A 445,554-nucleotide genomic window follows, 5' to 3' on the forward strand; every position below is an offset into this window, starting at 1 on the left:
ATGTGTATATTGTAAACTACTATGTAATACCAGCTGCTAATGACCAAAGAGATCTAACTTACCAGCACTGCATTTCTTCTTTTCTTTCTTTCTTTTTTTTTTTCTTTTGTCTTTTTTTTTTGGTCTGGATAAAAGTGATTCATTACCTGAAAGCTTTCAAAATATCTCCTCCATTCAGTTCATCCCCATTTCTGCTTCTCTTCTGCTTCAACTGATAGGAATTCCTGTCGGTCCACATCAAGTCATTTTCTTGGTCCTTCAAGCCTTCCATCATCAGATCCCGTCAGAGCTGCCTGAATTTGCTGACGGTGAAACAGTCCGTGTTGCTTTAAAGCAAAAGAATGACGAATGGATTTCCGATTTCTTAATCACGTGAAGTTGAAATCTGTCTCTGTTGCTTGAGTACAGCAAAACGCGTTATCTTCCAAAAAGTTCGTAAAGGTCTTGCTTGATTATACGGAAAAGTAATTTCAGAATGAAAGTTGCATTTTTTTAGCCACTACAGGTAAGGTCTCCGTATTCACGGGGGTTGCGTGTCAATGCCACCCACGAAAACCATTTCGAAAAACTTGCGAAAAGTATAACTCTCACTTAAATATGCAATTTGAAATGTTTTTCACGAATCAAATTCAACTAGCGTAATTAAAAGAGATACGAGATCTTTAACGACTATGTAAAATAGATTTACTTCTGTGATTAATAGATACAATAATCAATTTAATAGGTGCATTTTTTTAAATAACAAAATGTAAAATACAACTTAACGCTCTTAACAATTACCATTTAAATTAACAGAGGAAAAAATAAAACCTCTCACCAGCTTACTGTAGGAGCTTCTGTTTCTGTAGAAGAAGAAGAAGGATCAGGCGAGGTTGAGATTTCACGTTGTGCGGTTGGCGTATTTTTACGTCACAGAAACATTGAGACAGGAAGTTGATTTTTCTTTTTGTTTAATGCGTTCAACCAAGTTGTAAAAGGTGTTCAAATGTCTTCAAGATTCTCCTTGCTCAGATTACGTTTACGTCAAATTCACAGAAGAACTACGTAAGGCGTTTGGCGTCACGTAATGCTGTGGCCAGGTTCTTCCAACCTAAGCTTCTTTGATTCCTGTTGGTCTGAGGAAGTGTCATCAACTTGCCGCAAATTCTTGAATCCGCGAATACGGAGACCTTACCGTATGTTATATGCAATTCGGTTAATTTTTCATATTGTGTCCTTCTCGGTAGTCCAGTACACAATGATTCACATGTTCTCAAATACAAAAACGAGAGCCCATATCTCAGAAAATGATTATCAGACAACTTAGCTAATCTAATTTATTTCATGTGATATTCATTTTTAAAGATGATTTGAGATGTTAAGGGTCTTTATGCCAAGGGAGAAAAAATTGTAATTGATAATTAAAATTCTTCCATTGCAAAATTTTAAGATTTAAAACTCTCAGTCTCTTACCAATATTTCAAAATAATTACTAAAAATGTAATATATTTATTTATGTAATCACATTTACTGTGAAAAGAAGAGCTTTAATCGCTACAGACTTTTGACTAAACTTCAACAGAAGTTAGTAGTGTTTGATATTCCAGACTAAATCAGAAATACTAAGCTGAACCTTTTCTGCTTATTTGACTTCTCAACGTACAAAGCCACTCTTGTTCTTGCTGCAAAATCTAACCGTGTCCGCTCAAAGATCTCTGACTCCTGTCGCCATGTCACGTTGTCAAAAAACGAGTACTGAATGTAAACCTGATCCGCGTCTCAGACGACGACCGAGATTCAAGTCATCTGCAATAAGTCAACGTTTAAGATCTAACCAGCCGATTGGTAATTGGCTACGTACATTTTAAATAAAATGAGATTTGTAGCACTCATTCTGTTTTGGTTCATCATCAGGAGAGCAGAAGTAGTAAAGATGAAAATTACGAATTCATGAATCCGCGTCGTCACAGAAAAATCCCAAATTTGATAAAATGAAGGTGAGACGACTTTAAGCTTTGTAAAGCATAATAATTGTCAGTAACGAAAAAAATGTAGACGTTTTGTTGTGGTTTTGATTATTCTATTTTTTGTTTTGTTTTTTTGCATCATGTGCAATATAACTGTTAAGTTAATCATTGACTGATCTTCTCCATCATCACATACCATCCCATGCATGCCATGAGTTCCGAGTGCAGGACGGTTTAACATGCCCTTCTCCCTGTTCATGTTGCCTCCCCATATAATGCATGCCGTACTACTACTACTACTACTACTACCCACCATCATGAGGGAAGGGGTGGAGGGAGGGTAGGACTGGCAACACATGGAAACTATGCATTTTAACAAATATGAAGAAAGCACTATGTAGGCCGATCTCATTTTCTGACCAGGTGCATTGGGACGCGGATGGTCTGCTGAATGGACGGCGGTCCACATTTTGACCACTTTTCTGGCCTTGTTGTTTCTTGTGGTGTGGTTAGCTTTACAAATATATTTGGTAACCATTTACATGTATATGACGAAGAAGCAAAGTTAAGAAGTACCTGCTTCCATGTGTAAAAAAAAAAAAAAATGTTTAAAGATCTACTATTTATAGTGTGAACCAAAGACGCTACCTCACTCGATTTCCATTCGTGATTTTAATCACATTGATGATACCAAAGAATACCAAAGATTTTTTTCCTGCACGGCCTTCATGAATGAGGTGATGGATGCTTGGCCTCTTTTCTCGTTTTCCCTTCACACTACCCGATTAACCCACCCCTTACCTGCCACCCCCAACACTGCAACCCTGGTCCTCACTCAGTGTAACCTCTATTCATCAAAAGAAAAAAATAAACAATAAAGCTATAGGCGAACATATTGCAAACTTTGTAAAACTCACAGGACGAGTGCCTTGCTTGAACCAAAGTGTTAAACCGCTGTTGACCTCTACGATCTCACCTTATAGAACTCTTCGAATACCTCAGCCTCTAGAAAGGCCACTATTAAAGAAAAAAAAAGAAAAGAAAAAAAAAAAAAGGAATAATTTTTTTTTTCACCGTGGTGCTTTTTTCCAGTGCAACCATGCAATGAAAAAAAAACATTCTTTGATACCAAAGGAAATTTTTTTCCACTTTTTTTTTTTTGCTGACAAACCAAAGCTCTTCTTTTCCCCTCCACCTCTGACCCCACTTCTGTGTACCGCCTCTTGACATCTCTGACATGCAGGTCGTGCATTTCTTTTACCAATTTCTCCGAATACCTCATAGTAATAAATCTTTAGGGTTATGTTGTATAGAGAGTCTATGTGATTAAGGCAGAACTTAACTAGTTTGATAATTGTTAACATGACTTAACAACAAAAAAAAAAAAAAGCTTTATAATTATTTATTTTGTAGATTTGGCAGAACTGCTCTTTTATGCTCACGGAAGAAGTGTTTCGAAGATTGGTAAAAGGTTGCAGGAAAGAAAGAAGAGAAAAAAAAAACAAAAACGTTTATTTTTTATCGAGATGTTTTTTGTGTTAATTCGAATGATAGTAGGCTATTCTTTTTTACAGGGTAAAAACCAACTGCTGTGATAATGTGTTTATCTCCCTTGTCCCTTCCCTATATGTTTGTGATTTGATTTAATTTATTTGCCTTTTCGTATTGCTTATTTAATCACATCTTTAATTTATGCATTTGTAGAAAAATATAGATTTGTACATAGTAGGTTTTGAAGAAAACAAAAAAAAAAAAGACAATTTCAACAAAAAGCAGCCAAAGCTTTATGTTACAAAGTTATTTTTCACGCTAAGATATTTACGAGGGTAAAGGATTTTTTTTTTAATTGCAGGGTGTCCTTTCGGGAAAAAAATAAATAAATATCTTAGCAAGCACTTCAATATGTGTTCTGAACACTGCCAGGTTCCAAAATCCTGATAATAAACAAGAATTGCCAATGGAAACAGAGTTTAGAAAGAAAGGTGATGCTTTGTTTTCCTGGAGGCAAATCCAATGGCAGTGTATGTGTGTGTGTGTGTGTGTGTGTCTGTTTTTTATTATTTTTACTTCTCAAAAGGGTTGTTTTATGGGTAAGACTGCACATCCAAAGATTTATTTTAAAAGGAAAAAAAAAAAAATACAAAAAAAAAACTTGTTTAATGTCGAAAAGCACTGGCATTTGTGAGATAGAACTGTTGAGTTTTTATTTGCCATTCGCACGGGTATACAAGACAGATGGCGTGAAAAGTTGTAGACAAGCTAACTTGACTTTGGGAATCTGGTTTAACGTACGATCCGAAGATCCCGAAAGGAAGGAATATAGCTTTGGGTCGCTGATGTTATGTTTCCTGCATATCGCGGGACGTAAACTCGGATAAGGCAGCTGGTCTGCCATGTAGCCATGCCACAGGTCTGGGTATGTATATTTTTTTCCATGTGACAAGGCTACAGTTCTGCACCGATTTATTTACGGTGTGATAACATCAAGCAAACTCGCTGGGAATCGGTACTTTTTCAAAACAGTAAACCAAAGTGTGTGTGGGGGTTTTGCTTTTGTTTTTTGATTTTTTCTCACTTTGCCAAAAGTTGAGGAAAAAAAAATGAAAAAACAAACAAACAATCTACAAAGCCTTGAAATGCCACGGAAACCGTATCTTCAGATTTCTACCATTGGCCTACCTTGCGATTTTGCCAAGTGCTGATCTGTTAAGTTTGACCTGGAGCAAGTGCAAAATTTTCTCGTTACAAGAAAAATGAAAGAATAAATAAAATGTGCTATTATTATTATTATTATTAACGATCAAACAAATTTCATTGACTTCCACTTTCTGAGTCCGGAAACATACAGTATATTCAACTTAACTGACATTTTCTTTTTAAATAAGAACATCAGTCGGATGAAACTGAAGGGGTTTTGTTTTTGCTTGTTTGATGTGTTCTCTCGATGTTCTTAATTTTCATTTTTATGTATTTTTAGATGATTACGGTCACTTCAGGGAGTTTTTTAGATGCTTTAGAATATCACTAAGAACCGAAAGTTTCTTAAAAACAGATCCTTAACCACCTTTATGAAGTTTGTGTCCACTGTTAAGTGTGATATCTGGACTTAATTTATGATGAAAGACTGACTGGATTGTCATTTTAAGTCTAATGAAGTCATATTTTGATTACTTTCACAATGTAGTGTACTTTGAAAAGTGGAGCTTGAGTTTACAATCCATTTGGGACTACAGCTACCCAGTAATTATAATTTATATATATATATAAAATATGAAAAGATAGTGTGCTAGTGTCTGTTCATTTATCTCACAACTACTCACGAACTAATGATCAATCAAAAAGCTTAACACCCGATATATTCTGGAAATTCAAAAAATTTTAGGTAATAAAATGCAAATTTTGTGTTTTATTTTAGGACTTTAGGTCCACATGTTTCACTAATTTTAATATGCATGTAATAGACGATTACTTCCAAAAAAAGTAAAACACAAAGGCTTAGTCTTTGCCCGTCCCAAGGTAACACACTCCAAATGTCCAAGTATAAATTTGGAGGCCTTGTTTGTGGGATGACGCTCATATGTTTAATGAAATTAATAAATTATTGCAATGTAGCTACAATATACGTTGCGTGCCTCTATTGCAAGTTTCAAATGATGAATAAATTCTTACTGAAACAATTTCCATTTAACATGTAATTTTTGCATGATATTACCAAAATAAGACAATATCATGAATTAAAACATTTTTCTAATTTAAATAGGTGGCTTTTATGAAATAGTATCTAATTAGAATGAAATAATATCGATGACAGATAAGTTGCCTTTTCGACGTGTGATACAACAGTGATTTAGGATCTGATTTATTTAATCTTATGAACGATATATTTACAACAGATTCACAAGGCACCAACCAATACTGATACAATCTTTATCTTATGCTAACAAAACAATGAAAACGGGAGAGGATAAAGAGTTGGAGTCCAGAAAAAGAAGTTGAATATCAATGCATAGGACACCAAAAACCAAACAAGTCTGGCAATTTTCTGCCAGGTTTGACGTCACTAGCCGAGCTGTCGTGAGGTCCAACTCCTGGGGTAGCCGGTTCCATACTAAATGTCAACTTCCGGTCAAGTTCTGCCATACTGGCAAAACAGACGGAGTCACGTGCGTCCTCCCAGAAATGACATCAGGTTGGGTATACCTCAGAAACGGAAGAGTAGTTAGTCGATGTGTCCAAACATTAACCTTCCAAATGTGTTTCCCTTTGCAAGAACCCTTTAGACATTCCCAAAATTTGAACATTTGACAACATTTATCTCAAAATTATAGGCTTTCTTATAAGAATAATTATTAGACATGTCTCACAATAGAAAATTACTTATTGCATAAAGTGCTAACGGCATGCTACTTCATAAACATCTCAGTTTTGAGGTACTATATCTATAACTAGCGATGGACTGGCGCCCGGTGCAGGGGTTGTTACTACTTACTGAGACGGGCTCCAGCTTCCCTACGACTCTGCTCAGGATAAGCGAGTTCAAACATAGATGGATGTTATAACTTAGATGTTTATGTAATAATAATAAGATACAGTTTTGTAATAAACATTATGCCATAACAGCAAGATGTTATTTGGGATAATTCTACGGGAAGAAACTAAAGTATAATCTTAGTCACAAATGTACAGTCCATTCATCAGAACAACGCAGTATATGGGAGTGGGGCACATCCACACACATACTGTATAGAATCGTTTCTTAATTTTTTTTCCCCAAAAATCTAATTATACTTTTTTAATTATCGTCAGTTATTTTTGGAATGTACTGTATATTATTTAAAATATCTAATTTCCAAAACAAACACTTATATTTTTCTGCCATTGCCAACTGTTCTCAAAATTCTGTTCTTTCGGTGTCTGTTGTTCTGCGTATGAAGTGTATCGTATTTTGAATATTTCAAAGGACACAAGCATTTAATCCCGATTTTTAAAAGTATTTTAAAAAATCAACTTTCTGTGTTATTTTCAATACAAATAATGTACATTAATTTAGAAAACATAAAAACAAAACAGAAATAAGAAAAAGTAATGAAGCCAATGTAACGCATCGACTCCAATTTTTATTTGAAAGAAAAAGAGTTGCGAGCTAAGTGTGTAACAGTCGACAACTAAGAAAATAGTTTTAAACAGTTGTGCTCTTTTCTAGCTTCCAGAATGACCAAACTGGCACAAAGTCGTACAGATATGAATTTTAACACCACCATAAATATAAAGGAAACCGAGATAAGGTGAGAGTAAAATCTCAAAGCAATTCACATCCATTGATTGCATGTGAAAAATGCATACCGACTGTTCAAAGTTTTACTCTCAAGTACTAGAAACAAGCTGACTGATTCGTAATTATGTTTAGCAGTCATTAATGATGACAATATCTTCCATCCAAAGTTACAATGAAAATGGAGTAACCCTTCAATGGTCTTCAGCAGTGAAAACAGACAACCAGAATAGTCGTCTCATCTCCTCGCCACTACTCGTCAAGATTTTGCCTTTGTTCCATGTTAAAACTTTCGAGTCCAGAAAGAGTTTTCCAGAACGCGAACCACAATGCATTACACTCAGGAGGCTGCAGTAGATCGTGTTCAAAAACCGAAACTAAACAGGCACTGAAGCCATCGGTCCATTTGGGCCAGCGACTTCACCCAGCAGTCCCTACGTGCAAGATAGCTTGACTACAGGGAACCAAATGAGAGCGCCTAAGACAATCATCAGGACAAAATGGTGGATAGATGTAGAATCTCTTCCAAGAGCAAGAGGGAGTTCTTCCATAGCAATGAAAAAAAACAAGAGGCTTAGAGAGTTTTGATAAAAGAAAACTTGCTGACATTTTTCAAAGTAGAAGGCAGTAGTTGTTTATGCGTTTGCATCTGCATTTCAGACTAAGTGATTCTTGTATCTGATTACAGTTTATTGCAAATATTTTTGTCAATCTCTCTTCTCTCTCTTAGTCAAGCGCTTCTTATGTATTTTTGTGTGTAGATATAAAGGGGTAATGCAATAGGCATTGCTCTAATTTATTTCTGGGTATTTTCCTGTAACGCTTTTCTTATTATTATTATTATTGTTATTTTATTGTTATTTTATTTTGTAACTTTAGGATTTGGTTTATTTCAAGCTTTGCTACTGTTCTCACTCTATGCCGTGCAATATCATCTGCTGTGTTTGCTAAGCAAAAAAAAAAAGCAAGTGATGATGTCATCATGCTTTTTCAGTGTTAAAATGTTTCAGCGTTTATGTAGTCAAAAAATGTAGTAAATAAAAATGTTGGATTTTCCAGCACTTTAAATTTAGACTTTGTCGTTTTGTCTCTTTGTTTCTAGTTGTTCTTCACATGCAACAGAATGCCTTTCTTCCATTGGGAAGAAGTTATTACAAAATAAAAAATAAAAAAGTAAGGTGTTGGCCACTACAATCAGTTGGTCCTTCTCCAATTCTCCCATCCAAGTACTGGCCGAGCCCGAGTGTGTTTAGCTCCGAAGATCAGACGAGATCGCACAGATTCACACTGGTGTGGTCGTAAGCAATTTTGCTTGCCTCTCTAAGTTTAACTTGACTGTATGGAACGTTATCTGCTTCTAAATAAAATTAAAAACAAAAAAATACATCTGGGAGTCCACCAAACACATCTGTTAATGGGTATGGGGCAGTGACGTGCAGTGAGGTTCATGGCTGGTGAGGCACTGACTCCTTCAGAGTCAGATTGACAGATATATGAACCCAAAAGATTAGCTTATTCAATTTTTAATTGGCACATTGACTACTGGTTCTGTTTCATATCTCATCAGCATTTTTTACACACACATTGGTAAGGTACATATCTGGATGAGAAAGAACATTACATTTATAACAGCGAGAAAGAGCGCATTTGCTCCGCACCCTCCATGTGTTCTAAATTTGCTGTTGCAATTCCACAATTTATACTCATTCAATACAAATGAAAGTATTGAGTGGTGTACAAAAAACAAACGGATTTCAATTTTAATCATAATTGAAATATTTCGTTGTTTTTAAAAGCTTTTAATTCTGATGCTTTAATCAATTTTAATACAGACTGTTCAACAAAAGGGTAACGAGAAAAACGAAAGAATATTTTATTTAAGGTCAGAATTAAGTTTTTAGATATTGGATTGTTTTGTTCTTAGTCTGATCCCATTTTTTATATAAAATCGAAAGCTGTTTATGGTCTTACCTTTATTTATGCACCAGTCCTTCTCCGTGTAAATCTCCGTCACTTTCTTGTAAAAGTCCTCCTTATTTTCCTTTAGTATTAAAAATCTTAACCTTCCATTTGGGCAGTCAGTCAGTACAAAAATTAAAAATAAAAGAACCACTGCAGTGCACTTGACTTTCTGATATTGCTAACTCATTGACGCCTTTGCGTAGAAGAACAGCACCTGTTGGGCTCACATGCGCCCCCTTCAGGGCGGCACGGTACTGTCTGCCTCACCTTGTGCCTTTTCACTGCGGTTTTATGTCTGATCAGCAAGACTAAATATGTCACACACATTCATTAAAGATATTAGCCAGACTGTGGAAAGTCAGGGTGTATAATACACGTACAGTATCTGCAAATATTATATTGGCAAAATACAGAAAGACAGCGACAGGCACGCGGCAATTACAGGCATCAACCCCGTGTGTGAGGGAGGTGAGGCTCGTCACTGCCACACCTCACGTTTCTCCCATGTATTTGAACAGGAAATGAGCCAATTCAGCATTCAGTTATTGGAATCATACAGAAAACAAATTTGTAGCAAAGACCAGTGGACACATTTATTTTATGTTATCATTATAAGTTTTTTACTTTTTATGATGACAGGCCTCACCTGCCTCTTCTGACTGCACGTCCCTGGTTAGGAGTGATTGTGACACCAAAGCTGTCTGATAGGCATTCAATGATTTTTGTCCAGAATGATGCAAATATGGTGCACACACAAAACATATGGCCTAGTGAGCCTGGAGCTCCATTGCAACGCTCACAGGTTGGATCTTATCCTATACAGTTTTCAAGGCATCCACTTTAACAAAAGAACTCCACAACTTTTTTCCAATTTTCCTTACTCCTTTGTTGAGAAAAGTAATTCTTTTCATTTATTCATAATGTACAGTACTTTCCATCAGTCTTCAGTCTCTTTTCCCCTTCAGCCACGTCCACACTGCTACATTTTTATTAAAACAAATAAGATCTCCATCCACTAGCATTTTCACATTGTTTACAAAAGTATCTCCAGCCACACTAAAAACAATCGAGAACACAAATGGGGTAACCATTCGCCTAGACTGGGCACTGGCGCATCAGTGGAAGCAGGAAGAGGAAGTGTTCTCCATGAAGGGATGATCGCTCCACAGGCTATGGGATTTATTGCTTGTAGAGGATCGAGAAGACAGATTTGAGTCCCACCCAGGATGGAGCTAGGGCTGGGAAGAATTGAATAAATGGGGGCATTACCCGGCCGGTACACTTTATGATTCCTGTCCAGATTGGGATGCTCGAATGCTACTGGAAATGGCAAGAGAGGACAAAAGGGAGCAGTTCATCCCCCATTATACTAGGTGGCAGTGTCCCTCATATAGAGTCCCAGTCTGGACACACTCAGGGCTGAATGAGAGTTGAAGTTCCCTGTGGGGATCCCTGGGGAATGATAGAGGGCGCTGCCGGGGAAGAACTTCCTTGTTTTTTTTGTAACCCAGAAGCACTTCCAACTGACAACATCACGTGACAGGAAATGCTCCTGGGTCCACCTTAAAAGGTTTCAGAGTCAGACACAGAGTCAGAGTCGGGAGGCAGCGGGTAAAGCTCATTGGAGTAGAAATTAAGGAAAGCAAGCACTTAAAGTTTGTGTATTGGCTGGATTAATTGTTATTTGAAGCGGGGTGGACTGAAGAACTATTTATTTAATCAGGAGTTGTGTTGGATTGTCTGTTTGGGATTTGGGGGCTAGCTAGCACCTCCAAACTGGTCACACGCTAGACTGTAGTGACCGATAAATGGTATGCTGGGATCATGCATATGGATGCAACATTCATGCTGTACAAACTGCAACTTACAGAAGATGCATATGGGTAGGCAACTCTTCTGTGTCTGCCATGTTGGAATATGGTTTTCTTCTGTGAAGGGCAACCAAACAGGGAATGAGACGTTATAAAGAGCAAGGTCCAATCAGGGAAGTGTTACGAAGTAGTCTGCATTTTTGAAAGTCTGCATTTCACCCATTTATACTGAAATGTTGAGCTGGCATTTTCTAAAGGATAGGAGCCTTTTCAAAAGTTTCTTTCAGTGGTTAAAAAAAAACAAATATTTTGTGAAGTGTCTTTGGATTTAAAAAGGTGCTGTATACATATAAATTATTATAATTTAAAAGCCTATTATTATTATCAATATTAGATCATTATACACACACATACTTATATACAAAATATATTATTGATTGTCAAACATGGTTGGACGGTTGGGAGACAAAGTCAGAATGGAGAGATTGCATTGGTTTGGACATTTGCAGAGGAGAGATGCTGAATAGAGTTGTCAGGTAAGAGGAACAGAGGAAGGCCTAAGAGAAGGTTTATGGATATGGTTAGAAAGGACATGCAGGTGTTGGGTGTGTGACAGATGTCCAGGGACATTGCCCCACCGGGACGCCGGCAGACAGGAAGGACCGGGAGAGGGGCAGAATTTTTCCCAGAGCATGAGAGGGCAGTCTTCCTGGGTTGCATGGGGGCCACAGAGATGGGACACTCAACCCTGTGGGAGGACGTGGCCACTGCCAGGGGGCGCCTGGACAGCTCCAGAACAGTGGTCGATAGCACTTCTGCCACAACAGGAAGTGCTGCCAGTAGAGGAGCTGAGTCCGTGTGCAGTACAACAAGTGCAGCTGGATGCTAATCAAGAAGCACCTGGAGTACTTCTGGGTGTTGTATTAAGGAGGCCACCGCACTCCGCTCGGGGCGAGAGTTGGGAGGAGGAGGTGGCTGGAGAAAAGAGAAAGGGTAAGAGAGAGAAAGAGAAAGAAAGAAAGAAAGAAAGAAAGAAAGAAAGAAAGAAAGAAAGAAAGAAAGAAAGAAAGAAAGAAAGAAAGAAAGAAAGAAAGAGACTGAGTTGGCTGTTTTGTCACTGTGTTGTTGAGCTGGAAAATAAACGTGTGTAATTTTCGGGACATTCGGTGTCTGTCTGTCTGTGGCCGGGCGGGTTTCTCACAGGTGTAACAGAGCAAATTGCAAAAGATATGGAAAAAGATGATCTGCTGTGGCAACCCCTAATGGGAGCTGCCAAAAGACGAAGGAGAAGAAGTCAGGCAGGCATGCCCGGGGACTACCTTCCAAGCTCCAACAAGGTAAGCACTGCCAGCAAAGGATGAAAGGGGTCGCTGTTGCTAACTCTCTTCTGCCTCTTTTATCACAATCTAAAGTCCGAGGAGGTTGGCTAGCATTCCCCGCCAGCCACCCAGACTTGCTACGCCCCTTCCAGCGTTGCCGCCATAAAAAAGCGGAAGTAACCAAAAAAAAAAAAAATGGTATCAGGTCAGGATACATTAAATCGTCTTGGAGGACGGAGTTCTCGACGAAGCCTTGTGTTCGCATTGCAGAGAACAATTGTTTTGTTATGTCCAGGGAACTGTTTTGATTTATTTTAACTTTCTAGTTGGGATACCCAACTGGCCCTTGGGTTTGGAAAAAGCGAAATAGTTTCCATTTATTATTTGGCAATTAATTTATTATTCGAAAATCTCTCTATTATAACAAATAACTGATTACGGTTGCTACGAATTATTTAGAGTGTCTTATGATACATGAAGTTTTTTGTTTCGCCATTAAGGACATATAAATTCTTTCTGATCCTACTCTGAAACACACGACATACAGCTAGCCGTGTGAACAGCACCGTTCTTTGAGGTAAACGCCATTAACTTTAAGTGATTGTCCTTGCTCTTTATTTATGGACATCGCAAATGCAAGCCGTACCGGAAATTGAAGTCGTTTGAATTCGAAAGGGAATTCATTGGAAATCATAGGTATACGTGGAATGAAAACGTCCTCTCCCTTTCCGATTCCGGTTAGAATAGTAGTTTCGATTATGCGTGGGTGACGTGGCAGTGTTGCCACATTTCTCACAACCCATCCATCCATCCATTTTCTAACCCGCTGAATCCGAATACAGGGTCACGGGGGTCTGCTGGAGCCAATCCCAGCCAACACAGGAACCAATCCTGGGCAGGGTGCCAACCCACCACAGGACACACACAAACACACCCACACACCAAGCACACACTAGGGCCAATTGAGTATCGCCAATCCACCTAACCAACGTGTCTTTGGATTGTGGGAGGAAACCGGAGCACCCGGAGGAAACCCACGCAGACACTGGGAGAACATGCAAACTCCACGCAGGGAGGACCCGGGAAGCGAACCCTGGTCTCCTAACTGCAAGGCAGCAGCGCTACCACTGCGCCACCGTGCCGCCCTTTCTCACAACCTTGATATATATATCTATTGTGACAGATAGGGGGCGATATCGCTCCCTTGAACCCCTGTCCAAGACCCCAGACACCAAATAAAAGTCCAAATGGTGACTTTATTAATTCTGCACAGTGCACAAAGCACCCTCTCCTCCACAATACTCATAAACAAACCAACAATACTCTCCACCACTCCCAGGCGTGTTGCCCTCCTACCACCCAGCTCAGCTCGTCGTCTGGGAGCCCCCACAGTCCTTTTATATTCCCTGACCCGGAAGTGTTCCCAATCCCCAGTCCATGTGTTTCTTTATCACTTCTGGGTCAGGTACAAGTCCTTTTCTTCACCACGGAAGTACATCACTTCTGCCGTCGCTCTGCCTATGACGCACTTCCGGGTTATAGGGCACATATGACTCTTGGCTCCTCCCTGCAGCTCCCTCTTGCGGCCCCTGTGGTATCCAGCAGGGCTGTGGATAAAAACTCCATTGTCCATGATTCCCTGCTGGTCTTCGGGTTCACCTCCATACTGCAGGGAGTGCTCCATCTGGCGGCCTCGGGGTATTGGCCGGGCCGGCCATAGACCACACTGTCTATTATAAAAAAAAATCATTGGGATGGAGACGAAATGTGATCTTCTCGGAAGACAATTTGAAGTCCCACAAGACTACTTGCACGACACGCCCTACTTACAAACAAATTCACTTTAACACTTTAACGTCCTGCAAGACAAAGAAGTGAGATAAAAGAACAGCTGCTGTACAGGCTTTTAAATGATCGACACGCAGCGCAACATGCAGATCACACAGCATGGAACAAGCAGCAGCAGCTGCTGTATGGTCTTTTAAATGAACAACGCACAGAGATGGACGCGTTAAATGATTGACATGCAGTGCGACATGCAGATCATGCAGCATGGCACTAGCACCCCCGGAAGGGGTGGGGGTAACTCATTCACTACAGCTTTATTACTGGCAAATATCAAGAAATAAAAAATGAATGAATTGAAAATAATATCTTTAAATTGTATATGTGGATAACCAAACCCGGGTGTTGGTTTGTGAAGAGGGGGGCTGAACACACTCCAAGGCGATGCGATTGCTCCTCCGACTCCCCCTCTTAAACAGTGGTACAATGGGAAACACATTGGGTTTTTTTTTACCTCCTCTTTGCTCAATCAGCTGCTGGTTTGCTGCTGCTGCCGTGCCACGTGATCTGCATCTCACGCGGCACACTTCTGTCATATCACCTATGTCCATATATTCGATCTCTTTTCGCTTTTACCTTTCCTTCAATATCGTATTGAATTTTGATTCCATGTTTGGAATTACATCTTGACAACACAACGTACTGTATAACTGCCCATGAGTGAATATCGTTTCTTTCTCTCTAAAAGAAATGTGTCTGACATAACCACACAGGACTTTTCCAAATCTCTTCACATAAGTTCTTGTCTCACAGAGCTTCCGTTATCGGGCGTGGTTACATCGCTTGGCACCAAAGACTCGTCTTGCGGGACGTGAAAGTGTCTCTTAGACAATCATGTCTCGTCTCCTTTCAAGATATCGCATATATGGATTCCTCTTCTGGTTCGTCCTGCTTCCTCTTCAAACCCGGTCACGTCACGTCACCACCCTATATCTAGCCTGACCGCGTAAACTTTCACTTCGGCGGTGATGTGACACCAATGGGGTCATGAGAGAGGAGCGGGGAACGTGGTAGGAGGAATAGGAATCGAGAAAAGTGGCATGGGGGTGTATGGGAGGCCACAGCCAGCATGGGGAAGGGTTTGGAGGAGGAGGAATAGGAATCGAGAAATGCCGTGTGGGCTGCGTGTGGGGGGGATCGGGTTTGAAGAGGAAGCAAGACAAACCAGAAGAGAAATGTATATAAGAGATTATTGAGTGCAAACTGATCACTGTCCAAAATTCTGAAACAATCTTCATTCCCAGAATCTCTCTCCTTCCTTCCGACACCAATCTCCCTTTTAAATTTAAACTCACACAATTCCCACTCAGACTTGCCTTCTCCATGACTATCAACAAGTCCCAAGGACAAACGTTAACGATTTGCGTTAATCTACAACAACCACGGTCAGTTGTACGCGGCTTTTTCTAGGGTGAGATCTTTCGACTCATTATCTGTCGTCTCCAGCAAAACACCTATTCACAACTGCGTCCTTCAAGAAGTATTTCTTTCTTCTTGATTTCTGAATTCCTTTCTCACGCTTTTCCGTTCCTATTCTTCCACCGCCATATGCTACGGCGGGCGTTGGCTAGTATATTTATATATTTAATTAAATTAGAATTTACTGTTTTTTTGGGTTTCCCTTAATCTTTCGAATCGAGTTCACGCATTTAAACTTTTTTTTATTAATCACCGAAACTGTAGCTTTTGTGTATTTACTCTTCCTCTCACTTGGTGATTGCTTTGTGGCGAACATCAAAAAAGACAAAGTTTCTTGCTTATTTATTCTATTGCAAGAAGTGGCCCAGTTGGTCTCCACCCTTCTATAATTTGTAGCTGTGGGTCTCGATCTCGGTCTCATCATTTAAGACATGTCATGCGTGTTGTAGTGAGGAGAAGGATGCGTTGGTGATGAAGCTAGGATTATTACAGTGTTTTTTTAAAGCTCAGTTATTTTGGGTTGAAAGTTAAGACTTCTTAGGATGCATTGCATTTTCCCCATTTCAGCAGTTTACTGTAAACAGGTTTAACTCTAAGGTATTGCATTGCGTTTAAAAGTAGAATACTGTAAATTAATAAAATAATACTTAAAATACCTTACAGCAGTTTTTTACATTGTGGATTTTAATTATGATTGCAGATGTGTGTGTTTATAAGTACAGTTTATTACTGCTTATAATGATAGCTGATTAGTAAGATCAATTAATGAGCACGTACAGCAGGATTAGTAACGTCTGCGTGGTGCAAAACACTGATGTAAGGGAGATCGGTGGTGTTGTGACAGGAAAAGCTTATAGGTAATGCCTCCAAATATTGTTTATTAAAATGTTATAATCACTTTCAATCCTCTGTGATAATTAAATTACGAATCTAATATCACAACACTGCATTCATTTTCATACTACAGTATTATGTCTGCGTGCAAGCACATGTGCCACTTCCCCATCTCCATCACTCGGCACACTTCATATTTTTGGTATTTATTTATGGCTCAGTTTCTGCACATGCCCAAGCGTACTGTATGTTATTACAGTCTAGAGCAGCCTCAAGAGCAAAAGTTAAAAGTTCACCACATAGAAGAGCAAGGAAAACTGAGTGTTTAAACATACTTTTGTGTATGAGGGAAAATTGTCTGCTTAAATATGTGATTTAATTCAATAATAGATTAAATAATCTTGAAAGTATACATATAATAAGCATCAAAGGATATATGTATAAATAGAAGCTAGTAGGGCGGCATGTTGGCACAGTGGTAGGGCTGCTGAACTCGGGTTCACTTCCCGGGTCCTCCCTGCGTGGAATTTACATGTTCTCCACGTGTCTGCGTGGGTTTCCTCCAGTGCAGGATTTACGTATAAGCTACACAAGCTATAGCTTAGGGCCCCCGCACTTACATAGAATATCTGGACTTATAAAGGGCCCCATGTCTCAAATAGCTTAGGGCCTTATCAAGTCTAAATCCGGCCCTGGTTTCCTCCCACAGTCCAAAGACATGCAGGTTACGTGCGTTGGTGATCCTAAATTGTGCTTGGTGTGTATGTGAGCTGTGGTGGGCTGGTGCCCTGCCCGGGATTGGTTTCCTGCCTTGTCCCCTGTGTTAGCTGGGATTGGCTCCAGCAGACCCCTGTGACCCTGTAGTTAGGATATAGCGGGTTGGATAATGGATGGATAGAAGCGAGTAAGAGATACAGATTATTTGTCCATTTTCTCATTCTTCTCTTTCGCTCACAGCCTTTATTTCACGGACGGCTGTTACGGTAAAATTGTTTATAATGTCTGGCTCATTAATTACTCTTCACATACACTGCATGAATGGAAAGTGGAAAAAACTCATGCAATGCTAAATGTTTCCACTAGATGGTGGTATATAACAACCTTTAGCAGTGCCCAGGCTTTGTCTTCAGTTTGTTTTTTGTTTGTTTTTATGTTTTTGTTCAGTTTAGTTTTTTTTTTAATTTCTACTATCTTGGCTCGAGTCAAAGTTTACAAGTGTAAGCTATTTATTTATTTCATTGTTTTATGTGCTTTGTTTAATTTTTACATATGTAGAAAATAATTATACTGTGACTGGCAAGTCAAAAGTTTTATATTTTTTTCATTTCTTTCCTTTTTATTTATTCTGCCGTGTGTTCAGACCATAGTGTGTTTGTGTGTGTAAATGTATACATCTATTTATTTACTTATCTATTTGTGTTTTGTTTCATTTTTCTATATGTAGAAAATGTATTCTATACTGTGATGGTGACTGCCAAGTTGGAAGTTTTCTTTCTTTTTAATTTCCTTCCTTTATAGTCTTTCTGGTGTGTGTTCAGACCATAGCGTGTGTGTGTGTGCGTGTGTGTGTGTGCGTGTGTGTGTGTGTGTGTGTGTGTGTGTGTGCGTGTGTGTGTGTCTGTATATACACATATACATGGGTGGGTAAAAGAAGGTTTACTGTTGTTAGTATGAAAACAGACATGCAGGATATGACTATTACAATAACTTTATTAACTTTACTAACTCAAAGTAATGTCACAATGGCACAGTGCCCTTAGTGCTCAAATTGCCGGCCTTCATCATTCACACATTCTTGTAGTCTACTTGCTACACTCAAGCATACTTTGGCACAGAGTTCTCTATTGCCATCAGTTTCTTGAGATACGTCTCTTATGTGGCCAATCATATCATCCACAGTATGTGGTTTTCGTGAAAAGACTTTATCTTTGACAACAGCCCAAAAAAGATAATATTAATAAGAAGAAGACAACTAATACAAATAAATAATATAATTAGTAAATAAACAATAATACAAGAATAAAGTCTGTGCTTCTTGTAATCACAACTGTAAACCTACTTTGGCCCACCCATGTATGTATATGTATGTATATATATATATATATATATATATATATATATATATATATATACATGAGGGACATTAACAAAGTTTCTACACTTTTTTTAACTCTATTTATTAAGAATTTCTAAAACAAATAACATCACTTTTCTACATTGTCACCTTCCTTTGCGATGCAATTTTTTAAAAATACCCAATTACTTCACCTCCTGCCTTCACTGTTTCCAATGAAAATATAACTTTTTGAAGGTCCCTCATATATATATATATATAGTAGACCACCAGGGCACGTACAGCCCTCCTAACCCAACACAGACAGGCAGACACAATTCCTAGTCCAGCACCCATGATTTATTTACAGCTGGGGCGCGCTCTTCTCTGCTCCCCACAGCACAGTACATAAAGCACAGCACACTTCTTCTCTCTTCTTTCTCTTCCTCTCCACTCCTCCTCCTGACACTGCTCTTTTTATGGCTGCCCTGGGAGTGTTCCAGGTGGCACGGTATCACTCCCAGGTGTGGTGAGAGCCTAATGTAGGGATCTGCAGCTCCCCCTGGTGGCCCCCATGGAATCCAGCAGGGCTGTGCCAAACTTCAATTCCCAGCATATCCTGCAGGATATCCATGGTGCCACAGCCGCCCAGGAGAGCTGCCATCTAGCATCCCGGGGGAGGTATTGCCCTGCCAATGCTCAGGTAATGGCTGTGGCCACCCATTGCAATATATATATATATATATATATATATATATATATATATATATAAAGTATATATATATATATATATATATATATATGTATATATATATAAACTGCTCAAAAAATTGAACACTTTGAAAACACATCAGATCTCAATGGGAAAAAGAAATCCTCCTGGATATCTATACTGATATAGACTGGGTAATGTGTTAGGAACGAAAGGATGCCACATCGTTTGATGGAAATGAAAATGATCAACCTACAGAGCCCTGAATTCAAAGACGCCCAAAAATCAGAGTGAAAAATTATGTGGCAGGCTAGTCCATTGTGCCAAAATTTAATTGCAGCAACTCACAATTGTACGCAGCACTTTGTATGGCCCCTGTGTTCTTGTATACATGCCTGACAACATCGGTGCATGCTTCTAATGAGATGACAGATGGTGTTGTGGGGATCTCCTCCCAGATCTGGACCAGGGCATCACTGAGCTCCTGGACAGTCTGAGGTGCAACCTGGTGGCATTGGATGGACCAAAACATAATGTCCCAGAGGTGTTCTATTGGATTTAGGTCAGGAAAGTGTGGTGGCCAGTCAATGGTATCAATTCCTTCATCCTCCAGGAACTGCCTGCATACTCTCACCACATGAGGCCAGGAATTGTCGTGCACCAGGAGCCACTGTACCAGCATAGGGTCTGACAATGGGTCCAAGGATTTCATCCTGATACCTAATGGCAGCCAAGGTGCCTTTGTCAAGCCTGTAGCGGTCTGTGTGACCCTCCATGGATATGCCTCCCCAGACAATCATTAACCCACCACCAAACTGCTCATGCTGAATGATGTTACAGGCAGCATAATGTTCTCCATGGCTTCTCCAGACCCTTTCACTTCTGTCACGTGCTCAGGGTGAACCTGCTCTCATCTGTAAAGCACAGGGCACCAGTGGTGCATCTGCCAATTCTGGTATTCTATGGCGAATGCCAATCGAGCTGCATGCTGCTGGGCAGTGAGCTCAGGGCCCATTAGAGGACATGGGGCCCTTGGGTCACCCTCATGAAGTCTTTCTGGTTGTTTGGTCAGAGACATTCACACCAGTGGCCTGCTGGAGGTCATTTTGTAGGGCTCTGGCAGTGCTCATCCTGTTCCTCCTTGCCCAAAGGAGCAGATACTGGTCCTGCTGATGGGTTATGGACCTTCTATGGCCCTCTCCAGCTCTCCTAGAGTAACTGCTTGTCTCCTAGAATCTCCTCCATGCCCTTGAGACTGTGCAGGAGACACAGCAAACCTTCTGGCAATGACACGTATTGATGTGCCATCCTGGAGAAGTTGGACTACCTGTGCAACCTCTGTAGGGTCCAGGTATCGCCTCATGCTACCAGTAGTGACACTGACTGTAGCCAAATGCAAAACTAGTGAAGAAACAGTCAGAAAAGATGAGGAGGGAAAATGTCAGTGGCCTCCACCTGTTAAACCATTCCTGTTTTGGGGGTCATCTCATTGTTGCCCTCTAGTGCATCTGTTGTTAATTTCATTAACACCACAGCAGCTGAAACTGATTAACAACCCCTCTGCTACTTAACTGACCAGATTAATATCCCATAAGTTTCATTGACTTTATGCTATACTCTGATTAAAAAGTGTTCCTTTAATTCTTTTGAGTATATATATATATATATATATATATATATATATATATATATATATATATATATATATATATATATATATATATATATATATATATATATATATATATATATATATATATATATATATATATATATATATATATATATATATATACACACACAAACAGAGAGGACACAGCATATGTTTGCCAACTTGCTCAGCAACTACAAGTGTTACCTGGTAGGTAACGATCAAATAATCAGATTGCGATTCAGACTTAAAAATAAAATGTAATACTGCGATCTTCACCCTGCCAAATAAGCAAACCATCCACCATGGTGTAGCATCAGAGGCATTGCTAAGGAGCTGATGTCCAGAGTTCGATCCCCATAAGGGGATACAAAAATGTGTACACCTGACGAGCCCCAATAAGGGCAAAACACGTGTTGTGTACTCTTTGTATTGTTTGGCAGTCTATCTATCTATCTATCTATCTATCTATCTATCTATCTATCTATCTATCTATCTATCTATCTATCTATCTATCATATAGTGCCTTTCCTATCTATCTATCTATCTATCTATCTATCTATCATATAGTGCCTTTCCTATCTATCTATCTATCTATCTATCTATCTATCTATCTATCTATCTATCTATCTATCTATCTATCATATAGTGCCTTTCCTATCTATCTATCTATCTATCTATCTATCATATAGTGCCTTTCCTATCTATCTATCTATCTATCTATCTATCATATGGTGCATTTCCTATCTAACTATCTATTTATTTAAAGAGCTTCTTTAAAAAGTCAAAGTAAATGACAGAATTATTGTTTGCTACTTATAAAGCACATTGTGACTGTGTTCCATCAGTACATTAACTTATTATTTTAAATAATAAAAAAGCAGGCAGAAATTTTTTTCCCATTTTGAAAAGTCTTCTTATAATTTTTTATAAACCGTAAGCTTGTAGAGCTGGATTGATGTTCTTTTCAGAAGTTGCCCATCAACTCCATCATTAAATCTGCTAACACCACCATTGCAGGTCTGATCATCACGACTAGACGGGTTACAGTGATTTGCCCTCTGACTCAGTGGTGCCAGGATGAACCCTGAATGGGATGCCAGTCCAACACAGGGCTCACAGAGACAGTCACTTGCGTTGTCATTTTCTGGTGCCAATTCATCTAAAACACAGCTCTGGAATTAATGTGGAAATTGAAGTATCTGGAGAAACTTTTCAGAGACACAGAGAGAACATGCAAACTCTTCAAATACAGCCATCTGCACTTTAGACTTGGTATGCCAGGGAAGGAACTGAACCCAGGTCCATTGAACTATAAAAAAGCAGCACCAACCCCAATGTGACATACTGGTTTACTATAAAACACAGCAAGCTTTCTTTGTTCATTTGGAGTTTTAGTTCATGAAGGAAACCCCCTTGTATGATAAAGTCTTTCTAATTAAGAACCTCATAAAGGCGCATATAACAAAGAAATGATTTGATCAAGAAGCCCATAAGCAACTTGGGAAGTGCAAATGCCTTTTTATGAAAAGGACATAAACAACAGAAAGAGATGGCAGATCCATGCGCTTGCACAAGGGTCAGGGAGAGGCCATTTGAATGATTTAATTAAGACAATCACAAGTACGTTAGCTGAGGTTACTGAAGGCAAAACAAGAGATTAGCAGAGCTGCCAAGGAAGGCAGCAAAATCAATAAAGATGGACCGAGACAGGATTGAGTGGATTGCTGATAAATGAGTCTGAAAGTCCACTAAGTGGTAAATATGCAAGTAACATCAAGCTTTACTCAAGAGTCCGTAAACATAAATGGAGGATCAGCAGGAAAGTGCAGAGTCCACGCTGCAGAGTCAGTAACAAAAAGGAGCAAAAATGAGAAGAATCCAAATCAGAATCAAGAGACGGCACCTCGAGGAATATCCATCCAACCATTATCCAACCCGCTATATCCTAACTACAGGGTCACAGGGGTCTGCTGGAGCCAATCCCAGCCAACACAGGGCACAAGGCAGGAATCAAACCCCGGGCAGAGCGCCAGCCCACCACAGGGCACACAGACTCACCCACACTACGTACAATTTAGAATCGCCAATGCACCTAACCTGCATGTGTTTGGGCTGTGGGAGGAAACCCACGCAGACACGGGGAGAACATGCAAACTCCACGCTGGGAGGACCCGGGTCTCCTAACTGCGAGGCAGCAGCGCTGCCACTGCGCCACCGTGCCACCCACCTTGAGGAATATTCCCACCCAAAAACTGATTTTTTATATGTTACTTACCCCGTTTACTTAAGCTGAGGAAAGAATTTAATCTCAAATTTTCATGGAGAAAACAAAGTTTGTGTTAGAATGGACGTCGAAAGAGACAAACGCAGGACCACAGCAAGCATCTGTGGAAAAAAAAATCGCACAATATTCTTGTTGCGTAATCCACAATTCAAGTCATCTAGTTGTGTGCTAACAACGGACAAATGGCATTCATTTTTTTGCTAAAATATCTATACTGAAATACTTCTGGAAAATCAGAGCAGACTCGTTCACACAGGAACGAGCTTTGGAACTGAAGACAGGACTCTTGACCAGTGAATGAGGGGAGATGTGAAGGGCCGTACAGACCATAAACCAACAGTGTGAACACATTAACCATTAGATAACATACAAATGTGTCATTTACGGCCTGTTGGGCCCTTCATTGATTTCCATAGTTTTAGGTATTTTGTTTTAGTTTATTTTTGTCATCCCTCCCGGCCTCTTTGCATATTTGCACTTAATTTGAGGGGTTTCTTTTGGTGGTGAATTATGAATTAGTTTTGTTTAAATTAGATTTTAGGACCCTTTCCCATTGCCATGTTTGAGCTCCCATTGTAAGGGGCATGTCCTCTGAGGTCATCATTTACATTTACATTTATTTGCTTGGCAGACGCTTTTATCCAAAGCGACTTACAGAAGAGGTAGTCATAATCGAGTGACATTTGGCTCGGGCCTGTGTGATCAGCAAGTGTAATGGGATGAGTAACAAAAGTTGATTGCCACAAGTGAAAAGATGTCATAACCAATAATTTATAATCTGTCACACACGTGCGCATGGGAAACAGCAAAAGGGCCTACAAAATGGTAATTATACGCCAGACCAGGGGGTGGCGGAGTGTGCTGACTGTCTCTCTCAGTCTCTTGCAGACCATTGTTTGGAAATCCTACTTGGTTCCGGCACCGACAATGGCATCACGAAGACATCACTTCCGGTCATGATGGCATCACTTCCGGTTCTGGCCCTAATGATGTCATTTCTCGTTTTAACAGTTAAAACTGCCATCTTGTCTCCTTGCAATCAGTTCTGTTCTGGACTCAGTTCTATGCTACTTTAAATCAATTTTTGCAGCCAGGAAAACAATATATGGGTGGCTGTCCCAAATTTTTATGATGTCTTTGACTCTTTCTTATCACAAATCATATTGAAAAAGCAATTAAACCTAAACAGCAAATTAACCAAAAATTTAAAAGATCAAAGAGCAAAGTTTTTCCCAATCAATTTGACAGATATTCACAGAACAGATGGGTCATCATTTGCTTCTTAAATACAATGAGGGAGTCAGCAGTTCGGATGGAGGTGGGCAGCTCATTCCACCAACTAGGAACTACACAGGTAAGAGTCTGGATTGAAACTTGATACCACGCAGAGGTGGCATCACCAGACCCTGTTCCTTGGCAGACCTGAGTGGGCGTATAGCACGTCACCAGTGTATCCATACACTCAACTGCTGACCAATTGACTTCTCTGTAGGCCAGCATCAGGGATTTGAACTCAATGTGTGCTGCTACAGGGAGCCAGTGTAGCGACCTGAAGAGAGGAGTGGCATATGACATGTGCCCATTTCAGCTGGTTAAATACAAGATGGGTCACTACATTCTGAATGATCTGCACCGGCTTGATAGCACATGTGGGTTCTCCTGCCAGAAGTGAGTTGAAGTAATCCAGACACGACAAGATCAAAGCCTGGACCAGACGTTTTGTTGCATACTCTGTCAGATGAGGTCTGATCTTGTGGATGTTGTACAGCATGAACCTGCATGAATGAGAAACAGTAGATATGTGCTCAGAAAAAGACATGTGCTGTTCAATCACCACACCAAGATTGCATACTGACTTGGCAGGTGTTAGTGAAAGGGAGCCAAGCTGTACAGAGATGGGGAGTTGGACAGACTGGCTGGCCGGGATCACAATAAGCTTTCTCTTTGCCAGGTTGAGCTGTAGATGGGGGCCCTTGATCCGGGTTTAGATATCAGTAAGACAAGCAGAGACTCTATCTGATACTGTCCACCATAGGTAACGACAAGTACAGGTGTGTATCATCGGCATAACACTGATAAGAAAAACCATGGGATTGAATGATGGAGCCCTGTAAGGTGGTGTACAGAAAGTTAAGTAGAGGCCTCCAGCTGCACTCCCAGGTGCGGCAAAACCAGTGCCCAAAAGGGGCCAGTCGTTCCTGTTGCAGCACCCGCTGGCGGCGCCTGTGGAACCCCACAGGGCCGCACAGAACTCCAATTCCCATGAAACCCCGGGGGAGTCTGAGGCACCACTGCAACCCAGGTTTACTGCCACCATCCAGAGGGAGATACTGGGCTTCCCATCCTTGTCTCCCTGGCTGATGTCTTTGTGCATGAGGTGTGTTTACCCCTTTAGCAATATTACCCAGAGTGCCGTGCAGTTCAACCTGATTGTCGATGCAAAAAAAGGAAGATAGGACAAAAAAAAATGTTGTGATTTGTTTTTTCTTGACCTGGAGTGGCATTGTGAGTGAACAAGTGAAGTATTGAGCAAGAGAGAGAAGTTAAACTTTTACCAGTTGTGGAACATGGCCCAGACACAGACAGGCGGACAGCGATGGTTCAACCCACACACATTTATCATACATAATTATATACACAAGTGCACACACAACCCCCAAAACTCCCCCCAAGTCCAGGCTTCTCACATAATGCCTCTTTCCTTCAGGCCGCCTCCACTCCTCTCCACCAAGCTCTTGCCTTCTTCCTCCCGACTCCAGCCATTGAATGGAGGGAGGTGGCCCATTTAATACACACCCGGACGTGCTCCAGGTGCCTCCCGATTAGCTTCCACTGGCACCCCCAAGTGTGGCCGAAGTACCGGCTGCGCACCCGGAAGCACTCCGGGTGTCCCTGGTCTTCTTCCCCCCAGCACTTCCAGGTGTTGCAGAAGTGCTAAGGGTTCCTCAGGCATCTGGGCACCCCCTGGTGGTGACCACGGGCCCCTATAGGGTTGAGCTTCTATACTCTGTTCCCGTGGTCCCGAAAGCCACCAGGGTGGTCTCCCCCTTTTGGTCTGGAGGAAGCACAAGCCCTCCTCTGGTCCTTCTGGGCGTCCCAGCTGGGTACCACCCCCAGCCACTCGCCACACAGTTTAAATACGAAATGCAAGGAACAAAAGCCACAGAATCCAAGCAGGAACAAAAACAAAGCGAGATTCAAAAGAGACGACAATCACTAATGTCTTGCGCCGAAGCTGTTGAACACTCAAAGAGGTTCGGATTAAGCAGTGCTGGAACTCCTGTTACGTAATTAAGTGGCTCACCACCTTGGGCTGTACATACAGGAGGCAGGGCACTTCACTATCACAATAAAGAAGAAAATTATAGATGGAACTTCATTAACAATATGTTTACTTTCTACTTTTCTCTTTCAGTAATATTCATGTTAAAATGGGCTTGAATAGAAACAAAAATATTTATTATCGTCATTTCATTGCCAAGGAAAGGAAGTTGGATAGATGTTTTATCTTATAGTTTTGAAGCCCAGGGCACATGCAGCCGCCCTAACCCCGACACAGACAGGTAGGACAAAGGTTCAGCACACAACACACACTTAATTTACAGTTGGGGAGCACTTCAGCCTGCTCCTCATACCTCAGTACAGTACATAAAGCACAGCACACAAGGCCCAGTCCTTCCTCTCCCAGTCCTCCACACAGGCTTTGTCCTTCCTCCTCTCAACTCTGACTTCTGGCGACTGACTCCTTTTTATAAGGCACTCAGAAGAACTCCAAGTGCCCAACTAGCTTCCTCCGGTAGCACTTCTGGATGTGGCAGAAGTGCTACCAAATAGGACCCTGCAAATATCCGTGCACCCCCTGGCGGGGGCTATGGTTCCCAAAAGGGTTGAGCTTCTATTCTCATGACCTGTGGCCCCTCTGGAAACCAGGGGGGCTGCCCTCTGTCAGGAGAAACGGTCTAAAGATACTCTCTCCCTGAATCCTTCCATAAGCCCCGGCTGTCCGCCACACTGTATACAAAGCATTGTTTTAGATGGTGCTCGCCATTTATATGAGAGCTGAATGCAAATTTTTTAATTCAAATTGCTTTTGAGGCATACTGCTGCACTAGCTGACCTGTTATCCAGAGTGATGTGCAGTTCAACCTGATTGCCGATGCAATTGCCTACGGCCTGTCGCTCTGACGTCTCATGTGATGAAAATCATGGAGCAGCTGCTGCTTCACCACCTCAGGCCACAGGTCCGCCACGCCCTCAACCCTCTGCAGTTCGCATGCCAGGAGAAGGTGGGAGTGGAGGATGCCATCATCTATATGCTACACCGATCCCTCTCCCACCTGGACAGAGGCAGTGGTGCTGTAAGAATTATGTTTCTTGACTTCTCTAGCGCCTTCAACACCATCCAACCTCTGCTCCTTAGTGACAAGCTGACAGAGATGGGAGTAGATTCATACTTGGTGGACATGGATCGTGGACTATCTGTTCAGCCAACATACATCAGACTTCCAATGCAACTCCGAGTCCTGCCACGTGCAAAAGTTTGCAGACGACACTGTTATCGTGGGCTGCATCAGGAGTGGGCAGGAGGAGGAGTATAGGAACCTAATCAAGAACTCTGTTAAATGGTGCGACTCAAATCCACTGTGGCAACTGGCCCAGACACAGACAGGCAGACACGTTCATGTCACCCAGAAACATATTTATTTACAACAAAGTCACACAAGTGCACCACAAAACCCCCAAAGTCCCCAAAAGTCCTGGCCACACAATGCCTTCTTCAGACCGCCTCCTTCTCTCTTCTCCAGCTCAGTCCACTCCACTCCTGACTCTCGCCCTGAATGAAGGGAGGCAGCCCCTTTTATCTGCACCCGGATGAGCTCCAGGTTCTCCCCGGCAATCTCCTGCTGACACGCCCCAGTGTGGCGGAAGTGCGGCTGTTCTTGTGTCGGCTGTTCTCCGGAAGCTCTCCGGGTGTCCCTGCTTCTCTTCCCCCCAGCACTTCCTGGTGTGGCGAAAGTACTGGGGTCCAGGGTTCCCAAGGCACTGGGGCACCCCCTGGTGGTGACCACGGGCCCCTACAGGGTTGGGCTTCCATTCCCTCAACCCGTGGCCTCCAAAGCAACCAGGGTGGTGGCCCCCACGTGATCCACGGCGGGCATAGACCCTCCTCTGGTCCCTCAAGGCATCCCGGCTGGGTCGTTGCCCCTGGCATCCTTGACACCACCTACACCTGAACACCAGCAAAACCAAGGAGCTGATGGTGGATTTTAGGAGGACCAGGCCCCCATGGACCCCGTGATCATCAGAGGTGACTGTGCAGAGGGTGCAGACCTATAAATACCTGGGAGTGCAGCTGGATGATAAATTGGACTGGACTGCCAATACTGATGCTCTGTGCAAGAGAGGACAGAGCCGACTATACTTCCTTAGAAGGCTGGCGTCATTCAACATCTACAATAAAATGCTGCAGATGTTCTATCAGACGGTTGTGGTGAGCACCCTCTTCTACGGTGGTGTGCTGGGGAGGCAGCATAAAGAAGAAGGACGCCTCACGCCTGGACAAACTGGTCAGGAAGGCAGGCTCTATTGTAGGCACAGAGATGAACAGTTTGACATCTGTGGCAGAGCGACGGGCGCTGAGCAGACTCCTGTCAATCATGGAGAATCCACTGCATCCACTGAACAGGATCATCTCCAGACAGAGGAGCAGCTTCAGCGACAGACTGCTGTCACCGTCCTGCTCCACTGACAGACTGAGGAGACCCACACTATGAGACTCTTCAATTCCACCTTGGGGGGTAAACGTTAACATTATACAAAGTTATTGTCTGTTATATCTGCATTTTTATCACTCTTTAATTTATTGTTCTTTATCAGTATGCTGCTGCTGGACTATGTGAATTTCCCCTTGGGATTAATAAAGTATCTATCTATAATATACTAACTTTCCTATCTATCTATCTATCTATCTATCTATCTATCTATCTATCTATCTATCTATCTATCTATCTATCTATCTATCTATCTATCTATCTATTGTGGAACATGACCCGGACACAGACAGGCAGACACGTCTAAATCACCCCACACACTTTTATTTACATATTCCTTATTTACAGTTAGTGCTCCACAGTCCCCAAGTCCCCAAAGTCCTGGCCACAAAACACAATGCCTTCAATCTTTAGGCCACCTCTTTGCCTCCTCCCGAGACCTCGTCCTCTGCACTCCCGACTCCAGCCATTGTACAAAGAGAGGTGGCCCCTTTTATACAACCCCAGATGTGCTCCAGGTGTCCCCCCGTCCTCTTCCTCCCAGCACTTCCGGGTGTGGCGGAAGTGCTGGGGTCCAGGGCTCTGCAGGCATTGGGGCACCCCCTGGCATTGACCACAGGCCCCTACAGGGTTGAGCTTCAAAGCTCTGTACCCATGGCCTCCAAAGGAACCAGGGCGGTCGCCCCCACATGGTCTGGGGAAGGCGTGAGCCCTCCTCCGGTCCTCCTGGGCGTCCTGGCCAGGTAGTCACCCCAGCCATCTCCGACACTATCTATCTATCTATCTATCTATCTATTCTCATTTGTGTGATTGAGTATTCTGTTATAATGTTTTGTTTCCAAATAAAGGAGGAAAAAAGATGTCTTTAATAACAGCAGCTAATTGGTAGACTCAGGTTTTTAAAGCACGCCTTGAAATTCCATCCGGACAGACACTGACTCGTCTAAAAACCTCCTTACGTCATCCACAGAAACAGAGAAAGATGAATCATGCAGGGCTGGAAGCAATCAGACGGAAGTCCATGTTTAGTGGCAAGAATAGCTGAATATCTAGCTGGGGTACTTTTACCACTCCTATTAAAAAAAGATTTAGGTCACAAATGTACATATTTATATTTTATAGAGCAATCACCATGACAATTGGTGAAAATGTGACCTACATTTAAATGTCTGATATTTGGAACTGTCAATTTCCTTTAAACTGTGTGTAAGGGGATTAAGGTTTAACGATAACACATGAAACATAAATATCACTTTAAAATTAAGTTATTGCTATTGAATAATGAGGTTGCAATACAGTGCATCCGGAAAGTATTTAAAGTGCTTCACTTTTTCCACATTTTGTTATGTTACAGTCTTATTCCAAAATGGATTAAATTCATTTTTTTCCTCAGAATTCTACACACAACACCCCATAATGACAACGTGAAAAAGTTTACTTGAGTTTTTGCAAATTTATTAAAAATGAAAAAACTGAGAAAGCACATGTACATAAGAATTCACAGCTTTGCCATGAAGCTCCAAATTGAGCGCAGGTGCATCCTGTTTCTCCTGATCATCCTTGAGATGTTTCTGTAGCTTCATTGGAGTCCACCTGTGGTAAATTCAGTTGATTGGACATGATTTGGAAAGGCACACACCTGTCTATAGAAGGTCCCACAGTTGACAATTCATGTCAGAGCACAAACCAAGCATGAAGTCAAAGGAATTGTCTGTAGACCTCCGAGACGGATTGTCTCGAGGCACAAATCTGGGGAAGGTTACAGAAAAATTCTGCTGCTTTGAAGGTCCCAATGAGCACAGTGGCCTCCATCATCCGTAAGTGGAAGAAGTTCAAAACCACCAGGACTCTTCCTAGAGCTGGCTGGCCATCTAAACTGAGCGATCAGGGGAGAAGGGCCTTAGTCAGGGAGGTGACCAAGAACCCGATGGTCACACTGTCAGAGCAACAGAGGACCTCTGTGGAGAGAGGAGAACCTTCCAGAAGGACAACCATCTCTGCAGCAATCCACCAATCAGGCCTGTATGGTAGAGTGGCCAGATGGAAGCCACTCCTTAGTAAAAGGCACATGGCAGCCCACCTGGAGTTTGCCAAAAGGCACCTGAAGGACTCTCAGACCATGAGAAACAAAATTCTCTGGTCTGATGAGACAAAGATTGAACTCTTTGGTGTGAATGCCAGGCGTCACGTTTGGAGGAAACCAGGCACCGCTCATCACCAGGCCAATACCATCCCTACAGTGAAGCATGGTGGTGGCAGCATCATGCTGTGGGGATGTTTTTCAGCGGCAGGAACTGGGAGACTAGTCAGGATAAAGGGAAAGATGACTGCAGCAATGTACAGAGACATCCTGGATGAAAACCTGCTCCAGAGCACTCTTGACCTCAGACTGGGCGACGGTTCATCTTTCAGCAGGACAACGACCCTAAGCACACAGCCAAGATATCAAAGGAGTGGCTTCAGGACAACTCTGTGAATGTCCTTGAGTGGCCCAGCCAGAGCCCAGACTTGAATCCGATTGAACATCTCTGGAGAGATCTTAAAATGGCTGTGCACATGCTTCCCATCCAACCTGATGGAGCTTGAGAGGTGCTGCAAAGAGGAATGGGCGAAACTGGCCAAGGATAGGTGTGCCAAGCTTGTGGCATCATATTCAAAAAGACTTGAGGCTGGAATTGCTGCCAAAGGTGCATCGACAAAGTATTGAGCAAAGGCTGTGAATACTTATGTACATGGGATTTCTCAGTTTTTATTTTAATAAATTTGCAAAAACCTCAAGTAAACTTTTTTCACGTTGTCATTATGGGGTGTTGTGTGTAGAATTCTGAGGAAAAAAATGAATTTAATCCATTTTGGAATAAGGCTGTAACATAAAAAATGTGGAAAAAGTGATACGCTGTGAATACTTTTCGGATGCACTGTATATTTTATTACTGCTATTATTTATGCTATTAAAAAAATGTATCATTGCAAAACAGTGAGAGGCTGGTCCTGGACTGTATGAGTTCTCTTGTGGCCGACCACCTGGAGCCATTGCACCTTGCCTCTCTGCAAAGATTGGAGTGGTAGATGCAAGTATCAGTCAGCTCCATAAGACTAGGAAAAGCAGACAGCATTGTGAAGATTATGTGATTGGATTTCTTCAGTGCCTTCGGTACTATCCAGCCATTCCTGTTAAGGGGTCAGGAGAGAGATATGCATGTGGATGAGCCTATGGTGTTCCTGGATGATGTCTGTCAAGCAGATCACAGTTTGTGAGACTCAAGAAGTGTGTCTCTGAAATGGATTTGGACCAACACAAGTAACCTCTCCTTCCTGAGACAGATGGCCCCACAGTTCAGCGTAAACCAAAGGTTTTGAGTTTGAAGGAATTGCCTGTAGAGCTTAGAGACAGGATTGTGTCAAGGCACGGATCTGGAGAAGGCAATACAAATATTTCTGTAGCAATGAAGGTTTCCAAGAGTTCAACGACTTCCATAATTCTTAAATAGTTAACGTTTGGAGCAACCGCAACTCATCCTAGAGCTAGCCACTTGGCCAAACTGAGCAATCATGTGAGAAGGGGCTTAGTTAGAGAAGTGACCATGAACCCAATGATCATTCTTACTGAGCTCCATAGAACCTGGAGAAATTTCCAGAAGGACAACCACCATTGCAGTACTACATAAATTGCTTTATGACAGAGTAATAATAATAATTCTTTGCATTTATATAGCGCTTTTCTCACTACTCAAATCGCTCAGCAGTTGCAGGTTAAGGACCCTCAAGGGCCCAACAGAGCAGAGTCCCTATTGGCATTTACAGGATTCAAACAGGCAACCTTCTGATTGCCAGTGCAGATCCCTAGCCTCAGAGCCACCACTCCACCAATCAGATTGGCCAATCAGAAGTCTCTCCTCAGTAAACGACACATGGAAGCCCACTTGGAATACACAGAAAGGCTCCTGAAGGACTTTCAGGCTGTGAGAACAAGATTCTTTGGTCTGATGAAACCAAGATTAGCATCACATCTGGGGTAAATTAGTCTCCAGAGCCAGGACCATTGTTGCCATGAAGCATTATATTGGCACCATCATGCTAAGGGGTTGTTTTCCAGAAGCGGGGACAGGAAGACTAGATAAGGTTGAGGGAAACTTGAACGGAACAAAGTACAGAGAAACCCTTAATGAAATCTTGCACCAGAGTGCTCTCAACCTCAGACTGGGCCAAAGGTTGTCCTTCCAAAAGGACACAAAGCAAAAACAACACAGGAGTGGCTTAAGAGCAACTCTAGGGATGTCCTTGACTTTCCCAGCCCAAACCCGGTCTTGGACCCAATCAGACATCTCTGGAAAGATCTGGATATAGCTGTCCATTAACGATTTCCATCCAACCTGACAGAGCATGAGAGCACCTGCAAAGAAGAATAGCAGAAAATCTCCAAATCCAGGTGTACCAAGCTTGTCACATTAGACCCAAGGAGACTCCAGGCTGGAATGGCCGCCAAAGGGACTTCAACTAAGTACTGGGAGAAAGGTCCAAATACAGAGCCTTGTGAAAGTATTCATCCCCCAAGGTGTTTGTCCTGTTTGGTCGCATTATAACCCAGAATTAAAATGGATTTTGGGGGCTAGTGCCATTTGTTTGCATACCACTTTGAAGGTGTAAAATATTTTTTATGGTGACACAAACAATAGTTGAGACAAAAAAACAGAAATCGTGATTGTCCATAGAAATTCACACCCAAAAGTCAATACTTTGTAGAGCTCTCTTTTGCTTCAATTCCAGCTGTAAGTCTCTTGTTGAATGTCTCTATTAGCTTAGCACACCTAACCACTGGGATTTTCGCCCATTCCTCAAAGCCTAGAGATCTGTGCCGATAACAGGAAGGCTGCCGGTTAGAATCCTGTAAATGCAAGATGTCACTCCACTCTGTTGGGCCCTTGAGCAAGGCCATTAACCTGCAATTGCTCTGTCCTGGGTATGATGTTAACCTGTATCCAGTCCTGCAAGCAGGTCCTTCAACTTACAGGGAAAACTTGCAGGTTGGTGGCAGGATTGGCACCCCAGCCACTGTAGAAAACTCACACTGTTCCACTTCATTCAAACTAGTGTGGTGCTGAGGTGTTACTCGTTGCATGGCCGCACTTGGGTCCTAAATTGGGATCCTGAGGTGGTTTGTCATGTGGTGGGTGCAGCAACACGCTGTATCAGCGTATCAGCGCCTGCTCCTAACCTCTTTCTCTCTCAAAGTCAAACTGCTCCAACTTCTTTCAGTTCAATCGGTAACATTGGTGTCCAGCAATCTTCAAGTCATGACACAACTTCTCCACTGGACTGAGGATTGGGCTTTGACTCAGTCATTCCAAGACATTGAAATGTTTCCCTTCTTCAAGCCACTCCAGTGTCACTTTAGCAGTATGTTTAGGGTCATTCGTTGTTCTGCTGGAAGGTGAACCTTCATCCCAGTCTCAAATTTCTGGCAGACTCAAACAGATTTTCTTCAAGAATTGCCCTGTATTTAGTGCCATCCATCTTTCTTTCAATCCTAACCAGTTTTCCTGGCCCTGCTAGTGAAAAGCATCCCTACAGCATAATGCTGCCACCACCATGCTTCACGGTAGGAATGATGTTCTCGGGGTAATGGCAAGTGTTGGGTTGGAGCCACACATGGCGTTATCCATGATGACCAAGAAGTTCAAATTTAATCTCATCTGACCAGAGAACCTTCTTCAATATATTTGAGGAGCCCACCATTTTTTTTTCTTTAACCAACAGATTTTTTCTGGCCACTCTTCCATAAACAACAACAACATTTATTTCTATAGCACATTTTCATACAAATAATGTAGCTCAAAGTGCTCTACATGATGAAGAAAGAGAAAAAAGACAAAGAATTAAAATCAGAGAACACTAATTAACATAGTATAAAAGTAAGGTCCGATGGCCAGGAAGGACAGAAAAAACAAAAAAACTCCAGCCGGCTGGAGAAAAAATAAAATCTGCAGGGGTTCCAGGCCATGAGACCACCCAACCCCTTCTAGGCATTCTACCTCACATAAATGATCTCAATCAGTCCTCATTGTATTCAGGGTTCTCATGGAAGGACTTGATGATGACGGTCACGCGGATTTCTGGCCTTTAATCCATCGATGTAAGGACATCACGGTGCTTTGATCAGGTAGTGGTGGTGCAGGTCGCCACCACAGAAAACCGGAAATAGAACAGAAGAGAGAGTAGGGGTCAGTACGGATTTTGGAGCCACCATGAATAGTAATGATAATTAATTGAATATACAGAGCATCAGGATTAAATTAAAATGAAGTTATGAGAAAGCCATGTTAAAGTACTGTGTTTTTAGCAGTTTTTTAAAGTGCTCCACCGTATCAGCCTGGTGAATTCCGATATTAGGCTATTCCAGATTTTAGGTGCGTAACAGCAGGAGGCCGCCCGCCTCACCACTTCTTTTACGTTTTGCTCTTGGAATTCTAAGCAGACACTCATTTGAAGATCTAAGGTTACAATCTGGAATATAAGATGTCAGACACTCCGATATATAAGATGGAGCGAGATTATTTAAACCCCACTCTGTGGAGTGTAGAGCTTAAAGTGGTCCTATGGACAGAAACTCCCATCTCCACTGTGGATCTTTGCAGCTCCTTCAGTATCATCCTTGGTATTTTTGTTGCAACTCTGATTAATGCCCTCCATGCTTAGTCTGTGATTTTGTAAGTGGCCTTCTCTTGTCAAGTTTGCAGTGGTGGCATATTCTTTGCATTCTGTTATAATGGATTTAATTGTGCTTCGTAGGAGATTTCTTTATAACCCAACTCTGATCTATACTTCTCCACAACTTTGTCTTTGACATGTTTGGAGTGCCCCTTGGCCTTCATGTTGCTTGCTTAGTGGAGTGGCAGAGTCAAGGGCCTCTCAGAACAGGTCTAGCTATACAGACATCATGTGACAGATCATGTGACACAGGTGGACTCTAATCAACTAATGATGAGACTTCTGAAGTCAATTGGTTGGACCAGATCTTATTTAGGGGTTTCATAGCAAACAGGATGAATACATCTGCTGTTACAACTTTTTACTTTTTATTTGTTTTATACATATATACAATCTTCACCCTCCCAAATTTGTGAACCAGCTGCCTAAAGCTGCTGATTGACTGTGCATTCTGCATCTCTGTTGTTGGTCTAAGCACTAAAACATAAGTAATATGATTTATGTTCTAATTTGTTACTAACCCTCACCTATTCTGTTTCTCTTTTCGGTACTCAAATGTGGCATTTGGTGCCACTGCCCACCTGCCAAGTTGTTCTGCTTGCCTAAGGTGAAGTCATCTTTGATGGAGGATCGCAGGAATCGTCGTGTACAGGGGTCCTTTCATCAGATTGGCAGGCCCAGCGCTGACTCAGCTGTGGAAAGGCCAAATGGGAGATGCAGTTTGATGGCCGAGGTCTCCAGGACTCTAAACAAATCCAAATCATATTCTGTGATATCATCTACTGTTAAGTTCTGCTCTGTACTTGTAATATTTCTATTACACTATTACGTATGTTGCATTGAGGATTAATTGTGTTCTGTCCTGTGTATTGTATTGTATTTACCCCTTTTTTTTTGACACCCACTGCACGCCCAACCTACCTGGTGTGACGGACGGCCAGGACCCATACCCGATCATACTGCTCAAAAAAATTAAATGAACCCTTTTTAATGAGAGTATAGCATCAAGTCAATGAAACTTCTGGGCTATTGATTTGCTCAGTTAAGTAGCAGAGGGGCCTGTTAATCAGTTTCAGCTGCTTTGGTGCACTAGAGGGGCAACAATGAGATGACCCCCAAAACAGGAATGAATGGTTTAACAGGTGGAAGCCACTGACATTTTTTCATCACTACTGGTAGCATGAGGCGATACCTGGACCCTACAGAGCTGGCACAGGTAGTTCAACTTCTCCAGGATGGCACATCAATACATGTCACTGCCAGCAGGTTTGCTGTGTCTCCCAGCACAATCTCAAGGGCAGAGATTCCAGGAGACAGGCAGTTACTCTAGAAGAGCTCGACAGGGCCGCAGAAGGTCCTTAACTCATCAGCAGGACCCACGGTTATCTGTTCCTTTGGGCAATGAGGAACAGGATGAGCACTGGCAGAGCTTACAAAATGACCTCCAGCAGGCAGGCAGAACAATGGTGTGAATGTCTCTGACCAAACAATCAGAAACAGACTTCATGATGGTTGGCATGAGAGCCCGACGTCCTCTAGTGGGCCTTGGGCTCACTGCACACTCGGCACCGTGGAGCTTGATTGGCAATTGCCACAGAATACCAGAATCGGCAGGTCCACCACTCGCACCCTGTGCTTTTCACAGATGAGAGCAGGTTCACCCTGAGCACATGTGACAGACATGAAAGTGTCTGGAGAAACCATGGAGAACGTTATGCTGCCTGTAACATCGTTCAGCATGACCAGTCTGGTGGTGGGTTAGTGATGGTCTGGGGAGTCATATCCATGGAGGGATGCACAGACCTCTATAGGCTAGACAACGACACCTTGACTGCCATTAGGTATCGGGATGAAATCCTTGGACCCATTGTTAGACCCTATGCTGGTGTAGTGGCTCCTACGTTCCTCCTGGTGCACGACAATGCCCGGCCTCATGTGGCGAGAGTATGCAGGCAGTTCCTAGGGGATGAAGGCATTGATACCATTGACTGGCCCCCACGCTCATTCGCCTGACCTCAATCCAATAGAACACCTCGGATATTATGTTTCGGTTCACCTCAGACTGTTCAGGAGCTCAGTGATGTCCAGGTCCAGATCTGGGAGAAGATCCCCCAGGACACCATCTGTCGTCTCATTAGGAGATTGCCATCCCCGACGTTGTCAGGCATGCATACAAGCACGTGGGGGGCATACAATCTACAATAGATGAGCCTACCGCATCATTTGTTCCCTTTGATTTTCGGGGTGTCTTTGAATTGAGCCCTCTGTAATTTATTTCCATCAAACCATGTGCCATCCTTTCGTCCCTAACACACTGCCCAGTTAATATCAGTAGAAACACCCAGCCGGATTTTTTTTCCCATTGAGATCTGATGTGTTTCCAAAGTTTTCTTTTAATTTTTTAAAGCAGTTTATATATATATATATATAGATATATATAGACATATATAGATATAGATATATATATACTGTATGTAGATAGATAGATAGATAGATAGATAGATAGATAGATAGATAGATAGATAGATAGATAGATAGATAGATAGATATACAGTATGTATTACACAAGCTATTTTATTTTCCTTCAACTTCAACAATTTAGAGTCTTTTGTTAAATCCATTACATAAAATCAAATTAAAATCCATTTTAATTCCAGATTTTAATACAAGAAAACAGGACCAACTCTGAGGGGGATGAATACTTTTGCATGGCCCTGTGTTTTCTTTCCATAATAAAGTGTTAACTTCAGCTCTCTTATTTCAGGCTCATGTTCCCTTTCTTGTTGTCTCACATTTACCAGGACAGTTCAGCCCTGTTGTACAGCCAGTATCATTGTTTAAGATAAATATGGTGAACTTTTTTTTTTTTTATTGTGCTGTATAATTTGAATACTGGGAGGCTACAAGATGGATGAAAATAAATGCTTCATTGTGAGCTTAGGTTTGGGCCCGTAACAGTCTGAGCACACTACAAGCGCACAACCCACATGCCACACAATGGCACAATTGTGACAACACTGCCCTTTGCTTTCCACGTGAAGGCTTTTCCTAATTCTTTCCTGTCAATTCTCAGACCTCTTGGCTACAAACAGGGCTTTAACCCCACTGAGTTCAATTCTGTTTAATGCAACTAAAAAGTTTATTGCCATGCAGCACAGTTGGCAGGTATAGTATTTATCCTGGCCTTACAGACCACAACAAAGCTGTTGCAATAAAATGTATAATAGATTATTCTTCAAAAATACATAAGCCATACTCCCTATCATGACTTGGACAATTATACTTATGCACATTCCCATGCTCAGTCTAAAATCAAATCAAATTTTATTTGTCACAGATGAATTATAGGGTGGCATGGTGGCGCAGTGGGTAGCGCTGTTGCCTTGCATTTAGGAGACCTGAGGTTTGCTTTCCGGGTCCTCCTTGTGTGGAGTTTCCATGTTCTCCCCGTGTCTGCGTGGGTTTCCTCCCACAGTCCAAAGACATGCAGGTTAGGTACATTGGCGATCCTAAATTGTCCCTAGTGTGTGCTTGTTGTGTGCGTGTGTGTGCCTTGCGGTGGGCTGGGATTGGTTCCAGCAGACCCCCATGACTCTGTAGTTAGGGTATAGCGGATTGGATAATGGATGGATGGATGAATTACACCTACAATACAATATGAAGTGAAAAGCTTAGTTGCTCGACTCCACTGACTGTGACTTTAAAAAGAATATAAAAGGACAATAACAATGATACATGACTTTATAAATGTCAAAAATTATTGACAGAATTAAATAATAATAATTCTTTATATTTATATAGCGCCTTTCTCACTCCTCAAAGAGCTTTTCATAGTGAGTGGGGAGCCACTTCAGACACCACTAACGTGCAGCACCCACCTGGATGATGCAATGGCAGCCATTTTAACGTCAGTAAACTCACCACACATTAGCTGTTAGGTGATGAAGGGTTGAAAGAGAGAGCGAGTCAGTTAGAGACAGCTCATGATTAGGGCGCCAGAATGACTAGGCCATGGAGGGCAATTTACCCAGGACATCAAGATACACCCTGCTTTTTATGAAGGATGTCCAGGGATCTCTTATGACCACCCATTGAGTCAGGACCTCATTTTATGTCTCATCCAAAGGACAGCATTGTTTTTACAGCACAGTGTCCCTGTCACTACACTGAGGCACTGGGATTCACACACACACCACAGGGTAAGCGCCCCCTGCTGGAACTGGCAGGGTTTGGTTTCTGGAAGGGTTGCTGTGGACAGATTGTTTCCTGTGTTCACCTCCCACCAATGACTCACCCTCTGCGAGTCACAGTAATTCAATGGCAGAACAGTAAAATAAATGTATCATTGTGATGACTAAGTCAGTTAAGAGGAAATTGTCAGCTAAATATATAAAATGATAGTCACATTGGGCTGAATGGGCTCGTTGCCATACCAAATCATGAGTAGAGTCACAGGGTGCTGTGGTCTATCCCAGCCAGCACAGGACACAAGGTAGGACCATTCCCCACCAAGGACAGGACACCATCCATCACAGAGAAACACACTTACACACACAAACCCACACACACTCACATACACACACACACACACACACACACACACACACTAGGGCCAATTTAGTATTGCCAAACCACCTAATCTGCATGTCTAAAGCATCATGTTTTTATCATAACTGCTAGGAGCAGCAGAGGCTAAATATGATGGCTACAGCTGTTCAAACTTTACACCCTTTGTGTGGCACTTTTCAGAGATGAAGCTGGCGGTGCTGAAATTCAGTACTCATTAACCTATAATAAGTAAGTGTCCCTAGAGGGAAGGCCATGTTCACAAACCACTGGCTCTCTCCATGCACAAAAAGATACGTGTCACCAAAGTGTACAAGCCTTTCATATCTGACACATCTGGAAACAATAAGCTGTTCTTTTTAAAAATACATCACCCGCTCCTTGAATTACAATGTGCCCCACTGCACTCTGCTCAAAAGCAGCTTAAAATAAACCTGTAATGAGGTCCCCAGATTACAAAAGACTGAGCAGCTCAAAGGTTCATCTATTATAAGGGGGTTACTTAGGATTATTAAGTCAGCCAAAAATATTGATTGCCCAGAGAGTAAATGCAGACCAGCTGATTACTTGTGTGTTTACAATTCCTGGATTTTAGGGAAATATTCAAAGTGCACAACCACAGTTGGGAAGGAGGAGATGCACCCATCTATCCAAATTATGTGACTGCTTATTCAAATAGATGGTCATGGGGCGTCATTCTAGAAGGACTGAGCAGAAGACAGGAGCCAGCCCTGCACAACAGGACACTCGTATCTCATAGATAGGCAGATGTGAAAGGCACTATATGATAGATAGATAGATAGATAGATAGATAGATAGATAGATAGATAGATAGAAGTGAAAGGCACTATATAACAGATAGATAGATAGATAGATAGAAGTGAAAGGCACTATATAACAGATAGATAGATAGATAGATAGATAGATAGATATGAAAGGCACTATATGATAAATAGATAGATAGATAGATAGATAGATAGATATGAAAGGCACTATATGATAGATAGATGCATTGCATTTGTAATTCAAATAGATGATGCATCACAAACATTTGTAGTGATGTAGTAAGCCAAGTTAATAGTAGATGGATGGATGGATGAAAAGGTAAGTGATACAAAACAATACAAAAATACTTTGTTTGTTTAACAGCTAACACAAGGGAAGGACAAATACAATCCAAACTAACCAATAAACAGTAACGGCTTCACTCGGCCTGTCTACACCAGCTCCTATTCAAACTGACCAGGTAGGGTGGATCCCCTTCTTGCCAACCTCAAAGAGCCTTCAAGCTCTCTCATCATTCCATGCCTACCTATATACTCTCTCATTCTTGCTCTCTCCTCATCTGTATCTCACTCACACTCTCACTCTTCCTTCCACTCATGCAGCCTTTGCCCCAGCTCACCTTCCAGTTGTAAACTGAATTAGCCTGAAGGTTCAAGGTGGCTTTGAGGTTTTTTAATCACTCTCAGACCAAATCACTCCCAGGTTCACATTCATAAAGAAGGTCAGGTATCTCTGGCATCTGCCACATTACTTGCCCTCGCATGCACTAGGGGAAACATTACCTGTCTTCTCCCAGAGGACCTGTCTCTCTGTCTTCTTTCTGGATGCCCCATCTCCATCCCTTGAAGATTATCAAATGTATATATGGAGCATCTGATCCCAACTGGAGTAACTGTCTACATGAAGTCTTCACTGTCAGCACATGCATCCTTCTGATTGGACACAGTAGCCCTGTATCACTCTTTCTTACTTACAATTCCATTACCCATCAAGTCACCGATAACTCAACATACATGACAATTCATTTTCCAGATCAATTCTTCCCTTGTACCCTCTACTACCTCGACCAAAAAAGCAGATAGAGAGAGCGACAGAACATTTAAATCATCAATGTATTATACACTCACTGAGCAAATTATAAGGCACACATGTACAACTGCTTATCCGTGCAACCAGCCAAAGATATGGCAGCGCAATGCATACAATCCTGCAGCTACAGGTCAGGAACTTCAGTTAACATTGACGTCAAACACCAGAATGGGAAAACATGTGACTTCAGTGATTTCAACAGTGGTATGATTGTTGGTGCCAGACAGGCTGACTTGAGTGTTGCACAAAGGTCTCTAGCGTTTATACAATATGGTATGAAAAACAAAAAGTGTCCAGTGAGCAGCAGTTCTGTGGACGGAAACACCTTGTTGATGAGAGAGGCCAGAGGAGAATGGCCGGACTGGTTCGAGTCAACAGAAAGGCTATGGGAACTCAGATATGCTCTCTGTATGACTGTGGTGAGCAGAAATGCATCTCAGGATGCACAACATGTCGAACCTTGAGGCTGGATGGGCTACAACAGCCACAATAGAGTTCCCCTCCTGTCAGCCAAGAACAGAAAGCTGAAGTCTGCAATGGACACAGACTCAGCAAAACTGGACAGACTGGAAAAACATAGCCTGGTCTGATGAATCTCAACATCTGTTGAAGCACACATATGGTAGTGTCAGAATTTGCCACCAATATAATGAAACCGTGCACCCAACCTTGCCGTGTGCCAACAGTTTAGGATGTTGCTGGTGGTGCAATAGTGTAGGGAATGTTTTCTTGGCGTACTTTGAGTCCATTAATACCAATCAATCACCATTTGAATGCTGATTATTACTTACCGCGAGCATCTCTTCATAGACACAACTTGCCAATCTTCTAATGGCTAATTCCAGCATGGTAATTCAAAATGTCACAAAGCAGACTGGTTTCTTGAACATGACAATGTGTTGGTTTCGATGTTCTTCAGCCACCTTCCCAGTCACCAGATCTGAATCCAGATGTGGTAGAACAGCAGGAATGTGCAGCTAACAAATCTGCAGGAATCTGCATTGTGCCATCTTCTCACCATTGTGCCATCTTCTCTTGCCTCACTTTGGGTCCACTAATACCAATCAAGCATTGCTTGAATGCCCATTTGAGTATTGTTGCTGAGCATGTGCATCCCTCCATCCATCCATTATCCACCCCACTATATCCTAACTACAGGGTCACAGGGGTCTGCTGGAGCCAATCCCAGCCAACACAGGGCGCAAGGCAGGAAACAAACACCGGGCAGGGCAATAGCCCACCACTGGGCACACACATTAGGGACAATTTAGAATCAACAACAACAACAACAACATTTATTTATATAGCACATTTTCATACAAAAAAATGTAGCTCAAAGTGCTTTACAAGATGAAGAATAGAAAAATAGAAGACACAATAAAAAATAAACATAAGTCAACATTAATTAACATAGAATAAGTAAGGTCCAATGGCCAGGGTGGACAGAAAAAACAAAAAAAAAACTCTAAAGGCTGGAGAAAAAAAATAAAATCTGTAGGGGCACCAGACCACGAGACCACCCAGTCCCCTCTGGACAATCTACCTAACATAAATCAAACAGTCCTCTTTGTATTTAGGGTTTTCATGGAAAGACCTGATGATGATGGTCACGTAGACTTCTGGCTTTCAGTCCATCAATGTTGGTGCATCATGATGCTTTGAGTAGGTGGTGGTGGCGCGGGCCGCCACCACAAAGAAACTGGAAAAAGAAACAGAAGAGAGAGTTGGGGTCAGTACGGATTTTGGAGCCACCATGAATAGTTATTATGATGAACTGAACATACAGAGTATCAGTATTAAGTTAAAGTGAAGTTAGGAGAAGGCCATGTTAAAGTCATGTGTTTTCAGCAGTGTTTTAAACTGCTCCACTGTATCAGCCTCATGAATTCCTAATTGGCAGGCTATTCCAGATTTTAGGTGCATAACAGCAGATGGCCGCCCGCCTCACCACTTCTTTTAAGTTTAGCTCTTGGAATTCTAAGGAGACACTCATTTGAAGATCTAAGGTTACGATTTGGAATATAATGTGTCAGGCATTCCGATATATAAGATGGAGCGAGATTATTTAAGGCTTTATAAACCATAAGCAGTATTTTAAAGTCAATTCTGAATGACACAGGCAACCAGTGTAGTGACATCAAAACTGGAGAGATGTGTTCGGATTTTCTTTTCCTAGTTGGATTCTAGCAGCTCCATTCTGCACTCATTGCAAGTGATTGATGTCTTTTTTGGGTGGTCCTGAGAGGAGTGCGTTACAGTAATCTAGTCGACTGAAAACAAAAGCGTGAATTAATTTCTCAGCATCTTTCAATGATATAAGAGGTCTAACTTTTGCTATGTTTCTTAAGTGAAAAAATGCTGTCCTAGTGGTCTGATGAATATGCGATTTAAAATTCAGATTACAGTCAACAGTTACCCCTAAGTTTTTTACTTCCGTCTTAACTTTTAATCCTAATGCATCAAGTTTATTTCTGATAACCTCATTGAATCCATTATTGCCAATTACTAAAATTTCAGTTTTCTCTTTATTTAGTTTGAGAAAATTACTATTCATCCATTCAGAAATAGCAGTAAGACATTGTGTTAGTGAATCGAGAGAGTCGGAGTCATCAGGTGCTATTGATAAGCAATAGAAATAGAAATAGAAATAGAAATATAGAAGCAATGTAGAATCACTAATGCACCTAAACTTCACACAGGAAGGACCCAATAAGCGAACCCAGGTTTCCTAGCTGCGAGGCAGCAGCGCTACCCACTGCGCCACCATGCCACCCCATTTCATTCATCCTTCATGTTATTCTTTGTGAGTTTGTAAGCTTCTTTTTCTGAGCTCATTTTTTTCTTTAGTGCACGCTGTACATCCCTTAGTGCCTCTTTGTCACCCGATTTAAATGCTCTTCTCTTTTTCCTCATTCAGGAGACCTTTTAGCTCCTTAGTAATCCAGGGCTTGTTGTTTGGAAAGCAGCGTACAATCTTTGTGAGTACCACCATGTTGACAAAGACTTTAATGTAGTCTGTGATGCAGTGACAGAGTCCTTCAAATTTGTTCCCATTTGACTCACACATTATTTCCCAGTTTGACATTTGGAAGCAGTCATTCAGAGTCATTTCAGCCTCCAGGCTTCACTTCTTCACTGTTCTGGTGGTAACAGGTTGCCAACTAATAACAGACTTGTAGCTGGGAATAAGATGAATCAGATTGTGGTCAGATTTGCCTAAAGGGGACAGTTGATTACTCTTAAAGGCAACTTTAACATTTGGATACGGCACGTTGTCCTGGATGTAGGAGAGAGGAAAGAAGTGAAGGATGTAATTTCTTACATTAAAGGAACACAGTCTCCTGTGATATAGCGGGTCCGCAGCTCCAAACAAATGGCCAGTTTTAATAAATAATCTGTTTGGCCATGTCAGTCTCCGTGGGCATACTCGCGCATCCGCAGGGAGTTGATGAGGTAATTGGGGAGAGACGCACGTGCACGTGAAGGTGCGATCTTTCTCAATTGATTCATTGGCTTCCTGCAGTGCGTGATTGAGACGCTGCACCCACGGAGCCATATAAGTACAGGCCGGCACAGAAAGAGTAAAAATAAAGTAAGAGAAGGAAAGAGAACAGAGGTTAATGAGAGAAGAGGAAGGTGGGAAAAGAAAAGAACCGGTGCGGGACTGAGAGGGCCGAAAGAGCAGGCTTATGAGTGTGGAGCTGGACCCACACCATCACATCTTCTAAAGAAAAAGAATCTGCTCTGCTCTTTCTTTTTTAGCTTCTCTGTCTTATTGATGTGAACCCGCAAATACTTATAGGAGTGCACCACCTCTACAGAGAGTCCAGAAGGAGACATCGCTCTCCAGACTCACCTCTTTTTATCTGGTCTGGGCCAGAATGGGCAGGACCTTCTCCAGGTTCTGCAGGTGGGGTCAGGTTCCTCCATGAATAGTGACCAGATATAGAGATATCCTCCATGAATAGTGACCAGATATAGAGATATCCTCCATGAATAGTGACCAGATATAGAGATATCCTCCATGAATAGTGACCAGATATAGAGGTTCTTTCATGTGGCAAAAGTCAAAGCAGTGCTAATGCTTGTGATGTGCTTATCTGTTAGAATGAAAAATGCAATGTATTTCATTACTGCATGCATTACAAAATACATTCCAACAGATGGTGCCCTGCAAATATTAACGCTGAATATGTCCAACAGTGAATAACTGCCAGAAGGACAGCTTATCCTTAATCTTTATCAGCTTATCCACATTAAGAAAAGGACAAGTGTCTGTGTGTGTGTGTGTGTATGTGCGTCTGTGTGTCCATCTGGATGTCTCTGTTATATTCTATTTAGTATGGGATTTGTAAAAGCAATGCAAAAGTGCCATCTGTTTGAATGCAAAATGTAATGTATTTTATTGCTACATGCAATATAAAATACATTTAAACAGATGATGCACTTCAAACTTAGATTTCAACCCATCTTAGATAGGTAGCACAGCTAGTATAAAATAAAACAAAAGGCAATGATGGAGCCCCATTGTGAACCTCACATCACTGATCTGTCCATTTCCGAATACATATATTTATTCAGTTCAGCCTCACAGTCATTCTACAATTACACATCAGGCTTCAGGCACCTCAGGAGCTTCTTCCACTGTGCAGTCAGGGTCCAGAGGGAGACGTTACTCTCCAGACATGCCTCTTTTTATCTGGTCCAGGCCAGAAGGCGCAGGACTTTTTCCAGGCTACGCAGGTGGGGGTCAGTTGCTGAAGTTCCTCTTGGTACAGCAGGTGAAAGAGAAAGGACAGTTAGTGACAGTGCCTTCTCTCAGTCCAGGGTGGTATGGCTTACCTCTACTGAGCTCTGAATTTCATCATGCATGGCAACACATAACCACTTGATATCTTGATTTGTAAGCATGACTTCATGTTCCACTCTTATGGTGACACCGGCCTGCTCCCCTGCATGCAGATACACCCAAGGTAAAACTGAATGATTGCCTCAGTGACCTCAGTGTCAACATGTTAGCAAACGCAGAGCACACACAAATGAATCATTTTTCACTGGAGCACTTAGACTACTTAAGAAATGTGCTCCTGCTAGAGTAGTCTGACTTTTGACTCATATCTAGTACAGTCAAAACCTCATTTTATCATCATCAGAACATCCCCCCCAAGTCCAACCCTATCTCTCTAACTCAGATGCTGAAGTGCGTAATTCGCCACACTGTGGCCACACTGTGGTCTTCTCCTTTTGATGGTCTTCCTGCGAGATGTGCTAACAGGTTACTGCAGATTCTGAAGACTATTGCCAGAGAGTCCTGGCTTAAACAAAATAAGTTGACCACACCACACCATAGTTGCCGAAACTGGCTTCCTGGTAAATATCACATTATGTCTGAGACTGCCAGTGACTTTCAAAGCTATTTTTATCAACACTCTAGGTTTCTTATCTACACTCCTCACACCATATAAATGTGTCAGACAGTTAAGATAATTCTGGCGCAGGCCTCTTCACTGTTTCAAACCCCCATTTCACAACTCTTGACAAAAGCTCTTCCCTTCACTTCCTGGGTCTGTGTCGGTATTCAAATTAAGGCTGAAATTCCACCTGATCTCTCTCTGGCTCTTATCAGCACCATTCAAGTTAAATTGAACTGAATTGAATTTGTTTATTGTCATTTTACACAGTACGATGAGATTCAATATGCAACTCCTCCATAAAATAGTTTTTCTATAAAATAATGCAATAAAAGTATACAATATAAAATATACCATGTAAAAACAATGTATACATACACAGTGTGATCAAAAAATACGGTGAATGTTTTAAAGAAGAAACGTTTACTGCATTAATAGATTTACAGCTACTAGTCACCCTCAAAATAGTCTCCTCCACTTCAAATGCACTCATCCCAACACTCCTGCCACTTTGCAAAGCAGTTCTGGAAGTTTTCTTTCGAGATTGTCTTTCCTCAGGCTGTCTTGGCTTCCTGGATGTCCTCATTTGCCTTTCATGGTTATTTTCAATTTAGGGAACAGCCAGAAGTCACCCGGTGCCAGACCCGGGCAAATAAGGTGGATGCGGACACAGCGTAATGTTTTTATTTGACAGAAATTGTCGTACTAGAAGAGATTTGTGACAAGGAGCGTTGTCATGGTGAAGAATAAAACCGTTTCAACATTTTTCTCGGTTATTGATGTTGAAGGACGTCCTGATCTTTTCTCATCTTCAACCGAGTCAGATGCATTACGAAATCGATCAAACCACTTTGTAAACAGTCTTAATTGTCGGTGCAGTGTCACCATAAGCTGATTTTAACATCTGATGGGTTTCCTGAGCTTTTTTGCAATTTGAAACAAAATTTCATGTTAATGCGTTGCTCGATATTCATTATTAATGACAAACTTGAACTCAACAGTGGCTCACAATCGACTGACAGTGTCAACCAAGTTGAAACTTATCACAATCTCGGCTCTAGTACGGATCTGTCAGAACCTGCATTGAATTGTTTTGCATTGCTCTTGGATGGTGCTCTGCATCAACATTCACCGTACTTTTTGATCACACATCGTACATATTGTGCAAACAGTGCAAATGGTTCATAAAGTTGTTCAGGTTGTGCAATATTATGGTTGACATGCAAGTTAACAGTGAGGTGATTGTAATCATAAGTACAAACGGTTCTACGGGGAGCACTTGATGGACTGATTGATTGCGTTTACAGCTCTTGGGATGAAAACTGTCTCTGAGCCTCGAGGTCCATGCATGAAAGGCTCTGTAGTGTTTGCCAAATGGGAGAAGTTCAAACAGACTGTGTGCATGGCTGAGTGGAATCCATCCAGATGTTGGTGGCCTTCCTGAGGCAGCGTTTGCTATTAATGTCCTCCAGGGCTGGAAGCTGCACCCCGGCAATCCTCTGTGCTCTCGAAACAACCCGCCGTAGAGCTTTCTGATTGGCTGTTGTGCAGCTGAGAAACCACAGACAAATATAAAAAGTTAAAATACTCACAGTGGTGCAGCAGTAGTAGGCCAGCTTTTTTCAACATTCTTAAGAACAACAGCCATTGCTGTGCCTTCTTTGCCAGTGCCATGGTGTCGAAACTGTCCATGAAACATCCTTGGAGATATATATCCTGTGGAAGGATCAGCCCGGATACAGACAGACTCGACACCAGATGTCCACAAAGACATGCTTTTATTCACAATTCGCACTTCCTCTTACACACAGTGCCTTAACCACCCACAATGTTCACAGTCCTTTTCCACTCTTTTCATCTCTTCTTCCGCCTTCACTCCTTCACACACAAGCTTCGTCCTCTTCCACCCGACTCTGGCTCCCCAAATGGTACACCCGGATGTGCTCCAGGTGCTCCCTTGATGATCTTCTTACAGCACTTCCTGGTGTGGCATGGCTGCATGGACACCCAGAAATACTCCAGGTGTGGCCAGTTCCTCATCCGGAAGCACTTCCTGGTGTGGCGGAAGTGCTGCCATCTAGGGCTCTGAGATGGTTCATGTGGCCCCTGGTGTTGGCCATAGACCCCAACATGGATAAGCTTCCAAGCTCTCGATCTGTGACCCTGATGTATTCCAGGGGAGCTGCCCTCTTGTGCCCGGGGAAAGATTTTGTCCCTCTCCCAGTCCTTCCCTTCTCCACACATCCCGTTGGGGCAAGGTCCTGATTGTCTGTCACAATCCCCAGGAACCTAAAGCTTGATTCCATCCTGTCCCCATTGATGAAAATTGGAATATTATCCCCATTAAGTGATCTTCTAAAATCGATGATGAACTCCTTGGTCTTCCCTACGTTGAGGGACAGGTTGTTCACTGAGTACCATCTTACCAGATCTTGCACCTCCAATCTGTAGGTTGATTTCTTATTATTGGAAATTAGCTGTGTGTGGTCTTCAGGGCAAAAAGCAAATTGAAGACTCCCTAGCAGTTTTACTGCATTCGTGAACTTGAAGAGGTATGAGCTAACTCTTAAGAATTGGACGTGGACCTACCTGTGCTTGCTGCCACACTGGCTTTCAGACGAAGACACTGGCGATATCATATCTTAGCTGTATCACTGGCATATGAGTCCTGTTAATCTTTGTCTCAAGAAAATACCTCCAGTTTTTAGTGAAAACGTCAAGCCTTGCCATGCTGAGGTGTTTCACTTGCACGCTGTTGAGCCATGGTGTTTGCTTCGTTTAGACTTTGTGCCTCTTCATCTGTGTCATTAGCAGGACATTGTTGTGTTTTTTCTTTTTTCCATTTTATCATGGTACATAAAACACAAAACATCAGATAGATGAGCTTCTCTTCCATTTGTGAGATCCAAAACACCCGCATTCCTTATTTCTGTTTGCATTGGTTGACTGTCAGCACTCATGCACACCTACAACTAAAGACAAAATCAAACCTGTTTGATGTTATCGGAGCGATCCGCAGAGTGAATCGTTGGGTGAGTCATATTAGGCAACTACCTGTGACTTGTTAAGATTACGTAAATGAAGGCTACAACTAAAAATCAATCAAAAAGTCGTCTAATGTGGCATACCCTTAAATAAATGACTTGCTAAGATTACGTAAATGAAGGCTACAACTAAAAATCAATCGAAAAGTCGTCTAATGTGGCATAGCCTTAAATAAATGACTTGCTAAGATTACGTAAATGAAGGCTACAACTAAAAATCAATCGAAAAGTCGCCTAATGTGGCATACCCTTAAATAAATGACTTGCTAAGATTACGTAAATGAAGGCTACAACTAAAAATCAATCGAAAAGTCATCTAATGTGGCATAGCCTTAAATAAACCGGAACCACTTAAAAACTAACCTAGGCAATTAAGGGTTCTGAATCGTAACAAGAGAGATAACTAAAATTAAGCCCAAAAAAACACATTGCATTAGCAGCAAATAAATGGATTCTAATTAAGAACTTGGTTGAAGCAGCCACTGTGGCCCTCCAGAGCCATAAGTGAATATCCCTGCTGTAACAGATAAAGTGGGTTTTAATGTCAGTTTTTAAAATTAATGTAATTCTCCACATGGTGGGTACGGCAACATGCTTTCAGCACATGCTCCCAAAACTCAGCCATCTCAGCAAGGTCAGAAGACCACACTAACAGCCCCAGGTTCAGGATGTGTTAGTTAACACATTTTAATATGAATAACCAAATCCAGAATAAAATGTGACTGTGTTGGGATTTTCCACTCATGCTAGAAAAGACCATTTCACACAAAGAATCCTAAATGCGGCATATGGAGCCAGCTGATTAGCAGTGTGGTGCAAAATAGCACCTTGGGGACCAGGAAGAGTACTTTGAAAAAAAAAAAGAAAAAAACCTTGCATAAGTGAGAACTAATGAGCTATGAAGGTCTGAGGAGCCTGTTGTCTTCACAATGCATTATGATCTTACGCTTACTGTACATGCATAAAATGCATTCTTTCATCTTGTACTGTCGTATAAATTACTATTTAAAAAGCTTTCATTTGAAAAGTACTGCACTGAACAAAGAATAACTGTTTTTTAAAGAGGTTTAACAGTGTTCATTATTGAAGACACCGCATAAAACAAAGAAAGATTGCTTAATAAGGCCCTCCATGACAGGCCTCATCACATTACGTACTCATTCATTTTCCAAACCCACTGGGAGACAAGCAGACTCAGAACCCATCCACACTACTCTGTTCTCATTTTAAAAAGCGCAGACATTATTCTCCATTTTCAATTGTCATCCACAATACCCCAGCGCTTTAACCCCCAAAAGCAGAGACTTTTGAAAACACAGCTTCAGTTTCTTTGCATTGTGGACAGGCCGAGATGCAATCTTTTGGAAACACAGACTCTAATCAGGCTCTGATTGGTTTGTGCTTATTACATGGACCTTCCCTGATTGGATGTTGTTCAATACATCTCATTTTCTGACTGGTCATCCTTCAAAGAAGAAAAGCATATTCCAGAATAGTGAACACAGAAGAGTTCCTTCCCATGGCACTTATTGTGTTTTTCACCTATAGTCAGTCAGTCATTCTCCAACCCGCTATATCCTAACACAAGGCAGGAACACATCCTGGGCAGGGCGCCAGCCCACCGCAGGGCACACACACACACCAAGCACACACTAGGGACAATTTAGGATCTTCAATGCACCTAACCGGCATATCTTTGGACTGTGGGAGGAAACCGGAGCACCACGAAGAAACATACGCAGACATGGGGAGAACATGCAAACTCCACGCAGGGTCTCCTTACTGCGAGGCAGCAGCGCTACCACTGCCCTGTCGTGCCGCCCTTTTTCACCTAAATTATGTTTTGTACTGTTTGAATGCTGCATACATGCACAAAGTGCAAATAATTTAAAGATCGGTAGAGTTACGTGTCAGTTGTTAGACAACCGACAACTGTCATCAACACGCTTTTGAACTAGATGGAGATGAAATAGAAGTGGTCAAGGACTTTAATCTACTGGGATCAATAGTGAACACTGAGGCTACATCTACCCTGAAGATCAAAGGGAGGATTGCAATGGGAAGGTCGACAATAAGATCACCTGGACAAGGTTTTCAAATCTAAAGACATTTCCCTACTGACTAATATAAGGCTCACACACAGTTTGATCTTTTCCGTGGTCACCTATGGCTGTAAAAGCTGCGCATTAAGGAAACAGGACAGTTGACAAATTGATGCATTTGAATTGTGGTGCTGGAGACAAGAGTTTATCAATACCATGAACAGCCAGAAGGACAAACAAATCAGTCATGAAACAGATCAAGCTGGCAATGGCACTCAAAGCATGGATTACAAAGCTACAGCTCACCTACTTTGGAAATACCATAAGAAGAAAAAAGATATCATCATTGGCAGAAGAGAGAGAACAAGGCGACAAGGAAGGCTGGCAATGTGATGGCTTGATACAATTACAGCAACAAAAACGAGGACTTTTGACAAACTTAGTCAACTAGTACAAGATCAGATAGATAGATAGATAGATAGATAGATAGATAGATAGATAGATAGATAGATAGATAGATAGATAGATAGATAGATAGAGTCGCATAGTGTAGGGTCTCCTCATTCTGTCAGTGGAGCAAGACAGTGACAAAAGTCTGTCACTGAAGCTACTCCTCTGCCTGGAGATGATCCTGTTCAGTGGATGCAATGGATTCTTCATGATTGACAGGACTTTGCTTAGTGCCCGTAGCTCTGCCACAGATGTTAAACTGTCCAACTTTAATCCTACAATAGAGCCTGCCTTCTTAACAAGTTTGTCCAGGCGTGAGGCGTCTTTCATCTTTATGTTGCCTCCCCAGCACACCACCGCGTAGAAGAGGGCACTCGCCACAACCGTCTGGTAGAACATCTGCAGCATCTTACTGCAGATGTTGAAGGATGTCAACCTTCTCAGAAAGTATAGTCGGCTCTGAGCTTTCTTACATAGAGCATCAGTATTGGCAGTCCAGTCCAATTTATTATCCAGCTGCACTCCCAGATATTTATAGGTCTGCACCCTCTGCACAGTCTCCTCTGATGATCACGGGGTCCATGAGGGGCCTGGGCCTCCTAAAATCCACCACCAGCTCCTTGGCTTTGCTGGTGTTCAGATGTAAGTGGTTTGAGTCGCACCATTTAACAAAGTCTTTGATTAGCTTTCTGTACTCCTCCTCCTGCCCACACCTGATGCAGCCCACCATAGCAGTGTCATCAGCAAACTTTTGTACGTGACAGGACTCCGAGTCATATTGGAAGTCTGATGTATATAGATTGAACAGGACCGGAGAAAGTACAGTCCCCTACGGCGCTCCTGTGTTGCTGACCACAATGTCAGACCTGCAGTTCCCGAGACGCACATACTGAGGTCTGTCTGTAAGATAGTCCACGATCCATGCCACCAGGTGTGAATCTACTCCCATCTCAGTCAGCTTGTCTCTAAGGAGCGGAGGTTTGATGGTGTTGAAGGCGCTAGAGAAGTCCAAAAACATAATTCTTACAGCACCACTGCCTCTGTCCAGGTGGGAGCGGGATCGGTGTAGCATATAGATGATGGCATCCTCCGCTCCCACCTTCTCCTGGTATGCGAACTGCAGAGGGTCGAGGGCGTGGCGGACCTGTGGCCTCAGATGGTGAAGCAGCAGCCGCTCCATGGTCTTCATCACATGTGACATCAGAGCAACAGGCCGGAAGTCATTCAGCTCACTAGGACGTGATACCTTTGGGACTGGGGTGATACAATATTCCTACAGATCGTTTATCCATCAAGACGCTATGGTTCAGGATCGAACCAATGGCCTTTAACTAACTAACAGTTACATGAAAAATCCCATGGCCAACAGAATTAATATGCCCTTCAGAATTGGTGGTTTAGAGTAAGATGCCCGTGTCATGTGCATGCCCAGTTTTTGTGGACAACTGCATCATATATTTTTTCAATTGTTTTAGTGTGATTGGAGATATTTTCGTAAATGATGTGAAAATGCCAAAGTGGACAGAGATCATCTTCTTTAAAAAAAAAAATCAACGTTTTTACATGAAACATAGTAGTGTGGGCATAGCCAAAGTGCAATAAACTGTGTTTAAGGCTCAGCCCAGACACTGTACAGAAGGCCTGTCTTTGTCTATGTGTGTTTTTGTAAGAGCTTTTTGATTCAATGAAGAGAGAGAGGAGAGAGAGGTTGGAAGGAGGCAGCTAATACCGCGTGTTGCTGCACCCACCACATGACGAACCACCTCAGGATCATCAAATTAGCCATTGTCGGAGATGGCTGGGGTGGCGACCCGGCCGGGATGCCCAGGAAGACCGGAAGAGGGCTTACGCTCACCTCAGACCATGTGGGGGCAAACACCCTGGTTCCTTTGGGGGCCACAGGTACAGAGCTTTGAAGGTTGTGGCGGAAATGCCAGGGGGAAGACAAGCAGGGACACCCGGAGTGCTTCTGGGTATGCAGCTGGCACTTCCACCACACTGGGGAGTGTCGGTGGAAGATTGCCGGGAAGCACCTGGAGCACATCCTGGTGAAAGGGGCCGCCTCCCTTCATTCAAGGCTGGAGTCGGGAGGAGAAGGACCGAGCTTGGTGGAGGAGGCAAGGAGGCGGCCTGAAGAGAGTGAGGCATTGTTATGGTCAGGACTTTGGGGACTTTTGGGGGTTGTTGCACTTTTGTGAATATGGAGCACTTGGTGAATAAACGTGTATTGGGTGACATTAACGTGTCCGCCTGTCTGTGTCCGGGCCGGCTTCCACACCATGCAATGGGTGACACCTCAGCACCATACTAGTTTGACTAGAATGGAACAGTGTGAGGTTTTGTACAGTGGCTGGAGTGCCAATCTTGCCACCAACCCCCAAGTTTTCCCTGTAAGTTGGAGGACCTGATTGCAGGACTACATAAAGATGAAGTGTTAATTGTTAATTGGCTCAGTGACAGCGTGGGACATCCCATTAAGGTTAATACCAGAGATGAGTATTGCTCATGGGAACTGTTTTGGAATAGAAAGGTTCAGAAATAGGACTCTGAACTGTATAATGAAACATTGACACTACAGAGCACTGGGAATAAAGCAAGAATCTCTCTCTATATATAAAATCCATTGTCTGTCTGTCCGCTTTCACGAGAGAACTACTTAATGGATTTAGATCGGGTTTTTTTCTATAATTTGCTTGAACATTCTGGTTGATTTTGCGACTTCTCTGAACACGTTAAGAATCATAGTTCACTTGCGGTACCAATTTATTTGTGCAAATCCAAGAGAGACGTTGTGGGCCGAGGGGAGGGGCACGGGGCCCTCCTCACTCACGCGCCAGCCTTGAGGCGTAACTTACATCCGCTTAGCTAGTGAACGAGAGAACTACTTAATGGATTTAGATCGGGTGTTTTTCTAGAATTTGCCCAAACATTCCAGTTGATTTTGTGACTTTTCTCATTGCGCTAAAAATCATAGTTCGCTTGCAGGAGCGATATATTCACGCTAATCTGAGACAGAGGCTGTGGACCGAGGGGAGAGGGAAGAGTGACGTCAGGAGTAGGGAGCCAAGCAGGGCCCTCCTCGCTGTCCTATTTCACTTCTACACGGGTGAAGCCATGGGGGACGGCTAGTAACAGATGAAATAAAAACGCACAAAATAGTTAAACTAAAAAAAGCAACATATTAAAAATTAGAAGCTATAAAAATACAATGTATCTAATTAAAATTATTCTACATGGAGACTCGCATATATTGTATACTAGTTACAAATCTGAATGGAGAAAAAGCTTTTTCAGTTTCGGTCAGAGGTAGTAAATATTATTCAAAGCCAGAACAGACATACAATATTTTTTTTTGTTTTTAAGTATGCTACCGAGCAACAGCTTATTCACTGAAGCAGCCATGTGTTTCTGTCAGTTTACCCAGGAAACAACTGGAAATGATTTTTTCTTTTTTTTTCTAAAGCCTGTCTAGGGTCTTATTAAGAGCAATTAAGAGAAAGGTCTAGATATTCACCAACAGCCATAAAGGCCCATTAACATTTCTTAGAACAGCTGGTGGAAGTTGTCATCATGTGATCAGGTCCTCTCAGAAACAAAGGAGTCAGAGAGAAGGTGAGACATTTACTAAACTCCTCTGTGAGCTCGGCTCTGTCAGTGGCTGAGATTCAAGTCATCCTGAGGGAAATCACACTAGACAGCATGAGAGACTGATTTCAAAAAAATGTATTCCTACGACAGTCACAGTCTGTGCTTATCACTAATAGGACAGGTTGTCTTAGAAATATCAATTCCTATACGGCAACGTGTGGCTGAAATGCAAATACCACAACCACATTACTAGGTGAATTATTTCCTAATTTGCTAATCTTACCAGCTTCCAATGGTGGCTTTAAGTCATCAATGAAGAAATCAGTCAGTCAGTCATTCTCCAACCCATTATATCCTAACACAGGGTCACGGGGGTCTGCTGGAGCCAATCCCAGCCAACACAGGGCGCAAGGTAGGAACAAACCCCAGGCTGGGTGCCAGCCCACCACAGGGCACACACCCACCCACACATACGGGACAATTTAGGATCACCAATGCACATAACCTGCATATCTTTGGACTGTCAGAGGAAACCCACGCAGACACAGGGAGAACATGCAAACTCCACGCAGGGAGGACCCGGGAAGCGAACCCAGGTCTCATTAATGAGAGGCAGCAGTGCTGCCACTGCACCACCGTGTCGCCTCAATGAAGAAATCTATTCTGAAATCTGTTTTTTATGTACAGTATGTGAATTAATTCTAAGAATTTAAGAACATAAAAAATTCTGACAAATGACAGGAGACTGTTTTGTCTGTCAAGCTTGTTTAGCCAATAGCTAAGTTGTCACCATATCTCATCCAGAGACTTCTTAAAGGTTGTGAAGGTTTCTATTTCAACTCCATGTTTTGGTAGACTGGTGCCACTCTTTGTGTAAAGAAGTACTTCGTGGTAAATTCTCTTAATTTCCACCAGTGTCCTCAAGTTACATGATTCACCCTTAGGGCCAGTTTATACTTGCACACATCATGGTCGCCAGCGTTTTTTTGACACATCTTCAGAGCTCGTTGTCAGAAATTAACATTACGCATGCTCGTGTTGCAGTACCAATAAAAATATAGGTGAGGTGTGTGTTCAAGTTTTGGTACGTGATGACAGCATCATTGTTTTCTATTAAGCTGTGACAGCAAGCCGCAATGCCTCTCCAATAGGATCAATCCGCGTGCTTCGATGTTTGATGAATGGATTGATGGGGTGAAGCAAATCATCAAACTTAACTGCTGATGTGCAAATGTATTCACTGTGCTTTTTTTCATCCATTTTTCACATACGGTTAGCAATACAAGCGTTGCATATTTCCTGTTGCAATGACGCATTACATGTAAAGGTCCTTGTCGCTGTTGCTTTATCTTTAACATCTTTCTTCCCTCAACTCATAACACCTAGAAACCTGTTGTTTTTGCACTGTGATGATTTCTCACACTGACACCTGGTGGAATCCTCCAGATTTACTTAAAGTGCATGCGCAACGTAAGAATAGACAGTACACTGTCCTCAAGCACATGCGTTGCGTGACATTAAGCATATTCCCGGCCTTAAGCTGACAAAAATCGGATGGATCTTCTTTATGAATGCCTTTAAAGGTTTTAAAGACCTGGATTAAGTCCCCATGCAGGCTCCTTTGCTTGAGATTAAACAGGTTTAATTCCCTGAGTCTGTCACAGCAGGACATGTCCGTAAGTCCTGGGATTCACTTGGTTGCTCTCCTTTGCACACCTTTAAGTACTGTTGTTGACCAGAATTGCCCATAATACTCCAGATGTGGTCTCACTAATGTATTACATAGTCTGAGCATGACGTCCCCATAACATATAGTTACTCATAATGATGAGTCAGCATACAGGATGGAAGTGGCTAAACTGGTGGCTTGGTGTAAGGATGACAGCTGTCACAAATAATCACACCAGACATCATAATATTTGGGGCAGCCACCCTTATAATGTATCCTGGCTGCAAATATATTACATTTTCAAAGAGTTGTTCACAACAGAACTGATTACATGAGAAGGCTTTAAAGGCCCGTAGAGGAAGTGACGACATCAAAGGGGTCGGAATCAGATGTGATGTCGTCTGGATCAGAAGTAATGCCATCTAAGGGCCCGGAACCAGAAGTGATGTCTTCTGGACCGGACATGACATCATCAAAAGGGACCGGAACCTTGCAGGATTTCCCGGGAAAGGTCTGAAGGGGAATTGAGAAAGACAGTCAGCGCACTCCGCTACCCCCGGGTCGGATGTTTTATTACAATTACTCAGGCCCTTTAGCTGCCTCCTACTCGCATGTGTGTGACACAGTCTAAGCATCAATAACACGAAAAACTGATTTTGGACTTCCTGCGGACTGGTACTCACCTTCCTCTACCCCTTTACAACAATGGAAAAGAGGCTGAAATTGTTACCTGCTTCAAATACCTGTGGGTGCATATTACAAATGACCTCTCCTGGAGCTTCCATAAGGCCTGTCTGGTAAAGAAAGCCCACCAGCGCCTCTGCTTCTTGAGGAGGCTGAAGTGGGCTGGTCTGTGGCCCTCTATTCTGACCTCCTTTTACAGGTGTGTGGTAGTGAGCATCCTTACCTCCTGCATTACGGTGTGGTACACTGAAAAAAAGGGAAATGGCAGGCTGTTACATTTACAAATATGTATTTACTTTAGGTATTACATTGTTGTCGTTGTTGTTCCACTCGATCTCGATCATGTTTAATTTATTGAATCTTGTGGGATGTACAATATACTCATTTCAGTCATTTAGGTAGAAGTCAAAATAGTTCAATTTAGTCCTCACCGGAAATGAATACTCACCAAGCAGATTCATCAATAGCAGAGGTAACTTGGCGGTAAAGTCATGTGACTTTCAAAGAAGCAACAGGTTGTGGGTTTGAGTTATTGTTGCCAGTGAAGACCAAAAGGTTAGTGAAATAAAAGTTGGAAAAAAAAACAAACAGGCCTGTTGGGGATCAGAACTGGTGCGGTGTTGAGGCTTCACCTGTTGTATGGCATGGCAGCCCATCTGGGTAAGCGCATGTAGAGAGTCTTGTCTTTCCGGCATGATGATCATCTTCATAAATGGAGGGAAGGAAATGTGAAATTTGCATTTATGGTCATAAAAATGATACAATGAGCAACAAAATGTAAATGTGGCATTATGTTACATCACCTGTGGAACGAGCCCCGGACACACACAGGCGGACATGTTTCAAAGCACCACCACACGTTTATTTACACAATATTTATAATTAATAAAGTGCACACAACCCACAAACTCCCCTGAAGTCCAGGCCTCACACTGCCTCTTTCTCTCTTCAGGCCGCCTCCTTGCCTCTCCTCCCGACCTCTGTCCTTCTCCTCACCCGACTCCAGCCATCGAATGGAGGGAGGCGGCCCCTTATATACACGCCCGGATGTGCTCCAGGTGCTTCCCGACACCCTTCCGCCGGCACTCCCCAGTGTGGTGAAAATGCCAGCTGCGCAACCGGAAGCTCTCCGGGTGTCCCCGGTCTTCTTCCCCCCAGCACTTCCGGGTGTGGCAGAGGTGCTGAGGTCCAGGGCGCCCCCTGGCAGTGCCCACAGGCTCCCACAGGGAGCAACCAGGACAGTCCCCCCTTGTGGTCTGGAGGAGGAGCAAACCCTCCTCCGGTCCTCCTGGGTGACCTGGCTGGGTACCATCCCCAGCCGCTCGCCACACACCTTTATCAACTACTGTTTAAATGACGATCAAATATTGATATGCCCACATATGTGAAAAAAGTAAAATCAGTTCATGGGGTGTATTTACTTATTCACATGACAGTAAAATCTGGAGCAAGGTCCATCAAAAGCAAGCAGAGATGCTTAACAACTATACCTTCTCCAAGAAAAAGAGACTGCAAGCCTACAGTCTGTACAATCCTTAAAATGGTCAATATCGGTTCTATTGCGCACATTAATTCAAAAAGATTTTAAATCTGACGAGATCATTCACTCCAGTAACACAAGAAGGACTGACGTCTATAGAAAGAATAGGCGGCTTATAACAATATGCTGTACAACTGAAGAGATAGGTGTCAGTGTAATTAATACCAAGGCAATTGTTAGAATATTTAACCAAGCATAGTAAGGCACTTGAATAATCATTGAAATCCGACACGTGATAAAGAAGATAACACTAATCTTCCATTATTTGTTAAGTCTGTTAGTGATTTTCAATATGATAAGAGGTCCAGATTTCGCCACAAGAACACAATGTATTGCAGAAGTGAGAATGTCTTCCAGAAGTGCGATCAGAAACATTATCTTCCCTTAATCTATGTAAAAAAAAAAACAGTAGTCAATGAATAACTATATAATCTCATTTGATATGGGCATTTTCTTTGGAAGCATGCAGTGTACAGACCTTGATAATCTGAACAATCATCAGCACATCAGTTCATCCCTTAGAGGAGAACAGATCATTAAAACAATCTTCAGAAACATGAGATAAGAACTGAGGAACCCATTTGATGAGAAGAGGCTCTTTATCCCAACATATATTTTTTTCAAGTAAAGTTTTTGAAAAACATATTAGCTATTCTTAGATTTAATTGTTAATTAGTTCCATCCATCCATCCATTGTCCAACCCACTACATCCTAATACTGGGTCACGGGGGTCTGCTGGAGCCACAACAACAACAACAACACTTATTTATATAGCACATTTTACACAAAAAGTAGCTCAAAGCGCTTTACATACTGAAGAAAAGAAAAATAAAAGACAAAATAAGAAATTAAAATAAGACATCATTAGTTATAATAGAAAAGGAGTAAGGTCTGATGGCCAGGGTGGACAGAAAAACAGAAAAAAAAAACTCCAGACAGCTGGAGAAAAAAAATAAAATCTGCAGGGGTTCCAGGCCACAGGACCGCCCAGTCCCCTCTGGGCAATTCCAGCCAACACAGGGCGCAAGGCAGGAAACAAATCCCCGGGCAGGGCGCCAGCCCACCGCAGGGCACACACACACCCACGCACCGAGCACACACTAGGGACAATTTAGGATTGTCAATGCACCTAACCTGCATGTCTTTGGATGGCGGGAGAAAACCGGAGCACCCTGAGGAAACCCTAACAGACACAGGGAGAACATTCAATCACCATGCAGGGAAAACCCGGGAAGCAAACCCGGGTCACCTAACTGCGAGGCTAATTAGTTCCATGTTTTTAAAATATCTCTAAACATTTCATAAAATGTTCCTCTAATCAGAGTAAAGCTGAATTTGCATGTTATTGTTGAGGAGCAGATCTCAAAAAAAGAGTGAGCACTCAACTTACTTACTCCTTTCATAATTTAAAGCATTTCTCTCTGGTTACTCCTTAATCTTCATTTGCCTAAACTGAAATGTTCACATTTGTAAACTGTAGATCAGTGTTTCTCAACCAGTGGCTTGTGGGCTGCAACCAGCAGGTTGTGATTTGCTATTGTTTGCATTAGTATTGGGTCACAGCGGGTCGCCAGATTAGATGTAGCTTTGACAATCACATTCGATTTGCTTGGACCCCCCCCCAGGATCCCCCCACCAGGCCCACTAACCCACAGCCACTGGCTCTCCCCCCTGGTGGGTTGCAAAGTCAATTATATGAGAAAAAGAGGGTTGTAACACCAACAAGGTTGAAAAATACTACTGTAGATTGCTTTGTTGCTTTGGAGCTATAAGCCGTTACACATTTTTTCACATAAAATGTCATTTACCATATATTGTATCCACCCATACCCTCGTTTTGTTTAAATCTTCCAGCAGGAGTTTTCCTGACTCAAGTTTACACATTCTCTCTGTGCCCACGGTGGTTTTCCTCTGTGTACTCCAATTTTTCTCTAACATCCTCAAAGAAATGCAAATTTGGTCGATTGATGTTTCTAAATTGACCTTTGGTGAGAGTCAGTGTAGGAGTGTGTGTGGCTGTGCCCAGTGCTACTGGGACAGCTTCAGAGCCTTCAAATCCTGAATTGAATTAAGAGCGTTTCAAAGGTCATGAGTACTTGCTAAGCTACCTAGTGTAGTTTCATCCGCAAATTGAATGAAGGCCACATCCACACTACTACATCTTCATTTGAAAATGGCATTTAAGACAAAAACAATTTGCATTTTCATATTGTTTGCAAAATTATCTTTTGTCCACACTAACATGACCAAAAAATGCCTATGACGTAGCCATTTGCCTATACTGGGCATGCATGCCTTGACTGAAAAAATTCTTGAAGGGTTGATAACGCCGCCATACTTTCCTGTAATCTGACATATATACTATGCATGTGTATATGGCAATAAAACTGTACAAAATACAATTCAGATGTATGCAAGGACACAATTCAATAAGTGCCATAGAAAGCAACTCCTATATGTCCACTGTGTTGGAATATGGTTTCTTCAGTGAACACTGACCAGATGGGTAATGAGACATCGGGATGAACAAGATCCAATCCTGGTAGGGCCACATAAAACTATCTTTCATTTCTTTGGTAACCTAATGCTGTTAGGTGTTGATGGCCCCACAGGCAGAGATCAGATGTAAATTGTACAGTTCCCAGTACAACTGTCTCTATATATTTTTTGCAGTTAATACATGGATAGATAGATAGATAGATAGATAGATAGATAGATAGATAGATAGATAGATAGATAGATAGATAGATAGATAGATAGATAGATATGAAAGGTGCTATATGATAGATAGATAGATAGATAGATAGATAGATAGATAGATAGATAGATAGATAGATAGATAGATAGATAGATAGATAGATATGAAAGGTGCTATATGATAGATAGATAGATAGATAGATAGATAGATAGATAGATAGATAGATAGATAGATAGATAGATAGATAGATAGATCTGCAGTTGGCTGGCGCCCTGCCCGTGGTTTGAATCCTGCCTTGCACCCTGTGTTGGCTGGGATTGGCTCCAGCAGAGCCCTGTGACCCTGTAGTTAGGATATAGCAGGTTGGGTAATGAATGGATGGATGGATAGATAGATAGATAGATAGATAGATAGATAGATAGATAGATAGATAGATAGATAGATAGATAGATAGATAGATAGATAGATAGATAGATACTGTATTGACTGCAGTGTTACAAGAATTCACAAATAATGTATGGTATATTATATTCTTACATTCTTTTTTAATGGCACCACATTCTTGGAATGGATGGGAGGCCACCACGAAGTAGCAATGTATATGAATGGACATCCTGGTGGGGATGAATGATGTTTTCTGCTTCAGCTGGGAGGCAGTGAGAAAAGATGGACATAGGGAGATTGCCTTCCAAGATTTGGTGTTCCCCCGGTGTGTAAGGTGGCAGTGTTACTCTGGCATGGCTCCAATCTGGACATCCTCAGGGTTGCATGGTAGTCATAGTACTAGAGGACGGCCCTTTTGGTCCTTGGGTGCCACCAGGAGGTGCTGCTGAAAGGGGACTCCCTTGTTTTATAGAGGTTCAAAAGTGCCTCCTGGGTGCAATGTTGTGTTACTGGAAGTACTCTAGGGTCTGGTATAAAAGAAGGTGCTCTGTCTCACCTAGGTGAGTTGGAGTCAGGAGAGGAGGAGGAGAATGATGATGATGATGATGATGAATATGACAGCAACCAGAAAAAAAGTTTGTCAATGGGAAAGTGGAGGAGAAGGAATTGTGCTATTTTGGAAGAAACCTGTTTATGAAAAGGTACCTTGTTAAAAATAAAAGTCTTTTGAACATATGGAGTGAAATTGTGTAGGGACTTTGAGGTGTGAGACACCCTCAATAGGCCATGATAGATAGATAGATAGATAGATAGATAGATAGATAGATAGATAGATAGATAGATAGATAGATAGATAGATAGATAGATAGATACTGCATTGATTGCAGTGTTACAGGAACTCACGAATAATTTATGCTGAGCTATATTATATTCTTGTATTCTTTTCATTATGTATTGTTTGTACCTCTTTTGAAATTCATCTTGTTGATGGTTTCAGTGTAAAAAATATCACGGAAAAGGATGCAGCTAGTAAGTACATATCCCCATGGGTGAGCACCTCCCAATCAAAGCAACCCTACAGTGTCTCACATACATCCTCATGCTATATATTAACCTGTTTCTAGGCCACACCCTCCCTTTGTAGTCTGGTATGCTATACCAGAATAAAAGGAATAGCATTGTGCTCTGCAGTAGGCAGGGGGCTGTTGCTTATTTGTTGATTATTTTGTCTTGTCTTGTGGCCCTTGTAATATACAGCTAATATGCTGAAAACAATGTATTTAGTTTACATCCATTAATGTCTCCAAGAAATGGGTGGGTGAATTTGAGAAGGTGCATTTAATGTTTGAACACACACAGCTATTGTCACTGCTGTGTGAGTGACGTTATCATAGTGTGGAATGTTGACAAACATAACAGTGAGCCACCCATACCATTGAAGGACATACTGTATAGTAAAGGTCTAAATCTTGGAGAAAACAGCTCAATATCTGATTTACTGAAGATTTTTTTATTTGCATTTTATTTCTGCTTTGATTACGTCTATTTTTCTAGTCACTGTCATTAAATACTCCTTTTCTAATGCTGAGAAACGTTTTATCACATCCCGCATCGATTATTGTAACACCCTATTGGCAGGTGCCACTTCAAATCTTATACCACATTTCCAGTAAATTCAAACTTCTGCTGCAAGAGTCCTGACACAGACCAGCAAACAGTGAGCACATCACAGCCATCCTGCTTTGTCTTCAATGGCTCCCTGTGTCTTACAGGATTGAGTATAAACTTCTATTATTAACTTACAAAGCTTTAAATAGCCTTACACCGGACTACATCAGTGACCTTCTCCATCACTCTGCTCCTGTTCTCCCACTATGTTACTCTGATTCTAGCCATCTTGTTGCACCCAACACTAACCTGCAATCTATGTGTGACAAGGCCTTTAGCTGTATAGCACCCAGACTTTGGAATGACCTCCCTAAATTAATGAGGTCAGCTGACTCCATTAATTCTATAAAAAAAAACAACTGGAAACTCGTCTGTTCAGGAAGGCTTTTAAGTTAACCTGACATTCTGCCTCCACTTTCAGTCTTCTTCTCTGTCCAGATGCTCAGGATAATTTGTGTGTGTGTTATTTGCTAGGCTTTCTCTTAGCATTGAATTTAGTATTTTGCTCTGGTTTATTGTCTTTTATTCTATTTAATGCCTTTGTTTATCCTGTATCTATCTGTTTTAATGTTCTACTCAGGAAACATCTGTATCCAATGTTGCATATACCTGCTGTTTCCTTATGAGAGTCGGTGAATCGCCTTGGGCATGGGAAAGGCACTATATAAATAAAATGTATTATTATATTTACTTGCTAATGTGCTTAGCATAATACTAATTTGCTGCAGGTGAAAACAGGATGTTATGATACACTGCTTTAATGACAAAAAGCATTGTCATAAAGGTCTATTCAATAAAGGCTGTGATGTAGTTGCATATAATCTTCTTATATAATATGCTACCTTGGCTGTTCATTTGTCTGTCCAGAATTTTAAATCACCTGTAGCTCGCAAACCGTTTGACCTATTGACCTGAAATTTGGTACACATATACTACGTAACTACCTCAGCCGGAAAAGGATGGAATGCCCTCTCAGGGTTGGGGGAGAGATCCTGCCCCAAGTGGAGGAGTTCAAGTATCTCTGGGTCTTGTTCACGAGTGAGGGAAGAATGGAGCGTGAGATCGACAGGCGGATCGGTGGGGCATTGGCAGTGATGCGGGCTCTGCATCGGTCTGTCGTGGTGAAAAAAGAGCTGAGCCATAAAGCAAAGCTCTCAATTTACCAGTCAATCTACGTTCCTACCCTCACCTATGGTCATGAGCTATGGGTAGTGACCGAAAGAACGAGATCGCGAATACAAGCGGCTGAAATGAGTTTCCTCCGCAGGGTGTCTGGGCTTTCCCTTAAAGATAGGGAAGAGAGAAGCTCAGTCATCCGGGAGGGGCTCAGAGTAGAGCCGCTACTCCTCCACATCGAGAGGAGTCACATGAGGTGGCTCGGGCATCTGAATAGGATGCCTCCCGGACACCTCCCTGGTGAGGTGTTCCGGGCACGTCCAACCGGGAGGAGGCCCCAGGGAAGACCCAGGACACGCTGGAGGGACTATGCCTCCCGGCTGGCCTGGGAACACCTTGGGATTCTCCTGGAATAGATAGATAGATAGATAGATAGATAGATAGATAGATAGATAGATAGATAGATAGATAGATAGATAGATAGATAGATAGATAGATAGATAGATAGATAGATAGATAGATAGATAGATAGATAGATACTTTATTAATCCCAAGGGGAAATTCACATAATCCAGCAGCAGTATACTGATACAAAGAAACAATATTAAATTAAATAGTAGCTGGTAGAAGTGACCGGGGAGAGGGAAGTCTGGGCCTCTCTGCTCAAGCTGCTGCCCCCGTGACCCGACCCCGGATAAGCGGAAGAGGATGGATAGATGGATATACTACGTAATGTCTACTATCCTCTTTTGGGGTGATGATTGACCTCCAAGGTTATCCCTCTTTTTATTTTATTGTAGAATCAACTCTCGGCAGTGGCCAGCAGGGTGGCCGTGCAGAGCATGTGCATTGGGTGCCTTTCTCATCCCTTCCACCTTCACTGTCACTTCCCCTACCACTTAATATCTTAAATCATTCTTGAGGCATATTGAATATTTAAGCGCCAGCATAAATGAAAATTTAAAGAAAACGTACTAAGTAATTGCAACGCAAACACTGACTTAATCAGTTTTAATGCGAAAAGATACCAATGAAAGAAGAGAAGAGGGCCACTAGGGTGCAGAAAAGAAGAGCTGCTCAGGAAGCAGCATTCGCATCAGCCTCTGAGCAAACGAATGATAAACATACAAAGAAAGAGGATGAAAACTATAAGTCTAGTGTATTCACTGCATGTTATCGTGCAGTGCACCATTACTGGTATTAAATAAATACTAATAGGTCTAAAAGCCAATAACTCACCTAGACTGGTCATCACTGACCCAAGAATGTATAAAAGGGTACTGATTATATAAATGTGAATACTACATTTGTTTTATTAAATCTTCCTTGAAAAGCACACACAAAAAAACTGTGAATTAAAGAGACCAAAAATAATTTTTATATATAAAAAATGACACCTCTATCCCTATTTACCACCCCACCACCCCTGCCCTTGTAGAAAAAGAACCCTTGTGAACGGACAAACAAGAAGCAGCACCACATGGACCCTCATCAGGGTAAAAAGCACAAGGATTATGGCTGCTGCAAAGACCAATGGGCACCCTGTACGAACTAACTGACAACTTGTTTTTTTTTTACATGAAACACTAAATGGTGGCAGAATTTCAAAAAAAGTGGAAGGAAAAAATATTGTCCCATTACTTCAAAAAGGAGATATGCATGATTCCAGTATGCATACATAATATTGCTTAACTCTTTGAGGGCTGAATATTTTTTCCAAAAAACACAGTTTTCTGAAAGCAGACAAAGCAATGGTTTCACACAGAAATCAACATAAAATTTCTGCTGCTGCACGCTGTGGCTACAGGTTTGCCAGAAATGCGCGGCAGGCTGGCTGCCAGGTTGCCTTTGCGTGGCAGGGGCAGCACATCGCAATATGGCTTGTACTTCTTGTTATTGTAAGTGGTGGTAGTCCCAGGCGAACGCTGCCGTAGGGGCATCAGCTGCACAAACCTGTTCAGGACTATGATCAGCTGGGGACCGATCAGCTGATGCTGGTACCTCACATTTGCTTTCTATCATTTGTATCAAAGTCCAATTCAGTAATAATATGCAAACGTCGTCCACAGCGTATTTTTGATTTATGCATTTGCTTCTATTCTCTCGCCATTTCTGCCATCGTTTACCTCTCACCGCTCACTTGAGCGCAGGGAATGTCAGTCAAATCGATGAAATTAACTTTCTTTATAGCAAAGAGAGTCCACCTAAAACATAACAGCAGGTTTTGTCACCGTTTACTGTTGATTACCACGGGCACCGCCAAACCCTCCTTTTGACAAAAGTCGACACCCGCCCTGAAAGAGTTAATATATACCACAGCCAAACTAATGGATTTACTATGTGAAAGGACATTGAATAGGGAATTGTGTCCTCTTTTAATAAATGAATCTTGAGATACAATAATTAAAAATTAATAGGAAATAATCATGTCGGCAATAAAAGTGTCAGCTCTGGTTCCTATCCTTCATGCACTGAATCTTGCAAAGTAGAAAATCTGACCCAACAAAACAGCAATGCTGGATTATTGGTTCTGTCCATTTGTTGACTGCTTGATCATCATGTTTTATAATAAATATAAAAATAAATATACAAAATGATAAAATTAAGATATGCTAAACAGGGTGTCCACAACGACTTTCTTGAGTTGATCTTTTTGTGGCTCAGCAAATATGACATGACGTGTGAATCCGACAAATGTTTACATAGACAGCAAAAGCCAATGTCTCCATTCATCAAATTCCAGCTCAGTTCTCAGCACGGTAAGATTGCCCTCATCATAATTATGATTTTGCAGGACAGCCCAGGAGTTACAGTAAATCCGTGCTGCTTTTCCTTAAAGCTTAGACCCTTCATAAATTTCTAAAGTTCCCTTTTTTGCTGCAGTGTAAGTATAAATGCTATACTTGAATTGCCAAGCAAGTGCAGACCACCTGCATTTACTCATATTGTATTGAAGAAGACAAGGGGACAACACCCAACTACCCAAAAATGAAGCTATTAAGGTGAATTATATTGTGAATCAAGTATTTGTGAATCTACTCTCTATATATAAAATCCTAAGCCTAAAAGTGCAATGATTTTATGTCACGTTTATTGTCACGATTTAAATCGGGCTTATTTTAAAACCTAAATATATATGTTTAATATCATTCTTTTCAGTATTTATCGAACTTTAATGTGATGTTATTAGATTTTCAGATTCTTATTCCGTTTTCTAAATTATAAACTAAAATATCAAGAAAGTCATGGTTCTTAATGAGATCATCTGATGTTGAACACGCAAACTGGCTATTAGACGTTGGTAACGCCATTATCGAGACTTTAGAAATTCCAGATACTGTATTTGGAAATCTTCAAACATCATTTGGAATATTTGCAATGAATCTGTTTTTTTGCAAGGCACAACCGAAGCAGCCTACCAGGCCGCAACTGGGGGTTGGACGCCAAAGGTGCCAGGCTCCCCTAGTCAGAATATATCTTTTTTTAATGTTCTGGATATGCATTTCATTTCTCTTATTGTTATCCCAGTGTTCTGTCAATGATGAAGGGCCATTTTGATTGTCGCAGTGGTAGGGCTGCTGTCTTGCAATAAGGAGACCAGGGTTCACATCCCAGGTCCTCAATGTGTGGAGTTTACATGTTTTCTCCATGTCTGTGTGGGTTTCCTCCAGGTGCTTCAATTTGCCCACACTGTCCAAAGACACGCAGGTTAGGTGAATTGGCAAATCTGTTTGGACCTAGTGTGTGCTTGCCCTGAGGCAGACCGGCACCTTGTACAGGGTTTGTTCCTGCCATGCACCCCATGCTGGCTAGGACCACCCAAATGACCCTGGCATTATCTTGGCTCAGTATGTAAGATGGGGATATGGTAGCTTGTTTTTCCTAATTTTGAGATTTAAATAAACAAACACTGAACTTAGCAATTTGTTTTTGGAAACATCAGTTTTGATTAGGAACTCCTAATTTTTCTTTTTTTGTTTCAGTTCTGGTTGTCAAATTTTGGGGATTTGACAATCAGTGTTTTGACTTCCTATTGGTTTTTGGCCTCTGCCTGTCATTTAACTATAAATTGCCTGATCCTTAATAAACTACTCATCTCCTGGATGTTTTTCTACCTCAGTTTCTTCAATTGTTCATGCTTTTTTAAGATCCTAGCAAAGGATGTGTATGTGAATTGCACTTTATGTCACTCTTGTAATCAGCGTTCTAAATGAGTATCTCTAAAATTTGACTGTCTTTGTTAGACAATCATCCATCCATCCATCCATTTTCTAACCCGCTGAATCCGAATACAGGGTCACGGGGGTCTGCTGGAGCCAATCCCAGCCAACACAGGGCACAAGGCAGGAACCAATCCTGAGTAGGGTGCCAACCCACCGCAGGACACACACAAACACACCCACACACCAAGCACACACTAGGGCCAATTTAGAATCGCCAATCCACCTAACCTGCATGTCTTTGGATTGTGGGAGGAAACCGGAGCGCCCGGAGGAAACCCTAACAGACACGGGGAGAACATGCAAACTCCACGCAGGGAGGACCCGGGAAGCGAACCCGGGTCTCCTAACTGCGAGGCAGCAGCGCTACCACTGCGCCACCGTGCCGCCCGTTAGACAATCAGAATGTGCTAATTCACTCTTTGCTCAAACAAGCCTTTTCTAAACATTGATACTAATGAATTCCAAATGTTCACAGTAGGCAAAGTGTAGAATTGAGCTGCACATAAAGATATTGGTCATGTCTTTCCAAAAATGATGGCCCACAGCTACTGCAGATGGTTGCGCAAGCGTTCACACGTTATTATGCATTTTATTATATGGCCTTTGTTTTTGACACATTGTTTAGTCTGGCCTGTGCTCTTTCTTTATCTTCTGGCATCAGGATGGCTGAAACATTGTGATTTCATGTAGGTAAGACTATGCAGAGTGATACCAGCTGATCAGATTCTGCATGGTAAACTCATTTTGTGTTCAGTTCACTTAACAATAAAGGCTTTCTCTCTTTATACATTTTCAAGCTGAAAAGGAAAGAAGCTCTACCCCAATGTATTATCGCTCATTTCATTGCTTTTTTAGGTTATTCTCTACCCTTCAATGGAGAGCTCACTGTAGCAATACTAAAATGGTGATCATGTGACTGTTGCAGGTTCATTCCCCTGCAGCTGGTACTGAAGCTGCTCATTTGAATATGGAATGCCAGCTTATACTGCTGCTAAGTCAATGCTGATGTCATCCTTAGCTGATGCAAGAGTCAGAGCTGTTACAATAACAATAGTTTATCGCTACTAAGTAAATACCCATCTCCATTCTACTATAAGTCCCTGATATTAAAGAAGTTCTACTTATCCATCGAAGGAAATACTGCTGTCTGGTTTGGAAACAGCACACAGCAGGATCACAAGGCACTGCAGAGTGTGGTGTGGCCAGATGAACGCATCACTGGGTGTGTACTCTCTTAACTTCCAGGACATCTACACCAAGTGATGTCAGAACAGGGCAAACAAAACGATCAGAGATACAAGCCATCCCTGCCATGGCCTCTTCTCTGTGTTGCAGTCAGGGAAACGGCACCATTACTTGATAACCAGTTCAGCAGATACTAAAGTCCAGAGTAGCCAGTGTAGTATTCTACGCTGCAGTCTCCTGGGGAAGCAACTTGAGCTCAAAAGATACACAATTCCTGAACAAACATATTAGGAGAGTCTGAGAGAGCGGAGAGGTTTATTTACCTCGGCAGTGATGTTCATGTCTCTGGTTACTCTTCCTATGAGGTCATTAGACAAATTGGGAGAGCATGGGTGGACATGAGGTTGCTGGAAATGGGTGTGTGGCACTCCTGATATGAGTCCTGGTGCTTCCTGTCGCTATATGGTTGTGAAACATGGACGCTATCCAGTGACCTGAGACGAAGACTGGACTCCTTCAGTACTGTGTCTCTTCAGAGAATCCTTGGGTACCGCTGGTTTGACTTTGTGTTGTTCATGGAGTCCTAAATGAGGCACATTAGCTGCATTGTGAGGGGAGCGTCAGTTATGGCACTATGGCCATGTGACTCAATACCCTAAGGGTGATCCGGCTAGCAGGATCCTCACTGTTGAGGACTCGAGTGGCTAGACCGGGCCAAGGGGACGCCAACATAACACCTGGCTTCAGCAGATAGAGGGTTATTTCCAGAGGGTGGGACTGCACTTCATGTCTGCCTGGGGGATTTGCTAACCAGGATCCCAAGCTGTTTTGTTATGTAGTGGGTGCCGCAACACATTGTACCAGTGCATGCTCCCCAACCTGACCTGACCTGCTCCATCACAGAGTGAACCATAGACACACTGGAAGCTGTCATGGAAAAGAGAATGATGACAAACCGGATGGCATCATGAGAAATCCCCTCCAGGAGGTGCTCTCTTGGAGCAATTTTAGCCACAGGCTCATTCCACCATGGTGTGCTAAGAAGCACTTCTGGGGGTCTTTTCTGCCCACTGATATCAGGCAATTCAAAACATCTCTATGTACTCTAAGTTCATTTTGAAATATCTGCACAATATTTATTTTTTAATAGATAGATAGAGTGAAAAGCACTATAGGATAGACAGACAGACAGACAGACAGACAGACAGATAGATAGATAGATAGATAGATAGATAGATAGATAGATAGATAGATAGATAGATAGATAGATAGATAGATAGAGTGAAAAGCACTATAGGATAGACAGACAGACAGACAGACAGACAGATAGATAGATAGATAGATAGATAGATAGATAGATAGATAGATAGATAGATAGATAGATAGATAGATAGATAGATAGATAGATTCATTTTTGGTTGTATTATTTGTCCTGTGAGTATGTATCCTTGTTTTTCATATTTCTGCTGTTGTATGCGCCTGAAATTCCCTATGGGATTAATAAACTTTATCTAATCAAATCTAATCTAATATTCCTTATTAGTTGATAAAACATATTTGCTATAGACTTGAACGGCAGAACTGAATTAGTGGTTTTGAATCTGTTATGTCAGATCGATGAAAGCTCAAATAACCTGTGCTTTGATTTTAGACACCACAGAAATGTTTTTGCAGGACCTGAAGCATGTGTTTTATCTAATTGTTTTTCTCAGGGTTTTTTTTTCCACAAGTTTTCAGAATCTGGGAATTTCCCAGAACAAGTGGTATGGCAGCAGGGCTAAGGAGGACAATGGGTAAGCTGATTTGCATTTTCTATTGAATACAATGAAGTTATGTGTTTTAATACATTTTTGTTCACTATGGTGCTGGAAAGTACTTTGTACTGTGACAATACATATTATTACTACGATACACTTTTTACTATTATAATACTGTAAAAGTTCTGACTCTTGTGTCAGCCTGGTGATGTCAGCAGTGCTGAAACAGCAGCTGTATAAACTGGCATTCCATGTTCAAATGTGGAGCTTCAGCACCAGCTGCAGAGGAGCCTGTAAAAAAATGTCAAGCTTGCCACAGATATATGATCTCCATTTTAGAATGGCTGTGATTGAAATTATACCAGTCTTCCTAAAAGGGCAATATAATCAGCAATAACCCATTGGGTGAGCACTCACAAGCACAGCACTACAATACAGCTTAAACATTAATTTATTTGCAATTAAAGCATAATGCTGAACACGAATTCATCATATTTTATCACATTCAAACTCAATTGATCCACTGCTAGCAATGGAGGACTGGAGGCTATCAAGGCCTTTTTTCCTAACCCTTCCTTGAGCTCTCCTTCTGCTGACCACCTAACCTATGCAAACATCTCATCTGTAGCTCAATTCACAGAGGGGAGCCACATTCCCCACCTTGCACTTTGTGCTGTAACAAGAGCTGCTGTGTCAGTTACACAAATGTCACCAAAAATACCCTTGTGTCTGGTTCCTGTGGTAAATTTAGTATTAAACAACAGGCTGTTTGCCAGTCTAAAAATCTTATTTACTGAATTTCTTGTGGGAAGTATCTAGCCATCTAAAATAGGACAAACAGGGAGATGGTTAGTAACAACAACAACATTTATTTATATAGCACATTTTCATACAAAAAAAATGTAGCTCAAAGTGCTTTACAAAATGAACAATAGAAAAATAGAAGACACAATAAAAAATAAACATAAGTCAACATTAATTAACATAGAATAAGTAAGTAAGTAGACTGTTTCAGGGGGCAAGTTTGAGATGTTGAAATCAAAGTCCTTACAAAGCTTATTCATTCACATTCCTTGGTCATAGTCACACTGATCTCTCAGTTTGTATTCTTTCACAGGGCTTCAAAGATGATTTTCAAACAAAAACTGAAGATTCTAATCTCATTCTCAACCTGGGATCATATATTTCTCCAGGTCTCAATGGCCGGCTAACTTTTAAAGTTGTGGTCCATACAGATGAAACGTAGTGTCTTTAAACTTCTTTCCTTTTCAGCATGACAATAATGTTTAATCTTGTAATACTGTATATACTCACTGGCCACTTTATTAGGTACACCTGTTCAACTGCTTGCTAATACAAATATCTAATCAGCCAAGAAAATGGCAGCAACTCAATGCATTTAGGCATGTAGACATTGTTGAGAGGACCTGTTGAAGTTCAAACTGAGCATCAGAATGGGGAAGAAAGGTGATTGAAGTGATTTTGAATGGTGCATGGTTGTTGGTGCCAGACAGGCTGCTCTGAGTATTTCAGAAACTACTCATCTACTGGGATTTACACGCACAACCAACTCTAGGGTTTACAGAGAGTGGTCCAAAAAAAGGAAAATATCTAATGAGCAGCAGTTCTCTGGGTGAAAATGCCTTGTTGATGCCAGTGGTCAAAAGAGAGTGGCCGTACTGGTTTGAGCTGATAGAAAAGCAATTGTAACTCAAATAAGCACTTGTTATAACCAAGATATGCAGTAGAGCATCTCTGAAGGCATAACACGCCAAACCTTGAAGTACATAGGCAGCATCAGGCGACCACACCAGGTGCCACTCCTGTCAGTTAAGAACAGGCAACTGAGGCTACAATTCGTACAGGCTCACCAAAATTGGACAATAGAAGATTAGAAAAATGTTGCCTGGTCTGATAAGTCTTGACTTCTGCGGCAACCTTCCAATGGCAGGATCAGAATTTGGTGTCAACAACATGAAAGCATGGATCCATCATGCCTTGTATCAACGGTTCAGGCTGATGGTGGTAATGTAATAGGAGATATTTTCTTGGCACACTTTGGGCCCCTTAGTATTAATTAAGCATCATTTAAATGTCACAGCCTGCCTGAGTATTGTTGCTGACCATGTCCACCACTTTATGACAACAGGCTTCTTCCAGCAGGATAACACGCCATGTCTCAAAGCTCATATCATCTTAAACTGGTTTCTTGAACATGACAATGAGTTCACTGAACTCCAGTAGGGTACCTTTGGGATGTGGTGGAACAGGAGATTCATATTATGGATGTGTAGCCGACAAATCTGCATCAACTGCGTGATGCTCTCATGTCAATATGGATCAGAATCCCTGGGGAACGTTTCCAAAACCTTGTTGAATCTACGCCATGAAGAATTACGGCAGTTCTGAAGGCAAAAGGGAAAGATGAAAGATGTACCTTATAAAGTGGCCGGTGAGTGTGTTTACCTCTGTCGATATTGTGATGATGTGAGGCCGTGCCATTGTCAGAACGGTCAGAACAAAGAGACCAAACTATATTACCAGTAAAATAATAAGAAATAAAAAGGGGGGAAATTTCATAACAGGATATTACAAAAAAAATTATTCAGCCGGTCCCTTCTCTGTCTCTCCAGCTTTTTGCATACCCGTACAGGTGAGACAGGTCTCGAATGTCACGGACTAGACTGTGTATTTGTTTCACTTTTTTTCTTTTCTGCTTAAAATAATACAACAAAGGGAAAAAGGCATAACAAAGAAAAGTTGAAAATGTACCGTTGCCATGGTACCAAGTTCAGCCGGGGGCTGAGAGAGGGAAGTGACGCCAGGGAGGGCGTGCTGTTGTTGGGACACGTGACCTCAGCAGCCTGTCTCGCTGTGTTTTGACAAGCAACGGAGTAAGCGGAGTTCGCTTATAAATAGACGCCGAGAGTTGGGGGAACACGGCATTCGTCTCGGTCTCGGGAGAAGGTGGTCTGCTTGTGTTTGTGTGCGTGACGCGGTTGGAGGGGGGTGAGACGAGTTTTAATGAAAGTCGGAGTAGATTAAAAAGCGTATACAGTCATTAGAAAGAGTGCGAGACGTCGGGTTGGCGACGTAAAAGACAAAACCAGTAGCCAACCCAGTCAAGTCAGGAAGGAGGAACCGTGTTTGTTTTCGCAGCAGGGCCGCTTTGAACTAAATGACTTCTTTTTTGGAGGGCAACGCTATTGCGCCCAAGCTTGCTTCGACACACCTGAGGTCGTTTGGTGGTCGTCGCGGGCGACGCGCGGAGACTTGATGACCGCTGGCCGACTGGGCACCGCGACGCATCCAGAGTCCTGACCATGACAACCCACCGAGAAGATAGATAAACTAGACAAGGAAGGAGGAGGAAAGGGTGAGGGTTAGTGATGTGGTGTCGGGAAGGCTAGAAGTGTTGGACAGACAGACAGACAGACGATCGGTCGGTCATGTCTGTGAACGAGGCACTCTGCTTTCTTCTCGTTACACAATGACTGTTGTGTAGCGAGCACGCAGTTGCTTATAGATTTCTTTTGGACTGTTATTAATTTATTGTTTTGAATTAAGTGCTCCTGAGATAATACGTGTGTTTGGAGGTAGAAGAGGAGGTGCGGTAGGACTGAGGAGCTAGCGCATACCTGAACAGCAGTGTGTTGTGTGTTTGTTTTGGGTACGGAGGCGGTTTGTGCGGCGACGACCACGATGAAAGGCTAGACGGAGACAGGATCCAGGCCTTCGGCCAGTATTCCTAAGAGAACAAAGGTGTAACTTGGAGGGGTTCAGCGTTGACTGGGTAGAACCGATCGCAGCAGTACAGAAGGCCGCAGGTTTACGAGGGTTTTCAGAGGTTGTGGAGTCACGATCACATTAGAGCATTACTTGCAGACGGACCGAAAGAGGGAGAGGCTGACAGACGTGTCGAAGAGGTTGAACGCCAGTGTGTGGGGAGAGAAGGACTTTGTGTTTGTTTGCTTTACAACACTAAAAGAGATCAACTGCCATCACGACGTTCATATCAGAAGGTTCCCCACAACAACAACCACCACCACCACCACTGACGAGGGGCAGCGGCAGCTTTCAGCACCATTTGGAAGCGGCAGATTAAAGCAGCAGATATGAAGCCGGACCGAGGTAAAAAAAAAAAAAAGGATCAAGTCGCTTCTTCTATTTAAAGACTGACCTCATTAGGTGCCCTAGATGGATTATTTGTTCTTGTTGCTGTTTCTGTTTTGACAGATTAAGGCAAATCTGTGGAACATGCGTGTGCGTTTTTTCAATTATAGAGTGAGAGCAACGTTGCTGAAGCGGTGATTACTGAAGTGATTCAAATGGTGCTACTCCTTTTCTTTTCTTTTTTTTTTTTAGGGGGAAAGTTTTTTATGTAGTCGTCAAAAGTGTATTGAGAAACCAGTTTGGGGAACCGTGTTTTGGTAAAAGTTTTAACTGTCTTTTTAAAGGTTGAAAATTTAGGGTGAGTTAGCAGTAACTTATGCAAGTATCTACAACTATGGGAATGTAAAGTGCAGGTTATATCTGCCATGTAACAAGCAAAACGGTTACTTTCAGTGGTCTTTGTAAAACATAAGTTGTATGTAAATGTAGGAATCTAAAAGTGCAGGTGTGTATTCCCCAGTATAACAAGCAAAACGGCTATTTTCTGTGGTCCTTGTAAAACCAAAGTTGCATGCAAACAGTAAAGTTATTTTGTTGCAAGCCCTTTTTAAATGAATAGTGCAGCAATATGGTATAACAGGAATCCAGTAACATACATTGTTTTTGTTGATGGAAGGTTTGTAGAGAGAAGTGTATAGCAATTCCTGAAAAGTTGGTTTTTTGTTTAGCTGGGTCATTTTTGGAGTATGTGGACAGTTGTACAATTTTAATTGGTATCAACACTAAGGCAGTGGGTGAAACACAACCATTATTAGACACAAAGGTAATTTACAGGGATTCAGAAGCAGATGGAAAAAAGCATAAATAAGAATATAACAATTAAGTATGTTAAAGTACAAATACACTTAAGAGCTATCAATAAGTATATTACCAAAATGTACATATTTATGAAATGTAATTTGAATTGCACGGTACTTAATAGTTGCATTGTTACAGTACCAGATTTGGCACAATAAATTGCATATGACATCATTGTCTATTAAGTTGTCTTCTTGACCAGCGCAGTGCCATCCAGCACCCAGGGAACAATGCCACCTCAGCTGAGAGATGACTCCTAGAACCCTGCTAGCTGAAGGTAGCAACGACCTTGCATAGCACTACTTTGAGCAATGCATTTGTCTCAGTCTGTTGTTAAATGTGTTCCTCTGTTTAAGTCAAAACCTCTTACAAGGGTGAGATTCATTGTCCAGGATAGTTAGTAGTTTCTTGAGTGACCTCTTTCTACCCCTTTCTCTAGTGAGAACGTGCATCACTAAAAGACCTCGGCCTACTCTGAAAATACCTGTATACAGCATCTTCCACTCAAGCTTTGAACATTTTGACTTTCTTAGTAAAGTAAAAGATAAAGTGGTAGTTGAGATTTAAGTTCTTGGTTACTTATATGAAGAATTATAGGTTTAGGTTTACATCTGTATACATGTTTAAGTGTCCTACATAAGTACTCTGACAGTGAAGTGTAAGAGTTAATCTTGTTAGAGAGTGGTTTGAGTTTGAAAATATTTATAAGACAGGGTTTTGTTTTTTGTTTTTTTTTTGTTTTGTTTTTTTTGTTGATCTATCTCTTGTGTGTATCACTTTGCAGTATTAAAAGAACATAAGAAATTTGACAAATGAGGAGACCCTTCAGTCCAAGTTAGTTTAAGCTAATAGCTAAGCTATTCTTAAGATTGCCAGGGTTTCTGCTTCATCTGCATGTTTTGGTAGTTTGTTCCAGATTCCCACAACTGTTTGCGTAAAGAATTGCTTCCTGACTTCTGGCCTCAATGCTCCTCCCCTTAATCTCCGCTTGTTTCCATAAGTGCACCATTCACTGTTAAACTGAACGAGTTCTGCTAGACCTGGCCTTTGAGGATTTTAAAGACCTGGTATTCTGCAATCTCGTCTGCTTGAGACTAAACTGGTGTAATTCTCTGTTAGAGTATAATCCAATATCATTCTCGAATCTGAATACACATCTGGGGACAACTTGTTAAAGTTTATAGTGAGTAGTGGTCAGATCTGACCCTGAATAGGACATAGGGTTTCTTCCTAAAAATCAGCATCCACTTTCCTCTGCTTTGTCCACATTTAAGTGGATAGGGTTGCATTTTTTTCCACCAAAAAATCCACCTGTATTAGATGAATACATAAACCAAACTATGAAAGGATGGGGCATAGCAGTCTATGGATACACTACTTATAAAAACACACTGGCTATATTCTGATATGGCATATTTGCATTTCCAGTTAAACAGTAATGTCAAATTTTTGGAGAAACTGTGCAACCTCGTTTGTGCTTCTGCCAGACTGCTGTCAGTGTTTTAGGTGCATTTACCGATTAGCATGTTTTTCAGACCAAAATGTCCATCTCCTACTTTGAGCACCACCTTGATGTGAGTTGCATTGGTTTTCAAATGTGACGCTCGATGAGTTGTCTTAATTTTTCCCACCCACTAAAGTACAATTTACTCATGGTTGTTTCTAGACATATATATTATATGTCTGGTCCTGCAAAATTATTTGGAGTATGACGTTTCCTTAAGTCATGAATGCACTTGGTTGCTCCCAGCTGTGCATAGCTTCAAGTGCTGCTATGTCTTGTAGCATGGTTATCCAAACTGAACACAATACTCCAGATGCAGTCTCACTAGCATGTTAGGTAGATTAGGCATAACATTCCCTAGGTTTATGTTCAACTTTTCTAACACTTTTTTTTTTTTTTTAACATTTTATATACCCTTTTAGCAGGTTCTGTGCATTGCTTAGATGATGAAAGTGTTGTCTTAACCATAAACCCCTAAAAGCTTTTCAGAAGCTGCTTCCTTTAGGACCATGTCTCTCGTCTGTTTTTGTTCCACCCCATTTTTCCCCAGTTGAGCCCAAGTACTGGTCCAATTGCTGCCTGATGTTTTAGTGATTTTCTGTAGGCAATGTTTCTGTATTGCTTTTACGTTCTGCTTCTACACTTCATGTTCATGTGGAAATTAAATGTGGCATTCTTACTGTTGCATTATTGTCCGAGTATTCATTCATGTGTCCACTTATTGAATCTAATTTTACGACTGGAGGAGTGGTGCCTATCCCACCAACAGGGTGGGCAAGGTAGAAACCTGACCACTATGGGGCACCAATCGATGACAAACCACATATGCACTCCGTTTATAGTTGGATGGGGAAAGAAGTCTATACAAATGCAGAAAAAAACCTTCAATTCCAACACCGTGTCCAGGCCAGAGTGTATAGATATTTTGCAAAAGCAGGTGAATGTTTGTTAGTTGGAACAGGTATTAGAATGTTAAACATTTTTCCAATCAAGACACAACTGCATGAAACACTTGCTGTGTGCGTGGTTTTTTTTTTATATAAACAAAGATGCTCAGTTGTGTAGCCATGCTCCATTATTTGTGCACATGCAATACATGTTCAGCAATGTAACTTTTCGCAATACTGTGTTGTAATTTAAGGTTGAATGCTGGTACTGACACTATCGTTAGTTTCCTTTTTGCAACATTAAATGGAATAGTCACTCATTACATTTAGACATCTGACATAATGTAATTGTTCTGCTTTCCTGTCATGTTACATGCATATTTAGTTCAACCTTTGATCCCAAAGATGAACATCTGGCACCATTCTGCTAGATCTGTCAAGTTGTTTTTTTAAATATTAATGGACATATAGAAAAATGGTTAAACCAGTTATACACATTCATACCCTGCTTTTTGTTCTTTATGCATATTTGAGTCATCTACATAGTATGCCAAGGGTGGGGTGGAGAAACCTGCTTGCAGTAACCCTGTTATTCCTTTCGGGTGGAAAGTGGCTGTTGCTTGAAGTTACTTTCCTTATGCATGATTACATTAATTATTTTGACCCTCCTAATCCTAAAGAGTCGTGGGGCTGGAGCCTAACCAGGTGACATTGACCATGTGGTAATTTCTTACTATACAGTAAAAGTGCGTGTCTTAACTGGAGTGTGGAGTAAATTGTTTTTTCCATCCTGAAATTAAAGCCCAGATAGTGTTACTCAGACGTGCCATCTTTCTTCATGAGCTCCATTTTCCTTTTAGCTCAAAAAGATACTGTCCCATTAATTGAAAGGAGTAAATTGTTGAAGTCATTCCCACCTTGTATATTTTTTGCTGCATAGTCTTTCAGTGGCACCCTTTTATCCTTGTACTGAGAAAAGTTGGTGTGTTAAATTTAATTGATTTAAATTAATTCTGGCTAGCCTGTATAGAAGCAATACGTTGTGCTTCAGCTTAGGCCAATGCTGACCAACAGCAGCCTGTATTTAATGTCCTTTTTTAAAAAAACAAACAAAAAAAAACTTGTTACACATACTGCACATGTCAGCTATTGGACTATTTGCACAACATGCCCTTTTTTATTGTGTAATCTAGAAAATCGTGGCGATGTACAAACATGAAATGCATTCAGACGAAGTTGATAATTTTTAAGTTTGAAGACCCACCATCTCCTCCATTGGTCTATAGTTTTTAGGTCAAAAGTTCAGTCCCATTTGCAGATGCTTAACTCTCATGCGCTGATTTAATATTCTGGAAATATTTATTTCATATTTTAGCCAAAAATGTTTTTGGACATTGAAGATATGAATAACTGGCATGTGGATCATGCACAACTTTTTTTTTTTTTTTTTGTGACTTTTTTTTTGACATTTTTAATATTGTATTAATCATCAAGTTAAGAATTTTTTCAACCATCACTACAAACAACTCCTTAGATAAGCAATTTGTTTTGAAGAATTTTTAGGAGTTATTCCTTTAAGGGAAATTACATTTTGGTATATTCTCAACAGCTTATCTTAGACTACATTTTTGTGTATGTTTGGTTTTTTTTTTATATATAAACTATTTTACTTAATTAATCACAAGGTGGGAATATTAACAATTTTGCTTCAGCGCTGGGCTAAAAGAAGGCTGCATTAAATAACTAGTTTGCTCAGTCTAGCATTTATTATGTAGTTTAAGGATGATAATAATCCATTTACATGTTTCAGCTGTTACATTACCAAGCAATGGATTTTGTCTTTTTTTTTGACTTTTTTTTTTTTTTTTAGTATTCCAGATTGATTTCTTTCATTATTGCAATTGAACAGAATTTTTTGTAGTAGAGATCAGGAAATGCCTACATTATCAGAAATTAGAAGCAGCTGTCCATTTGTTCTGATTCAGGCCAAAATGCTTTTTTCCATATTTTGGTTAACAGAGTAACTGATATGCAATATTTACTATAATTTCGTATAGATGGCACTGATACTTTATTAGTCCAAACAAAAAGGCAGCTAAACTATCAAATGGTATCGGTACAATTTACTGAGTGTACTGAAGTAAAGCACACACTTTATTGCTCCTCTGGGCTTAAATCTGATCATTTTGAACAGCTATCTACTTGTTGAGGTGGCTCAGCCACATGCCCTATGTGTAGGATATTATAAAGGTCTCCCAAACACTTGCATCGTTTCTTTTTGATTTCCACTATACCTCCCTGCTTAAATCCTTTTCCATGATAATTTCCTAATTTTTTTATTTTTTTTATTTTTTTTTATTTTTTTTTGGGGATGAGAAACTTTCAAGCCCAAAAATCTGAGACTTCCACAACCCTCAAAGAGACAGACTTGCCTCATTTGGAAGGTTTGCACTGTTTTCACGGTTTCTATTCAGTGAGAACGTGCTGCTGGCTGATGTGCAAAGTATGTTTGCTGGATCTAAAATAAATGTTGGTGCACCAGCCAGGTTGTCCGATTTAATGAAAAAAGAAAAGCAAAACAAAAATCTCTTGAGTTGGAGCAAGCAAATAAAAAAAATACAGTGGTACCTCAGTATACATCCTTAATCCGTTCCAGACCCTTTGACTTATACCAAGCAGGATGTACACCAAATTTTTTTTTTCCCTAAGAAATAAAGGGAAAATGATTAATCCGTTCCCATGGGAAAAAAAAATCCTATCGTTATTGGCATATTAGCCTATACATTAATGGGGTTGTATAAAATAATTTAAATACTGCTTAATACTAAAATACATATATACAAAAGCAATTAGATGAAATAAATGAAAATTTAACCTTGCTTTACTTTTTAATAACGTCTTTGTTTTTCACAATCGTAGATACCGTCGTTCTCGGCATACGGTATGCAGCAGCCAAGTCCCAGATACGCATGCCACCTTCATACTTTTCAACAATCAATTCAAATTTACGTGAAAATTCACAGTGAGTTATAGCATGGGTTGTTCACTGAATGCTAGCAACTGGCGTGCTGATGCTCATGGGCAGTCGAGGCTTTGCCTCGAGAGAGGGTAGTGTAGTGTTCTCTAGACTGAAGTAGCGACACACTCCGAATAATGTTATGACTGCTGTTTATTTTCAACCATGTTTAACCAACTCTCCATACAGCGTGCCTCTTAAACCACATCCCTCCACTCAGAATAACGTTTTAAATGCTGTTTATTTTGATCCATGTTTAACCAACTTTCCATATAGCGTGCCTCCTAAACCACACCCCTCCCTCCAGCAGTGATGTGTCTCAAAAGATGCAGACTGTAGCAATCAACACCTGAACATAAAGTAATAGACAAAAGTATCATTGAACAATCGTATACAACAGGTAGCACGTGGGTTGTTCACTGAATGCTAGCAACTGCCTTACTGACGCGCTTGGGCAGTCACGGCTTTGTCTGGAGAGAGGTAAACAAGGGTGGCACACGAGTCGTATTCCAAACAAAGGTCATATACCAAGCAAAATTTCATGTCCAAACAGAACATATACCAAGTTGGACTTCTTCCAAAGCGGATGTATATCAAGGTATCGCTGTATAGGGATGCTATGCGTTGTAAATTTTGTGTCTGGTCTGGAGTAGAGCTCCATCTCCATCTGAGCTTTTGATTAGACCTCACCTTCTGGGAGTGCCTTGAATATAGTCCTCTGACCAGAATGGGCATAGTCGGTTGTCCTCACTGGCTGTCCTTGTGCTGTGGGAAAAGAGACAATTCCATTGGCGACATCACCCCCTGTCTTGCCCAGGGTGGTATTTCTTACCAGAGATGAGCTATTGTTATTAGGAAAACAAACAGTCTGTTTCCTGCTCGAACTTCCCAGACAACTAGTCGGTCTGACTTCCTGGGTAAAGCCCATGTGCTCTCCACGTTCATGCAGGAGGAGTTTTGATAGCATAATGATATTGCTTTATACTTTGTGTGCCTGATTTAGGGTAGCACCTGAGTGTTCAGACATTGGAATCTTTAAAACTCAAATTTTTAATTTTGTAACAACCTTTACATATGGTGTAAGTCATTTCCTGAACAGAGATTAAAGCAGATCTTGGATAGTGTAGCAAGTGCTCAAGAAAGAAATACTTCCTTGTCTAAAATAATACTGAAGTTGTGTATTTACATCTCGGGTGGGGGACATTTTAAAAAAAACACTTGTATGGATCCTAACCTAATATGAAGGCCTTTGAGATACAGGAAGAAAAGCCATAGTACTCAGAAAAGTTTCATGCATAATTGTATGCTTTTACCACTTGGAACTCTGAAATTAATGGTTACAAAGCATTATATTGTGAAAATGTTGCGCAGTTTCCTTGTGTGTTGTGTAATACACAGCTCTGATCAGTGTATTGTTTAGCCTTGATTTTTGTATTCTAACTCCTTTTTGTACATACTTTCTTTCACTAAAACCTAGCCTTAATGATCATGTGCCTTAATTTTCATTGCATCTTAATAGTAGTTTTAAGAAATTGTGGAAATACTTGGTTGTGAATGCTTTGCTTTCTGAATTGTTTTGAAAACTAAATCTACTCCCTGTGTAATATAAAGGTTCTTCATCTCTTTTTGAGACCTTACCAGCTAGGAATGTTGCATGCAAAACCTATATGTATACCAGTCGGCCACAACATTAAAACCACCTGCCTTGTGCTGCCAAAATCACTTTGACCTGTTTGGGCATGGACTCCACAAGACATCAGAAGGCGTCCTGTGATATCTAGCACCAAGGTCTTTGTAGCAGATCCTTTAACTCCTGTAAGTTGAAAAGAGGAGGTCTCCATGGATCAGATTTATTTTTTTTTCTAGCACATCCCACAGATGCTCTGACAGGGGTATTTGGAAGCCGAGTCAACACCTTGAACTCTCATGTTCCTCAAGCCATTCCTGAACAATTTTTGCAGTATGGCAGGGAGCCTCATCCTGCTAAAAGAGGCCACTACCATCTGGGAATACTGTTGCTGTGAACGGATAAACATGGTCTGCAGCCATATTTTAGGTAGGTGGTATTTGTTATAGTAATGGCCACATCCGTGCCTGGACCCAAGATTTCCAAGAATCGAATTTCCTAGAGCATTATACTGTCTCTGCTGTATTACCTCCTTACTGTATCCTGCTATCGTCTCTTACCCAGGTGAACGATGCACAAGCACCCAGCTATCCACACGATTTAAAAGAAAACATGATTCATCAGACCAAGTCATCTTCTTTCATTGCTCCCTGGTCCATTTCTGATGCTCGTGTGCCTATTGTAGGTGCTTTTTTCCAGTGGGCAAGGGTCTGCATGGGCACTATGACTGGTTTGCTTCTGTGCAGCCCCATATTTAGTAAGCTGTGATCCACCATGCGTTCTGACCCCTTTCTGTCATGGCCAACATATGTATAATTTACACTACAGTAACTGTTCTGTGGGATCAGACCAGACTGGGCTAGCCTTCACTCCCTATGAGCATTGGTGTGCTAGTGATGCTGTTGCTGGTTTACAGGTTGGCCTTCCTTGAACCACTTTTGATAGGTACTAAACACTGCATACTGTAAACATGTAAACACCCCACAAGACCTGCCATTTTGGAGATGCTCTGACCCAGTCTTCTAGCCAACTCAATTTAGCCCTCGTCAAAGTCGCCCAGATCCTTAGACTTGCTCATTTTTTTTTTCCTACCTCAAGAAATGACTGTTCACTTGCTGCCTAATATCTCTCCCCTTGACGGGTTCCATTGTAATAACAATCAATTTTCACCTCACCTGTCTGTGGTCCTCATGTTGTGGCTGGTCGTTGTACATATTTGTATTCACATGTATGGATACTTTTTGTGTCCGCTTATTGTCTTAAACTTGGGTCGTCCCCTGCTGCTGGGTGCATTGGGCAGAAATCGGTCGTCATTATGCTCAGTTCATTGCTCACATTCTAGAAATACTCTTGGAAAATACTGTGCCAAGTTTTCTTTTACCGTCTGTTGGTGTACTTGTGTACCATTTTGTATCTTCAAAGTTTTTGTTTTTTTTTTCTCTTCAAATAATCGGCAGAAATTTCTACCTGTTAATTGGGGGAGTGCTTCTTAAATTGAAGGTACATCAATAGCCTATTAACCAGTAAATACAACTATTATTGCATTACCTGATATTAATTGTATCAATGATCAATTTGTTTTCAAATGTTAATTGTGTGTATGGAGCGTCCAGTACGAGTGTTTTAACAATAATAATCCAGTAGATAATCTGATACAGTGGTTAATGAGCAAATATAGTTAGTTCTTTGGACAAAATATATTCATTCTTGGACTTGTATGAGACATGGACAAATCTTCAGAGCTGTATATCTTATGCTTCTGTCTTGACTTGACATTTATTTTGGATTGGACCATGAGAGTTGTTCAAGTGTTCCTTAGCTACATGGTTTTTGCTTTGCACTTATTTTATACCTGACTGGACTTTAAAGGGGCAACAGAATTACCATAAATGCTCTTTAACTTCCCCCTTCTGTAATGTACTGGACTGAAGCCCTATGCTTAAGGTTCTCTAATATGATAACTTTAACAAGGTTAACAGAGTGCCACCTCATTTTACAAAACCCGAAGAAGTTTTAACCTTCCTACTTTAATAGAATGGGGAAAAATAATCGGTATAACTAAAAATGTAAAACTTTTTTAAAAAAAAAAAAAATTCTGTCTTCACCGTGTGTGTGTGTGTGTGTGTGTGTGTATGTATGTCTCTTCACTGGAGCTCTTGAACGTGTTCTTATAAATCCTACTTCTCGTACTCGTACTAATTTTTCTCGCCTTCTGTCCGGTTTTATACTTTCCATCTTTAAAGGTGACTCTCTCTGTATGGCTCATACTCATTTACTTTTCAACATGCGTCACACATTCGCATTCTCTCATTCGTTGCATTACCAGAGTCAAACTGACCAATCAGATTGTGCGGAGAGGCTGGCCGCACAGTACTTAGAGTGTTTAAAATATAGTAGATTATAAAAACTCTTTGAAGAAATCCAGAAATCGTTTTAGTTTGTGGCAGCCATTATCCATGCTGCCCTCATCTTCTATTGCTTTCTTTAAGTGTTCAAAGGTTTTTTGATTAATAGTTTGACTGTTTCTGGCCCTACTCCAGTCTCCTTCAGCCCAAGGTTTTTTTTTTTTTTTATAAAAAGGGTCCAGAAAGCCTTAACTTTTTAATCAGCAGGAAGATTCATCTGCCCTGCCTGGATGAGATCTAATTTTGAGAATGTTATAGGTGGTATTTCTAGTCCTACCCATTCCAACCTTCAAGTGATCTTGCATGTATACCCCCTTAGGTGAAAAACCAATGTTAAACTTTGTAATTAAAAAAAAAAAAAAATATGTCCAACATCTATGAAAAGGTACTTGTTTACAGGCCTACAGGTTATGTCTTGAAGGGTAGCTTGATCGATAAAAGCTGCTAACATGTAGGCGTGTCCAAGCAAATTTATAAAGGCATACAGTATAGATCAAAGACAAAGGTTTCGGAATGCGATCCATCTTGCAGCTGGAAAGATTTTAAATTGTGCACAAATGTTCTTCCTAAAGTTTGCAAACTTCCACATTTCCTTCATTTTACCTGATTTTGTGGAAATAATAAAACCCAATATAATTGTTTAGTAATTAGCCTAAAAGTCAAAAAAATCGAAACATATATTAAAAATTATATAATGAAATCTGTTTTGAGTATACAAAGAACAATTTAAGATTATTAAGTCTGTTTTAAATATTCTAAATTTGTTTGAAACCCAGGATATTTGTCCATCTCTTCTGTGTTTAAGAATGTAAAACTTGCTCTATTGTCTACAGTAAATTTGTCAGTAGAATTTGTGAAAATCAAAGTAACCAGGTTTTTGTGTGTGGTGTTTGTCTTTTTTTTTTTTTTTTAATATATAGATAGAGAGAGAATCTCCACTATGGGGCTTTTCTCTCATGAAGCCTTTTTCAAGATGGAATTTTAATGTGTTTTTGATTAGGGTTTCTCACCACTGATCATCGGAGTCGCTAATTCATTAAGTGTTGTTGCTTTGCCAGTTTTTTTTTTTTTTTATTTTATTTAAACCTTGGAAATTAGGAGGGAGCCCCACCCAGTCCTTTGTAATTTGAGTCCGTCACATTCCCTCTGCATGAGAATTGTTGACAGGGTACCCGTGATCTTTTGATTTTTACATCTGTTAGTGCCAATATCAAATAAATACATTTACAGTGAAAGTACTGTTTTTCTTTTCAGTCCCTAGTGTTAGAAGCAACTGTTTCTGTAATTTATAATTTTATTCCTCTTATTGAATGCATCACCATAGCAAATAGACTCATTGAGTCTTTTGTGTGCATTTTAATTCATTTGAAAAACATTTTTATGCTTAGTCTCTCTTTCAAATTTTAATAACTCAGTTTTTACAGATTGCTCTTCGTTATTTGAAATGTTTCAATGTTGACCAATTTCAAAATAACCTGTCATTCTTATTTAACTCCAGTGTCACTTTAAATTTTAATTGCCAATTAGTATTTTATTGTTTTTATAGAAATGGTAATGATCCATCCATACTGAAATGTAAAACCTCTTCTGAAGCATTTTAGATCTAAGGGGTACAATATAAATCTGACCTTTATTGAGATGGTATTAACAGCTTTTTTCAAGAAAATCTCCCCCATTTTGTAATACTGCACCTAAATGAGATCTGATCCAGAGTCCTGTAGTTTGGTACTTTTTCAATAGAAAACAAATCCCTAATTATCCAATGCACTGCTGTCAGTTATAATGGGGAAAAAGAGTGGAATGTGACACGGATATAGATCTGTAATAACTTGCATCGTTTTTCAAATATTATTGGGGAGAAGTTGGGCCTTCAGAAAGAAGAGGTCTAACTGATGGATTGTTTATTTGTTTCTACTTTGTAATGTAGGTGAACACATGAGGCGCTCTGTGCAAGAGCAAAGTAGTTAGTATTGTTGTATTTCTGAGGTGGCAATGATGGATTTCCAGTTTAGCTCTGTGAAAAGGATCACTTGTGTTCTGTTTTTGTGTTTTAGCCCTTTTTTTTTTTTTTTTTTTTTTTGTACCCACTGCACACCCAAACTACCTGGAAAGGGGTCTTCCTCTGAATTGGATTTCCCAAGATTTCTTCCTTTTTTTCACCTACAGAGATTTGAGATTTATGTATGTATTTTTTTTTAAACTTTGTAGAGTCCAGGTTTATGAGCTGTCAGAAAACTGAACCTTTTAAAGCCAATTGAGGCATTCCTTGTGTGAATTTTGGACTATACCAGAAATGTTGTCCATGGCAAGCTAAGAACACTTGATCGTTCATGTCTGAGAATAGGAGAAACTAATACATAGATAGATATAATAACAATAACCTGCTTTGTGGAAGTGTGAAAACATTCAACAGTGTGAATGTGAAGGACTTGTCAAGATGGGATGCAAAAAAGCTTGACACCTTGTTCTGTTATTTTGGAATGACTATAGTGCCATATAAGATTCTTGGAAGAGTTTTCTCTTGTAGCAGAACAAAGATCCCATAAATGGACAATGTTATACAGGAAAGGAACCCATATGTCAAATGTTCTTGAGTAAACCTTTGAAAACCTAGACCCAAGTAACACTGTTCTATTTATTTTAATTTATTTACTTCATAAATCTGCATTACAGATTAAATGTGTGTGGATGGATGGAGTGATTTTCATGAAACTTGGTACACACGTTTCTCATTGGTTGACTAAAAATACTGTAGGGTGAAATCAACCCTAACCCACCTGTCTTCTGGGAAGGGTGGGGGGTGATCTTGCGGTCTTGAATTCATGTTATCATCCAGTTGACACTCAAAGACCAACAGAGGGTGAACTGGAGGTGACTGCCAGCATTCTTTGTTTGAGCACCACCGCACCCCTGTTGCTTTTGAAATTACAGTTGGTCGATTCCGAGTGTCAACTGGATGATAATGCGTACAAGACCGCAAGACAAGCACATTAGTGATTCTTCATTGTTTTTATTTTTAAAGGTTTTTAAAATTTTTCCCAAGCAATTTTATTTTCCTCCCGGGCAATGCTGGATATTTCAGCTAGTTAGAAATACATTCACTCCTATATGTCAGAAACAATTTAAGAATTGTAATCCCAAAATCCATCCCTCATCCAAAATTGAGAGCTACTTGGTAATAAAAAGAGGCTTACCATGTTATCCAACCACATTAATTAAAATAGTAAGACGTTATCAGAGACACTGGCGGAGCAGACTTTAGAATAACGTTAATTGATTTCTTTCCAGATTCTAAGGAAGCTTTGCAATATTCTATGCAAAGAAACTGTTTTGTCAAGTTTTGGGTAGTCCTGTTCACATTGAGTTATGGAGGGTGCAGTTTAGTTTTTTATAGTAATGGTCAGTTTATCACTTAGTTTAAACTCGTGTGAAATAACTCCAAAAACTGCTGTAAGAGGATTTGCAATGATTGTAAATCCTTTACTGTCTGATAGATAAATAATCCAAATTATTTTGGATACTCCCAAAACACATGTCCAAGTGAGGCCGGAGCTACCTGGCATTGTTCACTGTTAAGATCCAATCCCTGTTATTTTAGGTAATTTTTACATTTTGGGGTGTGTGTCCATTCTTCCTCTTACTTGTATATTGATAGAGTGGTTTACTTCTCAGTATTGCTGAAGGTGGCATAACGGTGAGTACCTTAACAATAATTTAATAAAGTCTGTAAATGTTGACAATTTTCTTTTCATTACAAGTTACTTTATGTGTGAGCGTTGGTGGAGGGTCATAAAGTTAAGCTTTTTTGTTTTTTAATTTTACAAAGTTTCTATTTTTTAAAGTGAAAAGCAAGTATGCGAAAGGTATTCTATATTTACAAGAAAGCTGATGAAAAGGTGCGAACACATTATTAATATAAAGATTTCTAAAGACTGAGATCCTGAGTTTTGTTCAGGGTTTAAATACTGTGTAATTGAGGGTGGGCACAAATGTAAAGATTTCCTGTAATGTAACAATGGACAGCAGTGTCTCCATTTAGTGTTTACTACCTTTTTGTTTCATATTTTAAATGAGTGAAGCACAGTTGGCTCCTATTTAAGCCACTGAGAGACATAAAACTTTTGTTTTATTTTCAGTGTATGTTTTTAATCCTACTGTCTTTGCAAAATCTTATCCATCTATTTTAACTCCAGTGCAAAATGTTGCTGTTGAATGATTAGCACAGGGGATGGGTGGTGAGATGGTGAGAGAAAATGAGTGTGTGTGTGTATTTAATTGGCATCCATCATTTAGATGATAAGCCATTTAGCATAATTTTTTTTGCGAGTGTAGAGGTCCAGTATTGTGTCCCATAGGACAGGGCAAAGAACCTTATGAATGGCTTTACCTGTTTTATCACCTGAAAGATTTTTTCATGTTCTTTTTAAACTTTGCATGTGTCGCAGCAAGTGTGCTGTGTTAACTCATGGCCAAAGAGCAGAAATGTCAATAACTATTGCCAGACTAGTCCCCACTATAGACAAATTTTAACTTTGCATTTTATCCCATAGTAGAGATGTAGAAGAAATTGTACAGATTTTTAATGCCCTAGGTAGAGAAATTGCTGAAATGTTTAATTTATTCACCTCCTCTTGCAATTAAAATTGTTGGCAAACATTTGCGTTTTATTTTTCAGATAGAAAATGTTGATCAGTATCCACTCTATTGTAAAGCTTTATTTCCTTTTTCTCTTTTATAGAACAGATACTGAAGTGAAAGAAGCATATACCGAAATGTTCTCGATTAATGGAACAGGAACCCAAACTTGTGCTAATTGATAAATCTGTATACAAAAGCTTATATTCCAAATTTTTTTTTTTTTTGGTTGTCTAGTTGGTTCTAGTACCACTTATGATTCCCTACCTATTCTTGGAGTTTATTGGAGAATTGTTCCCTCCTACCTTTTGAAAGCTTTATTGCTCATTGTGCCAAGCTTGTACAGAAGCCACTGACTGGTCTCTTCCCCCTCTGGTGGCCCTGACCTGGCAAACTAACATGGGGAAATAACCATATTATCTGCCTTAGCAGCTTAGCAAGACAAAGCTCAAGAATGCTGTCTTTATGAGGGAACAGCCTGATAGGCTGTTTTGACAAGGCAAATACTAAACTGTCTTGCATAATCAGCATAAATGTCACATTATCAGCAGCGGTTTTTGTGATTCTTGCTTCATTGGGTGTGCTAGGTTGATCAAGTTGTTTAATTGCATGTTTTTTTTAGAGCACTTTGAGATGGGTGAAGTGAATGAGGATGTTATATTTAATATAAAACGCTTAGAAAGGTGGAATTTTTTTAAATAATTTTGGTAGCCTGTTTATAAGCAAAGGGCCCGCTGATCACTTGACATGAAATGGAGTTTAAAAATGGTGTCTTAAAGGTCACCTGTCCCAAGAACGGCTCTTAGGAGTTTTATCCCCAAGTACAGCTTTAAAATTAGCTACTAGGATTAACCGTGTATATATAATCTAGGTACTGCTAATTCTCTTCTGTGCTCTGGCACAAAAATTGTTTGTTTGTTGGACCATTGTTGTGCATTATGTGCAAGCACTAAAACTGCACCATCAATAGCTATTTGTCAGTTTTTTTTGCATTTGATTCTGTCACTGCAGCACAGAAAAGGTCCAGAGGCTCACACTGTATAGATTTCACAGAACATTAATTTGCATGAATTTTTCTCCGATGTGAGAATGAGTTTTATTGTAACTTCTTTTGAAGTGCATCATGAATGTGTGCGTGCATTTAAAATAAAATTTGAGTTTGTTTTATATTCTTAGATATGTTTGTTACATGAAATATTGAATATCTATTCAAGAGTAATCCCTAAACTGCACAACTCCTAGTGAAACTTGTGTAGAAAATTGAGTCATTCTACGGATAAATGTGCATTGTTGTGCAGTAGCTAACACTGATGCTTCACTGTTTCAGAAAGCTAGTTCCTGAATCTTCTCACTGTCAGGTTTGCATGTTCTCCTGTGTGTTCATAGTGTGGATTCTTTGCAGAGTGCTCCAGGTTTTCATCCTAAGATTTGTTAGACAAGTACTGTAGTGATTTATAAACTGGTCTAGTGTGCGTTCTCTCCAGAGTTGCAGCATTAAGATAAACCTATATCTTCCAAGTTATTGAATATGCATGATTGGCTTTCTTTGTTTACTTTTCTGCTGAGTTCAAACGGTGGCTCTTAGTGTGTGGTGTTTTCTTCAAATATATAAGCAAAAGTAAATACTGTGTAGATCTATACTTATAATGATGCAAGTGTGAGGAAAAGTGACCTGTAACTTTAGTGTAAATTATACTTTATCTGCCAAGCTCAATGTAGAAAGCATTTAACAAGTAATGAGATTTTGCCTATTCTTACCGCTTGTATTATGAAATCTAAGTACTTACTGTGGATGCACCGTCTATTGGAATGTATTTTGTACTGTATGTAGTGCTAGAAAGGCAGATGTAATGCAGTTTAACAGATGTCGCATTATAAACATTTGTAGTAATGCATGCTTTTTGCTACAAATGTTTGTGATCCAACATCTGTTGGAATGACCAAAACGGTGCATATGTGTCTGTTACATGCCATTTGGTATGGGATTTGTAAAAGCAGTGTTGATATTTTTGATGCACCATCTTTTTGAAACAAACTGCAGTGCATTTTGTGATGCATCATCTGTTGGAACGATTGACGTAGCATAAGGTGGAGGTTTAAGTAGGAAAACGCTTCCCTTTTTTTTTTTTTTTTTTTTTTCCTTTCTCAGCCTTCTAACTTTTTGAAAAGCAGCACTGTAAGATTGTATGTTCTGTCAAGATAATTTGAAAGTGGAATTACGTAGAAATTTCTCAATTGGCTGTGTGTGTATGCCCTGGGCTTTACTTGCACCCTGTTCTGTGCTGCTGGGGTATGCTCCAGCTCCCTAGCACCCTGAACTGGATTAAGAAGTTATAAAATGGATGGTTAAATGCTTTGATAAACTGCTGCCTGTTAAATGCAAAAAGACATGAAGATTAACTACCAAGCTTTCTGTGCATACTGTTTCATCAGAATACTATATTGTTAACACCATATGAATAATTCAAACATATTCTTAGCTCATAGACTTATTTTCTAGGGACTTTTGCAAGTATAAATTTGTGCAATTTAGGCCTGCTGTGTAGCCTGGGAGCCCTGCAAATAAGCCAAGTCTGCCAAATAGTAAAAAGCTGCTTGTAAACCCTGTGCGGTAGCAGGTGATTACCTCAAAATTAAACCCTGTAATGGCCGAAAGACTGTAAACCACAAAGTTTGCAGCGTATATTCTAATCTCTCACTTGCAGTGGTTGAGGAAGGCTTTAATTTGCTAGTGTTTTCATTATTATGAAATGTGGCAGCAGATGGGCGTTTTTTTTTGTTTTTTTTTTTGGTGGGGTGGTGTCTGGCTTACCAGCTTTTTGACATCTACAATTCAAAAGAAACCTTGAAGTAGAGACTGTACTTGATTAAAGTTTGGATAGTAAAAAATGACATTACACACAGATATTAGGTTTATGACACTATAGAGATGTTTACAAGCTCTTCCAGTAGATATAGATTTTGTATGTATCATCTAAATGGAGATTTCCTGCTATTCCTACTGATTATTCTTTGCCAAGTTTTTTTTTTTTTTTTTCCCCTCTTGTGCAGTGACAACTTTGTTGCCTTAATTCAGATTTAGGTTTTTCTTCCAGCCACTTGCAAATAAATATGTTAGAAATTGTAAGACTGAATATGCCCCAGTAGTGTTCTTTGCTCTGCAAATAATTTATCTTCTAGAAACAGCTGAGTTCACGAGGGCATAATAAAGAATACGTTTATTGTTGCCAAACTGACAGGAAACAGTAGTGGAGTTAAGACAAGTGTCGAAGGATATAAACACACCTCCCCACCAATTGGAGTGCAGCACTGTTGCTATGTGTGTTGTGAAATCTGCCCTGTCCAGTGGGGGGGTGGGAGAGGAGGGATAAGCATGTGTCTTGCAGAGAGAGAGAGAGAGAGAGCTGAAACGGAGCATGCAGCAAGAACTGAGTACTGCAGACATCTGGAGCCCTTAGATACTGACAGTGTAACCCAGTTGTAACCGGGAGGCAACTTCCTTTACACAGGGGTTCTAAGTATGATCTACAAAGAAAAGAAATTGCTGCTGATAGAAGGTGTGTACTGGATTGGAGTGTTTTTAGTCTTTTATTTACAGTGTGTTGGGTATCTTAAACAAAGGAAGTTGGTAATGTGCCACCTTCAGCACGATCTAATTTCCTGAATGCTGTGTGAATCAGAAAATGACTTGCAGTACATGTTTCATGTTAAAGATAGAATGAGTCTCTTGTTAATTTAGGCTTTTTTGCAAAACATCTTTATATAATATGTAATTGTAAATCTAGAATAGTTTACCTTTTTGAATTAGGTGTAATATGTATTCAACAACTGCAGTTTTATTTTTACTTAAATTTATTTTCATTCTTGCTTAAGGAATGTGTTTTCCTCTGGACACGTAATAAATTCCTGTTATAATAAATTGGTAGTCTTCAAATTTAGACTCAATTTAAGATTTGTATGTAATTTAAATGCCTTTTTTTAATCTTGCTTTCTTTTTCCGTTCCCCTTAAGGTTTCTTTCTACAGTTCTTTGTTACAAAGCAAGTGAGTGGCTGCTGCTGTCATACATAATATAGCTGTTTGTCGGCAATAACGATTATATATATTTATATATAAAATATGTACACTTCCACTGACAAAGCAACTGTTACAATTTGTATAGCCCTCTTTTGACATAAATTTAATATTTGGAGTAATTGCATATAAATAAAGCAGTGTAGTTTGATTCATTTGTAATGACTTTATGGAAAACCTCCATATAAACATAATGAACTGTCAACATTACAATTTCAAAAGAAATCTACAGCCAGCACCACTGCTTACCCCCCATCCACCACCTCTCCACTTTCATTTGAGGTCTACAGGCACTGTTGATTTGGATGTATGCAACTACCAACAAGTCACTGGGCATTTACAGCCTTGATTTACTCTTCATTAAAATGCTTTAACTTTTCTTGACATTTTAATTGTTTAACTCAAGGATAAGGGGAAATCAAGATTTAATAGTTGCACAAATTTATACTGGTTATAATGCACATTTTTTTTTTTTTTCTACTTTAACAGCTTTACTCTCCCTGCTAAAAACAGCTGTAACGATTTTTTAAACATTCTAATAATGTAACATTGTGTTAAAAATTAATAAATTTTTATTTTAAAAAAATGTATTCGTTATTCTTTAGTCTTAACATATATTTTGTCCAAACTCTCTCTATATTTGGAAAATAAATGCATAAAATGAGATTATACAATTCAATGAATACATTACTGTATATATCCTCTAAAATACACCATTTTATTGTGCTATGAACATTTAAGAGAAAATGAGAAAGAATGGCTTTACCATTTTATGGCTTTGAGGGAACATTAGCTTTTTTTTCCCTCCCTCAGTTTAAAGAAAGATGTCATTCGTCAGCTTTAGGTTAGGCACAATATATGAAGAAATGTGCCGTGCCAAGTCAAGCCCAGCGAAATCAATGTTTCGGTCAAATTTTGAAACTGACAGGTGTTGTGTGCCTCGATTTTACATTAGTAGCAAATGTGCTTAGCTAGCTACTCATTTATCCAATTGAACAGAATTTCTTTGCTATTCTGTATTGCTGTGTCTAGGTCAAAGCAGATTTTTTTTTGTGTAGTCTGGTTAGAAAAAAGTACAATTTTTGAAATAAACTGACCTACTCATTTATGTAAAACAGTGTGCAAATGTGTGTGTGTGTGTGTGTATATATGAATAGCTGACTAAAGTAATGTGGTGCACCCTCTCTGTTAATTCTTTGTTGTGAAGTTCTGTCAAAACGTTACCTGGTAAGCCACAAGCTAATATCAGGTACTTTATATGTGAAATTAAGATCACAGAATAAAGTCCCATGGTGTTTTTTTTTTTTGTTTTTTTTTTCCATCACCAGTATATCCTACAATCTACATTTGGAACATATAGAAAAGCTTGTAGAAATCTGAATTTTGAGCACTTCACCTGTGCTTATGGTGCAAGAACAAGTATGCTTTCCATTTACCCGAATTTGTGCTTGTGCATGATTTGCTTGTCACTGTAGTACACCTGGACTACACTTGACGTGTCCCTCTGGGGTGATACCAACATATTGAGCTTGTGCTTTGAAAGTTGGCACCTGAAAGGTTGTTTTAAAAGTCTCTGTCATTAGCACACATTATGCTAAGTTGATAAAATGGCAGGAGGTAATAGTGATACTGATTGTCTCTAAAGGGTAAATGTGCCCTACCAGGTGTCATTCCATGCACCACCACCACTGACTGTCTTAAGGGCAAAATGACTTTTGAATTGCTCAGGTACACCAGTCTGCTATATACTCCTACATAAGCCTTTATTTTTTAACCGTGAAGACAACTAGCAGATATCCCCAATACTTAACCAATATACCTTGCAATACTTGTTTAGCATCCGTCTCCCTCACGTCCAGTCGACCTTGATCATTGTGGTGGTCTCTCTTCTCAACTCGCTTTGTTTCCCTGGAGAACCGACTTCTGGTCAAGGGGAGTCTTAACTCCATGTCAATGGTGACGCCTGCATTCATGCTGTGACAGGCTACTTGCTTGGTGGCTAGGGTGTTCTTATTGATCACTGGCTGAAATCTAAGTGTTTGAAACACAAATCCAGCAACATTGGATTTGAATTGTAATATTTTTTCACATATGCCTTTCTTATGATAGGTTTGTGATAAATAACCTAGAATCTCACGAACAGGTGACTGCAGATTTCACTTTAGACAAATGGACCTCGGTCCAAAACATTTTTTAGTACCACTGCCATAAAGAACTTTTACTGTCTTTGTAATATAAAAATATACAGTTGTTACTATTACAACAATAGTAAAAGTCCATCTTTCAGAGATCAATAAAGCCTGTCCAAGTTGAGAGCTTATATATACACACATATATACATACAGTACATCAATGATGTTACCAACTCCTCTAACGCTTGTATAAGATTGCAATGGTTTAGCTAAATGTTAAGTTAAAACTGAACCTCAATTTCTTTTTTTATTTATACAGTGCTTTGCTAAAATATTTATATCCAGTTTACTTTTAGAATGCTCCCAATATTACACAACACTTCCACGGTACTGTTCTTGTAAGCCCAAAACATGTTATTTCTTGGTAGATGTTTTTTGCTATTAATATTCTAACAGTTTGGCTTGCTAGTTAGTAGACTCTTTTTGGCAAAGTGGCAAATTTGTTCAGCTCATGGAATTTGGAACAAACCGCATCATATAAAAGTCAGGTTAAAGATTCTGGATTGCAGAGAAGTCAGGACTTTGACGTTCACCTTTGTTTCAAACCACCACGGTGGTGTTTTCCATGGACTAAGGCTCATTGTCTTATATTGAAAGAGGAGTCCTCCTCCAGTCATTTTAAGTTGATAGAAACAATCTTCCTAGCAATATTTTTCAGCATAAATTCAACCCATTTTTCTTTTCAGCTCAATTTAATGAATTCCCCATTCCTACAGCATGGTGCACTTCTTACTTCACTTAACTAGAATGAACTAAAAGTTCCTCTGGGCATTACTAGCATTGGGCTGTGCTGTACATAGCAGGAATCTCATTCTTTCTTAATCTGAATATGTTGGTGTTTTTTTGCAAGAGCAAGGTGGGGTGGGGGGGAGCGGTAATATGAAGAGTGTTTTATGAAGTAAACTATGAGAAACTTTCCCAAAATCTGGCTCTTGTGGTGTTGGACAATATCTGAGACAACTTTAAGGTGATCTGTTGTAACTGTTTTTAGCCACCAACGCAGAGGACAGTGTCCCACAGAACTCTGGCTATACTTAATTGACTAACCTTTACACCCCTCTCCTCCATTGCACTCTAAAACTTTTGGTTGTTTTTTTTTTGTATACCAGTGTCTTTGTTGTGATGAGTACCATGTTTCTCTGCAATGTCAGTGTCCATTTGTTCATGTATTAAGCCAGCAGTGCTGGTAAGGAATGGTAAATTTTAAAGGATTCACACACACCAAAGTATCCAAACTTAATCATGAAATATTTTTTGTAACACTTGTGAATTAAAGAACATTTTTTTTTTTCTTTTACTGAAAGTGTGACATTACAGCAAAAATATAGAATGAGAGACTCCTATTGTGACACGTTAGACTGAATGTTTACATTTCTGTACGGCACATTACATACAAATGGATCCATCAATTTAAATATAGAATTATTTTCAGAATCCCCTTTCAGTACAGGGGACACTTGGAGCAATAGAATTGTAGAATAGAGTGGTCCTTGTTTTACAAATAAGACCAAAACAAAAAGTGAGGTAGAATACTGCAGTCCACTGGTCTATGGCTAAGTGTTAGTGATCCTGAGAAGCATACTTTTAAAATTTGAGGCACCCCACAAAATCTACCATTGTTATGTCTACTGTTTGTGTATATATTGTAAAACAAAACTGTGTAGTACTGGTTTGATTAAGTGTAAAATATGCTTTTGATAGGAGTGGGCTCAGTTTAAGGTTGTATCCCAATAAACAGGAGTTTTCTACAGCAGCAAATGAAAATGGGCGCAAATCATTCAAATTCTGTAATGTCTTCACAATTATGAATAGTTTGTATCCCTAGTAACACAATTTAAAATGTATAAACAATTCTGAAGCTAAATAGATTAGTTGTGAGAGTATGATTCTGTTAATGTTGGAGGTAAAATATCAATACCTGTACGAATCCTGTTCATCAGGTGTTGTGGTAGAAAATGGGGGTGCAAGAACATTCTAGGAGTGTACAAGTTATTTGTACATTTCTGGCCACATGTCAAGAGGATCTACTCCATGAATGATGAAGGAAAATACCTTGCACACTCTTGGCCCACAGCTATCAACTTACTAATGATGATAAATGTGGTGTTCATTTGAAGCTGCATGAGAGAAAAGGTTGTTTTTTAAGCCTTGGCGAAAAGTTCTTTACATAAAGCAGTGTTAGGATGTAAAGTATATTTTTAATGTCAGTTGGTATTTTTCCTTTCAATGCATGGATATATGCAAGTTAAGGCCAGTACTTAAAATAGGGAAATCCATGTGGCTCATTGGTCTCTATCCTGAGAGAAGTCCAGCTGGCATTATTGCCTAGCAAAGTATATATAGCTACGGAGGGGAGTGTGGCAAATAAGGAATTTGGCTGCAGCTGCTTTTTCTGTGCCCCGAGGCCACGTGCCTCATGTAACACTTGCAGGCAGAGTAATGCCAATCTTGGGCTGCAAATTAACTGACCATGTAACCCAAACATCATTCTATTTCCTTGTTATAGATACCAGACTCAACATCTCATTGCACTCAACATTTCAACAGTGTTTTTGCACGACTAACATGATCAGCATAATGTTGGTGGTTTTTTTGTGTGTGGGGTGTGTGTTTTTTAAGCTCCAATTTTTTTTAATTACATTTATTGCTTTGGCACAGTGCTTATTGTTGCTGCTCACTGCCTCAGATTCTCTCCTGCATCTCAATTTAGTGTATATAAGATTAATGGGTGACTAAATTGGTATAGTAAGTGTGGATGTGTGTGCAAGCATACCGTGACGTGGACAAGTGCCTCTTCCAGTGGTGTGTGTTAGTACTTTGCACTCTGTTGCCAGGATCGGCACCATCAACCCTAAACTACATAAGCAAACGTGAAACTGAATAGTTTATTAATAGCACTTAGGCAGCCACCTTCAGGAATCTCTTTGGGACTTGGGGGGATATAATGTCCAATTTTAAAAAAGCTCATGGTTCTTTCTGTTCTGTCCTGTTCATTTTAATAACAAGGATCAGCTGACACTTCAGGAATACCTTGGGTGGGTTCGAAGGACTGGTTATTAATTGGTTATAGATATTGCGGTCGATTTTCCCTTATCAGACCAATGAATTGGAGCCTGTTAATAGAGAAGGTTTTGTTTAATATTCTGTAATTCCTCCCATTTTCTAATTTACAGGAGTTGTCACAGTTAACGCATTACAAATGTGAGACTATTCAGGATGTTGGGAGCTACTTCAGTGCATGTTACTTGAAGCTATACTTCGTACTTCAGGCAAACTGCCATTTTCAAGAGGATGGTGGGGTAACAAAATGTGGGTAGCCAAAAAGTTTCATAGCCAACATCATGCTAGTATAAGGGCCAGTAGCAGAGCAGTAGCGCTACTGCCTCGCAATGAGTCGTGTCCCTTGTGTTCCCTGCCTGGAGTTTGCATGTTTCCCTGGTCAGTTTCCCCAGTGTGCCGTGGTTTCCTTCCAAAGACATAAAGGATTGGGGATTTGGTGACGCTAAAATGTTGCTAGTGTATGCGAGTTCTTGTGATGAGCTGGTGATATGTCCAGGGATGGTTTCTGTCTCATGCCCGATGCTTGCTTAAATGGGTGCATCCCTGGATTGATGGATGTAATCATTAAACATTCTTTTCAGATATTGTGGCAAGGTATCCTTGAAATTTAATGGATGTTTTGGGCAATTCACAACACAGCAAGGCCGAACCTGTTCCTACTGCGATATCTCGCACTGCTACCTTGTGGAGCAGTACAACCTTTATGTAGCGTAGTATAAACCTGGCCTAAGCCTACTATTACACCAATAATAAAAGAAAACACACCCCAATATACTCTCTATAGTTGTGTACATATTAACACACTTGTCCCATTTCACTCTTTACACTTTTTTTTCCATTTTGCCTTTGGTTCTGCATATATTGAGCTTAATTTTCTAGGGAGAGAGCTATACAAGGATGTACTGCAAAGTCCATTGAGACTGCAGTTGCATAGGCGAGTAGAATTTTTTTTTAATTGGCTTTTTTTTAACCTCCCAAAACAATTCATTAATAATGTTAAATGGATAATAATTGCAGTAAAATGAATTCCAAAAATGTTCCCTGGTTTTGAAGACTTTAGGAAACTGATTGAACTGGACCTGCATCTGTTCCTGAACATAGGGTCTTTGGGATTTAACCATTCATGGCACAACACTGGTTTGTTTATTTTTATTTATTTATTCTCTGAATTTCTGGCATATGCTTATGATACTGTAGAATGGCTAGCTAAATTAACCCACCAGTTGACCTTGACCAATAAAAAGTCCTCCTCTGGTGAGTTATTTTATCAATTGGCAATAAATTAGTGTGTAAATGTTATGTTAACCATAGATTGAACATTTAACTGTTCTTTAATTTTTTTTTTTAATTGGTCCAGAATGGTAGTGCAATCTTTGCCATAGGGTATAAAGTCCTCTAGGTTTAAAATGGCAGTAGTTTGATTCATAGCAAGGAATAATGTTGGGAGTCCTGTGGTTTATCCAGCTCAGCATTTTGCATCTGCTTCACTAGGTGAAGCAGATAGTTGATATTAGAGAATGTTCCTCACATGTTTTATCAAACATGTCTGGTGTCCAGGGAAGGCTGCTTATGTATCCGACCTTCCAAGTGAATGATAGCCATGTGTGACTGGATATTGCCTTGCCTTAAAATAAAATAGGCATACCTGCTGCAGAACACTAAGTGATTGCTTGATACCCACTTTTCTGGTGGTTTGCTATTGAGAATTTTGGGCTCTTTGCACCATTGTCTAGTTTATTTAAGTAGTTTAAATTGTCAGCTGTGAGAGAATCAGGTCTACTTGCTCAAAAATTCATGGCAGTCCAGGCTACTTCGGGGAAACATCTGTCAACATGCAGTCCTCAGTGACGAGGGAACAGCAGTACTGTATTACATAATAGACCCTTATGTTTGGTCCCCCTTACATCTCTGTAAAAGAAAGTATTGACCTTTTTTAATCTATTTTTTAGAAAGCATTATGGTGGCTATCCTCTAGCTTTTGCAAATATCTGATAATAATCATCAGCTGGCCTCATTCCCATATCCAGCTTTCAGTTGTTTAAACAGCTTGATTAGTAAAAGTTTAAACATTCAGAGTGCTCCATAATTTGATCTCTTCTAGTTCCATGGTGTGGTTTTGGGTTACTCTTTTTTTTTTTTTTTTCTCGAAGTTCTGGTAACGAGAGTGAGTCTAATGGTTTAGCAAACCTATATATGCATATATTAAAAGTGTTTTCTTTTCATGGGTTTTGACACTGTTCATTTAATTTTCATTGCTTCCTGTTCAACAAAGTGTTACATTTTTAGAAGACTAGTTTTTATAGTTTAATGTCATCCATCCAACCCACTATGCCCTAATTACTGGGTCACGGGGAGGTCTGCTGGAGCCAATCCCAGCCAACACCGGGTGCAAGGCAGGAAACAAACCCTGGGCAGGGTGCCAGCCCACCACAGTAGTTTAATATCAGGATACTTGAAATTGACCTAAAATGGACCACTATTATCCAGTGATATCATAGCTTTCAACATGCAAAAGGTAAACATTATCTTCAGAAAATGTGTGGATAGTGTAATTAAAACTCCCCAGCAAAACCTCCCTTGACTCCTCTTGTTTGTTACTTGGCTGGAAGGAAGTTGAAGTAATCTTCCTCAGTGTATATTTGTAGAAGGCCTTGTTTATCTGAAAGTGGGACAATTACTTATGTTGCATTCTATCCACCCTTTGCCTTAGAAATCATGACCAGAGTAAGTGTCCTACTACCTATTTCTTAACAAATTTGCTTTCATGTTCTGTTTATTGCCTTTATCCCTCCTTTTTGTCCTTAAATTGCTTATTTTCTCATGTACTTCTTTCTCCATTTGAGTTTCAGGATGTCCTGGTAGAGGTTGCTGTGTAAATTACTTGCTTTTGACTGCCTATATAGCAAGAATGTATTATTCTCTGAGGCACTCCTTTCTACATCAGATAAAATGCAGTACGTTAAACTCCTTTTCAACTGTTAAACATCATGTTCATTGCTCTTTGACAAATAAGTTTATTTTTGTCACAGAAAAGTGATTATTCCTCATAATGAAAGTTTCATTATCATTCAGCCCCTTAACCAAAAGCAAGTTTAGTTGCTGATTTGTGCAGGCTATATTGCTCATTTTTTTTGCTTGTACCATCACTGATTGCCCTTTTTAGGCTGTACACTTTTTTTTTTTTTTTTTTTGAAAATGTGATTCTAAATATGAATTTATATTTTGTTAGTGTTTATACTGAAATTACTGAGAAAGCAAATTCAAATGACATAGATTTTCAGAACTTGGCTCTCAAATGTGTCATGGATTACTATTTATTACTTTAACAGTTGGTCCAGGAGACTTGTATAATTCATGCATATATAATTCATGCATATGTGGACACTGTGGAAAGATTAAACTGCAAAAAATAAAAAGTACACTTTCAAATTGGCATTATTTTATATAAAAAAGCAGTACATACCAACTGTGTGATATGGCAAACTTTTTTTTTTTTTTTTTGCCCAGTGTTTTCACCAGTTGTATTCGAGAAGTCCACAATATGCAACCGCTACATAAATGTCAATAGTCTGTATGTATCTAATCATGTAAACCAAGTTACAGCCTTCTAGTTATCTGTCTATTCCCAAGTAGTTATCTCTTCAGTCAACTTGCCTTAAGCCATGCTGATACAGTTTACTTATTGTAATATCTCTTCAGTGTTGACAGTTCAGTGAAGTGTTGGTTCTTCTCCTCCAACCCCTTTAATTATGACCTTAGTTACTTATAAACTTTGTTCTAACAGGTTAATCTCATTTCATTTTTCTTCCATATTAGCAAGTATATGGAAAAACTTCACCTATTCCACTAAGGGTCTGACAAATGTGATTTTCAGCATAATCAAGGGTCTTGCATTGTGAAGATGATACATTTGCAATAGTTATATGCTTTACATAATTTTATTAGTAAATGCTCCTATGTTTAGCAAATGTCTTGTACAGAAGAATAGATCTCCTGTGATGCACTTTTGAAGGAGACTTTTTTTTCATACAGTAAAACACCATCATCCAAAGTTACTCTCTACTGTTCATTTTTTTCTTGTCAGTTGATTGCTTAAACTATATATAATTTTGTTAGGAATTGCTTCTTAATAGGTAAATTTAAAAATAAGCAGAAACTTGAAAATTAACAATATTGCAAATGTGCATGACATTGTTCATTTTGAGGTGTTCTTGTTAAAGGAACCATCCGCTTACACATCAGGAGTTGAGTGCGAACACAATGGCTTATGGCCTTGGTTGCATCTATCTAGCCCAACACTATCCAAATTTTTGGACTGATTACATAGCAGATGTATGCAAGTGGGGGTTAAATTTATGAATTAGGTAATGGTGTCTGAAATTTAATTCTTTGAGAGGCTACTATATGGAAGATTTTTTACTTGGGGGTTGGATCTACTTGGCAATATCTGCGCATATGCTATATAAAGTTTGCTCACATTATTGTGCAGTAAAAGTTACACACCAATTAATGTGAAGTGTAATTTTTCACAAAGTCTACATTTTGTGTTCGATAGGGGATCTGTTGCAGCAATGCTGTTAAAAGAAGGCATTCTTAAGACTTTAGGATGTGCAGGCAGAAATGGTACACTCTATTACAAAAAATACAGAACTGTCTCCATTCGATGAAATGATCCTAGAATCAAGTGTGATCCCCGTTTTGTATAACATTTATCATTCTGACCTTGTCTCTAATCATTCCTCTTTGTCCTCCTGACTCCAAGGACTCCGCCCCCTCCCATCTAGGCCCAGCTTCAGACACCAATATCTTCTATAGGGTTCAAGTACAGCCACCTGGTCTGCCACCAGTATCTAATCCAGTGTCCAGCTGTTGTCTGACTCCCAAAACTAACAATCACCTGATGACCCCTCGCATTCCACAAACCTTTTACTAAAGAAGATATTGGTGGTTTCTAGATTCAGCTGTAGAAAATTTAAAAATGCACGGCTTCGGTCTTTATTGGTTAACTCTTTCATGGTCTAAGACTATCAGTTAAAATTAAATGCTTTCCTAATCTAGTAGAAATTGTTGTTGTGTAGATTATCATCCATAGTTCAGCCTCTTACTGTGCTTTGTTTATGAATTATTTTGGTAAATCAACCATCTGGTTAGCAGTGTGTAATGTCTTGTCTTGCATCTACAGTTTCTTAAGAAATTACAGCATTAAGGAGGCACCGCCTCTATGTATTTTAAAGAGCCAAGATATCTTGGTAAAAAAGATGTTTATAAAATGTCAGGAATTTGACTTATTTAAACAAGTCAGACTGTGCTTGTATTATATCCAAATTCATTTTACAGTGTCATTCTCAATATTCTGATAATATTAGCACATCTTAGATGCATAAATAATTTTTTCAGTTAACACTGGTTAGTAAAATCTTGATGTAGATTTTCTGATATGTTCTACTATACTGTTAACTGAGAAACATCATTTTGCAGAAATTAGGTTAAGGAAGTCCTGTTTACATCTCATGTAAAATAGCAATCAAATGTCAAGCCCTTAGAATCTTAGAGGCCACTTGAGGAAGAGTCTTTATTTAGTTTCATTTAAAAATAGAAGGGGAAAGGACAAGAAAGGTGTTTTCTGGGTTACCATTGGTGTCTGTTGGATTTAGACAGAGGTCATATATCACTTTGGTCCAGTTGTTGGCGAGAGGCTACCATCAATACAGTGTAGCAGGAATCCTCTTTGAAGCACTTGCAACTTGTCTTCTGTCTTTCAGTGTCTAGTTTCCAAGTGGTTGTCATGTTTAAGCCTTCTGCCAGAGGAGTCGGCTTTCTACCAGGATCTATGTGCGTGGTGTAGTATTCATCTTCCCATCTGGTCCTGACCAGATTGCCAGGCACAACTACAGAAGATCATCCCCACAACATGTTGCTACCCCCTCCATGTTCTACAGTGAGGGTGGTGTTAACTGACTTGTGTGTAGTGTTAAAACTGCCACACATACCACTTATTGTACAAGTCAAATTTCCCTTTAGTCTCCTTACACCACAAAACTTTCAGCCACATTTTTTAAGTATTTTCTAAGTGAAGTTTAGTGAGTTCCTTACAGAAAAGTTTTTTTTTCTTTTTTTAGTCGCAGCTTATTTCTTACCACTCTTCGCAGCTTATTTCTTACCACTCTTCAATAAATGCCCTTTTTGTGCAATATCTCAGAGCCATGAACATCTCTCCAATCCGTCACTAACCTATGCAACTCAAGACTGACCAATATCACCGTAGCCTCTGTGACCAGTGCCAGTCTTGTCACGTATAATTTAAATTGGCCTGACCCAAGCAGTGTGGCTGAAATTTCATATTTTTTCCCCCTGCACTAAGGTATGTGCAGTGCCTTTTGAGGAGGCCTTTACCCGTCCCCATATCTCTACTTCTGTAATTCTATCCCTGATGTAGTTTGTGTCATCCTTTTTTAGCTTACTTAGTTTAAAATCTCTACTGTTGGAACTCATAGACAACGTATTTATCATTATTCTTGTAAGGCATATTATCCACCCATTTCCCACAGGTGGAGACATTAACAAATTGTTTTGAGTCAGTAAGGAAATTCACTGCAACTGAGCAAAATTAGCTCTAAATTTACGAAGTGTATTAATACTTTTAATCTCACAATTTTTTCTTTTCTTCAAGTAAATTGTTAAAATGCTCATTTTGTTTTTCATATTAATATATTGTGTATAGGATCACAGACAATAAAAAAATGAAAATCGTTTATGGGGCTGAATAGTACTTCAATACACTGTATATATACAGTCAGTCATTGTCCAACCTGCTATATCCTAACACAGGGTCACAGGGGGTCTGCTGGAGCCAATCCTAGCCTGTATACTTTCAAATCGGTTTCTTTGTTTTGCCTCACCTTTACCACCCAATTTGAATCTGTTATATTCCAGTTTTCAAGCCAGTCAGAAGTACGCCTCCTGTAATTTTTCTGTCTGTCTGATATCCATAAATGGATTATAAAGAGTGTGCTGCTTTAGAAGGAAGTATGTTACACCCCCTTATACTTTGTTTTTTCAATGATTGTTATTTCAATCAATATTCAGAGAAGTCGACATTAGTAGACAATACTTGAATATGGCAGTGTTGGTTTCAAGATGCCTTTTCAAAGAAAATTGATTGTGCCATTTGGCCTTTGAGCAGCACTCATTTAACTAGGTGTTCTAGTTGAAGACATTCATTCATGGTATTTTGTGTGTGTGTGTTTTAATAAATAACACTTATTAAAAAAAAAAAAAAGATTAACAATTATGTGTAAAATACAGATTAACCCAAGACATTATTCATTATGGTTTCAGAGTTCAGTATGTGATTGAGACCATATAAACACTGGCCTGTCCCATTTGGTACTGCACTTCAGCTGTGTGCAGAATAAATCCTATAGTCTTCTTGCTGCTATGGTGGACAACATTGGAATTTTTTTTTTCCTCCTTTCTAGCCACAATTTTAATAAGAATCTCAAAACAGATGTTTAGCAGGTGTGAAGAGGCGATTCGTTCCACCCGACTCATTTGGTTACCCAACTGTTCTAGTATTTCATGAAGTCCCTCCTTAAATTCAGGGTCACCATTTTATGTGTGTTAAGAACTCTTCAAGTTCAAATATGCTGTTGTAACTGCCCTGCTTCTTAATTTCAACCAGACATCCTAATTTGCTTCATTCTCTGTATTGGAAAGAATCCTTTTAAATTAGGCTAGTGGCTGTGCTTGGAGTATTTTTACAGCCGGGAGTGCAGACTAGATCATGCCCTTTATTCCTGTTGCCCTTCTTTGTATAGGATAACTCGGTGCTGAGATCTCCTACTTGGTCATATGTCATACACCAGTCTTTTGAAGGTGGCTGTTGGATATAATGATCCAACTATTAATTATTTTAGACTGACTGGCTTGTTGCGAGTTTCTGCTAACGGCTACACACTGGACTTTGACTTTTACTGCCTTGACTTGATACCTGCCATAAAACAGATAAGGCCAGCATGGGCATTGGCGGACAGTGTGGTATAATGGTTAAGGCTTTCAACTTAAAACCCTGTGACAATGAGCAATGTCACTTGACCTGCCTGTGCTCTAAATTCAAAAACCAAAAGAAATGTAACCAGTTGTATCATAAATGTTGCAAGTCGCCTTGGATAAAGGCATCAGCCAAATAAGTAAATGTAATAATGTAAACCTTGGGCACTGGCTGTTAAGTCCTCCACTTCAACCAATTTCCAATAGTCTTAGTAAAGCAGGTTGACTTTTTATATCTCTAGAATCGCTTCTAATAAGGGTAATGGTGATATTTTTATACGTGACCTATTTGTAACAATAACCTTTAACATATCAAAAATGTGCAGAATAATTCAAACAGAGGGCATATAATCTGTGAAATAGCATGCCTAATGACATCAGGAGTGGGAGGTTAATGTTTAATGGCTTTTTTTTTTTTTTTCAAAAAAAAACCTTTTAATGGCCATTTTATATTGGAAAGGATTAAGGTACTCAAACTTAATTACACAATCTAATAAAAAATTAGTATGTATATGTGACACATTGCAAAAACAAACCACATCCATTTTTTTAGTGTGAATTTGAGCCAGTCCTGATCATGATCAATGAATTAACAGCAACCATTGGCTAAAACAAGTGCTTTCCCGAGGGCATATTTTGAAACACTTTTTTTTTTTTTTTTTACTGTCTTTTTGTTTGCGCTTTCCTCTTCAAACTAATGTGAGCCATTCCATGATCCAGGACACTCTGGATGGTACCAATTGTTAAGCAGCATGGGAACTATTGCAAAATAATGAGGATTTCAATGTCTGCACCTAAGCACCTTCAAAATTATCCCACTGATCATCAGCAAACCACATGTAGTGTATTCACATAAAAAGAAATGGGACCACATTTGAGAATTCTGGGGTCTCCCTTGCTGTATGTTCACAACTCTGGAGTATGTTCTCAGTAACAGCAACTTGAATTAAATAGTAAAAAGAAACTCTCGCCTTTCAAAATTGTAATGCTGCTCATATTAAATTGAATTGTTCCATCTGGGCCGAATGTGTTTTTTTTGCATAACCGTTAGATATAATTTTCAAATTGACCTTTTTTGACTGCAATGGAAAAAGCAATACATTTTTGTAATAACCTAACTTAATTTTGTTAGTAGGCAGCCTTATCTCCTTTGTTAATCATAGTTGTGGCAGTGTCATGGTTAATGGGATGCTTTTCAAGATACTGTTAAAGGCATCTTGTCAATAAGGTACCTGTAATATGTTTTGGAGCAGACCATTGGTTCCTGATGTTAGTAGAAAAAATGGGTTCTCCACAACAAAATCCTACCATAGAAGTAAGAAGGACATTGACCGGTTCGGGCCAGCTGTCGGCTCAGTAGACCTGAAGTAGATTGTTCATCTAGAGTGCAATTAAGTCTAGATTTAATTGCAGCAGTTTAGTCTAAAATTCATGTTGCAGAAGGTAAAGACCACATTACCCACATGTAGACTTTTTTTTCTAAGTTTTCATTGGAAGCCTTGAGCAAGGCTGATAACCTGCAGTTGCTCTGTCCTGCATATGATTTTAACCTACATCCAGTCCTGCAAGATTGCTACTCCAAAGAGGTTGGTTTTTTTTATTTTTTTTTTATTTTATTTTTTTTAAAAAAGACTGTTCCACTCCATGCTAACTAGTGTGGTGCGCAGCTGTGCTCGGGCCCTAATCTGGGATCCTGAGGTGGTTTGTCATATGGTGAGTGTAGCAAAACACTATATCAATGCATGCTCCCAATCTCTCTTTAGCAACACACCCTCTCTCGTGCTCTCTCTCGCCACAGTCACAATCCAGCAATTCTGTTATACCTCTCTACAACGTGCTACACCAAAGTCAGGCTGTGGGATGGGCTCTTGTATCTGTGAGAGCTTGTAGCCAATGAGCGTGTAACTGAAAGTACGGTACATACAGTACCCACAAACATTGGCAGATGCAAGACAAAGAAGGAATGCAGCTGTTTTGGGGACTGTAAATAAGAGAGTCTCGTCAAACATTTGAGCCAGCACAGATGTCTGTTTAAAATCTAATGTTTGAGTAGTAAAAAGGAAAACAAAAAAATGTGTCAAAATACTGTCTGCTTCACATTGATTGGCCGCTAAAATGAGCAATAACGTGCTATTTTGAGGGCAGAACATGAGATCTGGAACCATTCTTAAAGTTGAGGGAATCGTATAGTCAGTCACACCTTCTGATTTCTAATCCTAGAATATGGCTCCCTTGAAGGCTGTTGAGATTCAGCAACTGCAGTTAAGTTTAACAAGCTCTCTGACTAGTTGCCATATCAACTGCTGTAATGTGATACTGGCCCAAGTTTGTTCTGTCATAGTTGCAGAAGGATATTGCCACCCCATATTGAAGTGAAAGGAACACTTAAGCACCAGGCTCTTTCTTGACAGGACTGCCTCAAGTGAGTATGGTAATGGATGGACATGGGGATCATTACATTTATTTAAAGTATATATAAACAATATGAAATGTTTAATTCAAAGCAACACTACAACTCACAAAATGCAAATTTTTAGTACAGTAGTACTTGTTTTTGTCACTGTATCAGTGTATTTTATCAATGTGAAGTATGTGGTGTTAATGAAAGAAAAGATTTGCTTTGGTATTCAGAAAAGTTTGACCGCAACTGTATGTAGGTTCGTTTGTTGTGTGTTTTTTTTTTTTTTTTTTTTTTTTTTTGCAGTAAAACCTATGAAGATTAAGAGTAATGGATTGTGGAGTACGTACTTTGTATTCTTCAGACTTCAGTTAATCCGTATATAAATGACAGTGTTTACAGTCTACTGTACATTTGTGTTGGTAGGACTAACATGAAATAATATGGATTGGGCTAAGAGGGTGTTCATCATGGGTACAGTCCTGGTCACAATTATTGGCATCCTTTTATTTTAATTTTTATTTTATTTATTTATTTTTTTTATTGCATAACTTGCAGAATGTCTTCAGAAATGGATGGAAATGTACCAAATTTGTATCAGAATATTTTAAATGGATATCCAGAGTATGTTATTATTCAACATACATGTAGTAATTTCACAGGAGAAATGTGAAATATGACATGCACCCCTCCTTAATACATTTTTTTTTTTTTTTTTTTTTTGATTCCTGCGATACAGTCCAGGCTTCCGGTACTAGAGGTGGCAAAGCAGCCCAACAACATTGTGGATCCTCCACCAAGCTTAACTGTAGATAGGGTTTTTTGTTTCTCAACCCGTTGAATTCATTTTTCCCTTCATTTTGCCTTCTATGAACATATTGCTGGTGTGCATTGCCAAAAACCTGTAGTTTAGTGTAATTTGTCCACAAATCATTTTCCCAGAAGGGTTGTGGTTTGTCCAGGTACACACTCTGGCAAAGATCAGTCATCCCTTTTTAATGTATTTTCCTCCACTTGGTCTTAGCCCATAAAGCCCTTCTTGGTTTAGTGAACGTCATATGGTTACATGTCAATACCATGACTCCAGATTCTTCTTTAGATGTTTTATGTGGTGTGTTTTTTTTTTTTTTTTATAGTCCACACCAGCCTTTGAAGACTTCTCATCAATTTTTCTATTTCCTCCTTAACCGGGGATGTTTGAGAGTTCCGTGCCTAACGAGCGTAACGTTGTGCACTGTTGAAATGGGGATACCAAGGTCTTCTGATATGGCCTTATATTATAACCTTCATCAGCCTTGTGTTTGATAATAGCCTTTCTGATTTTTCTCCGAGAGCTCCCTTGTCTTCACCATTGTGAAAAAGTAGTGGGTAATATGATGCTTTTGAAATCACAAAAGTCATTATTAGTTAATGTGGGCACTAACGTTTTATCATAGGGGAGTCTAATTTATTCCAGATGAGCCAAATGTAATTTTTTTTTTCACATAGATATAAAGAAGTGCCAGTACCGGTGTCATGGCAATTGTATTGTTTATTAAAATTGTTGTTTCTTCATTTGCCATTCTGTACCAAACATGAATGTCTAGAGACAATAGCTTTTTCTCTAGATTTACTTAAACAACCCCCCCCCAGGAAATTTTCTACATGTTGTACTTGCATTTCATGTGTACCAATAATGGTGACCAGGGGCCACGTGTATACACGTGTGTGTGTGTGTGTGTGTGTATAGAGTTCGCAGTAAAACATGACGTACAAACAAAAGTGGAAATCTGCATACACACAAATTCAGATGCATAAAACCGTATGTAAGCCAACTTCCATGCACTTCAACTCCATAAATCCTGGTCAGTGTGAAATTGAATGCACGTAAATCCAAAATAAATAGCCCTTTACATTCAGCGTTTGAAAAAAGCAATTTTTTGTGGCTGAGGCAGTGGTCTGAGCAACAAAAGGGAATTGACGAAGTGACACTCGAATATTCAAGTTCAGAAAGTCGTACGGTGCCCTAAATTAAAGTGGTCACGTGTTAAAGTTGAGGTGCAAAGGTGTGTCGTAGCCCACCGTCCATGTCATACGGAAGCATATTGGGGCAAGAGAAAAGAAGAAAAATTGGGGACACTGAAGAAAAGGTGATATGTAGACTTTAATCTCAATTTCCACGTTAATCTCGTAGTCTATTTTGTTATTAAAGCTGAATGTCAAACTTCATCATAAAATCAATGTTTAATTTAAGAGTTTCTCAAATTCCATTGTAACTAAAGTAGGATGTTAAATGCTTTGGATTCTTTTTGTTCTACATGTGTGAATCACTACATGCTGCTTAAACAGTCTTTCTCTTTTGTAGACAGGAGTGCGTAGGCACTGATCGCTACACAGAGTACATTGCATTCATGATATTACAGCTCTCTGAAAATTTTAGAATAGTAGTATATCATTTTCATGATGAAATGCATTAATGCATGTGGTGGGGCACTGTGGCACAGTAGTAGCGATGAGCTGGTGCCCCATCCATGGATTGTTCCTGTCTCCCACAAAATGCATGCTGGGATACATGTGACACTGAAATGGAATAATTAAATGCAACAATACTGCCTCTGTCAAACGTACCAACCCCCAATTCCTATCCTTCTGCTGTCTTTATTCACGTAACCAATCACCACCCAATTACCACTTTAATAGTATAACCAGCTGTAAGCTTAGAACATCAATTCTTCAAAACTTTTATGCAACATTGAAAAATCTTCGTTATTCAGGTTTAATTATTCCATCAATCCAGGGTCACACCAGTTCTAGCAAGCATCAAGCGCAAGGCAGGAGCAATCTGTAAAGGGAGCCAGCTCATCGGTACCACTGCACCCTCAAGTGTTATAATTATTAACGGTAAACATTTAAATGAAGTTAACGATTTATCTGTAAAATTTAAAATGTATACTTTAATGGATTTCTTTATAAAAAATTTATCAAGTATATATCCTAGTATTATAGCAGCACACAGCTCCAAGGGGATAGCTCTTGGAAATCTAAATCAACTGAGAAGCCAGTCTCTCATCTGTAAATACAGACTCTCTTCAATTAAATTCAGTTGAATTCCTTTATTGTTATTGTCCAGTACAATGAGGTTCAATATGCAAATTCTACAAAAACTTATTTTCTTATAAAATGATAAAAAAATACAATACAAAATATATATGATATAAATGCTCGAGTACAATAAACGTACATACAGTGCATATAGTGCAAGTGATTCATAAACTGCCTCGGGTTGTTCAATGTTTTCAGTTTACAGTGAGGTAATTATAACTACAAGCAGTTGTATCTTTTTTTTTTTTTTTTTTATAGAAATAATAGAAGTATCTAAACTAGTGGGTTTGGGTTGTGTAGAAGGTGGTGAGCTTCTTTGAGTCGCTTCTAATCATTAAGTGGTTGGTTTATATGGGAGCAATTGTTCTCTCATCTGTTTTGTTAGAAGTGCATAGTAGTTGGCGAACACTTAATGGATTATCCTTAGTTAAGCAAAGGTTTTTAAACTGGTATATTAATAAAGGTTTTCTAACTTTACCATGTGTCTTTGGAGAGCGAGTCACTCAGATAGCTAGGCAAAAATCACGAAAACATTCAGGAAAGTGTCTGTGGGGAAACTTTAATATTCCAATTAGAAAGCACTTCAGCCAGTGAATAAACCAAGGTTCAAGTTCTTCTAAATACTTCTGTCTGTACTACTTTTTGTATCACTGTAGTTTTGTAAGAAAACAATGGTTTATCAGCAATACCGGAGAAAAGGCATGGAGAAGAATTGAAAGCTGTATTCCTGGCAGTGTTTTCAGAGCTTAAAGTTTAAAGATGTGCATGTTTTTCCTTTCTGATAACTATATACCAATTTGTTTTTCTTTACCATAAATCATATCTGCATGTGTTTTTTAAATGTCAATATGGGCACAAAGAATATCATGGAAGAATTGTACTTTTGTCTTTAACAATTAGGTTTGAAAAATGTGTCCACAGTTGCATGGTTAACATTATTAAAAGATTGTCCTTTTTGTACGTCTATCCTGCAGATTCTTGCATGGTTCCATTCCTGATAGTGTGTTCTGCAAATTCTTCGAAGGGATATGCCCATAATTATGCAAAGATTAAAATGGCAATTCTTTGTGTTTTTCATGAGTTTCCAAAACCTCAATTTATTTAAGGCAGTGAACGTTGGCATTTCAGGAGTTCTTTTTGAGTGTTTCACAGTTCTGCATATTTATTGTTAATTTGTAAAGTAGTGTTTGATTTTAGTCACTATGAAAAATGCTATAGTCAAAAAGTGTGACTTGTTTGTGTTTGCTGCGTGATTCTCTCCACAAATTTTTAGTAATATTTTTGTTTTTCAAATGAATTTCTGTCTATAAATGCCTACAAAGGTCAAATGTGTTCTTCAGGGGTAGTTTCTAAACAATAGAGCATTATTTCTACCTGTGAGAAGTAATTAGCCTTTAATTTTGCAATGTTGTTTACCCCAGCCACTTTATTTTTTTTGGTACTATTTTGTTAATTGTTCATTAGTCAGTCTTTCTCCAACCCCGCTATATCCTAACTACAGGGTCACGGGGGGTCTGTTGGAGCCAATTCCAGCCAACACAGGACGCAAGGCAGGAGCAAACCCAGGGCAGTGCGCCAGCCCACCGCAGTAATTGTTCATTATTAAATGTATATTCTGCTAGGACAGGATTGATTTGAAGTTCAGAATTAATTACTTGTATGATGTATTTTTTTTATACATTTTGGCATGCTCCATTTACAGTTTTTGGTCAAATTTCAGATTCACGTGTTTCCTTCCTTTATTTCTAACATTTAAGCAAGTAGTGAAAATTACTCTCTACATTTTCTGTTAGTACAGAGCCATCCATTATCCAACCCGTTATATCCTAACTACAGGGTCACGGGGGTCTGCTGGAGCCAATCCCAGCCAACACAGGGTGCAAGGCAGGAAACAAACCCAGGGCAGGGCGCCAACCCAGCGCAGTGTTAGTACAGAGCATAGATTAAAATAGAACTGGTTTGCAGTGAAATCTAGAAGCCATTCATTTGTCCCTTCATTTAAGCTGCTGATTCAGTGAGTTAAGTTGTGCTGAATGCTTGCGTATGAGTGCTTACAGATGAAAAAACGCTGGGTGTGTTGTGGCACTCACAGCAAATTGTGACTTCTTTATTACATCAGCTTTCTTTGGCTGCACTTTATATACATACTTGCTGTATCTCCTGTAAGTAAGCCTCTTGCTTTCACAGCTTGAAATAGCCTTTTGGTCTTGGGGGGATGAGTGGTGCCCTAAGTTTACCTTTAGTCTTCTAAACACCATTTTTTTTTAAATTTGTAATATAATTGTATTGCTTGTGTACATGAGTGAGAAATGTACACTAGTTATAAGAATTTTGAACTTTCAAGCCACTGGGCCTGTTTGTCCAATATTTTGTTTTAGGTCTTTTAGCTTTAAGTGTTTTTTTCATTCTTTACTTTGTTTCTGGTCTTCTCTGCAAAGTATTTTTAAACTGAACAGCTCTCAGCTGATCCTTGCATCAGATACATGGATCCTTTTAGGGTAGTATACTTTGGTTGGGGGATGGGTTAAGTCTCTGAAGCAGGATAGGCTTCAATCCATAATTTACTGGATCAGAACTTTTACAGTAAGTGAAAACATTCCTCATTCTGAAAGTCTTTTTGGAAGGCCCGCATTTTTGCATACTTTGCAATGTCACGCCTGATGAAACCTGATGAAATTTGTTGTGGTTGTTACATGTGTATCTAAAACCGTCCCCAGTAATATGAAGGGTCTTCCTCTTGACGTTGTGCCAGTTCAGCAGTCAAGTTCCCCTCTAAAATCTACTGCCCAGGCTGTAGTAGCCACAGCTGATGCAGGTTGCCATTTAAACCGTCTCCTGCTTATGGTCGTTTTTGTTTTCTAATTTCTTCCCTTACTTTATCCGTACATAATTGCACATTAGGGTTGATTTCCCCCAAAAGGAATGTAACAAGTATAACAACTCTTTAAAGCTGTGTGTGTCATTTTAAAATGTCTTAGTAATTTTAAGTTAAGATGTGGTTTGCTAATGACCTTACAAGCAGAAATGGCACTCAAGAGAAACTAAGAAAATAGTATTTAAGTATTTTTGTTTTGCGCTATGAATTAGGTGAATAGTTTCAGAAAAGTAATGAAGTATAAGAAATTAACATAATTAGTGTTCTACATGAGATTAAAGGTATTTCCATCTGATTACTATGTGGTTGTGTTGGGGTTTTGCCCCAGTACAATTTTTGATTTGTTCACTGATCTAATATGTGCTTGTTAATTACCTGTGGCGTAAAGGTTAAGGATTTGTACTTTGAAATTTTAAACCCTGAGGTTGTGATTTCATATCCCACTACTGACCCTGTGTGACCTAGTTGTGCTCCAGTTGGGGGGACAAAAATGTAACCAGTTGTATCTCAAATTTTGTTTGTTGCTTTGGTTTCCACCACAAGTTAATGTATTAAACATTTCAGATGCTGCAGAGGAATATTTTGAGTTTGATGCAGAGGAGTTCTTGGTTTTCCTGACACTGCTTATCACAGAAGGTCGAACACCCGAGTTCTCTGTTAAAGGTCGAACAGAAGGACTTCACTGCCCTCCAGCACAGTCGGGACAGCCAGTTAATAACAAGCATGAATGCAGTGATAAGCTTCCACAGGTATATTAACAAAGTAGATCCAAAATAAGGATGGATGACAATTTATGTGTTTTTAAGTTGATCTGTTTCTGTTCCTCTTGCATGAAAAGGAATAATAAGACAGCCACAGAATGTGGGGTGTAGTAGGGAAGTAAATTATTGAATTTGAGAATTGGTGAGTTAATTTGTACGTTGCACTCTTCTGTTTTTTAAAAAAAAAAAATTCTAAATAGGGTTAATCTAATATCACACCAATTTCAGTTCAAGTAGTGTTTTAATTATCCGAATTTTTCTGTATGTTGTATTTCGGTTTAAATTTTTTTTTTTTTTATGCTTCCATAAAAGTGCCGTCAAGCTAGAAGGACAAGGTCTGAAGTGGTGCTGCTTTGGAGAAATAATATTCCAATCATGGTTGAGGTGATGGTACTGCCAGATTGTTGCTACAGTGATGAATATCCATCCACAGATGGAAATGACCTGCACGATCCTGCCATCAAACAAGATGCTTTATTACTAGAAAGATGGACGTTGCAACCAGTTCCTAGACAGTACGTTGATATAATTAAGTTAAATTTTTCTTTTTAAAAATATGTATACTTTTGCTCATTACTAAGATGCCCCAATCTAATCTTTATTGGCCTAGTGCTAAGAATCGTCTGTATATTACCAATGAGTCGCATTTGAAATCATCAAATTTTAATCTGTAATAAATGAGAATGTATGCATAGAACGTGCAGTCATGGAGGGTCAGAGGTTAGTGTACTGGATTAAAATTGTTGGATTGTTTTACATAGAGGTTTACACTTTCTCTTGTATCCCGGATTATATCTGCCTTGTGCCCAGTGTTGATAGGAGGTTTTTTATCCCCCATGATACTATCTAGTGAAACTTAAGGTTGCTCCATGAAGAAGTGTTGGTGAGATCATCAGGGGGCACTTAATCCCAGCGTTTTTTGTGTGGATCCCATTGCCCCAGTGCAGTGACAGGATCTCAGTGCTGTGGAAAGTCACCATCCTTCAGATGAGACATAAAACAGAGGTCCTAAATCTATGGAGGAATATTTCGGACAAAATTTAAATAAATGTACAAATAAAAGTACTGTGAAATGTGAACATAAATAAATGTGTCATGAAATGAGTGCCTAAATAAATAAATGTCATGAAATGAGAGCATAAATAAATAAATGTGTCACAAAATGTGTGTTGTTGCTTTATTTAATTTTGTCCATAACATTCCTCCAAACCATCATGAAATACGACTTGAAATAAAGCTAACTTTCACTCGTCAAAGTTGAGGGTGGGCTCTAACACACCCTCTAGTTATTGATTGGTGAATCGATAGCACAAGAATTAGAAAAATGGTTACTACTGCCGATGTAATGGATTCTGCCGAAGATATGTATTTCAGAGAGAGAATTGAAGAAATTGCAATGTTACAATGTTTGCCACTGATCAGAGTTGTAAAGTTGTTTGAAAAAGTAGCTGCGAATATGCACCTGACTTTATACTCTTAAAACAAGGGTCAAATACTCGGTTCAGAATATTAGTTGGCGCTGCTTTGGGCATTCCCTGTTAAAGTACCTAAACTAAGACAGCCGTATATCAAACTGGCTCATTCGCCTTTGTGATTGTCTTCCCCGATACACCATATAGATCTGTAATCGGTCGTAATTTTGAACAGCATAAGCGAAGGTGTTCTATTGACTCAGCTGGAATGTCAAAGGATGGACTTCCACAGCAGGGAACTGCGTCACCTGAACTGGAGTGTAGTCGAGTCCCTTCCACCAGTTCTTCGATATTTTCAAAAATAGTTTCATCTATATCGGAGTCTAAAAGGGCTGCCAACATTGCAGTTTCTTCCTATAAATCTTCAATTCTCTCTCTGAAATACGTAATATCGGCAGTAGTAAGCATTTTTCTAATTCTTGTGCTATCGATTCACCAATCAATAACTAGAGGGTGTGTTAGAGCACACCCTCTCAACTTTGACGAGTGAAAGTGACAGTTTTATTTCAAGTCATATTTCATGATGGTTTGGAGGAATGTTACGGACAAAATTAAATGGGCAACAAAAAAACATTTTGTGACTTATTTATTTATGCTCATTTCATGCTGCGTTTGTTTATTTATGCTCACATTTCCCAGTACTTTTATTTATTTGCGCATTTATTTAATTTTGTCCGAAATATTCCTCCATATAAATCTCTGTGGTCATTAAAAATCCCTGAGCATCTCTCAAAAAGAGTAGGGTTTATCTTTGGTTTGTTGCTAATTTGATCACCATGGCTTCATCCATTCTGCCCCCCAATTTTTAGCGCTCTTTCTCAACCCTTCACCACTTTATAGCTAATGTGTGGTGAGCATAATGGTGCAGGAATGTCTGCTGTTGCATCTTCGATTGGGTGTTGTGCATTGGTGGTGGTTCAAGTAGTTTCCCCCTGCCTGTGTGCTTTGAGTAGTGAGAATAGCGCAATGTAAATGTATTTTTAATTATAGCCAGAAGGGAAATAAACTTAGAAGGTTTGTTTAAAAAATGTCCGCTGGCATTTTCAGTCATATTGTGGCTCTGAGTAGTGCAATTTCTTTTGCTGTGTTGCTAAGGTTTAAGCTAGTAACCACTTCAAGAATCGAAGTCAAATTTCTTTGCATTGTAAGTGATGCCTAGGCTGTGACCAAGTGAATAATTAGGCATGGTTACATATTGGGTGGGGGGGAGGACAGTTCTGCATTTAACATATTTCTGTCTGATTGTGGAAGTTGGCAGAATGTATATTTTGATATGTTTTGTACCAAACTTTTGTTTGTTAATGGTAACGGGTCCTCTTTATACCTTTTATTCATTAATAATTAACTGCATTAAGCTGGCAGAGGAAAACTTTTAGAATTTGGTTAACAGCCCAGTTGCTATGAAAGTCAAAGAAGTATTTAAAATGTTGTAAATGCATTTTTTATTAAGGTAATGTGCCATTGTTTTTTGTTTCTTTTACTTGAGTAGAAGTGGAGATCGTTTCATTGAGGAAAAGACTCTGCTGCTGGCCGTTCGCTCTTTTGTGTTTTTCTCTCAGTTGAGTGCATGGCTCAGTGCATCGCATGGAGTTGTTCCTAGGAATATACTTTACAGGTATGTAAAAATGGAGAATTAGTTTCACACAGTACACTCAGCTCAATGTATACATAATTTGTATTTATCTACTGCAGATTAATCAGTGTTTTTCCTCCATTGGTAAACAAAACTGACAGTTCTACTTGTAATTCCAAATATGCTTATGGTTAATGTTCCTTACTAGGTTGATAATGGTTATTTAAAGCAGGGGTCACCAACTCTGGTCCTGGAGGACCACCATGGCTGCAGGTTTTCATTCTATCCTTTTTTTTTTTTTTATAAATGAGTGCCCTGTTTGTGCTGCTAATTAACTTCTTGTGAATTCATTTTAACTGAATTGATTTTATATATATATATAGAGAGAGAGAGAGAGATATAGATATAGATTTGTTCCCCTGAATTGCTTCATTTCCTTAAATGGCACCCAAACAAATATGGAATGTGAAGTGATTGAGCCAACAGAACACCAACTACGTCGACGCCTCAAACTCCAACCAGCTGCTTAATGAGATGCTGATTCTTGCCATTAAACTCATTCTTTAATTCTGTGGCTTGTTGCTGCTGTCATTGTGCAATAGCAGATGGTTTCCGAAATTGATTTTTCCCTTTTCTCAGAGTACAGTACTGTTTAGAATTTTGAGGTCCTGAGACCATCTTTATTTTCAAATCTTGTATCTCATTATTGTTTGGCTCCTAATTAAGGAAAAAGCAATTAAGGGGTCTGAGTCTTTAAAAGCAAGTCAATTAAAAATAGTTCAAAAGAAGTTAATTAGCAGCAAAAACCAGTCACTAAGAAAAGGGTTAAAATGAAAACCTGCAGCCACGGTTGGCGACCCCTGATCTAAAGCATTTTAATGCTACAACTTTACTGTGTACTGTGAATATGAATAGATATCAGAAAAATCTGTCTTACAGGATATTTTTTGTTTGTTTTAATATAGAGTAAGTGCTGCAGATGAAGAACTGTTGTGGAACTTTTCCCAACACCCAAATGAACATGTATTTCCAGTACCTAATGTTTCTCATAGTGTTGCCTTGAAAGTGAGCGTCCAGTCCCTTCCTCGACAGCCAAATTACCCTGTTCTAAAATGTAGCATACACACCAGCATAACGCACTTTGGAAAGAAGACTGAAGAATATGAAGGAATAACAACAGGACACACTAGCATCACAGATGAAAACCAGATAAATTCTCCAGGTTCTGCACAGCGTTTTACCAAACAATCATGGGCTCAATTTCCACAATCTATAGCAAATCCTAGGAAATGTCTGCCTGCTGAAGTCCTTTCTCCCAGTATAAAGTGGTTTCATCCTAAACTGTGCAACAGTTCTGAAAGCTTTAATTCCTCAAGTGTCAAAGACTGTTCAGTGGTACAGAATATTGAGACACAAACTAGATCTTTCAAATCTCTGTCCTTGAATGATTCTTGCACATCTGTTAGTCCATGTTCTCGACTTCCTAGTGTGGAACCAAGCCCCCTTATAGGGTCCCTTCTTCAAGAGAGGCAAGAAGTAATAGCAAGGATTGCTCAACATTTAGACTACTGTGATCCAACTTCCCCACACGTATCTGGAAATCTGTTCTGTAGCCATGACCAAAATTCGCTTGTTTCAAAAACACCATGGGGCTCTCTTGAAGATGATGTCCTACTAAAGAAATGCAAAGAATCTTCTCTTTCAAGCTATGTTACCCAACACAGTGTTTGCCAAGAACATGGTTCTGAAGGGAAGAGCAGGTCCTCTAGCCCTGAAACTCCTATCACCTCATGTAGCACAAATAAGCGGGATAGACAGACGCAGTGTTCTCCCTTGGCCCGGAGACGGCTGCTGTTATCTAGCTCTCCAGAAAATTGTAGAATATTGCCGACTGCACAGGAAGTTTCTAGACTGACACACACTTCATTTCCACAGCCCCACAACAAATGTGGCAGTTTGTTAAATTGCACATATGAAAAATGCAAAAATGGTAAATTGAAAGTGACATATCAGAATGGCACAGTATGTTCTAATGGTCAATGTAAGGACCAAATACCTTGCTTAGATAATTGTCCTGTCTTAGTTAAAGAAACCAGCACTGATTCACAAATTTGCACAGATTTTAAAAGTAGTATAAGAAACCTCCCTGACAAAGTAGACTGCTTCTCTAATTTGCACAAAGAGTCCTGTACGAAACTTGAAGATGCAACCCATAAACATGTTTCACAATCCTCAGATAGCTTTTGCAATGCCAAAAAGCAACCCGAGAATATTATGAGTAAAGACTGTATTCGAAGAACAGATTTATCTGAACAAAGCAAGTTGGAACTTTCGGAAACCAGTTTGCATGAAAAGATCAAGCATTCAAAAGATCCAATTCCATTTTCACAAAAACCTTTACCAGATGAGAACAAGGATCCCCCAGAGTCTAGCACATTTCCTGGCACTTTATTCAGAGGAGCCTTTAAAGACAGGAAAGAGAAGGATGAAAGGATGCGAAATGTGAATGTGCTGGTAAGTGCCTTCATTTTCCTCTCCTATTTAAAAGTAACTTTCACAACAGTAAATTTTCAACTTTGACAAATAACACGTTCGTACTAGTGTGTGCTATTTCACATGTCCAACTTAACTATTTATTTTCACTGGCAGTATGTTCGAATTTACATCCGGAGTAATTTCAGATTTTATGAAAATAGTCTACTGGCACAAATTAGTTACATAATTTTAAAAAAGAGCAATATTTGACATCAAAACCACTTAAATTTTGTGTATTAGAAAAGTATTAATCCTGCTTATTCTAGAACTTGAAATTATTACAACTTCAAGTGTTACATCTTTTGTCATTTTTTAAATAATTCTTGAATTTGAGGAGGAGCATTAATTCTGAAAGGTGAAAATTAAGTGTACTACAAAGAGTATTAATCCAGAACAAGCAAAAAAAAGTGGTAAAATGTTAAAGCTTTTATTTTGCTTGCCTATAATGAGGTAACATTGTGTAAGTCTTTAGCTATTACATTGGTACTAGGAATGTACATTTAAGTGCTAGGAGTCAGGTTCTGCTGTTTATTTTCTATATAAACTGGTTTATGAAAGAGCAGATCTTTACATTTTTGACACTTTGTAATGTTTCACATTGCTGATTTTTTTTTTTTTTTTTGTACATTGCTGATTTTTTTTGTTTTTTGTTGAGTTAAACACACCATTTAATGTTTTTTACATAAATTGAAAATCATGTTCGTTGAGTATTCTATTTACATTAAATGAACTAAGCATCTCCATGCTACTACACAAACCCAATTCTAATAAGAAATTACCTGATCAATTTGAGCCTTTTCTGGTTTCGTTCCAACCTCGCTCTTAATGATACAGAGTTCTGGTTCCAGCTTCCTACAGTGCTTCAGATACTGGGATAAGGAACTAGGGTCCTTTAAAATTTCATGGGCCAAATTTGTACTAGTTATTTGTTATTTTTAAAATGTAATGATAGTCTACTATTTTGTTGTTTGCTTCCAGGAGAGTTCCATTCTATTTACAATGTTATTTTTGGCCAAACACCACAAAGCCAAAACACAAAGTTCCTTTGTAGTTCCTGAGCTCTGGCATCAAAAACGCAGATAGTGAGATTATAAATAACCTTACTGTAGTCGGCCAAACTGTCTGTGTGTGTGTGTGTGTGTGTGTGTGTGTGTGTGTGTGTGTATATGTATATGTAAAAAATCTTATACCTCCAAAAATAGCAGTCTAATTAAGGATCTGTTTTTTATAGTCCATAGCCACATTGCCGAATGTAGGAGTCTTGAGAGGTCAGGGCAACATGCAGATTCTGCATGAGAGGGTCAGGCTGGCTGCTCTTGATCAGGTTGAATGTGGGAAAGCCAGATTCACATTAGGTAGACTGATACAAACATTGTTAACAAAAGAGCAAATCTTCAGTTTTCTTTAAATGGTGAATGTTGTGAACCAAAGAGATGCTGCAAGCTCAGTGTTTCTGAATGTTAAGATGTCATATGTTGTAGTCCTTTATTGATTGCAGGCAGAAGTCTCTTTGGTTTAACAGAGAATGGATCTTTAAGCAGATAATCCTGAAAGCTTCAAAACTTTTCAGCTAGCTTTCTTCAAATTTGTCACATTTCGTAAGCTACACTTATGCTGGCTTCCATGTCACAAAGTGTTGTAAAAGACAGCATTCAGCTCATTAAATCAGACTAAAACCTTAATGCTCATGCTCAAAGAGAATTGTTTTACTAGCTGCAAATTTAATGTGGTAATGCATTTGTGGCACAAGATGGCACTATTTTACAGCTTTGTTTCCTAATGCCAACTTCACCTGTGGTTTTTAAATGATCTGGCCATGATTTTAAACAAGAATTCTACATTTTCCTGTAATTAAAGTGTTATGAATAACAGGATGGTTACATTTTAGTGACACTGTTCTGTATTTTAAGAATGGGTAGTCATGAAACGATTTAGTCTGAATCCACAGGCAGGCTGTCGGTTTGTAGCTTATTTTACAGCACCCAATTTTTATTTATTTTTTATTTTATTTTTTTTTCTTGCTTGCTTGCTGCTGAAAAATTGAAAAATGCTGGGAGTAGGATCTTGACTACAGTTAGTTTGATAATATCCCTGAACTACAAGAAAACATAATTCGCAGTAGGAGTTCAGGCTGCCCAGATGATTAAGAAGAAGACGAATTTAAATTTTTACTTATTGTTTTAACAGAAGTTTTAATTATGTACTGCCTTTGTGTTATTAAAGTCAAAGATGCCAAACAAATTTTTCATGTAATCGTACCATTACTGTTTAACTAGTATAGCATTAGAGAGAGTTAAAATTGCAGACATCCAGGAGAACTTTGGAGTAGAGCTGCTGACCCTATGCATCAAGAGGAACCCACTCAGGTGGCATCCGATATGGATGTCTCATTAATGCCTTCCTGTGGAGGTTTAATGGGAACGACTAACTAGGAAGAGACCCCAGAAAAGACCCACTGCTTGCTGGGAGGAGTATATCCCCCAGATGGCCTGGGAATGCCTTAGAATCCCACCATGTTAGTTTGCAAGTGTGGCTAGGGAAAAGAACGTATGGGCTTCACCGCTAATATTGTTGCCCCAATGACCCACCTTTGGATAAGCAGTGGAAGATGGATGGATGGATTGTAGGGAATTTCTTTCAGCAAATCCACCTATTTTGAGAAATGTAACAGGATACTGGGATGTGGTATGCATAGCAAATGGTTTATATGTCCTTTACTGACCCAGTAATGGCAGCAGAGTTCCTGCTGTGGTCAACAAAGCAAATGCAAGTGCATTCTCATGTAATTACACTAGGAATATTCCTTGGTAGCTAAAAGAGGCACCTACCTCTACAAAAGTCACATATTAAAAAAAAAAAACAAAACAAAAAAAACATACCAGCTTTGCCACTCCTAGATGTATTTTGAGATCACCCACATGAATTCAGCATTTTCCAGCTCTTCAGCCATTCATTTGACTTTAAAATCTTTGTTTATAATGAAAAATCTGCACAGTCTTTTACTTTGGTGTTTACTGCCAACCCATTTGAACTGAAGTGATTTTACTTTGCATTTTGCTTTACTGCCATTCCCTTCTTACCTTGTATCAGAAGTTGTTTAACTATACAACTTGCAGCCACTGCTATATTGTTCATGGACTAATACCCATTGCACACCCTATTCTCACGATGTGCCTGTTGCTCTCTATAGAAATTCTTCCACTCAATTACAAAGAGTTACAATTATTGAATACTTTCTTTGGGTCAGTTCTTAGGGAACCTTTTCATGCTTAGCCTGTGATATATCTCTTGAGTATCTGTTATATTTTGATCTTAGACTGGACACCTTCTCTTTGATTTATTTCCAGTTAGCATTAAGTGCCCCATTGGGAATTTCTTTTATCATGGACTCAAGTACATGAAATTGTTTAACTGTATTTGAATGTTTGTAATATGTGGTTTGTCTATATTTTATTATTATTTTTAAGTATTTAAAAGTAAAATTATTTCCACAGACAATCAATGGAGAGTCTTCCCTTAAACCTTGTAACCTTTGGAAAAGTCAAAAATGTCGTTCTCTAGATGGGACTGCTGCAAAAGCATTTCATCCATGCACTGGATTGCCTCTTCTCTCAAGCCCTGTAAGTCATTTTACATTCTCTTTACTTCAGGTTATCTTATTGGGCAGTGTGGCGGGGCGAGAGATGGAGACACATTTGTTGTAGATTTTAATACTGAAATGAACAACTTTTGTTTTTATGTAAATGTGTGAAACATTTCAAATCAGATTGTGTAAATTCTTCTTTTTTTTCTGGGAATTTACAGTTAGACCAGTTGTGACTCGTAATGAATCGGAGAAGTCAACTACTGTAGTTAATCATATCAATAATTTCTGGGGCAGTAGTATCAGTCATGGGTGATCCTTGTTCTGACAAAGCTCCATTCTTCCTACTATCTCTTATATCGGGGAGGAAAAGCTAATTCCACCCTTCAGACTGAGGTAAAATTCCTCATGCTTTCTCCCTCGTACCTGCAGTACCATCTGTTCCAGTGCCTCCAGCTTGTGGTTTTTCTTTTGTTTGAGATTGTAGGGACTGAGAAAAGGATGTCTTGAAATGGACACATTGACTTCTGTAATAAGGCATTTGCTGGGAAGATGTCCAGGCTAAGAAAAGGTGTATTTTGCTGCAAAGTGTTTGCAAACATTATTTGCAGATATGTGACAGTCTTGGCTGAGGCCAAAGTAGAACCAAAATACTAAGCGAAGATTATTTATTTTTTTTTTTTTTAAGTAAAACCTTGTGAACTTGCCAGATCACACTGCTCCCTTCATGAAATATGGTGAATGAGTAGCATGGGAGCCATTTTCACCATCAAAGTTCGGCACTCTTTTTTTTTTTTTTTTTTTTGTATTGACATAAATTTGAATGAGGTGTGAAACCTGAAGGACCGAACTGCAGTGTCTTAACATTTAAGAAAGTGGATCTAGCCTGGCCAGAGTTCTGACCTTTAAATCTCTACAGTGTGGACTTTGAAATTGTAGTACATCTGCTTTTTGTACTAAGTTGTTACTGGCAGAGTAATTTCAAAATAAAAAGGCACATAGAGACTTGTCCAAAGAATAATGGTTATTGTAGCTACCACACGTGTTTCAACAAAGTACTAACTTAGAAAACTTGAGTGCTTTATATATTTTTTTTTGACCTTGGGTTTGAATTATGGAGGTTGTTGGGAACTGTTGATTTAACTATTGATTCATATTTGCTGTATATGCAGTATTTTTTTTTTTTGATAAAAGGTTGGTGCTGTAATTGTGTGCATTTTCTTGGAATACTATATACATTCTGGCTAATGTCTGTTTTAAATTGGGTTTAATGGTTTTCTGTAAGCTCAGTTTACCCGTGGAACATTAATTTTTAGAGTGCTATGGTGTGGGCTGGAGACCATTTGGGTTTTAATTTTGTTTCCTTTTTTTAGGTTCCACAAAGAAGAACAAGGAGTGGTTGTTTTGATTTAGATACTACACTCTCCTCTTATAAAAACTTGCCGTGGTCTGCTACAAAGAGGTACCTTTTTGGTTTTCTTTTGTTATTATTAGATATTTGTGTGTGGCTTTATTTTGTGTTTTCTTTATTTCCATCATCTCATTTTTCATTACCATATACTCCCTGCTGAGGTTTGTGTTATAAAGGGTAGCTTATCTCCTGTTACCACCACCAGTGGGTGGAAATCTCTTATAGCAAGCATTAAGGCCAACTTTTTACATGACATTGACTCTCCATTGGAGATAATCAGTAGAAGAGGAAAAATTCCACAAACTTGTATACGTGTGTGTATCTCTATCGTTTAGCTACTCTTTTTCTATTTTCACATGTTGACTACATTAATGCTCTTCATAAAATGTATTCTTTATTGTGATGTTAAAGTACATGGATGTTTGGGATTTACCTGTGTTTATGCATTTATTTACTGTAAATATTAAGCAACTACAACTTTATATTTTTAAAGTATTCCAAGAAGATTACACTGGAGTTTAAGAAGTATATTGATTTTAGAAAGAGACATGTGCCTAGTACACTAATGGTTTTTGCTTGTTAATTTCTTTCCTTTGACAGAGTGTTTCTAAAACTCCACAGCCAAGAAAAACAAAGTCAACAGCTGCTAAGTACAAGTGCGCCACCAGCAACAAGTCTTAGCCTTCTAGGAAACTTTGAGGTATAGGCTTGTTTGGTTTGGTTTTGTAAATATATTTTGGTTTCTTAAATATTAATCACCACTTTTTTTTTTTTTTTTTTATAAAAGATACCATGTTCTTAAATATTCTGTTTGCTCATCTTTTGCTCCTTCTTGACTCTGAATTCTTTCTTATAATCGCTAATTTAGAAAATGATGCCCAAGTTTATTAGCATATCTCTGCTTGTAGACCAAACGTTTGCTAATTCTTTCTTCTACACACAATTTCTCTTTTTTTACCTTGGTGGTGTTAAGTGAAGATGACTGTAGTGTAGTTGATTGAAAGGGCAGCTTGACAAATGCATATTTTTAAAAGCATGTAGTGACAATTGCATAAAGGAATAAAATTTGTTTAGTAAATTCATGCAGCTAGTATACGGTTTAAGATATGGCAAAACAAATCCTATAACTCAAGGAGAAGTACTGCTTACAAATAGAAACCACAAAACCATACAAATAAAAGGGTAACTGCACTGTATAATTGTACCAAATTGTGTAATCCTTTGCAAGAAGTTTAAAAGTGGCACCCACCCAATTTTATAGATGTTTATAGGAGGCTGCTAAGACGATAGTAGATATTCCCTGCCAAGCAAACATAAGACAAGGTGTTCTGAGATGTGACTTATGTGTTTTAAGTGTTCACTAGTTTTCCACAAATTTTTAGAGTACTGGTAAAGCTCAAGTTGACTGAAGAACTACATCAACCACCTTGTCCTGGATCTGAAGAAAGTTTTCCAGCCTAAAAGCTTAGCACTGTTGCCTGCATTAGGCGTTTTGTGCATATAACCAGACCAGAATTTTTTTTTTTTTCTTTTCAGTATACACTTTCGGTAGTGTTTGTATATTATAATAGCAGTATATATAGCAGTAAAAAAGACACTCTCGTTTCAGAATTTTAAAACCAAGTCACAAGATTGTGTGCAAAACTAAACCGATTTACTTGGGTACACTGTACGTTTTTCAAGTAGCCCTGAGCTTATTGAGCTACTTTCAGGTTTATTGCAAGATTGTCTATCACTCTTCTTTTAAACTTTGGCAGTTTTCTCCCCAATCATATTTTCTGAAGTCCTCCTATATACCATGGCAGAGCTGCCACTATGCTGCACAGAAGGCAGTAGTCAGGCATTTGTATACTTCAGAGCAAGCCACGTTCTGACATACTGGCTGCTTTGTGAACCAAAATTTCTTATTTGAATTTCTTTTTATAGCTGCATCTTTACCTACAAGATCGTTTCTTGTAAGACTTCTTCATGCAGTTGAAACCTATACTTGGGGCAGATCCTTAGCAAGCCCATTTTTCCCCCTAAGGTGGCAACTTTTTTTATATATAAGTTGTCTGCATCTGATGCATTATTGGTCTTCCATCCTGCTTTCTTTCTTCAACTTGGCCATCTTTTAATTTCTTTCTTAATCTTGATTGATGTCCTATTGGTCACTAATAGCCTTCCCCCAACTCTGGACTATATGTGCATCTGTCAGAGTGTGTTAGCATAGACATTTCCACATTTCCCTTCAGGTTACTCCAGCATTTGTGGTAACCATTCACTACATTCGGCAAAATCAAGTGGGCTAGTGGTGTAAAATCACTAAGTATTACTTCATTAGTTTGAATCGGTTGTTTTTTTGGTTGAAATTTAACAAATATATGGAATTGTTGAGGTGTCTGATAGTCGCAGGTTTGGTTCCCAACCCTATCTTGCCATCTTTTTTTGAAAACCCAAGATATTCTTGATTAATTTTTTTTAAATCTGTGAATGTTTTTTTTTTTTTTTTTTTTTTTCATATGAAAATAACAATGTCTAGATAACGAGCTTTAAGAATGTTTTTGTTTTTCTTTCTTTGGGTGCCCTAAGACTGGCCTATTAAATGGCGGCCTGTGGGCCACATGGAGCCTAGAAGCAACCTCTGAGTGGGCCAGCCCATGGTCCAGCAAGACTTTCGGGAGAGAAACACATTTCACAAGTCTTTAAAACTTCCTACAGTAGTACAGACCATGAATGCAACACTCCATGTAGCCTAGCAACATTCAACCCACAATGCATTGCGTTGTGTGTCTAGAAATGATGGTAGTAGTCCACGATACTGTGACAACCGGTCAAATAAGACATAGGAGCTACTCCTTCAGAAGGAGTCTTCAAAATGCTGACTGGCTTTATTTGGTGCAGCACAGTATACATTGTGCTATACCATTCCTTGTCTGAGTCATGGGAACTCCTTTTTTAATGAAAAAAAAAGATAGTCTTCTGTTTGACTGCCTCTTTCTGCTTTATTACTATTTGTTCCCCTGTCACCCTGATTCTGTCTCTCGGCTCTCCTTAGGGAGTCGCCCTGAGCCCTCACGAAGTGCCTTCCCCCAAGACTGCACCCTCCACAGCCCTTGCAATAGTAGAATGTGTAACAAAGCCAAGCCTAATCACATGTGTGGTGATTTTAAAGCAAACCTGTGTTCCCTCAGTGAGCAGTAAATGTTGTACTAGTGTTAGTTACTGTTATCACTTGTTCTGGTTTCTGTTAAATGCACTTAAGATGTGTCTGGGTCATGTATGACCGAAATATTGACTTGAGCAACAACATTTGGGTCCCTTTTGAAATAAATACTGTGCACTTATTTTGATTTTAGCACTTTGAGATGTTCCTGTTCCATTACAGCTTTTTTGTTTTTTATGCACTTTTTGATTTGCCTGTGTCAGATGTGACCAAATAAACATTTGCTTGTTTTTCAATACATTCATGTTAGATTAATATTCTTGTTACACAAGATAAACTTGCACTTGAATAATAGTTTTTCTTGTTTAATAAACAGGAATCGGTCCTGAACTTTCGTTTGGAACCTTTGGGTGTTGTGGATGGTTTCACAGCAGAAGTGGGTGCTAGCGGAATATTTTGTCCCAGTCACATGACCCTCCCCGTAGAAGTTTCATTTTATAGTGTTTCAGATGATAATGCCCCCTCTCCCTACATGGTAAGAGCCTACTTTCCTTTTTCTCCATGTAATAGCTATATTGTACCATTTTAGGGCGTAGTCCTGCAAGCAGCAGAATAGGTTGGTATTGGGATCATTTATACATTTTATTCTTTTTAGTTAGCCAATAAAAGGGGTCATTTTGCTTGACTTCTCACTACATTCTTAATGGCTAAAACTGTACAACAGCCTAGTACTATAGTTAACACAAATGGTGATTTGAGCTTTAAAAGAGTGGGGGGGGAAAGCAAAGCTGATACAAAAGAATCATGTTTAGTTTCTGCCGATTTTATTTTGTCTTTGAATTCTTGTCACAGAACAAAAACTGATCACTGCGTCAGTAATCAAGAGAACTGAAATGACCACAAAGCGCATGGGGAAATCTTTGAACCTAGTGGCTCTTGGTTCTCGGATACTATGTATGAGTTACTTGACACGTTACAGGAAATGTAGTAAATGTTTCCAACAATCTGGTGGCCCAGTAGGTGATCTTTTACATAGGTTGGATGGTCAGCAGTAGGTGATGCTGGCTGGTATTGAAAAATACAGTTTGCAGCATTTTTGTTTCTAAGTCTTGTTTTTAATTGTTTTTCTCAATCGCGTATTTATGGATGGGATGTGCATGGAGGACACCTTGACCTTATGGAGAAATAGACGGACTACATTTTGAGACCAACAGAACTGCACAATCAAACTGGAAATCTGAATTCTTAACTTTACATTTCCAATTGCCTACCAACCTTAAATATCAAGAGGACAACATAAAATGGAACTCGATCTTTGTTTGTATTACAAAGTGATGTCCGAAGTGCCATTTGTGAAAGTGTACTGTTCTCATTAGTACCTGTGCTTTGCTTTGAGACTGCTTGTTATGTAGGGGCTACATAAGAATGAATTAATCTGTTATGTATGATTTTTGTAAACCTTTGTTTTGTGTGCAGTCCACCTTTTTTTTTGTCCTCGTCTTGAGCTACCATGTACATTGATTGTTGAACCTCTGCTTGCATATCAATTTTTCACTTGTGCATCTCCTTAAATCTTTGTTTTTTTACAATCTGTACACAATTGGCAGCACAAAAAAATTCCTTTAACTGTTGCTCATTTAACTCCACAAAGAGTAACAACCTCTGAACAGAGATCCATTTTCCAAACCTGTAATTTTTAATTGGACTCTAGTCAGTCCCTATTTGTGATTTACAAAAAATGTTAATTTTTTATGTACTTAACAATCCATTTAAAGTGCTGTCTTCATTTTACTTTTAAGAGCTGCAATTAATCCTGTTTACCTTCTGGTTTAAGGGTATAATCAACTTGGACCCCTTAGGAAAAAAGGGTTATAGAGTACCTCCATCAGGAACAATTCAAGTGGTGAGTTTAAATGTGAAGCATGTAGAATTCTTCAACTGTAGGTTTTTTGTTTGTTTTGAAGAAAATTTAAAGTAATGGTTTTAAGATAGGTAGAAAACGTATGTACGTTGAGATGCACTTTTGTCATGAGTGTTTGTGTATAAAAATATATAAATAACTTTTAGTTTCACTTCACCATCTGCTAATCTGTTTTGATCTGTGCAGTAACCTTGGTTGGCCCAAAATTAGATACGCAGTAACAATTTAATGAGACTTTCTAATATGTGCAATTATGAAAGAGTTGGTTTAGCAGGTAGTCAAACAGAAAATAATCCATATATTTTAGAGCTGACTTTGCACATTTCAGTTTTTTAAGTCTTCCAATTCCTGCTGTTTTCTTATTTCTTTAAAATGTACCATTTCAGAAGAATACTTTTATATGACTTTTGAACATTATGCATTTTTCTTTAGACCTTATTTAATCCAAACAAGACAGTGGTGAAGATGTTTGTTGTGATTTATAATCTAAGAGAGATGCCAGCCAATCATCAAACATTCCTCAGACAAAGAACATTTTCTGTTCCTGTGAAACATGTCAGTAGAAATGGCAATAAAAAAACCCTCCTTCAGACTGAGGAAAGAATTCTGCGCTACCTCGTACACCTGAGGTATGAACCGCCTTTTTATATTCCCATTGTCCATGGGCAAGGGAGGTATGAAACAAGTGGATACTCAAATCTTTTAAAGTCGCCAATCATGGCTGTTGTATTTTGTCTTTCATACTGGTAGAACTGCACTGATGTTTAGTGTATCTAGGTTAACACCATATAATTTAGCTGCCCAGTCTTTGGATTTTTATGTTGCTGCTAGTATAGATTTCCATCCTTATTTGGAGATAAAGCAATAATATAGTTTTACCTTGCTTAACTGCACATATAATGGGTGTTACAGTGGAGCAGTGATTAGTGCTGCTGCCTTGTGGTAAGGAGACCAGGGTTCATGTCCCTGTGTGAAGTTTGCTTGTTCTCCTCATGTATGTGCGAGGTTCCTTCCCCTGTCCAAAGACGTTCTGTTTAGATGAAATAGCAAAGTAAAATTGACGTGAGCGTGTGTGTTTTTTTTTTTTTTTGGTTGCCCTGTGATGGGCTAACACCCAGTTCAGGGTTTGTTACTTTCTTGCACCCTATGCTAGCCTCAATAAGCTCCAGCGCCACTCCCACGACTGGATTATGCGAGTTGGAAAATGTGACATGATAGCCACAGATGTGAAGTAGTCACATAGTGATTCGGTCTTTCTGTGGCATCTGTTAAAACTAAAGGTCAAGTAACAATCTATGTAAGGAATTGGAGACAGAAATTTTAAAGAATGGTCAATTGTGTTTTTGGTTTTTTTTTTTTTGTTTTTGTTTTAATTTAAGATTCTTTTTTCACAGAATATTGTCAGATTCTGAATCAGTTTGCGAATTCTAAAGCAGTATGTTGCCCACAAGTTTTCTGTTTTATTCTTCGGATAAAATATTGGAAATGTTTAGTCCAAATGTAGCAGCAATTTTCAGTACATTCTGTTTCTTGCCTGCTTAGTCCACTTCATAATCAAGGAGTTTTAAAGCCAATGCAGGCAGAATCCGGTCGGGACATCTGCAAAATATTTGCATTGGATTGAAGCAAAATATTTTTAATTTCATTTTTATTAAATATCATTACACAGACATCCTGTCATTTTCTTATTTTTATAAGAGATGTTATCTTTGTTAAATTCACACCTAGCTGAATTTAACTTTTTTTTTTGGGGGGGTTTGCCCTCAGCAGGCCAGTTTCCTCAAGCTGTGTTTACAGGTTTGAATGTGCTACATTTTACTCTGCACATTTTCAAGTCCTATTTCTTGCTTATGCATATGAATCCTCAACTGCACAGATGTCAGATCCTTTTACTATTTGGCTCTAGTGGCCACTGAGTGCGCATGCCTCCAGACAAATTAGTGGTATATTCTACATTGTTAAAAAAAAAAAAAATCTACAGTAATTGAATAAAGTTTGTCCCAGACCATCGTTTAGGTACATTTTTCATTGACAAGCTGCATGGAGAATAAAAGGCTACTAAAAACACACAGCCAAAATAAGTCCGTGTACTTCACGGATCTACAGTGCTCCTTTTACAAAGCAGGAAACGTTACTACTTCATACTAGAGCATACCTCATGAAAAATAATGGAAAACCTTTCAGGAGAACTGGGGGAGATGAATAATGTTTATAGTTGATTGTAGCTCAAGTAAAAATGAACATAAATGCACAGCTGCTCCACAGATCCATGAATTAATTGTCTGTGCTGCCATTTCGAGGAGTGCATGGATTGGCTGAGCAAGAGGCTAGCAGTGTGTGCAAGTACATAGCATTGATCACAGACTGGGATAAGTCAATTCTACACCTAAAAAAATCCCAATTTTTCTTTTTTTTTTTTTTTTTTTTTATTTTTTTTTTTTTGGGGAGCATAACATTTCATTTTGGGAATCTCAAAAATAGATCTATTATTCATTTAGTCCTATGTAATTAGACCTTAGAAAAGAAAAGGCCTCTTTTGGTGTCAGTGACACTTAGAAAGCATCAGTAAAGTGGTTCTTCATCTGTGCAATATGGACTAGAAAAATAACTTCACTTTAGAATGGTCAGAAGTGGCTTAATTGAGGGGTGTTTCTCTTGAGATTGCATATTTCTGCACGAGATCTGTTGAACCTTCATATTTGCAGATCATTTTTCCAGTGTTTCAAAGGCTCTTAAAATCCCACACTGCCACTGTAGCCTGTTTACTGATGCTTAATAAGCATAATCAAGACCAAAAGACACCTTTATTAGGGTCTTATGCAAGGCTAAAGGAGTAATAGATACATTTTTGCAGTATCTTAAGTGTTTACCTTTTATTAAAACAGATGTTCTAATTATTAACGTGGTGGTGCGTCACATTCAGCTTTTCATTAGATATAATGGTGTCCTGCCAGTATCTAATAAATCCTATATTTATCAAATTGTTTCATGTCACACGGTCCAGAAGCTCTGTCTACATCCATATTTCCGCATGTGCACTTGCGCTAACCCCTGCCAATCCATTAATCTGCATTGTAAAGAAGAAATGCTCCTCAGCCTCTCAAACATTAATAAAAAAATAGAAATTTGTATCTGTGCATTACTTTAATAAACATCTAACGGCCACCTTTAACTTAACGCACGTACTCAAATAATTAAATAAATTAATGTGACTTATACAGTAGTCTTGTCAGCCATGTGCTTTACCATTCATTAACGATGCGGTACATTAAGAAATTAAATATACCATGGAAATTAACAGTGTGGTCATGCAAATAGATGGAGTACGGAAAATGTTCTGCCTTTTCAGTACTGATGTGACATGTCTCCTTCTCAGGTATGCAGTAAAGTGAGGTTTAGGAAATATTAGTGAAAACTAACAAAATAAAAGCATGTTTCTGTAGAAGGGATGACCCCCAAAAAAATGAAATACAGACCATCTGGAAAATACCTGAAACATGTGGCCTTTAGTGGTGATCAACTAATGTCCCAGGTGCAAACAAATGAAAACCACAAACTACTTAAACCACTTGGCTCTGAGTAGCTATCTCTAAATCCCAACAATACGGTCGGCTCCATTACCACTCCCAACTTGTTATATAATACATGAAGTTGTCTGGGCCCCTTTTAATGGCCATTTGTGTGTTCTGACAAGTTGAGACAATAGTAAATGCAGATTGCTTGTCATAATTTGTGTTTAGATAATAAACTGCACTTTTTAAGCTGGCAGAAACAAACTCTAGCCTTGGGTTCTTTTTTTTTAATATAAAGGAACCACACCACCAGACCCAAAAAATCTGGTACCTGGGCACTCTGGAGACTTGCATTATTTAACTCATACATTTGGCACAATAACCAATTTCTGATTGAGTTTTAAGAGAGCTGGCTAATTCCAATTTTTAGCCAGTTGATTGGCCATTCACTAGCAGAACTGGTTACATTTTGATCAAAAAATCCACAAATTAACATTCAGTCATGTTGGTTTAAATGTTACTTTTATAGATAACTCTACATTTTAAAATGATTGTGTGTCAATCTTCACATAGGTGATCAAATGCAGTACATCCAGCAGATTTTTCAGTAACTTCATAGACTTATGCTTGCATATGATAAATGTACTGTAGTATTGTGAAAAAGTGCCTTTTATGAAATACAGAATGATGGATGCTGTATATTTCACCTTTATGGCATTTCATGTAGGGTAAATGTTTCAAACTATAAGGCATCTTAATAATCCTAAACTGTTTGTATTTTACAGGTTCCAGAGCACTAAATCTGGAAAAATCTACCTCCATACAGACATAAGGCTCCTGTTTTCTCGCAAATCTATGGAAGTTGACAGTGGTGCTGCATACGAACTCAAATCATACACTGAAGCCCCAGCTAATCCTCCATTTTCTCCAAGATGCTGATCTATAAAGGAGAATGCGCCTTCTTGTTTAGTTTTCCCCTTATTTTAACAAAAGGAAAATTTTGTTAACCCAATTTATCACAATTGACAAATGTTTGTTGTTTTATAATAGTGAAAAGGCAAGGAATATTTGTATAGTTGTGATGAGAAGAACACTGTGCGTTTCCAAAATGAGTGGGAAAATTAGTCATACTTTATTTTATTTTTTTTTTTGTACTGTTACAGAGTCACTTAATTGGAATTGTTGCAATAGACTATTAAAGAGAAAAAAAAAACCCTATTTAGTGTTTACATAGCTTTGTCACTTAATATTTTCAGATGCTACATATGGTGGTTGTCTTAGCATTATGTAGTACAAAAGATGTATGTAAACTCGTACTATGTATGAGAGAGAGAGAGAGCGCGCAGTACTCCTTGTGAAAAGGTTTACAAATGCGGGACATAGACTGGCACAGGACATACCTGGGCCTTGCCCTGCCTTTTCTTACTCTTAACATCTTATCCTGGTGATAGATGAATGTTTACAAAAAGTATTCACCCCATTACAGTTGTCGTTTATCATTATAATTATACAACATTGAGTTACAGTGGATTTAATTTGCCTTATTTTGGTCACTGGATTATCAGAAAAAGATTCTTTAATGTCAAAAGTGAAAAATGGATCTCTGCAAAATGGTCTAAATTACAGATAGAGAATAGTTGAATAATTAACATCCCTAACTCATCACTGGTGTAGCAAACTGGTTTTAAAAGTCACAATTAATTCAGTGAACATCACCTATCTGGAGATTCACTTGACTTTAGTATAAATAAATGCCACTGTATGTGGAAGTTCTAACTTGTATTGAGGCAGTATGGTGAGCTAACATGCATGATAAACACAAAACAAGACACTGGTTAACTCTGGCTAGCAGAAGCCACCATACCACCTGTACTTCAGAACAGGTCACCCACCTGAAGCGAAGCGTGTTCAGACCCAGCCGCTACTTGGATAGGAGACCAACCAGGAAAAGCTTTGGGTTGCTGCTGGTAGAGGTGTTGGTGAGGCCAGCAGGGGCCACTTACCCGGTAGTCGGCGTGTGGATCTCCATGCCCCAGTGCAGTAATTGGTGACATTGTGCTTCAGATGAGACATAAAACCAAGGTTTTGACACACCATGGTAAGAAAAGATACCTGGGCATCCCTTGACGTAAAACCAAGGTTTTGACCCACCACGGTAAGAATCCTTTGTAAGGAGAAGGGTGTATCCACTGTCCTTGTTAAATTTCCCACCATGGCCTAGTCATTGAGGCCCCTGTAATCATCCTCAGTGTCTAACTGGCTCCCTTTCATCACTTTACCATCTTAATAGCTTGTGTGTGGTGAACATATGGGCGTAATGATGGCTGCCATTGCTTCATCCAGATAGGTACTACACATCTCACTTTGAGTAGTGAGAAAAGCACTGTATAAATGTAATGAATTACTATTAAAAAAGTCAGGGGTTGTAAAAGAGAAAATGTCCAAATCGCTGTGAATCCAGTTAAATTAACCATGAAGTAGAAACAGTATGGCAGAGCTAGAAATCTGTAAATCTAAAACAAATGAGAGGCCACCAGGAGTTGCAAGCTACAGTGAGTCCTACTGGCAAAGAGAAATGCACTGGTTTATTATTTAAAAAAAAAACTATACAGTGCATTGTTCATGAGATTGTCACTAACATCTTTCTCTTTTGTCCCCGATTCCAGGTTCATGCCTACCTAGATAACCATCTACAGGCTTCTGTTTTCATTGTGTTAGTCTGGGTTTGTGTGCGTGGGCTCAACATGGTAGAGGGTCCATTGACTTTTGCAGCACAGTTTTGTCCAGGTCAGACATTTGTATACTTGAATTGCCTAATCCTCCAGTACCTGGATGGAGACCTGCATAACCCAATCTTTGCTCTTCTGAAGTGCAATAAAGTTGATTTTTTATTTATTTTATTTTTTTTTAAAAACATGATGTTGAGCTGCAATTGGCTTATGATGTGCCGTAACAAAAGTCACTTGCCAGGTTTCTTTCCCCTTGTCCACAAAAGCATGTCCGCTCCTTGCTTACAGACTAAGCTCATAACGACAGTCCTAAAATGCCATCAAAACAAACCGTATATCTGCATGTTGGGGAAATAAAAGTCAAAACATTAGAAATCCAAACAATGTGAACTATTGTTTCTTAAAACTCCCCCCCGTGACCCAGTCTTGCCCTTAGTGTCTTCAAGACCCAGTCCATGACAACCGTCAGAATTGAGAATCCTCTTTAATAAAAGCCCTGTGCGCATCCAGGTGTCCGTGTGTGTGTCTTATGGTGAAGTGCGCATGCGCGCGGCCGCGACACACATCGCACCGTGCCCCACCCATGAGCACGGCACCTTGGACGCACACACACTTTTGAAGCTGGACACACAGTGAATGGCCTATCCGTGACAGCGCACAATAAGCTAATAAAGCCCACACACTGGAAGCTGGGCACACAGTGAATGGCCTTGCCGCAGCACCACATGATAAGCAAATAAGACATCATTGCTGGGGAGAGTGCTGATTAGGTAGTCGCGGCCGCGCACATAAAAGCCGTTGCTGGGTAGACGCGACACGTACAATAATCAGCTACACGCCAGCACAGATTAAAATACTTGCTGGGGAGACAACACAGTCACGATTATCAACTGCACGCCACACATTACATCAGTTACTTGGGACACTCTGCTGATTGCCCACTGTTGTGACGGAAAATTAAAGTCATACGCCTATTACAGACATCAAAGCCAGTATTACTGTCAGAGAAAATTAGAGGCATTTTACAGAAATAAAAACCAGTATTACTGCGAGAGAAATTTAAAGGCACACAATACACTGACGCATATTACAGCCACATACAAGCCAGTATTACTGTAAGAGAAAATATTACGGACATATCTACAAACAACATGCCACCCAAAATAAAAAAAGCACACGTCAAGTAGGACAAAAGACACAGACAATCAAATCCTATATAAGCAACATCTCTTGGAAGAACGGTCAGCTCAACAAGTAAACATCAACAAAACAAAGGCTGAAAGACAAAGAAAAATAGGAGCAAATAGATCGATTGGAGAAAAAGAAAATGAGCGTCAGAAAAACGCTAAAAGAGAAAGACTCGGAAGAGCGAACCTTACAAAAAGTTGCCATTTACTTGCCAGAACCAGCATTCAGCCACGGTCAGTTATATGTTGCCTTATCAAGAGTTAGAAGTTTTCCAGATGTTGTTGTGAAGGTTGTAGATGGTCCTGAACAAGGCAAACTGTTGCCAAACTCAGACCGAATATTTACAAGAAATGTCTATAATGAAATTGTATAGAAAAATCTCATGAGGTAAAAAAAATAGAAAATTTTTCCTAAATATCTTCTTCAGATATTGTGTATTACAGATTATTACAAAGTTTTACACTAAGGCAATATTAATTATACTTACTGTATTGTCATATACGTTTCTATTTTATTTTTAGTATTATTTTACTTTAGGCTTCTTGCAAAACTATTTTTGACAAAAAAAAAAAAAGACAAACAGAATGAGGTCAGGGTCCCTTGCCATTTAATATAGACTGATCCTACTAATGTTTATGCAGTACTTTTCTAGCGCCCGTTATTGTAACGGGCTTAATGTCTAGTTGTTAATGTTGCTTACTTAAACTGCCCAAGGAGGACACTTCACCATAGCGGCCATACCACCTGCACATCAGAAGAGGTCCGTCACCTGAAGCTACGCACATTCAGGCCCCATTGGTACTTGGATAGGGGACCAATTGTGGAAAAGCTTGTGTTGCTGCTGGAAGAGTTGTTGGCGAGGCCAGCAGGGGGCACTTACCCTGTGGTCTGTGTGTGGATCCCAATGCCCCAGTGCAGTGACAGGGGATACCGTGCTGGTGCCATCCTTCAGGTGAGATGTGAAACTGAAGTCCTGACTCTCTCTAGTCATTAAAAGTCCTTGGGCATTCTTTTGTTAAGAGTTGGGGGTATCCCAATGTCCTGGTTAAATATCCCACCATGGCCTGGTCATTCTGGTCCCCTAGTCATCCCTTCACCACCTAATAGCTCATGTATGGTGAATGTACTGGCACACAAATGGCTGATGTCGCATCATTCAGGTGGGTGCTGCACATTACTGGTGGTTGAAGTGGCTCCCCACTCACTATTTAAAGCGCAATGTAAAGAATTGTTATCACTGTTGCAAACAACACAAGACTATTACTTTGGAAGATGGCAAGAAGACGACAACAAAGAATGAGCATCAGTCTGGAAGCGTTTATAATGTGTTATTAATTCATGTATCTGTCTTTTTTAATTTTTATTTAAATGAACATCTCAAATGGAAAAAAGAAAAATTATTGGACTTCTGTCCTGTGATGCGTGGACATTTTGTTGAGTCTCCAGATGTTTGTTCTGCTGGTAGAGTTGGTAATTGCAGTCCTAAAAATGCATTAGAGACCAAAAACTCGAAGCTTCACAGTGCATGGAGCACACATACCATCAAACTCATTTGAAGAATCCAAAAAATCGAAACGGTGGTCCCTATGTAAAGGGCATCCCAGTGGGGGGAGTTGTGAAGCGGCTGACGGATGGGACAAGCAGTTTGCCATGTAGTGAGATTTTCCTGTAGAGGAAACCCAGTAATGTGCTCAATTGTTCATTTTGGTGTGGGAAAATATGGAGCGGGTCACATTTTTAAAAATGCATTTCACTCCTCCGCAGCAAAGTACGCGGGCGGCATAAATAGATTTTACTTCTACCTTCGCTACACTGCTACAGCAGAAAAACAGGTACAGTGGTGCTTGAAAGTTTGTGAACCCTTTAGAATTTTCTGTATTTCTGCATAAATATGACCTAAAACATCACCAGATTTTCACTCAAGTCCTAAAAGTAGATAAAGAGAAACCAGTTAAACAAATGAGACAAAAATATTATACTTGGTCATTTATTTATTAAGGAAAATGATCGAATATTACATATTTGTGAGTGGCAAAAGTATGTGAACCTCACGGATGATCAGTTAGTTTGAAGGTGAAATTCGAGTCGGGTGTTTTCAATCAATGGGATGCCAATCAGGTGTGAGTGGGCACCCTGTGTTATTCAAAGAACAGGATCTATCAAAGTCTGCCCTTCACAACACATGATTGTGGAAGTGTATCATGGCACAAACAAAGGAGATTTCTGAGGACCTCACAATAAGAGTTGTTGATGCTCATCAGGCTGTAAAAGGTTACCAAACCATCTCTAAAGAGTTTGGACTCCACCAATCCACAGTCAGACAGATTGTGTACAAATGGAGGAAATTCAAGACCATTGTTACCCTCCCCAGGAGTGGTCGACCAACAAAGATCACTCCAAGAGCAAGTAGTGTAATAGTCGGCGAGGTCACAAAGGACCCCAGGGTAACTTCTAAGCAACTGAAGGCCTCTCTCACATTGGCTAATGTTCATGTTCATGAGTCCACCATCAGGACAACACTGAACAACAATGGTGTGCATGGCAGGGTTGCAAGAAGAAAGCCACTGCGCTCCAAAAAAAACATTGCTGCTTGTCTGCAGTTTGCTAAAGATCACGTGGACAAACCAGAAGGCTATTGGAAGAATGTTTTGTGGACGGATGAGACCAAAACAGAACTTTCTGGTTTAAAAAAAGGATTATGTTTGGAGAAAGGAAAACACTGCATTCCAGCATAAGAACCTTATCCCATCTGTGAAACATGGTGGTGGTAGTATCATGGTTTGGGCCTGTTTTGCTGCATCTGGGCCAGGACGGCTTGCCTTCATTGATGGAACAATGAATTCTGAATTATATCAGAGAATTCTAAAGGAAAATGTCAGGACATCTGTCCATGAACTGAACCTCAAGAGAAGGTGGGTCATGCAGCAAGACAACGACCCTAAACACACAAGTTGTTCCACCAAAGAATGGATAAAGAAGAATAAAGTTCATGTTTTGGAATGGCCAAGTCAAAGTCCTGACCTTAATCCAATCGAAATGTTGTGGAAGGACCTGAAGTGAGCAGTTCATGTGAGGAAATCCACCAACATCCCAGAGTTGAAGCTGTTCTGTACGGAGCAATGGGCTCGGTGTGCCGGAATGATCAGAAGTTACCAGAAACGTTTAATTGCAGTTATTGGGGGGGTCACACCAGATACTGAAAGCAAAGGTTCACATACTTTTGCCACTCACAAATATGTAATATGTGATCATTTTCCTTAATAAATAAATGACCAAGTATAATATTTTTGTCTCATTTGTTTAACTGGTTTCTCTTTATCTACTTTTAGGACTTGAGTGAAAATCTGATGATGTTTTAGGTCATATTTATGCTGAAATATAGAAAATTCTAAAGGGTTCACAAACTTTCAAGCACCACTGTAAATGCAAAGTGTGAACGAGGCTTCAGAGTTGAATATTCCTCATTTTTCATTACAAAGAAACCTCGTTTTCACATTGGCGAAATTACCTGCAAAGCTAATTGTAGAGTCCGTTTGACTAAACCCGTCTGTTTCACTCATCACTATAGCCAACTTTCCCGACAAAATGAATGTGACAGTAATAAACCTATAAAAATGTTCATTAGAAAAGGGAGTGTTGCAGGTAGTGAGTGAAAAATACTGTACGCTCACTGGCCACTTTATTAGGTACACCTGTTCAGCTGCTTGTTAATCCAAATATCTAATCGGCCAATCACATGGCAGCATCTCAGTGCATTTCAGCACGTAGACGTTGTCAAGACGACTTGCTGACGTTCACACCAAGCAGAATGGGAAAGGAAGGATGATTGAAGTGACTTTAAACATGGCATGGTCATTGGTGCCAGAGTATTGCAGAAACTGCTGATCTACTGGGGTTTTCACATGCAACCATCTCTAGGGTTTACAGAGAATGGTCTGAAAAAGGGAATATATCAGACAGTGGCAGATCTCTGGGTGGAAACAAGAGGTCAGAGGAAAACGGCCAGACTGGTCTGAGATGAAAGAAAGGCAACAGGAACTCAAATAAACACTTGTTACGACCAAGGTGTGCAGAAGAGAATCTCTGAACACACAACCCGTCAAACATTGAAGTAGGTGGGCTACAGCAGCAGGAGACCACACCGGGTGCCACTCCTGTCGGCTAAGAACAGGCAACTGATACTACAATTAACGTGAGCTCACCAAAACTGGACAATAGAAGATTGGAAAAACGTTGCCTGGTCTGACAAGTCGCAATTTCTGCTGTGACATTTGGTTGGTTGGGTCAGAATTTGGCGTTAACAACATGAAAGCATGAGTCCGTCCTGCCTTGTATCAACGGTTCAAGCTGGTGGTCATGTTGTAATGGTGTGGGGGATATTTTCTTGGCACACTTTGGGCCCCTCAGTACCAACTGAGCATTGTTTAACATTTTTAAGGGCTGAATATTTTTTCCAAAAAACAGTTTTCTGAAAAGTAATGTCTTCACACAGAAATCAAAATAAAACATCTGTTGCTGCATGCTGTGGCTGACAGTTTGCCAAGAATGTGCGGGGCAGGCTTGCTGCCAGGCTGTCTTCGTGTGGCTGGGGCAGCACCAGCGGTCATGGTCACAATGCATTACAATCTGGTTTCTACTACTTATCATTCTAAGTGGCAGTCCTCCGTGCTGAACATTGCTCTAGGTGTGTCAGCTACATGAACCTGTTCCGCACCACGATTGGAGACCAATCAGCTGAAGCTGGAACCTCACGTTTGTTTTCGATCTTTTGTATCAAAATCGGAGTCCGACGAGTCATAGTCCAATTCAGAGATAATAGGCAAAACGTCATCCACGGAGTATTTTGCTTTACGCATTCGCTTTGATCTCTTGCCAGATGTTAGTGCCATTTCTGCGCGCCTTGCTACTCACGCGAGCACAGGAAATCTCGGTCAAAACCAATTAAGTTTGTGGTATAGCGGGTCCGCGGCTTCCGAAAAAAGGTCGGTTTTTAAATTCGTATAGCCGTGTCGTTCTCCGTGGGCACGATTGCACGACCGCGGGGAGTTAATGAGGTGATTGGAGCGAGTCGCACCTGCACGTGTGGGTGTGGTCGTTCTTGTTTGCCCCATTGGCTTCCTGCGGTGTGTAATTAAGACGCTGTGCCCACGGAGGCAGAGGTGTATGTATATATAAACGGAGGAGCAGAGAGGGAGGGGATAAATTGTGGAAAAAAAGAGAGATCGAGGAAGTAAAAAAAAAAATTTTTTAAATATATAATGAGGTGAAAAGTCAGTCTAGGTGAGAGGATCTGGCCACTTCAAGTTCAAAAATATTAATTCATTGTTTACCTGGGTCTTTAGTCTATGATTCGCTCACCAAGCCTCTTATCTGACAAGTTTTCAGGCTTGAGTCGTTCGTTCATCACGTGACAGCCCAATTGGCTAACCAAGGTAGTCTGAGCCGGAAAAAGAATTGATTGGTTCATCTCTCCAGTCTTCGAGTTTGAGTCGTTTGTTCACCACGTCACAGCTCCATAAGCTTAACCTATGCAGTCTGAGCCGGAAAAAGAATTGATTAGTTTATTCCTCAGAGTCGTTCAAAATTGGAGTAAAAATGAACACTGCTATAGAATAGTGTACGATTATTAACTATAAGTACTTTTTAATTGTAGGCTTGGATTATTTTATTATATAGCCTAGTGTTTGTTTACTGGTAGACAAAGACAATGAAAGGACAAATTAATCAATAATTTATTTGTAACAGGATTATTTATTTATAAAATAACACACCACAGATACTCAAGAAACAGTAACAAAATCATAGTGACGGAAATTGACAGACCTTTTTTTATTTATGAGAAAATAAGTTTTAGATATTTTTGATAATTTTATGATAATTTCTAAATATGATCCAACATACAACAAATGGAATTTTACGTTAGTATGTGATTGAGGTACTGAGCCGGTAAGTGGTCACGTGACAAAAGGTCGCACGACTCGAAAGACTCGAGGAATGAACTAATCAATTCTCTTTCTGGTGTTCTTACGATTTGTCCTACTTTGTCGAAGTATCCTACCGTTGTTTATTGTAAGTCGTAACATTAAACTTATAACGTTATACCATGTCATCATTTAACATGTTGTATTTAGAAGTCGTCTATCAAATTTATGGAAATGTTAACATTTCTCAATTGATTCTATATGCATCATTTAATGCCCGAAAGAGACACAGCCTGATGCAAAGATTTCACAAGACAGTCATTACTCGTGTATGGATACAATGGCCTGTACAAGATTAAAAGTCAAAAATGCAAAATATACAACTTATAAAATGTTGACAATAAATACCTATGCATTAAACTGTAATAAATGCATTAATGTAGTAAGGCTAGGTTGCGTGATTTTGGTCTGCGCATGCGTAGTATCAGTGAGTAGATCATTTCGATGGGTAGGATGTTTCGTTAGAACACCGGCTCAGGCTGCATAGGTTAAGCTTATGGGGCTGTCACGTGATGAACGAACGACTCCAACCCGAAGACTCGAGAGATTAACTAATCAATTCTGTTTCCGGCTCAGACTGCATGCTAGGTTATGGGGCTGTCACGTGATGAACGAACGACTCGAAAAACCCGAAGACTTGAAACATGTGAATCAATAATTCCAATACAGAAACTATAGGAAGTTGCGCAAATGCACATGCGCGACTGAACGAATCCCTCCCACGAGATGACTCGTTCTTCCCGAGTCACATTAAAGATTCGTTCAAAACGAACGAATCGTTCAAGAACGACCCATCACTACTTGGAAAGTGGAGCTGGGGCCCCACGAAGGAGCGTTAGATGCTGACGCGCTCTTGGGGGCTAGTTCGCCCCACTGACAATTAGCGAGTGGGGTGAGCAGGAGAGGTGTCATCCCGTCCGATCTGAGGAGCGACTACGGGTGCGCGAAAGATCACGGGAGGAGAGCCAACCTCATCGGTCTAGCAGTGACGTCCGTTTCGAGGCCAAGACGGAGGTTGACAGAAGAAGCTCGTGGCTGTTGGGTCTCCGCGGCTGCGAGTAACGGTGAGCCGGGGAGAGAGTTAGATGGAGGTGGGCCAGAGAAAGAAACAAGGGAGTGAGAGACTGCATTTTTAATTTCTACATTTTTAACCTCGGATTTTAAAGGATTTATTTATTGTTGATGGTTTTAACCCCACAGGGCACTTGGTTTTTACGGATTTATTTATTTATGGAACTTGAAGCTCTGCACTTTTTTTTTGTTTTTGATTGTTTTAAATAAAGCACTGTTTCACTTTTGGAATATATCCCCTGGCTTTGAGAGGTCTTTCCCCATTTTGTCAGCTCATCTTGGTGACATTATCGACGGTGTTGGGTTCAGGGTTCCCAAATGGACGAAGAGAGTATGGAAGAGAACCCGCATCGTCACCAAGTTAACTTTCCTTCTAGCAACAAGAGCCCAACTAAAACATAACGGTTGGTTTTGTCACAGTTTACAGACAATTGCCATTATCAACTCCTCCTTTTCACAAGAGTTGACATCAGCCCTGAAAGAGTTAAATGCCACAGCCTACCTGAGTAGTGTTGCTGACCACATCCATCCCTTTATGACCGCAGTGTACCCATCTTCTGATGACTTATTCCAGCAGGATAACGTATCGCGTCTCAAAGCTCAAATCACTTCAAACTGATTTCTTGAACATGACGACGAATCCACTGGACTCAAATGGCCTCCACACTCACCAGACCGCAATCCAATAGAGCACCTTTGGGATGAGGTGGAACAGAAGATTTGCATCATGGATGTGCAGCCGACAAATCTGCAGCAACTGCGTGATGCTCTCATGTCAATATGGACCAGAATCCCTGAGGAATATTTCGAGCACCTTGTTGAATCGATGACACAGAGACGTTATGAAGGCAAAAGGGGGTCCAACCGGGTTACTAACAAGTTGTACCTCATAAAGTGGCCAGTGAGTGTATACCACCTTTCAGGACCTCCAAGCAGCCAAGGCAGTGTTTTTTCGAACGAGGCAATATACAGACGACATTGGATTTGAGGAATCGGATTTTGGTGTGGTGACTACATTTTTCATCCACAATCCAGGGTCATAGGAGCCAGGAGCCTCCTTGGAAGTGCTGTGTGCAAGATGTGATCCAAATCCAGAACGATGCCAGTTTCATTACTCTTCTGTCCAGTCATCCATTTTTCAAACCGATTTAATCCAATTCAAGTCCTGGGGGCCATCTTGACAGCTTCTCCAGATGGAATGCAGGTTTCCTTATTTGTTCATCCATTTTGAACCACTCTTAATCTAGTACAGGGTTCTTCTACAATTTATTGGCAGCACTGTGTACAGAACAAAGTCCAAATCCTTCACTATCTTCAAATTAGGAACTTTGTTAAACAGAACCTGCCCGATTTTCCTTATCTTGCACCCTCCTCCAGGCTGGAGAAAATATTGCTCAATTTCAAGGACTCAGACACCATCTCTGCAATATATAAAATTATTTTACAGTCCCTCCCTTTCAAAGATCCAAGAGGACAATGGGAAAAAGGTCTCTTAATCAATATATCAGAAAAGGAGTGGAAAGTAGCAATGCAGAGAATTCACTCGAGCTCCATATGCGCAAAGCATACAATTATACAACTCAAAATGATATATCGAGCACATCTGTCTCGACTAAAACTCTCCAAAATGTTTCCAGGTCAAGATCCAACTTGCGAACGCTGCAATCAAGTGGCAGCCTCACTGGGTCACATGTTCTGGGCCTGCACCAAATTAACATCATTCTAGACCAAAATGTTTAATTACCTTTCAGACAGCCTTGGGGTCACAATCCCTCCTAACCCATTAACAGCCGTGTTTGGTGGGCTCACAGGCGGCTTAAAGTGGAGAAAGACAAACAAACTGTGATTGCATTCACTACACTCTTGGCACGCCGACTTAGTTTGCTAAACTGGAAGAACCCAAACTCTCCTCTTTTAAGTCAATGGGAAACCAATGTTTTATATTATCTGAAATTGGAAAGAATCAAATATTCAGTTAGAGGATCGGCACAGAATTTTTTCAAAACCTGGCAGGATGTAATCTATACTACTAAAAGGCAAAGCCCTCACTGACTGACTCACTCATCACTAATTTCATTTAGAAATTCTACGCGTAACGGTCATAACGGTCGACAACGTCCGCCATGTTGAACTTTCTTATTCATAGCCCCATCTTCACGAAATTTGGTAGGCGGCTTCCCTGTGCTAACTGAAACCGATGTACGTACTTATTTCGGTGGTATGATGCCACTGTTGGCCGCCATATTGAACTTTCCAATGTCACAAATTCTCCAACTTCCCGTGTAGGTAGAAGGCTGAAATTTGACAGGCTCATTCCTTACAGGTTACTTACAAAAGTTAAGCAGGTTTCATTTCTAAATTCTACACGTAACGGTCATAACGGCAGACAACATCCGCCATGTTAAACTTTCTTATTCATGGCCCCATCTTCACGAAATTTGGTAGGTGGCTTCCCTGCGCTAACTGAAACCGATGTACATATTTATTTCAGTGGTATGACACCACTGTCGGCCGCCATATTGAACTTTCCAACGTCACAAATTCTCCAACTTCCCGTGTAGGTAGAAGGCTGAAATTTGGCAGGCTCATTCCTTACAGCTTACTTACAAAAGTTAAGCAGGTTTCATTTCGAAATTCCACACGTAACGGTCATAACAGTCGACAACATCCGCCATGTTAAACTTTCTTATTCATGGCTCCACCTTCACGAAATTTGGTAGGCGGCTTCCCTGCGCTAACTGAAACCGATGTACGTATTTATTTCAGTGGTATGACACCACTGTCGGCCGCCATATTGAACTTTCCAACGTCACAAATTCTCCAACTTCCCGTGTAGGTAGAAGGCTGAAATTTGGCAGGCTCATTCCTTACAGGTTACTTACAAAAGTTAAGCAGGTTTCATTTCGAAATTCTATGAGTAACGGTCATAACTGAATACTACTTACATAAATATATACGCCCATAGCCTGCAGTTCGGTCGCCGTGTGAGGCGGAGTTGCGTCCCCCATCACCACGCCTCCCACGTAGTTGGCTGCCTGCCCATATAAGGCCATCCGTCTGCAGCACTAATCTCTTATTTATAAACGCCGCAAATATATTCACATGTACTTAACCTACAGTATATTACAACTATATACACATATAAATCAGACACCCAGACACACACAATCCCCCCACGTTCCCCAGTCCTTTATCTGAACTTTCTTTTAAAAGTTTATAATCACACAGCCTGCAGTGAATCCGGCGACCAATCCTGATGCGCACCGTGGACGTATTTACTTAATTTACATGTAAAGAAGCGATCTCACGGCAAAGCCCTCACTGACTCCTCACTAATTCTCCCACTTTCCATATATGTGGGAAGCTGAAATTTTGCGTGCTCATTCCTTGCAGTGTACTTATAAAAGTTAGGTATGGTTCATGTCCTATTACAACACCCAAGGGGGGAAAACGGGTGTACCCCCTAAACTGTATATATAGATAGGGGAAACCCCTCCTTACTATTTGTGCTACTTCCAATTTTCCCATGCTCATCCTTCACACTGTACTTACAAACGTTTAGTATGTTTCATTTCGTGCTGTGCCCCATAATGAACTTTTGAAAATAATGTCTTCTTTTTGGCGGTTCTCACCATTACGCCATAAGGAAGTTTAGGAACTGAGCTCTCCTTTTGGCGGTTTCATTCCTTATTTCCATTAAAAGAGGATTTATTGTACACACAAGGACCACCCCTGGTCCCCCTTCCTTTTTCCACACGGCCGCTGTCCACACACCTACCACATGATAGGCTCCCTGCCTATATATATTAATGACATCCTGTGCTCATGTGCCTCCTCACTCGCTTCCTTACTGTCCTCAGCTGTTCGTGCCCACTGCTCCCTTCTTCTTTACTCCACTGCTTCAAGCCTGGTATTGTTCTCCTTGCTTCACGTCTGCCTGCTGGTGACTACTGCCTTTTTGTTTACTCCACCGATTTACTACGAAACTTACAGCCACCAAAACTTTGTAATGGCACCAGGCTTCAGATCGAATCTCTGCAAAAGAACCTCATTGAGGCAACTGTCTTCACTGAAACAGGCTCAGAGAAGACTGTATTTATTCCTCGCATCCCTCTCATACCCTCTGACCTCCCATTCCAGTTCAGACGCCTCCGATTTCCAGTAAGGGTCTGCTTCGCTATGACAATAAATGAGTCACAGGGCCAGACTCTAAAAAAGGTCGCCACTGACTTGACACAAGATTGCTTCTCACATGGCCAACTGTACGTTGCATGCTCAAGAGTAAGCTCAGCAGACATTTTACAGTCTGAGGGCAGAACTGCACGTGTTGTTTACAAAGAGATCCTTACATCCTAAAAATGTGTATTTCTCATACACAACATTTACAATCATACTCATCATTCTCAATAGTAAAATAAGCCTACGACAATTACATTGACAATCATGTTACGTTATTTTTAAAATGTTACCTTTTTTTCATAACTTCTTTAACACACTACTTCTCCGCTGCGAAGCGAGGGTATTTTACTAGTCTATACTAATAAAAGGCAAAGCCCTCACTGACTGACTGACTCACTCACTCACTGACTCATCACTAATTCTCCAACTTTCCGTATAGGTAGAAGGCTGATATTTGGCAGGCTTATTCCTTACAGCTTACTTACAAAAGTTAATTAGGTTTCATTTCGAAATTCTACGCGTAACGGTCATAACGGTCAACCACGTCCGCCATGTTGAACTTTCTTATTTATGGCTCCATCTTCACGAAATTTGGTAGGCGGCTTCCCTGCGTTAACCAAAACCAATGTACGTACTTATTTCGGTGGTATGATGCCACTGTCGGACGCCATATTGAACTTTCCAATGTCACTAATTCTCCAACTTCCCGTGTAGGTAGAAGGCTGAAATTTGGCAGGCTCATTCCTTACAACCCCCATGACCCTGTATTCGGATTCAGCGGGTTAGATAATGGATGGATGGATGGATGGATGGATTCCTTACAACTTACTTACAAAAGTTGGGCAGGTTTCATTTCAAAATTCTACACGTAACGGTCATAACAGTCGACAAAGTCCGCCAGGTTGAACTTTCTTATTTATGGCCCCATCTTCACGAAATTTGGTAGGCGGCTTCCCTGCGCTAACTGAAACCTTTGTATGTATTTATTTCAGTGATATGACGCCACTGTCGGCCGTCATATTGAACTTTCCAACATCATTAATTCTCCAACTTCCCGTATAGGAAATTTGGCAGGCTTATTCCTTACAGCTTACTTACAAAAGTTAATTAGGTTTCATTTCGAAATTCTACGCGTAACGGTCATAACGGTCGACCACGTCCGCCATGTTGAACTTTCTTATTTATGGCCCCATCTTCACGAAATTTGGTAGGCGGCTTCCCTGCGCTAACCAAAACCGATGTACGTACTTATTTCGGTGGTATGATGCCACTGTCGGACGCCATATTGAACTTTCCAACGTCACTAATTCTCCAACTTCCCGTGTAGGTAGAAGGCTGAAATTTGGCAGGCCCATTCCTTACAACTTACTTACAAAAGTTGGGCAGGTTTCATTTCAAAATTCTACGCGTAACGGTCATAACAGTCGACAAAGTCCGCCAAGTTGAACTTTCTTATTTATGGCCCCATCTTCATGAAATTTGGTAGGCGGCTTCCCTGCACTAACTGAAACCGATGTATGTATTTATTTCAGTGATATGACGCCACTGTCGGCCGCCATATTGAACTTTCCAACATCATTAATTCTCCAACTTCCCGTATAGGAAATTTGGCAGGCTTATTCCTTACAGCTTACTTACAAAAGTTAATTAGGTTTCATTTAGAAATTCTACGCGTAACGGTTATAACGGTCGACCACGTCCGCCATGTTGAACTTTCTTATTTATGGCCCCATCTTCACGAAATTTGGTAGGCGGCTTCCCTGCGCTAACCAAAACCGATGTACATACTTATTTCGGTGGTATGACACCAATGTCGGCCGCCATATTGAACTTTCCAACGTCACTAATTCTCCAACTTACCGTGTAGGTAGAAGGCTGAAATTTGGCAGGCTCATTCCTTACAGGTTACTTACAAAAGTTAATTAGGTTTCATTTAGAAATTCTACGCATGGCCAACTGTACGTTGCATGCTCAAGAGTAAGCTTAGCGCACGGCTTGGTCATATTACAACCTACAACCGGAGGGCCGAACTGACAACGTAGCATACAAAGAGATCCTTAACAAATAACTATTGGTATATTTTCCCTCAGTTTAAAAAGGGTTTACTTTTCTTCTTAATAAAAATGTTAAGGCAGTACTTCGCCGCTTCAAAGTGCGGGTATTTTGCTAGTCAATAATATTTTAGAATAAGCTCTTAAAGCACAGAGGAAGCAATTCTTTCCACATTTCTTTTTCTTCTCCATTCATCTCTATTGCCCTTTTAAACAAATCAATTTAGGTATGTTTACAAGCTTTAAGTTTTACTCCGTTGGCCATGCTCTCTTTCTTATTGGTGGGGGTTAAGTTTTATTCATCCTATTTTTTTTTTTTTGTAAAAGTTGATTTATTTGTATGGAATGATTACAATAAAATTAATAAAATTAAACAAAAAAAAAAAAAAAAGGTCCAAATCCTGCTGGGGCACCAGTGCCTGAATCTATCAAGCACCACAGAGCAGGAAAACGGTCCTAAGTGGCTCAAACATCTCAAGAGTGGTTCCTACTTTTAGGAATAGGAGGGACAGCGTGTTATTACTTCTCTTAATTTAGGAAACTACTCCAACAACAACAACAACATTTATTTCTATAGCACATTTTCATACAAAAAGTAGCTCAAAGTGCTTTACATAATGAAGAATTGAAAAATTAAAGTCACAATAAGAAAACAAAATAAGTCAACATTAATTAACATAGAATAAGAGTAAGGTCCAATGGCCAGGGTGGACAGAAAAAACAAAAAAAAACTCCAGACGGCTGGAGAAAAAAATAAATCTGTAGGGATTCCAGACCATGAGACCACCGGCCCAGTCCCCTCTGGGCATTCTACCTAACATAAATGAAAGAGTCCTCTTTGGATTTAGGGTTCTCACGGAAGGACTTGATGATGATGGTCACATAGACTTCTGCCTTTTAATCCATCCATCATTGTTGGAGCATCATGAAGCTTTGAGTAGGTGGTGGTAGCGCAGGCCACCACCACAAAGAAACCAGAAAAAGAAACAGAAGAGAGAGTAGGGGTCCGACCTTTACCTGGATTCAAGAGAGTTTGTAAGAGATCATTGAGCCTGACTTTTATTTATTTATTTTTGTTATTTGGTACACTTTATTAATCCCCTGAGGGGAAATTGTCTTTTCGCGCGACCTTTGGAGATCCGAGCACAGCGTTATCTCAGCTAATTCAGGCTCTGGCCCCCTGTAACTCTGAATTGAGTTAAGATATGTGAATACATCGTGACGCACGACTTACTGTCTTACAACCGTGAGAAGACGCCGAGTCCAAAGGCTTCAAGAAAACCAACATTATTCCACTCAAAACAGGAACAGACAAGGTGTGAATTCATTCAAATGGGAGCTACCACTTCAATACATTAGGAGCGTGACAGACGGGCACACAACACACATTTATTATGGTGGAGCAGGGCCGGACTGGGAACTAACCCAGGCCACACAATAAACATCAATTTTCGAGCACAGCCAAGTCAGGTTGGGGAGCATGCATCGGTACAGTGTGTTGCAGCACCCACTACACAATAAAACAACTTGGGATCCCAGTTGGCAACCCCCCAGGCAGACCACCTTCCAGAAATGACCCTCTATCTGCCGCAGCTAGGTGTTACGTGGGCGAGCCCCTGGGCCTGGTCCAGCTACTCGGGTCCCCAACAATGAGGATCTTACGAGCCGGATCACCCTCAGGTAATCGCGCCACATGGCCGTAGTGCCGTAACTGACGTAACTGCCATGAGCAACACAAAGTCAAACCAACGATACCCAAGGATTTTCCGGAGAGACACAGTACCAAAGACACAGGCTCAAAAAACCAACAACCCATCAGAACACCCAGACACAGCAAATGAACACGGGGCCAGGTCAGTGGCCAGGTTAGAATGTTCCCCACATGCAACCATTTTAAAGTCACTTCCTTTTAAAGATCACAGAGTACAGTAGGAAAAGGATCTCTTACTCAACATTTCAGAAAAGAAGTGGAAGGCAGCCATGCCCGGAAATCATTCGAGCTCCGCATGTGCAAAGTATTCAATTATTCAACTCAAAATCTTTTATCGAGCACATCTCCCTCGTTGTTTCCAGGGCAAGATCCAACCTGCGAACGTTGCAATCGAGCCCCAACCTCACTGGGTCACATGTTTTGGGCAGGCGCCAAATTAACATCATTCTGGACCAAAAATGTTTAAATGCCTATCAGACAGCCTTGGTGTCACAATCCCTCGTAACCCACTAACAGTTGTGTTTGGTGGGCACCCAGATGGGCTTAAATAGAGAAGGACAAACAAACTGTAATGGCCTTTACTTCACATAGACTTATCTGGCTCAGTTGAAAAAAATCCTAGCCCTCCTCTGTTAAGTCAGTGGGTAACTGATCTTCTTATACAATCTTATATTATTAGAATCCTAACTAGGAAAAGAAAATCCGAACACATTTCTCCAGTTTTAATGTCACTACACTGGTTGCCTGTGTCATTCAGAATTTACTTTAAAATACTGCTTATGGTTTATAAAGCCTTAAATAATCTCGCTCCATCTTATATATCGGAATGTCTGACACGTTATATTCCAAATCGTAACCTTAGATCTTCAAATGAGTGTCTCCTTAGAATTCCAAGAACAAAACTTAAAAGAAGTGGTGAGGCGGCCATCTGATGTTATGCACCTAAAATCTGGAATAGTCTGCCAATAGGAATTCGCCTGGCTGATAAGGTGGAGCTCTTTAAAACACTGCTGAAAACACATTACTTTAACATGGCCTTCTCATAACTTCATTTTAATCTTAATTTAACTTTATCCTGATGCTCTATATGTTCAATTTCCTCAAAATAACTATTCATGGTGGCTCTAAAATTGGTACTGACCCCAACTCTCTCTTCTGTTTCTTTTGCGCCACCTCCACCCACTCAAAGCTTCATGAGACTCCAACAATGATGGACGGATTAAAAGGCAGAAGTCTACGTGACCATCATCATCATCAAGCCCTTCTGTGAGAACCCTAAATCCAAAGAGGACTGTTTCATTTATATTAGGTAGAATGCCCAGAGGGGACTGGGTGGTCTCATGGTCTGGAATCCTACAGATTTTATTTTTTCTCCAGCCGTCTGGAGTTTTTGTTTTTCTGTCCCCCTGGCCATTGAACCTTACTCTTATTCGATGTTAATTAATGTTGATTTATTTTGTTTTATAATTGTGTCTTTCATTTTTCTATTCTTTAATATGTAAAGCACTTTGAGCTACTGTTTGTATGAAAATGTGCTATAGAAATAAATGTTGTTATAATACACTACCATGGCTGTTCGTTTGTCTGTCCAGGATTTGAAATCACCTGTTAGCTCGCAAACCGTTTGACCGATTGACCTGAAATTTGGCACACATATACTACGTGACGTCTACTATCCGCTGATTTTTATTACTCTTTTTATTTTTACTTTATTGCAGAATCAACTCACGGCAGTGCGCAGCAGGGCGGCCGTGCGGCGCATGCGTATGTGCATCGTTCTCATTCCCTACCATCTTCGCGGTCACTTCCCCTACCTCTTCATATCTTTAATCACTCTTGAGGCAGATTGTGGTGCTTAAGTGAAAATTTAAGAAAAACGTACCAAGTAATTGCAACACAAAAACTAACTTAGTCAGTTTTAACGTGAAAACATGTTGTAGACGAAAGAAGAGAAGCAGCGGGCCGCTGGGGTGGAGACAAGAAGAGCAGCTCAGGAAGCAGCAATCGCATCAGCCTCTGAGCAAACAAATGGTAAACGTTCAGAGAAAGAGGATGAAAACTGTGAGTCAAGTGTATTATAACGTGTGCCATTACTGGTGTTATATATTATTTGAAATTGGAAACAATCAAGTTGGCTGGGATTGGCTCCAGCAGACCCCCGTGACCCTGTGTTCGGATTCAGCGGGTTAGAAAATGGATGGATGGAAACAATCAAATTCTTACTTAGAGGATCTGTGCAAAACTTTCTTAAATCCCGGCAGGATCTAATCAATAACGTTTTAGAATAAACATTTATATTGGGGTTTGTTCCTGCCTTGTGCCCTGTGCTGGCTGGGATTGGCTCCAGCAGACCCCCATGACCCTGTAGTTAGGATATAGCGGGTTGGAGAATGACTGACTGACTGACTGACTGACCATTCAGGTGTGATTACAGTGCACATTGTAGACTTTCATTGAAGTGGATGAGTTGTTGGATTTGTAATTTTAAACTGTGGAGCCATATGGTAAATCAAGGACAAATGGGTCTTTGTACCGAATATTATGGAGGGCACTGTAGATTTGTGTGTAAACTATTCCAATCTCATTCATTACACTTACTGGGTCATTCGGGCACCACTTAATAAAGAGTAGGAATCTGCCCCAGACAGGACAGCAGTACTTTTTAGGGTACATCTACCATTTAGTTACACAATAACAAATATCCATGTGTCTAGATAACAATTTTTAAACCACATTAATCTATGTCAGACTAAAACTAGCAATAGATCGGGTGCCAGTCCACTTCAGGACACACTTTAAGGCGACCTCTCACACCAGTTGCTCTTAATAATAATAATAATAATGGTCAGAAAGGTTCTCGGATCTTGTGCGGGTTTCATTCTCAGGTTTTCTTTGTTTCCACTTACTACCATTTGGAAGGTGCCTTGAATTATACATTGTATTGGAAGATGATATATCAATAACTGTAATTCTTGGATCCTGCCTTGGTCTTCCTTCAGCTGCTCCAGTTTGACTCCCAATCCAACCCACACCTAATGTGTGTGTTGGTGTGTCTGTGAATTTGCCAGCAATTTACTGGCAGCCTATCCAGTGTTGTTTGTGCCCAGCAGTGCCAGAATTGCCTCCAGGTGCCCTAAAACCTTAAATATGGGTAAGCAGAGAGTTTGAGAATGTGATAATATGTTTAATAATGATTCTTAACATCTTTCCAGTCATCTATACATACATCAGTTTCCTTAAACTACTCAATCCAGGGCAAGGTTGCAAGAAAGATGGAGCTTAACGTTATACCTGTATAAATAAGATTTTTTTTTCCAAGTGTGAGTTGTTGTAGTTGTTACTACCACCTACAAGTCAGTTGACTGACTGACAGTAGCAGCTCTCTCTTATCCAACGCAGAAGTTCTTATGAGTGGTTAGGGATGTGCTGTTTGTTTTATTATATCATTTACATTTATCGAGCTTTTATAACGTTTTAACATTCCTTTGAAGACATATAAAGCATCAACTATCTATTTATGGTGGTTATTAAGAAAAATAAAAACGACCACGAAGGGACTCGAACCCTCAATCTTCTGATCCGAAGTCAGACGCCTTATCCATTAGGCCACGCGGTCTGTTGAATAAGCGTTTTGTTTTCACCCTTATGAATATCTGACGTCAACCTCCCTGCGCCTCTGTGAATGAAGTATAAAATGCAAACTACATTTCCCAAAAACCTTTGCGGCAAAACGTTTGTAGCTTTTTTATTTAGATATTATAAGATTTGCAAAAAACGAATAGACGATACGACAGGCAAATATTGTTCAGATTTGTACTTTATGGCTGATATTGTGACGGACATGCGCTCCAAAGTAATCGAGAAGAGTAATCCGTTGACGGTGGGGGCGCTTAAAGGCGGCAGCCATATTTACGCGGGAGGAGGTGTAGGAGGAGGATGTGGTAAGAAGTGTGATACGCGTGAAGGCATCGAGGGAAAAAGAAATCGTTGAGGGTTTGTTTTATTTTTTTATTTTTATTTTTTATTTTGCTGCTGCTTTATAGTCATGTCCAGTGAAGTGGAAAAAGTGAAGACTATTGAAGACGCTTCAGCTGAAGAGCAGCGGGTAAGTGGAGTTAAGGCACTGTACGGCACGTTTTGTGTTCTTTATGGAGCGTTTCCTGCCAGCCTGCGGAGTGTTGGTGAGGCGGTGGGCTCTGCTCGCGTGTAGCGGATCCCTTTCTTTAGTTCATTTAATTTATCATCTGTAGAGCACTTGTGTAATATTACACCATTCATAATTTCAGCGTTGAGCTTTCCTTAATGTATTGAAGCAGCACTGCAAGTTTTTAATCCTGGGGCTTCTTCCCGACTTTTAATAGGATTTAGCGGCTTTAAAATGGAGGAGTTATTGAATAAGTTATTTGTTTGACAAACCATGAAGAAATGTTGTGATTAGATGAGAAAGACAACAAAAAACACATCCTGGAGTTTCCATTCATTCTGGTGTAAAAAAAAAAAAAAAGTCCAGAGTTAACGCCCTTGTTACGGTTTTATGCGCAATTGCTAATGGTCAGTGCGGCCGGCTGGACAGACCCTAATCCCTCAAGTCTTATTAAACGTATAATGTGGCACCATAACGTATCTGGTCGTTTCTTTGAGTAGAAACACACACTTGGCAACATCTGCAAGCTTAGCGTACGGTGGCGAAAGGCACTATACAAAAGGAAATTGTTGAAAGTTGGTCGTCTTGGAAGAGTTCGGTTGTCGGCTCGATTCATTCTGTCCTTAATGAAGGCTAAACCTTTTATTTTCGTTCACCTTAATGTGTGTCACCTTTTCGTCAACCCTTTTTGTGCTTTTTGAAATGAAATGGATTTGCTATAAGGCAGCAGCTGAAACATCGATTTATTGGCAGATACCTTCAAGAAAAATAAGACGATCGAACAGACTTGTTTCAGTTCTGTCTCTTACGCCAAACGTGGTGCTTTCATGATGTGATTTACTATTCAAGAATGATGCAGGTGTTGGTCAGAAAAACCCTTGTGATGTGATGGGGTTGGGTTAGGGTGTGTGATTGGTGCGGTTGAGATCGATTTCTGTTAAGTAGAGCTGAGATTTCTGACCTTTGTCCTGAGGACACCGGTTGCAGCGTTTCTTTCACCAAAATTCCATAACCTAAACCCATTCATTCGTTAAATTAAGCTCATAGTTTAATCACCTAATTGTTACTTTGCTCATTCCTTAAAAATAAAGTTGATTGTTTTTGTTACGCATTTAATAACTCAAATGGGCCTTTTTTGTTTATATTCTTGTTTTAATTCACTGTTAGAAGCATTACTTTAAATCTATAATTGCTATGGTCGTTAATCTTTTAAAAGATCACTATTAATAGATACAATTTGAGTTAGAGGAATATTGCAATATTACCCCAAAATACTATTTTATTTATATGCTCTTTACCCTATCCACTTCCTTGTGGTGGTTGTAAAACATTTTTAATCTCATATTCTCCAGTAGGATAGAGAGGAGAAGCTTGATATAACAGATGTCCATCATGACCAGAGTAGTACAGTGGAAAAAAATGATGTGAAAAATGTCCATGGATTGGTGAGCGCAATCCACATTTGTTGGTCAGGAGTTCTGCCTTTTATTCAAAAGGCCTTCCTGTGAGAGTTCTTGGTTTTCCTGTTTATGTACATGCTGATAATTCCGGATATTGTACACACAGGAAAGTCAGTTGTGATTGGCCATTTTAATTGTTATTGTATGATGGACTGGGTTGGTATTAGTAAAAATGTGATCTCTACATATATGTAATATTCATATGTTGTCATTTTTATGCATTGCAGAACACAGTTGCATGGCACACTGTCATATTTAGATTAAACTATTTAAATATCATAAATGCATTCAGGAAGTTTCTCAGGACTGTCCTGAATTGTCCCTAGTGTGTGCTGGGTGGAATTGTGTGTCCTGCGGTGGGCTGGCGCCCTGCCAGGGATTTGTTCCTGCCTTGCGCCCTGTGTTGGCTGGGATTGGCTCCAGCAGACCCCCGTGACCCAGTGATAAGATATAGTGGGTTGGATAATGACTGACTGACTGGATGTTGTTGTTGTGTTTTTTTTTTTGTTTTTTTTTTTTAAATGGGAGGGGTGAAATTACAAAACTGCTTACCTTGTCCATTATCAGGGCTACTTTTTAAAAAAGGAAAACTGCTTTGCAATTACAAATCAAAACTAAGTCTAAAAATAGTGTTTTTTTTTTTTGTTTTTTTTTTTAAATATCCTTGGCACATTCTCAACTTGTACAAATTACTTCTGGCAAAACCTTTTTTTTTTTTTTTCTTATAAGAATTTACATCTGTCAATTTAATTTATGATCAAATCTGCCAAATAATTCAGGGACTAACATGATGGGATCATGCAAAGATGGAAAAAAAATACAGACAGAAATTGTCAAAGCCAAAAATGCAAGATATTAAGACATGCTCATTGATCAAAAGCGTTGGAGGGCTTGGTTGGTATGGAAGACTGAGGTGACTTGAACAAGTCTGATAGTTAACTTTAAGACTACTTTGCATGCAAGCCTTACAGAAAGTGACACTTTGAGCTGTGCTGTCTTACTAGTTTTTTTATGCATTATTGAATATAAATAGCATTTTTTTAAAATAATATTGTAATTGTTACACTTAACTTGATGGTGGCTTTCTCCAAAACTGCAACATCTATTTATATAGCACATTTTCATACAAATGTAGCTCAAAGTGCTTTACATGATGAAGAAAAGAGAAATAAAAAGTAAATTAAAATAAGACAACACTAACATAGAATAAGAGTAAGGTCCGATGACCATGGAAAACAGAAAAAACAACAAAAAAAAAAAATTCTCCAGACGGCTGGAGAGAAAAATTTAAAATCTGCAGGTGTTCCAGGCCACGGGACCACCCAGTCCCCTCTGGGCATTCTACCTAACATAAATGAAACAGTCCTCTTTGTATTTAGGGTTCTCTTGGAATGACTTGATAATGATGGTCATGTAGACTTCTGGCTTTTAATCCATCAATGTAGGGCATCACAGTGCTTTGATTAGGTGGTGATGGCGCAGATTGCCACCACAGAAAACCGGGAAAAGAAACCCAAGAGAGAGTAGGGGTCGGTATGGATTTTAGAACCATCATGAATAGTTATTATGAATTGAATGCACAGAATATCGGGATTAGATGAAGGTGAAGTTATCAGAAAGCCATGTTAAAGTAATGTGTTCTTAAAGTGCTCCGCCGTATCAGCCTGGTGAATTCCTATTGGCAGGCTATTCCAGATTTTAGGTGCATAACAGCAGAAGGCTGCCTCCCCACTTCTTTTAAGTTTTGCTCTTGGAATTCTAAGCAGACACTCATTTGAGGAACTAAGGTTGCAATTTGGGAAACAAGGTATCGGACATTGCAATATAAGATGCAGCCTGATTATTTAAGGCTTTGTAAACCGTCAGCAGTATTTTAAAGTCAATTCTGAATGACACAGGTAACCAGTGCACTCTACTGTATATATCCTTGAGCTTTACTTCAACTGGTTTCCTAAATCAAAGTTAAATCACACTGGGTCTGTCACATTACAATTGTGTTCAATCTGTGGGATTGAATCTGTTTTCAAAATCTTCATAGACATAAGCTGATATTTTAATATGAAATTAGTTATTTTACCACACAATGAAGATTTGTATTTTATACCTCACTTTTTGCATGCCTCTTCAGGAATCTATTCTGACTGGATCAGTTTTTAACTTTAAATGATTAGGTTGTATAACCATTAGTAAAACGGACAGATTTCTTGAACACACCCCTTCACAACACAAGTTTTGGGGCAATCTTTTCTATCTCTCTTTGTGCAAAGAACCGGCTTTTTAAGTGCTTTTTCAGCACCCTACAGGTATTGTTCATGTCCTGAGCCCATTATGATTTTCTCTTAAACCTGAGAACACTTAACTAACTTCTGCTTTATGGTAAAGCTGTTAAGTACCCTACTCAGCAAGCAAAAGCAATATTTCTTTCTCATTAAGGACAATGTAAAATGGCTGCTTTATTTCTGATTCTGATAATACTTGACATTTTAAAGAATCTTTTCAATGTTGCCATTTTTCCTTTTAGTTACCACAGCCAATACAATTTCAAGCATGCTCTTAGGTGGCTGCTGACTTGTGACACACTGCCTAAAATAGTAGGCTCTAATAAAGTATTGCGATCACATTGTAGCACTGAACGTCTGGTGGCAACTTATAATTTCAGGTACTGCTATGATGTTAATGCTACATAACTTTACCTTTTGAGTTTTCATCTGTAGAACAATTAAATGGGGGGGAAAAAAACATGCGTTTGTACACAAATTTTAGTGAAAGTTGTAGGAAGTGAACACTTTTTTAATTTGTCAGTATCTGTCTTGCCCACAGCAGTTTTATTTTTCATTGCTGTTTCAGTGCTGATTTATCCAAGCTTACAAAGGCATGATATGTCAACTCTAGAGGTAAATTAAGGAAATGTGAGTCTTTATCACACCACTTATACTGGCCTTTTTCGTTCCTTTCTATAATGTTTAATTTATAGTCTGAAATGTAAAATGTGGAAACAAGTGAAGGAAAGTGCTAAAGCTGTGATGACTAATCAATATCATCAGTAATTCATGATGAAAATAGTTGCCAGTGAATTTTCTTCTATTAGTTGTTAGTTGTCCTAGTTATATTGGAGCTTGTATTTTGTTGAGACTTTGGGTATTTTTCCTGTTTTAAGAGTCATGCATTGTTTAATTTGGTAAAGCTGGAAAACCCTACTGCTTTTATTGCTACTTTTATCCCATTTTTGGAATTATTTGAGGAAAAAAAATCCAATCTGCTGTCGGTTGCATTTGCTTTACCTTGTTGTCCCACATTTTAGTGAGTTGAAATGGTGGCAAGATTTAAAAAAAAAAAAAAGTGTGTACATTGCACTTTTGTTTAAAGACGAAAGCTTTCAATTCACCTCCTGATTGTTAGGAACATGAGTATAGTTGTCCTTCCAGCCCGGCATCCATTTTTGTAACAAATTTATCCAGTTTAGGGTTGCAGTGAGCTATTGACTGTCCTGGCTGCATTGGATGTGAGACAGTCTCCAACCTTTTATAGGATGCATCTCTCGCACATGACTGTCTACAGTAGTGAAAATTAGCTGATTTATATATTCTAAAATAAAGTTTATTTAGTGTTTAAAATTTTCTAGACATCTGTGTGGTTCAGCTCCTACTGCTTTGGAGTTCAGTGATTCAATATTTAATGCATTAAAGGAAGTGCATGATCAGAGACAATCGGGTACTGGTGCAACTACAACGGCATACCTATGTGTTGTAAATGAATCTGTAAGCAGCGAGTCTCTTAAAGCCAATTTAATGTTTATAATATGACTACTGAAGTACAACTATCATAGTGAAAGCCTTAAGATGCATATTTGAATGGAATGAAAGCAGTCTACATTTAAGAGTAAGTACTACATTTACATCCCAGTTTGACCGCTAATTCTGGATTAGTGCACAGGCATAAGCAATAGCTACGTTTTACCATATATGTGAGGTAGTTGGATGGGGAATCCACGCTGTTTCACTGGAATTCTGAAGTATCTTAAATTGAAAAGTATGGCTTCTCAATAGTAGCCTTAATGTTGTGACAAATATCTGAAAAAGGGGATAATTTGGGGAATTTAAAGCATCTGGTGTTTAACATTTGCAATTTGAGTTTATTTGACATGTCTTTTAAATATTCTTAAGTGTTAATAATCAGCTAATGTATTCACTATACACAATGCAAACATAGATCTTACAATAACTGACACAAACCTGACAATGAAAAGTAGATTTCTTAACAAACCTGGTTTAAAACATGCAATAAGAGTTCATGTACATGAAAGTAAACACTTCATGTGGCAATGATATGATAGTAATTGGTTTTAATATTTGGTATTGAGGATTTGTTTGGATAGAATTTTTAGTCCCATGGGGGGGGAAATTCTGGCACATACAGTAGCAGAAATGTAAAAACAAGGATACAGACTGACAGAAGAAGCAATACAGCAAATTAGTTGATAGATTATATTGTGCAAATATTACAGAATGAAATTCTAGTATGTTGGGAGGTACCATTGAACTGCCTAATAGCAGCTGGCAGAACAGACCTCCAGAGGTGCTTCTCGGCACACTGGTGAAATGAGCCTGTGGCTCCTGGAGGGGATTTTTCAGAATGGCGTCCAATTTTGCCACCATCCTCTTTTCATAAGTTCCCAGTGTGTCCATGGCTGTCCTTGTGGTGGAGCAGAAATTCCTGCTTAGTTTGTTCTGGCATTGTGCTTCTTATGAGCTATAGCTGCTTTCCCAACAGACTGCAGTGTAGAACAAACTGGCTACAATGGACTAGTACATATTTCTGTCAGCTTGCTACATACATGTTAAGGGTAGTCCATGATCGCATCATTACTTATTCTCATCTCCTTGTTTGGGGGAGGATTCCCCCCTGCCCCTCATGAAATTTTGTCCCATTACATATGTACATTATTTCATTGACCAGGTGTTAATCACAGTTTAAGATATAGTGGAGATGGATGTACATATGGTGCAAGATCACACTCTTGAATTCTTTGGTCTTTGAAGTCATTTCACCTACACATCTGGTTAATTGTCTTTTCAAAGATCTGTAAAATACGATCCCTTTGTTTTGGGAGCACCTGAAAAGAAAACCCAGTGGAGTAATGGTGATCCGTCTCTTTGTCACACTTTGGGATAATCTAGCAGCACTCTTCACATTCTGCTATTTCTTCTGACAGCTCAAAATCCTTATTTCACTGCAGAGTCAATGTAATCAGTCTTCTACAGAACTCATTTCACAAAGTATATATTTTGATTATGATGACAGCTGCTATATTGTTTTACTGTAAAGAAAAGAGACCTGAAATACAGGGCACTTGGTTCATAATGTGGTCTCTGCTCCCATCTAGTGGATAAAATAAAATGATACTCTAGGCAACTTTTGTATGCGTACCAATGGCTTCAGCTTTCTACCCCTTGATGTCAACAGCAGCCTTGAAAGTTCTGGGGTTGACCTTTTAAAATTAGTAATAAGAATGGTCTCATCAGCATGTATGTGTGTGTTTGCTGATTCAGATTTTTCTTTTATCACTTAAAAAACTTGTAGACTAAACTTATGAATAACCAGATACTGTACAGAGAAGCCCTTTGTTCTATATTCTTTATTGAAGTATTAAATTTGGTATTTTTATAAACTATTGACCACAAGTGTGGCCTTTTCGTTTTATTTTAACAACCTGAAATTCTGTTGGCATTTAGTTCAATGACCATAAAGCTAGCAAAATAAATAAAATTACCTTAAAAATACGTTTTTGTAACTAAATTATCTAGAAAAGTATTTATCCCTTAATTAAACTTTTTTTCATAATTACATTTAATTTCTTTTGTAATGTTTACATGAAACAAAGCATAATTTTAAAGTAGCTTTTCACCATTTGTATATATCCTCGTACATTGATTGAATTAATTGGTATTGGCAGTTAAATACTGCTTAAATGTACTTACACTTAAAGATCTTAAACCTTAATTGCACTACAGCTTTTTGCTGTTAGTGTATTTACTATATTCTTGCAGGATTTTTGCCCACCAGTGTACTGCCTATATATTCCTGATTCTGGAGGTTTGATTATAAATATGGATTATTATTTTGATTATGCAGTACTTGTTTCTTCCTAAAACGTACTACATGACTCACACAAACACAGTACAAACATTTTTTTAAGTAAAAGTTTAAGATTTTTAACAAGAATTTGCAAGGCTGACATGCTTTTACAAGTAAAATAGACTACGTTTGCTGTTACGCTAACGAACTTATTGTTAGCAGCAATTTCAAATTCTTTCTCTTTTTCTAATTAATATAAGCAGCTGTACTTGACACAAGCTCCCTCACCTCCAAACTCTGACATGCAGTGTTCATTTTAATTTAATGACAGTAACGCCTGAATTCATTAAAGTAGCTCTTCCTGTATCTAATTGCACAGGAAGTCTCCTGATTCTGTTTATTACTTCACTTTCTTCCTTTCTCTTTTGCATAAACAATGCATTTTTTAAATTGCCAGTAAAGTTGCTTTTTGTAACAAGACTGTAACAAGCACAAATAATTGGTATTGGATATCAAAAATATGGTAATACTGTCTTTGAATGTAAGTATTTCCACCTTTGACAAAGATGGTGACGGTAAAAGTTGTGTGTGCATTTTTTTGTGTATTTAAGCAATATAATCTGGTATTTTAGTAGTCTAAAGTGTAAGTTGACATTTTTCCAATGTTGACCAGATTTCAGTGGATTCATCAATTTTAGAAGGTATTAGTTGTGACAATGATTTTCAGAAATCTCAATAGACCGAGAATACATACTGGTGCTTTGTCTGAATTCTGCTCTGGGTGTTGCCTTGTGAGTTGAGACTTTGTTTGTGGTGTCAGATTACTTGATTTTTTTCCATATAATGATTCAAATTGTAGACTTCATATATTATAAATTTCTTTCCTGTAATAACTGAAATTGAATGCACGCCACATAAAAATGAGCTCCAATTACATTGAAATATGTAATGCATCACTGTGTAGGTGGGAAAAACCTTGTGTCTTTATAAAAAAAGAAATATCACTGTTAAGGTAGAAAATTTATAAAACAACCAGAGTGGAATTCAGATCAATGTAATTTGGCACAAATTGCCTTAACAGTCTGAAATGGGGTATGTTGGTTTTTCATTTCATTAGTCAGGGTTCCAACCACAGTTGAGGCAAATTCTTTACACAGTTGGCAAAATGCAAGTTCAAATTATTTGTGGTACTGAAATTAACTTGAAAGAAATTAACAATCCTGCTTCAAGTTGGTGTATGTTAAATTTCTCCTTCCTTTTACCTTACAGTATACTGGTTAGACCATCATCCTAAAACTATTTAGCCAAACAGGCAGTGACATTTGGATGAGAAGTTGAAATTTGTCTGTTAATTTAGAATGGCAGAGTTTTGTGTTTAATTTTTACATGTACAGTAATGCTAAATTTCATCACTGCTTTATTAATCCCAATTGCCCAAGTAATACATGCAGCGAATATAGTGCCTTAAAGTTGACAAATGTTTTTTATGAATAGTTTTTTTGTCATAAAAGTAGGAAATTGGAATTGACATTTTTCTTGTGTACCTTTTTTAAAATCCATAAACCGTACCAGTTATGAAAAACTAACGTTCGTCACTCCACAAGTTGTTTGCTGTGTAGTCATCAAGGGAAGGGGGGTAAGATTCATAACTATTTTTAGAAATTGTGCAACATACTTTGTTCAGAGTATTAAGTGTTTCATATTATAGCACTGTAGAAGTGGCATCTTAAACACTATCAATAATCATAGGAAAATAAGAAGTAAGAGATTTGTCTTTAAACTTGCAGTATTTGAGCAAAAGTTTGTCAGTTTGTTTTGTATAGATAGATACTTTATTAATGGATTAGTGTGTCCTGATGCTGTGAAGATATATGCCATCCTTTTGTGATAGCGGAAGTTGTTGCTTTTTTCTGACTTTCTCATCTCTGACTTCAGTCTCCTGCTGAGCAAACAGCATTAGAGTACTAGGTGTGGGGATCTGTTTTGACATGCAAATGTTTCATTTAAATGCTGCTCTTGGTTTAATGAGCAGAATATCCATTAAAGTATTTAATCGTTTTTGAAGATTATAGCTGTCCATCGTTTTATGCTTCAGTTGCTTAATCCGTTTTAGTATGATGTTGTCCAGGAGTGAGGATTAATCCCAGCAAGTTTGGTCAGAACACAGGAATGAACACCAGATGGCATGCCCGTTCTCCATGGTGCATTTTTTATAAACACGATCATAGACGCTTATGGCGCCAGTTAATGTAGTGTGCATTACAAGGAGAAGGTGGAATAGAGAGAACCAGTTGGATGTCTTGATTTATCCATGCAGCAGTAGCAGCACCTTTGGTAATGGGCCAATACAACATAGAAAAATTCTTCATTTGTAATTATGACTGTTGGTGCTGAAGTTGGTAGTGCTTGTTTTTGTAACTTGGAAGTGTTTAATAAAGTGTGTGTATGTGTATATATACATATAATATGTATTGTGAAAGGTGCTATATAGCGCCTTGACCCGGCACAGACCACGCAGAGGCATGTGTACAAAAACACAGACTTTATTTTTTCTTCAGCTGTGTGACACGTCTTCCCCGTGCCACACAGCCCAAACACAGTTCCAAAGCACAAACTCACAGCAAACCACAATTCTCCACCTTGCTCCACCACTCCTCCCAGACAAGCTTCGTCTCCTTCTTCCTCCCAACTCTGGCTCACCGAGTGGTGGTGGCTGGGCCCTTTTATAGCCCATCCAGAAGCGTTCCAGGTGATTAACCACCTGGTCCTAATTGCACTTCCGGGTGGGGCTGAAAGCTCGTCCAGCTGGGCTGTGGGAAGCAGGCAGCTCCCCCTAGCGGCCACGCTGGGCCCCAACCAAGCTGTGGAGGACTCCATCTCCCATGGAGCCCTGCGGGCGGCTGGGGAGTCACTGTCAGCCAGGGAGGCTGCCACCAAGCATCCCGGGGGAGGTATTGGACTGCCCATGGCGGCTCCCCCGGAACATAAGTAGCAGGGGCGTCCCTGCCGGCCATGGGACCAGGCTGTCCTTCACAGTATATAATATGTATGTGTGTAAATAAATAAAAATACACTACTGTGGCTGTTTGTTTGTTTCTGTCCAGGATTTTAAATCGGCTGTAGCTCGCAAACCATTTCAACTATTGACCTGAAATTTGGTACACATATACTACGTGACATCTACTATCCGCATTCAGGGTGATGATTTTTATTACTCTATTTATTTATAATTGTAGAATCAACTTTCGGCAGGCCAGCCTTGTGGCACATGTGTATGGGCACCATTCTCATTCCCTACCACCTTCGCTAATCATTCTTGAGGCAGATTGAAGACTTAAGTGCCAGCTTAAGTGAAAAATTAAAGAAAACGTACTAAGTATTTGCAACACAAACGCTGACTTAATCAATTTTAATGCAAAAAGATGCCAACGAAAGAAGAGAAACAGTGGACCACTAGAGTGGAGAAATGAAGAGCTGCTCGGGAAGCAGCAAGCGCATCAACCTCTGAGCAAGTGAATGCTAAATGGAGACAGAGTATGAAAACTAGGAATGCTCAAGTCAAGTATATTCACTACACGTTATCACGCAATACGCCGTTACTGGCTCTCTAATATTGATAGAGTAACCATTGAAATTGGTCTCAAATCCAAAAAGATCTTACCTAGGTGCAGACTAACATGTAAGTTAGGTTAATTGGACCTGTTATGCCAGTGTAAAAGTAACACTGTCCTCTGTTTGCACCACTTGTACAATAACATATCGAACATCAGTAATCGACCTTTAGGCAAAAGATATTTTACTTTGGTTTCTGCAGAGTGTAAAGTTATCCTTACTTGCAGATTCTGGTTCACCTTTTAAACTGGTTCTTAAGTCCTTTACAAACAATGATTTTTTTTTTTCTCTTCTAAGGAAATGGAAGACAAGGTTATCAGTCCAGAAAAAGTGGAAGAAGCCAAACTTAAAGCAAGATATCCACACCTTGGTACCAAGCCTGGTGGCTCCGATTTCTTAAGAAAAAGATTGCAAAAAGGGGTAAGAACATTCGTTCTAATCCATTGACTAGAGGCATGAATAACAACGATTCCATAGTACTTGAACATAAATGACTAAAGTGGTGATTTTTTGTTTTTGTATTAGTGCTTTTAAATTTAACAAAATACTTGCATGTGAAAGTAAGAAGTATCTGAGGAAATGTCTGTTTTGGGTTTTTAGTTTTCCCATTTAAGCTGGTTTAATTTGCCGTTTTGGCTAAGTGTACAAGTGTCTGTGTGCCAGGAGGAATTGTTTTGGGTAGGGTAGGACTGCATCTGCCAAAACTATCTTTTTTTTTTTCTCTCTGTGAGGGGAAAATTCCATTGCCCTTCTGGGCCAGTAATCTGTGGTACAGTATGCCAATTCTAAAATAGTTTTGCTTACTTATGTGTATGTATCAGCCCAGACTCCTGTACATTTTGTTATGGTAAAAATGTTTGTTTTGGCATTAATGATGCAGCCTTGATTTTTAAATTTCTCCTTCCTTCCCCCTGTGCTTTTGGTATTTAATTGTGTATGAATAAGAAGCTTTTTTTGTCTCATTTGCATTAATATTAATTTTCTTTCTCTCCTCCTCGGCCAACCACAACTTCTCCATCATAAAGCAAAAATACTTTGACTCTGGTGATTACAATATGGCAAAGGCTAAGATGAAGAATAAGCAACTCTTGAGTGCTGCAGCAGATAAAACAGAGGTCACAGGAGACCATATCCCTACTCCTCAGGACTTGCCTCAGAGGAAACCTTCACTTGTTGCAAGCAAACTGGCTGTCTGATTTAAACTATGCTGTGTTTGTTCCCCATTTCACCCCATTGTTCCTATTTATCTACCTTAAACTTCTCCCCTTTCCTTTTATTTATCAGTTATTCTTAAACTGACTTGTACAGATTCCACTATGTGATGCTGCTTCAGGAAAAGTGGGTAGGGGTTTGATAGATACCTGGAAAAAAAATTAAATTTGTCGATGTAGGGGGTGGACCAATTAACACAAATATGAAGTCTTGATATTAATGTACTGTAGGACTGGACAACTAATATAATCCTCAGTGTAGGAGTGATTAAATAACTTTGACATTTTAAAAGGTTTTACAATTTTACTGCATCATTCCTTATTGAAAATGACTAGTATGACTATTTAATTACTTGTTAATGCTATGTTATTTTTTATATATGTATAAACAGTTCAGAGAGCACTTGCTTTGCTGCAGTGAATATTTAACAAATAAGCATGTGTGAAAGGGAACTGGTTTGTAAAATAGTGGCATTTGTTGCCACAGATCATGAAGAATAATAAAAAAATGCCTTAACCTAATTTTGTTTAATCCTTTTTATTTTGTTACTCTGCTTAGAAATGACTCCTGAAATTCCTGGGCATACAATGTTGTGACTAATGCTTCCGTTAGTACAGGTTTCACACAGTTGTGTTAGAGTAGTACTGTACATTCATATTTGAAGCCAGCACCCCAAGTAAAACTCTTGTATCGGCTATAACAAATACAAATGAAAGTAGATCCTAAAGTTTAAAATCTCTAAATGGTATCTGTATATATCAATGGGCAAAACTATTTGCTGAGCAGTATGTTTTAATATTAAAATTCTCATTGTGTCTTGGGTGTCAGTCAGGATATTAAATGTTAAATGTGACTTTACCTTGGCTCATGTAATTAAGTACAAATACTGTCTATGGTGCTTTTGCACAGACATGGCAAAAGGCAGCATTGGATTTTTATAGCATACTGCTACCTACTAGAAAGTTAGAGTTGAACCTTTGCAGTTTAAACCAAGATTACAAAGGTGTATGTTGCTTAAACCCAGCAAGAGTTTCTCACCAGAACAGTCTCTTCAGTATCATAATCCATGGTTGAATCTAACCCAGCAATATCAAAAATACAAGGCAGGAAAAGTACTGTTTGGTACAGCTTTGTGCCATTTATGAATGTATTCAATAGAAGGAATACAATTGCAAATGATCTTGCAACAAATGTTAAAGCAAAAACTACTGGTGCCACTGTGCACATGTTTGTTAATACAATCTCCATTTTTCTGAGTTATGTTGCAATCCTGCCGTGTTGCATTATTTAGGATAAAGTTTGCTGTAATCTATTATGTCTTTTAAGGCCTTTGTTTGGTTTGAAACTTAATGTAGGCTTTATATTGTAATCTCAAATTTCTCAACCCCTGACTATATTTGTCCTGGCGTTGACCCTTTGTGCTTATTTATGTATTGCAGTTTTCTCTGCTGATTTTTATTGAACAGAACTGTCAAAAGTCCTGTTTGCTGCATATTTTTTAATACAATTTATATTCTGATACTTCTTGCGTTTGAAACGGTTATCTGAATCCATTTAAAGAGTAGTCAGCGAGTTAACCCAGAACAAGGTGGCATCCACAACCAGTGGTGAAATTTTCAGTATTCTGAATTGACCCCAAGGTATTTCCATGTATTTGGATTCCGATGTCCTGTTCCGTTAGCAGTTTTTTGTGTACTACTTTTATATGCAGTGTGTATTGTATTTATACATATTCCACGGTGTTTTTTTCTTTAATTGTTTCAGTTCGTTATTCTCTTATCTCATTGGAGGACTTGTTTAACAATAGAACTACCTGGTGTGTAGTTTCTATAAATATTTTAGAATTTCCCACAGGCAGGTTTAGTGACTTGATCAGGGTCATCACTTTTGTTACACTGGCCATTATTAACATATAGCTTCAGGACTAGACTGTCAGTTTCAGAACTAGGATCTAAACATCTGACAGAATCCTCACAATGACAGAAATCTTTGTTTTATACAAAAAAATTCACGAACCTCCATTTTAGTGTGGTTCCGTTTAGTATTAATGTGTTTGCTTAAAACAAGTAGAATGACGACTGAATGCCAATACTAAAGCGATGTGATCAAAGTGTTTACAGTATGAAGGGAATTGGTACAATAGATCGTAGCTGTTGCTTTAAATTCTGCAGGAAGGACATGGTTGAAAACTTAAAAGTAGATTTTGGCCCAAATATTTATTTTTCTTTACATAAAGGACCATAGACCTATAGAATAAATTACCAAATTGGTGTGGTGCACAGTAGGTATTTAGGCAGTTTAAAATCTCGGCTTGATGATATTTTGAGCGCGATGGAAATGCTGCTTAGTCTCGGTGGGCTGTTCTTGTTACAATTGTTTGGTTTCAGGGCAGTAGACTCTTACTATATCAAACAGTTTGTCATGGGGGTGGCTAATAAAGCAAAAAGTGCAAAGAATGGAAGCAGCAAGGATGAGATGGCTTGAAAGCACTTGTCTAAATGGTTTAAGTTTCTGCTTACAACTCTTTCACTTCTCTTTGATTAAGACCCTTTGAAACTCCCTGTTATTGAAGCACCTTAAGGCAGCTAAGGAGTCATTAAGAATAAAGCTTTCACATTATATTGACTGATTTTAATTATTTAAAATTTGGAATTAAGAGTTTATTCTGTTAATGCCTTCAAAAATAAGGAGAATCATGTCAGAAGACCAAAGTACAATTTTTTTTTTTTTTCCCCTGCGGTAAAAGTAAAATGCCATACTTGGTTATAATCGGTGAATGATAAAATGTGCAGCCTGTTTACATTGTAGAATTGTGATGAAGCTTGGCTTTTCTGTGGTATGGGCTTACAATATCAAATGGTATACTGGTTCAGAGATAAAGGCTGCTCCCTATTTCTTGCTTGTGACCAATACTTAAAAGTACACCACAGATTCATTCTTTACACAAGCCCTCCACAAAGATCTATAGATGCAGCGCTTCTACAGAATTTTGTTTATTACCAAATAAACATTTCCCTGTGTCAGCAGCATGAATTATAAATGTGCATGTGAGTGAGTTGAAGCAGAGTTGATCGGTCTAGTAAAGGAACAGTACAAGTAAAAGGGAAAAATGCAACAAATTAAAAAAGAAAAAAGCTGCAAAAGTATTGTGTGTGTGAAATTCATTAAAATAGAATGGGTAACTTTATAAAAAGCATTTTCTGAATTGCCAAATGCAACATCAGAATAAATGTACAGTCTGGTTTGATCTTTTCTTGGCAAGGCTAATACAGTAGCTGGCCAGCCCTGTGTGTGGACTATGCTTTGACTCTTAACCTGTGGTCTCTATTTTGTCAGACATCCCTGATGATGAAACCCGCTGCAGATGCATTGGTTACAGTTTAATACGGTATGTGGTATTTTTTAACATGGCAAACCCTTAAACACATGGGTTTGTTAACACAGATTGCGTTTTGCCCCTACTTGTAGGTCTTCATGATAAACATGATGCACCTTCTCCATTCATTTGCCCCCCTATCTGCCCTTACATTGTGACTATTCAATTTCAGTTAATGATTGCTGCTCCAGACTGGAACCTTTTTACAATTAGTGCACCTTTTTTCTGGTATTATTTTGTAGTTTGATAGACACTTTGATTTTTATTTCTTCTTAATGGGATCAGCACAGGATTTTTTTTTTTTAATTCATGTATTTCTGTTGATTCTTGGTTACAAAAAGTGGGTGCAAATAGTGATAATTAACAAAGAGTAGAAAGCAACAAACTTTACAACCAAGAAATTCCCAAATAATTTGGCAGAGTGGCACATTGGCTTGAGCGGCTGCCTTGTGGCCCCATGCTATTGGTGTAAATGCCAGCTTTGTGGTTCTGTGTGCAGTTTGTATGTTATCCCTTTGCTTGGATGGCTCATCTGTCATCCCAAAGATTTCTGCGAGGGTCTTCTGCAACACTAAATTGATGCTGTGTGTGCGTGCCTGTTGTCTCATTCTTCTGTTGTCCCGGCTTCACTGGGTGCAGTGCAGGTAAGCTTACACCTCACTTGGATTAATCCTGTGCAAAAATTGACTTAAGATAGAAAATCGGGGCTTTTGTAAAAGACTTCATATATAGTAATAGGTTAATTCAAAAGCTGGACCTGCAGACTGTGTTTATTTAATTGAAATAGTCTAATAGATAGCAGGAATTTATTTTAATGAAAGCTGATATCTGATTAAGAAAACTGTCCAGGCTTTATTTTTTTTGACTGTATTATCCTAACCCTGCTCATAGCATGGTGGGGGGCTTTGCGTATCCCATGGATCTCTGTAGGGATTTTGAGTGCCTAGTGTTCTGACTAGGGTGATCAAAAAAGAAGAGGCCAATAATTAAAGGATGATCCAAAATGGACACCCATGATGGTTCACATTAAAGCAAAGACATTTGCTTGGCACCAATTGATACCATAACCAGGTGAACCACATTGTACCAAACTGAGATTTCAGTCTCCACAGTGAAATGTAGGGTTGGGTGCAGTGCCAACCAGTTGTAGGGCATAAGCAGGTCATTCACCAGCGGGGTGGAAAAATTAGCTGTATGGCCCATCTGCTAAGTTGAGTCCAGTAGATCTATAGGTGGCCTCACCTCTACAATACTCTGGTGTTGGTTGACAGGGAAGATGAAGTTGGATGCCCCAATGCTGTTCTGTCAGTTTGTGCCAGTGTGCAATGGCATCATCCGGTTACAATGTGGATACTTCAGGCTGTCACTTGTGTATTTACCTAACAGCTATTCAGATTATTTAGCCTTTTTTAGGAGTGCACGGTTATGGGGGATCAAAAGTCCATCGCCTACTGTCGCTAGGCCTCCTGGGAATGACCGAGATCCATAGAGGAATGGGCTGCCTGAACCTAACCGAAGTGGTAAATGGTTAATGAATTTCTGTGCCAGTCATGTAGTGTCTACTGTATAGTGAAGGTGCTTTTAAGTCTACTTGGTAATACGAGTGCCTTTGGTTTTTGATTAAGTGTTAAGCTTAAAGAGGGCTGCCCGCTGATCATGACTGTGTTGTAAGTTGATTTGCCAATTGAAGTGTTGGCCGGCAGACCCAAACAGTCAGCAGTCCTATGAAAGTTTAGCGCACACCTCACCTTGGTGTGGTTCAATTCTCACCTGTGAATCAGGTGTCTCATGGAGGCAGCTGACTTGAACCTTTAACCAAATAACTTAATGTTTTGAGGGAAAAAGCTGTCACCATTTTAATTGCTAAGGTAGGCAGCCTCAGTAAAAGTGTGAAATTGCCGCCCTTCTGTTGTATGATGTCCGAGGCTGACATTAATGATGAATAGCTGTTATTAAAGGACAACCTTGATGTGTTTGTAGGAACAGCAGAAACCTAACGGTGATCAAGTTGCATGCAAGTTTCACCTCGGTGAGGCCGTGGGTTGATGTCACATGCTGCGTTCCATTTGAAGTGGGAAGATGAAATTTGAGTTCCTAATCAGAATTTTCCGCTGAAACGCCCTTTTAAGTTGGATCTCTACCTCAAACTTGGGGCTGGTCTGTCATGTCCAGGTTTCTCTGACTTCAGATTATGATGTTGATCCAAAATGGTGACACATACTGTGAACCCTGTAGTATTATACTGTTTATTAGACACACATGGAGAGAAGTGTTAATTAAATCAGTTGTGCACACAATACTGTCTAAATTCTATCTGGACGTACTGCTACAGTTCTTGGATGCGCAAAATGCCACATAATATCAACTGAAATGGAGCAAGCATAGCAATGGTTTTTCTAGAAGCAGGGAACTGCTTTTCTGGAATGCAGTCAGGTCAGGTGTGCCTTCATTCCCGGCTTCGACTGTTGAGGTAAATGGAAGGCAGCAGCAGTCTCAGCTTAGGTTGGCATGGAGAGGAGAAGCCAGTTCTGGAAGCATTATGGGATGAAATCAAGTATGTGGGTACTTGTCGTGGATGCAAACACATTTTGGAATTCCTAATACAAGAATATTATGGAATGTAATGAAATTTTGGAATGTATGTTTCCAACAAAAATTCAGTCTTCTAATAAGATAGATAACCTAGCATTCTGTAACCCTGTTAGCTGAATTTAAGAGCGCGGAAGGTCAAAAGCCCACCGTGCAGCACTCGGTACACAATGCCAGTCGGGTCCGCTTAGTCATCAATTAATGGAATCTCCATGTTGTTGACAATGTAGTCGGGAAGAACATGCAAAATCCACGGGGATGGCACCAGGTGCACGATTGAACCCAGGATGCTGAATTTGTAAGGCAGCTGCAGTGCTAACCACTGTGCAAACATCCATCCATTATCCAACCCGTTATATCCTAACTACAGGGGTCTGCTGGAGCCAATCCCAGTTAAACACAGGGCACAAGGCAGGAAACAAACCCTGGGCAGGGTGCCAACCCACCGTAGGGCACACACTAGGGACAATTTAGAATTGCCAATGCACCTAACCTGCATGTCTTTGGACTGTGGGAGGAAACCCACGCAGACACGGGGAGAACATGCAAACTCCACACAAGGAGGACCCAGGAAGTGACCCAGGTCTCCTTACTGCGAGGCAGCAGCGCTACCCACTGCGCCACCGTGCTGCCCCTGTGAAAACATGTCATTGAAAAATATTTAGTTAATATACTCGGGAAAGAATGTAACTGCATTGTTAGGCAAGAGGTTGATGAAACCAGCGTGTTCTGTGAAACTGAAGAGGAAGTTACTAGCCACTGGGTTTATACAAACCTGTTTTTTAACAAGGTTGAAATATTTTAATTTAAGAAGACATTTGAACTGGTAAAACTAAAAGGTAACAATGGTTTTTATGTATTAGACTTCTGTTATATAAATAGAGCGAGAGATCTATAGAGTTATAGTGATAGAGAGATAGATATCAATATATATATGTATAGAGAGAGAGATATATAGAGTGCATCAGGAAAGTATTCACAGTGCATCACTTTTTCCGCATTTTGTTATGTTACAGCCTTATTCCAAAATGGATTAAATTCATTTTTTCCTCCGAATTCTACACACAACACCCCATAATGACAACGTGAAAAAAGTTTACTTGAGGTTTTTGCAAATTTATTCAACATAAAAAAAAAAACTGAGAAATCACATGTCCATAAGTATTCACAGCCTTTGCTCAATACTTTGTCGATGCACCTTTGGCAGCAATTCCAGCCTCAAGTCTTTTTGAATATGATGCCACAAGCTTGGCACACCTATCCTTGGCCAGTTTCGCCCATTCCTCTTTGCAGCACCTCTCAAGCTCCATCAGGTTGGATGGGAAGTGTCGGTGCACAGCCATTTTAAGATCTCTCCAGAGATGTTCAATCGGATTCAAGTCTGGGCCACTCAAGGACATTCACAGAGTTGTCCTGAAGCCACTCCTTTGATATCTTGGCTGTGTGCTTAGGGTCATTGTCCTGCTGAAAGATGAACCGTCGCTCCAGTCTGAGATCAAGAGCGCTCTGGAGCAGGTTTTCATCCAGGATGTCTCTGTACATTGCTGCAGTCATCTTTCCCTTTATTCTGACTAGTCTCCCAGTTCCTGCCACTGAAAAACATCCCCACAGCATGATGCTGCCACCACCATGCCTCACTGTAGGGATGGTATTGGCCTGGTGATGAGCGGTGTCTGGTTTCCTCCAAACGTGACGCCTGGCATTCACACCAAAGAGTTCAATCTTTGTCTCATCATTCCAGAGAATTTTGTTTCTCATGGTCTGAGAGTCCTTCAGGTGCCTTTTGGCAAACTCCAGGCGGGCTGCCATGTGCCTTTTACTAAGGAGTGGCTTCCGTCTGGCCACTCTACAATACAGGCCTGATTGGTGGAATGCTGCAGAGATGGTTGTCCTTCTGGAAGGTTCTCCTCTCTCCACAGTGGACCTCTGGAGCTCTGATAGAGTGACCATTGGGTTCTTGGTCACCTCCCTGACTAAGGCCCTTCTCCCCTGATCGCTCAGTTTAGATGGCCGGCCAGCTCTAGGAAGAGTCCTGGTGGTTTCGAACTTCTTCCACTTACAGATGATGGAGGCCACTGTGCTCATTGGGACCTTCAAAGCAGCAGAGATTTTTCTGTAACCTTCCCCAGATTTGTACCTCGAGACAATCCTGTCTCGGAGGTCTACAGACAATTCCTTTGACTTCATGCTTGGTTTGTGCTCTGACATGAACTGTCAACTGTGGGACCTTCTATAGACAGGTGTGTGCCTTTTCAAATCATGCCACATCAACTGAATTTACCACAGGTGGACTCTAATGAAGCTGCAGAAACATCTCAAGGATGATCAGGGGAAACAGGATGAACCGGAGCTCAATTTGGAGCTTCATGGCAAAGGCTGTGAATACTTATGTACATATGATTTCTCAGTTTTTTTATTTTTAATAAATTTGCAAAAATCTCAAGTAAACTTTTTCATGTCATTATGGGGTGTTGTGTGTAGAATTCTGAGGAAAAAAATGAATTTAATCCATTTTGGAATAAGGCTGTAACATAACAAAATGCGGAAAAAGTGATGCGCTGTGAATACTTTCTGGATGCACTGTATACAGTGTGTATATATATTATATATATATATATATATATATATATACAGAGAGAGATTTATTGATTTTAAGTGTGTTCAAAAAAATGCAAAAGCCTGTGTTGTTAGATGTGAAAGACACTATATAATTGATAAATAGATGGATGTGAAAGACACTATATAATAGATAGCACTCTGTATTTTTTTTCTTTTTACAGAAAACCAATAAATAAATAAATATGGCAAACACCCTCTCAGATACACACCAGAATGACTAAAATGAAAGGCAACTAAAGAGAAAGAAATCCTTCTGCCTTGGCTTAAGATTAAAGAGCAGTCCCAGCTCCAGTAAGGCACTAGAAAGGCGTATTGCCGCTGGTATGAAGGAGCCCCCCTCCCCTTTAGTGTTTCTTGACACGCTCCTGCTGAATGATTCATTGGCTGAAAGTCCTCCGAGACAGGATGTGCAGCATTGTTCATAACGGCAGTCCATTTTGTCTTCATTTTCTCCCTTGGTGCTGCATACAGGAGGTCCAAAGTGTGTCCCATAAATGAGCCTTTCGTTTTAATTAGCTTGTCCATTTGGTGGGCCCCTCTTGAAGTGATTGATGTTACTAACTCCACACACCACACTGGCCATCACAAAGGAACAGAACATGTCAAAAATGTCACTACCCACGTTAAAAGAACTGTCCTAAAAAAAAAAAAAGTGTCTGTTCTCCTCTTTTGTAGTCCCTTAGTGTTATGATACCAGTCCAGCCCCTCACTGATGTGGTCCCCAAATACTTGTAGCTGGGTACCACCTCCATCTCCACTCCCTGAATAAATGACTGGGTGTGGACTCTCTTTAGTATGGCACTTCCTTGGTTTTGCTGATGTTCAGTTGCAGGCCCCTGACTCCTCTCCTCTGTGACATCCCCTTTACCATTACATCCCATAAATGCCGAGTCATCTTGAGGATTTCTACAAGTGACCTGGCGTGCTGTTATATTTTGAGTTTGCAGTGCACTGTGTGAAGTTTAAAGGAGACAGGACTGTTCCTTGTGGTGCCCCAGTTTTGCTTACATCCATGTCAGAGACACACAGTCCTTGAGCCTTACAAACTGTGGAGTTCTGGGCAGATCATCCATTATCTTGGACACCATAGGCTCATCCTCCTCCATATTTCTAAGTTGACCCCTTAACATGGATGGCTTGATGGAAGTGAAGGCACTGGAGAAATGAAAAAAAAAATCTAAGCTTTACAGAGCTGCCTGCCAGCTTTGTCCAAATGGGCCTAAACCTTGTGGACCTGATCCATAATTGAATCTTCCACAACAATCAAACTGCAGTGAGCCCAGGAGGTCTGTCACAAGAGGACTCGTGTAGTCCTGGACCAGCCTTGCGAAGGACTTCATGATGTTGAATGTAAGGACCACTGGTGTATAGTTAGTAGGTGAAGAGGCACCCGTCATGTTTTCAAAAACAGCACCACAGTGACAAACTGAACAGGGGGTACCCCAAAGTTGGTCTTCATAGGTGTTAAGTACTCGAGAACTGATCCCCATCTGGTCCTTCAGTTGTCTCCTCATTTGCTCATTAGTTATGGGTTTGAGAATGTTACATGCTATGTCATGTTATTTTACATGTTAACTCACGTCATGCTCCAGTATATTCTTTTAGATTCTCTTTATCACCTAATTTGAATGCTTGTTTCTTCTCATTCAAGAGACTTTAGCTCCTTAGTAGTCCAGGGTTTGTTTTTTGGAAGGCAGCACACTGTTACTGAGGGTACCACAGTGCCGATGCAGAAGTTAATATAGTTGGTGACGCAGTGGATGAGTCCTTCAGTATCATCTCCATGTCACTCACACATCATTTCCAGGTCCGGCCCTTGGAAGCAGTCATTCAGAGCCATTTCAGCCTCCAGGCTCCATTTCCTCACTGTCCTGGGGCCTCGTGTATAAACAGTGCGTATGCACAAAAATGTTGCGTATGAACGTTTCCACATTCAAATCGCGACGTATGAAACCTAAACTTGGCATAAAGCCACGCACATTTCCATGGTAGCTCCAACCCTGGCATACGCAAGTTCTCCACTCGGTTTTGCAGACTGGCGGCAAAGCAGTGCTACTGTTCCTGTGTGGTTTCCCTTTCTTTTTTAGATCCACATCCCTGACCCGGCTTTATAAATACACTGAAATTAACCGCATATTGTTTATTAGTTTAATGCAACTGACTGTAATTAACCAGTAACAATGTAATGGTCCAGGGAATGGTCAAACTATTCTAAATACCATAACTGCTTTAGCGTTGTTACTTTCACTGCACCTTCTTCTTCTTCTTTCAGCTGCTCCCGTTAGGGATTGCCACAGCGGATCATCTTTTTCCATATTACTCTCACTGCACCACTCGGAGTATTTATATCACTGTATCTGAGTGTGAATCACAGCTCTACAGCAGCTGATCAGAAAGAGAATTATCAGGATACAGCATCAAGCACATGCTGCCTCAGCCATGTGCACAGTCTATTTGAACTGCTCTCATATGACAAACGTTTCAGAGCCTTTCATGTATGGACCTCGCAGTTCAGAAACAGTTTTAATCCAAGAACTCTAAACACACCCAATCAGTCCATCAAGTGCTCCTTGTAGAACTGTCTGTAATTATAAGTACAGTCACCTCACTGTAAACTTGTACTACAGTTATAATATTGCACAACCTGAGCCACTTATAAATCACGTATTTACATATGATGATGATATAATTATTAAGATGAAACGCAGCAAAATATGTTTATTATATTATACAGATAAAGCTTTAACTCATTTAAATAATCTATATTGTTAATAATTAAACATGTGAAGACACGGTGCCGCAGAGCTAGTGAGGAGCTGGCGGTCCGTTCACGGATTGTTCCTGCCTGCGCTGTATTCTTGGTGGTGCTGGCGCGACACTGGAAGGATAGATGGACAGAATAATTAAATATGTACTACGAAGTTATTTCAATGTTCATTAAAAGTTTTGAAGAATCACCGTTCTAAGCTTACAGATGGCTTAACGTCTATTACAGAGCTGATTTTGTGGCAATTGGTTACTTGGAGAAAGAAATGGAAGGACAGGAATTGGAGGTTAGTACGTTTGAAAGAGACAGTACTGCTGCAATAAAGTATTTCATCAAAGGTTGCGCACGGCACAGCAAGCATATTGCGTGAGGCATGAACAATCACTGCGCCACCATGTTCCCATGTTTAATAACATACTTTAACTCCTATAATCATGAAAATGATATCACGTATACATCTCAATATTTTAAATATTCAGAGAGCTGTAATATCATGAATGTAATGGATTCTGTGTCCTGTCGGAGGAAGAGAAAGCCCGTTTAAGAAGCACGTAGTCATTCACACACATAGAGCACATAGAAGATCAAATACAAAACAAAGCGTACTGCTTTAGTTACGATGGGATTTGAGAAATTAGTAAATTAAACGATTTTAAGATGAACTTTATGATATCCTACTTTAATGACAAAATAAACTACGTGATTAAAGTGGAAATTTAGAGATTAAAATTGACATTTTGTGATTTTTTTCTCACTGTGTGCCTTTTTTTTCTCTGTACCCTAATAAGCTTTCATATGACACTCAGACGGTGGACTACGACTCGCCTTTTCACAGCGACTTTGATATGTGATGTGATGTGCGACTTTGTGAACTTGAGCTTTCGAGTTTCTCCGACACGCTATGTCACTCGATCGACTTCCTTTTGTTGTTTATATCATTGTTTAAACCAACAAATAGTACGTTTTTCTTTTCCTCCACTTGGTATTCTTCTATTTCCCCCCATGCTTTTGCCATTGCCTTTTCACAGAATGTTGAGCTTAAGTGCTATTTATATTGATTTGCATATTCAAAGAGGCGTAATTCTGGGAGGAGACGGCGCGGGACAGCAGGTGCATGCACATGTGTTACTTTTCATGCTGAGCGGGATTTATGAAGTGGAAGAACGTGGAAGTTGCTGTTCGCACAGATTTGTGCATCTGGATTTTTTTGTGCGTACACACATTTCTGCTTTTGTCGGCACGCAATGTTATAGTGTGAATTCTTCTCACGGCGTTATGCATTAGGCCACTGGTGATAATAGGCTTGGTGGTAGACATAAGATGGATCAATCGTGGTCAGATCTTTCCTGCGGCGCCACGTGTTTACACTTAAAGGCATCTTTAACATGTGAATAGAGCAAGTCCAGCTTGCTTTTGACCTTGAGTGGAACGTGACACACACTGATGGAAGCTTGTCATAGTTCCTTTCAAAGCCACACAGTTGAAGTCGCCACCTATTGTAACTGCAGGAGCAGAATGGTTCATCATTATTTTGTTGGTAACAGAGTGAATCATTTGCAGATGGTGGAATTTGAATATTAATCAGGATGATCTAACGTATCTCCCTGGACAAATAATGTGGTTAAGTATGTCCGTCTGTCTGTCCATGTGAAACAATCTGGCTCCCACTAGACTGATCTTGTTGAACTTTTTCTACACTTATTTTTGAAGTGCTTGTTGTATGTGGTTAACGGGAAGTGAAACTTCACTCCATAAAGAGGAAATGTATGAAGACAAATATCCAAAACTTAGGGACAGGCATCCTACATGGTGGAAAGCCATACCAAGAAACAAAATGAAAACTCAAGCGAGAGTCCAGAAAAAGCATGATTGCTGTGTGTTTCTTTGGCTTGTAGGTGGGCACTCCAGCTCCCCAAACACCCAACATAAAGGCTTGGGCACAAGTGTATAAAATAAACAAGAGGAATTTAGTGTAAAAATCTTCCCTAGGAAGTGTTTCCCGCAGTACAAGCACAATTCCAAAGGACAAGCACACAGCAGTTCTTTGACTTCTTCTTCTTTCTCTTTCTCAGTCACTGCCTCCTCCGCTCCTCCCAACAAGCTTCAGTGTGTTGTCTGTGGCCTGTAGGGGGCCCTCCAGCTCTCCAAACGCCCAACACAAAGGCTCAGGCACAAGTGTATAAAATAAACAAGAGGAAGTTGGGGTTAAATTCTTCCCTAGGAAACGTTTCCCACAGCACAAGCACACAGCAGTTCTTTGACTTCTTCTTCTTCCTCTTTCTCCATCACAGCCTCCTCCACTCCTCCCAGAAAGCTTTGTCTCCTTCTCCTCGACTCTGGCTCTTTAAACAAAGGCAGTGGCCTTCTTTTATGTTGCACCCAGGAGTACTTCTGGAAGCCCAGCAAAGTAGGGCTCTGGAGTCCCTGAAGCATCCCTGAAACCCAACAGGGCTGAGCCATCAAACTCCAAATCCCAGAATTCCCGCTGCAACCCACGGGGGGCTACCATGTAGTGATCTGGGGGAAATAATGCACTATGCATGTTCTCTCCCCCAGTCCTTCCACTATGAAGGTGTCCCGACTAGGTAAGGATGCCGACCGTTACATACCTAAATTTGGAATTAATAGGAAACTAAAAAAAACTCCATGGTGGATTAATAAAGATTTAAAAAAGAAGTTGCAAAGGAAAAAAACTGCTGTATGGCATATAAGACTATCCATCCATCCATCCAACCATCCTCTTACGCTTATCCGGGGTCGGGTCGCGGGGGCAGCAGCTTGAGCAGAGATGCCCAGACTTCCCTCTCCCCGGCCACTTCTTCCAGCTCTTCAGCGGGAATCCTGAGGCATTCCCAGGCCAGCCAAGCGTCATAGTCCCTCCAGCGCGTCCTGGGTCTTCCCCGGGGCCTCCTCCCGGTTGGACGTGCCCGGAACACCTCACCAGGGAGGCGTCCAGGAGGCATCCTGATCAGATGCCCGAGCCACCTCATCTGACTCCTCTCGATGCGGAGGAGCAGCGGCTCTACTCTGAGCCCCTCCCGGATGACTGAGCTTCTCACCCTATCTTTAAGGGAAAGCCCAGACACCCTGCGGAGGAAACTCATTTCAGCCGCTTGTATTCGCGATCTCGTTCTTTCGGTCTCTACCCATAGCTCATGACCATAGGTGAGGGTAGGAACGTAGATCGACTGGTAAATTGAGAGCTTTGTCTTACGGCTCAGCTCCTTTTTCACCACAACAGACCGATGCAGAGCCCGCATCACTGTGGATGCCGCACCGATCCGCCTGTCGATCTCACGCTCCATTCTTCCCTCACTCGTGAACAAGACCCCAAGATACTTAAACTCCTCCAATTGGGGCAGGATCTCTCCCCCAACCCTAAGGGGGCACTCCACCCTTTTTTGGCTGAGGACCATGGTCTCGGATTTGGAGGTGCTGATTATTATCCCAGCCGCTTCACACTAAGCTGCGAACCAATCCAGAGAGAGTGGCCTGATGAAGCAAACAGGACAACATCATCTGCAAAAAGCAGTGACCCAATCCTAAGTCCACCAAACCGGACCCCCTCAACACCCTGGCTATGCCTAGAAATTCTGTCCATAAACGTTATGAACAGAATCGGTGACAAAGGGCAGCCCTGGCGGAGTCCAACTCTCACTGGAAACGGGTTCGACTTACTGCCCGGCAATGCGGACCAAGCTCTGACACCAATTGTACAGGGACCGAACATCTCTTATCAGGGGGTCCGGTACCCCATACTCCCGGAGCACCCCTCACAGGATTCCCTGAGGGACACGGTCGAACGCCTTTTCCAAGTCAACAAAACACATATAAGACTAATGACTGCAAAGTGAATCGTAGAGCGTATGAGAACATGAGGGCAACCATTAAGAAGGATATCAGGGAGGCTAAAAGACAGTTGGAGAAGAATATAGCAGATAAGGCAAAAGAAGACCCCAAGAGATTCTTTCAGTATTTTAGTAGTAAAAGAACAGTTAAGGAGGAGGTCAAGTTCATCAGAAATAGTAAAGGGGAATTAAAAGATGAAATAGCGGATGCCTTAAACTTACATTTTTCTGAGGTCTTCACAAGTGAGCAAGTGGATGACCTCCCAGAGGTAAACACGACGACTAAGGAGGGACTGAGGGATCTGGAAATTGTAGAGGGAGAAGAGCAGCTCAGATTAAATAGGCTGAAATCAAACAAATCACCAGGGCCAGATAATATTTACTCCTGTGTTCTTAAGGAGGCTAGCGAGTGCAGATATAAACCCTTGACACATATTTTTAGGAAGTCACTGTGCACTGGAGAGATTCTGAAGGACTGGAAAATGGCAAATATCATCCCATTATATAAAAAGGGTGACAGGGCAGATTCAAGCAACTATAGGCCAGTAAGCTTAATGTGCATCAGAGGAAAATGAATGGAAGGAATTATTAAGGATAAGATTGAGCAACACCTGGCAAGGACAGGAGTTATTCTGAGCAGTCAGCACGGGTTCACAAGAGGGAGGTCGTGTTTTACTAACATGCTGGAATTCTATGAGGAGGCAACAAAAGGATACGATCAAAGTGGAGCACATGATATTATTTATCTGGACTTTCAGAAAGCATTTGATAAGGTGCCACATGAGAGGGTGGGCATCAAGTTAAAAGAAGTGGGAGTTCAGGGTGATGTTTTTAGATGGGTGCAGAATTGGCTCAGACACAGGAAGCAGAGGATGACGGTGCGTGGAACCTCATCAGAACTGGCCGATGTTAAGAGTGGTGACCAGCAGGGGTCAGTGCTGGGGCTGCTGCTATTTTTAATATATATAAATGATTTAGATTGGAATATAAGTAACAAGCTGGTTAAGTTTGCAGATGATACCAAGACAGGTGGATTAGCAGATCATTTGGAATCCGTTATATCATCACAGAAGGACTTGGATAGCATACAGGCTTGGGCAGATTTGTGGCAGATGACATTTAATGTCAGTAAATGTAAAGAATAACACATACGAAGTAAAAATGTAAGGTTTGAATACACAATGGGCAGTCGGAAAATCGAATGTACACCTTATGAGAAGGATTTAGGAGTCGTAGTGGACTCTAAGCTATTGACTTCCCAACAGTGTTGTTCAGAAGCCATTAAAAAGGCTAACAGTTTATATTGCGCCTTGATGTGTGGAGTACAAGTCACAGAAGGTTCTGCTCAAGCTTTATAACATACTGGTGAGGCCTCATCTGGAGTCCTGTGTGCAGTTTTGGTCTCCAGGCTACAAAAAGGACATAACAGCACCAGAGAAGGTCCAGAGAAGAGCGACGAGGCTGATTCAGGGCTACAGGGGATGAAATGGAATCTCAGTAAATGTAAAGTAGGACATGCAGGAAGTCAAAATGTGAGATTTGAATACACAATGAGAGGTCGGATGAATTATGAAGAAAGATTAAAAGAGCTGAACCTTCTCAGTTTTAGGAAAAGGAGATTAGTGCTTTATAACACACTGGTGAGGTCTCATCTGGAGTACTTTTGGTCTCCAGACTACAAAAAGGACATAACAGCACTGGAGAAGGTCCAGAGAAGAGCGACGAGACTGATTCAGGGCTACAGGGGATGAGTTATGAAGAAAGATTACAAGAGCTGAGCCTTTACAGTTTAAGCAAAAGATGATTAAGAGGTGACCTGACTGAAGTGTTTAAAATTATGAAGGGAATCAGTCCAGTGGATTGAGACGGTGATTTTAAAACGAGTTCATCAAGAACACGGGGACACAGTTGGAAACTTGTGAAGGGGAAGTTTCGCACAAACATTAGGAAGTTTTTCTTCACACAAAGAACGATAGACACTTGGAATAAGCTACCAAGTAGTGTGTGGTAGACAGTAAGACGTTAGGGACTTTCAAAACTCGACTTGATGTTTTCTTTGAGGAAATAAGTGGATAGGATTGGCGAGCTTTGTTGGGCTGAATGGCCTGTTCTCGTGTAGAGTGTTCTAATGTCCCTCACATATCCAACACTGCTGGGATAAGCAATGGACTCTCACAACCAGAGATGGCTGGATGGAATTGAAAACACTGAAGAAATGAAAAAAATAAATATTCACATAATCTTCACAGAGCTGCCAGCTTTGTCCAGGTGGGCTTAAGCCTTGTGGAACTGATCAATAATTGAATCTTTCACTCCAGTTTTTACCTGATACCCAAACTGCAGTGGGTACAGGTGGTCTGATACAAGAGGACTTATGTAGTCCAGGACCAGGTTCTTGAAGGGCTTCATGATGTTGAACGTAAGGGCCACTGGTCCGAAGTCAGTAGGTGACGAGGCACCAACGTTACTATGCAGGATGTTTTCCACAGCAGCTCCATTTTCTGGAGGCTTAGGGACAGACTGAACAGGTGACAGGGGACACCACAGAGTTGGCAGCACAGGTGTTAAGTACTGGAGGACTGACTTCATGTGGTCCAGTATTTTTGTTTATATTGTTTTATTTTTGTGTAGTCTCCTCACTTGGTCATCAGCCGATACTGATGGTCACAGATGGGTCCATCATCGGCCATACCCACAACCAGATCTGGATTAAGCAGGTTTGAGAATGTTACACGCTACATCATGTTATGTTACATGGTAAGTTAAGTCATGCTCCAGTGAGCACTGCAGTGGCTTCCTCCATAACTATAATGCAGGAGTCAGTGGTGCAGTGCAGGTGGGGGTCCATGGTGACGACATCGTTGTTGCTTCGCAAGGTTTTATTTGTTACAAACATATTTGGCTGATACTATCATGATACTATGATTGCATGCCCTGATATCATCACTTGAACCCTTGTCTGCTTTTCAAATAATGAATGCATATCTTTTCTCTGCGCTTGGGTGCATCCCAACGCAACTTTCGGTGTCTGTTTCGGAGTTCATTTTTGTGTCTATAGGGTGGTGCAGATCTAATTTTGCAATTTTCATTATGCTATAACTTACTGAGTTTATTACATAGAAAATCACCCGTCGAGAAGTGTGCGAACTGACGACATGAAGAATCGTCTTCGCCCCAAACTGGAATCGTCCCCGCATAAATCAAAGTCATCCAGACGATCTGGATCTGCATAATTAGATCTGGACCACCCTGTATTTGTCGATTCCTTTAGTGGGCATGTGCAGGTCCATGGTTGGCTACTGCCTTGCTTCACACTTTGCTATTGCCATAGATTTTGGCTCCATGATACCCCATCCTGCAGAAGTAAGGTGCAGAATGAATAGATGGAGACAAATAAGAAGTAGAAATGTACAAGTTCATGTGCCACTTTTAATTATGGATACCCCCAGGGCTGGATTAAGACGAAATTGGGCCTGATGCTGCAGCGCAAAAAAGTCCTATTTTTTCTCGGCATTGGTGCACTCGACACTCACCGTACCTGCGCACTCAGACCGACCGAGGAGCCTTAATTACCTGCAACACAACCAGCCAGCCTTTATTGAACATGAATAATAATAACGACGTAGTATCGTAACAACTCGAGATTAACATCAAACTATGTAACATCAACATTCAATAGCTATTATCTGAAAAGTGCACTTAATGCAGAAAACCTAACAATGAAATACACAAAATTTCACAATTCTCTTACAAAACAGAGTAAGAAAAAATGAATTTGCAGAGATGTTGGGTCAAAGTGACTCAGTTCAGGCTCTTGAGGGTAAAAATTTGTCCCCGATTTAAATTTCATAATAGACCAGAAAACTGTCGAGGATTTAAAAAATTCTAAACATCCGTGCCAGTTAGTTTTACCTTTACAGATGACCATTTAAATCGCCATCGATTTTTACTGTACAACTAACTTCCAAGGTGAAAAATTGACTACGTGGCACCCACCGAACAATAATAAAGTGGCAAGAATCCCCAAGATATTGCAAAAAATAACAACAACAGCAACAGCATTTATTTCTATAGCACATTTTCATACAAAAAAGTAGCTCAAAGTGCTTTACATAATGAAGAGGAATAAAAATAAAAAACAAAATAAGAAATTAAAATAAGACAACATTAGTTAACATAGAATAAGAGTAAGGTCCGATGGCCAGGGAGGACAGAAAAAACAAAAAAAACTCCAGACGGCTGGAGAAAACAATTAAATCTGCAGGGGTTCCAGGCCACGAGACCACCCAGTCCCCTCTGGGCATTCTACCTAACATAAATGAAAGAGTCCTCTTTGGATTTAGGGTTCTCACGGAAGGACTTGATGATGATGGTCACATAGACTTCTGCCTTTTAATCCATCCATCATTGTTGGTGCATCATGATGCTTTGAGTAGGTGGTGGTAGCGCAGGCCACCACCACAAAGAAACTAGAAAAAGAAACAGAAGAGAGAGTAGGGGTCCGACCTTTACCTGGATTCAAGAGAGTTTGTAAGAGATCATTGAGCCTGACTTTTATTTATTTATTTTTGTTATTTGGTACACTTTATTAATCCCCTGAGGGGAAATTGTCTTTTCGCGTGACCTTTGGAGATCCGAGCACAGCGTTATCTCAGCTAATTCAGGCTCTGGCCCCCTGTAACTCTGAATTGAGTTAAGATATGTGAATACATCGTGACGCACGACTTACTGTCTTACAACCGTGAGAAGACGCCGAGTCCAAAGGCTTCAAGAAAACCAACATTATTCCACTCAAAACAGGAACAGACAAGGTGTGTATTCATTCAAATGGGAGCTACCACTTCAATACATTAGGAGCGTGACAGACGGGCACACAACACACATTTATTATGGTGGAGCAGGGCCGGACTGGGAACTAACCCAGGCCACACAATAAACATCAGTTTTCGAGTACAGTCATGATGATGAATGATCAGTCCTCTTTGTATTTAAGGTTCTCACGGACGGACCTGATGATGATGGTCATGCAGACTTCTGGCTTTTAATCCATCACTGTTGGAACATCACGGTGCTTTGAGTAGATGGTGGTGGCCACCACCAAAAGGATATCGGAAAAGGAAACAGAAGAGAGAGTAAGGGTTAGTACGGATTTTAGAGCCACCATGAATAGTTATTATAATGAATTGAAAATGCAGCTAAATTACTAAGTAAACTGTTTAACGTAAAATTGATAGCATTAACTTGAAATCTTCGGTTAGCAATAAACACAACGACGTTATAGTTATGTCACAGCGCAAAGAACAATAGTAACTGTATAATAAGTAACGCTGTGTCTAGGCGTCCGAAAGTCGGACTCCAAATTTCATTCTAAGAATTATTTTGAGGTTAATACAGCAAAAGAAAACTGTTCAGCTTCTGGAAAATTCTCGTCTGTTTTCATCTGGGCCTATTTCAGGAATGGGCCTAATGCTGCAGCATCAATAGCGCCCACCTGATACCCAATGGTATCGCAGGCAGCATATATTCGCGTAACTCTCCATCCCGGGTATGACGTTAATCTGCGTCCAGCCCTGCATGTCGGCTCTCCAACCTGCAGGGACAAACCTGGGGGTTGGTGGCAGAATTGGCACTGCAGCCACCATAAAAAACCTCCCACTGTTCCATTCCATCTGAACTAGTGTGGTGCTGAGGTGTCACCCGTCGCATGACTGTACTCGGGTCCTAATCTGTGATCCTGAGCTGGTTTGTCATGTGGTGGGTGCATCAGTGTGTACTCCTAAAGCCCCCCTCTCTGTCTCTGTCTCTCTTAGTTAGGCTAATTGGCTCAATTTGTGTGCTCGTGCCCTGTGAATGACTGACATCCCACCCGTACCTGCATCCTTGGTGCTACGAGGACCCTGGACTTGATTAGAAAATGCCGTAGATGAACTGATGGCACCGACTGTACATTTATTCATTCCTTAAAATATATACTCCATTTTCCTTCTAGTGGTGCTTTGGGGTGACGCACTTGAAATCAGGTTCAAGTCAAGCAGCCGTTCTGGGTGGGACACCAGCGACACAATCACAGTTCCCATTTATAATTAAAGACAGTAAGAAGCAAACAAGCTTGGTTTTATTCCCAGGAGAGGAACAACTGATGCAGTCTTTGCCTTGAGACAGCTCATAGAGAAGCATCCAGAAAACCAGAAGGGTTTGCATATGGTGGTCATGGATTTGGAGAAGGTTTGGGACAGAGTGGCATGTCAAGAGATCTGGAGGTGCATGAGAGAGAAAGGAGGACCCGAGAATTATGTGATGTGTTTTGAGGAAAGTGCGGACTCGGGTTCAAAGCAGTGTTGGGGTGACAGACAAGATCTCAGTTACAGGAGGTCTGCACCAGACCTTACCTCTTTGATCTTGTTATGGATGTGCTGAGTCATGGGATAAGATCAACCCAACCCCGACCTGGTGCAGACTGATGACATTGTGTTGTGTAGCAGCAGAAAAGAGGATGTGGAGAGAAAGGTGTAAGAATGGAGAAGATAGGGGATTGAAGATAAATAGAAGGAAGACAGAAAATATGAGGTTTAATGATGAGCCTGCCAGGAGAGCTACTGAAAAGAGTGGAAAAGTTGAAATATCTAGGATCAGTGGTAGCCAAGGATGGGACACTAGATGCAGAGATGACCAGTAGAGTACAGTGCTGGTGGAACAATTGGAAGAAGGTATCAGGAGTATTGTGTGGTCAAAGAACTACTGTAAGGCAAAGGTTAAAGGTCAGGTTTTTAAGACCAGCAATGATGAATGGAGCTGGGACATTGGGCAATAAAATGAGCACAGGAGAAGAACTTGGATGTGGCGGGATTGAGAACATTGAGATGGATGTGTGTGTCTATTGAATCTGCATTTGTCTGCTTCCTCTTCCTCATCTTTTCCCACTTCTATGTGTGGTCGACGTTCTTGATCAACCTCCCTAATCTGACCTCTTTCATCAGATCTTTTACTTTATCCATCCACCTTCGCTTTCTCTTCCCCTGTACTTCCCTCCATTCCCATCACTCTTTTGCCCACATATTCCTTGTCTCTCCTCCTCACAGGTCCATACCATTTCAGCCTATTTTCCAGTACTTTCTTAGATTTCTGCCCCACTTCTGGTGTGCCTCTGATGGTCTCATTTTTTATTTTGTAACTCCCCATAAAGACGTCACCTGCTTTCATGTCACAACACCCTTTTCCGGAAGGGTACCGCAGGACTTCCAGCATTTTGTGAGCCGTTTCTAGACAAGAGTCCGTGAGAAAGCGGCACATCAACTGAACTCGGCCGCTGGGTGGCGCCCTTTGCCTTGGAGAAGTCACATTCCTCTTCTCGTGCATCTCGGCTATTCATTTCATCTTTCGTACCCAGAATGCACAGAGAAAACACCATAAAAGCAACACTTTTCAGGTATCATGGCGATGGCTACCTCTGCGTGAGACCTCTCGCTGCTTCTCATCTCTGAAAGCGAGGATTTTTAAAGCGCGGATAGGCGGAGGCCGCCTTTCGCCGGTCGGTGGAGGAGTGGGCGCCGCGGAGGCGAGCTGTGCACGATGGCAGCGTCCGAGCTTTACACTAAGGTAACGCCGCCTGTGCTCTCTCTCTCTCTCCCTCACTCTCTCTCTTTCTGTCTTGCCTGCCTGCCTGCCTGCCTGCTCGCCCGCTGCCTCTCTCGCATCTCTTCTGACAGCAGCTGCAGTTGGAGCGTAGAGCGCTGCGCTGATTGCGGTACTTCGGCTCCGAGCGCACGTAGGGCACACCGCTCTGCCCAGTCGCCCAAATACTGCAAGGGCGGTTCGGTGTCGTGTGCCGGGTTTGGGAAGGGGGGTTCCGTTCAGAAACGTTCTGTGGTAGAATAGGGGTGGTCAGCGGGCCAGCAAACAATGGAGCCGCGAGGTGTCTAGGATGGAATGAATGGACGTGCGCTGAGCTGGCGGGCGGCCGGAGCGAATGAATGGACTGCCTCTGTTTACTTGACTTTCCCTCTCAGGTTTTGAAGTGCGAGTGATCGGCATCGCTGGCAGATGTCAACGCCACTGCTGCATGGCGTCTCGTACCAGAATGAAAGACGGGAAAAGGGGAAGGCAAGAAAGAAAGAGACATCGGGCGGCGAGTGCGTTTGTCTTGTCTTCATCGTGACGCAAGATATGATGCGCCTCCATAGATAAATAATTAAATAAATAAAGCGGAAAGCGGCGATGCTGACTCGCGCTTCTCTAAATAAATGGCTTCGCGGAGATCTCCGGTCATTTAGTGCGCATATGACGGTAAAGTGGACGTCGCCCTACATCGTGGGATTCGGCAGCCATCTGTGTTTACTAACGGACTCCTATTTATAAAGTGGATGAATAAAACGAATACAGTTATAATGGGCGATTATTAGGCGATGCAGACAATAAAAATACCAACTTTCCAGTTTACTCCTTTAGACGTGACAGGGTGCTGCGAAAAAAGAAAAAAAAAAAAAATGACAGCACGCAAAATCCGCCATTCGGTTTGTCTGTGGAATCATCACGTAATAATGCAAATGACATTGTCTTTTGGGTGTTTGTGATTTATGACGGATTTGACTTTCACGTATCCTGTTTACGTTGATGAAGGTCCTCATTATAATGATGGTCATAATAAAGTACCGTTAGCCACATATCTGTAGAATATCGTAGGCCCGGTGTATTCCTAGACACGTGTGCATCCTGTCCTGCATTGGCAGGTATGGGATATTAATTTGCGTGTGCATATTGTATACTTGTAATATGGAAGGTCGGATTAAAGGTTGTATTTTAATCCAGATATTCTTGTACGTATGCGTATGTAACTATGCAGTAGGTTTAGATATTCTTGCATACCTCGATGTCTGCACTTTTTTGTGATTGTCGATTTTTAATAGTCTACATTGTTTTTAGGATGCACATTTCCACCGAATGGTCTGTGCTATACCATGTATAATTCAGTATAATATTAAATATATTAATCTATACAAAGTGCTGCTGCCTCGCAGTTAGGAGACCAGGGTCCGCTTCCCGGGTCCTCCCAGCGTGGAGTTTGCATGTCCTCCCCGTGTCTGCGTGGGTTTCCTCTCACAGTCCAAAGACCTGCAGGCTAGGTGCATTGGCGATCCTAAATTGTCCCTGGTGTGTGTGCCCTGCGGTGGGCTGGCACCCTGCCTAAGGTTTGTTTCCTACCATGCACCCTGTGCTGTCTGGGATTGGCACCAGAAGACCCCCGTGACCCTGTAGTTGGGATATAGCGGGTTGGATAATGGATGGTGCATTGGAGGTGATTTGTATAAAAAGTACACACTTTTTAGTTTAGTTCCTACAGAAGTGACTTTCCTGTATGTATGCATGTATATATGTGTATATAGTGTGTGTGTGTGTGTGTGTGTGTGTGTGTGTGTGTGTGTATAAGTGAACGACAAAAATGGACAAAGCTTATTGCCCAATGTGCACAACAGCACAGGTCATTTTGCACCCTAGGCTGAGCTTATTAGTGCATAACTGACTGTTCGGTAGCTAACCTGTGCGGCTGGGCTCCCCACACCTTGTGATTGATACACTCTGTGAATGCCTAATTTGCCTTAATGGTGGAGCCGGCCCTTTGTGTGTGTGTGTGTGTGTGTGTGTGTGGGGGTGTATATATTATTTTGCAGATACTGTAACATATCTATGATGTGCTTCTCACAACTGAGAGGACGTGGCAGATATTTGCCAACCAACCACAAGCGTTACCTGGTACTGGCCAGATAATCAGATTGCAATGCAGACCTAAGAAAAAAAAAATATAAATAATTTAAAAAAATGATTATTATATATGTATATGTATACATATACATATCTCTCTCTCTCTCTCTCTCTCTCTCTCTCTCTCTCTCTCTCTCTCTCTCTCTCTCTGCGGTGGGGTATGTAGTGTGTGTGTGGAAAGAGACTTGCAGGTTATGATTGCTACACTCAAGCACACTTTAATAAGACCAATAATACAATGATTAATAAATAATAAAAGAATAAACTCTGTTTCACATACTCACAAATGTAAACCCTCTTTTGCCCACCCATGTATATCGTTTGATATTAAGTATATTCATCTGTCCGTTTTATTACCTGCCTATGCGGTTCAAGGTCACAGGGTGGAGGGACCCAGTTGGGCAGCACTGGGGGTGAAGGTGCCAGCGTATCGTAACCTAACCCACTCATTCCAATTCTAGGCTGAGGTTTCCTAAGCCTCTCCAAGCAGAATAAGAATAACAGTCCGCCCTGCAGGGGGCAGCAGTCAGGCACACGGCAGGCAGTTTGGGGTCACCGGTTACACTACGGGGTGCGGCACATTAAACGACTTTTTAGTCGGGGCCTTCATTTATGTGTTATGTGCCCTTAGCCAGTTAGAGGCAGTTGCCAGCGTGCACCCTTGAAGTCAACACACCTATCAATTTGAGATCAAGTAATCTGCGATTTAAAATTTTAAATAAGTTTGATTTTTCTTTTTGCTTGGAGTGCTGGGCCCTTTGCGTTTGAGAGCCGAGAACCAGTGAGTGTTCAGCTGGCGGTACAATGCTCAGAATGTAGGAATAAGGAACACGCGTGGTTTGAACCTCAAAAATAGAAGAGCAGCTCATCTGTCGAGTGTTTTTATGCACTAAAGCAGAATGGAAGAAGTCAGTAAAGGGCAGTGATTGCTGCTGAAGTCGCTGCTGCTGTTAACCCTTCGTTTAGTTCTGCTGTCGGGGGGGGGAAGGGGACGAGCACAGCTGTACCGGAAGATTGGCGCTCGGTCGTTGAGTGGGATACGGGCTGCGACTTGGAGTCGTGTACTTTGACGTGGTGCTACGACAAGATTGGCGACAGTGACTGGCAAATCTGACCTACCCTATGACAGAAAGACGAGTGGCGCAGTGGTAGCGTTGCTGCCTCTTGGTAAAGACGTCATGGGTTCACATCCCGGGTCCTCCCTGCGTGGAGGGCACTTTGAGTAGTGAGGAAAGTGCTGTATAAATGTAAAGAATTATTATTATGTGGGAGGAAAACTGGAGTACCTGAACTCGGGCACAAGGAGAATGTGCAAAATTCGCTCCAATGGCGATCAGGATTTTGTTATGTAAAGGGGATATTTTAAAAAATAAATAAATAATTGCACGTTTATCAGTGCAGCTTCTTCGCCAAGTAACTTTCTGAAAAGAATAATAACACTGTGAAAAGTGTAACCTCATCTGAGTAACTGCCTGCCGGACTTCACGCTATAGAAATATGAAAATGACTGTGAAGTGGCAGCGCCAACTACTGTGCTAGACTTCCACCCAGGATGTCCAGTACATGTAATACAATTTACTGTAAATCTATACGTGCACTACCTGTCAAAAGTTTCACAACACCTCAGTTTTCATGGAAATGCATGCAGTTTAAGGTCTTAATGTTTCAAGAAATCAAGGCATTGAACAAAGAAATGATGGCAAATTAAATAAAATGAGTAAAGGAATCATTAAGTGTGCACAATTTTATTCAACTTTTTTTCATTCTGAAAGTGTCTCCCTTTTGCTGATATAACGGCCAAACACACACGTGGCATTCTTTCAATAATGGAAATTTAAATATCCGTCAGAGAGATGTTCCCAATGCTGCTGTTGCAGAAGTTCTGAGTGTGCAAATGTGCTTTCCTTTGCCCCTTCTGTTCAGATCATCCCAAAGTCGCTCAATGGGGTTCACGTCTGGAGACTGTGCTCGGCCCGTCCACGCTCTGAGGTGTACCACCTTGTTCTTTTACTCTTAACGTAGTTCTGACATACAGTAGCCTGGAGGTTTGCTTTTAGGTCAAAGTCTTGCTGAACCCCGGACCCACTAGATGCAGACCAGAAGGTATTTGGATGGTGTCGCAAAATACCGGGGTAACCCTTTTTGTTGATTCAGAACGCCGGTCACCAACTCGGCTTCCAGCAAAAGCACCCCAGCCCATCACACTTCCGTACTCCACCATATCTGACAGTCGGTGTCACACACTGAGGATCCATCCTTTTACCAACTTGACCGTGTACAGACACCCTACGTGATGAAGCGAAGATTTCACATTTTGATTCATCGACCCCTAAGACTTTTTTTTTCTGCAGTCCACAGCCGCTATTTCAAGGTCCTGTTTTGCCCTTTAATGTCATTCTTCCTGCCACTCGCCCTGTCAAACCTGCAGAACAAAGTCTCCTTTTCACAGCACCTACTGACACTTGGTGTATGTCAGCCTGCACTGTTAAGCCTTGTTCACACGGGCGTTAAAATCAAGTGTTTTTTTTTGCGTTCGTAGCGTCCAGTGAGCGCGGATCAAGCGCCGAGTGTTTTCTACGTAGGAGTCAATGAGAGTGTTCACACGGGCTTTGGTGACGTGCGTTTGTCCGGCAGCGCGTTTATACGACATCAAAAAAAACGTTGCATGCAGCTTTTTCTTGGCATTCAAAACCCAATGAACGCAAGGAAACCGCTTCTAGTTCGTTTTCTGCGCGTTTATTTTACGCTTCGGAGGACCGGATATATCCCATGATCCTACATGCTATACATAGGGAAATGCGGGGAAAAAAGATAAATTAAATAAATAAAATGTCGAAGGAGGTTGATCCAGCCCAGCTCGTGCAGGAAGTGGAGCAGAGACCGCTGATATGGGACATCTCTTTACCAGACTACAGTGATTGTTCTAAGAAGGCCAAGGTGTGGGACGTTGTGCAGTCAGAGGATGAACCCAGTAGCGGCGATTTTTTTTTTTTTCTCCCTACGTCGCCGTATTACGAGTATTTTTAAAACAAGAAGATTAATATCTAACATAGCAAAATGGTCCATATTGAAAGGTGGCACCTCAAATGAAACGACAAGGGCTTTCATATCCAGTTCCCGACACTGCCTCCACAGGTTAACACACAAACTACAATTTGGGCTGCAGGCTGGCGTTCGACAGAGACAAACAAATGCCACCACAAAATGCAACATAAACGTCTAGGACGTTCAGAGCAAGTTCGTTTATCCAAAAACTTAACGCCCGTGTGAACAAGGCCTTAAGGTGTTGTGCTGTCAGGCGCCTCTGATCAGGTAAGCTGGTGACCCTCAGAACCTCGCCTTCTGATTGGCTCTGCCAGATCTCGTCCTATCAGAGCATCCAACTGCTGTGGATTGTGTAGGACACCACTGGACTCGCCGACACTTTTTGATTTTTTTTCTCTAAATGAAAGGCCTACACTTCTAAGGGTAGCAATGCTCTGTCTCATTTCATTTGTTATTTGCCGTTTTCTTGCCATTATCACTGTAATTCACAACTGTCTGCAATGTCGTATTGTCCATGTCGCACTTCAGAGGGTGTATATCTTAACACCGTCTGCTCCAAGACACACAAAGGATTTTTAAGTAATCAACAGAAGTTGGGACACCGGGGAAAATTGTTTGCTTCGCCTTGCAAGGCTTCATTGACTTGAATTACGGCAGAACATCTGCAGGTTGTCACCTATTAGTAGTTCCCTGCAGAAGGCCCATTTGTAATATTCTGAGATTTCCTTTTTTTCTTTCAGTTTTTGCTAACCTGCACTTTAAATTTAATAGTGTAATACAGTAATCCCTCCTCGATCGCGGGGGTTGCGTTCCAGAACCCCCCGCGATAGGTGAAAATCCACGAAGTAGAAACCATGTTTGTATGGTTATTGTTATATATTTTAAGCCCTTAGAAGCTCTCCCACTCAGTTTATAAATATTCTCCGCACAGTTATACAGTAAGCCCTCGTTTATCGCAGTTAATCCGCTCCAGACAGATAAATGAAGTAGGATTCTTTATTTATAAATCTAATATTTTTGCAGTTCGAGCATAGAAAACCTGTTTACGACTTTCTAAATACGTTTTTTAACATTATTAGAGCCCTCTAGACATGAAATAACACCCTTCAGTCAAAAGTTTAAACTGTGCTCCGTGACAAGACAGAGATGACAGTTCTTTCTCACAATTAAAAGAATGCAAACATATCTTCCTCTTCAAAGGAGTGGCGTCAGGAGCGGAGAATGTCAGACAGAGAGAGAAAAGTAAACAATCAAAAATCAATAGGGCCGTTGGGCCTTTAAGTAAAGGAAGCACCGCGATAAAGCCGCCGCAATGAAGGGAGCAATGTGAAGGTAGTCTTTCAGCATTTTGTAGAGGAGCGTCCGTATCTTCTAAGCAAACAGCCCCTCCGTCAGGAGCCGAGAAAAGCAAACAAATCAAAAATCAATACGGGCTGTTAGAGCTTTGAAATGTGCGAAGCACCGCGCGGGAAGCATATCGTAGATCATTGAGGAGTTTTATTTAATATGTAATACGTGCTCTGATCTGCCAATAGCGTCCCTTGTATGAAATCAACTGGGCAAACCAACTGAGGAAGCATGTACCATAAATTTAAAAGACCCATTGTCCGAAGAAATCCGCGAACCAGCGAAAAATCCGTGATATATATTTAGATATGCTTACATTTAAAATCCGCGATGGAGTGAAGCCGCGAAAGTCAAAGCGCGATATAGCGAGGAATCACTGTACACAAGTTCATGTCTGCGGTGGGCTGGCACCCTGCCCGGGGTTTGTTTCCTGCCTTGTGCCCTGTGTTGGCTGGGATTGGCTCCGGCAGACCCCCGTGACCCTGTAGTTGGGATATAGCGGGTTGGATAATGGATGGACTGACTGACCTCTGGCCGTTTACTGCTGATGTCTTCACCATATTACATCATTCATTACACTTCAACTGGTTAAATCTGAAGACAAACTGAGGTGTTCTAAACCTTTTGACCTTTAGAGCATGTGTATAAATATTATTATGTAGTAATAAATAAATCTGTGCCTGTAATGACTGGCGCCCTGTCCTTGTGCCCAGTGATTGCCAGGGTAGGCTCCAGCTCCATGGGTGAGTGGCTTAGGAAGGTGGACGGATAATTAAAGCTTGTATTCTGCAAGCCATTTTGTTTTTCTTGTGGAATTGATAAATGTGTAGAATATTAATAGCATACTTACAAAATGGAGTGAGAATTTTAAAGTCCCTGTTGAGCAGTCGTGCAGGAGCTGGTCAGATATAAAGAGCAATTGTGTAGGCTGATTTCTGAAGGGATGCCTGCTAATGACATCCGTTTAAATAAAGAAGGTGGCAACGGACAAGGCAAAGGAAATCAAAATTTATTTTGTTCTGAGACGGTAAAATAAGCACCTAACATTTCTTGAACAGCTAGCTGTGCTCCCCATCTGAGACGGGTAGAAATCGAAGTAATCCACATAGACCTGGGCGTTTAATGTTGGCAGTGCACCACCTATTGGAAAGTACTTGGCTATATCTGGACATGCGCCCCTTTACTTACAGGAACTCCTTACCCCTCATACCTCCTCACGCGCCCTCCGCTCTGTACACACTAACACTCTCCAAGTCCCTAGAATCAAGCTTTGCATTATGGGTGATGGGGCTTTTCATCTGTGGCGCCGAGACTGACTACCTGAGAGCCCCACAGCCGACCAATGCTTTTAAACGAAACTTAAACTCATCTTTTTAGAAAGACATTTTGTTAAAGTATTTTATAGATTCTCTTGTTTATTACTTTGTTTTTACTCTGTAGCACTTTGAGGTTGCTAAAATATAAAGCGCAATATAAATAAAATGTATTATTATGTGTAGTAATACAACGCACTGCATCTGTCATTTTTAACAGGTGGCGCATCACAAACATTTGTCGTCCTAAAATGCACGACTTCAAATGTTTGTTTGTGACGCACCATCTGCGGGAACAGCAAACACAATGCCCGTGTTGTCTGTTATATGCCTTTTGGTATGGGATTCGTAAAAGTATTAACTAAAATAATAATTAACTTGCTTTTACTTATTTCGCTGACACCTTTTATCCAAGGCAACTTACAACATTTACGATACAATTGCTCCCATTTCTTTTGGTTTTCCAGTTGGTGCTCAGGCAGGTCATGTGACTTGCTCAGGGTCACCCAATGTCCATAGCGGGATTTGAACCCACCACGTGAGGGTCCAAAGCCTTAACCCCTACACCACTGCCTGCAAGTAGTGTTAATGTTTGTGATGCACCATCTGTTGGAATGAAAGAGACATAACATCCAGGCAGACACGCAGGCACCCCTTACTGTGATTAACCGGGATATGGGATGATATTTGTGTCAGTGGTAAAACATAATTTTTGAAAAACAGTTTCTGATATCCCTTCTTTTGTGCGGAGAATTTATTCTACTGCATTACGTTTTGTATGCAAATCATGAAGATGATCAAGGGCTGCAGGCGAGACTCAAATCATGAAGCCTGTGACTTGTAATTGAACCCGCTGTCTCTCAGACCTCCATGGACTGGCGTGAACATTGCTCTTTAAAACTTTTACAAGAGAAACCATTTTCTCTTTGTGTCACGATTACCATTACAGTGTAATGAGCTGGGATTTTGTCTTCAAATAGGCAAGAATGTCTTGTCTGTGAGTCACGCCACCGCTCTTGATGCGTAAGCACTGCAGAAATTTGATAAATCTTTTTTTTTTTTTTAATTTGGCAGTTAATGTTAGCTCTCTTAAAACATGAAAATTGAATATGTGAATCTTTCATCCTAACGCTGTTAAAACAATACACGAAACATCTTGAAATCAATTAATACAAATATGCATATCTTTTAGCTACATATTTAATATCAATTCATATAGACATTAATACTGTTTATACCGTTTCGTTGTCGTATTTTAACATTTCACGTCTGCTCTTGCTGACATAGTAAAGTCAGGAAGGATATGCAAAGGGCTTTGGGAAGTGCAGAAGAAAGCAGAATTCTGTTTTCTACAGATGAAGGAGTAAACTTCAGGGGATGTCCAGTCTTAATGTGATCTACACCCACCTACGATAAACCCTCACTTTGTATCCCATAATATGTCCATCTTTTGAGGTGGAATTAAACAAAGGGACTGGGCCTAGAGAGAACGTGGCAGAGGCAAAGGGGAACGAGCAGCAGTAGTTCAGATGTGACTCGGGTAGGTACAAGTGAAGCTACTCCGAGTTTGCTGAGGCCCACATAGGCAAAGGTTTACGAGACGTTTTAATCAACATTCACTTTGAGAGTTTCCTTTTTATTCCTTGGTAACTCGCGCTCCTCTCTCACTCACTCTCTCACTCTCTCTCACTCTCTCTCTCGCCATATAGAGCCCAGTGTTACAGTACACCCAATATGAGCGAAAGTCTCCTTCATTAAAGTTGACCAGGGATACATTTCACAGAGGGTTATGGCCAGTACTGGGAAAAGCTTGTATTAGATTATTAATCCCAAGGGGAAATTCCCATACTCCAGCAGCATCATACTGATATAAAACAATACTAAATTAAAGAGTGATGATAATGCAGGTAAAACAGACAATAACTTTGTATAATGTTAACGTTTACCCCCCTGGGTGGAATTGAAGAGTCACATAGTGTGGGGTCTCCTCAGTCTGTCAGTGGAGCAGGATGGTGACAGCAGTCTGTCTCTGAAGCTGCTCCTCTGTCTGGAGATGATCCTGTTCAGTGGATGCAGTGGATTCTCCATGATTGACAGGAGTCTGCTCAGCGCCCGTCGCTCTGCCACGGATGTCAAACTGTCCAGCGCCGTGCCTGCCTTCCTCAACAGTTTGTCCAGGCGTGAGGCGTCCCTCTTCTTTATGCTGCCTCCCCAGCACACCACCACGTAGAAGAGGGCGCTCGCCACAACCGTCTGATACAGGGGTCCTCAATCACAGTCCTGGAGGGCCGCAGTGGCTGCAGGTTTTTGCTCCAACCCAGTTGCCTAATAAGAAGCACTTATTGCTCAAGTAGCACTTCTGCTTCACTTTAGTTGTCTTGCTTATTAAGATTTTAAACCCTTATTTCTTATTTGTCTTAAACAGCTGTATTCTCAGTTTTTAATGGCTGCTAATTAGCAATAACAGGCAAATGATAAAAGAGATCAGTATTTCTCCATTTAGCTTGTTGCCATTTCCACCTGTGTGTATTTATCATGCACTATTGGGTTTAATTAAATACTTGGAAGGAAAGTGAAGAGAAAAAAAGTAAAAGTCTGAGAATTATTCACCAATTTTAGCCCTTAAATCATTTGGATGATATCCTCAGTAAGGTGTAGAAAATCTAGGATATGAGAATTACCTGACATAGCCGAGTTAAAGCACTAGTAAGCCATGAATTTAAAGTATTAGCAAGAATGGCTTTCTAATTAAGCAACAGGGTTAGAACAAAAACATGCAGCCACTACGGCCCTCCAGGACTGTGATCGAGGACCCCTGGTCTGATAGACCATCTGCAGCATCTTATTGCAGATGTTGAAGGACAGCAGCCTTCTAAGGAAGTATAGTCGGCTCTGACCTCTCTTACACAGAGCATCAGTATTGGCAGTCCAGTCCAGTTTATCATCCAGCTGCACTCCCAGATATTTATAGCTCTGTACCCTCTGCACAGTCACCTCTGATGATCATGGGGTCCAGGAGGGGCCTGGGTCTCCTAAAATCCACCACCACCTCCTTGGTTTTGCTGGTGTTCAGTTGTAGGTGGTTTGAGTCGCACAATTTAACAAAATCCTTGATTAGGTTCCTATACTCCTGATACAGCCCACGATAGTGGTGTCGTCGGTGAACTGTATTATGGTAGCTTAAGCTGCCCATAAATGATGCACACCTCTGCACCGATTGCTTACAACAACACAGATGTGATTGAGACCATTGATGGTAGGTAGAATGCCCAGTGAGGGCTGGGTGGTCTCGTGGACTCGGAACCCCTGGAGATTTTTTTTTTCTTTTCTCCAGCCTTTTCTGTCCTCCTGGCCATTGTATCTATCTATCTATCTATCTATCTATCTATCTATCTATCTATCTATCTATCTATCTATCTATACTTTTCTTTCTTCACCTTGTAAAGCACTTTAAGCCACAACATTTGTATGAAAATGTGCTCCATAAATGAATGTTGTACTGTACACATATACAAATGTACAGACACACACATACCAGTGAGGTGCATAGCTGTGCATACTACGGGTGTGTGCTGTTTCTCCGTCCTCCAGTTTTCTCTCTGTGTGTCTTTGTAGAGCCCTTCAGTCCGTTAGATGACCTCCAGGTGGGCTTAGCAGCCCCTTGTTTCTGCACGGCGTCACTAACAGAAGCCCGCCTCAGATTTCTATTTCTGGCCCGCAGTGGTAACACTGACGCTGCAAGTGCTGCACTGTCAAGGTTGAAGGAGGAGGAGGAGGAGGCGAATCTTTGACATCACAGTGGGATTTGTGCAGAAACGTGACCGCACTGTTTTTTCAATTAGGAGGGCGGTGGTGATGGAAGGGATTTGAATTTAGCCTTTTTTTTTTTAAGCTTTTTCTGTTTTAGGGTCACTCCATGTTGAATCTTGTGTGTCATACCAGGTGGGGAGTGAAAGGGGCTTTACAAGTTAACCGTGTGTGTGTGTGTGTGTTAAGGGGCTAGGCTGCTTTGTGATCAGGTGGGGGATGGGGGGGGGTCACGTGAGAGGACGCCTGACAGCTGGGCGTGAAGAGGCTGACTTGTGATCCAAACCCCTCGAGCAGAAGCCATACAGCAACACTGCGGCAACCGGGACTTAAAGGACACGATGGGTTCAAATGGAGGAATCGTCTGGTCTGAGGGGGACCAGCGCCACACCCAGGCCTGGATCCTGCATTTTAGATGAGGATGAGGGGATGTGTATACAATAGTGTGCAATATAATAACATAATACTGTCAGCCCTACTTAATCCAAGTTAGGTTTATGCTGGCTGAAGGCAGTGGACCAACCTGGACAGAGGGCCGGTCAGTTACAGGGTCTGTTAGTCATTTATAATACAGGAATTTTGATAAAATCCATACATGTGGCAAAAGTGAACCTATAATAATACTAACCGTAATTGGGGCTTGCAGAATATTTTCCTATAGACATGATAATACATACAGTATGCAACCATGTGAAAAAGTAAGTGCACCCCATAAAGTGGATTTTCTTTCTCAACATATGTGAACATATCACGGTTTGATCTTCATTTAAACAATATCTACAGGCAAAGGTGATATAACCAACCATAATGGCACATTTCAATGATAAAGTGTATTAAAAATTGTATAATTTGAAAAGAACTGTTTCTCAACCACTGGGGCTGCTGGCGGTGGGTTGCAAGTTAATTTTGTTTAATTTGATTGTGCTCATTTGCCCCACTCCAGCTTTAACAGTTATGCTTCATTCACCAAGGGGGAAACTCGCCCCTAAAATATTTTCAAGATTTGCCAGGGTGAGCCATAAATGCAAGTTTTTGCACGAGGACCCCTCCATTGTAATACCTCAACAATCATTTTGCACCAGATGAGGGGCACGTCCCATGGGATGGCTGCACTGTGACTCACCAGAATTGAGCGAGGTGCGTCGTCCGTCTTTATCGTGGTGTAGTCGGTGTCCTGCAGTGGGCCATCACTCATTTATTAGTTGTTACTCCTGTTGCACAGTATGACATGAAAAGAATCACACGTGCAATTGTTACATCTGAACATCGTGGGTTCCTTACTGTGGGCGAAGCATTCATTAAGGCAGATTTAAAAAAATAAAAAAAAAATAAAAAATTAAGAGAATTGGACCTCCCGGTGATCTGTAGAGAAGGTTGAGGTCAACTATTGATTTCTATGCAAGCCCTGATCTAAAACCTCACTGATTTCAAGGTTTGATTGATTGGTTTTGCATTAAAGGGGGCTGCGACACTTGCTGTTTACACTCGGCCCATCTCTGCTGCTGGTCGTCCTGGCCGTAGCATGGCAATCTGAACTGTGGGGGGCGTCTGGTTTTGAACTACAGGGTGGTCCAGATCTAATTATGCAGATCCAGATCGTCTGGATGACTTTGGTTTATGCGGGGACGATTCCAGATATGGCGTGAAGATGATTCTTCATGTCATCAGTTCGCACACTTCTTGAAGGTCCGGGATTTTTTGGGTAATTTTCTATGTAATAAACGTAAGTTATAGTGTAGTGAAAATTGCATAATTTAGATCTGGACCTCCCTATACAGTGGAAGTTTTGAGGGGGGGCAATGCTTGTTGACTGCATTTCATTGCCTACTGACCTTCCAGCACCCTTTGCTTGATTGTGAGAGGGGTCTCAATGTCCCCAAATCCCGTTGATCGTGTGTCATTTCCTTGCATCCCTTGATACTTTGTGAGATACCCCAATTCCTGGATCATCCATTCAATTGATCAAGCTTTATAGGGGATACGTTTACAAGATTATATAAAGGTAAATTTGCTAAATTTTATCCACCAGGTTAAAAACTTTTAAAGCCTGTAGTACTGTACTGTATATGGTTCACAAATCAGAAATTTGAGTTCATCATCTTGTGTGTGTGTGTGTGTGTGTGTATGTATGTATGTATATATAATTTTTTTTTTTTTTTGCCCGGAGACCACATCTTTATAAAATGCACACGTTTATTAAACATAATAAACACAGCCCCAAAACACCACACAATGCTCACAAAGCAATAATCGCCACAATTCTCTTCAATAACTCTGTCCTTGGCCTCCAATCTCCTCCTGGGAGCTTTGTCCTGCTCCCTGTCCCAACTCTAGCTCCACAACTGTTAGGAGGTGGGCCCTTTTATTCCCGCCCGGATGCATTCCGGCAGCACTTCCTGGTGTGGCGGAAGTGCTGCCCTTTGCCCCTGAAGCACTCCGGCGGTCCCTGGCAATTTCCTCCGCCATCTTGCCAAGTGTGGTGGAAGTAAAGTTCTCCTGGGTTCTAGGAGGCTTCAGGCACACCCTGAAGTCTCTCTCCGGTTTCTTCTGGCATCCTAGCCAGGTAATAACCCCAAACATCTGTGACTATATATATATATATATATATATATATATATATATATATATATATATATATATATATATATATATATATATATATATATATATATATATATATATATATATATATATATATATATATATATATATATATATATATATATATATATATATATATATATATATTATAAAGGCTTAGTCTAGTGTGGCTGCAGGTTTTTGTTCCAATCAGATTCCTAATCCGAGACAACACCTGATTTGTTGTGGCATTCAGAAAAGCTTGATTTTAACATTTATAAGAAATGTACAAATATTTTTGCTATAGATTTAAATACTTAACTCTTGATTTCATTATTTTGTCCTTTCTCTGTGAGGTTTCCCCCTTCCTTGTATTTTATTAAAGACAATTAAAAATAAGCAGAGCAGACATGCTGACAAACACTGAATAATCAAAGGCCGCAACTACTTTAGTGTCGGACTCACTGATTAGTAAATCATGGATTAATTAAATAATTAGAACACAGAATGAAAATCGATATGAAATACTGTTAAAAAGAAAACATTATTCCCATATAACTGCTTGGTACTTTTTAATATATATAATATATATTTTTAACAAAGTTATTTTTCTAATTTCTATATTGTTCTCAAAACACAGAACTTGAGAAATAACACATCACTTAATTAGCACAGGAGTCCAATTAAAAACAGATGCTGGTTGAAGCAAAACCCTGCAGCCTCCGTGTGCCCCCAGGACCGAGTCTGGGAAACGCTGGTTTAGAACATCATTAGAGAGGATCTTTATCTGAACCTGTCGTATTTTAAATGTCGGACATTTTGGTTGGTCTGCCCTTTTGTTGTTAAAGTGTGTGTTTATCACCATGTCGAGGTCGAAAGAGCTCTCTGAGACCTTCAGAATACAAAGTTAGATAGATCTATCCATGAGTCAAACAACTGGAAATCAATCATTCCACTGTCTGGAAGGTCATGTACAAGTTGGAAAAGACTCTTTTTTTTTTTTAGGTTTTTAGCCTAAGAGCAGAAAGCAAGACGCTGAAAGACATCTAACAGAATGTCAGGTTATATAGTGCCTTGATGTGTGGAGTACAAGTCACAGGAGGTTCTGCTCAAGCTTTATAACACACTGCTGAGGCCTCATCTGGTGTCCCGGGTGCAGTTTGCGTCTCCATATTGGACTTAGCAGCACTAGAAAAAGTCCAGGCTTCAGATTAACCATCCGTTTTTATTGCACCCCTTGTGTCGCCCACTAGTGATTTAAAGTGTTGTACCGCAATGCATAGGATTTCTGGGTCTTGAATCACGATAGAAAATTGCACTTTGGGATGGTGGTCCCTTTTATGTCGTGCCTTCTTTGGGGAGTATGTGGACAAACCTGAGCCCTCAAGGTGCAGTGCCAGTTTACTAAAAATGGTCCCCGCGTACCCCAGAGTGACATTCTCCTCCTTGTATCTCATGTGCTCTTACCTGCTGGCCACCTTTCATTTCTGTGTATGCTGAGAGTTCACATGATGACCCCTGCTGACAGCAGGCGGCTGCTGCTTCTTCTTTTTTTTTGGTACCTCCTTCACTTCCTGCTGCACTGCACCGTCAGTCTGTTGCTGTGAGGATAACATGATGTCGTCAGCCTGCCTGATGTTATGAAACTGTCATCACGGCCATGCAGAGAGAGGCCAAGCGTGGACGACGCTGATGACTCAGGTCTGGATTATTCAGCACAACGTTACGCCTTGTGTCCTTGCATGAGCGTGACTGCTGCACTCGGCCTTCAGGAGCCGTAGAGTGAGCGGTGGTGGCTGAGTGCGTCGTGTTATTTAATGGCGAAATGTGTGAAAGAGGAGCATGACCATCAAAACAATAAAAGAATCCAATTTATAAAATGGAGCAGCAGAACAACAAGGCGTTGCCAGCTCACTTGACAGACCATACCTGAGGTAGGCCGAGTGCGCCCTCTCAAATCGGACCTGCCCGCTACATTCACAATCCCAGTCCTTGCCATCTGGTCACAGGTTCAAGGTGCCAAGGATTAAAACTGGCGGGTTCAAATCCTCCTTCATCCCAGCTGCCTTAACTTAGTAAAAATTCAGGGGCTGAACTCTTCTCGGTCAATCGTCAAGTCTTAATGGTGCTTTAATTTTTATATGAAATAAGCAGAAGGAATTACTAGAAATTACTGTTCTGTTCATTAACAGGTCATTTGTTCAAAGTTGTATTTTAATGGCTGACATCTGGTTTGGCTGCATTTTTAATGTGATGTCTTGTTCCCTCTTAAAAACCCGCTGACAAACCAAATACCCCTCATGGGACAATAAAACTTGAGGAGGGGCAGACACAGGGAAGCACTTTAAGACAAAAGGCCCCGCTGAGACTGACCTGCATTATGAGGGGCCGGGGGTGGAAATGGGGGTCTAATAGAGGTGTGGAGGAAGTGGTGGGCACCACACCTGCGGCATAAGAAGAGAGACCGAAGTGGCAGTGCAGCTGTCGTTCTGCAGAACAAAAGTCACGTGTGCCCGCCGATGAATGATTTATTTCTTTAGCGTTGGCAAGGAGACCGCCTCTTTGTGTTTTTATACTAAAACGGCTCGATCTAGTGAGTTTCATCCCAGAAGCTTGTTACAGTACAAATCTACATGTAAATAAATTTGCATTCAAGATTTTTATTTGTACTGACTTTTTAATATCAAAACCCTTTATATAGCACCTTTCTTCAGTGGACAGTATCCCAGCAGTCCTCCTACTGTAGCATGCATGTGTTTTTATAGTTGGCACCTCCTTTTGGGTGTCACACAGCGAGTCAACCAAAGCGGGCCTAGTGACCGGCTTTACATTAGTCACTAGGCCACCATGCCCGTTTGTTTGTCTGTCGTATATTCGCTATGCTACCTTTTCTAAGAATGGTTGACATCCAAGTAATGTTTGTAGTGCAGTGTGTCTATTATATACCATTTGGCATGGGATTGGTAAAAGCAGTGCTAATGTTTGTGATGCACCACCTGTTGGAGAGCATGGCATGGCAACCAGACAGACACATACAGACACTTATCCTCTTTATTAAGATGGATAATGCTTTTGATGTTGAGCCCCATTGCAGATGGTAGGTGTGTGTGTGTAATATATAATACGTTTTGTACACTTAATGATTATTTGCCGTTGTTAATTTTTCATGAAACATTAAGACATTAAACTGAGGTGTTCTAAAACTTTTAACTGTGTGTGTGTGTGTGTGTGTATGTACAATAAATATGTTTGTGAATGGGTGAAATGGACGAGGAATGCCACTGAAGTCTAGTGGTGCCAACCAGGCAGCCCCGTATAATAATAATAATAATAATAACAACAATAACAAAAGAAATCGCAGTCAGGTGGATGAATTTTTGACAGCCCGAAAGCGCCCTTCAGCAGGATCTCAAACTGTGAGGTTCACATACAGAATGAATGCTTTTTTATGACCCCCAAGGTGAAAGGGGTGGAGCCTTCACTAGGCATTGTGGGTGGGGTTAAGCATGATCCCAGGACATCTTCTCCAAACTGTGGTGGAGAGAGAAGAAACCACGCCAGTGCCCCCTCTCATCCCCAGTTGGTATTGCCTTCCTTTTTCAGAGCCTGGATTGTGGTTCCCAGGCACACATGTGTGATAAGTACGTAGTGAAACAAAATGCAGGAAACAGAAATCCTGGTAGTGTTTAAGCACTCCGTTAGCTTTAACTTTGTAATGCACCCCATGTGTTCTAACCACAGTGGTAAGAGTGCGGCTCCTCCAGTGTTAAAGAGCTTGGAGATTTTATAGACGTAATGATGACAAAAGCCCGCAGGGCAGTTTGTGATCAGCCTGTCATAAGACCAGCTTGCCTTTATCATACCCTCTGGTCCGCGGCCAGCTTTCCTTCTGTATTTCATCAGACGTTCAGAGTGTAGACACACCTCAGCCATCCCTGTCCACGTGGGCTCCCGGTTTGCTTGGACGACACGGTGCATCCCACTCTCTTAGTGGACGGTTTAACCCATGTGAGCACGCTGGCATGACATTGGCCTCCAGGGGGAGACGTCGCTGAGCAGAGCTGTGGTGTGGCAGCTGGGCGCCTGACTGCTTGTGTCAAACGTTGTGAACACTCGGAGTGTGAAGATGAATCAAGAGCTGGACTTTATGTACTTGAACGTAAGTCAATGATGGCGTCGATGTCTTGTGTGTAAGCGATTGGCAAAGTGGGGCGTTCGTTTACTTCAAGCTGGGAAGCCTTTACCTGCATGTTTAATTTTTTTATATATTAAAAATGTATTGATGTAGGCTTTACTAGTATCAATAAGCTTTTATTCATAGTATATATTTAGAAACTTTTATATTTTCTGTTACTACCTTAATAGAAGTACAGCCTTTGGGGACCAACACTTCTAACTTTGGGGTGATGGTACTAATTTTATATGAGCAGCATGATTGACAAAATATTTATTTGTCTGTCTATCTGTCTGTGCTTTTCATATCTATCTGTCCCGAGAGTTGCCATTCATAGTTCGGGTTTTGCTGTTTTTTTCCCCATTTCCACTTTCTTAAGGTCAGACCACTTTCTATGTGTTTTTCTTTAGTAGATTCCAGTAATTTCAAATGTTTGTAATATTTGACCTGCACTTTGGAGGAGCCCGAGGATATTGAGCTAACTAATTTTTGTTGAACCATATTGATGCTCACTGGTACTCTGACCCCTCTAGACGGCTCTAAGAAGCTTAGGGAGATGTCTTTACCTAATGTCTATAGTGGCATCTAACAGGCAGGACATGGACTCATGTCTGTCTAAGTGACAGTACCCAACAAGCATGGACTGAACTCTCTCTTTCCAATTCCACTAGATGTCCCCAACAAACACGGCCATGACTTATCCCTTACATGTGGCGCTGTCTTTGTAGCCTGGACCAGTCGCACTCTCGCTGGCTGATATCTTGAAGAGCAGTGGGTTTTTTTTTTTTTCTTCTCACAACCCAAAATTGCAGCAGAGAGTCATCTAGGGGATTTTTCCTCTTTGTAGAATTGCCACCAATTGTCGTCCTGGGGTGTGCCCCATTGGTGAATCGCCGCCGATTTGTTGCCCCTTGGATCCCCATCAGAAAATCTCTGCCAGTTTGCTCTGTGTTTTCTCCCACTTGGAGAATCGCCGATGATCTTTGTCCCAAAGGGGGTAATGGTTGTGGTTTCTTCATTCCCACAGCGATCCATCCCACACTCGCGACCCTTTCCCATTCAGTACTATTGTGATTCACGGCTCGGCACAACCCAATTTCAGACAACCCAAAACGGGTCACGACTCATAGTTTAAGAAACCATGTTGTCGAGACTTCTAACAGTCACAGATTCATCGACTAGTATCTTCCAGGCATGGACACCTACCCCTTCGTTCTCTTGTTCCTGAAGAGGTCCACAACATGCAAGGAAATATTCTCTCATTCATTTATCCACTTCCTCAAAAGCAAGGATCTGTCTCGCTCATGCTTTCTCTGTGTTTCCTGTAGATGTCTCTAACAAGAATGGAGGGAAAAAACAAACCTTCTAGTTAAGGCCGTGGTGTCTTCAAAGAATGAAGTGATCTCTCTCTCTCTCTCTCTCTCTCTCTCTCACACACTCTGTTATTCCTATGGAAGTCTCTAACAAGTATGGGCAGATTCACCTCATTCGTGTTGCAGGATCTGACAAGTTTTGGTCTAATTTTTCTCTCTCTCTGATTCCTTGTATAGTTCTCCAGCATGCCAGGACAGATGATCTAATTCCTGTCGCACTGTCTAATAAGCATGGACTTCTGTCGCTCGTACTGTCTCTCTAGAGGCTTCTAACACGTATCGGCAGATTCATTTGTGGCTGTACTGCTTATGCATGGGCTGGAGAAGTGTTAGTGAGCTTAGCAGAATAAACTGAAACCCTCGGTCTTTTCTCCCTTAAAGAGTTTTTTCTCTGTAATGTAAGGTGCTCCAATACTCGCAGTATAGTACAGTAAAATCAAAATGCAACACATCAACAGTTGCCAGAACCACAATTGGTGATCATAACTGTCTTGCCTTGAAACCTTTTGTCTTCCATACCTATAAAATTTTAGAACATAGTTGTCATTAACAAACAACCAACCATTAAATTCTGTGAATGGCCTATATAGATACTTTATTAATTCCAAGGGGAAATTCACATAATCCAGCAGCAGTATACGGATACAAAGAAACAATATTAAATTAAGGAGTAATAAAAATGCATGTAAAAACAGACAATAACTTTGAATAATGTTAACGTTTACCCCCCTGGGTGGAATTGAAGAGTCGCATAGTGTGGGGTCTCCTCAGACTGTCAGTGCAGCAGGACGGTGACAGCAGTCTGTCACTGAAGCTGCTCCTCTGTCTGAAGATGATCCTGTTCAGTGGATGCAGTGGCTTCTCCATGATTGACAGGTGTCTGCTCAGCGCCCGTCGCTCTGCCACGGATGTTAAACTGTCCAGCATTATTCCTACAATAGAGCCTGCCTTCCTAACAAGTTTGTCCAGGCGTGAGGTGTCCTCCTTTATGCTGCCACCCCAGCACACCACCATGTAGAAGAGGGCGCTCGCCATATCTGTCTGGTAGAACATCTGTAGCATCTTATTGCAGATGTTGAAGGGCGCCAACCTTCTAAGGAAGTATAGTCGGCTCTGACCTTTTCTTACACAGAGTATCAGTATTTCCAGTCCAATTTATCATCCAGCTGCACTCCCAGGTATTTATAGGTCTGTACCCTCTGCACACAGTCACCTCTGATGATCACAGGGTCCATGAGGGGCCTGGGCTTCCTAAAATCCACCACCAGTTCCTTGGTCTTGCTGGTGTTCAGTTGTAGGTGGTTTGAGTCGCACCATTTAACAAAGTCTTTGATTAACTTCCTGTACTCCTCCTCCTGCCCACTCCTGATGCAGCCCACCATAGCAGTGTCATCAGTGAACCTTTGCACGTGGCAGGACTCCAAGTTGCATTGGAAGTCTGATGTATATAGGCTGAACAGGACCGGAGAAAGTACAGTCCCCTGCGGCGCTCCTGTGCTGCTGACCACAATGTCAGACCTACAGTTCCCGAGACGCACATACTGAGGTCTGTCGGTAAGACGGTCCACGATCCATGTACGTACTTCATGCTTTGCACGAATGTTTTGAAAGTCCACACACTTTGATAAATCAAGTGAAGTTTATCTTTCTTAAGCTAATTTAGTTTTTGATATTGTGGTTATATGTGTAACAGAAGAATTTTGGGGTGCCAACACAGGCTTCCCTGTTTACTTGCAATTCGTAAGAAAAACGACGCCAGATGGCGTAAACAATCAACAAAAAAACAGTTGCCATGTAACGAGAGTGGCTGCTTTTAATCCGGCTCTGCTGTGGTTTTGCCTGATACAGAGCACCTTTTGTTTTTTTTAAGTGACTCCTGCTTTTGGGCGTTCGTCATTTGTAGCTCAGGGACCGGAAGGGGCGGAGTCAGTTACTCTTACTGGATGGTTTCTCTGCACTGTGGAGGAAGAAAACGAAAAGAGTTAGTGGCAGCGCCCCCTCTCAGCCTGGTGTGGTATCGCATACCTGGGAAAAGCTTGAATGGCAATCCTTTGGGATGCATGCGTGACAATATTTATATAACTGTTAATTTACTTTGTTTCGACAGATGGCACAATGTCAATATCGAATTATCGAGGTAAATCAGCAGTCATCTTATTGATTGTTTGTTTGTATTTAACCTATAGGGTGGTCCAGATCTAATTATGCAATTTTCATTACGCTATAACTTATTAAGTTTATTACATAGAAAATAACCCAAAAAATCCCGGGCCATCGAGAAGTGTGTGAACTGACGACATGAAGAATCGTCTTCGTGCCTAACTGGAATCGTCTCCGCGTAAATCAAAGTCATCCAGACCATCTGGATCTGCATAATTAGATCTGGACCAACCTGTATATATTTTTCTAGCAGTAATTCATCTCCTAATTGTTTTAAAGTTTGTGTATATATAATTCAGTGTATATAATCAATGGTAAGCTGCTCATAAGAGTGAAATGATTCAGAACAAAAAGTCACCTACTGTTGCGTTTTAGCCAGGGTTTCTCCTCCGCTTATATTTAAATTAACTTTCCTGTCTTTTTTTAAATTAATTTTATATTACTGCACATTTGTTACAGTAGTTTCTGTTAATATTGCTCTGTCCAGTTATTTAATACATCTGTTAATGTTTTTTGTGATGTTTAAGAATATTTATGTACTGTGTTATTAGTAGTCCTGTGTTTTGGGAGTGAAAAGACCGCCCCCAACCTATAAAGGTAGGGTTAGGGAGAGGGAGGGAGAGAGAGAGTCCTCTGCGGTTCATTAAAATGCACTGTGATGAGGTTTGTTGATATTATTGTAACTGTTGCATTTTCTTTAGCTTTTGACATTTTCTTCTCTGATTATTGGAATTTTTTTCTGGATTGTGTTCTTGTAACTTTTATTGCTCAGGGTAGCCTTTTGGCCAGTCCTTTTGCTTATTTGAGCCTTTTTTGATTATTTTTTTTTCCTTTTTAGTAAATATCCTGTTTTATAAAGTGAGATTTGCTTCTTTAGCTGTCCAAGTTTCCACAGTTCTCCCTCTGGGGAGACTATTTTTGAGATGCTGAGACTCTTACTGTACGTGTCTTTTGAACTTAAATGCCCATTTTCCATTTTGAGCCTCCCACTTGCCTAGACTGTTGGGCTGAATGAGAGCGAGTCACATCTGGGTAGAGCAGTAGGGATTCTGGCCTACTTTTAGGCACTGTTTTGGATATCTCGTACCTTTTTTTTTTTTTTTTATATAAAGTTAACACTTCCATTCAAAATAATTGTTTTTTAACTATGAATTTTAATGGAAATATAGTTAACAAAATTCAGGTTCTATGTAAACATTGTTACCGTGAGCTCAAAGGAGTTAAGTTCTAGCCATGAAACGTGAAAATACAGAATTAAGATTCAATGTGGTTCTAAACTTGTGGTTCATACTGCTAGTCCTCTTTTTTTTTTTTTTTTTTAAAAAAAGTGCATTGCAGTTCAGTTGCGCTGTGTATATGAACCTGTAACAGGATGCCATGGCATAGTCGTATTGTACTGAGAAGGGACCTGCTGTGCTGTTGTCCACTAATGCAGACACTCGCACATAAATACCAAGCCAAGGATTTTCAAAAGCCAATTCCCTTGTTGGTAGGACACCAAAGCTGTTCCAGGCTCACAGCATCAGTCTTAAGGCATCGTGTTGAGTCTATGCAGTCATCAGATTTAAAGTGCTGGCTCCAAACATAACTTTTGATGGCTTTCATCCATGTTCTTCTCTTGTGTTCAGTAGAAAGGCTGCGGAAGCTCAGGTAAAAAAGTTTTCAACAGTGAGGAACATTATAGAGGCTCATCTTTTGTAATTATGACATTATTTTAATTAACATGGAAAAGCATTGACCACACTTCCTGTAAGAAAAAAAAATACAAAAATGTGAAAAGGTCCTATTCACTTCTAGCAAAGACACAGGAATCTTAAAAGGGTCGTGAGGCCACAAAGTAGGCCAGGACCTTCATTTTCTTGATGTAGCTTCACCCCTAAGTAGCCAGTCCTAAACTGCTACCTCTAGGCTTTGGCCCACTTAAGCATAAAATGGGGAACTGGCTTTAAAAGGTTTTTATATAAAAAAAAAAAAGTAAAGAAAATCCCAAAACTATATCAAAAATGTCTTACAGGAGTGAGAAACTGTAAACCTCTGGGTTGTAATGTAAATAAAAATCTTAATCTTTATAGATTGAGGATTTATTAGCAACAATAGAAGCATGAGGGAAAACGGCACAAAAAAGGTGATCTGATTTGCTTAAATGGCAATCCAAGGTGAACAAGTCCCAAATCGTGCTCCAAGGAACAAACTCGGATTGACACTAGCATAAAGTAATCCAGTAACGAAAAGCAATATTTATGGTAAAGTCTTAAAAGAAACTGAATAATCCACTGCTGGAATTTGCCTTCTGGTTCTTAATACAAAGCCAGAGAGATGATCCAGCAGCAGTGACATTAGGGGTGGCCCTGCCTCCTGGGGCTCCACCCACATAGTACAAGGAATGGACAAACATTTTAAAGGGTTTTAAAAGGATTGAATAAGCACACATAACAATTTACATAAGAAATATGAAAAGAATAATTCAAAAGGGACAATAAAACGAAATAAATAAATGCCAGGGAGAAACCCCTGGGTGTAACAACATCCTGTAAGTTAAGTGTTATGATTGGCTTCCTTTCTTTAGCTGTTCTACAGCTTTCTGTAGTCGTTTCCTATGAAGTACACATTGTTTCTTTTTTTTTTTTTATTCTAAGAAATTCAATTTTACTATACATGTGTATATATCTATCTATCTAGATAAATAAATACATTTTTTTTTATTTGAGTTATACTGGTTTTTTTTTGTTTTTTTTTAAACATTGTTCTGCGACATCATGTTTGTGTTGGTATGGTCATTGACTTCTGACAGCAGTAGTTTCCCATTACTATGAAGGCACTCCCATTGTCCACCGGGAGGTTGCTGTTGTTGATGCCCTTAGCGAGATTGTATTCAGATTGCCACATGAGATCCCTCTCTATCCAAGATCTAGATTCAAAGAGCATGATGTGTGGTTATTTTTAATTTATGACCTCCTGGTTACTGAATATCTGCTTGTTTTATATCTCTTAATTTTTTTTTCTGGTTAGCATTTAGGATTGGTGAAAGATTTGGTTTGACTTATTGGTTTTTGGACCCTGACACATTTCTTTTGACCACATCTTTCAGTCTGGTTTTCGCCCTGGCCATGGCACCGAAACAGCCCTGGTCAGGGTCACAAATGACCTTCTGATGTCAGCAGATACTGGTTCTCCTTCTTTACTCATTCTCCTTGACCTGACAGCTGCTTTTGATACAATTGATCATAATATTCTTCTTCACCGTCTGCAATACACCATTGGACTTTCAGGAACTGTTTAAAATTGGTTTACATCTTATTTGACCGGTAGAACTGAGTATGTCGCACTTGGCAGCGCAAAACCTCACACCCATAATGTTACCTGTGGTGTTCCACAGGGCTCTGTGTTGGGCCCCATCCTTTTCATCATTTTTATGCTCCCCCTTGGAAGTGTCATTAGCAGACATGGTTTTTCTTTTCATTGTTATGCCAATGACACTCAGCTTTATCTTAGGACTACTCCCACCTCCTCTACTGCTCCTCTGCCAACATCTACACTGACTATTTGTTTGGAGGAAATAGAGGCATGGATGAGGCTCAACTTCCTTCAGCTAAACAGATCTAAAACAGAAGCCATTTTAGTTGGCACACCACACCAGCTTCGTTCCACTACCATCACCAGTATCACTTTTTCTGGAAAAAAGATACCTCTTTCTACATTTGTTACAAACTTGGGTGTTAAAATGGATTCTCAACTAACTTTTGACACCCACATTAAACATCTCTGTAAGTCATCTTTTCACCATCTCAGGAACATTGCTAAACTCCGTCCAACAATTACCCTGGCAGATGCAGAGAGCCTTGTCCATGCCTTTGTCTAGTCCAGGCTGGATTACTGTAATGCGCTCCACATTGGGATTCCTGGCAAGAGTATCCAGTGACTCCAGTACATTCAGAACAGCGCTGCCAGGATCCTGATGAGGGTGCGAAAGCATAGCCACATCACTCCTATCTTAAAAACCCTTCACTGCTTCCCTGTACCACTTAGAATTGAGTACAAGGTTTCCCTCCTTACCCATCAGTGCATTTATGGATCTGCTCCCCTGTATATACAGGAACTCCTTATCCCTCATACTTCCTCACGCACCCTTCACTCTGTGCATACCAACACTCCAAGTTCCCAGAACTAAACTTAGCAGTATGGGTGATAGAGCCTTTTCTTCGGTGGCGCCGAGGCTGTGGAATTCTCTTCCTGACTACCTGAGAGCCCCACAGTCGATCGATGCTTTCAAACGAAACCTAAAAACTTATCTTTTTAGAAAGGCTTTTTGTTAAATTATTTCTATACATTTTTTTTTGTTTGTTAATTTTATTCTTATTTTGTAGCACTTTGAGATTGTTAAATATAAAGCGCGATATAAATAAAAATCTATTATTATTTATTATTTTATCTTATTCTCCCAGGCCCTTTTTCATAAAATCTTCTTTCTCTCATTGTGAACAGAACAATAAGTTCATAAAAACTTGCTACACTTAAATCTTTAGAAAAGATGAACTAGGTGTATGCCTACCTTAACTAGTTCCTCTGTGACAAAGGAAATGAACCATAGAATTAAGAGAAGCCCAAAGCTGCTGTGGCACACACAACAGCACTCTGTTTAAAGAGAAGAAAGCAGCAATAAAGGTCTTCATTCCATGACTGCTAATCGCGTACCTTAAGACGAGCAGTCCTCTTTTGTTCAAAGTCTGGACCTAAAGATGGAAATGCATATACGGTTGGAGGGCAGTTTGCAGGTGTCCATTGTAACAGGTGCTGAGGAAATGATAATGTTAGTCTTTATCTATGTAGTTAGTTTAGAGGTGGTCCATGTAAACCATTCAGGAGTAAAGGGAGAAATGGCATCGATAGAGGTCCACTATTTGTTATTTGGGGAGCAAATAATTTCAGAAAGTGAGGTGTAGGGACCAGAGCCATGGACTTGAACCCAACCAAAGGTGGCCTTCCTTCTCCTTGGGACTTGACTATCCTCATGGCAGAATACGCCATGTCAAGAGTGGGATGGACAAGTTAAGTTTCAATTTCAGTTGTTAGTGAGATCTTGTATTTAGTATCGTCATATTCTTTTTTTGGGGAGGTGTTTGAAGGTTGTTGGATATCTATACTCCTCATTTTCCATTTTCATTTTGCATCTGTTCTCATGAAGCATGCACGTGTACTGAATTTGGTTTATTCAGATGATGTCATTTTGTAATCTTTCTGGAATGTCAACCCCGAGGCTCCTGTGTGATTTTGTTGTTGCTTTAAGGCAAAGAGAAGTAATTAAAATTTTAAATGGGGTGTATTTTGAATTCATCAGGGCGTCCGACGTTGGCACACTTGGTGGGAGTGGAGAGCAGCTGAAGTTAAAGTTGTGCGCTATTGAATGTTTTACAGTGGATTCAGTTTTGATTTGAAACTTCAGGCAGTGCCACAGAGATGAGCGAATGTTTCCCTCAAGCTCCATAGTGAAGTCTGGTGTCCGATCTCGACTGTAGCAAAGGCTCAGATGGATGAGGAGGGGGATTTCATCTAGCGGGTTTGTTGACACTGGCAGCCGGTAATGTGATGCCAGATGATGGGTGCTAGTGCAACCGGAAGGCTGCATGTTGAATCTGCTCATTTTGTGAGTCAAATGAAATTGAGCCAACAGGTGACAATGTACTTTTATCAAGTCCTGGCAGATTCCAGTGCTGTAGTGAAGTAACATTTTGTGAAAAGGGTAAGTGGGTAGGTAGGTAGGTAGGTGTTTCAGAGTTCAGGCTGCTGCCACGGGCGAATCTTACAGTATGCGTAGTAGAAAATGGAATTTGTTGGATGAGGAGTTCAATGGACATCCTGTGTGTCATAGCACTTTGTACTTACAACGTGTATAAGAAGTATTCACCCCATTGGTCGGAGTCCCATTTTTTGTTTTGCAACATTAGATTCCAGTGGATTTCATTTAGCTTTTTAACATTGATCAGCAGAAAAAAAAATCCTTTTTAATGTCGACGTGAAAACAGGTTTGGGTGTTCAGATTTTGGTACGTGACGTCCGCATTGTTGTTTACTATCAACCGCTCCAGAGTGGCAAACATGCCTCTCAGAACCGCTGCCATCAAATCACCAGCTCTTTGAAAGTGGATGTGGAAACGTGCTGGACAAAATGGAAGCAAATTTGAGACCTATACATTTTTCCAAAAGTGGAAAATGTCAGAGAAAAGAAGTGAGGATTCGGCTGTTGCAAGAGAACGCAGTATGATGGCAAGCCGCATTGCAGGTCAAATGGGATCAGTGTGCATGCTTTGATGTTTGAATGGTTTGATGTGGTGAAGCAAATCATTAAACTTAAATGCTGACCTATACGGTGATTTTCTTCATTTCTCGCATAGGCAAAACAAACATCACATATTCCCCATCATAATGATGCACTACATTTAAAGGTCTCAAAAACCATCTTCTGTGTTGCTGTTGCCTTTTTTCACCTTCTTAATAGCATCTCGTACTGCCACCTGGTGGATTCCTCCACGTTTACATCAAGTACGTACACAACTATAGCTAGTACAGTGGAACCTCGGGTCACGACCGTAATTCGTTCCAAAACTCTGGTCGTAACCCAAAGTAATTTTCCCCCATAGGATTGTATGTAAATACAATTAATCCGTTCCGGACCGTATGAGCTGTATTTAAATATATATTTTTTAAAGATATTTAAGCACAAAAATAGTTAATTATACATAGAATGCAGTGTAATAGTAAACTAAATGTAAAAACATCGAATAACACTGAGAAAACCTTGAACAGAGAAAACTAACCTTGTAGTCTCTTTAAAAACAAGCCCAGTGCATTCTTTAACGGCCTTCTTGGCCTTGCTGCCTTCTCTCGCTCGCACAGGGAGAGACTGAACACGTGTGGAAATCATCGTCTCGTACGAACCGGAAGGGAAACTGACTTGTTCGTCGCCCGACTGTGTGATTGTGAACAGATGGAAAAGTTTGTCAAACTTTTTGGTCGTAACCCGATTTGTACGTGTTCAGAGACGTTCATGGCCCGAGGTTCCACTGTACTTTGCTTGTGTAGTAGCAACAGCATCCACAAGTGTAGACGTTGCTTGGGTCGCGCATGTCCCAGACCTAACACAGGAACCTCACAGGCCTCCTGCTGTGAATATGAGTGCCTGTCAGCTTTCATGTAAGGCACTCAAGATTAAAATAAATAAATAAATAAATAGGCAGTGGTATCCCCTCAACTTTTTCGTATACTCGGGTATGGCAATGGATATTTGAGGAGTAAACCGCAAGACAATAATTATATGTTTATATTATGTACATTAAAGAACTATCAACAACAAATCAAATGAATAATATATTGAACAATTATTATAAGAGTAAAGTTGACTAAATTGGAATCTGCAGCTGCATGAATAAAAGGTAGAGTACCACCAGCTGTGGAAATAGCTCAAAAGTTGACAGAAATCTAAGTTCGATACCTAATTGTATGCAAAATTTGTTTGACCTAAGTGAAAGCGTCCTCAAGTTATCGTATGTATGTATGTATGTATGTATGTATGTATAATTCTTAAAATGGTATCTTCGGACTTGGGGACGTCTAAAACATCCATCCATTCATTATCCAACCCGCTATATCCGAACTACAGGGTCACGGGGTGGTCTGCTGGAGCCAATCCCAGCCAACACAGGGCGCAAGGCAGGAAACAAACCCCAGTCAGGGCACCAGCCCACCGCAGCATCTAAAACATTGATTCATCAAAATCTTGAAATGGAATTTTTGGAGAATTACAATACTTTCCCTATAATTCGTATAGGAGAGAGTCGGGGTGGTCTAAAACGTTGAGATTTATCAAATTCACGGCATCTAATTTTTGGATGACTACAATACTTCCCCTATGCTTCATATATGAGAAAGTTAAAAAATGATGGCTGCAATTTGGCATGTTAGGAGTTTTTGGCAAATGTTTTGGAGCCAACTGACAAATTTTTATTCACGTCAACAATGTGGCCAGCCAATCAATAGATGATATCATCGACCATCGTCTTGGCTGTACATTCAAGTCACCGAAAATCCGGTCAAATCAGTCATGAAGATGCAGAAAGAGTATAACACCGCTGTAAATGATGTCTTAAGATCTATTTATATAAGCTTGCTTTTAGTACTACTAATGCTTAATCTTTATGTGCAGATTTACTGTTGTTTGAATGTATTTTATCTGTTTCTTTGTTCTTTTTCTTTATTGTAAAGCACTTTGTGAGTCCCACTTGAAAGGTGTGTAAAAGGATATCAAAGAAACAGAAAAAGGTTTGGTGTTGCCACCCCATATACTTGAAGCAAATGTTTTAGGGGTCGACAATGAAAACCTGATTACAGACAGAGTTCAAGACCGAATTGCATTAGTGGGAACAAAATGGCGTCTTTATAGCTGGGCCAGAACTGGAAGTGATGTTGAAAGGCTCAAGTGGGATTTCCCTCGGGTGTCTGCAGGAGAAAGAGAGAGAAGGGGTTAGTACACACTGCCACCCCCTGGTTCGGCATTAAATTACCATCTTTCAAGCCCGCTGGGTGCCTCTTATTCGCATGAGGGTGACAGGTGCTATATATCAACAGTTTACTATCCTGTGAAATGAATTACCAATTGAATGCCTCTTCAATGAGGAAGCAGCAGGATTTTGAGGTAGGATCTAGTGTGTCTACATCTTTTGTTTCATTGTCTATAAAACAGTCTGACAATTTTAGTTTAATGTGTTTTCAATTAGCCAAAGCCACAAGTGCAGCTCAGTGCATATATGGCAGCTGAACGTTCGCCGTTGAGAGGTGGGATGTGCATACAAATGAATGGCTTGGGTGCTGATAAGGTCTGGGTATGCTTACCTCTACCATCTAAAAATTCTATAAAGCGAGAATGGAGGTGGTATTAGAGCTTTGAGATGTCACTTTGTGCACCTTCAGTCTGTTGAAGGTTTGTCGGTTTCTGAAGTCTGGACTGGTTTTTCAGGCTCCGAGGCATTCCATGCGGGGATGGTTATCAACGAAGCAAACAAACCGCAGGAGTGCAGGCTTGAGACTTGACATGGGCTCAAGTGACACTGGAGAGCTTTGATTAGGCGGGCAAATGATGAAGGGCGTGGAGGACTTGGAATTCCAAGTTAGTGTGTTCCATTTTTAATCATAGTCACTGTTAATGCATAACTTGTAAATTCTTTGCTTCACGAGCTTGGATTAGCAAAGTTCTGGTAGACCAACACTGTTGCCATAGACAAGCAAATGTAACTCTGAACCTTCAACAGCATTTATCATGGAGTTCTTCCTTCACACTATTGCATGTTAAGCCAATTAAGTTCTTCATCTTTTAATAGCCTTCTTCAGTATGATAGCAAACTTTTATACAGACTTTCAACCATCTTTGACAGATGAATTTCTGATATGAACATTGGTTATTAGCTTTTCCTATTTGATTACTCCAGTAAAAGTATTGAAAATCAAGGTAAACATTCAACGTTCTTAATTAACAGATATCCTTACTACGTTCCCAAAGCTATATTTTTGTTTAAAAATGCAGCCATTACTTTTTGCCGACGCTAACCGGGCGTTTTTAACCCCCTCCTAAAGACTGAAACTTTTGAAGCTGTATACATCTGAAAATGTTCGCTCAATATTGCAGGGTGATTGGGTGAAAACAAAGTTTAGAAAATCTTTACTCTAATTATACTCTGATTAGTTTGTGCTTATTCTGTTTGTCAGCATCAAGAAGCATGAGACGTAAGTTGTAATCGGAGGATCGAAAAAACGTAACCATTAAATTAAGAAATAAAGCATAGGTTTTTGTTTCTTTCACTTATCCAGTTTGTGGATGATTAGGGTACATGTGGTTCCGGTTCTTTAGATCATTGGCCGACCTCCAGGAATCTCCTCCCAGCAATGGGCCCTCAAATCCTAGCAGCCAGTCTCCGAACTGGTGGCATCCATAAGGAAAACCAGACAGCACCGCGAGAGAACATGAATCAGTTTAGCAATGTTTAAAAACTTGAGGATGGAAAAGATGAACGTAACCACTAAATATCTTGGCCTGAGAAACCCTAAATACTAGAGTCAAATAGGTTTTAGAGACACAGGGACATTTGAAAAAATTTAGTTTCATAAGCTAGATCATGACATCTGTCAGGGTGATGTCCACCTTCTACTGCTCATGCTCCTTGAGGTGGCAGTAGTGCAAGTCAGACTTGGGGCCACTGGATTACAGGACAGCCACTCGAAATTAAGGAGAACTCCTTCAGTCCCAGGGGGTAGTGGGGCTACCACCTCTAAGGATGTCTCTTTTATATAGCATTCTGTCCCTGTCTCGCAGCCTTGCTCTCTACACCCTTCCCGTTACATCTTCCATATTGTTTCATGGTTTTTCATAATACTAGAATTTATATAAATGTGCGCACACACAAATACACATGTAATGTAATTTACAGTATTTAAACATTGACAATACAGCAGAGCTTTCCCATTTTTCATTCCCGTTGTGATCAAATGACACAAACATGGCAAAAAGTGGTGATAAGCCCCAAAAAAGACACACCACCCCATCCAGGACCTTCCCTGCTCTTCCTAGTGAGAGAGAGAGAGAGGCCTCACTCCAGGCAGCCTGACCCAAAACTCAACAGCCAGGCTTCACCCCATGCATGGCCAAGAAAGGGTCTCTGGCCTTAAACATGTCAAAAATTTTCTTTAAATATTCCTGATACATCAAATATAATAATAATAAATGCCCATCAAGGGTGAGGAAAGCTGACATATGATCAATATAAAAATCTTTTATAAATGAAAGAGAATTTATTTTAAGCAACCATTTTGTCCGGTTAGAGTCCTAGGGCAGACATTAAAGAACGCCTCAAATCCCATACTTTTGTACTTCAGTACTTCCACCTTCCTTTTGTATCTGTAACCCCAGGCAATTTAAGTAGCAGAACACACAGGAGAAAAGTTGCATATTCGTGTGTTTTATAGATAGTTTATAATATTTGAAGATTAAAACACTAGTGCCATTAACAAAAAGCAAATGGAATGTGGGCTTTGCAAACCATACAACCTAATAGTGCTAGACATTATAAAGGTTTGGGGCAGCCACCCGTATATTGTTTTTCCCAGCTGCAAAAGGGTTTTTGTATCAAAGCACGATGTGCATATCACAGATTCCAAAACAGAACTGGCTATAGTAACCCAAGATGGAGGCTTTAAAGGTCTGGAGAGGTCTGGACTGATGTCATCAGAATGACCAGAACCAGAAGTGACATCAGCAAAGGGGCCGGCTTCGGAAGTGACGTCTTCTGAGGCGCCGGAACCTTGCAGGATTTCCCGTGAAAGGTCTGTAGGGAACTGAGAAAGATTGTGTGCGCACTCCGCTGCTCCCTGGTTGGGTGTTTTTATTACACTTACTCCGACCCTTTAGCTGCCTCCTACTCGCACGTGTGTGACAGCACATAGAGTTCCACTCGATTCTCTTCTTAGGAGATCGGTCCGTTCCTCTCCTCAATGAACGGAAGAATGCCCGAGAGCGAGTCTATGGTATGCTATCCGCCATTTTATTGTGGCTCTGTTGCTTCTGACATGCCTCCTGGGTCATTCACCCATGAAACCGCTCAGGCACAGCCCACCCTCCAGTTCGACTGTTTTGTTCCGTTGTGGCCTGTTCATGTCTTAGCCGCCTGGCCAGTTGGCCAGAAATTCTGAGATTTTATCTTTTAATAGCTTTAACCAATTAGATACAGTTGTTGTAAGTACATATTTTTGCCATATTACACCATCCTCATGACTGTAACAAAAAAAGAAGCAAAAAGGAACACAGAGCAACAAGGGTTTGTAAAAAAACAAAAAAACAGAAAAAAAACGACTAACAAGTCCAAGACAAAGCAAAAAATTAATAAAAAGAAACAGAAAAATCCCAAAAGTACCTTCTCACAATGAATCAGTCAATGAACCTCTAATGGGACCAACTCCTCCACTGGACTATAAAGGCAGAGGGCGGTGCCAGCAGCAGTGACATCATGGCAGCTCCGCCTCCAGGTGCTTCCAGACAGGCATCACAAGAAACCTACTTAAATGCACAATAAATTAATAATAATAATAATAATAAACAAAAATCATAAAAATAGTTTCATAAGTAAAAAAAGGACATGAAAAATAAGTAAAAAATAATAGAATTCTTTAACTTGGAGAACAAATGCAGGCTGATACTTAAAAGCTGCCATACAGGAGGAGTGAGCATCAAGATAGACTTCTAACATTTTTCACCACCAACTTGTGGCTCGGCATCTTGCCTTCAGTAGATCTGCTCCTTTATCATGTTTTTTCAATAGACTCGTCTCTGGTGTCTAAGTTCTGATAACATGTGGACTTTTGATATCCATCCGTAAAATCAACTGCTGGCTATTAACCTCCTTAGCGTTGGACCCAAGCGTCACTCGACCTTAAGAACAGTGCTAAAAGCGTTAGTCCAGAGTGGTACAGAAGTGTCTTGTGTAAGACCCGAGGTTTACTTGGGCTGTAAAAGTGCCAACAGTGTTAGCGCCGAGCATTACTTGGTTAGAGGCGTGTGTTGCGTAAGCATTAGGCCTGAGTGTTACCTGGGCAATGGCATAGACTCCTCTTCTCCTAGCCTCCTGGTGGCGTCTTGTAAGAAACGCCTCTCATCAGCAATGACGATGAAGTGAATCTGTCTTCAGGTAGTGACATTTAAACGGTCAGTGAAACCAAAAGTGATTTTGGGAAAGCGAAAGTGACACTTGCGTCGCTTGCACATGTGCTGTCTGCTGTCATATTACTCCTCATTATTTATTATTTGTATCGCTGTTATACTTTCTACACTTCTGACTGTGTACTTTTAGTTGTTTGCAAGTTTTACAATAAAAAAAGATGAGATTTAATAAAAGTATAATTTTTCAAGCCAAAAAAACACTTCTTACACTCTCTCTTTTGTTTTTGAGAAAAAAATGTAACGCTAAGGAGGCTACGCGTAAGTCAAGGTGGACTTTCAACTTTGTAGCTTTTGCTGGTAACTACACTTGAGGTGTATAAACATGACAGATATGTCGACTCACAATGTGGTTCTTCAGCCTTCTGTGTTTTGTAGGTGTATTTACAGCGTGCAAGCATTGATGATGGAACTGATCCTTCTAAATTAGTAAATGGTGCTACTGTGTACAATGCTTTGGAAATCAAAGCGAGATTTCTACCCGCTTCACTGGTGCAGTGTGAGCATTGATAATAGAAGAGGTCATTAGACACTTTTGTTTGAGTAACAATACATCACTTACAGTCTGTCACCACTCATGTGTCTCTGTGACCCTTTTTTTGCTAACATGATACACTTAACAAATGACTGCCCGTGCAACCGGATAGGCTGCTGTCTGCTGCCAGCACATTTTAAAGCAGTTTTAGTAAGGGCGGCATAGTGCTGTTCTGCTGCCTCCTTCAGTGGCCAGCATATTGAGTTTGAAGTCTGCTTCCCCAGAATGAATTAAAAATAAATTCTAAAACATACTGAGTTAATTTCCAAATGGTTGGAAACTGCTAAAAATAGGTTCAGACCAAACAAAAACTCCATAAATGCATCAAAACCTTGTGTCTGTTATAACAAATATGGACAGTTCAGAGTTGCCATTCAACCTAACATTCATGTCTTTGTTAACTGGGAGAAAAGAAGGAATTCCGGGGTTGGGGTGGGGGGGACACATTACACCCATATAGAATTATATACTCTGTCTGTCTGTCTAGCATCAGGAAAGTATTCACAGTGCATCACTTCTTCCACATTTTGTTATGTTACAGCCTTATTCCAAAATGGATTAAATTCATTTTTTTCCTCAGAATTCTACACACAACACCCCATAATGACAATGTGAAAAAAGTTTACATGATGTTTTTGCAAATTTATTCAACATAAAAAAAACTGAGAAATCCCATGTACATAAGTATTCACAGCCTTTACTCAATACTTTGTTGATGCACCTTTGGCAGCAATTCCAGCCTCAAGTCTTTTTGAATATGATGCCACAAGCTTGGCACACCTATCCTTGGCCAGTTTCGCCCATTCCTCTTTGCAGCACCTCTCAAGCTCCATCAGGTTGGATGGGAAGCGTCGGTGCACAGCCATTTTAAGATCTCTCCAGAGATGTTCAATCGGATTCAAGTCTGGGCTCTGGCTGGGCCACTCAAGGACATTCACAGAGTTGTCCTGAAGCCACTCCTTTGATATCTTGGCTGTGTGCTTAGGGTCGTTGTCCTGCTGAAAGATGAACCGTCACCCCAGTCTGAGGTCAAGAGTGCTCTGGAGCAGGTTTTCATCCAGGATGTCTCTGTACATTGCTGCAGTCATCTTTCCCTTTATCCTGACTAGTCTCCCAGTTCCTGCCGCTGAAAAACATCCCCACAGCATGATGATGCCACCACCATGCTTCACTGTAGGGATGGTATTGGCCTGATGACGAGCGGTGCCTGGTTTCCTCCAAACGTTACGCCTGGCATTCACACCAAAGAGTTCAATCTTTGTCTCATCAGACCAGAGAATTTTGTTTCTCATGGTCTGAGAGTCCTTCAGGTGCCTTTTGACAAACTCCAGGCGGGCTGCCATGTGCCTTTTACTAAGGAGTGGCTTCCGTCTGGCCACTCTACCATACAGGCCTGATTGGTGGATTGCTGCAGAGATGGTTGTCCTTCTGGAAGGTTCTCCTCTCTCCACAGAGGACCTCTGGAGCTCTGACAGAGTGACCATCAGGTTCTTGGTCACCTCCCTGACTAAGGCCCTTCTCCCCCGATCGCTCAGTTTAGATGGCCGGCCAGCTCTAGGAAGAGTCCTGGTGGTTTTAAACTTCTTCCACTTACGGATGATGGAGGCCACTGTGCTCATTGGGACCTTCAAAGCAGCAGAGATTTTTCTGTAACCTTCCCCAGATTTGTGCCTCGAGACAATCCTGTCTCAGAGGTCTACAGACAATTCCTTTGACTTCATGCTTGGTTTGTGCTCTGACATGAACTGTCAACTGTGGGACCTTCTATAGACAGGTGTGTGCCTTTCCAAATCATGTCACATCAACTGAATTGACCACAGGTGGACTCCAATGAAGCTGCAGAAACATCTCAAGGATGATCGGGAGAAACAGGATGCACCTGAGCTCAATTTTGAGCTCCATGGCAAAGGCTGTGAATACTTATGGACATGTGATCTCTGAATTTTTTTATTTTTAATAAATTTGCAAAAACCTCAAGTAAACTTTTTTCACGTTGTCATTATGGGGTGTTGTGTGTAGAATTCTGAGGAAAAAAATTAATTGGAATAAGGCTGTCACATAACAAAATGTGGAAAAAGTGATGCGCTGTGAATACTTTCATATGTATGTATGTATGTATATATATTTTTTTTTGGGGGGTCAGTTGAGAATTTCAATTACAAGTGAAGAGTGAGAGTCCCGGAATGATTCCTGAATGAACGTATGACAATCTGTGGCAGATATCCAAGAGGGACCACCATTTTTCATGGGGGACAGACTCCCCCAAATGAATGACGATTAGGTGCTGATTCTCCTGAGGGGACACCCCACCATTCCTGCATGGTGATTTTTACCCCTTAAACTGCCACATACTTGGGGTGTTAATGCACCCCTTGGACGCCAAATACTTTTTTTCTTTTTTTTTGCTGCACATTTTAAGTAAACGTCATAATTCACCAAGCACAAGTGGCATTTTAATGGAACACACATTTTTTTCATGCAAAGAGCATCACAATTTCTGGAACACTGATCATTTTACACACTGCCAATAAACACTAACTTGAGTTAAACTATTAAACAAAACTACTGAAACAATTATTTACAAGGTGCAACTGATGCCATTGATGAAATTCAATAAATCACAGAGCCAACTGCTCTTGAACTGGCTGCACACAAGCAAACCGAGGCCAACGCTGATGCTGGCAGGCCAGTCTAGTGCAGCGGCTGAATCCCAGGGACAGTGATGCTGCTTCGCTAGGGGGCACTAGTAGTCATGAGCTGGCTGCTCAATGAATGTACGGAATGGACTGATCAGCTCCGGCGTGCTGGCAAATTGCACTGGGAACCAACTACAGCCGGTTGCGGCATTCAACGAATGGACATCGCCAAATATACTCTGCTCTGGCAAATTGCATTGGGAATCGACCATAGCCGGTTCCGGCGGTTTAAGAGTTAAAAGGGGGACAACCTTTCCCCTTTGAAGTTTGGGGTAATGGCTCAATAATTGTCCACTGTATAGTGGTGCCTACAGATTGTAACGACAAGCAATAGTCAAAATCAGGCAGTTGGGGGTAAAAGTTTGAAAACCACTGCACTAAAGCAAAGTTTTAGTCCTGGAGACCCACTGAAGGGCACATTTTGAAGATGGCCGTGTTCAAAGACACTTCACTTCACACCTCCAGCCACAGGCCCCTGAATGATGTCACAGGGTCTGTCGTTTGGAGGTCTGCAGCCAGATGCTTCTCAGTTTATATAATATGGTGTATTTTAATCACTTTTTAAATTTTTTCCAGTTGACTACCCCTTGAGTGTTGTCAGGAACTCTAAGCTGTAATGCATTTATTGAGACAATGGCTAAAATACAAGGGTGGAAGGCTATGGCTGGGCTCCGTTTTTTAAAGTCATTTCAGATCTGTTGTTTGGATGAAATCCAAAGTAACCACTTAGCCGTATTAATTCCTCATATCTGGTTTTTAATGAACCACCAATCACTAGTCTTTCAGTCTGCATAAGAAATATTAACAGCATTGGCAACACATGACACACAGCCATTGTGGTTAGCTGGGTGGAAAGAACTGAATGCCAAGTCGTCTTTTTAAAATGTAAAAAAAAAAAGAGAGTTCTGTCTTTGCACAACCCAAGGAGTGAAGCCATTCCAAAAATGCTCGCAAAACATCTTTCAACTTGCAGTGTGTGAGCACTCCTGCCTTATAAAAGTGGAAAAGCAGGTTTGTACAAAGTGCACCCATCATACCCTATGGCAAGAAGTCGAAAAGAAGCAGCGAGGCCTGACATGAATGCAAGTCATGAGTCGACACTTCAAATTACAGGGGTCAGTGCTGAGGCATGCCTTCAAGCGGCCAGCATTTTAAGAAGTTACATACTGAGGGAATTCAGCAGACCTCAGCATAGAAATCCCACGTATCCATTAAAGCCGTATATGTGAGGGAGCCTTTGAATGCGGTCAGGATCTGCAAAGTGATAGATTAGGATAGCTGGCTGTATCACTCGGTGTCTGTGGTGAACTAACTTATAATTAAAATCTAAACTTGGGCTGGACAAAATTCCACCCACAAGCCTTTGCTGCAGCCGCCTACAACAGGGGTCGCCAACTCCAGTCCTGGAGGGCTGCAGTGGCTGCAGGTTTTCATTCTAACCCTTTTCTTAATTAGTGACCTGTATTTTGCTGCTAATTAACTTCTTTTGACTTGTGTTTTTTTTTTTTAAGATTTGTTCCTCTGAATTGCTTCTTTTCTTGCCTTAAATGGCACCCAAACAGAAATGAAACGTGAAGTGAGTGAGCCAACAGAAGACCAGCAAGTCAGGACCTCAAACTCCAACCAGTTGCTTAAATAGACGGCGAGCCTTGCCATCAATTAAACTCAGTTCTTTAACTTTTTCAGGGCTGATGTCGACTTTTGTCGAAATTCAGGGGTATAGGACGGTGATCAGCTGTAAACTGTGACAAAACTCGTCCTTACCTTTTTAAGTTTGACTCTTTGCTAGAAGGAAAGTTAAGAGCTTTGTTGATTTAACCGCGATTCCCTGCATGAGTAGCGAAGAGCAAGCAACCTCTAAAATGGCATCGACATCTGGCGAGAGGCTAAATACGCCATGGCCGTTTTACGTATTATCGCTGAATTGGACTTTGACTTGTCGGACTTGGAATTTGATTCAAGTGATCAGGTGATGGACATCGAATACGAAAGTGAGGTACCAACATCAGCTGATCAGTCCGCAGTTCATCGTGGTGTTGAACACGTTTGTGTAGCTGCGTTTGCCTTGGAGGACCACCACTTATGATGACGAGGTACAAACCATATTGCGTCACACTGCGACTGCCACCGCTGCCCACCTGCTGTGCAAAGGCAACCAGCCCACCATGCATTCCTGCTGGCTAGCGAGGTGCCCCTGCGCAGCCACTGCTTCCAGAGATGCCAAACATGTGCCAACTGCAACCACAGCACATAGCAACAGACATTTTATATTAATTTATGTGTGAAACCATTGCTTTTGTGTGCTTTTCAGAAAGCTTGAGTTTTTTGGAAAAATATTCGGCCCACAAAGAGTTAATTCCATGGCTTCTTGCTGCTGTCATTGTGCAATAGCAGATATTTTTGAAATTGTTGATTTTTCTCTTTTCTGAGAGCATTGATCAAATGTTTTGGGGGCCTGAGCAGATCAACATTGTTGAGATCTTCATCTGCCTTTATTTTCAGATATTGTATGATGGGCACTGGAACTGTTTTGACATATTGTGTATCTCTTGATGGCTTTGCAGCTAATGAAGGAAAGAAACAATTAAGTGGTCTGAGTCTTCAAGGGCAAGCCAATTAAAGTGAATTCAGAAGAAGTTAAATAGGTGCAGAAACGGATCACTAATTAAGAAAACGGTTAGAATGAAAACCTGCAGCCACTGTGGTCCTCCAGGACTGGAGTTGGGGACCTCTGGTCTACAATATCATTCGTTTAGGCAGTCTGGCACTTCTTCATTTTTGCATATAATAAAGCAATACAATCTGTGTGTGCAGTATCATAACCATTCATTACATTTATGTAGCGCTTGTTCTTGCTACTCAAAGCATTTTACACAATGAGTGAAGAACCACACCTGGAGGATGCGACGGCAGCCATCTTTGCACCAGTGCACGATCCACAGCCTTGAACACATCATATGTATATGATGCACGAGGGACATTCAAAAAGTTTCCACACTTTTTATATTTTCGTTGGAAACGGTGAAGGCGGGTGGAGTGTGCATTGGGCGTTAACTCTTTGAGGGCTGAATATTGCGCAATGGCAACGGTTTCACACAGAAATCCACATAAAATGTGTGTTGCTGTGTGCCGTGACCACCCATTCGCTGTCTCATGGGTGGCATGACAGCTGGCAGGAATGCGTGGCAGGCTGGCTGCCAGGCTGTCTTCATGGGGTTGGGGGTGGCATTTGTGGTCACAGTGCATCACAATCTTGTCCTTTTGTAAGTGGAGGTCTTCCCAGGCGAATGTTCCCCCATCAGCTACACAACAGGGTTCAGCACCGCGATCAGCTGGGGACTGATCAGCTCATGTGGTAACTCCATGTTTGTTTTCGATTTACTTGCATAAAAATCCGACAAGTCACAGTTCAGTTCAGTGATAATACGCAAAATGTCATCTGTGGAGTATTTTTGCTTTATGCATTTGCTTCAATCTCTCGCCAGATGTTGATGCCATTTTTGCTGTTTGCCCTTCACTACTCACACGAGTGCAGGGAGACTCGGTCAAACCAATGAAGCTAACTTCCCTTCTAGCAAAGAGTCCCGCTATAACATAACAGTGGGTATGGTCACCGTTTACAGCGGAGTACCACCGTCAACTTCTTCTTTTGACAAAAGTCGACATCTGCCCTGAAAGAGTTTAAAAAGTTGGTATGATGCTGGGAAAATTGCATCGCAATGGAAGGTGACGATTTAGTAAAGGGATGTCATTTTTGTTTTTGAAATTGTTAATAGAGTTTAAAGAAAAAACAAAGTGCAGAAACATTTTGATCGTCCCTCATACTAGCTTAAACTACCCTGTGTGGCCAGAATTTGTGGCAATGTGAAAATGAAACAATAACATATTCAGATTGATTCAGCGGGAGATCGCTGTTCCTAGTCACATACAGTATGGCTTGATCAGCTCTAAACTCTGACTTAAACTGAACTGTGATCTGGCGAAAAGAGCCGGCTTATATACACCACCATCAAAAGCGTCCCAAAGCTTTCAGCCAGCGGTGAGTGGTGCAGAGGCGCACCTGGCGTGGTGTGAAATGAGTGGAAGCACCTAGAAGTGTTAAAGACAGAAGCATCAACAACAGCATTTATTTCTATAGTACATTTTCATACACACAGTGTAGCTCAAAGTGCTTTACTTGATGAAGAAAGAGAAAAAAATACCAAATAAGAGTTAAAATTAGGGAACACTAATTAGCATAGAATAAAAGTAAGGGAGGACCGAAAAAAAAAACTCCAGACGACTGGAGACAAAATAAAATCTGCAGGGGTTCCAAGGCCATGAGACCACCCGGCCCCCTCTATGCATTCTACCTAACATGAATGACCTCAATCAGTCCTCATTGTATTCAGGGTTCTCATGGAAGGACTTGATGATGACGGTCATGTGGACTTCTGGCCTTTAATCCATCAGTCAGTGACCTAAATGTCGCCTACATCTATATGTTAGCAATCCGTACTGAAGTTAACCTTTTGGATGCAGTGTAAACAGCAATGCAACATGGGTGTTATAAGGAAGAGTCCCCGACGGACGATTAAAATGGAGTGTAACAAGTTCATGCACTACCTGCAACTACACATGTAGAACAGGAGGGGGCAGTGTGAAGGGAGAAACACTTGATGAAAGAACCAGCCATCCATCCATTATCCAACCCGCTATATCCTAACTACAGAGTCATGGGGGGTCTGTTGGAGCCAATCCCAACCAACACAGGGCGCAAGGCCGGAAACAAACCCCGGGCAGAGCGCCAGCCCACTGCAGGGCGTGCACACACAAACACACACACACCAAGCACACACTAGACATTTCAATGAAACAGTGGTCCGATTTCAAAAGCAGCAAAAAATAAGTCACGACACCTGATACAATACTTTTTAATTTTTTTTGTGTATGTGTCCACCTTATTGGATCTACCACCTTGAATTTTGAAAAAGTTAATATCAGATTCGTAATCTAGAACTCAAAAAAATGATTTCAGTCAAAATTGGCATTGGAGGTTAATCAAGAATTGGCACCTACATGATGCCTGTGTCAAGGGGATGGAATTGGGTGGGTTAGGGGAGAAAGGGGACGGATGTCCAGGTTTCCATGGTAACCCGTCTTGTCCAAATGGTCCTAGAGAGTAACTATGCAAAATTTTAGTCCGGATAGGCCTAATGGTTTAGGATTGCATACAAAACATACATTCTAGTGTGTTTATATATATATATATATATATATATATATATAATATATAAATATGAGGAAATATTGTAACTTTTATTGGGAGACTCTGACCACCAAGATGAAAACCGATTTTATAGCCACGCTATTAAAATCCTAAAAACGAGGTTTATGAAAGGTAGGTTTGGTCAGTTCAGGCCTACAAGACAGTATATGGTAGAAGCCTGCTGAAGCAAATTTGAAGGCCTAGCAAAGTCTTGAGAAGGAGTCTGTCGTATTCCTTGTACTTTTCGGGGCTCTATTCAATAAAATGTAGATTTCACAACCACCAGAGAGTTAATTTCCCTCTTTTTACTGCTGTTGTGCTTTCTCTCTCTTTTTGATGAATAGCCCTTGCCCGCCATCACCTCATTACGCTACCAGCTCCCCGGCACTCGCCCCTCCATGCTGTAACGTCTCTGATTTCTTTCTTCCTCGCAGTAGGAGACTCCAGCTGTGACCGCCATCGGCCAGCGGGCCCCATGATTTTATCCATGCGTTTTGCTCTTCCTGCAGTTCTGCTGATTATCAATGAATGAATGAACGTCTTTCAAATGGCTTGCTTGATTTTATTTTTTTTATTTATTTTTTTTGATTTGCTATGCATGATCTGTAGGATCTCTCTGTCTAATCTCTTGAAGGTCTTATTTATTATTTCTTGAATTGACCCCCAGCACCCTTTCACGGACAAAACAATTTCTGTTTCATCCCTTCACATTCTGTTACGTTTTAAACTGGGATGGTTACGGTCAGCCATGCTGCTTGACTTTTTTTTTGAACTGATGATGGTCTTTCAAGGTAAAGTTTGCTGTGATTCATATTTTTTAAGCAAAACTGGTGGGGAGGAGCTTTAAACTTAAAACCACAGTAGAAGATAATCATCTTCCTAGGCTCCCTCTGTTAATTCCCAGAAGCACAACACCAAAGCAATAAATCCATCTTCTGTTATGTCAGATGTACAAATTCCTTGGGGCCTGCTGAAATGCTAGGCCGTGATTGATTTTCCTGATTTCTTGGACATTTTGCTGATTTTGTAGCTCATTAGAAGCATAATTGATGAACTCTAATTAAAAATAGAGTTGTGATCGGTGACGGATCCTTTGCATTTTCTTTGTAACATGCATACCATAGATAATGTGTGATGGTTACTCTGTTGCTTTTGGGCCCGTACAATATGTTTGTTGTATTGACTCCCTGATTTGTCTTATGACTGCTGCTCTTTCCCTATGGAAAGGACACATCGGTCTGCTGACTTCTCACATTTGTGTCTCATGAGGCCCTCCTGCCGAGGCTGCTGCAGAAAGTCCGCCGCTTGTTTACTTGGCATCTGCTAATCACCATGTTGCGTATTTGCAGTATCTACTGATTTATTAACTGGACACCATGTCAGCTGGCTTATATAAGAAGAAGGGGAGCAGGGGGGAGAATAGCAAGTGTCCAAAGCTGTTTGCTATCATTTTAAATGCTACACAGCGTGGTGCCCGGTTGCATAAATAGAATTTGTGGCTAGAATGACACTTTCTAAAGGTGTGCTTAGAGTTGTATTTAATCTTACGAGAAAGGTGAAAGAAAATATACCCAGAAAGCAATGCATAATTACAGGTGACGGAACACCGTGGGCTGCTTTGCATGTTAATTTTAACACAAGTACAAGGTGGCAGAGTGTTTAGCAACACTGCCTCATTGCTCCAGAGGTTTGGGTTCGAGCCCTGGTTTGTTTGCTGTCTTTATGCTGTTTCCACATTCTTCCTGTGCCATTGTGGCTTTTTCTCCTGCTAATCCAAGTTTTCCTCTCATGTTCTAAAAAAAGTGTAGATTAAGCTCCCTACCGAGTCCCATGTGAGTGTCTAGTCCAGGGTTGGTTCTTTCCTTGAGCTCCCTGTTGCCCCTGTGAACGTGAATTGGATTTATGAGTCTGGGCTTTGGCCTTCTGTACTTCAGTTCTATTCAGTTTTAGATTTATTGGACTCCTTTTTACTTTACGAAGTGACATCCGAGGCTTATTGTGTAGTTGACAGTTGTAGGTGACGCCATTTTGGCTTTGTTTTTCATGTTCTGCCCATTTTAAAGGAATACCCAACCTAAAGATGATATTTTAATGTTTTACTTACCCCTTGAAGTTTGTAGTGGTGGACGAGAGGGAAAAAAAATGGAATCTCATGGCTTTGTGGGACAAGGATGTAAAAAAGATTCTAACAGAACGGGACCTAATGGTGACCAACTCTGGGCAATGGGAAATGATCTGGAAAAACGTCAACAGGGAAACGAGAACAAACATTCTCAAGTAATTTGTGCTGCATAATCCACATGTTTATCCATTCTTGTGCTTAGAACTTGCAAAATACATGTATTTTCTCTAAAATGTTAGTTAATGCTTGTGGAAATCGTGGCATAAAAGATAAACGGGGAAAGGCACATTCCCCATCATACTGTGCGTTTCAATTGAAGACAACAGGATTCTTAACTGAAGATCCACCTCTCCCTCTCATCCATTAGTTACCAGGATTAACTGGACTTCTTAACAGATGGATGACTCATTTAAGACTAGAAAATGTTCTACAGCATCATGTACAATGTCTCCAGTGGGGAGTGGGCAAGGGCGTTTGTTCATGCCATCCTTTGAAGGCACTTTAACTACACAGTGAATTGACTGTATGGAAGATTATTCAGGCCAAAATTCAACGCAATCCAACTTGTTAACTGCACTAAATATACACACGGTGCATTTGATTTTAGTGTGTTTTTTTTATTGTGTCGTAACTAAAAACATGTGAACCGGATGATCGATTTGCTTTTCACTATGACACACAACCTTCATGTCAGTTTAAAATGTCATGCAAAAGATTATTTGTATTGCATTACATGTAGTCCCCAGGCTCCAGCTGGGCTTCTGTCACGGCAGCAATAAACCAGAAAATGGCGGTGCAGTAAACAAAAATATAACAATAAACAATTCCAAGTTTCCACCCGAACAGAAAATTGAGAAACTGATAACCCATACAATGGGTGACCTAAAGATTTTGTACCAGGGATTGCATGCCTACGGTCTTATAAATCAGCCTGCCAAGTGGCATTATGTTGAGTTGACCAAGCGATTAGTTGTAGCATTTATTCTACAAGCCTGTGTGTGACTTTGATTTTATATATATATATATATATGTATGTATGTATGTATGTGTATATATATATATATATATATATATATATATATACACACACACATACATACATACATACATACATACACATATATATATATATTGAAGCTCCACCCTGTAGGGGCCTGTGATCGCCGCCAGGGGGCGCCCCCATGCCTTTGGAGCCTGGACCTCAGCACTTCTGCCACACCAGAAAGTGCTGGGGGGAAGAAGAGCAGGGACACCCGGAGTGCTTCCGGGGATGCAGCCGGCACTTCTGCCACACAGGGGCGTGTCGGCGGGCGATTGCCGGAACCCACCTGGAGCACATCCGGGTGATTAATAAAAGGGGCCGCCTCCCTTCATTCGAGGCAAGAGTCGGGATTGGAGTGGACTGAGCTGGAGAAGGAGGCAGTCTGAAGAGAAAGGCATTGTGTGGCCAGGACTTTGGGGGTTTGTGGTGCACTTGACTGTTGTAAATAGTGTAAATAAACGTGTCTGTCTGTCTGTGCCTAGGCCAGCTTCCACTAATATATATATATATATATATATATATATTAACCCTGCCTGGGGTTTGTTTCCTGCCTTGCGCCCTGTGTTGGTTGGGATTGGCTGCAACTGATCCCTGTGACCCTAGTTAGGATATAGCAGGTTGGATAATGGATGGAAGGATGTATGTATTTAATATGTGTGTATGTATTTATGTATGTATGTGTGTGAAAAACGTGACTGATCATTTATAATCCAACAACCTTTTGTTCTTTGAGTTTATTTTTGATTAGGGAACATCACTTGTTTCCTGTGGTACTTCGACTTGAGCTTTAACTTTTTTGACCTTTTTGAATTGAAGTTTATATTTTGTCACCAGTTCGGTATTGTTAAGAAACCTTTGCCTATGCAGACTTTGGTCTTTTTTTCTCCTCCTTTTTATCTCAAGTGTTCTCCTCCCAATGTTTGAAACACAAGGCCAGGCATTGAATATTTTAAAAGAATTTGTCTGGAATGTGCGAGATAAACCAAGCACTCAAACAAAAACGGTGAAGAGATTTGCCAAGGACTGAGCACTTACACTGTCTCAATTATAGGATTTTACAACGCTGCGTCATCTCTTTGATTAAATCGATAATTGCTAGTAGCCTTGTGCAGCTTTATGACTAATGTTTGGAATCCAGCTAAGCTAAGCTAAGCACATTTCCCATTCATTGCATTTTTTTCGTTTCTCCCCTGAAAGTGACTTGGAACCACCTGCAAAATTTCATGGCCAATTTGGTGTCTGCTTTGTCTGTGTGAGGAATCTGCTGGCACAAGAAAATTTAAAGTTGTGCTGCTGAGTCTGCTACTTATTGTTTCATGGTGACAAGAAAAGGAAAACTGCACATGGTGCTACTCAAACAAGCTAACGGGAACCCTACTAAGGGCTCGTTTTATACTTCACGCTCATCATGGCTGCCACGTGCTCCCAGTGTTCATTTGATGCGCCCTCTGAGCAGGTCCTCAGAAATTAATGCGACGTGTGCGCAGTAACAGCAAAAAGTCGGGGAGTGCAGTGTGATAAAGTCTGAGCATGACGTCGGAGCCTCTGTTTTACTATCTATATGTGACAGAAAGCCACTTTGTGGATCCTACAGGATCGATGTGTGCACTTCGATGTTTGATGGATGGTTTGATGTGGTGAAGCAAAATTGGATTGTTTCTGCCTCGTGCCCAATGCTTGCTGGAATGTGCGCATTCCTGGATTGATGAATTTAATCATTAAACATCCATCTTTTTTTAAGAGATAGTGTGGCAAGGTGTTTCAGGCAATTCACAACACAGCGAAGCTGAATGTTTTCTCGCCATGATGATATCTCGCACTGCCACCTGGTGGAATCTTCCAGATTTACGTAAAGTACGTGTGCAAGTATAAATGGTACAACGCTTGCGTAGCAGGAGCGTCCACAGGCGCACGCGTCTTGTCAAGTATAAACCCGGCCTAAGTGATCAGCAGTGGCCACCTTCAGGTCCATGAAGATAGAACAGCCCTAACAACAAAAACGTAGCAGGCCAAACAAAAAGAAGTATGAGGTAAGTGACTAACAAAAACAAGAAAAATGGTACCCTTCTGGAATAACTTGGCAAAGAAAGTCCTGAAGAAAGCATCAAACGGTTCTACAAAAAGACCAGGAAAAGTTGATAGGTCATCTGCCACAGACTGGCTCTTTTTAAACCTGTCACACGCCAACACGAGTGGCAAGCACTGTGGAGCAGCTCTTCACACAAGCTGGTAGAGTGCACAGACAAGCCTGGCAACCAAGGAATTATTGGAGGCATCAGACCATGATGAAAATAAAATAAATGAAGTCAAAGTTAGTTCCACCAACTACCGGCTATTCCACTTCTACCAGGGCCATGGTGACATCGTGGTCACTGGCTGATTTTTAGCCTTTGTCACCATTCTGACAAGAAGATTGTACTCAGTGCTTTGTTTCTATCAGTGCATTTCTTTTCCCCAAAATCTCACAACTTTGTGCAAACAATAAAAGATGACCGTGGAAATAAGCTGGGACTGACTACAGGTGCAAGTGCAAGAGACCGGGTCACCACAAAATGGGAATAACTTCTGATTATCAATCAGGTGAACGTGTACACTTGAAATTTTGAGCTTGAATTTGATCTCTGGATCGGTTCACAGCGGAGTGTGAAGTGGCTGGGATGGGAATCGGCACCTCCAAATCCGAGAGCATGGTCCTCAGCCGGAAAAGAGTGAAGTGCCCTCTCAGGGTTGGGGGAGAGATCCTGCCCCAAGTGGAGGAGTTCAAGTATCTCGGGGTCTTGTTCACGAGTGAGGGAAGAATGGACCGTGAGATCGACAGGCGGATCGGTGCGGCATCTGCATCGGTCTGTCGTGGTGAAAAAGGAGCTGAGCCGTAAGGCAAAGCTCTCAATTTACCAGTCGATCTACGTTCCTACCCTCACCTATGGTCATGAGCTATGGGTAGTGACCGAAAGAACGAGATCGTAAATACAAGCGGCTGAAATGAGTTTCCTCCGCAGGGTGTCTGGGCTTTCTCTTAAAGATAGGGTGAGAAGCTCGGTCATCCAGGAGGGGCTCAGAGTAGAGCTGCTGCTCCTCCGTATCGAGAGGAGTCAGATGAGGTGGCGCGGGCATCTGATCAGGATGCCTCTTGGACGCCTCCCTGGTGAGGTGTTCCGTTCATGTCCAACCGGGAGGAGGCCCCGGGGAAGAACCCAGGACGTGCTGGAGGAATTATATCTCCCAGCTGGCCTGGGAACGCCTCGGAATTCCCCCGGAAGAGCTGGAAGAAGTGGCCGGGGAGAGGGAAGTCTGGGCATCTCTGCTCAAGCTACTGCCCCCTCGATCCGACCTCAAATAAGCGGAAGAGGATGGATGGAATTTGAAGAACTCGCCGGGCGCAGAGTCTTCTGAAATACGTCGCTTTTATAACTCTTGTGTTTTTACCCCTGTTCGACAAAAAAAAAAAAAATGTACAAGGGGGCTTCCATTAGGTGTGCAGCAATTGGTTAAGAAAAATGTGACATTTGATTTATCCGTGTATTGATTGTGTCATCTAATCAATCACTCGACTAGTTTTCAGTTAATTGCTATTTAAATAAAGTAAGCAAAGCATTGAGCCGTCCTTTATTAGCACGTCTTGGCTGACATCTTCCCTTTGAGTGTCGAATGCCTTTTTTAAAATTAGGTGGGGCATTTTGAAAGGGTGTTTTGAAAAAATGAGCCAAAGGCAGTGTGTATGGCCTTACAGGAAAGAGTTAAGACTAATAATTTCCAGAGGCGTGTTCAAATTTTAACAACACAAACTTTTATTTTTGCCTCCTAAACACTTTTTTTTTCACCCCGTGCTACCATCTAAACAGCCTTACTCTATTTCTAGTTTAACTGGTAATGCAAGACTTGAAGACACCTGAATGACAGTTAACAGAGAAAAATATAAAATGCACTACGATAGTCTTCTTTTAATTCAGTTCCATGTAACCTGCTCCACCCATTTGCTGCTGATGCCTGCCTCTACATGAACATCACACCTCAATGACCTGCAGATGTAGACCGTGTTGTTGGTTCTTGGTGTCTGAAAATGTTTTACAGCTAAACTGTAATAAGTCTTCAGCACAATTATTTGAAGCTTGAATTCTTCACTTTAGCGTAGATCACAATATGATCACAAATGTCTGAGTGGCAAAAAATTTGTTTGGAGTGAGCCATTTTCAAAGGGGTCATCAGAAAACTGATGAAGGTCTGACACGTGTGGGGTATTGGATTCTTTTGCTGCAATCAAAATGTGATGCACATTTTTCAGTGCAAAGAATGGTCGAAAGTTGTAATCAAACTAAAACAATTATTTATTATTTTTTGAAAGGAATATTCCACCCAAAAGTGATATACCGTATTGCTTTCAATTTAAGATGCACTTTACAAATTTAAAAATTGCAGTGTGTCTGAAGTTTGGTTTCATTGTGATACTTAAGACCTTCTGCAGCTAAACAAATACAGAAAATAAGCTTGTGATGGGAAAAACAATTCCACAAAAGGAAAAAAAAGGTACCTGTATTCTGGTATATTTACTTGGAATCCACTTTAATAACAGAATAAGTGTTGGTGTGTCTGTAAATGTCACTGGTTGCTATGTCTCTATCATTCCAACAGATGGCACATTGCAAACATTTGTAGTAATAAAAGGCATTGCTTTTATCATTTATAACAGATGGTGCATCACAAACATTAAAACAACATCATTTATGAACCCCATACCAAATGCCATAAAACGCACATATGGTTTGCATTTATCATTCCAACAGTTGATGTCTCACAAGCATTTGTAGTAGTGCCTTTTATTACCACAGATATTTTTCATGCACCATCTGTTGGAGTTAAAATGCAAACCATATGTCTCTGTTTTATGCCATTTGGTATGGAATTCATAAATGATGTTTAAATGTTTGTGATACGCCATCTGTTGAAGTGAAAAGTGCAATGTATTTTATTACTACAGATGTTTGAGAGGGGCAGCATGGTGGCGCAGTGGGTAGCGCTGCCGCCTCGCAGTTAGGAGACCCGGGTTCACTTCCCGGGTCCTCCCTGCGTGGAGTTTGCGTGTTCTCCTCGTGTCTGTGTGGGTTTCCTCCCACAATCCAAAGACATGCAGGTTAGGTGCATTTGCAATCCTCAGTTGTCCCTAGTGTGTGCTTGGTGTGTGTGTGTGCCCTGTAGTGGGACTGGTGCCCTGCCCAGGGTTTGTTTCCTGCCTTGTGCCCTGTGCTGGCTGGGATTGGCTCCAGCAGACCCCCGTGACCCTGTACTTAGGATATAGCAGGTTGGATAATGGATGGATGGATGGCTCTGTACTAACAGCAAATGTACAGAGCCATTTTCACTACTTGCTTATATGCTTGAAATAAAAAGGAAGGAAACATGAATCTTAAATTTGTCCAAAAACTGTACATGGAGCAGGGAAATGTATGCCAAATGTATAAAAAAATACCTCCTATGAGTAATTAATTCTGAACTTCAAAATAATCCTGTCCTAGTAGAATATACATTTAATAATGAACAATTACTGCGATGGGCTGGCGCCCTGCCTGGGGTTTGTTTCCTGCCTTGCGACCTGTGTTGGCTGGGATTGGCTCCAGCAGACCCCAGTGACCCTGTAGTTAGGATATAGCGGGTTGGATAAAGAAAGAATGGATGGATGGATGTTTGTCCAGTCTGCAGTAATGAACAGCTGGTATTTCAAGGCCCTAACTTGTCCTTTAAGGAATGCTTTTCTTATTGCCACTCGCCCTGTCACACCTGCAGCACAAAGTCTCCCATTCACAGCAGAAACTGAGATTTGCCTTTTTATTTTAAACTGTTAAGCTGGGCTCGAAGCTGTTGGGCTGTGAGGTGCCTGTCACTCAAACTAGTGGCCCTCAAACTTGTCTTCTGATTGGATGGTGACTTAGGCAGAGATCTGGCATAACCAATCAACCTACACTTCTAAAGATAATAATAATGCTCTGTCTCAATTCATTTGTTAGTCGCAGTTTTCTTTTCATTATCACTCGAATGTTGTCCATGTATTACTTCAGAGAGTGTACAAACACCGTCGGCTCCATCTCTGCTTTAAGACACACAGAGGGTTTTTAGTAATCGACAGAAGTTAGGACACCTGTGCAAATTGTTTCCTTCAACTTGCATAGCTTAATTTACTTGAATTGCTGCCGAACATCAGTAGGCTGTCACTTATTAGATGTTCCCTGAAGAAGGCTCATTTGTAATATTCTGAAATGTTTCCTTTTTTTTTTTTTGCTTTCAGTTTTTGATAACCTAAACTTTACATTTTGACCTCTGTTAGTTTACTGCTTACGTCTTCACCATTTTACGTCATTCATTGCATTTCAGCTTGTTAAATTGGTAGAGAAACTGAGATGTTCTAAAACCTTTGACCGGTAGTGTAAGTCCAACGATATGGACTTGTTTTATCTTTCCATTGTGAAAGGGAAATCGAACATCATCTATGAGTGTCAGTTTTCTCCCCCTCACATGCTTTATTATGACTTACTTAAGTAGGTGACACCAGTATGATGTATTGTACATCCACACCCTCACAAATTATATATACTTGGAGTTTGTCTGCATATACTGTATGTTATCTAAGATGATGAAAGAGCCTCACTTAAGGAGGAGCAGCAAGCGGTTGAAAACGACGGACCTGCGGGGTTTGAGTAACAGTCCTTACAGCTGGGAAATCGGGCACAGCCCAAGTTGCTGAAAGGGGCGTAGGTCACAGATCACCTTTAGAGGGAGTGAAGCTCTTAACATGCTCGTGCAAACTCTAGGGGTGTTCGTCTTGCAGATGGCTATGAGCAAGTTTACGGCAGCTACGCCTTGCTGAGTTATGCGGCCTCCCAAATTAAGTGTATGTGTTTCTACACGCCTTAGCTGTTCCTTGATTGCTTTGCAGGGTTCAGATTCTTTTATTTAAAGGCACCTGAGAATGTCACTTGTTGGTGTAAGCAATGAAGTATGTGCAGTTCTTGTATTATTTTCAAGGAAGCCCTTATGCTGTAATGCGGTGTGTAAAAAGCGAGTGATGTAATTATGACTAGCCAGAAAATTACTAAGTGTGTCAGTCGGGATGATCAAGAACCTGACAAAGACATTTTCGTAATAAATACTTGCTTATGTAGGTCAACTGACAAACCTGCGTTTTGATTTCTAGGCATAGTTGGAGTGCAGTTTGTATGCGCCCTTGGTTTCATTCATTCATGCTTATTCCACTGCTTATCCAAAACCGGGTTGTGGTCATAGCAGTGAGGCCCACATGTCCCTTTCCCCAGCCACATTTGCCAACACATACTGTTTGATCCCAAGGCGTTCCCAGGCCTTCTGGTAAATTTATAATCCTCCAGGCGAGCCCTGTGTCTTCCCTGGGGTCTGCTCCCAGCTATTCCTGCCTGTAAGACCTCCACTGGGGAGTGCCAGGAGAGACATCCGAATCATCAGATACCCAAACAACCTCAATTGGTTCCTCTCGATGTGGAAAAGCTCTGAGCCTTTCCCATATGTCTCTGCTTCTCGTCCTATCTCTAAGGGAGAACCCAGCCACCCTGTGGAGAAGGCCCGTTTCAGCCGTATGTACCCACAATCTCATTCTGTCGCTTATTACCCAAAGCCATAGGTGAGGGTAGGGATGTAGATTGACTGGTAAATCGAGAGCTTTGCCTTCTGACTCGGCTCCTTCTCCACCGCTACGTATCGGAATAACGACTGCTAACTGCTCTCGCTGCCCTTATCCGTCTGTTGAGCTCACTATTCCTTTTCCCCTCATTCCAACAAGGGGTACTCAAGGTACTTAAACTCCTCCACTTGAGGCAGTAACTCGCCTCCTACTTGGAGAGGATCGTCCTACTTTTTCTCTACTGAGGACCATGGCTTCAGATTTGTAGGCGCTGATCCTCATCCCTGCGACCTTTATATTTGGTCACAATGTGTGATGGAATTGACCACTGTTGGTTTCAGTGTGCTGGTTTTCTATGACCTCTTTTTTTGCTTTCCCCACACATCCCATAAGGTGAGCAGACAAGATTAAGTGGTAACTCCAAAATTAGTGCTGCATGTAATAGCAAATGCAACGTTTCGGAAGACTGTTATGAGCAAGATGACCAGAAAAGAGCCAAAAGACTGGGTCAAAAGGAGGCGACAGGTCAAAACTGAGAGAAAAAGTCAGACAGAAACAAATTGAAATCAAAAGTCAGTCCTACCACTAGGGTCTACTTGAGTAAGGAACGAACTACCACTGCAGGTCACCAAGGCTTTGGTATCCACCAAAGATTAAAGATGTTTAGAGCATCACGTCCCGTGATGCCAGAAACCCAAAAAATGTCTCCATGTAAATTAACTTGGAATGTCCTTGGGTAAATAAAATGGTTATTATCAAACTAAGGGTGAAACTGATGTGGAAAATGGAGAGAGAATGCTTAAAAACCACAAAACATGGAAAATAAACCTATAACAGATGTTTCTTCCATTTGTATGCATCAGTGGAACTGTGATGGATTGGCACCCCATCTATAGATGGTTCTACTTTACACCAAATGTGCCTCTACATCCCCAAAATCAGCTTTTCAGTTTTGATTATGTCACAAAATGTAACGTCCTCAATGCTGTAGGTTTAAAAGTCTGAGCTGGCTGCCATTTCTCATCCGAGTTTACGGATAAGTATCTTGTTTTGTGCAAATTGAAAGGAATGGCTTCCTGGCATTAGATTTTTGCTCATGTTATTTGGTATGGAATTTAATTTAGTGATCTAAACTTGTCAACAAACAGGATTGACGTTTGGTTTTCAGTTTAGTGCGTTCTCTGATGTCTTGATCCGTTTCATTAAAAGTCTCGTCTGGAGTCAGTACAGTATGGCGGTAAATAAAAAAAACGAGCAATAACGAAAATGATTGTTTTATTTTCAAAATGAAATGTGAAACTAACTTCAGAATTGAAATCCCAAAAGAGGCAAAAATCTATGTACTAAAACATGTGTGTGGTTCCGGTGAGCCTTCTGATTGGTCATTTTGGTTTTGGTTTGACTGCTCAGCTTCCCTGTGGTTGCTTGGTCAAACGCGATGGAGTTGGAAGCGCCAGGCAAGGCAGGTGGACACACACAAAGATACCGTTGAAAGGTGTAGGAGGAACGCTGAGAGTCTCCTTTAAAAACAGGAAGTGTTTGCAAGAAAACAAATGATGTTTTCACAGCGGCTAATGGGGGCCCACCTACCACTGGTGGTAGGCAAAAAGTGGACAAGAGGTGAGCAACATGCTTCGAAATGACAGAGAAACAATTTAGTGCAGGGGTGCCCACACTTTTAATATAGCATTTGAAGTCTGAATCACATTCTGATTGTATGGGTGGTTACCTACCAGGTAACGCGTGTGGTTGGTCTGCATGTCGGCAAACTCCTGTCAATCATGAAGAATCCACTGCATCCACTGAACAGTGTCATCTCCAGGCAGAGGAGTAGTTTCAGTGACAGACTTTTGTCACCGTCCTGCTCCACTGACAGACTGAGGAGATCGTTCCTCCCCCACACTATGCGACTCTTCAATTCCACCCAGGGGAGTAAATGCTAACATTAATTTTATTTTAATTTTTTCATTTTATTACTATTTAATTTAATATTGTTTCTTTGTATCAGTATACTGCTGCTGGATTATGTGAATTTCCCCTTGGGATTAATAAAGTATCTATCCATCTATCCAAACCTCCGCCACGGGTGCCCTCTCAGTTGCGAGAAGCAGATCCTAGAATGTTACATAGTTAACTGTCAAATAATGCAAAGAGTACGCTACACGTGTTTCGCCCTGATTTGGACTCATCAGGCGTACACACTTCACTGCACCCCTCATCGGGGTTCGAACGTCGGATGTCAGACAAACGCACTTCGATTTTGACATTTTGAGAAAAAAAAAAATCCAATTCCAGATTCAGCCCATACCCTCCTCAAACATTTTTTTTTTTTAAATCCCTTATTTCGTCGATATAAATTGGAAGGCTAACTAGATCACCGCCGGAGTTTTGTAGTAGCTTGCGCGTTTGATTGTACGTGCGGGATGACCAGTGTGTTAAGAGAAGATATCTCAGACTGGCCGCCCTGTGTGTCAATCAAGTGGCAAATGCCAAAGGGAGGATATATGATAGACTAATGTTTAAAAATTTTTTTTTGAATGCAACGCGATCTACCTGAACTACCTTTGCGATCTAGCGGTTGATCGCGATCGACACATTGGGCACTCCTGATTTAATGGAATGTGAGCGCATACCGAAAAAATTCTGAGGGTACACAAGGCAAGAAATCCTAAACATTTTTAAATATGTTTTACTTGTTGTCTTCGACAGGTAACACAGCTAGTACCTGTATGAAACACAACCATATTATAGTCTCTCTCTGACTCGATTTGGAAGTTCGCTCTGCAATATTAAGGCATAGCGCTTCCTGCCAGTTGTGACCCACAGATCCTTTGGGTCACAAAGATGCTTGTTCACCTAACTGACCAACTTTCAGTACTCTGTATATGAGTCCACTTCTAGATTCCACGTGGATATCGGACGTCTCTCCAAGCCTCCTTCTCCTATGCACACCTAGACTACTACACTTTTGTCGGTTTGGTATCTCCCCTTAAATTATGGCCACTCATATTTTTTTCGATCACTGGAACTGGATTCTGCCTTGTACCCGATTCTGCCGTTGTAGCCTCCACTGTACTGATTTGCAAATGGAGTTATAAAGAATGATTTAGATTCTGACACCTTACTAGTGCAAATTTTGAACTGCAAAGTGTGTGAGAGGTGAATATTGCTCATGGGCTTTTGAGGGCACTTTTTCAGTCATGTGCTGGGTTGCTAAGAATCGGGGAAGATGAGATTGTTCTGTAGCAGTTTGGGCACCGTTACCTAGCAACTGGAGCAGCTGGGAGAAGAGGGCAAGGCAGGCAGGTGCTGAATGTCGTGCAAAGCCCTTGCTTGCCAACAGCAGTTCCTGCCTGGTAGCATGGCAGGGTTTTTAATTGCTCCTGGGTGTTTTGAACTCCTAGCAGCCTGCCCTGGTACAGCTCCGTGAACAAAAGAGCCAGACAAAATAGTCTGATGTCAGACGTACTCGCGTTGAAGAGCTGTCTGGGGAATCTGACTAGATGCCATTATACTGCTTTGTGCTTTTGATGACATTAATCATCCGCTATCTTACAGATGTCGATTTACTCCAAGTGAAAGACCTTTAGTGAAAGATTTTTGCTCATCTGCTGCTTCTTTTATTCGCTTTATTATCTCTAGATCTAGAAAATGCAGTCTTTGTTTGCTTGTTTTGTTCTTGATGCCCAGCTTGGGTGTTTCAAACTTGCCACACAGGTACTTCTCACTATGAGTCAGGGTTTTGACTTTGGCATTTATGGGCCTTGCCCCCCCAGGGGACGATGGAGGCAGCTTGGGGTGGGATTGAGTGCCATGAAATGCTACAGTGTGATGTGTCAATTATTTCCTTCACTATTTTTATCATGGACCACAGCTGCCCCATGTTGTTTCTGGAGTTATTTATTGCAATTGAGGGTCGCAAGCATAATTTCTCAATATTACACTACCACCATATTTGAAGATGTACTCTGCTAACACATCTGATAATGAATTAGGATCAGCAATCATATTTTACAGTACTTTAATATCCATATTTTTTCCACTTCGCAGTGAATTTTTCAGATAATACACAGTGTCATACTTGCATGCCTTATGACCACCACCCTGGTTAGCAATACCACCCTGGGACGAGAGGGGGGTGCGGTTGCAGATGGTTATCTTTTTACCCCAATACAGACAAGAAGGTCAATGAGGATGCCTAGCTCCTCCCACATTGGCCACACCCCTTCTACCCTAGACACCATAAAAACCCGAATCTGTTGCATCATCGAGACCGAGAAAGTCAACTATGACGAGCCTCTCTGATTTGTGCCGTGGACACGATTTTCTTTAAATGGTACGAGTTTATTAAAAATGGCAACCCGGCTGTTCCCCTAGCTTTCCCAATCCCTGCCCTTCGTCTGTACCTTGGTCACAACAGTAGAGCGGCGAAACATAACTGTTGCGTTTCTTTCTATGAACGAGGGACATTCAAAACATTTCCTGACTTTTTTTTTTTTTCTTTAAATTCTATTAAGAATTTCGAAAACAAATTACATCACTCTTCTACATAGTCGCCTTAGTTTGCGATGTGATTTTCCCAGCATCATACAAACTTTTTGATGTCCAATTACTACTATTCCTGCCCAGTGGCGTAGCAAGGGGCATCTGTCCCCGGGCGCAGCATCCAGGGGGCCAAATTGATGTTACGAAATTTTAGAATGAAATGTTTTCCATTCTTAAATGCACTAAAAAGTAAATAAAAAGCATTTGCATACTCAGTCCATCACTCCATCAGTATGAGGATATCTTTTTCCTTTGTTTTTTGTCTCTTTCTGATTTCGAAGCACGTATTAGTTCTACATACCCAACAGACAATAATTAATCCGCTCCACTACTCTAACATGCTTGACTTCCACCCAGAAACATTTTTGACGTTATTAAACCGGTCGCGTGACTGACATGAGGCATTAGTGTATCATTGTCTAAGTTGTTGCAAACGCCATTTCTGTGTGCCAAGTGATTTGTGTTTTATGTGTTTGATAGAAAATTGATTGGGCTGTGGTGAAGTATTCTAGTGGATGGCTGCAAAAGTCTAGACGTTTCCCCATCATATTTTCATACGAATAATTTGTAAGTAATGCAGTTTTTATAAATATATCATTATTTTGCTTTATAATTTGCTATATACTTTCTTTAAAATAATTTTTAAATGCAGAAAACAAATTTTTTCTTACAAAAACTAATGACGGATTTAGATTTTAAAGAATACGAGGCGGCGTTCTCATGTTCGGAGACTTGCATGAAATTTTTTTCTTAAAATACTATTATTTTAAATACATTTTTAAAAATTTTCTTTCCCTTCCCCATTGCATTTTGGCAAACAGGAGGGGGCACGAAATCTTCAGTTGTCCCCGGGCGCTGAAAACCCCAGCTACGTCTCTGTTCCCGCCTTCACCGTTTCCAGCGAAAATATACAAGTGTGGGAACTTTTTGAATGTCCCTCGGATGTTGTACGTGTTGGTCCAGCATCATTCAAAAACAGCTGGCCATATTTTCATGAAAGATAAAGAATAACTCTGGGATAGTTCAACTTTAGAATATTGTCATCTCAATGCAGTAGTGATGAGGGCTCGATGAGTCCCAATATCGTCTGGTTTTGGCTTTCGGTTGTAAAATGGTGACACATGCCACGACTGACCCCTGACTTGCTGAGGTTATGTAAACATAAGTCTGCAACTGAAAATCACTTCAATCTCTCGTAATGTGATGGAGGGTAATAATAATAATAATAATTTCAACAAATGTCACAGAGGTTCAGTTTTCCTTGATGAATGGAGAAGTCACACTGCAACACAAGCACAGAAGGCCTTAAGTTTGACAGATGAGTGGAGATCAGTCCACCAGTCAGTCTCTCGTTCTTGGCAAATAGGTAAATTACTCCCTATCTCGTTCAGATTCTTTTTAAAAAGTTTTCAGTTTCTGGTTCAGCTGCATGACCCCATAATGTGTTCCTCGTGTCCACGACTCTTTGTGTAAGAAGTGCTTCCTGGTGTTGTTCTGTAAAGCACTTCCCTTAATTTTCACTGTTGTCCTCAAGTACAAGCCACACTGTTTAATTGAAAGAATTCTGTTGGATAAACCTAACAATACCTTTTGAGAATTTTGAAGGCGTGCAGCCTCTGTCTCCCAACCACCCAAAGGGGAATTAATCCTCCCTAATCTTGAGCAAAGTCAGAGAGGCGAGATTGCGTTGGTTTGGACATGTGCAGAGGAGAGATGCTGGGTATATTGGGTGAAGGATGCTAAGGATAGAGCTGACAGGGAAGAGGAAAAGAGGAAGGCCTAAGAGAAGGTTTATGGATGTGGGAGAAGAGGGCAAGGCAGGTGATGGGTGTAACAGAACAAAATGGAGAAGACAGGAAGATATGGATGAAGATGATCCACTGTTGCGACCCCTAATGGGGGTAGCGGAAAAAAGAAGCTTCACAGAGTAAGACCGGCCTCCCAGTAGCAATACACACAAAGGAAGACCTCACACCGGATATGAGCACAGAGCACCCTTATGCACACACCCAGACTCTTTTTCACCTGGGTTAACATGTCATTATACCCAGGAAGGAGGACATTTTTATAAACCACAACAACTGCCATGAAATACAGTCCTATGCCAGCTTGTGGCTCCATTTGGGAATGAACATTTGACTGTATGTCAGTCACAAAGTGTACGTATCATTGCAATTAAGGCTCTGTGGGTCTGGTGGGGGTCACCGGTATGCATACTTAAAGATCGGTATGTGATACTTCGTACAGGGAGTAAGGGATTCAGTAGCCTTTTTTTGAGGGGGCAGCACACTTCTCTTACCATACAGCTGTGCTTACAAAACTCAATGGGGGTCCTGCTCATCGCTTGGTATGTTGTTACATTGTGGCGATCAATACTTGATGGGGAAACCACTCGCCATTCATGTGTTGGTGCTTTGCAGTGTTTGTTGCTGATTGTTTAATCAATTTCTACTTTGTTCTCTGTGTGTTTGAACAAGTCTGTATTTACTGTATATGTGTACCAGTTCTGTATGTAGTGCTTAGTATACAGTGTGACAGATAGGGGGCACTATCACTCCCTTGAACCCCTGTCCACGACTCCAGACACCAGGTAAAAGTCCAATAGTTGACTTTATTAAATCGCCACAGTGCACAAAGCACCCTGTCCTCCACAATACTCCTAAACAATAATCAAATACACAATAATCCAATCCTCTGACTCCCAGACGCGTTGCCACTCTTCCACCCAGCTCAGCTCTCCGTCTGGGAGCTCCTACAGTCCTTTTATACATCCTGACCTGGAAGTGTTCCCAATCCCCAGTCAATGTGATTCATTATCACTTCCGGGTCAGGTACAAGTCCTTCTTCTCACCCTGGAAGCACGTCGCTCTTCCTATGACATACTTCCGGGTTATAGGGCACGAAGAAGTCTTTGGTCCTCCCTGCAGCTTCCTCTTCCGGCCCCTGTAGTACCCAGCAGGGCTGAGGATAAAAACTACAAAGTCCATGACTCCCTGCTGGCCTGGAGGTACTGCAGGGAAGGCTCCATCTGGTAGCCTGGGGGTATTGGCCAGGATGACAAGCCAGCCAAAGACCGCAACAGGCAGTCCCCGGGTTACATACGAGATAGGGACTGTAGGTTTGTTCTTAAGTTGAATTTGTATGTAAGTCGGAACAGGTACATTATTTTAATAAATGCTATTGTTGACCGACTGTAATCAAGTGCTCTTCCAATGAATGATGGAGTTTCACCTCTCTCTGACCTTTTTATTATTTCTACTTTATTTTCCATGGTGATGGTTTTTCTCTTCTCTACTGGATCACCAGCACTTGCATCAGATTTGTGTTTCAGAGACATTCTTGAAGGGTGAAGACAAAAAGTTAAGATGAGCTCTTCTGCACAGCACTGTACATGCGATCACAGCAGGAAGGCACCCGTCGTCAACACGTCTGATGTACTGACGAGAGTCAACTTCCTGCTATGTGCGTAACAGTACAAGCAGGCTTGCTATTGAGAATGAATGGTGGCGGCGAGGGGCGGTTCACTACCCGCCCACCACACAGTCGTCTCCACTACAGTATGCTGCCTGCAGCGTCCGCCCACCGAGAACGAACACGGTGCGTCCAAAGGCGGGTGGTGAGTCACCCCAATTCAACAGGCAGCCAACTGAGGCACACTACAATGCTACCCCCCGCTGCCCCGTTCACCCTCAGTGGCCTCCGTTCAGTCACAACCAGGTCACCGCTGCCCACCAAGAAAGAACGGGCCAGCCATATGTGGTGGGCGGGCAGTGAAACTCCCCACTCCGACCCATCAAGCCTCCATCTTGCATACGAGCGATAGCTATGGCCCCAGTGACTATGGACCACGGGTCACCACTTGTCGCCGGGAACCGTCTGAGGGACACTACGCTGCGCGAGCAGCGAAATCGCCCCCCTCCAGCCTCCGTCCAGCCACCGCTTGCACCGTCCCCAGGCTGAAGATGACGGAGCGGCAGTTACTGAGGTGCATGCATCGCAGCTGCAGCCCCGTTCGTTGATCGGATGTCCGTAACCTGGGGACTTTCTGTACTTGTATTTTGACTAAGAATTGTTTACAGTGCTCTGTGCCTGTATTAGGTAATAAATACTTTACAAAAATAAGTTGTAACATCACAAAAAAAAGGTCATCATTCATTTCTTGGTGCTTCATGTCAATCTTTCCATATTTCATGGGGGAAAATTTTTGTGTAGTGTAGTGCGATTGAAGAAATCAGTCGTAAAAGGAAAGTACCTGCTCATCAGTTAAAAACGGCAACAAAAAAAAAAACAAAAAAAGAGGGCTGCAAGTACAAATGGCCTCAACTTGGTCGTCCCTAAATCAGCACATGACGGTACACACAATGAGTTACAAGTAAAAGGAAACGGCTGACTTGGCTAAAGATAGGTGAACGGTCACAGTAAGGCACTATAAAGGCGTATTGTCGTATGAATGAAAGAGCCCCAGTAACGTTTCCACTGAATAGCTCGTTGGCTAAAAGTCACAGAGAGGATGTGTAGCATTGTTCATAATGGCCATCAGTTTCGCCTTTTATTGTCTCCTCCACTGCCGCCTCCAGCGGGTCCAAAGGGCATCCAATAACTGAGCCTGTCTTCATAATCCGCGTGTTGATTTGGTACCAACCCAGCACACCACACTGGCTATCGCACAGTTGTAGAACGTGTCAAGGATGTCACTACCCATGTAAATGCTGCTCTGCCCTTTCTTTTGTAGTTCTTTTGTGTTTCTAGACCAGTCCAGCCTGTCACTGATATAATTTTGAAAGTTATTTAGAAAACTGTTGAGACGCTTATACATTAACAGGATTAAAAGGCCCTGTTCAAGTTGTGTTGGATCCTGACAGACACTGGACTGGAAAGTGAGCTCCATTTGACCAGATTTAATGAAAAGAAGAGAAGAAAAGAAAGTGGTTTTACGAGGCTAGCACCTCAATACCACGAGGACCGAGATTATGTTGGAGTGAACTGAGCGATGGCTAAAGATTTAATCTTCTTAGCCTCAAAGATTCACTTGAATGAAGATCCAGGTTTTCATTTCTGTGAAAACAGGTTGTCTATTTCAGGGGGGTTAAGATATATCTTGATTTGAAAAGCTTCCCATTATAAATTTCAATATACTCTTACCTTAAGAGTAATAAGAAACATTTGTTTGTGAAGAGGTAAACAATGGGCCTAATTTTCCTAAGCTTGCAATTGGACACAGAAAGGGAAAACTGAAGAAGACTGCAGTAATTTGAGCTGTGGTCAAAACCTTCTGTCTGTCCATTCATCAGGTTCTTTAATACCGGTTAATTCCATTGAGTCACCAGGGGCCTCATGTATAAACGGTGCGTACGCACAGAAATGTTGCGTAAGAACTTTTCCACGTTCAAATCGCGATGTATAAAGCCTACACTTGGCGTAAAGCCACGCACTTTTCCATGGTACCTCATGCCTTGTCGTACGCAAGTTCTCCGCTCGGTTTTTCAAACTGGCGGCACCCAGCGTCAAAGCAGTGCTACTGTTCCTGTGTGGTTACTCATTATTTTCATGACGCGGCTTTATAAATACACAGAAACTAACCGCATATTGTTTATTAGTGTAACGCATCTAATTGTAATTAACTTGTAACAATATAATGGTCCAGGGAACAGCCATAGTATTCCAAATACCATAACTGCTTTAGTGTTGTTACTCTCACTGCACCTTCTTCTTCTTCTTTCAGCTCCTCCCGTTAGGAGTTGCCACAGCGGATCATCTTTTTCCATATTACTCTCACTGCACGACTCGGAGTATTTATATCACTGTATCTGAGTGTGAATCACAGCGGCAGCTGATCGGAAAGAGAATTATCAGTATACAGCTTTAAGGACATGCTGTCTCAGCCACTGCAAAACGTTTCAAAGCCTTTCCTGTACGGACCTCGCGGTTCAGAAACAGTTTAATCCCAAGAACTTTAAATGCAGTCAATCAAGTGCTCCTTGTAGAACTGTTAGGACTTATAAGTACAATCACCCCACTGTAAACTTGCACTACAGTTATAATATCTCACAACCTGAGCCACTTTATAAAGTGCATATTTACATAGAGAAGAGCGACGAGGCTGATTCCAGGTCTACAGGGGTTGAAATATGAGGAAAGATTAAAAGAGCTGAGCCTTCACAGTTTAAGCAAAAGAAGATTAAGAGGTGACATGACTGAAGTGTTTAAAATTATGAAGGGAATTAGTACAGTGGATTGAGACTTGTATTTTAAAATGAGCTCATCAAGAACACGGGGACACAGTTGGAAACTTGTTAAGGGTAAATTTCGCACAAACATTAGGAAGTTTTTCTTTACACAAAGAACGATAGACACTTGGAATAAGCTACCAAGTAGTGTGGTAGACAGTAAGACATTAGGGACTTTCAAAACTCGACTTGATGTTTTCTTGGAGGAAATAAGTGGATAGGACTGGCGAGCTTTGTTGGGCTAAATGGCGTGTTCTCGTCTAGATTGTTCTAATTCTAATTCTAATATGATGACGATATAATTTTTAAGATGAAATGCAGCAAAATATGTTTGTTAAATTATACACATAAAACTTTAACTTCATTTAAATAATCTATATTCTTCACTTGGAGTGTCGTTAAGGATAGAAAAATTAAACATGTACTACGAAGATATTTCAATGTTCCTTAAATGTTTTGAAGAATCGGCGCTAAGCTTACAGATGGCTTAACTTCTATTACAGAGCTGATCGTGTGGCGATCGGTTACTTTGGGAAAGAAAAGCAAGGACTGCAGTGACGGCTACGCCAACATATATTGAATATAAAACAGAAAGAGAAAATAACACAGCTAAAAACGCAGCGACAAATTTTGGCAAAAGTTTAAATGCTTGTGTCCTGAGCACGAGGCGGCTATGCAGTGTCCACAACAGATGTGGCCATCCACCGTGCATAAGCTTACCTTACTGACATTGACGGACGAAGGAGCCACTGATTCCTCCTCTGCCCTGTGCCACCACAAGCCTAGAGCCGCCCCTGATACTGCTGCAATAAATTATTTCATCGAAGTGAAACCCATGTTTAATAACGTGCTTTAACTCCTATCATCATGAAAATGATATCACGTATACATCTGAGTAATTTAGTTTTTTAGAGAACTGTAATATCACAAATGTAATGGACTCTGTGTCCAGTTGGAGGAATAGAGCCGGTTTAAGAAGCAAGTAGTGATTCACACACACAGATCACATATGAGTAGAAGATCAAATACAAAACAAAGCATTGAACGTGCTACTTTAATTACGATGTGATTTGAGAAACTGGTTAATTAAACGATTTTAAGATGAAGTTTATGATGTTCTACTTTAATGACAAAATAAACTACGTGATTAAAGTGGAAATGTCGAGATTGAAGTTGACATTTCGTGCTTTTTCCCCACTGTGTGCCTTTTTTCTCTGTACCCTAATAAGCTTTCATATGACACTCAGACGGTGGGCTACAACTCTTCTTTTCACGGCGACTTTGATATGCGACTTCTTTTTTATTTCCGGCACTTTACGATTTTGTGAACGTGAGCTTTCAAGTTTCTCCAACACGCTATGTCACTCGATCAACTTCCTTTTGTTGATTATTCCACGGTTTATTTGAACAAATAGTATGTTTTTCCTTTGCCTCCACTTGGTATTCGCTGAAATTCTCATATTTTCCCCCGTGCTTTTCCCATTGTCTTTTCACAGAAGGCTGCGCTTAAGGGCGATTTATATTGATTTGCATATTCAAATAGGCGTAATTCTGGGAGGAGTTGGGGCGTTACATAATGCGCGTGCACGAGCGTTAGTTTTCACGCTGATTGGGATTTATGTAGCAGAAGAACGTGGAAGTTGGAGTACGCACAGGTTCCTGCATCTGGATTTTTCTGTGCGTAAACACATTTCGGCTTTTGCGCTTACGTCATGTTATAGTGCGAGTTCTACGCTCGGCGTTATACATGAGGCCCCAGGGGTCCAGATTCCATCCCAACAGCGCTCGGTCTACTGCTAGGCAAGTACATTTATTATCCCTCACTTGTACCTTGTCGGGCAGCACGGTGGCGCAGTGGGTGGTGCTGCTGGGTCACTTCCCGGGTCCTCCCTGCATGGAGTTTGCATGTTCTCCCCGTGTCTGCGTGGGTTTCCTCCCACAGTCCAAAGACATGCAGGTTTGGTGCATTGACGATCCTAAATTGTCCCTAGTGTGTGCTTGGTGTGTGGGTGGGTGGGTGGGTGTGTGTGTGCTCTGCCCAGGGTTTGTTTTCTGCCTTTGCGCCCTGTGTTGGTTGGAATTGGCTCCGGCAGACCCCCATGACCCTGTAGTTAGCATATAACGGGCTGGATGGATGGATGTACCTTGTCAATTTTTAATCAATAGTAAGCATGTCTTTGAGGGGTTACCCAAGTCCATGAGCAGAAGTGAGGTTACCCTGATCATGTAGAAAGCATGTGTAACCAAACTGCAGGAAACTGAAAGAAAAAAATCTGCACACTGCAGTAGGTGACTTACAAACTGAAAACCCCACATTTCTTTAAATGCAAGAGAACCGCAAATGCCAATGTTCCTGTCATTTTACTGTCGTTCTGTCTGAGATCCGGGCACTAGTGTCCATCATCGGCTTTCCAGAGAGTCTTACTTCTCCTTAGCATTTAAGAAAAATGTCTTCTTTACAGTAAATTAAGCTATGCCATGACCCATCAGAGGGTACAGTCTGCATATTTTGGGTGAATGGTGGGCATGTCTGGCACCTCTCCTCACTCATAGACCGGGGTAATATGAAACACCGCAGTCCTTAACATACTGCGTCAACTGTACAAATCTGGATCTCTCGCTGACGTTTTGTGTTAGCACGCCTCTTGGGACCTGCACTTCCACTCCCCGAGCAGCCCACAGGGGGATAGTTTATGCCATTTAAACATTTGGCTTTCATGTTGGCGCATTAACCCAGCACTTTGAGAGCTGACCTGCAGACTCGTGTGACAGAAAGGTTACTGTAAACCAGCCCTCTTCTCTTCAGCCTTTCACGTGTCTTCTTATCAGCTGACACTGCCAGCTAGGAGCAGTTCTGCAGTTGAGGTAATTTGTCTTGTGATTTTTCTTTCTTTCTTTCTTTTTTTTTCTCCAAAAGTCAAAATGCATAGTAAGAAAATCTGTCTGACCATTGTCTCCCACTATCTGCTCTCAGCGTACCCAGTGGGTGTGTGTCCATCTGCTGCTCCCAATGTCTTCACAATAACCCGAACCTACAGTGCCTATAAAAAGGATTCACCCCCTTGGAAGTTTTCACACTCTGGTGGTTAAACAGCATCGAATCACAGTGGCTTTCATTAATTTTTTTTGACAACCGAAAAAGTCTCTTTAATGTCTAAGTGAAAACCAATCTCTGAAAGTGGTCTAAATTAATGACAAAACACTAAATAATTCACGTCAGCATTTAATAGATACAGCCTTGAGTTTGTGTGCAGAAGTTTCCTATATCTATGCATATCTGAACTATTCCGTTTCCCTTGATTTCTTCTTTGCAAACTGCTCAAGCTCTGTCAGGTGTCGTGATGATTGTGAGCTAACAGCCTTTTCAAAGTGTAGTGTAGTGGTTAAGGCTTTGGACTTAAGGGTTCAAATCCTGCTATTGACACTGTGTGACCAGGAGCAAGTCACTTTAGCTGCCTGCATTCCAGTTGCATCTCAAATGTTGTAAGTCACCTTTGGCATCCGCCAGATAAGTCCTGCCTTGCACCCTGTGTTGGCTGGGATTGGCTCCAGCAGACCCCCGTGACCCTGTAGTTAGGATATAGCGGGTATTATAATGAATGGTTGAGTAAAGTCCAGTCACAAATCCTCAACTGGATTGAGATCTGGACTCTGACTCGGTCACTTCAGGATATTTGTATTTGTGTTTTGGAAGCCATTACATTGTAGCTTTGACTTTACACTTGGGGTTGTTGTCTTGACGAAAAAATCTCCCCCCAAGGCGCAGGTTCCATGCAGACCGCATCTAATTTTCCTCCTGGATTTTCTCCGTATATTGCTGCATTCATTTTCCCCTCACAAGCTTTCCATGACCTGCTACGGAGAAGCATCCCCCCCAGCCTGATGCTGCCACCACTATGCTTCACGGTGAGGATGGTTCACTATAATGTGGCATTTAGGATGGCGCAGTGGTATCGCTGTAGCCTCGCAGTTAGGAGACCCGGGTTCACTTCCCGGGTCATCCCTGTGTGGAGTTTGCATGTTCTCCCCGTGTCTGCATGGGTTTCCTCCCACAGTCCAAAGACATGCAAGTTTAGGTACATTGGCGATCCTAAATTTTCCTTGGTGTGTGTGTGCCTTGAGATGGGCTGGCGCCCTGCCTGGGGTTTGTTTTCTGCCTTGCACCCTGTGTTGGCAGACCCCCGTGACCCTGTAGTTAGGATATTGCGGGTTGGATAATGGATGGATAATGTGGCATTTAGTCCGTTAACCATAAAGCTCAATTTTGGTCTCATCAGACCTTAGAACCTTCTTCCAGCTGACTTTATGGTCTTCCATGTGACTTCTTCTGAGATGTCCTATGTGTTTTTTCTCCTTGCCGATGTCTCATATAGCTGCAACTGGTAAAACACCTGGGCACCATTGTTACCAGCATAGTCTTGCAAACCTCTACCACTGTAACTTGGGACTCTTTCAGAATTCTCAGATGTCTCATGGTGGCCTATTTCACTAGGCTCCTTCTTGCCCAGTCACTCCGTTTTTGTGGACAGGCATACTCTCGCAGACTTCCTGCCGTGCCATACTCTTTGCATTTCTTGCTGACTGATTTAACTGAACTCCAAGAGAACTTTAGTGACATTGAATATTTTCCTGTCTCCATCTCCTGACTTGTGCTTTTCACAGAATTGCGAGGAGTGTTCCTTTTGTCTTCATTGTGTAGGTTGGGCCACCATACCGACTCACTACAAGTTGGACCTTCCACATATGGAAGCATATATACAACAAACCAGTGAAACCCCAAACAGGTGATCAGCTAATGAGCTACACCAGTGAGTGTTTAGGAGTGCCCCGTTGAAGGGAGTGAATAATTAAGAGATCAATTATTTTGCATTTTATAGTTCTAAGTACTTGATCAATTTTGTGTTTTATACTTGTATTAATGTAGACATTTTTACAAAGATCTGCTCTCACACTGTCGTTAAAGAGACTTTTTATGTTGGGGTCAAAAAAGCCAAAAAAAATCCATTGGGATTCAATGTTGTCTAACAAAATTATTGTCAAACTACAAGAAATGGGAGTTCAGTGCGCAATTGGCTAAAACTCAGCAAGTAGAGGGTTATGGCGTGAGGAACCTTATCAGAGCTGGCTGACGTTAAGAGTGGTGTCCAGCAGGGGTCAGTGATGGGGCCACGGCTATTTTTACTTTCCCTTATGCAAAGTGTAGAAAAAGTATTGTAATGGTCCAAAGATTCGATTGTCGAGATTTTGATGACTCTCGATGTTTTAGACCTCCCTGACTTTCTTGTATATGAAGTATAGGGCAAGTATTGTAATCCTCCAAAAATTCAGTTTCGAGATTTTGATGAATCTGGACGTTTTAGACTTCCCTGAGTCCAAAAACACCATTTTTGGAAGTGTGTGTGTGTGTGTGTGTGTGTGTGTGTGTGTGTGTGTGTACACGATGACTTGAGTACACTTTCACTTGGGTCAACCCAAGTTTGCATGCAAGTATTAGGTACAAAACATAGATTCCGATCAACCTTTGGTCTATTTCCATTAACCGGAGGTGGTACTTTACCTTTTATTTATGCAGCTGCAGAGTCTGATTTATTCAACTTTACTTTTCTAATAATTGTTCGATATCAACATTTCAATCAATCAATCAACATTTATTTATATAGCACATATTCATACAAAAAAATGTAGCTCAAAGTGCTTTACAAAATGAATAGAAAAATAGAAGACACAATAAAAAATAAACATAAGTCAACATTAATTAACATAGAATAAGTAAGGTCCGATGGCCAGGGTGGACAGAAAAACAAAAAAACTCCAAAGGCTGGAGAAAAAAATAAAATCTGTAGGGGTTCCAGACCACGAGACCGCCCAGTCCCCTCTGGACAATCTACCTAACATAAGTCAAACAGTCCTCTTTGTATTTAGGGTTTTCATGGAAGGACCTGATGATGATATATGGGCGGCATGGTGGCGCAGTGGGTAGCACTGCTGCCTCGCAGTTAGGAGACCTGGGTTCGCTTCCCGGGTCCTCCCTGCGTGGAGTTTGCATGTTCTCCCCATGTCTGCTCTCCGGTTTCCTCCCACAGTCAAAAGACATGCAGGTTAGGTGGATTGGTGATTCTAAATTGTCCCTAGTGTGTGCTTGGTGTGTGGGTGTGTTTGTGTGTGTCCTGCGGTGGGTTGGCACCCTGCCCAGGATTGGTTCCTGCCTTGTACCCTGTGTTGGCTGGGATTGGCTCCAGCAGACCCCCGTGACCCTGTGTTGGAAAATGGATGGATGGATGGATGTTTGATATATTATTAAATTGGTTTGATTTGTTGTTGATGGTTCTTTAATGTACATAATATAAAAATATAATCATTGCGGTTTACTCCTCAAATATTTATCCCCATATCTGAGTATATGAGAAGGTCGAGGGGAGACCACTCCAGTTTTGATTTTTTTTTTTTTTTTAATATATATAAATAATTTGGATAGGAATAGAAGTAACAAGCTGGTTAAGTTTGCCGATGATGCCAAGATAGGTGGACTGGCAGATAATCTCGAATCTGTTGAATCATTGTAGAGGGACTTGGACAGCATAAAGGCCTGGGCAGACATGTGGCAGATGAAAATTAATGTCGGTAAATGTAAAGTATTCCATGTAGGAAATAAAAATGTGAGGTTCGACCACACGCTGGTAAGTCTTAAAATTGAAGGTACACCAAATGGGAAAGACTTGAGAGTCGTAGAGGACTTGTCACTATCAACTGCCAGACAGTGTTCAGAAGCCATTGAAAAAGCTAAGAGAATGTCCGGTTATATAGCGCCTGATGTGTAGAGTACAAGTCTCAAGCTTTATAAGGTCTCATCTGAAGTACTGTGTACAATTTTGGTCTCTAGGCTATACAAAAAAAAAAAAAAAAGATATAGCAGTGCTAGAAAAAGTCCTCAGAAGATCGACTAGGCTGATTTCCTCATAACTCCTGGAAAGATTAAAAGAGCGGAGTCTTTTTAGTTTGAGCAAAAGGAGATTAAGAGGAGACGTGACTGAAGTGTTTAAAATTATGAAGGGAATTAGTGCAGTGGATCAAGACGGTGACTTTAAAAAGAGATCAACAACAACATGGAGACACAGTTGGAAACTTGTTAAGGGGAAATTTTGCACAACCATTAAGAAGTTTTCTTTATACAGAGAATCATAGTGTAGTGTGGTGGACAGTAGAACTTTAGAGACCTTCAGAATTAAGTGGAAACGACTGGTGAGCTTTGTTGGGCTGAATGGCCTGTCCTCTTCCATATTGTTCTAATAAAATGTGGAAACTTCCAATGGGTTAATACTTCTGTGTTTAGGTACTGTATCTATTTGGTTTGATTACCTTAATAAAACCATTACTTTTCATTATCTGTTAACATCAGTTAGTCAGGGGAGTTTACAACATTTCATAAAGAAGAGGAGACTATGTAGTCCATCAGGTATGTTTAGCTATTACCCAGTTCTCCTAGTGTCTCCTCCAGCCACTGACAAATTTGCAAACCTGTCCATGTTTTTATTCAATTCCTGTCCTGCTGGGAAAAAAGAGAGGGCCATATTGCCTATGTTTTAGCTACCTGTGCATATTTTTATTGTTATTCAAATTTTTATCTTTGTACTCCAGATATGTGATGTTTCACGTGGGTAAGATGGCTCCAAATCCACATTGTCATTTTCTTTTAACTTGGTGTCGTCCACTGATTCCCGCCTTGTGAACAGTGCGGTCAGTGTAGGCTCTAACATTCTTCTGGTAACCTAAAGTTCACTGCCCTGTATTAATGGTTCTTTGAGCCCAGGAAGGATCTGGTTACCCTTCAATCGAATTCTTTACAGTTATGGTGTGTTCTTCTGTGTTTTATGATTTTCAGGATTATTTCTGTTGCTTGCCCCTGTTTAGGTTGGATTTTGTATTGTTAGGTTTTTCACAATTCCTTACAATTGTCTTTTTATATTGTATTTCATATTTTTGGTTATTCTTTTTCTAATTCCTTACTTCTGCTGTTGTCCTCATTTAGTAGGAGTGGCGCTCACCATTTGTTGTTACCTGAGAGGAAGGCAAGTCTGCTCCTTCACCAGCATTGGTGACGTCCACTGCTGTGCCTTTGTCCGGAAATTCTTCTGGGAGTTGCGCTCTGCGCTTGTTTCTTCTTCGGCTTTGCTTTAGTTAATTGTGTTCTCTTTTGGGAACCTTTGGCACAAGGGCTTTTGTGGTTTTGACGTCTTCCTTTTGGTATTCATGTATTACTAGTTTTGGATCTGTTTGTTTGGGTTCAGGTTGATTAACATTTTACCAGGTTTCTGTGAGGGTCTGTGTTTGCTTTCTGTTTTACTCCTTCTCTGTTTTGTAATTTTTATTTTCTCTTTCATCATTTTAAATGCTTTAGTTACATTTTGGAGTAATGTCTTCTATTTAACTTTTCCTTTTTTGGCTTTATTGAGATTTAGGAGTATTCACAGTTTTGTCATTTCTAGTTTGTTTTAAATTGCAGTAATTTTATAAACTTTTCAAAGATTGCACAATACATCCATTCATCCCGCTGCTATATCCTAACACAGGGTCACGGGGGGTCTGCTGGAGCCAATCCCAGCCAACACAGGGCGCAATGCAGGAAACGAACCCTGGGCAGGGCACCAGCCCACTGCAGGGCACCCACTAGGGACAATTTAGGAGCGCCAGTCCACCTAACCTGCATGTCTTTGGACTGTGGGAGGAAACCCACGCAGACACGGAGAGATCATGCAAACTCCACGCAGGGAGGACCCAGGAAGTGAACTCGGGTATCCTAACTGTAAGGCAGCAGCACTACCTACTGCGCCACTGTGCCGCCCTTGCACAAAACAATGTTGGATTTATATCCTTACTAATCTACTCATCACTAAGCACGTCTCCAGTGGCATTTTAGGAAACTGTCTTGTTGTGTTGCTCTGCTGAATGGATTTTAATGTCAAAGGGATTGAGCATCCTGCCTACTACACCACTTATAACAGACTGTCAAGATCTGGACTTTGTTTTATATTTTTTTTTCTGCCTTTTCATTTGCCACTAAAAAATAATGGATGTGTCATTTGGTTCGGGGTAGGGTTTGGAGGTCAAGGAATTAAAGGTCTGATCATTTTAACATTTTCAAAGGAGTTATTTTTGATATATGTCGTCTCGTGGCACCATTTTGTTTTCATTAGATAGATAGATACTTTATTAATCCCAAGGGGAAATTCACATATGATGCATTATGATCCATGGTTACCATGCTGTTACTAGACAGAACAATTGGGAGCCTCTGACTCTTGACATCATTACCACCAGGGTGTAAAGCTCAACATCATACACTTTCTAACTATTCAAGATTACAGTATGGATAAATTTCAACAAACAAGAAAACCCTTTGCATTGTTACTGTTGTAGCACGACAATGACCCAAAGCATACAGACAAGACAACGCTGGAGCGGCTTTGTGACAAGTCCTCTGGGTGTCCTGAAGTCTTAAACCCGGACTTCGACCCCGCAGAACAGCTGTGGAGACACCTGAAGATGGCAGACGCTTCCCGTCCAGTCTAACAGAGCTTGAGAGGATCTGCAAAGGAAGAACGGGATAAACTTCTCAAATCCAGGTGTGCAAAGCTTTTAGAGACTTGCATAAGAAGACTCGACGGTGGAATTGCTGCCAAAGGGGCTTCTACAAAGTACTGGATTAGAGGTCTGAATACATCTATGAATAAGGTTTATTTTATTTGGTCACTACAGCTTATTGAGTGTAAATTGATGGGCACAGATGGCAAATGTATCCATTTTAAAGAAAATCTACAATACTATAAGGTGTGCAGAGCTCTGAATTTAGCATAAAATCCTCAGCCCTCATTTTCCATCCATCCATTGTCTAACCCGCTGAATCCGAATACAGGGTCACGGGGGTCTGCTGGAGCCAATCCCAGCTAACACAGGGCACAAGGCAGGAACCAATCCTGGGCAGGGTGCCAACCCACCGCAGTCAGCCCTCATTTTTTTTTCAATAATTCTTTTTTTTTTCATGTTTGCTCATGAACTCCGGACAAGTAATGGATTAATTTTAAAATGGGACTGGCTGACTTGTGGGCTGCTTCAAGCGATTTAAAAAAAAAAAAAACAAACAAATGGAGGGGAGTTTACGTCCCCTTATTTGAAGACTGGGAGGTAACACCATTGTGTAGCAACCTTTTGAATTATCAGAGCAGGCATTTCCAAAGGGAGTCGCCTGCACCCAGACAATGATTAACAGGTTTGAAAGCAGCAGAATTTCTCTGACGAAACACACCCTGGCATGGGGGAGCTCCACTCGCCCTGAAGGGTCCGGCACTTTATTCAGTTAGCAGTCTGGATTTGGCAGCTCTTTTGTAATTTGCTCTTTTTAAGCAGTTATCTTTAAGGATATTTATGAAAGAATTCCCAGAATCCTTATTTCTTTGTGACCTGTATATTCAGTCTGAGCCTAAAAATACCAACGAAATGCATAGCAAGTGTTCAGCACTACTAGTGACCTCCTGCAGCCAAGTATGACTAAGAGAGACTGTGTGGGGAACAAAGAGGCAGTCATGAGGAGCGAGCGCCTCGGTGAGTCAGACGGTGCGGGCCACTGTGGAAGAAATTCCATGTTGAGGCCGGCATATGGGAGACACTGTAGGTGTGTGAGATGATATGGCATTGCCTGCAGGTTGCACTGAGCCTCAAAAACCCTAGACACACTTACTGTAGATAAAGCCCGGGGTTCAAGACCAGTTCTGTTATTTACAACAAGCGTACCTTTCGCAGGTTGTTTCCCCCACACCGCCGTAAAGTGTTCCAGCACCCAACAGCACAGCACCATAAACTCTTCAGACCTCCCTGTATTTGCTCCGTTCTCGTCCACTCCACCCAGGCGAGAGTTGTCCTCTCCCAACTCCAACTCCTCTCCCAACTTCTTCTAGCGCTTAATCTGTTGTCTCCAGGAAACATTTCCAGATCAAGCAGGACCCCAGATGTTTTCATTCCGAACTTGAATTTTTTTACGGGCTTGTTGGATTGGTTTTTTACCCATGACGATGACTGGCTTACAAGAGCCATTAAAAGGGGGAACTATCTGATGAGGTCGGTCTGCCATTAGAAAGAAAGACTGGTCAGAATTGAGCTGTTCTTGTTCACATACACTCACTGGCCACTTTATTAGGTACACCTTGCTAGTGCTGGGATGAACCCCCTTTTCTGTCTTTAGTACTGCCCTAATTCTCCATGTCACAGATTCAACAAGGTGCTGGAAACATTCCTCGAGGATTTTGGTCCATATTGACACGATAGCATTAAACAGCTGCTGCAGATTCATCGGCTGCTCGTTCATGTTGCGAATCTCCCATTTCCACCATAGTCCAATGGTGCTCTAGTGGGTTGAGATCTGCTGAGTGTGGAGACCATTTGAGTACAGTGAACTCATTGTCATGTTCAAGAAACCAGTTTGAGATGATTTGAGCTTTGTGTTCTGGCACATTATCCAGCTGGAAGTAGCAATCAGAAGATGCTGTGATAAAGGTGTAGATGTGGTTAGCAAGACTACTCGGGTAAAAGGAGCTCAATTGGTACTAAAAGGCCCAAAGTGTGCCAAGAAAATATCCCCCACACCATTATACCACCAGCACCAGGCAGGATGGACCCATGCTTTCATGTTGTTGACCCCAAATTCTGACCCTACCATTCGATTGTTGCAGCAGAAATCGAGACTCATCAGACCAGACATTTTTCTAATTTTCTGTTGTCCAGTTTTGGCAAGCCTGTGTGAATTGTAGCCTCAGTTGCCTGTTCTTAGCTGACGGGAGTGGCACTCGCTGTGGTCTATTGCTGCTGTAGCCCACCTGCTTCAAGGTTGGACATGTTGTGTGTTCAGAGATACTCTTTTTTGCACACCTCGGTTGTAATGAGTGCTTATTTAAGTTCCTGTTGCCTTTCTATCAGCTCAAACCAGTCTGGCCATTCTCCTCTGGCCTCTGGCATCTACAAGGTATTTTCACCCAGAGAACTGCCAATCACTGGATATTTTGCCTTTTTTCAGACCATTCTCTGTATATTCTAGAGATGGTTGTGTGTGAAAATCCCAGTAGATGGGCAGTTTCTGAAATACTCAGACCAGCCTGCCTGGCACCAACAACCAGGCCACGATCAAAGTCACTTCAATCCCCTTTCTTCCCCACGACTTTAGCAGGTCATTTTGACGATGTCTGCGTGTGTAAATGTGATTGGCTGATTAGACATTGGTGTTAACAAGCAGTTGAACAGGTGTACCTAATAAAGTGGCCAGTGAGTTTTCATGTCTTAACAGCAGCAGGCTTTCGGGAAGCGGGCACTTTCCAAAGTGGACTGCCTGACAGATCAAGAATATCTCCGCTAAGCTTCAGCTCCATCATGCCTTCAAGTGCTGGAAGCAAAAACAACTGATGTACTAATGTTGGCTCAGACAGCCAAGAGGGTATTGGGGCGGGGGGAGATTTAGTGGTGCTGTAAGTGCCAGTATGCTATACAGCACTGAATAAGGGCATCTAGTGAGAATGATGCCACTCTTTTGTTAGCCGTAAGCGCTTTCGTTCTATTAATGCACAAAACATCGTGGCTTGGTGGCCTGGCTTAACCTATGGATCATTTATTTTGAGGCAAAGGACTTGCTGATGGTATGTGCTGTACGTGATGGCTGAATGTGTCAGGTGGGTGGCTGTTCTACCAGGCAATAAAGTGATCTGCAGCATCAAGATTGCATATGTATGAGGTTGATTAGCATGATCCATATATGGTTGTTGGGTGGGGCGTGAGACACGTTGACATTAACATATTTACAAGATGGTTGTGATTTATACAGAGTAAATTGTGTACAAATGTGCATACCATGGTTTTATAAATAGGAAAATACATAAGCAAAAAAAAAAAATCCAATGTTTTGGCATAAACATACTTTCATGTTTTGAGTCCACAAATTGTTTTACAAATGAGAACCCAGGAAGGCCACCATTTTCACTTTCAAGTAATTCCTCATTTAGCTGCTAATGAAGTCCCATCATTTAATTCTTTGGCTTCTTTGTATTCTTATTCTTCCACACCGGCCATTTCCAAAACTGTGTTTTTTTTTTTTAAATCACCTATAGCTGAGATGTCAAACTCTGGTCATGGAGGGCTGCCGTGGCTACATGTTTTCATTCTAACCATCTTCTTCATCAGTGACCAGTTTTTGCTGCTAATAAACTTCTTTTGCCTTTGTTTTTAATCACTTGGCTCAGACCCCTTTAATTGTCTCTTTTTCCTTCATTAGCAGCCAAACAATAACAAGGCACAAAACAAGCCACCTCATGACCAGCTCACCTGTGCCCATCACACAATATCTGAAAATAAATGAGGATGAAGGCCTCAGTACGGTTGATCTCTCAGGTCCCTAAAACATTTTGACGGAGTTCTTAAGAAAAAACAGAAAAATCAACAGTTTTAGAAATGTCTGCTGTGGCAGAATGAGAGCAGCAAAACGCGGTGGAATTAAATAACTGATTTAATTAACAGCAAGAATTGGCTTCTCATTAAGAAACTGGTTGGAGTGAAATCGGTTGGAGTTTGAAGCCCCAATTTAGCTGGCCATCTATTGGCTTGTTTCACATCTCGTTTCTATTTAATTAAGAAAAGAATCCTTAAAAACAGGGCTACTAAAATGAAGGGAAAAGAAGTTAATTAGCAAAAACCTGGTAACTGATAGAAAGAGAGTTAGAATTAAAAACCTGTGGCCCTCGAGGCCTGGAGTTTGAGACCCGTGGTCTGTAGGGGAGGAGCGAAAGCTTTAGATTTGTAAAAAAATTTAGTTTTGCAGTAATTGACAAATCTCGATTGTTTTTGAGCCCCCTGATACTGAAAAGCTTGATATCGCAATGATGGTTGTGTCTGTCTGTTTGCCCCAGTTTCTTGAGGACGGTCTAGAGCTAAAATGGCTGGACAGAAAAATACCAAACTTGAAACTGTTAGGAGATGACGATATGCTGATTAGTTTTGGAGCCAAATCACTCAAGAAAAAGAGGCACTCTAGAGGAACCCTCACATACTGTAATTTTGCAATTAACTATGAATTCTTCACATAAATTGCTATCATAATGACCTATTTTATGATGAGAGAGATCAGCATCAGAGTGGTAAATTACTGAAATGTTCTAGAATGGTTTAGGTAACTTGGTTCTTAGAGTGCAAAGTCTACTGATACTCCTGTCTGAATTTGAAAACTTTCTGTATTTTCATTTGTCGGGTACATTAGCTGACCACAACGAGGATGAACGTAGCTTTCCATCGACTCTGTTCCGACACTGGGCATACAAGTCACTAATAGGAGAACAGTTGAATATGCTGTAACATATTGTATGTACAGTGGTGGGCTGGCGCCCTGCCTGGGGTTTGTTTCCTGCCTTGCGCCCTGTGTTGGCTGGGATTGGCTCCAGCAGACTCCCGTGACCCTGTGGTTGGGATATAGCGGGTTGGATAATGGAAGGATATTGTATGTATTTAAGTAAATCTTCTTGTTTTTCAAAATTGCCGTTTATCGTAGAGTGCGACTACACAACCTTCACTGCTTTGCCACTTTCATATTGTTTGATATCCTTTTCAGTTTGTTTAGCGACTCGACCTGTGGCAGATGTAAGTCTCTCTCTCTCTCTCTCATTGAGAGCTTTGTGGTGTGAAAACTCTTGAGGACAGCGATTTATCCCCTGTTGAAGAAGAGGATGAGTGGCGGACTGACACACCAACATAAGCAACTGCTTAATGGTCCTTTTGAAAGGGCTGCTTATTGTCTCATTTTAGAGTTGTCTGTGAACCTCAAGAAATCCAGCTCATCATCCTCTTCATCTTCAAGGGGGATCCGTGCCCTCACAAGTCTTCACACTGCCTTCTTCCCTTTGCCGACCTGCCACGCTGTTTGTAGCAGCTCTTTTTAAGCTGAATGTATTTAAGAGCCATGATGTACTTGCCGTTCCATAAATATAGAAACTTTGAAATGCAAAATAGACACGGGAGATATGCATGTGAACATGATTGGGTGCAAGGAGCTGGTACCAAATACACTGAGGTTGGCAGCAAAATGTTGCATGCAGTACAGTGGTCTTTTATTCCTTAGTAAATAGAGCAACTAGACATTAACATATGCATCATCTATCAATCTATCGTAGCTGTTAAATACATATATGTATATGTTAGATACAATATTGTAACCCTATACACCTGGCAGCTGTTTTGATTTGGGAAAATGGTTCAAGGGATTAGAACATAAGTAGGCAAAGAATCAGAGAGAAGAGGTCCAATACTTCTATTTTATTTACTTAATCAATTATAATAATCAAACACATATAATGCAATATAATGCAGACATACAAAAAAAAACAATACTTACAGACATATAAAAAGACCCAGAGCCATCATCCTAGACCAGTAGACTGAGGGGGCCCGCTTGTCAGTCTTGTCAGAGGACCAACTCATGTGCCTTTCAAGTCCCGGGCGGTGCGCGCAGTCCCCACGGTTGAGCCTCCAAAGAAACTGAGGGCGAAACCTTCCCTTATATACTAATTGAGCGTCCTTGCCCAAAGCGGGCTTACGTGCAAGCGGTGTATACAGAAGTGATTAGTTTCAGCACACACACCTTTCCACGGGACGCGGTGTTGTTTTGCACTTGGTCCTGATAATGACGACACCTGGAACCAAAAGGCACACAAAAATAAGAGCTGTGTACAGTAAAGCCCCTCGAAGTGAAAAACAAGTCAGCATGCCCCTTTATCCTGACGGAGACGGCGTCTGGTACCAAAAGGCACACAAAAATAAGAATTGCGTAGTGAAGCCCCTCGAAGTGAAAAAGAAGTCAGCATAACCTTGGCTGTATCTTTAGAACATTCCCGGCTGTTTCTCCCAAAACATTAGTAATGCAGCTGGGTTTCGCGCTGAAGCGACCAACGCCCATCTGCTCTCTTGATCCCCCCCTCTCTTTAGAAAAATCCTTCCATTACAGCAGCACAATTGGTTTTCCTTGGAATACACGTGGCGCATTAAGGCAGAAGACACCCACTACGCACCACGGATACCAGTACAATCGGACATTACTTGATGAGACATAAGTGGATGGATGCTACCCACAGCCCTGATAGCTCAGCTGCACATGGCTAATTTGCATATGTAATTAGCCATGTGCTGCAGCCAAAATACAAAACAAGCCTAAAGGAGCCCTCCCACTCCCTCATCAGAAAATGCAGAGCACACTGTGAAATAATTAACAAAAGAAACATTTGTTACTGTTTAGAAGGCGTTTTCTTTCTTCTTGATGGATGAAGAAAGTGCAAGGCATCTCTACAGACAGGTGGAATATGAAAAAAGACATACCTGCTGTGTGGGAGCTGCAACTTCACACAATAGATTGAGCCAGTCCCACATCTTTGCTTCAATGTGTACACCAGGAGTGGAACTCTTTGAGCACAATGATCTCTGTTTTATTTTCTTATCGTTGGTTTGTGGCCATTTATTGTATTTTGTTTGTGGTATTCATTTCCTGTGTGTCTTTTGTTGTTTGAGGTACAGTGGTTGGCACTGCTGCCTCATAGCTCATATCACATACTGTACTTGGCCACAGTAATCGATCCAGCATAGTTGGCAGACTTTTTCCTAGCCCTCCCAGGGACACTTAAAAGACCACTGCACCATTATAATCAACTCCAAACTAATTCGGTTCCTCCTTCACTATGGACTTTAATGCATTTTGCAAAGTTTGGTGAATGTCGTGAACATTTCCATGAGTTTTCCAAACTTGCAGCAAAGCAGGCTCCTCAGTGTTTGCTCATCACTAGTCCACACCTCCCAATGAGCGATATCCGACACCTCCCTATTCTGATGACTCCTCTGAGGTGAGGCAGCCCCTTTTTATCTCAGACCCAGTAGTATTTCCAGTGCCATAGCACTACTTGATGATGGTGGTGTGTTCAGGTAATTTGAAAATCCTTTGAAACAGGGATAACTTTCTTCTGCAGTTCCCCCTGGTAGCACCCATAATGCCCAGTAGGGTTGTCACACGGGACTACAATCCCCAGCATTCCCTGCAGACATATGCATGGGGGTATCGGCCCAGGAGTGTTGCCACCTAGCATATTGGGGGACTGAAGTGTTGTGGATGATGGTCTCCCATAATCCGTCCCCTTTTATGAAACTCCATCCAGTGTCCCTTCCTATTACAGTTGTTTAATGCTTGTTTGGTTTGTTAATAACGGACATTATTTTTTACATTCTCATCGCTTGTGTCATGGTGACTGTTTAAAATAAGTGAAATGGAGAATAAAAGAGAAAACAACAAGTAGACTATTGCTACACCACATCATATTTATGAATTGCCACATTTTACCAGCGTAAGGGAAAATTGCAAAAGAGATTATAAAGATTTGGGGAACCATGAGGCAAACCCCATATATCTGATGATAAAACGAAAAGAAGGTGTGAGAGAGAGAGTGATGGAGATACAAAGCGTTGGGGCACCCGAAGGCAAACCCTGTATAATTCAAGTCAAGTTGGGGAGCATGCACTGGTACGACAAAACAACTCGGGATGCCGGTTGGCAACCCCCCTGGCAGAGACACGGTCCAGTCCCACCCTTCGGAAATTACCCTCTATCTGCTGCAGCCAGGTGTTACGTGGGCGACCCCTTGGCCTGGTCCAACCACTCTGGTCCCCAACAATGAGGGTCTTACGAGCAGGATCACCCTTGGGGAAACGCACCACATGGCCGTAGTGCCGTAACTGACACTCCCTCACGATGCAGGTAATGAAAATGACATAAAAACCATTAGCAACACAAAGTCGAACCAGCGGCACCCAAGGATTCTCCGGAGAGACACAGTACTGAAGGGGTCCAGTCTTTGTCTCCGGTCACTGGATAGCGTCCATGTCTCACAACCATATAGCAAAACAGGAAGCACCAGGACTCTAAAGACTTGGACCTTCGTCCTTTTGCGTAGATATCGGGAGCGCCACACACCGCTTTACTGCGACCTCATGACCCCCCTATGCTCATCTCAGTCTGTCTACTGACTTCATAGGAAGAGTCACCAGAGACATGAATGTCACTGCTGAGGTAAGTAAACCTCTCAACGAGGTCGACACTCTCTCCGCAGACAGACACACTGCTGATGGCCGTGCCCAAGAGGACATTAAAGGCCCGTATAATTGAATGGGGGGGAGGGGGAACCTTGTTGAACGATTGTTGAATCTTTTCAGATGGAAGTCTTAACCGAGACTGACTAAAGATGGTGAAGTCTTCACTTTTGAGTGGCGATAGTCTTCGCATTTGAGTACTTCTGGGCGGAAGTGGTGGGTGCAGGTGGATGGACACCAAACGTTACATCTTCGATGTTAAAGCTGTCAATCTGTCTGTAGAGTAGGATGGGAAAAAAGCATTTAATACACAGCGCCAACCTGTGGAACTGCAGGGAATTACCATTACTAGATCCCGTAAGCTGTCCACTGTGTGACAAAGGTCAACGTTCTGATTGTACTTTCAGATGTGAGTCACCAATCCAGTTTGCTCCAAGATGGAGGCGGAAGCCAGGGTGGAAGAGGCAGGCTCAGGGAGTTCGTGACCTGGAAATGACATCACTGGTGCTGCTGGTCATCCGATCAGTCAATGAGGAAGAAGGTGGAAGCATTCGGCAACAGTGCCAACCCTTGTCTCAGGGTGGCATTACAACTTGATGACCTCACATGTTGTCTTCCAAGTGCATGTGTGTGACACCAGTTATTTTTGAGGACCCCCTTTCCATGTATCCCGGTCCCCATTTTGAGAAACACTGCACTTTTTTTTTCAAGGTGTTGTCGTTTACTTGCTTTTAGTGTCCATTCCTTTTTTTTCAGTATACACCCTTGGTTTTCAGCTCAACCTTGAGGTCATCTCGTGTAGTAAGCCACCAACTGTCTCATCCTCCATAATAATGTAGTGTCACGCATGTGCATCGGGGACAGTTTAAGGGCTCAGGTGATGGTAAATATCAGCCACTCCATGATGACGCCTTTTCCTAACTCCGTAGACCTGAAGATTGAAGGCTTTTCCATCACAGACGTCACATCTGGGTGTTCATGTGGTCCCGCATCCAAAAGCACCACCATTTTGAGTAGCTGGAACAAAACCCCCATCTGAATAGACTTTCTCTTTTAACACGGCTTATGCGCGTTTATTTCCTTTGCAATTGTAATTGTATGGGGTTTGTTCCTTATTGTCTCTACTTTGTTATTACAGTGGCTTTATGTGAAGTATCTGAATTCCATAGCCATCAGATTGGCCTGGTGTAAGTGCAAGTCTAGGTGTGTATGAAATGTTCCTCCTTGCTCCCAGATCTTGCTGGAAATGGCTAAGTTGAATTAAACTGATTTGAGAATGTTAACGTACATTTTTTTTCCACTGTTTCCTCTTTGTCAGTAATTCTCCAATAGCAGACATTTTATGATGCACACCCATCAACCGCAGCGTCGCATGTATGTTGTTCCTCAGAAATGGTTCTGTTTTTATGTCGCATCTTATTTTTTTTAAAGTAATTCTTTAGAAATAAAGGAGCAGTTACTATACAAAAAAAAACAAACAAATAGATTTTCACTCTATGTGCTAAAATCAATGACCGTCTTCACTGAATAGAGCAGAAAAGCAATTTGCGTGCACAGCGGGATATTTTTAAATCTGCAGTGTGCACAACTAAAGCCACAAGAAGCCCAATTAACGAGGAGCTGAATGAAATGCAGAAATTCGCCTTCTCAAGAACTCGGCAGAAATTACAAGCCTTAAGCGTGTGTGACGGCACTCATCTGACAAATGTGTAGACTGAGAGGCTGATGTAATCCGTGCGTCTTTGTTTCTTGAACGATGGTGGCTTGCTGCGCCAAAATTAAATAAGTGATCTTTCTCTGATACGGTCAAGCGGTGTATCCTAAGTTAGGGCTTGCAGTTTTTATACAGTAAATGCCTGTCCTATAGATTGCTCACGTTTAGTGTGTTCACAATTCTGGAAAAGCAAGACCAGGAAGTCAAAAAATAATTCTGAAGATTTCTAGAGGTGGTGAGTTATGTGACCTTAAAACACTGCCAAGTCTTATCAAGACCTCCAAACTTGGCATTTCACTGTGTTGGCTCTGTCCTGTTTCCTGATCGCCTGTCTGTATTTGGTTTTGTTTTTTAGGAGGCCAGGGTTTGGATCCCTGATGCTGAAGATGTATGGAAATCAGCAAAGCTTCTTAAGGACTACAAGCAGGGTGATAAACTACTCCGCCTGGAACTGGAGGATGGCACGGTAAGAAGCAAGGTTGCCATTAATGTCCATGTCAATTTATTTATAGAGCACATTTGATACAACATCAGTAATGCTTTAGCCAGAGTGTTTTACATTAAAACACACAATGAACATAAATAAAACAAGTAGAAATAAAGTACATGTACAATAAAATGAAATACTGTACACCCACCGGTGAGTTAAAGAAAAGAAAGAAGATGACCATGATTAATGGAAACCAAGTGGCCTTGGTGCAAGTTATGAGACTTCACTTAACATTCTGTATTAAATATTTAAACATTTTGTATTTTTTTTCACTTTTTTCACTCTTTTTTTTTTTTTTTTCTATTCTCTGTGTTAATTTTTTTTATTATTCACCTTCAATAGTCTATTTTAGAACAGCAGGGTGGCACATGTCTACTATTGCCACCTCATAGCTCTGGTCTGATTTTTCTGTTGCTTGTGCCCTTCAATGTGGTGTTTTTGTCTTGTCATGTCTGCTGTAGTCTAAAGAATTGCCACCTCTTAACTGTTATAGTTTCCCTGAGTGTTCCCAGTAATGAATGTGGTCCATCAGTTTCCAGGTCCTGCCTTGCTTTTGATTCAGACGAAATAGATGGCAGCTCCTGGCAACCCTGTATTCAAGTTCACACAATTAAATGAACGCATTTTTGGAATAATAACCTTTTTATGTCCCCCTGTCCTCCTCCTAGGTGGTGGAACACCAGTTGGATCCCAGGACCATGAATCTGCCTCATCTTCGCAACCCTGACATCTTGGTTGGTGAAAATGACCTCACGGCTCTCAGTTACCTCCATGAGCCTGCTGTCCTGCATAACCTCAAAGTGCGCTTTATAGATTCCAAGCTTATTTACACCTACTGTGGTAAATTCTTGCTTTATTTGTTTGGATTGTTTGGGAGAAATCGGCCTTTTTGTTAGAACTGTTTAATGTATGGCGTGCATTTTTGGCCTTACCATCGAAATAAGGCATGGCCATTGTGTTAGCTGTTCAAGAAGTGTTTGGTCAATGCTATGGTGAAAGTCGACTAGAGAGAGAGCTACTCTTTGTTATTGCTAGTGTACCTGTTTACCAATGTGTGCATCTTGGACTTCAGTCATTCTCTGTTCATGTGACTGGTTCAGAAATTCACGATGCGTTGAATTATGGTACCCTCATTATGACCCTCATACCGTCCTACGCACAGAGAGAAGCAAAAATACATGTAAATAGGTAGGCCTCAGAGTTAATTGGCACCTGCCATTAGCATTGACTGTAATTATAAGATGCTAGTTTGGAGCAGGTTAAAAAACAACATGTGGCGAGGTCAGCCATGGTTCCTTTTGGTGTCTGTGCTAAGTCATCACTTATAATATTGTTGATTTAAAACTAGTGGGAGGACCGTGGCAATCTGAATTTGATATCAAAATTAAAGGAGCAGCAAATTCTGAAGACAGTAAAAAGAGTTCAGAAGGAGCTGACCATCTTGAATAGTCTGGTAACTGGATAATGGAAGAAAAAAATGGAGATGATCAAAGTCCAACATGCAGGGAGCCTTAGTTATAAATAGAATGCAGAAGGTAGTCTACAAAAAGGAAACTCTGGATTATTTGATTATTTAGAGGTTCATGTTCGAGATGCTTTCACATTCCACAGGCTGTATACAGGAAAAACTACTTCTTTTTTTGACATTCATCTTTAAGTCGCAGTTACTTCTTCACAAACATGGTATATACCATGTATACTCGCGTTCAAGTTCTCCCGCAGATAAGTCGGGACTTGATTTTATCGTGTAATTTTTGGTATTTTATAATATAAGTCGAATGCGGAAAACACACGCTATTGGTCCAAGAGATTACGATATGCTAATGCCCACTGAGAGAGTAACCACGGAGCACACGGTAATACCTTAACTATTCTGAAGTGACGTTTGTACTGTTTTGTGTTTTTTGAATCTCATACACATTTACTGTAAGAGCATTCCTTATCTACGACAGAGCGTTCGATCAGAAGAAAATCTGAAGCTAGTTTTAAATTAAAGTCGTTGAAGTGGCAAAAGAAATTGGTAACTGTGCTGCTGCAACAAAATTCGATGTGTCTGAGAAACTGATGTGAGATTAGAGGAGGCAAGAAGATGTAAAAAAAATAAATAAATAAAGGGTCGTATTCTGAACAGGCGTATAAGTCAGGGTCTGATTTTTATGATCAACCTTTCGGGTTTCAAGACCAGAATTTTCCCCCACAAACTTGTGTTTCAAAGTCTAGTGTTTTCTATAAATAAAAAAAAAAAAAACAAAACACTTGTATGATTCACAAAAAAGAGCACCACCAACTGATTTAGTTTACCATTGACTGTATGCTTAAAAAAAGAAGAAAAAAAAATGTGTAAACTGGTATAGTCGGCGGGATTCCCATTCATATTTTCTATACAGAAGCTCAGGATGGCAAGACATGCCCCTTTTTAAGCATTTCTGAGACATTCTCGTATCGCCAAATTTTCAGTGATAAAATATTTAGTTGCCAATGTTGACCAGGAATGTAATGCTGTGATAGTAGTATTTCAAAGTAGTAATAAAAAAGGACTCGGTGTAATTATATAGTAATACATTAAACTTTACCTTTTCTGTGCAGCTTTACAGAACCGGAATGAAATGCTAAACCTTTATTTTATGTGTACCATTCTGTAGTGAAACACCAACCCAAAGCTTTCTACAAATGCATCTCTACAATAAAGCTGTTTAATTAGATTATTGTCTTTTTCATTTGGAGTAAACGCAGGTTAAGTGATCAGTTCTGGATCACGCAGTGCTGAGCTGGTAATGTAAGTGGCCTTTGCTTTAGCCACTGTCCATGTTGCCTCCCCACAACTTTGCAAAATTAGCTCCAGATCCGGCTGTTTTTTGTTTTTCTTTTCCTTACAGCATAGTGATCATTAATCTCCCATAATGAATTTCTAACAGATTTTGAGCCTGTGTCTTTCTTTTCCCTCCTATCTAAAGGTATCGTCTTGGTGGCCATCAACCCATATGAAACTTTACCCATCTATGGCACAGATATTATCAATGCTTACAGTGGACAGAACATGGGCGACATGGACCCTCATATATTTGCAGTGGCAGAAGAGGCTTATAAACAAATGGCCAGGTTTGTACTGTTGTCCTCCTGACTTCTGTTTTACAGGTGAGGCTTTAAAGGAGGCTTAGTGGTGAGTGTTAGAACATTACTTACATGAGTATGGTGAGATGACTTCACCTATTATAAACCTCCACTGATTAATCCCACTCTGCCCTTTCTGACATTTGGCTTGTGTTTATCGGCAGCTTAGCATAAAATTGAGGGTGCATTTTAATACAAGTGTGTTTTTATTTTATTGTATACATCAAAATATAGTATTCAGTCTGTTCATCAGAAAAAAGAAGCAAAGGAATTATTATCTTGGTATTAAATATCACATTTGATCCTTCTTCGTAACTTTTTTCCTAGTCGCCTTCAGATTGTATCACATATATTAACTGCAAATGACACCCAGCCCAAGGGGGGGCTTTTCCTCTCCCATGTCTACTTGCTGGCTGAATCCTTGACTTATCAAAACTCCTCTCGCCATGCTAGGTGAAAAATCATTATCAGGTTTTAGCTCTTTGCTGCCTAGATGAATCGCCCTTTTCCCAGAAAGTAGGAAGTCGGTTTTATCACCAGAGCTCAGGAGATGAAGTGTGAACTGTGGTTTTTACCTGAAGTGTTCATGAAGGGCTGAAATGACATAATGAAAACATCCAGGGGTTATGGTTTTTAATTTTATTTTTTTGTGAATGATATGTCAGCATGCTGCCTGGTGTTGGAATCATTTCTAATTAGTGCTGGCATAGCAAGTATGCTATGAATGTGAGCAGAACTCGAGGGTTAGCCTTCTAAATGCAATTCAGTCTGAAGAATCCATCAATCTAAAAATATTGTTAAAGTTTATAATAAGCGCTTGCTAATGTTTGAGCTGGGAGACATACTTATGATCATCTTGGGGAATTATTGTTAGAATGCCTTTCTTTCTGCCTTCCCAAATATTAGGAGCCGTTGTGGTTCATGTGCTAGGAAATCCAACAGACTCCAGAAATTCTCAAGAAGGTGTTCTTGATAGCTGTTTATTAATTGGTGATCTGTTGATTGGCTGGTTGATTGACCGCGTTTAAATAATTGAAATACTGAAGTCAATCAAGAGCATCATTTAAATAATGATTTATTCATGTGATTAGTTTTATTTTTGAAGGAACTTGCTCAAAATCAGTGGGTCACAGCTTGTCACATCGCTGTTTGTTCTGTATGAAAATGACTTCTAGGAGTGTCGGTATTCCATAGCGTTTGGGCCGTTGGACTTTAAATCACCGTATTATTAGTTGTGACATTTTGACGCATTCCATTTTTAATGAATTTTCAGACTATGATGGCACAACAATCAATGCTACTGCCTCACAGATTCTGAGTCCAGGGTTTGAATCCCATGCCCAGCTGTTGCCAATGTTAAGTCTTCATGGTGTCTCTGTGTCCCACATCCCCAAAGATGTACATCCTTCGGTTGATTGGTGGTTTGAAATCACAGGCGCCCTACCCAGCTCTGTTTCCTGCCTTGTGCCCTGTACTGCTGGGATAGACCCCAGCCTCCTACAACCCTGAATTGTGTTAAGTCAGTTTGAGAGTGTGCTGCTTTTACACAAAGCCTGATGGTTTGTGATCGGTATATAATAAGACGTAGTATTTTTTAGAATTCTGGAGAGCTTATTCAATGCTCCAATATAGAACATTCATCCATCCATTATCCAACCTGCTATATCCCAACTACAGGGTCACAGGGGTCTGCTAGGGCCAATCCCAGCCAACACTGGGCACAAGGCAGGAAACAAACCCTGGTCAGGGTGCCAGCCCACCGCAGCCAATATAGAACAGTTTTCCAAATTAGTCAGAGTTCTAACCAGAGAGATATTTGGACAGGCAAGTCCGTTTTCTATAATCTTTAGCTGGTGATAGTTTTTAACGTAATAGAGTAATTGGCACTTGCTGTTGTCCCCCATGCAGTTGCATAAATTTAATCCAAACGATGTAGGAGTATATTGGTAACTGAGTAGACATTACATAACATTTCTAAGTGATTTTTGTTTTCCTGTTCCTGGACTAATTTAATAGAGCCAACAAAGAGCCTCTGTAATCTCATGGCACAACATGCTTGTTTCACATTTGCTTATATTATTTCTCAAATCATTCTGATTATTTTCAGGGATGAGCGGAACCAGTCTATAATTGTCAGCGGTGAATCGGGCGCTGGTAAAACTGTATCTGCCAAGTATGCAATGAGATACTTTGCAACAGTCAGTGGGTCGGAAAGTGAGGCCAATGTGGAGGAGAAGGTGTTGGCCTCAAACCCCATCATGGAGGTAAAAAATCTTTCCTAATGTTTTATTCCAAATAGTCCAATGATTGCATCTCCCTGCTACCAGGATTTTGTTGTTTGTTTCTTCCACCCCTCTTGGCCTGCTTTTGTTTTTTAAACATCCCCACAACATTTCTTCATATTTGTTTTGGAGGTGACTCGTTTTTGTCTCTTTCTTTTGGTTTCTTATTTCCTTCTGTTTGTTTTCAGCTACAACTATCCCTTTCTCAGCCCACATAAATCCTCCTTTAAGATCTTATAACCGTTTCGCTTCCCTACTTTCCTCTCCATCCTAAATCTTCTATTCATGCTGTCACTGTAACCCTTGCCAGCCAATATCCTCTTGATTCCTAGTTCTACCAGCACTCCACTGACCAGAGGAGTGTTGTGATTCATAGATACAAGATGGCCAAAAGGGCGTAGAGCCAGACCCAGGACCTTCAGTGGGCTACCTAGAAACAGGCCTCACCCCAGGCAGCTCCTTCTCCTTGCAATGCTAATGTAGATAAAGTGAGGTTGACTCACATCTCCAATCATCTAAGTTCAAATCCCAGCTTGGTCTTGGTTTGGATAGCATTTCACATTTTCTTATTGTCGGCATGAACTTTATTCTACATTTTCAGGTTTTCTCCCACCTCTTATACCAAAAATGTCATCTCCACAGGCCCTTCCACTTTTCTCATTGGGCCACCCTATTATGGCTGGAAGTTCTAAAGCACTTAAATCCCAAAATGTTGCAAAAGCACTAGAGGGGGATATCGCCAAATCCTGGTTAGATAAAAGGGCATTCTTATTTATCCATCCGTCCATTATCCAACCCGCTATATCTTAACTACAGGGTCACAGGGGTCTGCTAGAGCCAATCCCAGCCAACACAGGGTGCAAGGCAGGAAACAAACCCTGCGCAGGGCGCCAGCCCACCGCAGATTATTATTTATTCTTCACAAAATTCTCTGACATGTAGTGAAGCTCTGTAGAGCATGAAAGACCTAAAGGAGCTGCCTGAAACACAAGGCAATCCAAGTGCACAAGTCACAAAACAAAATACCCACAATACAGAACGAAAGGTCAAAAAAATCCAGTAGATCACAAAAAAAAAAAAAAACTCAAGGCAAAGCAAAAACGCAGAACTCGCCAAACCTCCCTAGCGCATTTGAAATTAACTGTCAGGAACTGTGGGAGACCCTCCAGATTTATAGAGTGGAGAGCAGTTCCTGGTTATTATTGACACCCACCTCGTGTAGGACCCACCACAAAACATAACCCAGGCATCTTACATAAACAGACAGAATCAAAAATTAAAGAATGATACAAATAATCAACAAAAGTAACTTTTACCATAAATAAAAGAATAAAAAATGAACAAAATAGACCAAAAACATGAATTTGAACCCCAGCGAATTGCTGGGGAGGGTTACTCTGGCTAAAATGCAACACATGTTTTTTTTTAATTTGTTTTTCAAATGACAAATGACAATTCGCTTATAATGCACACATGAATACTCACTCGGCTAGATCTGCACGGGTCAACTGTAAGCAGCAGTATTGTAAAGTGGAGGCGTCATAGAGGATCAACAGCTCAGCCACAAAGTCATAAGACCTCCCAAACTCATAGAGCACATTGGGCATTAAAATTGCATCACTCACAACAGAGGTCCACAGTACCTCTAGAAGCAACATCAGCGCAAGAACTGTCTGTCAGGGGCTTCATGAAATGGATTTCCAAGGCTGAGCAGCTGCACACAAGTCTGAGATCACCATGTGCAGTGCCAAGCAGAGTGGTATAAAACACTCCAGCATTGGGTTTTGGAGCAGTGGGCATGTGTTCAACAACAACATTTATTTCTATAGCACATTTTCATACAAACAGTAGCTCAAAGTGCTTTACATAATAAAGAATAGAAAAATAAAAGACACAGTAAGAAAATTAAAATAGAATAAGAGTAAGGTCCAATGGCCAGGGTGGACAGAAAAAACAAAAAAAAAAACTCCAGACGGCTGGAGAAAAAAATAAAATCTGTAGGGATTCCAGACCATTAGACTGCCCGGTCCCCTCTTCACGCTTCACTTTCTGGCAGTCTGATGGATAAATCTGGAGTTGATGGAGGCCAGCAGAACTACATAGTCCCTTCTGTAAAGTTTGGTGGTCTGAGGCTGTTTTTCATGGTTTAGGATAGGCCTCATGGTTCCAGTGTAGAGTATTGTTAAAGAATAAGTTTGGTATTTTTCAAGTCAAAGTTATTTCTTAACAAATATGCTACAATTTCCCCTTGGGATTAATAAAGTATCCCATCTATCTATCTATCTATCTATCTATCTATCTATCTATCTATCTATCTATCTATCTATCTATCTATCTATCTATCTATCTATCTATCTATCTATCTATCTATCTATCTATCCATATACATTTGCCATGCAAAATGTGTTCTAAAGTTAAGCGCATTCTATAAATTTAAAAAAACAATATGTTTTGCCTCCTCTGGTGCTTTACAATGGAGGGTTATGGGGCATGGAACAAAAAGCTTAAAAACTTAAGCAAATATATCCATTTTTTCAGACCAAGATAGTTATCAAGTGTTGATCCGGGCCTTCCATGTCTCTGACACATGTTTGTGACAACAAAAGGGATCTCAAAATAATCATTTTGTATCATAAAGCTGGTACTATTTTTCTCGTGTTAAGGAAACATATTTTCTTGTATAAATAGCCATGTAATTGGGATTAATAAAGTATCTAAGTAAATCCAAAATGAAACCAGCCATGTGGCACGAGAAGTTTTACTGTGATTTGGTTTGTTGGGAGGAATCCACACACTGGGGATGTAAAAGGTTTTTTGTGCAGCTATCGCGCACGGCTTGTGGTCTTTTAAAATTGCTGAATCTCGTAATATTTGTGGTGTTGTTCAAAAATTACATGTATACACTATTCTACGATGTGCATGTAATTGCAGACACGGTTCAATACTCAACAACTATCTTGGCTTGGAAAATAGACATACTTTTCCTCCTTTCCCCATAGCTTCCATTATAAAGCACCAAAGCCAGCAAGATCATTTCTTAAATTTATAGAAATCAATTATAAAAATAATAAGTCCTCACATTTTATATAGAGTTTTTCTCATTACTCAAAGCACTGTCCACAAAGAGGACCCAAGAAGTGAACCCACAACCTCCTTACTGCAAAGCAGCAGCCCTACAACTGCACCATCCACGTTAACTTTAGAACACAAGTTTTCGTGCCAAATGAATATATGGCATGTTTGTGAAAAATATCAAACTTCTCCTTTACAGAATACAAAGACGTTTTAGACAGTTGTGCATTTCCAGCTTTGTGGCAAGAGCTTGGGGAAGGCCCTTTTCCATTCGAGTATAAGTGTACCCCTGTGCACAAAGCCAGGCCTACAAAGACATTGAGGAACGTGAGTGGCCTTCACAGAACTCTAACCTCAACCCTACTGAACACCTTTGGCATGAATTGGCATGCCGATTACAAGCCATACCTTTTTGTCCGACATCGGTGCCTGACCTCGCAAATGCAACTGCTCTATTTATTCATTTACAGGTAGCAAGAATGTATCTTCAGCCTCTAGAAATAGGAAGTAGATAAGTTGTCATCTCAAGGGAACTTCTTGGCTAGCCAGATTTTCCAGCCTAACTGACCCATTCGGAGGTCACTTGCCCTAAATTAAGGTTGAACTTATTTTACTAAGTGCCTGGACACTGCTGGTCTTGTGTGGCTTCTTGTCAGTGTAAATTACTTGTCTGTTTTTTTTTTTTGTGTGCCTCTTTCTTCTGGCAGATTCGTACGTTTGTGCTGATTGCTTTCCTCTTTAAATACAGTGCTTAAAATGGACACCGTGACTCTGTGTGACTAGCATATGTAATCATCTTGTCTCTTAAGCTCTGGTCCCTCACTTGCAGATGCAATTCCAGAACAGAGACATGTTGGTGCACAGCTGTTGCCTGGTATCTTACTTGGCACTATTCACTGAGTTCCAGGCATTAAGCATCAGATATCTATTTTTTTTCTTATTATCCCAGTGACTCCCATCCACACCATGACAGAACAATTTGAATCCACCTGGCTTTACTCCCCTTCCATTTAGTCTCTTCCACGCACAATATATCAACCTTCCTTTTCTCCATCATATCGGCTAACTCTCTCCCCTTACCAGTCATACTGCCAACATTCAAAGTTCCTACCCTCAGTTCCACTCTCTTTACCTTCCTCCGCCTCCAGACACATCTCCCCCCTCTTCCTCTCCTTCTTCTTCTTCGGCCAACAGTAGCCCAATTTCCGCCAGCACCCTGTTGGCTAACAGTACTGGTGGCAGTCGTTGCTAAAAGTATTTATCTTTTCAACAGTGATCAATTGAAATGACATTGTGCTCCGCTTGACACGGTAGCTGGTAGCCACTGAAATAGCAGGATACTGGACTGATCCTAGGCGTGCTTACGGTCCGGGACACAGGATTAGGGTCCTAATGCTTACTGTGGAGCAGCGACCATCAAGCCTCCTCCTAGCACTTTGAGCTGCACACTGATGCGAGTCCGAGTGACTAGTAGGGCTTTTGAGTGCAAGCAGATCATGGCAGTCGTACACTTTGTAACACACTCACTCTGAGATCTGTTGCACAAAGCCATGTAAGACTATAATGTACAATTATTTGATATTTAGTAATTAATTTCAATTTGGCAGGGTGATGTGCACCATATCAATGTTACACCTCATGCCATATCACAGAAATGAAATATAAGAAGAATCAAAATAAAATCTTTTTTATATTTTCTTTCCTGTGGGGGTGTCTAGGTGGTGTTCCTGCCTTGTGCCTGATGATTGCTGGGATAGAACCCAGGTGCCCTGAGACCCTGCCTTGGCTAAGTGGGTTAGGAAGATGGATGGATGGATGGATGAATGTCTTCTTTGTAGTACCGTCTCTTCAGCTAAGAAGGGACATAGTGCCTTAAAACTGTTTTTAGATCTTGTGTTTCTTGTGCTTCAGTCAATAGGTAACGCCAAAACTACCAGGAATGACAACAGTAGCCGTTTTGGGAAATACATCGAGATCGGATTTGACAAGAGGTACAGGATTATTGGTGCCAACATGAGAACTTACCTGCTGGAGAAGTCCAGGGTGGTGTTTCAGGTATGTGTGATGCTGGGAACTTTTCAGATTTGATTATACACAAGCAATCCTCTGTAGTCCTATATTTTAATGATCTCGTTGGTAGTGGTTAATTAGTTGTACTCTATTTGCAATAATTTGTTAATTGTAATTATATATGTAGAATTTTAAGTTTGAAACTGTTGTTGTGCAGATCCCTGCAACCCCAGCCAGGAAATAACACACAACGTAGGTGGATGAATGAACAGTAACCTATAATTTATTTTTAATAGATATTGTAATTAAAAATGTTATATTTAATTTGATGCAGCAGATTATAATTTGAACTAATAATATTTTATTTAACTAGCCAGTTTCCCATGCTCAAATCGCTTTACTGAAATTCAAAAAGAACAATAGGGCATTATATAACTTTGAACACACATAATATATGCAAAAAAAATACAGATAAATGCAATATATACAAAGCATTAAAATTAGTTAAGTTAGTAAACCAGAATAAAAACAAAATAGTTGAAAACCCTGAACAAGTAGCATAATTTGTGATACAAAGCACCCTGAGCACCTGGCTCCTCATTTTATAAAATTTTCCATAGATTTGAGCGTGAAAATATGTGTTATGGGCCCCACAAGTGGGCCACAGCAAGAGAAATGACAAAAGTAGCAAATGCCGAAGTGTATGCGAACTTCACCTCCACCAGAGGATGAGCTACGTTAAGCAGGTCTGGAACTGAACTCCACTGGCCTTCAATGGTGATGTAATCTGGGGCTTTATTGTATACTAACCTGTGGAATAGGTAACATGGAGCAGCAATGAGAGCAAACCGCTTTCAGTTCGTTGTCCAAGTTGCGTCTGAGGGGAGGGCAGAAGTTCGTCCCTTTACCGCAACCCTGACGGAACCACTTCAGTATGAAACACGTTCCTGTCGACTACTGCTCAATTCCATAGTCCGTTTTCATGGTCTACTCTATAATAGGAACCCATTGTTTCCGAAATAGCATCACTTTCTGTGATTTATTATGTCAATATAAAAACTATTGTGGCCACTCTTAATTTTTTTTGAGTGTGCACTCAAAAACAAAACAAAAACAGGAGAATGCATACAGCAATTAAATTAAAACCTACCGTACACCCATTTCTACACAATTTACTTTTTATAAATTCCAATCACCTTGTAAATGTGTGTTTGTGAACACTCCTCGCTGCTAATTTACACGATGCTGAAGATGTTCATTGGCTTATAGAGCAGCCTCACTCCTGATGCATTGATCATGTGCAGAATTCTAGCACCTCTTCTTTGTGTTCTGGGGCTCTGGGGAAAATTTAAGGGTGTAAGCTGCCTGTGTCTGAGTGGGTAGCCATTATCCCCTGGCACATTTAATCACACGATTGCTGGTACAATGAGTAGTATAGAGTACATGAAACACTGATGAGGATTCAGCCACTTACTTTATCAGCAAGCCTGCCTCCACGTACAGTATCCTCATGTCTGCCAAATCTAATTTGCTTCAAAATAAATGAATCACGGGTTACCGAGCTGACGGAGACATGTATCACAGATGACTTGTGCGTTAATGGAATGTAACGGTTTCCATTGGAAAAAGCAGCTTCATTCTCAATAGATGCCCTTATTGGAATATGAGTGCAGTAAAGTGATCAAATTGCATTAGCAGAATCGGACACTGCTGTAGATTGATACTTTTTGTTGGCAGAAACATGTTATGTTTAATGTACGTGCACCCACACCATACCAAAACTGGATATAATGCCTCCATTGCTCAGCTAATGGCTTCCAGAACAGCGTGCATGATGGAATGAAGTGTGGCTGAATATTCCTGACCGGCAGGTCAGTCCAGTAAGAAGTGAAAAGTAGCCCCAATAAAATGACGAAAAACCGAAAACGTTCTTCACCACAAATACACAGCATTGGCCTTCTTAAACGGGAACTTAAATACATGTGTCTGTCTTTCATATCCAACACTTGTGAGGTGTAATATTTTTGTCATGTTACCACACATTATAATAGGTGATATGAATTATCATCAAATAATTTATGTCTCTTTATTTATCTATTATATAATAAAACGCAAAGTTCTGAGTGTCCAGTCCCTTGGAGCAATCCAAATTGCCTTTGGTGTGAATTCCCAGTTTGCCTTTGGCGCCACAAAGAAAAAGGAAGTGCAAGTGTGAAATGCACAAAGAGGATTAAAGGCGATCACTTAGAGCAGGGGTGTCGAACTCCAGTCCTGGAGGGCCGCAGTGGCTGCAGGTTTTCATTCTATCCATCTTCTTAATTAGTGACCAGTTTTTGATGCTAATTAACTTCATTGGCCTTAGCTTTAATTAGCTTGACTCAGGCTCCTTGGTTGGTTTTTCCTTAATTAGCAGCCAGACAGTAATGAGACATAAAACAAGCAGGACATGACCAGCTCACCTGTACCCATCAAACAAAATCTGAAAATAAAGATGAAGGTCTCAGTAAGGTTGATCCCTCAGGTTACCAAAACATTTTAGGAGTTCTTAGAAAAAAACAAAATATCAACAGTTTTAGAAATGTCAGAGTAGCAACAAGCCATGGAATTGAATAACGGCTTTAATTAACAGCAAGAATTAGCTTCTCATTAAAGAACTGGTTAGAGTTTGAAGCCCCAATTTAGCTGGTCATCTGTTGGCTCGTTTTATGTCTCATTTCTGTTTGGCTGTCATTTAATGAAGAAAAGAATCAACTCAAAAGACTTAATCCTTAAAAACAGGGCTATTAAAATAGAGAGAAAAGAGGTTAATTAGCAGTGAATACTGGGCACTGATTAGGAAAAGGGTTAGAAAGAAAACCTGCACCCACTGTGGCCCTCCAGACCTGGAGTTTGACACCCGTGACTTAGAGAATCGCCTTCAAAGGCAGAAAGTATAAAACCGGACAGGAGGCAAGAAAGACACCTTGAAAATGAGAAGAATCTCTGCAGCAGGCTTTACAGGAACACGCTTGGGGCAAGGGAGCAACGGTGAAGAGACATTCATACACATGTACAGTAAATATAGGGGAGAGGTGCTGAAGATACACGCATAGAGCAAGAGGTAGCAAATATTTTTAAGTTATTCTATTAAATAGGTATGGTGGCTAGTTTTACTCTATTATAATAATGCATGCAAGTCATCATTTATCTGGTTTGGTTGCATTTCCCTACTTTATCAAGTGTGTCGTCGTTTCCCAGTTTGACGCATGTGTATACAACATTTCAGAGAGAGTTACCTTAAATATACACACATTCGCCCTTCAAGTTTTCTGTTATAAATCCCGTTGTTTATGTGGAAAGTTGCGTCCGCACGTTATGTGCCTCTTTTTGTGCGTACGCAAGGTTTGTAAATGAGGCCCCAGGACTGAGATGGTAAACTGATAAGGGGTCAGAATGTCAGGGTAAGGTCAATGACTTTCTGACCAAATGAAGTTTTAAGATGCGTTTTTAAAAGATTGAATTGAGTCAGCTGATCTCATTAATTTAAGGAGGTCCTTCCAAAGTCGAAGGCTCCGTCGCCCATACGGCACAGGTTAGTTTGGAGCACAACAAGAGTGCCAGAATCGGTGGAACCTTGGTGGGCGAACAGGAGCATAGAGATGTAGAAGTTTACTGAGTAATTTTTAGAAAGACGATGCAGTGTACATTCAATAAGTTTTTAGACTGTCCAGATTGTGGTTCTGCTTTTTGTAACGGCGCATTCGTGTTCGTGTAGCGGTATTACGGCTCTACCAGTAGTACTGAGATTTTGAACTCTCACATATGGTCACAATTTGTTTAGTGAGGTTGAAAGAAGGGTTGTGTGTAAGCAGAAATGAAAACTGTCCACTTTAAGGCCGATGCCAGCTTCTTGGTACATCAGTATATGAAACCCTGCAGGTGTTAATGGCAGGTGCCCACTGAACAAGGGCATTTCTCATGAGAGCTGCCATTCAGCTCTCACCGAAGATCTAAACATGTGAAATGTCAATTTGTTTAGATGGGTTGTGTCCCGAGCCGACTTATTATCTTTTTAATTGGAGAGAAGCTTTCTTGTTTTATTTATACATGTAGCCACTTTGAGATTGAAGCCATTCATTCACTCAAATATTTATTCATTTAGGCAGGTTTGTTTGTTGCTTATTTAATTAAAGCACTCTGAAGGGCGTTCTGGCAACACACACACAGAGCTTTTGTAATGCAATATGTTGAAATGCAGATTGCATTCATCTTGGTGTTCTCCTGCGTTTAGACTAATAATGTGCCCTATTCTTAGCCCATCCCCAGTCTCCCGGGTCCGTGTTGTCCTACTTTGCAACTGTAGATCTCTGTTTCCCAGTCCCTTTCTGAAATATTACAGCCAGCCAAGGAAGGCTAGTAATGGCTGACACTGCACCACACCGCACCCTTCCTGTAGACAAATGCTGCACTGTGCTGCCTCCTTAGAAAAGGAAACTCGGAATCTAGTGAGAAGTACAATATTTAAAATGTTGTTTCCTACAGAGTGTGTTAATGTTCAAAGGTGCCTTTCATTTTATATTTCAAAGCCCAAGTTCTATGTCCTAATGACCTTTTATAAAAAGTGCATTTCCCTTCAAGTTAAGGTTTGTTTTAGTGTGTAGTGTAATGCAGAAGATGGAAAGATGGAACTTGGGACAAGGGTATTGAAAATAAACAAAAAGAAGGAAAGTAATGCCAATCTTGATCTGAGTTGGCACTTTTAGTGGCACACAAAAGAGGCTGTGTCTGTTGTGCTGGGTTAGGGTCAATGAAGCAGTGTCTATGACCTGCACAAAGGAGACACTCATACGGCTCAGGTGGTCACGCCTTATCTTAATGGCTTTACTCGGTTTGGGTGAAATCAAAGCTTAAAGAAGTATCTGGGGATGAATAAATGTGCACATGTTCTTCTGAAATGTAACAAATATGCTGTAGTTAGTCTGTGTCTGGGCGGCACGGTGGCGCAGTGGTAGCGCTGCTGCCTCGCAGTTAGGAGACCCGGATTTGCTTCTGGGTCCTCCCTGCCTGGAGTTTGCATGTTCTCCCCGTGTCTGCGTGGGTGTCCTCCGGGTGCTCCAGTTTTCCTCCCACAGTCAAAAGACATGCAGGTTAGGTGGATTGGCGATCCTAAATTGTCCCTAGTGTGTGCTTGGTGTGTGGGTGTGTGTGTGCCCTGCGGTGGACTGGCGCCCTGCCTGGGGTTTGTTTCCTGCCTTGCGCCCTGTGTTGGCTGGGATTGGCTCCAGCAGACCCCCCCTTGACCCTGTAGTTAGGATATAGCTGGATGGATAGATGGATAGTCTGTGTCTTTGTACCTGTATTAACAGTTTTTGTTTCTATGCAGGCCGATGAAGAGAGGAATTATCATATTTTCTATCAACTGTGCGCATCATCAAACTTGCCGGAGCTTAAAGTCCTCAAGCTAGGTAAAGTATTAGTAGTTTTGTATTTGCTTTGTCAACCAGCTCATCTTTGTTGTGCTTATATATGCCTTCTGTGGAAAGTTTTCACGTACGATTCCCCAAGAGGACCTCACTTTCTTGCCCTACCCTAAAGACATGGCCTGCATCAGCGTTTGGTTCATCCAGTAGTGGCAGTTCTAACTTACCAGAAATGACCCACTAGGCACTCGGCTTTCCACACCATCAAGTTGGACTTCTCTAATATTTAAAGTATGAGAGAAAGCTGAGATCATTTCGGCCCCAAGGCCTTTTATCATTTGCTTTTCCAGATTAAAAACTGCATTGGTGAATGCTAGCATGCAGAGTGAACCAGCTACTAGATGGTTTGAGAAGACGTTCGCACCTATACTTGGGTCCGGACAACTGATTTCCATGTCGGGACTGCTGCAGATGCCCACCAGCATCTTCTCTGACTTTTCCCTGCTCAGGCATGGCCTTCTGGTTGGGGAAAGGGCCAGGTCGCAGAGGAGTGCTTTGTGGTGTTTAGTTGGCATTAAGGTCGGTGGACCACTTTGACATGTGTTCAAGGCCAGCATACTGTAGGTTGTCTCAGTGGGGCAATGGAGTCATCGGTTTGTAGTTTTTTATTCTTCTTTGTGATTTAATGCACCTTTTTTGACTTTTCTGTATAATTTCAGCTGTGGTGGGATCCCAGTTGTGTTCATTAATGCACACACATACACACACACGTTTTTATACACAGTCTGTCTGTCCAAATAGTTCAAAGCAGGCTCGGGGATAAAGCATTCAGCTGAAATTACAAAGGAGCCCAAATGGCCTTCAGTGTTGAATGCTTTGATTCTCTTTAAATGGATTTATTCAACCACAATGAATAACTACTGTAACAAGTTGCCAGAAATCTGCCCCTGAGCTCCTATGACCAACAGCTTTTTATCTCTACCACCTTTTAGTGTTGTACAATGTTTATTTGCCACTGCCCTCTTATGTCAACCATTGTTCTAGCCTCATCTCAGGGTCATGTGACGACTAAACACGTTTGAACCCGAGCGTTGCATGTTCTTTAGATGTCTGTCATGCTAGCTATTAACAGTTGTGGAGGAGATTGTAGTATCTCGATCAGCATGTTTAGACCGGGCTGGGCTCACTGGCAACACGGGCAGCAGACAGAATCCTGGGAAATGACTGCAGTGGCAGATGATCACAAAGTATGTGTTGTTTTTTTAAGTTTTGAGAAGATACAAATAGGTTTTTGTTGCTTGGCAACTGCAAATAGAGCCTTCTGTTGTCCAAGTGATTTCTTTGGTTCCATATCTAAATGATTGTGATTAGTGATGATGACTGAGGGGAACGTGTAGCGTGCGTTTTTCTCAAATATCATGTGAATTGCTACAACGGTGACCAGTTTTGATTTCTTTTTTTTTTGGTATGGTTTTGTGTTCACCTCATGTTTTCTCAGCAGAGAGGTTAGATTAGAAAAAAGAATGCTGATCTGCCTCTCTTGTTTTAATAGAACCCACAGACACTTTTAATTAACAGAAAAATGTGTTTAGTTTCTGGTGACAGCTACAGCAGGAGATGTGCTCCTCTCAGAGTCCTTCATCCATCTTTAACGCATCCAGATTGAAGATCAAGGCATTTACACAGCATGCCGGTATTCTGACTTTGCTAATATATCGGATCGTATACATATAAATAGACAGATCGTGTGACAATTGTAGAGGGCGTAGCAGCCACTCAACCTGACACACTCTGATGTAGGAGGCACTTCTAAAAACACACATTTTTTAAAATTTTTTCTTCACCTCATGGGAAACGCCTTCCCCATTTCCCACAGGCACAGCACAGTCCCACTAAGCACAATCATAGCATAATACTCTTTTTCTCTGTTCTTTTCGTTCCCCTCCACTCCTCCTCGGCAAGCTTCGTTTGCCGACTCTGGGTCACCAAGTACTTATTGTCTGGCTCGTTTTATATGTTAACTGGAAGTATTCCAGGTGCTTGATGACCTAATTCCAGCAGAACCTCCGGGTGTGGAGAAAGGATCACCCATACGGGCTCTGGAGCAGCTGCAGCAACCCCTGGCAGCGGCCTCAGATCCCATCAGGGCTGTAGACAACGCCATCTCCCATGAAGCTCTGCGGGAGTCTGTGTCACTACTGCAACCCATGGAGGCTGCCATCTAGCGTCCCGGGGGGCATAATGTTCTACCAATGCTTGCTTCTCCGCGAAGTGGCGTCCCATCTGTGACAATAGATAGATATACTTTATTTATCTCCAAGGGGAAAACTTTACAGAATTGCAAAAAAAAAAAAACAATATAATAAGCAAATGGCAACCCCCCACCAACAAGCACAAAAACTTCTGTCACGGATAATAGAGAACTGCCGCTGTCAAAAACCGGCTTGTAGGTGAGAGTACGCTGGTCAGACATGTCCAGTGCCTCAGGTTTCCATTTATAGGCCTTAACACTTGAAAACACTCCTGCGTCGACTTACGGCCGACCAAGTTGAGGAGATTCTTACTTACGACCCAAATGCATAGGAAGATGATAGGATAATAATGTTCTAGAAATCACCAAAACCAGCAGCGGCAATAAATCTTTAGTTGTTGTTATTTCACAGGGACTTGTATGTTTTCTGACACTTGGAGGGGCCGTTAAGGTTGGTCTGGAGGTGCCTGGAATATAAAATGGTGCCAAAATATGAAAATAATGATAAAACAATAATAAAAAAAGTTATAGATTATATGAAATAAACAAGAAAGGAAGAAAATGAATGTGCCCAACCAAGTTTACAACAGATGTACAGTATGTATAATTCACAGCTTTGTAAAGCAGTGGAACTGCTAGGTCTCCAGCCTGCCGGCGTAATTCCCTGAAGCAGGCTGTATGTTTGCAAAGGTGGTTTTTGTTTCCAGTATGGAGTGTCTTCATATGGTTTGTATTTGATGTTTGTTTGTGGGTGCATCTCAATAATTAAGACCTGAGCCTTGTTTGAGAATGTAAAAAATATCGGGGAACTTCTATGTTTTTATTCTTATTTCTTCATGTTTCACAGTACGTTAGACACTGAAACACAAGCCATCTTGTATTAATATAGCAGCTATCATAAAAGTTCATTCACACTTCCAACTATGTAGATCAATGTCAGTGTGTGCCGACAAAATGACATGCTTTTGATGTCACACCATGCTACTGTGCTTCTCTGGAGATCTGTCCAGATGCTTCCAGATTTTTGTGTCCTTGTTGACTGCACACACAATGCGCATAGGTTAGGTGACATTCCGCAGTATGATAGGACAGCCATTCACTTAACATAATTTTGACTCACCCTCTGTATGTAAACACTGATGGAACTGCTATGTATGTACCTTGTGACAGATAGGGGGCCCTATTGCTCCCTTGAACCCCTGTCCAAGACTCCAGACACCAAGTAAAAGTCCAAAAGTTGACTTTATTTTTATAGCACAGTGCACAGAGCACCTTCCTCTCCACTATTCTCATAAATAAACACAATTTTTCTAATACAAACACAATCCACCACTCCCAGATGCGCTGCCAACCTTCCACCCAGCTCAGCTCAACGCTCTTTTTTTATAGTGTTTTGCCCTCTCTGTCCACGTGACTAGAAAAACTTCCGGGTCAGATAAAAATCCTTTTTCTTTACCCCGGAAGCACGTCATTCCCCTTGTCCATATGTACTTACAGGGCGTAGGGAAAATAGTCACTGCTCCTCCCTGCAGCGCCTTCTAATGGCCCCCATGGTATCCAGCAGGGCTGTAAAGGAAAACTCCCAACGTCCATAATTCCCTGCTGGCATTCGGGGCACCTCCATGCTGCAGGGAGGGCTCCACCTGGCGGCGTGGGGGTATTGGCCGGGATGAACGGCCGGCCATCTATCGCAACCTATATACAAGTTTTATGGACAGTTTATGTGCCACATATGGTACATGTGTCGAACATGATGGCGAACCGGTTGAGACATTCCTGTAAATCATCTTGCACATATGAAATATATTTTGTGAATAAATTGTTTCCGCCATTCAAATGTTAACATTGGCCTATACTGTATATAATATAGTGTTATATATCATATTTATGTTTGTGTGTGTGTGTGTATATGTGTAGTGTGCACATTACATCTTTTCAGAAATGTTGGAGACTTAAGAAAGCACCACATAAAGTTTGTGAGTCATTCACCTTCATTAACTTTATCCCCATATTTCTTTTTTGTTTTTCAGAAGGTATGTTATTTCAGGTTTAAGAAGTGAATGGAAGTTCAGTTCTTTAAATGTCACACTGTTGCTCTCTTTCTGCTAGACTCTGTAAAAGTCTGTGCTGCCCAGTGCCCCCATGGGTCATCCGACTGCCATCAATGGTCTGTCCTGTAGCTTAGTGGTAGTTCTAGAGAGACTCAGTTGAGTTAGCTGGGTATTCATACCACTAGGGAGAAAAAGCAGTTTATGGACTTAACATTAAAAAGAGTATCCATTCTTTCTATGGTACTATATCTTTTCTCATAAATAAAGGACTTCTGTCCATTGGGTGAAAAGTTTTTCTAATGCTTGTGTGATTTTGTTTTCATAAAAAATATATACCTTAATTATAAGTGCTCTTTCAAACCGCTCCTTTTCACATACCTAATAACTTTTCACTGCATTACAGTAACTCTGTAGCATTGGATGAACCCCATCTTGAGTCCTAGCTTTGTCTTTCTTTACTCTCAAAGGAGAAAAGTTGCTAGATGTCTCTCACAGTTGTCTTCCTGCTTTCTGCAGCTTGTTACACACTGAGTTAGCTGCTACTCTTACATTTATGAAAAGGCCGATTGTGAATGCTGTAGGTGACGGCATGTTCTCTGTTTCTTTTGCTCCTTAGAAAACATGCGGTTTTTCTGGGTAGGCAACAGCATGATGTAACTGAGACATTTCAGTTAAGTCTATTTTATCTGTGACATATCTCATTTCCCGTCATTCAGATATTTTTATGTTTCTCAAACTGGGTCATAAATTATAACTAAAATTGTTGTGCATGATTTTTTTTATGCAAATCGGTGGCTTTCTTTACAGAGTCAAGTTCTGCATGTTGTCTAAAATTTTGTGGAGGAAGTCAAATATGACCCTCAGCTTCTAGCACAGTATGAACCACAAACCCGATTCTCTCTTTAATTCCTTTGAATATTATTTTTTTGGCTTTCCACTCCACCAAATCCATCATCCCGCCCACTCTTGGTTGATCCTGCTTGTATCTTCACTTACATTAGCTTGTCTCCATTAGAATTTGTCAGGTAGAATTAGGTATTTTGTCAAAAAAAAAAAAAATATTGCTTTTATGGGTACGTATGAATAAAATGAGGAAGCACCTACTGACTGTCTGTAATCTGTGTGTCTGCATGAAACCACTCAACTCCTTGAGGACTGATAACATTTTAGACATAGTTATTCTTCAGACAGATTTGTTTAGAAAATCTTTACATTTTCATTGAGATCTCTGAAATGGATTGCAACGCAATCAGTTTTGAAGTTATAAGATAAAAAGCTCCCATTTATAAATCATTGGCAAATTTTTTGAAATCATGCTTTAAAATAGAGGATCTGAATAAGCGATTTACTGTTTCAGATTTGCCTTCTCAGAAGATATTTCAGCTTTTTTATATTTTCTTTTTGTACATGTCCATTTGCAGCTTATGATTTCAAAACACATCCCCAATGCAAGTTATTGAAATTGGCTAATAAGTGCCTGTGGACAACAAAAACCCAGCGCAAACAGAACTTTGTAAAACTTGTACTGCTCCTCACTCTCTTTCTAGTTTGCCAGTGAATTCTCATATTGGTACTCTCTGAGCTACCATGCTGACTCGATGTTTTATCGTGTAAGGTCCCATGGTGACCCTATCTTCCTCTTTTATACTTCTTTTTTATTGTGTAGACTTAAATAGCATGTCTAAAATCCCACACACTTACCTCTCTATGATTGGGTAATTTAGCACTTCCTCCACTTTTACCTACTAAATCTATAACTTCAGACAATTAGAATGAAGAAAGATTCGGGAGTTAACTTACACATTTAATTGTGTATTATTAATAAAATGCCCAAAAATATGAAGAAAGCAGAATACTATCTAAATATTGGCATCCGTACCCTTACAGCCTAAGTGGCAGTGCCCATAGACGGCTCTCAGCTTATCTTCAGTCTGGCTTGCTTTGCTGCCACATCCTTTGAATGCCTGTCTCAGTATGGCTGCCAAGACAGAGTCGTCTTCATTATGGTCTTCTCTTCATGGCCAGATGATGAGAGAGAGAGAGAGCGAGGTATAGATAACGTGACCAACTTTATATCATTCTTACTACAACACCTAAACCAATGGGGTGTTGTACATAATGGACTATGATCCAAAACCAATCTGAAACAGCCATGCTTTAGACCAATAGAATTAACTTATCTGTGCCCTCTTGACTAGTTACCAATGAAAGCTCACGGGTACAACTTGCCCTCCATTTACTTTATTTAGGCCTTCCTGTAGGTATTGACTTATTGGTTCTGTCGAAACACAGTCGCCCTTTGCCAAGCTGGTCTGATTCTCCATCCCCCTCACCATAAATGTGTCATCCTGAGTCCGTCCTAAAGACTTGAGGGTTTGGTTAGGTGAACATCAAAGCATCGCTGTTCTCATCATTGAAGTAAAACATGTCTCCTGAAACACTAATGTTACATTTGCTTAGTCTAGCCTATAAATAAAGACATACAAAATATTTATCAACTGATATGCTAGAAATCTACAGGACTTTAGTGAGACCAGATTTGTTTTATGGGTTGGAGACGCTGGCTCTGACCAGATGGCATCTTTTAACTCTGCCTCCTCCAGCTATGTCTCCTGCTAAGATTTGCTTTGGGTGTGACAAGGATGGACAGGTTTAGAAATGAGGACATTAGAAGGTCAGGTCAGGTTGATAGAGACGAGATTGCGTTGGTTTGGACATGTGCAGAGGAGAGATGCTGGGTATATTGGGCAAAGGGTGCTAAGGATAGAAGAGAAGAGGACAAGAGGAAGGCCTAAGAGAATGTTTATGGATGTGGTAAGAGAGGACGTGCAGGTGATGGGTGTGAAAGAGCTAGATAGATAGATATTTTATTTTATTAATCCCAGGGGGAAATTCACATACTCCAGCAGCAGCATACTGATAAAAAACAATATTAAATTAAAGAGTGATAACAATGCAGGTATAACAGACAGACAATAACTTTGTATGATGCTAACGTTAACCCCACCCCCCCGGATCGAATTGAAGAGTCGCATAGTGTGGGGTCTTCTCAGTCTGTCAGTGGAGCAGGACGGTGACAGCAGTCTGTCACTGAAGCTGCTCCTCTGTCTGGAGATGATCCTGTTCAGTGGATGCAGTGGATTCTCCATGATTGACAGGAGCCTGCTCAGTGCCCGTTGTTCTGCTACGGATGTCAGACTGTCCAGCTCCGTGTCTACAATAGAGCCTGTCTTCCTGACCAGTTTTTCCAGACGTGAGGCATCTCTCTTCTATATGCTACCTCCCCAGCACACCGCCGCATAGAAGAGGGTGCTCGCCACAACCGTCTGATAGAACATCTGCAGCATCTTATTGCAGATGTTGAAGGACGCCGGCCTTCTAAGGAAGTATAGTCAACTCTGTCCTTTCTTACACAGAACATCAGTATTGGCAGATGTAGAGGACAGAAAGAGATGGAAAAAGATGGTCCACTGTGACAACCCCTAGCGGGAGCAGCCAGAAGAAGAGAAGATGCTAGAAATCACTCCACCACCCTGTGGTGTGGTCTCTGTCTTAGAGCTAGTTCATATACCCTTATCAGTAAGAAAGATCTTGCAAGAAAGATGACTGGTCATGTGCCAGGTGGTTCATAGTATGGCCCAACCACCAGTGGACCGAGAACCACGTAGCTAAAGTTTTAAACCCATCCTCAAATGTGATAGATTTCTACTACTTTTTGTGGCTTGTCTGTATCTTGCAATTAAAAAAAAAAATGACTCATTGCAACATGTCTTGTGTAGGACTAAGCGTGAGTCAGCATGGGCAGTTATAGTGAGACCTCTGCTTGGATGCGTCGTGTTGCAATGGCCTCCTGGGAGCTCAGTAGGAGCTGTTGTGTAGGAGACAAAGAGCACTTGTGACGTATTGTTATTTGATGGATGGTTATTGAAATGGAAGGAAATAAATAGGAGGACTGCTGGTAAATCTCAATCTGGACTTTGCCACAGTATATCACTTATAGGCGGGCACTACTGCCTCATAGCTACAAAGTCCTGGGTTCAAATTCCTGCCCGCACTGTCTGTGTGGAAGTGTGTTGGTGCCCTGTCTGTAGCTGGTCCTTACCTTGTGCCCATTGCTGTTTTTGACCATATAACAAAACAGAAAAAAACAAGACACTGATAGGGTCCACCAAATCCCTAAGACACCACCAGCCCTTAGGGGGCATTCTAGTGTTATATCTTTCTAGATAGATGGATGCTTTATTAATCCCAAGGGGAAATTCACATACTCCAGCAACAGAAGTTTTAGCAGAGGTCAGACTAGCACTGACCTGAAAAAAGATGCCAAGGTATCCGAAGTAAAGATTCACTGGTGATAGGAATTTCAGCCAGCTTGGAGTGAGTGACAAAAGGAAAGGGGAGAAAGTGTTTCTTTTGTGTTTGAGGTAGAGAAGTGGGTGAGCCTCTCCACCCTGCATAAAGGGATCAGCATCTGTGAAGGTAGGTCAACGCAGGCTGCACTGTTATCGTTTTGATTTTCTTTTTATTTAATATCTGTTGTTTTTCCACTTCCTCTCCCCTTCCCTTGAGGTTTTAATAAATGTACAATTATTGATGCGTTTTTCCTCCTTGGCATAATTCTGGGAATTGAGTGTACCACTGAGTGTGCCCCTCCTGTTACAGCACCGCCTTAGCCTCCATATACAGTTTATCTATGCGGTGTTGTGGCGCCTCTGGCTATAAACCTTGACGCTGTTAGTTTGGCCGCCAACACAGAATCATTGCGTGTCTGTGAGGAGATGCCAGTATGCTGCCATTGCACAAATACAATGAGGTGAAAACAGATTTATTTTATTTTTTTTTACATAGGAGGAATTACGATAGATCCAGAAAAGTATTCAAGCCTCTTCAATTTCTGCACACTTTGTGTTGTACATTTCAAATGGGTAAATTTGCTGTATTTCCCCACCAATCTGCACTTAGTGACAACATTAAAACACATTTTCAGAAAGGTTTGCAATTTTTTTACAACTCAAAATCCGATATCTCTCTGTCTCTCACAGAAGTATTTAGACCCTTGGCTGTGGCACTCCAAACTTTGGTCACATCCACGCTGTTTGCTTTAATTCACCCTGAGATGTGTTCAGAACTTGACTGGGGTCCACCGTTGGCAAATTGAATTGATTGGACATCATTTACAAAGGCACACTCCAGAGGTGGGCAGAGTCAGTCCTGGAGGGCCGCAGTGGCTGCAGGTTTTTGTTCCAACACAATTCGCTTAATAAGAAGAACTTCTGCTTCATTTTTGTTGTCTCGTACGTTAAGATTTTGAACCCTTATTACTTATTTTAGTCTTAAACAGCTGTATTTTGGTTTTTAATTGCTCCTTAATAGCAATAAGATGCGAATGACAAGGGAAACCAGCATTTCTCCATTTAGCTTTTCCATTGACACCTCTTTGGTTTAGTGAAATACTTGGAAGGAAAGTGAAGAGGAAAAAAAAAGTGAAGGACTGAGAATCAGTTTTAGACTTCAGATCATTTGGGTGATATCCTTAAAAAGGGGGGAAAAAAATCTAGGATGTGAGAATGAACTGACATGGCAGATCTAAAGCACTAACAAGCCATGACATTAAGTCATTAGAAAGGATTGTTTTCTAATTAAGCTACTTGTTTGGAACAAAAACCTGCAGCCACTGCGGACCTCCAAGACTGACTTTGCCCACCCCTGGTATATAAGGTCCTCCAGTTCACACTGCATGTCAGGACAAAAAACAATCCTTGAAGTTCATGGAACTCTCTGTGGACCTTCACAATCAAATGTGGTGAGGCAGAGATCAGGAAAATGGGATCAAACCTTTTCTAAAGTTTTGAGTGTTCCCAGGGGCACAGTGGGCTCAATAATTGTGAAATAGCTGAAGGTTGGAAGCATCAGGACTCTTCTTAAAGTTGGCCATATGGCCAAACTGAGTAACCAGACAAGAAGGGACTTGGTCAAGAAAGTGATCAAGAACCCAATGGTCACTCTAATAGAGCTTTAGGAGTCCTATGCTGAGATAAGGGAATCTGTCTAATGGACAACCTTCTTAGTAGCACTCCATCAATCAGGTGTTTATGGTGGAGTGGATTGACAGGAGCCACTTGTGAGTAATGGGTTAACTTGATGTTATTTTAGAAGAATTAAGTGGATAGGGCTGGCGAACTTTGTTGGGATGAATGACCTGTTCTTGTCCACATTATTCTAACTAGACTAGACCAGGTATATGAAAGTTTAAAGCAAGGGTGTCCAACTCCAGTCCAGGTGGGCTGCAGTGGCTGCAGGTTTTCATTCTACCCATCTTCTTAATTAGTGACCAGTTTTTGCTGCTGATTATCTTGTTTTGCCTTAGTTAGCCCCTTAGTAGTTGTTCCTTAATGAGCAGCCAAACAATAATGAGACACAAAACAAGCCTCCACATGACCAGCTCACCTGAAAATAAAAAAGGTGAAGGTCTCGGTCATGTTAGTATGCTCAGGTCACCAGAACATCTTGATGGTGGTCTTAGAAGGAACAGAAAATCAACAGTCTGCTGTGGCAGAATGAAAGCAGCAACAAGTCATGATATTCGATAACAGCTTTAATTAACAGCAGGAATTGGCTTCTCATTTAGAAACTGGTTGGAGTGAAATTGGCTGGAGTTTGACGTTCCAGTTTAGCTCCTCATCTGTTGTCTCGTTTTACAGCTCATTTCTGCTTGGCTGCCATTTAATGAAGAAACAAATCAGTTCAGAGGACTAAATCCTTAAAAACAGGGCTATTAAAATGGAGGGAAAAGGAGTTAATTAGCAGTGAAACCCTGCTCGCTGATTAGGAAAAGGGTTAGATTGAAAACCTGTGGCCCACCAGGACCGGAATTGGACACCCCTGGAAAAAGATTGCCTGGTTTGATGAGACAAAAATTGAACTCTGACAGACACAGTATTTGGAGTTCTGCCAAAAGACCAAACACTGCTCATCACCCGTCCAGTAACATCCCCATAGTGAAATGTGGTGGTGGTGGTAGCATCATGCTATGGAGGTGGGTCTCAGCAATGGGAACAGAGAGGCGGTCAGAATAGAGGGAAGGATGAACGCAGCTAAATACAGAAAGGCCCTTGTGAGAAACCTGCTCCAGAGTGCATGCAACCTCAGACTGGGGCAACAGTTCTTATTTCAGCATGACCCGAAGCATATATCTAAGACAACTAAAGTGGCTCCAGGATAAGTATCTGAGTGACCCAGCCAAAGCCCAGACTTAAACCCCATGGATGGACCTGAAGATGGCAGTTTACAGAAGCTTCCGATCCAATATAACGGATCTTGAGATGATCTGCCAGGAAGAATGACATAAACCAGGTGTACAAAGCTTGTAGAGACTTACCAAGAAGACTCTAAGGAGATCCTAGAAAGTACTGATTTAATGGTCTGAATGCTGATATAAATGCAAGGATATCTCTCTATCTATCTATTATATAGTGTCTTTCATTATATAGTGCCTTTCATTTACATTTATCTATCTATCGATCGATCGAGAAGTCCATCAAAATGACACCTTTTTTTTGACTAACTAAAAAAGAATACAATATGCAAGCTTTCGAGGGAACAAATATGTAAAAGAAGGGGCCTGAGTTGCCTCAAAAACTTGCATATTGTAATCTTTTTTTAGTTAGCCAATAAAAGGTGTCATTTTGCTGGACTTCTCATTACATCCATAATGGCTAACACAGTACAATACTCCAGTACTACAGATTTTGATTTTGAATAAATTTGCAAACCTTTCTGAAAATAAGTTTTCACTTTGACATTATGGGTTACTGACTGTAGATTGGTGATACAATTAAATCTACAACACAATAAAACATGAAGAAAGTCAAGGGGTCTGAATACACTGTAACTAAATATTTGATTTGCCCTCATCAGATCCTAAATAAAAAAACAAAGTCTAACCTTGAGCTAATTTCTTCTGTATGTTGGTTTGTATTTTGGAAGCACAAAATATGTTCTCTCACTTGAGGTTAGATTTATTTTATTTTAGGTCTTGGTAAGGACCACATGAGTGTTAAAAACAAATAAATTTGAAGGAGGGGTCCATACTTTTTCACATGACTGTATACAGACATTTATATCATTACAATTTATAAGTTAAGCTGGCTTCTAAAATAATATGTGTAATTATGTGTGTGTGAATTTCTGAGAGCTCTGTAAATCTGCCTATTAGTCATTATGTTTGCTTTGGTGGCAGATTTATTAGCTCTGTGGGGTTGTGGATGTCCTTGACAAGTACTGTAAACTGCAAATGTATAAAAATAAATTGCCTTGTTTTTAATATTATTTTTAGATGGGGGAAGACTTTTTTTTCACACATTGTGCGCTTTTGCTTTCTTTACAGTCAGTGCAAACAATTTCCACTACACAAAGCAGGGTCGCAGCCCCGTAATCGATGGTGTGGATGATGCAAAAGAGCTGATCAACACGAGGAATGCCTTCACATTATTAGGTAAACTTGCTTTGTACCACAGAAAGCAGATGGCTTAGATTAAATTGTGCCAAGCTGGCCATTCTGTAGCTGCTTTGCTCCTGCTGTCTCTGAAATGCACTGGTGCCAGATCCCCTCTATCACACATGTATGTGGAAGAGAAATTAACTGATGGTGCCAAGAAATGTTAAAATCAAATAAATACTTGCCATCAGTATAATACTGTGTTAAGGGTCCCATTGTCAAATGTTACAGTCGGGTCATCACAGGCATCACAGTCCTGGATTTGTCAATATTTGTTCCACACCTTTGATGATGTGCACAATAAGGAAATAAGCACCATGTCATGGGGTGGCCCACCACAGCTTTGTATGAGACATGGTCCTACCAAAAGAGGAAGCCTCATCTGTGAGACTGGGATAGACCGATCCTATTTTTCATCATTCGTTCGTCATGTGAATGGCTGGAGACATATGCATACTTTACCTGGGGAAGACAATGGGGTGCACTGGGGGAGGAAGACATGCTAGTGGAAGGGAGTGTGATACTCTGGGTAGCGTTCTGCTTGAAAACCCTGGGCCGGAGCATTAATTTGATGCTTCCCTCCTACCTAAATACTGTTACAAATTAGGTACACCACTTCATGACAACATTCTTCCCTGATGGAAGTGGCATCTTTCAGCCTGGTTATGCACCATGCCACAATGCAGAAATTGCTCAGGTGGCATGGTTCAAGTGTGAGAAAAAAAATGGATGAATCTTCAGAGACTATAGGGGGCCAGCATTGTCATCAACTGTATTTGCTCATATCCATTCTTGAAAAGCAGTGTAACTAGCCAGGATATTACTCCATCCCAGCTGTCTGCCCATAACGGTGATCTCCTGGTTTGGTAAAGAGAAACCTTCCATCCTGATGAAGCGGCCAGTCTATCCTCTATCTCGCTATCTCTCTAATCCTGCCGACTATACTAAAATAAAAATTCTATCTATCTATCTATCTATCTATCTATCTATCTATCTATCTATCTATCTATCTTTCATATAGTGCCTTTCATATCTATCTATCTATCTATCTATGCCTTTCCTTTTTTATCTGTCTATTGCAGAGTGAATCTCAGAGAGGTCTATTCATTATAGAGTGCCTTTCACAGCTGTCATTCTACAAAAATATGATAACAATTGAAAATTTAATATTGAGTACCCACTCGCCTTCCATACTTTTTCCATGTATGAGTCTGCTGGAGCAGTCCTTTTATTTAGGGACATGACGGGCTGCCAGCTGGTGACCTCTACCCATGCTTATGACAGCTGCTGTCCCAAAGTGCAATATGACTAGAATGCCTCTGCTAATGATCTCTGCTCATGGCAGTTGATTTAATCTGATCTTTTATCATTTACTGTGCATTAGTGAGTGTAGAGGTCAAGAGGGTTTTTAGTGCTGGTCTGCTGAATTTGGGGTGGGCATGGGTCATTTTTAGAGTGATTGGATGCTTCGGTTTTAGGAAAACAACCAGACTGGACTTTTTCTCTGCTGGGCCTTGTGTTTGAGGCCCATCACAATAGTAAGTTTATTTATCAGAGCAACTTCCTAAGGACACTAAAGCAGCAGAAGGTTTAATTAGTTAATGCAATAAAATGCCAGGCCATTAGTAACTTGCTGATTGCCATTTGAATGTGCATGCCTATGGGAGTCATCATTTGTCTTTCTGTTCACAGGTATCAATGACTCCTACCAGATGGGCATCTTCCGCGTCCTTGCTGCTATACTGCACTTGGGGAATGTGGAGATTAAAGATCGGGATTCAGACAGCAGCATAATCCCTGTGAGAACCTGACGTCCTCTCTGTCTGTTAAGACCCTGATGACCTGCCCTTGGTGTTCTTTCTTTGTTTTTCCTTCTCTCTTCCTGCTCCTTTCAGGAGTGCTTTGGATATCCTTGGCTTTTTCCTTTGTTATAGTCAGTTTAACCAAGTAGAGTCACGTGAAAAATTACACTCATGGAAACTGTTCAACTAATTTGAATATTGAAACTGTAGATCTTCATGCAGACAGTGCTTACAGGTAACCGTGATATCTTTGAACCAAAACACAATCAAATTTGCTTTTTTTTTTAATCATTTATTTAACAAAAACATCAATAACTCTAATGATTTGCTGGGGGCGGAGTGGTGGCTCTGAGGCTAAGGATCTGTGCTGGTATCCAGAAGGTTACCTGTTCGAATCCCCATCACTGCCAAAAGAGATCCTACTCTGCTGGGCCCATGAGCAAGACCCTTAACCTGTAATTGCTCCAGGGGCGCTGTATAATGGCTGACCTTGTGCTCTGACCCCAAGGGGTATGCGAAAATTAGCAAATTCCTAATACAAGAAATTGTATAAGGCAAAATAAAGAACAAAAAAAAAAAAAAACCTTGGCCTCTGCTTCCTTTAGCAGAAATTACTTCTCGTAGGTGTTTTGCATAACTGCCCACCAGTCTCTGACATTGACTTGGAAATTTTTGAAAACTTCTTTGTTGGAAAAGTCCTTCGGTTGCCAGATGTTTATGGAGTTTCTTGCATGTCCTGTCCATTTCAACCCCACTACCCCCACCACATCATTTTAATGGGTTTCATATCCGGGCTTAGACCAGGCAGGTTCATAACCCTTCATTTTATTTACTGGTATGCTTCGGGTCATTATTATGTTAAAAGCTCCATTTCTGGTTCAACCCTTCAACAGATGGCCTTACATTCTCTTCAAGCACACTTTTGATATGTTAAGCAACCCCAAACCATATCCTTTCCACCACCATGCTGCACAGCTGGTGTGAAGTTCTTCTCCTGAAATTCTATCTTCTGTTTGTGCCAATCGTGTCTACTGTTGTTGTGGCCAGACAGGCCAATCTTTAATTCTTCTGTCCAGAACACGATGTTTCAGAAGGCTCAGTCTTTGCCTAGATGTTAATGTGCAAACTGTAGTCTTGATTGTGTGTTCTTTTTGGACAGCAAAGCACACCTCACATGCAGGTCAGATTTGTGCAATCGCTGTCTGATTGTAGATTCATGTACTTTGGCGCTAACCTTTGTAGTTATCTGCAGCTCCCTGCAATGAAATTCTGGGGTCCTTGCGGACTTCTTTTAGTGTGAAGTAGTCAGATATTGGGCTGAATTTGGCGGATCAGCCAGTTCCGCACAAATTAAGTCATTTGAAATTTACGCCACTTGTAGATGGTTTTCCTTATGGCAAAATGAACGTAAATCTTTTTAAATGTCTGGCCAGACTCCGAGGCATCAACAGGCTTCTTTCTGAGAACCTTAGAGAGCTGATGGCACCACACACATCAATAGCAAAGAGAACACCAGACCCTTGATATCTGCAGTGTAACGAAGTCCGTGCCCACCTATATACTCCCTAAGGAGGTTCAGATCACTGGGACCTGATCTGGAAAAACCTGACAGTAATGTTATGGATTTGAAGTGGTGATAGATGTAGGGGTGTACTTACTTTTTCCACATGACAAATCTACATTTTTGTTAATTCCGATTATGATAATGAATACACCAAGACAATTTTATGTGTTCAGGTATACCACCTTTATCTGTCGGACTGTTTGCATAAAGATTGAATGTTTGCTTGTTCAAATATGTCAAACGTCAGCCATTTCTGTGGTGTGTACGTACTTTTTCACAAAACTGTAGGTCTAATCAGAAACCTTGCTTTTTAACCTGTTGTAAAGCAATCTTTCTTTTATAAAATGTTATGAGCTGTTCACTACAGAGTGATGTGAGGTTGAGTTTTGCTTTCTTATTTGTTTCAGCCCAATAATGCCCACCTGACTGTATTCTGCGACCTGATGGGAGTGACATATCAGGACATGTCCCACTGGCTCTGCCACAAGAAGCTTATAACAGCCACAGAAACGTATATCAAGCCTTTTCCCAAGCTGCAGGCAATCAATGCCAGGGATGCCCTTGCCAAACACATTTATGCCAAACTTTTCAGCTGGATAGTGGATCACGTGAACAAAGCCCTGCATGCCACTATGAAGCAGCATTCTTTCATTGGGGTGCTTGACATCTATGGGTATGTTGTAATTCTTCAATGAAGCTGTCCATAACCACTGCCAGCGTCATGGGGTGCCAGTGGCTTCGGATGCAATGTGGGAACCAAGCTGGGATAAGACGTCTCATCTAATATCAAGCATTTTTGTCTTAGTCTCTTATGTGCATTATAGGCTGAGGTTCATAGTGATAATATAAAGAGCTGTTTTCAAATGTCATGTTCAGGTGACAGCTACACAACACACAAAAAGGTAAAAACATCTGCCATATAATAACACAAAGCTCTGTGTGTTTGTGTCCTGTCACTTAGGGAAGTATCATTGGTCAGTATGGCTTTGGTTTGATTGGTCAATATGGCTTTAGTTACACAATCGAAGTGCGAGTGTGACAAATATGGAGTCAAAATGGCATAGCAGTTACACTCCGAGAGTCTCTTCCAAGGATAAGAAGCCAAAAAGCGTCAAGGATGCAAGAAAGGCTCCACAAAAGTAATGAAGAAACAGGCTTTACAGAGGGAGCCCTAGTCAGGAGAGGTTCAGACATGCATGAATACAGAGGGAAAGCAATGAAAGTACATGTAGGGCAAGGGATAGCAAATATTTTTTTTAATTAGCCTATTACCAGTCTCTAACAGGCACTGTGGCTTGTGTAGCCTGTAGGGGGCGCACAGGCTCTCCAGACCCGACACAGACAGACGCAGGCACAAGCCCAACACAAACACAGGCTCTTATTTCACTGTGGTAAACTCTTCCCTCACAAGCATTTTCCACCACCAAAGCACAGTACAGTGGAACCTCGGAGTGGTGGCTCTGAGGCTAGGGATCCGCACTAGCAATCGGAAGGTTGCCAGTTTGAATCCTGTAAATGCCAAAAGGGACTCGGCTCTGTTGGGCCCTTGAGCAAGGCCCTTAACCTACAACTGCTGAGCGCTTTGAGTAGTGAGAAAAGCGCTATATAAATGCAAAGAATTATTAACCTCGGGTCACGACTGTAATTCATTCCATAACTCTGGTTGTAACCCGACCTGAAGTAATTTCCCCCATAGGATTGTATGTAAATACAATTAATCCGTTCCGGACCATACAAGCTATATGTAAATATATATTTTTTTTAAAGATTTTTAAGCACAAAAATAGTTAATTATACCATAGAATGCACAGTGTAATAGTATAAATGTAAAAACATTGAATAACACTGAGAAAACCTTGAACAGAGAAAACTAGCATTGCAAGAGTTCACGCTATAGCCTTACGAACCGCTCGCTGTAAACACTTTTTTTTTTTATGAGTTTTAAGCACAGGGAACAAAATGAACATTCGAAAAATCCGTAATTTATACAAAAACTAACCATAAACAACCAAGAAAACTAACCTTGCATGAGTCGAGTTCTGGCATGAAGGAAGTGAGGAGGAACTCGGTGGAGAGGAGATTACAGTTTTGAGGTAAACTCAGTGGCGATGCGGGTTCGCTGCATACTCCCATCTCGCTTCCGGGAGCCCTTAAACTTGTCACTGTTGGTAATGTTACCGATGAGCACGACGGTGAGGCACTACAATGGAGCAATCGGATGGTGCAAAAAGTGCCAAGTGCTTTTATTAAAATCAACAAAACAACAATCAAAAACAAAGTCCAAATTAAATAAAGTGCAGTGCTTTCAGAATCCTTCAATAAATAAATGATCCCATAAAAACAGAAGTGAAGTGGATGTTAAAATCCAATAGAAAAAAGTCTTCATTAAATACGAGATTAAAACAATGTTCGAAGCAGTCTCTTTAAAAACAAGCCCGGTGCCTTCTTTAACTGCCTTCTCACGCTCTCCTTCTCTCTCGCTTGCTCGCTGCACAGGGAGAGACTGAACACGTGCGTAAATCATCGGCGCGCGTGAACTGGTAGGGAAACTGGCTTGTTCTTCACCCGAGTGTGTGGTTGTGAACAGATGCAAAAGTTTGGTGAACTTTTTGGTCATAACCCAATTTGTACGTGGTCTGAGACGCTCGGGACCCAAAGTTCCACTGTACACAGTTCAAAGCACACAGCAATGCCCTTTTTCTTCTCTTTCTGCCTCCACTTCTTCAGCAAGCGTTGTCTTCTCCCAGCTGGCTCCTTTTATGTAATACCTGTGAGTACTTCCGGTGTCCCGTAAGTTTGTTCAGAAGCACTTCTGGGTAAGGTGGAAACCTGATGAATCAAGGCTCTGCAGGCCCTGCAGCACTTCCTAGCAGCATCCCCAGAACCCAGCAGGATGGAGCCACCAAAGTCCAACTCCTAGCGTGCCCTTTGTGAATCCAGGAAGATAATACACAGAGCATGCTTTCTTCACCGATTATTCCATTAAGAAGACATTCTGGCTGGGCAAGGACGCCAGCCATCTGCCACACATTTGTTAGTAATAAAATTTAAAAAAAAGCACATACAATACAAACATTTAAACTTTTTAAATCTAAGTTTGACTATCCAAAAAATACAACCCCAATTCCAATGAAGTTGGGACGTTGTGTAAAACGTAAATAAAAACAGAATACAATGATTTGTAAATCCTTTTCAACCTATATTCAATTGAATGAACTACAAAGACAAGATATCGAATGTTCAAACTGATAAACTTTATTATTGTTTTGCAAATCTTCACTCATTTTGAATTTGATGCCTTCAACACGTTCCAAAAAAGCTGGGACGGGGCAGCAAAAGACTGGGAAAGTTGAGGAATGTTCAGAAATTACCTGTTTTGAACATTCCACAAGTGAACAGGTTAATTGGAAACAGGTGTTTGTCATGATTGGGTATAAAAGGAGCATCCCAAAAGGCTCAGTCGTTCACAAGCAAGGATGGGGCGAGGTTCACCACTTTGTGAACAACTGCGTGGGCAAATAGTCCAGCAGTTTAAGAGCAACGTTTCTCAACGTACAATTGCAAGAAATCTAGGGATTTCATCATCTACTGTCCATAATATCATCGAAAGATTCAGAGAATCTGGAGAAATCTCTGCACGTAAGCGGCAAGGCCGAATACTAACACTGGATGCCCGTGACCTTCGATCCCTCAGGCAGCACTGCATTAAAACCAACATCATTCTGTAAAGGATATTACCATGTCGGCTCAGGAATACTTCAGAAAACCATTGTCAGTTAACACAGTTCGTCGCTACATCTACAAGTGCAAGTTAAAACTCTACCATGCAAAGCGAAAGCCATATATCAACAACACCCAGAAATGCCGCCGGCTTCTCTGGGCCCGAGCTCATCCGAGATGGACTGACGCAAAGTGGAAAAGTGTGCTGTGGTCTGACGAGTCCACATTTCAAATTGTTTTTGGAAATCATGGAGGTCGTGTCCTCCGGGCCAAAGAGGAAAAGGACCATCCGGATTGTTATCAGCGCAAAGTTCAAAAGCCAGCATCTGTGATGGTATGGGGGTGTGTTAGTGCCCATGGCATGGGTAACTTGCACATCTGTGAAGGCACCATTAATGCTGAAAGGTACATACAGGTTTTGGAGCAACATATGCTGCCATCCAAGCGACGTCTTTTTCAGGGACGTCCCTGCTTATTTCAGCAGGACAATGCATAGCCACATTCTGCATGTGTTACAACAGCGTTGCTTCGTAGTAAAAGAGTGCGGGTACTAGACTGGCCTGCCTGCAGTCCACACCTGTCTCCCATTGAAAATGTGTGGCGCATTATGAAGTGCAAAATATGACAACGGAGACCCCGGACTGTTAAGCAACTGAAGTTGTACATCAAACAAGAATGGGAAAGAATCCCACCTACACAGCTTCAACAATTAGTGTCCTCAGTTCCCAAACGCTTATTGAGTGTTGTTAAAAGGAAAGGTGATATAACACAGTGGTAAACATGCCCCTGTCCCAGCTTTTTTGGAACGTGTTGCAGGCATCAAATTCAAAATGAGTGAAGATTTGCAAAACAACAATAAAGTTTATCAGTTTGAACATTCGATATCTTGTCTTTGTAGTGTATTCAATTGAATATAGGTTGAAAAGGATTTGCAAATCATTGTATTCTGTTTTTATTTACGTTTTACACAACGTCCCAACTTCATTGGAATTGGGGTTGTAGTTAACATTAGGTTTGAATACATTAATTTAAAACTTGATCTTACATTCTATTAATAAGACCAAGTAGACTCCTCACTCTCTTTCACTCAAACAGTGTTCAGTAGCAACTAGGAAGGCTAATAGGTTGTTCTTTTATAGGACCTCGAAGGAGACTGTGTTTAAGCTTTAGAACACACATCAACAATAACAATTAATTTTTAATTGCCCAAAATCACACAATGAATGCCGCAATGGGCTTTAACAGGCCCTGTGTTTTGACAGCCCCCAGCTTTGACTCTCTAAGAAGACAAAAAAAAAAAACCTCCTTCCTAGGTATGGATATGCAATGGGTGTCAAAAATGGGGTAAATACAACACAAAACAGAACACAAGTAATCCTCCTCACAGATCTAGATGGCTAATCTGTCATGGCCACCTCAGGAAAACACTACATCAGTACAGTTGGAATAGTACAAACTGCAAAGCAAAATCCATCCATCCATCCATTATCCAACCCACTATATTCTAACTACAGGGTCACGGGGTCTGCTGGAGCCAATCCCAGCCAACACAGGGTGCAAGGCAGGAAATAAACACTGGGCAGGGCGCCAGCCCACCGCAAATACAAGAGTAAATTACATGTATATTCACATATGAGGATTCAGATTTGTTCAGAGTCCCGAGACCTCGGCCAACAAGCTGCCTCCCCACTACTGACCATTCCACAGCTTTAGGGCCCTGTAACTAAACACTCAACCTCCCACTGTTATTTTATTAATCCTTGGATGTGAGGCATCATCTGGAGTAGTGAGTACAGTTTTGGTCTCCAAATTAAAATTAGACGTAGCAGCACTAGAGAAAGTCAAGAAAAGATTGAGTAAGCGAAGTTCAAGATTCAGGGGTATGAGCTATGTGGAGAGGTTGAACCTTTTCACTGAAACTTTTCAGCAAACGGAGATGAAGAGATGACAAGACTGAAGTGTTCAAAATTTATGAAGTGAGTTAGTACAGTGAATTTGGAATGTTACATTAAAATTAATTCTTCAAGAAGAAAACTGGTTAAGTGTAAATTGTGCACAAGTGTACATGGAAAAGGTGACCAGGTAGTGTTGTATCTCATGGAATTTGAGGGGCCTTCAGAAGTTGACTTTATGCCACTTTGGAGAATCTAGAATAGGCTTGGCAAGTTTGTTGGGCCGAATGACCTGTTCTCATGAATGTTGTTCCAATATGTAGCAGTGTGTATTTAATTTTTAATGTGAATATTCTAGTCTAATTACACAACCCTGGCACTGACCATGTCCTTTGGAAACTAAATTTGTCCATTTTTTTATTATAGGTTTGAAACTTTTGAGATCAACAGTTTTGAACAATTCTGTATTAATTACGCAAATGAGAAGCTGCAACAACAGTTCAATATGGTAAGTTTCTTTTTTTTCCTCTTGTAGCTCATGATTTACTAATAATTACTGTACATCCTAAATAATGAGGCAACATGGTGGCACTCTGGTCAGTTCTGCTGAGTCCAGTGTCCGAGATTCAAATGTCATGCCTGGTCACTCTGTGTGGATTTTGCTTGTTCTCCAGTTTTCCTCCTGAATCCATAAAGACTGGTGTGGTAGGTGAATTGGAAATTTTAAATTGTCCACGCTTGTGGGCCTGAAATGAACTGGCATCCCACACTCAGTGCTACAGGGAAAGGCTCCAGCCCTGTAACCCTGAACTGGATTAAGTGGGTTTGATGCTATTAGATATTTTTAATAAGAGTGGAATTTATATTTCATTAGAAAGTTACTTCAGAGGTGTTTAAAGTAGACCAAAGCCTCTTATCCTTATGACTTTGTAAGTTCACTTTTAGGTCACAGATTTCATTTCTGCGTTTCACTGACAAATTTTGCAAAACCCATGTTCTGCTTGGTATGTCTTCTGTGTGAAGTTGTTTTGCTATTCATAAAATGGATGCAATTTTTTTTATTTATGGATTTTAGAATTATGAAGCACCACTGTGACTTTTTTTTTTTTCTTCACTTGACCAACCTATTGCACATAACTCTGCTTTAAACTCATTTTGGTAGTCTGTCGGAAAGAAAAACCCTCTAAGTTCTTAAAGCATGGATGTAAATTTAATTTCGAAAATTGTTGAGACAGCAACAACAGTGTGCTTTAGTTAATGTCATGCCTTTCAATAGTGAGCCCTCTCTTGTGATGCTTTATAAGTGTTGATTTATAATGTCAATATGGGAAAAGCACTGAAGTCCCTAAATCTTTTCCTTCCCTGATTGTAGTTCCTAAAGCCAGTTACTTCTTGTTGCATTTTCCGGTGTTCAGGGTCCCTTCCTTGAGATTGAGTCATTAAAAGTAGGGGAGATGATTTAGGTGAATTCATTTTGTGCTGGATGGCTCGATGGTGCATTGCATAGCACTGCTGCTTTATGGACCCAAATTCTACACCCATTTGTTGTCTTGAGTGAAGAGTTCTACAACTGTCAGGGTTTTTCTCATCTATGGTGCCTATATAAAAGAATTCATCCCTTTTATGATTTTTCACATTTTACTGATCTATAACTTTGAATCCCAGTTGGTGTGGCTAAATACCATCAGCTGTGAATTTAAGGTCACAAAGGGCCAGAGCCTAACATGGCAGCAAGACAGGAAATGCCTCTGGGCAAGGGCGCAAGTCGATCTCGACACACACACAAACAACAACATTTATTTCTATAGCACATTTTCATACAAATAATGGAGCTCAAAGTGCTTTACATGATGAAGAAAGAGAAAAAAAGACAAAGTAAGAATTACAATAAGACAAGACTCATTAACATAGAATAAAAGTAAGGTCCGATGGCCAGGGAGGACAGGAAAAAAAAACTCCAGATTGGCTGGAGCATTCTACCTAACGGTCACGTGGACTTCTAGTCTTTAATCCTTCAATCAACACACCATTGACAATTTAGAATAATTGATCTCATAACTATTCACCTCTTTAATACGACACGCCTAAATCATGACTGGTGCAGCTAACTGGTTTTAGAAATCCCAAAATTAGTTTTAATGGAGATCACCTGTCTGGGGTTTCACTTGATTGCAGTCTCAATGCACATGAATGTGGAAGGGCCGACTTGTAGTGAATCATCATGGTGGGCTAACGTGCACAATAAAGACAAATAAACACTCGGGGGAAACTCTGAGAAAAGCACACGTCAGGGGAAGGAGACGAGAAAGCATGCAAGTCACAGTTAAATCAATCATGACGAAGTAGAAATAGTATGGCACCTCTGGAAATCTTCCATGAGCAGGCCGTCCACTGAGTGATTGTGCAAGAAGATGACTAGTGAGGGAGATTGGCAGGAGACCTTTGAGTCACAGGCTACAGTGAAGGAGACACCGGTTGTTGCTTTTTGGCAAAGAGAAAAAGCGCACAGGTCATCTCTGCTAGAGTTTGCCTAAACACACGTGGGAGAGTCTGAAATCAGTTGGAAGATACTGTGAAAAGGCACTATATGGACGCCGACACAGACTGACTCCATGAGGCACACATAAAATAAATAAACTTTTTATTTTCTTCACCTGTGCTGGCTGGAAGCAGTCCTTTCTTTAAAAGTGATCATGTGCTTCCATCAACTGGCGGCTCCCCTGCTTCTCCCATCCGGGCTCTGCACCAGGGGAGTCGCCCTACCCGTAGCTGACCTTCTCCTGTCTAGTCTGTAGCCCTGTGGTCCCTGGCTCCGTAGGACTCTCCAGACTATGACTTGGGTTCCCCAGCGACCAGGACACTCACGCTGGGGCTGCCTCCTCCCAGGCCTTTTGACTCCCACTACCTTTTGTGGTAAGCCAACCACCAGCTGGTCACTCCTGCTCCTCCAAAGCGCTCAGCAGGAGCGACCACTTCTAGCTGCCCCCGAGTGTTGGCCTAACACTTCTGAGGGGCTCTCCTTCCAATCAATCAATCAATCAACATTTATTTATATAGCACATATTCATACAAAAAAAATGTAGCTCAAAGTGCTTTACAAAATGAATAGAAAAATAGAAGACACAATAAAAATAAATAAACATAAGCCAACATTAATTAACATAGAATAAGAGTAAGGTCCGATGGCCAGGGTGGACAGAAAAACAAAAAAAACTCCAAAAGCTGGAGAAAAAAATAAAATCTGTAGGGGTTCCAGACCAAGAGACCGCCCAGTCCCCTCTGGACATTCTACCTAACATAAGTCAAGCAGTCCTCTTTGTATTTAGGGTTTTCATGGAAGGACCTGATGATGATGGTCACGTAGACTTCTGGCTTTCAGTCCATCATTGTTGGAGCATCATGATGCTTTGAGTAGGTGGTGGTGGCGCAGGCCGCCACCACAAAGAAACCGGAAAAAGAAACAGAAGAGAGAGTAGGGGTCAGTACGGATTTTAGAGCCACCATGAATAGTTATTATGAAGAATTGAACATACAGAGTATCAGGATTATGTTAAAGTGAAGTTATGAGAAGGCCATGTTAAAGTAATGTGTTTTCAGCAGTGTTTTAAATTGCTCCACTGTATTTGCCTGGCGAATTCCTATCGGCAGGCTATTCCAGATTTTAGGTGCATAGCAGCAGAAGGCCGCCTCACCACTTCTTTTAAGTTTAGCTTTTGGAATTATAAGGAGACACTCATTTGAAGATCTAAGGTTACGATTTGGAATATAACGTGTCAGGCATTCTAGTGAGCCTGCCTTCACCCACTCGCTCGCTCACGTATGCACACACCAGCTTTCAGTTTCCTGCCGTCGTCTTCTCCCTTAATCTCTGTTCGCTTTCCCCTTTCAGTTTCTTTTTGTCCCCCTCTGCACTCGCGCACCTACTATATATAATGGGGATGTGGCTCAGGTGTGGCGAATAGCAGTTCCCGGCTTCAATTACGGATTCGGACGATTCCTCACCTGCGCACATAAGTGAGGAAACGCCTGCCTCATGTTACATCCGAGAACTGCTCCGGCCACACTACCACGCCCCCTCTATAAGTAGCAAGTGCGCCGATTATCTATTTCAAAAGTGGGCTTTTCTTCTGTGCCGCTATACCACCGGCCACCAGACTAAACACCATGTTACACTGCACAGTATCAAAAACACACCATTCCCTCTGTGAAGCATGGTGGCTGTTGGGATGCTTTTCTGTGGCAGGTCCTGGAAGGCTTTTGAAGGGAAAATGAATGTAGCAAAATATTGGGAAATCCTGGACGAACTTCTGATGCAAGTTTGCAAAAAATCTGCACCTTTGGAGAAGATTTGATTTCCAGCAAGACAAGAGTTCAAGTATAAAGCAACAGATACATGGGAATGGCTTCAACACAACAATATGGATGTCCTGGAGTAGCCAAGTCAGAGTCCAGATCTCAGTTCAATTGAGAATTTGTGGCAGGCCTTGGTAAAGGCTGTTCACTTACAACCACCATGACGCCTGACATGGCTTGAGCTGTTTTGCAAAGAAGAACTGGGGAGAAATGGCAGAGTGTGCAAAGCGGAGAGAGACCCGAGCCACAGACACAGACTCAAGGCTGTCATGGCTGACAAAGGCACATCTACTAAATACGGACCTGAAGGAGCTGAATACTTGTGAGATCAGTTATTCTGTATTGTACATTTGTAGTTCATTTAGACACTTTGCTTTTCATTTGGACATTCACCAGTCTTTTTGTGTTGATCAGTGTCAGAAAAGGCCAAATTAAATCCAATGGGATTAAATATTGTATAACAATAAAATGTGAAAACTTCAGAGAGGGCGAGTACTTTCCGTCAGTATTCCCAAACACCTCTTGTCCAGTTTTTTTGCAATTCTAAATTGTCAATTATGTGCGTGTGTGTGTGTGAGAGAGAGTGTTGAGAGTGACTTGCACTCTGCCCAGAGGTGTTTCCTGTCTTGCGCCAAGTGCTGCCATGTTAGACTCTGGCCCTTTGTGACCTTGAATTCACAGCTGACAGCGTTTAGCCACACTCACTAGGATGTCGCCAGCATACAGTACGTTCCGCAAAATGAATTCTTAGCATGCAATTTATAGAAGGAATTGTTTTCTTTATACTGGTGACGCATTTGATGTTAACATGAAGTCATGAATGGCATTTATGATCTCTTGAAATCTGATGCCCACTTGATTTGCTTTCTCGTCATGCTGCTTGGCCAGCTGTAGAAGTGGATGAACTGCTTAGTCAGCAAACCCCTTTGTCCTTTCTGACGGATGGCCAGCATCATTACCTGGCCAGGATACCAGCTGGGTGGAAGGGAGGACAGAGAGAGAGAGAGAGAGGACGGTTGGGACATTAAATTCCCCTGTGGGTTGCTGTGGCATCATGGATTCCTGCGGGGCATTCTGGGAGTTGGAGTTTGGAGCAGCCCTGTTGGGTTCTGTGGGCACTGCCAGGGGGTGCTGCAGAGAGGATGGAGCCTTTTTGTTTCCGCCACACCTGGAAGTGCTGCTGGAAGAAGGTTGGGGAACACCTGGAGCACTTCTGGGAGGGCTATAAAAGGAGCTTGCTGGAGGAGGAGTGGAAATGGAGAAAGAGAGGAAAGGAAGAAGAAAAGATTGTGTTTATTTGAGCATTTGGTGCTTGTAATGTGCTGTATAGTGGGAAGCAAAAGAAAAGCACATCCCCACTATAAGTAAAGGGCATGCTATGTGGCAAGACTGGGCTCTGTGTCTGTTGTGTTTAGGGAGCTGTACGCCCTCTGGTGGTCCACACCTTTTACATAATTTTTGTTTAATTTTTTTTTTCACTTTGTGAATTAAAGTAATTTGTTAAGTGAAATTGTAAACCTTTTCTAAACCTAGTACATTATAGATATCCAGAACTCATTCAAGCATTGGATTTGAGTCCCTGCCTCCATGTCACATGGACATTTACCCCTGTAACATTCTGCTGCCCACAAAGAAAGTCCAGGGTTATATATATCTGGGCACATGAATTGACTCCCTGACAATGAGTCGTGGGTATGAATTGCACCAGCAGCCATCTCGCTTACAATCCAGTGCCGTAGCCTCTAAGCAACAAAGAATGGCTTATTTAAATCTCAAGCGTCACTGAGTAAAAGTCCCGGCTCATTTAAAAAAAAATAAAAAATACTTTAGATTTTATTGTGCGAATAGACAACAGCTGTTGCGCAGGCTTCTGCTTTGTCAGAGCATGTGTGGGATTAAGATCATGCTTGGTGTCCATTTTTCTATTTATAGGCAGATGTGAGCATTCCTCTAACATTCTAATAATAAAACTCACCAGCAGATGCTGTCACTTTTAATGTTAAAATTGTGTGTTTTTTGGACCCAGACGTGGTGGCTGTATCTGTTATGATGGTTGGCAATTCCAACTTATTGTCATTCTCAACTTTTTTTTTTTGTGCTTTTCCAGTAGAAACGCACTGAACTGGGGTGACCAGGCCATAGTATTATGAGGAACGTCTCTAACATAAATTGTTGAGGAAATGGCCAGATTTTTTTTAGGCCAATCGACCAATATAATTCTTCCAGCATGTTCTGGGTTCACCAGTGAGCCCAGTCTTGTTCACACATCCTGAGAAAGGCAATGCCCAATGAACTAAGATCCTGATAATAATAATAATTATAATTACTGTATAATTAATAATTTTCTTGATCTGAATCTAAATAAAACGGAGGTGCTTATAGTGGGTCCACCAGCTAAAGCCCAAATTGGTCTTGGATTTCTCGGCTCTTTCTCTGTCTTTTGTAAACCTCAAGTCCTCAATCTTGGTTTTATCTTTGACAGTAAGCTCTCTTTTGAGAAACAAGTTAATTCTGTAGTCAAGAGTTGCTTTTTCCAGCTTCGTCTGTTAGGTAAGATCAAGCCTTTTTTTTATCTTTTAGGGATCTTGAAAAAGCTACTTGTGCTTTTATCTTTTCTCACCTTGATTACTGCAACTCGCTGTATTCTAGGATTAGCAAATCCCTGATACGCAGGTTACAGTTGGTCCAGAATGCTGCCGCTCGCTTTCTGGTTTGGGCTAGAAAGTCTGATTCTGTTTCTCCAATATTAGCATCTTTACACTGGCTGCCTGTCAGTTTTTGGAATTGATTTAAAAATCTTGTTGCTAGTTTTTAAATCTTTACATGGGCTTGCTCCTGCCTATTTATGTGAATTGTGTGCTTTACACCAGCCGTCTAGAGAACTTAGATCTTCTGGTCAGTTGTCTCTTGTTGTCCCTCAAGTACCAAGTGTAAAACTAAGGGGGGCAGACAGGATTTGTGCTGCTGCTGCTCCTCACCTAGGGAACTCTTTACCTCATCATATAAAGAAGTCGTCTACAATTGAACTGTTCAAAACGAGATTAAAGACTCATTTCTATTCACTTGCTTTCCGTGACCTTCAGTAATACTGATGATTTCCTCATTGTGATTATGTAACATTACTTCTATTTATTATTTATTTTATTTCTATTTATGTTTATGTTAATTGTACGTTTTTCCTTCTTTTATTGTAAAGCACTTTGGCTACAGCATTCCTATGTTGTTTTAAATGTGCTATATAAATAAATTGACATTGACAATGGAGTACCCTAACTGTATGCCCAAACCCCACCTCAATCCGGACAAGCAGCAGTTCTATTCTAAGGTCCTCACAGATTTGCTAATCTCCTTAACCTGGCATTGAGAGTGAGCCCAATAACCTAATTTAGGCCACATGTACTCGCTATGCCACTCTGGAGATGTACAGTAGATTGACTGGTCAGTGGTTAGCCTTGGCTCCTGCTTCACCACCACAGCCTGGCACAGTTTTTGTTAAACCCCTGCCGCTGCACCAGTTTGTTGGTCAGTCCTCTGTAAAACTTGGGGTTTACATTGAGAATTGACAATGCTGTCATTTTTAAAGATTTTACTCTTAACAGTGTTGTTTAAACTTTTTTAACATTATTGATAGTATGTTTTATACATTTGTAAGGACTTAAACAGTAGTTTTTTGTTTTGAAATGTCTTCCCTTGTGATTCTTTAACAGCACGTGTTTAAACTGGAACAAGAAGAGTACATGAAGGAGGAGATCCCCTGGACGCTGATCGACTTCTATGACAATCAACCTTGCATCAACTTAATTGAAGCCAAGCTGGGAATCTTGGATTTGCTGGATGAAGAGTGCAGGGTACAAATCCCCAATCCTTAGTGAAGCAGTTCTTTTCATAACTCTTCATTTACTACACCAAACTGGTCTTCAACCCTATGCTGTCTGGATTTTAGTCCATAATTGTAGTGCTTTCAGTTAAAATCTTTTTCTTAAGTTTGGATTGTTTTGTAACGTTTCATTACTAGCGAGGTGCCTCTTGAGTGGTGTAACAAGAACGACCAGGAGACATTGGGACGGTTTGGGGCAGCCACCCATATGATATTTCCTGGCTGCAAAATTGTTTAAATAGAACGGACATGTTCACACGACGGAGTCCAAAACAGAACTGACTGTTGTCTTAAGATGGTGGCTTTTAAATGCACGTAGAGGATGTGATGTTCTCAGGACCAGAACCGGAAGTGACGTCTTTGGTTGCCCCAGAACCGGGTGGGATTTCCTGAGAATAGTCTGTAAGGAATTGAGAGGGAGAGAATCGGTGCACTTCACCACCCCCTGGTCTGGCATCTATTCAGGCCCTTTACTTGTCCCCTAATCGCCCGTGTGTGACAGTGGATATATGTGATTCTAAAGTCTATGTTTTATATATGAGATAGTTTTGGTTTATTTCCTCTCTACTGCTTAGCCACTTGCACTTTTGCCCCACTTAACGACCTACAGCATCTCTAGACTTGGCATGACCCTCACAGAGAACGAGTTTCAATTCCTGTCAGTGTTTTGTTATAGAAACATTTTATATGGCTTTGCTTATAACGTAATGTTCAGTGGAAGCTAACATACAGCCTGAGGGTAGGACCAGGTGGGCCCCTGTTTGCCTGAGGAAGAGTCTGAATTCTTTGAGTCATGGATTACAGGAGGTGCTGGAAACATTCCATAAGGACTTTGGTCCATGTTGATTCAGTAGCATCCCATAGTTCCTGTAGATTTTTTAGCATGCAAGCAACAAACCTCCCACTCCACAACAAATTCTGCGCTCTACCATCTGCGTGTTCCAGGATAAATTAAAATTTCCTTATCGGGCAACATTTAGATCAGTGTTTTTCAACCGGGGTTCCACGGAACCCATGGGTTCCGCAGAAAAAGTCCCATGATATAGGACATACTGGTGGATAATTGCACAGGGTTCCGTGAGCAAGGTAACCATTCGCACAGGGTTCCACTCCAGTGAAAAGGTTGAAAAACACTGCTTTAGATAGATAGACAAGAAAAGGTGGCATTAGACAGACAGATAGATAATGAAGGCACTGTTTATCTTTCGGTCTGTCCATCTTATTGTGCCTTTCAGATTTATACAGTATTTCTGCATTCATACACGGTTTACAGGCTTCAACAGTATTATCGTATAGGGGGTGTAGCAGCGCCCCAAACACACCTACCCAACACAGTCCTGTGTTCAAACAGAACATAATCCAAATCCTCTCCACAATAGTATTTAGACTTTGTATCTCTTTCCACTAAAAATGTTTTCTTGTCTCCTCCTACACCATCCATATGGTCTCCATCCACTCTCCTCCCGACTCTGACCACCCATAAGTGAAACTTGACTTCTTTAATGCCAAACCTGGGAGCAATTCTGATGCCATCACATTACATCCAGGAATGGGGTTCCAGATGAGGCGGAAGTTCTTTAAAGTTGGGGACATTCTGTTCCCTCAGTGCCCCCTGGCAGCACCTGTGGACCACAACAGGGCTGTCTCATGAGACTGCAGTTCCCAGCCTGCCCTGCAAGTACTATAGCCCAGGAAAATTGCCACCCATTGCATAGTGGGAGCAAACGGTCCAAGCGATTTGGTCTCCCCCTGTCCTTCCATTAAACTGACCTCTCAGCTGGTCAAGGAACATTGAGCCATCCTAGATGGAACACTAGCCCATGCCTGCTTTCCATGACAACATCTCCTATTTAATATGTTTTTGTATCTTTTTATGTGTTACGTAGCATCAAAATTCTAAAAGGGCTGCATCTGTAAAACACTAAAACAAAAAAAAATTCACCTGATGACAAGTAGCATTTTTTAACTTTTGTCCTACGTGTTTATAATTGAATCCTTCCTCCTTTATCTTCTAGATGCCAAAAGGATCTGATGATACCTGGGCCCAGAAATTATACAACACTCACTTGAATAAATGTGACCTGTTTCAGAAACCTCGCCTCTCGAATCGCGCCTTTATAATTCAGCACTTTGCCGACAAGGTAAGTCAGAATTGTATTTAAAGAGAGGGCTTCATTTTTTTCTTTATACCCCTCTCTGCACTCTTCATCCCACCATACAAGACAGATAATAACTGTTTAGCTTTTTAACCAAAATGTCTGTGAAAGAGAGTGGAAAAAGTATTGTTGTGAGTCATTTGAACTAAAATTTTAATTACTCCTTATTTAAAGAGAAATGAACTACAGGTCTTTTTTTTTTCTACCTTTAAATTCCCCATATAGGCTAATGGTGGGCTTGTACCCTCTATCTATTCTTTTGTGTAGGAAGTTCTTTTCTACCTTCTTTTTCCTTGCTCAGCTCCTTTGGAGAGCTCATTTAACGCATTCTACTATGCTGAATAAAAGACAGTAATGGGAAAATCATTAAGATCAAGCAGGGCACAAAGGTCAAGGAGCCACTTGGTTTACAATTTTACTGGATCAATACTTAGGAAATAGCAAAGAACAGAAAACAAGGGAACAGCATTTTTGTTGCTTTCTACAGGGCAGTTAAATAATTCCTTTCATTTACCACTTGCTTTTACTGCTGCCCTTTTTTATTTTTTGCATTTTCTAAATGATGCCCATATTTATCATTGATACATTTTTTTTTTTTGCACAGAATTTCATGAGATGAAATGAGGATGCATTAAGAATTATAATTCATAGATGTTGTCTTAGCCTTTTGTTTCTTTAATAAATAGTCTAAACGTTTTCCCTATGTGTGTTAGACACTGGAAACAGATGATTCTTCATGGTTGGCTCTCCCTTTTTTTTTTTGAGATGATTGTACCCTGGCATAGTGTCGCATAACCACATGTGTCACGTTTCATAAAGCACGCTGGCTTATAGCTGATGCTTTGAGCGCAGGTCAGTGGAGCAGAAAAGGTCACGCAGCCAATAAGCAGGTGGCGTGTGTTGTTGGTTCATGGCGTCTCTTCAGGTCCCATTTCTCTAATGATATTTGTCTTGCTGTAATTATTTAGGGGCAACCTATTTATGCTGGGAAAAAAATAAAAAACACAAACAGATATTACAGAAAGGTATTTTAAACTTTGGAATGGAATTAAGTTTGTTGAGTCATAAGTGACAAGCTGGTCACTTTTTTAGATAATGCCAAGCTAGGTGGAAAGGCAGATAACCTTGAATCCGTTGAATCATTAAAGAGGGAATTGGATGGCGCACTGGTTTGGGCAGATTTGTGGCAGATGAAATCTCTCAATTATATAAAACAAATCTTGGGACGAGATGAGACTTTTTCAGAGAGAAGAGACGAGACATTTTCAGAGAGATAATTTCATGTCCTGTGAGACGAAACATGCCAAGAGATGAATTGAAAACCTAACCAGTCCAAGTGGGGGCAGAAATATAAGACAAACAGTAGAAGAAGAAAAGACAAAGAGTAGAAGACAAAGTAGAACGTCGTAAAGAGGTTCAAAAACGTTGGTGCGATACACATGAGAGCAGGTTAGAGATTATGAAAGTACTAAAATTCGAAAGTCTCAAAAAACTGATAGTAAAGATTACATTAGTACTAACAAATGGAGATTATTACTCGGTGAAATAATGGAACAGCGAAAAGAAATTGAATATATCGACATAGGTGATATGACAGAAGTATGTAGATATTGTTTGGCTTTAAACTTTAAGTCGGAGACTTGTAGATCATCTAATATGTGTTGCCATCAAGGATCCACGAGAATTATTGCAAGATTTGTTGTTTGGTGAAAGTGAAATCCACATACGCGAGTGACAGAGACGTGAAGTGGCTGGTGTGTAGCGCAGGCCGGGGGGTTGGTAAGCGAAGCTAGTTTACTATAAGTAAATGTACAGTGTTAACACGTAGGAGGAAAAAATGTTAGGTTTTGATTACACAGTGAGAAGTCTGACACTTGAAAGTACATCTTATGGGAGACTTGGCAGTCATCTAGTCCTGACATGTACAACAACGCTCACACAAAGTGAGATTATTTATCACAATGTGTGGAGTGCAAGTCAGGAGAGGTTACAGTTAAGCTTTATAACTCACTAATGAGACCTCACCTGGAGTACTGGGGTCAGTTTTGGACTCCATATTATAAATGAGATGCAGCAGCTATGGGTCTCTGGTGGAGAGAAGTCAGCAGCTATAGGTATCTTATTGTGCATATTTCTGAGGGCCTGACATGGATTAATGACATCTCCACTCTGGCGCAGAATTTAAGGCAGCACCTGCATCACCTCAGGCAAATGGGGAAATTCAAAATCTGCTTTGCCATGATGAAAGCATTCTACAGCACCACTGTAGGATCCAAGCTGCTTGAGAGCATTACTGTCTGGTTTGGTAGCTGCAACTCCCAGGAATAAAAAGCTCTGCAAAGAGTAATCTGGTGTGCTGAACGGAACATCAAGAAAACATTGCCAAGTCTGCAGGATGTCCACGCTGACTAGTGCAGGTCCAGGGCAAAACACATAATGTCAGATCTCGCCCAAGCCATAAACTTTTCCAGTGGCTGCATTCAGGCAAACCTCTCCATAAGTCACTTTTTTTTTCCCTCATGCCATATAAATTTTAAACTTGGCTTAATCCATGTCATTTATTCTGTGTCTGTGCCACTTAAAATGTACAAGCTTTAAATTATGCTAATTATGTCACTTGTGCTGCATCGGCACTTAATATTTACTTTATTATACTGTGACTAAGGTTTTTGCATTTAGATTAGATTAGGTATACTTTATTTCTCCCAAAGGAAAATTAACTTTAGAAATGCTCAAGAGAAGATGTATTGTAGCCGCCGAAGTATAAAGCGAGTTTAAGAATGGGTAAAACGCGTGCTGAAAGAAATCTCTCAGTCCAAAAGTTTGTTTTAAAAATATTTAGTGAAAATTAACAGCAAATAATCCACACAAGAATAAAGAAAAAAAGGAAAAATATATCTTCTCTAAACTTAGCTTTTCTTGAGAAACTTTAGTTATTTCTGTACTTAAAAGTTCTTAACTTCTTCTTCTATACTTAAAGATTCTTAACTTCTTCTTCTGTACGCTTTAAGCCTACAGGGCAGCACTTAAATCAAGCGCTTTTGTCTTACATGTTACTTAACATAACACAAAAGGCACGAGAGGCACGTAGGCACGGTTTAAAACCATGTGCCCTCTACACCTTACATATGGCAAGGCTGATCACTAACTAAGAATAATGTTTAGTCAGAGCTGTTAGAATATACCAATTCACTTCTACTTATGGGGGTTATAGGAACCTCCTATAGATTATGCATTGTCATTTAGTAAAACATTTATGAATCTTATGTAATTAGGAAATGGCCCTTACATGTACAGTGGTGTGAAAAACTATTTGCCCCCTTCCTGATTTCTTATTCTTTTGCATGTTTGTCACACAAAATGTTTCTGATCATCAAACACATTTAACCATTAGTCAAATATAACACAAGTAAACACAAAACCCCCAAATAAAGCTGAATTACAACAATTCTGCAAAGATGAGTGGGCCAAAATTCCTCCAGAGCGCTGTAAAAGACTCATTGCAAGTTATCACAAACGCTTGATTGCAGTTATTGCTGCTAAGGGTGGCCCAACCAGTTATTAGGTTCAGGGGGCAATTACTTTTTCACACAGGGCCATGTAGGTTTGGATTTTTTTTCTCCCTAAATAATAAAAACCATCATTTAAAAACTGCATTTTGTGTTTACTTATGTTATATTTGACTAATCGTTAAATGTGTTTGATGATCAGAAACATTTTGTGTGACAAACATGCAAAAGAATAAGAAATCAGGAAGGGGGCAAATAGTTTTTCACACCACTGTATATAGGCATGACTAAAGTCTTTAAGAATTATGAAGGGAGTTAGTACAGTGGATCCCTACTGTTGCTTTAAAAGAACATTAAATGAGGACACAGTTGGGATCTATGAAGTGTAAATTTTGCACAAGTGTCTCCTCACCAAAACTCCCCCACCAAACCCAACCCCCCCCCACGAGGACCCACGGACTCCTGGAATAAATCGCCACGTAGTCTGACAGAAAGTAGGACTTTAGGAACGTTCAAATCCCAGACTGATTTTATTTTGGAGTAGCGAGGTTAACAGGATGGATGAGCTTCTCTTCTGTCTGTGAGGTTCAAAACACGCATGTTCCTTATCCTAAGTATTCATCCATGATCCCACTGGAGGCTTTGCCTGGCCAGGCAGCTCCTCAATTACATCTTTCAAGCTGGGTTAGGATCCTCCTGAAACTCCTCTGGGATGCCAGACTATCCTTTCTGGTACTTGCATCATGTATATTTTTGTTTTGAAAAAATATATTCTATTAGAAATACATTTTTGAAGTGAACATCTCGTAACACATAGGAGGCCATATGGTTTTCTGGCAGCATTCAGCTTCAGGTAGAAATTAGGCCTACACATGGTGCCCACTTATTGCAGGGTCCACTCACACACAGTCCATCTACAACTATCTACTATTACACATACGAAATGAAATAAAACTGGCAGTGTATCCTCCTTACTGGTTATGGCATTAGAGCAGACTCTTACTTGTTCAGTCCTCACTCTTGGCAGTTTTTTTTCCCCGCTAGTATCTGGAGGAATGCACAAATGGACTAAATCTGTAAAATCACATGGGATGCTGTTTATTAAAGAACGATCTCTGATGAAAAAGATTGAGCAACGTTCTGTAAAATTATGATTTAAGGTATCATGCTTATGTAGCCCTATGCAAAAAGAAAGATCTTCTCTCCTATTACATGGGAAGGGTGACAGTGATATCTACAAATAAATGGCTTAGAGTCTGAATTATGCTAATAAATAAATAAGTAAAGCACTCACTTTCTCATTATTATTAAAAAAAAAAAAAAAAGCGTACCCAAAACTTCAACCCGTCCACCTCCTCGTGTAAAATAATTTCATCAGTACACAAACTAAAAAAAAAAAAAAACACAAGCTTGCCATGCATTATTCAGCAATTATTCCTTTCTACACTCCAAACCCAAGCAGCCATGTACGGACATTTAATCAAACTCTTCAATTAAGTAAGGACATAGAAAAGAAAGAAATACATACAAATAAATACATTTATTATATTACTAGCTCTGTAAGACTATGCTGTAAAAAGCCCGGGCTCCTAGAAACAATCGAAATCATCAGAAAAAAATTCAAATGCGAGTCGGCGGTTTTGTTTTGCGGACATGCTTGCCCCCCTTGTCTATCAGTGGCTAAGTGAGTTTCTCTCTCGTTTTGTCTTTCCTCGGTGGTTTTATTTTGCCGATGGAGTCGCTTTCCTTCAGTATCAGCCCTTAACCTGCAATTGCTGAGCGCTTTGAGTAGTGAGAAAAGTGCTATATAAATGCAAAGAATTATTATTATTAACTATTATTCTGTAGCCTCGTATGTCTCTTTCTTCTTCCGACTTGTTAAGTTGTAAGTAGTTCAGCTTGTCACTACCCGATGACACTTCCAGGCCACCTCGCACTTCCGGGCCGCACAGACAGACAAACACACACACTTCCAGTGTAGACGTTTATATATAAGATAATAGTAAAGTGACTGGAGTCTTCTAGGTTTGTAGTAGCTACCTATTGGTGTCATGCATTGGAGCTAAGATGAAATGGTGACAAAGAAAGAACATCCTTTACTCTATAGCCATGTTGTTGCCAACAAGCTGCATTTAGAACAAGAAAATAAAGATGCACAATTCTTAGTGGTGTTTAAAAATACCTTCACAGCCCATTGCACAGACTTGAATATTCCCAGTCTGTCAACAATGCAGTGTGGCACAGTGGCAGTGCTGCTGCCTCACAGTCATGAGAACAGGGTTCACATCATGGGTCCTCGCTGCGTGGAGCTGCAAGTTCTCCTCATGTCTGTGTGAGTTTTCTCCAGCTGCCCCAGTTTCCTCCCACCACCCAAACACAAGCAGGTTAGGTGAACTGGCAATGCTACACTGGCCCTGGTGTGTGGTTGGGGTGTGCCTGTTCATGGCTGGCATAGACTCCAGCACCCTCCCGCAGGAAAAAGCAGGTTAGAAAATGACTGACTGCAACTGTTTTAAGAAGCTCCTCTTTTCTTTCTTGACTCTAGGTGAGCATGCCAACTGCCACTTCATTCAGGTTTCAGGAATCCTCAATCCATCTTCAGATCATTTCATTACACCATTCAGACCCCCCTGTTCTTCTTAAGTCCCATGTCTGTTGTTGTGTTTTTTTTTTTCTATTCTTGTTCTTGCTTACCTTGGCAGTGATATTCATGTCTCTGGTGACTCTTCCTATGAAGTCAGTAGACAGATTGGGAGAACATGGGGGGTCATGAGGTCGCTGGAAAGGGATGTGTGGCACTCCCGATATCTGTGCAAAAGGACGAAGGTCCAAGTCTTTAGAGTCCTGGTGCTTCCTGTCTTGTTATATGGTTGTGAGACATGGACGCTATCCAGTGACCTGAGACGAAGACTGGACTCCTTTGGTACCGTTGGTTTGACTTTGGAGTCCCTAATGAGGAACATTGCCTGCATTGTAAGGGAGCGTCAGTTACGGCACTACAGCCATGTGGTGCGTTTCCCTGAGGGTGATCCAGCTCGTAGGATCCTCATTGTTGGGGACTCGAGTGGCTGGACCAGGCCAAGAGGTCGCCCACGTAACACCAGGCTGCGGCAGATTGAGGGTCATTTCCGGAGGGTGGAACAGGACCACGTGTCTGCCTATGGGGTTTGCCAACCGGGTTCCCGAGCTGTTTTGTCGTGTAGTAGTGTGCGACAACGCACTGTGCCAGTTCATGCTCCCCAGCTTTACTTGACTGGAGTTGTTCTTTTACATTCACACTTAAAATAACCCACACACCCTCTCTCTACTAATAAACTTTATCTCCCATTTTAACAGTAAATCAGTTCCTTTGAGCTGATGCAAATATAAAGGAAGTAAAATGATTTATCTATATGTAAAATAATAATTGTTATAAACAAATAAATAAATGCAGTGTTTGTTCAAAGATTCAAACCTTCTAGGGCGCTACATCTATAATACAGGCAGTCTGGCGTTGGCAGAAGGCCGTAGGTTTAATCTCTAATTTGGACTCGGCGTGTTCTCACTGTCCAGTCACTTCACCTGTGAAAATATGGAAGCAATTGTAATTGATTAGTTGATTTGAAAAAAGGTCTTAGATATCCATCCATCCATCCTTTTTTCCGCTTATCTGAGATCGGATCGCGGGGGCAGCAGCTTGAGCAGAGATACCCAGACTTCCCTCTCCCTCGGGGCCTCCTCCTGGCTAGACGTGCCCGGAACACCTCACCAGGGAGGCGTGGTCTTGGATACCTAATTGTAAATTCAAATATCCTATCACTCAACACCACCGCTGAATCGGTGGTTTTTAACATTTTCCTGAATCGTCTGCAAAATAGCAGCTCAAATCACGGGAATAGCAAAAATGTTGGCTGCTCTCTTTGGCTGCCCAAATTAAATTGCTGTTCTGTTTTTAGTAAGCAGTCATCGAATCTTATGATCATACACGAGCGCTTGTCTGATAATTATGGTCATGATGGATGCTAGTTATAGCTCTCAGCATGACATTCCATGTTGTCTCAAATGCATGTGGGCGTTTGATTAAATCATTTTTCACTTGTAATGCGGCAAGTAGGCCGTGGCACCCTGTCGGGGATACTCCATTCGTTTGATCTCATGTTTGTGATGATTGGTAATGTTTATTTAATTCAATTAAAAAGAAACAAAATAACTGGGGAAAATGACTTACAATGCCAAAGTCAAGGTACTCTCGTTTGATTGTGTTTCCATTCTCTTCACCCACTTCAGGTTGAATATCAATGTGAAGGATTTCTGGAGAAGAACAAAGACACCGTTTATGAAGAACAGATACATGTGCTAAAGTTAAGCAAGGTTTGTATTATCTCTGTTTCAATGTGCAAGACTTTTTGAGAAAACACTTCCTAGTGCAGGAACTTATTCTTGCAAAGACTCACTCAGTGTATTGGCCACGCTGTAATGCTTCAAAAGAACAAAATGATATTTTGGTCAAGAAATGATTTTTTTTTTTTTTTTTGTTTATGTTTCCACTTCATATTTAATTACAGTTTAGTTCAACACCACCACCTAGTGGTGGGAGGTAGGTCAAACAAACTTGCAGGACCATTTTCCTTTTTAGGTGGATGGAAAATGTTTTTTTAATGCGAAAAATCAATATGAAATCACCTGAAGTCTGGCCATGATGTTAAACTTTAGCCCTGGTTAAAAAGATCAGACCGGCAGGTTACTGTACTTGGCCATTCCAAACTGATGCAGTGGGAGCAATGTGTGCATCAGTGGGTACTGTGGTAGGCTGGCAGCCCACCCAAGGCTAGATCCTTTCTCGAAGCTGATGATGCGGGATAGGCCCTGGAGAGGACCCTTCAGAATGTTTTATGTTGTACATAAGTCAGACTTCGTTAGATTATTAGGACGTTTGTCCTCTGCCATATAATGTGCAGCCCTGTCTCACATTATGTGTGTCCAGGTCGACCATCACAAATCCGGCCACTGGTAATTTGGTTCCACTGCTAATTTGGAATAATAGATCACCTCAGCGGACTGCTTAGCAAAACTATAGGCATGAAATATCTATCTATAGATAGATATTTTATTATGTGAATTTCCCCTTGGGATTAATAAAGTGTCTATCTGTCTATCTATTTATCTGTCTATCTAGCTAGCGGCATAGTTAATAACTACTACTCCTGTGCTATTAAACGATTCTGGGAATTTTTCAGTCCATACTCCTGTTTGTATCTAACCACCAGTGATCCGGCAGACTCACTAATCTGGCACCCCATAAGGTGCCAGTGATGCTGGATTAGTGATGGTGGACCTGCATTTATAGATACTACATTAATTTGTTTCTTTGAACAGACTCTTTTGTAATTTGTTGTTTTTCTCTTATTTTTACTCATTTAAAAGCAGTTCTCTTAGCGTTGTGATAAATGACGTATACCTTATCTTGCATTTACTTACAGAATATGTTGTTAAAAAAATGACCAGTTTTCTTACTTTAAATATGTTTGACCTTTGCATATTCCCTGTTGATTCAGCACACCTGATAAAAGTAGCTGCATTTGAAAAAAGAGCATCTAGAAATTCTTTGTGGTCATTAGCTTCAATATAATAAAACACTATATGGTGTGTGTGTGTGTGTGTGTGTGTGTGTGTGTCCAGTCCCTCAGAGCAATCTGATTGGTTGGTTTGTCTTTGGTCGGTTTGTCTGATGAGTCAGTTCAGCTTTGGTGACGCCATTAAAAGAGAAAGTGCAAGTGTGAAACAAATGAGGAGGAGAAACCGCATAGGAGGCATACTGAGAGTCGGCTTCAAAGTCTGAGTATGAGAGGCAGGCTTTGTGGGAGTGCACTCAAGAGACTATTCATATGTCATGACATGCATGGATACAGTGGAAAGGCACTGAATGTGCACGTAGGGCAAGGGAGAGCAAATCTTTTTTAAATTATTCTTCAGCAGGTAGCATGGATAAAATTAATTGATTTAAAAAAAGAAGTAGTAGTGACTTTCTGTTTTTTGAACTGCCCCATTTAACAGTGATAAATTGAACAAATTGTTAACCACTGTTATCTAGTTGTTTATAATGCATCAGAGAATTTCTGACCCACTCCTCCAAGTGGAACACGTTGAAAATGTCTTGATGCTGACATGGCCAGTAAATTCTTCATCCTTCACAATTATGCTTTGTATGTGTTGAAGTGGAGCCACCTCTTGGTCAGTCCTAAGAAGTGCAGGGGCAGGCTGCCTAATTCCAAACTCTTAAGATTGGAGTCAAGTCAATTTTATTTATACAGCATATTTTAAACAGCAGTTGACCAAAGTGCTGTACAGTTTCCATAAATACATCAATAAATATGTAAATAAATAAACACACCACAATGTAGATGATTCCTTTCGTAGATGCCTGACCCTAATAACCATTGGACCACATGGGGCGGTCTAGTTGTCTTCACTAAACGTGGTGGAAGGGTAGGGAAGATGACACAGTCGGCGACTGCGCCCCCTGTCACCCTGGGGTGGTGGTATATACCCAAGATGAGACCTGAAGGTGATCCTCTCATAGGCATCTGTGACAGCATATGATATACAGTAAGGTGTAAAAAGTATCAAAATCTATATTGTGGAGGACAGAGGCAGTAAGTAAGGAAAATGAGAAGCAAAGAAAATTTAGGGTGCCAACTGGGTCACCCCATTTATTTCTTTGGATGATTGTACTAAAACAAAAATGAACACGCGGTCCACAATTGAAAAGGGGTCTGCGTTTTTAACCTCAGTAGCTTCACTAAAGAATCGGTATGGTAAGCTTAGGTGCTCCCTCTTTTCCTGGTGGGTTATTGCATATTTTGTCTGATTAATATTTTGTATGTATATGTCTGTTTTTATATATATATATATATATATATATATATATATATATATATATATATATATATATATATATCTCATTTCAGAACAGCTTGGCTCTTACATGGTGCACGTTTTCATTGTTTTGTCACATTAAATCTGATGTATCTAAAGCATGTGTGGTGATATTAATGGCACTTTTAAAGTCCTATCAACAGAGGGATGCTTTGAAGGTCATGAGCTTTACTGTGGAATTATGAAAGCTTAAGAAGGCTCTGCTTACAATACATGGAGATGCCAGACGCAATTTAGAGATTAAAGCTAGTTGTTTGTATTTTTAAGTAAAGACATCTATTAAATGATTATTTCTTGCTTTTCTATTTAAATATCGATATCAGGTTGGCTTTGCCTCCCATTCTTAATTGTGGACTTGCTATTAATATGGAAATAATGTACAGTGCTGTGAAAAAGAAAATTCACATGAACAAGTGTGCTATCCTGTGTATTCTGCAAATGTAAAGCTATGGAAATGTGATCCTTATTTCAGTGCCATTAACAAATACCAGTATATGATCAAACATGGTTATTATGTATTGATCCAAAATCAACAGAACTACAATATCTTGGGGCGTAAAAGGTAAGTAGGTCAAGCCTTCAGTATTTGGTGTTGCCCACTTTTACAAGCATGGCTTCAAGTACTGTAGGTTTTGCCTCAATTCATTGACTCCATTTGATTGTTCTCCGTTCTCCTACCCAGAATGGCTTCAGCAGGTGATACCTTAGGGATTTCTAGCCTGTACAGTAATGTCTGCTCCAAGTGTCCAAATACTTTATTTCAGGGTTTTAAATAGCCATCCATATCTTTACATTTGATCATTTTGAGCCATTCTGTTTTAGATCACTGCACTGCTACACAATCTCTTTGGTTTATCTTGGGCTTTTTTGATGGGTGGCTTCACATCCTGTTCCAGTCGTTTGTAGTCCATTGAGGAATTCATTGCTGACTCGATGATGGTACACTCTGCAGGTCCAGAAATGGCACAGAATCACCAAACCCTAATGCTTTCTTTCATCGCCATGCCTTAAAGTTGTATCTAAGGTTCTTCTATTCAAATGCTTCGACTCAAATGATTTGCTTGTAACATGACTGGTGACATTATGGCAGAATGATTACTAGCGAACTCCATCTGGTATTCCAAAGAGCGGGTATATTTCACTCCCTGGCCTGAAATTGCACAGAGTTTTCCTGAGATTTCTCTTGTGCATCTTCTTAGGGAACCTTTCAGATCAGTCTAATCGCAAATTAATGGGATGAAAACCCACTCTTAGCAGGTTAGCAGTGAAATATTTTTTTCCCCTTTTAGATAATCCATGACATGATGCAACCATTAACTGAAATGCTGTTTAATTTTCTTTGTAACCTCTCCCAAACTTGTGGCAGTTATGTGCCTTCCTCCTGTTAGATATTACATGTCGGGTAAAACCAAAGATGATCACGAGTTACTGCACTGTATCAATGAGGCCCTTCAAGCGTATCCTTTATGATTTGTACCTGCTTCAGTTCAACGCTACAATTCTTAATTCCCTTAGAGCAGGGGTGTTGAACTCCAGTCCTGGAGGGACGCAGTGGCCGCAGGTTTTCATTCTAACCATGTTCTTAATTAGTGACCAGTTTTTGATGCTAATTCACTTTTTTAGCCTTAGCTTTAATTAGCTTTTCCTTAATTTTGTTTTTTCCTTAATTAGCAGCCAAACAACAATGAGACATAAAACAAGCAGGACATGACCAGCTCACCTGTACCCATCAAACAAAATCTGAAAATTAAAGATGAAGGTCTCAGTAAGGTTGATCCCTCAGGTTACCAAACCATTTTAGGAGTTCTTAGAAAAAAACAGAATATCAACAGTTTTTGAAATGTCTGCTGTGGCAAAAAGAGAGCAGCAACAAGCCATGGAATTGAATAAGGGGTTTGATTAACATCAAGAATCAGCTTCTCATTAAGGAACTGGTTGGAGTTTGAAGCCCCAATCTAGCTGCTCATCTGTTGGCTCGTTTCATGCCTCATTTCTGTTTGGCTGTTATTTTATGAAGAAAAGAATCGACTCGGAAGACTTAATCCTTAAAAACATGCCTATTAAAATAGAGGGAAAAGAAGTTAATGAGCAGTGAAAACTGGACACTGATTAGGAAAAGGATTAGAAAGAAAACTTGCACCCACTGCGGCCCTCCAGGCCTGGAGTTTGACACCTGTGCCTTAGAGGATGTTTAAAGCTAACTGTTCATTTACTGTTCCCTTACCTGAAAGTGGATTTTGCTGATTAACTGCAAAATGAAGCATTTTTTCTGCTGTAATCTTGTATTGCTATTTGTATGAATTGCACTGAACTGAGGATCAGAGTTTCAACGGCTTTTCAGAGTTTTCAGCGGGTGCACTAACTTTCTCACAGCATTGTATGGGCAGTTTCTTCTTGCTTACTGTTGGTGAGTTCAAATGGTTTATAGGGTTGGTTTTTAGACATTTCTGTCCTAACCTTTTTTTCCTCTAAGCTGCTTCTTACATGTGGGGAATGTTGAATTATTTTTGACGTCTCTTGTGGTGTTGTGTTTTAATGAAACTTTTTCTTCCTTTTGCTGGGTTCATCTGTCTCTGTCGCACCTTGAACTCTTTGTTCTGCAGAAGGTAAATCTCAGTGTTCACCTATGTTGCTCTTTAACCTACTTACACAAATGCTGCTAATCTCTCGGCCATGCAGACGATGAAGTGCCATAGATGAGGGCACACAAGACGCATGCCTTAAAACTTATTGAAGACGGGGCCTCGGGAAAATGGCAATCGTATTTTTAATGGCTCTCTGTATTGCATGCCCTGGAGGCTCTTTGCTGTGTGCATGTAGCAGAGTTTCTAATATTTTCAAATCGGAATAATTTAAAGGCAATCTTCTGACCTTTTCACTTCACAGGGAATAGTCTGCCTTAACTGTCAAAGTTGAAAAACAAAATCAGAAACATCTTGAAGGTATCACTTCGGCATTTCCCAGTACCAGTTTAGACAATTATTCCATTCCAATCATTAAATTGTAAACCTGTTTAGTTCAATATTGGCACATGTGTGGTTCATTGCATGGTAGGGTGGCACCTGATTCTTGCTGCCACACATACACACACATCTAACTGTCTCTCCTATTTTGTATTTATTGATTGCAAAATGACATAAGTCATTTCATTTTAATCATTTTGATAAACACGTATTTGCCCTTTTTCGGAATTTCCCAGTTCTGAAGTTGACACTTTTATTTGAAGTAGATGGCAAGTCAATAAAACGATCGAGGCGGACATGTCTTGCTCCGGCCTTAATGGTTATGAGCCCCGATTTCCTAACTAACTTTTTTCACTTTCTGGACCACATGCAAAGTTACTGACTTTATTATAGATGTCACCTGACTGGGCTCGGAGGTCTCCGGGACAGATTCCTTATGCATCCCACAGGTCACAGTGCCACCCCCGTACCAAGAAATGCCCGGGGCCTCAATGCACCCTACTACCTGGCCTCTAAATATTTATAAGCAGAGTGTCACCCACAGTTATCACTCATATGTCATTACTTCACACACACACACACACACACACACACACACACACAATGAATATTTAGGAGAGTCCTCCATAGCGCTTGAGGTGTAACCTAATGGCTAAAACCAAGTCATATGTGTTGGGTAGCCTGTCGGCTTCTTTAAGTCCATTGGAGACCCCTGTGCATTGGCAATCCTCACAGAGGGGCTGTAAAGTCCCCCCGACATTTAGTTACATACGCTTGGGCATTTTTGGAGTTAACCTTATATTTTCACCACTTGGTGCTGCCGTAACCACAGAAATATTCCAAATAATAAACACTTTTATTTACTGAAAACAAAGGGGAGTTGAGAAACAAAGCAGAAATCTAAATAGACAAAACAAAGACCTGCTAGCTCGCTCCGGTGGTCCTCTTGACTTGCCAAGTACCTGAAGGAGCCTGTGGGCTTTCCCCACTAAAGCAATTTCCCCCTTTCGCCCTCCTCATTCCAGTTTTCCCACCCACTATGAGTCATTTTCCTGTCCTTTCACCTCAGTCGAATGCATTGTTGCTTGGAGTGTCCACTAATCCCTCCTGTTTTTATCGTGTTATCAGATCATCTGTAACCAGTAATATAACCTCTTGGGTTCTTTTTTTGAATTGAGGATAGGAAGAAATATCAAAATTTGTTATGTCACTGTTACCTGTCCTTATTGTGCCCCACGTATTCAGCTCTGGGGGTCTCTAATGGCAGGCTGCTCGCTGACTGGGACTTTCTTTTATTTTCATCCCCTCACTTCAGTAACACCAATAGAGGACGTCACAAAGTGTCCTTCGCAGCCAGAGAAGGAATAATCAATCAGCAAGACCTCCGCAAGTGCCGTTGTCCAGAGCTCTGCTTTCCAGTTAAAGGTCCAACACCCATAATTGTCTCTATTCCCTGGATTTCTGCACTTCCCTCTAAAGGCCTGAGTGAAAGAGCCTGGCCTTCTGTGTAAGGACCCCAATGCTGTCATTCCCGAGATTACAACAGGGGATTGCCACCCTTCGGCAGAGGCACTCGTAGCTGCCTTTGCCTTGCCCGGCACATTCTCCTGTTTGGACAATTCTTAGGGGATTTCTCCTTTTTGTGACATTTATAGTGCGTGTCAGCAAGCCCACCATTTTGGGTTCGTAGTTTTGCGGTCTGGGAACTCAAAGTGCTTCTTAATTTTAGGCTTAGAATGGCTAGGCAGCCTACCTTCAAGATGTTTTTATCTGGAATTTTAACGGATTGTATAGCAAATCCCATACTTGGCAAATTATTCCCTGTTTTCTATTAACTTTCTAATCTATTAACTGTGATTAATGCATTTAAAGCTACAGAAGCCCTCAAATTGCTGTCAGAGTTGATCTGTGGTCTTCATAAACCTAATGGTTAAATACATTATTCTGCCAGTTTATTAAATGGGATTCTGTTGTTTTTAAGTGAATGAATCTTCTAAACCTTTGCTAATCCTACACTTTAAACCCATATCTTATACCAACTATGATATTAAATGGAATAAAATAGCCTTGCAGACTGTCCTTGAGCCAAATTAGCTTCCACCAAAAATCCCTCCAACCCCACCCGCTGAGCCCCTTCCTCCCCGCATTTGCTTAACCCCTAACCTTAAGTAAGCTTTGTGCACAATGGGATCTGTTTGTTGCATTGACATTTATGTACCAAGTACCTGTATCATATTTTATATTAATACCAAAAACAACAAGCTGTTCACGTCGCTGGCCTACAGACAGTGTGGCCCCAACGAGATCAACACTTTCAGGAGCCAAGAATTTGGTGACGCCAGTAAGGAAGCCTGATGTGTCGCCTTGAGTTATTGTAGTTATAAGGAAAATGATGGTGCAGAGTGGCTCTGGTTCTTAAAAACTTGACTTTCAATATCTGTTTTATTTTATACAATGTTTCCTTTAATTTTTTTATATAGCTCTCTTCTCACTCCTCAAAGCGCTTTAGTGAGTTGGCAGCCACTTCAACCGCCACCAATGTGCAGCATCCACCCGCATAATGTGACGGCAACCATTTATGCCAGTACACTCATCACACGCTAGCTGTTAGGTGGTGAACTGGTGAGATAGTCAGCCAATTAGACCCAGGGAATTATTAGGGGGTCAGAATGACCAGGCTGTGGTGGGCAATTTAGCCAGGACATCAGGATACACCCTGCTCTTGATGAAGGATGCCCACAGATCTTTTATGACCACAGAGAGTCAGGGCGTCGGTGTTACGTCTCATCCGAAGGACGGCGCCCTTTTTACAACACATTGTTCCTATCACTTCACTGGGGCATTGGGATCCAGGACGCCCTGATGCCCTCTTCACCACCTCTTCCAGCAGCAACCCAAGCTTTTCCTGGCTGGTATCCCATCCAAATAGTGGCTGGGCCTTAATGTGCTTAGCTTCAGGTGGATGACCTCTTCCGAAGTTCATGTGGTGTGTTGCTGGCTTTGAGAAGCTTCCCTCCCGAACGGCCTTCATTTCTCAGGACGCAGACTAAACCAGCTGCCTAAAGTTCTTCTTCATCTTGACTCCTATAGTTGTTGGTAGATCTCCGTTGCAGATACCTAGAACATTCCCATTCCACAAATGCTTATATACTGTAGATCTAGTGATGAGGAGGTGACATCATTAAGATTAATTCATTGTCATCTTCAGGGATCTTTTCCAAACATTTATGGCACGGAGCATTATCCTGGTGAAAAATGGCCATTCACACATGCTGTCTTGAAGGGATGCCCCAAGTAAGCACTGATGTTCAGGTATCCTGAGATTTTCAATCATTGCTGTAGTCCATGAAAACACACCCCATGCCACTACACCACCACCACTAGAATGAATCCATGGAGTCTGTTCCAAGTCCTGGTCTCTTATCAGTGTGACTCAACAGGAGTAGATGTTTATCACACAAGATGACGTTTATCCAATCCTTAGAGCCCAGAATTTCTGTTCCGACTGAAACATCAGCTGCTTGTTTCTGATGACAGGAGTTGAACCAGGTGGGGCTTTTGCTGCCATACCCCATCTATACGGCTCCCATCTGCCTCTGATGCCAGCACAGTTGTATATTGCTTTTAGATGTCTGGCTCAGTCAAAACCCTTCACCGATGGCCTGTTTTGTCTTTCCAGTAAATGAAAATACACTAGTGGCTTTCATAATGAGTTGGTGAATAAACAGTAAATACTCCAGTAACACAGTCATATTGGTTATTGAACCACTGAAGCTTTACAATATGGTGTCTTTTTTTTGTTTTTTCGTAATTGTAAAATTACCCAGCTTAGCAGCTTTTTCTTTTCACTCAGCAGTAAAAAAAATTTGTGTTTCGTTTAGATTGATCAGCCATTCAACAGTGACTGACCTATCACTACACACAAAAAGCTGTCCAAAAAGTCTCATAAATGAGCAGAGAGGGGAAGGTGTGACATCACAAGTGGTAACTCTGAACATCCCCAAAGCCCGTGAAGCTAGTGTAGTAATGTAGCTTGCTGCCCCCCAGTGGTTAGCCAGGGTAATGCAGAGCAGGATCGGTATAACAATTAAACATGATGCCCGAACAGCAACCCGTGCTGAATGAAAAACATTTAACGGGTAAGTCTTTAAAGTATTTTTGGGTTAAGTTATTCAATTTTATCAAACTGAAGTGTTTTATAGTTCACTAGTGTTAATGTGTAGTAATTAATGAATAATGAGACAGATGGTATGAACACATAAGTGGATATGTAACAGCAGTATTTCTGGTTTTGTCCCGTTGTGTGCACCACACCTTTGTCTAGTTGCTGACGTTTCAGTTTTAATGGGATATCGGCATATCGGATTTTTGATTGTGGGTGTAATCTCTCTTTTTTTTATCTTTTTTTTTTCCCCTCAATTAAAACCATCAATACAGTTTGAACTTCTAGTTGAATTATTCCAAGATGAGGAGCAATCGGTTAGCCCCACAGAGGCTCAGACAGGGGCCCGAACTCGACTCAGTGTTAAACCACTCAAAGCACGAGCCACTCAGAGCAGCCGGGAGCATAAGAAAACGGTGGGCCACCAGGTGAGAGACAATGTTCAAGATATACAAATACTGTACCATTGTTTCTTTTTTTCTCCTCTTAACTCTTTGAGGGCTGAATATTTTTTCCAAAAAAAACCATAGTTTCTGAAAAGCAGTGGTTTCACACAGAAATCAACATAAAAATGTCTATTGCTGCATGCTGTGGCTGCCAGTTTCCCAAGAATGTGCGGCAGTCTTGCTGCCAGGCTGTCATTGCATGGCTGGGACACAGTCACAGTGCATTGCAATCTGGTTTCTACCTCCTATCATTAGGTGGCAGTCCTCCCTGGCGAACATTGTCAGTACAATGATTAGCTGGGGACCAATCGGCTAAAGCTGGAACCTCACATTCGTTTTCAATCACATGTATCAAAATCTGAGTCCGACAAGTTATAGTCCAGTTCAGAGATAATAGGCAAAACGTAGTCCACAGAGTATTTTGCTTAATGCATTCGCTTTATTCTTTCGCCAGATGTCGGTGCCATTTTTGCTGCTGTTTGTGCCTTGCTACTCACGTGAGTGCAGGAAATCTCGGTCAAAACCAATGAATCTAACTTTCCTTCTAGCAACGAGAGTCCAACTAAAACATAACGGTTGGTTTTGTCACAGTTTACAGTCGATAACCATCGTCAACTCCTCCTTTTGACAAAAGTCAACATCAGCCCTGAATGAGTTAAGCAGTATCGAATATCTTCATAAAATGCATGTTTTGAATGGAGATCCTTTTCCTTCTTCCTAAGTAAGATTCTTAGATGAAATGCTAAAAAAAAAAAAAAGTACACATTTGCCCGGGAGTGCGAATGACGACTCGGAATGCAGCAAGGAAATATTTGGGGCACCAACCAGGTAGCCCCTTTTATTGTCCGGAGACAGCAAAATTAAACAAAAATCAAACAAAATGACGCTTATTGGTGTGCGTCCCTTGAATGGGGGATATCAAAGTAAAAAAAAGGTGTAGCCGCTCTAGCAGTGCTCTGTTTGGTGGGTTGCTCTGGCCAGTAACGAAACTTCCTTCAGGGATGCCTGAGGTTTTTATGGCCTTTGGACCGGAAGGGTTGGGGTTAAGTGCCTTCACCGGACACCTTCTTGGCACTGTGGGTAAAGGAGATGACGGCAATACTGGCAATGCCCCCTCTTGTCTCAGCAGGTTATTACATTCTGCACCTGCATGTGTGACGACATACACTTCTGTACCTTTTGACTGTATTGTAGCTCTTGTGAAAGGCGCTATTTATGCGCCCGACCCGACAGACTGACAACGGAGGCACGTTAAAATCAACAAAAACTTTTATTTTTTTTTTTTCACTTGAGGTCCACGTCTTCCCTGTGTCCCTCAGCCCTAACACAGTCCCAAAGCACACCAAATAAACTAAAGTAAAGCACACACTATAACGCACTCTTCTTCACCACTCCTCCCGGCAAGCGTTGTCCTCCTCCTCCTCCCAACTCAGGCTCCCGGAGTGGTGGCTGCTGGCTCCTTTTATCAGGCACCCGGAAGTGCTCCAGGTACTTGATTGACGAGTTCCGGCTGCACTTCCGGGTGTGGCGAAAACACTGCCAGTAATGGCTCAGGAGTCCCAGCTGCAGTACCCCCTGGTGGCGCCCGCGGGACCCAACAGGGCTGCACCAAACTCCAATTCCCATGGAGCCCTACGGGAAACCGAGGCACCGCTCTAACCCTGGGGGGTTGCCATCTAGCATCCAGGGGGAGGTATTGAAAAGTCTATGATTGCTCCCCCTGAACATATACTGTACTGAAGGGGCATCCCGGCCGTCCACCACACTCTTCTAAACAAAATGCTTGCAAGCTACAAGTGCATGAGGATGGTCAGTTCAAAATGTCTACAACTGATGCTCCTGTAAACTGAATGACTCACTCGGGTCAGACGTAAACTAACCGCTTTGTGCTTTACAGTCCAGTGCCAACAGGGGCACTATAGAAAATAAGTGACATTTACTTTGTATAGCACCTCATGCACCGCACGCCAAATGCATTAAGTTCCGTTTCATTTAGTTTTTTTCATTTCTGCAGTGTGAACGTTAGGAAGTGACCTGCAGGGAGTGAACATAAAACCTTGTGTCTTATGATTTAATGCCATAACCAGAAGAGGCGCACACGGTGTCTTCTACAGCTTGATTAATCCACACGGTGACCAGAATAGGTACCTCATCTGGATTCACTTTTATATAGCACCCTATATAAGGTGGTGCTCTAACCTGTAATAGCTTTGTTTATTAATTATACCATTTATATTATACAGTTTTATACATTACACAGGCCCACACATGCTTAGCCTCATGAGGATGACCTGTTCTGGAGTATTCCAGTAACAAACTTTGGCTTGGTTACAGTTAATGTCTCGTCTGCTGGTCCCATCCATTAAGAATTCTGCCACCTTCCACCGAGGCCTAACAGTGAACACTGTAAACACAGCTGGCATCACAACCACAACTTGATCAATCTTTATTTTATAGATATATGTAGTGTCTTCCATTATGTTTGAGACATTTTTCGTTGATTTTTGTTTTCTCCCCTCTGCTCTACAATTTAAAAGTACAAATCAAAAAATTCAGAAGACTTTAAGGGTGTTTGCACACATTCTGGTCACACAATGTACAAATGACAACACTTTTTCTACACAGTTCCTCCTTTCAGGTCACCCTAATATTAGTGACACAGCAATGGCATGTCTGTTGAAGCCGTTATATTTAGGACTTTGTCACATATCCCTTGCAAGCAAGGCCAGCTTGAAGTCTGCGATTCATCAACGTCACCAGGTGCTGAGGATCTACTCTTGTGATGCTATGCCAAGACTCAAATGCGGCCATCCTCCACTCCTGCTTGTTTTGGGGGGCTTATCCCCTTAAGTTTTTTCTCTTCAACATATAGAAAGCCTGCTTGGTTGGACTTGCATCAGGAGGCTGGCTTGGCCATTCAAGAATCATTCACTTTTTAGCTTTGAAAAACCTCCAGTGTTGCCTCCAGTGCATCAGTAAAAATTAGAGCTGGTGCATCTCTGACGCTGAGAGGATCAAGTAAGCAAGTGAAAATGAGCAGTTGATGCTTTTGAGTGTATTTACGGGGGGCTCAGTTCTAAAAGGGGGATGAGGCAGAAGGACTTCTTGAGTCTCTCTTATTTTTCTGCCAAGAATGAACAGAAGAGTAGAGGAGTAGAAATCCAAAGCAGTGTACTTGTAAAGTGCCTAAGGTGGGACTTTGCTGTGGAAAGGCGCTATATAAAATATGACCTATTGCCCATGGATGGAGAATGCAGACTGCACTTTGTCATAAGCTGTGTCCCTTTAAAGTCACGTTGCGGTGATGCAGCTTAATGTGACACTGTGACCAGGGCTCTTTTTTGCGTGCGGCCATCTTATTGTGTAATGTCAATGTCAATTTATTTATATGGCACATTTAAAACAACATAGGAATACTGTGGCCAAAGTGCTTTACAATAATAGAATACCCCCTTTCTATTTTGCCCGTCTTTCCCTATGAGTTATAACAGACATATTGGCATAGGGAAAGTGTTTCTTTAAACACTTTTATATTTTTATCATTGCATTCTGTATGTATAGTTCAGTGTTGCACCTATGCAATAATTTGCACATTTTACTGTTTCACACTGTTTTCACGTTCTTTGTTTTTGTTTCCCTTTGGGAATCAATAAAATTTCATCCATCTGTTATATAGTGCCTTTCACATCTAATGGATCTGTGTCTCCTTTCTCAACTCATGCATGTTTTAGTGCAGGGGTGTCGAACTCCAGGCCTGGAGGGTCACAGTGGCTGCAGAATTTCATTCTAACCATCTTCATTAGTGACCAGTTTTTGCTGCTAATTAACTTCTTTTGCCTTTGTTTTAATTAACTTGACTCAGACACCTAAGTTCTTTCTTTTTCCTTAATGAGGAGCCAAACAATAATGAGACACAAAACAAGCTGCCACATCACCAGCTAACCACGTTATCTGAACATAAAGAAAGGTGAGAGGCTCAGTAAGGTTGATCTCTCAGGTCACCAAAACATCTTGACGGTGTTCTTAGAAAAAAAAAAAAAAAAAAGAAAGAAAATCAACAGTTTTGGAAATGTCTGCTGTGTCAGAATGAGAGCAGCAACAAGCCGTGGAATTAAGTAATTGGTTTAATTAACCGCAAGAATTGACTTCTCATTAAGGAACTGGTTGGAGTGAAATTGGCAGGAGTTTAAAGTCCCAGTTTAGCTGGTCATCTGTTGGCTCGTTTCACATCTCATTTCTGTTTGGCTGCCATTTAATGAAGAAAAGAATCAATTCAGAGCACTGAATCTTTAAAAACAGGGCTATTGAAATGAAGGGAAAAGGAGTTAATTAGCAGTGAAAACTGGTCACTGATTAGGAAAAGGGTTAGAATGAAAACCTGCAGCCACTGCGGCTCTCCAGGCCCGGAGTTTGACACCCGTGTTCTAGTGGAACAAGAAGCAGAATGCACATCACATCCCCGATAAGCTGCTTTGCCATTCTTTCCACAGACGTGTACTCTTGATACTTTGTCATTTAGAAAGGCACTATATTAACGTGCCCTGGTCCGCTCAAACACCTAATCGGGTATGCCAATTGTTAAACCAACTTCCAATTTTAAATGCGTTCAACTCATAAACATGATTTTTATCCCCCCTTAGGAATAACTGCAAAATATTACTTTGAGGAGACCTGTTGTTGTTTTTCAGTGCTTTTTGAGGCACATTTTGTGTGTGTGTGTGTGTGTGTGTGTGTGTGTGTGTGTGTGCCCGGCTGTAGGCCTTTAGACCTGGAGACACACTTTTAGATCAAATTACACAACATGCTTGATTGAGCAGAACAGGATTTATGTCTTTTTGTTACTTTTCCAAGAAACCCAAAGCAGGTAAGCAGGTGCGTGGTGTTGATTGGTGGTCCCCCTGGCTACCACAGCTTCAACTATTTATTTATTCATTTTTTTTCTTTCCAGTTTCGTAACTCACTGCAGCTGCTAATGGAAACCCTGAATGCCACCACACCCCACTACGTCCGCTGCATCAAGCCAAATGACTACAAATACCCTTTCACGTAAGTAACATTGACTTTTTTTTAAAATTGGCTTTATGCTTACTGCAGCATTGCAATTCCTTGGCACCGGCTTGTTAAGCTGCAAGTTAAGAAAACCACTTAATGTAAAACTTTTATTTATTAGACTGTTAAGCGGCAAGTGCTTTAAGTTCAATTGACGAATAAGCGTTTAAATGAGTTAGCAGCATTTTATTGGAGATAAAACTCTCATTTTGGCTCTTTTGAGAAGATTTCTCTGTGGTCTTAAAGTATCCGCATGTATATTTATTAAATGAATTCAGTTGGAATACAGAATTGAAAGGCATGAGTGTTTTTTCCCCGCATATCCCCCCAGCATGCTTCACAGCACACTCACTTCAGGATTGCTTGAGCCTTTCAGCTTCATCAGTGCTGAAGAAGAAATTCATGTGGGAATGGATGCTGGGAAATAACAAGCACTTAAAGAATGTCACAGGATGCTGTGTGACCCTGTAATGAACTGAGGTGACAACTGCATGATGGCTGCTCCACAGTCCTGGAGTGTGAGCAGCACTGTGAGGACTTTAGCAGTTTGTTAGGCTCGAGGATTGTGTTTTAGATGCAGATGGGAGCAACACTGGGACTCCATAAGGGACTCCTTCTCTCTTCACTCCTCCGACGATAAATATAACAGCAGATCAGGTCACTTGCAGAAGTTCTCAGATGACTGCGTACTTTTAGGGTGTATTGATAAGGGGGATGAGGCAGAGGAGAGGAGTCAGGGGGAGAAGTTTGTTTCTTGGTGCAAAGAGAATTGTCATCATCTCAACTTCAGAAAAACCAAGGAACTGCATATTGAGTTTCGCCACACATAAGATCCTCCATGTCTGGTCACTATTCAAGGAGTGGATGTTGAGGAGGTCCACTCCTACTATTACTTGGGGTCCACATATTGGCAGAGTGGCTAGTCCACTTACCTCTATTTGTTTTAACTCGGAAAACATGAAATCATCCTCCTAGAGACCCTGCCTCAGATTAAATTAAGTGGAACCTCCAGCCAATAACTCTAAGATCTGTAATTATCATCATATGTGATTCTTCATCGCTAACTATTGTCCTAAGATGATGAGGATGCTAATCTGCTGCATTCACAAAGAGTGTTGTGGCAGGCAGTGTAGTGCAGTGGTTAAGGCTTTGGACTTCAAACCCTGATGTTGTGGGCTCAAATCCCGCTACTGACGCTGTGTGTCCTTCAGCAAACCACGTGACCTGCCTGTGCTCCAATCAGAAAAGCAAAAAGAAATGGAACCAATTGTATCATAAATTTTGTACTTTGCCTTGGACAAAGGTGTCAGCCAAATAACTAAATGTAATGTAAATATAAAAAATCAAATATCTGATTTGACAGTCCTCTCACAGTTCAGATTCTGAGCGTTGAGACCCACTTATTAATGCAGGTACCAAATTAAGGATTGGAACCCCCGTGTCATAATAGTTATTATACATCATTGAGAAAGAAATCTGATCACTGCTGAATATGAGATTATCTATCCATCCATCCATCCATCCAACCCGCTATATTTGAACTACAGGGTCACGGGGGGCCTGCTGGAGCCAATCCCAGCCAACACAGGGCACAAGGCAGGAAACAAGCCCTGGGCAGGGTGCCAGCCCACCGCAGGGCACACACACACACACACACACCAAGCACAATTTAGAATCACCAATGCACCTAACCTGCATGTCATTAGACTGTGGGAGGAAACGCACACAGACACGGGGAGAACATGCAAACTCCACGCAAGGAGGACCCGGGAAGCGAACTCGGTTCTCCTAACTGCGAGGCAGCAGCGCTACCCACTGCGCCACCGTGCCGCCCAATATGAGATTAAATACTGGAACATTGCCAGAAGAAACTGGTGAGAATAAACACAAGCTTCTTAAGTTCAGAAGAGGGACAGACATGTCGCAACTCCTTATTGTGTTTAGCGTGAGTGGTTTTAGTTTTAAAAGAAAAAGCCAGAGCAATTTGTGTGGCCATATATCCAGTGAAAACTGCCATGTGTGGAATATTTAATGCGGGGAAAAATGCATTTAATGGGCTCGGGCTGGTATGTTTTCAGTCTTACACCTTTAAGATGTGTGTCACATCTACTTACTCATCATTCTGCTCATTCATCACACATTCTGTTTACCCACACAATGATCTTCTTCTGAGTGTGTCTGACCTTGCATGTAAAAAGAATAAATTGCAATGAACATACAAAAGTGAACACCACAATAAAATACTCTGTTTTATTCCTTCTCTGGCAGATTTGATCCCAGGAGAGCAGTACAGCAGTTAAGAGCCTGTGGTGTTTTGGAAACCATTCGGATTTCTGCTGCTGGCTTCCCTTCCAGGTATTTCATTTATTTATTTATTTATTTATTTACTTTGTTTTTCAAACAATTTATTCAAATTGCAAAAAAAAGAAAATAAGAGCAAAGTCTAATAATAAAATTAGGTTTCAATCCAAAAGTCCTAACACTATCTTGGGTTTCTTTCCCTCCCAACTACCACACAGTTTGCATTTAGAAAGGATCACCATACTCAAATATGAGAAATTTCTACGTCGCCCTCACTTATAGGTGGGTCTTGATGATGCAGTACATCACTTAACTGGTAGAATAACTGCAACAAATTGCCAAGGTTGTCTAAAAATGGTAATGTCCATCTAAAAAAGAGAATAAGAGCAATATGACATAGATGTGCAAAAATTCTAAAAACGGCAAGAAGAGTCTTGAAAATGTAAAACCATGAAAAATAAGATGACGAGAAGGCTTGCTGCTCATGGACCATCTACCTGCCTACCATAACGGTTGAACATCTGATTAGCTGTTTTGCTAGAAGTAATTGAGCCATCCAATCCAGCCTTTGGACTTTTCACCTGAGCACAGCCAGAAGCCATCATCACCTTAGCCACACATAAACTTGCCCAAGTTCTTCTTGATCAGAGTGTCTTGTTTCATGATGTTGATGTGCTGGCTACACTGCTCTTTGTCTCTGTTCAAGGTCAGCATCAAGTTTGTTTAAAACAACGGAAAGAACACCAAAGGCCAAGTAGAAGATCAATGAATGAAAACGGAAAAGTATACATTTAGGTTGACAGTAAAGAAAAGGAGGATAAAAGCCATTCTTGCATGAAATTAATCATCCAGTTAGTGATTAAACCACACTCAATGTGACCTAAAAACAAACTTAAAGAAATTCTCCACCCAAATGTTACTGTATGTTACTTACTCCATGCGGTTAGTAGTGTGGGCCCAGGAATTTTTTTTATTGTGATGTTTCCATGGAGAATGGAGATAACAAACGTTCAGATAGAATGGACATCTATGGAGACCAACAGTGGACCACAACAATATAAAACCATCCTTGTGGGTTACTTGTGGCATATAACCCCGTGTTTGACAACCTTTTTGGTGTCATGACCCACTTTTTCCAATGTAAGTGTCTTGGGGTGAGGGGCCTCCCTGGCTGATTCCACTGCGATCATCAGAGTGGGTGGAGGGGTCACCCCTTTGTTATTTGAACATGACCGCCAGAGAGGGGGCAATTAAGGACCCGTCATGACCCACTTCTCAAATGAGCAATAGCAGCCCATGACCCACAGAGATTGAGAAAGACAGATTGACATAATCCACACGTCATGTCATCCAGTCTTATGCTCACAACACGTAAAATGCATGCATTTATTGCAGTGCAGAAGTGTTTATTTAACAATATTTTAGCAAAAAATGCACATACAAAAACTTTAAATGAGGGATGTTTTTGCTTTTATTCAGCAGCAATATTTGCCAATAGGGTAAGGAAGATATACTTGATGAGATATCTTAAAGTAAGTAAGTAAAATATCTATCCATCCATCCTCTTCCGCTTATCCGAGGTCGGGTCACGGGGGCAGCAGCCATATATATATATATATATACTGCTCAAAAGAATTAAAGGAACACTTTTTAATCCGAGTATAGCATAAAGTCAATGAAACTTATGGGATATTAATCTGGTCAGTTAAGTAGCAGAGGGGGTTGTTAGTCAGTTTCAGCTGCTGTGGTGTTAATGAAATTAACAACAGATGCACTAGAGGGGCAACAATGAGATGACCCCCAAAACAGGAATGGTTTAACAGGTGGAGGCCACTGACATTTTCCCTCCTCATCTTTTCTGACTGTTTCTTCACTAGTTTTGCATTTGGCTACAGTCAGTGTCACTACTGGTAGCATGAGGCGATACCTGGACCCTACAGAGGTTGCACAGGTAGTCCAACTTCTCCAGGATGGCACATCAATACGTGTCTTTGCCAGAAGGTTTGCTGTGTCTCCCTGCACAGTCTCAAGGGCATGGAGGAGATTCTGGGATACAAGCAGTTACTCTAGGAGAGCTGGAGAGGGCCATAGAAGGTCCATAACCCATCAGCAGGACCAGTATCTGCTCCTTTGGGCAAGGAGGAACAGGATGAGCACTGCCAGAGCCCTACAAAATGACCTCCAGCAGGCCACTGGTGTGAATGTCTCTGACCAAACAATCAGAAACAGACTTCATGAGGGTGACCCAAGGGCCCCATGTCCTCTAATGGGCCCTGAGCTCACTGCCCAGCAGCATGTAGCTCGATTGGCATTCGCCATAGAATACCAGAATTGGCAGATGCACCACTGGTGCCCTGTGCTTTTTACAGATGAGAGCAGGTTCACCCTGAGCACGTGACAGAAGTGAAAGGGTCTGGAGAAGCCATGGAGAACATTATGCTGCCTGTAACATCATTCAGAATGAGCAGTTTGGTGGTGGGTTAATGATTGTCTGGGGAGGCATATCCATGGAGGGTCACACAGACCGCTACAGGCTTGACAAAGGCACCTTGGCTGCCATTAGGTATCAGGATGAAATCAGACCCTATGCTGGTACAGTGGCTCCTGGTGCACGACAATTCCTGGCCTCATGTGGTGAGAGTATGTAGGCAGTTCCTGGAGGATGAAGGAATTGATACCATTGACTGGCCACCACACTTTCCTGACCTAAATCCAATAGAACACCTCTGGGACATTATGTTTTGGTCCATCCAATGCCACCAGGTTGCACCTCAGACTGTCCAGGAGCTCAGTGATGCCCTGGTCCAGATCTGGGAGGAGATCCCCCACAACACCATCTGTCATCTCATTAGAAGCATGCACCGATGTTGTCAGGCATGTATACAAGAACACAGGGGCCATACAAAATGCTGCGTACAATTTTGAGTTGCTGCAATTAAATTTTGGCAAAATGAACTAGCCTGCCACATAATTTTTTCACTCTGATTTTTGGGGCGTCTTTGAATTCAGGGCTCTGTAGGTTGATCATTTTCATTTCCATCAAACGATGTGGCATCCTTTCGTTCCTAACACATTACCCAGTCTATATCAGTATAGATATCCAGGAGGATTTCTTTTTCCCACTTTGTGTTTTCAAAGTGTTCCTTTAATTCTTTTGAGCAGTATATATATATAATTTATTTTTTTTGTCAGGTGGACCTATCAAGAGTTCTTCAGCCGATATCGTGTTTTAATGAAGCAGAAAGATGTGTTGAGCGATCGAAAGCTGACCTGCAGGAACGTCCTGGAAAAGCTCATCAAGGTACTGCAAGTATTTTGGCTTTCCAGTATTAATCAAGCGAACATTCATATATCTAATGAAACAACATACATTTTTTGAAATACATTATGTCACATGAGATTATAGTTGCAGTGCCAAATGTAAACTGAAGATTATTGTCGACTAGGTGCCTCTCCCCATGGCGGCCATGTACCCATTAGCAAGTAGGCCCACTCAGTATGATAATGCATTATGCCCCAGGCTAGAAAAGACCTAGAATGGTTCAAGGAGTGTTGCCAATGAATTCGGCTTAATGCAGCAATCCATCCAGTCATTAAATCTCAAATCTCAGATGAACAAGCTTGTTGCAATATTTGCAGTACCCAACTACTGGATACCGTCAACTCAATAGTGGCCACCATTTCTGTGCTGCCTGCATTACACTTTTTTGTTTCCATGACCCAGTTTCTTCTTCTCCCTCACTTGTTTGTTTTTCCCCATGTTATTCTCAGTATACTGTATTCTGTTCTTAGGATGGGAAGCTGGTCTATTCTGATCATTTTAATGCAATAAACAGCACAGACCCTGCTAATCAGAGTGTGTCCCAGTTTAAGTTCCACAGTACTTTTTGCCAGTTTTGTTTGTGCAGCTCTCTTAAGAAGTCCATATTGTTAAAAATGACTGAAAATCTGTTTTTTACTGGGCTGCTGTTAGTGACCTGTTCTAAGTGTCCAGCCCACACAGGAGCGCTGCCATGCATGATGTTTAGCGGGTTCAGTGAAGAACCGTGAATGAGTTTGAGAGGAGTGTGATTAACAGTGGCTGGATCACTGAAGACTCATTTAACCCCTGTATTCATGGGACTTTCAACAAACATTATTGCATACTCTGACCACTAGGGGGCATTGCAGTACCCCAAACCCCAGATACAATCGCACAGACACAAGCCCAGGTATAATAAAAGGTTTATTTGCATCCAAATACCTTACAAAGCCTTTTGTACATCTCACACCAATCATTTTCCTTCACCTTCCACTCTTCAGGGGATGCTTTGTCATCTTCCACCTGAGTCTTAAGCCCCTTGGTTAGGATCAGGTGGCTTCTTTAAGACAAGACCTGGGGTTACTTCCGGTGCTTAGGCATATCCCGTTGAAAGCACTTCCAGGTCAAATGGAAGTCCTAGAAAGTCATATGACGTTCCAGCAGCTCCTCCTGGTTGTCCCTATAGAACCCAACAGTGCTGCATTGTGGGACTACAGATTCCAGCATGCTCTGCAGGAGTTTGTGGGAATTCCAATCCAGGAATATTGTCATCTGGTGTATTGGAGGAAAAAAAATGTTCATCCGTACTCGTCTCTGCACTGGCCTCGCAGCCAGATAAGGGTCCATGTTCAATCCCAGTTGGGATGCCAATGCACATGTGCCACCCATTACATTACTAGACACTAATATCCTTTTTTTAATTGTGTCTGCAGGATAAGGATAAATATCAGTTTGGAAAAACGAAAATTTTTTTCCGGGCTGGTCAAGTGGCCTACTTGGAAAAACTGCGAGCAGACAAGTTGCGTGCAGCCTGCATTCGCATCCAGAAAACTATACGCTGTTGGCTGCTACGCAAGAAGTACCTGCGCATGCGAAGTGCTGCCATCACCATCCAGAGGCATGTCCGAGGCTACCAGGCACGATGGTAAGGAAACTCTCTTTTTTTTTTGTAAGTCGTTGTAGGTTGGACTAATGAGCTTTTTGTTTTTTATCCATCCATTCTGATATGCCAGATCCTGCAAGTCTGGCACCTACAATTGTATGATGGTCCTTTAGATCATTTGTCTTGCCCATTCTAATGTTTGCTCAAATAAGAACTAAACCTCTTGACCAGGTGTGCATATGATATGCTGAAGACTAAGTTGCCTCCACATGATTTCTTGTTTGGTGGAGCAGATTATTTGCTTTAACAATCAGGTTGACCTGATGAAGTGGTATTTATGCAGTACATGGGCATACTTTCTTTGATACTACAGTGCATGGACCTGCTCTTATTGCTTTGTTTAGTCATCTTTTAAATTTATGTTTTATTTGTACAGCCTGGCCAAATTCCTACGCCGAACAAGGGCTGCCATTACCATCCAGAAGTTTCAGCGGATGTATGTGGCTCGGCAGCGATACCGGCGCATGCAGGATGCATCTCTCATCATCCAGTGCATGCTTCGGGGTTATGTGGCCAGACAGAAGTACCAGCAGGTGAGGTGCATGCTTTACAAAAAAAAAAATATACATTTACATTGACTAGAAGATGTTCCAGGCTCATTGGTTTGTTCAGTATGATCATAGAAGGCAAGGAAAGGTACTTTATGGGTATAGAATTGAATCCTATTATCGGTATTTCTGTATTTGTACAGCATGAGTTCTGGTAGATGAGGCAATTTCCTCAAGGAGATAAATTGAGACAGTGGTGGGGATTGTACGTGCAGTCATGTGGTTTACAGCTCAACACTGGAACCACTAGGGGGCTACACTGTATAACTAGAAGAAGGTTTACACTTCCACCTTCGTAACAGGATAAGTCTGCCTGTGTATCCATCTGGTTGCTATGTCTGTGTCATTCCAACAGATGGCACTTCACAAACATTTGTAGTAATGCATTTTATTACTAAACATGTACAGTACTACAAAATACATTCCAATCGATAGTGCACTTTAGATGTTAATGCTGAGGTCGGCATAAATTAGATTTCAACCCGTCGTAGACGAGTAGCACAGTTAGTCCTTATTACAACAATTTGAGTCTTGTAGCCACAGTAAAGAAATGTGCTAGACAAAATGATTCAATTTACAATCAAATATAATTAATAAATGGATCATTCAGGCAAGCATTTGTAGGAGAGATTTTTAACAAAGCCAATACTGCTAGAGTACTTAAATAAATAAATAAATAACTATGATAAAGTTATTATATAACACATCTGAATTTTTTTTTTCCCCATAATTGTGACATCATTTCAAATTAGAATCAAAAATAAATATTTACAAAAATAATTTCTAAAAAATAAAAAGTGAATCTACCCAAGAGCTACTTGGATATCAATTTGAATTTTATCTGTATTCAGATGTGATGGAAAATCAATCAATCAATCAACATTTATTTATATAGCACATATTCATACAAAAAAATGTAGCTCAAAGTGCTTTACAAAATGAATAGAGAAACAGAAGACACAATAAAAAATAAACATAAGTCAACATTAATTAACATAGAATAAGTAAGGTCCGATAGCCAGGGTGGACAGAAAAAACAAAAAAAAACTCCAAAGCTGGAGAAAAAAAATAAAATCTGAAAATAATGAATGTTGCTGATCAATGCAACCACAATCACAGTGTAGTCCTTCATTTGGTAGTTCAATAAAATCTTCAGTTCCAGGGCTGAGCGAAATTAATTGAATATTAAAAAAAAAAAACTGCATCTAACAATGGCAAATATCATTCCTTCCATTTCAAAATAAAACCGTGACATTCTTTTACATTTTTTTCCCGATCATGTGTCACACAAGTCTTCGACCACTGGCAGCTAAAAGACTTGCTAGCTTAAGGAAATACATCTTTCATAATTAGTCATATCAATATATAATGTATTTGTGTATTTTTATATACATACAAAGTACACATTTCCGTTTCTGTTAATCTTTGATTTAGATGCAGTGTGTCCTTAATTCATAAGTAATACAGAGGAACTCTTGACGTTTTTTTTTTTTGCTATTAGTTTCATTCAACTCATTGGATTATCCATCAAAAGAACTTGTGAAAACAAAAAAGAGAATTATTTTTTATCCTGTGCAAATATGCTATTACTAGCTGTGCTACCTGGTGAGGACGGGTTGAAATCTAATAAATAAACTGATTTCTCTCTGTTGGACGTATTCAGCATTAATGCTTACAGTGCTCCATTTACTGGAATGTTTTTTATAATGAATGTGGTAATAAAATGCATTGCATTTTTCATTCCAATCGACAATACATCACACACATTGGCACTGCTTTTTTGAATCCCATTTCAAATGGTATATAACAGAAACATAGTCCTAGATGGACACACAGACACACACCCCCATAACAGAAATGCTTGTCCTTTTCTTAAGGTGGATAAGCTGATTTCTATCCCTCGTGCAGTTACTGTCTGTTAGACGTTTTCAGAATTAACATTTTGCAGAGCACAATCTATTAGTGTGTCTTGTAATTAAATGCACTGCATCTTTCATTCCAACAGATGGTGCATCACAAACCTTAGCACTGCTTTTACAAACGCCATACCAAATAGCATAAAACAGAGACATAGCAACAGGACAGACACACAGACACACACACAAACACTTGTTCTTTTCTTAAGGTGGATAACTTCTATAACCTTAACATTCCAAATTGCAAATTTATATATAATTTTTTCCAGTCATTTCTTATCAGCACTTGGAGTTCCTGTCACTTTCTCTTCTTCTGTTCCAAGAACATTTCTTCTTTTTTAAAAAAAAAATATATATATATATATATCTTCAACTAATGCCTATAGTATACCCTAGCAGCCTGGCATGACATTTATTTGCATATGGGTTACATTTTATTTTAAACACAGTAGCATTATCCCTAATTGAATGTATTCCAATCTATTTTTTTTATAGTACATATATTTAGTGTCACTCAGAAAGTAATGAGGATTGAACCCCAGTTAACTGCTCTGGCCACTAGTGGACTACACAGCTACAGGGCAGTTGTGTCCGTATTTTTGTGACGTGTCCACCAGTGTGTTGATTGATTTGTTAGTTCCTGGTCACAAGTAGGTAGGGATTAGAAATTGAACCTTTAAAACTGTTTCATGGCATCTTAGCCCCTCAGGTTTAGAGGGGACACTGATACCAACCAATAGGACCGCATCAGCTAGGCCCCACATGCTCAGACCAGAGGGGTTTTTCTTACTTTTGAGAAGCTGCGGCTGGGGAGGTTGGGCAGGGATGACAGTCTTTTCCAGGCTCTCACTGAAACTTGAGAGATGCTATTCCAGTCGAACTTGTGTGAACTTCTTGCTGTCCATGAATGGCACTGACAGCTGTGGCTAATTACGACCTGTCTGTTTTAGCAGTGAAACTTTGACAAAATCTTGTATAGAGAATAAACCAGGATAAACTCCCAGAAATTGTTCATTACCTTCAATATACATTAACTTTGCAATAATTCCTTATACAGATGGTGCGTGAGCACAAGGCGGTCATCATCCAGAAGATGGTGCGGGGCTGGCTGGCCCGGCAGTGGTACAAGCGCTCCTTGGAGGCTATTGTTTACCTGCAGTGTTGTGTCAGGCGCATGCGGGCCAAGAGGGAGCTGAAGAAGCTGAAAATCGAGGCGCGCTCTGTGGAACACTACAAAAAGCTCAATATCGGCATGGAAAACAAAATTATGCAGCTGCAGCGCAAGGTGGACGAGCAGGTCAGTGGGTTTCCATGGAAATGTGTGTGTGTGTGTGTGCTTCAGAGCCAGCAACTAAAAAAAGGAACTGGACCCTTTCCAGCTGGGAATAAATAACTGGTGTGACAAACTGCTGTTATATCATACTACAAAATGGCTAGCAGTAATGTAGCTATACAAGAACAGTCCAGATGACCTTTAGCTGTTTTATTATTATTATAATTATCATCATTATTTTAATTGGTTTTCAAACATGGCACTGCTCATTATATTTTCCCTTGACTGCAAGGCAAGGCAAGTCAAGTCAAGTTGGGGAGCATGCACTGGTACAGTGTGTTGCCGCGCCCACTACACGATGCCTTGCATCCCACTTGGCAACCCACCAGGCAGACACGCGGTCCACCCTCCGGAAATGACCCTCTATCTGCCACTGCCATGTGTTACGTGGGCGACCCCCTGGCCTGGTCCAGCCACATGGGTCCCCAACAATGAGGATCCTGCGAGCTGGATCACCCTCTGGGAAACGCGCCACGTGGCCGTAGTTCCATAACTGACACTTCCTTACAATGCAGGTAATGAAAATGACATAAAAACCATTAGCAACACAAAGTCAAACCAACAGTACCCAAGGATTCTGTGACGAGGCACAGTACCAAAGGAGTCCAGTCTTCGTCTCAGGTCACTGGAAAGCGTCCATGTCTCACAAACAGGGGGCACCAGGACTCTAAAGACTTGGACTTTCATCCTTTTGCAGATATCAGGAGTGCCACACACCCCTTTCCAGTGACCTCATGACCCCCCATGCTCTCCCAATTCGTCTACTGACTTCATAGGAAGAGTCACCAGAGACATGAATGTCACAAACCTCTCGACGAGGTCGACACTCTCTCCGCAGACAGACACACTGCGGATGGCTGTGCCCAAGAGGTCATTAAGAGCCTGATGTTGGTTTTTATCGGGACCCTCGCAAGCCCAGACACTCGGACTCCTCACTCAGTCTCTCGAGTGAACCGAGCAGAGCCTCCATTGACTCCCTTGACTGCAAAGCGATCCAATTCACAACATTACATCTGGTAGTCGTATTTTACAGTTAGAAATTTCTTGCCCATTTTTAGTATGCGCACATTACTGAAAAGGTAAATTAAGTCCCATTGAAACAAATTTTCCCCCTTATCTTACCATGTAGACTTCAAGATATAGGCTTCTCTCCATAAAGACCCTAGTTTTATGCAGTCCACGTGCTCTGCAACAACAAGAACATCAACATTTATTTCTGTAGTGCATTTTCATACAATTGATGTAGCTTAAAGTGCTTTACAAAACTGACATAATTTAAACTGAGAAGTCTTGTGAGACTAGATGTCCCCTGTGGCCAGGTGCAGGAATGACCAGTCTTGCCAATATAAAAGTTGGGACGCCAATCAGGTCATCCCATTTAATTAACTGAAAATGTCTAATGAAAATAGCACCTCTTGGCATTTTTATGCTTCTCACCCTCAGTGCTAACAAATAGGTTCAGCTCTATCTGACAGGAGCTCCATCCGGCAGGTTGCTCTGGTCGCAAAAGATGCCTCCTTCCAGGCAGCTGGGTCTCTTCTAGCTGAGAAACTGGATGGGGCGGGGCTAAGTGCCCTGACTGGGCGGTTTCTCGATGCTGTGGGGAGAGAAGGAGAAGAGAATGTTGTCAACGGCGCCCCCTTCTCGTCCTGGTGGGTTATTACATAAATACCTCGATCGAGTCTTTGAGGAGGTCCTCCAGCACGAATGCATGACACCCCATCCCAAATGTGTGTGTTAAATGTTTCCAAACAGTCCCCCAGACTGACATTTACTCAATTATGTTGACCTCTTTTATGAGTCGCTTTGGATAAAAGTGTCCGCTATGCAAATAACTGAAAATGTAATATAATTATTATTTTATTTTACTTCCAGTACAATTTAAAACAATAAACATATTAGTATTTTTGATTTGCATTTCATTTAATTATTATGTATTTTAAACCCTTCTGCACCAAATTTATATTAAAAAAAAACGGGGATGGCATCAGAGATCCTAAATTAAGAAGAAAAAACTTCTTCATTTGGGGTGAAAGAAGCCAACACCCTTGAGCTGTGCCAGCCCACCAGCTCCAAACTGGTGTCAGAACTGACCAGCAAATAACATGTGTGTCCCATTTATGGACATGCCAGTTTCTAACCTAATGTCACTCGGGCAACAAGGAGAAGGCAGAGACAAAATCTGGTTAGTGACAACACATGTAAGCAATAACAACGGGACTCGTCAGAGTGCCTCCCCTTGACAATGAAGGTTTAGAGCAGGTGCTGCAGCCTGGCCGAATTCCAGAGAATCTCTGCTACTGTAAACTTCTGTTGCAAACCAGGCTCCCAACTTTTTGCTCCTCGGCTACTGTCTGCAACATTTAAACTCCAATTTGTATTTTTAGCACAAAGACAACAAGAACCTACACGATCGTCTGACGAACCTAGAGAACACCTATTCATCCGAGAGCGAGAAGCTGCGTAATGAAGTGGATCGTCTTCGCGGTACTGAGGAGGAGGCGAGAGTCAACTCTAATCGTATAACTTCTCTGCTGGAGGAACTGGCAAAACTCAAGAAGGAGCTTGAAGAGACACAGAGGGAGAAGAAAACCATTGAGGAGTACGCTGACAAGTACAAGGTGGAAACTGAGCAGGTACAGTAGGCTTCATTTATCCAAGGTGGTGATGGTGGTGATGATGAAGGTGTGCATGGTGCCATCTAGTGTTCTGTCAAAGTTTGCTTTTCTGGTGCCTGACCTTCTCTTTGGCATATGTAACCTGAGCTTGTATTTCATAGCACCAGGGTTGCAGCTTGGCAGCATGTAGCCGTGCTTTTTTTTTTTGTGTTTGTTTGTTGCGTTTTGCCCTTTTAATTTGAGATGGCACACAAGTGTGCTAAAAAGAGAAGAATGCTTTTGTATTGTATATTATCTGTCTGGCCATTAATCTGTTTACAGGGCCCTCTTGATCCAATTTTTGGATTGTACCTTAGCATTGGGTGCAACCAGCAATATACTTAAACAATTGTTTTTTATCCACATCCCAAAAACAAAGTGTCATACCTCTAATTCAAGTGATTATACAAATTTAAGAGTTGCCAGTTAAACTGTGGAACTGAGGAGCAAAATCCTAGTACATCGACGAAAGAGCACATAAACAAAAGGAACACAGAGAGATAGTGACAGGAGTGCAGTCCAAGTCCAGTTTACTGAAGTTCTGAAGTAGCAGCACTACTGCTGTACCCCCGGCCCTCTTTTATGAATATTAGAACATAAGAACAATCTAATTATTATTATTATTATTATTATTATTTGAATTGGTTTTCAAACTTGGCACTGCTCATTATAGTTCCCCTTCACTGCAAGTCAAGTCAAGTTGGGGAGCATGCATTGGTATATCATCAAGTCCTTCCGTGAGAACGAAAGAACGAAATCTGGACGAGGACAGGCCATTCAGCCCAACAAAACACGCCAGTCCTATCCACTTATTAACATCAAGTCGAGTTTTGAAAGTCCCTAAAGTCTTACTGTCTACCACACTACTTGGTCTCTTATTCCAAGTGTCTGTGGTTCTCAGTGTGAAGAAAAACTTCCCCTTCACAAGTTTCCGACTGTGTCCCCGTGTTCTTGATGAACTCATTTTAAAGTCACTGTCTCGATCCACTGGACTGATTCCCTTCATCATTTTAAACACTTCAGTCAGGTCACCTCTTCATCTCCTGTAAAGGCTCAGCTCTTTTATTCTTTCTTCATAACTCATCCCCTGTAGCCCTGAATCAGACAAGTCCCTCTTCTCTGGACTTTTTCCTACTGCTGCTATGTCCTATTTGTAACCTAATATATTGATTGCTTTATTATAATACAAATAAGACAGCAGCATCCATAAATGGCAGAATTAGAGCTGGCTGTGATGTGCTTTTAGCAGTTTGTTTGCAGTCACATCTTTTGGGTTGATCATTACCTGCATATTTTTGCTCCAGGGTGAAGTTATTCTAATTTTATGTTTTGAATATTTCTTTTCTACTTTTGTTTAATCATTAAGAAAAATGTAGACTTCTCTCTATTGTATAATCTGTCATGGTGATCCATTGTTTGTTTTTCTCAAGCCAAAGTCACTTGTGGCTTTCTTTTATTTATTGTCATTTTAACAGCTGGTGTCAGAGTTGAAGGAGCAGAACACTTTACTGAAGACTGAAAAAGAGGACCTTAACCGTCTTATTCTGGAGCAGGCGCAGGAGATGAAAGGTACTTAAGTTCTGGATAGATCTCCTCCTAAGTGACCTCAAAAAGCTGTGATTCGGGCTGCTGCCAACTATCCACCCTTGTTTGAATAAATTATTTTTTCTGGCCCAGCTCCTTTGCTATAAATTTAACTTAACCACATGCATATTAGGCTCTATCATAATACACTGATTAGCACTGTTGCCTCATGGATCCAGCATCCAGGGTTCCAACCCAATGCCTGGTTGCTTTATGTGTACAGTGTCCATGTTCTCCTTGTACTCCCAAAGATTTACTTATTAAATTGTTATTACTGATTTGGCTTTTGTGTGAGTGAGGGGACACTGTCAACGGCCGAGTCCTGATTTGTTTCTGATGTTGCCTGGTTAGGTTCTGACCCAACACAATCTTCAATTGGATTGTGGGGGTTTGGTAATGTTGGTATGTGTGTTATGAAGGATGATGCATGGCAACCTTACCCAACCAGAACTCACACAGTCTGGAAGGACAGGGTAAGATGGCTTGCACAGGGCTTTGTCTCCCCCAGGGTACTAGATGGTAGCACACCTGAACTACGGCATTGTCACATTCCCACAGGACATCTTGGGAGTTGGAGTTTGTCGACTCGGCCCCTTTTGGGTTCCGTGGGTGCCACCAGGGGGTGCTGAAGGAACTGGTGAGCCCTACTTGGTTGGGCTCCAACATCACCGGTACCAAGCCATGGTTTTGGGACACCAGGCATAGTTCAGGGGTTACATAAAAGAGGAGCTGCTTGCGTCAGCTCCGGGAGTCAGTCGGGAGGATGAGGAGGACAAAGCTTGCTGGAAGGAGAGGAAAGAAGAGAGTGACAAAAAAAGATGAATTGCTGTGAGCTGAACTAGAATGTGGTTGAGGTGTGGGAAACGACTTCTATAAGAGTTTTGCACCAAATAAAGCCCTTTTGTTTACTGTGACTTGTGTCTGAGCCTGTGTGTCGAGTATTTGGGGAGCTGCAGCGCCCCTGGTGGTCACCCTTGTTACTACAGGGGGAGTCAAAATTATGTTAACATTTGAATGGCGGAAACAATATTTTCACGAAACATACTTCATATGTTCAAGATGATTTACAGGAATGTCTCAACCTGTTCGCCATCATGTTTGACACACAAAAACCAACGAGCAACAGTACCATTTAAAGCCCGGACACACATTTTGCAGGGAACAGATGATACCACAGTCTGTATTCTGTCCTTCAGGTCATTGATATCGAGAACCTTCCTGCTATACACGCGCTTCTTCACCATACTTCATAACCAGAAATCACTGGGGGTCAAATCAGGGGAGTGTGGAGGCCATGGCAATGATCCACCATGACCTGTCCATCAACCTGGAAAGGTGTGGTCAAGATAATAATAATCCATTAGTGTTAACATAATTTTGACTCACCCTTTACTTAAGTTATGTATTTATTGAGGCTCGCTTCAGACAGTTGAAGGTGTGAACATGAGATTACATGTGTAAATGGAAATTGCTGCTAAGTGATTGAACAGAAAGCTCCATGAGATTAAGGAGTGTAGTGAGATGGTTCACCTGCCAGTATGTGATTTGTAAAACTATGAAAACTATTGCACCATTGGGATTAGCAAGAAGAGAATACGTCAGACAGATCTCGGGTGAAAATGAAAAACATATATATTTTAGACCAGTGGTGCCCACACTTTTCTTTGGCTTGCGAGCTACTTATGTGAATTTCCCCTTGGGATTAATAAAGTATCTATCTATCTATCTCTATCTATCTACTTTTAAAATGACCAGGTCAAAATGATCTACCTACATTAAAAATTATATATATATAGAGATAATAATATAATTTATTTATACTGATTATCAGAGGTGGGTAGTAATGAGTTACATTTACCCCGTTACACTTACTTGAGTACATTTGTGAAGATCAAATGCTACTCTTACTCCGCTACATTGGGCAACACTCGAATCGTTACTTTTTTTTCCATTACATAAAGTCTGACAGACAATTTTCAATCTGCTCTGTAGCGTATGCTGTCAAGTTGCGCACACGCCTTCCATTGCGTCTCAGCTGCGATTTTAGTTCCCTCTCCTTTTTCTTTCTCAGACTGCTTTTCGGAAGGAAATCAGTTTCGTAGTTTTTATGAACAGTTCGAAAGTGCCTTTCCACATTTTCCTTCTTTGGAATAGCAATGATAGATTGACAGATGAGGCAAATGCACTTCGATTGTGACATTGTGAGAGAAAAAAATCCTCTTCCGATTCCACATCCAGCCCATAAACAACAATTTATTTATTTATTTTTTTTTAAATCCCTTCCTTAGTCGATATAAATTGGAAGGCTAACTAGATCACTTAGATTACTGGAGTTTTGCAGTATCTCGCGCGTTTGATCGTGCGTGCGGGATGACCAGTGTGTTAGAAGAAAAGAGATCTCAGACTGGCCGCCCTGTATGTCAATCAAGTGGCAAATGCCATGGGGAGGATATATCATAGATTAGCATTTAAAAAAAAAATTTTTTTTGAATGCAACGCGATCTACCTGCCCTACCTTTCCTATGTACCGGTCGATCGTGATCGACGCGTTGGACACCCCTGTTTTTAGACCATTATGTCCTACGGTGTTTTAAACCAAGGACCATTTTGTCAAAGTCATTGATATTTAGAACCACCGACAACTGCCATTGTGTGCAGTACAATTATCACATTTTTGTTTTCTTTATGTACTTGTACAAATAAAGAACAGCTGGCACGCAAACTCAAATACTGATACTGTGTATATACTACTTTAAATTTTTTAAATGAAAATGATCTCCATCCAGACTAATGTTTTCACATCGTTTATGCCAGAATCTCCACTCACAGTAAAATGACCAAAAACATATATAATAGAGACATTCATCTATACTGGACATGAACAGATCTGCAGAAACGGGATGAGGAAGTGCCTTCTGTGAAGGCTTCGTTACATTGAAGGCCATGAGGTTTATCACAAAACTGTGAAGACCTGCAAATTGTTTGCATTTTGCACATGCGTGTCGTATTGAAATGATACAAACACAGTAAGCACCATATTAAGCTACTCTTCTGTGTCCGCTCTGTTGGAAATTGGTATTCTTCTGAGAATGGTGACCAGTCAGGGAATGAGACTTTTTAATGAACAGGATCCAGTCAGGGAAGCGTCACATAATTGGCTCAAACCAATCAGAGTGAGATTAGAGTCTGCTTTTTCAAAACTCTTCATTTTCACCTGCCTACACTGTAACACAGAGCCAGCATTTTTAGAAATGTACGTCTCCAGAGAGCATTTCCAAGAGTCTCCATTTTTGAGTGTTAAAAATGCAAGGGTAGTGTCGACAAAAGGCGTTAATGGATGTACAGAGGTGAAAACCTTGTAGTATGGATGTAACACAAATTAATATACGGCCGATCAGGGCTGTTTATCAGAAAGTACCTCCTTAATTTAAGTGCCAATGTTACTCCCACTCTTACGCCCTTGGAGGTGCCCTGAGAAAGACAACAAAAAAACGAGCACAAATAGATTAGATTACATCAATTTTTACATCAAAGTAGTCTGTCAGACTTACGGTGCTCCTCGGTCTCTTTCTGTGTTTCAGGCTATTGCTAATTCTCATATTTCTACTCTATGAGCCCCCCTAGCAGACTCGGAGTACAGAATTGGAGCAGGAAGAAGTAGTGTAGAAGTAAAAGATGTTGTTGTCCTCAAGAAAGTCAGTCAGTGTGCCCTGTGATCAGGTGTCATCGAGACATTTCAGTGGCCTTATCAGTAAGAACGTTCTAAGAAAGGTGACTAGGTTAGTCTGTGGACCACCACCAGTAGTACATGGACCACACTCTTTAGAACTACTGTTCTAAACCAAACTGCTGTAAGAAAGAATGTCTACTGAGGCAAGTACTCGAGGGCAGATTAGAAGGAAAGAAATGTGGACATTGGGCAGAGAGCAAATGAGAAAGAAATGAAGGAAGGTGAAAGGACTGTCCAGCAGAACATGATCATGATGGTGGTGGTGGTGGTAACAGTGTTTACTTGAAATACACAATGTTGGAAGGATTGATTGAATGAGTATGTATGCTGGCAAATACATTTAATTTAAAAATTACTTTATCCCTATTTCAACCTTAGAAGACTATGACCGAGTGTCCCCATACATAGTTAGAGACATTCTTAAAGACTAATGAAGATGTGACACCAGATCCCAATGGCTTTATTGTCCAGCTTCAAATTAGGTCTTAAGAATCAGCCTGAGGATCTTAGTTTCATATAACATGCTCTGCTCTGCTCTGCTGCCTCACATGCCCAGCATCCTCCATCCAAATCCTGGGTCCAGTTGCTGTCTATGTGGAATCTGCATGTTCTCCTTATGTCTGTGTGATGTTTTTTTTACTACAGTTTCTTTTCACATCCCAGGGACATGCAGCTTAGATTGCCTGGCTACTGTAAGTCAGGAAAAAGTATGTGAGTGTGTGTGTTGGATGGTGGTGAGCGGGCAGTTTTATGGACTGGCTCTCCTGTGTCAGTTCATGCCTTCCATCTGATGTGGCTGGGATAGGTTGCATGGACTGTGATGGTTGGCATGCCACGAAGTAGTTGCTCACAGTGCAGTATATTGCTAAAATTCATTAATATGAAACAATTAGGAGACGTAGATACAAGACTGACACTAGAATCATTAAATACATTTCATTCTGACAGTCTTTGTGGAGGTTTGATCAGCAGACAAGTAACATCTTTGTTTTTGGGAAATGTCTTAAAATTGTTGACAGCAGGTACACATTAGGCGTGAGAGACTTTGAATACATGGGCCACCTTTATTCAGAATTCTCTCTCAAAATTCAGAAGGAGGCCTCGGCCAAACCAAGACAGTTCTTTGTCTGGATTCTTTTAAGTTTAAGTTTGAGCTATCTTGGGTTATGTGTTTATTGACCGAAAATTCTCATGTCGGTATGTATGCATGGGTATGATTTCTAGTAACAGAACACTGATGTCCAGCTTCGCGTAGTCTTCACCTCTTGTGGCAGCAACATGGTGGCAACCCATAAAAAAACTTCTTCTTTCAGCTGCTCTCATTTAGGGGTTGCCACAGTAGATCATCTGTCTCCATCTATCCTTGTCTTTTACATCATTTTCTGCCACACCAACTGCCTTCATGTCCTCCCTCACCGCAGCCATAAACCTTTTCTTTGGCCTTCCTGTTTTCCTCTTTTGCCTGGCGGTTCCATCCTCAACACTCTCTTTTCTCGATGTACCCCTCATCTGCCCTCTGAATTTGCCCAAAACATCTCAGTCTAACATCTCTGAGCCCTTTCTGGTTGGCAGTGGTGATGGACAGGTTGACAGATGAGGTCAGAGAGGAGGACAATGATGTTCACGGGTGTTATTCTTAGTGAAAATAGACAGCAGGTTTAAGGTGGAAGTACACACTGGAGAGATGGGCACCCATAAAAAAAATAATGATGGAAATTTGTTAACAATAATAATTTCAGAAATTCCATAAAATAAAAAGCTGCTGGATTATGTGAATTTCCCCTTGGGATTAATAAAGTATCTATCTATCTATCTATCTATCTATCTATCTATCTATCTATCTATCTATCTATCAAATGAAACTGAATTTTTTTCTAATGAAATCCTTAAATAACAATAAAACCGACATGCCTAACTCTAAACATGAACAACATTTATTTCTTCAGGACATTGTAATACAAAGAATGTAGCTCAGAGTGCTTCATAAGATGCCTGCAATGAAGTAGCAAGGAACTAAAAATAATTTATAAATAGATAACAATAAGAATGAATAAATATAGAAAAGAATTCATTAATATGCAGTAACGTAACACAGATACGCAAGTCATAGAAAAAGTATAGGGTGGTCCAGATCTAATTATGCAATTTTCATTACATTGTAAGTTAAGTTTATTACATAGAAAATCACCTAAAAAATCCTGGACCCATCCAGATGATCTGGATCTACATAGTTAGATCTGGACCACCCTGTAGAGTCTTTTTATATAGAGATTCATTTTTAAGTCCGATGCTATGGGCAGATGAAAAAATAAAGAAATTCCATGTGCCTGGTGCAGGAGAAAAAAAAATCTGCAGGGGTCAAAAGACCACTTAGCCCCAACTTGGCGTTCTACCTAAGATAAATGTGCTTATGAAGTTCCTTATTATGGAGCCGTAAGTGTCAGGCAAAAAAAAAAAATTAGTTCAAATGATTTTTTTTTGTTGTTTTTGCCCGACTCTTATTACAGTCGCTTTTTATTTTTGCTGATCTGCAGTTTAGTGAACTGGAAGAGTATAGCCAGCCAGTAGTTTCAGTGTACTCTATGCTGTTCAGTGCCATTATCAACTAGATTTTAAACTTGCCTTTTCTTCTTTTAACATTTCCACCGCTGACTCTGGAATATCACATTCTCTGAGAAATTCCATAAATCCATTCTTGTAAATTTTCCTGCATTTGAAACTCATTTCAGGACTCCTCAAAAGAACTGTTTCAACCGCAGTGGTCTTCCAAGTACCTGGTTTTAAGATACACCTTATTGTTTGCTGAACTTATAAGCCAGGAAAAATGTATGGGACTCTGTAATAAGAACTGGACTGCGAGGGGGAAAAATAATAATCTGTTCGAATGGATTAATATGGAATGGAGCTCAGTACTACTGAGACCAGAGTCAGGGAAAAAAATCATTTGTTTGAACAAATTATGTAAGTCATTTATAATTTGGCTTGACACCTACAGGGCTCCATTGGTTGTTGTTTTTTAAGCTTCATCTAGAAGAATTGATGCTGTGGGTCTCGTTGACAGTTGGACTATTTTATTCCAACATTCCAATTAAAAATAAGATATGAGATACTGACAAGGAGGAGTTTAGAAAATAAAATGGCTTCAAGAATAAAGGGCAGTGCTCAAAGCAGCAAACACAATGAAATGTACAGTATTAGGAGCTGGAGTCCATGAAATCTTGGTAGTGTCTGCTGCAGACAGAGAACATGTGATCTGTAGCGAGAGTAGGGAGCAGGTCGAGGAGACCCTGGAGAGGTGGAGATCTGCTCTAGAGAGGAGAGGAATGAAGGTCAGTAGGACCACCAAGACAGACTACATGTGTGTGAATGAGAGGAAGGTCAGTGGAGTGGTGAGGATGAGGGCGTAGAGTTGGCGAAGGTGGATGAGTTTAAATACTTGGGATCAACAGTGCAGAGTAATGGGGATTGTGGAAGAGAAGTGAAGAAGAGAGTGCAGGCAGAGTGGAATGGGTGGAGAAGAGAGTCAGGAGTGATTTGTGACAGACGGATATCATCAAGAGTGAAAGGGAAGGTCTACAGGACGGTAGTGAGACCAGCTATGTTATATGGTTTGGAGACGGTGGCACTGACCAGAAAGCAGGAGACAGAGCTGGAGGTGGCAGAGAGTTAAAGATGTTAAGATTTGCATTGGGTGTGACGAGGACGGTTAGGATTAGAAATGAAGACATTAGAGGGTCAACTCAGGTTGGGAGACAAAGTCAGAGAGGTGAGATTGCATTGGTTTGGACCTGTGCAGAGGAGAGATGCTGGGTATATTGGGAGAAGGGTGGTAAGGACAGAGCTGCCAGGGAAGAGGACAGGAGGAAGGCCTAAGCGAAGGTTTATGGATGTGGTGAGAGAGGACATGCAGGTGATGGGGGTGACAGAGTAAGATACAGAGGACAGGAAGATATGGAAGAAAATGATCCGCTGTGGCAACCCCTAATGGGAACAGTCAAAAGAAGAAGAAAAAGTGTCTGCAGCAGACTAAACACTATAGGCTAGTCTTGATCGCTAACTCAAACGTATCAACTGATGGAGCCTCATAGACAGACTGTGGGGTGACCTCTAGAGAAAAGAAGCCATGAAATTCAAAAATATTAATTACAGTATGAGTTGTACTGTTGGGAGGGCAAAATGCCTGTCTTGGGTAGACAAGAAAGACGCCATTTATGTCCATCTGTCCACTTTCTGAATGCACTTTACAGGTCAGGGTTCAATAAACCATAGCCTATCGGATTGTAATGGGTCCAAGGTGAAAAGCAACCCTGGATGGACCACCAGTCCATCGCAAGACACCCACTCAAGCAGTCATGTACACTCACTCAAAAGTCAGTTTAAATATAACAATACATTTGATAGCCTGCCTTTGGATTTTAGGGAGAATTTCCAAAGGACTGAGCGAAAATTCACACTAACACTGTGAGAACATGTAGACCCCATAACCAGGCAAGAAATTAATTCACCTTGGCCAACAACTGTGAGGTGGAAGAATTGTCCACTGTGCACTGAAGTGTCTGTACGCCCAAAAAGTCACCTTCTGATGACAAAATCAATTCAGATTTACTGCTTTTACAAATGACCTGCAACATCACTTGAGAAGTGCATTTAATGATTTCAAGTACATCTGGGGGGAGAAAAAATAAATCTATTGAACTGAAACCCGGACTGATATTTAAATGAGTTTGCCTCCAAAATGTAGCTGTGCATTTTGTTCAATTCTTGTGCTAAGTTTCAATGTTTTAATATCTCTTCAGAGAAAATGGAGAAGGCTTTAGTGGAAGAGACCAAGCAAATCGAATGCGAGCTGAACGAGGAACGATCCCGATACCAAAACCTGCTCACAGAACACCTGCACTTGGAGGCGCGTTATGAGGACCTGAAGGAGGAAATGACGTTGACCATGGTAAGGATGAGGAGGCAGGCGTGCATAGGACACTGAGCACTTGTTGTTTTATTACTTGATCATTCCGGGCAGGGAATTCATGCTGATTTCTTGTTAATTAATTTCCCCTGACAGCTCATTTTTCTTTTTCAGTGGCAAACTATTATAGCAGGGCAGTTAGCGTATTCAATCCAAAATATCTAAAACGTCATCCTATTCATTTTTGTTAACATAACCCTGGATATTTTTAATTTCATTTTTCAGGTTTCAATGTATTCTGTTCTCATATTTCATAAATCTTGTTGTGGTGCTTGTCCATTATCCAACCTGCTATATCCTAACACAGGGTCACGGGGGGGTCTGCTGGAGCCAATCCCAGCCAGCACAGGGCGCAAGGCAGGAAACAAACCCTGGGCAGGGCAGGCACACACACACACACACACACACACACACACACACACCAAGGACAATTTAAAATCGGCAATGCACCTAACCTGCATGTCTTTGGACTGTGGGAGGAAACCGGGGCAGACACGGGGAGAACATGCAAACTCCACGCAGGGAGGACCTGGGAAGTGAACCCGGGTCTCCTAGCTGCCCTGTTTTAATACACCAAATGCAAATTCAAGTTCAGTTGATGTTTTTTTACTTGCATGTACAATAGAAAAATGAAATTGCAAGATACCACATCATGGAGGTCATAAGAATGCAATATGCATTCCCATCTGTAGCCTTGTATGTTTACTGTTATCAGCCTGGTCACTGTCAGGATTGACTGTAATTCAACACTTTCTTTTATATCTATAACCCTGAGCAATTCGATGGGGTAGCAGAACAGGCAGGAGAGAAATTTACTGTTTACACATACGTATACTAAGGGGGGAAAAACCCCAGTTGTGGCCAGAATATTAGTAAAACTGTAGATGTACAAAAGAAAAAATATTATTTATTGGAGTCAGATAATTAAGAAAAGGGTTAGAATGAAAACCTGCAGCCACTGCGGCCCTCCAGGACTAGAGTTGGGCACCCCTGCATTAATACATTAAAAAAAAACCTGTATGCTAGATATTACTCTCCATTACAAGGGCTCAGCATAGTTTGAAAACCAGTCATGTTCTGCCGGCTACACGCACCTCTGTGGTGTGTCTGTCATCCGTCGAAGTCCAGCTCTGTGGTTGTAGGACTTGTCAGCAGGAGGTGAAGCAGTGCTGCCTGTGAGGGATCATAGTAGAAGCTAGTAGTAGAGGTTTAATAAAATATTAGGTCAATCAGTGAGCAAAGATTAAAATGTATGTTGTCAATGACAACATTTAGAAATAGGAGGTAAGTCAATGCGTACAAGGAGGAACACATTGCATCTTAGTCACCGTCCAAATTCTCCCTTGAGATGTAATCCACTTGTCCTCGTGCATTTCCCTTTCCTGTTACCTTTTCCTGTATACATCTTTAGTTACCGTTACTGCATTTTTTTTTTCTAGATTTCTTCAGCGGTGGTCTTCCCTTCAGTCTCAATTTTAATTTCCAGTACAGACAGATGTCACATGGAATGAGATCTGGTGAATTTGAGTGGTGCAAAGCATTCTTTTTGGCAATAAAACGTTTTGACTAATAACACAACGTGTACAGGTGGGCTATCACAGTGCAGCCATGTTTGCTGGTGCGCCCACATGGTAAAACTGCAGTTTTATGTACACCACTGCTCTGGACATTTTTTCCATAGATACTTTCCCTAAAATGCCTCAGCAGTTCAATGTAATGTTGCTGATTAACAGCCTGTTTGACAGGGAATCCTTTTATATAAACATGTCCGTCGATTTGCAAAAATGCGATCGTCATTGTTTTCATGTTCGCTGTGGCCTGGCATCCTTTTTTTCTGACCCGGAGAAAAACAAACTCGCCAAAGTCACAAGCATGATTGTAGAATAAATGTCAGAAGTGTGCTCTCGATCATCTTTACATGATACAACTTTACGGACTTGAAAAGACTGTAGTCATACGACACCTAGGGCCATAGTAGATAACTACACCCTAGTCCCTTGCTATTGACTGATTCTGGAAATTTTTGGATCTCCCCTCCTTTAAACACAAGTTTAAAAAAAAAAAAAAAAATCAGTAAAAAAAATCACCAAACTCTGGTCATTGGATTGAGAACCAAATGTGAGCGCATATGATATTACCCCAGGTGAGAAGTCTAGAATGGCTGGTCATAATGGCAAAGGATTAACATTTATTTGTGAGATTGATGAGCGGTTAATAGGGAAAAAATACTAGTGTATAAATTTAAATGGGTAAAAATCTAACAGAATCCTTGGTGGAAGATCAGAGTTGTAGATTGAAACTAATATGGATTAGAAAGAGAAGAAAAAAACATGAAGTGAGTATTGTGAAAGAAGATGTTAAGAGGCCATAAGTGATGACTGTGTACTAGGAAACAGCATGTGGGAGGTGTGGCCAAGGAGCTCTAATGGGTGTGGCCAAGGGTGTGGCATGACATTGTTTGCAAGGGAAATCCACACACAGTGGAACTTGGTAGGCCCAGACTGAGTCAACCTTCTCTTGGCTTGAAGGTAAGAGAAAGTGGAAAGAGCCTCTGATGTGTACAGGCAGCAGCAGCACCATCATCGCTGACACAGTAAGGAGTAAGGATATAGAATTTGGTTAGTTTTTATATCTGTTATTTAGACAACTACATATTCAAACTTTGGTTTATTTCTTTATGAATAAAAATGTATAGAATGCTAAAAGGTTACATATTGTGTTTTTTAATCAACTAGTTTTATCCCATGCTGAGAGAAAGCAGACTTGCGCTCGAAGCTCATTTTTTTTGGTCTTTCTCTCCATAGGTTATACCAAAGCCAGGACACAGGAGAACGGATTCTACCCACAGCAGTAATGAGTCAGAGTACACTTATAACTCAGAATTCGCTGAGCGAGAGGAGGAGGCATCACGGGGACCTGAGGTGAGAGTCGGTCTTTCATTTCTAAAGGCCATCAGGGAGAAAAGGCACATCCTGTTTTCATCAGTTGATAAACTAAATGCACAAGGGTTGCTGCATCAGCTGTTGTGGGACTCTGAACCAGCAGAATGAGTTAACCCATCATGTCACTTTGTTATTAAAGTGCTGGCAGTGCATTGTTTTAGGTGTACCATATTGAACTTGAAGAAGCCATACATAGTGCAAAAAACATAAATCGACACAAAAAAAATCACAATAATAATTGCAATAAATAGTAAATGTGACATCAAGTATCTGTTTAGTAAGAATGCAGCATGTTTTAGACTGCATGATAAAAGTAACTGAGCTGCAAAATAGCATCTAACAAGTATGGCCGAAAACTAAAGCAAAGCTTTGTTGTAAAGCTAGCAACAGATTGGTAGTGTGGGTGCTTCCGTCAGTGGGTCTGTAGCCCCTAACCAGCTGAAGGAAGTCTGCATGTGTGAGTTAGCGGATTAAAGGCTTGTATTCACTCAGTTTTGATAAGCACCATACCGAGTGTGCTTCAGTCTATTCTTAACAGCAAGTGGCATTAATCCGTTTGCTTTACATCGAACTTAAATGTTGAATTCCCCAACCCCAACCTGTATAATTTGATTTCTTGGTCTTAATACTGTCGTTTTTTTGTTTTTTTTTCTCCTTCTATATATTTAGTAATGTAGCACTTCCACATACATTTATTTTCTGTTTTTTCTTTTATCTCTCTATTGTGTTATTACCAATATGAACCCTTCCTCTGTCTGAGCACATATAGAAAACAGTGTAATGCCTTCGATGGGCATATTGGTTATACTGTACAGCAATAAGGTGGACCTTTGTGAGGTATGGGTCTGTTGCAGCGATTTCCGGGAGAGTGCATTGGAAACTGACGCGGATGTACCGTTAAGAAAAGAGCATGAAAAGGCAGGATAAAAAAGCGGAAAAACAGAGGCGGAGGTGACAGACTTGAGCTATTCAAAGTTTGGAAAGAGATTGTCTCCAGTGGAGCACTGAAGTCCTGCACAGTTTGCAGGTGGTCACCTCAAAGAGATCCCGGTATACTGAATGAAGTGGACAGGACAGTTAAGAGGATCGAGCAAGTAATAATCTTTTACGTTGGGATAGCATGTCTGAAGACTTATTTTATGAAGAGACAAAACTGTTAATATTGTCAAATGTTTTGTGTTCTGATTTTTCGTGTTATTTGTATACTATGTGTGCTGGGAAAGGGTTGTGCGGTTACAGAATCTAAATGTTGCTGTCGAGTTTGTGTGATTTGTTAGTTTAGTTGATTTATTATATTTGATTCTCTGCACTGTTTCTCTGGGTCATTTTATTTGTATAAATTATTTGATGTAATCTGTCAGTGCTACAGGAAAGGGTCCGAAGGCAGTTGGGGTTGACATGCAATCTGGTTCTAACATGTCGCTAAAAACGTGGTGAATCATAGTGTTTACGATCACTATATTGTGTCCCTCTGCCATAGGCTGACACTGTTTGCTCTCTCAACAGTTCATTTTCCATCATGTACTCTACCTCTTACGATATTAGCGCATTAACTTTCTGATTGATTTGCAGGATGTCCCTAAAGCACCTTTGGACATGTCCCTCTTCCTGAAACTGCAGAAGCGGGTAACAGAACTGGAACAAGATAAACAGTCGCTGCAGAACGAGCTCGACAGGAAGGAGGAGCAGATTCACCGCATCAAAGCAACGGTAAGGGGTGATGAGGGCTGCTTGTGGTCCTGTTGTGAGGTTCAGTCTTGCTGTTTTTGAGCCTCAGGCTATTGAGGAACGTCAATCACAAAGTAAAAACCGCAGCTATTAATGCTTATACTTAACAAAACACAGTTTGGGATACACTTGAGCAGTCCTAGCACTCTCCTAGCTGTTGTCTTCCTGATGCAAAATGGCAGTGAAGAAAGGAAAAAGTTCACGTCTTTTCAAGCTTGGTATTTTTCCTAAGCTCCTTCAGTTTTTAGTAGATGTAGTGAATTCTGATTTGTCAACACCTAAAACATTGCCGTCAAAATTGATTTTAAATTTGCACCAGCATGAAACAAGACACAAGTGTTAACTTGTGTAGTTAACCAGTTGAAGTAGCCAGTGTTGCCCAATTAAGTTTATGGAATGGGTTAAAGAAAGAAAGCAACAGGTTGTGTGTTTTTTCTTTTTTTTTAAAATGGTGAGCCTGTCGTTTTTTGCAAGCTGTCCCAGTTGTCATCCACACTGCCTTACTATCAATGTCTGCTCTCATGAGTCGAGAATTTGTTCTTTTTTTTTTTTTTTTTTTTTGCCTGATTCGGTCCCAGAATTGAGGTAACTTCTTGCTGGGTTATAACCGTCAACTCTGTCATTACTGACTCGTCCTCTTAATTTAAAGTGGACAGTTCATGGTGCTTAAATTATGAAGAAAACCTGACAAAGCAGGAGTTAACCAGCAACCCTTTGATTCTTATTTACGCAACACCCCAACCCATACCGAAAACGCACAATACAGTGGAACCTCGGGTCACAAACGATAACGCACTTGGGTGACGAACAAGCCAGTTTCCCTTCTGGTTCATACACGCCGATTTCCGCACGTGTTCGGTCTCTCCCTGTGCATTCGCGGTGTACTCTTTGTTCTCTATTTCGTTTCCCTTCCGGTTCATACGCACCAGTGATTTACGCACGTGTTCAGTCTCTCCCTGTACAGTACATTGTCTTCGGTCAGACGTGCTTCTTGCAGAGGGACTTTACCTCCAAACTGTAATCTCCTCTCCACCCAGTTCCCCCTCACTTCCTTCATGCTAGAACTCGACTCCTGCAATGTTACTTTTCTTGGTTGTTTATGGTTAATTTTTGTATAAATTACGGGTTTTTCAAATGCTCATTTTTTCCCTGTGCTTAAAACTCATTAAAAAAGTGTTTACAGCGAGCGGTTCGTAAGGCTATAGCGTGAACTCTTGCAATGTTCGTTTTCTCTGTTCAAGGTTTTCTCAGTGTTATTCAATGTTTTTACATTTAGTTTACTATTACACTGTGTATTCTATGGTATAATTAACTATTTTTGTGCTTAAAAATCTTTAAAAATATATATATTTACATACAGCTTGTACGGTTCAGAACAGATTAATTGTATTTACATACAATACTATGGGGGAGATTACTTCGGGTCACGACCAAATCGGATTGCGACCAGAGTTTTGGAATGAATTACGGTCAAGACCCGAGGTTCCACTGTACTCCTTTTTATATCACAGTAGGTAGAAGTGGTGGTGCCCAGGTAATTCATGTTAAACTCTGCTAAGTTTCTCTGCTAGTCTGGCATCAGCCTTTTTGAATGTTTTACTTGCTCTGAGCCAGCAGGTGGCACTGGTATACGAAATGTAGCACAAAAGGAAAGAAAAGAAAACACTGGGAACCCCAGGGTCAAAATTTTGAGTCCATAAGTAGATTATGTTGTTTGCATGGTCATAGAGAGCAACTAGTTAAGATTTGGTCCCGATTGCTCAAATGATTTCGGATTGTATAGGGAACATAGAGACAGACATTCTGCAGATAAAAGATGTTACTTCAAACCATTTACATCGTGCTGCGATTAATGCATCTGACAACATTTTCCCCGTCTACAAATGCTTCTCGTCTGCTGTGGCACTTAGCATTGTTTCACATGAAGCCGCCAGTACTGATGCTCCCTGAGTTAACGCAATCAGCCCATTCCTGAAAGCCTCACATAACCTGACTCTGTACAATCTGATCTAATTAATTTTTTTTTTTACTTTTTGCTTAACTGTACATAAATAAAATAATAGTAACATTTAATTTTGCCTGTTTTTTTTTTTTAAGGAGGAAGAGCAACGAAACAGAGCACGAGGAGCAGAACTGGAATATGAGTCACTTAAGGTATTTTTAAACTGTTTTCCAGATATTGTCGAGATAACCGTAGTGTCCCAAAACACTCAAGACAAATTGACCGTTCCTTTTATTATTTATTTTTGCTTTGTGCCCTCCCCCACCATAATTTATAGTCTATGAGGGAGGAGCAAAAGCGCTTTAGATTCATCAAAACTTTTGATCTCCAGTTTTCAATGGATCTCGACATTTTAGGGCCCCCTGATACTGAAAATCTAGATATGTCAACGATGGGTGTGTGTCTGTCTGCGTGTCACAGTTTCTTGAGGATGGTCTAGAGCTAAAACGGCTAGACGAAAAAATGGCAAACTCCGAACTTAAGCCTGCTATGAGATGACGATGTGCTGATTAGGTTTTGAGCCAAATCGTATAAGAGAAAGAGGAACTCTAGAGGAACCCTCAAATACCGTAATTCTGCCATTAATTATGAATTCTTCTCGTCAGTTGCTATCGTAAGGACCTATTTTATGATCATAAAGAATAGCATCAGAGCAGTAAATAATGACTAAAATGTTACAGAATAGTTCGGGTAACTTGGTTCCTAAGGCACAAAGCTTACTGACACTCATGTCTGAATTTTTTTCTTTTAAATATGTTTTATTAGGTGAAGCAAGGTAAGGGCAGTTAGAAAAAATCAAAGATGATGGCGATTCATTTGTAAAAACATTCCTTCTAGATTAAGGGGGAATGATAACATGGTGATTATTAATTCATTAAAAAAAAAAAGTTAGGATAAGGGAACCTGCCTTTGAGAATACCTTTAAATAAATATGTTGGATATTCTTACCATTTATCTCCTTTATGTTTTAGAAAATCTTTCAACTTTATATTTCACCTGTATAATAGATGTAAGGTTGATTTACATTTTGATTTTTTTCCCCCCATTTGCTTCCTAGCGGCAAGAGTTGGAATCTGAGAACAAAAAGTTAAAGAACGATCTGAATGAGCTGCGAAAAGTTCTGTCCGAGAAACCAACAGCAGCCATCTCTGCGCCGGGCTCCCCTGCCTATAAGGTTCTCCTCGACCAGCTAAATGCATCCAATGAGGAACTGGAGGTCCGTAAGGAGGAGGTCCTGATACTTCGCTCTCAGCTAGTCAGCCAAAAGGAAGCCATGCAACATAAGGTATGGCAACGAGCAAAGTTTCCAGTTTTGTTTAAAATGTCTGATAGCGTTGGGTTAGTATAATTTAGAAAGAGAACATCCAAGTTGTCAGTCCAGGACAGTTATTGAGATTCAACCAATCATCTTTAAAGTTAGCCTCTGAACTCATAAAGTAGGGCCTGTAGGCGTGAAGGTACAAGATTTTATATTCTTTATTAATGTAGAGCTTACCTAAAGAGTTTAGATGATGACAGTTTCCTAAAATCCTGAGGATTTCACAAGCATTTTTGTAAATGGAGCTGATTGGGAGTTGAGTGTCTGTTTTTTGTGAAATCCCTGCATTAGTTGGTCTGGATAATAATATGTGAATGCACAAGCCCAATTCCAAAAGAGTATGGAAAATGCCAATATAAACAACAATCACCCTGCACTATAAAAACACGTTATTTGATGGTTTACCTTGTACCTTTTTTATTTTTGAAAATATACACTTGTGTCACTCATATTTGATTGCCACACAGTTCAAAAAGGTTGGGACAGTAGAGTGTTTCCACACTGTGTATTGCCACATTTTCTTTTAATAACCCTTATAAAGCATTTGGGCACTGAAGACACGAGATAATTACATTCACTTATGCAGGTCTTCAGCTATGTCATTGTACGAGGCCCACATTGCCGTATTTTGAACTTCATAATGTGCCACACTGGTCAGGACTGCTGGCAGGTCAGGCTCGTCCCCACAGTCTCTGCTTATGCAGCCTTGCACTTGTTATCCAGGTAGAATGTGGTTTGGTGCAGTCCAGCTGGAAAATGCAGGAGCGTCTCCATCCGAATGGCAGCACGTTTGTACATTAATGCATTAATGTTCACCTCACAAGTGTGCTACAGCACTGGCACACCCCCATAACATGATAGATGCCAGTTTTTAGACCTGACACTGGTAAACATCTTGAATGGTCCTTTTCCTCTTTTGCCATGGCTGTTTTTTTTTTGTTTTTCTTTCCCAAAAACTATTTGAAATGTTGACTCATTTGAAACCACAAAACACAACTCCACTCTTCCACTTTCCATCTCCAATAAGACCGGGCACAGAAGTCGGTGGCACTTGTGGACGTTGTTGATGCATGGCTTCTGCTTTGCATAGATAAAGCCTCAACTTGCATCTGTGCCTACAGCAGTGAGTGGCGTTGACTGACTAAAATACTCCCAAGCCCATGTCATGGGTACCCATCATCGATCACGTGCATTCAAAAGTGGCTGCCTGCCTTGTCCTTTATACACCGAGATTTGACCGGATTTCTTGAATCGTTTAATTCTGCAATGTAGAGGGTGACGTGTATAAATTCTGCCGATATTTATTTGTCTTTGAGGACCGTTGTTCTCAGACTGCTGGAATATTCACTGAAATTGGCGAGTCTCAAGCCGTCCTTGCCCTTGAAGGAGTCGCCCTTTTTAAAAGGCTCTTTGTATCCTTGAACACGATTGCCTCACGTCTTTCACATCAGCTTGTTATTTCAGCTTATCACATCGTCATTAGTCCTACGCTACTTCTGTCCCAACTTTCTTTGCAGCCTGTTACAAGCGTCAGTTTCGGAATAAACGTATATCTTCAAAAAGTGATGCAGTTGATTCCGTAAAGTGTGAAAGACCTTGTCTTTGTTGTTTTTCTTTAAATACAAGAAAATGTAAATTTCTAAGTCAATTCATTATATTTTATCATGATTTTCCATACTGTCACAACTTTTTTTGGAATTGTGAGATGTGTGTGTGTGTGTGTGTGTGTGTGTGTGTGTGTGTGACATGTGACTGTTGGACTAAGTGTCTTAACCCAGCAGGCTATCTCCAAATAAAATGCTCAGGTAAACGCTGAATTCTTTCAAGTTAACATTTGATTGGCTGAAATGTAATGAATTTAATTTGTATTTATTCCTTTTGCTGTTCCTTGCTGCTAGGAGGATAAGGTAAAGCAACACTGTGTTCATGCTGATGCTGTAGCCTTTACTTTGGTGTGACTAGTGTAGTTTTCATTTCGCTTTGCATGGCTTAGCCTTTCTGTCTGCCTCACCTCTTATGTTACAGAAACTGAAAGTGAATGAGTGCTGCAAAATGAAACTCTGCTTATCTGCTGCTGCTTCTTTACATGGCGGAAGAAAAAACTAAGCACTTATAATGAACCACAAAAAACGTTTAGAAGTATCAAGACAATTTAGACAAGGCACACAGTAGTTTGAGTATAAACCGGAGCTGGCCATCTTTAGTTCAGTTTAGTTTCATTTTAGTACACCCGTTCTATTGAGGCCATAGTACCGACATTAGGTCATTAATGTCCTCTTGGGCACGGCCATCAGCAGTGTGTCTTGTCTGTGGAGAGAGTGGTGACCTCATCGAGAGCTTTACTTACCTTGGCAGTGACATTCATGTCTCTGGTGACTCTTCTTATGAAGTCAGTAGACGGATTGAGAGAGCATTGAGGGGTCTTGAGGTCACTGGAAAGGGGTGTGTGGCGCTCCTGATATCTATGCAAAAGGACGAAGGTCCAAGTCTTTAGAGTCCTGGTGCTGTCTGTCTTGCTATATGTTTGCGAGACATGGATGCTATCCAGTGACCTGAAACGAAGACTCCCTGGGTGCTCATGGAGTCCCGAATGAGACACATTACCTGCATTGTGAGGGAGCGTCAGTTACGGCACTACGGCCACGCGGCGCGTTCCCGAGGGTGATCCGGCTCGTAAGATCCTCATTGTTGGGGACCCGAGTGGATGGACCAGACGTAACACCTGGCTGCGGCAGATAGAGGGTCATTTCCAGAGGGTGGGACAAGACCACGTGTCTGCTTGGGGGGGCTGCCAACCAGGATCCCGCGTTGTTTTTCATCGTGTGGTGGGTGCTGTACCAGTGCATGCTCCCCAACTTGACTTGACTTGACTGTGCCTTGACACCTCAAGCAACAGTAGACTGAATTTGTTTGACAACCTAAAGTGCCAAAACGAAGAGTATTAGTTACTTATCCTTTCAATTTATAAGGCCAATCAGCAGTGACTTTGTCTTTTAATATATTTTTACAATGATGGCACAGCTAACAGAAATCCCCCAAGAATTGGAATCCATCAAGTTAATAAACCAAGCGTTATTTTTTCGTTATGGTAGTGTTGCCTAATCGCTGAATCACTGGCCTGTATGCATATTCATATCCTTTTTTTGATTCTGAGCAAGTCCCTTCTCATTACAGAAAACCAAACAGTTGTACTGTAGCTGAGGTTTGTCATTTTTGATACATATGGTGCCTTTCAGCAGCGTCCTCCGTTGCACTGTGGGATGGCACCCAGTAGCACTTCATGCATCACTTTTCAGTAGTGACCTAATTCTTGGATTTTCCGCACCGGCACAGTACAGTTGATAGATAGATAGATAGATAGATACAGTAGATAGATACTTTATTAATCCCAAGGGGAAATTCACAGTTGTTTCCATATTGCAACGACTTGAGCACGGCAGGTAAAATGATTAGCTCAGAGTCACACAGCGAGTTAGATGTGAAGCAGCAGTCTCGTGTTTTTGTAGTAAATAATCTAATGAAAATATACTGGGATGCGCTACAAGTACACAGCCATGTTGTATATACTGTATGTCTGGTCCATATAAGCACTGGAAGTTAAATACCTCAACATATCAACAAGATTTGAGCTGATAGATTTATGGGTTACACTTTGACAACTTTATTTGATCATTTCTTGCTAAACAAAGAAAATTCAAAGTTAACTATGAATAATCTACGTATTAATTACTCATTTTAAGTGCTTAGTTCTTTTTAATGCAGCTTCTCCTCGCGTTCTTAAATGACTGTACACAGACCGCTGGCTTTCTATTCTTTATATCATTGGACAGGTAATGAGAGATCAAAAGTGGTGACCCCGATCCCCTCGTCTCTTTCTGTCTGCCGTCTTTGGCGATTCGCTTCTGACAGTTTTTAATTTGTATAAAAAGGTGTGTGTGTGTGTGTTTTGTGCTGTTGAGATTACGGATATGTACACACACTTTCTTTTCTTTACTTCTGTAGCAGTGTAGCCTGGTGGCTGCAGCAATGGCCTGTAAAGCATATAGCAGTGGCTTTAATTCAACCTCCTAACCTACTTTTTAGGTTTATTGTAACATTTCTTAATCTGATTGTGTTCCAGTTGTTAAGTCAGTCTTTATGCTGCCACACAACAGCACAGAGTCCTTTGTTCATCTCTCAGCCTGCTGGCTGTCTGTGTCCATTTTGTACCTTCTTCTTGTGTCTCTGCTGATTTTCCGCTGTGTTTTCTCTACTGATGTGTTACATTAAATATGCAAATCTTAATGGTCTACTTTTGAGTAAGTATGGGTATGTCTCACCCTTAAATTGGGTAACCATCATCCAACTACAGGGTCACAGGGGTCTGCTGGTGCCAATCCCAGCCAACACAGGGCGCAAGGCAGGAAACAAACACCGGGCAGGGCGCCAGCCCACCGCAGGGCACACACTAGGGACAATTTAGGATCGCCAGTGCACTTAACCTGCATGTCTTTGGACTGTGGGAGGAAACCCACGCAGACACGGGGAGGACATGCAAACTCCACGCAGGGAGGACCCGGGAAGTGAGGCAGCAGTGCAGCCTACTGCGCCACCGTGCCACATTGGGTAAAGCAGATTTAGGAAATGGGATAGGCAGACAGATATACAGATAGATGTAACTGCCTGCCTAGCACTTTTCTAGCCCCTCAAAGCGTTTTACATAGACTGTGGGGAGCCACTTCAACCTCCACCAATGTGCAGGCATCCACCAGTATGATGTGATGGCAGCCATTCTATTAGTCAGAGTTGGGGTGAGAGAGGGAGTTAGCCAATTAGACAGGATATGACTTTGGGAACGGCACGGTGGCGCAGTGGGTAGCGTTACTGCCTCGCAGTTAGGAGACCCGGGTTCGTTTCCCAGGTCCTCCCTGTGTGGAGTTTGCATGTTCTCCCCGTGCCTGCGTGGGTTTCCTCCCACAGTCCAAAGACATGCAGGTTAGGTGGATTGGCGATCCTAAATTGGCCCTGGTGTGTGTTTGTGTGTGTTTGTGTGTGTCCTGTGGTGGGTTGGCACCCTGTCTGGGGTTGGTTTCCTGCCTTGCGCCCTGTGTTGGCTGGGATTGGCTCCAGCAGACCCCTGTAGTTAGGATATAGCGGGTTGGATACTGGATGAATGGATGGATGGTTAAGGGGTCAAAATGGACAATGCTGTGGTGGGCAATTTATCCAGGACATTTGGGGTACACCCTACCCCGAGTGGCAGATAAAGTTGAATGTGGCCGTCTGTGAAATCAAGTTGTATAGCCTGACCCCTGGGTCCGTGTCTGAGAAGCTCCAGGACTAGAGAGGGTCTACTCAGCACAGTCCTTGGAGTGGCTGCAGGCGCCCAAACAGGGGGCCAGAATGAGACCACTTGCCTTTCTCTTTGTTGTGTTTGAAGAAGCTCCTGCTGCAGCCTTCCTCTGACTGCATTCCTGTTCTGCGGGCTTGGCTGCATTTTTAATTGCTTGCCGTGATGAGTCAGGCATTGCTGTCAGGCGAGCGAGTGCCTGTGCTCTATCGCGTTATATCCTCATTCCCTAATGAGACTCCACCTCAAATCCCGGCCACTTCAGCTTAGTCTCAGGTGTCGCAGGACTTTTTTTTTTTTTTATTAAATAATATGCTCCTAAGTTGACTTGAGTACTTCAAGACCAAATGTAATCATAAATGTGTGCTTAGAGTATTTGAGTTACAAAACCAATATTGTACAGCAAACAGAATATGACGTCACCTGCTTAGGATAACAGTGCTGAAGTGCGGAAAATGTACTGTTACGTTCAGGATTTAAAGTGGGACGCGTTGATTTGGAAAAAGCAGAGAGTGTTGAAGCTCACACACGCGTTACAATATAATCTGTCCATTATGAGACTCGCTGTTTCCTTAGGAGGCATTAGCTCTCCGGAAATGTGTTCTTTTGAAATGGTGGCATATTAAGTAACCGAAAAATATAGAAATATAACAGAAAAGGCGATATCCCTCCCATCGTGATTACGGCGGTATAACAATCACATGAGGAAAAAAATATACATTAGCTTGCTTTAATGACGGTGCTTACGCGGTTACAGACGGGAAGTCTATGACAGGTGTGGGAGTCTGGATCTACGCAGTCTGCCATTTTTTGTTACCACGCTGGGAGGATTTTCAGATGGAGGTCCGTACAGCTTCAAAGGGTTTGACTGCTTGGTCCATGTATATATACCGTCTCCTCCACGTGCAGGGTCTTTCTCTGGTCTCCAAACAAGGGCAGGTAGGGACTGAACTCCTCCTCCACACAATACAGAAATAGCAAAAGGCTTACATGCCGGTTCTCATTCTCCCAACAAGGAAAGAAGATTTTGTGCTGACAGAGGACAGAAATACACTATTCTGTGTTTAGGTTGACTATACAATCCTCCAGTTGTCTTTGGCTATCTAGTCTATGCTTGGCTAGCAATTCTAAATGCTGAGCCCCTGTGTGCCAAACTTAGCATGCACATGTGAATGGAACTCATAACAGTGTTGTCCAGATATAGTGACATAAATATTAAAGAAAAATGTATTATAACACTCGCTTAGTTCATTTGTGGGTCATGGGTGCTGGAGCCTTTCCCCAGAAGCTGCAGGAACACACCTTGGATGGGGGACCCTAGTCACATTGAATTACCCGTCTATATGGGTGTTGTCACGGGGCAGTATGGCGGCTCAGTGGTCGGTGCTGTTGCTGCACATGTTCTGTGTCCGGACTTCAGACCTTTAGTCAGTTTGTAGCGTCCCTTGTATGAAACCAACTGGGCAAACCAACTGAGGAAGCATGTACCAGTTGTTCGGAGAAACCCGCGGAGCAGCGAGAAATCCGTGTTATATATTTAGATATGCTTACATATAAAATCCGCGATAGAGAGACGCGGCGAAAGTCGAAGCGCGATATAGCGAGGGATTACTGTATGTCCCTTTTGTCTACAGTGGCCCATCTCTTTGAAATGGATCCATCTTTAAAACCATGTTTTGCTGGTCGTCTTGTACACAGTAAGACTAAACCCTCACGCAGTACATGATAGGTTTTACATAAAGGCGGGTTTAAGAAACCAAATCTGGAGGTGGAATCGATGCATTACTGTTTAATCCACAGGTTAATAAAACACACACACAAATGGAATCAAAGCAAAGTGTATCTTCAGCAAAAAAAACAAATAAAACCTGTAAGGTTTGTGACCTATGGCTGCGCACACCAGGAATCACCCAGTTTTTGCACATGTGGTGCATCAGTGTTGTATTGTTTAAACAATTTGAATTCTTTTAAAAATGCCTTCTTTAGTGTTTTCAGTGATGTGGCAAATGCATCATGTGTGACACTAAATGATTAGTGTGAACAACACCTTGAACACACTTCATGGGCAAAAGAAAAAAAAAAAGAAACCTTATCAGGAAGGGAGTTTACTGCAGCGTCCCCAAAAACTCAACGCGACTTCTCCATTTTAAGATTAGTGGAAATGGGCCAGCTATTTGAATTTTTACTTACAATCCAATACATCATCGGGATTTTTGTTAATTGTTTTTTACCTGTTGTTTTTTTTTTTTTGCAATTTAAGGAGACCATGACAGAAGCCATGTTCTATGCAGAGGATCTACAGAAGATGAAGGATTCTGGTGAAATAACTCAGGCGTATCTTGGCCTTAAAGAAGTTAACAGGTATGGGATTACTGTGCTATTCGCTCAGCTGAGGACTTCTTTTCTTTCTCACACTTGGAAGCAGTTATCTATCGTAATATTTTCCAGTTTTATTTGTTGCCAAATTCTTTGTCTTACCCATGAAGATGAGATACAGATGATTGCCGTGAGGTTAAGCTCACTCCATCGTACTGCTGAAATTCACACTATTTTAAACGTTCAGCACACTTTTTTGATTCAAGTAACATATGGGTGCTACTTTGAGTTAAAATCATTGAGGTGTTTACTGTCACTTCTCAACTCTGGAGGGCTTTAAGTGGGGTCCAGATGGTATGAGTGCCACACACGCATACAAGCATTGCATTTCATGGATCATCGAGGTGTAGCTTAAGTATAATTAAGTATCTATAAAGAACCAGCTTGAATGAAATAAATAGAAAATTCTCAGAATTCATACCCTGAAAAATATTTATTTTTAAAGGAACCTTAAGTATATAATAGTTAATTGATCAATTGCTTAATTAGCTAATTAGTTATCTGTGAAACTTGCTCTTTAAAGCTGTAGACACAGTTTGTCTTCTACTTTCCTTGCTTAAAGAATCCCTTTAAATTATTGAAGATGTTAGAAATAACTTGCACAATTTCCATGGATTTCTTTAATTTCATAAAAACAGATGTGAAAATGTCTTTTTTAATTTCACGATTCTCATTTTGTGCCTTGTATTTGTTAATACGTGACACTATAGATAAGGGGTGTCCAACTCCAGCCCTGGTGGGCCACAGTGGCTGCAGGATTTCCTTCTAACCATCTTCTTAATTAGTGAGCCGTATTTGCAGCAGATTAACTTGTTTTGCCTTCGTTTTAACTGACGTGACTCGGACCCCTTTTAGTTGTTTCTTTTTTCTTAAAGAAGAGCAGCCAAACAATAATGAGACACAAAACAACCTGAAAATAAAAAAGGTGAAGGTCTGCTCAGGTCACCAAATCATCTTGACGGTTGAAACAGAAAATCAACAGTCTGCTGTGGCAGAATGAGAGCAGGAACAAGTCACGATATTCAATAACGGCTTTAATTAACAGCAAGAATTGGCTTCTTATTAAGAAAATGGTTGGATTTTGAAGCCCCAATTTAGCTGGTCATTTGTCATTTCTGTTTGACTGTCATTTAATGGAGCAATGAATCAACTCAGAGGACAAGTCCTTAAAAACAGGGCTATTAAAATGAATAGTAAAGGAGTTAATTAGCAGTGAAAACTGATTAGGAAAAGGGTTAGAATGAAAACCTGCAGCCACTGCGGCTCACCAGGACTGGAGATGGACACCCCTGCTATAGATACTGTTCTGTCAGAACACTACGATTTCAGTACAGTGTATATGGGGTAGAGCTGATGACGTCTAAGGTATTAATGTCCACACTACTACGTTTCCATTTATAAAACTGCATTTTTAAAGGAAAATGACCTCTGTCCACTCTAGCATTTTCACATCGTTTATGAAAGTAGCTCCTCCCACACTGAAACAACCGAAAATGCATATGGCGTAATGTGCACATTGGAAGAGGAAGTGTCCTCCACGCTAGACGTTCAAATGACTGCATTTACATACAGAGATTAGCAATAGCGAAAATCAAACAATAAAATTGTATGTGCATACAGGTAAGAAATTCTTCCACCATGTTGGAATAGGGTTTTCTTCCACGAAGGGTAGCCAGTCGGGAGTGAGATGTTGTAATGACAGAGGGTGCAGACCTATAAATATCTGGGAGTGCAGCTGGATGATAAATTGGACTGGACTGCCAACACTGATGTTTTGTGCAAGAGAGGACAGAGCCGACTATACTTCCTTAGAAGACTGGCGTCCTTCAACATCTGCAATGAGATGGTTGTGGGGAGCACCTCCTTCTACGGGGTGGTGTGCTGGGGAGGCAGCATAAAGAAGAGACGCCTCCTGCCTAGACAAACTGGTGAGGAAGGCAGGCTCTATTGTAGGCACGGAGCTGGACAGTTTGACATCCGTGGCAGAGCGACAGGCGCTGAGCAGACTCCTGCCAATCATGGAGAATCCACTGCATCCACTGAACAGGATCATCTCCAGACAGAGGAGCAGCTTCAGAGACAGACTGCTGTCACCGTCCTGCTCCACTGACAGTCTGAGGAGACCCCACACTATGCGACTCTTCAATTCCACCCGGGGGCTAAACGTTAACATTATACAAAGTTATTGTCTGTTATACCTTCATTGTTATTACTCTTTAATTTAATATTGTTCTTTATCAGTATGCTGCTGCTGGAGTATTGGGATTAATAAAGTATCTATCTATCTATCTATCTATCTATCTATCTATCTATCTATCTATCTATCTATCTATCTATCTATCTATCTATCTATCTATCAGCATCCAATTGGGGAAGACCCACCTACTAAGCATGAACCAATCAGACGTGATTAGAGTCTCAATTTTCATCCATCCACACTGTAACGCTGAGTCAGTTTTTTCTGAATTATTTGGCTCTGGAGAGTTTTCAAAAGTCACCAGTTTTGGAAGTTTACAAGTACTAAGTTTGCTTGGATGAAAGGTGAAAAATGGAGACCAGTGTCTGTGTTTTTAAATGAAAACGTAGTAGTGTGGACGTAGCGTAAGGCTGTATGGCACAGCTGTGGTTGTTAGTAGTATAATAGAAAATTAGAACAATGGTAAGTGACAAATGTCCACTTTTGAGCAATGTGACATTTTGCCAGCGTTTTTGCTTTATCGACAGCTGAAACACACTGCACATGTTACTGCGGAGTTGTGAGCTTACCAAATTGATTTTTGAATTGGCACAAAATTGCAGAGAAATCGTCAAAGGCTGAAATGGTGCTGCTCCCTAAGTATTAGCAACATTCTGGCCTGATCGGAGTGGCTTATGGGGTTCCAATGATTTTTCAACATGTCAAAAAATTTCAGCCAGTGTCAGCAGGAGTTCTTCAGATGTAAGAGGCCATGCAGGCTGATTCTATGTTTCAGTTCCCATTGACCAATCAGGAAGCAGCTCCATGGTTATGTTTTTCGCAAGCCTGGCTGAGGTGGATGGATGCTTAAGAAGGAGGACAAATTGGTTTGGTCGTGTCAAGAGTACGATATACTGTGTGATGTTGCTTCCCAGAAATATCATGATCGAGTCAAGATCAAGAAGAAACACACTGAGGAACATTGCCCAGCAGATATAAATTCCTAGTAATACTGTGTGCTTGTACTTTTAACAGATTAACATCAGTAATGAAATCTGCTAGTCATAAATCATAGGCTAACAAACTGAGAACGAGTTCAGATACATTTAGTGTGTGAAAACAGAGATACGGTGAAATGTCACAGCATTCTCAACACTGTCAAACTGTGCGAGTGCCATGCGTCTCGGTCGATGGTCTCGCCATGGAATTTCATGCGAGACTGTTCAAAATGCCTGCCCGTGATTAGTCATTAGTATAAGTGAGTCCCCAAAAAAAGCCAGCAGAAAATTACTGAGCATCTGCATTCTTGTTCAGGAGTTCACCAAAAGGAAAACGCTGAATGTTTCAAAAGTTGTTGCTTTTCAAGACTTCATCAGATTGATCTGAGGTCTGAGGCAAAGAATATTCATTATAGATGACGTTTTAGAGCGACTGCCACACAATTAAGGTGGTGTTTATGATAACCCGGAGTGATTTCTTCCAGATTGCCTCTTTTCAGAATGTAAGCAGTTGTTGCATTTTCTTTTTTAGAAATGTTTTCAAAATTCATCAAATTCATCAGATTTGGGGGATGCAGTGGGTTATTTTATTTATAGGATCTTCTTAAAAAAAAAAAAAAAGTTAATCAACAGAAGCAGAATATTTCATCTCTGGTACAACAAATTGGCTGCATTCACATTACAAGCCTTATTGCTCAATTCCGATCTTCTGCTCAGATCTTGATGGTACACATCAATAAGTACAAGTGACCTGCTGAATCTTAACTGTAATGAGAACACATCAGTCCTCTAAAACAAAATGCATGTGCACATTGATACGTTTGTGGACGAGGCATCTCCGTCGCCAGCAACGAAAAATGTCATATTTCAGAGACGATGTATGGTATTAAAACTGACAAGATGGACGTAATGGTAGCTAAGTGTATACAGTGCATTTTATTTTACTCTGGAAGACGCAAAAATAGTTTGCCAGCTGTACATGATTAGGTCGAGAAGGCAAAAGAAAGCCAGACGGCTAGCTTTTGATGTTTTCTTAGCCATTGTTGACAGTGCCGCACCAAGACATGTATGGGTACGAGAAAAGAGCCAGCAATGGTTGGACACTGACTGTTGTCACAGCTGTCGCTCTTCTCTATCGTTGTTTTGCTGCACTGCCGGTGCTGGCTGATGTTGATAGTGCTGAGCCCATACATGTAGGCAAAATCACATGAATTCTGATCTGGACGTTGTCATTCATGTCACATGACCACGAACAGGATACATATCCAATCAAGGACCATATATGAAAGTGACTCGCATTAAGGCAAACAAATCCGATTTAAATCACTTGAATGTAGTCATAGATAATCTAGTTATAAACATTAAGAGAGAAAGAGAGAGAAGATACGTCTTTGACATAATTTGTAGCATGAATAATCATAATTCCAAGTGCAAGGCATATAAAGATTGTTACATAATATACTGAGTTGTACATCTTGCCATTTAGATCTTTCGATGGATAAAGTGCCTTGCCTAGCTTTGTAAAGTATGCCAGTCATGTGATGGGCAAAGGTAGAGGCACTGTATCTAAGACAAGGAAAGAGCCCAGGACTGAAAAAACTGGCACATGAAGAAAGCAGTGTAGATATCAAGAAGCCTATTTAAATATTTAATAGAGTTGGCTGTTGGTTCTCCTCCAGCATGGATAACAGATATACCCAAGCCTGCCCATCGGCAGACCTCGAGGCTGTTTTGAGCTAAATGCCCGCACTTGAGACATTAGAAGGTTGGCCCCATAAACAGAGCTGGAGGAGGAAGAGGCCTGGAATTCATCCTTCCCTCACTGGCAGGGCTTAGCAAATGGCTCATCCCTGACCTTCTGCAGCCATGTGGGTGGCAGCTGACCTTACTAAGTATTTAACAGGAACTTCACCCTGAGTTGGGAGCAAGAGGACCAGATCTGCATGGCTGGGAATGGTCTAGAAGTTCATATGGGCCCTAGACAGCTTTGTTGCTGCTTTATTTAAAAGGCCCACGTGGTCGTCCAGCTGCTTGTTTTTGGGGTGGGGGTCATGTGCTGCCTCCCAGTAGGCTGGATTGAAACTAGCCCTCTTGTACGTCTGCAGTAGTAGAGTGAACTGTTGCTACATGTGTAAAGCACAGTGAAATTCTTCCTTGTATGTCCAAACAACATGCAACCCAAATCCACTCCCTGATGCCACGATAAACAAGTATGTATTAAAAATGCACAACTTCAGTTTATTCAATAGAAAACACAAATCCGCCAAACCTACTGTACCCAAACCGTTGGTTCAGTTATGCTCCCAGTTCCTAAACAAAATTGTGGGGAGAAAAATGTAAAAAGGGAAATGAGGTCCCATTTATCATGGGTAAGGACCATGTACTGCCCCCTATCAGTCAGCTGGAGTTCTGCTTTCCTGCTACAAGTAGTTCTCTGTGCCCTCCTCCCCTTTTCTTTAAAGAGGTTGGTCCCTCCTTGTCAGCTGCCCTCTAGTGTCCAAGAGCAGCATTGCAACTTTACACCCGGGCTGCTTGCTTATTTACTGTGCCTCCCTTAAGTTACCCATCTAGAACACAAGGTGCTCTTAATGGGTTCACCACCACTTTTGTGATGCCCTTCTGTACTGGCATATTGATTGGCATCCTATTGTCCTCTCCTCCTCCATCTCCTATGGCCCTACTGGGCTTTGTCCCTGTTCTGTGCCACACTCTTCTGCTTGGCAATCCATCTTAAAATGTTTTTATTCACACTATATTCACAATATTAATATATTAAGATATTTGTATAGTGTAGAACTTTAAATTCCATTGTGGGATCCTTATCTAGCCATTAATGTTTATTGATAAGCACTGTATGAATATATACAAATGTAGCTGGTGCTGTTCTTTGTAATTTATATACTATTAATTATTTTATAAAGCAATTTAATTTCTAAAAATTGAATTCAGAGGTGTTTATAGATTCTAAAGATAAATGCATCATGCAGCCCATGAAAAGATCTGTTGTACCTGTGAAATGCACCATTCTGAAGCTGCCTCCTTTTTATTAGTCATTTTTTTACTTCATTACATCCAAACATTAATGTGAATGGGGGGGTGAACTTAATAAATTTTACACTGGTACATCGATGGGATTAATTCACTTCTGTGTTGTTTTGTTTCGTTCAGATCGCCCAAATTCAGCTCTAAGCCTGTTGAAGTCGGTGATCTCTTGAGTAGGATAAGGTAAAGGGAATGTTCTAGAACTTAAGCTTGGTGTGCGTGCATCATGCATGAAATACCAAAGTACCAAAGAATCTGAAAGAGGGGGAGAAAAATGTTTTCTAGCAGATGTGTGGACACTGTGCTTCGACATCAAACATAGCTTTCCATAGGCTCATAAATTTGTACATGCATGGCGTAAATTGGCTTGTGCTGCAACCAATGAATGAAGAATGGCTCCTGCAGTTTGTACATTTTGCCTGAATCCAGAAATGGTCTCGCCAAGCCCCCAATCCCACACACTTTGTTGTCTAGCTTTCTTGCGATCCTTAAATGAGGTCCATAAAACAGTCCTTTAATCTGCACAGGACGGATGGAAGTTGTCATTGCCTGTTTTAGTAAAAGAATTGCAGCAGCGAGCCCCTTCACAGATGCGGACATCATTTCTGGCGTGACCTTATAGCAGCGGGGCCCATCGTGGCTCACTGTTTACTGTCTGACATTACAGACCCAAGTTTGGTCAGTAAGTAATTAAATATAACACTTTCCTTGAGGCAGTCTGCTTGTGAGCTGCTCAGTGACTAACATTTGCTCGCAGCTCATTCCAGTCTGTCCATTTCACACTTGCACTCCCACCCGCCTTGTAGCTTCACGCGATTACGTGTATATTGGTGTGAACATACAAAGTGATGGGGGTGCTGATGACACAGGAGAACTAGAGGAGCACACAAAGACCATGTGACATTCTCGGCCACAAATCCAAACTCTAACCTCCGTATACGATGGGTCTTTTACTTACAGTTTTATTAAACTAATAAATCACCAACATGAATCTTTAAAGTGTGGTGGCAACATTCTTCAGTGTTTGATGGCCGAACTCAAAGTCCAGACTTACAGCATGATGGGTTCTCACTACTTATCAGCAGAATCAACCCACTTATGAAAATGAAACACCTACATGAGTTTGCACTTGGGTTCAAACTAAGCAACTTTCAACGCATTTTGGAGTGCTATCATTGAAATTCCTTACTAGAAGTGTGGGGGTTTGAAATTACTCATCTGCCAATTTGTAATTCCAATTCCAATTAGTGATGGGCAATTCGTGAACAGTTTATTATTTTGAGCGACTGTTTTCAGTGAAACACAGTAAGCAATTCGTGAGAAATCGATTCAGTAGAGTTCAACAGGAAGTTAAAAGGCATGTGTGATGCCATCGGCCCCTTTTGTTTTGATGTGTAAAGTGCATGGTGGTGACTCTGAGGTAGGGATCTGCACTGGTAATCGGAAGGTTGCCGGTTCAAATCCCATAAACACCCGAAGTGACTCTGCTCTGTTTGGCCCCTGAGCAAGGCCATTAACCTGCAATTGCTCCATCCTGGGTATGACGTTAATCTACATCCAGCACAGCATGTCGGCCCTCCAACCCCCAGGGAAAAACCTGGGGATCCTGAGTTGATTTGTCATGTGGTGGGTGCTGCAATGAATGCGCTCTATCAGTGCGTGCCCCTAACTTCTGTAAGTACCACCCATCCGATTCACGATTGCTAATAGGTAGAAGCCAATTATCCTTGAGAATTCTGTCTTTGAGCTTCGTTCTCTCGTTCATCATACAAGTACCATATAATAACAATACATTTATATTGGAATACATTGTTTATTTTGTAAAATTCATTATTGGTATTATTTACTACAGAATATATAAGCATGATATTACAAATGTGTATGTCCCTCTGCACATTCAACAAAGTAGTCACACAAAAAACTGTTTCTAAATTCTAAGAACTAATTGCTTTCACTGTTGCTTTAGCATGCACTTTTTTACGGCTCATTGAATACACAGAGCATATATCGCTCCTTGATTCTTTTGAGTTCCTACTGAATCATTACCCAAGAACGAGGCACGCAACTCTCACTCATTTGATTTGTGAACGAGTCTTACAATTCTCAATCATTTGATTAGAGGACAAAGCATTACCTGAGAACAAGTCAGGCGATTCTCATTCACTTGAGTCTCACGCTCATTTGATCCGTGAACAAACCTCACTATTCTCGTTCATCTGATTTGTGAACCGAATCATTACCCAAAAATGAGTCGCCCAATTCTCATTCACTTGCGATTATGTATTGTAAGGTCTTATTTTATAATTGTGTACTTTAAATGTATTATCATTCTTTCTATAGTGAAACTGGGCAATGTCCTATGAATTATCATTGTGTTATATATACAGGATGAGTCAAAATGATGTTAACATTTGAATGGTGGAAACAATTTATTCACAAAACATACTTCATATGTGCAAGATGATTTACAGGAATATCTCAACCTGTTCGCCATCATGTTTAACACATGTACAATGTATATACATAGCAGTGCCATTAGCGTTAACATAATTTTGACTCGCCCTGTATATGTATATACATACACACACACACACTGTATATATTCTTTGAAACCAAATGGAATGCCACCACACAAGTTAATTTTGAAAACTGGATCACCAGTAATGCTATTGTGTAATATTGACCCACCAAAAATTGTGCAATGGAACAAGGATATGTGTGAAAAAAAATCCATGCCAAACTTGATAAAAAAATGACAATTTCAATTCATAATGTTAAAGGAAAAGATATGTTAATTCCACAAATTCTAGTGATACCATCTGACATACGATTCGATTTTAAGAGCCACTGTAATATCCAGTGCGACTTTTTGCATTTGCTATGACTATAAATAAGGCTCCAGGACAGACACTCAGGGTGGCAGGCATTATCTTAGAAAGTCTGTACTTTCCTGTTGGCCAACTATATGTATCTTACTCCAGAGTAGGAATGCCAAAACGCACAGGAGGGAAAAACCATACTAGATATCGCAAAGCATTCGATTTTTTAATTACAGTGAGCCCTCGTTTATCGCGGTTAATCCATTCCAGACTCTACCGTGATAAATGAATTTTCGCGAAGTAGGATTCTTTATAAATAAAATATTTTCGCAGTTAGAGTATAGAAAACCTGTTTACGACCTTCTAAATACGTTTTTTAACATTATTAGAGCCCTCTAGACATGAAACAACACCCTTTAGTCACCATTACACTCGTATTACTCAATATATTAGACAAAATAAGAGAAAATAAGACATATTAGACGTTACAAATATCATATTACTAGGCGCACTTGCCTTTTAAGGCGACCGACTTTTATCTTCAATTATTGTGCGCTCCATGTGTACATCAGGCATGTAAGTGTAGAGAATGAGAACATCAAAGTGTCCATTCATAACATCTTTTTTTTTTTATCCCCTCAAGTGCCTGTCCAAAGTTGTACAATGTCTGTACCGCTAAAGACGGAGTTTCATGCACTAAATAAGCTATAGATGAGAATAAGCAAGCACCATCTCCCCTGATATTTACTACGCGGTGAAACATTTGCACTCCATCAACGTTAATTATTTCCAGAGACATCATTTTGTCTATTTTTCCAGCGCATCGCGCACAAAAGCAAGGGAACGGTGACAGCACCAGAACTCTGCTCACATCGTGTCGCTTCGCACCTCAAGCCGCAAGTAGTAAGTCTGTGATAAGCGGAATACCGCTACGCTTTGCACTCACGGGACGGAAGGACAATCCCGAACGCTTATCTAGTAGATTATTGTACTGTACATTTAATTGCACACAACCACTAACCTATGAAGGCACGACTTCAGTAGGAGAGTCTTCAGAGGCGGTGCAGTATCTTCAGCAGGTGCGTTGTTGTCTTCTTCCGCTGAAGGAGTACTAGGAGTAGGCAGTGGGTGTCTGGGTGCGCGGCTGAAGAACATCTTGATAGGCAGTTACTGGCGCTGTCTTTTCATATGCGTGAGGAGGCTTTTGTAGGGTATTGCCATCTTTAATCATATCCAAGAGTTTCACCTTCTCCTAGATAGTAAGCATCTTCCTCCGGCGCTTAGTTTTATTGTCAGAAGGCTTAGAAAAAGCAGCACGTTTAGGAGCCATCGTAGGGCTTAGATAAAAATTCTCAGAAAGCGCATGCGTAGTGACGTAAGCGTGTATGAGAAAAAAATCGCGATAGAGTGAAGCCGCGAAAGTCGAAGCGTGATATAGCGAGGGATCACTGTAGACCTATTACAATAATACATACTATAGAAAAACAAATGATGCACTATAGGAATTTGTAAATTAAATATCACTGAATTGATTTGAATATGTTATTGTTTCATTTTACATATCAACAAATATGATATGTTAGATATAAGAAGCCCAAGCGACCCCAGGTAGTTTAAGCTAAATACACATACAGCACCAACCTCTAATCCTGTAAGTGAATCAAATGAAATAAATGATTCAAAAGAATCAATTGACTTAATGGGTAGATAGAAAGAATTGAAACAATAAAGTGAATCGAAATGCCCATCACTAATTCCAATTCTAAATCAAAGCAGGTGTCATTAACTTTCATATTAATCGATTGAGCCCATTCCTACATAATAATAATTTAATATTCTTAAACCCATAAAATGCACTTCAGGCTGCTGGTGTCTATCCCCAGCTCATGACAGGAACCAGAGTGGCACATTGTCCTGGGATATCACAAGGCCTGCCTACATGCACACCCTCCCAGAGCCAAATTAGAATTTCCAGTTAATCTAACACTCACATTTTGGGGATGTTGGCAGAAGACTGGAGAAAAACTACCGAACTGCAAGCTCCATACAGACAATGACCAGACAAAGGAGTCCGAGCCAGGAATCTAGATCTGTAAGGCGGCTAACACTGTGACATCATGTTGCATCCCTATATAATGTGACATAAAACTAATGTCCCTATAAAAACGTGGATGACTTGACCATATTACACATACAGTGAAAAAAGCGAGCCTTGTTAAATGGTGTGTGGCTCTTTTCTTGAAATCCCAAGCCATTACTAATATCTTTAGTTTTACCATTATGGACACAGTGATGCAGTGCTTCAGTTCTGGGTTCACACCTCGCTGTCTTTGTGGTGCTTGCACTACCTCCCCATATCTGCTTGGATTTTCCTGTCACATCCTCAACGTTGTGGAGTTTAGGTTAAATAAAACAATTCTATATTGGCCAGGTTTGAGTAAATGTGAGTGTATGGCCCTAAATGTGCCCACCCTGTTCAGAGTTGGCTCCTGCCATTTGTCAGTTCTGGCTGGCCTAAGTATCCATCGGGTATGATCTTGGAGGATGATGCTCTCTGACAGAATGCATGCAGCTGTAACCCTGGAGTCTGAAAACCTGTCTGCGTGATCTTCGATCTAAATTTCCAAAACCCTTTCTTCAGTTTGCATGGAAGCATGTATTGCACTGGTTTGAACACCCTAAAAAAAAAATACCCTGAAACCCAAATCCAATAAGGGCAAGTAGAAGAGAACGCAAGGAAACTATGACCATTCATTGACATCACGCATTGTAGCCATGTCTTGTCCCAGTTGGCTGTCCAGTCAGTTTTGTTTTGTGGATCCAACATCAAAGCTTCTGCCGCTGTCTTTTGTGACGTCACCCAGTCTGCACGGGACTTTGTCTACAGTGACAGCTGTTGGTAATGATTAAACTTTATAAAGTTTGTTGGGAGTGTATGATGATGATGATGATGCAAGTGTGAGGCTTCCCAGGATGCTTTGGTCTGAACGTTGAGAAATGTTGAAGTTTTCAATTACTAGAGTGAATCTGCTTTAAAACTCCTGCAGGTCATCTCGACTCCATCAGTAGGATTCTTTTTTTTTTTTATTTTTATTTTTATCATTCATGGATTTCATTGGTTTATCAATTCACATGAAAAACTTTACCTGATCCTCCAGAACAAAAATGGACAAACCTCGCACAACAGCCGGTCCTCAGCTTGTCCACATACTGTATCTGTCTTGAATAGATGGAGGCCCTACTCCTTGTTCTTCTTTTTCAATGTCATTTTCCACTAGGCCATCTGTTATGCTGCTGACACATCATGAAGTTGTACGGGACATCCATGTTTTTAATCACTTATGCGATAATAAGTTTAAAGAAGAGTATTAGTTTGTTTACTAGTGGTGGATCCAATGGCCAAAGTGTTGGCAGAGCAGAGTAGAATTATCACTTCATGGTGTTAATAGCTTTGTTTAAAGCCGTATGTTTGGCACACCACATGGGTTTTTGGATCCTTACAGACCTGAAACTGGTAATTACAGGAAGGCCCATCCCTTTGGACCTTAAACTATTGAGGTGAAACCCCTACTTCAAATAAGGCTCTTTATCATTTTGGGGGGGTACGACTCCGCATATCAGTGGGCAGGAGAAGGCAGGCTCTGAATACAGATGTGTGGATTGGCGAATCTGACGCTTTAAATTACTTAAGATGTGCTGAACTGAGGAACTAACGTCGATGACTGGTGTATCTCCAGACCAATTCAAATAATTGGTAGTTTTTTGGGGAGTTTACGTCACCTGATTTACCACTCATCCGAATTCAAATGTTATCGATTGCTTTATTTGTTCACCACAGCTACAGTATGACTCTTTATGATGAAAATTAAAAAAAAAAAAAAATACTCCCTGCCAGTATGGAACCATGAGGGTACTGGGCAACCTGCATTTGACAGTCTGGACAATGCCGAAAAGACATCTTGATAATTTATCTCGTAAACAACGCTTACTAACCCGATGTGTTCCAGCTTTACCGTTTTTGTAAAACACTAATGGGTATTTGGTGTGCTGTGTTTCTGTAGATGGCTGAAAAGACTTAAAATTTAGAAAGTAAAACAAATCTTCTCTTTGCTCAGTGTGTATTTAGATATTTATTTTAACTGCAAGGACCGTCCATTAAAGGTAGGTGATCTTCCTCTCAAGCTAACAGTTTGCTGTGTCAGGTCTCACGCCATTTTCTTGAGTCATATCACTGCAGTATTTCACCGATTTTTTTTTTATTTGTACCTTTTTTTTTCATTTTTGTTCTTTTTTTTTTTTTCTTTCTTTTTCCTTTTTCTTTTTGTTTGGAAGATCCCCCCCTAAGGACTACCATGAGCTGAATGAGGACGGAGAGCTTTGGATGGTTTATGAAGGGTTAAAGGAAACCAACAGGTTAAGCTTGTTTTTACCGGGCCGGGGCTGTCCGCCCGCTCTGCTGTGTGTGTGTCTCTCTTACTAACCTTGCACCCTTCTGGTAGATTCCTCTGATCTCCTTTAAGTTGCCGAGTGTCTGTTACTTGCAGATTTGCAGATGCGTTTGCCTTCAAATGCGACTATTCCAGCAAATGCGCACACATCTGCATCGTATCCTGCTACACTGTGTGAACCGTCGTTCTTTTGACAGAGGCCTGCCAAACCCTGTTTGGGTTCTACTTGTTACTGGGAGTTTATTTTCTCTGACAAGTGTTTGCAGTGCATTTTCTTGTTTGTGCTCAAAGAGTTATAGAGTGGCCAATGTAATGGTATATAGAGCTTGAAGAAGAGAGCGCCTGGTAAGCAGCTCTAAGGACCTGATGGGTAAGGCAACCACTCCAGTGCTCCATCTTTTGCTTTGATAGCTTGTGATGAATGCTGCTGTTACTGTTCTTTAAACCCCAAAATATGTGTTTTGTAATATTAAGCAGAAAGGCATATTACATTTAATCACCTTTTGTTTTTTTCAGTTTTTCGTGTTCCCCTAATTGTAGTTAATGTTGGCGGTTGAAATTTTCAGTACACCCAAACCTACTCATGGAATGTAGGAGTGCTCGACATTTTGGTCCCTTTTGGGCTGCAAGGTGGGGCAGTGTTTGCCCATCTGCCGGTGAATATGCTTTTTTTTTTTTAATCCCTAGAATGCAGACTGTCGAGCGTGCTAGGTTAATATAGTGCCTGGTGTATATAGCTGTGGGTATGCGTGAGGAACCCTGTGATGAATTGATAGCCAATTCAGTGTTGGTTTCCTGCATTGTGCTCAGTGCTGCTGGGATAGACTCTGGCTTTTACGTCCTCCTATTAGATAAGCCAGGTTTATAATGAACTAGCTGTCCCCCGTGGCTCCGCCCACGTAGTAGTGAAACAGAACAAAGCTCAAAAAGCAATAAACAAACAGGTATTGCTAGCTAAGTGGAAGCAAGTTACGCTCCAAAATGTGGCGACGGGTGGAGCGACTCGAATGGAGGCTGGCGTGTGAGTGAGGAGGAGCCTACCTGGCTCCCTACTGCTGATGTCACGCTTCCCACTCCCCTCTACACCACAGTGTCTCTGTCAGAATAAATCGCTGCTGCAAGCGAACTATGATACTTGGCGCGATGAGAGAAGTCACAAAATCAACTGGAATGTTTAAGCAAATTTTAGAAAAAAACCTATATATATATATATATATATATATATATATATATAGATCTCTCTCTCTCTCTCTCTCTCTCTCTCTCTCTCTCTCTCTCTCTCTCTCTATCTATATATCTATATATATATATCTATATATATATATATAGATAGGGCGGAACGTGGCGCAGTGGTATCGCTGCTGCCTCGCAGTAAGGAGCCCTGGGTTTGCTTCCCGGGTCCTCCCTGCGTGGAGTTTGCATGTTCTCCCCGTGTCTGCGTGGGTTTCCTCCCACAGTCCAAAGACATGCAGGTTAGGTGGATTGGCGATTCTAAATTGGCCCTAGTGTGTGCTTGGTGTGTTTGTGTGTGTCCTGTGGTGGGTTGGCACCCTGCCCAGGATTGGTTCCTGCCTTGTGCCCTGTGTTGGCTGGGATTGGCTCCAGCAGACCCCCGTGACCCTGTATTCGGATTCAGCGGGTTGGAAAATGGATGGATGGATGGTAGGCACACATGAGGAGTAATGCAGTCAGAGAATTGGCTATGAATGGAGCGAAGGAGAATTGTCAGTGCAAAGAAGAGAAGATGGAAAGTGATAGTAAATGGCTTGACAGTTTAAAATTGCTGCACTGCAGTGAGTACTTGTGGGTATTTGAGGGGTCCAGGGTGACCTCTTGCATTTTGCCCATTGGGCTCTTTGTGGGTGGATGAATGTTATATGTGCTAATTTATTGTATATTTAGAGATTGGAGTAGGGGTTAGCATGGCTGTGTCACAGTCTCAGTAGATGAGGGTTCAATTGCTTTCTCACTCAATTGTGAACATTTTCAGTATTCACTCACAAAGATATAAAATGAAAGGATAGTTGTTGACTTAAATTGATGTGGAACGAGCCAGAACTCCAAGATGGTTCCAAAAATGGGTGGATATGCGAGTCTGGCCAAAACAAAGGCCATGACGAAACTAGACTACTGTGAATTTCTGTAGCTTCCTTTGTTTTAAGTCACTACATTAAAAAATAAACCAATCCATCAGTCATCATTTTATTTTATGTCGCTAGCTTCTTTTCTAGCAAACACCTTCACAAGGTGAGCAAGACTATGTACTTCCATACTTAGAGATTCATTTGTTGCTATTAAATAGCTTTAGACAAGCGAGCTCAGTACTTGACAGTGCACGTCAACAACACATTGTGTCCAATATCTGTGCCAGGCAGCGTGGCATAGTAGCTACGCCGTTGGGCTTTAAGTCTGCCAGTTCAAATCTAGCCTGTGACTCTCAGGAATGGTTTTAACCTGTCTGTGGCTCAACTGTAAAAGTCAGCTGTAAATGGTTTGGGATAAATCCATGAGCCAGTCTTATAAGGAGTGATCAAAAAGCGTTTGAGCCTGACCTATGCTGGCAAAACAGAAGTAAAACCAAACACATTTTATTCTCCTGTATATTCTCCATGGGCACTAATACAGTTGTTATAACTTTCACAAAGCCTTTCTATACCCTTCAGATAAAATACTATATATATATTATAGCCTTGGTTGTCCAGCCAACTGGCCTGAAGTCTTCATCTTTGCTATAGCTGTTGACGGTAGTATATGAGGGGGACTTGTGCTGGTGTACCTTATTTCCTTAAGTGTATCATCACTAGCATTAGAAATCCAGTTATAGATGATGCTCCGTTTTGTGATTTTTCAGTATCCATATTGACTTGGATCTGCAATAACAGATGAACATGATAAGCAAAAAATGCTAGATGACTGTCATTTGCATATTTTAGCACAGAGAAGTTAATATTTGGCCACTTATAACATTGGCACTGTGCATTGGGCTATTCAGGTTCACAGCGATTTGATTACTCCTCATAGTAATAATATCTGGAATAATCAGAAAAATGGAAGATGTTGAGTTTCTAGAAAACAGGCCCAGATGCCCCCCTCACAGATGGAACTGTATTTCATACCCTCAAGAACTGAAAATATGTGGCTTATATTAGACGTGAATAAACCAAAATTTGTAGGTTTTTGCTTATTGAACGAGAAAGAAGATAAATTTGAGAAGGCGAGCATCCAGCCACAGGTTGGCCTAATGTCTTATCCACATACTTGTGAAAAGATGTCAAGATTCCACGTCCAAGGATGCCCCTTGACTGGTTAATTTAATTTAAAAAGAATGGAAACCTTGAGCTTTTGATTTGTGATTTTTTTTGGAAGCTGCATGTTATGCCGCAGATGTTCTCATCCTACTTATTATTACAGAACATGAGTCTGGGTTTAAAGCATGTTTCACTATTTTTTTCCTCCTATGCAAGCACAGCAAGCTTTGCTCCGTAGCTGTAGACGATCTTGTGGAGGATGCCTTGGGAATGAAGGATCTAATTTGTGTTTTCCCAATTTTATCTATTTTCTATTCCCTGTCCCAATCCTTGTCCTTCACTCCCTTTCTACTCCTTATTGGTGGTTTGTAGGCTCCTGGAATCTCAGCTCCAGTCCCAAAGAAAGGGTTACGAAAACGAGGCGGAAGTTCTTCGTGGGGAGCTGCAGAGCCTGAAGGAGGAGAACAACCGGCAGCAGCAGCTTTTGGCACAAAACTTACAGTTGCCCCCCGAAGCCCGCATAGAGGCGAGCCTCCAGCATGAAATCACCCGACTGACCAATGAGAACCTGGTGAGTGTGACGGCTTGGCAGCGAGGCGGCTAATGGGGGTGGAAGCATAGGAAGCCACAGTGGGTCGTCCACAGCCCAATACTGATATCTATGATGATAGAATAAATGGGAATCAGCTTATTAGGAGTTCAGTTTATTTTCACTAAAGCCTGTCCACATTCATCTCATTTAACAAAAGATTTTTTTTTGGCATTTTTCTTTCTTTCTACCTTTTTATATCCACTTATCCAAAAATCCTAATGTTGGAGGGTACATTTTAAAGTCGTCTGCGCTCTTTTGGGCTTTTATTACTCTTCAGTGTCTCTTCTTTTAAGTACAACGGGCACAGGAAAATAAGACAAAACAAAGAAATAGAATGTTTGTATTAATAAATTGGAAATTTTTTAGGAGAAGAGCTGATTTTTTTTTTTTAATGATAAAGATAAGAATGATGTTCTTTCTCCCAAATTGCACCACTTCGTGTGAGGGTCTCATTAAAGGACCCACTTACGATTGTTTATTACATTCCGTATTTGAGCAACAAGCTGCTGGAGACCAAATGGCCATCATGGAAGACGTAATTTGCCCCCCACACAATGTACAAGTATCTCCAGTTCTTCACTAACGGAAGAAAAGACTCCTTTTCAATGTAACATCAGTCCCTGTGTCGATACCCAAAACTGCCAGTTAGTTCGCTTTTTAACAAAATGTGGAATTTGGATGAAAAATACATTTTTGGAATCTCATTGATTCACTGTGCCAACTGTGCGTTGAGTGCTAGTTGTCATGACTCAGTATTTAATGGATCTTTACATTTATTGAATGTTTTATGTATGTAATTTTGTTGTTTTATTTATTTCAGTATCATGATTGTAATGTCATCGTAGCACCATTTTATGGTCAGGTTTTTCTTGTGGTTGCCGCCATTTCCGGTGGTGTTTTGTAAGTGTTTCTATGTTGTTTCTAGCAATGACTGTTGCTACTCACTTGGTTTTCTGATCCTGTGATGTCATTGTACCATTCCAGTGAGTTAAGGACAAAAATATGAAGTTGCAGTTAGATGCTCTTCGACTTCTGTGACTTCTTATTTTTGATTAATAATTTGGGTTTGCTTTCCTGCTATTTTTTTGGACTTTTTGGCCTAGAACTTGCTAGTTGTTGACAGTTCTTTTTCTTTTCACCTCCTGGACCAACTGTTTTATCCTCCTATCCCCTTTGTTTTGGGCTACAATATCAACATTATATTTGGAAAATGTTTTCAATATAAATATTGTAAAAGAAATATTAACAAGAAATGTTGGATAAAGTTGTGCAAACAGCAAAAGAAATTATGTTTGCATGGTATCTATCCATCTGACTATGCACTATATATCTAATGTATATACGCTGTATAATATATACTAGGAGTCAAAAGTTTTTGAACATCCCCATTTTTCTAGTTTTTGCATTTTTTGAAATTTAAGCTACTTCTACTGCAGAATAACTTAACGTGGTACAAAGGTGTGGAGTAAACTGCCAGAGGTTATTTAAAAAATTTTGTTACCATAAACTGAAAAATAATGTCCTTTTTTATTAATAATACAAAAAAGCCTTTTTCTGAGTGCAAGTAATGGGTTAAGAGATTTGGCTTTTTGAAAGATGAACCACATAATTCCTACAGGTGTCCTCACTTTTGTTGATTACTTACAAACCCTCAGTCTGTGTAAACGCAGTGTTGGAAGAAGCTGTGTTGCTCCACACTCTGAAGCATTTCAGACAGTATGGCACTGCATATTGCTTTCACAATGGTGAGAAAAAAGACTGTTAACAAAGGAACAAAGATGGCGCATTCAAACCATTAAAAGTGCAGAAATTGCAGAGTGTCAGTGAAGCTGCTGTCCTGTGAGGTGCCCTTCACGCCAGCTGTTGGCTCTCAGAATCTTCTCTTCTGATTCTCTTGTGTCTTTGAGTCGGCTAGAGCTGTTCCTCTCAGAGATTTCTCAAGTTTCCATATTCCTTTTGATGGACTAAGAAGCTGCACTCGCTGACACCTTGACTTTCTTTGCAGTTTCTCCAAAGGAGAATTGCCTTTTTCTCACTATTACAAGAGCGATATACAGTGCAGTGTTGTCCAAATAATTCTTCAGAGGGCGTATAACACTGCTTTTATTCATCTGAGGGTTTGTGAGTAATCAACATACCTCAGGACACCTGTAGGAATTGTTTGCCTCGGCTTCCATCCATTATCCAACCTGCCATATCCTAACTACAGGGTTACGGGGGTCTGCTGGAGCCAATCCCAGCCAACACGGTGCAAGGCAGGAAACAAACCCCGGGCAGGACGCCAGCCCAGCACAGGGCGCACACACACACACCTACACACCAAGCACACACCAGGGACAATTTAGAATCGCCAATGCACCTAACCTGCATGTCTTTGGACTGTGGGAGGAAACCCACGCAGACACGGGGAGAACATGCAGCCTCCATGCAGGGAGGACCTGGGAAGTGAACCCGGGTATCCTAACTGCGAGGCAGCAGCGCTACCCACTGCGCCACCATGCCGCCCTTGCATCAGCTTTCAAAGGTTAATTAACATCCATTACTGCAGAAAAGCTGTAAGTTGTTAATCTGTGGCTTGTTCCCTGAAACGGGCAATTTTTATAACAAAAAAAATTACATTATTTTTCAGTTTTTGATAGCAGACTGCTTACTGGTTATTCAACTGTATAAATTTCAATAAAAACTGCAAACATCGGGTTGTTCTACATCTTCTGACTTGTAGTACATATACAGGGTGAGTCAAAATTCTGTTGACATTTGAATGACGGAAACAATTTATTCACAAAACATACTTCATATGTGCAAGATGATATACAGGAATGTCTCAACCTGTTCGCCATCATGTTCAACACAAGTGCCATATGTGCCACATAAATTGTCCACAAAAATTATATTCAAGTATAAATATAGCAGTACCATTAGTGTTAACATTTTTGACTCACCCTGTATATACTGTATAGATATTTAGGGAGATATGAAATACACAGAAGATGAAAATAAAGTAACTCGTTTATTAAGGTAGTGTGTGTGTTTAGGTGTTTTTATGTCATGGTATTGAATTAATTTATTTCTCCTTTTCTTTGTTACATGGTATTCAATTATTTTTCATTTTCTTTATGATATGGCATTACATTATTTTTCCTTTTTTTATGATATTAGATTGGATTGGATTTACTTTGTCATTCAAACCATACAACAAGGAGTGCGCAGTTGAACAAAATTGTGTTTCTCCAGGCTGAATGTATGAACGCAAACATAAAGACAAGTGCATGTTATACTACAACAGATAGACATAGCAGGCAGAATATACAGTATGTATAATCTAATAGACACATTGGTGAATAGTTGTAAAGTGTGACTTCATTTTAGTAGGTATGACATTCTGAATATCTGTGTTCAAACAGTCTGTGTGTGTGTTCAGGAATTTAACAGTCCCAATAGGTCCACATGTTGTTCGTTGTTGAATGGAGTTTAGTATTCCTTTGAGAAGAAACTTCTACCGAGTCTGGAAGTCTTGCACCGCATACTGTGGTAGCGTTAGCCAGACGACAAAGGTTTGAGCAGACCACGGGCTCTGTGGATGGGGTCTCTAACTATCAAGTACGGATCATGAACAGACAGGGTGGGTGGTTCTGATGATTTCTCTCTCTGGAGGGACTTGTGATGTGAAACAGTGCAGCTGCCATACCAGAATGTGAGGCTGGTGGTCCAGACACCCATATAGCGCCTCTGTAGATTGTTTTCAGGATCACGGTGCTGTCCCCTATTCTGACGCAGAAAGTGCAGGCGCTGCGGTGCTTTCTTGACCTGGGAGGTGGTGTTTGTATTCCACGTCAGATCATCCATGATGTGCACCCCCAGGGATAGGGTGTTGAATTGAGTTATTTTTCATTTTCTAATTCCTTATAAATACATTTAAAATGTCCTTAAGAAATGGAATTGGTTTATGCATGTATATTTTTAACAATGTCTGCCGCATTGTTTCATTGCTTTTCTAAATATGTAAAAAACAAAAATGTAGAGAAATGGTAAGCACTTGGTAATCTCCATTTGTTGTATTAGGTTAATACTTGAACATATTTTTAATTCCTGACTAAATAATACATTTTTAGCGCCCGTGTTGTCATTTGAATTTGTAAATCCAGTAGCGGCGCGTTCCCTCCCCCTGTTTTATGTGTGTATGAACCACAACAGACAGCAGACATCTTCCCCTTTTTTGCAGTACTTTGAGGAGTTATATGCCGAGGACCCTAGGAAGTATCAGTTTTACCGGATTTCACTTTATCAACGGATTATTGTATGTAGATCTGGCTGGCACTCTGTGTCCTCTCTTTCTTTCAGTGTCGCTTTCCTCCTTTTCTTCTGCACCTAGAAGACACTAACCCAACAATGGCCTGTTGAAGAGCTCTCCCTTGATCCAAATGACACCACCGTGATTCGATGTTGTAACTGCTGTCTCTGTAGCCTCTTATCAGCACTGATCTGACGCACCGACTTTTTACTAATACACTTTCACAGGGTGATGGGAGCACAGTTGGCTCTCTTCTTCTGGTTTCTGTTTTAATTTATTCATTTGTGGATTATATGCTCATTTTATTTTAATCAAATAATAAGATGACTATAACAACAAAGCAATGCATTAAATATGCAATTTAAATGGCACTTCTAATCTGCAGAAGCAAATTTTGTCTTATTTGCCTAGATGACGCATACACACTAGCATTAATAAATACTATGTAATGCATATTTGCATTAAATATTAACTCATTACACTTCCAGTTTTAAATTTTTAGGAGTTTTTTTTTTTTTTTGTTATTATGTTAGAAATTCCTATTAAGGTTTGCATATCCTAACCAGAAGGCCACACCCTACTGCCTTGTCATAATGTATCCCTGTGATTTTTCTAATTGTCCCCTTGTCATGTCCCGTCCTGTCCTCACACTGGCTTACCTTACGTAAAAATGTCATTCTGACACACCACTGATGCTTTTGTGTGGTTCTGGCACTGACACGGAATATCTGATCCATAGGATCTCATGGAGCAGCTGGAAAAGCAGGACAAGACTGTCCGCAAACTTAAGAAGCAGTTGAAACTGTTCGCCAAGAAGATCGGAGAAATGGGAGGTAGGGAGCTGCATTTTGTTTTTCTTACTATTCATATCAGTGCTGTTAAACGTGTACAGTGGTCCCTCCTCGATTGCAGGAGTTGTGTTCCAGAACCCCCCCGTGAAAGGCGAAAATCCGCAAAGTAAAAACCATACGTTTATATTGTTATTTTTATATTGTCACATTTGGGTCACAGATTTGCACAGAAACACAGGAGGTTGTAGAGACAGGGACTTTAAAACACTGCAAACAAACATTTGTCTCTTTTTCAAAAGTTTAAACTGTGCTCCATGACAAGACAGAGTTGACAGTTCCGTCTCACAATTTAAAGAATGCAGACATATCTTCCTCTTCAAAGGAGTGCATGTTGGGATCAGAGAATGTCAGAGAGAGAGACGGAGAGAGAAAAGCAAACAATCATAAATCAATAGGTGCTATTCGGGCTTTTAAGTATGTGAAGCACCATGCGACAAAGCAGCCGCAGGTAAGGGAGCAATGTGAAGGTAGTCTTTCAGCATTTTTTAGAGGAGCGGCCGTATCCTCTAGGCCAGTGTGCGAACAGCCCCTCTGCTCACACCCCCTCCGTCAGGAGCAGAGAATGTCAGAGAGAGAAAAGCAAACAATCAAAAATCAATAGGTGCTGTTCGGGCTTTCAAGTATATGAAGCACCGCGCGGGAAGCATATCGTATATCATTGAGTTTTATTTAATACCTAATATGTGCTCTGATTGGGTAGCTTCTCAGCCATCCGCCAATAGCGTCCCTTGTATGAAATCAACTGGGCAAACCAACTGAGGAAGTATGCACCATAAATTAAAAGACCCATTGTCCGCAGAAATCCGCAAACCAGCAAAAAATCTGTGATATATATTTAGATGTGCTTACATATAAAAACTGCGATGGAGTAAAGTCGCGAAAGTCGAAGCACGATGTAGCGAGGGATCACTGTAGTCGCTTCAGTGGTGCCCCATGTTTTGCCCTCTAGAGATATAAGAAGAGCTTCATAAGAGAAGTGATGTTCTGTGCTTGGGTGTGAAGTCCGTGATACTCTGACATTTAAAATAATATAAATTCTAAATAAAACTAAGCAAAGGAAAGAGGGGTTAGATTAACTAAGATAAACAAGTCATTCCAGTTTCTTATAATTACCTTTAATGTGTTGTCTCTTTGTTTGTTTCTTTGACTGTCTCCGTAGTGTTCAATCAAGTGGAGAACGTGTCTCCTGGCCAAATTGTGGACGAGCCAATCCGCCCAGTGAACATCCCCAGAAAGGAGAAGGACTTCCAAGGAATGTTTGAGTACAAGAAGGACGATGAAGTTAAACTGGTGAAGAATCTGATTCTAGGCAAGTGACTTTTCACCCAGCGTACTGCACTTGACCCATCTGTTGGTTTCATTTGAACACCAAGCTGAAAAACACTGATGTTGTGGTGTCCTTTAAACCTCCACTTACAAAACGTGAAGTTGCCTGCCATGATGCCATTTTAATACACCCCTATCACATGATATGATTTTTCTAGTGATTTTTCACTCGTAGACTTCTTTTAATTTCAGGAAGTCGTGTATAGTTGCGGCGAGCTCTCGTGAAACCAGTCGTGTAGTTTGACATCTCCATCACACACTCTGTGACTCATCTGGTCAAAATCCGACAGGTTAGATTTTATGGAGTGGTTTATGTGATTGTGAGTGCTGACAACCAAGGAGCAGTCGCCCAGAAACGCAATGCCTGCACTGCAGCTGCAAAGAAACAGGGGAAATGTGAGTTTTGGGCCTTTCAAACACAAGAGAGACCCGTCTGTCTGATGTCTCGTGTTTTATGCACCATGACGGAATAGGAAAAAGAAAAAACAAATAAGTAGATATTGTGATTTGAAGCGGACATTCCTGGAAAGCGTTTGTATAGCATTGGTGCAGCCAGACACCGTGGTGTTAGCATTCAGAAAAAAAATAGGGAAACTGTGCTGGAAAATCATGTAATTTATCATCCCCTGCGATTCCTAGATGTCCAACAAGATGTTGCTGTGACAAAATCAGCAACCACAGTCGTAAAGCTTTGACATCCCAACCAACCAGAAGCTTTAGATCACACTCTGCTGTGAAATGCCATTTTGTCCTCCACAATCTGATAGGACAAACAAATTTGATGGAGTTTAAATGTAAGTGCTTCACATTACACTAACTACCTATGTCCAGAAAATAATAAAAAAAGACAATCATCCATCCATCCATTGTCCAATCCACTATATCCTAACTACAGGGTCACGGGGGTCTGCTGGAGCAATCCCAGCCAACACAGGGCACAAGGCAGGGTGCCAAGTCACCGCAGGACGCACACACACACACACCCACTAGGGACAATTTTAGGATCGCCAATGCACCTAACCTGCATGTCTTTGGACTGTGGGAGGAAACCCACGCAGACACGGGGAGAACATGCAAACTCCACACAGGGAGGACCTGGGAAGTGAACCCAGGTCTCCTAACTGCGAGGCAGCAGCGCTACCCACTGTGCCACCATGATGCCCCATCGTTTCTTATTTTCTAATAAATAAACTGACTTTTTCAAATGTTTGTCCCTGTGATATGTTAATTGTCATTGCAAAAGTTATTCTCACGGGAAACTGTAAACCTTTTTAATATGAATGGCATATCAACGATCTCTTTTTGTGTCTAATGTTATTCGCAGAAGATGTATTACATTACCTTTTCTTGTCGCCTGTTACAATTTTACATGTCAGAATTGTTTGGCCAATTTTTAATACAACTAATCTTGTCCCGCTGCATAGCCCATCACTCAGACATAATCACTTTACGATACATCCTTCTTTCTAAGTAATTCGGCTGATGGGAGACCTGACGGTGTTAACGCTTGTAGATATTCTTTGCGATATTGTAAGTGGATGTTTCCATCTTCCGCATCATCACCAACAACTGGTTCAGCAGAGTCTATTGATACGAATTTAATCAATTTGCTGTGTAACCGATTGACAATTTTCACGGTAAATCGTTTGACTTTATCGTTTCTCGCTGCCATATTTAGATGAATGGGTGATCCTAAGCTGGATCTTCGTAAGTGTGTGTGTGTTAAGTAAGCCCTTTAATGGTTTGGTGTCTGTCCAGGTTAAGTGCCGGAATGCACCTGATGACCGTAGTCTTGTTTGAAAATAGTTGTAAGTAGGGCGTGACTTGAAAGAATCTCATGGCAAAAGTCTCTGTCACGCCTCGTCGCAGGATAAGTCTCATCTCGTCTCGTCGTATGATTTTTTTTTTATTATTATAATAGAGAGATTTGCAAGCATACAATGAGATATGTCGATCAAGTAGGGAAATGCAGCCAAACCAGGTAACTATGACTCACCCATAGAATAATTCATATCACTGGGCCATTGCTACGCAACGTAACGTATTTCACCTCAAAAGTGATGAATATTATGCACAAATTGTATTTTAGTTACTGTTTAATAGGGCAAGTTTTGCGTATTTCCATTGAAGAGCCTATTTGGTTTTTCATACGTTTATATCGGCTACCTGTTGTCACTTCTCAAGGGGCTGGCTGACAGGTCAGGAATATCTCTGCCAAGCTTCACTCCAATATGCACGCTGTGCTGGAAGCCATTCATTGACCAATGAAATTTTACATTCAGCTGTGCATACTTTACATAAAACATACCATTGCTTATGCAAACATAAAATAAAATGGTAACATAAAAGTCAATTTGCAGCTGTGTCTGGTTTTCTTAACATAATCGGAGCACTTTTTCTGCATTCATTTTGCAATAAGGGCACTTAGTGAGAATGAAGCTGCTTTTGTTAACTATTAGCAGTGACTTTCCATTAACGTCTAGTGCAGGTGTTATTATTTTGCCCACAAAAGTACAGCACAGCATATTGAAATTGCCACACAGTGTCGTGGTGCTTCACAAGAGACCCCATAGTCAATGTAAGAGCCATTTTCCTAGTTCTTGAATATTTTACTAGATGATAATGCATAAAATATGGGAGGTTCCTATAACCCCCATGAATAGAATTGTGTTGATATTTTCCTGCCGTTTCTAACAGTTTTGACTAAAACAATAATCTTCAGTTAGTGACAGCTTTGCCTTGAGTAAGGAATGAAAGGCATATGGTTTTAAACCGTGCCTGGGTACATATCTATGTGCCAATCGGCTTATGGTCCTTTTGAGTGTGTGAATATGTAAGAAAATAGCACTTAATTCACGTGCTGTGCCGTATGCTTAAAGCATACAGAAGAAGAAGCTAAGAATCTTTAAGTATATAAGAATTTGAGAATCTTTAAGTAGAAAAGAAAAAGTAAAGAACTTTTAAGTACAGAAATAACTAAAGTTTCTCAAGTAAAGTGAAGTTTAAGACAAGATACATTTTTACCTTTTTTTTTGCCTTTTATTCTACGTGTGTAACTATTTTTTCTTTTATTCTTGTGTGGATTATTTGCTTTTACCTTTCACTAAATATTTTCAAAATGAACTTTTGGACTGTGAGATTTCTTTAGACACGCGTTTTACCCGTGCTTGACCATACCTTATTTCGGCAGCTACAGTCAATCGAGTGATGGTGCTTTGCTTTACAGGGGACCACAACCCTGGTCATCAATTGTACATCATAGCTTTGTGGCACTTCATGGAGGACAGCCCACTCCTCCCAGCTCAGAATGAACAAATGTGGTGTCAAGTGGGTGCTCAAAAACCGTGAACCATTTACTTAAGACACATCTTTGAGATGCAAGAGGAAAACTTGGAGCATCCAAAAAAAAAAAATCATACAGGGCCTGACTTGGGGAGATCAGTGATGATGCTTTGCTTTGTGTCTGACCTTTGAACCCATTTAATAGTCTGTCCTGCATTCTAAAATATGGCTTGTAGATTGCAGTCTGGCCCGTGACTTTGTTTCAGTTGGTGTGTCTGACAGGTGAGCTTTGATCTGCCGGTGGTGCCACACCCAGCTAAGAAATGAGACTGACCTCCACCCTTCATTTCCTCCCCAGAGCTGAAGCCAAGGGGCGTGGCTGTTAACCTGATACCAGGCTTACCGGCCTACATCCTCTTCATGTGTCTCAGGCATGCCGACTATTTGAACGATGACCAGAAGGTGCGAAGTTTGTTAACCTCAACTATCAATGGAATCAAGAAGATCCTGAAGGTATGTTTCAAGTATATACACACACACGCCCACTCTTGTGGCTTTTGCTTGAGAAAGCATGAATAAGTGTTCCTGGTGTGCTTTTTTAATCTTAATCATCCTTTTGTTCTTTCTAGAAAAGAGGAGATGACTTTGAAACAGTCTCCTTCTGGTTGTCTAATACTTGTCGGTTCCTCCACTGTTTGAAGCAGTACAGCGGTGAAGAGGTACATTTAAATGTGGACCATTCTACTCTGTTTGACGTTTAAATCATTAACCCTTACTTGACCCGTGTACAAGACACAGAATTACTTTGTCATAGTGTCATAGTGTGTATTTTGGAAGTTGTTACATTAAACAAAGACGGGTGCATTATCTAACATTGACTTTCTCTTGCTTAGGGGTTCATGAAGCACAACACAACCCGGCAGAATGAACACTGTCTTACAAACTTTGATTTGGCAGAGTATAGGCAGGTCCTGAGTGATCTGGCCATTCAGATTTACCAGCAGCTTGTGAAGGTGATGGACAGCATACTTCAGCCAATGATAGGTAGGAAGCCTACCTGATTTTATCTTTGATATGCTAAATGAAGTGGGCTGTATGGTAAGATGAAGTATTCTGAATTTGCAGAAATTGCTTAAAGTCTGTTTGTGGCCGGTACCTCGGCAGCACGATGACTACCATATATACTCGCGTATAAGTCGGGTCTAGAAACCCGAAAAATCGATCATTAAATCAGACCCCGACTTATATGCCCGTTCAAAAATGTGACACTTAATTTTTTATTTATTTTTTATTTATTTATTTTTTTTACATCTTCTTGCCTCCTCCAATCTCACATCAGTTTCTCTGACGCATCGAATTTTGTTGCAGCAGCACAGTTACCAATTTCTTTTGCCACGTCAACGACTTTTAATTTAAAACCAGCTTCATATTTTCTTCTGATCGAATGCTCCATAGTAGGAAAGGGATGCTCTTACGGTAAAGGTGTACGAGGGTGTGAGATACAAAATACACAAATCAGTGCAAACATCGCTTTGGAATAGTTCAGGTATTACCGTGTGGACACGTAGGCACAATACATAGAAATAAAAGGCTGTGTGCTCCGTGGTTACTCCTGTCAGGTGGGTGCTAGCATATCGTAATTTCTTGGACCAATAGCGGGAGTTTTCCACATTCGACTTATATGACCGACATTATAAAATACCAGAAATTATACAGTAAAATCAAGTCCCGACTTATCCGCCGGAGAACTTAAACACGAGTATATACGGTAACTAAATACTCCTTTTATTTATTTATTTATTTTTTATTTGATTTGATATACTTTATTAATCCCTGAGCGGAAATGGTCTTTTTGTATGACTTTTGGAGGTCAAAGCGCGGGGTTAGCCAACATACGGTGTCTGTGGAGCAATTTTCAGGTGAAGTGCCCAAAGGAGTAGGATCCCTTCTGGCAGTATTTGGATTTGAACCGACAACCTTCCAACAGCAACATTTATTTCAATAGTGTGTTTTTATACAAATGATGTAGCTCAAAATGCTTTACAAGATGAAGAAAGAAAGAATAAATATAAAAATAAAATTGGGCAATACTAATTAACGAAGAATAAAGTAAGGTCCGATGGTCAGGGAGGACAGTAAAAACAAACAAAAAACTCCAGAGGGCTGGGGAAAAAAAAAAAAAAATCTACAGGGGGCTCCAATGACACGAGACCACCTAGCCCCCACTAAGCATTCTACCTAACATAACAGATCTCAGTCAGTCCTCATGGTACCATACCTTAGCCTCAGAGCCACCACCCATCCTTAAATTTTCATCTGGACATTATCTGCAGATGTTCTCATTCTTAATCAGAAGTGTTCATACTGAAAATTGTAGTTATCCAGTAATGTTTCACAGATATAAGAATGAGAAGAAATGCAAATGTGGTTAACTAATTATTTGTCTTGCCTTCTGCAGTGCTGGTAATTAATTAAGGAATTCGGTAAGGCTCCTACTTTATTCACCTTATTGTTTTCTGTTCTAGGTGGAAGTCTCTGGCCTTTAGACTTATCAATGTAGCTGATGCCCAATCATTTTAAGAAATAAAATAGTACAATTTATAGATAAGTGTTGTGAAAAATTGTTCACAAAAGGCACTTTAACCTATGAGGTTCTTTTTATATTGGTGGACACCTTAATAATTGTTAACCTTGATTTGCATGCACATCCTGTAATACTGTCCTTTTTCGCATTGGGCGTAAGTTGTGAGCAGTTGATGATCTCCTCATTTGTTGGCATACATTTCTCTGTCATTGTCATTCTTGTAGTCTTGGTATCGTGCAGAATGCTCGGCATGTCGAGAAGCCACAGTATTGCTCAATGGCTCTGTATTCAGGCTCACCTCTTGTCGTTCTTCATCACTGAAGAGCCTCCTGTGTTTGACTTGACACTCGGAAGGTGTTGCTACTAGAGTCCATTTTGCGCGGTCCTGCTGTGTAACGCTGTATGTTTCAATCATGACTTTCATGTGAGGACAGGTGCACTAGTCAGTTTGCACAGCCGTTTGTCTGTCTTTGTCACGCATGCATTCTGTATCCCGTACTTGACACTCGGCAGATGGCACTGATGATGTTGTTGTTCTTCCTATGAGTGGCCTCAGCCATGTGTTTCCTAATCATCTGATGTCGCCATTGCTCGTTTCCTTTCTGCCATGTCACCGTTTTGAGCAGTTTGCTGTAAGAGAGATGCAAACCCTGATAATATCATGGAGGCTGCTGCTAGCAGTTGTACATGTTTTACTTCACCAGCACGTGTTGTGATAAGCTTTCGATGATGACGAAGATTAAGCTTCTATACGCAGTGGCTCATGAGATCAGATGGTCACAACTTGTAGAACTTACATATACCGTATTTACGTGTGTTCCACGCGCACATTATTTTCCTGAAAATTAGCATTAGAAAATCAGGTGCGCGTCATACACGAGAAAATGTAATTCTGTAATGTTCTTCTGCTTGGGCTCGCTCGCGGTCTCTCTCTCTCTCTCTCTCTCTCGCTCGCTCGCTCTCGCACGCTCTCGTTCTTAAATCAGTTTTGCGTCGTCATTCAGCATGGATAGTAGCAATCGTTTACGCTCCTTCACGGCGGGAGAGAAACTAAATGTGATTTTAGAAGCAGAGAAGATAGGAAATTGGGCAGTGGGTCGCAAGTATGGTATTCCAGAGTCATGTGTTCGAGATTGGCGACGGAAGAAAGAGAAAAACTTTCGTCATGCAACAAAAACAGAAGGGTATTTCGCGGAAAACGTGCCCTAAACGTTTCCTATACAATCGCAATGTGCGTCGTACACGAGGCAAAACAATTTTTGCGATTCTCTTTGTAAAAATTAGGGTGTGCGTGGTACACGAGTTAAAACGGTTTAATTTATTGTGTTTCAAAGTAAATATTGTGTTGTTCTGAGACATCTTTCTTTTTCCTCTCTCTCAACTCACTAAATGAAATGTTCCTTTGTTGGCAAATATTTAACCTTTTGTTCTTATTTGCACTTTTGGTTTTAACAGTGCAGTGACTAACACTCCGATACGCATGTAATTTAAGGTTAGATTTGGTTTTATTTTAGTTGAGTAGACTGATGATGCATTTTGCTCTTTATAATTGCATATACATTAACTCTTTGAGGCTGAATATTTTTCTGAAAAGCATACAAAGCAATGGTTTCACCCATAAATCAACATAAAACATCTGTTGCTGCATGCTGTAACTGCAGTCGGCACCTGATTGCCATCTCTGGTGGCCGCGCAGGAATGTGAGGCGGGCCGGCTGCCTGGCTATCTCTGTCTTCACATGGCAAGTGGGTGGCAGTGGCAGCTGCAGTGTGACACAAAGTGGTTTGTACCTTTTATTGTAAGTGGTGGTCCTCCAAGATGAACGTTGCCATAGGTGCATTAGATACGCAAACGCGTTCAGCATCACGATCAGTTGGGGACCGACCAGATGATGTTGGCACTCACCTTTGTTTTCAATCTCCTTGTCCAGATCACTTGCGTTACATTTGGAGTCTGACAAATCGATAATATGCAAAATGTCGTCCACAGAGTATTTTACTTTATGCATTTGCTTTGGCCTCTCGGCAGATGTCGAGGCCATGTTCGAGGTTGATTACTCTTCGCCACTCATGCACACCCAAAAAATCAAAGTCAAATCAATGAAGTTAACTTTTGCTTCTAGCAAAGATAGTCAAGCTAAAACCATAACGGCAAGTTTTGTAATCATTTACAGCTGATTACCATCCTCTACCCCAGAATTTCAACAAAAGTCGACATCCGCCCTAAAAGAGTTAAAGTTATCTTATTAGTTACTTGCACATCTTTCTAGTGAAGTAAACTTTTTTAGACACTAACCACAACCATAAAAGTGTCATAATTTCCTTAATGTTTTGTGCCAAAGTGACCACCAGGGATTGAATAATTTTGCCACTTATGTCCCAATAATGTGACTCAGCCAGATTCTGTGGATTCAGGATATCGATGATGTTTGTGTCAAACTGGAATTTGATAGAGAAATCAAAAAGCTAGATTAAAGCCCTCATAGCTCCAGAAGTCCGACTATCTGAGGTTTAATGATAATCAGGATTCAGATGACCGCCTACCAGGAGAGCTACTAGTGGATAAGTTTAAAGAAGTAGGATCAGTGGTAGCCCAAGATGGAACATTAGATGTAGAGGTGACCATTACAGTACAGTGTGCATGGAAAAATTAGAAGAAGGTATCAGGATTACTTTGTGATTGAAGAATTAAGGTTAGGATTGAAGGTGAGGTTCTTAAGACCTGCAATGATGTATGGGGCTGAGACATGGCAGTTAAGGGAGCACAGGAGAAGTTGGATGTGGTAGACATTAAAATGTTGAGATGGATGTGTGGAGTTACAAAAAGGGACAGAATAAGAAATGAGGCCATCGGAGGTACAACCCAAGTGGGAGAGATAGCTAAGAAAGTACAGGGAAGTAGGCTGAAGTAGTGGGGATATGTGAAGAGGAGAGACAACCAATATGTGTGCAAAGGAGTGATGGGAGTAGAAGTCCAGAGGAAGGGAGAGCAAGGGAGGCCAAAGCAGAGGTGGATGGATAAAGTGAAAGATCTGAAGGAAAAGGGTCTGACTCGGGAGGAGATGTAGGACCACATTCTACAGAGAAGGCTGATCAAGCACATCAACCCCACATAGAAGTGGGAAAAGATGAAGAGGACAGTTCCATGTAACTTTGTAATGTGGATGAAAAACCAGTAACAACATTAAAGCCAAAAATCTTGAGTGGGGTGAGAATGCAGCATTTTGGTTTTTAAACACACTCCAGCGCGGCGCCTTATATTTTGTAATCTTCACCTTGCCTTGATCTGGGCGACTGCCTGTTTAGTAGGGTGGCCAGAGTGAGCGCTGCTATTCGAATAAAATTCTAACTTATTTAAAAAGAGTCTTATTCAAAGTCAAAAGCTGACAATTGCTTGTGAAAGTACGATTGTTTGTTTTACCTGCACTAATTTTGTCATCCTATTATCACCGACATGCTGTGCAAAGATGTAGTATTTTGAAGATATCCCCCAGGACACCATCCGTCGTCTCATTAGGACGTTGTCGGGCATGCATATAAGCACATGGGGGCCATACAAACTACTGAGTACGATTTGGAGTTGCTGCAATGAAAATGGACTCGCCTGCTTGCCGCATCATTTTTTCACTTTGATTTTCGGGGTGTCTTTGAATTCAGCCCTCTGTGGGTTGATGTAGCATCCTTTCGTTCCTAACACATTACCATATCAGTCCATATCAGTAGAGATATCCAGCAGGATTTTTTTTCCCATTGGAGGTCTGATGTGTTTTCAAAGTGTTCCATTAATTTTTTTCAGCAGTGTAATATTTACTTTTTTTCACTTGTGGTGCCTCAGCAAATCACAAAGTGCGCATGACAGTGCTGCACGGGTCTTGTAGTATTAGCTGGCGTCCCTGCAAACATATTGTGATATGTATTTAAAAAAGAGTTGCCCAAGTAACCACTAGAATGGAGGCTCTGATTTGGAGTGTAAGTGGGTGCAGGTGGACACTCAGATGGGACTGCTTTCTCTATTGCAGTCATTGATGACAGAATTTGTTGTAACTCCCAATAGTTCTGAATATAAATAAGCAGATAAAGAAATAGGATGGATGAAAGGTCCTAGTGACCTTCTGTGTAGAAGAAAAACCAGATAAAGTGGAAAACATGGTCATCTCAATTTAATTTACATCATAACTTTTCTTACTAAGCATGCCGTTTTAGTTTATCTGTTTGGTTGAACAATATTAGTATTAATGTTCCTTCTGAATTCTCCCGAAGGCATGTGAAGCACATATGTTACCCACGTTTAAAGACTGTTTGTTATGTTTAATTCCACAGTTTCTGGAATGCTAGAACACGAGACCATTCAGGGGGTCTCTGGAGTGAAGCCCACAGGTTTACGCAAACGGACATCGAGTATTGCCGATGAAGGCACCTACACGCTCGACTCAATCCTGCGCCAGCTCAGCGCCTTCCACTCTACAATGTGCCAGCATGGCATGGACCCAGAGCTTATCAAACAGGTGGTCAAGCAGATGTTCTACATCATCGGAGCGGTCACCCTCAACAACCTGCTTCTGCGCAAGGACATGTGCTCCTGGAGCAAAGGCATGAATATCAGGTAGGGTGCCTATCTCCACTCGTGCTGAATAATATTCACTAGATGTGATGTGTATCTGTTCCACTGTCCTAGTGTTTGCACCTGGAAAAACGAGACAAAATGATTTTTTTTTTTTTCAACAAGAAAAATATATGCTACAGAAACAGGTTGTAATGACAAGACAAGAACAAGAACAACAAAAAAAAGAGGGCAATGAGTAGTCGTAAGAGACTGAGTCCAGAATAGAAGTGAAGCAGTAGAGACGGTATGGCAGCATTATAGGGGAGAGACGGAAAGAGGCGTCAAACGGGGGGGTTGTGAGAGGAATCGGCAGAAGAACTGGAAGCGGTGCTAAGTAGGTTTTCCTTCAGAGGACCTGTAGAGGAATAAGAAGAAGTGTTAGTGCGCACTGCCGATCCCTGATCTGGCATAACAACACATTTAGTCAGGCCACTAGACTGCCTTCGATGTGCGCACACGTGTATGTGTGTGACAGTGTAAATACTAAAACATCAACAGAAATACAGTAGGAAAGGTATATCTAGTGTCCACTACTATACTGATGCAAATTTAGTGCACATCCTTTCGTGTGGCGTTTTGAAACAGTTACCAATACAAAGCCCGATGTTGCAGTCGGGAAAGTAGAAGTGTGCTTCTTTGCTCACTTTTAATACTTTTTCTGTTGCTTCTACATGATAGAGTAGAATGTCAGTGCCTGATCCACACAATCGACGCAACCCTTGTGTTATTGTAGGCTAGCACAGCAAGCGCCAGGCTTATTCACTTTCACATTTCACCTGATATGAACATTGACGGTTGCTGCATTGTGAACGTCTTTCTTGTCCTTCCACGTGATCACAATCATTTTGCCTTTTTGCCACATCCCACTAGCACTGCGGTGAACCTTCATGCACATATCACAGTGGATCCACCGTACCGTGCCATATTCATCAATTTCACTGACCATGTTAATGTCTGATGACCAGTTCACATTGTCGGCACTATCACTTGATTCAGCTAATGGTTCAGTTTCTGTTTGTTCTAAAACTGCTTTTATGGCTTTTCATTTACACGCCATTGTGTTTTTGGGTTGAAGGCTCTGCCCACCTTATAAATACTGATGACTTAGCATACCATGCAGAATAATGTAATTTTATCCAGTAGGTGGCAGCAGAATACTGTTCCACATGTTATTCAGTATATAGACATTTGGGGTTAACCGTTTTTACATAGAAGGTTAACACTTAAACTGCCACATGCTTGGGGGTTAATGCACCCCCTGGACGCCAAATACTTAAGTAAACGTCACAATTCACAAAGAAAAAGTGAAATTTTAATGGAACTTTTTTTCATACAAAGAGCATCACAATTACTGGAACACTAATCATTTTACACACTGCCAGTGAACTGTAAAACCTATTAAAAAAAAAAAAACTACTGCAACAATCAATTATATGTACAAGGTGCAAATGACGCCATTGATGAAATTCAGTAAATCACCGAGCCAACTGCGCTTGAACTGGCTGCATGCAAACACACAGAGGCCAACGCCGATGCTGGCAGGCCAGTCTAGTGCAGCGGCTGAATCCCAGGGACAGTGATGCTGATTCGCTAGGGGGCGCCAGTGGTCATGAGCTGGCTGCTCAATTAATATACGGCACGGACTGATCAGCTCTGACGATCTGGCGAATTGCTCTGTGAAGCGACGATAGCCGGTTGCACAGTTCATTGGATGTATGTCGCCAAATATACTCGGCTGTGGTCTGCTTCCAAATTGTACTGGAAACCAACTTTAGCCGGTTGCGGTGTTCAACAAATGTATTTTGCCGAATATACTCGGCTCCGGTGTGCTGGCAAATTGCATTGGGAACCGACTATAGCCGGTTCCGGTGGTTTAAGGGTTAACAGCACCACTCATTAGTGGTAGCCATGATGCAGATAAAAAAAATGTCACCAGACTAGAAGCAGTGGGTTTCATTTTAGGCGAGGTTGGCATTGCCAACACAACACACTAAATGCTCAGCTAACCACTTTCCATCTACCTACAGTAGGCAGTTGCCAGGATTACCATGGGAGAGACTTTCCTGTTTCCCCCATATACTAAGTAGCGTCCTCATCCTCACCTTCTCTATTTCAGGCCTTTCTTCCACCAGGAGTTTCCTGTTCTGTTGTGATAGGACTCGGTGGGAGCAACTTACACAGACCAGAGTGACATCATATGCTGTGTTTACATGGCATGGGAATTTCGTAGTTCCCACTTGTGCCATTTCACCTTCAGATTTCATTGTATTGATGGGAAGTTACAGTCTTTGAGAGGTTGCTGTTGATTTGATACTTGGTCTGCACAATAAGCAATTAAACACATAAATTCAAATTTTGTAATAAAAATAATACATATATGTGTGTGTGTAATTAATATAAATATATATATATATATATATATATATATATATATATATATATATATATATATATATATAAGTGGTGTGAAAAACACCACTGATCATCAAACACATTTAACCATTAGTCAAATATAACACAAGTAAACACAAAATGCAGTTTTTTAGTAATGGTTTTTATTATTTACGAGAAAAAAATCCAAACCTACATGGCCCTGTGTGAAAAAGTAATTGCCCCTTGTTAAAAATCACCTAACTGTGGTGTATCACACCTGAGTTCAATTTCCGTAGCCACCCCAGGCCTGATTACTGCCACACCTGTTTCAATCAAGAAATCACTTAAATAGGAGCTGCCTGACACAGAGAAGTAGACCAAAAGCACCTCAAAAGCTAGACATCATGCCAAGATCCAAAGAAATTCAGGAACAAATGAGAACAGAAGTAATTGAGATCTATCAGTCTGGTAAAGGTTATAAAGCCATTTCTAAAGCTTTGGGACTCCAGCGAACCACAGTGAGAGCCATTATCCACAAATGGCAAAAACATGGAACAGTGGTGAACCTTCCCAGGAGTGGCCGCCGACCAAAATTACCCCAAGGCGCAGAGACGACTCATCCGAGAGGTCACAAAGACCCCAGGACAACGTCTAAAGAACTGCAGGCCTCACTTGCCTCAATTAAGGTCAGTGTTCACGACTCCACCATAAGAAAGAGACTGGGCAAAACGGCCTGCATGGCAGATTTCCAAGACGCAAACCACTGTTAAGCAAAAAGAACATTAGGGCTCGTCTCAATTTTGCTAAGAAACATCTCAATGATTGCCAAGACTTTTGGGAAAATACCTTGTGGACTGATGAGACAAAAGTTGAACTTTTGGAAGGCAAATGTCCCGTTACATCTGGCGTAAAAGGAACACAGCATTTCAGAAAAGAACATCATACCAACAGTAAAATATGGTGGTGGTAGTGTGATGGTCTGGGGTTGTTTGCTGCTTCAGGACCTGGAAGGCTTGCTGTGATAGATGGAACCATGAATTCTACTGTCTACCCAAAAAATCCTGAAGGAGAATGTCCGCCATCTGTTCGTCAACTCAAGCTGAAGTGATCTTGGGTGCTGCAACAGGACAATGACCCAAAACACACCAGCAAATCCACCTCTGAATGGCTGAAGAAAAACAAAATGAAGACTTTGGAGTGGCCTAGTCAAAGTCCTGACCTGAATCCAATTGAGATGCTATGGCATGACCTTAAAAAGGCGGTTCATGCTAGAAAACCCTCAAATAAAGCTGAATTACAACAATTCTGCAAAGATGAGTGGGCCAAAATTCCTCCAGAGCTGTAAAGACTCATTGCAAGTTATCGCAAACGCTTGATTGCAGTTATTGCTGCTAAGGGTGGCCCAACCAGTTATTAGGTTCAGGGGGCAATTACTTTTTCACACAGGGCCATGTAGGTTTGGATTTTTTTTTCTCCCTAAATAATAAAAACCATCATTTAAAAACTGCATTTTGTGTTTACTTGTGTTATATTTGACTAATGGTTAAATGTGTTTGATGATCAGAAACATTTTGTGTGACAAACATGCAAAAGAATAAGAAATCAGGAAGGGGGCAAATAGTTTTTCACACCACTGTATATTCATTGCATTCGTAGTCTGAGTCCCGACCTGAGTTGTATGGATTGTTACCTACCAGGTAACGCATGTGGTTGGTCTGCCATTTAGCAAACATTCGCCTCAGTGCCCTCTTCAGTTGCGAGAAGCAGATCATGGAATGCTCCATAGTTTTACTGTCAAATAATGCAAAGAGTACACGACACGTGTTTCGTCCACTATTCAGGTCGGGACTCAGACTACGAATACAGTGAATGTAATTAGTCCAGACCTACAGGCTGTCAAATAAACGAACCACACACTGTGACTTAGCGTAAAGGGGCTTCGTCTGTGACGGTGACATCTGATCCCCGATAGGGGAGCAGTAGAGTGTGTATGCCTGATGTGCCCAAATGAGGGCAAAACACATGTTGCGTACTCTTTGAATTATTTGACACTAAAACTATGCTATATATATATATATATATATATATATATATATATATATATATATATATATAAAATAATATTTGCAACACTCAATACAATTCAACCACAAAAATGACATTTCTGTCTTACCCGGTTATTTTTATTACAAATTTTATATTCTTAATTGAGATGAAAGATGAGAAACTTGAACCTTGATCATTTGGGTAGCTTTGTTTCCTTCGATTTCCCATTCTGAGGGGTGTTTATGTGAAATTTCTTGAGAAGGAAGTCTGCTTTTGCTGTCTGTTTAAACCTCAGATTAGTGTTGTAATAACATCTGTATTACTATCAGACTTGGGTAACTTTATGCATGTGGTTCTCTTGTTTTTTTCCAAAGCTCGTTTTTATGCCCTTGCTGTATTCTTGAGTCTCTAATTTACTGTTCTTCTAGTTATTTGTGACTCCTCAGTCCTTAAAATTGCATTAACTGGGTTCAGTGAGAGTTACTTCCAGCTATCAGTAAGCCTTCAGACAGACAGCACACATAAAGGAAGTAAATGTTGAGCAGGATGCACTGAATTTGTCCACCTTTTTTTCCCCACAGGTACAATGTAAGTCAACTGGAAGAGTGGTTAAGGGATAAAAACTTGATGACGAGCGGTGCCAAGGAGACCCTCGAACCGTTGATCCAGGCGGCTCAGCTTCTACAAGTGAAGAAGAAGACTGATGAGGATGCAGAGGCCATATGTTCAATGTGCAATGCACTAAGCACAGCTCAGGTATGTGGTTAGCTTGCAATTACGACTGTGAATATTGACAGAGTAAAAGAGGGATAGTGGACTACATAGAACAGAAATCCAGAAAATACGTTAATAACACTTGCTTTAAAATGCTCGTCTGGAAAATGCTATGTTGTGATATTTAGCGTACACTTTCTTAAGATTGATTTTGAAGTTATTTGTTGTATATGTTCTGCAAAACGTATCTACTTGATTGTACACTGTTACTTTCTTGAAATAAAATGAAATAAAATAATTTCAAAAATTAAATAAATTACAAGAATTATTAGTTCAGTTGTATATTCAGCTTGACTTTTGCATAGCTTATTGTAGTGCTGCGGTTTTGTGTCTTTTCCACGATGGAAATTGATCGTTTTTTCTGTCACAGTTGTGCTGACTTGCATTTCTATAATTTGTTCTTAACAGATTGTCAAGGTGTTGAATTTATACACGCCAGTTAACGAATTTGAAGAAAGGGTGTCTGTAACATTTATACGTACCATTCAGGTAAGGCTTTCTTGTTTATTTATATATGTATCTATAGATAGAATTTATTTGTCCCAGCTCAATAAATAAATATAAAAACATAAATACTTAAACATTATAACAAAGAAATAGACACAAGAATCATTGAAAAGAGAAAACTTCTAACTGGCTGAAGATGAAAACAGTCACAGCGTGTTAAGAGACCCTGTTTCTTTTGTGAGAGTTGATTTTTACTGATTGATACGATTATCACAAATTGATTATGTATTGATGATATTGAAAGACTTCTGTCCTTGTTAATTGTTAGCTTTTGCCTTTAGCACTTTTAGAAAGCAATTTAATGAAAGATTCTTGAACTGTGACCCAGTCCCGCTGCTACTTTAGCACAAGAACCAGTGTTGTTAGGAGAAACCGGCATAATCGAGTGTAGCGGAATCCTGCCTCCTGTTTATCAGTAACTAGTAAGGACATAAGAAATAAAACTAATCACACATTTATGAAATTGACAAGTGTATTTAAGAAGTGTTAACACCATCTGTAAGTCAGTCATCTCTTTCCTTGTACTGAGTGGCTCCACATACGTGTCAATAAAGGTATTCCTTCTCATCCTGGACTGGCTTGACACACTTAGGCTGAATTTATACTAAAAGTCCTCTGTGCTGGTGTGTCATGGGCAGTATGTGCAGCCTTGTTCATAACGGCCATCACTTGTGTCCCATTCTCTCCTACACTACCTCCAGCTAGTCCAGAGAGAGTACCATAACTGAGTCTGCCTTCTTAATCTAATGTTGATTTGGTGGGCCCCCCTTGAAGTGCTGTTTACTGGCCCAGCACACCACAGAACAGAAAATGTGCATATGTTGTGATTGATGGGGTGGGGCACAACAAGCCATGATACAGGTAGCCAATCTCACAATGCTGGGGCCTTCCTTATTAGGGTTTTGAAGCTCTCTTGGTACAGCCAGGCTTTGCAGGCCGCATCTCCGCCCTTTCGACTTCTTATAAAGGCTGAGCTCCTCTCTTTCCAGACTAGAACAGATTTTCACTTCCTATTAGAAGTTGAAATATTCTTAAAGAAGGTAGTGGTCAGCAAGTGATTTAGGTGGTCTTCTTATGAGGAACACCTTAAAGAACCTTCATGGGTATAGTTGGTCTGGCAACCCCCATAAATATGATCCGAAGTTTTACATGAGTTGCATTGTTTTCTGACTACTGTATATTTTAGCCTTGATATATCTTGAAATTTCTTTTCACTCACAACCATGATCAGTGTTTGAAAACTCCAGTGTTTTCTTGTCCTTGTTTTTTTTTCCCCAGATACGTTTACGAGACCGGAAAGAGTCACCTCAGTTACTCATGGACTCCAAACAAATCTTCCCTGTTACCTTCCCATTCAACCCCTCCAGTCTTTCTCTAGAAACCATTCAAATCCCAACCAGTCTCAACCTGGGATTCCTCACTCGAGTCTAAGACAACGCAGCAAGTCACCCTCGGTTGAGATAGATTGTTACAGTTTGTGAAAAAAATTTGAAAACCACCCAAGGTAAAATTATCCAAGTGCCACACTCCCACCACAGCTTAACAACTCAGTCCAGGAAAGCTTTTTGAGCCGTTTGGGTCGAGCCGATTGGACCCTGAGGCCTTCAGAGTTTCATATTTGGCTGACAAATTCCTTGAGGGAATGAGCGGGACTGAGTGGCCGTGGAATTTTTAAACTGGATTAGTTTTGTTTTTAATTGGAGGTTGAGATTATTTATATCCCAAAAACAATAAGATTAGTAAACTTGTAAAAAAAAAAAAAAAAAAGATCCAATTTGGTAGGGGTAACTCTTTTTAAATCGTTCACACAGCTAAATACAGATAACTTTAGCACTATATAGAATTATTTGTCAAATATGTTTTCTTATTTATGTGAAAATAAAATATGTAGAATAACAAAATGCAACTGATTGCCTACTATTTAATATAGATGCATATTTATTAGTATCGTGGGCTTATATAGCACCCTGTAGGTAGATACTGTGTCTCGTGTAACTTGCATATCCACTACAAGGTACGTAATACATAAATATCTTATACAGTATATCGATAAAGTGCACTGCGGTGTATTGTGCTAATCCAATAGTTTCCTAAAATACCGATATGGTGAACAAGTATGAGATTATTGTGCTTAATTTCGGTTGTCACTGTAACATTACCATGGAAAGGTCATCATGAAAATCTTGGAAAGCTTACAGCACAACACGACACTTTGATATTCGCAGATTGTCTTCAGCAAGGTTGAGTTTTACTGACGGAGCAGTTTGTTTGAGCTCATGTGTTGTATACTGTTGGAATGAGTAAAGCACTCCTCAGTTGTTTGGTGCTTTTATAAAACTACTTAAGCTTCTCTTAAGCACAAACGTTCAACACATATTGTTATTTTTATTGAACGTACTAGTACAATGGAACAGTGGCGTTAAGAGTTTCCTTTCTATAGCAGTCATTACAGTGAAGGCTCAGCATTACATCTAAAGAAAATACATTTTGTTATGGCACCGCTGTGCTTACCGAATACGGCTGTTTGCCCATCTGGGCACTCGGCGTTGATCTGAGAGCCTCCGTGTGAAGAATGGCACACTTTCTATGTATGTCGAATCTGGCATTTTAGGGCATGTAAAAACCGCACACATTCTCTCTCTCTCTCTCTCTCTCTCTTTTTTTTTTTTGTTTGTTCGACGATCATGGCTAATGCCAGACCTTAAAAGGAATACGGCTGATCTTCTCACTAGAATTGTTTTAATTCCATAATTGTGAACTTGCAAAGGGCTACCAGGAAACGTAGCCGGCCGCATTTTACTGATGGAAATATCATTTTATACTTTTTGAATTTTGCTTTTTTTTTTTTTTTGTTTTCCTTGGATGTGCGCTCACCGATGGTTTTAAGATGCATATCAAGATCACTGGGACCAGAGCGAGCCAACAGCCTCTGTGGACGGACCGCAGGTCACGGCCATATTTGAATCATTTGGATGTGTGCTTTGGTACTACTGACGTACAGCTTAGTGCATTAAGAATGTTCTGATACAAAGCCTCCCAACTGGAATATGCTGTTAGGTTTTAAAAATACTAAATGTCTTATTTTTGGCACACCATTGTTTATTTTCTGTACATGCTTGTGGTGTCATTTTTATGTTTTGTATGTGTGTGTGTGTGTTTTGTTTTGTTTTTTCTTTTTAAACAGTTTGTTCTCATCGTAAAGCCTTACTTGATACTGGTTTAGCAGGCGGTCATTTGGCAGACTGAATTGTACTGCTGTTTATTTTTTTGTTTTTCCATTTATTATTTAGATACAGTATTTTATGTTGTGTCTTGGAATTTTGGACAGCATGTCATGACGATCAAAAATAATAAAAAAAAAAAAATTATGGTTACGGTGCAATCGTCTTAGCACTGCATATTGCTACTGTGATACCGTTAGCAGTATTTTTTCTGCACTTTGGTTGGTTTGTTAAAATTGTTTTAAAATTAAGCATGTCCAGTGCATAATGTCAATATTTTTTTTTCTGTTATGGGGGTAGCAAAGGGCAGCATTTTGAAATAAAGTTTGCCTTTAAACAAGCATTATGTTCTGTATACAGAATGCTAGCTTTGATTGTTTGTATAAACTTACATGTTTATATAAATGTATTTGTGTGTCAGTGTGTGTACAAAAATGTGTGTGTATGTATGTGTGTGTGTATATATATATATATATATATATATATATATATATATATATTATACACACACAAGGGGCATTCAAATATAAACAGGAATTTATGAGCCATGCTTTATTTATTGAATACAATGAAACAACTTGCACATTATTTTTCTCTGTAGTCTCCTGCCACTGCATTATACTTGTTCCACCGCTCAGGAAGCGTCTTAATCCCCGAAGAGTAGAAGTCTTTTGACTGCATGTTGACCCATTCTTGCGCATTGTCAATAGCCTCCTCATTCAGCTTCAATTTCTTCCCTCCTAAACATTCATAAAGTGGACCGAAGAGATGATAGCCCCTCTCTGTAGACTGAGAGAGATACTTGTCCTCAAACTGATTTTTAAGTCTCTAATAAATTTGAGATGGAATGACTCTTTCATTTGTCAAAAATTGAATAATGTGCTGCGCAACACTACTGCGTACCTCCTGCTCCGACATGTTGATTACAATTGACAGGAAGGGGGGAAAGAGCAGCTAGCACTATGAACGATGAGTTCACATATGTGTGTGTTTGTCCGATGAGTCAGGTCTACCTAAGAACAGAGCATGAAAATTCCTGTTTATAATTGAACACTCCTTGTGTGTGTGTGTATATATATGTGTGTGTGTGTGTGTGCGCATGTATGTATGTATATATGTATGTATGTGTATATATATATATATATATATATATATATATATGGTTGAAATAGTTTTACTGTCAAATAATGCACAGAGTACGCAACATGTGTTTAGCCCTAATTCTGGGCTCATCCGGCGTACACACTCACTGCACCCCCTCTCGGAAATCTTTGCATTATTTGACAGTAAAACTATTTCAACCATTCTATGATCTGCTTCTCGCAACTGAAAGAGGGCACCATGGTGGATGTTAGCTGACTTGCTGACCAACCACAAGCGTTACCTGGTAGGTAACCACCCATACAATCAGATTGTGATTCAGACTACGAATGCCTTGAATGAATATATATACTATATATATACACATACATACATACATACATACATACATACAATATATTTGCTGCTGCCATGCTGCGTGATCTGCATCTCACACAGTGCTTTGGACATTTAAAAGCCTGTACAGCAGCTGTCCTTTTGACTCGATGCCTTGTCTCTATGACATTCTACTTTGTCATCTACTTTTTGTCTTTTATTTACGGCCGCAGGAGTGATTGAATCTCTTGGCACAAAGTCTCGTCTTGCCAGACATGTTCTTGATATTTTTTAGTTTATAATTTAAAAGCGGAATAAGAATCCGAAAATCTAAGAGCATCACATTAAAGTTCAATAAATTCTGAAAAGAATGATACGACACATATATATGTAGGTTTGAAAATTTAAAACGTGACAAAAAAGTCACGTAAAATCGTCACACAAAATCAATGTACTTTTAGGCTTAGGATTATATATAAATATATAATATATATGTGTATGTATATATGTATGTATATGTGTGTGTATATATATATGTATATGTGTATATATATATATATATATATATATGTATATGTGTATATATATATATATATATATATATATATGTATATGTGTATATATATATATATGTATATATATATAATATATATGTATATATATATATATGTATATGAAATAGATGCACACATCAATCGTCACCATTTTAACGTTTTTGGGGATTACCCAGGTTTGCCAGCTGCCCATCAGATCTTTTGGCTCCCGTCTCTGCGGTGCTGGACGCCCTGTATTTTATATTCTTTCCCCACCACCCCCTTTACTTTTTGTTTGGCTGACACTTTTATCCAAGGCAAGTTACAACATTTGAGATCGGATTTGTTACTTGTCCCGTCCCCCCCCAATTGGAGGAAAGGCAGGTGAAGTGACTTGCTCCTGGTCACGCAGTGTCAGTAGTGGGATCTGAGCTCACAACCTCAGGGTTTGACCAGTTCTTCTCATATCACCTGACAACACTTCCAACCAGTTGACTTCTTTCACGGCATCATCTTCAGCCACCTTAAACTTGGTGAACCTCTTCACCTATCATCCTCTACTCCACAGGTCCAAACCAAACATTATACAAAGTGTGTGTGTGTCTGTATATACAGTATATATAGACACACACACACACACACATATATAAAATCATGTTTTTTTACAGAACATTCAAATTGCTTTACAACTGTTTATACGTTGTTTGCAATGGATAAGAGACTAATAAAGTGGCCTGCTGAGGGTCACATGCTGAGCGAGAGGTTAGAATTGAATCTGAAGCCATGGAAGTTAAAGGCCAAAGCTCGAGCCACTAAACCACTGTGGATGCTGTAAAAGTAAAATACCAATGAAAACTATAACCTGAGCATATTTCTTCATTTTATGGATGGCGCAGGGTGCACAGTACTTGCAGTTTGCCGCCTTGTCGGGACCTTCCTTGTTTCCCCCCACGTTCTTGCGAGTTTCCTTGTCCCATCACTTGGTGCCATCACTGCCCAGATTGCTTTTTCAGAACATGGATTTCTAGCCCTCTCATTACTAAGTTCAGAAAATGGATGGACGAATAAATGGTTTTCGTCATTTTATGTCATTTTGTTGAGTACAGAGGCGTATTTAGTCAAATTGGAGGAAAAAAAAATAAAATCTCTTTACTTTAAATGTAGGAATTGTGAGGTGTGTGTGCAGGAGTCTGATTTTGCTTTTCATTATTGCGAAGTTTTATTTCTAAAAGCACCTTTTCCATGCTTGAGATGGTTACAAGCACCTGACCTGGTGTGTGTGTGTGTGTGTGTGTGTTATAAGGTACATTGTGCACCTCTTCCACCATTTGCTTTCTTAAATCACTTGATTTACAACCCTTGCAGTTCATAATTGACATTGTTTGATCCCTTGAGGCAGAGTGTCTTTATGTTTAAACAAACGGGAGTGTTGACTTCCCCCCCCACCCCAATAATAATAATAATCATAATAATAATAATGAAATGTGACAATGGTGTGTTTAGAAACTCTGAGCAAGAAAGACTTCCTGGCAGAGGAGCGAGGCTTCAATCCAAAAGGACACAATGAATGTCATCTTCTGGGCCTAAACTGACCATTTAGAAATAGTAAGGACTTCTTTATAAAAGCATGAGGTGTTGATTACATCTGTGCTTACACGAATCCTTTAATTTTTTACCATAATTCCATACAATTTAACTTGTATTATCTGTGAAGGCCTGATTATCAAGACCGTAGGGGAACTTGGCAAGTTACAAAAAGGCTGTGGATATTCGTTCACCGTTTATTAAACAGTTTCATTACTGGGGAAGTAAAAAGCACGCAAACTGATTAATTCTGAACTTACGGTCCTACGTGATGTTCATCTTCTGACAATTCTGTAGTCCTTAATGTGTGTATTCTGCAGTGCAGGATAACTTCATGCCCGTCGAGTATGCTTGGCACAACACCGGAGTGTTGGCCGTTGTCGAGAAGCACGTCATGAGACAGCCATGCCTGTGTTAAAACAAAACCAAAACTAAACACCAGCGTGGACGCACTAGCACAGCAGAGGTTTTATCTGATCTTAATCCAACATTATTTAAATGTAAATAAGGGTGTGTACCGTGGTACAGTTCACACATGCGACCCGTCCGAGAGCCCTTGACACGGACAGGAGCGGAGCTGCTCCAAGAACGGAGTCGCCCTGCTAGCAGAGAAGCGGCCTGCTCTAGTATTTGATGAATTAAGAGGAATGCGTTCAAGTGAAGATTGAAAATGGTGGACTTCCTGTTAGCTGTAATTTAAAAACTACTGTATGTGCACCGTAAATATTGTAATAAAGTCAATCAACTGTCAATCTTGTAAAAAAAAAAAAAAAAATTAAAATGAACAATAATAAAGGAATTCAGCACTGTACTTGCGTCGGTGTTTTACTATAATTATCAAAGTGAACAAAAAACAGTAGAACGTGGTTACTTAAATGAAGAAATACATCAAGTTAACGGATGTCAGCTGTAAGGTTGTGGAGAAGTGACTGGTAACCTGTGAGAGACAAAGACGCCATGCTGTGGCTGCACAAACCCTCAAGGAGGACAACAATTCATCTACGGGACAGACCTGGAAAAGCAGAATCTGTGAGGAGAGAACTGAAGCTCTACTAGACGTTTCAACACTGAAGGATTCATGTTAAATATTCACGGTGAGTCCATTTTGGTCTGAACTGCACTGCTGCTCTGTTGTAAATGTTAGACTCTGTAAGAGTTGAATTGGAATTCTGGTCCAATGTGCACCTAGCATGTGTCTGAGTCTCATATGCTTTTGAGCTGATGCTGTTATTTTATTATTCACTATGATAAATGCATTTCGTATTTTATATAACCCCGAAGAGAATATGTCATATTTGATGGCATAATCTTTATATACTGTATATAGCTCTATTATTAAAAAAAAAAAAAAGTCCTGGAGAGAAACAGTAGGGCGACAAGATGTGATCTTCATGTTAAGAACACCTAAAAGACCCGCGAGACTTAAGAGACTGGCCACAGAGTGTCTCGCGGGGACCTTAAACATGAGACTTTGTGCCAAGAGATTGACCAGGACCGTCTCGTGATGACGTAAAACATGAGATTCTTGCAACACACGCCCTACTTACAACCAGATAAGAGGACGGGCAGCAACACACTCAGTCGTGTAATGGAGGCTTTGAGCACACGCAGATCCCTGCACCATGGAGGTGCCCCAAAGGCCAGCAGGGCATCATGGACATTGGAGTCTTTATTCACAGCCCTGCTGGATACCATGGGGACCGCTAGGAGATGCTGCAGGGAGGAGCAGCGATTACTTGCCTTACACCCCGGAAGTACGTCTGAGTCACATGGACTAAGGTAATGACGTGCTTCCAAGGTGAAGAAGAAGACTTTTTATCTAACCCAGAAGTAATAGGAGATCACATGGATTGGGGGATTGGAAACACTTCCGGGTCAGGGAATATAAAGGACTCTGGGAAATCCCAGACGGGTGAGCTGAGCTGGGTGGAAGGGTAGCAACGCGTCTGGGAGTTGTGGAGAGTTATTGTAGTGATTATTGGAGAATTTATGAGTATTGTGGATGGGAGGGTGCTTTGTGCACTGTGCTGTATTAATAAAGTCGATTGTTGGACTTTTACCACGTGTCTGGCGTCTTGGACAAGGGTTCAAGGGAGCGATAGCAGACCCAAACTGTCACTTATATATATATATATATATATTGTGAAAGATGCCTGGACACAGACATGCACAACACACACGGTGCACAAACCCCAATAATAAACTCAGTCCTTTCTTAAGTTTTCTTCTTCTATTGCTGCCTCTACTCCACTTCTCGCAAGCTCCGTTCTCTTCCACCTGACTCCGGCTCCTTGAATGGAGTAAGGCGGCCCCTTTTATAGTGCACTCCAGGTGCTTCCCGATTATCCTCCGGTAGCACTTCTGGGTGTGGTAGAAGCACTGCCCGTGAATTCCAGCTTCTCTTCAGGCAGCACTTCCAGGTGTGGCAGGAGTGCTGCAGATCTTGTTTCTGGAGCTGGCAGAGGCCACTGACCTCAACATGTTTCAGCTTCACAGCCCCGAGCACGCAACCCAAGGGGGCTGCCCTCTCATGTTTCGGGGTATAAATTGCCCTTCTCCTGGTCCCCTGCTCCTCCAGGTATCCCAGTAGGGCTATCTATCTATCTCTCTCTCTCTCTCTCTCTCTCTCTCAACCCTGCAGAAAATCACACGTCTCCTAAAATAAGTATGAAAATAATACATTTAAAAAGTCATGTACACCCAAACCTAAAAGGACTATAAATCAATCTAGTTGTCGTGGTTGATTATAGTTATTTAAGGTATCAATGTTTGTCATGTCCTGTTAGCAAGAAGGTGTAACCAGTCATGTTCAGTGTTTTCTGATTATGTAATGAATTTCTTTTTTGAGTGGTGACCTAATCAGTGGATTGTATAAATAGAGTGCAGAGGACACTTTTTATTTATTTTTTTTCTTTGCCTCTTGCGAGATTTAGATAAAGAATGATGATTGATGCTTTCCCCTGTTTGTGTTTTTTTGCTTAAATCGGGGCATTCCAGTGAGGGTTGTTGTTTCAAATAATTTTCTTCCAAAACTCCATTTAGAAACCACTTAAGATACAAGAAGGTAGGAGATTATTTCATTTAACATAGAAATCCTTCAGACTCTCCTATTGGCGCATACCTGTCAGTTCTGAATCATATTAGTTGCTCTCTTCAGGAAAATGCTAAATGCTGTAAATTTACAACACTCAAGTGAGAACGGGCCCTAAATCATTCAGTTTTCTTAAACTCAAAAGCTTCAGCTTCATAAGTTTCTCCTTATAGCTCATACAGTGGGGGAAATAATTATTTGATCCCCTGCTGAATTTGTAAGTTTGCACATTACATAAAAGTTATAAATTGAATTGCATGTCACTGAGTAAAATAAGGACTTGATCCCCAACAACCCTGGCTCTCACAGATTGGCTGTATGCCCATGTGGCACACAGATTATAATCAATTAGTCAATCAATTCCAGATACTCGTGATGTGTATAAAGCACTCCTGTCCACTGAATCAGTTTCTTCCATTCCAACCTCTTCACCACCAAGGACAACACCAAAGAGCTGTCAAAGGACGTCAAGGACCAGGCTGGAATGGGCCACAACACCATCAGCAAGAAGCTTGATGAGAAGGTGACAACTGTTGGTGCAATTATTCGAGAGTAGAAGCAATATAAAATGACCATCAATCGCCCTCGGCCTGGATCTGCATGCAAGATCTTGTCTCATGGGGTGAGGATGATCATGAGAAGGGTGAGGGATCAGACCGAAGCTTCACGGGAGGAGCTAGTTAATGATCTGAAGGCACTCCTGAATCAGCCTATTCGCTCTCCTCTGGACTTTCTCTAGTGCCGTTATGTCTTTTTTTTTTTGTAATATGGAGACTAAAACTGACCACAGTTCTCCAGAGTAGGCCTCACTAGTGGGTTATAAAGCTTAAGCATAACCTCCCTGGACATGTCGTCCATACGCTATATAACCTAACATTCTGGGAGCCTGGTTGATCACTTGTGTCCACTGTCTGGATGTTGATAGTGGCAAATCCACTACAGCTTCTAAGTCATTGTCGGGCAACCGGTGCGCAATTTTCTAGGAGCGCTGCGAAAACTTTTGTAAAATATTTAAAATTGCTAGTGTTTTTGAACTTTTGGTTGAAAAAAAAGATAATGTTTAAAAAAATATTTTATGTTGGGAAAAACATAAAACGGAAATGAAGTCTAAGAAACGTGAGAGACTTCAAATGATCGACAAGGAAATGCGCGTCTGTCTTTCGAAAATTGAACCTCGCATCAATCGCATGTGCTGAAAAACAATCTCAACATTCACATTAATTAGATTTAAGATTTATCCTTTGATTCCTTTACTAATAAAATGTCTTTCAAACTTGTAAAATTAACTTTTTATTGGCGATTGTCCATAGATTGTATCGTCACGACTTTATTTATGGGCAGTCCCTCAGGTGCGCTGCGAAAGAAAATTTTTGGACTTAGTGTGCCGCAACTCAAAAAAAGGTTGCCTTTCACTGTCCAAAGTCCTTCTCATAAGGGATACTTTCTGGTTTCGGACTTTGAATTGTGTATTCAGATGTAACGTTTTCACGACTTCAAGCTCCAAGCCGGCATGCTGTCCCAAGTACCTCAGCAATGATTTGGCCGATTGTAAATTCTCTGCCATTCACCCTAGTCTAGTATCATCTGCAGGCTTATCCGTCCATTCAGAGATTCTCTGTAGTCCATCTAGTGACCGTGGAGGCCAACGGTGCTTTTCATTTGCTTCCAGATTGTTTCCAGACTCATTTTATTTGATTAGCCATCTTTATTGCTGTTCGTTCTCCTACTCCCAGCCATTCTTTGATGCCATCAATCCATCTCCTTGCTGGTATCTTAAGGCTTACCCAACCTGTTATTTATATTCCTATCCAAATCATTTGTGTTTGTTGAAAGGAGCACTGACTCCTGTGGCACACGGCTCTGAACATCCCCTAATTGTGATCAGGATCCTCGCACCACAACTCCTTTGCCTCCCATCTTTAGCCATATTTTCACCCATCAGCACCAATGGTAGATCAAAATATGCAGAACAAATAGTGGACCGGTGATTCTGAGCTCCTTAGCCAAATGTCTGAAGTGTGCCAATGTGCTCTGTGAGGTTTATTCCAAACGCGTTATTTTATGTGTAATTGTGGCTATAAATAAAAACGGCTGAAACCACGCAGATCACCCGACAGAGAGATGGACAGAAACAAGTGGAAGATGACTTAGGCAGGCTGTTTAAAAGTGCTGATGTGCACTTTTTGGTCAAGTCAGGTTGGGGAGCATGCACTGGTACAGAGCGCTGCCGCACCCACTACACGTCGAAACAACTCGGGATCCCAGTTGGCAACCCCCCCAGGCAGACACGTGGTCCAGTCCTACCCTCTGGAAATTATGTGGGCGTCCCCTTGGCCTGGTCCAGCCACTCGGGTCCCCAACGATGAGGATCCTACTAGCCAGATCACCCTCGGGGAAACGCACCACATGGCCGTAGTGCCGTAACTGACGCTCCCTCACAATGCAGGTAATGTGCCTCATTCGGGACTCCATGAGCAAGTCAAACCAGCGGGACCCAAGGATTGTCCGATGAGACACGTTACTGAAGGAGTCCGGTCTTCGTCTCGGGTCACTGGATAGCATCCACGTCTCGCAAACAGGAAGCACCAGGATACTCCAGACTTGGACCTTTCGTCCTTTTCCAGAGATATCAGGAGCCACACACCCCTTTCCAGTGACCTCATGACCCCCATGCGCTCCCAATCCGTCCACTGACTTCACAGGAAGAGTCGCCAGAGACGTGAATGTCACTGATGAGGTAAGTAAACCTCTCGATGAGGTCGACGCTCACAGACAGACACACTGCTGATGGCCGTGCCCAAGAGGTCATTAAAGGCCTGATGTTGGTTTTTATCAGGACCCTCACAAGCCCAGACACTCAGACTCCTCACTCAGTCTCTCAAGTGCCCCGATCAGAGCCTCCATTGACTCCGCAAAGATCACAGCATCGTCAGCAAAGTCAAGATCAGTGAATCTTTCTTCACTAACAGATGCCCCAAAGCCACTGGACCCCTCGACTTTGCCCAACACCCAGTCCATACCAGCATTGAGTAGGAGCAGAACAGACCCCTGACAAACCCCTGGGGAAAACGCAGAGGTTCTGCCTCCACTCTGCACAGCACTCACAGTACCAGTGGACAGGCTGGCCATGATATCCAGCATTGGGATCCCGCGAACCCTCAGGATGTCCCACAGGGCAACTCAATCGAGTCAAACGTTTTAGGAAAATCGACAAAGGCTGCAAAGAAACTCTGCCGATATTCACGTTTTGTGCTCCATGAGAACCCTCAGTGCCAGGATGCGGTTGATGGTAGACTTCATAGGCATAAAACCAGACTGCTCTGGTCACTGGTAGGTGAGCAAGTGATCATGGATCCTATTGAGGATGACCCTAGCAAAGACCTTATCCGGCACCGAGAGCAGTGTTACCCCCCTGTAGTTGCTGTAATCCAGGTGATCACCCTTCCCTTTCCAGATAGGGACGACAAGTCACGTTTTCC

The 445,554-nt window shown here is 40.9% G+C and overlaps 3 protein-coding genes and 1 non-coding gene across 22 annotated transcripts; 3 read left to right on the forward strand and 1 right to left on the reverse strand.

The window, feature by feature from the left end:
• Nucleotides 1-76,379: 76,379 nt before the first annotated feature.
• fam214a (family with sequence similarity 214 member A) lies at nt 76,380-139,396 on the forward strand. Of its 2 annotated transcripts, none has more exons than XM_039770288.1 (12): nt 76,380-77,622; nt 118,829-119,013; nt 119,338-119,540; nt 121,987-122,112; nt 123,036-124,584; nt 128,100-128,225; nt 129,562-129,650; nt 130,200-130,299; nt 133,121-133,279; nt 134,579-134,647; nt 135,098-135,294; nt 138,963-139,396. In XM_039770288.1, the coding sequence occupies exons 1-12, from the start codon at nt 77,607-77,609 to the stop codon at nt 139,114-139,116; spliced, it is 2,973 nt and encodes a 990-aa protein (XP_039626222.1). In that variant the 5' UTR covers nt 76,380-77,606; the 3' UTR covers nt 139,117-139,396. The 2 variants fall into 2 exon arrangements, with proteins under 2 accessions (XP_039626222.1, XP_039626221.1); XM_039770287.1 differs by lacking the exon at nt 76,380-77,622 and adding an exon at nt 95,955-96,093.
• A 21,234-nt stretch (nt 139,397-160,630) lies between these two features.
• On the reverse strand, nt 160,631-160,703 carry trnar-ucg. Its single transcript has one exon. It is a non-coding gene; the product is annotated as a tRNA-Arg (tRNA).
• Nucleotides 160,704-160,999: 296 nt separating this feature from the next.
• On the forward strand, nt 161,000-174,111 carry arpp19a (cAMP-regulated phosphoprotein 19a). 2 transcript variants are annotated; one of them, XM_039770290.1, is made up of 3 exons: nt 161,000-161,080; nt 172,676-172,798; nt 173,404-174,111. In XM_039770290.1, exons 2-3 carry the CDS (start codon nt 172,679-172,681, stop codon nt 173,572-173,574), a joined length of 291 nt encoding a protein of 96 aa, XP_039626224.1. In that variant the 5' UTR covers nt 161,000-161,080; nt 172,676-172,678; the 3' UTR covers nt 173,575-174,111. The 2 variants fall into 2 exon arrangements, with proteins under 2 accessions (XP_039626224.1, XP_039626223.1); XM_039770289.1 differs by having other exon boundaries at nt 161,002-161,192.
• A 22,054-nt stretch (nt 174,112-196,165) lies between these two features.
• On the forward strand, nt 196,166-435,793 carry myo5aa (myosin VAa). 17 transcript variants are annotated; one of them, XM_039770291.1, is made up of 44 exons: nt 196,166-196,385; nt 281,365-281,475; nt 282,168-282,339; nt 284,454-284,598; nt 286,718-286,874; nt 291,876-292,019; nt 297,337-297,418; nt 310,062-310,169; nt 311,865-311,971; nt 313,946-314,211; nt 319,577-319,658; nt 327,211-327,351; nt 329,396-329,521; nt 337,312-337,395; nt 342,564-342,566; nt 347,361-347,513; nt 352,480-352,577; nt 354,849-354,935; nt 358,074-358,182; nt 359,616-359,827; nt 360,222-360,378; nt 363,367-363,606; nt 366,030-366,278; nt 367,775-367,868; nt 376,410-376,558; nt 379,381-379,497; nt 381,091-381,228; nt 383,344-383,400; nt 384,306-384,533; nt 386,465-386,473; nt 392,156-392,256; nt 398,614-398,670; nt 405,639-405,719; nt 409,375-409,573; nt 413,817-413,891; nt 414,625-414,718; nt 415,896-416,045; nt 419,703-419,857; nt 419,974-420,063; nt 420,238-420,388; nt 426,248-426,530; nt 431,531-431,705; nt 432,132-432,212; nt 433,509-435,793. In XM_039770291.1, exons 1-44 carry the CDS (start codon nt 196,359-196,361, stop codon nt 433,659-433,661), a joined length of 5,697 nt encoding a protein of 1,898 aa, XP_039626225.1. In that variant the 5' UTR covers nt 196,166-196,358; the 3' UTR covers nt 433,662-435,793. The 17 variants fall into 17 exon arrangements, with proteins under 17 accessions (XP_039626225.1, XP_039626229.1, XP_039626230.1 ...); XM_039770295.1 differs by lacking the exon at nt 413,817-413,891 and having other exon boundaries at nt 196,167-196,385; XM_039770296.1 differs by lacking the exon at nt 405,639-405,719 and having other exon boundaries at nt 196,167-196,385.
• The last annotated feature ends 9,761 nt before the right edge of the window (nt 435,794-445,554 follow it).

The sequence above is a fragment of the Polypterus senegalus genome, chromosome 12 (genome assembly GCF_016835505.1).
Source record: "Polypterus senegalus isolate Bchr_013 chromosome 12, ASM1683550v1, whole genome shotgun sequence".
NCBI classification, from domain to species: Eukaryota; Metazoa; Chordata; class Cladistia; order Polypteriformes; family Polypteridae; genus Polypterus; species Polypterus senegalus.

Bases quoted from the DNA above. Each gene is read 5' to 3' on its own strand.
- fam214a (XM_039770287.1), top strand. From the start codon at position 96,057: ATGATCTACAAAGAAAAGAAATTGCTGCTGATAGAAG. The intron at 119,014-119,337 runs GTATATTAACAA...CTTCCATAAAAG, and splicing joins GCAGTGATAAGCTTCCACAG to TGCCGTCAAGCTAGAAGGAC. The intron at 130,300-133,120 runs GTATAGGCTTGT...TTTAATAAACAG, and splicing joins GCCTTCTAGGAAACTTTGAG to GAATCGGTCCTGAACTTTCG.
- arpp19a (XM_039770289.1), top strand. From the start codon at position 161,133: ATGTCCAGTGAAGTGGAAAAAGTGAAGACTATTGAAGACGCTTCAGCT. The intron at 161,193-172,675 runs GTAAGTGGAGTT...TTCTCTTCTAAG, and splicing joins CTTCAGCTGAAGAGCAGCGG to GAAATGGAAGACAAGGTTAT. The intron at 172,799-173,403 runs GTAAGAACATTC...TCCATCATAAAG, and splicing joins GAAAAAGATTGCAAAAAGGG to CAAAAATACTTTGACTCTGG.
- myo5aa (XM_039770291.1), top strand. From the start codon at position 196,359: ATGGCAGCGTCCGAGCTTTACACTAAG. The intron at 310,170-311,864 runs GTAAACTTGCTT...TTCTGTTCACAG, and splicing joins GAATGCCTTCACATTATTAG to GTATCAATGACTCCTACCAG. The intron at 319,659-327,210 runs GTAAGTTTCTTT...ATTCTTTAACAG, and splicing joins TGCAACAACAGTTCAATATG to CACGTGTTTAAACTGGAACA.